Source organism: Notolabrus celidotus, chromosome 8, assembly GCF_009762535.1.
Source record: "Notolabrus celidotus isolate fNotCel1 chromosome 8, fNotCel1.pri, whole genome shotgun sequence".
In the NCBI taxonomy this organism is placed as follows: domain Eukaryota; kingdom Metazoa; phylum Chordata; class Actinopteri; order Labriformes; family Labridae; genus Notolabrus; species Notolabrus celidotus.
Genome location: NC_048279.1, coordinates 21,073,575 through 21,650,290, shown reverse-complemented (window position 1 = coordinate 21,650,290; position 576,716 = coordinate 21,073,575). Strand labels below are relative to the sequence as shown.

Below are 576,716 nucleotides of genomic sequence, written 5' to 3'. Positions count from 1 at the left end.
AAGCAATTAATTTTAATAAATTGCACCACAAAAAGGTAGTATAGTCTTTCAATCCACCAACTTAACTATCTATCATCCTTCCATCCTTCCATCCATCCATCCATCCATCCATCCATCCATCCATCCATCCATCCATCCATCCATCCATCCATCCATCCATCCATCCATCCATCCATCCATCTGTTTAATCATGCATCCAGCCATAACCCATCCACCTGTCTGTCTCCTCACATCTTTTATCCTCTACTCATACACATACTGTATCTATCCATCTTACCAAGCACCAACCAATCAATTAGTCCATCCTGCAATCCATCCATCCATCCATCCATCCATCCATCCATCAATCCATACCTCTAACTGTCTGCGGGCATCTCCCAGACTCTCTGCAGCCTTCTTCAGATGCAGCAGTTCGGCCTCCAGGACCACCAGCCTCTGCTCAGCCTCCCAGGATTTTTTGCTCTGCTCCCCCAGCTTGAAGCGCAGGTTTTGGGCCACCAAAGCATGTCTGTCAGCCTCTTCCTGAGTCTCCTTGAGTCGGTTTGTCAGAATCTCCAAATCAGCACCAGACAGGGAACACCCAGTCTGGTGTGCAGCTGTATTGTCCTCTACACTTTCAGGATGCTTTTGGATTTCTAAGCTTGTTGTTACTGAGACCTCTTCTTTCTTCATTTTTCTCTCTTTCTCCTGCTTCTCTCTGTCTTTCTGCCCTCCCTCTGCCTCTCCTCTTCTTTTGGTCTCTACCTCCTCATCGCATAGTACTCCTTTTCCACCTTTATCATGAAGAACCTCTTCCCCAACTCCAGCTTCTCTATGGGTCCCTAAGATTTCTCCCCTTCTCTCCCTCTCCTCCATCATCCTCACTCTTCCTTCACCCTCCCCTCTACAGGATTCAGAACCATGTACTCCTCTGTCCACCTTCTGTTCCTCCCCTTCCTCCACCTCTATGACTTGTTTCTTAACTACTTCCTCCTTGCTCTTGTCTTCAAAGTGTTGCAGCTTGGTCACCAGCTGTTCCAGGCGCTGCTTCAAAGTGGTGTTTTCATTCTTCACGTTTTGACACTGAAAAGTATAACAGGAGGATAATTTAAGTACAACATAAATACTTCTCAAATGTTCTCCATTTTTGTTTCCCTTTTTCCTTTCTTTTTGTCCTTCCAGTTATTGAACATGACTGAGCTCGAATGCATTATGAGTCAGAGGACTGAAACCACCTCTCAGTCTTACTCAAACTGCTTCCCCGTTCAATACAAAGAATCAAAAAAATACAATAAAGAAAAAAAGAAAGATGGCTAAAGGCCGGCAGGGAAAACAGAGATCAATTTAAATGATTGTTGGCTGTTTGTAAAAGATGATACACAGAGGCACTCCTCTACATGAACAAACATAGATAACTCTTGACGGTTCAGACAGGGCAGTACAGAAAGAACACCAGGCAGCAGCTATTTCAAATATGACCCAAATCATACTGTATGTAAGCAATGTAAAAGAAAAATATCTATACAGATTTTAACTTTGTCCAAACACCATATGCTCCTCTAATCATAAATACAGTATTAACAAGTAAGGTTACTTTTAAAGTTTTATGTGTGACAATTAGAAAGATGCAACTGTTATTAGATAAGTAATCATAAGAGGTAAATTGTAGGGTTATAAGAGATCATTTTAGCAAAAAAAAAGGAGTAAGTTGATATTAAACAGTCTAAAAAACAAAAATTTTAAATGAAAGATTCTTCCTTTAAATTTACAATTTATTTGTTATAAAATGTATTATCACCAGTATTTTCTTGTTCACTTTTTCAATTAACAAATATAGATTAAAATGAAGATTGTAGTAAAGAAAAATGCTCATTCGTGATCACAAGCAAACTCAGTGCTTGTTTTATATTTGTGATGATCTCTTCTTATCGTAATATCATGAGTATGGGCTCGTAGACGTAGATCAGCCCTATTCAATTAGCGGCCTGCGGGCCACATGCGCCTGAAAGCAACCCTTGAGTGGCCCGAAAGCAACTGTAATGTAAAATTTAAAGAAGCAGTATTTCAGCATAGGTTTAGTTTAAGTACTGCTCTTTTATTGTGTTTATGCCCTTTTGGGTGTGACAATACGTTAATAAACATCCAGTGTGTTTGTTATCTTATCTATTTGTTTTTCTTTTAAATGGTTAACTTTGCTCACTGTCTGCTAAAAATGTCCGGCCCAGCTCATGTCCTTAGTCTGAAAATCCGCCCAAACCAAATATTTAATTAAATAGCCCTGACCTAGAGTATATCTGCTATTGTATGTCCATAAAGTGATAGAAATATTGAGTGTAATGAATGAATTATCATCTAAGCGACAAACTGTAATATGCTACCACATGAAGTTAGTATATGTAAAAAAATTTGAGTCAAAGAAGTCTTGATTCTATATTCTTACTTTAAAATATTATTTTCTTCATTTTATGACTTGATACAACAAACGAAAGGATGGCACCTGCTGTCACTTCACATTGTATCTAACGAAGCAGGTCAGGTGTTATTATTGGTACTGCTGAATTGAACTGAAGCATGTAGCAGCTTTTATTTCCCTCTCAGCTCACCTCTCTGAGCGTGTTCTGATGCTCAGTCTCCAGGCAAGCCAGCTCATCCTTTGCATCTGGAGATTCAGCCTGCAGCGAGACAAGATGGATGTTTAGCTCCTCCAACTGTTGCTCCCATCTTTTCCCATTTCATTTGCATCTACATGCTGTTACCCTAATGGGGAGATGCTTTATGTCTGACTTTGGTGATGCCTGGTTAACGTGAAATGCGGATTAACTATTACTTGCCCTGAACATTATGGGCTGAAATGTTTTTATTTAAACACAAATATGGTAACCAGTTTAAATAGTGGGAGGTCTGCTTCTGAGGTGCTACCAAGCACAGTCTTATCTCCCTCTCACTGATCCCTCTGATAGGCTGTAATTAATCTTACTGTTCTTAATTCTGATTATCTGCTTTAACCTTAACTATGGAGAGCTGATCTCTTAAAGATTATTTTTCTGGGTCAAAATGATCAAAGCCTTGAACTCTGACCTCCTGCTGGGCCTGCAGCTCCTCCAGCCGTCTCCTCAGCTCTGCGTTCTCCTGCTCTGCTCCCAGCAGCCTCAGTGTCGAAGCTTCGCCCACCTCCACACTCAGCGGCTTTTGATCTGTGAAAAAAAAAAAAACAGAAAGAGAAAAAAGGCAGAAGAGAAGAGAAATCGATTAAAGAAGGGATTCACTTGTTTATTGTTGATTCATCTCCTACAGGTCTGTATTACCACAACATATTTCTCTTATCAGTTAATTAAAATGTCTTAAATGACAAGGTGCAAAATTGCAGGTGCCCTGACCAATTAGCTTGCTCAACTCCTCGTCAGAGTCGGTTTCTGATTGGAGGAAATGCTGGTGGACTGTGGCAGGAACACTGTTGCCACTGCTGCCAAGCCTCAGGTCCGCCTCAAGGCTCATATTCATCTCTAGCAGCTCATCAACCCGCTGCCTTTCCGTTTCACGCTCCTGAACACAAACACACACACACACACACACACACACACACACACACACACACACACACACACACACACACACACACACACACACAGGAACACATATTTAAGGAAGCAGGGGAATTTTTGCCTCTGTTATGCTACTCTTCAGCCATAAAACTATGCGTACAAAGTCATACTCAGATCTGCTAACAAATGTCATGTCCCCCATATATCAGACATACATACAAGGTGAACAAATATAGCTTCAGAGCAACGTAAAGGAATAAAACACCCCACCGCTTCCACATCTATGATGCTCTGACGCAGCAGAAGATTGTCCCTCTCGAGCTCCCGTAATAAAGAGCAGCGCGCCCTTGCATCAGACAGCTGTTCCTCCAGAAGAGCTTTGGTTTCCTGCAGTGCCGCGCACAGCTGCTGCTGCTCCTGCAGGGGTCGCCGTACACAAACAGATAGCAAAGATTAAAAAAAAAGGTGAAGTCATGTCAGATCTTAAGAAGGGGGGCATTCAGACCAAACATATTGTTTGGTCTGCTGAAATATAAACAGATCAAGCAAGAACTTTTTGGTTGAAAGTAAGAATCACAGCTAGAGCATTGCACACATTACTGCATTTTCTCGCTGGTTTTAAACTACGTTTTTATATTTACTTCCTGAAGGCTTGAGGTTATGTATTTATTTCTTTATTTGTAGAGTCTACTTTTAGCTTGTTACCTATTCTGTATGCTGCTGGACCTGAGTAATGTGTTTCGTTCCTACATGTTTTTAAATGTGACTGAATGACAATAAAATTAACCTTGAACCTTGAACCTTGAACAATCCAAATGGTGTCTCTAGCATTGAGAATTACATTTATAGTATTTGATTCTTAAAAATGTTTGATACCTTTATCCTTTCTGCAGATATTTTCGAATCTATTCCTCTCTCATTTCGTCATCCATTATACTATTTTATTCGATCTAAGTCTATCTACTTGAGTTAAGTCAGCGTTACGGCTCAAAAGCTCCACACTCATTACCCCTGCCTCTTTACCGACTTCATATTTACTGTACAGAAACAGAAATGTTTCTCATCTCAACGTCGTACTCCACCCAAGACAAGAAAAATAAGTTCACCACCTTATCTCTGTAACTATTCTTCTGAACACTGATGATCTCTGAGAACGGACTGGTGTTCAGAATGTAAGATGACACTCAGCTTCAGTCATGACTAAGTGAAGCTCCAGGGTAATTTCAGTCAGGAAGATTATATTTGTATTCATAGTCGTAGCCTAGTAGCCCATTTCTAATTTTTCCCACTCACTATCTCATTCCTGCTGTCATTGTCTGGGGCCATCATTGGTAAACCTGCTGCTTCATCAGCTGGTCTAATTTGTCCAACAGCATGGTGGCACACCCTCATTGTTAGCCTCATCATATTTCTGCTCTCTTTTCAAATATGATTCTTTCTCTACCTTTAGTTCCTTCCTTCCTCGCCTCAACCTCCCCATCACCACCCCGACTTCACAGAATCATCAGCCATCAATTAATCATCCAGCCAGTCTTGGTAGGTCATCAGCCACCACCACCACCACAACTCCATGGGGGATATATGCTGCTTCTGCTCAGAACAGTCATCCTTCGATCTCAACATCTCCCCCATAGAGTCCAATAACACATTACACAACCTTATTTTTGAGGCTTATTCATACAGGAGAAACTGGTCCTGTCCCACCATTAAAAAATAATCTTTGATGGTGTTTGACCAACCCCAAAACTTGATAGATAATCCAGACGTCACTGAAAACATAAAATAATCCACAAGCAACCAATCCAAAGGCCAACATTGAACAGTATTTTAGCACATCTTACTACAGTTCATTCCAAGTTGTACCTAATAATATTCTTCACCCACATATCAGCAGTTATATCAAACCATTTGCTTCAAAACTATCACTGAGACCATGAAATATCACAGCTTTGTTTCAACAGGGTCAGATGGGCAAGAAAGAAGCAAGCAATGTGATTTTAGACACTTTTTAACAAAGCCACCAATTTATCTAGAATATCTTCAACCCCCCAACTCCGAACAGGATAAGCAGTGAAGGGGTGGATGGATCTTTATACCAAGCAGAAATGCAAAAAAACCTTACTTATTAACCTAGCTCAGTGTGTTCACCTCCTCAACTACGCTCTTTTTCTTCTCATTGTTATCAATAGAATTGACAGCCAATACTCTGAAAATAACACCTAAGATGTATTTGGATTTCTTGGTGTGTTCTGTCTTCAAACAGAACACCCCTGCTTGCAACATTCAACACCAGCTCCTCTGGTTTCAACAACCACGCAAGAGTTCACAGTGAATTTGTGAAACTTGCTTCTTAACCCTAAACAGGAGAAACACTCATCCTGCAAGCTAATTATGTCCGTCACAGGAATGCAGTAGGAAGGCGGAATATATCAAAAAAGACTGAGAAGGTGATAGTGAGGACACTGTGGGCTGTTTTACAAGGGTATGAGCACATTTTCTGCTTCCCAACAGTTATACTACCTCAGAATAAATCTCATTTAGGTGTAAAAGCTCCAATAACTGAAGCCATGCTCCTGCTCTTTGTCAATGAAGCAGCTCGGGGCAGTAAATCCTGATGACATCACACAGTATAATCTCATTCTCTGAGCTTCAGAGTTGTTCATACTCACTCACGGTTTAAATGCTCAGGGGCCGTGAGAGTGAATATATTGCTTTTGCGGTTAAGTGGGCTCTATGTCTTTTTTTTTTTTAAATCAGAAACTCTGAGAATAAAGGAGAGGATATTAATGATGTGACCTTCTCTTGTGGTGACAATAAGACACTGTTGCTGTAAAGTAGAGTGTGTCTGTGTGTAACCAGTGTATAAAGTGTGTTTGTTTTTGTACTGAATAGAGATTCTCACACTACCTACAGACGAAACAAATTGAATCAAATTTCATTGTGTAGGCGTCACTTAGCTTTTTGTTCTCTTTCTGGTGCAAATAACTTGATCAAAAGTGTGTTCAGTAACTTGTGAGTTTGCAGCATGTGTGTGTGTGTGTGTATATGTGTGTGTGTGTATTTATGTGTACCTTCAGCTGAGTGCGTGTCAGCTCCAAGCTACGCAATCTGTGTTTACAGCTCTGAAGCTCAGTCTGGAGCTGCTCAGCCCGCGCAGCCCGCTCTCTGGTGCAGTCCAGCTCGTCCCGCAGTGCACGCATGCCCCTAACCTCCCCCTGAAGAGAACGGTTCTGCAGACACACACACACACACATATTTTTATACACCAGTGAGGATGAGGTCAAAGAAGGTTGTGAAAAGATCTGGGATGTGCAGTGAAGCAAATGTTGACAGAATCTAATACAAAAAGAAGCAAAGATGTGTGGAGCATGTGTGAGTATGACAATGACAATATTTTATAATTTTATTTTCTGTGTCTTATTCTCAAGTTTATATTGGGACTAAGTTTGAAAAGTGTTGGTTTTGCACAATTTGTTATAGCACCAAACAATGCCAAAAAATCTTAAATTTGTTATACCTTTGGGAACAATATTTAATGCTATAACTAAATCTGTGAGTAAATTAGTATGCATACTCTTATAACAATAGAAAAATGGAAGTAAATGAATAAAGGAAGGTTTATTCAATTAGGAAATATTTTGACCTTGAATGACCCCTGATCATGCCTGGAACTACCTTCTAGATCCTGGGCATCTAAACTGTCACATTCAGCAATGTTCCTCTGGACAAATCCGTAGTCAGCAGCAATGTGTGCAGTCGAATTTCTGCTAAATACATAACCTTAGAGGAATCAGCTTATTGGCTGTTAAGTGCCACCTGTGTTTTGTGCTTTTGGCTGTGCTGCAGTGTTTTCAGGCTTAACATTACAGCTTTTGCCAAACTAGTTCAGCTTTATGTGTGATTAAGTGTTTCTGTACCTCTAAAGCAAGGATTTCTCTAGCAGTAAAAAGTCAGGCTGTATGTACCTCTTTCTGAAGTTTCTTGAGCTGTTCATCCATGGTTTGAATCTCTTGTGTGTAATCCAGTATCTGATCACCTTTATCTTCACTAAAAACAAGCAAAACATACAACCATATAAAACAAAATCACTCCATGTTTCAAACTTATATTTTTTTGCCATTTCTATGATACATTGGCTGTTAAAAAAAGGTCAGAACTGATTGTGTTTGCTGGAAATATCCACAAATACACAATAAATCCAGATATTATGACAGGTCAACAGTGACCTTTATTATTCACATTTAATACACTGTGGGAATCAGATTATAGCATCAAGTGTGTAATTTGTTCGAAAAAGTTACTCAGTGAAAAGTCACAGTTTTGTGTATTGTGAAGTCTTATAAAATAATTAGCATGTTTTTTTAAGTTGACCTTTCTCTTAACTTTTTTAAAGGTCCTCTTTTCAGTTTACTCGTCGCACACAAACGAACACACACCCACAAACACTCACAGTTGTTGTTTGAGGCGTCGGAGTTTGGCCTTGCTATCTGCCAGCTGGAGTGCCAGACCCTGTGGTGGCTCCTCGCTGTGTCCACCCAGGGGCCCCATGGTTGAGTCAGCCTGGGCCTCCCGTTCCCGACACAGCTCGGCCATCCTCTGTGAAAAAGAGAGAGAGAAAGAAAAAAAGAAAGAGAGAGAGAGAGAGAGAGAGAGAGAGAGAGAGAGAGAGAGAGAGAGAGAGAGAGAGAGAGATTGGAGGGTTAGATGCAACAAGAGAAGAGGAAAGAAGGATTTGGAGAGAGACAAGACAGTATGAATTATAGGAACAAAGAGAAGATTGAAAAGTAAAATTTAGAAGTGAAAGATAAAATTCAAAACTCCTTGAAAAGAGAGTTCGATATGAATAATAATGACTTTTCATTTCACACTGACTAAAGGTTCCATATCATTTGAGTATTTGCACACCTCTTGGTTTTGAACACTGTTCTTCTACAAAATGAACTACTTTTAACCTCTTGTAATTTTCTTTCTATGCAACATTTTGTGAATACAATAAGCGATGAAGATTGCACTTTTATGTAGTTACATACAGCAGTGGTTGTGGAGGTAGAAATAAATGACATATTAAAAACGAAATAACATATCTTTGGGGAAGTTTAAAATCTACTAGGAAGTAGATTTTAAACATAAATCACCTGTACAAGGGACATAATCTATCCTATGTGTTCTGTTCCAGACCAACAGTGTGTTGGTTATGTGATGGTTTTGAGGCAGGACGGCTCCAGCTCTGCCATCATGGTAATAACACAGGCTACATGTTGGCTTTGCACGTTTTAAGTTCTGTCTTTCTTCATAAAATTCACCCACAATACAACCATGATCCATAGATCAGTGAAAAGCCTGGGTTCTATAAACGTAATTAAATTCAACCTTATTTAAGAGTGGGTGGAAAGGTGTGTGATCTACTGTAAATTGTAATCAATACATGCACATAAAATATGCAAATTGCCCACTCTTCACTTATCAGGCTGTTTGTTGTACCTCTACAGGGGTGGTTTTGGGGGTCAAGCTTCAACAATGTGATCTCATTTACTTTAAAAACAGGTCCTTAATTTGCATACACATGCATAAAAACAACAGTGTGCACAAGGGGAGAGACAGACAGAGAAGAGGACAATGAAAGGGAGAAGTGGAGTAAAAGATATACACTCATAACCCAATGTTATTTGGTTAATCAAGTGATGTACATACATTTTTCTTTCTTTGTTTGCCATATCTGGGGATGCAATACAGGTTTCTTATCAGAAAACGATTTTTACTTTCACTTAGATCAGGTGCTTGATTTAAACACAGATAACAAAAAAAGGGAAAAAGGGGGCAGAGGGAGGTGAGGGGAGTTGGATCCTATAAAGTTATTTATGGGTGTTTTGACTCAATAAGGTTGAGAACCACTCTCATGCTGGAATTTTAAAAAAGGAGAGCAAGGCAAGCCCTTGTTTCAACAGATCTAATTTGAGATCTGAGAGGTAATTTATGTTTGTAGAAAATATTTAATCAAAATCTACCATCTCATGCACCCTGATGTTAAATCAAGGTTGTAGCTTCAGGTTAAATACATCATTCACTATTTAAAACAGAACAGATAACTTATTTGCCATTCTCACAAAAATCCATAGCAAAATATCTTATTGAATGTTGATAAAGAAAGGGTGCTCATGTATGGGACAATGATCAGAGTCTGTGTCTTCATGTTTGAAAAGTAAAGAAGAAAAATGACCTTGCACCTCTTCGTATTTCTTATATTTTCAGTGAGGTCAACATGAACACTGGAAAGTAGTACCCCCTGCCATATTTCATTAACTTCGATTTCATTTTTCATATGCTTTCAAAAACCACAGAGCTTTTCGTGTTCCAACCTCAAATCCCACAGCATACTTGCGGTGTACCAAATTGAATATATTCTACTGTCTTCCAAATTAAGATGCCATTTTAATACCAGCTTGATGTGAGACTGCTGCATAAAAGCTACAAACTGAATATGAGATTTGAGCAGCATAGGACATAAAATGTTGATCAAATATGTGACAGGCCCTAATGAGGCAAGAGCTGTCCTTACTTATGCATGTCCTTATTTCTAGTTAATTAATTGTTTATTATGTCATGAAAAATAAATAGATTTTTTTAAATTATCATGCTGATGTAATGGAAAACATCATGTAGGTCTCATACATGAATGCCGAACAGAATTTTATGCACCAGAGATCTTCCTCTGCCAGAGATATTCTGAATGATATGTTGCCTACACCATGAGACCACCTACAAGATGACACAGAAGATTCATTTCTAAATCATTAAAGGCAAAAAAAACATCTGTTCAAAACCATGTAATGCACATTCTGCCCTTGGTATGACTCTAACAGTCTGAAAATAATTAGACAGTTTATATAAATGATAAATGAGAGTGAAAATGAAAATGCGTCTCTTAGTGTCCAATTAATCAATTCCAAATCAGCATTATTTATCAAGACTATTACCCAGCTTTCTTACTTAGTACCAGAGTGTGTCAAATAGTCAAAACCCCAAAACAATGGTGATTAAGTCTTTACAACAAAAGGGACAGACACAGCCTGATCACGCACTTCAAATGTAATCAATCCGTGAAAAGGAGTGTGATGCATTTCGCCTCTGCCTGTTGACACTGTGACCTAAATGTTAGTCTCCAGCAGCACTGTAACTTGATAAGTATTGTGGCAAAAACAAGTTGAGAAATAATGACAGCTACCAGACACAGAGAGCAGCCTTAGAAGCGTGGCACAAGCAGAGCAAAGATACCACACTGCAATCCGAGCAATTGGCTGTTCATAATTCATCTTGCTCTGTCCAGGTTTCTACCTCCTGAAACATATATTTTTCTTTTCCACTATTGACAAATGTTGCAAAGTGCTCACACACAGTGGGTTTTTGTTGAATCACTCAAAACAATCAAGCAAAGAATACAGTCTAGACTCAGTGTCCTGAGATAACTTTGTACAACTTAGCACAGTATGTAAGTACATCACAGAACATATGTTGTAGTGGTATAAATGTTCTCTTCTCACTTTAAGAAAATAAAGTGTCAAACTGTTCTTTCACAATGTGTATATATGTTTACCTCCAGTTGTGTATCTCTCTGTGCCAGCAGGCTTTGGATCTGTTTGGCCATGGAGCTGAACACCAGCTGTAAGTCTGCACCTTCAACCTCCACCAGCTCCTCCCACCTCAGCGGCAGCACTATTCGAGGATCCTGAGTCACCTGCAGCAAGGACAGTTTCTCAGGTCTCTCTGATAAGATCGATGTGGCTCTGGGACACAAAACAGCAGATCTGGAGACAAACTATGCAGGCAGTGTGGGGCTATTTGAATACTAATCACAAATGCTTCAGTATACAGATGAAAAGACGATTTCCATGGAGATGTATTCGTTGGGAAAATGTATCTGAATGTGCCTGACTAATGCAAGGAAAACAAATGATCAGGTGGACAGGTTTCAAATGTCCTCGGGTGTGAGACACACGAAGCTGGGTGTGCATCCATCCGCACAGAGACCACCTTCCACCTTTGATTTATGAGGCTGAGAAAAGGTTGGTGGGCCGCATGCTGCTAGTGTAATTCAGACACACCGGTATGCAACACGCTGTTTTTATAATGCAGCAGTTATTCACTGGAGGTTTTGTAAAAGAGGACAATCTGGCATTTAGGCTTTATTGGAGGGGAAGCAGAGAATGACAGAAAAGGGGATGAAGGAGAGAGGGTGATGTGAAGAGGTGGAGGTGGAGGGGTGGACAGAAAGGGTGAAGGATCCATCCCACGGTGGCAGCGAGGGGCACCCAGAGGTCCTTCAAAGTCCGCCGGCAGAATAACAAGTAGCTAATTTTCACATTTCCTTGAAGCGCCAATAGAACCTGTAATAGTTTCACTCTCTCTGCCTACAGGCCAGAAAGTGAAGAAATTCTTTGCTAAATCTTACACAGCACCTCTTTGATATGTCTCCCCTTGATAAAATCTCCTAATACTGATGGTCAGTCAGTGAATCCATTTTATTTTTAGGGGATGATTTGATTAGTTCTAGAGTTGAACATACCTGCTGGATACAGCTGGCGATGGCTGCCTGAGTCTCAATGTCAAGAGACTGGATCTGCTGTATGAACATCTCCCTTTTTTCACACTGCAGACACAGAAGGATTCAACAGTTTTATGTATTGGGTCAAAATACATACATTTTATCCATATATCAGCAATATTTGACAACAAATTAAAGCACCTATTTTATGACAGAGATCATAACTCAATAGATGAATTGTTCTTATACTGAATTGTTTGTATGAATCCGTTAATTAAACATATTCTATTAGGTAAGCATGTAATCAAAATATACATTGGTAATGATATGATGATGAGACAGTCTGCTGCCATCGGCCTGCCTGACTCCAACTGCTGCAACTACTGATACCAGTCCTACCTTCATTATTAATGTATAATGATAATGTTAATCTTAGAACTGCTCGACTCCAACTGCAATGATTGATATTATCATTCCTATACCTATTATTATCCTCATAATTGGAAATTCTAATGTTAGACCTGTTGACTTTAACTGTTATTAATACTAAGATCAGTCTATTATCATTACCCTGCCGTAACTGCAAATATTACACATACTTTTACCAGCATAACTGGCACTTTAACTATAAGTCTGCATGATCTATTGTTGTTGTGTCTGTCTCTATCCATATTTTCCTTTATGCATCTACCGCTATCCCTTTTCCAAGTCCTACACAGTCTCAGCAGATGGCTGTTCAACACGAGTCTGGTTCTGCTCAAAGTTTCTGCCTGTTACATAGAAGTGTTTCCTGAACACTGTAACCTGTTAAATGCTGCACAGTGCTCTGCTCATGGTGGATCAAGACTGATGGCATGGAATCTTATCACATTTTGGTCTTTGTAAATAACATAACAAAGAGTACTGTCCAGACCATAGACTGTATAAAATATGGACGTAGTATCGGTGACGTCACCCATCTGTTTCTGAAGCGCTGTTTTGAGGCCAATCGTTGGCGGCAGCCATATTGCTGCTGTCAAGCGATTGTGACGTAAAGAGGTGGGCTTTGAGCCTCCTAGTCAATCAAGTCAGCTGTGCCTCTCATTTGAAGACTCTTAATCTCAATATCTTCGAAATTGCTGCGTTAGAAAAATATCCCCCCCCCCTACAGTGTGTGCTGATCGAGAAATTAGCTATCCAGACTACACTCGTCTTCTGTATCAGGCTGTAAACATGTTTATTTCTGCTGTAAAGATCTGCTTTTTTTTAATTGGTGTGTATGTGGTTTCCAGTACTTCCGGAGCCAGCCTCAAGCAGATCCTTGATGAACTGCAGTTTTTAGCACTTCCACATTGGACCCATATTTTTAGCCCGGAGGTTGCCACTTGGTCCAGACCTGCACTTTTGGTACTTTTGGTCTTGAGATATCATTTGTTATGAACTGATGCCATACAAAGATTGATGGATTGATAGACTGAGTCTTGACTATAGGGCTTTTTGTTACATATAAGAATTCCCTCAGACTAAAAATGAGCATTGTTATAATCATTTTAATAATCAAAGTAATGCTGATCTACCCAAACTAAATTGTTTTTCAGGATATTACCGTTATTTTTTTATACTGGCCTCAATGCTCGTGTGAACAAGAAAAGTTAATCATTGGTGATGAATACAACAGTTTCAAGGGGGATAGGTATCTATAATATTCTCAGATCAATACTGTAGAAAAAAGTGTGAAAAATGCTGCTCATACGTGCCTTAAATTGCCCCCCTGGGGACAAATAAAGTTTTTTGAATTTAATTGAATTGTGTCTAATCTGGCCTGAGGGTGGTGCCAAAGGAGAGTCTTGTTGTTTACTCAATGAGGGTTCATAATCATTACTACAGTACAGAAAAGTATGGGCATGTCAGATTTAGCTTGAAATGCCAATATAAATTCTACCTACATCATTTTAGTAGTAGTGATAACAGAAACTATATTATTTTTCCAAAGTCCTCCGCTACAATAGGTTCCGATGTTGGAAAACTTAAAATATAATAAATCATAATCAAACAGAAGATCAACTTGTATTGACCCGAATTAGGTTGAATATCGTGCTGTCAGGCAGAAACCGTGTGTCTCCATTAATCAATCCTATTGATTTTCCTTTATGTCTGTTAGTAGGCTTTCAAAAAATACAACAGATGAAAGTTTAAGATAAAGGCTTATGGTTGAATCGTGTGCAGTGTTTCCTGGAAAGTAGTGGTTTTGGAGATACAAGGTTCCTGCCAGATGGTGACGATACGAGAATTTAATGAAATATCACACCCTCACCTTCTAGCAGGGAAAAGAAAGAAAAACTTAAAACACTACTGTTAGCATGGTGCTAACATTAAGCAAATGAGTATCTGGCAGATTGACATACGAATGTTATCAGAATGTTGTGAAATACTTTAAAGGCATTGAATTTCTTCATCTGAAGCAGTACATTCATTTTAGGGACATTGTGTCTGAGTAACCTATAATCAGTGTGGCAAGTTATAATAGCAATGATCTGACAAAAAATGTGGTCATTAAAGCCACAATTTGCGAGTGGAATATGAAGATTGCAAACAGTAATCCATGTCGTCTCATGTTTCCAGGTTTTATTCCTTCACATGGAATCATAGTTGCAAAATGTGTTTTTTTTAAGCGGCCACTAATGGTAAATGGTTTGCTACAATACTGAATCACTAAAAGTTCTACCTTCCTGATATATGAATGTTTATACTGCTGCTATGTAAAGCCCTTAACACACAGGTGATGTTTATTTACCTAATTATGTGAGTTTTAAAGATAGTTGGCTGCACAACTGATGATTAAAGGGGATAAGAAGAAAAATAAACAAATGATTTACATTCAATTCGATTTTTCTCTCTTCCCTCTTCTGCTGAACATTTTTCAATGACGCAACATTTAACCTTTAAAAACATGCAGACTGCACTGCACTGCATTCATGAGGTATAGGTGTATTTGTATGTGGATGCTACTTTTGCTAAAAGAATACTTTGAAAGATGCTGGAATGTTGTGAAGTGAAGTAGAAATCTAAGCCTCCACTAGGGTCTTTGGGGACTGTGGGCTTTCGTGTTATGATAATCCATCTGATTTCATTTGGTCAGAGTTTGACAAGGAGATGGACAGGCTACTCGCATGGCTCAAATCATTAAATAATCGATTATCAGTGCAAAAAACTGTCAGTCCACAGGATCACTGGTGTAATTATTGACCTTTACAAAACATGATGCCATGTGAGAGTGCCTCACCTGCACCGCACATCCCAGTAAAAGCAGCAGCAGTCGCCTGAGCTCCTCCACGGCTGCCTCTGAGGACACAGAAATAACTGTCATCATCATCATTATCATCATCATCTCCACCGCCCCCACCTCCACCCCCCCCACCCCCCTATCATTATCACCTTAATGTGTTTCACTGATAGCAGAGATATGGACTCGTATATAAAGTATAATTACTTTCTTGCTGCTGCCTGAGAGACATGGCACTGATAGCATCGTGTTATCTTGTACCTGTTAGGGGGTCCTGCCCCAATATGGCAACATTCGGTAGAGGCATCAGTATCAACTGCTGCAGGTCTTCCTGAAGAAAAGAATAAATTTTAAAAAGAAGAGAAAAAAAATCCTATAGTAATCAGCTTGCCTGGCCTGTCTGTCTGCCCACAGCAAACCTGGATATTCACCAACAGAGAAAGTTTCCACCTGCCTCCTGCAGTATGTGGTGTAAACAAAGATCTGATGACAGATAGAGGCAGCTTTTTGATGCTCTTCCTGGTAAAGGCGGTTTTGTACCACTTAGGTTTGATATATTTCAGTGGGTGCAAACTTTGCTTCAAATGTTTAACATAAAAACAAATCAGATGAGTGACAAACAATTATGTAACAAAACCCTGAAAGTTTTACGCCTTCTGTGACGCTATACACACAATAAAGGTAGGGTCAAGTGATAGCAATGTCACAAAGGTCCCAATAAGTGTCATGCACAACTAGAACCCATCAAGAGCTATGGTAGCTATCAGCTGTAATGCAGCCCTCCTCGAGTATACTTCAACACAATGGAATACTCTTGCAGAGAATATGAGGAGAGCTGAAAATATCAACTCCCTGTTTGAATCAAACATTCATTTGTAAGTGTTGTGGAAGTTCTTTTTTGATAGTTGTGTTTGGTATGTGTTTCAAGGCTGCATGCCTGGCATAAAAAATGCAGTTGCCAAGTAATGACTTACAACTGGCTGATAGAAACCCCTATATTGTGCTCTAGACAACTTGGAATTTGAAAACTTCTAGCTTCTGAGAGCAACTGCCAACATTTCAGGCTTCTGATGAAGCCAGTGGTTCGCATTAAAAGACCTATGTTAGGTCCTCTTTTTCCATGTGTGTCCCTTGTTTACAGTCTGACAAGCAACTTGAGTCGCCTGTGGTTGCAAAAAAAACCTCTTAACACAGATTGCCAACTGCATCCAGGCGTCTGTCTTTATTCATTAATGTAAGCTAAATCAGTCAGATGACAACAAATGGAAATAAGAATGCTTCAGACACCCATTTGTATGCCAACCAATCAATTTTGTGAACACCAGAAAACCTGAAACCTAAAATTGAAACTACAAAACAACCAACCCAAAGGTAACTTTACAGTGTCAGAATGTTAAGAGGATATGTTGGAAAATGGGTGAAAGATCACTATGCGTGAAGAGGCAAGTCCTAATCTCTGCTGTTCCCACCATTCCAATCATCTAACCATTTCTGCCAACCAACTAATCTGCTCACTTTGACCTGATTAAACCAGCAGCACATTTACCAATATATCTCCAATCTGTCTTCGCCAGAATGTCTGGTGTGCGACTGGCTAGCTTTAGAGCCTCCATTCTGCTAGCTTGACCCAATGCCTGACCCATGGTTTGAAGCTTTTCTGCTGGCCTTTTATTGGATTTGTCCGCCTGATTTGGCTGCCTACCTGGCTTAACCTTTGCCTGCCTTTTTTTTCTTATTTCAACCTGCTTGTCTTTGGGCTCTGGCTTGCTTTCTTCCTGAGTTGTTGCAATATGGTATGTGTTTGATTTATAAATAATGTTCTGTACCCAGATAAAAAAAAGACATTATAACAACAGTATTCAAATTAAACAATTGTTTTGTTCCCAAGAGACAATTAAAAAATTCAGTTAAATCATAAAATATAAAAAATGCAAAGGTACGGGTTCCCTTGCTGGGTTTTAAACAGTCACAATGTCTTTGTTGTGGACTGGTAATGTGGGCAAAAAGAAGCCAATGAGTTTAGATTATTCTGGCATGGTCCAGTACTGCAGCATTTCTACTGTGTTCCAGTGTTAATGGAGAGATTCAGCGCTCGCAGAAGGCCCATCAACACTCTGGTCAGCTTGTTTCACTGAGCTGTAGTTTTTGATTCAAGATCTTGGACAAATCTCCTGGCAAATTATAAATGATGCTGAATCAATCTGGACCACAAACGCCTCAGACACTCCCGGTCCAGAAACCTGGTTTAACTGGCAACAAAAACAAGTACTTGAAGCAGCTTCTTCCTACAATATCATTCAGAGCAACACCAAAGAAGCAGGCAGATGACTTCCCTTAAGGAATTTCAGCAAAGACATCATTCTGTTATTGTATTACTTTATTTACTTGGCCTTAGACAGAGAACTAACCAGATCAAAGTCCCTGTTAATTAAAAATGTTTCTGTCAAAGAGCCACACATTTTGTTGGCTAGCTTCTGCCCCAACTGCTCTGAAAGCCTGTTCACATCCTCCCGCAATTCATCTATGCAAAATAACACAAAAGTCACAACTACAACTCTCTCTGCCACTAACTGTAATTTATAAACTGCACAATGTAGCAGGAAATGTACAAAAACAGGCAGTTGTCCTTTCAGCAACTCTATCAAGTGTGATTTTGGCATCAGTGCCATGTGCAGCCAACCTGAAGTTTCTCCTCCTCCAGGGCATTCAGGGTGTTAGCCACTGCAGCTCTGTGTTGGTCATCATGCAGCTCATGGCTTCAGCTGCCAAACAGACTTCTGCATGAGATTAGCTGGACTAGAAATTCTGTAAGAACATGAGGAACAGTTGCCTCTCCAGCAGTGTAAAGCCAAAATACATACTGACTGCTAATCACTCAAATCCCTTCTACACTATATTTTATACATCAGTGCTTAATCCAACTGTATACCATGCTTTAAAGAGAGATTACCAACACTTATGATACATGGTGCAGTTATCTGAGCTTTGCAATGATTTACAGGACAGTTTCTCTCACTGTGGATGTATATAGGACATGTAGCTCTCTTCAAAGACGTAATAAAGAAGACGGAATTAGACTTTTGAGTGGGCCTTTGAAAATTATTGACATTTGTATAAAATGGTCCAGAATTTGAAAGATTCTTCATCATGCTGCAGTGTCAATGAGAACTTAAACCATCTACAATATTCCCTATACTGTCGAGAAATCAACTTTACGTTGCAGACTTGAAGCTTCTGTCTTGTTACCCACAGACAGTTTGATTTCAACGTCTTTGTAGGCTGTCTTGCCTTTTTGTCATTCCTTGTTTTAATTTGCCTTTATGCTTATGTGCACACCAGATTTATTCTGAAAAGTTTTATGTTAATTCACACATCATTTATGAGATGTTCAGCAGCCTTAAAAATGTCACTGAGAACAGTGATCTTTAAATGTAGAGGGTCAATAAATTAGTAGGCACAAGAAATTAGCACTTAAAATCCCATTAACAGGAAAGTGTCTTCATTCAGACCAATTAAAGGATTTTACATTTAACACAGAAGAGAACAAAATCAAGCAAAATAGAACAGAGCAGTGAAGGATAGAAAAACAGAAAACAATGAAAAAATAGTAGAGTCAAATATAATAGAAAATAAAGAACAGAAAAGGTACAACTGAAGAGAAGAGAGAAGAAAAAGCTGTATAAAACAGAAAAAGATTGAGAATAGCGTTGTGTATAAAACATCAGAATAGGAGTTGGATAGAACACATTGATGAAAATAGAATCAAACTGAGAGGAAAATTATAGAAAAGAAGAGAATGTAATTAAATACATGTATTAAAAAAATATAACAAACTGAGAATAGATCAAATTGAATATAATAGAACAAACTGAATATGACAAAGCAACAGCAACAACTAAAAAGACTGGAAACAAAGGCCAAAAGGAAAAAAGGAAAGAGAGAATAAACACACATATATGTGCATAAATAGCATAAATAGTAGGCTAGAACAGAAGGGAAAAGAATGGAATAGAATAGAATTAGAATATAGTGAAGCATGATACAATAAGAGAGCAAAGAACAAACATCCTAGTCTGATATTGCACATTAAGCATAGACCCAAATGTAGTTGAACAAACAGAAAACAGTATACAACAGAAAAGGCAAAATAAAACTCACTGACTAGAATAACACAATTATCAGAGAATTGAACAAAGTGGAAAACAACACACAGGGTACAGCAAAAAAAGTGGAGAAGAGAATGACAATGAAGGACCAAACAACCCAAACAGAACTGAGTAGAATGCATTAACATGTCAGTATGAGTAGCTGTTTTAAAGAAGCTGAGGTCACAGTAAGAAAAATTGAGCACGGACAAGCTGTTGACTGTTGCTGTGGCTTACACTTACCACACACATACAATGCCACTATATTTCACACACACACAAACGCACTCACAGCAAAACAGCACAAAAAAAGGATAGCAAGAAGTAAAACCGTGAACAAGGTGGAACTAAACATCCACAGCTAAAGTGCAGACATTTTAAGTGCACTCGGTTTAACACCGACTGATATGAGCTTCCCAATTATCAGCAGTGTTTTCTGCTACTGTGAGCTTTCAAGGGACATTAGCGATTCACTGAAAATGAGGAAGTGAAACCTTGTAGACTCGTGTTCTTATGTTGTATGACAAGCTATGCAGTGCATGTTGAGCCCACCTGACTGCTGCTTAAGGAGGTTTTCTCTGCTGAGAACAGAAGACTTTGAATTATCCTCCGGGGAAGCAATTGTGTCATTTCCTCTAATGCCACAGGCATTTACAATACACATTATGCAATGCATGGTGCTGCTACTTGATAGATTTTTATTACCCAAACCACAATTGCAGCAAAAAAGATTCAGCTCGCCATTTCTCTATTTTTTCTCACCCCATTTGCCTGATAATAAGCAAGGACATGTCTTGTGAGGATAGATTTTTTTCAGTTTCATCCTCTCTTTTGTGCAAATGCTCTGTCGACCCTCACATACACTTCAAACTTCCTAGAATTACCTCAGGCAAAATATTCGTGTGCTGAGACCAACAGTTGAGCTTTATTTTTTTCTCTGTTTTTACTACCTTACAGCGAGACAACTGCTTCTCCGTCCGTTCTCTATCACCCCCTCCTCTATGCCATTTGGTGTGGCCCTGAGTTATGTTTAAGAAGAATTTTCAGTGGTTTTAGGAGATGCCTCTACTTCTAATGAACTGCAAGTCATTTAAGTCCATCCACAGAAAAGCCATTAAATGAATGTTTTGAGAAACATTTTTTTCCAAGAAATGCAAGAGAAAGCAAATGGGGCTTTTAAAAACATGTTTTCTATAACACACTCAATGAAGATCAGGTCAGACTCTTTTCATATGCTTGTATAGGCTGTATCACAGTGCCACAGGTATGCCTTAGTGTTTACTCTGAGTGGGATAATTTGCCTACCTACTGACATATGAATTCTAGCCTTGACAATGTATCAAAACATCCAATTAAGCTCAAGTTGAGGCTTTACTTATGCATAGACAAGACTACAATTAAAGAAATGACTCAGAGAAACAATTCATTTCTTGCTTTAGGATAATTGAGAACAAATTGATGCAACACTAAAGCTTAATGCTATAAATGCAAGGCTTAAGTTGATTAGCATAAGTACTAAGAGCAGAGGGGGAAAGTTAGCTGTCTATCAAGTTCGCAATGAAGACTTCACATCTTGTTTCTTAAATCTTCATTCAAACTGAAATGTAAATAATACTTTCGGAGATGCTATCTCTCGCACTGTGATGTCAAAGATATAAGACTTGCTTCAACACATAATCTTTTTAAGAAGTGAATATTTAAACAAAAGATATGTAGCTCTAGCGAAAGTTCAGACAGGAAGACTATAAAGCAGTCACAGCAGTTGTTTAACTCTCCTCTCCCTCCTTCAATAGCTCACCTGCTTCTAGCTGCATGCTCCAGAGCGGTCATTGGTTAATCAGTGGCTGCTTTCATCCAATAGCTCAGTGGCACGCCCTTATCGCCAGCCTATCAACTTTCTGCTGTCTTTTTAAATGTGCGTCTCTCTCTCCAACTAGTTCCTTCTTGCATTGATGGCACCCACCACTCCACCTCCCCCATCTCCACCTGGGCTGTTTCCGAAACTGCCTACTATGCTAGCAGTAAGTAAGTAAGCAGTAAGTGAACAAGAGCAAAATCTGCAGTAAGCCAAAACTCCCCGGATGTCTACTGATTCGGGAAAATTTCACAGTATGCATCGGACCAGTCTGCCTCGCGTACTGTTTCCCATAATGCACATCGCTTGTTCCGCTTTTTCTTTTTCCTTCTTTTTTGACGGGAGGAAATCCGAAATCCGAAACCGAAACCAGAAATCTAGTGACGTCTGACCCAGCGTACTGCAACCAAGCGTGCCGGATACGGCCCTGGTGGTGACGCTTTCAGCAGTGTGACTGCCCCCTGGTGGCTGGCTGCAGTATAGGTCAAAAAATACGTCTCCCCCATTCATTTGAATGGGGGAGCAGTCAAACTTCAAAAAATAAATACACGTCGTACGAATGTTTCTCACATCCTTATGCTGTGGTTATATGTAGTTAGTATTTGACTGTTTTGTGTTCAAGGCCTCTTTTTTCTGAAAAGTTTCTTTTTCGTTAGTTATTAGAGTTTAAAAAACTGGGTTTTACTTCCGGGTTTCCTTTGATTCACAGCCGCCGTAGAACGAAACTTCAAAGGACAGCGTCTTGTGACGTTATGCTGTAGGACCAAGCGGCAAACTCCGGTCTCAAACGATGAAGCCCATGCGGAAGTGATATAAACTGCAAAACATCGAAAATCCGCTTGAGGCTGGCTGCAGAAACACCGGAAACCACATAGATATGAATGGGAAAAAGACGATCTTTGCAGCATTAATAAACATGTTTACAGCCTGGTTCAAAAAACGGCTTGGCCCTACAACGCTAATCTCTCTAATGGCATACACTGTACGGGGGGTGAATTTTTTTCTAACATGACGGTTAAGAAGATATTAAGATTATGAGTTTTGCCCAAATAAGGACATGACTGACGTGACTCCCGGTCGGGAACACACAGCCATTGGCTAAGAGACTCGCACTACGTCACACTCTGCCTAGTTGAGTTCCGCATTACCAATATGGCTGCTGCCGTCGATTTGCTTCAAAACAGCTCTCAGGAACAGATGGGTGACGTCACGGATACTACGTCCATATTTTTTACAGTCTATGTGTAGGACTGAGCTTATTACAAAGGCTTCACAGGCTCTGGCTGCACAATGGCTGCGCCCAGAAGAGGGATTTTTTGGCTTCAGAACTGTACAACGGGAAGAGGCGGAGCAACGCTGTCCATTTTTATTTACAGTCTATGACTGCAACACAGATGGAACAGAACAGTCATAGTAAATTCAAACGCAGTATGTAGTAGGCAATACCTACTGCCTACTACATAAGTAAGTAGTATGTAGCAGGCGGTTTGGAAACACCCCTGGTCTCCACAAAGTCTTCAATTCCTAGGATTCATCAACCACCACCACCAGTGTCAGGACTCGAGGGGGATTTCTTCTGCTGCCAAATTCACACATCCTACACTCTCAAAATTATCCCCATAGAGTCCTTACACCAAAGATTTCTGTCAAGTTTCATTATTCATTCAGTTTTAATAAATAACATTTAATCTTCAAATTGTGTCTCTCCTGATTGAAATAACATCATGGAAGATGTAGGAGAAAGATAATCCTTGGGGGATTATCTTCCTTTATTCCACCTTTGCTTTAAAGGTGGAGTTAGGTGATTTTTTGTCAGATTCAGGCCAACAGTTTCCAAATGGTTTCCAGTTTGGGAGCTAAAATGAGCTAAGTGACCTTTAGCTGTAGCTATATAACCTCATACAGACAAATGAGTGGTATCAAAATGGACAGAGGCTCAAGTAATATACAAAAAGAAAGTGCTACTAATTCACACAAAAATCCAGCTCTCTGCATTATGTTGAACTAAAAGGCAAATTAATTAGATGTAGAGCTAGCTACTGCTCCATGTTTTGTTTATCTCACTGACTACAGCTGCTAAAACCATTAAGATATGCTGATAACAGCCCTTGGAAAACTTGGAATGAACTGATTGGTACCATAGTGTGGTGACACTAGGCTAGTTCTGTACACTGGGCTGAAAACAGCTGCCTGCTACAATGCTTTATGGGTTTATCACCTTAAGTGACACCGTTCACAGTACACAAAGCATTTTGATTGATTGAAAGCATCAAGGTAATGATACGTGCTGCCACATTACTTTTTGTTCTTGAGAACATTGGCAAGTAAAATAAGCGGACATTTTGGTAGTTGAATTTGTGGATTTAAAATATCATTCTTTACATTTGAAACAGTTTGATGAAAAAAACATACATTTGAGGTCCACACATTTCCATTTTCAAAGCTTTCAGTGAGATGAGATGGTAAACTGATGCTGTATTTTGTTCATTCTGTATGTTTGACTGGTTTGCAAAGCTACATATACAAAGTGGTTATCTCTAGAGGTGAATTTTGATGTAGAATAATAGAACTACTTTAAAAAAGTGTACCGAAAAACTGCAGCACAATAATGACAAAGTGAAAAGAGAAATTGAAGCTAACTTCCATTGTGGTCACAAACTTACAAACTCTATCTCAGACATCATAAAACATTTCAGGCCAGTAAACAGACTGAAGGCTAATTATACATCAATGGGTTTCATCTACGTGAGTGGAAATGTCTGTGAATGCTTTGTAGGCTCTCAAACCATTACTCATTATTTTCCTGCTGATGAGCTCATCTAAAACCTCTTCCTCCTCCTCCATCACCACAAACCCTCCACCTACCTGGTAAAAGGCTCTGAGGTGTCGATTTAAAATTGAAAAGTTCTGGACTCTCAGCATGTTGTCGTGTTTCTCGCTGTCATAGAGCCGCTCCACCTTGGGGTTTGGATCTCTAAGATGAACAGAGAAAAGAGACACGGCTGTGAATTAACTGCAGCTTGAACAAACAGCCCAGCACCTCATCGGTCAAGATGAGACACCCTTATACAACAGTGCATTTAAGCTGCGAGTGAATAAAATTTTAATGAGCCTGAGAAACAGAGACAGTGAGAATCGACGTGCAATTATTTATTGGAATAGTGTGGTTTAGGGTCAGGGCAGATTAATCAGATAGAATAGAATGTACTTTAGATGTTGGGCATTGTGAGCGCATCTCATCCTGCCAGTTGTTAGAGAACAGATTTTTATTCTGCTGGAAATTGAACAAGGAGATAAAGAATGTAGCAAAGATTACTAACAAGCTGCTCCACATGCAAGACCCCATATCTATAATTAGTTGATTAGCAAATATGTATGGATCACACATTACTGCCAGCCTTTTACACAGGTTGCATGACAATGTGAGATTACAAAATGGAACTCGATGAATGTTAATGAAATTGAATTTACAAAAAGGAAAAGAACAAAGAGGCTATAGCTATACCAGCAGCACTGAGAGGTTGTACTACTTTATGTGGATTAAATGATTAATGTCATAAACTCAAATTGGCAAAATTCCCCCCTATGGATCTTTGACTCTGCGTACCAGATTTTGTACCAAAATCAATCAAATTTTTGTCGATCATCTCATTAACAACAGCAAATATGAACATTGTAGGGCACTACAGGAGGTTAACTAAAGTCAGTACAGCCAATCTCATCGAGATAACTCAATTCCACCCAGAACCTACTGAGTTTCAATCTGGTAACTGATGGACTGTATGACTGGACTCTTAAGTAATATGTAATTTCATGGTTAAAAAGTACATTTTATCTGTAATGGTTTGTCCAAATTGAAGAAAAGGTTTCCATGCTGTTGTTGTTTTTTGTTGATTTTTATACATAATCCAAGCAAATTGTTGCTTTTTTTTTCTACACTACAGTTAAAAAAACAAAAAAAACAAATTAGAACTCAACACATCTTTTACTTCTTTCTTCCATTTATAAAATGTCAGGACATTTCCTTGTATTTTCCCCACATAATTATTATTTTGTCTAGCTGTTGCTTGTATTGCAGACAGTACATGGCAGCAAAGCAATGAAGCAAGAAAACCTTGATCAATCTTACATGACCCTCATGACCCCATTGAGGAAAATCCCATTGGTCAGCCTCATGTACCGGTCCCGGGTACTCTGGGTAATTGAGTTTACTTCCATGTACTGGCTGTAGGGAGAGCCACCATCCTCTCCCTCTACCATCGTGTCGAACAGCTGAACCTGTAAGAGACAGGGAGGAATCAAGTCATGAGCTTTGAGATAAGCCTGTGTGTGTAGCAGGAGGTAGTAGAGGAGGAGGAAGGCAGAGACAGGAGCAGAAAGAGGGTACAGAGAGAGAGAGAGAGAGAGAGAGAGAGAGAGAGAGAGAGAGAGAGAGAGAGAGAGAGAGAGAGAGAGAGAGAGAGAGGTGGGAGATAGAGGATTGCAAACATTTCTACAGTGCAGGAAGCCACTTGAGTCGGAGCACCTGTCTGGACAGGTGGGATCTGTGCTCTCACACTGGGAAGCACTTCACAGTGACAGGCAGCCAAGCAGGACCACAGCCAAGGTCTCTCTCTTTCCTAAGAAGAGCTGTGCCAATGCAAACTGCAATATAATGAGGCTTATTCCCACCTGCTCTTTCCAAAAACTGCACTGTCTGTAAACAGAGCAACCAGCTCGGTTGGTTCAGATGATTAGGTGAGGAAGAGCCACTGGAGACCCTGAGCAAGTGAGTAAGGGGCAGCAGAGCAGACCTGCCACAGAGGATGTCCTTCATGTGAAGCAGGGTGGAAGCTCTTATGTCAGTGAATAACCGCCTGGGTGAAGTGCCCTTGAGCAACACTAAAGCTATGATGGCTGCAGGCTATTGGACCTGACCTATGACCCCTCTTTAACAGAGATTAAAACTATAGAGAATAACTCCTACAAGGCTCAGCACAGAATGACATTATATTGTAAACAATGTTCATTGACCAGAAGCGGATATAAATCCCCGTGGGCTGATTGGTTTCCCATGAGGAAAACCCAGCTGAAAAACCAGCCTGTTAGATATACAACAAATCCTCTGCAGACCCAACACACAGTAAATAACTTTGTATTATTTTCAAATCAGAGACAGCTCAAGGACACGGAAGTTTCACTGCAGGGAGAGAAGAACTGATCATTGAGAGACAAGGGAAGCTGCCAAAAGGAGAAGTAGAGTGTTTGTTTTGTTGTAAACAATTACAAGTATCTAGGCAGATTTTAGCTTTGTATTCAACTATAAGCTTTTTATTATTGTAAGTGTATACAACTGGTAATGAAACTGCTCTAAATGACACCGTGTAATTTACATTTGAAACAAACTATAAATGTATAGCAGCACTAGCACTGTCTCCGGCAGGTTTCTGCACTGTCTCTGTAGAATTAAGTATTTATTCTCCTCCCTGTGCCGCTTAAAAAATATGACCTTTCTTTTAACAAAAAGTGATAAATGGTAAATGACGTACCCATTGCACCAACGCACTCTCCATGAATTCTTCTATTATCTCCATAATGTTGGAGTCCATTGTTGTGTTGCGAGTGCTGCGGAACGCTACATGAGCTAATTAAAAGTATTATCAACGCAGTGTATGTAATGAATCAAAGGGAGAGAATCCATCTTGCGTCAAGTGAAGTAGTTTGACATTTCAGCGGCCCTTCCCCTCCCTCCTCCACCTCGCTGTCTCTTCCTCTCTCTGACTGTTAGTCAGTTGGTTTCATTGCAAAACCACACCGGAATTTTCAAAAAGCACATGTTGCGTTTTTAGTATGCGGACATCATCCACGCCCTCCATACATCAGCTCGTAGTCATATCATTTCAGACACTACCTGACTTTAATTATTATACCTAAACTGTCAATTTAATGTGTTTGGTTTTCAGTGCAGAGGTTGGAGGCCTTATTTTTATACTCCAAATATTAAGAATAGGTCTGTAACAAATGGCTCTATGGAAATGTTTACCTTTATTTCACCCCATAAATCCATGTTCTTAGATGCATGACTGCTATAGGCTATGTTATGTCAGTTATTTCGATAAGAATACAAACACAGCGCCACAGTTTCCTCATCATGAACCCACTGCTGTTTATCCCGTGGAAATGATGACGACAACCTGATTTGAGGTCGTCAGAGCTGAAGTGTTCAGTCCTCAAAATAACCAACTCAAGTACAACAGCGAACTCTGGTGGTTTAAAATCAGGGCTCTGGTTCAGTCTGTTAAAAATAAAGCATTACATCATTATTTTTGTAACAAAAACAAAAGTGTTGCCAAGCAGCCCTAATTTTACTTTGTTGATTCACTTCCTGTTCAGCTGTAAAGATGATATCTGTGACTGCAGTAGGCCTATAGTGCGTTTCATTTGGTAGAGTAGTTCTTGTTTGGATTTAGGGTCAGCCCACATTAAAGATACATAAGGTAATTTTATTGCTTATGGAAACATTAGAACAAATGCCGTTTTATGCTCTAATCAAAATGAATGTTTAAACTATTGTCATATGATCTTTTTATTTCTTGCTGGACATGGATTTTAATTATTTTTAGTATTTTATATCATGCTTGAGCTGATATGGACCTATGGGTCTGAAATAAAGTCTATCTATCTATCTATCTATCTATCTATCTATCTATCTATCTATCTATCTATCTATCTATCTATCTATCTATACAAATGACATAAAGCTATTTCTGAATTAATCTAACCCAGAGGTTTTGATGATGATTATTAATGTGGTAATTGTATTATAGGCCCACTATCATATCTACAATAAACCAGATATCCTCATAATAGTGTATCTTAGTTTGTAGATAACTGTGTAAGGCTTGTCATTTGTTTAATTATTACTAATTCAGATTTTTCCTTACCTGTCATTTATTCAAATGAACTATTGTGTTGTCTTTATCACCCCTTGAAAGAACATGAACTCATTTTAATGGGTCTGTTATGCTTAGAATAAAACATTCATAAAACTTATTCTATGATAGAGTTTTATTTTAGGGGAATGAGCACACATCATATAACAAAAAGCATTTTACCACTGCTTTTCCCCCCATCTTATAAATTTCAGTTGCAACATGCTGAATAAGTGTGCTGCTTCTGTCCCAGTGTGTTCCCGCATACTGTCAGTGATGCTTGTGCAGCAGTTCTGGGATTAACCACACAAGGATTATCAGATTGTTTCAGAGCTGCTGGAATAGACAAGATGACAGCTTCATAAAGGGCACCGCATTCACATGCACACACACGCGCACACACACAGACAGTTCATTTAGCTCGCCTCTTCTTTGCTCCTATAAACCAAAGTTTGCTCCTCCATTATGTACAAAAGAAAGCCGACACTAAAAAGCAGTTAAAAACTTCTAAATTTAATGTATAATTCATGTGGGCTGCCATGTTAACACATTCCTAAGTATTTTATTGCAGGTTAGTACAAACTCTACAACTTTGAGATAAGTAATACAATGCAAATGGGATGAACTTTATCATCAGGTGTTTTTAATTTAGCAAAACTTGTAACAACTGTCATAATATTTCAAACATGTCTTTATAAATAAACACTACACCTTATTAGACTGATTTCACTCTCCTCTAGTTACAAGAGAAACTTCTATTTATGTGGCCCTGCACAAAAGAGCTATTTGTTGTGGTGTCTGTGCAGAACCTGATAGGATTCATGCCTTGTTTTGGCATTGTGCGAGGGAGCTGCTGCTGATTCGGTGTAACGTAAATCAAGCCTTACATGTCAAAACCAACAGGTGTGTTTTTACCCTGCCACCAACCATGAAACCTGAGACTTCCCCTCCCCCATTAACCCCACTTCCTCAGCTCAGGTTTTGGTCATCTCCCTCTAGCTGGAAGGAGTTGTCAAAGCGACCTACTCAGTGGTGTCATCAGACGCTTTCTCAGGGTCTGCAGCCTCAGGAGACTCCTGCCCTGCATTTGGATTAACTTGGCCAAACTTTAACAAGGTGAGGACTTGGGCTTTGAGGTCCTCAAAAGTTTCCTGCAGACTCTTCTCCAGGATGTAACCCTCACTGTCACCCGTTGGGTCCTCTAGGGCCATGGCTCCTTCCACAGCTGTCTGCAGGTAGCGCAGGCTCAGAACCACTGACATCTGGACAGATGTAAACAACAGTGAAGTCAAAAAATACCTTTAAAATCAGTGTAAGGGTGTCACCAAATGAGATTATCAAATGGCTTCATGCACAGCTATCTGAAGAGATATGGCAACTTTTTAATCAGTCCAACATGTGCTATCACAGACTTTCTTTATTTGTATTCAATCCCACTGTCAGTAGTCTGATTACTGTGCTGTGTAAGCCACAGCAGAGACAAGTTTCCCTTACCTTGTATAAAACTACAGTATGTTGTTATTCTAATTCCAATAGGTGTAACTGAGTCATTTTAATCATGAAAGAATAAACATGGTCATATCCATAATTGTGTTTTGCTGTAGGATTATGTGCTTGTAGGTGAGATAAAGTCAGTTTCAGACTGATAGGGTTTAGTTAGTATTTCACTCAGGATAAAGGGTTTTATTCTCATTAATTCATGTATGTATTTAATTGTAGGCTTCCCCAACAAACTAATTTAAAAAATGTGTTGTAAGATTAAGTCACCATCAATCTGCCAAAGTTAGAATGAAAATTTAGTTTTAGAGGGCATACCGTCCCGTTTAGGAAAAAAAAGATAAATAGCTTTGAGGTTCAAACAATGATGAGTAAGGCTGCAGCCAAAATACAGCAACATAGATTAGTTTGGACCCAAGACTGTATAATACTGAGGACAGAACAGGCCATGCTGAATAGTTTGCAACAGAGATGCCTGGAAAACTCTAAAAGCAACACACTTTCAACAGTGAGAGCTGAAAGGGTGCCTACAGCTATCTGGCCACTTATTTTTTTTTTTTAAATAATTGTTTGACAGCTCTAGTTAATTGATGTCAAAAAGATAGTTGGTTGACACCTCTGTGACATACGCTAACACAGGAGTCCTTAAATGTTACATAGCTGTGAGTGTCTGCTACAAATCACCACAAGAATCTGTTCTACTGTGGACAGTAACAACCTGAGGGTTCTGTGACATTGTATCAGTAAGTTTAATGTGTGCTTTGGTTAGTGGAAGGGTTTGGTGTTAGTCCCGTCACTCCACCAGCCTGACCGCTTCTGCTATTGCATTGGTTTCACCAGCACATTATGTCACTGTTCATCAAGGTGGTATTTTGGCTTAACAAGCGCCTAATAGAATGAAATGGATGCGTGTTGTTCATAATCAGATACAGTCAATGCTGTTCAACACATTTTCAGTTTTATTTTGTACATCCTCTTTCTTTTTTTGGTTAAACTCAGACTTCATTAATCAGTGTTTACTGTCTTCTGTTTGAGAAAGAGATGCACTCTGCAGCTCAGTTTGAGGCCTTGTTCACTCTTCATATCGAAGAAATATAACTCTGACGTGGTGCACCAGACAAAAAACAACACCTTGCAACTTTGCTGCATTAAAACGATGTTTGATGAGCTGTAGGTGTTGTGTCTTGATTCATTGTCAAACATGTGTAAATGCATCCTTTGCAGCCTAAGGTCCTGTTTTTTAAGGCATCAATACTGTTGTTTGGAAAAGGATTGAAAGGACATGTTCAGCACAGAATAGAAATCAATGTGTGCTACTGATGTTTTCTTTCAGTTGGTTGTCATGGCAATCTGTAGACAACCATTAAAAAAAGAGCTTGTGGATGGTTTAATATATGTGTGTCTGTAAATTTAAAATAATTGTGAAACACTGTCTTCCCACACTGGGAAAAGTGCCTGGAGCAGGTCAAATCAGCTCATATTTTTACATATTCAACAAAATAGGATTTCCTCTTTGGTACCCATGTTTTTGACATCCCTGAAGTGTTGTATTTATACCCTCATTTACCCCACCTGTATTAAGATGACTGACAGCACACCAGGACCAGTTGAATTCATCAGGCCCATGAAGTAGTCAGTCAGAGCCTGCCTGCAGCCGCGGTTGTACAGGTTGAGCTCCTCTGATTGGTATTCGTAGCTGTGGTGGGCGCTGTTATCTGTCAGGCGGTACTGCAGACAGGGGCGAGGGGAGGCGGGGTTACAGCAGCTGAAAGGAATGCCATCCAACAGGTAACGGCCATCCACGTTACTCCTGATACGACTGGAGACAGAGGAGGGAGTAAAAGCAGATAAGGGAAATAGATTAGAGGGAGATTTAATCAATCTACTGGAAGTAAAGCACAGAACATTTTATATCCAGAGAGATTAATGACCCCAGGTTTAGCTTAATACACCTTTAATATTAGTGAGAAATGAGCAGTGCCTCTATTTAAGTGCCATCATGTCATAACCTTTCTGTTAACTCATCCCTTTTCTTATTTCATCTTTGACTAACCTTTCCCTGCTCGCTTCATAACCACCCTTTCCATCCATTCCTGCCTTTCTCTTCAAAAGCAAAGGCCACATCTATTTTTAATACACTCTTCCACTGTCTTCACATCACTCTTTTCCTGCTAGCATCCCTCCATCCTTCCCCTACCACAAACTGTTTGACCTTTTAGAATGTGAAGACTACTTCTCTGTCATTCATTTAGTCCTCAATTTCCATCTCTTCTCTCTCGCTCTCGCGTGCCACTCATCACTGCCTGAATCATGATGAACTCACTCTTTGACATCCTTGGAGGTGAAGTCCAGGTATCTATTGCTCACCCACTGAACCTCAAACCAATCCCTGAAGTTGTTGTTTCCACAACAACGAAACTCCATCTGCAGACGATCGATGGTCTCTTTCTGAAAACAGCGGCCTGGCACGTCTGTGTCCTTGTAGAAGCGAATTCCATTCCTTAGGCCCACCTGACAGCCGAGGAAAGGGAGAAGGGAGGGAGAGAAAAGTAGGGACTTACTGCACTGTATGCCAAAAATGCTGCATTTTCTGTTTCTTTCTTTTGATAAATATAGACATATGACAGAAATGTTCTGTCTAGTTTTAAACACATTTTGCATTTTGTTGGGGAAATTGTAGTATTGCAAAAAGATTCTTGATTTTAAGGGCTGATTTTTCTGACATCAATGAAATGTTTCTGCTAATGGCAAAGCTTTGATCCTTTTCAATAATGGGGCCAAATATCCTCTAAAGTATGTTTGAAATGACACAACTATTTTTTGTTTATTTTAATCTGCTTCCATTTTCTGGAATTTACCACAGCTTTTCTTCTTTGCCCTAACCCTCCATTTTCATCCTTCAATTCAGACAGATGGCTGTCTCTCTCAGTTTTTAAATCTTAATGGGGATCAGGTGTTGTTATGTTATTTCGCAAGAGGGTCAGAAAACACCATCCTTAATTTGTGACACCTATTCTGCCAATTTCTATTCATAACCAAGCCAAGTGATCCCACCTTCAGAGACTCCTCTAGGCGTCCTTGCAGAGCATAGCTGAGCACCACCACAGAGATGAGCATATAACACAACAGTGTGGCTACAGCAAACCACGCCAGCAGGAAAGCTTTCCAACGGGGGAAGCGGCTCGGATCCAAGGAGTCCTGACACACACGACTGGCAACCCAGTTGGTGCCAATGGAGGCCAAGCCAACCATCATCAGGATGTTGGGCACCACATGGATCTCTGTGTTGTCCATCACCTCGAGAAAAGAAGAGCACAGTGGAAGCTAGAGGCAGCACATAAGATCAGCAGCCAACCACAGGTCACTTTGTCATTTCCTCTACTCACTCTCACACGTAATAATCCAGCATTCAATTAGCCTTATCTGTTCTAAAGAGGACCTTGGCAGCCAAGTGCTTCAATTAGCTGCTTTTGCAAAGGCTACTATGGTAATATGAAGACAAATTTATTTCAGGGCCCTGCTCTTAGCAAAAGTCAATTATGGACTGGGTTTATTATTGGCTGACTTTTAGAAACTCTGTCAGCTGTGAAAAAGCAACTTTGTTGTTTTAAAATTACCATTAAAAATGTAGCCCTCTTCTAACACCTTCTAACATTATCATCCGGCTGTATCAATCCACCCAGAAAAATAATTGAGGAAATAATCCAAAATAATTTCCGCTTTGTGTTAAACAATCAGTTCTGTTGATGATTTGTTAAAGTTCAGTGAGTAAAGCACAAATAAACTGTCTAGATGATGTATTCATTTAAAAAGTATAAACAAGGACTTAGCTATTTCTAATGCTGTCTGTAGGTGCCCTTATCTTCCTGGCTCTATTATGTTGAAATATAAAAGAAACTGAAGTGTATCTTCATTCCATTGATCTGGTGTATCCCTGCACTGACCCAATGCCACTTTGGTACACAACAGAGAGATTAAAGGAAGCTGGTTATCTCACAGGGGATCAATAAATATCTGAATGCATGTGTTTAGGGCCTGAAGCCTTCATGTGCAGCCTGCTGGATATCAATGTACCCAACCAATCCACATCAATGACCAATCAATCCAACACAATGACCACCTGACGTGAACACATGCATTCGTCCTTTGAAGGTCCTGACCTTCACCTACTGGTCATGATGTGACACAAACTCAATACACACAAACCTCACTGGCTCTGGGTGAAAATGTTGATTTCTATAAAAGCATTTTAGCACACAACATCCTCATGCATGAGTTGGCCCCAGTGTCAACATGAGTATGTGTACACAAGTGTCTGTGGGCTGTGTGTTTGTATCTGTGGATTAGGCTGAGTAAAGTTTTAATAAAAGTCACTGATGAACTGCAGCACAGCAGACACAGCTTAACATCAAGATCAAAGGGAAACGTGGCATGTTTGTGTAATTAATACCAGTCTCTATAGACTTTGACTTCCGTTTCTCTGCTGATATTGCATTCATTTGCACGTGTATAATTTCCTATCTCTACCTCATCCCTCCGGAGCAGCTCTGTCTTCAGGTAAAGTCCCAGACAAAAGACAAAGGTGCCGCACATCACAGCCAGCCAGGACAGCAGCCACAGGCCCTGAGCCACACGCACCCGCCGCTGCTGGGTGAATTTCATCTTAAGCAGCACCATGGCTCACTACAGCACACAGACCAACACAACGACCTGGAAGAAAAGGAAGATAAAAGAGCACAGAAGAGACCAGAGGGAGTTCAGTGGGTTGTGCTCATAAGTGTGCCTGTTAGTCCAGAGAGGTCAGCTTCATATAAGGAGGTACACCCAACAGGTCACGAGGTGGTAGTTCCTATGTTGCAGAAATACAGCTGTCAATGCAGGCCTTGAACCTGTTGTTTGTCGAGATGAGGTTGAGCTCATCTAAGTTGTTCCAGGCATTAGAGATAAGCAGGTAGATCCCCTTGATGGAAAAGGACACAGTCGACTGCAGACGATAATCCAAAAAGTTTCCGTTGTATGCAGAAAGAGCGCTAAACAAAAGTTTATAATCCAAATCTGCTCAGAAAAATCATGTAAAGTTTGAGAGTTTATCAAAATAAGAAGAAAAAAAGAAAGTTATTCCTTAGTCCCCCGCACTTTAAAGGTTTCTCCCTCAAGTTAATTGATAACACCCCAGTAGCTCCCTCTTTAAGCAAAAACCAATGATTTCTTCTTCTTGATGGGATGTTGTCCTCAGATGGCACTAAACATATGAAGTGTATCTCTTAACCGCTGTGGCCATGGTTGGAGGATGCAGAGACTGTCCAAAGTCGAGAATTTGGATCCATAATCCCCCCCACAGAGTCCCTGGGATCCTATTAGAATCCAGGGGCCAATAGGAAAACAGGCCAGTGTCTCATCAGCAAACTTGTTTTGATTGACACATAGGGACTATTATGGCAGGTGGACTTACCTGAACAGGCTGAGCAATATGAAGGCATTAGAGACACAGCAAATAGCAAAAGCAGTGTTGGCTTTGGCTTAGAGTCTCAGGTTTGCCATCAAACACTGGAAATGGTAGGGATTCTAAGAGGGACTTGAGTACCCTACGTAAAGCCCTGCAATCAAAGTCTTATGAAGACTACACAAATATAAGTGGCTACATGTTCCTAAGGTTTAAAACTTTTAAGAACTCATTCTATTGAAAAATTAACCTTTTGAATTCTAAAATTCTTACTACATATCTGGCACAATCTAGTTGTCAATACTTATCATCAGCGAGCAGGATTCTTATTAATTCATTCATAAATTGATTAATTGACCAAAGATGAGAGAAAATTTTCCCAAATTGATATCAGGGATGTTGTAAGGGACACTGAAGCTGTACAAGTTTATGTAAAGTGAAAGTAAGACAGTACAGGATTATGGATGCAGTGCTGTAAGGGGGGAGGTTGGTGGGGCAGGATCAATAGGATTAAACTGTTATTAAAAGCAATTATGACAACTTGAGTCAGTCAAGATGAAGCCATGGCTTGTGTTGGCAGCAGTTATAATCGTAAATAGAATCAGTTTCAATCAAATCTACAAATTACTTATGTTGCCTTAATAAGCATACTTGTCCAACCCTCTTGTGGTAGAGAAGGCAATATTGTGTACAATATGTTTTTTGAGCCAATTGTTGGTTGGTTTACATGTTGATATTGTTGATGACCCCTCCCGCTTTGTCTGCATGCCTTGTGTTTCAGTCTCCATGTGTTTCCTCAGGCTTGCAGGTATCTGGAGATGGCATGTGGGTGGAGCTGGGGGGGTATTCTGAGTTACCTTCCCAGCTTGGTGGGGCCTTCAGAAGACATGAAAAGCCTGCCTCTCTGAGCTCTCATTCTCTCTCAGCAGGGCCTGCTACTCCTTCCTCATCCTGTCTTTCTTGGTTTTGGAGCATGCATGATCACCATCAAACAACACCTTCATTCATCCACACATAACAGACATCACTGATTACTCAGATACTGATATATCACATGATTGTTTGATTAGATTGGATCTTTGGGTTAAATAAGTATTACTTTTGAAAGCTTTATCTGTGAGTGACCTACCTTCTTCTTACCAGCCTTGAGCCAGGTGGTAACAATATTTAGGTGCTGATTGTTGGTTCTTGTTTGTTTTATTGTTCCTTATTTATTAAATAAACTGTGGAGGAGCTAAATGTATGTACCACCAATTCCAAGATAAATTTCAATGATGAAGTGTACCATGCTGTGTTTTATAGTATGGTATGGTATGGTATGGTATGGTATGGTATGGTATGGTATGGTATGGTATGGTATGGTATCCATTGCATTGCATTGCATCACAATGCATTGCAGTTCAACACAACTCATTATAATACACTATGCCTTGTCGCATCCAACCATATTGTTTTGTAATATTTCACATTTTGTCATATTGTATTCTATTGTATCATGTCATGTTGTATCATGTCGTATCTTATCATGTTGTGTTGTTTCGTGTCATTTGTTGTGCATCGTATCATATCTCATTGTGTCACATCTTAGTGTATGCCATTCTTTTTTGTATCCTATCATACTGGTTTGTATTGTATTGTAGTTATTGTATCATGTCATATCATATCAAATCTTATCCGTGTGTCTAGCCAGACAAAAATACATCTGGACAGTATTATGATTTTTTTTGTTCCCTGCGATTTTCGTGCAAATAAAGGACAGAAACAGTCTTAAGCACAGTGAACAGTTAAAGGCATGGGTGAGCAAAGCAGTCTTTGTTTGTCCTTCAGTATACGGTACCTTCTTATAATGTTTAAATTGAACAAAAGAAACGTGATTAACGAGCAGTCATCTGTAATCTGAGTTGTTGTACAATTTTAAGATAAGTATCTTTATTGGTGGAACAGCTGTAATGACATATACATGTTGAATGAATGTATATGTTTATGATTGTATAATTCATAAGGTAAAGTATACATTGATTAAACATGGGAGCTATACAGATTACAATGCCATTTATATGTTCCTGCTGCCCTCTATTAAATTTACATTGCCATTGCCTTTACATAAACACAGCTTTGTGTTTCTTGACAGAATTTTCCAGAGTATTCTACATCACCATAAAACATAACAGAAAAGAAAGTCATCTACATATGCCTTATACATATAACCACAGAGTCATTATATATTTACACAATCTCTTAGTGTACATTATTACATTTAACAGAAAATAATATTTCACACAAATCTGAATATTTTTATAATAACTTAATTTAAGTTCGAGCAGATGTCCTTGACCTTTCCAGAATATCAGGCAACTGCTTCACATAGTTTCTAAAGAGATTATTTTTCTAATAAACATGACAAAAAATACACATAAATATTGTTTAGGAGAAAATAAATGCTTGTGTAAAATATGCAAGAGGTATTTCTTCCTGGATATTACTGTTAACAGTAGAAATAATAGATCTTTCACTGATGTTGACATTGAAGAAGCGTCAGGCTTATCAAAAGGCTGCCGTTGACTGTTGATGAGTACCATGAGCTCAGTGAAATGTGTTAGAGAAATAAAACACTTGTAGAAGGTGAGACCCACTTCTCCTTGCACTAAGGTGGATTTGAAAAAGGTGTTAAACTTTAGTCCTCAGGTAGCTACATCAGTCTTTGTCATCTGGTAACCATTTATTGAAGCGTACCTATCAATAGAACAACCTTCTTAAATGAAAAAAATACCCTGGTAAGAGGCTTCAGGTTGAGTTTTTGAATAATGCTGTAAAGAACAGAAGTATTAATTGCAGTCCTTAATTTCTCCATTTTTTTCTCCTTTAATTATCTTTCAGTGTTTTTTTTCAAAGAGGGATTGTAGCTTTTGTACTCCTATGATTACGTCTAGAAAATCATGATTTTATTTAGATTTTTTTCATTATGTCTTTCCAATCAACCTAATGTCCAATGTCTTTGAGAGGAAGTCGCAGGGTAACAACATAAAGGAATAGGTATAGCAAATAGCACAATATTGAAATGATGTCTCCAACTGGGATTTATTCCTCTATTACTGTATGTTATTTTCTATATTCTGGCATGTAATGTATCTTTTGCTATCTTTATGCATACACTGCAGACAAAGAAAGTATTTCTTGTATTTATCCAATGTGATTTCTCTGTGCTTACATCTTCCAGTTCCACCAATTCTAATATTTCAACTTCCTGTGAATAATTTCCTCTCCCTTTAGATTCTAGTTTATAAATTCTTTGAGCATTAAAGTACAACATAAACAAATCATAAAAATAGTTTTAAGCTTCCACATAATGGTTAATTTGAGGGTACAATGTCTAAATGTTACCACAATGACATATGAATAAATACACATCTCAGTGCAAGCACAAGAGAATATACATTCCTCATGCCATGTTGTGGGACGACATTCTCAGTCTGCCACTTTGCCTGTTTTTTCTGCTCCACCCGCTCACTCCTGCTTGCCCTGCTGCTCCTTTCCTCCTCCCACTTCCTTATTGGCCCCCAGCTGCTGCAAGAAGTCATCCAGGATCTGCTGGGCTGTCGTGGAGGTTACATCCACTATATCATGCTCCACAAGAGTTACCTTTACCCCTCCATTCCCCACCCAGTTGTCATCACCCACATGGGCCTGCTGGAGCTTTGACGGGGTGTCAGTGTGGTTGGCACTGAGGGGCGTCTGCTGCTGCTGCTGGCTTTGGGGATAGAGGGGTCGAGGTCTGGCAGCATAACTAGCAGCCATTTTCTTGTAGATTGCAGTGCTGATGTCGTTTACAGAGAAAGGTGGGCTGTACCTGGAATCATGCTGGCCTGAGAGACTGTTTTCAGTTCCTGTTGTCCGTACCCCCTGTTTAAATGGGATGAAGGCTGTGACCCTCTGCGGACCTGCCTCTGATTTTGTTAGCCAGTCATGCACTTCTTCTTCCACTTTTGGAGCATTTGACTGGCTGTCTTCAAGTGGAGAGTTGGCAGACTGACTGTTTGAAGCAGAGGTTGTCAGCAGCTTCTGTATGGCCTCAGCAGAATTAAAGTGCTTCTCCAGTAACTCCTTTATCAAGCACGGCACCTAATGATGAGACGGCAAACACAGACATTATCTCTGACTTAATGCAGGCAAATGAAGACACATCCTTAGTTTTACCCTCAGAGTTTTCAATAATTGATACCCTCCTATTCTCAGTGTTTTTAAATACTTTCTGGACTCAACACAATGTTAGGTTTTCCAACTTCTCCCACAGTAGCCCTTTTAATTGTAACACAATATTTCTTCAAAAATTGAGAAAGAACAGATTTGATTAACAGACTGGAGAAAAATAGAAAAATAAATAAACGTAAACATAGCCTTTTTCTTCTTCAATGTAACTGCCTATAAAGTAGTTCAAGCTCCACTTACAGCAATTGTAACAACTAAGTTTTGTTTATGATACATCACTGTTAAAAAGCTAAACACTCAATTTACACTGTTTATGACTGGGATGCGGGCAGCGAGCAAAACTAAGACCAAAACTTCTTATGATTGACATCTTGTATTTCTATTTATTTACTTATTCATTTATTTATTTACCACCTGTCATTTGATTGTATTTTATTTTATTTTATTCTATCTTTTAACTTCAGTCAAATGTAATGTTTACTTCTATTGACTATTATTTTTACATTGTTTTGGCACTTTCACAGAAGAAAAGGATATGAGCATTACTAAAAACTGTATTTTAACCCAATATTTTGAAGTATCTGGAGGCCCATATCGACAGTGCTCCTCTATATAATGTTAAGTTATTTTCCGTTGTTCTAATCTACTTCAAATATTATCTGTGTGTGTGTGTGTGTGTGTGTGTGTGTGTGTGTGTGTGTGTGTGTGTGTGTGTGTGTGTGTGAGTGTGTGTGTGTGTGTGTGTGTGTGTGTGTGTGTGTGTGTGTGTGTGTGTGTGTGTGTGTGTGTGTGTGTGTGCATTTAAATTTCATTGATGAAAGGGGGATGAATTAAGCACTCTGTGACAATTTAATGTCCATTGTTTGTGGAGCTCTTTGATATCCCACTGATTTAATCTCATACTTTAACTCCTCCAGTATTTCTGTCTTTGACTTGAATTACCCTTTTCTCATTTCCTCACTTACATTGTGTATGAGTATTACTAAAATGGCCTCTATGTTACTGTTTTGTACTTTACAAATGTTCTCTATCTGCTATATTTTTCAATCATCAGACTGTTTGTGGGAGTATGTGGGAGTATGCAAAAATGTCCATTAGATGGCACTGTGCTCACATTAATGTTCTCCAGGGCAGCCATGGTCCTGTGGGCGTCCTCCAACTCTGAGCTCAGCTGGGACACACGGTTCAGTAGGTACTTTCTCTCACTGCTCAGGCTCTCCGACTATTCACACGTAAGAAGACATACAACAGTGTGTCATGTACATGTGAACAGCCCAATGTTTGTGAATGCAGAGAGACTACTTCCCTCCTTCATTAATCTGCCAATGTTATCCACAATCTTATTTCTATGCAACTTTTCTCACCGCTATATGCAAGTGTTCCCCCAGCAGGTTATTGGCCTGCTTGGTCCCAGTGTGGGTCTCTAGAAGGCTGCAAGAGAAAGACAAGGAAGAAAAGGGGACAACCATAAAACTTCAATGTTATGATACACTGTAGTACTGTTATGTCTGCATTCTATCTATGGGTTAAAGACAGTTGTTTCTCATGCAAGTGGCAAGCACAAAGTCTCCTTACAGCTATACAACAACTGACACCAAACTGCAGCCCAGTGTGAGAATAACCATTCACCCCAGTTGTTCCAGTCTGTCAGAGAATGTCTGGTATGTGCCTAGTGGGCCATAGCAGTTGGTCGCTGGAAATACAGGCCTGACAAACTTTTGCTGGTGAGAGTGAAGGGACAGAACAAACAACATAAGCCCCTAAGTGTCTGCTGGCCAAGAAAAACAAGTCACAAAAAAAGGCACGTGACCATAAAAAAGCAAGGGTGTGTGACTTTTATCTGTTTGTTCCATGGATCAATTGCTCTATAGGAACTTTTATACAAAGCTATAGGTTGACTTGATGGGATTTTATTGATTAGCTCTGGAGGCTATATGTGTTCCAACATCTCACCATTTCACTCTCATATCAAATAAGTTTGCCCTCTATGTATTGCATCATCCTAATACTCGTACGAGAGAGGTTCCCCTGTCCACTACATTTTTTGTTTGTGCATATAGGCCATTGGGTATTAGCAATGTCAATCACTCATGCATGTTGTATTGATAATTCCCAACCTTTTATACTTCTCCTTGACATGGCTGAGCTCATCCCTGGTCCTCTGCAGCTCTACCTCCAGGCTCTCAATGCAAACCACAGTCTGCATCAAGTTCTGGTGGAGATCTGTGTTCTCCTCTTGCAGGGCCCTGAGAAGACAGAACGATGGGGGGTGATTTTTTGTCATATAATACCTTTCCATTTATTCAAAGTTTTGAGGCATCATTCCAGTGATTTCAAATGCTCCTGTTTTAGCACTACATAAAGATATAGTGGGAATCAAGATCCAGACCTTACAGAACTTCTCATTGACCTCCAGATCTGCTCATAATAAGACCTTCTTGCATATGCTTTGAAATATTGTTTCTTTAAGTCATAAGAATACTTTTTCTGGCTTTGTGTTTTAAATAAACCTCATGATCTTAATACTTATGGGCTCAAACAAATGCTGAAAAGATGGCTGCAACAGAGGTTGTATGCTACTTGTTTCAGCTGTAGTACAATAGACGTCTGGCAACCAGCATGTTGGGTTGGATAATTTACAGGTGTATTTCTTCAAAAGCTCTTAAATTATTGAAAAACGGCATCATTGGACACACACTTTAGTACTTACTGGAGGGTTACAACTATCATTCAACTAGCACTGAGTTTTAGTTGTTTGAAGTTTAAAGTATTTGGTGCTTTTATTATTTTGTCATATATCTTTTAATTCCTTTCTCACACACATATAACACCAACAGCTGGTTATATAAAAGAGTTCCATAAATACACCTCTCCCTGTTAGAAGAGGAGTCGAGGGAGAGAGAGGATGCTCATTACTGTGATCAATAACAAATGACCTATCTCATGAAACACAGTGTGAACAAAATGAGAGAAATGTGAAGGTAGCAGATAGGAAGTAGCTTTTATTCAAATCACACTCACCGGAGATGATCTGCATCACTGAGTGTTTCCTAAAAAGGAACAAAATAAAGATAAGAGAAGAGTGAGTGATAACTACAAGAGATGGGGGACATATTCTAAGATGAAATACCGGTGAAGCTGGATTTCAGTAAAATTCACAAGTTTAAGGCACCACACACTTTATCAAAACTTTCATATTGAATGTTTATTGTATTGAAACTATGATGATCAGCTTTCAAATTAAAGCTGTTTAAATATGAAATGTGAATACTCCCTCTGTTTCCCTGTTAAATGTCACAACATTAACCTCATAATTGTTTAATTTGAACTCCACTGTGCTGGAGCAGAGGCAGGACAATTCCAAAAACATCACTGTCCATTTACAATATGTAGATATTTAAACATATAAGCAACAGTAGCATTTTAGGGTTCATTACAGGCCATAGGTGCTATAGGTTCAAAAAATAAAAACCTAAATACTGCAAAAAAAATCCATCCATTAGAATACCTGTTGTCACAGCAGATTGAATAAATCATATATATATATTTACTCAGAAATGGACTTCACTAGAATCAGTTAGTTTAGTTCGGCTGTACTGTAGCCGGTAATACTTCCCATGTAGGTGTGGTTTTGTATGCATGTATCTGGCATACAGGTCATCATCATGACAGTTTCAATGAGATGGATCCTTCACATTGACCACATGATCATAGGAAAGGTTGTGCAATGTTGTGTGTGGTTATCAGTACAGTACACAGTGGGAGCATAAGCCTGTACAGACACTTACATAAGAGCAATGTGATACTCTTATCCAACCAACTCACTCTCAAATTTATCATGGTGCTGCCTGCTACTGAGGGAACTGCCTTCTGTGCCATGTGCATTGTTACTTTCTCTGCCTACTAAAGAATTTACAAATAATACAGTAACTCTAGGCTTGCACTTGAAAACAAATATCTAAACTGATAAATCCGGTACTTTCATAGGGAGTTTACCCTGAAAGTACTGGGCTGTAATCAGCTGCAGTGCTGAAGAATGACTCAGCTTGCACTGCGTAGTGCTTGACACGTCCCACACAGCCTGTGACTCAGCTACACTGCCTCTGCAAGAGAAGAGCAACACTGCACTTCTTATGCTCATCCTGTTCTTTTTACAGACATATCTTTCCCTCAACGCAGTGCTATGCCATCATGAGCTTTAGGACTGATTCATTGTAGTCATGATTCATCTATTTTTAAGGTGTCTGACTGAGGATATGACCTAAATACAAAACACTTAAATGTTAGATTAGCAGGAAATGAAAATTAATGAGGCATTCATGGCCCAAGTTCAAGCTTTACCTTTTCTTAATGTATTGGTTTTATTGTTGTTTTTTGTAAAAGACCACGCATTGTATAAATAAATACACAACAAGCTATATTAGGAGAGTTTGAAAACAGATTTAAGGATCAAAAGTAGACAAATAAACCAAAACTTCTTTCCGATAATGTTCTCTTATTTTTCTAAACTTAAAGAAGTTATATATGGGACATTTCAGTCTCACATTGTAGAGCTAAGGGCTTGATGGAACCCTGTTGTGCCTTAGTCAGAAGGTTGTACCCCACTACAGTAGAAAAACATTAGTGTAATGAACTCACTCTGTGTTGTTTAGAGTGCCCCTCATGCTGTGACTGATGACGACCACTCTGCCCAAAGTTGTGACTGGTAGCTGTTGATGCTGTCTCCCTGGTCCTCGATGAGTCAGACTTTGACGATGAAGACTCAGATCCATGGCCTGGCTCAACACCCTTGGCTGAGGATGGAGGGGAGCTTATTGGCCCTTTGTGACCAGGGCCAGGGTGCACCTGCTGAGGCTGGTGCTGAGAGAAGTGTTGGGTATGCTTGCCATGGAAGCCAGTGGCCTGCTTGTTACGGTGGTGCCGTTGTTTTGGCTGGACTGGTTCAGGGCTGGTACTGGTGCCGTCTGTGAGTTGAGCACCACTTTGACCATATCTGTCCCCTGACAAGGAGCCCCCAGTTGGTGACGTTCTCCTGTCTATCCGGCCGCTTCCATGGTGAGCTTTGTGGGTGGCAGAGTGGGAGTAGTGGTCAGGTGGGGGACTACCATGATGTTTCTTAGCTACATACGAGATGAGTTTATCAGGATTGGAACAATCTGAGTGTTTGCGAGGGCTGCTGAGAGCTTCCCTCTCCTGTCTACTGTGTTGTTTTGGGCGCTGTTCCCTCTCCTCTCCTGAGCTTTCTCTGTGTTTCTTGGGTGGGAGCTGAGGCTTAACTGGGGCCGGTGTTTGGGCTGTGGCAGGTTTATTTCCAGTAGTTCTATTATCATTCAAACCCAAGATGTTAAGATCAGATGGACTTATAACCTGCTTTGTAATCTCATCCAGAAAAGCTGAGAATTGTAACTTTCCCTGCACAAAATTTGACCTGGCTTGTTCAATCTCAACTTGAGTGATCCCTTTCCCCTTCTGTCCACTAGGATCTTGGCCTTTAGACACTCTCGGGGACAGCACCTCCATTGATTTAGCCTTACGAATGTCATTATGAGGCACGTTGTTTTTGAGGATGCCTTTGCTGGGTAACTGGCTAGAGGACACTGCCCTTTTGGGGCCAAGAGAGACCCCTAACAGAATGTCTTCATTGCTGAAAGCCAGGTTTCTGTTCAAACTAGCTGCCTTATACAGAGTGCCACAGTTCATATTTGGTTCCCTGGATTGCTCCCTTCCAACATCACAGCCTGCACTCCTGCTGTGACATCGGTCAAGAAAAGAAAAACCACCCCTTTCTTTCTTGTGTGAGCTTGAATGGGTCTCACTGCAAATACTACCCTTTTTGTCTTGTGTGATCGTTGCGAAGACAATGGGCTCATTGCCATCATCTTCCCTGAAACCTCTGCGGATGTCTGCTATGTTGGAGCAGGACAGTGAGTGCTGTGGCTGCACAGTGTGATGAAGAGAGAAGGGATCATTTGCACTCTCTTCTGTGTACCAAGATGAAAAAGAGGAAGAGGAATTGGATGAGGAGAGGGAAGAAGAAGAGGCCCTGGACAGAGTTACAGGGGTTTCAGAGTTGAAAAGTATCTCATCCTCTTCACTGTGGTGAAACTGTTGTGAATGATGAGGATGGCGGGCATTATGATGAGAGCTTTCATGGAAATAGTGACCATGTTGATGGTGACGGTGGTGCCCAAGGCTGTCATCTGTATTTCTATCTGTGTCTTCAATCATTGTGTATCTACAAGACAGAAGAGTGACACAGGAATATGAGCGGTATCCGTAATCACTCTGGACCATGAGGTACATGCAGAATTGTTTAAAGTTCAAAAACTATATTTTTACAATGTTGGAATTGTTGGCAGAGTTGGTGTTTGATTGTAGAATCCATGATATAAGTACACTACTGGTCAAAAGTTTTAGAACACCCCAATTTTTCCACCTTTTCATTGAAATCAAAGCAGTTCAAGTCCATCAAATAGCTTGAAAGTAGTGTGTTGCGTTAGCAATGGCCCTGAAAAAGGCAATTAAAAATGGAAGAAAGACAGACCATCAAAACATTTTGGTTTATGAATTGATTCCATGATTTATTTTTTTAATTAAATTGTTTATTTGTTCAACGTTTTCATTTCAGAGCACAATAAGACATTGAACTGCATAATTTTCAATAAAAAACTTGAAAAATTGGGGTGTTCTAAGAAGTTTGACCGGTTGTGTAAGTTTATTAATATCTCTTCTACAATACATGATCAAAGAGTGGAATGAACAATACCTCTGTGACTGGGGGTCTTGGTCATGGTGAAGGTGATGATGGGGATGGTGATGGTGCTTCCTTGGCTTGATTTCGCCCGGTCCAGAAGGGCTGTGAACAGGCTTAAAATAATTATCCATCACCGTCCTCTTCCCTTGTTGCAGACCCCTGTCCTGGTTTTAACAACCGTACAGTAATGGTGATCCTTGTTGGTGCTCAGTTGTTTCCTCTGCAGCGATTTTTTTTCTGTATAACCAAAATGTTTTCTGCCTATGACAACTGCAGAAATGATCAGTTAAGGTCAGAGGATAACATACTGCTGTTTTGGATCACAAAATAAGTACAGCATTACGAGAGATTCTTTGTAAAATAAAATATACTCTAAACTAGCAAACTAAGACTTGAAGTTGAAGTCTGCTGTCCCCACAGAAGAGAAATCTCCAAGTGTTGCAGAAAAATATTCATCCGTTGTTTTGTTGATTGTATCTAGCTCTTTGAACAAGATAGTCTTCCTCAACGGCTTGCTGTGGAAAAGTGGAATCATCGCTCATCAGCAGGAAGATTAAATTCCTGGATTGTGCTTTTGCATCCTGCCTGATGTAAAAGCGGGGCACTCATTGAACCAGCTGAAAGAGCGAGACCTTTGTCCTCATACAGTGACAATCGAATTGAGCCCTAAGGGATACAACAAGGTCAGTTTAACCCAGTGAAATAATATGCTAAATCGGAGTTGAACCATTTTTTATTATCTCTCTTTCAAACGTCTTAAGTTTTGTTGTAGATTTTTTGTGAATTCATATTCTACCACTGTTAAAGAATAATAAAACAAAGGGAGGGACTGTATGAGTATCAACTAAAGTTATTGAACTGCCCACAGCTGTCCCATTGATTTTTGGAGGTTTCCTGCTACAATCTGGTTGTTGCAAACATAATAACATTTATTCCAGGATGAAATTATTGGAGATTGTTTCAAAGAATTTTTGTTGTTGCTACTCTTCCCTAAGTTTTTGTGGTCACACAAATATTGTTTATTCATAAGCAACATATTTGCATGGATATGATACAATTTTTTTATTTATCAAGTAGACTGTGTACATCTTTACAGAGTACTTCCCTCCTAATATTCCTGGTCTGTAGTTTAGATCAGGGGTTCTCAAACTTTTTGGAGCAAGGGACCCCTTACAGGTGAGAAAATTTTCATAATTGTACGGAAGAGCATTAGAGCCACTGAAAAAAAAATAAAAAATTTAAGGTCAAATTTTTCTTGTTTTAATCATTATTCTGAGAAAAAAGTCAGAATGCTGATATTATAGTCAGAATTCTGACTTTTTTCTCAGAATTCTGACTTTTTTCTCAGAATAATCATTAAAAAAACATTTTGACCATAATTTTTTTTTTTTTTTCTGGGGCCCTAATCCTCTTCCGTATAATTGTAACATAGATTAAGCACATGCTTAATATCATTTGCACTCTTAGATGCCCTTGGAACTATTTGTATTGTAAAACTTATTAATCTAAATACTTCAGACCTGTTCCATCGTGATAAACAGATCACACATAAATTTGAATCATGTAAATACCACTTGTATACTTTAAAACTGAGGGTCATTGCATTCCTTGTGGACTCAACATGACAGCATTTATACTTTTCAAGTAATTGATCTTAAAAGCTTTCATAAAATGAACAGTAGCAAGACTCACATATCCTAACAATGGTATATATGCTGTTTTCAATGACACAGCACAATTTTATAATTTATTAGAAATGTATTTTAATTATTTCATGGACCCCCACGCTATGGTACACGGACCCCCAGGGGTCCCAGGACCCCACTTTGAGAACCACTGGTTTAGATAACAAAAATTCACAACAGATGCAGCTTCCAAAACTTCCCAATTATCTTTACATTTGAATACTTCAGTCTTAGTTCTTACATAAGTCACTTAATTCAAATTGAGTTTTCCTTATAACTTTGGATGACAAGAATCACACAGATCTTGATTGGTCTATACAACACATAAAAGCCTGTGGTGTGGCATCTTTATCAAATGAAAGGGATTACTCCTGTATCTGTGGGGCACAAACAGCATCCTGTCAGCCATCCATGAAAGGATCAATTCATTGAGGAAGGGAGGGGGTGAAACTCATTCAAAGGGACAACGCCCTACATCAGGATGATGCTGATCAATAGTAGAGAGCTATAATTTAAAAGTTATGTAAGGGAGGTTGCCCAGACTTGTCCTGAGTATTATGATCAATGCTGAAACCCAGTTAAGCAGATAAACACCAGGGGGAGGTGGATTTAGGTTCTACTTGTCACAGCACCCTCTGCTGTTGAGAAAGGGCAACTGCACCTATGGCGTTTTAGCGTTTGGAATTTTCCATCCTGTCACACAGAGCCTTGCAGTGTATGTTTCTGAATATTTATAGTTTTGTCACGTTCACTATCACCCAAAGATAACCTTGTAGCAGTACAGCGTATCACAAGTGTCAAATTTGACTATAGAGGCCCTGACGCCTGTACAATGGGTGTCTATGTGATACCACGATACATTTGTTTAAAAAAAAAACGCACCACAAGCACCAGCAGCGTTCATGGCACTCGTATATAAAGAAAATACGTTATTGGAAACATGCCATCCGAGTTGTAGAAGATGAGTTGGCTGTTTTTCTATTGTTCAGTTGTTAGAAACAGCATATCATTGCAGTAAAGGGGGACGTAGATCCAGCTTTTCGAGCAAATTCCAGTTTGATCCGGTTCTTCGGACCGCATCACTAACAAAAAATATTCATCCGCGTAGCCATCCCGTGACGTCAGCTGTCCCTGCAGTGAACGTGGAGCATGAAATCCTAACTTGTTCGTTATAAATAACCAAGTGCTGTGTTTTTACATATTACCAAAAAGATAAGCACTCAAACGACATGAACGCGGTATCACGGTATCAATACATGTTTGTCTAAGCTTGTATGAAGATGAACCTTGCATCATGACTAAGCAATGTGTCCAAAAGTGACTTATAATGCAATTGTATTACCCCACACTGATTCATTCTTCAAATATGTGTTAAATACAGGTCGCATATGTAATCTGTAAGAGCATATAACCATTTTAAACGTGTTTTATTTGATAAAGTCGGACTAGTTTTTTCGTCGGATGAATAACCCCTTTGCTGTTGACGAATCCCCCACACAGTATAAATACCGCCTGAGACGCCATTTCAACTCACTCGAGAAGAACGCGCTTTCGTCGGTCATATGGGCGCAGCAGGTTAAACCAATCTTGTTTTTTGACCTATTTATCGTCGAAATTTAATCTTAACCATCGTTTTTAGCACTATATCCAGCTCGTTATCATTAGTAACGGTGTGTTTTAAACCGGAACAAAGCGTCAGGCCAAGTCTCTACTTCGAAAGGCCTTGACATCGAATACTCAGCGTAACGTTCATTCAGTGTCTACTAGAACGATACCTTTAATATTTTCAACCTGTTTTTTACGACTTGATTTTCACTTGGCATATGTCAGTGAAAACAGCCCTTTACTTTATTTGCCGACGGTTATATGCCATCGACTTAACACCAGGCAGAGCGAGCCAAATTTAGGCTTACGCCACAGCAATAACATAGGACGTTCAGTTCTGTTTTAGTCTTGTTAACTTCCCAGCAGTGTCGAAATAGCTTCATCATGTCTCAACAGACGTATTTCATGTTCTCGACACAGTCAGTGGACATAGCAGCAGTAGATAAAATAGGTTTCGGTTCTTCCTACTTTTGTTTCAGCACTAGTTGGCCCAAGACGGGATCCGTGACGTAGCAGTCTGTAAATAGTTCCCATTGGTTGGTTTGAAAAAAAAAAGCGTGACGTAGGTGTCGAAAGGGGAGCGGTCGTCTCCAGAGCTGTGCCTGCGCTGAGCGAACGCAAGTATCTAGTCTCTACTTTGACGGAAAGGCTCTAATACAGTCGTGCTCTTGAGTTAATAAAAATGCCTATAATTGACAAGGCTGATCAAAAACGCGCTGTTTAGCTCAAGGCTAAAGTCGAGATAAAGTAGCCTTTAAAGCAGGCTTTGAACAGAGGAAGCAGGAAAGTAAAGAAGGGAACTGAAGTTATCGAGATCAAATCAATTCAATGCATTATTAAGGCAGTCGATTATACCGTGACTAGCTTTCAATGTAAATTAGCTTTCAAGTAAGCTGACAAAAGAAACCGAAGTACTAAAGCCAATTGTACTTGTCAAAATTATAAAGAGCAAATACTTACTACATGTATTATTGACAAGGCAGTGTGAACTGCTCAAGACAAATGTTCAATGTAAATTAACCTTAAAGCAAGATTAGAAGAAAGCTGCGATGTTAACAGCAGATCTTAAGCCAAAGAACTCGCAAAGGTTCTAAAGAGTAAATTGTTTACTCAATTATGATTTAGCAAAAGCAATAAAACCAGGCACGCATATATAAAGTAGGCCTAAGACGAGAGATCTCAAACGTCTTTCAGGCTAGATTATATCTTCATCAGCAACATATGACGTGGCCTTTCACCACTCTTAGATTAAACAGACAAAAGTCAGAGAGGTCAGTCATGTTTAAAATTGAGTCCTTTCAAGAAATCTGAAAATAATGACTTGTCTAAGAAGAGAGTTTAGATTGTGTATTAATACCAAAGATGCTTTCAAGACAATCAGTTTTGTGAATGAGGCTCTGACCTCAGTCTTCTTGAATCCATGCCACTGTTTGCAAGAGGCTTTAGAGGCAATTACGCCTTTTTTTAACTCCTTGAGATGCACTCAAGTGATTTTATTTCTTTTTTTGCGATCAATTTTGTTAAGTTCCAGTGATTTCATTTGATTATACCAAGAGGAAAATTTGAAACCTCAAGAAGGAAAAAAAAAAAAAAAAAAAAGCAGATCATTCCAGTGCTGCTCTTATGTTAGCTCAAGGAATCGCAGGCAAAGAGAAAAACCACAAGTTGTTTTTTTTTCTTTTTTAAGTTGTCACTTTTATTGCTTAGAGAAGACGGAAGATTTTTTTTTTTCTTTCATTTCTTCGGGGGATAAATGGACTGAGTTGTCAAGGGGAAGAATGGACTTAGTTATGAGAGGAGGATCGCAGGACCAGCGCGGAGTGAGGCCGAGGAACACAGGGAGCACCAGTGGAGCCAGGCAGGACAGGACCAGAGGGCGTGGGCCACCAGAGTGTGGAGCCAGGCAGGACAGGACCAGGGGGCATGGAAGGGAAAAGCAGAGTGAGCCCGAGGGAGCAGGAAGCAGCAGCTGTCTTCGAGTGTACACCAGAGGGAGCCAGAGGCGCAGGGCAGGGTAGCGGCACAGAGAGGCCAACGCAGTCGCAGCAGCAGCTCCTGAGCAGGCCAGCCAGCCAGCCAGTGATGAGGGGTGGGACAGGGAGCGCAAGTGTCTTCTAGCTACGCAAGTTTATAGCAGGAGTTGGTTTGTATATTGGGTTGAGGTACCTCCTGTAACATTTAAGGTATTGCATATTTTAAGTTCATTTTAGAAACTGTTTAGAACACAATTTCTTGCACAGCTCTCTCTTCCTCTTTTCAGGCAAGCCGTGTAAAGCGTTTTGTACCGTGGTTCCCTCTCCCGTTGTGCGATGACATGAGTGTGGTGGTTTCGGCTGTGATGAATGCCTTGGTAGTGTGCTGACGAGGAACATCCTTTCGGACTTCTGCCCCCTGCAGTACGAAGTAGTTCCCCCCCCCAGCCGAAGGGAGAGGCAGTCCTCTTGTTGTTCGATAGGTCTTCCCGAGGAAGTTTCAGCATTGGAGTGTGAGAGTGGATGGTCTCCCGTGCAGCCGATTGAGTGTGTACAGCAACCCTTCGGTGCTTCATCTGCTCGTCAGTGGTACAGATCAGCTACATCTACCTCTTTATCTAAGCAGTGAGTGAATGCATGTAATGTACATGTGGGTGTAACTATCCGGTACATTTACCAGTGTAAAGTCTTATTTTGTTAGTTATATGAAGTGTATTTAAACAGTTTCAAAAGAGGGAAATTAAGTATTTGTGGGTCAAGGGGAGGGGAGGGGGCATTTAAAACGTGTTTCGAGTTCTTTTTTTTCACAGGCCTGGCCCTCTAAAGCTGATCATCGAAAGAGTCCCCCCGTGCTAGCCCCTCGGTACAAGTTGAGCACATCTTATTGTCGATTATGCTATGGATCTGGATCATGTCTGTCCACTGCGTTTAAAGAGATGTAGGAAGGTATTTTGTATCTCTTAGGTCCATTTGATTGTCTTTTGTATGAACACTTAAGACCATGTTGAAATGGGGTTTGCACATATTTTGGGTAATGGGAGGGTGGGTTGTGGGGCGTTAATCAGTCTCTTCCCAGAATTTACAGCTTCGTGTAACCCAACCCAAAATGGCTTGAATAGGCAACACCCAGGTGCACCCTTCAAGATTCAAGTGGACACTTTGCCTCTCAGGATAGCAACCTCGAAACTAGTCTCCTGATGTAGCAAGAAGCTCTGTTTTCCAAGGGAGTGTGGTAACAAGTCTCTTTACTAGAAATCATTGTAATTTGGTATTGGTAAAGGTTGATGTTGCTTTGTTGGGTTTGGAGTGGGTTGTGTATTTGTGACTCTTACAGATTAAGTTACACGACCTCCCCTTTGAAAAATCTACCTCCACGTCTGCAGTCGTAAGGATGGAACCCCTCGCGTTCATACTTGCGGTATTTAAAAAAAAAAAGGTCCTGAAAATAGAATAACTTTTACAAAATGTATTCTTCATAGTCGCACAGTGTCCTTTTGTAAGGGTATTTTGAAATTCCATTATTGTCCTGTAGTTGTGTACTGCTTTTAGGGGTATTGTGGGGAGGTATTTTCCTTTGCATTTTTCAGTGTGCTGTGTCCTGTGCGCTTTCCAATACCCAAGACCATCAGGAAATCCTAACTCATTGTATGTTCAAGTTTCCTTGCGCATAGAGCATCACGTAAGGTCACTAAATGTGTCACTTCTCCTTAACATTCATTGTCTGGCTAAAATGCCTCCATTGAAATTCCTTTGCAATTAGTTACTGTGCCTTGTATTAACAATACAATGAGTAAACTATCTGTAAAGGATTTGTTATTGCATAATAAATGCATAGCTTGTCGTGATTGAATACAGTTCTGGTATGCATTTGTTCTTCTTGGGGGGGCTTGTGTGGGGGAGCTTTTCTTGTGCTTTTTCAGGTGTGACTAAAGCTTGGAGCTTTGTAGAGCACGGATGTGACCTGGGCTCGAATGACCACCTTTTCAAAGTGGAAGAATTGAAGGCAGATAAGTTGAATCCATCAAATATAGCTGTTGGAAAGCAGAACGTTTTCAGCCCATGATGGGTTACTTAAATCTTGAATGGGCAAAACTGCCCTCATTTTTTTTTTTTTAAATGACAGCAACTTGCTGAACTTGATTGTTGAAGTAGCACTGCTGTGCTTTCTTAACAAGAGTCTTGTGATAACGGGAAGATTTGATGGAGCTTCATTGATTCTGACATTATCTGCAGTAAAGCATTTGGGTAAGGATAACAATAGTCAGTTCTACGATCCTGTGGGGGGTATAGGGGTGTCTCTTTTCTGCCTCTTTGATCTTTCAGAACAGTCCAAAGGAAGAATGCAGTCTACCTAGGACAACACAGGAATCATCTTGCCCCTTCAATCAATCAACATGCAGTTTGAACATGTGGAGTCAGGTTGTTTTTGATGTGTTTACACATTGGAACACTTAGCCCTCAGCTGCTAGCCCTTGCGCAACTGTGCATGTGGCAGTTTGTAAAAAATGATTTTGCTATCGCGCAACTGTGCGACGTTCTCAAAGTGAAGGCAGCTGAGGAAAGCTGTGCATTGTATAGCTTTTAATCTGGTTGTGAAATGCAGCGCAAATGTGTTGCCTTAGTTTATTCTCTGCATTCGTTTTTGTTTGGGCGTATCCCTATACTTCTCTTTACAGAAATCAGAGTGCAAGACTGGTTGAAGGACAAGCGAGTCCAAGGCCTCTGACCTGGAGTGTATAGTAAGATGTTGGTTTAACTTGTCAAAATTGACTTCTGCAATGTAGTTGACAAAATGACATCTTGGAACTGGCTTTATGTTAACCTCAAATCATGAGTATTAATGCTTTACTTGCATATTCCTCTTTGGCCACGGGGCCCTTTTTTGCTTTGCATCTTAAACCATAAGATGAGTAGAACTCGAATCTTTGAGTATTGTGTGGTGGGTGTGTTGTGTAGATCACTCTTTGTTTCAGATCATTTTCGTCTGTCCGCTCCGATCTCACCTGCCTCTGAATGCAAAGCCATCTGTGGAAGCTGTCGGCCAATATGAGTGTGGCTCCTGAATGAAGTACCAACCCTCCCCTGTGCGCTTGAGCTTAAATCTGAACCCCCTCCAACATCCTTCGCAGAAGCCCCGCTCTCTGTGTGTTTGTGTGTGCCTTTTTCTTTCCCCTTTGGTTTCTCAGGTCAAATTAACCCTAAAGTAATCTTAAATTTTCATCTGGGACGGCCTTACCTGTGATGGAACACTGAGAATCCACTCACGTTGAGATCAAGAGCTGCAAGCTTGTTTCGCTAATACTGCATCACGTCAGTCTCATGGGTGCTGAGTTAAGTAATGGTTCCCCTTGATTTTTTTCTTTAACATATCATGGCTTTAATGTGTAACTCACATATTTGCATGCACATCAGCTCTGCATAACATTTTATTCTTGGAACGCAACATAATCACAAAGTTGTCGTCAAACATTGCAGTATTTGGTTGGGGTTTTTGGGGTGGGGCAACACTCTTCTCTCTTCCTTTCAGATTTATTGTTCAGCTTAACTTAATACTGAGCCTGGCGACATAGTGCTCTGCAGGGAGTCACGGATCGGTTGGTACAGCCACCTTTTGGGGTAAAATCTTAAACTATGAAGAATCGCGCATCACCGAGGATGAATAGTTGTGGTGAATGCTGCTTTGGCAGTCGCGGTAAACACTATCCATGTTAACTAAACTTGTCATGTTCAACTTTTGATATAAAGTGTGGGTTGATGTGGGAGGGGGGTGGGGTTGGGGAGGCTTAAATTGTCTTTGTGTCTTTCCATTTCAGCTGTAACCTCGGTGAACAAGCCTTCAGTCTTTTTGACGTGCACGTCCTGCTGAATTGCAAAAGGAAAACAGCTTTTGGGTTTCACCAGGGATTCTGGCATCTTGGCTTTGTGTAAATATGGATAACAGGATTGGATCTCATCAGTCAAACCTACCGTGTTGTTGGGGGATGCTGGGGATTGGGGAAACCAGTTGTCTCTCTTCTAGTTTCAGGCTCGTGACCAAGAGAAATCCTCATGCGGTGACAAAATAATGTAGCAGCCAGGTGTAATGGGTTTTCTTTTCCTGGAGGAACAAACCTCTGGTCTTGTTCCTCCAGGTTTTGCTTTTGCCCTCTTACAGCAACAACAAAAAGCAAAAGACTCCGGTGGTGGCACTCCTGACTTCTGTCTTGACGGGGTTCAATTCCCTGCGGTGTCTTGCTTTAGCGATGTCTGCTGTTCGGGTGAACTGAAAACTCATTTTCTTGATAATTTGGAGAACAATTAGACCTGGCACTTTTCCAACCGCTTAGTCCAACAATTGAAACTCTGGAGCTACAGGAAGTTAGTGGTCACGATATTTAAGTCAGGTTCACTTTGGCTCATGTATTTTTTAGTAGGAGCCTGTAATCTGAACTAGCATACACTGTATTAATTACACATTGTAACTTCGTCCAAACAGAACTTCTGTCAGCAATATTTTTGTATATATCTATGTACCAATGTGATTTCAACTTAATCAATGTTTTAAGTGAAATCAATGTATTAAACATTGTCCTTTTGAAATTCATCTCTGGATTTTTATTTGTCACCACAAACCTGCCTGTTTTTTAGGTTCTATACACCTGACCTATGACTTTTCACATAGATGGGAGATGGTAGACATATCTTAAGTTAGGATGCTTATAAGTAGTCTTTAGTTAGCAAGATCTAAATACTATAAAGTGACTATCCAATAAATACCATGTATGACTGATCACTTGATGACTTAACTTTATGTCTAGAACAACATAACCAGAAATTATTTGTATAATAGTTCACAAATGTCTGGAGAATAATTTTAAGTTTTCTATTTGTTCTTTAGCCAATCTGATACAAGTTTGGTAACAATACAATATGCTGGTTTGGCCTAGTGGTAAATTTCAAAATTCAGCTACCCAGGTTTGACTCCAGTCTGCAGACCCTTTCCCTGCATGTTATTCCCTGCTCTCTATAGAGACGGTAGATTAAATGAAATTGTTCAGGCAGAGAATGAAATGAGGAAAGAATATTTGAGCTGTAAATCATGTAAAGCTAACTACATAGCTATCAGGACAATATAAAGCCTGAAAATTAGCGTAATACTCTTTTAATTCAAGTTTTATATATTTGCCAACATGTCAATTATTAGTTCATATGAAATGACACTTACAGAAATAGCATGTCCCCTCTCCACTCATTAAATTCCCATAGAATGTACATTCATCCCCTTAGACATTAACAACTATAATGATGCTAAAATGGGCATGGCTGATAAACAATTGTCATAATGATAGTTAAAATGAGACGTCTGAGTCAGGCAGGCCATTGGCAGCAACTGTTACTCAAAGGAGGGACAATCCAGCAAAATGTATGGTTAGCAATTTCATTGCATACAGAGAGATGGGAGAGACATGAAATCGGTGTGCCAGTTCTTGTACGAGTCTAGGCCCATAACAGCAAGTCCGAGCCAACCCAAACTTGAAGCTTAATTTATGTGAAAAGTATTAAGTCTTCTCCTTAAAGAAGAGGGGATGTCTGCTTCCCAGACCTTGACTGACAGATGATTTGAAAGGCAAAGGGTTTGATAATTTGGTAACTGAAGGCACTTCCTCCCATACTCTTTTAAAGACTTTATGTATCACATCAGACCTGCATACTAGGATCAAGGTATAACAGGGACTATAAGGTCTTGATATGATGGTGCTTGACCATTAAGAGCTACAAAGGTCAGTGGAAGGATTTTAATTCTAATTTAGAGTTTTTAAAGAGAAGCTAATACAGGAGAGATGTGCTGTCTTTCCATAGTCCTGGACAGCCTGATGATGGGGAAATGCAATACAATCTTGAAGTAACAAATGCATGGACTAGTTTATCTGCATTGTTTCCAGACAGGATGTGCCTGAATTTTTGTTGCAATGTTGCGCTACAGGTCAGTTACATGAATGGAATTTCTGAATCTGACTTTTTAAATCTATCAGCATTTAATAAAGACCATTTGCTTCAGCAGTCAAGCCTGTTTACAGTGTGATATTTTCCTATCACAAACAACATGTAACACAATTTCAATCAAAAATCTGTAGAATATGAATATAAAGCAATTGGTGAGTAATCGGTGGGAAAAAGCAAAGTTAAGCTGTGACCAATGACTTTTGAGAACGTCTCATACATTGTAAGAGATAAGAAGTTAACACATCAACTTTACAAACTGCAGTACACCTGAATAGAAGAACATGGATTCATTATGTTTTTCAATTACTATCCAGGTTTCTTTTGCAACTTGTGTGGATTCATTGAATTTAACCAAGTATCAAAACCACATAAGTCCAGTAAAGCAACCTTAGTGTCAGAGATTTAAATAAAAGACAGAGAAATGAGCCATTTCAGAGCAAACAACTTTGTATACACATATCTGTCATAATGAACCTGTGAAACAAAATGCATGGCCATGTAATATCACCACAATAGTTTAACATCACACTTAAGAAGTATTAAGTGTAAAAGGTACACATTCAGTCATAAGATTAACACAAACACTGGAAAATTAGAATGAACCAATGAGAAATACAGCACTATTGTTCATAATTGTACTAAATCTGCATTCTGCAAATATGACTAGGGAATGTAAAGTTGCAGGTTGCAATTGCATCTCTAAAACAAACAAATCCCAAGGTCTATGGCAAGGTAGAGTTGCTGTTGCAGCCATAAGAAGTTTGTTGATGCAGGTGAAGGTACCTGGCACACCATATTGATCAACAGGATTGTCTTTTACTTCTCTATATAGGGCCTTAGTTTGCTTTATTGCATTTTAACATTTTGGGGGTACATGTTAAAAAAAAAGAGGTATGCCAGAGTTAGTCCCCAACACATTTGAATGACAACAGGAATGGCTTGGTGAGGTTGAGATAGGTTTTTGAAATTTTGCCCTGGATTTGTAAAGTCTTTCTGATTCTGATTATTTCTGTTTTACAGCTATGTGGTCCTGTTCTTTCCCTTTAAACTTATTCCTGTCCCAAGAACTGACCATTTCAGTTTCTGTTGGTTTATTTTATCCATCTATAGTACATAACCTGGAGCTATTACACATTTTCACAATTTCTACTGTGTTAAACCTACACCAGAAAGGTCTTCTTCAGCCAAGAGCTAAAATTACCTTAAAAGAATCTCCCTAAACAATAATTCACAATAATCAGGATATCATATGACTCCATTTTGATTTGATTAAAGTGAGTGGCATGACTGCTCTAACAGTCTGTGGCTCTGCACAGTGCAAAAACTCAAAATCTTACCAAGTGAAATTGTCTTATTTTCAGTCAAAATGTCTTATCCCACTTAATTTAAGATACATTTATTTAACAAGTAACATTTGAGCAAGATAGAGGGACTTGTATTAAGACAGTGCATCTTAAATATCTTGTTAAGTCAAACAATCTTGAAATGATCTTTTTTTGAGTTGTAATTTAGAGGAAACAAGGTTTATTTTACATTTCATACATTTTTCAAGCTGCGATCTTATTTGTAGAAGCCAGATAATCTTGATTTAAGACAAACACTTTACTTGATTTAAGTAAATGTATTTTATTGGAGAATCTATCAGAAAGCAGCTCCATTGATAAAAGAAAGAAAGAAAGAAAGAAAGAAAGAAAGAAAGAAAGAAAGAAAGAAAGAAAGAAAGAAAAGTTGCGTTTTTAAGGGTGGGTTACTGTTTTCAGGCACTGTTTCTTCTAAATCAGATAAAAATATACATCCTCAAACTATATGCACACAATGAAACACCTACTTTAGAGCATGGCTTATCCTAAAAAACAACATGACTGAATATTAGTATATCCAGCTAACTATGAGAAGACATTATATCTCACTTGTTCTATTGGCAGATTTTTTTTTGCTTATTGCAAGATAAAAGTACATTGAAATGAATATTTTTTTTCCTTTTTTTTTTGGAGGGGCATTTTTACCATTGCTAGGGACATAAAATAACACTCAACTCAACTCAACTTTATTTATATAGCACCTTTCATACATAAAAACATGTAGCCCAAAGTGCTTCACAGAGTAACAGACAGTCAGAAAACAACAGCAATGGTAAAATTATAAAAGGCATGATTGAAAAAGAAATACTTAAAAAAGAAAATGAACACAGTAAAATTAATAAAATAAGTAAGAGTGGAAAGAAAAGTTAAAAATAAGGTAGAGTTAACGAGATCAGATGAACACAAAATAAATAAGATAAATAAATACATGTTAAAACAATTGTTTAGATAATAATAATAATAATAATAATAATAATAATAATAATAATAATAATAATAATAATAATGCAGTCCAGGGCTAAAATAAACTACTCCAAATGAAAAGCTAGATTATCCAGCTTTTGTTTGTGGTTACCAATTAAAACTAATGTTGACCCAGGATTAGTCCAGGAATCTGCACTGGAAATGTGGTGATTAACAACCACTCTGCCCTAAGGCTTAGTACCAGATTGGCCATAACTGTTTTTACTCCAATACATATATCTAGCAATGTAAATGTAATGGCTTGTACCTAATTTCATATTGTGACTTTCTGGCCATTGAGGGGTATGATTCATAATAAATAATGAATAAATAATGTTATCCTTCTTCATTTCTTATTTGCGGAACCATTGTACAGAAACGAAGTTTACACCGAGCCTTTTTACATCTGTACCATTTGCAAATCGGCAGTCTGTTTAGCCCCTTTGACGCTGCTGTGCTTGTTTGATGAGGTGTGGAGGAAAGAGGAGATGTGGTCCTTTTTCGCCAGGGATCCTGTCAAAGACTTTGCATATGAAATTCTGCCAGAGACCCAGGAGAAATCTGGAATATGGAGCCTTCATCGAGGAAAGCGGAAAGTAAGAGAGGCAGGCGGCTCCTGCTCGGCCGCTGACGGTCACTGTTAGCTAGCTTCGTTACGGAGGCCCGTCGCGTAGTCGGCTAGCTAGCGTTAATCTGCCTTTAGAGACGGTGTATAGTGATTTATTAGCCTCCTTTTATCCCATGTCTGTCAGTATCTGTTTCTCTGTTCTGTTGGTTCAGTGTCAGTGTGGAACTATTTGTTTCTGCTTGCTCCATGTCAGATTGAGTGTGTGCTAACAAGGTAGCCCAGGCTTTGTTTACCCCATCGTAGACACGTATTTCTCGCCACGTCACCGTGTTTGAGACTCCTTAACAACGATCGGGGGCATAATTTTGAAGTCATTGTTTCATATACTAGTAAAATGTCACTTCATTATTTCTGAGGGAGCCCTACATTGATTATTACTCCTTTTTACTGTCGTTGGGAAGCTCAATCTGAACTGTCAGTGTCGTCTACATCACTGAGGGTCCAGATGATGACAAGCACCAGCTTCCTGTTTTACCCATGTTAAAGGCACTATGAGGAGTTTTTTAAATGGCTGGGAAACAGACTGAAACTGATACTGATGCCTCTTAATGACTCAAAAACAAAAAAAAACATTCACAACAACACTGATACCTTCTCTGTTGTCATTTTTAATGCCTGAATCCACTCTGAGGGGTCGGTGTCAGAACAGATGATTGATGTCTTGCTTTAGAAACACCCTTTTTTTTAGCTGTTTTTCATGGCAAATAATCACATTGTGTGATACATCTAAATGTTAAAAGAAAGCAGGGCGAGGTTGTTATCTGAAGACACTAATTTTGCATGTGCAGGACAAGAGATAAGAGGTATCACTTTGTCCACAAGGGGGCGTTAGAATCGATACAAACCAGAAGTTCCTCACAGCAGCTTTAACTATAGTTTCAATGTAAACTTTCTATAGCAGATCACACTTCTGTGTTTGATTGTTGACCCCCGTTTGATTTGATGTTTATCAAAGTAATGGTGTAACTGTCAATTGATGGAGTAAATGGTTTGGTCCCCACCTGCTTGTTTCCTCAGATCAATGGGGAACCAGTGTCAGTGTTCCTGTACGAGGTAGCACAAGGAACAGAGCAGCAGACCCAGCTGGCCAAGGCTGCCTTCAAACGCATGAAGACCCTCCGGCATCCAAACATTTTGGCCTATGTTGATGGTTTGGAGGTATGGATTTTGCACCAACTTTTGGGTGTCCACACGCTGCCATGTTTTTTGATGATTTTTAGGAATAATTTCACTCTTCTTGATAAGTGACAGCAACAGCAGTTTAATTGATAAAGCACATTTAATCACACGTAAGCTCAATGTGCTTTACATTGGGGATACAAACAAAGAAAAACAATAAAAACAAAGAAAAAGAATATATACCTATTACTCAACATAGGGGAGAACGGGGCTGGTTGTCACACTTTTTACTGTTTTGATGATTTCTCATCATCAAAACATCTTCCAATAGTCATTCCTAACTTGAAGCTTAAAGTGTTGGCTTGAAATGTGTATCCCTCTCATTTTCCAACTCCTTGTAACAAAGAGACAATTAACTATCAAAGACACTCTGACACATTGTGACAACCAACCCAATCACAGGGATGGTTGTCACACACTATGGGATTGGTTGTCACAATGGTATTTCAATGGGAATTTTTTTTTAAAAAGGCAAGAAGGCAGAACTAAATTTGAAAGTTTAATTGCACTGACAAGTGATAGGCCTACATAACTTAATGCATTTTAACATAAAATGAGCAAGGAACATGAAGAGGAAACACATCTTTAGGCCAGCCTATATAACAACATAAAGAACAAAACAAATAGGCCTAACAATAATGGTCTACTCAACTAGGCTACATGTAGTCACTGTCTGAGTTACAGTGATGGCAAATGTAGGGTCTGCGCACTCCAACTAATTTCACCATGCATGATTTTGCCAACATAGGGGTTGATTGTTACATGTGACAATTAACCCCAAAGAGAATGTGACGACCAACCCCAACTGGAAATTTTTGCTAGCATCAAGGCTAACAAACATCTAACAACTACTTAGCTAGCTAATAAAAATCTAAACTATAGCTTTCCCCTCACACTTTGTAAGGGTAACACTTGTTATGTTATAAACCCATCGTTTAAAAGCCTAGAAGAAAAATACTGAGGAGCTGAATATTTACAATTTGAAAAACACAAAAAGTCCTCTCACCTCAAGTTCAGCTGTCTTACTCCAGAGAAGACTATGTAGGTGAGCTCTGATCCTAATTCTGGAAATGTCCATACCCCAATTTGAGAGACAGTGCCCTAAGGTGGTGAGATATAACGAGTGTGCCAACCAACCCGTGTGACAAACAACCCCGTTCTCCCCTACCTATTACCCAACATACATCAGACACAGCAATCAAACCAAAAGCAAATATTGCCGCACATGCAGCAAGTCACATCAGTCATCATTATTCATATTCTCTGGAAAAGAAATACATTTTGAGTTTAAGATAGTTTTTATATGTGATTAACCTTGTTTTCCCATGTAACTATAGTATACATAGTGTCTCATCTCCATCATCTGTTTTCTCTGCATGTTTACGTTCAGATAGAGGTGAGTGTGAATATGCCACTGTAGTCTTTTCATGTTATTGTAGAAAATGTGTAGTGAGTTGAATGCAACACAATATAAGCATCATCTTGCTTTGTTTTCTCAGACTTCGGTGCTGAATAGACTAACCTCACCACTGATCAGTTATGCTATATTGAGACTAATGTTGTTCAGACTCTACACATGAAATTGGCAGTTGAAAAATATGAGGGAAATTTGCATTTGTTGTCTTTTCACATGTGTTAATAGCACACTAATATTTTGAAGCCACTTGCCAAACCTCACACTGCCTGACATTGGGTGAAAATGTGGAAGATCCTTTCTTCCCTGCTTAATGTAATTATCTATACGAAACCATTGTAAATAACAGTGTGTATAAGGCTGTGTTGTGCTATTTCACTCTGTCTACTTTAGAAGGTCTGGGTATAATTTAAGTGTTTGCATTTACAACAACAAGTTAAGATTTTTATGACCACTTTTATAACGATGCTGTTTCATTCATTAAATTTTTTTTAGTTTTTTTTTTTTGTTGCAGTGAATGTGCTACCACAAAGAAATCCCATCAGTTCCAAACACATTAGTTTATAGCTGGTTTCATGTGTGTGTTTCACAGACAGAGAAGAGCCTGTATCTGGTGACTGAGCAGGTGACACCCCTTGCGGTCCACCTAAAGGCCCAGGCAGAGAAGGGTGGATCTGGGGACCTGGAAGTCTCTTGGGGACTGCATCAAATAGTGGTAAGGGGTGAAAAGTTAGCTAGTCTAGTACTGTCTGGCAAGCCATAGTTCTGTCACCAGGTCTGTAATTTTTTTTTCTCCATTTCTGACCTCTCTCACAGAAAGCTTTAAGTTTCCTGGTCAACGACTGCCACCTGCTGCACAACAACTTAGGTGTATGGTCTGTTTTTGTGGACCGAGCAGGAGAATGGAAACTTGGGGCCCTTGACCATGTGGCTGCTGAGCAGGGTGACCCGAGTGGGGTCTCGCTCCCTGCCCCCAAAGCTGTTTACCCGGACATGGAGAAATATGACCCACCAGAGATGCCCAATAGCAGTGGAGAGAAATGGTAAGAGAGAATTGGAAAAAAAAAAAAAGACAACCTGAGAGAAGTAACCCTGAATAATATGTTACACAGAAAGACAAGAGACATTGCAAGCTGAATATCTGAATTGGGTGATACCTGAGGGAAGTGTTGATTGGTTCTGCTTCCTCCTTGGTTTTTGTAGACATTTGGTATTGAACTTTGTGCATGTTGGTTTCAGGGCAGGGGAAGTGTGGAGACTGGGCTGCCTGATCTGGGAGGTGTTTAACGGGCCACTACCTCGCACATCCTCACTTCGTTCACTTGGAAAGGTACAATACCGCCACACTTCCTCTCTGTTATTGCTGCACACAACAATTTAGGTTGTTTTTTAAATATTTTTTAATAAATGTCATGGTGTCATATAACTTCTAGCATTCTAGTAAACAGTATTTTGAAGTTGGACCTACAGTTCTTAACTCTGTCTTTGATTACAGATATTAGTCCTTTAGTAAAGAACAAGTATCATCAAAATGAGTTTGAGGGCAAATGTCAAAAGCCGTGAATGAGCCATGATCATTTAATCTGACAGTCAAAACAAGTCTTTGTTTTTGATATGGTGTTTGTTGACTGAATTATGTACCTTCCCTTGTGTCCTCTGTTTGCCCATAGGTCCCTAAAACCCTGGTGCCTCATTACTGTGAGTTGGTAGGAGCTAACCCTCGAGCTCGACCCAATCCAGCCCGCTTTCTCCAGAACTGTAGAGCTCCTGGAGGATTCCTCAGCAACAGTTTTGTGGAGAGCAACCTTTTCCTGGAGGAGATACAGGTAAGAAGATTTTCACAGAGATTTACCTCGTTGTTTTTGCCATGGGTGTTTCAAAACACTCTAGATTTAATGAAACAAATTCCAGCAAGTACGTTTGGACAGTGATCATGATGAAGGGATTTAAAACTATATCTGTCTCCAGATCAAAGAGCCAGCTGAGAAGCAGCAGTTCTTTCAGGATCTTAGTGAAAACTTGGACTCTTTCCCCGAGGACTTCTGTAAACACAAGGTCTTGCCTCAGCTTCTCACTGCATTCGAGTTTGGCAATGCAGGTGCAGTGGTCCTCACGCCTCTCTTCAAGGTGAACCTTTACCTCCATGGACAGCTTTCATATCTTATTCTAGCTTTAAACAGTATACCGCAGCCTTTCTTATTCAAGCATCCGATCATTTTTAAGAAAAATAAACAAAAATAAATTTCAAGTAAGACCTGGTTTTTCTGTTTTCAGTATCTATAAACTTCCTCCATCCATCTGATTTTTCTTTTTCTCTGTCTGCCAGGTAGGAAAGTTCCTGTCAGCAGAAGAGTACCAACAAAAGATCATCCCTGTTATTGTGAAGATGTTTTCCTCCACAGACAGAGCCATGAGGATACGGCTTCTGCAGCAGGTATGAAAAGTTACTTCCATGAGAGGCTCTTTTGATGACTTCATTTTTCCTTTCATTTAATTTTCCTATGCCATGTCCAATTCATGTAAACAGCTTTTTTTAAAAGGGAAAAAATGGTTAAAGGAGCAAAAGAACAGGAAATATTTTTTCCACAACTGCAGTTGTAAGCCTGTGTTACAACTTAATGTTACAACACTGTTTTTCTTTGGTTTCAGATGGAGCAGTTCATTCAATATCTGAACGAGGCTGCAGTCAATTCCCAGATTTTCCCTCATGTCGTTCATGGCTTCACGGACACAAACCCTGCCATCAGAGAACAGACGGTTAAGGTAGTTTGCGCAGTCCACACAACCACAATCCATGACATGTTTTTACATAATACCTGTGTGCCACATGTTGTCATCCTGCTTGAGCCTTAACTCTTCTCTGTCTGTGACTCTTACTTCAGTCTATGTTGCTACTGGCACCCAAATTGAATGAGACCAACCTGAACCAGGACTTGATGCGTCACTTTGCCCGGCTGCAGGCCAGAGATGAGCAAGGCCCGATCAGGTGTAATACCACAGTCTGCTTGGGCAAGATCGCCTCCTACCTCAATGCTGGGGTAAAGTCAATCCACACCATTCTGCAACACTGAATTTGAATGCCAAAAATACTTCAACAAACTCTCAGTAAAGAATAGAATCAAACGCAAGTATGTTGTCATCTGTCTCTCCACAGACTCGTCAACGTGTTCTGATTTCTGCCTTCTCACGAGCCACTAAAGACCCCTTCCCAGCTTCACGCTCTGCAGGAGTACTTGGCTTTGCCGCCACACACAACTTCTACAGTATAACAGAGATTGCAGCCCGCATCATGCCCACACTCTGTGCCATTACTGTTGACCCTGATAAAGGCGTCAGGGACCAGGTACACATAACTGATAGAAATGGGTGGATAAAGGGAGAACAGTTTGCTTCTGCTTTAAAATATTGTTACCCAAAACTGAATTTAACTCTGTCGTTAGAGTTTAGTTTGCAATTTTTAACAGGTTTAGCCCGTTTTCAGTGTATGTGGTCTTTATAAGGTATTGAACTATAACGTGGCTTTGATTGCACATTCCAAGGGCAGGATTAGATACAGTAATGTGAGAAGGATAATCCTGTGTATACTGTACCGGTAACAGTTGTGCAAGATGTTTACACCAGTGGAACACATTTGCCATCTATAAGGCTTTAGATATCAGAACAAGGTACAATTGTGCTCATAAGTTTACATACCCTGGCAGAGTTTAGGATTTCTTGGATAGTTTCTGTTGTTCTTATGATATAAAAAGAGTAAACAGTTGTTTGACAATAATCGGCTTCACCCAACCACTAACCATGAATGGAATTTTTTTTTCCTCTTATCATTCATATTCTCTGAAAAATGGCCCCCAAAAAATCACAAATTCTACCAGGGTATGTAAACTTATGAGCACAACTGCAGATCATTTTGGATAGTCTTCATGTATGATTCTTGATTATATGAAGAAAGAAGCAGGTGCTGTAGTCACATAGAGAATGAGAGCATATCAGTTTACACCTTTTGTTTTTCTTCTTGAATATTCTAATGTTTGCTCTCCCTCTCTGTCAGGCATTTAAAGCCATCAAGAGTTTCCTTTCCAAACTGGAGACTGTATCAGAAGACCCCTCCATGGTGTCTGAAATAGGTCTGTAAAACACTCCGCTGAGCATATACATTTTTATGCGATGCTCAGTTCACAGGAGCAAACAAGCTGAAGCTGTTGCTGACATATTTGGAGCAGAATAAACATTTCTTAACTTGTATTATATCACTGAATCACGTCCTCTCTGTCCTGCAGAAAAAGATGTGGCGTCTTGCGCTCAGCCTGCAGGTGCCTCTTCCTCCTGGGCCGGCTGGGCTGTGACTGGCATGTCCACCATCACTTCCAAGCTGATCCGCAACACTCCAGGGGTGGATGGGAGCCCAGTAACTGAGGGCAGTGAGGCCGCAGATGCAACCAGCCCCACCAGTGACACTAGTGGAGAACCTGCAGCTGGTAGGGTTATTACATCTCTGTAATACTTGTTTTCACATACAGTATTCAGTAGTTCTTCCTAAGGCAACCAACATTCATGTTTAAGATTGGTGGATTTCTCCTTTAAGAAGTCCTAAATGAGCTATTCTGATTATTTTGCTTATTTTGTCCAAACGCAGGTTCTGAAGATAAAACTCCACAAGCCTCTGTGACTCACCATACTGCCTCTAGTCGTGCCAACCAATCACAAACCCTTGAAGTAACGGGCAATGAGGACGAGCCAACGGGGGAACGCTGGGTTGAGGAGGAGGACTGGGGAAGTTTGGAGGTGGGATTTAACTATAGTTCAACCAAATGTGAAATTATAAAATGTTATTGAGATACACGCGTGTTTATGGTATGATGTCATTGCATAAATACTGTTTTCATTCTTATAACGCATTGACTCTTACTCATATAGGAGCCAGAGAAAGCTCACAACGAGCCAGATGACTGGAACTCTGACTGGTCAGGAATGGCATCATCCAAAAAGAAGGCCGGGGACAAAGCAGTAAGAGCACTTTAATTAACTTAATAATTAGGATCCATTATTTTGTACAAACTTTAGGGCTAATGCTACCACCCTAATGCTTTTATTATCTCTCCAATAGGTTGGTCGGTCGTCTTCAATGGCGGTAAAAAACCAGAGCTCTGATTGGAGCAGCTCAGGCTGGGATGCTGACGATAGCTGGTCCAACGAAAAGGAAGGTCAGGGTCTTAGCTCTGCGGGTGAGGAGGGCTGGGGTAACGACTGGGCTGAAGAGGACACAGACACAACCTTGACGAGTTCAGCGCTCCCTCTGCCTGAAGGGGTACGGTTAGCCAGCGATTACAACTGGGACAGCAGCAGCGGAGTAACGGTGGCGGGACAAAATGATCTGTTTGCCAGTGTGTCCCAGAGAAGCACAGCTAACACTGCTCCCCCCACGGTGAGTGCCAAGAGGATGCAGATAGAATAAGAGTAGTAAATCCGTTATGGAGTTGATTTGGTTTGAAATGTAGAAAAGGCAAAATCATAGAGATGAAAGTAACCTGTGTGCTGTGTTCTCTCCTTGTCAGGCTGGAGATGGTTGGAGTGCAGAAGCAACCGGAGACTGGGGAAATGAAGATAGCTGGGAGTCAGTGGATGGGAACCAAGGTTAGTCTTTCATCCAGGCTGTTGACTAGAGACATAAAACTTTATCAACTTGTAATGAGCTACAAACCGATTTGGCACACATTTAAAATCCAACCTTTATTTTTTCAGACCCCTTCAATTGAACACTTTCCTTTCAAGGTCTTAAAATCATCCCTCTGACTTCACTTTAAGGCTCAAATATTCTTGATGACCATCAAGTAACTTCCTGTATGGTGTTTGCATTAATCCGCTTGTTTTATTGTCAACCAGGTCTCAGTAAAGCCGAGCTGTCGAAGAAGAAACGGGAGGAGAGGAGAAAAGAGCTGGAAGCAAAACGAGCAGAGCGCAAAGCTGCTAAAGGTCCGCTCAAGCTGGGGGCACGCAAGCTGGACTGATTAAGGACACACATAAAGACTTCAGTATGGAAGGGGAGAACTCGGATCGCAGTGACCTTTGACCCCAGAGTATTCAACAGAGGCTTGACATTCCACAAAGAACAAGAAAGAAGTGTTGCCAGTGGACTAAATACTGTGAAAGTGTTGGTTGAGCATGATGCTTTTGGCTTGACAGACAAGTGAAAAAGCAGCTATCCGGTGCTTTAGGGATGCGGTGATGTGGATGCCAGAGCTGAAACAGAACGGTAGAAAGAAACTCCAGAGAGACATGATGAAACAAAGAGCAGCACTCCCTGCACCAGAAGCTCATATTGATAGCAAGAAGTACCTGTCTTTGTTTTGTTTTTAAATACAAAAGTCATAAGTCTGCGGTTGTAAAGTAAATGTATATACATGGTGCATCTTCTCTTAAAATCACATGGAAAGTTACACTTTGGTTTTTTTAAAGAAAAATTGAGAATTATCTATAAAAACCTAACAATCAGATGTGCTATTATGCTGAATGTTAAACAGTCACCATGAATGTTTGAGTTCAGCTGTCACAAATTTAAGAGTTAAGACCAACCCACGCATGTAAGTGTGTATTTCTGTGTTCTTACCATGGTAAAATCTTTACAACTGTTGAGTTTTACTTTTTGCACATGCAGCACTGTATTTTACTGTACTTTACTGGAGTGGCTGGTGACACTTTTTTGACTGATTTCAGATCTGTAAATGTTTTACATACCCTGCAGACATGATGGTAAGTAGTAGTTAAACTGAGGCTGGTGAAATCAATGGGTTTACATGTATTTTCCTTTATGTCCTGTGCTGGGAAATACCAAGGTGAGGGATTTATTAAGTATTGTGAACTCATAGGAAGGATCTGATATGCATTCATACTTATATAATTTTGCAGATCCCCTGAAGACGTTACTTTTATCCACCAGAGTTTTTTAACATCATAGAGCATAGCCAGGGTAAGAGAGATGGTAAGCTGCTTTTACTTTTAACGTGCCTTTGAAATAATCACAGATCCAAGAAGTCACAGTTTTTAGTTAAAATTTTAAACGTGGACCAGAACTGTGTCCGACACCAAACTCTGTGTTCATCAAAGCTTTCATCCAAGTGTAGTCCATATCTCCTGTCTGTGTTAGATGTGTTCCTGTATGGTTTGGTATTAATCGCCATACAATGGGCTCTATTGATGACTCGGCTGGTAAAGTAAAGAGCCATCATCCCTTGAGTTGATGTGTAGTCACTGGTTGATGATGGTGGGTAAGAAACTGAGCTGTGTCTGTGGAATAAGGGATGCAACATTAAACAGAAAATCCAAAGGATGTAGCATGTGAGCTATTCTAAAAATAAAGATGAAAAAAAAGTTGCTTTTTTAGACCCATTGTTTGGATTTCAAAATGGCTATCTAGCAGGAGGAATTTTTTTTTTGAGAATGCTATACAAACATACACCGGACGGGATCAGCAAAGAAGTGAGAAGAAGTACTTCGTCCAAAGAGCCTGACATGCCAGAACTTCTCCAAAGCTGCAGCTCTTGTGAGATGTTACCCGTCAACAGTAGACTGTGCGTATCAAAAGTTACCCAAGGAAGGAAAACCTAAGAACCCTTCACAAGGTTCACTGATGACGTGAGGAGCGAAAGCTGGCTCGTGAGTATCAATCCAGTGGAACAGCTACTGGAGCATAAACTGCTGATGAATGTAGCTGGAGGAACACGCCCCCCCACACACACACACACACACAATATTAGGCAGGTGGTCATAATGTTATGGCTTATCAGTGTGTGCTAGTGTATTCTGTTCTGAAGTTCAAGATTGACAGGGTGAAGGGTTAAAGAAAGCTTAAGTTAAAACATTCCACATCATAATGTCCTTAGGCCGTCTGATCTGAATAAATAATTGCAACAAATATTAGGACATTAAGGGGTAAAGGTTAAAGTGATTTAGTTTCAGCCTTATGTGACGAAACACACAAACTTTTTTCTATACAGACAACATAATGGATGATAAGACTCCGACTGAGTGTCATAAAAAAGCCTCCATTCAGAATAAAGTTCAGTTATTCTTTATTCAAACAATTACAAACATTTCAAAGTTAGAGACACATGGTGCTAAAAACTCCAGTTAGGCTGTGAACTTATTCAAGATGACATTTTATAAGAACACTACATGGACACATGGCTTATCTGTAAGATAACTACTCTACTCAAACATTATATAAACTTCATCAGGTTACATAAACATATATTTGCTGAATCATCATTTAGGTTGCAAGACCTTTACATTTCAAACATCTTTTATTTAAATTCATACAAAAAAAGGCCTGATCTTGTGACTCTCAGAAGTTCAAAACATCAAAAGTTGTTTCACCAGCTTCAAAGTCCTCACTCTTTTTATCAAAGCATTTAAACATACAGTACATCAACACAACACCTGTGTGGTTGTTTAGAAAATCCCAAAAGGCTGAAAAATAAAAGATGTTGACCTAAAACAAACCAGTCTGCTATTTTATTCAAACTGAGGACAGAATAATGGACAGACAGTGGTTTAAGAAACGGTTATGAAGTTAATCAAAATTATCACAAAAACCCAGATACTTAAAAATAGGCCAATTTTGTGTTTACTTCATAAATGTCAGTTAGGCTCTGCTGGTGATCTGTTAATAAATCCCTTAAATCAAGCTCTGAGGACTTCAATCACTGCGTGTTCTTGTCTTTTGTTTTGCTACTTCCAAACAAAACTCCTGCCAGAGCAACGACACCAAGACCCAGCAATGTAGCCGCTCCTGCAACCATGACCATTTCTTCTGCCTTACGGACCTGCAGAGGGAAACATACAGCTTTAAAGGGAGTGTGCAGGCATATTTCTAGAGGAGAAAAAAAAACTTTTCTTTAGTGACAAACAGAATCAATATCTCTATCATGATGAATGGTCTGCGGGCTTTGTGAAGCACCAGTGTAAACCATGGTACTTAATCCAAAACTTTGTTGACTGATGATTTCTCAGTAAACAAGATTCAGAATAAGAATACATCATCCATGCATGTTCCAGAACACTGTGCTTTGTTTACCTAACTTTTTGCAAAGAAGGTAGAAGGGGAAGAGTGGTTTCATTTAGGCAAAAGAGAGCTCTGCTTTTATCCAACCACCCAGTAAAAATTAAGGTTTAATTAAAACTAAAAGTGGTCTGCACCTTGCTGTTAGTGTATTTAAAGTCACAGGACAAGGAAGAACCCATCTACAGAACTCCTAAGGTTTTGTGCGCAAGAGCAGTAAATCTTAATTTCCTCACATAAGGATTCCTAAATGCCACAGTCCTCTTGTTTTGTTTCTTTGGGAACCCATTTATCTCTCAAGCACTTTTTTTTTTTTTTTTTTTTTTTTTTTTTTTTAAATCACAGACTTGAACAAACCACACTCCATGCACTTCAGTACAGCCCCACACCTGAAAAAAGAAGTGTCTTGCTTGTACAAGTCTAACACAGGGATGCACTTACCTGGCGGGACTCAGCCTTTCCGTATCGCAGTTCGTTAGCAAAGTGCTCACAGTTCCCCCTAAAGACGCAATAGGGCAGCTCAGTACCCACCAGGGCACGGGCCTCCCTCACAATGACTAGAACAGGTCGAGGCTCGTACTTCTTGTCGAGGACGTTGCTGATTTTCCATTTGTTGGTCCCCACTACATCCCACAGCTCCTCTTTCTTCACCATCGCCTTCTCTGCTAGGACAGACATCATGCTGTTGGCACCTGCACCTGGGACCTCAGCTGTAAATAAAAAGTAATCATTGTAAAAAAGGAGGAAAAATTGCAGATTGTAATTTAATAGGTAACATGTTTAACAAGTTTGTGAAGAAAGTACTGAAATTTTTTTTGGGGGGGGGGGCGTTTCATTTATCATGAATCAGTTTAATCCCAAAATAAAAAAAATGCTGTCACAAAAAGCTGCCTCATACATAGTTTGGGTGGGTTAGGAGGATTGAGGGAGAAGCTGTGTGCGTGTTTGTGTGTGTGTGTGTGTGTGTGTGTGTGTGTGTGTGTGTGTGTGTGTGTGTGTGTGTGTGTGTGTGTGTGTGTGTGTGTGCAGGGGGACTCACAGGGGGGAGCCAAGTGAATCACAAACCCATCGCCAACATACACTGCCCAGTGCTGATAGCTGCCACGGAAGATCTCGATCAAGTCCCCAGGCTCTGGTTTCTCATCGTACTTGGATTAAAAAAAAAGAAAAGCTTAAGACTTTTAAATCAATGCTATAACAGTATTACTCAAAGCATGTGTTATCAAAGTTGGTGAATGGATATTTACATCAAATAATAAACAACAAAAAAAGTACTGTTTCACTTTTCTTTATTCTAGTAATCTTATAATTTCCTAACCAGTGTAGGGGCCATGTCAGGGTTATGTTGTCTGCAACCCAACCACTGGTTTTCGTTTCGAAATCACTCAACCCCTGAAGGAAAAGGGAAAGCAGACAAGGTTTAGATATATTAGCACTAAGACAGACAGGAATAAGAAACAAATCTCAGAAATGTAGAAGAAGTTTGCTTGACTCTCATATCTCTGTTTAGTTCTATATGTTAAGAGCTTTACTGATTGCAAAAAAGCTGACGCAACCAGGCGTTATATAAGTTAACGCAAGTTAGTCTGGTTGTGCTTTTATTGTGTCAACATAAACTACATCGCCGAAAAACCTTCTGAAGTGCGTCGTGCGTAATTTACGTAACAATCGCTTCATACCTCCGACAAAATTACATTATAAATAAAAAGTAGCTAAATTATGGAATCAATTTCAAAAGAGTCAGTCAATAGTAGCATGTGTAGCTTGGACTGGTCTGTTTACGTAATCTAAAATCATGCCATGTTATTAGCTAATGCTACATGGACTACAGCACAGTAACACAATACAAACCCATTACAGTCTAATAGTTAAGTTTGATCACAAATAGAGTTTGACAGATTGTCATCTTACCCTTTATCAATGATGTCTTCAAGCCGTTTGGTGGATACCTGGTAGAGACGCCACCAAAGCTCAGCTGTGAGCGATCAGCTGATTGTCGATGTTATCAGAAGCCCGAGACCTTCAAAATAAAAGCCTCATACAAAATGTCAGAACCATCGACCGTCTATTAAAGGTCAGAACCATAGACCGTCTATCAAAGGTCAGAACCATAGATAGTATATTAAAGGTCAGAACCATAAACCGTATATTAAAGGTCAGAACGGCCAGAACCATAGACCATATATTAAAGGTCAGAACGGTAGACTGTATATTAAATGTCAGAACCATAGACCGCATATTAAAGGCCAGAACTATAGACCGTATATTAAGGGTCAATACGTCCAGACCCATAGACCATATATTAAAGGTCAGAACGGCAAGGACCATAGATCGTATATTAAAGATCAGAATGGTCAGAACCATAGACCGTATATTAAAGATCAGAATGGTCAGAACCATAGACTGTATATTAAAGATCAGAATGGTCAGAACCATAGACTGTATAGGTCAGAACCATAGATCGTATATTAAAGGCCAGAACCATAGACCGTATATTAAAGGTCAGAACAGTCAGAACCATAGACCGTATTAAAGGTCAGAACGGTCAGAACCATAGACCATATATTCAAGGTCAGAACGGCCAGAACCATAGACTATATATTAAAGGTCAGAACGGTCACAACCACAGACCGTATATTAAAGGTCAGAATCATAGACCGTATAAGTCAGAACCATAGACTGTATATTAAAGGTCAGAACTTGCCCTGCTTCACCTAACGCATTACATGAAAAAATATAAAATAATCAAAATAAAATATTGAAATTAAATGGTCCAGAGTGTAAATGTGAATTGGCTCATTTTAGTTGTAACTTGTGATAACAGCCTGGCATCTTGTCTAAGGGCATGGCATTACAATCCCATACTCATTGGTTTAAACCTTTATTTACAGTCATGGGTTTAATCCAGAGGCAATCGGCGCAATGAAAATGCCATCCACCACATGGTTCCCTCCAAGTGAGGAGTTATACAGTTTAATGGCACGAGTAACAAAGGAGGAAATTTACTGTCCAGAAATAGTAGAAACCATAAATTATATGATAACTGATTGGGCATTCTTAAGATATGAGATACATCGGATCTCTATAAGATATGTGACATAACAGAACAGGGTAGAAAAGGAAATTAGCTTATATTTTTTAAGGGAAATAAACTTTTTCTCATAAACCGCTATTGGATGAGAGTAAAAGACAAAAGGTACAATCGCCTTTAGACCGTATACATGTTTATGTTCGGTACTTTAGTACTGTTTGGCTTTGGACAAAAGTTTTTGAATCTAGTCAAAGTACTTTATAAGGACACAATAACACAGTCGTGTTACCACAAGGCACATCTCCTAGATTCACTGTTGAAATAGGCACAAGGTTTCCCAATCTCTCCCCTGCTTTTTATAGCTGCTGCAGAAATGGGTTCATACTTGGAAGACTCTAGATAAATGTTAATCACACCCAATCTCCTGGTCTGAAAGAGTTATCTCCACTTGGCTATAGGCAGACTTTTTTTTGACAATGATGGAAGGCATTTCAAGGTTTATTTATCCAACATATTCATTGCCACTTCTAAAGTTCTGTGTTTTAAGTTCAAAAATCCCCAACAAACTGGTTAAAAGTATTTTCTCTGTATGAAACTTCTTCTGCTTGTCTTAATAGGTGAAACCAACATATAAAATGAAAATGGTTGATTTCACATATTTGCAAATATGCCACACAGTTGCAAAGAAACAACTAGTATTTGACACTTCTGACCCCTTTTAGCCTCCACTTTGACTGCCGGGTCAAATTGACCCACAAACAGTACATCTATAAACATGCAAGGGGGGTTTGCAAATATGTGAATCAACCATTTTCATTTTATATGTTGGTTTCACCTATAAAGACAAGCAGATGAGGTACAGAGAAAATACTTTTAACCAGTTTTTGGGGGGATTTTGGAACTTAAAAAGGGTCAATTTGACCCGCAACATAACAGGAGGGTTAAATAAAGTAGTTTAGTTTATCACTTGGAGTCGATAAACCTTCCTCCACTAGATGTCACTAGTGAGGTCGGCTGTCTTTGACGATTCTGCTTTTGTTGAATAGAAGAAGTTCTAACATCCGGCTGTGGAGCGCCCTTTCGGTGTATTTGTGTTCTGAAATTGGACAGAGAAATTATCAATAAGCTGTCAAATTTATCAGCGTCGAAGTCCAGGGATCAAGAGGTGGATTTGATGTGACGTGTTGATGTTGAGAGACCAAGCGATGTCTGTGGTGTTTGACGGGAGTCCGCTGAAAGCGATGCAGAGCTCACACACTCTCACAGCGCAGACTGCCCTGAGGTGAGACACAGGAGAGGAAGCCTCTGACAGAACAAGGAGCCATCGTTTAGACTTGAGTCCTGTTAGGCATTTTAGTATCTGTAATCTTTAAAACCTCATTAATCAAACTAGTGTAAACGGGTCAGTGTAACTACACCGGTGTTTAGAGTCAGCTCAGTTGTTAAAAGTTACTGTATCAACAATGGTCGCCAGGGATACATTGAGTTCTTTCCGGTATGTTGATTATTCTAATCCTATGTATGAGAGGAAAAATCCATTACTCGACCTGTTGTAGAGCCAAATGTTGTTTTACAGTTATTTATCATCAACTCCCCAAACTCTGTAAAGTAAAATAAGCAAAGCTTTTACTTTTTTGTATTCAGTTGTTACAGTAACCCAGACATAAGTACAATCAAGAAGAAGTTACAACAAGTAAAATAAAATAAAATAAAATAAAAATAGATAAATACTAAAGATAAAAATACGATTTAGATATATACAATGTTACAAATGGATTTTAGATTAAATAGCAGTAATTACAGGCAGTATTAAAATGTTTCAGTAGTGACAGTTCAGAGCTGTAGTGCAACAAAGGATTATTTCCATTATAGTTTGTTGACTTTCAACAATGGGTTGGTCAATCCTTTTTACAACTATGCTATAAGCAAACACTATCCAATGTTTAATTATTTATTTGAAAGCTTATCATTGACTGGTTCTTAATTGTTAGAGTTGTCTGGGTTTTTTTCATCGTTCCTGTCTTATGTTATAAAAACTTAACATAAAAAAGAAATAGACATCAAGAATTGTTCTCAGCTTTCCTTCTCTGTTTATTATCTGGATCAAAAGTCTTCTTAAAGTTATCAAAAAAGTTGTAAAATGTATTCCACACCTTCCTACAGTTTAAAATGTCACTCAAGCTAGGTAGGTAACAATTTTGAATTATGAAGATATATGTAAAAAAGCAGTCCATTTGATTATAACAATCATCTACTACATTTTTTTTTAATTGTATCTTTATTTGGAATGGACAGGTAGATACAACAGCATAGCAACCTTCGTAAAGGTAAAAAAAAAAGTCCTTCCAGTTTTGTTTGTTTTGAGTCCAGAAAAAACACAACATCAGCTATCCTGGAATAAGAGTCCAAAGAAGGTAAGGTCATAGACCATGGATCAGATTTTGTTAATCCAATATGGTGTCCACACTTCTATTATAATTTAAATGTCCCAGCAATTGTAAAAAAAAAGAACCAATAATAGTGGAAACCCAATGATCTCTTATGGACAGACCTGACAATTTGCTCGGGTTAAACTCTGTCAGATAAGGCTCACTTATACACTTAAAAAGAACTCTGTTACAGCTTAATTAAAGATAGAACAGTGTACATGAAACTATGAACAAAAACCAGGGTGGTCACCTGCCGCTGCCGTCATCTACTACTAAGTTAAAGTGGCTCCTAAAATTAATGGATTTATCAGCTTTTATTCAGTATTTTTATATTCTGTATGGATTAACTTTTTTGCAGTGCCTTAACTGTTATAAAAACATTAATTTTGAATTTTGATGTATGGTATCAGTCATTTTTGCACAGTTATGCCAAATATTCATTGGTTCTAGCTTCTGTATTAAAACACTTTGCTGCTGAACCTGACAGGATATGATATACTTTTTGGTTTTGGATGGTCTAACTTAAGGTTAAGCATGTCTCTTGGGCTCTGGGAAAATGTGACTTACGTTTTTGAAAACTTTTTCTTCCATTTTATTGACTTAACAATTGATGGATAAAAAAATACACAACAAAAAAATATCTATTTTGCTTGTTAATTGTGAATTATGAATAGATCTCTGTTGGTAGTCTGAATACAACCTTTACCTTCACACATAGAGGTGCACCTGTTAATTTATTCCTTTTTCACACCCCTGCTTCCACTAAACTTTCCTCTGCCCACTGTTTTTTTCTAGTGCTCAGGAACTGTCTCAGGAGATCAAGTCCTTCATCAGCGGCATTGACACTGTTCAGGGTCGGAAGCTCAGTGTCCGTGAACATGCGCGATGTGCTGTGCGTCTGCTGCGCTCGGTCCCTGCCTGCCGAGGTGCTGTGCTGGAGCATCTGAGAGGTGTTTATGATGAGTATGTCTCTGCTTTCCTGCACAACCTGGAGACAGAGGGCGATACCAGCTCTGGGGTCAGCTCAAACCTGGAGGACATCATTCAGGTGCAAATTACTTTACAACACTAGTACTTTTTATGAAAGTTTGGCCTTCATAAAACCTATATTTAATGTGGGATATCGACTCATTTGTTTAAATTTTTCTGCAGGAGGTTCATGGTGTTCTGTCAGAGTTTATTCGACTCAACCCGCGGGCCTGGGCCCCTCTGGTATCCACGTGGGCTGTGGACTTGTTGGGTCAGCTAAGCAGCAAACATGCCGGCCGCAGGGTGGCCCCACACTCCTCCAGCCTCAATGAGCTGCTCCAGCTCTGGATGTCCTGCTCTGCCACTCGCTCCCTGATGGAAGCTTACTCCCAGTGTTTGGCTGCCATGTTGGCCTGGTGCCCTGACGCCTGTGTGGATGCACTGCTGGACACCTCAGTTCAGCACTCTCCACACTTTGATTGGGTGGTGGCTCATATTGGCTCAGCCTTTCCAGGAACTATCATCAGCCGAGTCTTGGCATGTGGACTCAAGGATTTCTGCTCTCATGGCACGAAGGAGCAGGGGCTGATGGGGATGGGAGTGGATAAAGGCAGCAGGGTGCCCAAGATTGGCTCAGTCGTGGGAATCCTTGGACACCTTGCAGCTCACCACTCAGACAGCATCAGGAAGGAGCTGCTCAGGATGTTTCAGGAAAGCTTGAGTCCATCAAGCCCTCTATCTCCAACTTCATCCTCCACATCTTGGGAGAGCTCACCTCAACTCCGTCGTGCTGCGGTGCCATTTTTGCTGCAATTGGCTGCTATGTCCCCCAACCTCTTTGGTGCTGTGTCTGCAGAGCTGGTAGAGCTGCTACGCCCTCCTGTCCTGCTCCAGCTGCAAGCCTTGCTGCAGAGCCTCCCCCGAGAGGAGCTTGATAACATGCTGGGCTTGGCTGTTCACCTCATTAGCCAGAGTCCATCAGGAGGGTCCCGTGTGCTCCGTTTTCTGGCCGACACAGCTACCCCGGCCTCTGTCATCATCTCCGGGCCGACACCCTCCCCTCATGAAGGAGTCAGAGAAGGTTGTGATCGTCTTCTCCAGATGCTGCTCCTGCATCTTCACAAGCTGGTCTTCAACCGCTCTGATGGGAGTGAAGTAAACCCTCTTCACTTTGCTTCCTCTCAGCCTCAGAGAGTTATCCCCTTCCTGGAAGAGCTGCAGTCTCATATAGGTGAGCTCTGTGCGGAGACCCTGCGACTGGAGAGGAAGCGTCACCTCTGGCTTCACCAGTTGTTGTGTCTGCTGTCAGTGTACGGAGGTCCAAGCGTGGCCACTGAGGCTCTCTGCCAGCTACTCACCCAGGCCCGCAACCCAGAGGAGCTGGCTCTGGCCTGGCAGCTCCACACCACACTCTCCTCCTGCATGGCTGGACTCATTCCTGCTGCTGTAGCTCGCTGTGTAGCCCAGATCCATACTCACACTCTGGGGCCCAGGCAGCTGAGGCAGCTGTTGCTTAACCTGGCTGCAGCCATCCAGAGTCAGGATGAGGAGAGAAGAGGAGCAGCTGTAGGCCCTCAGTCCTCCATGGCCATCCAGGTGGGCTCAGCGGTCTCTGGAAACCTCCATGATTTTGGCCCTCTCCTCCTTCATGGGGACCCGGCTGTATCTTATGCTGCTGTGCGCCTCCTGTCCTGTAGCCCGCTCCCTCGTACCTCCTCCCCGGCACAACTGCTCCTACTCTCCCGTACGTCTGTCACTCATTTCTTTCTGGTGCTGCGGAGGAGAGGTGAGGTGGGCAAAGTAGGGAGAGATGGGGGACAGGCAGGCGAGGCGGTTAACTGTTCAGTGCTGCTCCTCTCTCGTCTGGCAGCATATTCTCCACTCACTCTCAAAGCCGTGCTTCAGCAGCTGGTTGAGGGAGCGCTCCATAAAGGTAATGCTGATCTGTTTGGAGGGCAGGCCACAGACATGTCTGGTGCTCCGATTACTGCACCATCTGTGTCCCCTGACCTTGGAGCCTCTCTGCTGGATGTTAACTGCCGGTTTGGTACCACAGTCAACTTTTCTGGCAGTGTGTGGTCAGTTTTTCATGCAGGAGTGATTGGCAAGGGGCTGAAGGTCCGCACTGCTAGACACGTACCTGACCCATCAGGGGTCATCCAGGTGAGTAACACAGAGGAGTCAAAGCATATATTGTATATATATATATATATATATATATATATATATGTATGTGTATAGACATGTATTTTTGAATAGGTAATGAGTCATTTTGCAGCTGTCTTTTGTACAAACTATATCTTAGGAACATTTAACAGAAAAAAACAACTGAAATCTTATTTGGTTCAGACTGATCGTGTGTGTTGTTGTGTCTTGGGTTTTATGTGCAGCAGCAGAAAAGACTGACACAATGTTTTCACTCTCATCTTCTCCCCTCTGTAGAATGTCCAGACACTCATGTGTGTTGTAGTTCAGTGTTGCAGCTCCTCCGGTCTCAACGGCTCCATCAATGGCTCCCGGCCACCATCAGACCCTGATGAGCCGCTACCCATTAACGCAGAGGCTGCCAAAGTTGTGGCAGTGACTATGGTGGAAAACATTTGTCCAGATGTTGCCAACAGTGAGCTGTCCTGGCCCCCAGAAGAGCACGCCCGCACCACAGTGGAGCGAGACATCCATATTCGGCGTTGCTTTGAGGCCCATCCTGTGCTATTCCCTCTACTGCAGGTGGTGGCAGCTGGACGCCCAGCTCTCTGCTACTGCTCTGCCGTGCTCAGAGGCCTCCTTGCAACTCTGCTGGCCCACTGGGAGGCTTCCCGCGAGGTGTTGTCTACAGACTCCCCATGGCACCTCCAGGCCTCCTGCCTCCTGGTGTCCTGCATGGGAGAGGGCCAGCTCCTGCCCCCTGTCCTGGCCAATGTCCATGAAGCCTTCCCCAACATCACTCCCTTTGAAGTGAGGCTGCTGCTCCTGGCTGTGTGGGAGTACGTGAGGGGCAATGGGCCCATGCCCCAGAAGTTTGTGTTCAGCTCAGAGAGGGGCTTGTTTTGCAGGGATTTCTCACGGGACGGTGACGTAGCAAGATATGTGGCTCCAATTCACAGCGTCCTTCATAAAAACATTGATAGATTGGGACACCTGTGCTGGCGATTTCAGCTCTAAAAGGTAACGAGGAGAGAACTGTGAGCAGCATGTGACAGGAAGTAAAGATGGTATAATAGACAGAAAACTGTTTTACATCGCTCCAAGACTGGACTGCAAAGTTGCCATCACTGTACTTAAGTTTAAGTTAAGTATAGCTATGTGGACATGTGTGTGTGTGTGTGTGTGTGTGTGTGTGTGTGTGTGTGTGTGTGTGTATGTGTGTCCCTTTTGTACCATATTTTTAGACAATGTTTCTGACTGATGCGTTATGTGAACAAAACAAGGGGGCAAGAGAGCTGACAAAACTGCTCCTCCCAAAAACATCCTGTGTGTCATGTTGGTTAGAAAATTCAATTCAACTCTGCTAAATCATTTGTGAATTATTTTGTATTTTCCCGATTGTTCACATCGTAATTTCGTCTCCAAAAACATGGAGTGAATTGTTCTTCAAATGCAAACTTTTGTTTAAACCGTTTTACTGAATAAATCTGAGTTTTGTCCTTAAGTTTGTGTAGGTGTTGATGCTTCAGATTCAGCTTTGGAATTTGTTTCTGTGAACTCCTGTCTTTGGTTTGGTTTTTCAATAAGGGAGGTTAAAAAAAACAAGATCATTTCACAATATTATCACGTATTAACACCACCAACTGTAGAGACCAATAAACTGATAGAACTAAATTCTGTACACTTTTACTAATGACACTTTGAAATTAAGAAGTCACACAATGAAATATAAAAACACAGATGCAAGGAGATGCTGCATGGGTGTGACAGAAGGTGTGATAAACGTGTCCTGCTGGAGTTCTTCAGTGTGGTGTGCTAAGTTTGCAGCCCGATGATCTAAAGGCTTTTATTAACACCCACATGAGTGCCACAGATATTATTCAGTAACGCAAAATGTTAGTTTAGACTTTTAAGCATAACACAAATAATACATTTACATACTGTACTTCTGTTATGTGTAGAATTAAATCAAATAAAACATGTATTACAGTTATTCGTTACCATATGTGCTCCCCACAGTAAATAATGTTATTCTGTTTGGCTTTTTTTTTTAAAGTTTATTAAAACATGAGGGTCTACCTTTAACACCACACCACAAGCTATAGCTTTATTGTAGAATATGAAACCCCCAAAAATATATTTTTAGTTATTTTCTTAAATTTGACATATTAGACTTGAGGAGACAAAATAGGACCAACACGAAATAAATCATGCATCCACCCTTTGAAAATTCCCTTGGGCGCTGTTGGCCTAGCGGTCTAAGCACCCTACGTACAGAGGCTACAATCCTCGTCACAGGGGTCGTCGGTTTAATCCCCGGCCGGTCGACCATTTCCTGCATGTCTTCACCCGCTCTCTACTCCCCACATTTCCTGTCTCTCTTCAGTTGTCCTATTAAATAAAGGCAAAAAAAAAGCCCAAAAAATAATAATAAAAAAGGAAATTCCCTGAATGGGAACTTCTTTAAACAAACTGTAATCATAATGCAGATTTGTTGAATTAGATTTATTGGAGCACTGGTTTGCTCAAAGTCAGGGGTGTCAAACATATGGCCTGCCGGAGGTTCCGATCTGGCCCACAGGATGACTTTGCAAGGTGAAAAAATTACAGAGAAGACATTAACTGTAATTTTTCAATAAAAGTAACTGCTATTTCAAATTTGTTCTCTGGGGGTCGCATACAATCAAACAGCTGACATAAGGCACATGAACAGCGCTCCAGGAGGTTTTTTTCTTGAAGTGAGGAAAAAGAATATTTGCATAATCCTGTGGAAATTCATAGACTTTTTGGACCCCTGCATACAACACTGTCCAGCAAGCAAACTGTTCATGCTGGAGCTGGGGAGTCAACAATAGTCAACTTTATCTTCTTCATTATTATAATCTCTCTGTTCTTTTGATGTAAATATAATTCTGTGTCAGGTGTATGGGAAACCTGTATACATGGTGTGTTTGCAGCAGGTTTCAGTGCTTAAAGAATATCATATTTGGCCCCACTTTGAGACTCAATATGCCGAAAAATACAACAGCTGTTTTCGTAGAAAAGATAGTTCGTTAAATGAGAACGTAGTTTTTTGCACTAAAACAAACAGAACAATTGGGAATTTTTGTTATTTATGTCCGGCCCACTTGGATCAAATTGGGCTGTATAGGCGTTTTTCCACCACAGGAACTTTAGCCCTGAACTACGTACGTTTCGACCGGAGGAACCAGGGTCTAAATATAGTTCAGGGGTAGATAATATCCCCCCTGAAAAGCCCCTGGTTGGGGGGTAGTACTTTTCAAAGGTCCTGGGACCTCATGTACCAAAAATGTGGCGTACGCTCTTTTTCACAGCAAAGTTCAGATTTATCAAGAGTGAAATGACCGTGGAAATGTGCGGTGCCTCACGCCAACTTCATGGCTGGCATACACACCATTCTACCACTATTGATCCTGACCAAGCGGCAACCTCCGGTCTCAAACGATGAAGCCCATGTGGAAGTGTCATAAAATGCAATACATCGAGAATCCGCTTGTGGCTGGCTGCAGAAACACCGGAAACCACATAGACATGAATGGGAAAAAGACGATCTTTGCAACATTAATAAACATGTTTACAGCCTGGTTCAAAAAATGGCTTGGATCTACTTAGCTAATCTGTCTATCGGCACACACTGTACAGGCGGTACATTTTTTTCTAACGTGACGGTTCAGAAGATATTAAAATTTTGAGTTTTTGCCCAAATAAGGACATGACTGACGTGACTCCCGGCGGGAACACATAGCTGTTGGCTAGGAGACTCAAACTCCGCCACTTTACGTAACACTTTGCCTGGTTGAGTTCCACATTTCCAATATGGCTGCTGCCGTCGATTGGCTTCAAAACAGCATTCAGGAACAGATGGGTGACGTCACGGATACTACGTCCATATTTTATACAGTCTACGATCCTTACGCACAGATGCATACATTTGGATATTTTTGTGTTTCAGTAGGAAATCCACGCAAGTACATGTACATGAGTCCCCTGGGACTTTTGGTTGAATGTCACAGTGTTTTTGGAGTTTACACAGTTGTTGAAACACAGAGGGAGTTCCTGGGAATGCATACTAGTTTAGTTTTTTATTAAGATTTCAAAATATTATTGAATATCATTTTTTTTCTCCATATGTCACTGGCCTGATTTGCACAGTCTACCTGGGACCACACCTTCAACTATGAGAAGAGGCAATTCATCCACAGAAGACTTTCTTTTGCCAACAACATCCTGTCTTCTGTGTGAGTCATGAGTACTGTCTGTTTTTTTTATACATGTTGAAAGCCTGCCCTTTATGGTTAATATCTGCCTCCAAGTAGTTCTTTGTATATAGTGGATCTTCATGTGTCACAGAAATGTAATCAAAAAGAAACCACAGTAAAGGCGTTTTCCCACTGCAGGAACTTTACCCCGGAACTAGGGACTTTACTCCTGAACTACTATGTGCGTTTCAACGGGAGGAACCAGGGTCTAAATTTAGTTCAGGGGTAGATAATCTCCCTCTTGAAAAGCCCCTGTTTGGGGGGTAGTACTTTTCAAAGTCCTGGGACTTTCGATTGAACGTAACAGTGTTTGTGGCGTTTACACAGTTGTTGAAACACAGAGGGAGTTCCTGGGAATGCATACTAGTTTAGTTTTTTGTTTAGATTTCAAAATATTATTTAATATCATGTTTTTTCTCCATACGTCACTGGCCTAATTTGCACAATCTACCTGGGACTTCAGCCCGCGGTCGAAACACAGACGACAATGGGTGCATAGGAACCTTTTACTTCTGGGGAAAGTAGTTCTGGGGGCTAAAAGACCATCTTATGTGGCCCCTGAACTGACATGAGTTTGACACCCCTGCTCTTAGTGAACACGTGTTGTCATCACTTTGACCTTCCATTGGTTGAAAATCCCGTTCTTCTCCTGGGGGACAAATCCAGAGGAAATGTGTTCTACACTGACTGGAGCTTGGGGATGACGTGTCCGTGGCTGAGAGGATAGATGTTCATACATCCTCTCTTTATCATTAACCAGATAGGAAACGATTTCACCATTATAAAAATAATAATGATCTAATTCAGTGCATTTCTAAATCTAAGTATTTGATTATTATTTTAAATATTTGTTTTACTAAAATAAATGTTGTTGAGAATCTTACTTTTTTACGATCTTTGTTGCGGAGTGAAATGGGCGGAGTCAACTGAGAGAATAATCAAGATGGCGTCCTTCACTGAAAGGTAAGACAAAGCAGGTCCGCTCTTTCATCGTTAAATCACCTTTCGTTTGGTATATTATCAGTGTGAGGAAGGGCCAGGCTTTTTACTGTGGTTATCCACTGAATAAACTGAGCCAGAAAACTTCTTGTTTCGGATTTCAACGTCCAGCAGGGAGAATCATACCGGAAAAGTCCAGATCCCCTCAATTGAATTAGCGGCTTGACAGGCTCCCTGTACGATGCAAGGTTAGCACGGATCCACAGGGACGGTTTACGATGACACTGCTGTCAGACAACCAGACATCAGTTCCCCTGTTGAAGGCTAAAGAACCACGGTTGTTAGACGAATCATTTGTGCCTGGTTTCTCACGTACTCTTTTACATTTCCGATTAGATGCTATCCAAATTTAGCCCACATTAGCTGATATGTTAGCTAACTAATGCTATCTCTTGGCATCAGTTCAAGCACATCACATCATCAGGCTGTCAGTGACATGAATTATAATATTGGAGGGCGGGGGGGTCTTCGCATTCAGGCACCTTAAATAGCGTCATTAAAGTGAATATCTGCACGTTGTGTGGCAGGATGAGGAAACGGGAAATTGAGTCACTGCCTGTGAGATTTTCTGAACCCACAGAGAGATCAAAGTCCAGTTTGTACATGTTTAACTCCTGTTTGCACGCTGTAGTATGTCTCGGGTCGTTTTAAATATATGTTTTGGTCAATTCTCGACTAAATTGAAAGTGGAGAAGTTACTGTGACCGTCAGTGGTGGACAAAGTGCACAGCTTCATTACTCAAGTCAAAGTATAGATCCTCTTGGTCTAATAATACTCCAATACAAGTGAAAGATGCTCAGTCAGATTATTACTTGAGTTAAAGTCGCTTTTAAAGTATTCAAAGTACTTCTTAAAACGTCTCAAAACATTGTATTTTCACAAAGCCTAAGTTCAGTTAAAAATACATAGGAGTACATTCTATTACATCATGTTTATTTAGAAACCATTACTTGAAATCTCTAAAAACTATACCATGGAATAAAAACAGACACTAAGTTACTCCAAGCACAGACAACTTAGTTTGAAATCTTCATCTGGAATGAAACAAATGTTATGTAGCTCAACACGCTTTCTCAGGTTGAACAGTGAAAGTTTGTATGTTTGGGCAGAAACAGGGAGAACATTTCAAACAATACATATCATTCTTCATTTCAAAAACCTCTGACACAGGCTGAAGATATGACCATGTGTGCTCATGTGGAGAATTATAGACATCATTACCACCTCTAAATGAACTGCCTGATCTGAGTGAAATCTGCTCTGTGTTTGCTCCACGTTCAACCGTGGAGACGCATAATATACAGGTATGACTAAACCACTGAGACAAACAGAACTACACAAACACATTTTACTGTCTTTGGGATCAGATTTCAGAAAAGAGAAGGAAATTCATGAGCTGACTTCAAAGCAAAAGTAGTGAGTAACTACAGCACTGATGGAAATGTAGTGGAGTCAAAAGTAATAAGTATCCCCAAAAATAATACTCAAGTAAAATACAGATACTCAAAAAATGTACTTAAGTACAGTACTCAAGTAAATTGACTCTGTTACTGTCCACCACTGCTCTGAACCCTTTGAAACCTATTTTGTTTCTTTTGTCTTCTATTTAGGATGGCTGCTGTCTTGGTGCTTTGGCTGGCTGTGTGCCTCAGTGGGACCTGGGCAGTGGACAAGGGCAACTTTAAGACCTGTGACCAGAGTGCCTTCTGCAAGTGAGTTCAGAACAAGAAATAATGCAGTTACTATTTGCTCGTGTTGCGAAGAAAATCGCACGGTTGACAATGAATCACTGATCCCACTCCTTTGAAACAGGCGTCAGCGAGCAATAAAGCCTGGTGAGTCTCCCTATCGAGCCTTGCTGGAGACCATGGAGCTGACCAACTCTAGACTCACCCTGCAGCTCATCAATGACAACAACAAAGTAAGTCTGCACAGAGAAGCATTTCAAGTTGGGTTAATTACATGTTACCATCAGGTCTTGTAGGTGAACTAAATCACAATTATTCAATATGAATAATGTGTCGAGCCAGTCTGCCGATGTCTTCCAGTTTTCGTTTCCCTTGATTTTAAAACAAAATCCTTATAACCCATTGGCTACTTCTCCTTCACCTCTATCCTCTAACCTCTCCCTCTTCATCTACCTCAGGTGCGTCTGCTGCTGGAGCTCTACCGCCTCCAGGGAAACATGACACGGGTGAAGATTAACGAGCTGAAGCCACTGAAGCCTCGCTATGAGGTCCCAGACGTGCTCATCAGGGAGCCACCTACGGAGCCGTAAGTTTCATCAGGGTGTCAGTGACTGTGTGCTGTACTGGTTTGGTGTGATACTTTGATACAGTAGAGCAGTCTGAAAAGGCGACTTCACTTTTTCTATATGTGTTCCTGCCAGAATAATAACACAGAAGGAAGAGCAGAGAAAATGTGCTTAAACAACACACCAAAATAGTTGCTGTGAGAAGTCTGAACTCAACATTTTTCTCATACAGTGACACATGTAAGTCAAAACAGGGAAACACCGAGCCCAGAAAGTTAGAAGTGAAACTCTGAATATACATTTTTGGTGAAAGCAAGCCTTTTCTGACACATAGTCTCTTTATCAGAATCTCTTCATAACTTCAAACTTGAAGTCTAGTGTGACATGTTTACAGGGGACTTCCATCAGATCCATGTCCGGTCCGTCTCTGATCCGCTGCGGTCCGGCTCCGTGCTCTCGTCCGTCAACACCCACCGGTTGCGTTTTCGGAACGCAGCACAGGGCAGGACTGCCGGACAGCTGGAGTCATATGACCGAGGTTTTCCTGTGGTAAACACTGAATCAAGGATTCTCCTCCTCCTCTCCTCATCCATGTTTTCTTCATCAGCCTCTGAATACCTCTGACTTGATGACTCCAGGCCTGCCTCCGCTCAAAATTAATTTTTTTTGTCATAGTTAAGTTCAAAACGATCTAACGATACTCTGGAAATTAACCAGGTTTTAATTTTGTTTTTGTGCCTGACTGCCTGTCCCGCTCCATCTGCTCTGTGCTGATTTGATGCATCGTGCTCCGGCATCCAGCAAAAGTAGAAGTCTTGTGTATCTGATCAGTTGCGCTCCGACCTGCCAGATCAGAGACGCAGCCGGAACGCAACGGAGTGGATCCAGTGGGGGTTAACACATTGACTAGAATAGAAACCTATCAGATCTGGTGCCGTGACGGATCGGAGACAGACCGGACACGGATCTGGTGGAATTTGGCCTTTAGAATTCATTAAGAAAGAAAAGTGCTATAAGCACAAAGTGAGTGGATATAAGAGTTAAATGATGTCTTAACCCTTTCTAAACCAAAACCTCCTCCTCCCTTCTCTTCTCTCTGCCTCAGCCTGTCCCTCCTGTCTCAGGATGAGAACGGGGTTGTCCTGTCCCTCGGAGCTGAGTCTCAGAGGGTCATCGTCAGCGCCCGACCCTTCAGGCTCGACATCATGGAAGGCCGAGAAGTCCTGATGTCGCTGAACTCCCGCGGCCTGCTGGCCTTTGAGCACCTGAGGATGCGCAAGGACACGTGAGAAACCACGCATGCACACATGTTTTTAAAAAAAATGCCAGCCCTCCTTTTTTAATCCACATCCTCACTCAGTGGATGATTTCTGTTTTTGTTCCCATGAAATGGTTTGTTTTTTGAGTACTGTCTCTGACTCGTTGTTCTGTCCTCTTCTCCCTATCATCCTAGTTTCTCCTATAAAGTAACTAGCACAGTGGCTAGCGTGTGGGATAATGTCAAGAGGGTATTCTCTAGGTAAAGACCCTTAAGATTTGTAAGTGTGTATTCTGTCCCTTGTGCAAATGCTGGCAGTAGTGACAAAAATGTTGGGACTCCCATCACACCGAGTACAGTATTTATCCTTCAATAAATGTGAGTGTGAGAGAGAAGCGTGGCTGAGTGTGTGCATGTTGGTGTTTTAATTAAATCCAGATTGAAGGGGTCAGTCTGAACCCTGTTATCATCCTCATTGTGTTGAAGGATCATTGAAAAAAATAAGAAAGAGCCTCTTGTTCAGTATTTTGATTTCTTTTCTCTTATTTCATGAAACAAAGAAAAATCATCCTGATCAAAAACAAACAGAAAAACTAAAACCTGAATGATGTGGGTTCACCTGTCTGCCCGGTGATTTAACTCTGCTCTGCTCTCTGGTTGGATCGGTGTTCTGTTAACTTAATCAAGCGCCTACATAGACTGTCCGCCCGTCAGAGCTAACACTACACCTGCATGACTGAATGTGTCTGTAGACAGAGATGATGTCTAACTGCTATAGAGGGGGAAACAATGCTACTTGTGGAGCCTGTTCTAGAGCTTTTCTATTTTTAACACACATTGTAGTCTGTGTCCCACCAAACAGTTTGTGTCACTTCTACTGCTAGTGCTTTTTAGAGCAGTCCCCAAACTGAACAGCAATATCTCTCTTTGTGGTTATGCTTTAGTTTGCATTTTAGTTTTATAGGTACAAAATCACATCAGGACACTTTCTGCAGCTTCTTCTGAAGTATAATGCCGTACTCTCATTACTGCGGAAAAACAGCTTCTGTCAGTGGCTGTCTCCATGGTTTGTTTTAACAGCTCTATGCTGACATTTGTGGTAATGCCAACTAATGACAGCTATAATTCAAGATGGAGGTGAAATTAAGAATCATCGCCAAGTAGAACTGTCTAATAAGAAACATACTATGACCTTTAGCTGGATGGAATATCCGCACACAGATTTGATTAAAACTTTGTACGATAAAACACTGAGAGTCTCAGAACTGATGTGTTGTGATGAGTAACCCCAGTTATTTTGGGATAAAAACTTTTAGTGGTATGCAGGTTTCAATAGAGACAAGTTACCTGGCATTTTTAGACACTAGGGTTGCAAAGGGGTGGAAAATTTCCAGTAAATTTCCATGGGAAGTTAGGCTTGGGAATTTTGGAAATATTCCAAATTATAAACTTTCCTTAAGAATTTAAGATAAGATAGTAAGATAAGAGGATCCTTTACTCGTCCCACAACGGGGAAATTCAAGTGTCACAGTAACAAAGTAGACAGTGCAAAAAATATAAAGCAAACAAGAGCCTATAAAGTAATAATTATTAAAAAGTTATTAGCAATTAAAATTAAAATTAAAGAGGTAAAAAATAAGCATATCTTACAACATATATATATATATTGGTTATATAGTCTGACCACTGCAGGAAGAATAGACCAGCGGTATCTCTCTGTGAGACACCGCAGATGAAGAAGTCTGTCACTGAACGAGCTACCTAGTGTTGTTATGGTCTCCTGGAGGGGGTGTGACGTGTTGTCCATCAGAGAAGATAGCTTTGCTATCATCCTCCTGTCAGCCACCACCTCCACAGGGTAATATATATATATATATATATATATATATATATATATATATATAATGGGAATTAACTGGGAATTGAGGGTAATTTAATGGAGAGGTATCATATCCAAGCATAAATATTTGTTTTGTTATTAACAGACATCTGTCCAAAATATGAATCATCTGTGAATGTGATGGAGGAATGCACAGTGCATGTAGGGTGTGTGGTCTCAATAGCCCTGCAGTAAGCAGTGTGCTATGTGCATGTGATTGAGGAATAGCATAGATATTCAACTGTTCTTGCATGAAATCTGGTTGTTTTAGTCAGGATTGTGCTGAAATATATTTTCCCCAACTATATTTCAGTTCCCTATTAAGAGCCAACCTTCAATTTAGTAAATTCCTGGTTTATTCCTGTTTATTCCCATAAATGCCGTTAATTCCCATGGAAAGTTTCCAACATCGAAAATTCCTGGAATTTTGCAACCCTATTAGACACTGGTGTTAAAAACAGACTTTACCCCTTTGCACATCAAAATCTGCTCTAGGTCTTTTGTAGTGTTACAGAAAAAAAGTCTGAAAGAGTTGTCGCTTGAATAGGAAGAAGATTTGGACAATAATAATAAATTTATTTATATAGCACATTTAAAAACAAATGTTTACAAAGTGCTTTGACAAACAAAGCGTAGTTCAATAGCAGAGTAAACAAATTGATAGACAGGGAGGAGAAAATTGGATCAATGCAAAACAAAATGCAACGCAAGAGGTTAAAGGGAATACACGTCAATTGAACAGTATGGAGCGGTGTGACAATGGACCAGTAAATCATTGTTGAGAGGTTTTTCAGGGTAAATAGATAAAAATAAATAAATAAATAAAAATGGAGAAGTAAATAAAGGCATTAAAAGGGCATTAAAATAGGTTTTCAGAGTAAAAGGACGACATCACATCAGGAAAATTAGAAAAAGTGCAAAGGATGAATTGGGAACATTAATATAAAAATACTTCTAATAAATGGGTCCCTTTCAATTATATCCCACTCAGGGCTAATGGGTTGCCGATATATTAGAACTCAATGGCACAAATACACTAGTCTGCAGAAGTGGTGGAGTAGCTTCACACTTTTAACATGGAATAAGAACAAGTGGATTTGAAAGATAATATCTGTGGTTGTCCTGCACTCGTATCAGTCCCAACATTACTGGTATGGTGGTGCAATGCGTTATGGGCGGAGAACTTGTTCAGTGTTTTCTCAGTAATGTTTGCTTTATAGTCGGCCTTAAATCACCCCAAGAACCTTGTGTAGAAAAAAACATAGCCTTGTTTTTCCGCTGCAATGTGAATTTGGCATCACAGCTATTTGTGGCCATTGCCCCATGCATGTGTGCTGCAGCTGATCCTCCCCAAAGCTGAGTGTCACTCATGACTTTCAAATTGAAGTCGCTCACGTTGAATAGGCCTTTGGTGTAAAACCCTGGCCTTTATTACACCGTGTTCTCGGGGAATCCACTGAGTGCCAGTTGGTTCTGCTTGGGACCTTGTAGATGTTACATTACCGCAGCCTCTAGAGGTCTTATCCCATGATGCCTTGCTTCAAATAGCCACAAGGTTGGGAGCTGCTTAGTCCCCTTTGTCATTAGACCTAAGTAATTGAGGACCACATAGAGCATTTGTTAGTAGTCATTGTAGAGTCAGGGGCATTCACCAACCTCCCCATTTGTGTGTCCTTTTTGTTTCTATCATAGTGTAACTATACTTATCCCCATATTTTGTCACTCATCAAAGATGGGATGACTTTGTAAAAGGTTCACATCTTTCTTCTCCTCTTGTTCCTTTCCTCACCTCTACCTCCGTTCTTTGTGCCACGGAGCAGTCAGGCTGACCCAGAGGGAGAGAAGAAAGAGGAGGCTGACCCGGCGAACCAGGCCGAGGTACTACACGACAGAATACTCTTTTCTGCTTCACTCTTCCTCTCTATATTTCAAAACACTACTTCTGCACTCGGCCTGTCTCAGTGGACTTAATTTATACTTCTGTTCTCTTGGTTTGTATGTCAGACAGCAGAAGCAGAGGAGAAAGACGAAGACGGAATGTGGGAGGAAACGTTTAAATCACACTCTGACAGCAAACCTAACGGTAGGTATTCTTGTTGTTGCTTCTTCATCATGTTCTCATGTTTGGGGATTTAAAGTATCATCTGCTCTTTCCATTTCTCCTCTAATTATTGTTTTTTTATCACCTCACAGGTCCATCTGCCATCAGTTTAGATTTTTCATGGCCAGGTGTGGAGCATGTCTATGGCATCCCCGAACACGCAGACACCCTCAGACTCAAAACAACAGAGTGAGTGTCAAAAATACGTCATATGAAAAGATGGAGTTTTCTTGCCCTTTTTAATGAAACACATGGGGTTGGATAAAGTCGAGCTTCTCTCTTTCAGTAACGGAGATCCTTATCGACTCTACAACCTGGATGTGTTCCAGTATGAGCTGTATAACCCCATGGCCCTCTACGGTGCTGTCCCAGTCATGTTGGCCCACAATGTGCAGCGGACTACAGGCATCTTCTGGCTCAATGCTGCTGAAACCTGGGTTGATATCAGCTCCAACACAGCTGGAAAGGTATGTCCTTTTTCTTCTCCTTTTTTTTTTTCCTGGGACTTTCTTATGCTCAAAGAAGCTTCACTAACTCCCACACTGTTTCCTCTTTTCAGACTGTGTTTGGGAAAATGTTAGATTATGTGCAGGGCTCCAGTGAGACACCGCAGACAGATGTGCGTTGGATTTCTGAAAGTGGCATCATTGATGTCTTTATCATGCTCGGACCGACACCCAAAGATATCTTCTCCCAGTATGCCTCCCTCACAGGTAGGAAGATGAGTGGTGGACTATTCTCCTGAACATGTTGTACTTTCTTTCCCAGAACCTAGAGTCTCCTCTTGTTTTTAGAAAATCTATCCTGTCTTAATTTTTTATAAAAGAACCAGATTATCAAAAGACAGGTTCAGTTTTCAAGTCCTTAACATTTCCACCACCAAAGCTAAAGTAAAGATAATGTTGGAACCTGTTTTACTTCATGACATGATCATGAATATCAAAGTTGTACGTTTAGGATCAGCATTTGTCTTAATCGACCAAGTCTCATTCATTCCGCTTATGTTGTCCCACAGGCACTCAGGCTTTCCCTCCCCTGTCTGCTCTGGCCTACCACCAGTGCCGCTGGAACTACAACGACCAGGAAGATGTGCAGACAGTGGACGCAGGCTTTGACGAGCATGACATCCCCTACGATTTTATCTGGCTTGACATCGAGCACACAGATGGCAAGCGCTACTTTACTTGGGATCCACACAAGTTTGCAACTCCAAAGGAGATGCTGCAGGGTCTCTTGGATAAGAAACGCAAGGTATGGATTACAAATAATCCAACATCACTGTACCAGCAGACAATGAAAGATGCAACATGTCATGGAATTTTCCTCTACTATTTATTTTCCTGCTTTCCTTCCCCCTCTACCTGTTGACTCTGTGGATTACCAAACCTTCAAACAGCTATCTTTTTTATTTTTACTGTATTCACACTTTTTGTTCTTTCATTTTATAGATGGTGGCCATCGTGGACCCACATATTAAAGTAGACAGCAACTACAAGATCCACAATGAAATCCGCTCTCGTAGTTTCTACATCAAGAACAAAGATGGTGGAGATTACGAGGGCTGGTGCTGGCCTGGTAAGAGACTAAAATCTCATCAGTTAAATAAATAAAACAATAAAACATACTTTGTGGACAGTTTTAAAACTGTTCTTCTTTGTGGTCCTTTTATTAAGATTCATATCTCATTCTTCCTCTTTCTCATTGATGATGTCTTTTAGGTAGTGCTGGCTATCCAGACTTCACCCGTGCAGACATGAGAGACTGGTGGGCGAGTCAGTTTGCATACGATCAGTATGAGGTGAGTCTGAAGGTCGCTTCTCAGTAACAGGAATACAAATAGTCAGTGTTTTTGTTTTATTCTTTCTTTATTTTGGCCAGTTTGCCAAAAAAAAGAACATTGGTTGAATTGAATGGGAAATGTCACTAGATCCTTTTCTGCAACATTCAGTCGTTTTATGCATGCTTGCTTTCGCTATAACCATTTGAAGTAACTCTGTTTCATGGGGACATTATTTGGCCCCCCAAAATAGAATGTTTTTCATGCATAAGCTAACTTATTTGGTTAATCTCAGTAGGTCTTGAGACCAATGTGAAAGTACAGACAACAATAGGCCGAGGGAGTATTTGAGCCTTTAATAAAGCACCAAAGGACCAAAAATCAGAGGGATTGCCTCTGGGTTAATGAGATCTGTTATGAATGAATGAATTCAGTGTGGTTGGTCTGGTCTTGGGACTCATCTTCTAAATATCTGTTCACCATCCAGGGCTCTATGGAGAACCTTTATACTTGGAATGACATGAATGAGCCCTCTGTCTTCAACGGGCCAGAGGTTACCATGCACAAGGATGCAGTGCACGGTGCCTGGGAGCACCGAGACGTGCACAACATTTATGGTTTCTATGTGGTGAGTGCGCACAATATGTCTGAAGCCTTTTTGTGAAGAAGCTAACTTTCCTGTTTCAACATTATCCTCTTTATTTATACATTTTGGTTAAGTAGTTATGAATGACTGTAGTTGGGCTGTCCATGGACCTCTACAGTGTGTTTGTACCAAGCCACTATGCTGGTATGTTTTTATTAAACTTTAAAGGCTTTAGATAGGTAAAAAAGATATACCAATTAACACATTTAGTGTACGATATCAGTGGTAAAAATAAAACTGAATGTCTATATGATCCCACTGTCATGCTCACCTTTTTAAATAGATAATATAAATACAGTATGTACACAATTGGATGAGAAGTGTAAAGATACTCCCATTGCTTCAATCATTATCCTGTGTACAACCTGCAGCAAATGGCCACAGCTGAGGGTCTCATCCAGAGGTCAGGAGGAGTGGAGCGACCATTTGTGCTGACCAGAGCCTTCTTTGCTGGGTCACAGCGATATGGTAAGCCAATTACAGATTTAGTTTTTATTGTACTTACAGCATCAATTTACTTTGTTGTTTCCATCTAACCCCAGCTTCAGGGCATGCCACAGCAAAAGGAGAGTGCAATTTTGAGTCCAGTGTAATTAAAGTGTGTGTGTGTTTCAGGTGCTGTATGGACAGGAGATAACGCTGCTGAATGGGACCATCTGAAGATCTCCATCCCCATGTGTCTGAGCCTTGGCCTGGTTGGAATCTCTTTCTGTGGTGGTGAGTGTTAATGGGCTTCAGTCTGCTGACCACTGGAGAGTTTGTCTCTTTGTTCAGCCTCAAATAACCATCTGCTGAAAGTGCTTATATTAAATGATATTACATTACTCTTAAGACCACGGAAAGTTAAGTTCATGATGCTGTGAGTAAAGGCAGAAGCTACTACAGACGCTCTGCAACTTGTCTTATCAGCAAAAAAAAGTAATTATATTTTTGAGGTTTGGAGTCTGCTCTCTTTATATTTGAACTGCAATAGGATAACAGATCGCCCTTTTTAAGGCATTTCTGCCCTTTATATATCCTACATCACCTTTAATGGTGCATATAAAATCTGAGGGCTGCACAGAGCATACATATTTTTAAAAGCAAACTCAAGACCTACCTTTTTAGTCTCACTTTAAACTGAGTTTTATTCTTAACAGTTTTATTTATTTATTTATTATCTAGTACAAATTTTAGTCACTTTTATTCTACTTTATTTATTTATGTATTGATTTATTTTAAGTATAGCATCTTATTTTCTTTTAATGGTTTAATGTTGTAGTGCTTTATCTTAGAAATTAATCTTATTTTGGTGATTTTAATTTCCTGTGTTGAGTTTTAACATCTTATTTTACCTCCAGTGTTTCCTCATTAAGATATCATGAAAGCATTTCCTCAGTTTGTTCAGCAACTTCTTTTTTATTTATTTTATTTGTATTGTTTTTATTACTATTGTTGCATTTATTGTGTTCTTAACCTTAGGATTGTGGGGTGGGTTTGGGGTCGGGCAGGGGGTGGGATCTTTTTCTTGATTTATTCTATTTTAGGTTGTTTTTATGTACAGCACTTTGTGTTACAATACCATTGTATGAAAAGCACTTTATAAATAAAGTCTGATTGATTGGTATTATTAACCCTATCATTACAATCATGCATTATTTCCCCTCCACTTCAGCCTCAAGTGCTAAAAACAGAGGCGATGTTGTGTTCAGCTTCCTTTACTTTCCATGATATGATGTTTTAATCCGGCCATCCAGACCTGACTCTCACCCTTGCCTCACCTGTCTCATAGCTGACGTTGGTGGTTTCTTCAAGACACCAAGCACTGAGCTGTTGGTGCGTTGGTACCAGACGGGGGCTTACCAGCCATTCTTCAGAGCTCATGCTCACCTGGACACACCTCGCCGTGAACCCTGGCTGTTTGGCCCTGAAAACACCGCACTGATCCGTGAGGCTGTGCGCCAGCGCTACACCCTTCTGCCCTACTGGTACCAGCAGTTCTACAACACACACCACACTGGAGAGCCTGTTATGAGGTGAGAAGTGCACTGAGTTTTTCTGTGCCATATTGTTTCAACATTATGCTACACACTAACATGAAATCAGTTTAGGCATCCTTATTTCACATTTCCAAACCAAAAGTCATTACTGAGTTTTAGTCATTTGAAAAAAATATGGTAGCCCCATGAATTTGTGCTTGACTCAATGGTGATCAAAAACATTAATATGTCATATATGTTGATTTTAGGATTGATTTTAAGATTATTTTACTGACTTTTAAAGCACTACATGGACTTGCCCCTCTATATATCTCTGAGCTTTTATCCCCCTACAAACCTGGACGCAGTCTGAGATCCTCTGACAGTGCTCTGCTAGCTGTTCCAAGGACCTGACTGAAAACCAAAGGGGACAGAGTGTTTTCAGTCAGGGCTCCTACACTCTGGAACAACCTGCCAGAGGAGATCAGACTTGCAGAATCAGTCCTGTGTTTTATGTCGTTACTCAAGACATATTTTTACAGAAGAGCTTTTATTGTGTAATTTTATTTAATTTTAACTCTGTTTTTAAGGGTCTGTTTTATAAGCTTGCATGCTTCTTAGTTTTTATTTCATTTTGTTTTTTATCGCTCCATTTTGCTTTGCACTTCTTCTTGTTTTTATTGCCCACTGTGACGCACTTTGTTACCTGTATTGAAAAGTGCTATATAAATAAAGTATTATTATTATTATTATTATTATTATTATTATTATTATTATTATTATTATTATTATTATTACGGCTGTATACTACAGAAAAGAGGTGCACATTCTTTGTTCAATATATGTTTTATATGTTGTAATACACATGTACGTATTTGTTGCAGACCCCTGTGGGTGGAGTATCCTCAGGATTTGGCTACTTTTGCTTTGGATGATGAGTTCTTGATAGGTGAGCATAATTGTTTGGTGGTCAAAGTTGAAACTTATTTACATTAAAGTAGACGCAGCTCGGTTGTCCACATCTGTTAACTGTTGTGACATCATGATGTAATGTGTTAAGTGTGGGAACAGCTGAGAAGGCAATTTAGAATAAAAAACTTGAAACTACAGTATGGCAGACATGAATGAAAAAATGATCTGAAGCACTGAAGTTGCACAATTCTGCTACAGGGAGAGACTTGTTGGTACATCCAGTTACTGAGGAGGGAGCCAGGGGAGTGACTGCATACCTGCCTGGTAAAGATGAGGTAAGAGGACGGAGCACATTGACTTGAACACATACAGACGGGTTCCTTCTGGTGTTGGTTCACTCATAAAAGTGATGCATATCAGACATGGTGGAGACTTAAGTGACCTCTGAACCTTTTGTGTGTTCCTCAGGTTTGGTTTGACGTCCACACTTTCCAGAAGCACAACGGGGCCCAGAACCTCTACATTCCTGTCACCATGAGCTCTGTAAGACGCATGCTCAATCCACCTTTACAAGTTTGTATTTGTCTTTCTCTCTCCTTCTGGATTTAATACAATGCTTTCTGAATTCTTTTAAGATCCCAGTGTTCCAGCGTGGCGGCTCCATTATTCCCAGGAAGCTCCGCGTTCGCAGGTCCTCCACCTGCATGGAGCATGATCCCTACACCTTACATGTGGCTCTTAACCTGCAGGTAACTCAAGTGTTAAAAAAAAAATCTGAAGACAGCTACCTGACACAAATGTCATCCACCGTTATGCTGTTGTGTTGTTTGTCTTTACTGCATATCCTAAGTGATTTGACCTTTTTGTTTGGCAGAGAAATGCAGTGGGTGAGCTCTACATTGATGATGGCCACACCTTCAACTATGAGAAGAGGCAATTCATCCACAGAAGACTTTCTTTTGCCAACAACATCCTGTCTTCTGTGTGAGTGATGAGTACTGTCTGGTTTTTTTATACATGTTGAAAGCCTGCCCTTTATAGTAAATATCTGCCTCCAAGTAGTTCTTTGTATATAGTGGATCTTCATGTGTCACAGAAATGTAATCAAAAATAAACCACAGTAAAGGTGTTTTTCCACCGCAGGAACTTTACCCTGGAACTAGGGACTTTACCCCTGAACTATGTGCGTTTCGACGGGAGGAACCAGGGTCTAAATTTAGTTCAGGGGTAGATAATCTCCCCCCTGAGAAGCCCCTGTTTGGGGGGCAGTACTTTTCAAAGGTCCTGGGACTTTCGGTTGAACGTAACAGTGTTTGTGGCGTTTACACAGTTGTTGAAACACAGAGGGAGTTCCTGGGAATGCATACTAGTTTAGTTTTTTATTAAGGTTTCAAAATATTATTTAATATAATTTTTTTTCTCCATACGTCACCGGCCTGATTTGCACAATCTACCCGGGACTTCAGCCCGCGGTCGAAACACAGACGACAATGGGGGCACAGGAACCTTTTAGTTCTGGGGAACCTTTTAGTTCCGGGGAACGTAGTTCTGGGGGCTGAAAGACCTTAGAACTCTTGGTCGAAATGCACCTTATGGCAGATGAAGAAGTTAATTCTGTTGAAACAACACAAGTAATGTAGAAATAAAGGGTCCTGGTAATAAAGATTCAGAATGGGCGGCTGTGGCTCAGTGGGTAGAGTCGGTCGTCTATCAATCAGAAGGTTGGGCGGTTCGATCCCAGCTCCAGCAGTCACATGCCGAAGTGTCCTTGAATAAGACACTGAACCCCGAATTGCTCCCTCTGTTGTTCAGAGGTGTGTGAATGTGGACAAATGAGATTAGCTAACACTGATGGTCCCTTACTGTAGCAGCCTCAGTGAGTGAAAGGGTTAATGTGACGAGTAGTGTAAAAGAGCTTTGAGTGGTCAGAAAGACTAGAAAAGCGCTATGTAAGTACAAGTCAATTTACCATCATACAGCATTGCTTAGAACAGAGTTAAGATATTGTTTTGAAGTGCTATAAACCCACTCATAAGTTTTAATTCATGTCTCTGTCTGGCCCACAGTAACCTGGCTCCTGATGCACAGTGGTCCACCCGCTCCTGGATTGAACGAGTTGTCATTCTGGGAGCCAGTAAGCCCAGCAAGGTTATCCTGAGGACTGCTGGTGAGTGCATTAAACAGCTTTTTCATTTTAACAGACTGATCCAGAAAAGTTATAGTCTGAATACTCTGCTGAAATGGCCTCCGGCGATTTCACAAGAGACACTTCAGCAGTTTTTTTTTATTTACCATCTTAAGAGTTCATGATCAATACAGCGGCCCAGAGGTTGAATGTATGTGCCACACAGTTTTAAAGATGCCTTTTAAAAGCTGGTTCCTAAGTGGCTTGTAACTTCTCTAATAACTGAGGCATTTATTTGTCGCTGTTCATGTGCGCAACTGCTGCCAATAAACAAACTTGTTCAAATTATAATACCAGATGTTTTTGTTCAACCTTGGAGCTCAGCTGTAAAACTTTTCAAATGTTTCCTGGAGGTGGTTGTTCTCTGGCCCTCGCTCAAACTGCACCCCCAGGATTACAATGAGCTAACTGTCATCTATTCTTACACTTCATTTGTTTGTAATTATCTGTTCAAAACAAACTTCTGATTGATTCCATCTTTATGTTGATAAAAGGAGGGCAAAACAACTCAGTTTTCTTTACTTGAACACACAAGTTACCATACAAGCTCAACATCAGAGAAAATCTTGGTACAACTTGTACGCAGAGGTTCACCATCTGTTACGCTGTCTCTCTTTCTGTTTTGCAGGTGGACAGGAGAGCCAGGTAGAGTTTGAGTTTGACGCTTCAATGTCCGCGTTGACGCTTCGTAAGCCAGGTATGAACGCAGGGGAAGACTGGACCGTGACACTTCAGTAACAACGGAGACAGAAGATGATGAGGAGGAGAAAATGACTGAACTGGACCGATCAAGAGAGAACAGACGCAAGGCGCTGATACTGACAACTAACTAAAAGCAAGAAAACAGATTAGTGATCATGGAAAATAAAGAACACGAACACACTTACATATACACTGGTCAATGATCAATCCATTCACACATACACATAAACCATGTAGATCTGTTAGTAGAGCTGAGCCATATAATGTTATGTCTCTTTGTGTTCAGTCACACTGTAATACCCGACAGAAAAGGTTCCTGCTAGTGATTAATTATTTTTGTCATATTTTAGATGAAAACAAAGCAAGTCAAGTCATGTGATAGTATTGAATCTTTGGGTTTTAGAAAGAAAACATTGGGGCACTTGTTTCTGTTTTTCTTTGTTTATTTTTAATCACTTGGTTGTCTGCTGCAGAGGAAGGCTCACTGTGGGAGGCTTGTTGCAGTGTAAAATGAAGGCTCACATTCAAAGCACACGCTCCACCTGCTGGTGGTTCCCTGTATCTGTTTCTGACTCGATGCTTTTCTCAAAAAGTCATTCCATTTGTCTCTTAAGCCAAGCACTTCAATCATTTAGGGCGCAACCCTCTTTTACTCATGCTACATTTCATATTTGTGGAGGGATTGCAACAATCAGCTGCGTGGCTCTACAAAACAACTACTTGAATCTTCCTGAAGCCACAAAACGGAAATGAGTCATCATCTGTCTTACCATTCCTTTCCTGTTCATTCTTGTGTAGCCTTTCTTTAAATTTGTGATGAATTTGTGTGCATGGAAATGATTCGTCATCACTGCTTCACAGTGGAATGATCAGGGTGTTAAACTGCTGCAGAGAGAGAGGATTTTCAGCTGTTCCTTGGAGCTAACTTGGCAATGGGAATCACTTCAGAGGACAAACCACTGATGTTTGTGGATCATCCTGATGATGTGCTTTCTTTGTTTTATTGAGTTCTTTTCCCAACATTGTTTACTAGATTATTTTTAATGCACTTAAGAAAGATAGATAGGTTGTTTAGATTTTCATGTGTTACTAGATGTCGGGACAGAGCAGGATTCCCAGTTTTTCATTTGGATCTTACTGAAAAGTTTTAATGTAACCCTTAAAAAGTGTTTCACAATTAAACATTACTTTCTTCAGGGATAAATAAATGCTTACTGCCCACTGATCAATCATAAATGTTTAAATGATTTTCTGGAGACTGCATTATGTCCTGACTAGTCAACTCCTCTGACCTTTTAGGGGTTTTGTTTTTCTACAAGTTTGTCTCCTTGATTGTTTTTATGATCATTAATGTACGTGTTGCTTCAGTTTTGTTAATGATGGCTTAAATTGAAGAAACGGAAGTGAAGGAACAAACTTTGGCTGTCAATCAAAGTTGTCAGATCTACTCAAAACGATGAGACCAAGTGAAAATAAAGTTGACCAAATTAAAAAAGAAGTCCCTGGTTTTGAATCACTAGAGTTGAGAGAACTCATCACAGGAACTTTTGTGACACCAGTTTATTTTGACATTTTTAATATTTGTCATCCTTGATTGACTTAAGAATTAAATTGAAACAGTTACTGCCTCAAGAACTCTATTCATAACTTGTTCTGTTGAAACCGATGAGAAGAAATTAGTGGTGAAACTTTTTTGAAATTGACATAAAAAATCAATGTTGGTAGCAATGGTAAACTTGTGGCTAAGACTTAGTCAATTCAAACAACACATTTTCACAGAAAACAAAGACTCTTCATTCTGACTGATAAGTTTTGCATTCTCTCGCTCTTCTTTCTCTCCATTTGAGCAATATTTATTCATTCATAGCTGCTCCCACAGCAAGTAAGGATTAGCTCTCTGAATTATTCTTTAAGCTTTGCATTAAATTTGTTGATATAGTTCATTACAATACAACATGGATACAAATTGAAATGCAGAGCATTATGTGTGACTAGGTTCGGCAGAAGTAGGACTGTGATAGGGTGTTAAGTGAATTTTTATCAATTTGATTGAAACTATTTAGATTAAAAAAAACAATTAAGAGCTTATATCAGGGGTGTCAAACATGCGGCCTGCGGGCCAAAACCGGTCCTCCAGAGGTTCCAAACCGGCCCGCGGAACGACTTTGCAAAATGAAAAAATTTCAGAGAAGACATTAGCTGCAATTTTTCAATAAAAGTATCTACTTTTTCAAATTTGTCCTCTGGGGGTCGCATAAAATCATAGTGCTGATGGAGCGCAGCTGAACTGGGCTCTGGGACTTTTTTTTGTCAAAGTGAGAAAATAGATCACTTGCTGTTTGCATAATCTGGTTGAGATTCTTTTTAGAGCATTAAAAGATTGATTGATTGATTCTTTTAATGATCACACAGCAAGCTGGTGGAATTTGTTTTCAGTACAGCTGCAGGTTCCAACAAGACTAACTACTAACACTAGCACTACACCCCTGCACACAACACTGTCCAGCAAGCAAGCTGTTCATGCTGGAGCAGAGAGGTCCAAAATAATCAACTTTATCTTCTTCATTATAATAATCTATCAGTTCTTTTGCAGTAAACATTACACTGTGTGTCAGGTGAATGGGTAACCTGTGTGTTTGGTGTGTTCGCAGCTGGTTTCAGGGCTTCAAGAGTCAAATATTCGGTCCACTATGAGACTCATCATGGCCAAAATTACAACAGCTGTTTATGTAGAAAGATTGTTCATTAAATGTGAACTTTTTCAGAATGTACTTGTACTTTTTTGCACTAAAACAAAGGGGAACATTTACAGTTGTTGTTATTTATAGGATATTATGTTAAGGTTTTACTGGTTCAACTTGGGCTGTATGTGGCCCCTGAACTGAAATGAGTTTGACGCCCCTGGATTATATTATCACTAATGGGAAAGGAGCTGATCCATAGATCCATACAGGTGCGTTGCATGGGAGTGAGGAGAAAATAAATATTCCAAGGTTGCGCAAAGTCGTATTTTACGTCAGAATTATTAATTTTTTAAATACTGAAAAAAATCAGCATGGCAGCACAAATACCCAAATTGCCCTTCCCAACATTAAATGTTAGTTTTAGCTTAGATATATATTTTTAATGAGGACCGATCATAGGGACCATAGACTGTATAAAATAGGGACCGATGAGGATATGTCATAGGAATATGTACACCACACCACCAGCGTCTCGTCGCGCGTCGATGACGTCAGTGAAACGTCTTCCATTATGGCGGCGGAGGGCTGTGAGGAGATGAGCGGCAACGGGGAGCTCACAGAGTCCTCAGGTAGTTCAGTCAACGTGAATGAATTTGTTAGAACCATTTTCCGTTACAGAGAAATAACTTTGCGTTTGTTTCATTTCCAAGAATCCTGAATAAATGATAAAACCCGAACTGTTGTGACTGCAAGCATGATAGGCTAGGCTAGGCTAACGCGGCTTCCATGCACCACGAAACAGCTGAATGATGTCCTAAAGAAGTTCAGCACAACTTGTCTTCTCACGTTCAACAATAAAGTGAATGATTGTAAAAGCGTTCCTCCCAAACTAGCTCATTGTTCATCGTTTCCACAAGTACTTGAAGGTACTTGGATCACTGAATGGATGTTCATTGCTCGGAGCTTGTAATGAATGAAACACCTTTTAATGTGGTTTGTTGACCGGGGTCGTTTATGCCAGCTGTAACTATGAAAGCATTGATTGAACAACCTGTTCTGTTTGTTGTGTCGGATGGTTTTGTATCTGGAATACAAGGGGGGTAGCAGTATTTTGGGGGGTAACATATGTTGTCCCTACACATGGACAGTGTTGTTGTTGTGGTTGTTGTTGCTCCTGGAGCATCTGTAGGCTCATTCCCATGCAACTGTTCAGGAATCTGTGGAAGTAAAAACTTTGACAACAATAAGTCATCACATATCCTTTGGAGGTTAATTGCATTTTTCCAAGCAGCCTTACAATAGCTGCTTTTACCCTTCATAAAGTGTGCTCAAGGATAAGAGTGTGTTCTTTGATTTAGCACTTTCTGTCCTCACCGTTATATAAGTCACTCGAGTACTCAAATCTATGTCTTTCCTTTAAGCCATGGAAGAGTCAGAGGTTCTTGTGCTGCCACCAACTGAGATGGAAGAGACATCAGAAGAAAACGGCAGTGCACCTGAGGCCCTGGTAGGCCCTGACCCTGCTCCCTTCTCCATGCCCCATACTGCAGAAGATGAGGAGGGAGAACTGCCTGCAGACTTTGAGCGCCTGTGGAAGGCTGCCCACGACAATCCTCAAGACTTCACAACCTGGACTGACCTTCTACAGTACTGCGAGCAAGAGGTATGTGTTGGTTTGATTTTACCAGAAAGGCAAAGGAGAAAAAATAGGGGACATACAGTTGCCTTTTACTTATGATGCATTACCATTTCAAACTATGAAATGTTTACCCCTAGCATCCCCATGAGGCCATGTTTGGTGGGGTGGCTTGCTGTGGGCCGTTGAGAAAATCATACTCTATTCTCTCTCATCCTCTTAGAGTCATATCACAGCATCACGCAGAGCATTAGAGGCCTTCCTTCTTCGCTATCCACTCTGTTACGGCTACTGGAAGAAATATGCTGATCTGGAGCGGCGAGCCAGTAACAACGACAAAGCAGAGGAGGTAAAACCGAAGAAATAGTCTAATCAAATTGTATTATACTTATTTCTCACACTATTAAAAATGATCTCAAGTGTAATAAGACAAGGTTTATGCAATTTTTAGGATGTAATATTCATGGTTTTGGTGTGTTGTGTCAGGTGTGTATTCAGGGCCTCCAGGTTATCCCTCTGAGTGTAGATCTGTGGATCCATTATGTCAATCTGCTGCTGGGAACACTAGATATGAACCTGTCTGAGTCACCTGTACGGATTCGCAGGTAGATAAACAATCATATTTTTCCTTTTAGTTTTTTACTTGGACTTTGTTTGGAGTGTTTTAAACCACAAGATCATTTAGAAATGTAAGAATGTTTAAATATCTTCCAATCTCAACCATCAGAGTGTTTGAGGATGCAGTGACAGCAGCAGGTCTGGACTTCCACTCAGACAGGCTTTGGGATCTTTACATTGAGTGGGAGAAGGAGCAAGGGAACATGAAGAACGCAGCATCTGTGCTTGACAGAGTCCTTAAAGTCCCTACCCAGCTCTACAATACCCACTATGACAAGTAAGAGCACACATGCTGGCATTCTACATCATTTCAGCTTTTGCAGGAAACCTGAAATCAGCTTTGGTCCTTTGAGTGTTATCCTCATACTCTGAAATCCCCCTTGAATAAATTGTATCTCGCATTTCCCTTCTTCTTTTTCTTTTGCTCCCTGGTAGGTTCAAGGAACACCTGAACAACCATGAGCCCAAAGACGTGCTTTCCCAGGAGGAGTATGAGGAGCTGAGGGCATCTTGCCGTCAGAGTCAGAAGGCAGAGCGTGCAGAACAAGCTCAGGAAGAAGAGGCAGAGAGACCGCCGGGAGAGGAGGAGCCAGCCACACCAGAGGGCACAGACACTGTAAGCGACATCCAGCTGGCTCACACTCAGTTGTAAAGTTGTAAATGTGTCTTTATTAGATTGAAAACACATAAATATTGATGAGTGTTTTTGTGTATAGGAAGAGTTGATGCAGAAGATTAGAGAGCAAGCGCTGGTTGGGAGGGACAGAGTGTACCAGGACAACGAAGGAGAAGTCCGCAAAAGATGGCACTACGAAGATGCAGTGAGTTCTTCTTACTCTCTACTCCCCCCCCTTTCAGTTTGTTGTTTCTTTAGCTCTCTTTTTTCATCTTCCTTTTTGGAAAGTAAGATTTGATACATTTGGTTAAGACAAAAATGCAATTTATACCATCAATTCAGGCTTTACATTTTCAAGAATTTAGCCTGAATAATTAGAACTCTGAAAGGGAATCCCAAAGTCTTGAATATTTCTGCATGATTACTAAAGTAAAAAAGAATATATGAATGCTGAATGTTCTTCCTAGTTAAATTGTGTACAGTATAACCTTTGCAGGACATTTATTATGATTCTGAGAATTACGTACCCCATTTATTATTCTGTTTAAATGACTTCATCAGTTCAGTCCTTCTATAATCTTTGGCCTACAGATAAAACGCCCCTACTTCCATGTCAAGCCACTAGACCGCCTCCAGATAAGGTCCTGGCACACCTACCTGGACTGGGAGGTTGCTCAGCTGAACAAGGACACAAAAGAGCCAACCCCAGGTGACCATATAATAAAGATGCTGTCAATCATACAATCTCAGGGATCCTATAAACATCTGATCTGACCACACTCTGTCATTGTTTTCTCCTTCCAGATCTGAACGAGGCAGCTACAGAGGGGTCAGAGGTCGCAGCCCCGCCGCCACAGGAGCCATCTGAGGATTCTGGGGTTGCCTGTGATGACTACAGGGTTCGTATCCTCTTTGAGCGCTGCCTGATCGCCTGTGCTCTGTATGAGGAGTTCTGGATCAGGGTAAGAAGAGAAAGTGTGTGTGAGCCATATAAAAGAAAGCAAAGAAAAAAGAGCATATTTACATTTAGGTACATAATAATGTTCTGCATGCATATGTCTTGTCATTGTGGTTCAGTATTCTCAGTATCTGGAGGCTAAGAGTGTGGACGAGGCGCGGGCTGTTTACAAACGAGCCTGTGAGATCCACCTGACAAACAAACCCAACATCCACATGCATTGGGCCACCTTTGAGGAGAGGCACGGTATGTCAACATGAAAGCAGTGACTGCAGCTTTATAACTTTACCCTTTCAGTGACATCTCAAATGTCTTACAATTACTACTTTGCCTAATTGAATTCAGGACTATTTGACATAAAATCCCTCATCTTCTCCATCAGGTGACCTGACAGAGGCTCGGCGAGTGCTGGTGGCTCTGGAGAAAACCCTGCCCGGTTTGGCAGTGGTCCGCCTTCGAAGGGCGGCTTTGGAGAGACGAGCCGGTCAGCTGGACCAATCAGAGGCCTTGCTGCAGGAAGCAGTGGCAGAGTCCAAAGAAAAGCCCACGTTACATGCGTTCTTCTCAATCAAGCTGGCTCGTCTGCTTCTAAAGGTGGGAAGGAACCCCAGCAGAGCCCGCATGATTCTACAGGAGGCGCTGGTGATCAGTCCGGTGAGATCAGTACACCACACACACACATCACATATTCATTTGAATTTTATAGATTTGTTTCTACCTCTTGATCAGCACAGTGTCACATTTGCTTAATATATGATATGTTGCACACTGTTATTCAAATCTAACTCATACGTATATGTACCTCTCCTTACCTCAGGACAATGATAAACTGCACCTGAACCTGTTGGAGCTGGAAGTGTCGGGGGACCCCTGGGCCTCAGCTGAGGCGGTCCAGGAGTGTGTGACCCGAGCCCTGGCAGCTCCCTTGGCCCCACACACTAAAATCCTCCTCTCACAAAGAGGCCTGCAGTTTGCTGAGGACTACAGCAACTCCATCCAGACGTCAGTAGCTCTCAGATTGATCGTGTGAACCCTGATGGTGCCATACAAACCATTCATCATCTGATTGTTGTTGTTTTTATGACTCTGTCCTCTGCAGCGTGCTGACTGTGTATGAAGGGCACCAGAAACTTCTGAGGGAGTTAGGCGGAACAAAGAGAGGAGCAGAGAACGGGTGAGAGGATAAACTGACTGAAATTACGTCAAACATTTGTTTTGAGCCCTTTGTTTAGTGTGAATAGATAAAGCATCATTAAAGAAAATATGTACACTTACTCAGACATTTTATTTATAACTTAGACCAAGAACAAAATAATTAATTTTTTAAATGATGTTAAGTGATGTAAAATCCAAATATTTTAATATGATTTAAACATTTGCTCAAATGTCCCTTTTAAACTCGCCAAACTGGGAGAACTGTTTCAGGCAAATAGCACCTGAAGCCTGTTTTGTTGCAACATAAAGAAAAAATAAATAGGGTTAGTTTGAGGTGTTCCTTGGATTTGGATATATGCTGAAAAGAAACATAAGAGAAACTCTAAAGTAGGGATAGACTGATTATCGGCCAGGTCGATTATCTGCGCCGATATTCGGCATGTGGACACATGTCGGCATCGGCCTTTTTAAAAAATCCGACGGCAGATAACAAATCAATTTAAACCTGGGTTATTTTGGCTCTGATGCAGCCGCACCAAGTAGAGCATACACCAAAACCGAAGTGAGTGCTAAATCACGTGGCAGAAATGACCCAGCCTGCAGAAACCGTAGCCTAGCTTACGTTCCATTTCTCCCTGCAGTTTCTCATCACTGGGGACGAGCTGAGCAGCATCCGTTGTGGCCCCTACAACTACTAGTGATTTAAAACTCATACAACCCCACTTCAAAAACACTGAAATAAAACATAGATAAGTGACAGATTAACATTTCAGTTATATTGACATATTGGAAAACTTAATTTGCTGTAGAAATCTTTAGGGAGTTATTTATTTGTTTAAGTTTTCATTTCACTTTATAAGACATGCTGCTGAGACTGGGAGCTCCCTGCACTTTGTGTTAGAATGTCTATTGTCTAAGATAAAAAAAAACTTTAACATGTTGCAAATCTGAAAAGCTGTTTAATAAACATATGCTTAAAGGCATTTAAACAGAGTTAAGTGTTGGAGTTTGTATTATTCAAAATTTCGACGCCAATATTTCCCCTTTTACTGCAAATGAATATCGGCTCCAAATATCGGTTATCTGCCTCCTTGACTACTAATAATCGGTATCGGCACTCTTTGTTTTCATTACTGGAATGATAATTGGTATTTATTTGATTTCAAGGGACGAGGACTCAGAAAAGCTGAGCAAAAGTGAAGATGATTCTTCTACAGCTGTGTCTGAACAAGTCCCACCCACCATGCCCCACGTCCCCATCACCACGCCTCCTCCCCCTGTGGTGGGTGGCGATGCAAGCTCACAGGCCGGCTATGGAGGCTACAGCAGCTGGTACCAGGTCGGTGTTAAGAGAGTTGGCAAAATTTAAATCAACAAGATCGTTGTTTTGATTATCATTGTTATTTGAGATGATGGTTTTATTTTATTTTCCAGCAACCACAATATGGCAGCTACGGCTACCAGAACACCTGGAACTACAACCAGGGCTACTACCCTCCGAGCTAAAACAGTTGACAGTGATTTTGACACCAAAAAGGTCACAGGAAGCAGTTGGACCCAGGAAGACTTTTCAGCTGAACATCAAACTGAACTTTCCAGTCCTGCAGGCCCCACCAGCTAAAATGAGAAAAAAAAAGTACCATCCCAGCATCCTTTCTGCACCGTCCGTCCTGAGTAACCTCAATGTCCTGGATTTGTTTAAACAAGGGACAACTGGAGTGGAGCTCTTTTAACACATGGTGTCATTTTTAGTGTTGCTTCTGATAGGCAAGTTGAAAGACGATGAAAGGACACGGGGAGGCCCACATCCGTGCGTGTCTTCATTTCAATTGGAAATATTTTTGTATTTGTTTGCAACCTCTTTGCTTCACATCTAAAAGGCATCCAGTTTTATCAAGTTTGACAGCTAATGTATGATTGACATTTTGTACCATTCCAGAGTAGGTTATTTGTTGTTTTTCTAATGTATATAAAGGTGTTTTATAGTGTGTCACAAAGGGACTCTGTGTGTCGTGTCTGTTTGCTCACACTTCAACCTACGCCCTGAGAGTTAAGTCTATTTGTGATTCTAAGTAGTTTCAGTAATACAGTGCATCAAAAGCAGTGGAATAAAATTCAATACATGAAGTTATTCCTGACCTAATTTCACGCATGAATAGAAAATGCAGCCCACAGTCATGATTCTCAGAGTCAGGTTTATTTTAAGTAGATTCATCGTGATAATGCAGACAAAACTGTCAATATATTTCAACTTATAAAAATGGCAAAGAATGTCACAAAATCAGGAAGAGCAGAACGATTTCAGTACATCTTGTACTTTGCTATTTAAAGATCAGGATAAAATTGAATTCTTCAGTTCCGTATTGTTCTCATAAATGTGGTGTTGAAACCATGTAGTAGTAACTGTCTGAAGCCAGAAATCTTTGTTTTAAGATAATAGTCACTCACCATCTCACTGCACACAAACCAATCTATCCACCAAATCATTATACGTCCTCATTTCCAGAAACCTTTGTTCTAGTTAAACACAATCTGAACACAGCCACAAGCTAGATTCCTCTCAATCAATTCAGTTAGCTTGCTTATTGAGTGAAACTTAAAAGTGGTGGAACTGTTCCAGGATAAGTCTGTGTCTGGTGTCTCTTGTGTTGGTGTTGTAGGAGGGGAGGGGGTGAGGTAGGCTCAAAGAGCAGGTCATCCTGTTCTCACTTTTTGGTAACAACCAGCACAGCTGAAGGCACCAAACCTACAAAAGAGGATGAAAAACATGAAAGAAGGTCAGATACATACAGGCTGAGCAGAGAGTTTTATCTTCACATAGAAGATACAACATTATAGCTCACCCAGTTCTTTAAGAGGCTTCTCCATGTCCATTTCAGTGAAGACGTAACGGGGGTAGGGAGACAGCAGCGTGAAGTCTTGACCCTCGGGTGTGTTGCCGTTCATCTGAATGTAGACACGCACAGCTGCCAGAGGCTCCTGAGCCTTGAAGACTGTTGTGATGGTGGAGCCGTCCAGCATACGAACCTTCAGAGCAAAAAGAAATGAAGCCAATATGTTTACAAAATGCTTTACCAGTACAGTCCACTCATGCTATTTTTTTACATGTTTGTGACAAAACAAAAACATTCCTCTGCCAGTGTGTGGTAGTGTTTCAATGGTTTTGAAGAGCAGCATGTAGGCGTATGTAATTAAAACTTGTACCTGTATCCTAGACTCATCATACTCCTTCTTAGTGGGTGGAGGGCCGTGACTGGTGGGGGATGAAGGGCTGGGCTCGGCAGGCTGTGGTGGTGCCGCTGTGCTTGTCGCTCCACCGCCTCCAAACTTAACAGATTGAAAAAAAATAATGTAAGTTTTTGTTTGTTCAGAAAGAAGTGTTGATAGAAAGAAACATGAAGTGAAGAGGAGAAAGGTTGGGTTACCTTTTGTGCTCTCTCCGCTCTGTCTCGTGCAATCTTATCTTTCACTCTTTGCCTAAAAGACAGAAAAACATCAACACAGTGAGAATCAAACAAAAAGCAGACTGCAGTTCAAAGACAGTCTAATGTGATCAGGAATGTGACGTGACTGCATGATATACTTCACCATATTTTCATGGATGCAAAGTGAGGCATTTGACCAAGTACCATCTTATATTGTTTTCATCATATCTAAATCGGCTATTTCTCATTCACATTTTATACTATCCAATGCTGCTGTTATCCCACACACTACTCTGGATCATTAATACAGAGTCATAAGGTAAAGACTGAGTGAGTCAAAAATAGGAAAAAAAACAGACTGTATAAAATACAGATGTAGTATCCGTGATATTGGAAATGCGGAACTCAACCAGGCAGAGTGTGAAGTAAAGGGGCGGAGTTTGAGTCTCCTAGCCAACAGCTTTGTGTTCCCAACCAGGAGTCAAGTCAGTCATGTCCTTATTTGGGCAAAAACTCGGAATCTTAATAGCTTCTGAACCGTCGCGTTAGAAAAAAATTCACCCCCGTAGAGTTTGTGCCGATAGAGAGATTAGCTATGTAGAGCCAAGCCGTTTTTTGAACCAGGCTGTAAACATGTTTATTAATGCTGCATAGATCGTCTTTTTCCCATTCATGTCTATGTGGTTTCCGGTGTTTCTGCAGCCAGCCTCAAGCGGATTCTCAATGAATTGCAGTTTATAACACTTCCACATGAGCTTCATAGTTTGAGACCGGAGGTTGCCGCTTGAAAAAGACGCAGGACATTGAAATGACAGAGGACATGTTTAGAAGAAACAGTCATCTCACACCATTCCCCAACCTAGACCGAGACAGTAGTCTAAACAAAGTGGCACTTAGCTGTGCTGCATGAAGGGATGTGGGGAAATCACAGATGATAATGCTATTTTTCCTGGTCTTGTCCATCTATTTAGACATTGTGAAAGGAAGTAACAACTACCATCTAAAAAAAAAGGGTTTTATTACAAGTGAAACCTTAACATCCCTCAATCTGGGACATGTCCCTATGACAAGCTATATAACATTCACTCCTACCTCCAAAAGAGGCAACGAACAGAGAAAGTGTGGACGTTAGAAATAATCATCGAGGAATATGGGTACCACATTGAGTATTCCTGTTTTGTCTCCTTTGAATACATGGCAGATGAAAGTTAATGAATACCTCTAATTCCAATTTATTTTTATTTTTTTACATTAATCAGAATTAAAGAGTTTCGGTGAAGATCTAACCTTGCCATTTTGTCCTCCATCTTCTCTCTCCTTCGTTGCTCAGCAAGTGTTTTCATTTCATCATCCTGCATCTTTTGGCGAACTTGCTGGAGCTCTTGGCCCTGTCTCCGCCGTGTCTTCTCCCTCTCCAACTCATCTGCCCGCTCTCGCTCTCTCCTCTCTGCCTGCTTTATCCGCATCAGCTCCTCTAGCCTGAAAAACAGACACAAACACAGGCTTACAGCAAACCTACAAGAAAAATCAGGTGTTTGCATTCTATTTTACTTTTCTTACACAATGAAGTTTAATTAGCTCTCCACAAGAAAGAAGAAGGAATGGACTGAAAATATTTTTTTTTCCAGATTATGTTTGGCTACAAAGAAACAGGGTAATAAACAGATTATGTTTTCAGTGATTCATAAGTAAAGTAACATTGTTGGGAGAAGAAAATGCTGTAGGTTGTACATTAACAACAAGAGGTTTTTTTTGGGTGAGTGCACTCAGACCTTTTGACCTGCTCTCTTTTCTCGTCCTCCGTCATTGGCTGCTTATCACTATCCTCATTTTCGCTGTCTCCGCCTACGGTCCCTGATTTGAAGGACAAAAAAAGGCAGAGGATGAAATATGATTTATGTCGTCTTCGTTCTGCACCACAAATAAAAGCAAAAGTTTCATGCTGACATAAAAGGCTGAAATACTGAAAGGATAGAAAAACATCGTATTGACACATAGAAAAACACCTCTCACAATATTTCAATACGCTTCCAGAGATAACTACAGTATAATTACCATTCTGGCAAAACATTTGACTACACACATTCTCTACTGTCCCATGTTGTAATCCATCAAATTGCACATCAGTAGCTGACTTTTCTGGGTATTTCCTGTATTCACACCTTATACAGCAACTTCCTTCCTGCCCCAAAGCTCACAACATCTGCTAACCTTCAGCTGTGTCTGCTAGTGTTGGCTGTTCTGAGGTGGATTGGCTGTCTGCTGTTTCTCCCAGGATGTTCCCCACAGGTGGCACATAGGGCTCATCGATGTCTGGGTCGTTCTCGTGTTCCATTAACCTGAAGAAAGTAAATAAAAGTGGAAACTTGAGGGCTGCTAAACTGCTCGTTGATGACGAGATGACAGTGGTCCATGCTCATCTAGACAGTTCTCACCAGTCCATGGCTTGTTCTATCCCCTGGTTCCCCGTTTTGGCCACCGCCTTCTCACTAAAACATGAGAGAGAGAGAGGAAGTGGTTACAAGTTGACACACATTAGTTTTACTTTCATTTCACTAGAAGCACTCTCAAATCGCGGACTATTTTAATAAGGTAACTTTTGGATTTGTTGTGACTTACGCTCTGTTTCTCTCGAAGCCCATCTCCAGAAGACTCTCTAGTGTTGTTAGCTCTGCCATTTTGACCTGAAACACATGGTACACCAACAAGTGATTCAACTTTTGACATGCTTTTTACAGCACTGTTAACAGGAGGTAACATGAGGTAAGCTGCAATGCTGGGCCCAGTTCACTCCTGGTCCACTAGTAGTAATAGTAGAAAACTGTAATTGATGTAACAACAAACGATACATACAGTCAGCCAAATGTTAATTTAGCTCTAAACTGTGTGAAGGATCTACATCACAATCTGTAGTTTTAATGAAAATGAAAATAAAATTGAAAGTATTCTTGGCAGGCAGCTTGGCAGAATAAGTTATATCTCCAGCCGCTAGTTGAAGCTACAAAATACAATTTCAACGTTTCTGCTGAGCAATAATGTGGCTAGCGTTAAAATTAGCTTCCAAAACTAGCTGGGAAGCATCGTTTCCCAGCTCGATTAAAAACGACCGGCCACTCGCAAAAACTGTCAATCATTCTAGCTCTGAATATTTGTTTGTATGAAATATATACAGACACATACGTCTTATTTTATTCCTAAAAGAAGTAATATCAGCTTTGGAATCATGAAGACAGCGTTAGTTAGCTACTCACACATCAGTCAACACCGCCTCAGCAGTACGGAAACCCACATGGGTCAAAAGAGACCACGGTCAGGATAGCGATTTTTCGTCCCATGATTTTCACATCATAGACTTTATAGCTCACATGGATTCAGAAATCCTGAGGGAAAGAAGATATGCGTATTCGGTATTTGTGTAGTGTATGTTATATTAATATGTATCATGTTGAATATTATAAAAGTGTTGTAATAAGTGAATCTGTCGCTAAAGAAGAGGCAGCTATAACGGTGTCATTTAGAGTAATATGAAAAAAAATAAAGTATACAATTATTTACGGAAGAGGATAAGGGGCACTGTAAGACAAAAAAAAAAAGTTATTTTTTTTTGTTATAAATTATTATTCTGAGAAAAAACGTCAGAATTTTAAGATTAAAGTCAGAATTCTAAGATTAAAGTCAGCATTCGGAGATTCAAGTCAGAATTCTAAGATTAAAGTCAGCATTCGGAGATTCATGTCAGAATTCTAAGATTAAAGTCAGAATTCTAAGATTAAAGTCAGCATTCTAAGATTAAAGTCAGAATTCTAAGATTAAAGTCAGCATTCTGAGAATAAAGTCAGAATTCTAACATTAAAGTCAGAATTCTGAGATTAAAGTCAGCATTCTGAGATTAAAGTCAGATTTCTGGGATTAAACTCAGATTTCTAAGATTTATTTTACTTTGTTTCTATCTTTTTTTTTATTGACCAACGTTTGATTTTATGTCTATCTTGTTTTTTTATTTATTTTGCCCTTATTGATTGCTCATTTCCTGTTTTTATTCAGGGTTACCTCTTAAGCACTAAGCACTTTGTCACTTTTGTTTGTCATGTATTGTCTTGTGCTGTTTGTAATTTTGATGTTAAAAGGAGGCTGACTCACTCTCGCAAACAGAATCTACCTACGGGTACGAATAAAGTAACCTTGAACCTTAAAGTCAGAATTCTGAGATTAAAGTCAGAATTGTGAGAAAACAGTCAGACTTCAGACTTGAGTTAACAGAAGATTGTATAAGACTACACAAATGAAAAGTTAGATTACAAAGAGGAGAGAAAAAAATGTTTGACGATGACAATAGTCTCAGGATTTTGTTTTGATTTCTGTATATCACCCTCTCTCTTCACAGTCCAGATACTGATGCTAGAATGTGACTACATGAGCAGTTTGTATGTATTTGCTGTTAAACAACAATTACAACAAATGTAGCTAGAATTTTTAATGTGCTAACACTGTTAAACACTGATTTTTATTTTATTTTATATACATATCCTTATCACATCTGTTAAAATGTAAAAGTTTATTGTTTTTCTCCAGAGATTGAAGAGCACAGGTAAGTATTCTTCAACGTTGTGCTTCTTGGCAACATTAGTTGTTATTAACTGTTTCTTTAATAAAGTTATCAAATGAATTAATGTGCCCCCTTTACATAATATATCTCTATCTCATAGTCTTTGAAAATATTATAGCAGAAGCAGGATGCAATCACACTGAATACATTGATCAAAGTGTGAGAAGGCAGATCTGAAATACCTTGAGGATTGATGGAGTCTTTTATTGGCTGCTCTCCATTCTGCATGATGACTTTATGCCATCCTCGTGTGTCCCTGTGTTCAAACAGAATGCAATTTGCTGACTTTTATTGACAAGTTGGGTCTGTTACATATTTACAGTAAGTGTAATGATTAATTTTTTGTCCCCCCCCACACGCAGTCTTAAGTAGCCCTCACTCGCAAGTCCACCATTACTCAGGGACAGACTTTTGTCTCAGCGCACTTACTCCTCTTTGACTTGTTTCCTGTTAGAACCTCTCTAACTGTCTCTCTGTTACTTCTCTCTGGCTTGCTTTCCTTACACTTTTATTTGATCTTTTTAATGTTTTTCTACAGAATGAATGACTGATATTGGCGAAATTTGCTGTATTTATCTGGTGAGTATGAATTTGTTAAATTTCAATGTGGTTAATTAAGTGAAAGTATATAGTAACCAAACTGTTTTATAAAACAATTTACTACACAACATTTTATTTTTCTGTTACCTACTGTATTCAGAATCGGCCTATTGAAATTTAAGATATTCTTTATTCTGTTTATTCAAATGCTAACTACACACTTTGCAAACAACTTCTTTACCAGGTGCATTCGTTTTCCTCCATCAGTCTAATGTCAGAAACAGTTTATACTCTGAGTAAACCCACTGGCTGGTTAAAGTGAACTGAACAGCAGAAAATAGATATCCAAAACAAATAAAACCGTGAAATAAGAGCAAAGTGACTTAATTGAGCTTGACTGAGTTTTTGGATGATTGTCTTTACTAAGGAATGAATATGAACACTTGTTAATGGGGCTAGAGCCATTTTTCCACATTTCGTTTCAGTCACAGAATGGACCACCCTCCTCAAAACTCTAGTACCTGTTATGCCCGTCTGTAAGAAATAATAGACGTTTTCAAGTGATTTTCTGGAGCAAAAAAGGTAACATGTGTATATGTCTCTAAAAATACACTAGCTCCTGATTCCTTGTCAGTATAACTACGAGCTGCCTCGTTCTATTTGTATCAAACAAGTATTGTATGCAATTTAACACAACTTCTTAAACTACATTTTTCACAGGAGAGACCAACTCCTCTGGGTTTTGTATTAATTTGTTTCATTATAAACACACTATTGTAGTGTGTGTGCTAAGATTCACTGTATATCACGCTCACAGTTGAACAACCTGCTTCAAAAATTATTGCTCGGTGGTCAAAGTCAAATGAGACAATAGGGGTGAAGGTCTCTTCAATCTATACTTCAATTGCTTTATGGCTTTGTTTTTTTTACAGAATGAGAGGGTCAATGGTCAAAGCTCAAGTTAGATAAGTTAAGAGATGTTCTGTGAAACTAAGAAGAGGAGGTGTACTCAAGGAAATGATGCATGTTCAAAGCCATATCAATGCATCCATGTAAAAGATTAATTTTAATAGACCAAAGGCTACAATTCATTTGCTTGGATGGCACTCCTTTCTGACCCCCAGTGTTCTTTCATTGAGTGCATGACCCTGATTTTATTGGTATCATAATAGTAAACAGTTTCTCAGAAGCCGTAAAAAGATCAGGAGATATAAGTGGATGACATTTTACTGTCCTTTTGTGAGATGCTGCTGGTATTATCACATGACGGCACCGTTAGGAGTTCTTAAGGACAGTGGTTTTATTTCATGCAGTTGATGGAGCCAACCAAAAGAGGGCAGCATTATTTCAAGTGTGAAAGTGTGTTTCAATGGTTTCATTCCATTCAATGTGCTTAACATGTAGTTATGTAACTCTTATCTTTGAACGATTGTTGGTTTGAGAATTATGTATCAATAAACCTGTGATTGTGGTCTCTAATTTAATTGAAGTATCCTCAAAATATATGTCTGCCTGAATGGTAGGTATCAGCAGAGGACTATTCAACTTGTAAAGTGGTGGAATGAATCCCACTACCAACAAGTTTTCATGATCTGCATGGGTTGTCAGCTGTGCTCGTTCTGTGGGTCTCACCAGCTGTAACAGCATCTCCATATGGAAAAATTCTGGCTTCCAGTGGAGCTGCTGTTATCTGTGGAGGGACACCTCTTGTCAACAAAAGGCTGCTGGGACACTGCTGCTGTAACTTACAGCTCACACTTGATGTTCACAGTTCACACTTATCTCTATGAAAAGGCTGTGGGCAGTAACAACTTCTACTTCCTGTCATCTTGTGCTATTGTTACGCATATTCTTGTGCAGTTTGGCTTTGTAATAAAATTAGAATGATCCCTAAAGTCCTGTTTAAGTTGTCTTCTGTTTCTTCATTGAGTTGCTCTGTTCATACATACAATATGTAAACTGTAAAGTTTCATTGTATTCAGTGTTTTTGTCTGGGAGAAGAGAGATGACTTGCAAGCTATCTCATTTACAGTAAATATCTGAAAATTAGAACAGAAACCAAAAGTGAGGAAACATTTACAGTAAATGATCAACATTTACAAGTAGTTTAATATGAAAGTGAAAACTGAAAATGAAAGTGGGCATCGCTGTGCCTTAGTGTGTGTGTGTGTGTGTGTGTGTGTGTGTGTGTGTGTGTGCGTGCGTACGTGCGTGCGTGCGTTCGTATGCGTGTACATTTGAGTACTACATAGGCTACTCACCATTTACTAAATGAACCTTTTACCGTAGTAATACTGAGGAAGTGACATAAATAATGTACGAGTTTGAATAGATATGAGAAAATTGCTACACCATCAATGTAATACTATATTGATACTATATTGAAAACAAAACAAACAAGACGAAACAAACAAAACAGAAAAACAAATAATCAGACCATATCTGTTCGAATCTGGTTGTTTTGCCCAACAACTCATATCTGATCCTCTCCATATATAAGGTACTGGAGAATTCTGTAAGCCAGACCTTAAAGCGGGGCAGTCCCTCCTTGTTGATTTGAAACCTTTTTGATGCTTGAAACAACTGTATACATAAAAACAATATATAGATGTAATAGTTTACAGTTTACAGACAAAACTGAGAATAACTAATAATACTAATGACGAGTTTATTTTTATGTCATAACTCTGTATCTTTATATATTTCAAAAGCAGAGGTCAGAAAAGTACTGTACAAAGAAAATTACAGAAAAATAAGATAAAATAGAGAAAAAAAAAGAAAGTAACTGTGTTTAAATGTTCCTTGTGTGTCTCACACAAGCGCCGGCCAGAGAGCTTTCTGTTTTTATGCCCCTAAGCTTTGGAACTCTCTGTTTTTAAAAGTAAACTTAAGACTTACCTTTTTAATCTAGCTTTTAATTTGGAGTAATTTATTTTTAGCCCTGGACTGCATTATTATTTCTATTATTATTTGAAACATCATTATTTGAATCATTGCTTTAACATATATTTATCTTATTCAATTATTTATTTATCTATTTATTTATTGTATTCATCTTGTTAAAGCTACCTTATTTTTAACTTTTATTTCCACTATTACTTATTTTATTAATTTTACTGTATTGATTTTATTTTATTTTGAAGTATTGTATCTATAATCATGCCTTTTTATAACTTTTTTTTTTACCATTGCTGTTGTTTTCGGTCTCTGTGTTATTCTGTAAAGCCCTTTGGGCTGCATGTTTTTATGTATGAAAGGTTCTATATAAATAAAGTTGAGTTGAGTTGAGTGTAAAATTGTGGCCTTTTTGCAGTGATGGATATAATACATAAAAACATTACATAAAAAAGCACAATTTCATAAACTTATATCAATGATAGAAAAGCAGTAGACCATCCCCTTTTTTTTTTTTTTTTTTTTTATTATTATTATTTTATTTTAATTGTTTGGTCCCTTTTCTTGTACTATATTATTATTATTATTATTATTTATTATTATTTATTATTATTTATTATTATTTTATTTTTATTATTATTATTCTCTTTTATTAATTTCATTTTTAATTTATTTATTTATTTTTGGGTTGTTTTTATTTTTATTTTTTTTTTATTGTTATGTCATTTTTCATTTAATGTTTTTAACAATATGGGAAAAAAATGCAATGTACTTGAAAGTACAGTGATCTTGAAAGTTAAAATTGTTTTCCATGCAATAAAGTAATAAGAAAAAGTCCAATTTATAGTACATAGGGAGAAATCAGGGTGAAGAAATATGATACGCTCATAAGCTGACTGGAATGACTCTTATTTTGAAAGTCCCGTGTAATAGTTCCGGTATCCGCGTGTCAGCCTTCTTTGGTGGGGTTCCCCAACTGACAGCCGGTTGCTAAGTGAGTCGGCGTTGTAACCTTTTAATCTTGCAATCGTGTATCATTAGAGGTCAACGGTGTAAATCTAAGTTACAAACTATTTATGGTGGGTTGAATCTCTACCATTCATCGTTGGTGAACGTCATCTGAAGGGGAGTCCTCCCTGAATGAGTGACTCGCAGTGTGTGGCTAGCTAGTGAGGAGGAGGGTGGGGACATAAAACTTCCAAAACCTCGCCCAGCCGTTGCTTCATTCCAGCAGGCAGCTACTCTCTTAGCGGTGTGAGAGACCCACACCACTAAACCAGATCATTATTGAAAGGGATACTGGCACACCCGTGTCAAAAAACAAACTAACCCAGTTACCATGTTCAGAAAAACCATGAAGAAGGACCCCGAGCTGTTTCAGAACGTATCGGAAGGGCTACGGCGGCTCTATCGGACCAAGCTGTTCCCTTTGGAGGACACGTATCGATTCCACGACTTCCACTCCCCTGCCCTCGAAGATGCCGACTTCGACAACAAGCCCATGGTCCTCCTGGTGGGTCAGTACTCCACCGGGAAGACCACCTTTATCCGGCACCTCATGGAGCAGGACTTCCCCGGTATGCGGATTGGCCCAGAGCCGACCACGGACTCTTTCATCGCGGTGATGCATGGCGAACAGGATGGGGTGATACCCGGTAATGCCCTGGTTGTCGACCCCAAGAAGCCCTTCCGCAAACTCAACGCCTTTGGTAACGCGTTCCTCAACAGGTAAACCCAGTGCCAAGTCCTCCTTAGACCTCATTAATACAGCTTACACTGAGCAATCTGAAACATGTAATACTAAGGATTGTGATCTGAGCCGGAAGTGCCTCTCAGCTATTCATTATGTATGAATGAAATGAACGAATGCCAACTTGATATCATGCTTGTCAACTAAGAAATATCATGAGTGAATCCAGCTGAGTGTTAAGAAACGTGTCATAACTGCACATTACTCACTGATTTAAATGCCCTCTCTACATGTCCCTGCACGTACCTCACTCTTTCAAGGTAAACCGGCAGTATGCTCTTGCACAATACTCTCAGCTGTCTCAGTGGCCAAAGTGTGTGTACACACCTTCTCATTCAATGGTTTTTAAATTTATTTTCATTATTTTCCACATTGTAGATTAATATTGAAGACATCAAAACTAGGAAATAATCTGGTTCTGCCATAATATGGATTACAGCAGTAGTCGAATAGGGCTGTCCATTGTGTACTAACCCTACCTCTGAACAACACAACTGATGGTCTCAAACACATTAAGAAGGCAAGTCATTCTACAAATGAACTCTTGACAAGGCTCATGTTAATTAGAAACCATTCCAGGAGACCACTTCATGAAGCAGACTGAGAAGAGAATACCAAGAGTGTGCAAAGCTGTCATGAAGAAAAAAGGGGGCTACTTTACAGAATCTAAAATATAAAACATATTCTGCTTTGTTTAACACTTTTTTGTAAGTTAAATAATTCCATATATGTTCTTTCATAGTTTTGATGTCTTTGGTATTACGCTACAGTGTTTCAAATAATTAAAATAAATACAAATCCTTGAATGAGAAGGTGTTTCCAAACTTTTGACCAGTAGTGTATGTGTTTCCCCCTTTCACCATCCCGTGAGAATGTGGGTGTTTAGTGTCAACAGGTAGGTGTAAGTGGCTCTCTGTGTACCGTAAAAGCAAGGTGCTTTCCAACACCTTTTCCAATTTAGATCAAATCCTGCCGGTTGACATATTGCTTCACACTTGTGCCTCCAGGCACCTGACTGAGTCACCACTGACTGACCCCTCCTGGTGTCACAGGGAGGTCCCATGAAAGTAGAAATAGTTGCATGTGATGTTGCTAGGCAATAAGTTGACCTTGTCTTGTCCTGAGAGGTAGGTGCCATAAGTCCTCTACCCACTGGTCATATAAGTTACTCCATCAGTGGAAGCTGACGAGGCCAATTCCGCTTTACTCTCGGCCTGTCTGCAGGGCCGGTTAAGTCTTATCACAAAGGTTTAAAGGTTTTACTGTCTTCTAGTAGTGCGGTTTCACTGAGTCAGCAGGTCAAAGTCAAGATATCCAGCTCTTTGGAAACTGATTGACATGTCTAAGGATCCAGATATCCTCAGGGAAACTAACATGAGACTTCATAAAGTTGTATGAATCATATGGAGTTACACTTCTTGTGGAAAAAAACTCAGATGAGTCGGACTAGGAACATTTGTTCAGGTGGGGTAAACAGCCAATAAAGTAGTGAAAGCAAACACAAGCAGGAGAGAGTGAAACCAAACTAAGAGACCAGAGAGAAGTATTTGCTGCTGATGGGGTGCTTGCTTTTGGACTAGAACGAGATGATATGGGAATAATGAGCTCTTATCTGGTCGACAGGCAGGCCTATTCTCTCTGAGTATATAAAGTGACTGTCTTTGTAAGGAAGTCAGGGTGTGAGGTGATACTGCACAGGCAAGGTGCTGTGAGTCAGAGGCATGCATGATGACGCCTGGCAAAAGCTGAAACATCTTAATCCAATCTATTGTGTGTGTGGATTTGTGATGACATCAGATGGCCAACATCCAATTGTTGATGGTGTAACTTCCTGTAGAGGATGTGGGTATATCCCCTCTCTGCCCAGGAACCAGTGTGGTGTCACCCTGAAGGAAAAGGATCAAATATTACAAAGATAAGTTACTTGTCCTGAACTTAATCTGTAATTAGATTCAGATTATCAGGTGAGTTGTGTGGCCGTATGGTGTACACACTCCAGTTGACATTTCCTCAGATAAGCCTGTTTCCTATTATCTGCATAGATCCCTTCCTACAATTATGTTGAGTGTTTGTGTTATCGTGCATGAGTGCGAGTTTCTGCCAAACAGCATTATTCAAACTCAGAAGAGTGAACTTGTGTATTTCAAATGACACTTGAAAAGGTGTGGGGTCAGACTTCAAAGACCACAAATCACCTTTTGGACTTTATTACACACTCAAGGAGACAACAGACAGATTGTGTACAAACAATAGCTATTGTCGAATGTAACACCATTTGTCAAACTACTTTACACAAACCTGCAGCATCATGGGACTTGTGGTTCCCAGTTTAACTCGGTATGCGTCTTGTTCTCAAAAGCATACTGGAGCTTAGGGACAGCTCGTGTAATTACACCTAACAGAAAAGTGTTTATGACAAAGCAGGTGGATGACCTGTTTGAACAACTCTCTACGGGGAGGCCAGAAACCTATTTAATCATTTGTTTTGGCACACAGCCTGGAGCAGGTCTAGAGTTTGACGAAACTTCTGTCAAGTACCAGATCCAGACAAACTGTTTAAGCTGACCGTTTTTGGCTCAGATTGGGCCAGATTTTAACGATCCCCTCAAGAGGCTAAAGGTATTTAGACCGGCCTTTGGTTGGCTGAAAATGTTTCTACTCATTAAAATCAGCAGGAGAGATCAAGTTTGAGATCAGTATTAGTCTGTTTATTGACAGATTCATAGGTGGAGCAGAAATGTCAGAGGGACACACATAGGGCCCTTTTCCACCGGCCCGTCTTAGCCCTACTCTACTCGACTTGACTCGACTCTACTCGGTTTGTGTTGCGTTTCCACGGGCGCTGCACCTCGTGTCAGATACCAGTTTTTCGTACCTGCTCTGCTCTGGTTCCAAGCGAGCTGAGCCGATACTAAAAGGTGACGTCGACGGACTGCCGGCCACTGATTGGTCAGACAATGTCATCACTGAAGAGACATGAGCGTGACGCCCAACACAGGAATCAAACCCACCATTTTTAAAAAACGACATCAGTACTGTACAATGTCTATGTTTACATGAGACTTTTACTTCCTCTTTAATTCAGAATTAAAATTAAATCCTCATTAAAAAGATTAAAAATTACCTTGTTAACACATAATTCCAAATGAAAATGATCATTCCGAATTAAACTTAAATCCGAAGTGAGTGGCTGGTTTATTCTGATTTTAAATCCGAATTGAATAATTCCTCGATCATGTATACGTTCATTCCACTTTAAATTAATTCTGTTTTGTTCTGCGCATGCTCGTTCCCTTGTCCTGTCGCGATGACGCACGTATTCCACGCTGGCGGGCACATATTTCAGGCTGAGGTAGAGCAGCTGTTGCACTAACCGGCTTTGATTTGCCAAAGTCCGGTCTTCCCCCTCCCTTCTCCGGTCGTCTATCTCTCTTCTCCTCCTCAGCTGACGAAAGTGAAGCAGTATGTTTGTGTCTAGCTGCTTATTAAAAACTATAATCAAAATGAAAGCGAAGATTGTACTTATTGTGTGGTCTTCCATGTTGTAACCGAAAATAAAAGAAGCTGGAACTGGAGTCTGTTTTCTTCCGGTAAACATAAATATGTCATGCCCGCCCCTGTCCAATCAGAACCCTTCCCAACCCCCAGACCTTAAGCGGAATTGAATAAAGACGATTAAACGTGTTTTCCATGTAAACCTCAATTCGGAATTACTATTTCCATGTAAACACGAAGGAGAATACTTTAATTCAGAATTATTTAATTCTGAATAATTAATTCTGAATTAAAAAACATCATGTAACCGTGGCCAATGTCTGCAAGTACACCATTGCCTCCATGTTCTCCATTGTTTGTGATTGTTGTGTTTGTGTCGCGTTCAAAATGATGTGAACGCAGTTTGGCGCAGCTGTGATATGACGCCCCTGCCAACCGTGAGTCTGTACTCGGGCTGGTGGAAAAGGTACCCAAACCAAGTAGAGTCGAGTCGAGTAGAGCTGAAACTGTGTAGTGGAAAAGGGCCAATAGTCTTGTTGTGTTGCTCTTTAACCATAGTCATTCAACCTGCAGATTAGCCTTTAACTACCACCCTCACAAACTCACTCTCCGTGTAATCAGTTATTTATGAAGAGAGTAAACACAAATCAGTCATGGGATCCACACACCTACACTTCTGTTTAAGTGCTGGTTACTGTATCCTACTCACCAATTGGCAACTTTTCCATAATTTGTATTTCGTAGCAGCCTGGTTTCGGATTGCATCTCTAGGCATGTACACTGATTTGTACTAAAGCCTGAACTCTAAGTCAATCTGTTAAAGTAACTCCACACGTTTCTTCCTGCTCCAGATGAACCCACATATCATTTAGCTCTGGTGCTTTTCTAGTTAGAATGTCAGAGCAGTCAGAGGGCCTTAGTGAGTCTGTGCTCTCTGTAAGCCATTAGTCAGTAAAACCAGAGTCAGCAAAGTGTAAGTTCCGCACTGGCCCACCCCGGCCTACACTGTCCTGCTCCGTCCTGTCCTGCTCAAGGCCTGTTATTCCAGGACACTGACTCTGCACTTTACAAAGATAGGGCACAGCCTTACTGTGCACCCAGCAAACTCATATAGTGAGTGTATTACAGGTGTGTAGATGTTTATATCTGATAGGTTAATTATTCTTATTTTCTCTCATTCACACACACACACACACACACACACACACACACACACACACACACACACACACACACACACACACACACACACACACACACACACAGCAAGATTTTACAGGAAGCAACCATGGAAAAGTGACACATTTGTGACCCCCGCCCCCCCATTCACATCCCCAGTGTAAGCAACAGCCGCCCTGTTTCCTCTTCTCTCCAGGAAGTTGAGGTTACGATGGGAGAAAAGGTAATAGGTCAGGAGGTGGAGCAAGAGAGGAAGACCTTCTCTCAAGAGCTGGAGCCCGAGCTCCAGTCACATGAGAGGTCGAATATTGAAGTTTAACCCAGACCTTCATGCCAGGACTGCAGCTCCACAAAGAGAAGAGGATGGGGTTTTCACTGTCTCAAGATGTAGTCAGACAGCAAAGGATTTCAGATAGCTCTAGGCTCTTGGGGCCCCCCGTGCCTGGTAGGGTCCTCTGTTTCTAAGAATTCAGAGATCATTGCAGCATTTTTTCCTACATGCTCTGTGGAAAATGTAGGGATAGATAGTTGACTGGAAAACTTGCGCCAAAATTCCAAATGGATATCAGCCATCATCAGCCATGAGAGAGAACGGAAAAACCTGCATGTTTGTTATCATTTGCTTTTTCTATTATTGTAAAGTAATAGCATGCATAGCATGTGCAAGAGGCCGCACTCTCATATTCCTTTGACTTGTTCATTGTCCTTGAATTTTTTCCTTTTTCCTCCCTACGTGTGGTATGGGATCTCTGTTAGGGGTGTGTGTGTGTGTGTGTGTGTGTGTGTGTGTGTGTGTGTGTGTGTGTGTGTGTGTGTGTGTGTGTGTGTGTGTGTGTGTGTGTGTGTGTGTGTGTGTGTGTGTGTGTGTGTGTGTGTGTGTGTGTGTGTGTGTGTGTGTGTGTGTGTGCCCTCAGTGTGGTTACAGCAGGAATGTAAAAGCAAAGTTCTCCGAGTCTTATGACCCGGTGCCTCTGAGCTCATGTTGTGAGTATCGGTTCAGACTGAGTGAAAAGCAGCAGAGTGAGAAGCAGAACTTGGAGCTGTGGGGTTCCTTAACAATCCCCTTCTTTGTCCTGAGTGGGATACCGTGGGTTTATGTAAAACCACTCATCCTTTCACTCTGTGTATATCTGTCTGTGTTTGTGTGAGCCTTGGCTCACTTTCAGTTGAAAAGAAACGTTCCTCTAAAAGTGTAAACCTCTGTGTCCAAGCTTTAGAGGGAGCATTGTGTAGTGAATTATGTTTCCCCGGGAATGAAACAGACCTACAGCTCATAACTAGTGAAGTACTATCCTTGTGTTTCACAAACAAAAAACCCTGTTTGGAAAATCTTACTGTGACATCATGAAGCACAATTATGTAAATATTAACCTTTTTTAATCAATTACTAATAGGAAGGCGAGTAACTTCTAATTACAAAGACATCTGAAATGGGGTAGTGGCAGCACCCCGAACCTTATAGTTTCTGCTTTGTGTTCACGCTGTTTATAGTATCCCACTTATGTTGGTGCGTGAGAGCATGAATGCTTCTTCTAAAAGTTCTAGAATGATGTCTGTTTAATGCCAAGCTTATGTGTAAACACTCTCACCCCACTGTTTTATGCATCACTCCTGCCCTTACTCTCTACCCCCATGTCTGATGCTCTTAACCCTCTCTCTCTTTCTCCTTCACTTTTTTTTTCCCTCATCCATTCCATATATTTGTATGTCTCTCATGCCTTTTTTTTTTCTTGGCAGGTTCATGTGTGCCCAGATGCCTAACCCCGTCCTGGAGAGCATCAGCATCATTGATACTCCTGGAATCCTGTCCGGAGAGAAGCAGAGGATAAGCAGAGGTCTGTCTGGAATAAATAGCCACAGATTTACTGTTTTCTCATTCACATAATCGCAACCACTGCTGTTTGACGGAGCCACACTCTTTGCTATAAAAACAGAGAAATGATTCAGAGATCATCATGCATAGGCAAAAACAAATCCATAGGAAGTCTGAAGTTCAAATATGAAAAGGGAAATATGTTTAACCTACTTACACTTCCCTCAGTCTCTCTCTCTGGTATTTTCTTTTTGGTATCTCCTTCACAAAGTCAACTCCAGCAGTCAAACCGGTATTTAACCCTTAACACCCCCTCAGGTTGTAGCCTAACCAAACAGGTTGTGTATCTGATAGAGACCTTCTCTGCTTGACAATAGCATGATGAGGGTTTGTGGCACTCTGAAGTTCATTTCCTGTTCTGTACCTGCAGATTTCTGCAGCATACTCCTCTTTTACATCCTTCCCCTTTTTTTCTCTCTTATATCATTTCAGCCTGCAGCTCACATTAGACTAACAACAACAGTAGAAAACACTTCCTATATGTAGCTGGGGTGACATCTTTATTTGTCCTGTGCTGTATCATTTATCACTTTATGTCTGAGTCATTTCCTCGTGCTCAGAGGAAATAAAGCGGTTTATATTTTTATCCATGTGCTCCAATGTAACTGTGACCTACAGGGTTTCTTCAGATTTGCGTTGTTTGCAGCTTTTCTCTTTGACTTTTGATGATCCTACAAAACCCAGACAGATGATAACTGTGCAGCTGAGCACTGCTTCTGTATTTTTTTTCTACCTGATTTGAGCCCCCTTTAAGAGGAAGTGCATATACACGCAGTAGAGTTTTTGTGTACTCAAGGGAAAGGATGTGGAGTAAAATGGCAAACATAGCAGAGAGTTTCCCAAGACCTCCTCCCACCATCACCACCACTGTGTCTGCTGCATAGAGAGTCTGTAAATCTGCTCATGAGACACAGTGGGAAGGAGGAGAAAACAATGAAAGGACATATTCCTCTTATTAAAGCCAGCCAACAGAAAATTAATTAAACATCATTAAGACATTTTTCAGATGAAGTGCCAAACATTCTTTGGTTATAGCTTTTCTATTTTAGGATTTACTGCCCTTATATCCGTGTACAGTGGATATTTGGAAGCACTGAACAAGCTATTTGAGACTTTAACAGAACATGTTTATTGCATTTTTAAATATTTCGACATTTAATAGATTAATCAGATGAGGCATTTATTTAATCAGGAGATTATCAATAATGAAAGTATTAGTGACAGCACCCATAAGACCAGTTAATTTGATTCAACAGAAACCAAGCTACTCTAAAAACCCAATCCTAAACAAGCACACTCTAATCTAATCTCTGAGACAAAAGATGAGCATGTCCGTATGAATGAAAAGGCCGACACATGTCGAGGTGACCTCGTCTGGAAAGAGGAGCACATGAAATCTGATACCTCAGACAGTTTTGTTTCCGTACATACATACTTTTATGATCTTACTCTCAAAGGCAGTCACACACACACACACACACACTCCCTCACACACACCGTTATCCTTTTGACTGTTTCTACATAAACACAGATACAATACTGTACTACCCAGACATACTGAACTGTACTGTGTCATATACAAACAGGAATTGGATTGTACAGCTGAAGTGTGACGGGCATTTGTGTCTCAGCAGCCAAAGGTCTCCTTTAAGTCCAAAGGAGCTTTACATTCAGAAGTAATGCTAATGTGTTGTCCATTCATGGATGGTAAGCGTTTATTGCATAATAATGAGCAGTGTGAATGCATTTTTGTTGAAGTCAGCAAATATGGCTAAGTACTTCTTCCTTGATGAAGTATGGAGGAAAGAAAAACTCTGATGAAACAGGGATTTTGCAGAACCAGTAGCTGTCTTTCCTGCAGTCACTGTTGATGACTTGACATGAATACTTACATTTTCAACATGTTTATGTTCCCATACTGCAAATGTAGCTGACAGGGCAAAAAAAAAGGTTTCTAAGAAGCTATGTTGAAACTTTTAGAACGTGAAGCATTTTTTTACTGAAAATGTTTGTGATCAACGACCATATTATTGTTACTGAATCAAAACCAGTCTTCAGCACATTGTTTGTGTTTTGCACTACATCAACTCATGTCTCACTCAGCCATAAGAAAACACCAAAACATTATCATAGTGAAAGTTAAAAACACAAACAAACATGAAATGTACGCGCAGGAGGCGGGCAGAACGGCAGGACGGGATTTGATTGGTTTCATATTTTGGCTCCCAGAGGCAGGGATAGGTTGATGTTTTCCCAGGTTTACTCCGGCTGTAGATAGCAGCTTTTTTTACTCTTTTTTTAAAGAACACATTATGTATTGATTGCCATTGGGACATAAAGATAATTTTAACCAGTATAACAAAAAGTGTATCTAAATCTGACTACCAACCCCAGCTTTAAACTATAACTGGGGTCCATAATACTTTTGAGCCCATGGTCCTCTGATAGAGCAGTTTTAAAAGTCCAGTCTGAACTGTTTGCAGAGTAAACTAAATGCTATCATGTGTTTGATATTTATTATTTTAAATCAGAGTGATTGTATCACTCCTAACAGAGCTGGATCATCAGACCCAGTGAGAGGAGCCTACATGGAGACTGAGCTGCTGACATTGTTTCCAAGCTACAGCCTGTATTGCAGCCCCTGAAGCTAGGCTAGTGTATTGCTGTTGACTGTAAACATAAAGGTAAATTGTCACCTCCAGGTCTCGCTGAAGTATTGACAACCTGTGGTGACTGTCTACAAAACCAATTACTCATCCAGACTTGTTAAGCTCTCTCTGGAAAGTATGAGAACAGTAAGTTTAAGGCAGTCTTAATCTTGATTTCGTTTACATACAGTACAATCCCACCTGAGCTCATTTGGGAGTGTATAAGATCACGAGGTAGTGTGTTTTTACTTCTTTTTACATCTTCTAGTGAGCCATTATTTACTTAATATGTAATGTTTACCTGTTTGAAAGGGAGGATCATCCTTAAAGATTCTCCCCATGTGTTTTATGAAACAAGACTTAGATTGGTTAGGATTTTCCTATGGTGGTTGTCAAAGCCTTGCTAGTTTACTGTCTCTTGCCTGTAGCTCCATATTTACTGACATCAAAGTGGAGTCTATCTTCTAAACTCTAAGAATATCCCAAATTGTCAGAATATTCCTCTCATCATCCCCGAGATTCAAAGTGTTTACCGAAATAGAACCCCATTAAAGATTTTCAAAAATAAGAGTATTGACTCTGAAGCCTTTTCCCCGCCACTCCTCTGCTCTCTATTAATGATCGACACATTCTTTTAAGGCCTGTCCAAGTTTGTCATGAGTGAGTGGGTTTATCTTGGCATGTCTTTGAATATGGTCGAAACATGGCAGTTGTTGATGCTGTGTGCTATAAGTAAGTCCGAGCTCAAGCAGCTGTCTCTCCCTATGATTCCCTGACACGTGTTTTTAAAAACAGACTGTAGGAAGAATGAGCAAATGTCCCCGGCTGGCTCCCACGGGGATCTTGGACTCTAAGTATTCCCCTTTTACCCCCTTCTACTTTCACTTGTCATCATGCACACCAACAGACTGAAAGCTCATTTTGCGGTGGGTGATTTTTCTTTGTCCATCTCTGATTACATGTTTCTTTTACTTTCACTTTAAGTCACCCTCCGTCTCTCTCCCCTCTCCTTTTTTTTCTTTTTTTTACTCCTCTCTCCATCTCCTATCTTATTTTCTTAAATCTCCATCTATAGACTGTATCTCTCTGTCTCTCTTTTGTATACATGTGCTCAGACGCAGACAAAAGCCGGCCATGTTGGAATGCGTGTGCAGCAGATCTGGCGCTGATTGTGGGACAGCCGAGATGAGCTTTTAGAACAACTGCATTCTTCTCTGATCAGATGACACACAGACGTTAATCAAAACCATAATTCTCTCTTCCTCACTGCCTCCTCGAGGCAAAGGAAAGTTCAGGAAAAAGGCCTGTTTGTTGTAACTTGGGTTAGTCCCCCTATTATTCTAATAACCGAAGGAAGTGAAAGGACAGTGAGTTTCTGTCCTACAGCAGTAATAGAAATGTGTGTTTGGCACACTCCAGCTTAGGCTGGCACTGGTCGCTGTTATCACTATGACTGACACAGCAAAGTGTTTTATCTTAACTTTGTATTTCCTGGCTGTGTCAGTCGGTTGCTCTCTTAGTTCCTTTTTTTCATTCAGTACCCACATGCCTGTTGTTTATAAGGAACGTTGCTGTTATATTATAAATTACATTTAATCACCAAGACTGAAAAGTCGATGTTCAATGGGTTTCAACTGTCTTTACCTTCATGCTTTCCTCTGCTGTTTCAGTGAAGTTAGTTAATAAGTAACCAGGACAGAAAGCGCCTGCCTCTTCAAAGCCCTTATCCAAACATTATTGGATCAACATGACTTGGAATATGAACGAGGAACCCGCAATTAAACCCACAATTAAACTACTGACACAACAATTCATTGACTGATAGGAGCACTTGAGCTTGGACTCTTGTATTTTTCCACACCTCTAAGCTTTTTGCACTTACTGAGCACAGAACAAGTGCCCAATTTCAGATCTGCTTTCCAACTCACATGAGTGGAAAACAAACAATGACAATTCTGTGCCAGTATGCTACTTCAGTGTGCATCTTCCTTTGTATCATAGTGTTACTTTTCTTTGTCCTGGAGTCATATTTCAATAGTAATTTCTATTTGATCGCACCCGAAATGCAAGCAAATCACCACAAGAGCTTAGAACTTCTTATCAGGATTGGTCTTGGTAAAGACTTCATCTTTAATTGTCTGAATAAAGTAAATAAGCCCTACTCTAAATTTATCATTACTAAACGATCCAGACTTAATATGAGGATCCATCAAACTCAGCACTGAGGGATCTTATATAATCCTTATCAGTCAATGGCTGATTACGTGGCTTAATGCATATCAGGAAACGGTGCACAGTGGCCTGTATGAGGAAAGGAAAGTGATGTTACATTAAGAGAAGAAAATACTTCCCATGATGCATCTGAATGTGAAATCCTCACACACAACTTGTATTGCACTGCAGCATCCTTTCCAAAACCCTCACATAGTGAAAGTCACCAGGGAGCTCTACAGTTTCAGTGCAGATCCCATCTTTAAACAATCTGCCTTCTCTCTCTCTCTCTCTCTCTCTCTCTCTCTCTCTCTCTCTCTCTCTCTCTTTGTCCCCAGGTTACGACTTTGCTGCAGTGCTGGAGTGGTTTGCAGAGCGAGTGGACCGCATCATCCTCCTGTTCGACGCTCACAAGTTGGACATTTCAGATGAATTTTCAGAGGTGATCCGAGCCCTCAAGAACCATGAGGACAAAATGCGGGTGGTGCTGAACAAAGCAGATCAAATCAGCACTCAGCAGCTCATGAGGGTCTACGGAGCTCTGATGTGGTCTTTGGGAAAGATCATTAACACACCTGAGGTAAAATGAAAATTGCTGTCAAGTGAAACCCATGCAGTTGTTTAAAGGAACACCATGTCTGTTTGATAATTTAAGTGAGGACTTTCAGTTTGTCATTGTTAGAAAAACAAATAACTCATTTGTATAAATTAAATGAATGTGAATCTCTCTAATGAACACCATCAGTCAGAAACCTTATACAGCACCTTATATCATGTGACTTCATTTGTCTTGTGATATTTCTCTGGCTGTCACGGTTAATGTTTAATCTTGGGCCATATTCATGAACAGATACTAAGACACCTTTGGATTGTGTGGACAATGATTCATTGACTTTGAGAGTGCATAGTATCTGAGCCTGTTACCAGGATGTGAAACAAGGAGGAGAAGCACATTAATATTCAATTGTTACTTCATTGTAAAACTCAGTTCTTCCACCCATCCTGTCTGTCTATTCTGACAATACAACTTTATTCATGTTTTTCTGTGTCTGCTTGAGCCAAAATTTCAGCCTCGTGTTTGTGACCTGTAAAAGAATTTCCCCTGCTGTGGGTGTGGGCAGTAAACTGTAACCTGATGGACGGTGGTGATTAATGTGTGCAAACTTTATTCCAGGTGGTGCGTGTGTACATCGGGTCATTCTGGGCCCAACCTCTGTTGGTCCCTGACAACAGGAAGTTGTTTGAGGCAGAGGAGCAGGACCTGTTCCTGGACATCCAGTCGTTGCCACGCAACGCAGCACTACGCAAACTGAATGACCTCATTAAACGAGCTCGCCTCGCCAAGGTTAGTAATAACGCTAATAAGAGTCTGCAGCAATCCAAGTAGCTCTTTGAGCTGCAAAACACAACTGAGGCTTAAGGGAATGCTGTTAGTCCTGCAGATATTTAGTCAACAAACTAAGTTAAATAGCAAATTAACATTTTGGCTTGATGATGGTGGGAGGTGAAAGGTAGGGGATCATTATTACAGCACAACCTGAGACACACATGACTGTCTGAACCAAATATCCTGGGAACCTGTTTCACATTCTCTACGTCTAATGTATGTACACTTCTTTATAGCTGTTAGTTATTCCTTTAACCCGAACCAGTGGTGGACAAAGTACACAGCTTCATTACTTAAGTCAAAGTATAGATACTCCAGGTCAAATATTACTCCAATGCAAGTGAAAGTTGTTCAGTCAGATTAGGACTTGAGTTAAAGTACTGGATTACTTGCTTTTAAAAATACTTAAGTATTCAAAGTACTTCTTAAAAATCTCAAAACATATTTTCACAATACATAAATGCAGTTAAGAATACATAGGAGTACATTCTGTTACATTATGTTTATTTAGAAACCATTACTTGAAATCTCTAAAAACTATACCATGGAATGAAAACAGAAACTAAGTTACTCCAAGCACAGACAACTTAGTTTGAAATGTTCTTCAGGAATGAAACAAATGTTACGTAGCTCGACACACTTTCTCAGGTTGGACAGTGAATGTTTGCATGTTTGGGCAGAGTGGGAAACAGGGAGAACATTTCAAATGATACATATCATTCCTCATTTTAAAAACCTCTAACACGGGCTGAAGATATGACCATGGGTGCTCAGGTGGAGAATTATAGCCATCATTACCACCTCTAAATGAACTGCCTGATCTGAGTGAAATTTGCTGTGTTTGCTCCACGTTCAACCATGGAGACGCACAATATACAGGTATGACTAAACCACTGAGACAAACAGAACTACACAAACACATTTTACTGTCTCAGGGATCAGATTTCAGAAAGAGAAGGAAATTCATGAGCTGAGTTCAAAGCAAAAGTAGTGAGTAACTAGAGCATTAATAGAAAAGCGGGGAGTAAAAAGTACAATAATTGTCTTCTGAATGTAGTGGAGTAAAAGTAATAAGTATCACCAAAAAATAATACTCAAGTAAGTACAGATACTCAAAAAATGTACTTAAGTACAGTACTCAAGTAAATTTACTTTGTTACTGTCAACCACAGAAGTGGTGGACTCACTCACACTGTATATGTTACTGCTTGCACTAAGCTGATAGAGCAGCTACATAACGTCTGATTAAAAAGTTGCATAACTTTTATCTATGCTCGTTCTTCCTCATTCTGTAACCATTATCTGCTCTTCCAGCCCTACAGGAGAACGGTTACATGAGGGTTTTTCTTAGCACAACTCGGTAACTTTCTTAATTAACCAAAAAGCAGAAGTGGATACAATTTCACACAGAATTGCTGCAAACATGTCCATTTATAAATTGCTAAAAAATGTGTTAGTTCCTCTACAGCGCAGTACATATATGTTCTAAAGTCCCAACTTAACACCCTCCATGATATAACAAGTACACCGCTTTCAAGTTTGTCTATTTGCAGCTCCCTACAGTTGTGTCGCAAATGTGCAGTTTAGTCATCACGGTATCATGTTATATATTTTCTCTTCTGGTGTCCAGGTGCAGGCCTACATTATCAGCTCTCTGAAAAAAGACATGCCCAGTGTGTTTGGAAAAGATTCCAAAAAGAAGGAGCTGATAGCCAACCTGGGAGAGACCTACCATAGGATCGAGAAGGAGCATCAGATCTCACCTGGAGACTTCCCCAACCTCGCCAAGATGCAGGTGAGACAAGAAGTGCACCGTTGGTATATTCAGAGTGTCATGATTATGAGTTATCTACTTTGGCTATTTCTGGCTTATTATATAAAGTGTTAAATAAAGATAGAGTTCAGAGTAGAATGACCTCCCAACCTTTACTCTCTTCACATCTTTGCCCTTCTTTCCTGCCCTTGCCCTCCAGGATGGGCCAGGACGGGGATGAGATTTATTTTTCCTGGTTTGTCAGGAAATCCTGCTTCTTGTATGCTACTCCCGTTGGTAGCCATTGAAGACTGATCTATTTCTATCACCAATTCCTGTTTTCCCCTAACCCCCCCATCCCTCCAGGAGCTGCTGAATGGCCAGGACTTCTCTAAGTTTGCTGCGCTGAAGCCCAAGCTGTTGGAGGCAGTTGAGGACATGCTTGCTAACGACATTGCCCGTCTCATGGCCTTGGTTCGCCAGGAGGAGGCTGCCATGCCCAGCCAGACCGTAAAAGGTGGAGCCTTTGAGGGTACTATGACCGGTCCATTTGGTCACGGCTATGGAGAGGGAGCCAGCGAGGGCATCGATGAGTTGGAGTGGGTGGTGGGCCGTGACAAGCCATCATACGATGAGATCTTCTACACCCTCTCACCCATCAACGGCAAAGTATCTGGAGCTGCGGCCAAGAAAGAGATGCTGAAGTCCAAGCTGCCCAACACAGTCCTGGGAAAGATCTGGAAGCTAGCAGACGTGGATAAAGATGGCCTACTCGACGATGAGGAGTTTGCTTTAGCCAATCATCTGATCAAGGTAAAGCTGGAAGGCCACGAGCTGCCAGCTGCCCTGCCCGAACATCTGGTGCCCCCGTCCAAACGCACAGCAGCCCTCGAGGCCTAAAGGAGGAGGAAGGTGTGGGACCAGCCACGTCAACGCATTGCACCATGTTAAGGACTCTCCAGACAAAGTCCAATCACAAGCATGTACAGCATCATCCTCCATCAACCTGTGAGTCCACAGGCATCCTGACACGGCAAGGAGTTAATGCTGTGATCTTTTCACCAGAAAGAGACTGGAGGGTTTCAGAGGGAGGTGAGGGATGGGTGATATTGAGATATCTATTGAAAATAATTGGAGGGAAGGGACGAGGGGGTTGATTTGAAAACCGATGAATGGACATTACTGGATCATGAACTGATGGGCAGTTGGAGATTGCATGATGGGGCTGAACATGGATTTTTGAAACCTGTGTTAAAGATGTCTTCTAAGTACACAACCCATATTATTATTATTATTATTATTATTGTTTGTTGATCCAAAGAAATATAGTTTTTTCCATTTGGAGAGAAAAAGAGGAAATAAATCAAAACAGCTGTTAGAATTGTTTTATCTCTATTTTTGTATTTCCTGACTGTTAACTTTGACTCTTTCCAAATGCTTCCCTTTTTATTATTTTGCCAGATAAATAAAAAGGAATACTGTACCATCTGAGTCATGATTATGTGGCTTTGTACTGTTTTAAGGTAATCAAATTTTGACTAACATGAGAAACTTTCACTGATGAGCTACTTATAAGAAAAAGGAGAAACCAGAATCATAGTTATGTGCTTTCGATTTGAAGAAACTTGTCAAAAAGGGTCATTTCCAGAACTCAGAGGTCATCCAGAGGCTGACTTTTATTTTGAAATGCCTTTATTTTGAAAGTTTAAATGTAGTGCACTGCCCTCTGTAGGACAGACAGAGTCACTGTCAGGGCTGTCACAGGACATATAAGGCCACTTTACCACAAGACAAGCTGCATATTTTTAAAGGCAAATAAAAAACAGTGGCGAAGGCAGATGTGATTTTCTTAAAAGCACTTTAAGGACATATGGAAACAACTTGCAAGAATAGAAAGGAAAGGAAGCTCTTACTTTATTAGAATCAGATTGGAGTCTGGAAAGAGGAGAAGTTGGCTGCTTCTTTCTTGGCTTAACACTCACATCGTAAACTATTACATAACCTGAAAAGGTCTAACCTGCTCTGAGCTCTGTTTGCATAATTCAAATAGGATATATAGTTGCAAGAAACTGAAATGTAAATCAGAGGCACCTCGATGTTGAATATGTAACTCGCAAACAACCCACACCGGAATTATATGACTGAAGTGAACAACAACCAGGTGACTGATGCAAGAGTTATGTAAACACATTCCCACATTTATCTTTCACTGCACGTCTCCTCATGTATGTTTACATTTTTCTTCACTGGTGTCTTTTTTCACATCCATCAGTCTTCACTTCTCTGTTTTTTTTCCTCACTAAAGCAAGTCAAGAATACTAATCCATCAAAAAACTCTATCCCCCCTTTCATTCACATTGCACCCAGTCTTGTGTCTCTGGCTCATCAGCACATGGAGACTCATTGACATTCAGCTCACTCACTGACTCACTGGATAATCACTCAGTGTTAGATACACATGATGTCCGCCAGCTGTTTTTCCCCCCACACCAGAAGGAGATTTTAACTTTGATGGAGTCCTGAGGCGCTCTCTTGTGCCTTCGACTGTCATTACAGATTTAGATTGAGGCTTGTTCTAACCCTGTGTATTGCAGTGTATACCATTGTGTGTTTTCCTCAGCTGTTTACTGCTGCAGCTTTAGCACAGTGAGCCTCATGTTGCATTGATAAGAAAGTATGCCTCTTATTTATCATTACACTAGATAACACTTTCACCTGTGATATTTGATTGTGATTCACATGAAAATAAGGCAGAAAAAGGAATCTGCTGACCTCACTGAGTCCTAGCTGAGTTTTCCTTCAACCATTTTACTTGTATTGACCCCTTAAAAATAAAGGCTTTCTGATCCCTCATAACAGATTATGTTCTTAGAGTTGAATTATAAGCAGTTTAATCAAATCAGCATTTTTTTCCTCTTGGATTGTATTATTTGGTTTCTTTAGAGGATTTTTGGAGGCTCATTGGGTCAATTATAAAGTAGTTTGCAAAGGAAAAGAGGTAAATCCAAGAAAAGTCGTAAATGATTAACACTTTTTGTGTTAATCTGGTGATAATAATTTCTTCTTGAAAGGTCCTGATCCACAGGTTGGCATCAACTGACTTATACCTTAGAACTTAACCCAGTCACAAAACATGTAATGCACTAAGAAGTTGTGATATTGCAGGTGATGTGCCCAAGCGTGATAAAAAATACTACAGGTTGGTTACTTGAAAAGAATGGAAAAGTCAAACAATGCATCACAGTGCACAGTACATTTTTTTCTGGACCTGAAACTTTGCTGTGTTGAAGACAGATCATTTACAGCCTGCTGTGGCCGCAGGTTCCTCTCTTCTGGCATGATAATATAATGACAGAGAGCTGCTGGAATGCTCAGAGTGGTGTGAAGTAAGAGAGGAGGCACGTCTGCACATCCCTGTGCTTCTGTACACTGTGTGTTTGTATAGCTGACCTGCTCCCCCACTGTATATCTCCCCTATACACTGTTTCCTTTTTCCTGCCTTCCTCTGCTGGGACGTCACAACTCCACCATGTTTCTCTTTCCCTTTTCCCCCCTTTTCTTCCACTGTTTACGGAGAACAGCTCTTTGTTTTTCATCTAAACCTTGTCACTCCCTCACCCTCTGTTGCTCGCCCCCCTCACTCACTGTTTTGGGTCACATTTGTTCTTCCCATGTCTAAAAATACCCCCGCCCAGCCCTTTGACACACTGACCCCTGCAGGTAGTTGACTGGGTCAGGCTTATATAACAAAGTCATGTGGAGGGAGTGCCACTTCGCGGGCAGGTGAGGAATGAGGCACCTCACTGTACGTACGTGTACAACACAGAGGAGTACAAGTACACAGAGAAATAATTAGATTTTCAGAGACACACCCATAGCTTCAAAGCTTAATAAGAAGAGAGTCTTTGACTGGAACAATAAGAACCAACACATGGCTTATTTAACGTCATAACTCTGTGTCAATGGGTTCTCTGCAGCCAGAGCAGAGACCCTGTGTTCAACTACTTGCAACTCTCCAGAGTTCAAACTGACAATTTAGCAGTTACTTGTAGAGTTATAATTTTGACAGGACTGTATCTTTAAACTAGGCGGTAAATAGAAGAGACCAATGATAATACAGCATAATCTCTACAATGAATCATAAATATCACACAGGCCAACCAATTAAAAGTTCAGGACTTTATTCTTTGGAAAAACTGACAGCTTGATACAGAACAAGAAATCAGAGCAGCATCAAATTGGCATCCATCTTTCAGAGAGTACCTTAAGAGTCAGAGACACAGTTTCACATTGTCAGAGAGAATAGGGAACCAAGAGGCGCGGGAGGAGGGAGGGAAGGGCGATAAGTGCTTAGAAGGAGTCTGATTAGAAGCTAGATTCACTCTGTTTGTGTAGCCTATAAAGGAGGTGGCGGCTTTACACTGAAGCACAGTGAAAACAGGCTTGTTCACATTGAAACTAGACTTCATTTAAAGTAACTAAAATTCAAGTTGAAATGTATGACCCGTAAAATAATACAACATCACAATTTTATCTTTTTTTCCAGATTTTTGGACAACAACAAATGATCGAAACATGAAGAGTCTGGTGTTTCCTCTTCATCAATTTCTACTATTTTTTTTAACTTGGTGAGTCTTGTCCACCACAGTCTAATTTTGGCTGGCTGAAGTGGCAGGGCATATAAAAACGTGGGTTGAAGAATTTTACAGACAGTCCTTAGAGCTTCATGAGGTAGGTGGATCTGCAGTTTGGGGCTAAAAAACACAGGACAGAAACAGTCTGGCCTCGGCTCAGTTTGTCCCGTTCAGTCGTGTAGTGTCACCACCATTGGTCTGGGTTCAGTTCATTCTATGTGCTACAGGCTCAGCAGGGCGGTCTGACTGCTGGCTGAGGTGCTCCAAACATCTCTTGGGAGGCGTAGGTGATGTAGAGGAAGCCATCTGTGTCGCTGTGGCTGGAATAAACCTCCCCCATGCTGGAGGACATGCAGGACATGCTCTTCTCTGCTACCAGCAGGAACAGAGCCTGGGTGGACTCCAAGGCAATCTTATTTCTGAAAAAGACAAAGACAATTGAGATTTACAGCTTGGTTGAGAAAGGAGAGAAAAGGGAAGGTTGGATTGGGAGTAAAAATGCTTGAAGAATTAAAAACAAGCCCTTTTAGAGAAGTCAGTACAAACTATTTACCTTAACAGGCACAGGAACTGACCCAAGGTGAGCTCAAAAGGAACCAGGAACTTTGTTTTGTCTAACAGGGGTAGAGTCTTTTCACGGATGTAACGTTCCACTATCACCTGAACACAACAAAAATAGTATATAAGCTGCTGGAGCCACTACATGCAGAATAAAAACTGTAAAACTAGTAACCAAATATTGGTTAAAACACACACACACACACACACACACACATATATATATATATATATGGAAGCAACTCACAGGCAATTTGTTGGGGAATTTAGACCGGATACTGCACACTTCATCTTTTCTTGTTTCTAAGGAGAGATTTTATACACATTTTAAAGGCTTTTTAAAACTAGCACTTGTGCATTTTTTTACAAAGAAAAACGTAGCAATCACAGCTTTTTTAGTCTTACCGAGGCATTTCCTCAGCTTGAAGGGCATCATCTCCATGGATTTCTCAAAAGGAGCCATTTTTTTTGTTGCTTTGGGCGGTTTGCAGAGACCAGCGGTGATGGAGGCTGTGTGGCGGTCTTGCCCGGGCTGACAGTGTAGTCCCCTCGGGTGGAAGTAAGCAAACCCCACTGAGCTACTCTGACCACTGCTGTTTTATAGGGGACAGAGCCGGGAGGAGTCCAAATGTGTCACCAAAAAACAGAGACATGCTCCTGGTGGGCTGTATTTGTGTGTATGTGTGTGTGCACGTGTGTGCACGTGTGCTCTTGCCCTCATTATTGGCTTAAACCAGATTCACACACACTAGTTATCTCACAGTGTATTGTCACATCTACTTGTGATATTGGTGCTGCTGTCAAGTACACTTTCACACAGAGGGGGTACAAACATATAAGGAGTGAATTGTAATAAGAGCAGGCCAACCTTGTGAAGAGCATAAACAACACATGACATTAACTGGACGGATGAAGAGTGAGTGAAGAGGAACTTTCTGTCTTTTCAGGAATAAACAACCCAAAATCTCACAGAGAAAAAATCCTGGTGCCGACTTTATCATGAGGTGTGATTGCTCCAAAATCAACCAACACACGTTTTCTCTGCTTCTGACCTTTGACCTCACCTTCTGATCCCTATGCTGGCCATGTTACAGCTGTTCACTGATCTTGTTTTAGCCATAGCCGATAACAATAATCAATAAGAACAGGGACTGCAGTGTGTGTTTGAACATGTCAGTCCAGCATGTGTTACATTTCAATACTGCGCCTATTTAAGGCTGAACTTAGCAGATGGGGTGTGTATAATTTTCTTCTGTGTGTTCTACTCCAAAAAATTATCTCCATATCTGCTTACTTTTAATTGACATACTTACTATTCTAAGACAGCTAAAGGTTTTGTGGCACCGGGAGAGGACCCAACAAAGTAATCATTAATGGCCCTTTTCAATGAAGACAGTTGAACATGTCTCAGGAGGTGGACCACGGGGATAAATATTCAAAGTAGCCTTGACTGAATTTCAATTGGCTGATTAATTTTTAAAGTTCATTCAAATTGTAGAAGTGGGAATTGTAGGGTAACTCATGACAGGATAGAATACAAACAGTGATGGGATACATATCAACACAATAGGATACTACCCGATACGACACCATACAATTAGACACAACACAACACAACACAACACCACACCACCATAATGACACAGTATGATACGTCACAACATGATCAGGCACGACATTACACGATACTAAACCATGTATGATCAGTGCTTTAGTTGGTAAAAAAAATGCCAGTACTCCCCTAATTCCCTTGTTCGTGTGTATTTGAACTAACTGGTGAAGAAGGCCAGCTCAGTCCTGGACCCTGTGGAGGTGGTGGCTGACAGGAGAATTATGGCCAATCTGTCGTCTCTGATGGACATTTCTTTTCTACATATATTCTTGTTGGAATTCTTGTTCTGTACACCTCCTTGTTTGCTGCTGTAACTCCATAAATTTCCCCGTAGTGGGACGAATAAAGGAGTATCTCATCTTATCTTATCTTTAATGCATCCAGTTTCAGAAAATCATAAGTAACATGTTCTGAATTTCTACAGTTAATAAAAGATGATTTGATGTGTTGAGTCCACTTGGACGAGAAATCTGTTTGGAATGGTGTGAAATTTTTAAATCAAAACATCAATACTTGGTGATTACCATATCACATGTGCCAGAAAAACACTAAAATAAAATATCGATAGTGTGTCCTATCTCTAATATAATGTGCCTGCTGAATCACAGTCATGTCTTGCTCAGGCATTTTTAAATGAGATGAGACATTTATTTTAGTATGAACAGTCACGAGTAAATTTCAATTTGCATTTATACAGCTTTCCACTTTCATTGGAAGTTTGAGTTACTTTTACTCAAGAACCTAAGGACAATTTGAGGTATTAAAACCTAATTTAAGTACTCCCATTTTCTACTACTTTACACATCTACTTTACCCCATTTATTCATTTTTATTCAAATGTATTTCTATTCAATTTTCAGCAGTATGATAAGGTGAGCAAATAATCCAACCTAAACACAAAGAGTATGGTTTTATTGAAGCTGTGTTACAAAGGTGTTGATGTATCTTCTCTCCATAGACAAAACTGTAACTTGGATATGGAAAATGGGCCGTGTTCCTTCATTAATATTGTAGTTGTAGCCTGTGAAGCATGATCAGGGGCCCATGTTCTGGAGCTGTTAAAGATCCCCCTCTGCTGGTTAAAAGGTGGCACTAGAGCAAAGTGCACTGCACCTGTCAAACAAACAGAACATACCGTAAATACCTCATTAGCTTAGCAACACCAGCCACACTAGATTTTTTTTCTTCTAACCATAAGAATGTATCCTTCTTTTGATTTCATATTTATGTTATGTGATATTTAAAGAAAGGTATGTTTAATAAATATAACAGCATCAAGCTTGTATTCACCAAAATAACACTGAGCTTTTGCAAAGGAGACAACATATCCTTTAATTTTGTTAATGATATAGTCTTTTTTATTTCTGATATAGTCTGATTTCTCATTTTAGAATGATATCTCTGTAAGCAAACATTTGCTGTTGGGCTCCTATTGACCCACTTCCCGCCCAACCTGCTCCCCCTTGGTACATAGTATGTCCTCTTATATTTGCCCTGTGAGCCAGAGAGAACAAATAGTAGGCCTACTCCTGCTAATGAAATATTAAAAACACTGTTGATGTAGGGTTAGTTCATTCCTGTCATTTAGTAGATACATGATATAGAGTTCTGCACAACTGCATTAAAACTATTTTACAAAACAGAGTTCAAATGATTGATAATCAATACCAGTCCCTTAATGAAAAGCCTATCGCCTGCTGAGTTATCACCATAGCCAGAAAGGCAAATATTTCTCAAATAATATTAATGACAGTTTTGTTGCATTCAAGTGTCGTTGTAAGAATCTTGACGGTGAGCCAGTAGAGCCCTGAAGCAGGTTAATGTAATTCATCTAGGCTGTCATTTGTGGATCATTGCATCATTTTCAACTGTGCTTTTCCAACTGTGACCAAGTGTAGCGTGATACCCCCTAATACAAAGTTTTTCCCTGGGTGACATTGTTGCTTGCAATGTTGTCACTAGTGATTAAAATATACAAAAGAGCACGATGAGGTCACTGTATACCTCCACCCCCTCTGTGGGAACACTGGGAATGTATTTGTCCTGTATGGTAAAGTTGGACTCATATTTTTTCTTCTACGCGTCCATTCGAAAAACTTCACCGACCAATCCCTCTGCAGCTCTGGTGCAGTGGCTCCTCCTCTCCACTGCCTGCTCCCACATGTAACGTTAGCAGCCTCTCCTCCCGTCTGTTGCATTGTCTCATTGGGGACGCAGCGTACAGAGCGCAGTACCATGGTTACCTCAGTGGACCAGGGAGTTTATGAGTGATATACAGAGGGACGCTGTCAACTGGAAATGAAGCCTCGGTTCGGAGGAGACATGGTCCGTTGATTTGCCTTCAGTGTACCAGCGTATACTCATTAATTCCAGTCTTGTGCCACTCAGCAGGGCTGCCTGAAGCGTAAGCTGCATGGCACGTTAGTGATGGTGGGGATTATATTTTCATATAATTAAAACGGCTTCTATAATGGTATGGCTTGCCAGGACCCGCTTTTCTCTACCTGAAGCTGGTCCTTAACCAGTTCGGTCCTCTCAGCCCATACACGGCAACTGAGTGGTGGTCAGCGGTGCGCCCGGTTCCCCCTGCCGGGCACCCCGACGAGGATGGCCGACCGCCGCGGCTGCGTGAACTCACTCTGGTCGGGCACCGAGCGCGTCCGCATCGGGGAGCGCCTCAAAGCAACGCTGGCTGGAGTGCTTGAACTGGAGGTGCTCAGGTGCAAACACCTGGAGATGGTGGACCGCGCTCTGGTGGACCGAGCCCACGCTGCCGCCAACGCAGAAGAAGAGCCACGGGCGGAGGAAGAGGAGGAGGAGGGGAGCGGGACCCCGGAGAGCGCCGCCGCTGATGCCGAGCATGGCACTGCGACATCCCGCAGGCAACAGGTCAGTCAGTACGTCTGTCAGCCTGGATCCCTACATGACGATATTATTAAATATGGATGCGGGGATGATTGTGATTCGCCAACAAGCCAGTCCCTATGCGGCTCAGTAGACAGATTTTATCGCTGCCTGGCTGCGCATGGCTGTGCCCACTGATCAACACACAACCTGATTGAGGTGGTGCCAGAGACCATCCATGCATGCAGCCCCATATCAGTTTACACAGCAGCAGCAGCAGCAGTGTGTGTGACCATCACATGGAGCAAATGTCATTGGGGTCAGGGCACCAGGAGCAGCTCTTGTCTGTCTGGCCCTGTGCCCTGCCTCAAGGTTATGAAGCAGGATGTGGTGGGAAACTGGCGCTAGAAATCAGGTGGAGGTCTTAGCAGACATGCCAGAAACCAGAGACTGCTCCATTTGTTGGCTCTGGTGGATTAGCTCATCAGCTGTAAAGGTCACTTTGGCACCCAGTTTGCATAGAAATCACTCTGACTACACTATAAAGGTAGACTACATCACCATTCCTCATCTTGTCCTGAGCTTATAGAGCAGTTGATCTTACACTGAAAACCCTCGATACTCAAGCAGAGTCAGAAAGGTGAGGATGTGTGATCTCAGGCCACCTCCCACATATAAGGTAACTCATTTCCCAGCCTTGTCCTGAAATCCACACTGAAGTTCTTTATGTACTGAGAATGAGAGGAATGTGGGGTTGACATGTAATACAGTGAGAGAGGGTGTGGACAGGTCTCATCCTGAGGCCTGGACACTGATGCTGGAGGTGAGGTGGTCTGGTCCGTTATCACTGAACATGAACTAGATTTGAACCTGTGATGCCATAATGAGGTAGAATCAGAGCAACAGGCACTACTTGAGCAGAGCATTAGATGAGAGGATGCATACAAACATATTCTGCAACCACTTTGAAAAGGAATATCACAAACGTCACTCTTTCAAGATAACTTGCAAAAAGGGTGCATCTCAGTGTGACTTCTTGAATGTAAGGATTTAATGGTTTACTTTGGTAAACTAAACTACTTTTGTCGTGAGTTTTTCTTCTAAATTGGTCATTCTTGGCTTCATTAAAACCATTCTGTAGTTATTCTGATTAAGTAACAGATATCTCCTCAGGGTCACTCTGTACAGTGTGTTATGATACTAATGAGGCTTGTTATAGTCAGCAGCCTACAGCAGAGAAATCCATGTTCTGTCTGAGGCAGGCCACAGCCGAGGTCAACTTTAGCTCAAACGAGCAGTTTCATGAAAAAATGATATTAAACTGAATCCCTTAAAGATTGCACTGAAGGAGAAAAAACATCTCTTAATAAAAATAATAAGATCTGTGTTTGTCAGTGCAGGGACAGAAAGCCCGGCCCCATCTGAGCAAGAGTATCTGCATGGAAGTGCAGCTCATAATGTTCTGCCTTCCTCGCCATCTCACTCCCACAGACATCTCTGTATTTCCCCCCGTGCTGTGGAGACATCCCATGGAGAGGCTGAGCAGCATTGCTCATTCTCACCTCTGAAGGGAGCTGACAGTGTAGCAGAGCAGGCTGGCACTTTGCCCTCTGTCGGGCTGGCCTCCGCCTACACACAGACACACAACATTTGCATTAATGGAGAAAAATTGTTGTTATTATTTGAAAAAGTTACAATAATGCAGCAGCTGGAGAGATAATAGTTGGTTTATGACCATCACAAGGTGGTGCTTTCTGTAAAGGTTTCCTCCCAAACCCTGTTTTATTCACTTTCCCTAAAATTCATTATCTGCTTCTATGAAGAACACAGGTTTCACTGCTTTCAAAAACACTCGTAAGCTGAGGATTACATGACTCACAGCATAATGCGCTCTACTTTAATAACAGCTTTGGTTTTTTGTGGGATTCAAACTCTTGTGATTCACCTTTTCTCTCTGTAAAAGCAGAGAGAGGGCAGACGTTTTCAATGTGCAAATCCATATTTGGCCAGTCAGATTACATTGTGTAGTATCGTGTAAGCCTTGATGGATTAATGGAATTTAAAATGACCCTTTTAAAAAATATTTTCAGATGTGTGAGCATGCAAAAGAAACTAAAAATGGTACTTCCTGTAGATCTGTGAGACAAAAACAACACATTTAATGCATTTGCTTGATTATGTTTTAATATCATAAATAATTCCGTTTTGGGTCGCAGAATTTGTTGTTATAAATATAACCCACTTTGATTTCCAAATGAAGTAGTCTGCATGTATTACATAAAATAGAAAAAAGTTCACAGTGTGATATTTTCACACTTCCCAGAAACTCTTGGTGCCTTTGGAACGGGTTTCAAGGCTAAGAAGGAGAAGTTGGTGAATCACTGGTTGTCGCTACTGTTGCCATTCGATCTTCAGTGTTCAAAAATAAAATTCCCCTCGCTGAGAAAGTACACGGAGCAGAGGAGTGGGAGAAGCAGGGAATTTGTTGCAAAGCTTACACATTTACTGCAGAGGGAAGGTGATAAGATGGTTATTCTACTCATCAGCAACCATTTAGATTATTTTACAAGCCAAAAGCCCCAAAAAATCATTGATTTCAGCATCTCAAAATGAGAAATTAGTTGCTGTTGTTTATCTAAAAAGTGGAGTAAACTAGATATCTAAGATTTGTGTGTGAGTTTGATGTTTGATTTCAGTTTTCTCACATCGAATACTTACTCAACTTACTATTAAAAGGAGCATCAGCAGATGAATGGATGACAAAAATAGTGTACAGTCTGTATGTGTCTCTACACCATCTGCAGTCCTGTGTTCACTCACTGAAGGTAGTCTGTCCTGAAATAAGGCTTACTATTGGAAAGCATCATCTTACACGGGGAGCCATTACTCTGACTTGTGAAGTGAGACAGCTTTTGTCTGTGCTTTCTTGCCTCAGGATCATTTCAAGCTCACCCCCAAAAGAAGTCGGCTATGTTGATACTTTTGTGTGCTTTTGAAACATTCACCTGGATGTTTCATAAAAACAAATGAAAAAAAATTATTACAACTCTCTGCTTGGAGGAGCAGATGAAGATACACCGCGTGGGCTGTCTTTAAATTTCAATAGCACATTAATAATGCATTAAACAATAAACACCGACAGCGCTGTGTTGAACAAGCAAGTACTTCTCACCAACAACTCGCTCCATCCCACACTGTTTGACCAAATTATTCAGCCCGACATGGCAACCGCTGCAATTTGTCTCACAGTAATGACATAATGCTCTTGTTAAGAGGAGGTGTGTTGCTTTTGCAGCTGCGATCGCTCTAGCATTATTATCAAATCAACTCCTACATTTTCTCCATGTTGTTCCTGAGGGGCAGAGCTGCTCCCTCAGTCGAAGGGGTATCAAATGTCAGAGTTCTGAGCAGACCCCCACCCTCTTGTCTGTGAGCCCTCCATGATTTGATCATGCTCTGGTCTTTGTGTAACATTATATCCTACTATGGGAAATGCATTATGTTGTTAGGAGATAAAATGGAGCTCTTGAGGTTTTGTTCAAGAGAATAGATTGGTAAACATATTCATACCTTTAAATAGATAAAAGAATAGAAGGGAAAAACTTGGAACATACAAGTGCAGGAGTGTATTCGCAGTGAGATGGATTTTGAAGCAGAACAGACAGCAGAGCACACTGAGTCAAAACCAGACTGGTTTGTGTGCGCTCAGGCTGAGGATGAGTTAAATATTTCGCCAGGCCTGTCGTGCTGTTGTGGTTCTGTGTGGGAGGAGAGGCGAGCGAGAGTTAGACAGCGAGCAGCTGTAGCTATGGTGAGTACGGGGCTCGAAGGATATTATAGAAGTGGGTAGGTGGGGAGTGGGGGGGGGGTTGTATTTGTCAGGGTGTGGGGGAGGTGGGGGTCCTTCAAGATGCCCTTCTCTCTCACCCGGCAACCGCTTACCCACTCCCCTCACTACCTCGCCCCCCTCTGCCTTCACTCACTCAGTGACTCACTCCTATTTCCCAGATTCTGTCTATTTTTTGTCCCTTACACTCGTTTTTTGGTCACCCACTCAGCCACGACTCACTTTAAATTCACTTGAGAGAGGAAAAGAAACAGGGGGCAGGAGTGAGTGGAAGCTGCTAATCTCACAGAGCTCAGAGGAAGAAAGGAGATAAGCCTAGTGCAGGTCAAAGTCTGTGACTCTTTCTCCCACTTCTTTTCCTTCCACCCCTCTTTTCTCCTCTGTTCACCCCCCACCTTTTCCCTTCTGCCACTCTGGCCACTCTTTGTTACGTCATCTGTCTTCTCCCTTTATCTTCTGAGCCCCTCCTCTTCTGTCACCCCAGCAGTGAGTCACCTGTATTGTTCCCTCAATAATAAGGGAATTGATCAGTACCACTCACAGTGTTCCTGTTGTCCGAGCTCGATCAGTCTAATGCAGGGGCTCCTCGCGGCTGCTGTCCTGGAGAGATGGGTATGGGGGATTTAGAAGATAATTAGATAATTGAAGGAGGGAGTTTCTCCACCAACCCCTTACTAATCTAGGAAATGGAGGCTCTCTGCTAACTTGACAGGGTGATTGTTATTGTTGCTGTTGTCTGTGGGGCCTCATTCCTCACTGTTACGGTAAGCAGCACGTCATCGGAGACTTTTGGTAAATGATGTCATGGAAGTACAACCCTGCATGTCTTTTCAGATGGGTCTAAAAACTGTGTTTCTACTTTAAAAAAGACTTGCTGTGCCCTCACTGTCAGCGGTATAAAGTATCCAAGTTAGAGATCTTTTACACTTTTAAATTTCACACCAAATAAAACACAATAATCTAAATATAAAAAAAGCCTTACCCTGAACCTCTGTCATTTTATGTCTTTCTTTATCCTGGCAAGACTCTTTTCAGATTTGTGCTTTATCATTAAAGTAATGTCATATAATTATAGTTTGTACATTTCTCTGCAGCACATGTACTTTAAAACTCCTGTGAGGGACCTTTGATTCCTCTTTTTTCTGTTTTCTTCTGTACATTTGTAAGTTGTGTTTTCTGATAAAAAGAAATCAGGGTTCCCACGCGTCCTGGAAAACCTGGAAAACCTGGAAAACAGTTGACCAGTTTTCCAGTACTGGAAAACACCTGGAAAATGGGAGAAAAAGTAAAATGTCCTGGAAAAGCACCCGATTAACAAAACACATCCCCATTCATTGAAAGTTGAGTGCACGCTGTGCTGGAAAAGACTGACCAGTGGAGTCGGGCAGAGAGCTTGGGGGTCTGTGCCTCACAACTTTCTCTGCAGGCTGAGAGCTCAATTACCGTACTCTAGCTCAGTTGTTCTCAAAGTGAGGTCCTGGGACCCCTGGGGGTCTGCGAACCATAGCGTGGGGGTCCGTGAAATAATTTGAATACATTTCTAATAAATTATAAAATTGTGCTGTGTCATTACAAACAGCATATACACCATTGTTATGATACCATTTGGTGGCTCGAAGGGATATGTGAGTCTTGCTACTGTTAATTTTCTGAAAGCGTTTAAGATCAATTACTTGAAAAGTATAAATGCTGTCATGTTGAGTCCACAAGGAATGAAATGACCCTCTGTTTTAAAGTATACAAGTGGTATTTACTTGATTCAAATTGAAGTGTTATCTGTTTATCACTATGGTACAGGTCTGAAGGATTTACATTGATACGTTTTACAATACAAATAGTGTAAATGGTAGTAAGCATGTGCTTTAGTGATGGGAACTTCGGCTCTTTTCAGAGAGCCGTCTCTTTTAACTCAGCTCCCAAAGAAGAGCCGGCTCTTTCGACTCCCGAACGGCTCTTAATTTAGGATCCTATGTTGCCGTATATTTTACCTTAACTTTGCAAAAACTAATGGTTTGTGTTGAAAACCCATTAAGGTACCGTGTTTTTATGAGCAGCCTTATAATTGCCCAATTTTGTGCATTTCTGTTACAAAACCATTCTCACCCTGATCCTAGGGTTAGGGTTATGATTAGGGTTAGGGTTGTGATTAGGGTTAGGATTAGGGTTAGGGTTGTGATTAGGGTTAGGGTTATGATTAGGGTTAGGGATAGGCTTAAGGTAACGATTAGGATTAGGGTTAGGGTTGTGATTAGGGTTAGGGTTAAGATTAGGGTTAGGGTTAGGATTATGGTTAGGATAAGGGTTAGGGTTAGGGTTAGGGTTAGGTTTCAGATTAGGGTTAGGGTTAGGGTTCAGATAAGGGTTAGGGTTAGGATTAGGGTTAGGGTTCAGATTAGGGTTAGGGTTCGGATTAGGGTTAGGGTTAGGATTAGTGTTAGGGTAAGGGTTAGGATTAGGGTTAGGGTTAGGGTTAGGGTTGTGATTAGGGTTAGGGTTGGGGTTAGGGTTCGGATTAGGGTTAGGGTTAGGATTAGTGTTAGGGTTAGGGTTAGGATTAGGGTTAGGGTTAGGGTTGTGATTAGGGTTAGGGTTAGGGTTGTGATTAGGGAAAGGGTTAGGGTTGTGATTAGGGTTAGGGTTCAGATTAGGGTTAGGGTTAAGATTAGGGTTAGGGTTAGGGTTCAGATTAGGGTTAGGGTTAGGGTTCAGATTAGGGTTAGGGTTAGGGTTCAGATTAGGGTTAGGGTTAGGATTAGGGTTAGGGTTAGGGTAAGGGTTCAGATTAGGGTTCAGATTAGGGTAAGGGTTAGGGTTAGGATAAGGGTTAGGATTAGGGTTAGGATTAGGGTTAGGATTAGGGTTAGGGTTCAGATTAGGGTTAGGGTTAAGATTAGGGTTAGGGTTATGATTAGGGTTAGGGTTCAGATTAGGGTTAGGGTTCAGATTAGGGTAAGGGTTAGGATTAGGGTTAGGGTTAGGGTTCAGATTAGGGTTAGGATTAGGTTTAGGGTTGGGGTTAGGGTTAGGGTTCGGATTAGGGTTAGGGTTCGGGTTAGGGTTAGGGTTCGGATTAGGGTTAGGGTTAGGGTTCCGATTAGGGTTAGGGTTCGGATTAGGGTTAGGGTTCGGATTAGGGTTAGGGTTAGGGTTCAGATTAGGGTAAGGGTTAGGGTTAGGATTAGGGTTAGGGTTAGGGTTAGGGTTCAGATTAGGGTTAGGATTAGGTTTAGGGTTGGGGTTAGGGTTAGGGTTAGGATTAGGGTTATGGTTCTGGTTAGGGTTAGGGTTAGGGTTGTGATTAGGGTTAGGGTTAGGGTTCGGATTAGGGTTAGGGTTCGGATTAGGGTTAGGGTTCGGATTAGGGTTAGGGTTAGGGTTCGGATTAGGGTTAGGGTTTGGATAAGGGTTAGGGTTCGGATTAGGGTCAGGGTTAGGATTAGGGTTATGGTTAGGGTTATGGTTCGGGTTAGGGTTAGGGTTAGGGGTTAGGGTTCGGGTTAGGGTTAGGATTAGGGTTCGGATTAGGGTCAGGGTTAGGATTAGGGTTATGGTTAGGGTTATGGTTCGGGTTAGGGTTAGGGTTATGGTTCGGGTTAGGATTAGGGTTAGGGTTAGGGTTCGGATTAGGGTCAGGGTTAGGATTAGGGTTATGGTTAGGTTTATGGTTCGGGTTAGGGTTATGGTTCGGGTTAGGATTAGGGTTAGGGTTAGGGTTCGGATTAGGGTTAGGGTTCGGGTTAGGGTTAGGGTTCAGATTAGGGTTAGAACCAGAATGAAAGTTAAGTAAACACAACCAGAACCAAACTCAAGCAAACACAACCAGAAATGAACCAGAACCAAAACAGAACGTACCAGAACTGAACCAGAACCGAAGCGAAGCGAACCAGAATCGTGCCAGAACCAAACCAGAACCGAACCAAACTCAACCAGAACCGACCAGAACTGAACCAGAACATAACCAGAACTGAACCCGAACCAGAACTGAACCAGAACCGCACTGAACCAGAACTTAACCAGAACTGAACCCGAACCAGAACCGAACCGAACCAGAACCGAACCAGAACCGAACCAGAACTTAACCAGAACCGAACCGAACCAGAACCGAACCAGAACCGTGCCAGAACCGTACAAGAACCGAACCAGAACCGAACCAGAACTGAACCAGAACCGAACCAGAACCAGAACCGAACTCAAGCAAACAGAACCAGAACCAAAGTTGGCATTGAGAAAAATCTGATGCCTCAGCTTGGATGGGCCGATCTGATTTCTCCTCTCAGTGAGTATTTGCCCGGTCTTCAAGAAGACTCTCTCTGAAGGAACAGATGAAGCCACGATACAGAGCCTCCCCTCCATCACCTGTATCCTATATCCTCACATGTGATTGGCTGCATGACTGCCAAGCTGACCAATCAACACAAAGTTCTGCTGTGAGCAGAGCTGGGGCTGAGCACTGTGAGAAAAAAACGAAAGGAAAAAACTGGGAGCCGGCTCTCTCTCGATGCGAGCCGGCTCTTCTGATTCACTATAAAGCATCGGCTCTCAGAGCCGCAGCTTTTGATCATGACACATCACTAATGTGCTTAATCTGTGTTACAATTATGAGGGGGTCCTTGGACAATTTTCTCACCTGTAAGGGGTCCCTGGCTCCAAAAAGTTTGAGAACCCCTGCTCTAGCTAGTAGGAGTGCAAACTCCCGATAGTGAAAACAAATGGAACAAAAAGAGCGACACAACTGCACAGAAACTCCTAGACTCCTAGACTACATGTCTTTCAATGTAGACTTCCACTGAGAGGAACATATTAGACTATTTAGGAACTAAATTAGGAACTAAATTTAGACTGTCATACCAGCTTGATCATCATTGAAAATGTCCTGGAAAAGAGTGGGAACCCTGGAAATGTGTTTGTCTTTTAACTGTAGGTATCACTCACTGTGAATCCTTGCAGTAGGTAATATAAACTAAGGCTGTTACAGCAGTGCTGTTCATCTCCCTGTCTGGCACCTGCTCCATTTCAGTGTTAAGAGGCGTATACAAAGACTCTAACAAGTCCTTATGCTGATGGTAATGTCTCTCATACAGAGACATCTGTTTTAAGTTTAGTCTATTTTATAACCAGCTAAAAACCCAGTTAAATGAGCGTTAATTCTTTGAATAAGTGTATTGCAGTACAAATTACTTCTAGTGGGATTATATTGTCATTATGGTGTCTTATTATTTTGTCAGTTCGATCAAGCAGCTTTGTGCAGGATGTTATCAAAAACGTACAAATTCTGATTCTGGTGTGGGTCTATACATTCAATATTGTATTTAGCATCAAAGCTGTCTGACTGTTTGCTCAAAGTTTGATGAACTTGTATTTTTGGAAGGGTAAATTAACTTTAAATATCCTGGTTGGTCCCTCTATCCACATAACTAATGATTTGAGGATTGTGATGTGAATTACATCTGGTCAAAGAAATTGCACCATCTCATATTGTCAGCATTGCTCATACTTGACTTATGTTTTTTTCTCCAGGCTCCCTCTCCATCAGATAATGTGGTCTGTCAGAGCAGCCCCGAGGACTGTATCAGTAACTCAGGGGATGGGACGGTCCACACCTCATCTGGCAGGGGGAGTAACTCACGCTGGTCGACTCTGTCCTGGGACGCTCCCTCCGACCTGCTATCTCCCCCAACACCGGACCCCAGTGGTACGGTTCCTCTGGATGGTGACTCCCGACCTAGTTCAGGTAACCTTAAACTCACACACACACACATATGCCTCAGCACTTCTTGTCTCGTAGTTATAACCAAAGCAGTAACCTGACCTGGCTTACATAGTTCGTCACCTCTGGTAAAACTACAGCTCAGCTTGTGTAAGAGAAGTCCCACTAAACATTAACCAGCCTTTTTTTACTTGTGTTTACTTACTTGCACTGTGACTTGGCACTGGCTTGTTCATTTCTTAACCTGTCAGCTTGCAGCGCACGTTGCCAAACTCTTATCCACTCTCATTGTGAATGTGGTCTCTGTCTCTACACCCAAAGCAGACATTCATCTCCAGGCTGTGCACTTAAGCACGCCTTCTGTTATGTAATTCTTTGCTTTTGTTGAGAGACTACCTGAACTCTTGGCTAGTCAAGTTATCAGGTAACCCTAAAAATCTTGAAGACCTTATTGGACAGTTTTGGTTGGATGTTTGTTTTAATCTTGCAGTAATTGTCAAATAGTGCTTCCAGTACTGTGTGCCTTCATTCAAGGATTTATATTCATGAAGTTTGAGTTTCTGCGAGTAATAAACCTGGATGTTAAAACTAGTTTCATTGCACTAAATGACAAGTGTTGTTAAGGAAACCATGTCTTTCCTCATGATGATGAAACACTATTTCAGCGTTCTACAAACATTAAAAATGTAAACCCCAGTAATGGATCAGGACTATTAGCCCTATTTCCTTGCCAACATTGTCCATCAGCATTGTTTTTAAGTACTCAGAGAAATGTCTTTACATTTTTACTCCAGAATATGTAAAAGTTGTATGTTTGTACTGAATTTCTCTCTGTCTTGTTCAGGTTTCTACTCAGTGAGTGGGAGCTCTCTCTCCGACTCTTGCTACTCTGTATCCAGTGAAGCTGCTCAAGGAGGATTGGCGCCCCTGGTCAGACCTCTGAAGCTTTGGGAGCAGACTCCTTTGCCTGGTGACAGTACTGACATCCTGTGGTCAGAAGGGGCAGTGCAGCAGCCTGCACAGCAGAGCAGCCAGGAAGATGGACTAACAGAAGGCACAGCAGTTTCAGGTGAACTTGTTAAGACAGTAAAGCTATGTCCTCTTTATTCATCCATGCAATTATATATCTGCTTCAAACTGCAGATGCAGGTTCAAAAAGTCAACAGCTGCTCTTCTTCTCTCTTACAGTCCAAAGTTGCCTTGACAAAACGGGCCTGAGCTTTCTGTCCGACCTCTGCTCCGAACTTGGTGATTCCCTGATGTCTTCTCTTCTTCCACTTCTTGATCCCACCTCCCCTTCGAATGCCACTTCCCCCAATCTAAAACCTCAGTTGGACCCTCGCTATTGCACGGACCTGGTGTCCCGTCGGACCAAAGAGGTGTATGCTTATCCCAGCCCGCTGCATGCCGTTGCCCTCCAAAGCCCTCTCTTCACCTCCCCGAGCCAAGAGCAAACACCGTCTCAAAGCCCTGAAGGACCCCAACTAGATGACGAAGAATCCAACACTGACACAACTCTGCCTCTGCAGCCTCTCAAGCCCCCTGCGTCACCTTCTTTTACCCACCTGGAGCAATACATCACTCGACTGGCTCACCAGTACCACAGTCGAGTAACCTCCTCTACCCCAGATCTTGCTTCAGCTGCAACCCCTGGCATGAACAGAGGCCTTTGTACTCCTGGCAAAAGTCATGGTTCTACCCAGTCTCTTTCAGCCTTTGAGAGCCGTAACACACTCACAATCACTCCCTGCAAGTCACTGCTTGGAAACTCTGCCAGAGTCAGCCTCAGCACTACTGGGAAAAAAGCCACTAGGAATTCAATCAACCTGGGTAACCTACCTTCAGCAACTGGAGAGGACTTGAACATAAACCTGCACCTCAATCTCAACTTGAATCTGACTCCTGGATTGACTTCGAGCCAGGGATTGGTGGATGGTTCCAAGAGTGGGAGTTGTGGAGCTCTAAGGAATGACTTTGCTGCTGCCTCCACGACTTCTGCTACGTCCCTATCCTCTGCTACACCAACTCCGGCACTTAGAACTCGCCCTCGCATTTCAACATGTCCAAGCAGCCTGAGCCACCGCAGTTCCCTCGAGGTCCCTTCAGGATCTGGACCCAACCCGGCATTTGGGTCATCTGCCTTCTGTCGCTCATTAGACTGGAGCAGCGGGGCTCCCCTTGAGACTGGACCATTAGTGTTTGGTACAAATTCTGGGTCAGCTCCTGGGTCTCAGCGCAGCAGCTTGATCCAAGACCATAGTTCTGCTCCCAAGGTTAGTGAAGACTCCCCCATGGTGGAGGAGATCTCCCGCCTCTCTGGGCTGTCAAGGGCTGTTGTGGTTGGACTGATGGAGCAGGGTGTGGAGCTGGATATTGACTGCTTCCAAACAGATGCTGCAGGTGAGGTGAGGGGTCACAGTAAAACTCACCTGACACCCCAAACAGAACAGTCACATGACTATGCTAGACTGACTGACTTGAATCCCCAGAGACCAATACAGCTGTCTCTCAGTGTCACCCATTCTCCACAGTCTCAGTGCAGCCTCACACCTCCTCTCTCTCTATCAAGCAGCCCCATACACCCTTATCAGTCCATCCATGTTCCCTCTCACTACTCTTCACACTACCACTACCAGCAGATCCCTTCCCCATCTGACCTTCCCTCTTCGACAGCCTCCTCCCCTGCCTCCCGCCCCACTCCAAGGGGTCGTTCCCCTCCCCGACCCCTCCAGCCGTCCCCTCTCGGTGCCACCCCGCTATCTGTTTTCCGGCGGGATGCTCCCTTCCAGTGCTCCCTGCCTCGCACCAATACAAGGAGCTCCCCCATGGAGCATGGCGGTATCAAACACAGGGGCGGATCACTTCGGCAGAGTGGAGGAGGAAGTGCAGGTAATGGTGGGTGGAAAAGAGCGGAGGGGGAGGGACTTTATAAGGGAAAGCATGCCTCTCACAAGTTGGTCAGGGCAGCTACAGTAAGCAGTTATGCCAAGAGAGAGGACTATCACTCAATGTGGGGTGAGGAGGAGGAAACAGAGTTTTCAGCTGCCCAAACGCCCAACAGAAAGACCTCCAGTAAACTCATGAGGGGCTTTGAGGGACGCCTGTGGGGGAAAGATTCTGAAAGTGAAAGGGAGGAGATGGATAGAGTTGAGTATGGCTATGGATGGAGGAGGAACAGTGTTGGAAGCTGGAGGAAGGAGCACCGAAAAATGAAGACTTCATCTCGCAGTAATGACAAGAAGCCAAAAGTTGATAACTCCCCCATCTTCTCAAAGAAGAGGGGGAAGGAGGATGGGGAGAGACGCAGCTCAAGTCTCAGGCTTTCTCGGAGGGCTTTGTTTAGGAGTGAGTCCCAGGGCTTGTTGATGCCTCGTAACCAAACTGAAGAGCCCACAAAGCGAGCACACTGGGTCTCCTCATTAGACGTCGGACAAGGCGGCATGTACATCAGCAAAGGTGAAGGGGTTAGACTGCTGAGGGCGAAGGAGGAGGACAAACACCTCTCCTCCACTGCCAGTCTCTTTAACCTCTCCCGCTCTCAGAGCCTTGAAGGCAGTTGCCATTCCATCTCCCCTCTCTCCTCCCCTTCCTTTTCTCCATCCCCTCCACGGATGCCCCTCCAGCGCTCTCGATCACTAAGGGACTTGGGAAGGAGAGTGTTCGGCTCGATGAGGTCGCTGAGTCTCAAACGGAAGCCATCTAAGAAGTGACTCTTGTACAATAAATACACACTACAGTAAATGCATTTTTGATGTTTTACCTTAAAAAACACCAGTAATGATGATATTGTATTCCATGTAAAAGAAGTGCCATCACCACGAAAACTTCAAGCTTCCTAGACAAAGACTGAAACAGGTCTATGGCCTTTTCTTATTCATGAAACCGTCATAAAGCTTCTGACAGTCCTTTTATCAACCATCACTCAAGCCTTATTGATTGATTTTGTTCTGGGCTGAAGGCATTTCTCTAGTAGTTTCTTTGTACTATATAGAAACGTATTACCCTGCTTCCTTACTAATCATCTGGCTGTGTTAAATACTTGATTCTGATTGGTCAAAACCCCTTAGTTATTCTGATCAGCAAAGGTGGCGCTAGGGACAACCTGATCACTCACGTAACAAATCAATCTGTGGAAAGGAGTTATGGCACATGTAGTTTACTGTTTAAATTCAACCTCTTCCTGTTGAAGCTTTCTGATATCATCAGTAGACAACATGGAGGAGTATTTGAACATTTCTCTCAATTTATTTGGAGAGCACAAAACTTTAGATCGGTGGTTAATGGCTGATCAGTTAACAGCAGAGAAGAAGACAAGAAGTGGTAAAACAGCAGATAAATTAACTAGGGATGTTTAAACACAAGCGAGCCGTGTGAAAGAGACGTCGACCAAAGGCCTTGGCAGTGTTACAGGACTGGTTAAGTGAGGAGAAAATGTAAACAAAGAAGTTACAGGGAAGAGGACCTTACACAGTTGCTGCTGTTATTTAATGCATCTGTTAAAAATTCCAACAGAAAACCATGTTTTAACTTTACCGTGAATGAGTATGTTAAATTGAATGTTATTTAAAACAGTTAAGCAGGATAATGTGAATAAAAACCTTAAGTTCAATGTCAATATGAACCATTAGCCAGCTGATAATAATACAAATTTCCATGGAAGCACTACCAACCCTTGAAAGTGAGGGACTATTTTTTTTAGCTGTATAAATAAATACTTTTTAAATCAATAAAATCCTCTTTAGTGTAAGTTTATTTGTATATTTAGATGGTAGCTGGGTAACAAGCGGGGTAATGTAAAAATAGGCTAAATACGAATTCCCTCAGTGTGGACAACACCCCTCCACTTTGTGTCTGGGTGTCGTCTCAACCTGTTGAGAATCTATTTGGCAAAACCACTTGGCTCACTAAACATTACCTCTTACATGGACACTTTTTTAGTCCTCCAAACCTGTCAAACTTCTCCAAACTTGATCTGCTGTTACACATATTTTGTGTGCTTTCTTGCTAACCAAGTGCACTGCCTAAAAAAAAAACGCCCTCTCTGACAATGTGTTCTAATAAACTTTGCGTCCCACAGTAGCATCAGGAGCACTGTAGGATGCAGCATTGCCCACCAAGAATGGCCAGTAATGAGAATGTAGGTGGCCGCTTCCTTTGGGGGTTACATAATTCATTTTGGGAGCTGCAACAAACTAAAAACCTTATAATGAAAAAACAAAGTGTATGCTTATGGATATCTGCAGTTCTTACAGCGTGGGTGCTGTTTCAAAGGATTTTCCACCTTAATTGGAACACTCTTTTGGGAGTGTTTTATGGCTAAGGAGTCGACTGATATAAAGATATTAAATATGAACTACAGGTATTGACTGTAAGTAGTAAGCAGCTTCATGAAATATTGGTTGAATCCTACTGTAACCATAAGTATGAATGTGTATTTGTACACTCTTCTGCATGCTGCTCTGTAACTTGTTCAGTGGTTATAGCTATTGTGAGGATGTGATATTCCTGTTTGTTTATTGGCAATATTGCCTCTGAAGTACAATCATTATTGGCCAGATAATGACCAAAACAAAGCAAATACTCTTTAACTTGATATAGTGCTCAGGATTTTCAAATAAATGTTGAACGATTAAAATACTGATGAGTTGTTTGAGACAAGTTGTGGCTTTTCATGGCTAATAACTATTAAAACATATGTATAAGCAAACTTTTTGTGTGCCTGTAATGCCTGTTACACAGTATTTGACAACCAAAGCAGTCTACTGAAAGGACATCAAGGCTTAGACATTTATATAAAAAGCAACATTTTACTTGGAAAAAAACACATCAACAGCAACGATCAGGCAGCTGCAGTCAAGACAGCATCATCAGACCTTTGTGTAGTGCATCAAGAGTCACAATTTCGCTTCCAGAAGCATGTTTGTGAAACATGCTCTTTCGGGCCAAAACACAGCATTGTGTCTCTGTTGCTAGGAAACTGACTTCCCCGTCCTCTCCTTTCTATTTTCAGCAGCATCATCTTTACTTTCCAACTGACTGCTTTTCAGTATTCTGTATGAAGCACATGTCTGCCTCTTTAAGATCTACTGGGGACATCGTAACATAAGTGATTCAAGGTGTGTGAACATTCAGTTGGTTTTGTGATCACTTGAGGTCAAACAGTCTCAGGGTGAAGTCTCCTCTTGCAGGTTGACATCCTCATCCGTTCTGTGGGTTTCATTCATCTCGTCAACAGAGCTGCTTTTTAGGCTGGAGGAAAACATGCCTTGATACATGGCTTTTTCTTTTTGTAGCTCTTTGCTCAGCCTCTCCTCTGCCCTCTGCAGGTGCTTCCTCACATTGGTATCTGTAACAGAAAAATGAAGAGGTTCTGTTTTAAAAAGGCATACTACTTGATGAAAGGCAGAGACAGAATCTGCAGAGTTATGCTGAATATGAATTATTCAGCAGCTGACTGACTGTCATCTCTGTAACACAAATAAGAAATTACAGGAGACACAGCAACAGACAACAAGAGATTGGCTTTCTCATTTAACTACATTTGCACATGGAGTTGGCCACACCAACCAGGCGCCAGACTGCTCTAGCTGACTGCGCACTGAATCACCAAAGTTACAAAGTTCCTCTGTGTCTTGTCTTCAAAAACAGACTTCACTCATGTCAATACAGAAAACAGACAAGTGTCTCAACGAGCACTGAAGAATGTACAGAACGCCCGTAGCATGTACTCTATTGATTTGTCTAAACAGTTGCATACTCTGCTTGTTTCTTCAATTGTTCCATGATGTGCATGATATTTTCCCATAACACTGACTTAATTGTTTTTCCTTTAAAATCAACAAGCAACCCCTCTTGGCTTTTTCCATACTAGGTGTTGCAAAATGAACAGAGAGAATATAACCTAATGGGTGAATTGGCCAATGAAATGCAAATCCAGGTTGCAGCTTGGTCTTTTGGACAATCAATGCATATTTATCTTGTTTGTTTAATCTATGATAAGATACATTAGGTTAATTCAAGCACTTCAGAGATACTGGTTGATGGATTTTAAACCCCTTGGCTAGCTATTTCAAATCTCTTAAACTAAGACATGTGAGAGGGAAAGTGATCTTGTTATTGATACCAAAGCAAGGGTCACCACATTTTCACTTTTACTCTGAGCTCTATGAATTTAAATGGGTATTAAATATGAAACAGGATCAGTATAATCAGTGCTTGAACTTACCGTGACCTGCTCTATTTTCAACCTCAACCCAATTGTCCTCTCAGTGACTCATGTGACTTTTATGACTACACATGGCTTTGAGTGCTGCCAACTTTATGGTGGCTTAACAGATCCTGTGCACACACTGACTAAGGGGACTGAATGTGCAGCATTTGCTAGTGATGATCCCAGTGTACAGGCTCTTTTCTTACCATTAGGCTGCTCTCTGCAGGCCTGGGAGAGGTACTGCTTGGCAGTCTGTGCATCTCCCATCTCCAGGGTTGCAACTCCAGCTCTGTATAGTGCTTTTACGTCACCTGGTCGCCACTGGAGAACCTGCAAGCTGTACTCCTGCACACGGGCATAGTCAACTTTCTGTCTCTGCAGTAAACAGGCTGAAGGAGAAATAGACGTACATAAAAATAAAACATAAAATAAGTTGTAGCTTGTATTGATACAATACAATAAGTGAGATTTATACAATAAGTCAAAGTGTACTTTGAAAGAGGTTCTGCTTTTAAACATCACTGAATTTCAGCAAGGCCTGCTCACGTTGAAATTATTATTCTGAGGTCTCCATACAGAACTAGTGATCACATGACACCACTCACTCAAAAATGTAAGTGAAGCTACAACTTAAATCTTAGTTTCAGCAGAATCAGGTGTATGTGAATCAATTTTAGTGCATTTTTTACCACGTGTTTATCTACCAGCTAAGTTGTTGTAGCAGTCCACTTGAGTGTTTCTCAGTGTAGCATCCTGTTCAGGTGTGAGAGCAGGCAGTCCAGGTCCAAACACTTTCAATGACGCCATCGCCTCCGAGTCCAGGCCCCTGAGGATCAGCAGTGCACGGTGGTAACGCCCAATGGCAGAGCGAATGTTCTTATCCCTATAAAACGCATTTCCTTCTGTTTTCATTTGAGCTGCTTCTTCCAGGGAAGCCCACACTGGCTTGGCATTAGTTCGCCCATATACAGGGAAGCTTGGTACCTCTGCTGCCGCAGCCCCTTGAACAAACATACTCTCCTCTCCTCCTGCAGCTTCCATTTCTGCAGAGGAGCTTGTTCACTGTTGAAATAGAGAAATTTTATTTTGAGAGGCAAATATGAATGAGCAGTTAATGTAAACTCAATTTCCCAGTCTCTAAGAAAACTACCCAGTACTTAGGGTTGCCAACTGTCCCTTGTTAGCCAGGACATCCCGTTTATTGGGCTGAATCGGTTTGTTTCATATGGGACCTCAATTGTCCCGTATATTGATTATCAACTCTTGTAAATACAGCAGACTGAACTCTACAGATCCTAGATCAGATAAAACGGCAGATCATGTGCCAATCACACCGCCTGTCATCCAATCACAGAAGATTTTCTCTCTGATGGCAATTAAATGGTCAGACTTAAGAAACAGATGCAGCACAGAGCTGATCAAAAATGAACTTCAAATATCTGTAAACTGTGACTTGTCATGTAAGGACTTCTCTCTGACTGTGCAAAAGGACAAAAGACTGCTTGAGTCAGTCAAGAGCAGCAAAAAGTATCCATGGAAAAAAAAAAGTTTTTTCTTTTGCCTGTTTTTTGATGTAAAGAGCCAAATAGTGGTTTCTTTGAGGTTTATTAATACGAGGTTACATAACGACATATCAAAGGGAATATACACACTTTCTGCATTGAATTCACACATCATGCTCACACCACCATGGCACCGTGCACCTGTCCCTTAATTAGTAGTGAGAAAGTTGGCAACCCTACCAGTACCACTAATTCTAGTTTAATAATAAGCTTTAATTATTGTTATTTCAAGCATATTCACAACAGGCATACAATTAATTTAACCTACACATTGACATCAGAATACATGACTCACTCAACTACACAAAATCTAAACCGTGTTGTATTTACTCTCCTGACACTGTTATCGTTAACTTTTGTGTGCTCAGATATTGAAATATTAATATAGCTCCCTTTGCTGGAGGGGAGATCAACCTCCTGTTCTGCCACGTGACAAATAGACAATGACATAAGACAGAAAACGAACCTCAACAATCTTCGTTAATTATCTCAACAACAAACGATGAATTTTAGGCTACAGTTAAACAAGCTACCAAGTAGCAAGTATGCTAGCTATATTTAACGTTACACACACAGCACCTAATTTTAAGTCTGTCGATTTGAGGCTGCGACATGTTTCTAATGTACATTTAAATGTCATTGGTAAATTCAAAGCGTCATCTCACCAAACACGGCACTTTAATCTAAATCAGCACGCTGCTGTTTCTAGCTTCACGATCATTCTGCTGCTGTACGGCAGCTTCCGCGTTTTCTTCTTCGTCTGTCTCCTTATGGGGGCTGGCAAACTGCTTATAGGCGCATTACCGCCACCTTCTGGACTGGAGTGTGGATCTGTGAAGCTTTGCTTAACTGGTTTTGTTCATTGGTGGACAAAGTAAACAGCTTCATTACTTAAATCAAAGTATATCTCCTGGTCAAATATTACTCCAATACAAGTGAAAGTTGCTCTGTCAAATCATTACTTGAGTTAGAGTACTGGAGTACTTGCTTTTAAAAATACTGAAGTATTCAAAGTACTTAAAAAAAAAAACTCAAAATGTGCAGTCAAGAATAGGAGTACATTCTGTTACATTCTGTTTATTTAGAAAACATTACTTGAAATCTCTAAAAACTATACCTTGTAATAAAAACTGCAACTAAGTAACTCCAAGCACAGACAACTTAGTTTGAAATGTTCATCTGGAGTTAAACAAATGTTAGCTCAACACGCTTTCTCAGGTTGGACAGTGAATGTTTGTATTTTTGGGCAGAGTGAGAAACAGGGAGAACATTTCAAATGATATGTATCATTCTTCATTTCAAAAACCTCTAACACGGGCTGAAGATATGGCCATGGGTGCTCAGGTGGAGAATTATAGCCATCATTACCACCTCTAAATGAACTGCCTGATCTTTGTGAAATGTGCTCTGTGTTTGCTCCATGTTCAACCGTGGAGACGCACGATATACAGGTACGACTAAACCACTGAGACAAACCGAACTACACAAACACATTTTACTGTCTTAGGGATCAGATTTCAGAAAAGAGAAGGAAATTCATGAGCTGACTTCAAAGCTAAAGTAGTGAGTAACTAGAGCACTGATAGAAAAGCAGTGGAGTAAAAAGTACAATAATTGTCTTCTGAATGTAGTGGAGTAAAAGTAATAAGTTTACCAAAAAATAATACTCAAGTAAAGTACAGCTAAAAATATACTTACGTACATTTACTTTGTTACTGTCCACCACATGTTTTGTTTATATTTCAGCTTTGCTGTACTTTACAATCATAGACTGTAGATAAAATAAAAATCTATATACAGTCTATGTTCACAACCTACTTCTGTCTTCTTTGTTGTTTGCAAATTAATCTGCTAATTCTCCTCTTGTCTAGATATTTGCTTGTGTCGTCCTTGTTGTCCTATGTACGTCGCTTCTGATAAAAGCGTCTGCTAAATGTCATTGTAACATGAATCCAGGAATCCAAAGTAGCTGCATTACCGCCACCTACTGGACAGAAACAATACCTTGTTTTCTGATCAAGAGGTCGAAACACTTCATGCATCGTTGTTGACACTGAGGCCAAACAAAATTTACAAATACAAAGCTTTATTTACTAAATCCATTATTAATTATTTTATCTTTCTGTTTCATACGCTTCATACTGTGTAATTCTGTGTGGGCCCTAGGAAGACTAGCAACCACACTGTGTAACCTAATCGAGATCCTAATAAAGAATAGAGAATGAAGAATTGTACAGAAAGACAAAACAAGGAAGATTATGAAATCTACTAAACTACACTACTTACAGAGCTGTTGTAATTTTAATGGGCTGAGACTATGTAAAATTTTCTATTGAAAAATAAATAACTTGATAAAAAATATTTCATGCTACTGAATGTACCAATTGTCAGTGTGTTATTATGTATAATATATTAAATTAATGGGTAAATAGTTTAAAAGTAAATTTTGATTTGATCTAATTGATTAGTTAAATCTATTTGAAATAATGATGTGTTTTTTTTTCTCAAGATTTGTTTTTTGTTGGCAAGCTTTACAATACAGGTCCAGTATTTCAAACGTATTTTAATGTTTTAAACATAGTCATATGAAAGCATATATATACACATACAAAAAAGAAAAATAAATAATAATTATATATACATACATAAAATGAAATAATTACTATATATATACTGTAAAGACATACATACATACATACATACATATACATACAAACACGCACACACACACACACACATAAAAACAAAATAAATATAAAAGATAATAATGTTAAATAAAATAATTGTATATATGTATTTCTAATGAGTAAACGGGTAAGTAGCTGAATAAAGCAATGAATATAACAATGATTATTAAAATAAGAGAAATAATAGTTATAAGATAAGAAAAAAATGTAGATTCAAAGTAGTGATTAAAGAATCATGAAGAGAAAACAAAAATGAACATAAATGAATGTACTTAACACACATATTCTTTAATGATATGTTTTCATTGAATAGTGATTAGTTTGACTGCTACAAAGGAGCAGGATGAAATGTTTTGTAAAAAAAACATCACGTATATCACGTGTTGGACAAGATCAGCAAAGAAGTAGGAGATAGTGCTTTTTCCATGGGAGGCACCAAAATCAATGTAATTCAAGAAGTTTCTCAAGTAAAAATGAATATACTTGAACAAGGAAGCACTGCCAGGTGGTAGTGCTTTGGTGGTAAGCACTGTCATCTCATACTGGCTGAATGACTGTAGGTTTAATCCAACTGCTGGATCCCTTTTTGAAAACACATACACCTGAACCAGAAAACACAGCACATTAGCAGTGTGGTGTGAGGGTCAGCACTGTTGCTTCAGAGTTATCAGTGGTTGGAGGGATTCTGCCTGCTAGCTCAGAGCTTGTTGTGTAGTAGAGAGTGGAAAACTCCTGGTACATGTTGTTGCTGCTACAAGATGTGCAGTAGAGAGAGTGAGAGTACTCGGACAGCATGTAAACTTTGCTGAGATGTAATCCAATTACTTTTTTAGCACACACTCAACACATTTTAAACCCCTCCGACCCCTCACTCTGACCTCTGGAGTCTGAAGCCCTCACACGTCTCATTCATGGTAGGGGACACAGAGGAGGGCGGAGGGCAGACATGGACGGCCGTGCAGTCCATGTCTGTGGATGAGTCTTTTGTTTTCTTAGCTGTGAGCACTGGAGGTTTCCTGGATGTGCGAGTACGCAAGTGGGGGGGGTATGGGGGGTGAGATGCCTATCTTGTCTTATCATAGGCCTTGACTATCTATCTATGTAATCTGTGGATGTTTGTCTAGGGATTACGAAGGATTTGCTCACATCACTTTGAGTCTTAGTTGTGGATGTTGTTTTTTCAGCTCTGAGGCCCTCAGAAAGGAAAACAAAAACCTGTGTTTGATTTAGAAAGTCACCCTCCTTATATTTCTGTACAATGCAAAACATAAGCAGCAAATCCTCCGGGCCTAAAACTGTTAAAAAAAATAGGAGTCAGTGTAAGATTGGTGTTCTAAATTAGTGCAGGGGGGCGGAGGATTCAAAGAAAAGGCACAGGGGGTGTTTCTTACCCCTCTCTCCCCTTTTCTCTCTGCCTGCCGGTCTCCTTGGTCACTCTCACACACAGGCACATCCTCACACAGACACAAACACAGACGAAGGGCTCAGTCCTGCTATGGCCTCCACCACCACCACTGCCGAGGAGAGCTCTCCATTCCCGGCCGACATAGCGACCCAGCAGCCCGACTTGGAAACTAGCATAGAACCCAGCTCAGCAGTGAAGCCTGAGCCCAGCAAGGCACCATATGACAGAGAGGAGAAGGAGAATGAGGAAGAGAAGGAAGGTGAAGGAGGCTCTGTGCAAGAGGAGAAGGCAAGAGGGCCAAGTTTGGACCCGGAGTGGGTGGAGGAGAGGTTCAGGATTGACCGGAAGAAGCTGGAGAACATGCTGTATGGTGAGTGTACAAAAAAGTCCCTTCTTCTCTTCTTCTGATTTTTCCTGAAGTTATTCCCTCCCTGTGTGTTCTTCGTCACTGCCTCTGTTATCTACTTGACCCTGTGTGTGAGTCACGGCTTCCAGCTCGCTGCTCTCTTGTTGTTCCCATCAGTATAACCTCAATCCACTAAACTCCTGTTGCAGTGTCACTATGATTTATGACCTGTTATGTTGTATGCATTCAGAAGTCATTTCTGCCATTATCATTCCTATCTGTGAAGCAGAGGAAGCTGCCTCTGTAAGTTATTACTGCTTGGCAGGTTTATGACAAATGCCTCTCCTGTAAAACTCTCTCTGATGCTGAGCCACTGATGCTGATAGAGGCTGATGTTTGCGTGTCAGGTGGGACTGTGTATTTGAGCAGCCTCAGTCAGGAAGTAAATATCTCACCCCTTTAGGTGATAAGCTGTCAGACTGCACTTGAGCATTCACTCTGACATGATGTGGAAGCAGTCTCTGTCTTCCTTTTGTTTCTTTTTTTAATTCCCTCTTTATTTAGCCGTTGTTTTTTAAATTTTTTGGTCAAGTGGGAGGTCTTTGCGTCACCAAATGCCACAATGTGATTAGCTGTCTCCAGGCTAATTTGTGGTCGCAACCCCCAACCACCACCTTCTCTCTCCACCCCATACTGTTCTCTCCCCATTCCTCAGCTCTGGCCAGCGTAACCCATAGAGATGGAGGGGGGCTTCAGGGCATTTCTGGGTCTCCCCCAGTACCCTGTAAATGTCACGAGGAGTGATGGCCTTTTAAAATTGTTGATATTCCCGGCAACCTATTGTTGCAGTTGCTTGGCAAATTTGAACTAAGTCCACATTTGCATGTTGACTTTTACTTTACACACACGCTGTAAACAGAGGAATATTGTGCTGCTGACCAACAAGACATGTTGAACCACACAGGACTATTGAATTTCATCTGTTTGCTTTTTTCTATGTGTTTTTCAGCTCCACACAATGAAAACGATGAGACAGGAGAGCAGTTTTTTGAGAGAGTAAGTACAACTCCACGACAGGAATAATCACCGCTGCACAAAGCCTTCTGGATAAATGTAGCTTATAGATGATTGGGATCATCCCTGCCACTGTTTTAACATTTGTTCTATCTTCTGCATCCAGTGATTACTGGTTTTACAGAGGTGGTAATTACAGTCTTTGAAATGCAAATAAGGCTTTGTATTCTTTGATTGAACACTGCGTCTGGATGTGTTTGCGTTGTGATTGTATTCGTGGGATTTAGAGTGTGTATTTTTGTGGTATACAATGACTGTCTCGTCTGTGTTTCACACCCCCTCCTATTGTGTGCGCATCAACAGGTGATGAAAGAAACCGACACTCAGGTGAAATGGCCATCGAAGCTGAAGATCGGAGCCAAGTCAAAGAAAGGTGACAATCCTTGTTATTTTACTCCCACAATACCAGAACTCTCTGTTTAATGTCTGTTGTGTGTTTTCTGTTTTATTGATTTAGCACTGCCCGGTAATTTGAACATACTCAATTGTTTAGCATTTAAACAGAGTTTCTTCTTCATTCTAGATCCACATGTGAAGGTGGAAGGGAAGAGAGCCAACGTTTTGGAGGCAAAAAAGAAGATACTGGAAGTGCTGGAAACAAGAGTGAGGGCTCAGAGCTGTAAAATAAAGAAATGCTCCTTTCAATGACGCATATTTGAAAATCTTTTTGTCATTAAGCTTAAAAACAATCTGCTGCCCTTGACATCTTTAAAGTAGGATGCACAGTTGACAGCTCTGTTTCTGGTTCCAGGTGAACAAGGTGACTCTAAAGATGGACGTGGCCTATACAGAACACTCCCATGTGATAGGGAAAGGGGGAGGAAACATCAAAAAGGTGATGGAGGTCACATCTTGTCACATCCATTTCCCTGACTCCAATCGCCACAACTCCACTGGAGACAAAAGCAACCAGGTGAAGCTAAGTTGAGTAGACTTTTAGTGAAAAAATGACAATTCAGGAATAAAAAACAAAACTTACTATAATCATTTTATTGTTCAACTTTTCACAGGTCTCCATTGCTGGGCCCATAGAGGGAGTAGAGGAAGCCAGAAGGAGGATTAGAGTGAGTGGTCACTGTGGAATCTTAGCACAGACTACCCAGGATAGGCTTTTACTTGTTTCACAGCTTAATTTCTTCTTTCCTGTCAAAACACAACGATCAATAGAATGATGAATCGAAGGCTGACACAAAGAGAACAGGTGTATTTGTCTCTCAGAGAGTTGCCTTCTTGTTGTCTCACATGTCTGTATTTCCTCTCCTCTACATACCACTTTTTGGTTTCCATCAACACTTCCATGTCGAAGGACCTGCAGCCACTGTCCTTGACCTTTGACCTCCCTGTCAGCTTGGTGCCCCAGGCTCTGCCAGATGCAAACTCTCCGCTCATACAGCAGGTAGTTCAGACACTGGGGGTCAATGTAAGCTTCAGGGCCGTGCCACCACATCCCCAGGCACAACCTGCTTTCTATGAGAGCTGCTGCACAGTGTGGGGCCTGCAGGGCAACGCAGCTGCTGTCAAGGTCAGTGCTAAACATTTCACAGAGAATACAGTTCACACACAGACTTTTTAAACATTCTGGTCACTGCAGATAAAGAAACTGTTTTGGCTATTTAGCTTTGGCTATTTTTCCCATGTGAATTTATAAATCTGTGCTCTCAACTTAACTAACTCAAACTAAACCAAACTTACCTGATATTTCATTAAAACACAGCAGCCAATCAGAAACTATATAATATGATATACATAATTCCATGTGTATTTACATCCTGCAGAAGGCAACTTGCATTCTGATGGACTTGCTGCTGGGGTCAGAGGTCACAGGCAGTGTCGTGAACAGCCAGCTGGATGTCACCTCCCAGCAGCACATCTTCTTATTGGGACAGAATGGAGCTCACTTTCTGAGCGTCATGCATCAGACCCAGACCCAGATCATCCTGCCAGACCTCAGCGCCCCCCAGAGTCCCCCCTCACTGCTCATTCAGGGCAGCCCCGATGGAGTGTGCCTCGCTCGTCAGCAGCTCATGGTACAGAAGAATGCAGAATCTTATTTTTAGTCATAACTCTCGTGGTAACTGATCTAAATATCATATTCAAATGCTCTAAAAGTTTAACTCATGACATGTCTTTCTATATCTGCTGTTATTTTTACATTGTGTGATTTTTTTTAGGACTGTCTGCCTGTGTGTTTGATGTTTGACATGCGTGAAGATGGGGAGGCAGATCCTTCTAAACTGGCTCAGATGATGCAAAACCTTGGAGTCTTCATTAGCGTGAAACCCAAAGTAAAACAGACCAGCAAGGTATTACTCATAAATGTTGCTTTTTTGTTAGAATCAATCAAATCTCAAAAGGAAGCTACTGTCAATGTTTTATTTACCAAAAGTGTCTTCATTTGTAATCTTCAGCGTCACAGCAGAATTTGTATTTCATGTGCCGTGAAATACATTTGGATACTTGGTTCAGATCCTCCACCATGCAGCCCCATTTGCTGTTGAATAATGACGCAAACTTTGAATTGTTGTGCGTTTTTCAGTCAGTGGTGGTAAAAGGTCTGGAGAGGAACATCTCCTGTCTGTATGAGGCTCGTCGGCTGCTTCTAGGGTTGGACCCCTGTGAGACCTCCAAGGTAACCGAGATGACTCAGGACCCTGTGTTGGCTGGCAGCGAGCTCACAAACTATTGGCTCAACATGCTGCTGCAGCAGCTTCGTCTCTCTGAGCAGGGTGAGCGGACACAGAACATGTCATTGCCCACATCAGTGTCCCTTCTGCCTCTCCCTTCTTGCAGTGAAGGATCATTCTTCCATCACGTCATGGTGTTTCTGCTTCACATATACAGATGCTTTTTTTGTCAGCTTCATGAAGTAATTTTTCCATCCTTTTTTAAGGTTGTTCTGCACTATAGCGCAACATTGTGCTCTAATGTTGTGTCTAAACCACACAAAAAAATGACAGAAGCCTCAAACTCATACTGTCCTAAATCTGTTTTTGTAACTACATCCTACATCTACTTTTCTATTAACTTTTAGCAACTGTAAGTTCTAGAAAGCTGTCTTTTGTGCGTACACTCAAACCTGAAAAGTTTGTCTCAATGGTCGGAAACTTGTTACCGTTTGTATGTTGTTGTTGTTGTTGTTCTTTTAAGTGTCCCCTCTTTTTCATTAGGCTCTGTGTCTGCCCCAACTCAAGAGTTGTTGACTGGTTCTAAGCCCCGACCCTCACCTCCACCAGGCCTCATCCCTCCTGTTGACGAGGGCAGGACAGGACTGAAGGGAAACGACAGCCGGCCGCTTGAAAAAGTTTGTTTATAGTCTGTTGCTGAAAAAAAAAGTGTCTTTTTATGACATTGATCTGATATTCGTACCCAAGAACCAAACTCTCTCCTCTCTTTCAGATCCTTGAAAATGAGGACCTGTCTAGCCAATCAGATGATGATAGCCCAAAGGTGAATGTGATGTCATCATCTGAGGTGTGTGATGCAGTCAGCTACATGGGTAGGATGCGACTGATGGGTCGCAGGGGGAGTCTCCAGGGACCTGAGGTTGCAAAGGTCTTTGTGCAGGGCAGACGCCATTCAACAGGGCAGGCGCTAACATACAGGTGAGACCTTACACACACACACACACACACACACACACACACACACACACACACACACACACACACACACACACACACACACACACACTCACACACACACACACACTCCTGTGCCTGATCTGTCAAGAAGCTATGAATCTTGCTAACACAGGAAAATAAGATGGGGAAAGGGCAGCTGGTTGACCTTGTAAAATGTTCCTTTCAGCTGAGCCTCTGCCCCTGAATGATCCTTTGCCAAAAAAAAATCTTTGTAGTGAAGTTTAAATGGAGAGGTTCTTCTTTGATGCAGTCTATAATAATAGAAGACCACCGCACTTTCTTTAAAATCCTCTGATGGTCGCCCTCAAAGCAACACCTCACTAGCATTTGTGTGTGTGTGTGTGTGTGTGTGTGTGTGTGTGTGTGTGTGTGTGTGTGTGTGTGTGTGTGTGTGTGTGTGTGTGTGTGTGTGTGTGTGTGTGTGTGTGTGTGTGTGTCCTGAACGTGCCAGACTGCTGAATGCAGAGATGGAGGGGGGGAGGACCGAGCGGAGGAACAGCCTGAGGAGAGACGTGATGCTGGCTCAGGATGTAATCGCTGACTCATCCAAGGCTGAGGTGAGGAAAAACAGGAATTGTAAGTCTATTTTATTGCCTCAACTGAATGATGCACTACATCTATGGGCAGCTATATCTGGCAGCAGGTAATTCTCAGAGGCCTAACAATCAAGTTTTTCTGAACCCTGAAATTTTTTTGACACAGATACTGTTGCAGTGTTTCAGAGATCTTTACTTTTAGAGAAGTAGGGTACAAGAGAAAGAGTGACACAAGTCTTAAACTTCTCTGCATCAAACTTGGGTGAAACTGAAAACAGCAGCAGCTTTTTATTTGTGCTGTTATATAACCTTTCGATTTGCACATCCGTGACCCTGTTGCAATCTGATTTTTGAATCAATTTCTGTGTTTGTTTGTTTGCTTCCTTTCTTACTGTTTTTGTCATCTCTCGCTCTTAAAGGTTATTGCTCGGAGGATTAACGACTTCACTTTCCCAGCAGCAGGATGCATTAGGGTTCCTCTGCCTGTTCTGAGCAACTCGAGGAAAAAACAGTTCAATTTCATGCATTATTTACCCACCCTATTTTCTTTTTTGTGTTCTGTAGGATTATGACTACGAGAAGAAGAAACTCATGGCTACCCGAGGTTAGCACTTTTAAATGTTTTTTACTTCTTTAGCTTTGTGCGAGGAGCTCTGCACAGGCTTCTGCAGCAACAATTAGGGCTTTGTTTAGCAAGTATTTGATTTTTATTGATCCACAGTTAACTGAAAATATATCTATTAAAAATGCATTTGCAGGAAAGTACTGTAAATTGTGTTTTGCCCCAGAAACGCCACCTATAGTTTACAGCCAAGCTGTTGTTTTTTGATTTAAACAGGGCATATAATGGAAGCATAAATCGACTCAGTGGTTCATACAACATTAAATGAAGAGTATTTTGGATTTGTCTTTAAAAATACACCAATTTTTGACATTTTGTTATCAAAGCATGATTTAATGTGACGTGATTACCTGTGTTAAGTAGCCTTTTTTTAGTTTATTCAAACACATTATGGGGGGAATACATTAATATCCGGAGCAGAGGCAGACACTTGATCTCTGTGTTGCTCACTGCCAACACAACTGATGAAGGGGACCTGTTTATGTGCTGCACTGTGCCAGGGTTATAATAGAGCAGCACTGGCACTACAGATTCTCAATGAAGACAACACACATGCATGCAGACACAGTTTTTGGGTGCTGTCACATACACACTGGAAGGAATCACTCCCTCATCCATCTTGCAGAATGAGAGATACTGCAAAGATCTGCAGCCAAATGTTACTGAATTCCCTCAGTGTTGCTTTATGGGATTATGAATTAGCAGTTTGAATGGGCCATCTGCCTCACAGTCATTAAGACACCCATATGCCAGTATATGAATGGGACATTTACTCACACAAACACACACAGACACACACACACACACACGCGCGCGCACACACACAGTCCACCAGTTATAATCCATTTAATATCACAGTCTTCAGAGAGCCGCTACAGTGTTATCACATTCAAACATGGAGTCTGTTCCAGTGGTAGAAGTAGTCCAGGTTCGCTTGTTGGTCATTAGAGACTTTGTATCTGTCTTAGTCTCAGCATTAAAAGTTTTCATACGTATGCAGCATGTTGGCAAGAAGAAGTACTGTTTGTGGCTCATTATTTCCACCTGAGTCAAGCTTGATTCAGTGTACTAGAGAGGCTGAGGAGGACTTGCAATGCATTTTAGTGATGGACAGACTGTAGCTATATGTATTGTTATTGACTACACATAGTCACCGTACATTTTTCTTTTTCTTAACCAAGTGTAGCTTGTAAAAATAAATGAATAAATGGATAATGTGCAGCCACTTGTGACAAAGCAACAGAGGAATATCACTGCTCTGCAATTTCTCTCAACAGTAACGTGCCTTTTAGTGCCTTTGTGCTAGCTTATGTAACGTGCCATTGTTTTGTAAGCTTACACTAATGTCATAAATTATAAGAAACAGGACAGCTGTTTGTAGCTAATGCTAATTTAACCCATTGTATATAATCTTTGCTGCAGAAAACTCAGGTAGACAAAGCCAGCAGCGGGCTCGACTTGGCCTACTGGTTAAGTTGCGGCCTGGGTTCGAAACCAGCCTGCGGCTCCTTTCCAGCATGTCATTCCCTCACTCTCTCCCAGTTTCCTACACTATCCACTGCCCTCTCCCTCTATCAATAAAGGTGTAAAAGCCCAAAAATATGTAAAAAAAAAAAAAAAAAAGACAAAGCTAGCAGCTAATTTATGAACTTTGTGGTTTGGTAGCTAAAGCGCCAGATATACTCCTCAGGAGTTTGTCAGGAGCAAATCAGCTGACAAAAGAGAACGCATTTGATTTAGGCTGCAATAAAATATGCTAGCCAGAAACACAACTCTTGCCAAAACGTCTGTGTGCTCAACCTGTAAATGAGCTGCTGTTAGCTTACATGTGAGCTTATGATATGCAGCTGTTGCACCTGCTCCCGAGGGGCTGGAATAAATACTGTTTTAATCTGTTATCTGACTTTGCTTTTTTTTGTTTTCCTGTATCGTGTCAGCCATGCAGAGGAAGCCTGTGGTCACAGAAGTCAGGACACCCACAGACACTTGGAGTGGTCTTGGTTTCTCCAAGTCCATGCCAGCTGAGGCCGTCAAAGAGCTGCGCAACATTAGCAGACGCAGCTACAAACCCTACCTGAGCACCATCAACAGCCAGCAGCCGGTACAGACACTAAATGAACATCTGATTTAAATAACTGATACACTATAGACTCCAAACTAAGCAATTTGAGTGTTAATTCAAGCTGCAGGGGGCTTGACTAATTTGCTTTTACTGAACTTGATTTCTTTCGAGCTGCCAAAGCTGTTTTCTGTTGCAGTGCAGTGAAACAAGCACCCCTACTGCGGCCCACCAACACGGCCTCATTTATTGGTCCTGCCCTGTAACACTTTAAAGCATTTATCTCCCTGTGTGGTAAGCACTGCCAATTTGTATGCTCAATTACCTGGGGTCTGATACCATCACCTCAGTCAGCACAGCCACTCCTCAGCAACCTGTTTACCTGTTTCAGCTCTTTAAGGGCCTCCTGAACAGCCACTCCTTGATTGCTCAGTAGCCAGTGATGGAGATGCACTCACTTAAGTCAATGAGTTCAATTTTCCTTTTTGACCTAGACAGCTGGGAGGAGGCATGAGCTATGCTGCTTTTATTGATAAATTACATCAAGAAAGTGTTATTATCACAGATAAGTCAATGGGGGCAAATGAGCTAGTTTAGAAACATGAACTTGCCTTTCTTGTTAAATGGATCGATGAATATCCTCTCCTCTGAAACATCCTGCAGACAAGGAAAATTGTGATCACTTGCAGCCGTTTGTCTCCTGACCTCTCACACTGACAAAGAAAAGAGAGATGAAAGAAGAAGGGGATATTGACTGAAAGAACAAGGCGCTGCTGTGAAATGTTGGCAGAAAAAAAGAGTTGCTTGTTAATATTTAATGCCTTTACACTTTCTCCTGTTTTCTTAAAGACCCGGGCTGCACAAGGGGGAAAGGTGTGTAACGGCAGCGACTCTGATAACTGGAGAGACCGACGTGGATCCACACCTTCATCCTTGCCTGTGTCTTCCTCCTCCTCTTCTTCATCCTCTGCTTCATCCTCCCCTTCTTCACCCCCACCTACATTCTCCTCATCCTCGTCCTCCTTCCTTGCTTTTGCATCCTCCAATAGAGGCAGAAATGACAAACCCTGTAAGTCCCATCTCTGTGTGTCATTTAGTTCCAAACTGTTTGCCTGGGCGACTTTTAACCCTTTCCTCTGAACTTGGACCTTTTTTTCGTGTCTAGCTGAGAGCTACTCAAACGGCTACTTTGAAAGTGGGTGTTCATCGCGGAGGGCGTCAACCTGCAGTCAGCGGAGCCCCTCTCCCCAAATGATGGACAACTTACCTGAGCTGCTTAGCCAGCTCGGCCTGATCAAATACATCGACGTGTTTGAACAACAAGAGGTAGACATACAGTATAAAGACTTGCAGTACAGCTTTTTGGCAAGAGAAATGTTTACTTTATCATGACTTACTTAAGCAACACACTGGATTTAAGTTTGGATAACTGCATGAGAGTAACTGCTGCAGGGTCTGAAAAGGTGTTTGCACAAACAAGCACAGACACTCTTACCCTCTGCAACATCTCTTATGCAATATTAATGAGCTTCCCAATGCAACTGTAATCTGCTCTTCAGATTGACTACCAGACATTCCTCACTCTGTCTGATGAAGACCTGAAGGAAGTGGGCGTCTCCACATTCGGAGCCAGACGCAAGATGCTATTGGCAATCTCAGGTGAGAGTCTGATTTCCAAGCTTGGACTCAGATCTGCTTCTCCATCTGTTGAAGTTGGCTCTTGCCTCCTCTGGTTTTGTGAGATTGATAAAGCCATTTATCTTCCGTCCCAGACCTAACCAGGAGCAAGAGGAGGCTGTCAGATACGCCCGCAGTGAAGCCGGGGTACCTGGAGGGCGGAGCTAGTGGTCGACTACCCCGAATCATGGACCTAGAAGTTGCTGCTCAGAGTAATCGCTGGTGAGAGGAGACGCCAACCAGCTCTGAGTGCCATCTGACTGTCATGGAGATTATAAGGCTCTATGAGAATTTACAGAGATGCTATTTCCAGAGCAGAAGTTTAATTTGTTTCTTATTAACCATGAATGCATGAGCATGAAGATGCCCCAAAGAGCAGCAGAGACTGATTAAACATTTGACTTACAGCAATTGCCCAAAGGTTTTTATAGAGAATGAAGACAAGGAGGTCTCTTTCTTTCAAACCTCTGATACAACAAGACGGGGCCACACTGATCTTTTGTGGTGTCTTTTATCATCATAAAGTGCCTTCCATTAGGGGAACTATCACTTCTATGCTTTTATCATGTGTTCTTTTAACCACCACATTTATGCAATTGTACATAGAGATTTACAAAGATAAATTACACTGTATTTTGGTAGTGATTGATGTTGAATAAAATGTTGACCATAGTGTAATCCACCTGGACCGCTTTCTTTCATTGGACTTGTGTGTTCCTATAGGAAATGAGGTTTATGTTTAGGCCACCCCTTCATTCAAATTCCCCATGTAGCCAGCTACAGCGTGAACTGATCCTGTACTCAGAAACAGGATCAGACCACCAGAGGGCACTGGCATCACACACTGTGTTCAGCAAAATCAAGTCACATTCATGTTGCAAGAAAAATATATTGCATTTGTTTGAGGAGTAAAGAGTGAAAACAGTATTACAGACCACGGTGGAAACGCTGGATTTAGATTTGAAATACACACAAGCAATAATCTGATCCAAACAAATAAAACACTAATTGGTTTGAAGGTAAATTATGCTCTTTTTAATGTCATTTATTTCACCTGAGTGCTCACCTGAATGTTCTAATTTAATTTATCACTGCTGCCAGGGGTGAATCCACTGGAACAGCTTATGAGTTGTTTAATTTATTTAACAGAGGGCTTCAGCTAGCTCTTCGGTACTTTCAGAGGGACCTCACAGGCAGAGTTTTAACGAGAACAGGATAATCTCTCTCTAAATGTGCAACGCTGGGATAGTGTTTTTGGTTACCACATCAGAGCAAGTGATCCAAGAAAACCTCCACCGGGGGGCATGACATGAGGGGGTCTGATCCGTTCAGATGCTCCACAAGCTGGCGGGTGCAGCTGAAGCCAGGCATGAGAGCAAGAGAGTGAGTGGAAGTGGTGGGCTGTGACAGATTAGTGAGAGATGATCCCTGCTTATTACAATGTCTCTGCCAATTACATAGGCAGGCTTTAGACCAGTGATCCTCAAATCTGGTCCTCAGGCTCTGGAGCACTGCTGGATTTCTCTTCTGTCAGGTACTTAATTGCTCTCTCCTGTGGCTCCGGCTTTAAATCGGTGCTTGATCACACAGCTAAAATGAAAACTACCTGGAAGAACCTGCAGCACCCTGAAGCCTGAGGATTTTGGAAAACTACTTGGACTTTTCCCAGGGCTGAAGTGGCAATCTTGGCATATGGCCAAGAAACATGGTGGGTGCTCAAAATGATCCTGTGAGCAGACTCATGTTGCAACTTAAATAAATAGTTAGAATCTCTTATCTTAAAGGGATAGTTCTTTTTTGGTGGGGTTTTCTGAGGTACTTTTCAACAGAAAGTGAATTAGCCACAAGGGATCTTGGTCAGCCCGGCCCCTTCATTGAGAAAGTGACAGGTGAACCAGAACAAAAGCTAGGCTATCAACCGTTACAGATAGGGTCAACTCTACCACGTAATTTAGCTATTTTAAAAAACTCCAACAGAAGCACTACTCTTGTTGTATGCTCTATTTGGTTATTTTTCAATGCTCTACTTTGCCGCAAAGAAAGACCATTTGTTTTTGCAGTATTCTCAGATGTGAGGTGTCACTGATAGATTGTGAATTTGTTTTTTCTTTTTATGCATCTCAGTTCGACATGATTTAAGAACCAGATACCAGATAAACGTAGGCTTACAACAAGAATAGAGCCTCGGCTGGAAAACAACTGACATTATCCGGCAGACACAGTAATGGCTGTAGTTTGTTATTTCAGCTCAGTCTTCCCCTTTAACAGCTAAAACAGTGTCTTGAAGATGCTCTACCATTCAGCTTTTCTGATGTAACTCCTGAACATTGAAGAAAGTTATAAGATAAGATAAGATATACTTTATTTGGTAAGTTGGTAAGAAAACAGAGGCGTTAAGTAAAAAGGGCCCTCTGGTTGGTGAGTGAAGCCGACTGAAGCAGTTAGTGATCTGGTGATATCCTCCAGTGGTATCCAGAAGGGTCCTTGTGACCAAGTCCCACTCGTGGCAGTAAGAAGTTTTCTTGTTTTGTGGGCATGGGCTCTCAGTTGAAACACCTGCATCACCCAATAACATTGAAGTTTTTTGAAGTTTCTCCTCCTTTTTTCTTTGGTCTCTTGAGTCTCATTTGTCTTCTGTTAACTGGGCCATAAAGGTGTCCTTGTGTGTCCACAGAACACGGCATGTCATCAGCACAGTCAGAGTTACTTATGTCATCTTTTCAAGCTGCAGCAGACCCTAACAGCTGATCAGTGCTGCAGATGCAGGCGGAAGAACATCTATGTGCCGTGTCTGAGAATAGTTCAAAAACAAATTGCATTTCTGACAGCAACGTAAAGCACTATAAAAATGACCTAATAGAGTGTACACTTAAACTAAGAATAATGTTTTGGTTGGAGTTTGTTCAAATTAGCTAAATGAAGTGGTAAAGCCGATCCAGTCCATAGTAGTAGTTAGCTGACTGGGTTCCCCCTGGTGGCTTAACACTTACTATTGACCAGTTCCTCACAACCACAAACACACCAACAAACAAAAACTGAAATATCCCTTTAAGGATGTATTTTAAGTTAAAGTTGTATCATGGAGGAGTAGGATTTGAGTGAGTAAAGATGATAGCTTTAAAACCACTTTAATCATTATTTTTATATTACTAATAGATCAAATGATGTGTACCCTGCAGTTCCCCTCAGCTTTACACTGAGTTTCAGTATGTTACACTTCATTGTTTTCCTTTTATGGCTCATTTTGCATCACTCTTACTCTCATTAGTGTTGTTTTCAGCCACAGCAGGCAGATATTATTAGCCCTGAAAACCAAATGTGGTCTACCCCGCACCAAAAACCAGCTGTATAAATAATCAACTATCTGTGGAACATAGTGGGGCATTTGGCATCTAAATAAACATCCAATATAAAAGAGAAATGAAACAAAAACACAAGACGGCACACTGCTGAAGAGAAGGCAGCTGGAAGAGAATAAGTGTAATGTGTTTTAATTCTGATGGACTTTGGGTTTTCACTATTCTGTACCTTCCTATCTGTGCATGCTCAGAGTGAAAACGTTGGATATGATGGGTTATCAAGGATCAAAATTAAAGGTAAAAGAAAATAGCTCTCTAACCGTATACTGTCAAATAAGAGCAAACAACACCACTCATTATATGACAAACTCCATCAAGATCCTCTCCTTTTGTTCCTAAAAATGATCGCCCATTGTGCTAACCCTCCTCCGCTTGTTGCCAATCACTGGTCTCCATGGAGACCCTGGCCTGATGGGAGGATCCACCTGACAGTGAAACCATCTGTGGGTAATATCAAAGCAGCCAATGAGGAAATGAAACAGAGGAATGGAGTGCCCTGAGGATAAAACACAACAACGCATCTCCCTGACTGAGATGAAGATGGAACTCACTCCAGGAGAGTGAGTGGGAGGGAGGAAGGAAAGAGAAACCGTAATGAGTGAGCATGTGTGTGTGTAGTATGTGAGAACATGGGGGGGTGAATGTGAGCACTGGTGTGTGATTGATGTGCCTTGTTGTGGCTGAAGTTGCATGTTTGGGAAAACAAGGAAAAACAATCTGCAATCAAATTTTGAACACTGTTTTGTTCATTTTTGACAATTTGGGCTTTTATTGAAGAGGTGAGACGAAGACAGACGGGAAACGCAGAGAACAAAGAGGGGCAGGTGTTGAGCCGGGAGGACAGGGATGAGGTCCAAATTGTTAAGTAAAGGAATCACATGCCTGAACAAGTGAGCTGCAGGGCCACTCTGAAATTAGATATATTGAATTTATTAGCTTGTTTTTAAATTGTATTCATTTATTTATTGTCCTTAAATTCCCTTCATGAACAATAGAACTGGGATGAGCTGCTGTTCTATGTGAGGTTAAGTGGTATCCTACAGGTTTTTTCTCTCTACTCGAAGATTTTAGTTTAATTACATGACGAGGGAACGCAGCTTGTCACAACTCCACAGCTCCCTGACTGACCTGCAGAAATGGCCTTGGATTATGAGTGTTCAGCTGTGTTATTGCTCCTGTTCATATTGACCGTGTACAAGCTTTCAAGCTTATTGGAACTTCCATAGTAATAAAATAAAGCATGTTTATAGGAGCTCCTGTAAAACAGAAAAGTCACAAGCTGAGCCCGTTACTCAATGGTCAGTCTGCTGGTGTGTTTTGTTTCTTCTGCTCACTAAGAGTTAAAATTTGCGAGAGCTGAACAAACAAATAAAAACAAGTGAGTACAGAGAGTAAAACTTTACAAAAAAGTGTAAACCTAAGTGAAGAATCAAGGTTGACATCCAGAAAAGGACAGAACATCAGCAAGTATTGTTTGGAACTCTGGTAGGTAGAGGTCAAAAACATGCCTGTGGTTACCACTTCATGCTGAAGTGAACCAAAAAAAGATCTCCATAAAACAAAACGTTGTCCATCTCACAGTAAACATTAAAATCAATTCTGAAAAGTTCCTCACCATCACAGAAACTAACTGACAGCCGACATCATTGCTATGTTTGCACAGACCATAGGTGCAAGATAAAAGAGACGACATCGACCTGTCCTTCCACCCACCGTTATGGGGAATGTAAGATCTATCTACGATAAGGTGGACGAGCTAACCCAGCACCAGAGGGAATACTGGCAGAGTAGCATCATGCTAACAGAGCTAACACCGGACATGAATGCCACATTAGAAGGATTTCACCTGCTGTGGGGGGACAGGATACAGGAGAGCAAGACTGAACTAACTGGTGAAGAAGGCCAGCTCAGTCCTGGACCCTGTGGAGGTGGTGGCTGACAGGAGATTTATGGCCAATTTGTCTTCTCTGATGGACATTTTTTTTCTATATATGTTCTTGTTGAAATTCTTGTACTTCACACCTTCTTGTTTTGCTGCTGTAACTCCACGAATTTCACTGTTGTGGGACGAATAAAGGAGTATCTTATCTTATCTTATCTTAAAGCTTTTGCTTAGCTTAGCCCAAAGACTGGAAGCTATACACAGCTGGTTTGGCCATATGACTTATACCATGTTATTACAGGGACTATGCACCATGTCTCTGCTTGTGATTGTCAGACATGTGATCTAGATAAGTTTTTTTTGTATGTATTCGTCTAAGATTTGATTTTTTTTTTCTTCTATTGAATCTTCATTTAAGCCTGAATTCCCTCACCTGCGTTCTTCTCCCTGTGTTGAAGTGTTGATACAATGCACAAAAAACGCAGCAAACATGACATGAGGTTTTTATTTTTTCAGCTTTTTACCAAGTAGACTCATCCTATGAAAAGATCTACTAGCCAGCTGCACACCCTCCACAGTAGAGTTGGATGCTCACTGGTCGCCTACAGTACCTTAAAGAGGGTTTCAAAGTGCTGAATAGACTGTTTCAAGCCACAAGACTCTGTTGTCCTTTTAGCCTCAGATTGTTGGTACATTGTGTTTCCACACTGCTGAGTGGGCTGTTTCAAGCCAGTGGGGTCAGCTGTCCCATTAGCCAGTTACACTACAAAAACACTCATTAAGCCTTTATGTTGTTGGGGGCCCTGCTGGCTTTGTGATTCTGCTCACTTTAAGGCGAGAGATAAGAGTATTTTCTGCTGCTTCCATTTATGTCTGCTTCTAACAGGGGAGGCTGCTTCCCAAGGTTGGAAAAGGTCAGAATTGATGGAGGGCTTTGATTGTTCTACTACAGAAGAATCTGAGCGTCAGAGGAGAAATAAAACCAAAAAGCACGAGGCACTCTTATAAATGTGATTGTAGTCTCACAGCAAGGAAAGAGATGTGTTTTTATTTCATCATGATTCGTTGAAAGGAGAATAAATGTGAGGCTTGTGCTGGCCACAGAAGAACAACAGACACGTGGACGCAGACCTGTAAGGTTCAAAAGACACCCAAAGTGCCACTTTACTTAAATTTTCAAAGTTACAAATAAAAGTTCACTTAGTTGACATGGTGAAGATTTCAATCATTAACTTTTCACTGAACATATCCAATGTTAGGAGGCTGTACAGAGCCCCTTCTCTGCTCACCTTCATGTTTCCTCCCAGCTCAGGAGTAGCTTTTTCCACTAGTGTCCTTGCACAGTCAGTCGAACAGCCTCAGCGGCCCTACTTTTTTTCTTTAGCAAAAGCACAGCCGACTGAGACGCCCCAGATTTGGACTGTAGGCATTGCAGTTCACTTTTCCTACGCTGCTATCGCTCTGCAATGCAACTTTCTACCTCCTGAGATTGGGAGAAGAAACCAAAAAAAGACACTAGACAGCATCAACATAGCAACAAAGTATTGTAGCAGCCGAATAGGCATCACTTTCTGTTTGAGATGCATAGAGCTAGACCTTTGCCAGGTAAATCTCTCTTTTACAGAAACACGATGAGAAACATGCAACAACAACGACAATACATCATTAATCTCATTGCTTCCTGGGCTTTCTGGGACATTCAAGATCAACGGTTAAATAATTTACAATCCTCCATGGAGAAACAGAGAGAGAGGGGAGCATCTCAGAGCCGGGGAACATGGCGTAGGAACATCTTTGAACACTGGAAAGAGCCCGATGAAGAAACACAGAACATAAGAATGAACCGCTGATAGAAGTACAGGAAAGGTAATCCACAATCTGGACTTCCTGGAGGGAACATATTTACATCCAGCTAATGTGTCTGGGCTCACAGACTGACCAGAGGCTCTGACATGGACACATAGGGAGAGGGAAAGGGAGGGGATACGAGAGAGGAGGAAAGGAGAGGGTGTAATAGAGGATTTAGAGAAGTGATTCCATGTTAGGAAGGTTAGAGATCACATGTGTGGGGGAAAGAAGAAGGAGCAAGTGGATTTTCTGAACAGATTCTGACAGGTCTTGACAGTTGTTGAAATCTAATAGTCCCTCTGTTTTCTGTCGGACGAAAGAGCAAAACATTGAAAATAAGAAGTCAGATGAGGCTCACTGAAGTAAGAGAGATGACAGGAGTTCAGGAGTCAAAAGATGGACTGCAGCCAAGGAGGAGAAGGAGGAGGAGAGACTGGAATGGCTTCAGATCTGTGCTGAGTTAACGGGAGTTTCCTGGTCGGCTGATGGCAGAATTAGATGGAGCAGAGCTACCAAACATAGCCCATCTCGTCATCCTTATCATCTTCCTCGTCCTCGTCGTCCTCAATGGCTCCTCGGGGGTGAATCCGGCCCCGTCTCTTCTTCTGCCGGCTCCGCCCACTCTGTGATGGCTCCTCCTCCTGGTCATCAAGGAGAATGACTGCACCCCCACTGCCGAAATCCCCTGATGTCTCCTGATCCTCGTCTGGAGGGTTGATACACAAACAGAGACAAACAGGTTAGGAGCACAGAGAGATTACTGTGAAGGGCAGAGGCTGGGAAGTGTCACGTTTTTTCACATTTTACTTGGAAACTGACCAGTGTATTTATATTAATTTAAACTGGGGTTGGTAGTCAGATTTAGATACTCTTTTTGTCATACTGGTTAAAATGATCTTTATGTCCCGATGGCAATCAATACATAATGTGTTCTTTAAAAAGAGTGAAATAAAGCTGCTATCTACAGTCGGAGTAAACCTGTGAAAACACCAACCAATCACTGTTTTTGGGGTCCAAAATTTTAAACCAATCAAATCCCGTCCTGCCGTTCTGCCCGCCTCCTGCGCATACATTTCTCCGGTGTGTACTCCCCGTCCCCGTCTCCTGCCTCTGCTTCCTCTGACGCTACTGACTGCCCCTCTCGCTCAACCTCGGGACTGTCCCCTCTGACCCAATGAGGTGCTTTGCTCAGGACTGTAGTCCGGATCAGAGTCTAAAAAAGCTCTCACCACGGGGGCTCTGACAAGCAAAATAATTAATGACATTTAGTAAGTCCTACAGAAAATGTATATATACTGTAGCGTCCGTCCGTACGCTGTAGGGATGACGAGCCGAGTCGTGAACATGTTGATCTTTAATAACCGGTCACTGTCGGCCGTGATCACGTCAACCAACAGATCAACAATCAATGTTTGAATGAATGAAAAACTCTTCCTCTTGTCTATCCTGTCTTGTACTCGCACACTCAACACTTCTCCTGATGCCTTCACTGACTGTCAACACTGTAGGAATTAAGAACATCTACACTGAACACGTTTAACAAACAGTAGGGTTGTTACAGTTTTATATGTGTTATAACTTTTCTCCTGATATCGTGTCACCAGTACAACTGGATAATGCTAGCATGACAGTTGTGAGTACTAACAGCAGCCATGTTTGTTTGTGTTTTTAACTTTCACTATGATAATGTTTTGGTGAAGACCGGTTTTGAATCAGTCACGATCATATGGTCGTGAATCAGCGGCGCTCGTGCATGTGAGTGGGGGCTTCGTTTTGGAGGAGCTCCGAGGGGAGGGGGGAGGGTTTAGACAGAGTCCTGAGGAAATGCTACATTCAAATTCATGCTAGTTTTCCGAGACTACCAACCCTAGCTGTAAATATACTAAACTCAAAACTATAATGATATTATTCTGGACATCAAACGGCTCTCTTGTAGAAGAAGCTAACACAAGCCTTCATCACAACATCAGAGTTTAGAGGTTGTCTAAGTGGTGAGTTCAGTGGTGCTACACTGAACTCAGTTACATACAAACAATTGTTTTTCTGCACCAACATTACAGTTGTGTAACAAAAACATCCACAGAAGTCATCATCTCAGCTGCTGCCTCCAGCGTTTTATGAGAACAAGACTTTAGAATCCTTGCAAGTTTAGTTCAAACACCCTCTCTACTTCTGGGCACAAGTGTACTCTGGTCGAGTAGCGCTTACAGTGTTAAAATCAGTTTGGTGTCCTTGTGTCTGGGCTTTGGAGCAGAAAGCTGCCGCATCTCTACCTACTTGTTATATGCAAGGCTGAGAGGGAGAACTCTAGGCGGCTCCAGCCTGAGGCCACTCAGCCAGAGCTAGATGAGCTTGTTAGACTGCAGACAAAGGACTGCTGCCGTCAGTGTGTGTGTATGTTAGTGTGTGTGTGTTTGGTGACCAGGGAGACTCCTCATCAATATTTGAAGCTGCAATTACAGGCTTTGGACTGAACTGGCATTGGAGTGAGCTGTAATCTGTGACTGTGAGTTGGCTGTTTGATTGATAATCAGTATGTCTGCCCGGATTCTTTCTGGCTAATTATTGCTCTTTTTTTCCTCAGTGAAATGCCTCTGCCATTGATTTGCAGCAAAGTGCTTCTATTGGCTTTTTGACCATTCCCTTTGAAAACCCACTGCTGGTTTGTTAACTATGACACTGGCATATCAGAGCTCTTAATTACATATATTCTTTGTCTAGGAGCATCCCTTTGATGCAAACATCAGCCAGTAGTTCAAGTGTTTATTCCCTGCAAAAAGGTTCAGCTCAGGCACTATTTATTCATGTGTTAAACCATTCTTTTGACATTTCTCTTCGCTGACAAGTGTGACGGATTTTCCTATTTGACTTGCAAGACGCTCGTGTTTCATCAAAGCAGCATGAGAAGAATATCTGAAGCAGATAGAATCAGGTATATGACTGATGGCTGATAAACCCGTCAGAGTGGATCCAGAGGTGTGCCTCATGCTATCTATTTCCTATGATTGCTGATGCATAGATTCTCGTAAAGATGAAGAAAAGAGACAAAAGACAATCCTTCCTCCTCCTTTCGGTGTGAGCATTATGTGTCACAGAGAAGCTCTACAGTCTGTCTTGTCTGCAGCAGATTAAAGACAAAGGAGAGAGAAAACAGGTGTACAACAGTCCATCTGGATCAAAGCAGTAACTCTGAGAGACAGATGGACAATAAGGGCAAACACACAACCAAAACCATTGTTTGGCTTTAACTGAACATGTATTGGAGTGCTCAGTCTGTGTGTTTGTGTGTGTGTGTGTGTGTGTGTGCGTTTTGGTCTTACCGCAGTTTGGATTGCCTTGTTTCCTAGAGCCAGCAATCTCATTGCCGTATTTGTCCACACACCAACACTGGCCAGTGCTGCCGTGACACTGGGTCGGTTTGAAGTAGCCCTCCTCCGTACAGCGCGGGATGTAAGAGCCTAAAAATGTACAGGAGATGGGAGGATGACAGGAAAGATGGGAGAGAAGGTATCAGAGGAAAAAAGGAAAAGGTTTTTCTTCCGGTAGTTTGACCAGAGTTCTTGTGTATTCACAGAGGGGGATCAACAATCAATTACAGCTGTGAAGGTTGCAGGACAACAACCATACATCCTGCTTAAAGAGAGGCAGTCACTTTCAATATCACACACACACACAAGCTCTGTTACCTTCATTTGACCCAGTCCCGGCTCATTTTTCATGCTGTTTTGTTGTGAGCCGAGCTGAACGATCTGCCCAGCGGGGACAGATGACATGAGTACAAAATGTCAGGATGTGCTTTGAAGTGTGCGTAGAGTGTGTTTAATGCGTTAGATTTCTTTTGTTGGCTTGAAAATATTGAGAGGGGATACATTTTTTCGGATTAAGGTGTGTGTTAGTTAGCATGGTGGCCATGTCAGTGTCTTTGACATGAAGATGTGACTGACAGCTGCAGTTGATCCAGACTGACCTATGAGGCTCTTCCTTCGACTCTGACTCCGGATCCTGCTCTTCTCACTTTGGCACGGCAGACCTGTAACCAGAAAACATACTGAGTAGTTAAAATTGTAAAAAATACAGCTTTTGTGTTTTTGTTTTTTTGTCTCCTATCTACCCTGAAGTTGCCCTAACTTCTTAAAAGCTAACATTATTGGGACTTGCTGTTAGGTGGCTTTAAGAGACCTTCATAAGGGGAAAACAAAGTGACGATCTGAGTCAGATTCTGTGTTTATTTCATAGTATTGTAATATCATATTGCTTAGTTTGTAAAACATGACAATCTATTGAATGTTTGCAGTTGGCCATACGTTGCTTACACCACCCCATTCATGTGAAGTGTTGCAGACACATTTACAACATATATTGTAACATTAAAATGTGAGGGTTAGTCGTACTTTCTTGCCTTTTGTGTATAACTTTATATGGTTGGCCCTTGTTGTCAAAGCAGTCTAAGGTGAGGTGGTTAACATTAACAAACACAATAGAAACAACTGTAGTCAGAATGGTACTGTTGATAGAAAAATATGAAATAAAAAGCATTAACTATTTTCTATGGTCTTGTAGTGTTCGGACAAAATACAGACATTTGTGTTTGTTTTCGCAACTACAACAAATGTCCGAAGTTTTTGGTGTCTGGCTCTAACCTTAGATATCTTGGCTGTGCAACACAGACTCAAAACAGAGGTAGAGGTGGATTGTTTGAGGAGTAGGAGTGGTTTCGCATGCCTGCCTATGCAACTCACTTATGCTACACCACTACAGGAGCAAATTCAAAGCAGCTTCTAGAAGCTGTGTCTTTCCAGGAGTTGATCTTGAGGAAGTATGCAGAGGCTTTTAGGCTTCCACATTTACAGGGGTGGTTTGTATGTGTAATCTTTGCGCACATTCACAAGTTTCTGCTAGTTACAGTACAGAGGAGAACTTTCCTTTAACCTCCTGTGAGGACTTTTCAGCTGGTTATGAAACAGATGGTAAGAAGTATTTATTCGTCTAGATCGGGGGTTCGCAAAGTGTGGGTCGGGACCCCTGGCAGGTCGCGAGACACAAATGGGGGGTCGTGAGATGTCTTCCAGAATTAAAAAAAAAAAGTTATCTAGAAATAGTAAACTTGAAATGAAACCTTGAAAATAGAAAATGTAATGAGTTTTCTGCATTTCTATTTGCCAGATGACTCCTACGTTTAGGGTTAGTGAACAGTTAATTATCAAAAGCATCAGTAGCAGTAGAAACACAGCCACATGCTTATATAGGTAGGCTATTTTTCTGCAGACCAGCTAAATGAAGCCACATTAAATCACTCTGAGGGACAGTGGGGGTTGCGAGTCTTGGCACCAGTATTTTGGGGGTCACAGGCTGAAAAGTTTGGGAACCCCTGGTCTAGATGGCCTCGAAAAGCAGATACGATTGTCAGAAATAAGATCGATTATTTCTCAATAGTTAACTTTGACTACTCAAACCACTGCTAAAGAGCTAGGTGTCGGATGCTGCATATGCTACAGATCCACCTTTGTTTACATTTTCTATTAAAAAAGTTCAAGTTGGACATTTAAAATAAAGCTGGATTAAATTTTGGTCAGAAGATAACTTCCTTCATATAGAACAAGATCAGCAAAAATAGGAAACCAAGAGCTTTGTCCACAGGGAGCGCCAAAACCAGCACAACATAAAACATCCACACAGGAGCTTTAATTTATTAAACAGCTGCATCATAACGTGCATACCCTGCAAGGAAGTCACCATATTAAGTGACAAGTGTATTTTTTTATTTCGTCTTTTATATTTCAATAGTCCATATCTTATCCAACTCTTTCATCTTCCTTCTCCTCCTCACCATCAGGCTTCTGGAAGCAGTAGCACCACTCGTTGTTCGACAGCTTTCCATCCTTGAAGGAGTCACAGGAGTTGAAGAGGGGCTTCATGCACAGCTCGTACTTATCCAGATAAATGGCACTCAGCTCTGATTGGTCCAGCAGGAGGTCAAAGTTCATGTCTAGCTTGTTGAACATCCAGCCCAGCGAGTCCTTACAGATGGGCAAGATGCTGGTGTCAAAATCTGAAGGACGAATGAAACAAGGAGGGAGAAACGGATAGAAACATTTGCTGAAGTTAATATTTTTCAAGTGCAGGTTTTGTCAAGGATGCTTTTCATTTATTTTTTTTATTTTTCAAAAGGTACACTGAGATTTGAGTGTGTCTCTGTGTGTGTGTTTGAGTATTTGTGTGTCTGGTGGCAGAGTTGAGATGTGCTCAGACATGTTGACATTACAGAAAACAGAGCAGGGCCGCTGTCAACATCACCGCCAGCCCTCATGAGGACAGAGAAGCGTGGCTGCTCAACAGAAAAAGCGCTATACAAACACACACACACACTTGCATGCACATACACACACACATACACACAGATATATGCGCATATTGTGAGGGGCTGTACTCACGTCCAGTGGCAGAGTCAAAGCTGTCAGAGGATTTGAGGTCTCTGTTGGCATCGAGGTGGAGAACTCCGAACCAGTCCTTGAGTCTGGCAGCCAGGCTGTGCAGCTCTGTGTCAGTGCAGGCTGCAAACACACACACCACACACACACATACGAATACAAAGACAAACAAAAGATAATGAGGAAAGGCATAGCTGTCAATCTGCTTCTGTCATCAAAGAAGAAAAAAGGATTTCTTGGTGGTTATCAGATCTTGATTTCATTTCAGCTGTGTACTTTTCTCTCTACGTCCTTTTTTATTTTCCTGTCCAACTCTTCTCCTTGTCTCCTTGAGTAAACACTGGGGTGATAACACACACACTGTGAACTGTGGCTATCTCTTGACAGTTTCCATAGGAACCCAACCCTGACATGCACATACTCACAAACACACAGAAATACAATTGTAACACACACACACTCACACATTAGAGTTACTGGCCTGATGTCATCTCTATTGGTTCATCATTTAGAGTCTAAATGACTACACGCTCTCAATCACACACAACTAATGGGACAATTGTCTGTTTCAAGTCCCAAATGTCATCTTTCCCTGAGAGGGAAACAAAGTGATATCTCGCAGTGAGAGGCTACTTGATACATAATTTTATCTTCTGTGGAGATAAATCTGCACGTGTGGGTATTTATGTTGTTATGCACTATCACACTCCTCTTCACAAGCACAAAAGACAACTTATCAAGCAAGACCACGCTGCTCTCCATGCTACCACCCAAAGAAAGCATAAACTGAATAATATGATCCCTCTAATTAAAAGTATAAACCAGTCTCTGTTGCTGCCTTTCATCAAATCCCTCATTTCCTCCGCCCCTCAGGACTGACAGGGTCTGCATAAAACTCAGCCTGTCTCCCCCGCTCCTCTGTCTGTCAATCTCAGCCTTGCTTTTTTTCTTTCTCTCCTCCATGTGATTGACAAATTTTTTTCTGTGCTCTGTTTCTTTTGAGAGCTTGATAAATGTGCCTGAAGGACAAGAGCCTTTCCCACCTCGTGCCGAGGCCTCCAATTCAGAAAATCTGGTTTTGTAGCAGCAGATAGAAAACACAGGAGGTTAATAATCAAGTGGGGCTATTATCTTCAGAATTGAGCAAGCAACAACCTCTGGTCTCAAAATATGAAGCCCATGTGGAAGTGTTATAAACTGCAATTCATCGAGAATCCGCTTGAGGCTGGCTGCAGAAACACAGGAAACCACATACACACCAATTCAAAAAAGACGATCTTTGCAGCAATAATAAACATATTTACAGCCTGGTTCAAAAAACGGCTTGGCTCTACAGTAGCTCATTTCTCTATCGGCACACACTGTACGGGGGGTGAATTTTTTTCTAACGCGACGGTTCAGAAGATATTAAGATTATGAGTTTTTGCCCAAATAAGGACATGACTGACTTGACTCCCAGACGGGAACACTTAGCTGTTGGCTAGAAGGCTCAAACTCCGCCCCTTTATGTCACACTCTGCCTGGTTGAGTTCGGCATTTCCAATATGGCTGCCGCCGTTGATTGTCTTCAAAACAGCGCTCAGGAACAGATGGTTGACGTCACGAATACTACGTCCATATTTCATACAGTCTATAGAATTGAGGCAGTCTGCTGCAAAGTCTGTGGAGTTTTTAGCATTCAAAATGACAGGTCTTAATCCAGATCACAAGGATTTAGACTTCTTATTCTTGGAAATAGGGTTAGCGAACAGAAAAGAAGGAAGAACCTGCCGCTACCAGCTGTTTGACATGCAAATACACTGAATCTTAGAGACACATAAGGGAAAGGGAGAGATAATCTCATCCTCTGTCAAACACACACACACACACACACACACACACACACACACACACACACACACACACACACACTGAGTAACACACTGATATTTACTCTAATAGAGACAACAGAGCAGATTTGTCCCTGTGTGAAGGCCTGGATCACACTTTGCTGTCAGACGATAAAGATGTCTGAAGCATCACATCAAAGGCAGTGCAAGCACACACCACACACACACACACACACAAACACACACATTCACACACACACGCACACGAACACACACGTCCACTCACAAACATGCTAAAAATCCAGCAGGAGTGTTTGTAGTGAGCATTTCAATGCTCTGCGAAGAGACACTGTCAGATTTCTTATAAGATGAGTTTTTGTTTTGGTCTCATAATACTCCTTGCAGTATTTCCAAACTGTTTAATGCATCCTAGCATGGATCCAATTTTGCACACACACACATATGCAAGTACACACACACATACATATTTTATAGATATAGTTCAGGATGGTGTCATTATTGCAGCTGCTATAAAACAGAGGAAGCCTCAGGAAACAGACAGGAGCTGAGGAGAGGACAAATAACATTTATCTGGCTGGCTATCCGTGTGACATTACCCCTGCAATCCCAAGGTGCTGTGTGCGTGTGTTTGTGTGAGAGTGTTTGTGTTATAACCCTTCAGGACCAGACAGATAACATTTCAAAGTGCTCTTCATTTCCACGGTCTGAAGCAGAGAGAGAGGGGGAGCAAAATATCAACAGCTAAACATTTCATGTCCTCAATTAAAATTCTTCCTCTGGCAGAAGAGGAGTGACCGTTTGTCATCCCCACACCAAGATTCCCCCCTCGATACCTCCGTCTCTGCTCCCACTTTGTGGTTGTGGTTCTTTGTTGTCCTTAAGGACTTCTTGCTCATTTCCCTTTATGCTTGCTCATTTCAATCCCTCTCTCCTTTCCTCTGTCACTTTTTGAGATTCAATAGAAGCCTCTTATCACACCTTACTCTTGCTAACTCAGTTTCTCTTACACTTAGAGAGCCTCTTTGATATACGTCGCTTGTCTATTCCTTTTTCTCACCTAAATTGCTTTGAGTGCTTTGATTCCCATCTCTCCTTTCTCATCCGCCTATGGACTCCAAAGCCTTAAGTGTTTGTTTTTTCCCTTAGATATCAACTCCCTCTCTTCCTTCTTCCACTTTTTTCCACTTTTGACTCCACTGCTCTCTCCATCTTTTCCTCTCAAGTCTGTTGGACGTTGCAGTACAACCCACAATGAGTCCACATGGACCTCTCTTATCCCAAATTGTGACCCAAATTGTCTCAGACAGACCAGACATTGTTGCTTTTGTGCTTGGAGTCCTTTTGATGGGCAATGAGTCAGAAAACTGGGGCTGGAACATTCACAAGCCGAAGGACACAACGCACATGTTGACCGCTTATTTCTCGCAAACATTTTCCGAGCCACTGCGAAATCAGGCGGGCTTAAACATGTCAGACAAACATCAGAGACTTTCCACGGGCTGTTATTAAGATTACACTGTTACAGTAAAACTAGACTTAATGTGGGACTAAACAACTGAAGTTGCTGCTGTCAGTACAAAACCTGATGGACTAGTTTGACAGATTTCCCACTCAGTCTCAGGCACACTATAGGTGCACAGGACCTGGTATGTCCAGCTGTTCCCCAGTGTACATGGTGGTCACAATGTCTGTTGTTCAGCAGGTCATTGAATACTGACAGGCCAAGGTAAACAGAAACAGAAAGGATGCCAACTGTATACAGATATTTTAACAATACCAAACTGCTATGCTACTAGCTCTGTGAGGCTGCTGGTTTGAGCTAAATTTATTTCAGTTTTTTATTTTATTTTATCTAACCAGGAGAAAACCACATTGAGATTAAAAATCTCTTTTTCAAGTGTGTCCTGGCCAAGATCAGCAGCAGCACATTCCAGAAAAGTTACAGACAAACAACACATAATTCTAAAACATTACAACACATCACGGGTTTCAGAACAAAAGTTATCAATCAAAGGATCTACAAACTGAAGCATCTTCCTCAAGAGCCTTCAGTCTGCTTTTAAACACAGTTAAAGAGACAAACTCACTCAAACCCAGGCTCTCCTGCAACAGGTTCCAGGCTGCAGGAGTAGCATATCTAAAACTCTACCCATTTCAAGACACACTCTGGGGACTGAAAGCAAAGGCAAGTTTTGTGACTGGGTCACAGAGCGGAGACTGTAGCTTCCAGTATTTTTTAAATGAATAAAGTCACATAAATACGAGGGAAGCAAATTTAGAATCGCCTTATAGACAAGGACATGCCAGTGATGTAGCCTACGGGTAGACAATGCAGTCCAGCCAACTCAAACATACAGGGAGCAGAGATGGGTTAGTGATTTAAAACCTGTAATGAACCTCATGCCACGATTGCCCTGTTGCATACGTAGTTTAGCGGGCTTGCAAGCTAAAACTTGCTATTAGCTAACCAAATAAAAAGTGCCGCTGGGGCTGATTGGAAAAATCATCAGCTTTGCAAGGTATTGGTCAGAAATCCAAGTATCCAGAATATTAGAGTTGGTCTGTTTGAACTGGAAGAGTCAGGGCTGTTATGAGTAATTACTAGTGTCACATTTTCTTTTTTCAAGTTCTATTTTGGGGTTTATATGCCTTCATGTGGAGAGGATAGGACAGTGGATTGAGCAGGAAACCGAAACAGAGAGAGTAGGGTGTGGCATACAGGAAAGGTGCCTCAGGTTAGAATCGGACCTGAGCTGCTTTCTTGAGGACTATAGCTGAGTAATCCAACAATTAAGAAACCACTGAGAGTACCCTGACTGCCTACATCGTCACCTGGTATTACAACTGCACTAACCTCCACCGGAGGGCTTTTCAGAAGGGTGGTGAAAACTGCACAGCTCCGGACAGAGCTGCCAGATCCTAACAGGATCACCAAAACCTTCCTTCAGCCCCGCCACAAACAGTCTGCCAGCTGCTGTAAGGCAGACATGATTGCACTGGTCCTGCACCACCAGGCTCAGGGACAGCTTCAGACCTGAGGCCATGAGACTGCTGAGGCTCCCAGGCTCAAAGCCATGTCACTGTCACTTTACCGTTAGGTTGTCATTTTGATGTATAAACATAGTCGCGATCACATTTTTGTACCATGTATCATCTATACTATTTCTATATTTTACAAAATTTAGCACAACTCTCTGTCTCACATTATTTTTTCACATCATGTATTTCCTTTTTTTTTTATATACGTCCTGTTTGAGCAAACAACTGGACATTTATAATGTACTAATCAAATGGATTATAGGGATGGCATCATAAAACCACAAAAAATATGTCTCATGAAGTGGGATGAAAGAGCCCTTGTGAATTCACACCTGGGGAAAATGGTGCACAAAATTAACAATGAATTTAACCGGCCCTTCAATCATTGCAGCCCCCTGTAACTGCTCATGACTGCACTTAGTGTGTCATAGGAAAGTTAACAATATTCTAATGAGATTAAGAAGAAAAGCCGACATAAGTGGGATCACCTCATTGGCTTTCAGGAACTGGAGGCTTACTTGTTTGAGTGGTAAGTTTTAAGTGATTTGGCAGCGAATATAACTGTTCAGTGTAACAAAAGAGACAATGTGATATTGACGGAATCAGAACAGCACAACACTTTTTGCTGAAAAGTTGCTGCTCCAGATCTTCACATCTTCTCCTCAAAACGGCTGTTTCCCGAACCAAACAGCTACTTCCTGACTGTTCCAGTTTATATGCTACTGTGCAATGAGACAGACACGAAGTCCCAGAACTGATATTATTGGCTTCACTTCCAACCCATCACAGGTTGTTTGACAGTGAACTTTTACCCGGGTTGAAGTTGTATTCGACAGACAGCCCGACACAGCAGCTGCTTTTCCTCAGGAGAAGAAGAATTGATCAGCTCCGCCTCAAATATCAAACGCTGAATCATGGCTGGGAATTACCTTCTTATCCTTCTGCTTTCCTCCCACCTGCCCCTTCACCCAACACTTCCTTGCTTCTGCTATCTTTCATGTCTTCAAACTCAGATCAGCAGAATCTGGCAGCCAGAAAAATCCCACAAGCTATCAGTTTTTGAAAGACTGATGTGAACACAAACTATCAGCTGAATGTGGAAAAGTTATTGCTTAACTGCACACATTGTCTGTGTACAAGATGAAGTGTAGAAACAAGTTTTCCTTTATCTATCGGGTGAAAAAAACACAACATAAAAAACATTCACTTTGTTAATAGCTCTAACAGACTGACACTAAAAGACACTGATCTGATCTGACAGGAGTACAGTCAGATAGAAGATTGACATGGAGACACAACAATCTCAGGCTGAAGACAGCAACAGAAAACACTATTCACTGGGGTTTATTAACATCTTCAAAACTGAATCACACAATAACCTTGTCCTTCATCAAACATCTTTAGATACTGCTAAATGATTTAACGTAATGTTTTGGAATAAACCTCATTGTTGCCTGGATGTCAGTCATTGGCAACAACATAATCCAGGACCTAACCCATAAAGCTCAGCACCCCTAATGTCAAAGTCTGGAGATCAGGGCATCAGAGCATCAAAACAAAGTCTAGGGCTTCTGATCTGTTGGCATAGATGGAATTATGTTAAAGCTACTTACACAATTAGATAAAGCAAGGCTTTTCAAAGTCTGACACTGCAGCCCACCTCAGGCAAAATCCAATTTAAGTAGTAAAAATCAAGTAATGTCTCCTTGGATATGTGACCCAGTGGGATACAGCTTTAGCTCCACATGCATATATTTACGATTTCTTCAAGTTTATTTTGCAAGGTTATTCTGCTGACAAAAATAACCCTTAAAATGTGGTGATTTTCCTGAAAATTATGAAGTTATGGATGGGATTTCAAAGCAGATTTTTTTAATGTCTGTATTTTTGAAAAACTTCTGTAACAAAGAAATGTTAAAGAGGAACACTAAGAGCATATTCTACATATCTCCATTCATGTTCAGATTGCAAGAGGTTACAGATTGAAGAAACCTTTATTGTCCATCAGCCGTCCAGCTGCTGACATGTTGAGAAGAAGGCTAAATATGATGGCTAAGGTGCTCTTTCACCTCACAATATCTTTGGCTCACATCTCTTCTGTTTTTTTTAACTAATGTGTATATATCAAGCAGCAACCTCCGGTCTCAAACTATGAAGCCCATGTGTTATAAACTGCAATTCATCGAGAATCCGTTTGAGGCTGGCTGCAGAAACATCGGAAACCACATACACACCAATTCAAAGAAGACAATCTTTGCAGCATTAATAAACATGTTTACAGGCTGGTTCAAATAACGGCATGGCTCTACCTTAGCTCATTTCTCTATCGGCACACACTGTACAGGGGTTGAATTTTTTTCTAACGCGACGGTTCAGAAAATATTAAGATTATGAGTTTTTTTCCCAAATAAGGACATGACTGACTTGACTTCCGGACGGGAACACATAGCTGTTGGCTAAGAGGTCTCACTACGTCACACTCTGCCTGGTTGAGTTCCGCATTTCCAATATGGCTGTCGGCGCCGAATGGCTTCAAAACAGCGCTCAGGAACAGATGGGTGATGTCATGGATACTACGTCCTTATTTTAACAGACTATGGTATATATATATATATATATATATATATTTTTTTTTTTATGGGACTTTTAGCCTTTCATGGATAGGATAGCTTGAGAGAGACAGAAAATGTGAGGAGACAGTGGGGGAAAACAGGAAACATATCTTGATGGGACTGGGAATTGACCCAACAACCAGTGTGAAGAGGATTGTAGCCTCTGTACATGGGGCGCCGGCTCTACCAAGCAAGCCAATGCCACACATCTCTCCCTCCATAGCAGAATACCCCCAATTTAACAACCTAACCCATACAGTATTACCACGTTCAACAGACCCAGACTCTGTACATGTAAGAAATAGAAATGTGAAGGCATGCAGACAGACAGAACATATCTACCACATTACATCCAGCTGTGTTTTTGCATGATTGTAGCTCCAGTAGGGACGCTTCATGTCCGCCATGAAAACATGCTAATCTGCTGTATCTCATAAAATCACAACTGATTTGAATTTTTTTGTCCAAGTGCTACTCATTAATGTCTTATAAAAACCTTGTTCAACAAAGCATAGTATTCAAAGCCAGAAGTGTCATATCCTTTTCACAACTTCCACAGCAGTGAACATGCAGGCTCTTTGTTTGCCTTTAGTCTGACACAAATTTGCAAAGGTCTAGTTTAAGACAGCCAATAGAAGGTGACTGAGTGCAACTTTCACAAATTCCATTTTTCTCCAGTCCCTCCAGGCTCTTTCAGGTCATGAGATAAATGTTTCCATCAGACTTCCTAATATTTAACTCCAACCATCAGGAGCAGTCAGGCTGGAAACCTTCCCCAGGCCTCCTTCATCATTTGTAAATGGTTAACTAAGTTTGTCATATGAAAGAGAAGCAGTGGCTCTTAATCCAGACAGAGGACAGGTGGGTGGTGATCACCTTGAGACATTGGGAGCGAGTCTGATCAGATCAAGATGAAAGGCAGATGGAGAGAAAGAGGGGAGGAAACAGGAGGCGGTAGAGTGAGATGACACTTCTTAACAAGGTAACAGAAGGAGAAAGGAATGTACTGGGACAGTCAGATAGGAGATGTGAGGAAGATAGAAGGTCAGATTCATTAAAAAGATACAAGGGTAGGTTTGATTTTCTTTGCCCGAAGCTATCAGCTCTCCAGAACAATCTCTCTGGCATTGGGTTAGTGTTGGCCCAGATAATGATCAGTAATACACTGTCTGCAGAGAAAAAGAGACAGGTAGAGATAGAGGTAAGGCAGGTACAAAGAGAACCAGCTCAAGAGAGCAAACCTTTGAGAGTGGCTGGTTATGAAATAGACTGAAATTATGGTAATGTTTTTGACTATGTGAGCTCCATTAGCAAACAAAACCATCATCAAGAGGATTGATAATTAACATTAAGTTACTGTTAAAGTCTGAAACCTCACCTGCAGGATTGTCAGACAAAGTGAATCTGCCTTTTTCATCATACTTAGGCATGCACAGTTTGAAATCAGGAAAGAAGTAAGCTCCTCACAAGAGCTTTAAGCGAACTTTTTGGTAACTAGACAGGTCAGTATTATGGTCTCAAATACAGGATGTGAAGATGCATGATTACTAAACATGAGGATAAAATTCCAACAGTACTCCAAAGTTGTTTGCCGAACCCTCCACATGACACTCTCTCCACAAGGGTTTGCATCACCATAACAGCATCCCAGCCACACAAGGAACTTTGTCAGGACACCGTGAGCACAGTTTGTTTGAAGTATTTTTCCAGTACTTTTCAAGTGAAGACAGTCTCAACAGGAGATACTAGAAATCCTCTACAGGCACTCTGCACACTGGTCAGCACGTCAGAGAGAATCCTTGAGCAATTGGCATGTGTTTGGAGAGGATAGGAAGTGTGGAGGCAGAAGAGAAGACGGCACAATCTGTCCCCCCTGTGCGCTCTCTGTGGAGCTGCAAGACAGAATTGCCAGAAAATTTTGAATTTAGCAAGGGGATTTAGCCCATTCAGCTTCTAACAGCTCTGTTTGTTTTTCCAAATGTCTTGGTTAGAAGACAGAAAACTAAAGAAGTCTTACTGCCCACAAGTAGCACAGATTAACATCACTACACATGATCACTATTAGTTTCAGTATGTGTCAGCTCAAGTCGTTGTTTTATATGAGAGAGGGATGACATAAAATGCTGAAGCAGTGCCGCCTCAGGGGGAAGACAGACCAAATTAAGTCTGTGTCTGTGCCGGTGTATTAACCTTTGCTGACAAACAGGTAAACAGAAGAAATGGATTTCTAGCAAATTGGGTTTACTTCACATTGAGAAAGATCTAAGTTAGAACTTAAACTAATGATTGCACAAAATTTAGCAATTAGTATATACGATTAAACTGGAATTGTAGACTAATCGTTGACAATCCTCCTAATTTCTCCCATCTCCAGACGGTTTCTGGCCCAGGTCCTTGTAAAACAATACTGTCAAGAGTTTGCAGGATCCATTTTTGCCAATCTGACCCAATGTCAAAAGCTGAGAGAAAGGTTCAGCTCTATTTGCAAAATAAAATCACATCCATCCTTGTCCTTTTTGTAATGAATAAAAAGGAGCAAATGTAGGAAATGAAAAAGTAAAGGTGTAACTTTAACCCAGTGCTCTGCAGAATGATTGATTGGATGTTTGAGACAGAAAATAAATGAACAGCAGATAGAGGCCGAGTGAGGAGAAGTGTGGGAGAGATGTGACTGACAAAAACACACAGATGTGCTCCCCACACACCCACTAACAGAGTGAAAAATAAAGGTTATTAGTGTGGCTGAGGCAAAAGGTACTCATATTTGAAGCCTTCCTCTGCCTCGTCTAATAAAAAACAATATTTGCCCTGCACTGCAAATAAAACGTATACTTCAACACACTCACTGTATCATCCACAACTATCCATCAAAATCGATCCAGGCAGTGAGAGAGAGAGAGAGAGAGAGAGAGAGAGAGAATCCAACCATAAAAACTATTGTTCTTCTTTCTTTTACCCCTCTTCCTCCAAGGAGTCAAACTTCTGGCTCTATTCAGGGAGCTGAACTGATTCCTTTGTTCAATCTGGGGATCACTGCTTTGTTTGCCACACAGGCATTTATAGGTGAGACTTGTACTCTTCCCCACAAAGTTCCTTTTTAAGTAATAATTAGGCTTTAAGGTCGCTCATGTTTTTTTTACTGAAACCTACGTTTCCTCCAGAGTGGGCTGCATTTGACTGAACTTAAAAGAATCATCATGCGGTTCTAGCTATCCTCATATTTAAAGCTGCCTGTCATGAATCCTAGATTCAGATAAAAATGCACTTGTATAATTCAATGTAGCTTCTTTCAGTTATGAAATTTAAGCAGAACAGTGTAATAAAGTGCAATCAAAAAGTCTGTACATAGAGTTAAAAGTGTATTACACTACAGCTTTTACAAAATCTATCTATCCAATGCTTCTCTTAAAGTATGAGAAAATAACAGTCATGTGACACCCCACCAGCACAGATAAACAGAAAGAATATAAATCAACCCCTCAAATACAGAAAACCAGTCCTTCCAGGTCTTTGTGGGCTTTTCCTATCATTATGGCTGCCAATAATGCCTGCTTTCAAAGCTGCTTTCTAAAAACGTTGGGATGCAAGTTGCAATGTTTTGAGGCTTTTTATTCTAGGTAACACATTATAAATCTACTCTGGGGGACTGGGACAACACACCACTAAAAGCTATCAATTGGCTGAGTGAACTGTTTGTCTTCTGGCATCGCTTCCAGTTGATCTCCTTGTTGAGGTGCCAAATAAAACAAATAAACAACATGTAAAAGCTTAATGAAACAAAACAACATGCCATTAAATGCTTATCTTGGTGTACATCACAATGCTATCCATATGGGTGAGGGAGAATCCAAACACATTGACACATTTCTGCTTGTTTTCTTTGTAAGGATTACTTTATATAACACTCAATCTGACTTCTATGGTTGTTAGTTTATTGTTTTGTTCGTTTGCCAATTATTTGCACGTGTTTTGATTCTGTCTTGTTTGTTTTTTTTATCCCTAGTGCTAATGAATCAATTGGTAAATAAGTGTTTTAAAAGTACTATATAAATTCAATTTAACTTACTATCTCATTTAGCACTCTTTTGGATCACTGCTGAGTAACAAGTTGTGATGTGTCCGATTACATTCTCAGAAATGGTGGAGCTCATGGAATTGAGTTTCACATGAATACATAACGTTATTATATAACTGAAAGGCTTTGTAATTAAAGGAGCTAAATTTGCTAACAGCGAGAGAGGAGCCTGTACAAAACAGTTTGAATAATGTTAGCCAAAGACATACGGGACCAAAAGGAGCTATGGCAAGATGTTAGATCTAGATTGTAAACTTTGATGTCTTTTCTTTTGGTTTTCCACGGGGCGTTTCAACACAAATAAAATAACAACAATTTTCGCATAGAAAGAAAGTAGAACAATGATTCAACATTTGGCATCAATGTTATAACGAACTAATGCCGTTCCCATTTGGTTATCACTTGAACGCAAAGCCTTTCTTCAACACAACTTCACGACATGACTTTACAAGTTCCATTTGAAAGCAGCAACAGCCTCATCATCACAAGAAGACATAATGTATAAGATGTTATATTACAAATTCTAAATCTCCACAAGGAAAACAGACTGAAAAAGTCCTACTGGAGCCACGTTAAAGCAGGGATCAGCTGAAACCAAATCTGAAGTTTCCCAAAGTACAGCTTGTGTTTAATGTATGATTAACCTTAATGAACTTGTGAAATATAATGAATGTTTTCATCTCTTTTCTCTTGAATTACTGTGATTATATTGTCATCATTTCATTGAAAAGACGTGATTATATACCAGAACTTCCTAAATAGACTGACTGCAAATGCACTACAGTTAATAACTTATATGAAAACATCAGTGAGCTCAGTGGCCTTAGCAAAGCAATTACCTCTGCTTTGATGATAAGACGGTATGAAATATATTGATGTTGGACAAAGCTTCTATATGATTACCTCTGCTTTATTTAAACTCTCCTATTAAAGCTCACTGCTGCTTTTATTATGTTAGTTCTGCCCGTCTGAATGATCTCTACTAATGTCAACTCATGATGACACTTACCTCGTGTAGCCTCCCACACTCAGACAGACTCTGATGCGGGCATCCACACACACACACACACACATGCAGTGCTAATACCTTATTAAAATATCGAACTCTTCTGAATAATGTTAGAGCCCAATCCACTTGTAGCCATAGAGCCACAAGCTCTAAGGGGCTGTTTTATATAGAATGGTAATTGCAAAAAAATAATTTGAAGAATAGAAGATGGACTCGGTCCCCACTTATGATTTGTTGTTGTTAGACTGAGATTGTAGAATGAAGACAGAGAAAATGTGTTTGATGAGATCTTGGACCACCTGCTGAAATTGTTTTGTGGTGAAGACTAATGTTGAACCATTTTGCTGTCTATCTAACCTTTGTTTGAACTTGGTTTCTCATTTATCCATCTTTTGATGAGAAATTGCTTTGTTTTATATTCTAAGTAAGGATGCAACTGCTATTGCCAAGGATAAAAGATTAACTGTTGTTTTCTTTTTTGGTTTGTTTGTTTGTGTCTCAATTACACTGTGTGCTAAAACAACACTAAATGGAGCACTCTTATTTCATACATCTTTCATACATACCAGATACGGAAGGAACAAAGGAAGTGTCTTACATTTCAACAATTTTGAGGGTGAAAATATAAACAAATTTAAGTAAGTTTAAGTATCTTTCCCCATCTTTATTACACTATCATCTCAAGTTTGTTCCATTTAACATGTGTACTTGTCATATTCCCAATGCCCTAATATTGCCAAACTCAGAACTTTTGTGTCCACAGCTGAACTGGAAATGATTATACATGCGTCTGTGTCATCTCACTTGGATTATTTTAATTCTCTCTTTTCATGTCTTAGCAATGCATCCCTGAACCGCCTACAAGTGGTCCAAAATGCTGCTGCTAAGCTGTTGACCAAATCATCTAGGAGATCTCATGTTACACCGATCCTCATTTCTTTGCACTGGCTTCCAGTTAAATGTAGGATCCAGTTTAAAAATCTTGTTATTGTGTACAGAGCGCTCAATGGTCAGGCTCCAGTCTATATCAGGGTCAGGGAGCTGCTGAAGCCTTATAACTCCAGCAGGACTCTGAGGTCCTCTGATAAGGGTTTATTGGTTGTGCCTCGTACCAGGTTAAAAACTAAAGGAGACTCTGCTTTCCAGGTTGTTGGTCCTAAACTCTGGAACAGTCTCCCTCTGGAACTGAGAACTGTGGACACTGTTGACAAGTTCAAAAAGCAGTTGAAGGCCTATCTGTTTAGACTTGCCTTTCTTTAATCTGTCTGTTTTCTATGTCATGTTTTTGTGTATTTGCGATCGCTGTTTTGCCTTTTAATGTTTTTCTATTGTTGTTGTTGTAAAGCACCTTGTGACCTCTGTTCTTGAGAGGTGCTCTATAAAGAAATCTTACTTACTTACTTACTTACTTACTTATTTTCAACTGTTTTTATAACCAGAATACAGCCTATAGTGACTATCTTTTAAGGTAGTGTAATAAAAACTTGTTTACTTTTTGTCCACATTGGCTCTTTTATTGGATCTCAGGATATTTGCTCTGGAGGTGTTACTTCTGGAGTAACAGTTGCAGACACAGGTGTTGTGCGAACACAGATATTTACCAGTCTAATATCAATGCTTTAACCTGTGGCTATCAGTAAACATAGAGGAGCGATTGCACGTACCAAACTGCTGCAATCTTTCCACTGTTACCATAGGAACACAATCTGACTCCACACAGTGTTTTTCCTCACCTACTGCCACATCCATCTGTTTACCATTTTGTGTTGCTGATCTGATGACAGATTCTATCAGGTTGGGAGATGACAAACACTCACTTCACTCATCCCTGCTACCTCTGAATGAACAAAAATTTGGACACGCTTTCTCACTGCTGGTCGGAGGACAGGCTGTACTGGAGAGTACGCTGGCATTCATGAAGGGAGGATGGAGCCAGAGAAAAAGAAAGTTCTAACAGAAATAAGAAGAGGAGTGAAGTTTGAAAGAGAAAAGTTAGAGGAAATAAAAGTAACGCTGTACGTACACTCTGTCCATGATCAGGTTTTAGATTTGATCCCTTTTCATTCAAACTCTTTCAATCAGTTCACTTCCAATGCCAGGCTCTCTGCAAAGCAAATGCATAATCATATTTTCTATTACCCAAAGAAGGAGGGAATTAATTAGGCAAAATTCAAGTAAGAAAAAACTTCTCTGTTACAGCATCACTTCATTTTCCTCCATCATTCAGCCGCCAACTAATGGAGGAGAGTGTCAGATAAAAAACGGGAGAGCTGTAGTTAATTAGCAGACACTTTCTTTTTGTGTTAAATGTGCCTGATGAACCTCGGGATTCTTTAAATGCTTCCTAATCAGAGAGTGATTAGAGAGAGAGACCTGCAAGGGCAGAACATGTGTGCCTGTTTTCTGAATGAGGGAAATAAAAGATGTCAATTACTAAATATAAGTTAGATAGACAGACTCACAGCACACTCACACACACACTCAAAGTTAGACATTCCCTCCTCTCCTCCATGAGAAAACAAGTAAAGTCCATAGCGATAATAATCCATCCTTTCTCGTGCTGCTTTCCGATAGATTGTATTTCTCCTCCAAAATCTCTCCATCCGTCTACTGAAATCCCATTTTCATGACAAACAATAAGACACACACTCGCTCCTTCACTGCTCCCTGAAGCTGTCAGAAAACGGGCTGATGGGAAAAGGGGTGATGGGGAAGGAGAGGAGGGGAAGGAAATAACTTGAGTAAGGGGAAGGTGTGACAGGAAAAGAAATGGGAAGAGCGTGAAACACTGGAGAATTTGAGGAATTACCTTGGAAGAGCTTGATGTGTGTGTGTGTGTGTGTGTGTGTGTGTGTGTGTGTGTGTGTGTGTGTTTTTGTGTGTGTGTGTGTGTGTGTGTGTGTGTGTGTGTGTGTAGTCATAACAGTGTGTTCCTGAAAATGCCTGAAATACAGATAACCTTCCCCCTGACTGCACATTCATTCCACTGTAATGCTATCCTTTCTTCCCACTTGTATTTATCCATCCATCAATCCACCCATTCAGATCCATCTACCTGTACACATCCACCTATAGCATCTGAAAAAGGCACAAAAAAGGAGATTGACCTACCCAGCTTTAGCTCATTCTCTGCCTTTATTGACTTATGAGCTTCAGACAAATGAAATGGACGAAGAAAGACTCTATAGCTTCAACAACGAGCAACTTCACCTACATTCAGCAATATTGTGTGTCGTCAGAGGGTTACAGAGAGCTTTAACACTCACCAGCCTTCTCAGTCCTGTGTGATGGCTTGCTGAGCTCCTGACTGGGCAAACAGGGACACAACCCATCACATTTTAAGGAGATCGACTTCCCCGACAGGCAGCTCTGGAACTCCAACTTACACTGTAAAAAACACAAACAAAAACATGAACAATGGGGGATTTATCTCAAAGACTTAAGGGCTGGGAACTCAAAGAGAATAAAGGGAGACTCAACTAACTTTACACTTAAAGATCAGCTCACTCCTTCTGAGCAGTACAGGGCCTTTAAAACAGTTATGTAAATCCTCAGTTGCCCTGGAAGTGCTCTCCTAAGGAGTGAGATGGTAAACAACTCATACGATGTCATCAGGGTTATCTCAGCTTGCGGTTGGAGACGACTAATTTATGGAAGAAAATGTAGCATATGGAAATCATCACTGGAGGGAAAAAGGGTAATGTTTTGACCTCACTACCTTTTAAAGCAGCAGCTAAATTCTTAATTTTCTATTAAGTTTCACCTGACTCAAGTAAAATATGGTTAATGTAAGAAAGTTATCTGCAGACCAGTAATATGTAAAAAGACAGAGCCTCAAAAGCTGCAGAAGATTTTTGTTCAGTCTAGATATTTTGGGATCTGCTGCACAGATTTATGCAGGTATGTTTCACTTTATATAATCTCTACACTAAATCAACGTAATGTCCCTTTAATAAAATGATAGCACAGATTAAGGAAGAGTCATGAATTCTGCAGATGGAATTTTATGTTGCTGCTGTTACAACCAAAGAAGGACTTTGAATATGAACTTCCTTTGTTGAGCTGATTAAGGGAAAAATTTGCTGAGACAGGATTGCTCATTTATCTTCAATGAACAGACATGTCCATTAGGCAGCTATCTAGACATGCCATTAGATACAGAGATGGCAGGTGACTTTGTATTATCCATTGCAGTACAAACCTAATGCAACGCAAAAAGCAAGATGGACTACTTCTGAATGTAATTAACAGTATAAATCTCATTTCAGGTAAGTGAGGGGTAAGAAATTGTTGGGACTAGTTGGGGGGGAAAAATCCAATTACAAGATCCTTCCAAGAGGAATAATGAAAAGTGAAATGAGTTATGGAAATTCTGTTTTTGGAGACACACACAGTGTGTCGTGTCAGGGCGAGACCATGACTGTGCATAAACATCTATGCACATAACATGCCCTCCACAAGCTTAGCTTTATCCTACCAGCACTTTAATTTCCCATGTTCAAATCCATCTTTTCCCCGCTGTCACCTCTGTGATGCTGCTGCTAATGTTGCTTAATGAAATTTGTTGACAAAGGAACAGCGCTCTGTCCTGTTCTCGACATATTGAATTAGCTGTCTGGGAAGGGAGACAGAGAAAGAGGGAGAGACAGAAAGAGAGAGAGAGAGAGAGAGAGAGAGAGAGAGAGAGAGAGAGAGAGAGATAGAGAGAGAGAGAGAGGGAGAAGGCCGGGAAATAGATGACCTCCCCCAGTCACTGTCAGCACACTGAGAGGCCCCATGAATCTTTATGTTTGTCTCTCTCCAGGGGTTAATGTGGTTTTGATGAAACAGTGTTTTAACACCTGACTCTGTGGAGTAAAAATAGAGGAGAGGAGAGGACAGGGTAGGAGAAAAGAATAAAGGACATGGGAGGAGAGGAGAGGGATGATTTAAGAGGAGGAAAGTAATGGACTTAACTTAGTGGGCTGAGGCCTCTCAGGAGATAAGAGCTCTGTCCTCTTCATAGGATATTGAGTGTGTGTGTGTTTGAATGTGTGTGCGGTTACGATGAGGGAGGCATGTAATGTTATAATAAAACATGAATAAGCCTGAGACCAGCAGCTCACTGGTGAGCAGAGTTTAAGTTGGGCCACAGGGACCCATCACTCCACCAGCTAACTGAACCCCTCCAACTAAATTACCGCAGAGAGCAGCGGGACTCCCTTGCCCTCCCCTCTTTTTGTTCCTTCTCCTGTTCCTCCTTTCATACTTTTACCTCCACAGCTCAGCTTCAGGCAGCTGGGTTATTAGAAGACCCTGACTTCCTCTGACACAAGGACTCCTAACTCAGAATCTCAGTTCGTTCTACACTTCTGGGTTGAGGGCTTAACCCGGTATTTAAACTGCAAACAACACTATCACTATATGTCTGGAAGTTTGCTTATTTCCAGCTAGGCTAAAAACACTGCTGATGTGTGAAAAACTAGTTCCCCAGCAAAGAAAACATGACCGCAGTTGAACTCTTCCTCTCAGAGGTTTGCATTTATTGATTCTGTCTTCTCAGACATTACTAAGTGTCAAAGAGTCAGTTTAAGGAGCGTCCCTGACTGTAAAACTACAATTAACGACACTAAGCAAGTGACAACAGTGTGAAAGCGTCCTGAAAGCTCTTTACTCACAGTGCGTCGCCAATGTTCCTGTCACAAAGACTGTAATTCTGCTGGGAAAGATCCTGAGGAGTTGTGTATTTTCTCTGTTTGTCTGAGGTGTATTGAATTTTGCTCCACCAACCAAAAACCATGGCAATAGTATAAATGTGGATGTCAATAAGAATCTGTTGCCTCCAGCTGCAATCTCAAAGGCAAAAAAAACCTCCTAAAAGCCTCCCTTACCATTCAGAGTGAGCTGAATTTGTGAAAGCAAACAGTCAAAATGTTCACACTGACTTTACCTGGACTTTTTCCTGCCATAATCTCAGTAAAAATCTAGCTTGAAGTTGAGGTGAGCTCATGTGACAATGAATTCTTAGGAAAATTACCATGAACGGTTGGTTGGTGATGACATTTGCATAATCTGTCACACATTGAAGAGTGACATGCAATGGAGTGAATCAAAATAAATGAGGGGGAAGAGCATCTAGAGCAGCGAATATGTCGGCACATCTGTCTGTTAGTACATGACACTGATTCAAATGAAAAAAGTGTCATTTAAGTGTAGTTCTCTGTTTCTCCGCCTGCTGTCATGTCGTAAACATTCCACTGCGAACATTTCAGTACAGCATATGAAACCAAGACATGTCCCATAATGCTTCACTTTTCTGCCTTTTACAGTTATGTGATTTTACTCTTCAGCTTCTCAGTCTGATTTTCCACTGCTCATCTCCCCTTCATCTGATCACAAAGGTTAACTCTTACTTGTCTCCTCTATTATGACATTTTGACTATGTGCCAAAGTGGAACTTCATGCAGCTGAGAATGACACTATGAGCAAAGGTCAGTGGCTAGAAATACGGATCGAGCACAATGAGAAGATAAAAGTTGGGATGTATGTTCATAAATTATATTTGCTGCTGCTAAGGTCCCTGATTGGTGACCATTATCAATCATTTGCAAAACAGGCAGGAAGGTGCTGCTTAAGTAAATACAATGGAGAAAAATCAATGCAGAGTTGGTGAAGAAGAAAACACATTATCTTTAATACATTAAATGCTGCAAAGAAACAGAAAATGATACTAAAAGTCAAAGAAAGTAGAAGAGAAGGTGAAAGAAAAGTTTGAAAATCAAAGAGCTAAATAGAAAAAGGAAGTCTCACCTTGGAGGTGTAGGTGTGTCCATCAGAGCCACACACAGGACTTGACTGAATCGCTGAGCAGAGCTTACATTTCCCATGAGCACCAGCTTCAACCCTGTGCTTGTGACCTGCACTGCCTTTTCTGGGTTTCACACTGAAAAACAAAGAGAGGAATGAAATTCAGTTAAAGAGTCATAAATCTGACTTGACATTACTCAGCAAAGAGGTGGTGTCAGGTTTATGCATTAAAAAACAACAACACATGATAATATCTACAGTTCTCCTGAAGTCTGTCTAATAAAGAAATTGCATTTTCATGAACTTTTTTATGACAACAAGGGAAACTGAATAGTGAAAACTCTCAAGGCAAGAATAAAATCCAAACTGCACACTTATTATACAAAGACAGAATTATTTAAGCATTTCTGGTCACCAGGGTCAGCTAAAGCAGACTGAGTCCTGATAGGTCCTTTGAGGCTTTTCAATAATGAGTGTAATTATGTTTGATCCAAGTCTTACTGCAATTCTCTCTAAGTGCTCTTAGTGAGGACCCTGCCACCTCCATTGATCCATTACATGAAGATGGAATTAGACATTCTATACTATACAACTCTATACAGAGAAAATGTGAGGACAACAAATGAGGCGAAGTGAACATTTTCTTTTTAATGTGAACCTCAGGAGGTTCAACAAGCTGCAGTCATATCTTTGCTCTAAAGAATGTATCCAAAGACTCCCCAACCTATATTATACTTGGAATTAAAATTTGCTAGAACATTCCTTATCTGGCACATTTTATTCTGCACAATGGGTGAATTAAACATGATCACACTATGACTCTTGTCCATATAAATTACAAACAAGATATAAGGCAAGACAATATTATTTATATGAATATAGTTTTTGCAACACATTCACAATAACAAGTCCTGCATGCAGCGACAACATCAGTCTGATAGAGTCCGTAGCAATGCTGCCAAAGAGCAGCTGGTCAATAAAATTCAAAATACTGGCTTGATTATTTGAAGACAGTTAAGGTTAAAATTTTCAGATGAGCAGCAGATAGCAATCTACTCTGCAGAGAGTGCCAAAATCCAGTTTCAACAAAAAATGTGAGCACAACAAATCTCTTCCACCACTCACAAGAACTTACAACATGAAGCTTACGCAGCCTTCTGCATCGAAATAATCCATGTTGCAAACTTGAAGTTGGGGCCATATTACAGAGGCAGTGGCCTGCTGTATTGTAAAGACATGGTCCCTGAATGCAACTGTGGAAAAGGACAGCTTTAAACAGCTACTAACAACCATTGAGCCAAGGCACCAGTTACCTGGTGGCAATCACTTTGCAGGAGAAGTACTGCCAAAAGTAGACACTGAAGTCATAGAGCCTTGCTGCACGACTCTCCAAAGTGTCCATCAGAAGAATGTTGTCAAAGATGCAACTCAACAAGTGGCAGAGGATGCAGTGTTTTGGTCACAGATTCAACCTGACCATTAAAGAGTGCAGTGTAGAGTTAATAATTTTGAAACCAAACAAATAATTGATGCCAGGTCTAACATCCAGTAAAAAACATTTATCTATTTAATATCTAATGCTGGACCTGAGAAACAGTTTTCGTTCTGTCCCGTTTTTAACATGGTGAATGACAATAAATCTGAATCTGAATCTGTTGATGTAATTGTTCATGAACATACCATTCAGCTGAAAAATATCAAAACGTGATTTTTCCTCTTTACCTCCCAGCCCTAGATCAAACACACAATTTTACCTGCATTACTAACAGTGGACTGCTTTTCTACACTTACCAAGTTAGGGCAGCTGATTCTGGTCATAAAAATTGGTATTTATAAATTATGTTTAATAACAGTTTTTAAGCCCTCACTTTCATGTCAAGTGTTTATAAGCTCTGAGCAATGTTTTCCTGTCAAAGAGGGGACATCTGCAGTAACCAAAGACTATTTTTAAGTCTTTTAAAAACAGATTTTTCAAATGTATTATTTTAACAATCAAACCCCTCCCTATGACACAGGGACATACACAGTAGTCATCATGCCAATAATCCTACAAATAAAACTACATGAAATAAGAGTTCAACATTCAGTCCCAAGGGGAGACATCAACCCTCTGTAAAACTTCAAGATTAAAATCACAAACAGCTTTTCAGTCACTTCTTTGTTTTATTTTTTAGAGGGGTCCCACTCACCTTCCAAGCCTCAAACATTTCCCCAGCAAAAGCACTCTGATTAGAAGAGTGCTCAAAGATGGTAATGCTTCCCCTCATCAACTTCCCCATCAAATGCTTCTCAATGCTTCTCCTACTCTCATGTCAAGTGCTCCGCATAAATACAGTGAAGCACAAGATTAGGCTTAAATTGTTAGTGGGATTTGAAGGGCCAAATTTGTTTGCTATGGTATTTAGTGCCAGCATGACAAATATTTACTGAGAGAAAAGGATAGAGTGGGTGTTCTATATACAAAGTAAACTCAAATAAGACAGTGATATCTCTTTTCTGCTCTTCTATCAATGTACTGTAGTTCAAGGCCCAGTTGAGAGTTTCCCTGTCACTTAAATCTGAAAAGCCTCAGATTTGACAGAGTACAAATTAATACTGCCAGCCTTGAAAACTGTTTTTTAATATCTTACTTATTACAATGAATCATTAACTAGGACTCAATTTCAACAAGATGTTGTGTTGACAGTTCTCAGAAAGAGAATGTAATTCATTTCTTGTACGTTTCAGTTTGTCTAAAGTGTATACTTTCTTGGCAAGGAATATCTGTCATGTCTCGTCAGTTATGTTAAGTTTGCACTTACTTCAGTCTTGTCTTTCATGTTTGTCATGTCCGCTTTTATTTTGTGGTCATGTCTTTCCTCTTGTTTCAGGCACCTTCACTTCCTGTCCTGATGTTCTCCCTGTGATTGTCATCCCAGCCCCTCATTGTTTCCACCTGTGCCCCATTACCTCCTGTCCTGTGCCAGATGTCTTGTCTTGTCAGTCGTGAATGTGCCCTTACGGGATCTCCGAAGCCAGGTCTGCTTCTTTGTTTTTCTCTTCTAGTCAAGTTCTAAGTTTTCCTTTTGTTACTTTGTGGACGTTTTCCAGCTCAGCTGTGAATTTTTGTTATCTTGTTTTATTTTACTACTTTATTAAAAATCCTTTGTTGACAACCTTAAAGAGTCGTGCTTTTGGGTCCTGTGTGCCAGTCTTGTCAATATCCATGATGAATTATGTTCTACACACACATTCTGTATCATAGTGTACTTCTCAATCATGAATTGCAAATATCTTGGTGACAACAAAGTCTCAATGTGCCCTCTTCAGGACGCTTAATCTTTGTTATGCTAATTATACTGATTTAACTCACAGATAGAATAATATCATGGTCCAAAGCTTCACTGAGAGATGATGTTAGGCAAATACAGATTTAAAATTAATAGTGTGATCTACTAAGCAGCAAGTAGGCCTTTGAATTAATAAAATACAAAGAAAAGTGCCACCCAATATCTGAGGAGCTAATGACTTGAGGAAATCAATTAAACACAAGACCGACAAAATTCATTCAGGGTTCTTCTGGGGGGAAATGCTTCTTCAACTGAAAAATTGAAAAACCTTAAAATTGGCAACATAACAAGGTTGAAAACACAAACAAATTGGGTGCTGACAAAATCAAAAGAGCAAACGCATGGTTTTATTAAAATTAATTGCTGTTTAGAGTATGTGCCTGTACGTCTTTCACTGAAGCAGACTGAATTCTAACACCCTGCTAACACAAATCACATTTAGTTAATCCGTTTTTCTTGGAGGTGTAATACAACTCTCTAGAGCTAAAGAGAAAATATGTTGCAGTAAAGCATCTTAAACGATACTATTATTCTGATTAAAAAATAACCACAATGTTGTATTAGATGCTCTTTTAACTACTAAACTAACTTCTTATCGCCATTTATCATTTTAAAACTTGATGGCTTTACTATTCTTATATGTGATCGTTGCTAATGGACATGATTTTGAACTGATTGTAAATACCCAGTGTTCTGAGTAACATGTTACTGTAACTCTACACTTATTTGCAGTAACTAGTAGTGCATCTTGTTACTTTTCAAATCTAATAACGCCACCCCAATTACAGAAATTTAAAAGGATTCATAACTTGTTAATTTACGTAACAAATAGCCGACAATGACAGGATTACTAATTCCACTCAGTGTTGAGGTTGCACCTGCGTCACACAGCAGCATGCTGGCAGAAAGAATATCTAATGTACTTATTTGTGGCAACTTTTAGAAAAAAACTTCTTTTGCCACTTCTGCAGGACGTGATCTTTCTGACTCGTGCGTTGTAAAATAGGTTTACTAAAAAATGAAATGAAAGCTGTATAAAATTAAACAAACAGAGAATTTATAAAAAATATAGTCAAACAAAATCACTTCTCTCGTCGCTATTAACTTATATTTCCACAAAAGCAAAAAAACTATACGAAACCAAAGAAAATAATGTTGCTCCTTGTCCTGCTCAGATGAAAGCACACATTGCTGCGCACATGCTCAGTTGCTCCCATTTGGGAGCACCAATTACCTGCAGCATGAAAATTAAAGGCACATACACTCAAATAACTCTATGGCTCTAACAGCACTTAATCCCACACGATGTCAAATTATGTATTTGTATTCTCTGTGCAGGAAGGAAAACTTTGTCCACAAGCAAGTACCACGACCAAGACTAGTAATTCTAATCTCACAAAGCACAGAGCCAACAACAACAACAACATTCTACTAAACTAGTTGACATAGAGCACAACATTGCAACTTGTGACCAAGGAGAAGCTCAGGTTAGCTCTGCAGACCAAGGAGAGGCCACTATATCCAAATAGCCAACGCTTTATTTTAAATTATCGCTAGGCTCCACAATCTGTGAGCCAAGAAGGACTAAACAGACTGATTGTGAGGTATGTTGTTGTTGTAGACATGCTTCCCATATCAAATGTTGAGTGTTCTACTTTTAGAGAACTAATTAGCACAATACCAGGGAGACAAGAGGCAGGGTGCATAAAGGGTGAAATCTTAAAGTTAGTTTCTGAAGTAAGTTATTTCTTTCATTGTGTTGTCACTCAGTTGCTAATTCAGTTACTTTTTTAAATTAGTAACTAGTAATTGTAATTACTTGTTATCTTTCAGTAACTTGCCCAACACTGCAAATGCACTGCTAGTGGTAACTGACAGTTTTGCCAAAGTGTCAACAAGCAGAAGTGAAATATGCCACAATCCTGTCTTTGGATTGATTTGATATGCAGTGTGTGATCATGTTGTCCCTGGTGTCACTTTTGTTATTGAGAATCATTCACCATTGTTACTGGGGTTCTGACCAATCAGGAACAAGTATTTAACACAGCTGGATGATACAATAGATTATCATACGCTATGCTCTTAATGTATGATTGGTGTTTATGATGCCGATCATCAGTTCCTTCACTCCCAAAAGAATGAAATTGACAGTTATTTGAGCATTTGCTCTGGAGTCTCAAAAATAAATTAATGTTTTGGTATTTTGTTACCCTCATCAACTCTGCAAGCACATTTTGTGTGGAAGAATTACTTCCATCACCTGCTTAAACTTTAAAATCAGGTTAGTAGAATAAAGAAATACTTGAGAAAAGAAACCTTGCTGAATCTCCTTTTATTCCTTTCATTTTAAACATTCAGCAGTGTCGTCTGTGACACATCAAACAATGGGGACATAAAATGGTAAATGGGACTTAAATCTAAATGTCTTTGCCATTTGCCTCTCATTAACCGTTAACACACATATCAGACACACAGTGAAACACCTACGGCAGCAAAGTAATACTCAAAATCCCAAAACAATTTTTGGTTCAAGTGTCTTACATGTGAACAGAGAGATTAGTTTGACGATTTGATTTTGGGCAATTCTGCCTTTATGGGATAGGAAATGTGTGGAAAGACAGGAAAGTGTGTGGAGCAGAGAGAGGTGGAAGATGGGGAAGGGTCAAGGGAGTCAAGCCAGCGACAACAGTGACAAGGACTACAGCCTCTAATACATTGAGTGTGTGCTTTAACTGCTAAACCAAACCAGGGACCCTGTCCAAACCATAGACTGTATATAAAATGGACGTCATCTCACTCGGCTCGAAGTGAGGCTGCCACAAAAACTGCTCCCCCTAGTGGCCGGCTGCAGTATATGTCAAAATCTCTGTCTCCCCCATTCATTTGAATGGGGCTGCGGTCAAACTTTAAAAAATAAATACACGTCTTACGAATGTTTCTCACATCCGTATGCTATGGTGATATGTTATTATTTGACTGTTTTGTGTTCAAGGCCTCTTTTTTCTGAAAAGTTTCTTTCTCGTTAGTTATTAGAGGTTAAAAAACGGGGATTTACATCCGGGTTTGCTTTGATTGACATCTGCCGTAAAGAGAAACTCCGTAGGACCTCGGGACGGTTCGCTGTAGGGCGGAGCTTGTTACTGTGGAACGCACAAATTCCCTACTGTGCAGACTCTGGCTGCAGAAAATTTTAAAAATGTCTGCATTCTGGAATGGGATATTTTGGCTTCAAAACCGTACAATGGGAAAGGCGGAGCGACGCTTTCCATTATATATACAGTCTATGATCCAAACCTATGAATAAAACTGTGGGTTCTTACCTGTGAGCTGGCTGTTTGTGATTGGTGCAGATGGCTGTCTGGTAGTCATGGCTAACACACACCTTGTGAGGAGGGCATCGTACCTTCAGACAGGGGTCCTTAGTGGCATCTGGACCTACAGGAAGAGATCAAGATAATTAACTTCATCTCTGAGAATTAAAAAGTAATGAACATATGCAGAGCAAGGGAATCAGGACACAGTAGTAAAAAGGTTGAAAGTTGATGCACCAAAATATCAAGCTGTTGTGTAGGTTTTGGATTTGTATGTACTGCTAACTGAAGCAGACAGAAAAATAATAAAATGCAGCAGAGAGCGAGAAGAAGGATGGTTAAAGGTATGAAGTAAGCGTTGAGTTTTCCGCAGTGTGTGCTGCTTAATGAGGACTATTCTCTCTGAGCGTCGACCTCATCTTCTTCCAAATCAATCTCCACAGTGACATTATCGCTGTGGCAGCCAGGCACAGCTGGCTGGTGTCCAGGGTGACAAAAGATCAAAGCAGCTCATTGACTCTGAGCATTGTGTCATTTCACACTAGGCGAACAGCACAAACCCACTTTCATTTGACAGACAGAAGAAAAGAAAAAAACAGGAGGTAGAGGAGGTAAAAAAAAAGGCAGCGGCAGTAAAAGAGAGACAAAAGGTTTTCACCAGCTAAGACCAAGGCACAACAATGTTTTAGTTTAACCAAATGAGGAGGTATGTTGGGGATGGATAAAGAATATAAAAAAGGGGGTTAAGGTGGAGGAGGTTGCTTCCATTTAGAGCAGTTGGGGATGGATATATTTAAGGCTTGGGGGGTGCATATAATTCTGTGGGGTAATTTAGACATCCAGGCTGATTATGGCTTGTTTAAAAGAGTGCAAAGAGTACAAATGGGTGTTGGGGTCAGCAAGGATTTGACAGTTTGTTTAAAAGGTACTCATTTATGAGCAATGGGTCTGAGATGACTAACGTCAGAGCGCTTTAATTGTTGACTGTCTAGATGCCCTGGCCAGCAGCAGTAGAAGTTTAAATGGCTTGGAGAGTGTTCTGAATATACAGTATGCAAGGGATTACAGGACTTTGAGAAAATGCTTGCTAGACCAGAAAGAAGTGGCCATTTCTGCTGCTTCAGTGAGACAGAGTTGGTCTTGAGGAGTGGACGCCAGGAGCTGAAGTATCTTTGGTTTCTGTAGGATAAGATAGAAGTCTTCATGGAAAAAAATGCATGTGATATGTAATTCACAGCACTGGGTTTTCCAGTCAAGCACATATTTGAGATTGGGATGGTTTCAGGACAGCCAACAAGGGCATGGAATCAAGAATTATGTCAACCATGAGAAGTGAGTAGCCTGAACACAGAAAATTGATGCAAGGGCAGTTTGAGCTGGAACAAGGTAGCAAGTTTTTTAACTTATCATTGAGGTGGATCCCAGTCTTTAATAGGCTATAATGGAAGTGAAACATGGGAATGGGAGCTTGAAGAACAATGGCTGTCAGTAAATAGTTTGATGTTGATGTTACATAAACAATCCCCTCATGTGAAATATCTATAACTGTGCAAAAATATTCATGTCAATGGAATACAGGGAACTGTGAAAACTTTTCATATAATGTGCAATATCCTAAACCCAAATACATCTTCTCCCCACCTGACTGTATATATTTTATATTTGTTTTTATATTATTACTGTATTTATATTATCTTTTATACATATTTTCTACCTGTCTTTATTTTATTTTTATGTATCACATGCACCTTCAGGAGCAGCGCTTCTAATTTCACTGTACACCTGACAATGACAAATAACAACAAATAAAGGCTATTCTATTCTATTCTATTCTATTCTATTCTAAATTTAGGAGTAACAGACTTTAAATCCGATGAGTAACGATGGTACAACTGAAGATAGAAGATACAAAATAAAACACTGAAAACCAACTCAAGACCACAGAAAATACACAGGGAGTAATAAGACAAAATACTAAACACAACACAAAACATGTAACAGATAAAATACAGAGCATGAATCACTGAAACACAACACCCGGAAGACTTAAGGATAACTATGAAGTGAAACCAGAAATCAAAGTCAGGACATTACAAAGAAAATACAAAACAAAAGTAACCCATGACATAGGTTTGGCAAAGAGGTTCTTAAGCTCTTGAGCAAAAGAAATGTCATGAACTAATAGGATGGATATTCTATAGGTTGAATGTCCACTTCTACAGACAGGAGTCTGAATTTCTTCAACAAGGATTTATTTGAGGGTTAAGTGAGGAGGTGTGATGGGAGAAAATGATTGAGCATTCTGTGGTAGCACTTAAAAAGGTGATATCACTTGTTTTCATATTTTAAAATAAAATGTAAAGTTCAAATGTTGAATGTCACTACATGTTGGCAAAGTCGCGACTTGTGAGGTAAAGGAGTGTTGGCGTCATCCCCAGATGAGTCTACAGGCTTCTCTGAACAGCTTGTTAATAAAATCCCACAAGGGTTCAGCAAGATCAACACAATATTTGCTCAGATCATGGCATTACGAGTTGGTGAATTCCCTTAAAAGGTCAAATGTTTCATATAAGAAAGAGAAACACAATTTAGTTGCATGGCAACAGTGAAGGAGGCTTCCAAAATGCTGGATTCTGGAATGCTGGGGGGCCTTAAAGAGACGATAGCTACAATTAATCATTTCAGACAGAGGCTGAAATGAGGGATTTCGAAGACGCCAGCCTCGGATAAGTTAGTTTTAAGCATTAAATCATGTAAAGCTACCACAAAGCTATCAGAGGGACAATATAAAGCCTAAATAATTATCATAATACCGCTCTTTAGGTTTAGAAATTAGGACACCCAAATTAATTTATTTACGGTCTATCTTGGAAAGTCACTCTAAGGCCCGGGTTGGCAACCTGGTAACTGTAGAAATATGTATATGTAATGTATGTGTATGAATTTATGTACTTTGGCAATAACATGTCTTTGTTCATGCCAATAAAGCAAAATTGAATTGAAATTGAAAATTGAAAATTTAACTGTAGAAGCTGCACTCACAGCGCTCTCAGTTGAAAATGGTTTAACTTTTTGTGCACTGCCATGCCCATCAATGTCACCCCTCCCTTACTGACCAATCAAAATCAAGAAGGAGCTGTGGATATACACTTTGTCAACAATAATGCTAAAGTAGGAACTAACCTGACTTGTTTTTTGAGGGTACAATTTTCATATATATATATATCGCTGCTGTTAATGCCAGGAGACAACACTTTTCATGGTTGCTAAGTTTCCTTCGTGAAATGTCCTTGAATAAAAGCAAATACCAGGCATACAAAATAATATAAAACAGACATAATGGTCATTATCAAGGGAAGTGAAACTACAGTGAGACAACCTTTACAACCTATTTACAGAAACCCCTGGTGAAATGCAGGTCATGGGCGCTGCAAGAAGCTGGGTTATCACATGTGACTTTTCTAGAGGTCGATGGCCATTGTAATGGAGCTAGTACTGTGGGAGTCTGTTTGTTGTTGATGAAGCATTAATGAAAGCTGAGAAAAGTGAAACCACCTGGCTCTATTGTCCTTGTGGTTGAATGGATTGAATGGATTTGTGGGAAATGGGCACAGTCTAACTCTGCTGTGACGCTCGTCCTGCTCTCAACCTAAGATAACGGGTTAGCTTCATTAGTATGAGTGGACTGATGGGACTAAATTAAAAAATGGCTGTTCTAGATACATATGAAAGAAAGATAAAAGCCACTGTAATGAACAAAAGCAACAAAAAAAAGACAAAGCTTATATGTTAAGATCAAAGACAAACTGGGCTTTTAACCATACACAGAGATAGCATGTAGTCACCATAATGTTCAAACCAAAATTAATTTAAATCCCAAGTTAATTAAGACAGAGAACAGAGTGTGTAGATCAAAGCATTATGTACCAGACATTAGCATGTGGCTGCTAACATTGTAAAACTAGAGTGGCCTTGTCTCCATTAGAGGCCTAATGGGATGTGTTTGAGTCACAGCTGGTGTCTGCTGCGAACATCCACTATTCTGACCTGATCAAACACTGTTCGCATGCTGCTTTATCAGCGCTTAATCAGCCACAGAGCCAGATATAGAAGCAGTTTGCTCGCCTTCTTGTCCGCTCAGCCTGCCTATAATTTAAACGATGTAGAAAGCATAAACACCCACATGTATCAGCTTTTATACATGTAACTCTGAACATCTTGTATGTGGTACTGTCATAGGATACTTCTTCATCTTTGAGGTGTAAGAAAAAAACACACTCAATGAAGATAGTGGAGCTCAGATAGACTCACAGAAAGAGATTAGTAGTCTGCACACACCTGTCATGTCTTAGCAACACATTTGCTGTTTTACAATGTACAAAACACAATTTACACACACTGCATACAAATACGGAATCTAAAATTACAAGGACAGATTTTGGTACCTGAAATTTTCCAAGTATTGGTATGAAGAACAAGTTGTATTTTCTAAACACTTTTCAACAGACACTGCAGGTTTTTTCCTGGCTCAAAGTGAGGCAGAGGCAGTCCCTTCCTCACCCTGAGCACTATTGCATTTGAGCAGTGCATACTGGTTCAGCCAAAACCTTTCAATAAGTACCATATTTTAGGAATTCTGATAATCAAAGAAACAATAGTCTGACATTAAACACTGGTTTATCTAAAAAAAATAATAAGCTGTTCAAATTAAACTCAATACAAGCCCTGTGATAGACTGGAAACCTGTCCAAGGTGTTCCCTACCTCTCGCCTAATGACACATGGGATAGGCTCCAGCTCCCATGGGACCCCAAATGGAATAAGTCGGGGGTGGATAGATGTAAATTCAATACAACATGAAATTAATAAATTGTCTTTATCTTTGTAAATGGAAGCTTATTTCACTTGAAAAAATAATGTCTGATACCTGCATTTAAAATAAAATTTCCCATACCAGCATGTTTAAAGTGTCATCATGCATATGGTGGGATGATGCTCTTTAAAAACGGAGAAGTCCACTTCATCACCTAAGCTACTGTTGCTTTCCTACAGAATTATGAATCATTAGATTTATAAATAATAGGGGGATTCCTTTTCTCTAACTTTATTGCAGAGAAGTATGTCTTTTTCAGTACCGCCCCAGATCTGAAATACATGTTTTTGATATGTCAAGCTGTTGACACAACCTGACTCTAGCATGTTGGAGCATTGTAATAACGCTAATGCTAACACGATATAAACAATTTGGGTGGTCTATTAAATAAATAATTACATTAAGTATTACAATCTGATGGCACAGCAGAACGAGAGAGAGCCAGTGAAAGAGATAAAATGTGACAGACAGACATGAAGGAAAACTCTGTGAATGCCACCACAGTGTTCTTTAACTTTAACTTTCTTTAACTTAAGATAACAATAAAACGTGTAACCCAATCTGTTACAGAATGATGAATGCATGTGTGTGTGTTCACATACTTAATCTGTTGCTGTCTGAAATTTGCAGGAATGCCTTCATTTCTTAACTGTACTGTTAAAAACTTTTTGTATTTATACCTTAAGTTTACAGAAGTGTCACGAAGCTATCGTCTTTCACTTTAAAGGAAGGCATTTACTTTCATTGGGAAAAATAACAACTATTTTATTACCATAATATTTGTATGATTAAAATCAAGTAAAACAAATTTCATATCTATCAATAATCTCTGCATTTTCCTTGATAACCAAACAAGTAGATTCATAAAAATATTTATCATCTCAATCACATATCCTAATATTGGCCACGCAATTGTAATAACACAGTTTCTTCAAATTGAACAGTATTAGTCTAGAGTCTACGTTAACAAAGACAAACAGTGACAGCTGTCTAATATAAAAGGTGCACTCAACAATCTGTGTTTTGTATTTTAATTTTTGGACACAGTTATTGGGGTGTCCTTGCCTGTAGTGAAAAACACAAACACTCTCGACAGAAAACATGTCACTTTTCTTCCCCTCTTGCACTTGTGGCAGCACCTTTGCCTGTGCACTGGACTGATCACAAAACAGTGCCGCCACACATCAGAGTAATGCCACGGTTGTAGTTCAAATGACATATTTCGTAAGCACTGTCTTTGGGTAAGAGTGGTCTTTACGAAAACACCTGTCAGACTGTGATGAGGGCGGGTGATGGTATGAAATTTGGTGGAGGCAGCTGCCTTGTAGTTTTATATGCAGGAAGAACCCTGCATTGATAATGGGAAGGATAAGTGTGGAACGCAATCCACAGTAATGAAATGCAGGATTCCATTGGCTGTCATATAATGTTGATTTAGCTTTAATACCTTTTAATAGATATTTGTTGGACTGTAAACAAAGGCAGAAAAGGAAGTGTGAAACAAGAAGCACTTTATCTATAGACACTAGAGAGTTGGCCATCACCTTCAGGGGCTAAACATCATCAGACAATAGCGGATGGATTTGGAGATTGCTAAAACCCGTAAACAAATACAAAAACTTATTAACAAGCCCATGTGCCCTCTCATATTCTCCTGAATGCAGAGAGATGAGATTTCAACCTCCCCTCATGATGGCTGTCTACTCTGCTGTGAGTTTCTATCAGCTGCGTATCTGGGCCTGTCCTCACCTCCATCTCTCAGTGCTGGTAGAAACCCATCTTATTTCACTTTGCCACAAAATGACTTTATCACCACGAGGAAATGAGAGATGAAGGGATCAAGGAGAGAATAGAGAGGAAGGATTGGTGGGGAAAGGGATGCTCGTATCTGGTTAACAGAGGATTGGAGGACAATTTAGGATTATTGTGTGACCTCCACTATGGGACAAGCTGGAAATGAGACACACACATGCAGCATTGTGTCCACCGACACACACAAATATACACAAAGCACCACATGTAGGATTACAGATCAAACTCTCTCATAAACAGCAAAGACGTTCATCTGTAGAGACAATGATGCCTCGAACGTGAAATCGTTTTCAGCTGTTGTGATATGAATATTCATGTTATATATAGGAGAGGAGAGGACAACCAAAAATAGAGGAGAGGGAAAAAGAGCAGCAAAGAGGAGAGGAAATTGAAAAGCAGAGGAAGGCAATGGGAGAGGAGAGAGTGACAGGATGAAGAGGGGGAGGGTGCAGGGGAGAGGAGCGAATAGAAGAGTGTAGGGTAAAAGAGTTTTATCCGTCTATTTAAAGCTTGAGTGAGCAGCATTGGCGGTTAAACCAGCCAATCAATTGTAATGCAGGCGCACTGCAGCACACTCTTGCCACCTCGCTTTCACTTTCCACAATACAAGTCCCTCATCTCCTTTTATTCCCCCTCTCTTCTCTCTAATCTTAAGCATGACTTTATTTTCATTTGTGTGTGTGTTAGAATAATATGCATGAGTAACACAACTTGACATGCCTTATTGCATATCCATTCATTCCAAAGTGGCAAGTAAAAACTCCCTTTCACACTTCACACCACGTTTACACCTTGAAAATGTTATTGATTTTATGTAAATGAACAAGGTTGTCTGCTGCTGATAAGACAGTGCCAAATGAACAAGTGCGAAGGATTCAAGCGGGTGTGCGTTCGTGAAGAAAATCATGATCCTTTATGAGACAATGCTGTAAAGACCCTCTTCTTTGACTTCTGTTGCTGATAAAAGAGGGAAATACTGTAAAATGCAAGTCATGTGCGTATCCGCCATGATGTTGCGGTTACAGTTCCTGATCAGCAGCAACAGTTCTGCAAACAGACACCAACACCCAGAAGTCCAGCTATTGTCCTTGGCCATGTGTAAGGTTGACTGAAGACCCCTGGGTGCTGGGTTAACAGTCTGTGGGGGTGAGACAGATGGATGGATTGGCAGAGATGCAGCTGAGGGCAGTGAGTGTACAAGACAACAGCAGATCATTAACAAATTAACACCAATGTGCTCTCAAATGTTTAAATTCTAGTTATGTACACTTCTTTAAGTCTGACACTAATGCGAAAATAACCCTCCATACAAAAATATATAAATTAATGTATATTTAATTTGGAGACAATTTGCAGCAAAGCGTATATAATAACATTTATTAGAAAATGTTTTTAAATGAAACTCGCTTGTAGAGCCTCTTCCTCTTACAAACCCCCCTCCATTAAAAAACACTCACAAAAACTGAAGCTCATTATACACTATAAGGAAATTAAGTTACATAACTTTGCTAATTTAAAACAAGTCCAACCCAAACACTCATCTTGGTGTAAGTGAATGTTGTATTTGGAAAATGTTCAGTACTATTCTTTGCGGTCCAAAAGCCCATTTGTTTTTGAGGCTTTTGACAAGTACCTCATACAACCCCACTCATACAAAAAGTCAAACTATTCCTTTAATTCCAGCAGCAAATATGTTTTTGATGAAATATAATGCAGTCCCAGTTATAAGTGAATGCCTTAAAATGTATGTCCCCAACTGCTGCCTGAGATCTTCCAGCAGGTCCCTCTTGGAACGTCCAAGGGCGAAGTTAAAAATCAGAGGCGACTGGGCCTGTGCGGTCAGGGCCGATCAGGCAAGCCACATCCTTGTCCTCTTTTAAATCTCTTTTAAAAACACACTTTTTTAAATGTACTTTTATTTCTTAACTCATCACTGTCTTTTTAATTTCTGCATGGTTTCTATTATTGTTTTTACTTAACTCATTTTAGCTCTCCTTACCTTTGTCATGTGCTTTAGTGTTTTCACTCGTTATGTCTTGCACTCTGTAAAGCACTTTGTAAACATGTTTTTAAAAGGTGCAATTCTAATAAAATGTATTATTATTATTATTTATTATGATAAAATGAGTTAATTCAGTGAATGCATTTTATACATTACTGTACCTGGCAATTTGGAAAAATACTGACATTGAATGAGTTATTATTATTTATTTATTTAACCTTTATTTAACCAGGTAGGTCAAATGAGAACCAATTCTCATTCGCAATAACGACCTGGGCAGTATGAATGTTAACTGACAACATATTTCATGTTGTTTAACAGACAATCTTGTAGTGCACCTGCCCTGACTGTGTATGCAGCCTGTTATAGTAATGACGGTATTACCCTAAAGGATGAATAAAGTATTTTTGATTCTGAACACATGACGCAGTTGTAGTAAATTTCTCATGGTCAAAAAAAATTTCAAAAACCACATCTTTCCCTAACCTCACCAAAGTACTGTCATTGCTTTAAGTACAGCCACTGACCAGTGGGCAGTGAAGCGCATAAATATTGTGTTTTAGTTGCAGTAAGACGAAAGATGTTGGTAAATGTTGGGGGCAATTACCTGTAAAGAATTTCCAGTCTTGGCTGCTTTATGGATTGACTACTGATGCCAGCAGAGGCATTCAACATTGTGTCAATTTGATCCTAAATTTCTGCCACTGACAGAATTTTGATACAGCTTTTCTTTGGCAGTGTGACCTTGAACTGACGATTGAGGTTGACGACCAGTGATTTCATCATGTTTCTCTCACGGTTGTCAGATTTCATCCCCACAGCGTAAAGTGGCTGATAGGAGGAGATGCTGGTGGCAAAGGAGACTTTGGCAGCAAGTGTTACTGGCATTCATAGAGTCAGTGCAGGAATTTGATTGGATGGTACAAGTCAGCTGAAAGAAGCAACTGATGCCAATCAGAAAATGAAAGCGTATCCTTTGTGCTCTGTCTGAACTTCACGTGATCCTATATGCTATTCTTATTCACAGTATATTTATAATTTGTATGTTTCTACAACTATAATCCTGTTTTTTTAATTGAGCATTATAATTGACATCAGCAAGCTTAAGTTGTCACAGTTCAATGGTTGTTCTTTTAATGCTCAAGACCCCTCTACAGTACCATGTTGTGAGACTTTTACAGTCTGACTTTGAAAATGCTTGACATGGACACCTTGTGGCTGTTGTACAATTTGCTGCTGTGCTTTGAAAGCTGGGCTGCGGCAGCAAACCCAGCATCAACCCAGCTACCATCTGGTCAGACCTGCTTTTATATACTGGGGGGGAATCAATACACTCCTTGGTTGGTAGCTCAAGCTCAGCTAGCACAGCACGTACATAAAAGAAAATATATTCCCTACTGAAATCAAAAGTTTGGAGCATCTGGGGAAAAAAATACTGTAACATTAAAGGTTAATCTTCCTGTACATGAAGATCAAAGTCATCATCATCATCATCAAGCATTTATTATCTGTAAGATTGTAAAATATCTCTGTTTCTATGTAAAGGCATGAAAAGGCACTATAAGGATTTTTTTCTTCTGCAGAAGGATTTTTTTTTTAAGTTAGGTGATTTGGTGGAGTTACAGTCATAACACAGCCACATTGTTCCCATACTTCAGTACTTTCTACAGCTGTTTTCAGACACGCTCTGCCCTGAAATTTACCTGAGTGGACTGTTCACACATGTCCCCTCGCATTGTTAAGTCTTCCCAGTTTGTGGGTGTTTGGGTGTCTCAGGAGGCTGGGCATGATGTCAAATAGACACTGTGATAGTATTGTGTAATGTTTTAGAATCTTATCCAACTGATCCTTTCATTTTACTCTTACTTATTTTTTCAATTTACTTTCTATTGTATAGCATTCCCTCAATTTGTGATTCCCTCTTAAACCCTAGCATATACAGTACATCTGTTCGTAAACAGTGTTATGGTTAATGAATGAGATATATTCTATTTTGAAAAGATGTCAGTTGGACAGAGTTCAAGGACTCAAGGATTCAAGGTGTTTTTATTGTCATACCAAAACAAGCTGTCGCATGATATGGAACGAAATTTTGTTTCTCAGGTCCCATATAAAGCCACAAAGAACACACAATTAAAGGAGGACAACAGTAATAAATATAAAAATATAAATACAAATATAAATATTGTGCATGGACTGATTGGGTTGTTTATGTCATAGTGCAATTAAATGTGCAAATGTACAATGTGCAAGTTTTTGAGGTAGTCCATGTATAGTACTGTTGTAGGCTTTGTCAACAGTTTTTGCCTTTACTGTATATATAAATAAAAAAATCCCATTACGTGTCGCTCTTCCACGTTCACATGGGTGTTTTTTCGAATAGAGCCTACAATTGAGATGTGCCACTAAACAGCTCTGAACATGCACAGAGTTTGAGTCCTGGTGCTGGTCACGGCTGGGAGCATTTTTGAGAGAGAATATCAGTCTATGTAGGTACGCTTCTCCTGAAATCTTAATGAAGGGTTTTGAGTATCAAAACATGCACCCTTTACTTTGACAATGCAAATAGAGAGAGTAGTGGAATAATATACAGTGTTGCCTCACTGGGAGCATTATTAGATATTGGATATTAGAATATCGTGATACACTTCTTCTAATATCTTAAATAAAAGTTTCACATTAAAGTATCAAAAACATGCTTGTCTTATTCTTATGATGCAGCTACCTCTGTTTTTGACAGAAAAACATTCTAACTTTCCCCTGAAACGACACCAGGGGCCGGTAAGAAAGATCCTGCATAAAATTGGGGTGAAAAACAGTTGTTTGTGTTCACACATGCAGCTCATCAGGGTAATTTCGGCAAGTGTCAGGGAACTTAGTGCAAGTGTGAATAGGGCTTTTAGCACAAAATTCAACTGTCAGTGATGTAGGTTTAAATATTGACTTTCAGTGCCTAAATCTACATTTCCTCCCTCCTGCTATCCCTCCCTACCTCCCTCCATCCCCAGCTTAGGGCCTCAGGGAGTCCCAATGCAAACACAGCCAGCCAGAGAAGAACTAGACACATACTGCCAGTGTAAGAAAATTAAGAGTCACATTAATATTCAGCTTTGTGCTTCTGAGTATAATTAGGTTTAATAAGAAATATGGAAATCCCCTTCGTTATAACATTAAACAAAAGAAACAGATTGATTTCTGGTGCTGGGCTAATTTTGTATGTGTAAATGTCAAGTTCTATATTTTATCTTAAATAAATATTCTTCTTTATGATATTTAAATTGATCAATACTTTGTAGCAAGTCTCAAAAATACCAGTGTGAAATTTTCAGCAAACATATTCAGATGTATAATGTGTCTGTTTGTATTCCCTTCATATCTGAGGAATTAAAGATTAAAAGAAGTATGATGTGTATACTAGCTTCCTACATAAATAAATTATATAGCAGTAGTATAAGTGTAGATGTAGAAGCCTGCCTCTAAATCCCAATCATTGCTTTACACAGCCTTGTTGTTCTAATATACACCCTCAATTGGATGCTGTAGGGGGAATCTAGTGTTGTATTAGACAAGGTTGTGGTTTTAATCCTACAGTAACTGAATCACTGTTAACTGCATTAGTGTCAGTGTTCCTGCATCACTGCACTATTATTTCTTAAGACAAGTGTTTGTGCAAGTGTGCAAAAAAAGACCTTATCTTACGAGTCCAACCTTGAACACCTTCCCAGCCATTTAATTGCCCTGTTCTTCTCGGTGCATTCCCCCCAGAAAAGCGGACTTAACTTGATGCCTTGAAATTTTATTACAATTAAGGTTGACATTAAATTGCCCTTCTCATCCACTTTTTGTCTCTTCTAGTTTTTCTCCCTCTTTTTTCACCCTTAATGTTCCTTCAGAGACAGGGACGAGAAGGGTAAGATAAAACACTCTTCCTGTATCCTCTAGTCCTGGACGGAGGCCAGAATGGAGAGCAGTGATTGGATAATAAAGATAGTCAGAGTCCAATAGCAGAGGCCATGTCGCCAACAAGCCCTGTCAGACAGCAGAGGGTGACCTTAAATTAATTGCTGCTGCTGAGCGGCACACAGGTCAACGGGGTGATTTTGTAATCTGAGTATGGGTATGAGTGTATGTGTGTGTGTGTGTGTGTGTGTTGGTTATTGACATCCTGCTCCATTGCTCTCTATTGTTTGCTCTCCCCAGCTACTGTTTCTAATAGCAAACAAACAAGTTTGATATAAGTAAACACAAGCTTCAACAACTGTTCCCAAAGGACAAATTCTCCACTGTTATTTGAAAAATGAGCATCACTTTCATGCTTTGATAAACTAATTAAAAAGGTGTTTCTTCTCTTTTTCCTGGGGGGGCTACGAAGGAAAACAAGAGATAGAGAGAGAGAGAGAGGGAGAGAGAGAAGAAAGGCAAACAGATCAGCAGAAGATAAAATCTCCTTGTCTGTCTGCTTTGTGAACGCTCCTCGGGGTCTGACTGTTTGGCCTGTGAGAGGCACTGGAGGATGACGAAGAGAAATGATGGAGGGATGAAAGCATGGAGAAGGCCTGTGGGAGGACGCAGAGATAGTGCAAATTCACCATCCAGAAAATTAATTATTGAAAACATGGGCAATCATATTATTGTGGATGTAACTGAGGAATGGAGAAGATAAACAGGCAGCTTTGGTTTGAATGTCAGAGAAGAAAGCACGGTGGCTTACGGGAGAGAAATATCTGGAGAGAGGAGGGCTATTGACTATCGCTTACAAACTGAATATTCATCACTGCCACACAACCACTATTCACACTAGCACACGCACACTCACACTTTGCTGTGAAAAGCCCTGGAAGAGGATGTTTTGTGAAGTGGGTGCTGGCAGCAAAGTCTTTTTTAAGGGAACGCTATGAAAGCAAATAATCAAATGGTCTTTGAAGACAGCTTCAAAGCATACGAGGCGTTTAAGGACAGTATGCACAAGCAAAGCAACATTTATTCCAGGTGGAAGTGGCTAATTGTCATGGTCCAAATGAATTTATACTTAACCTTTTCTGCTTTAAGTGTGTAAACAATTCTTATCTAGTTACGGAGAACAGAGCAAGTAGAAATAAAATGGAAGCACATGAAAACAGCTTGGTTGGGTGGAGATGCAGAAAAGTTCACACAACAGCTGAAGACAGTGAAATAAGTTCCCCTTAACCACTAGTTTCATAAGGTTGCAAGGCCTTCATCGTGGTTAATACAAGATGTATCAAGATGCTCAAAGCAACTACAACAGCTGTCTAGCACTAAAGTCTGTTTTGGATGAGGGGATGGAGGCGTCATATAAAGCAGTACTTTCACCCAGGTGATTCAATACAAGTGTGAAACCAAAAGTCAACCCTGGGCTATTTTTGACCTATACCAGGATGTGTTTCCAAATTCAGACTCAAGTTTTTATGCCTAAACTTAACCATACTGTTTTTTTTTTAAATCACATAACAGGGACAGAATACAGACATTAAGGGGTACCTCGATACACAGACCTTACCAGATAAGAAGGAAAGAAGCATGATAGTGTTCCTTGAACAGTTGTATGAGATAGCAAACATGCTTGACAGAGTGTCTGCATTTGACTTCCTCTGATAAAACCTTTCTTGGTCTGAAAGGTCAGGCTGTCTTTATCTCAATATCTTAACCAACGGTTTATGGTAATCCACCAAACAGTTGTTGAGACAATTCACTTACAACTAGGGGTGGGAATCGAAAACCGGATCCGACTTAGAACCGGTTCCAATCGATCAATTCCATTGGAATTGTACACAAATGTTATCGATTCTTCTTAACGATTCCTTTCCACTCTGCGACGCAGAACTCCTTCAACCATGAGGAAACTCCAGTCTCCAGGGGCCATGCCCGGACTCACGCGGACAAGAATGAGGTCAACCTATTGTTCAGTATGTTCAAGTTGAATATGTTCATGTTCAGTCTTCTGCAGACATAATTTTGGAAAAAATAAAAATGGTTCCTTTTGGTGTGGAAGACTGTGTAGAACAACTCTTTTTCCCCACAAAAAAAAAACTCAGGAATCGTTAGGAGAATTGATAAGCAATTGGATTGATAAGCAGAATCGACAATGGCATTGACAATGATAAAATCTTATCAATTTCCACCCCTAGTCAGAACCATACATTTTAATCTAATGGTGGAACTAGAGGAGAAGCCATGGGATCAGAGTCATTGGGACTTGTGGACTTTGTCTTGGGACTATGCATGTCCATAGAAAACTGTGTATGTTCAGAAATGTCAGTGATATTTTGGGCCAGATGTGCAGGTATAAGAGGCTAAAGAGATGCTAAGTATGGTTACTGAGTGTGGGTTACTATTGACGGAGTAAAATTTAATTGGATTCTGATTTGTGGATATTAAAATGAATACAATTAGTGTGTCTAAATCACTCTGATCCTGGCAGGGTTAGAAGTGAGAGGTTTGCACATGGAATAAAAGGAGGGTTTTATTTTATTCATTCCAGACTTTTCCTCACTTGCACAATGTCAAGTGGTCTCCTTTTTTCAGCTTTTAAAAAGGTTCTCTTTCCTCTTAACTCACCATGTGCCGCTTCAAGACAAGGAGTTTGTCAGCTTGACCTTTAGTCAATTTTAGCAGAGTCCACAATGAAAGACCACACGCTCGACTTACAACCTGATTCTTCTGGCTGCTCGCTCATTGACACACTGTGATCTCTACCTACTTTTTTTTTTCACATACACACACACACACACACACATACACAACAACATACAAAAAAAAATCTCACACGCACAGGTGGATGACAGATCTGGCCTCACGTCTCACCTTCAGTGTCAGAGTTAATTAAATGTTTTTGCACTGTCCTAGACTGAGGCATTCATTAATCTGAAGCTGAAAGCTGTGTGTGTGTGTGTGTGTGTGTGTGTGTGTGTGTGTGTGTGTGTGTGTGTGTGTGTGTGTGAATGAACAGAAGAGGATCAGGACCCCATATCTCCTTCACTTCATCTACTCTCCTCCCCTGTCATTATCTAACCATATTAACCATATTGTTGTTTACAAGCAACAGAAACTGATATGTCATACACAGGTGTGTGTTTATCAGGTCATCCTTTAAGCTTAAGAAAGCAGTAAGATAAAAACAAACTTTGTCCACTATATCTGCAATTGAAAACTCTTTCAAATCTCTCTCTCTCTACAGTTTTTTCATGTCCAAAGCCAGTGTGCTGAAATGAACACATTGTGCCCCCAGCATGACCACCACACCACCCGGTGAATAACACTACAGAGGGATGAGATGAGGAGAATGAAGAGGGAGATTACACAGTATACGTAATCCAAAATCACTCATTCAACTCCATTTGAAAGGGAACAGAGTGTTTGCACATATATTACATCAGAGGTCAAAACCAGCAACTCACATATTTCTACCCCAGTTATTGATATTTCTGGCTTTCCCAACTCATGTTCACTTTTTCAGAACAAAGCCACCCAATAAAAAACATGTTTACATTAAAATCTCTGATGTTAAGCTTTCTACAAGAGAGCAACACACATTGAGAACAGACGTAGGACTGAAATATTTAATGATAACTTAGAATGAAATAAAGTTCTGGGGCGCTGATTTGCCTTAGTAGTTAAATTGCCCCATGTACAGAGGCTACAGGTCACTCTCTCTTCCCATTTTACATTATCCACTTTTCTATCCACACAATCATGGCATCAAAGCCGATAAATAAAACTAGAAAATATACTATTACCTGCTATATGTCCTCAGTTGTGATTTTCATACATGCCGTTTTACAGGTTCCTACCAAGCCCACAATAGGTTCTTACATTTTCCTAATGTGTTATTTATTTCTCTATTTTTGTGAAAAAAAATTAAAGAAGAAAACTAATAACCAACCAAAAAAATAACCCACTCACTCCACAAACTCCAGTACCAAGGTTTGAAATGACTAAACTTAATTATTCAGGCTGAATCTCAAAACAACCCAGTACAGCTGCAGCTCTTTGAGTAGATCTTTTCTGGCTCTAATACTGGGAACTAGAGAACGTTACCGTGCAGCTTTTCTCCAATTGAATATCATCAAAACATGTGTAATTGGTTTTGTAATTAGATAACGAACCGAACACAATGTGTGCATCAGTCGCATTTCAAATTGCATTTGATTTACCGATTGGTTCCCCAATTAGTTTTCCATTTACCAAATCTGTTATCATCCCTGCAGCAATCTGGAGCTTTGTGCTGTAACGAGAGCTCTCATTGGCTGTCATTTTCACTTGTTTGTGCACTGCATGTGCCGGCTAAAGCTTTGAATATCGAAATTTGTTTCTGCCATCTTTATATATTTAGGGTTGTATATTGTGAAAAAGGTCACTTGAATGGACTTAAAGTCACATGTTGTATAAGCATTGTGTTTTTCATCATTAATAACTCCCACAGAGACCATGAGGGAAGGAAAATGAATCAGTGTTAGATTAATCATTTGCTAGATTTTTTCATTCATGACCAACTACACCTTGTTGCTTTGATCTATAACTTCTGAGTCAATACTTTACAAATGTATTCTGTTAATTAATCTTAAAACAATTAAAATCAGATAATTCCGGACCAGGATAAGGGATCGCTCAAGTTAATAAATAAATAAGGAGGTCACACATATCACTAAATTATACATGATTATTGTATAAATTGCAAATATTAACTATGCATATTTGTTAAACATGTTTTCAGATGATGATTAGATGTTTTACACCTGACATTTCTCATCAACCATTCTAAATTCCAAATTAAAGAATTCAAATATATGCAATAAAAGCTTGTATTTTGAAATTAACAACCAAAAATGACTCCTTTTATTATTTTTCTGGTTACAGAGGAAAGATGAAGACTATTCACCATTATACTTGGTAATCTCAAACAGACAACATTCTAGAGAATTACATCCACTTTTGCTTATTTGACTCTGCTTCTTCCGAACACAAACACCATAACTGACAGAATGACATTCTAAAGAAGGGAAATGTAACTTGCTAAATCCAAAATCGCAGTTTCATGTCAGCCTTCATATACAGACCATGATGTCAGTACTCACTCTAACCATGAAAACATCTGTATGTTGCTGAACAGGCTAGCTTTGATCATCCTGTCCTGTTCAGACAACACACTGTGATCTTTGTTACCTCCCTCTACCACACTGACATCTCTGCACACAACCTGAGACAGGGCGGAGAGCTCATTGTGCTAAACACTGCTTTTTAATACACCCTGTTTTACAGGGTTGCAGCTAAGATGGCAACAAAGAAACTCAGTGTTAAGTCATGCAAAATCCGATGTGCAATATCAATGACTGGCAAACAAAGCATTTATTTCTCATTAAACATGACAATCTGGAATGATCTGACTGTGAGTATCATTATTGTAAAGACAAACAGATCACCAGTGAGATCATTATAGCCCACAAACACACACTGTACATTAGAGCTAAATGTGTCATCTAAGTCATCTGTGGCAACAGGAACATAACTTTAGACCCATCAAACTTCGTCAACATGTTGAGCTGAAGATGTTTCTGTTAATTTATTCAAAAACTTCCACACTCCCTCACTGATTAAAATCATGTAACAACTCACCTTCCTGTGCTGTCTTCTTGACTGAGCTAGAGTGAGCTTTAGTTTCTGGGTCTCCAAATCTGCTCGGTTCAGCCCCTCGCTCTGAGAAAGAAAAAAACAAAACAACATTCTAATAGTTAGTATGGTTCATACTTAGATAAAATAAACTCTGACCTTAGTTAAGTTAGAGGGAAATTTTTATGCTTCTATTGTGTCAGTAGTAAGGTAGATGGAATCATGAGCAATGTAGATAAGCCTAGTATCAAAGCATCAGTTAAACCCATAGACTGCATAAATAATGGACGTAGTAATCGTGACGTCAACCATCTCTTCCTGAGCGCTGTTTGAAGCCAATCAATGGCGGCAGCCATATTGGAAATGCAGAACTCAACCAGGCAGAGTGTGACGTAAAGGGGCGGAGTTTGAGCCTCCTAGCCAACAGCTATGTGTTCCCGTCATGGAGTCTAGTCATGTCCTTATTTGGGCAAAAACTCGTAATCTTAATATCTTCTGAACGGTCATTTAAAAAAAAAATTCATCCCCCGTACAGTGTGTGCCAATATTATGGCCAAGCTGTCGTCTCTGATGGACATTTTTTTTCTATATATATTCTTGTTGAAATACTTTTACTGTACACCTTCTTGTTTGCTGCTGTAACTCCATGAATTTCCCCGTTGAGGGACGAATAAAGGAGTATGTTATCTTATCCTAGAGAAATGAGCTATCCAGACTACACTCGTTTTTTGAACCAGGCTGTAAACATTGGTGTCTATGTGGTTTCCGGTGTTTCTGCAGCCAGCCTCAAGCGGATTCTTGATGAATTGCAGTTTATAACACTTCCGCATGGGCTTCATAGTTTGAGACCGGAGGTTGCTGCTTGGTTAAACCTGATCCTTTTCGATGTACCCAAATATTAACACAGCACCTTCATAGCACCCTTTAATTAACATGTTTGTTTTTTAATCAATGTAATGACAGAAATGTTAAATCAATAATGTGACATCTCTGCTAATACCCTGGCTCTTCTAGCTAGGCTTCAGTTAGCCATGAAATAGCTAGTTGCGACAGATCCCTCTGCACTTAAAGTTGCAGTTTAGGATACTATTGGACTACTTATTTTTATTGTTTAGTGTTCAGTTTAACAATCAAGAATGTGCTTCATACAGCTTTAGAGCTGGTATTGTATTTTTGAAAGCTGGGCTAGCTGTTAAGAATATGCTAACCTAATCTAACCACTATCATGCACCCGCTCCATACATGAGTGGTATCATTTTCTCACTTAATTTCCACAAAAAAATGTCTTTAATTATTTTATTACTCTTATAAAAGTGAACTCTTGTGTTTGGATCTGAAACTTTACAATCTCATCATGTGTTAATACAGGCTGAGGCTTTAGTTTTCCAAAATAACTCTTAAATCCCAAGCCAGACTCGCTGGAGCAGCATAACAACACAGGCATAATTTTTTTGCATCTGAAAGAAATAATCATTCCGACGTCATTACCACACAAGAACAAGTAGACTCAGCCAAGGGGGAGCAGAGTAATGCCCCTATCCATCTAGATACAAAAACAATAATCCATCCTCGCTCTAACAAACACACAGCAGTAAAACATCATGAATGGAAGCAGGCCAGCAGTGGCAGAGCCTCGAGGGGGCGAGCGGAGCAGCCAAACACTAAGGTACAGGAACTTTGTCATGTTTGTCTGTAGGCTGTGACATTAACACTCTGAGATGATTAACCTTCCAACTCATTCATCTCATGTAGTTATTTGGGAATAAAGCTTTTCATGAAGGACTAACAGTTGACTGTTTGTAATAACAGGACAAAGGAATAAGATTAGTGTGCCTTTAGAGGCATAAAAAAAGTTAGCCTAACTTTTGTCAATATGTCCTCTGTTCATTATTCTTCCACTCTTTCTTCCTTGACATCTCTATTCTCCTCATTATTGGATGACTTTCTTATCTTAACTTTTCTTCTCTGCAGGCAATCTCTCCAAAGTGGTCTCTGAAGGTCTTGTGTCTGTACCTTTTAGTATCACCTGCAGCCTCCCTCAAGACTCTCTGATGCAACGTTTAACTGCTGGCATCTAGCCTGAGGGCTCCCACTATGATGGAAAGCTGTTCACACACTTTAAGGTTTATTTATCTTGAATTAAAATTATTGTTAAAGTCTTTTGCTATGAGGCACAAAGGGCAGAGTCTTCCCTCTGTGAGATCTACTGTTGTGTTCATCTCCCCTTGAAAACAGCATGTTCAGCACCGTTTGCACACTGCAGTCCATTGATTCACAGCTTCATTTCGCTGTGAGTCTGCTGTTGGTTTTGGCTCTGGCTTTCTAAACTTGAGGTGCAGGGCAGTAACAATTCACTCTGCTCACTGTGGCCCCGTCAGCAAACATTAACTCTTTCTGATCATCACACTCCTCAGTTTCTTCCCCAGAGCTATAACCACACTGGACTCCAAGATGAGCCGACCCCCCACCCCATGATCGACACACTACACTACACTACACTACACTACACTACACTACACACTCACACACACACACACACACACACACACACACACACACACACACACACACACACACACACACACACACACACACACACACACACACACACACACACACACATACGCAGTCCAGTGCATTATCTTCCATTATTTCTCTGAATTCTTATTGTAAAATAATCAAACTTCTACCTAGAGCTGGGTGATATTGAAAAAGATGTTATCACGGTAATGTTTTTTATATCAGTCAGTTTCGATAATTTTTAAAATTAACATCAAATCATTCTTTCATATCGTTTACGAGGCAGATTTTTTTCTCCTAAGTGAAAGTTGAAGAAACCAGACGTTTTTTTAGCTTTTATCTGGGATTTACTGGTCTAGTAAACAGCCAAAATATCTTAACTAATGAAGTTTATTGGCCTTTCTTGTTGAGCATGTTTTCACTCTGCTTTGAGCTGGTAGGTTTTACGTTTTCTTCAGTGTCGCTGTCGCTCGATTCAACTGTTTACATTTCGCTTCAAACATCTTTAAGCCTGCCTACCTCTAACCCTGCAACATGATTGGCTGTTCCATGCAGACTTCTTTTATCTTCAATGTTGGGTGGGAACTAGCCTATAAGACACACTCCCTATCTAGTGATTGGAGGGTGTAATCACAGGTTTAAATATATCAACATTTTATTGTACATTTGTTATATATATATTGAGAAAAATAATATCATGATAATTAATGTTTTATCGCGCAGCTCTACTTCTACCAGAGCAATATATTTCTCTAGTGCACAATACTCAAACATCTTTCATGCATGTACATCATAAAGAGAGGTGAAGGATTTATACTAGGCCGACAGATTATTGGCCCTATACAGGGAGTATTTTTATCATCACTTATTTTACCAATAATACAATTTTATCCAATACATATATTTATATATTTTTTAATGTCTACTTATTAACAAACTATAACATTCAAACACAGTAGGTGGAGGTATGCAATCTGCCTTTACCTAGAGAAGAGGGGGGGATTAAGTGCAGCTGCAACAAGCTGACAAGAGTAAAAATTGGTGCCACCGATGTGGATGTTTTCTACTGCTCTAGAGGATAAAACATCTGCAATTCAGAAAACATGTGCTACAAGTACCCAGAAGAGGAAAAAAATCCTCAAGCTTTCACAAAAATCGGAAAAGTCATCAGAAAAATCATCAGAAAAGTCATCAGAAAAGTCATCTGAAAAGTCATCTGAAAAGTCATCCGAAAAGTCGTCATCACGAGGATGTAGAAAAAATACAAAGTAGCAGTAGGTGCAGCTGACAACAGGAAGTTACCAGAAACATCTCAAAGCTAAAGCAATCAATGACAAATCAGTGAATTGACAACTCTTGATAACCGTCTTTTTCCCAGGTAGAAAACAAAGTATTTTGCCAGCTAATGGCATATTTGAAACAGTATCCCAAGTCATCACTACTTTGGTGAAGTATCTTTCCTGCCCCGGTGAAGGGATCCCTACACACATTCAACAACAACAACAACTGTGAAATGTTTTACACTTCTTACATGGATTTGGTGAGTATGTTTGGTTTGATGGCGCAATGGCTGGATGAAGACTTAAACATGAAAAAGACTTTACTGAATGCACAGAAGATGAAGAGCAATTGAAGACTCAGAACGGTTCATTATTTTTTGTGTGCTGACAACAATGATATCAGTAAAAAATGTTAAGTATGTAGTGTGTAAGTATTAGTTTGATGCATCTTTGCTCACTAAATCTTGGGTGCATAAAACCACATTTTCTCATACAGAAATGTACAATAAATATCAATAATCTTGTCATTGGCCATCATACAGGTTTTTATCAGCTTCAGTATTGGCTCAAAATGTTTGATGTGTATACATTGTTTTGCATAGAATGAGTGTTTCTTGTGTTTCTATAGATGCATGAACGTTTGGCGCTAAAAGTGAAACACTCCTTATTTTCTGCGTGATGTGTAACGAGTATGAAGGCTCTCTATCCTATTCTGTTTTCTTCTTCTATACCTTTTTTTCTATTCCCACCTAACAAGAAATTTAACTAAGCTCATATAGCTTCATCTGTTCATTAAATTAACAATACCCTCGCTGTGACTGTTTATTTGCTGCCTTTGAGTCTCAGCAGGCTGCAGGTATCATTGATTACTGCCTGTGTGTGTGTGTGTGTGTGTGTGTGTGTGTGTGTGTGTGTGTGTGTGTGTGTGTGTGTGTGTGTGTGTGTGTGTGTGTGTGTGTGGATGTACTGTGTGTGTCTGATTAATTTACTGCATAGGCTTGAAATCACTGTAGCATGTATGTGTGCGTTTCAGCTGATAGTCCCATTTATGTGCTAAGGCTTGACGCTAGGAGCACTCACTCCTCTGAAGGAACGAGATAAGGGTTGAGCAGAGGGGTCATGGATATTGAGTCACTTTTTATGATGTGGCCAACAAGCCATTAAAATCAGAGCGGTAAACAATGTTTAAAGAACGCCTAGAGAGGCAGCAACAGGACCTTAGCGCATTACTCCGAAATGAGATATTTGTTCGCGCTCCAGCTCACACTCCATTTAATGCACAGACCTGAGGTGCTAACTCTCGTTTGTCGTCCTATCTGTCCTCTTTCTTATCAGTTTCTCTGTTTCAGATTATTTTAGCTGCTGCAGGCGCCGATCAAAGATGGTTATATGAGAATGTATTAGGGAGCAGCGACAGAGTTAGTGGAGATTAAAGATGGGCCGATGAGAAAAGGGAGCAGACGCACAGCATATCTTCAGAGAGACGCAGACTCAGTGAGTTGGAAAAATGGCTGATGAAATATATAACAACGACGAGCACTCTGCTGGGAAAACACAATGTCACGTCTAATCAGGCTGATTGGCAATTTGGAAGCTCCAGATTTTTGAGGCTTTGTTTGTGGCTGCTGCTGCCAAACCAGAGTGCATCACAAACGACTTTCTGCAGCCAAAACTGTTCCTATAGCAACCACTTATTCACTGTGTAATCTAATTAAGCAGACGGACAGGAGAAGTAAACACCTGGAATGAAAATGATCAACTTTACTTGGAACTTCCTCTTTCTGTCTGTGCTTGTATTGTGCCGTCTTGTTGTGTCCTCATGTCAGTGTGACTCTCCTCTGCTCCTCTGGACTGGCAGTGATAACCGGCCACTGGCGGCCATTTCTAATCCTCCCTTTGACTTCACTCTCTGGATAATGCATTGCAATCACAGCTTCACAAATCTGTTGGGCATGCCCACATACAAGAGCCCAGACAGAAACAGCCAGAATACTGATCTTTGCATCGGTCAGACTGACAGTACAACTGTTATCTGCTGCCAAGGACTCTTTCTCCAGCTTAGAGGCATTTTTAGGGCATATCTCCAAACATTACAGATGGGACCAAGCATAATAATGCAGATAACAACAAATTATAAATACAATTCAAAGATGGATTCTAGGAAAAGGCTGAGATGACCCAGAGGAGACATGATTGTAAGATGAGTTAAGTGTTTTCATGCCGAGAGAAGCAGTTTGTTTTTGTCATTTCACAGTTAAGGAGTGAAAACTGTTTTAAAATTCATGTACAAGACAGAAAGTTTGGCTGTTCTATTTAAGTCAACAATGAGCTTTGGCATGTGTGAACAAGTGTATGAGGCTGTTGGAAGTACAAGTAAATGGAAAAAGTAAATGTCAGCACAGGGTTGATGTTTTAATGACTACCAGGCAGCCGTTCTCACTCCAGATTGCTGCAGTCAGTCACAGGTGGGCGGCGTGTATGTGTGTTTGTGTGTGTATGAGTTATGTGGTATTGCATACACTAAAAAAGACTAACGTGGGTATGTAGGTGGGTGTGCTTATATTTTTCTGGTTATGATAAATAAATATCTCAAGATATTGGATTCTGCCTCGACAATAGATCTGACTCTTTAAAATAAATCTGAAACAAGGAATAAAAACAGCTCAGTTAATGACAGTTTAACTTATACTGAGTCCTAGACTACCATACTGAGCGTTAAGACACACTCTAAGGCAGAGATGAAGCTGATTAAAGGACCAATTCCACCAGATCCGTGTCTGGTCCATCTCCGATCCATCACGGCACCGGATCTGATAGGTTTCTTTCCTAGTCAATGTGTTAACCCCCACTGGATCCGCTCCATTGCGTTCCGGCTGCATCTCTGATCCGGCAGGTCGGAACGCAACAGATCAGATACACAAGACTTCTATTTCTGCCGGATGCTGGAGCACAACGCATTAATTCAGCACAGAGCAGATGGAGCGGGACAGGAAGTCACGCCGTTAGATAGTTTTAAACTTAACTATGACAAAAAAAAAAAGTCATTTAGAGCAGAGGCAGGCCCGGAGTCATTAAGTCAGAGGTTTTCAGAGGCTGATAAAGTCAACATGGATGAGGAGAGGAGGAGGAGAATCCTTGATTAATTGATTGCCATGGGAAAACCTCGGTCACATGACTCCAGCTGTCCGGCGTTCCTGCTCCGTGCTGCCTTCCGAAAACGCAACCGGTGGGGGTTGACGGACGAGAGAGCATGAAGCCGGACCACAGCGGATCGGAGACGGCCCAGACACGGATCTAGTGTAAGTCCAGTGTAAGTGTGTGAGTGTAATGTGTGCATCTCATTTATAATTTTTAACTGCCAACCAAAAAGTCAAGGTGTTGATGTTAGTTCTGACATGTTTCTAACAAGAGTTCAACAGAGAAGACTGAAAGAGTATTGCACACAGCAGGGATTACAACTAAAAAAGTTAAAAACAGCTGCTTCAGCACTGTTTGCACACTGCAGTCCATTGATTCACAGCGTCGTCTCGGCTCTGCCTTTATCAACGAAAGGTGTAGGGCAGAAGCAATTCACTCAGCTCACTGTGGCTCTGCCTGCAAACATTAACCCTCTCCTCATCACCATTTCTCTGGACCACTAGTCCTCAGTGCCTCTTCTTCCATACCATTTCCTCTCTTCCATGCTAAACATAATTTAACTGCTTAGCTGATATAATTAGCTTCATCTGTTCATTAAATTAACCATACCCTCACCGGGACTGTGCATATTTGCTACCTTTGCATCTCAGCAGGCTTCGGGTATCACTGATTACTGCCTGTGTGTCTGGTTAATTAACTGCATACACCTGGAATCTCTGTAGTATTCATGTGTGCAGTACAGCTTGCTTTTCATCTAACTTATAGATGTAATCAGTCATTTTAATTTACTGTTTTTTTCTGATATGCACGAAAATGTGTATTTCTTTCATCATTGGGCAACAAGCTGACTTTGGTTCTGATTTGAAGGAAAGTAGATGTGACATGTTTTAATAAGAGCTCCACAGAGACGCCTAAATAGTTGTTAGATTTTTATGCAGCAGGAATTAGAACTAACGAGTTTAAAACATAACATAAAGGGAATTTTATTAAATCTGACCAAAAAGAAGTACCTGCACTGTGGTGCTGGTGACTTTGTTGGATTGTTTGTTGTTGTTTGTTAGACTATGTTGTCTGTAATTGGGTTGGGTGTTTCTCATCTTCCTCTTGACAATACCCCATAGATTCTTTAAAGGGTTCAGGTCATGCGAGTTGGCTGGCCAATCAAGCACAGTAGTACCATCAGTCCTGTCCTTGCATCTTTGCACTGGTTGCCTGTTAACTTTAGGATGTGCAGCCTCACAGTACTTCCAGAGCACTTAGGTCATCAAAGCAGCTGCTCCTGGCAGTACCTCGGTCCAGACTCTCTACTTATGGGGACAGAGCCTTCTCAGTGGCGGCCCCAAAGCTGTAGAACAGCCTACCTTTCCAGGTTAGAGCTGCACAGTCTGTCAAACCTATCTTTTCTCCTTGGCCTTCAGTCCCAGCTAAGCAAGAATCCATGGCTTTTTTACTTTTTTACTCTTTGTATTTCCTAAATTGAGCTCTTACTATTCTTTTATTGTTTTATTTATTATTATATTTGTGTATGATTATATTGTATCTTAATAACTGTACAGCACTTTGGTCAACTGAGGTTGTTTTTAAATGTGCTTTATAAATGAAGCTTGACTTGACTTGACGTGGTTGGCAAACCATTTGGTGGAATTTGTGGCGCTGTGGGCAGGTGCTAAGTCCTGCTGGAAAAGGAAAATATAATCTCCATAAAGCACAAAGTGCTTTTAAGTGTCCTGGTAGACAGCTAGGTTGCCTTGGACTTGATAAAACACACCAGATGATGACGTGGTGCCCCAAATCATCACAGAATGTGGAAACTTCACCTTCTACCTAAAAACATTGTGGATTCTGTGCCTCTCCAGTCTTTCTCCACCCTGTAGGACTTTGATTTCCAAATATAATACAAAATCTACTTTCATCTGAAAGTTGGACTTTGGACCACTGAGTAACAGTTCTTTTTCTCCTTAGGCCAGGTAAGAAGCTTCTGACATTATCACTGGTTCAGGAGAGTCTTGATATTGGGAATCTGACAGTTGTAGCCTCTTTCCTGGTGACTGTGTGTGGTGGTTCTTGATGCACTGACCCCAGCCTGAGTCAACTCCTTGTGTAGCTCATCCAAGTTCTGAAATCAACATTTCTTGACAATTCTCTCAAGACTGTGGCCATCCTTGTTGCTTGTGCACCTTTGCCTTCCACACGTTTCCCCTTTTGTCAGCTTCCATTATCATGCTTCAGTACAGCACTCTGCAAACAACCAGCCTTTTCAGTCATGATCTTCTGCACCCTCCTTGTGGAGGTTGTCGATAATCATCTTTTGGATAACTGTCAAGACAGCAGTCTTCCCCATGATTATGGTTGAGTGTACTGAATGATTTGTTGAGATGCACTTGTATAGTGCATCTATCTGTAGTGCTGCTATTGCTCAAGCTGCATATAACTTTATAGAATAAAAAATTTGACTCTTTCTCACAACAAGAGCCGCAGGATGCTATTTTGTCTCAGATTATGTCCGGGAACAAATCTCCTATCTAATAGAGTATGAAAAAAGAAACCCCAAATATAAGATTGCATAAGTCATTGAATCAGTGGCTGACGTCTAACTTGTCCACATGATATAACTTTTCTCTCATCGGCGTTAGGTCAGCTCTGGACACAGTGTGCCAGGAACATATGAGTCTGAGTACAGCAGATGTCTGTTTGGTGACACCCACAGGGAGAGCCGGGCTGACTGGGACACCAGCCAGCGTCACCCACACACACCTCCATCCTCACACGGCCTTAGAATTCAGCATTAAGCACAACATGTACAGAGGCCTAACAGGTTAACCATGTATGACCAGCAAATAGAGCGGTCAATGAGCTGTCACTGTTGTAACAAGTTCTAATGCTTAACAAAGACAAGAGAAGTTGTGACATTCAAGTGAAGTGTGTAATTTATAGTACTGGGTTTAATATCACGCTCTGAAGGTTTTGACCAAAGGAGCAACATTTGGAATACAGGCTGGTATTTGCATTTCTCATCTCATGGGAGGTTAGACTGTTTCAAGAGGTTTAATAAAAGCCAAACTGAAGTTCAGGCAAATACTGAAGTATAAAACTGGCAACTCCTCTCATAATATGTAAGTATTATTTATTAATCTGCTCCAATATTGGCATTTGGATACTTTTCTGCCTTCATAAGTTTCATCATAGTACAAACTATGAAATATTTATCACACACTCACTACAGCTTTCAGAACGCATGAAAAGAAAACCTTTTTCATCTACTCTGACATGGTCAAATCGTAAATTTGACCCGTGCAGAAATGAGGACAATTTATGTGAAGCTGGAGGGGAAGTACTGGTGCTTAGTATCTTCCCTACTCAAGATTTCCTGCAGGGTGAAACAAGCTAATGAAAGAAAAAATAAAAAACAAGACAACAGCTTCACAGGGGGGATGTGATAATAATAACCAACTTCTTACAATGTTAATTATACATGAATAAAAAAACAACTAACTACTGATTCTCACAGGCTTTTGGTCTGCGTGTCTGTGAATGTACGTCACTGTGGTGTGTTGATCACAGTCGCCAATTGTTCCTCGTTATGTAACTTCCATCTGATGAACTCAATCCATCAGAAACAATAAAAACAAACTCAGGAGAAACAATGAACAGACACACAGTCGTATGACGTGAAGGGGTGGTGAGAGATGGATGGCCTGGAAAAATGAAGAAGAATAAGTGTAACTGATGAGGGAATTTGGAGAAGGGGAGGGTAATGTTTCAAGAAAAAGGCAGGAAAAAGAAAACTGCACTGCAGTGAGGGACACACACACACATAAAGCAGGGTTGCAGGGTACACTATAATTCTCTATGAATATATTTAGAGGGAAGCAGTGCTTTATAAAAGATTCTGTTAGTTTAGTAAATTGCCTGTCAGCAAAAAGCTGACATAAAACTTCACCTCCACCAGATACAAGTTGTGACTTCTTTAACTTCTGAAAATATGTTTATGCATGCTCAGAATAGGCTCCCATGTTGCTGTCATCCATGTGACATCCATAAAGGAGCTCAGGGAAGTGGCTTATAGCATTAATTTTAAAGAAATTAAAAACCTCCACGCATTGGACTCATCAGTTTTAGAAAAGTAACAGATCACTATATAGCACTATGATTATGTGAGTGAAACAGTTATTATCTACGCTCTGCTCTATTGGTGCTGCTTTAAATCAACAGTTTCTACAGCAGCATATGTGGCTGTGTAGCCTCCTAGAGCAACATCTTACATAAAACCAAATTACAGCCTTTTCCCAATCTAAAAACAAAGCTGCTTCATCCTCCAGAGGCAATTATCACAGCAACTGTCAAATGCAAATACAGAACCTTGTGGTTTAAAACACATAAAACTAAAGCACTTCTTCTAAATGCTCAGCATACAATATGCATAAGCTGAGTCTAAAGCACAGCCCCGTCGCTGTTTAACATTGTTTGGTCTCAGTGAAGTCATTCATACAAGCCTAACACAGGCAGGTTTAACTGTAGGTACAAATGAAAGATAGAAACAAGGATTTCAGATCAGGGTTCTGTTGAAAAAAAGAAAAAGTCCCTGATGGAAATTGGTATACCCATCCTGCTGTCCCCAAATAGAAAAACAAGAGTCACACAGAAGCAGTCGGCTACATGCGAGACTAAATCAACAACACAATCCTGGCATGTTGGTAATATCAGAGCCCTGATGAGCAGTAACAAATGCTAATTGCAGTAAAACAAAGTGGCCAACCAGACTTACAGACTGCAGCTGACTCTTATCCTGAAATTCAGCAGGATTAGTCTGATCCAAATACAGTACATGTTTACAACAACAGCTCCACTGTGACGGCTGGACATCATTAAGCCACAAGATCTGTAGAAAACACATTAACCACTGTGGATTTGATCGCTTGCTGTTCTGTATCACCAACAAGTCATTTGTGATCCCACTGATTTCATTCATTAGATGCTACTAAGGGGGGGAGCGCTAATCGCAAAGTGATTCATCAGGGGACTGGATTTTCTCCCCTACAACCTTCCTGCTGCTGATTAGTCTCCAAGGGCGAACAAGGATTCATTATTCAAAGCGAGATCAGCAAGTGGTGACTGATGACACTTTGCATTGAGCTGTATTGACCCCTAATCTGACCCACACATCTGGCTTTATGAGATTAAAACGCCCTGCAGGCACACTTTAAGTACAATTTCTTCAATTATCCATCAAAGGCAAATATGTGGTCTTCAAATCTAGCAGTGTTTCAGTATCCAGCTTTGACAGCCTGTGCAGATAGCTGTATGCCAATGAGTCTGGTTCTGCTCAAGGTTTCTGCCTGATTAGGGATTATTTTTAACCATTGCCCATGGTAGATTCATGTTTGGCCTCTGTTAAAGACATATTAAGGGAACAGTCCTGGACCTGTATGCACATCCAGCCATTACACAAAAGGGACCATAAGTCTTAACGTACCGTTTTGGAACGGCCCATTTGGCCGTAGCGTTAGCCGCATGCACGACTGCAAATAATTGGCCAATTAACTAACTGTGCAGTGAAAGCGAGGCTGGTTCAAAACGTCATATGTCCAGGGAACCTCCTGGAAAACCCAGATCCAACAAATTCAAATTGCGCATGCCTACTACGCATTAACAACAATAAACAAGGGGAGCGGTACCGGTGTGACTGAGAGAAGATCAAGAAAAAACAACTTTTCAGCTGAAGAAATGGACATTTTATTACAAGAATATAGAATGAACAAACACCTATTATCAGCAAGTCAATCGTCAAAGATAACAAGCAAGGAGAAAGGGAAAGTTTGGTTTAAGATCTTGAACTGGGTAAATACGTGTGGTGTTTCTGAGTGCACTGTAGAAGACCTAAAAAATAAAAAATATCTAGGGCGCTGGTGGCCTAGCAGTCTAAGCGCCCAACATACAGAGGCTACGGTCCTCATCGCAGAGGACGCCAGTTCGATTCCCGACTGGTCGACCATTTCCTGCATGTCTCCCCCACTCTCTACTCCCCAAATTTCCCTTTCTCTCTTCAGCTGTCCTATGGAATAAAGGCAAAAAGACCCAAAAATATAACTTAAAGCATACATTTACATTTACATACATATACACATTATAGCATACATTTTTTTAAAATGTCTTTGCATATTTCGTCGTAAACGGTAGCGCATAAGCATGATGTCCTCCATCTTTTAAACAGCCTAACAGGTGTGGTCAACCTGCCGTTAGCACCTGTAATGGTAGGGTCTACCGCCATTAAATGTAATGCTTTGTTGGGGCGTTAACCTGGCTCATGCATACCGCTAATCCGTATTTTTTTTCACCATTAGTACAAACGGCCCGTTATTATCGCTAATGGCTGCACGTGCATACGGGCCCTGATTGATTGATTGATTGATTGATTGATTGAAGTCGGTATCATGAATCTGTTTAAGAAAAGGACAGATATTTCCTCATGACATGCTCCTTAATGGATGTCTCCAATAAGATAGACATACTGACACCAGCTGTGCTCATAAGGTGAAGCTAACAATTATAATGATACCTGTAGTAACAGCTGGGTGATAGTAGCACCTACTAGGAGCAATCCAGATGCATAAAAAGAGAGAATGCTCCCAGAGCAGCCCAGATTGTCTGATTGATTCCCATTATTTATTCACTGTGTAATTGTTATGCTGTCCAATACTCCACAGAGGTCTGTTTGCGTAGGAGTGACTGCATTGTGCATAGTGATGTTAGCAGCTATGCAGCAGGGGAGCAGTCAGACTGAAGCTGAAGAGCATGGCTGCAGCAGAACAGCAGAGGCAAAAAAGGAAGATTGAGAAAATATTTTTTATGCTCTCTCATAAAGAGTTTAATTGGCACAGAGCTGCTCTTTGCTTCAACTACACGGAATGTCTCTCTGGAGACGCACACAGATGTCACTTTCTCAGGAGGACACAGTCACCTCATTATGTCCTGGCGAAATGTTGCAGTGACTCACATGCATGGAAGAAACCACAGGGAGTGGGCAGTGGAGGAGCGTATATTATATCTATAGAAGGAAAAGGCTTCATGAAGGATTTGAAACATTTTCAAACTGTTGTAGGACTGGACAGATATGCTTAAAATCTTTTCTACTGTGCCTTCTACAGATTTGTTATGTCCTGCAAACATTCTGGCAAACACTGTGATTCTTCTTGGGAGAGTTGAGAGCATCTCTGAAACTTATATTAGAAACTTGGATAAATCACATCATTTCTTGCTGGAGTTGGTGTACTAAAGGTTTGTGGTTGTACTGAAGGTGTTAAGGGTGCATCCGATCATGAATTTTGTTTTGCTTTTTTGCAGCCAGCTTTATTCCAACATTCATGACTGTCTGACAGCTCGTTTTTCGTTTGAAAACCCCTCACACCCAAATGGACCTGATGGAAGGAGTGCTGTTCATCGAGTCTGTGCGTTTACAAAAGAAAACTGATTTAATGGAGCTAAAGTAAGCAGGGCTACGTTTCTGTCGGAAACTTTCATTCTTCAGAAGGCTTTTTATATCACTTTGCATGCTCATGCAGTACAGCGTTAATGATTTTTTTCTTTACCCTGCCTTCAATTGTTGCTGCTCAAAACAATATTGACTTGACTCACACTTCGGTTAGTAAAATCAAATCAAACCTATGAAGCTGACTATGGAAACTGAATAAATCCCAAGAAGCACAAATGTATTTGAAAGTAAAGGTTGTCTTTGGCAGTTGGGACAACATCAGAGGGGAACATGAGTGAAGGGTGACTTTTGATTTGCCAGTTTTTGCAAGCTGTGACACTTAGGCTATTTTCACACTGTAAGGCTTAATGCTCAATTCCGATTTTTTGCTCAGATCTGATTTTTTTGTTTGCCTGTTCACATTACCATCTATAATGTGACCTGTATCCAAATCCAGTGTGAACTGTTAGAAGCTCCGAACTGCCCCGCATGCCCATAGAAGAGTAACAATGACATCACATGCAGCTGTTTCAAAAACGTAAACATGGAGGAAGTCAGCATTTTCGCCTTTGTTACAAAGTTTTTGTGCAGTGGGAGCCGGAGAATGAATGACCAGGTGCGGAGGAAGTGTCACCGCATATATTTATAAGGTCCAAGACCTCGCTGTCTCTCCATTGACTTGCTCCATCTTTGCTATATTTTTATTCCATTTTTGCAAGGCTACCGCTGCGCAGAATTGTGACGTGTGTCGCTATAAAGTTACGTGAAAGTATCAAATGTGCATCAAATCTGCCTTGGCCATTCACACTGAGGTCGCATTGAAAAAAATCTGATCTGTATCTGATTCAGGACCACATATGGAAATGGTCTAAATCTGATTTGAAAAACATCTGATTTGGGTGTTCACACTGTCTCTAAAAAATCTGACCTGGTCACTTGACCCCCAAAAAATTGTATTTGGGCCACTTTTGCCTGCAGTGTGAACATAGCCTTAGTGTCCTCTCTTTCTGTGGTTAAACATCAAGTCAGAACCCTCTGGTCACCCTTGTTTTTGTCGGTTTGATTGGAAGGATTTTTAATTAAGGGACATATTCAACAGACAACCTTCAGCTGGTTGCTACAAACGGATTGGCCTCTTTTGGAAAAGCAGAACCTCCATGTTTGGATGCATTTTTTTTTTTATCCACATCAAGCTTCTGCACACATATTACAGTTTGACTCTTGCATCCTCTATAGCATCTGGTGTATGAAGCCCTAGCGTAGGCAAATGGAGCTCTGTTTACTTTTGGTCTTTAGCTCTCGATGAGAAACAAAAGAAACTACACCAAGGCAAGGCTGTTCTCATTAGGCTCGGTATCCACGAGGAGCTGGCCCAGATAAACCTGCTCAGCAAGTCTTTCCCTGCAGAGCTACTGTTACTGTGCTAGATATGCAAAACTGAGGCAGCACATAGCAGAACATACTCTGTGGTTAGCAAGATTTAAAGTCTCACAGAGCTGCAGTCCAATCAGCCCCAAATCTTTGTGTGTGGGTGTGTGTGTGTGCCTGTGCGTGTAGGCGAGACAGTGAGACTGAGAGTGTGAGTGAAAGTAATCCTGCGTTTGTAATAATTGGGTTTAGTCAAGAGTTACACGGTCTTAAGAGCATTGCACACTCGCCTGTGATTGATAAAACTGTCTTGGCGTTGTTGCTTTAGTAAGTCTATAAGTAGCACCTAGCTGTGAAAAGGTGCAGCATCAGGCAAACTCACATGCACACACCCCCTATGTTTACAGAGATGATTGGATTTTTGGCAACAGCTCGTTGAACAGCACAATTAGTTCATTTGGAGTCCTTTTAATTTCCAGGCTGTAAATAGTAGCAATAAAAGAATGTGTGTGGTGGATGATTCAAGTGATGTAAACATAAAACAGCTTTTAAGCATCAGCACTTTAACACGTGTGTTTTCTGGAAGGAGCTGAGCACTAAAGGCAAAAAACACCTCAGCTTGCTTACAAAACGATTGCTCTCGTCAATAACTCTCAGCTTAAAATCACTACACCCCTATCATATCATACGATTCATGTTTATCAGATTAAGTAGATTTAGTATACTGCTTCTATAGCACAGTCCTGCTATTCCATCATGTAACTATGGTAAATATAACACATTTTTCTGTTGGATGTTATGTATAGGATTATTTTCCACTGCACAGAATTAAACATCTGTACAGAAGGTGAGGACACTTAAGAGTTTTTGAACATGTCAGTTTGAAAAGGAAAACAAAACCTTCATCCCTCTCTCTGTGCTCACTCTGTCAGTAAAAATAGGTTATTTAATCTTTTATGCAGAAAGTGTGCCGTGTACCTCTTACAAACAATATATAAGATAAGATGTACTGAGAGAAGGTAATAGAGATCTGACCTTTAGCTTTATTAAAAGTCTTCAAAACCAGTGTAAATGTTAAAGAAGTTAAAAGGGAGTGAATAAGTTTGATTTGTTTTGAAAAATGTATAAAGAGTTCATAAAAAAAGAGTTTAATAGCTTAAACGGAGCAGAAAATGTTAAAAGCAGATAGAGCTTTCAGGTTTGTATGCCGTTAAAAGCTAATGTAGCGCCATGAATACCACCTCGATGTTTAACATGTTTTTTACTTGACCTGACTGATGAGGAGTAATAAAGGAATCTTAAAAAATCTTCAAGGACTTAATTTAAGACACTTGAGGATGTGTCATTGGGGACCATAATCGAATTGATTTGAAGAACAGCTTAGTTTTCTGGAAATACCTTGTGTAATTGATAAGGATTGGCGATGACAGTTTTAAACACTTCCCTGAATATCAGGATCAATAAGCATTATGTCTTCGAATCTGCTGATGACCCTGATCTTGGTCCTGTATTAACAGATCGTATTCACTGGTTCAAAAAGTATTTTTCAGTCAACAATGTGTCCAAAACTAAAGAGATGGCAATGGATTTGAGGAAGAATTTATTGATCATCACTCCAGTGGTGATATATGGACAAGAAGTGAAGACTGTGCACAATATTGTGGCACCATTATGAATGACAAGCTGACCTTTGAACCTCAGGTAGATGCTGTGAGCAGGAAAGACCATCAAAGAATGTGTCTATCAAAAACTGCACAATTTCAAAGTTGACAAGGGTTTTCTGCAAATGTTTTCTGTTTGCTTTTATGAATCTGTTATCACATTCTCTTTCATTCGTTTTTGTATGGATCCCTTAATCTAAAAACACGGAAATAAGTTGCTGGCCATCGTCAATATGTTCTGCAAAATTGAAGGCACTACTTTGAATGATTTGAGATATTCAAACTAAAGAGCCACGACGATCTCAATTGATCCAAACCTGCAGTTTAAAGAGTTCTTGTTGCTTCTGTGTTGCCGCAGATACATACTCGCTGCATGCAGAAAAACAAACTAAAACATCCTTTGTTGCAGCAGCCCTTAGCCTTTTAAACAGCTCAACTTGTATTTACAATATCTATGTACTGCCATTGCCTTTGATCAATTAAGAGTGTCATTTATGTCCCATTTCTTTTTCTTAATATTCTACTGTCTGTGTGATGGTTGTGAGGCACTGCACAAATTGCTCCTCAGGGATAATAAAGATATCCCTGATCTGTAATATAGGTCATCCAATACAAGAAGTATGTATGTAACCAAGCATTAAGTACACAACAGGTATCTTAACTTGATGCGTTATCCACATTCTGTCTGTGCTGAAAAATACTGAGGTTTTATACCTGCTCTTCATTGAATAGCACATATATAGCAGGACTCACCTTGGTCTAGAGACTTGGCAGGCGCCCAGCTTTTGAAGTAGTCATCCTGAGTGGAAACACATCACAAAAAAACTGGGTTAAGAAAAAATAACTCCATGCCGAGGATAACACTGAATTATTTTGTAGAGCAGAGAGAACAGCCCAATACTAAGACACACTGCTGTTAAAACATGTCCTTATTCTCATCGCCTTTTGGTTCTCGTACTTTGTTTAAGTGAATCATTTCAGTGGACATGGGAAACAAACAGGGGTAGAAACTTGTTTGAATGTCTAAAAATGGACACAAGTATACAGTACAGAAAGCAGCTCAGCTGCTAGGATGTTCCAAAAATTCAAATTCGAAGAAAAGTTCAATATTGTTATTGTTCACACAGGGAACAGTCTACACTCACAGAGAGAGCCGCAGAAAATAAAATATTAAAACAGAAAATAATTGGCTTGCCTCAGTTGAGCTTAGCTGAGGAGAGCTTTGGATTTATTAAGCAAAATACACTTCATTTAAAGCGGATTCCCTGCCCACAACTCTCCTATTCTGTAGAGCAATTAAAAACCCAGTTACATACTGCATACGGTTGTGTAGAGTGACATGCAAATGATAGACTGAGAACTTGACTAACAATGTAAACAGGAGTGGTATAGGTGGTGTGTTTTCAGTGTGCAATAGCAGACATTGAATAAGAACAGTAGCAGAAAAGGTAGTTGTGAGTTTTAACCGACCACCACGTTGGTGTTCACATGATCTGCCTGAAACTTCACTGTCAGCAGGAGATCAGCCTGTTTGTGTCAGCTAGATGAATTTAAATCTTATATGCACTGTAAAGTTTCTAACACACTTCTATTGAAGCAGGTAAGGACATTTTGCATGTTTATTATTTACTATCAGTCCATAACATCCTCATCATAGTATGCTTTAAATGCTGAAGACTGAGAGATAATGCATGGTTCAACAAATGTTATAATAATTTGTTATGAAATGAGGTAGTTAGGGCTGTTTCTTTTAAACATGAGCTATATCAGCACTGCATACACAGGTGTGTGTATACACAAACACTCAGAAGCACACACACAGTGTTGGTGTCTGCATTTAAAGTATTGCCTGCAGCGAACCATATGTGTGTCAGCAGGGAGTGAGCCTGTGTCAGTGACACTATGTGAACTGGGCAGAGTAAACCTGCTGGGTTTGAAAGCAAGATCTCTGCCTTCTTTATTATTAAATACAAGAGAGTAGGGAGGGGAGAGAGAGAGAGAAAGAGAGAGAGCTAGAGAGGCTGTAAGAGACAGAAAAAGAGCTGGGGGGAGTGTAGAGAGACAGAGAGAGAGGAAGAGAGAGAGACAGGCACAAACAGACAGACAGAAATGAAGTGAAGCAGTTGTAAGAAAGAGTCGAGAAAATGGACAGTTGACCTACTCATTCAGTGCCTGTTCTATAAATGACGACTGCCGACACTTGAGCCAACTAAAAAGTTTGAAATGAGGAGATGAAACCTAATTAACTTCTCCCTTAGGTCCTCCCTTCTTTTTTCTCTTGTTTTATGTCCATCTGTTCTGCTCCGTCCCTATTATAAAATGAACTTTTAAGACAGTGAAAGTGAAAAGTAGGATGTTACCGTGGCAAAAGTCAGTTCAGGCAGACATTCATACAAGTCTGAGTCAATCACAGTTTTATTCTATGCTTCTTCCGTGACACTGACCTTTCATACTGTCAACACCATATACAAAAAAGCTCTTGGATTTGTTCATTATCATTACTAGAAGTTTAGAGTGTACTGTATACAGGTGATAAAATGTATGTGCCAAAGCTCTGATCAGGAAATGCTTTCATCCTTCATATCTGATGTGAACTGATTATTTTAATAAGATAAGACAATTCTACAAAACATGAAAACTGTATGTGAAGACATCACAATTTAAACACAAGCACAGCAACATATAGTAAAAGATTACAAATGCATTTCACAAAAACAACATTACAACAATAAACAAAAAGCAAAAGCAATTTTTCAAAACTGACTGGTAAGATAAAGTTTTGAGGTTATTGGAGCTGCCGTTAACACTCATTACTTGAAGCCCTGTTTTATTGAATTTGAGCAGACATTGGGAAATTATTTTCCACATGTGGTGAGTGGAGTAAAAGAAGGTTCATCTTGCTTGTGAGCAGGTGCAGTAATCGATACAGAAATATTGTAAAAATGTTAGGCATGTAAATTGAAAACGGTCCTTTTTTGAATTTATGTTTGACCACAAACAGATCAGAAAACATGGTTTTATATGAACTTCTTAGTTCCACTTAAATGAAATTACATGCAACAGCATAAAGTAGCAAGATGACGATGGAGATCAATAAAATAGTTTAAATCAATGTTTTAGCCAATTAAAGGGTCCTGAAATCTTGTGAAAAGCCTTCAGAGGAACAGAAGTAATTATGGCAACATTAAAGCCCATTTTTTTTAAATGAGGTGAACAACAATTTATATAAGTGTAACTTACTGTACACGTGTCTACATTCTTTTGGCCATGCACAAGCATAGGCTTTCCTGAGCTGTGTTGCATCAGAATGACAGACATGTAAACTAATCACAGGTTTGCATTACCGAAGGCTTAACTTTTATTACACTTCAGAAACTCTGATACAAATTACAGCATTTGCTTTAGGGGAGGAACTCTATCAAACAACTACAGTAACATTTTAAATGAAACTTGATACCACATTAAGTCCAACAAGGTAAAAAACCCTGCTGCATTTAAATCAGCAGCACCTCTCCAGCTCTTCAACAAATACCTGAGGCTTCCATGAGGTTACTGTAGAACATTTTATGAAAGTATTATCAAATTACAAACAGAATGGATTGTGTGACTTACCTCTGCTTCCTTTAAATGATGCAGAGCAGAGAGGCGGAGGAAAAGAGGGGAGAGAGGAAAGAGAGAAAGAAAGGTCAGTGATAGCGCCACAGTATGCTATGTCTGTAAGATCTGTTACAACCCAGTGTTACTCACTATGAATACTGAGCTCAGCTCCAGAGGCTTGTTTAATAGGAATCAGATTCTGAGGGTGGTGAAATACCAAAGGACCCACACATACACACACTCACACACACACGCACAGCCTAAGAAGAAAGCCTTATTTGATGAGGCATGTAATTTAAAACACATCTAGGACAAATTGTACAGGCTTGGAGTGGAGGCACGGTGTGAGGTAAAGACAGAATAGACTATCAAAGATGGTGAGGCGGGAGGTAGTGGTTGAGGAAAAGATAAAAAATGGTTATGAAATCAGTGCCTTTTATATGTGCTACTCAGAGGTGGGTAGTAACGAGTTACATTTACTCCGTTACATGTACTTGAGTAGTTTTTTCAAAAAATTGTACTTCTGAGAGTATTTGTTTTGCAGAGTACTTTTTACTCCTACTCAAGTACATTTGTGTTAAAAAATATGTACTTTTACTTCGTTACATTGGGCTGTCCAGTCGCTACTTTTACCGTTCCTTTTTTTCTTCATTTTATATTGTTTTATACTTAGCCGATCTTTCACGCAGCTCCTTCTGATCCAGAGCTACAAATAGCCTCAACACTGAATGAACGGAGAAGTAGCTCCGCCCCCTCCTCCACCTACAGCTGGGGAGAGAGGCTGCGTAATACCTGCGTCCCCTTTGGAGGAACATGTTTACCCTGTACCCAACATCCGGACTCTCTCATAACTTCTAAATGACGAGGAGAAACAGTCACATTACGTGCTGCTTACTTTGTCTATACGGTGGAAATCTTGAGCTTATAGAACAGTTAAATCTTAAAAAGCATGTCATGGTGAGTTATCAGTGAGGTAAGCTAAGGATCATACTAGTTAATATTAAATCTTAAAAAGCATGTCATGGTGAGTAATCAGTGAGGTAAGCTAAGGATCATACTGGTTAATATTAAATCTTAAAAAGCATGTCATGGTGAGTAATCAGTTAGGTAAGCTAAGGATCATACTAGTTAATATTAAATCTTAAAAACATGTTATAGTGAGTTATCAGTTAGGTAAGCTTAGGATCATACTGGTTAACATTAAATCTTAAAAGCATGTTAGAAATGTTGGAAAGTAATCTAAAGTAACTTATAAGAGCAGTAAGGTAGCATGCTAATAAAAACAGCCCCTTCTGAAGCTCAACAGTCACCTCAGAGAGATTCTTCAGGACTGAGTTCATGGCCTTTTTAAACACTTCCAAGTTGTTTTAGCACTTTCATGTTATGTTTTTAAGTAAGATGTACTGAAAATAAGTTAAAGGTTAAAAAAGAAAGTTTGGAAGGCATAGATACATTTTTTATTGTAATGTTGGAGTATTAATGTTCTGGAGTTCTGATGACATCTCAGACAGTTTGAAGTTCTAGCTTGTTTTAAAAAATGAAAGCTGGTACATTAGTTTGTGCACATTGCAGCTTCTGTTTCTTTAATGTTTGAAAGTAAACCATGCCTAACAGCATTCATTTTGGCATTTTCCTATTTATGTCACTTTATTAAAGGCAGTGTGCACTTCACATTGTTATTTGCATTTCCAATACAGTACAATTTGATATATGATACTCACAAGTTACTCACTACTTGAGTAGTTTTTTTTTTTAGGTACTTATTTACTCTTACTCAAGTACTTATTTCTCTTACTTCTACTTGAGTAACATCATTAGAAAGTAACAGTACTTTTACTTGAGTACTGGTTCGGTTTACTCTACCCACCTCTGGTGCTACTGCATGGTTTGAAGGAGAGGACATCTGAATGGGAGTTTAGGGCTAATGGTGTTCTGCCAATGCAAAACCAAAACAGGCTAACAACATGTTTTAAAATTCAATTTAGCTCTGACAGGGATTTAATTTTTTGCATCGTTTTTACTAAATCAAAGTTAAACCTATCCTAGTTGTCACTTTTCAGTACAAAAAAGAAAATAAAGGTGTCAAAGAAAGAAAGACTGAAAAATAGTCGAGAGGTATACGAAGAGAAAGCTAGCAAAGTAAATAGCTAGCAAATTCTAAAATTGTAGCTAGCTACCCAGTAAAGATAATGCATTTAAAAAAGGAACAAATTCAATAAAACTACATCCTGGTAATTCACTATTTTAGGAGGTTAATCATCATAACATAATGAATCTATTTGCATTTGATCAAGTTGGGGGAAAAAAACTTAACTCTTAAAGAAGATAGCTAACATAGCAGAGTCAAGCAGCAACCTCCGGTCTCAAAATAAGAAGCCCATGCGGAAGTGTTATAAACTGCAATTCATTCAACTGCAGAAACACCGGAAACCAAATACACACCAATTCAAAAAAGACGATCTTTGCAGCATTAAGAAACATGTTTACAGCCTGGTTCAAAAAACGGCTTGGCTCTACGCCGCACACACTGTAACGCAATGGTTTAGAAGATATTAAGATTGCGAGTTTTTGCCCAAATAAGGACATGACTGAGTTGATTGAAAGGCGGGAACCCATAGCTGTTGGCTAGGAGGCTAAAACTCCTCCTCTTTATGTCACACTCTGCCTGGTTGAGTTCAGCATTTCCAATATGGCTGCCGCCATCAATTGGCTTCAAAACAGCGCTCAGGAACAGATGGGCGATGTCACGGATACTACGTCTATTATTTACACAGTCTATGAGCAGAGTAGCATTCCCTGTCATTTTAGATGTTGACAGAAGGACATTGAACAAAAAACATTCAACTTCATAAGACAGTAAATGATCACAGTCAGTACTTCTTTCTTAATTGTTTGTCTGTAATGAGTGGCTGGTGTAGTGTTGTAGAGAGTCTAAAGCCCTTTCAGGTTAACTTGTTTTTATTATTTTAGGCTGCATAAATATAACACTGGAGTTGACCTGGAGCTTTCTATCTTGACGCTCTCTGTGTTGAACCTGCTCTGTACCTGTTTACAACACCCACGGTACCTTTGGCTAACAGCCTGATACAGCAGATATGAAGCTAACAGAAAATAATTCTGAGCGGATAAACAAGATCCTGTGAAATAAACACACTTGTTGTCTTGTTGATTTTCACACCATCTGGTCAATATGCGACATGTTGGTGTTTTCAGCTGAGTTCATTTTGACCTGCAGCTACAAACATGTTGTGTGTATACAAGAGGAAGTGGTTCATCTGTTATCATCAGATAACAGATTTTTCTAGCATTTCTCTGTCCAGTGGAGGACTACAGCTGGAGTGCTAGAGCCTGATATGTACTTTTACTGTTCTTTTACAAGCTGGTCTTACTGTATCTTCCCAGAGGTTGCTACTAGACCTCTTATTATTCACTCTAAGTCTCAGGGATGACCTTTCCTTGCCTAGGACCTCTATTAATATTTTAGTGCGCTCATCTCAAAAGCATTAACTTGCTGTTTAGCTCTGTGACACTGTCCCAATGTCATTCAACCTCTTTAAAGTGATTACAAGGAGATCAAACTCTGTTGTTACAATCATATCGTCTTTGTAAGAGGCAGTGCTAGAGTTTCTTAGTGAGCGAGAAACATACACATTAAAGAAAGTCTTTCAACCATGTCCCTTAAAAATGACAAACACTGTGGCTTGCAACCAAAAATTGAAAAGGTTTAATGAAGTTGTTTGTAGGGTTTAATTAGAATCTGTTTAAATGTAGCACAGCATCTGTCAGTGAATATGTGATTCCTTTATTATGAAACTGTACATGCTGCAGTTTATTTAGTAGCGCCTGTGTTTTAATTACGGTTAATTGACTGTATGTTTGTGTTCAAACACCTCCATGTCGCAGTTATTAAATCCATTAGACGTTGCTGTTTAGCAGCTGAACGATCAAGTGAAACTAGGCTGCAGTGTTCAGACAGTCTCCCCTGAGGAAGAGAAGGGACAGAAGCATAGGAAAAGTGTGAAAACAACTTGGTGAAAATAACAAATCAGCATGTACGGCAGAGTTGTGCTCATTGTGAATCCCTGATTGTTGTGTCAAGGTCAGACTCTCAGCCAGAAATACAAGTTTTGCTGTGGTAAACATAAGATTTAATACTTCCTGTTATGCAGGCCAACACAGACAGGGATGGTATTTTAAACATTGAGTTCCTAACTGTTAAATGCATGAATCTGATTGGTCAAAACCCCTCAATAACAGTGATCAATTTTCAATGCAAAAAAAGAACACTAAGGACAACCTGATTACACGTCACATCAAATCACTCCACATAGAGAAGTCGACATACTTCACATCTGCCTGTTGACACTGTGGCAAAAACATTGCTTTCTGTCTCAGGCTGCTCTTGAGTTGCAAAATAATGACAGTGAACAGGCACAGGTATGAGACATACACTGAATAAAATTTGGATGTTGTATCCGTTATGTCACCCATCTGTTTCTGAAGCACTGCTTTGAGGCCAATTGTCAGTGGCAGCCATATTGCTGCTGTTGAGCGATTGTGACGTAAAGAGGCGGGCTTTGAGCCTCCTAGCCAACAGCTACAGTGTCCCCGCCTGTCAATCAAGCCAGCTGTGCCTCTCATTGAAAGACTCGTAATCTAAATATCTACGAAATTTCTGCATTAGAAAAAAATTCACCTGATCGGGGAATGAGCTATCCAGACTACACTCGTCTTTTGTACCAGGCTGTAAACATGTTTACTTCTGCTGTAAAGATCGTCTTTTTTGAATTGGTGTGCATGTGGTTTCCGATACTTCCAGAGCCAGCCTCAAGTGGACACTCGATGAACTGCAGTTTTTAGCACTTCCGTATTGGACTCATATTTTTAGACCGGAGGTTGTCACTTGGTATGAGAGCAGCCTAAGAAGCTACTGGGCCTCAAACTGATAGAGAAAAGTAGAGCAAGATCCTTTCCTGCAATCCAGGCAACGACATCAGGGCTGGTGAGTGCATGTCGGAATTGCTGATTGCGACAAAGTCACTTAAACCATAAGTGGTAGTGATGCTAACAACAGTGTTTAAAGTTGACATTTGCTTCATTTATGTTTAAAGGTGTGTCAGCTAAAAGGCTAAGAGAAGAAGGAGAGCAGAATGAGGACAGAAATGTCAACATAAATATTCCTGCAGAAGTATTGTTCACCTTGTTTTGCTTAACCTTCAATGAAAATATTATGGTTAATCTGTAAGCAGGCTAATGTTTTCACTTCACCATGAGTTTAATGTTAATTCATCCCAAAGAAGGCTGAGAAGGATCTGCTTCCATGGAGGTATCAGTAACCATAGTGAGACGATGTTTTTAGCTGCATAATAAGCTTCCCGTCAGGGTTAGGGTGCTAATGGTATAACCACCCGCTCACTTGATATCAAATCTGTGTCTATAATGTGCTATAAAGGTGCGTGGTGGTGCCAAAGAACATATCATGTCCAGGCATGTTGAGGGTATTGCACTTTAATTTTTCGCTACTAAGATTTAAGGGTAATATACACAGAGAGTTTGATTATAAGTCTTTTTATAGTAATTATAAATGGGAATGCATGGATCCAACATCTGGAGTACAGATTTCATACATAAAAAGAAAGACAGCTATCTTATTTGTTTTCGGTATTATTCTTAACCTGAGCTAAAGTGCTGGCATCAAAACAGAACTTGGCTTGGTGCATCCCAGGAGGTCATGGAGGTAACACGTTACTGTTGCGCTGATAGGCCATAACTGGTTATCAGCTATGTATGATAAATCCAGTAAAAAAGTTAATAAAATACAAACCAGACAACCAGCTACAAACTGGGTTCAAACTAGGGCTGTATCCAAACGTGGATTGTGCATTATTCATGGAAACTGTCTTAGTCTGCAGCATTTTCATTGGTCTGTTAGTCACAGGGAAAAAAGTAACTCTGTACAGTAGCTTCACCCTGACTGTTGTTTGAGCATATCTGAGACCTTTCTGTAGTGTACTGGCTTTACTTTATTTCATTGAATGAATTAAAAGCCTTTGTAAACGTGATGTAAAGAAACCATTTCTTCACTACCTGGTTGGATGGTGTGTTAGTTACTACAAGCCCTGCTGTCACCAACTGAATCAGTTGAAGGAAACCAGCAATCTTTAAGTTTGTAAAACAGACTGAAGTGAGACGATGTTATATTGTTTACATGGGTTGGCACCACCATACCAAAGCGAATGTTTGCACTTGCATGCTCCAGTCAGAGCACTCAGGTCAACACACCAGGTGCTTCTAGATGTCCCAAGAGTGAGGCTCAAAACTCAAGGGGACTGAGCCTTTGCGGTGGCTGCTCCCACACTGTGGAACAGCCTACCTTTGAATATCAGGCCTGCTCAGACTACTGGAAGCTTTAAATCGTTACTTAAAACACACTTCTTTGCATTGGCATTTAACATCTGTTGAGCGAGACATCTAACATTTTATCTTGCTTTTATTTATTGTGGCTTTTTTATTTTTATTTTAAACTATTTGTTTTTATTGATTGTGTTTTTAAGATTGTACAGCATTTTGGTCAACGGCAGTCATTTTAAAATGTGCTATATAAATAAAATTTGACTTGACTTGACTTGTTTTTAGATAACATTCAGTCTCCTAGCTGGTGATGCAATACTTTGTGATGAATATTACAGCTACTGCTGTTAGCATTTTCGTTGAGCTGGAGCTTAAATATTTCCTTTTCCACCCACGATACAGTATGTATGGTACATGAATAGGTACATTAATATCATGGACTTGTAATGACAAGTTGACAACAGGCTAACACTTTGGACAAGTTGATGAGACAAATATTTAGTTGGGGTCTTTTTCTGTGTCTAAACTGGTGAAGTAAAGACACATTTGCTGGATATGAACGAGCAAAGTAACCTGTGCTTTAATTTTACTTGTGAGGACAGTCTCTCAAAGTCCTTCATTTTTGTGATGACCTCCTCACAGTCTTTGTGTCTCCTGGGTCTCCAGCAGGTCAGCTCATCTTTTACACCACTTCAGTTTAAAGTAAAGGCCTGAGAACTCATCTGATAGTCAATCCCTGAGGAAGTGTGTGATGGGAAAACGTATAGAAGGAATGGAATCCATTCAAAGAGGAACCTAAGTGAGAATGGCTACAGCCCAATTAGCACCACTGAAAATTAGTGTGTCTATGTGTGTGCATGAGTGGCCATGGGTGTATGTGCGTGTGTGTGTGTGTGCGTGTGCATGGGCTTATACTCTCAAGTTGGTATTGGTTTGCACAAATACTCGCATTAACATTAAAATAGGCAAAGCAGTGCCCGATGTGCTGACTGAGGATGTCATAATCAGGGGATGAGGATGCAAATCAGGGCTCTCTGTGGAAACTAAACAGCATTAAAAATTTACTCTGTACTTTCTGCATTATATTCATCCGTCTGGATGCTTGCCCAGTTCACTCCCTCCTTCTTCTTTTCTCCTTAGAGTCCAATTCATTCCCTTCCCCTCTTCTTCCTCTTGTTTCTTCTTCTCTACTCAGTCTCTGGTCTTTAGGCTGCAGTTTACTCAAAGACAAGTGATGGTCTGGGCTCATATCTGCATCAGTCTGTGAAAGCTGATATATGAGCTTTAAATAACAGAGCAGAGAAGAGAGTGGATTTTGGAGACAGTGTATCAGATTACTTTAGTGTTGGGCATCTAGAGCAGGGAGACATACCGCGGAGGTACAATAGATATTGTTTGCTTCAGCTACAGCACTGAATGGAAACACACTTTAGGTTTAAAAGAGCAATTCATCAAAACCGAGAGCAATGGTACAAAAAAGCATGTTCAAAACCTTATATAAAGTTCAACAGGAGCAATTTAAACAAATCCAGCAAAACTATGTCAGATCACTTCCTGTAAATTGCATTTAAAAATATTTTTTGTGATTTTCAAAGGATGTTACATCAGCCTCTGATCAATAGAGGCTTGGCCTATACATGAAAGCATTACCATATAGTAATTTTATGTAAAAAATGACTTGGATCAGTTCTTGGCTAATGAGTTTGGGGGCATTACATTACACTTTAATGTTGTGACAGAAGCTCAGTACGCTTTAATGTGAGGTTATGAGGGTAGGCCTCAACCAGCTGAGTATAAACTCATCTGTCAGCAGTGCTATCACTGCTTATTACTGCTGCAGCAGAGTCAGACTGAGCACATTTACGGCTACAGTGAGAGCAGAGGAGTTTGGTTCATCGTGGTCAGCAGGTAATAATTATCAACAGATGGTGGTATGTGTAATTGTAGAAGGTGTTGAGGCTGAAACAAGTGAGGAATTGATTATTCTGAAATAAAGAAAAAAACACATGATAATCTTGTCTTAGAGCAAAAGCCTGGATGTGAAACTGCTGTGTTAGCCTATTGCTACTGTCACTCTCTTGTTTATGGTTTAAATAAAGTATGATGCCTTTTAAAGGAGACTTCAAACCACTTAAACATAAGGGAAGCTTATGCAGAATTTACAGTATGCAGCAGAATGTGCAACTAATCACCTTCACACAACAACACAACAGAATTTTACATTTTGAGAGTATCCTTTCAGCACTTTTTCTGTGCAGTGTGAGGATTTAATACAAATAGATTCATGTGAAAAAGATTTCAGGGAGCAGAAAATTTTGTTATTTCAAAGCGGCAGAACATTCTGTATGGTTTTGGTGATTTTCAGGTGAAAAGAAGTCTAACTGTCCATTTATACCAGCTAAAGTTACAGTTTTGCAGTAAAACCGTTATTTAATGGCATGTGATAGCTCTACTTGCAGAAAGTAATGTATCATTTCCTTAAGGATATCCTTGGCATATTCTTAGGTTCATGCAAAGGGTTTACACTTAAGATTACAAAGTGTATCTACAGCTGAGATGATGGCATAGACAGAGAATGCCAGATAATGAAGATACACAGTGAGCTAAGGCAGAGGCAACATGCCTAGATTTAGGGTTTGACAAGACTGATGACAAAGGAGGAAGGGAGTGAAGGATGAAGGATACACAGGATCAAAAAGATAGATTGTGGACCTCGAAAAAGAAGGGAAGATGGCAAGGAAATATAAAATGAGATAGGGGGATGGGGTGTGGAGAGTAAGAAGAGAGATGAGTTAGTATTCATGTCCACAGACTCGGGATTGACAGGCAGCATAAACAGACAGGTTACACTGAATATAACGTGGCGCTGACAAGGTGAAGCTACGTGTAACCACCAAGCAGCAGCCTCTGGTGTCGAGAAATTAAGGCAATGCAGAAGTGACAATTTTTACAGTCAATCAATCAATTTATCTATATGGGGCCGCTGTGGCTCAGTGATAGAGTTGGTCGTCCCTCAATCGGAAGGTTGGTGATAAATCCCAGCATCAGAAGTCTCATGCCAAAGTGTCCTTGGGCAAAACACTGAACCCCAAGTTCAGTGTGTGAATGCATGTGAGTGAGAGTAGCTTTACTGATGTACACTCACCACAGCATCCTCTACAATCAGTGTACGAATGTGCTGTGTATGGGTGTATGGCATGTAGTGTCACATCACTGAGACTATGTCCATGTTTATACAGTCTATGCCTACCACTAGGGGTGGGAATTGATAAGATTTTATCAATGTCAATGCCATTGTCGATTCTGCTTATCAATCCAATTCCTTATCAATTTTCTCTCTCACAAAGAAACAACTGGGCTAATAACAGTCCAGGTTTGATCATTGTCTTATATTTCTTCCAGACTGTACCTCCATGTAAGTATCAGATTAACCAATGACAGCATTAGTATTCACAGCCAATCCAGCTGCTCTAAACTGAGACAAACGACTTCTTTTCTCTCTGCTTACTTCCCCCCTTCTCCTCTTGGCTTTCTATTTTTATATCCTCCCTCATTCATCAACTCTCCTCTCCTCTCCTCTCCAGCTGAAAACATCCCTCAACAGAGCAATCTGACTCAAAGCCAAACATCAAAAATGTGCTTCCTCTTCATTCTGTCCTTTCTTTTCACGTTAATGAGGGAAAAACCTTCACCGAGCAGTCTGTTATTCCAAATATCTTTCCATCATAGCACTCTATAGATTTCTTTCTTCTTTCAAATAAACCCCTCCCAGCTGGCTTCCCTTCCTTTCCCTTTAATGTCCTCTTAGTTTCAGGATATTGAACATGAAAAACAATCAATTAGAGTGGAATAAGAGTGAGACAGAGTTGGCTTAACCAGGAAGTTAGAGAGGAAAGAACTAGGAAAAAACAAATCAATCTGGATCCATCATGAAAGGGCCGATGATGGAGGGATAAAAACAGCCATCTCTGCACATTCACAGTGGGAGAAAAGGGGTTTCAAACACAAAACAACTAAGTGAGAGACACAGGTAAGGCATGAATCACAGAAACAATTGGTGCAGAAAGACAGTCAGTGAAGATGAGTGAAACTTTGGACTTATCAGAATGACTGGCTGTCAGGGCATTCACAGCTATATTTCAATCCAAGTGTCGAGTGATTTTTAAGCAAATGTTTAAAAGGCACTTCAAAATGACGATAAATAAAAAATAAAATGCACGAGAAGCGTTTCTAGTGGCAAGTGAAGAAAAAAGGTACTTTTAAAGACAATAACAAGAACTGAGCAGTGAGTACTGTGAGGGCCACAGGATGGGATTCATTGAAATCTAGTTAGTTTGTCAACAAAATACCTTTTAGTTCAGCAAGTTTAGGTGGTGTTTTTTAATCAGAATCTCAGTGAAGTTATCTCAATTCATTAATTAGATGTGTCACAGCATTTATAAGTGCAGAAAAACCTATAAATGAAGGAAAGAACTGGGTGATGGATGGGAAAAGAGGTGTTATTTTCAAGATACCTCACTTTTGAAAATGTTGCTGTTTTTCCCGTTTGGGCTGAACTTAATGAAGGGTCCAACCTTGTTTGCAAAAGTGATTTCAAATCTGTACATTACTTAAGACAAGCTAAAATAGAATGACATCAGAGCAGGGATACTATTGTTGTTACTGTGGATGAACATGTTTAGTTGAATACATTAATAACCATTGTATCCTCACTAGCTGGCAGCAGAATTACCAGTTGGATAAATTAATTATAAACATTTGTATGATTGTAGTCCTGAAATACCAGCCTGTAGCTTCAGTTAATGGCTACTTACACAGTGAAATAATGCTTTACAACCTAAATGTAAATGAGCACAGATGACAAATATAAAGTTGTTTGAAAACTGTGTCTGGTTAAACCAGCATAAAACCACTCTACTGAAGCAATGAGTAACCAGCACAGACATGTAAAAATGTTAACCTGTAAGAAGGACTGAGGCTGGTGATGCTAGCTCTACTATTGTTAGCCACACTTGTCAAACCAATTTGTGATCCTGTTTAGTCATGTTAAATGAAGCTAAGTTTTGACAATTTGTGTGTTTTCTTACCTTGAGATTACTTGTTACTTGGAATTTAAATCTCCATTTAGACAACGATAGGAAAATGATCGATTCAGAATATCTCCAGTGATAACACCTCCAATGGGAAGCATACTTAGATTTGGTCTCATTAAACATTGTTCTTTCGGCTTCGAAGAGATTATTGATTTTTTTTCTATTTTACTGTCTGCAGTTTGTCCATTTGTATAAACAGAGGTGAAAAGTATTACATTTTTGTGCCATTGGGGCTCCGGTTTGACCTCTTGGTTAAGTCAAACACCCCATTTACAGAGGCCATGGACCTCCAACAGGTGGCCCGGGCAATGGTTCCAGCCAACAGCCCCTTTCCCACATGTCACTCCCCACTCTTTTGCCCAGCTTTCTGTGCTATTCACTGTCCTATCCTCTCGAAAAAGAGGCATAAAATCCAGAAAAATACAACATAAAAAAGTGCCATTAATGAGGATAGAAAAGCAGTAACTAAAACTTTGTTACTCACTCATTGCTACCATGCTGCTTTCATTTTTGGAATACCTTATAGCTCATGTGAGAAAATATTGGTTTATGCAGATTTTGGTGACCTTGCGCACAGAGAAACATTATCTCTCTTTGCTAATTTTGACCTGTGCATCTATAAGTTGTGCATCATTACATAAAATCTCTTCCTGTTTTATTTAACGTAACACTCACTGTGATTTGTTTCAATGCAAAATATAAACACAAAGGCTTTTTCAATAGCATGCTGTAAGTCTGAATCATCTGAATCATACCTTATGTTAGCGATAACAGGCATTAGAAGTAATTATATAGTATAATCAGTGTTGTCCCTGATGGTCTTTCATGAATCATAAAAAGGCATCAGAATATATTTCAGTCTGTTTTACAGCCAGGTAAAAAACACCTCACAGGAGCTTTAAAGAAACAGGATAGGGCTTCAGAGGTAGTTAATGGATAGACAACTGAATGACAGACTGTCCCAAACAGTAAGAGTCGTGTAAGTGACAAGGATAAAGAGGAACAAGTAAGGGACATTGTTAAACGCAGAGATGGAGAAAGACCGGAGCAGAATGAGACGAAGGTGAAGCCAGAAAGAAACTGACAGCCAAGAAATAAAAAGTCTGAAACACTGAGCTTGTTATTCAGACATTTTCTCCACATACATTTCTCTCTTCACCTGATGTTTGTCACTGGGAGCTCATTGCCTCCTCACCGTGTGAGCCTCACAGCAGCTCACAGTCATGTTGAGGTCAACCTATAGATCAGAGGCTGGAGGGGAGACAGGCGGGTGGACACAGTGTGATAAATAATAGATAAGAAAGCATGTCACTAGATTAGCTTGACACGGCTACAGGTCTGCTGCCCGCTGCCTCTGATTTTTTGACTGCATGGGTCAAGAAACCAGTTGCAGAGAGAAATAATAGGGAAGTGCTGTTCCTTGTCTTTCGGTCTACTTGACTGCAGGTCTGTCAGACTTAGTGTACTGCAAGTCCAGGTCCTTGATTCTCTTATCTGTGGGATGAGCTCTACCAGAAAGTGTGCAGCCATGAGCGAGATGATGATGATGAATAGACTGCTGTTGCTGCTGCTAACCGTCTCAGCTCTCACACAGTTCTTTCCTGTGGCTGCCATGCTTCCATAACCTCGGCCAGGTGTGAAAAACAAAGCTGTAGCCATCTCTTTCTCCCGCGAGCAGAGAAACACTCAACAGCTTGTCCTGAACATTTCAGTTTCCTTCTCAGTGTCTCCTTTCTAACTGACAGATGTTGCCACAATGTAAGTGCTGAGCAGTAAAGACATCTTTGAGAGTGAAAATTACTAACTATTAACAGCCAACCTGCTGTGCTACGCTTGTGTTGTCTTCACTACATCTAAAAACTGAATCGTCTGTGAAAGAGTGGTAGAGAAAGTAATGTTTGGGGGAAAAAACAGCAATAATCACAGAGACAGAAAATAGTGCTGAGCGTCTCTTTTTCTCTCTGTGTCTCTAACTGGTGGCTGGATCTTCAATTTGCTGCATTAGAGGAAACCTAGGCTGATAAAAAAAGACACATCGGCTGTAATTGAATCCATATATTTGCATTGATGAGCTGCGAAAAAGGGCTCCAGAATGGAGATAAATGAAAACACAGATGAGAAAAGCACTAAAAATGAGGACAAGGGATTCACAGCAGACGTAATGTATTCATATGGCAGCTATGTTTGTCTCAGTCTGTAGGAGAGTAAGTCCCCTAAACAGAGATCACAGTAAATATGTATAAAAAACAGGGAAGGAATTTATGCAAAACAGTGGGCTAACGATAGAAGCTGTGTTTTTTGGGCAGTTCTTGTTCTGTTTCAAGCTCACACAGAGAATTCAAATACACCCATTTAAATTCAGTCAGCTTGTTCCCTTTACAAAACTATCCTATCTTTGCTTTAATACTATCCTATCTGACACAATCCCTCAGCTCCCGTCGGTATCCCACGGTGATAGTGCAGCTGTGGCGACGGGCCAAGAGTTAAGCCAATCATACATGAGCGCCCTTATCTATCTGCTCCGCCGGGGAAACAAGGGAAGAGCTCAGGAGGATGCAGAGATAAATGTCCTTTCCTTACTCCAAGTGCATTACTCTGCACTGTTTAATCCTTTTCTCCTGCTCATCTCTCTCCTCCACCTCAGTTCCCCTCAGTAGGTTTGCAGTGTCTTCTGTCCTCCACGTGTTACTGCTGTCCTGAAATCGTTTTTTCCCTCATATATTGTTCCCCAACTCTTTGTCGCGGTCCTTTGTTCTAGGCCAATACTTTCTCTCTTTTTTGCCCGTTGTCTGTTTGCAGAGGAGACGCCAGAGGAGAGTTCAAAAGAAGCCTGCGGGAAGAAGCTCTCACATCGTACTGTGTGTATGTTATGTTAATGTGTGTGTGTGTCTTTATGCTGATACACACACCTCTCTCTAAGGCTTTGTCAAACTAAATGCAAGTCAAATGAATGCAGAGGAAACATCCACACTGGGCCACAGACAAGCTCCCACACTAAACTTTTCACAAAGTGTTTTTATGTTTACTGGATGTGAACAGGAATAAACACTTTTTCTTTGTTATGGAAAAACTCTTCAGTTTTTTTCCCTCATTGTGTGGGTTTTTCTGGAGGTCACTTACACTATATGTATTGTAAAAGCTAAGCCAAGCATCAACCAAAACCAATATATTCATCCTCTCTATGGTGAAGAGAAGCTCTACATATATTGTTTCGCTCATTGTGTACTTCATGAGAAGAAAGTTTGATGTAATTTCACATTCATGAATGAACAAAAAGTTTCAAATTCATGCTCACTCTAAACAATGCACTGACATCACCACAACACTGCATGCGGTACTATCTATCTAATATTTAACATTTCAGTCAGAAGAATTGAATGTAATTGAGGAAGTCCTCAAAGTCAAGCTCCACCCATAGAATATCAGCTGCTTGAAACACCAGTCCCTAATAGCTGACAGCTCAGCTGATTACATCTACCCATCCAATCAGCAAATAGCAAAATGGCCGTTCTATTTAAACTGGAAATGTTGCAGCAGAATAGAGTGCCAAATTGCAAGTATACTGGGGATGGGACATGGGTTTTGAATATTCCAATATTCGTTCACTTGGTGAAAATCTAAGAGCATTTGTCATTGCAGCCCCAACTCTCTGGAACTCCCTCCCTCCCTCCCTCCCCACATCCACAACTCTGACTCTCTACTCTCATTTAAAAACCACCTCAAGAACTTCCTGTTCCAAAAGGCATACAATACGTAACCTCTACTCACCCCCCACCTCTGTCTTTGTTCTGTTTTATTCATTTGCTTTATTTAATTTTTTTTTCTCTGTAAAGTGACTTTGAGTAACAAAAAAAGTGCTATACAAATCCGATCAATTGTTATTATTGTTATTATTATTATTATTATTATTATTATTATTATTATAACTGCTCATATTTCTTATTTTAAAAGTACAATTTTTTCATCATTTTCACCGGTTGTAATACAGTATTCCCGCCAGACGGTGGCCATAGAGCGTCTTAAAGCTGCTTGCTAGCCGCATTAAGTAACAGGAGAAGAAGAATACTAACTGTTTAAAATAGCAAAACAAGAAGAAAACATTAGCAACAGTCACTTTTTCTCCATTTCTGAATCTCACACCACTACACATGTATTTCCAGAGACTGAGCATGGCTGTAAAATTTAAACACACATGCCAAGCTGCTGCATCACTGGAACACTGACGTAAAGATCGAGACGGACACTGTCAGCACCTCATCCTGCAACTGCCACACAAACAGACCATTAACTGTGCAGGTTTGTGTGTGTGCGCGCGGGGGAGATTATTCGAATAATCGCCGAATAGATGCCAATGATTATTGAATAGTATTTTGGCTTGAAATGCCCATAGATGAGGATACAGAGGATACATTTGTCAGGGGTTTGTGAAGAAGGAAGATGTCAAGTGCGAGAATGTTATTTTATCCTGTGATCATCAAGTATCAAGTTAAAAAGACAGGAGCAGAAATATCGAGCAGAAATGTGCTATCAAAGACGCTGTGATGTCTTCATTTTAGCGGGCTCTTGAGTTAACCCATTTTGAGAGATTCCATGTACAGTGACCCTAACCTTTGGAATCTGAACACCACGTTGGGATCAGTTCTTCTATGGTCTGAATTAAAACCATCACAGACATGATGTCATGCCCTCTGGGATTGTCTGAGATATCACATTCAGAGGAATTAGACAGGCAACCAATGTATTGTCAGTGCACTCTCAAGTGTTCCTGCTGTTGTAAGATCCATCTGTGAGAAAACCCTAAATTAAGTTTAACATCAAAAAGTGAGGAACTTTCTGAAGCATTGAGAAGAAAATTGCCCCCTTTACACTGGAAGTCGTGAATCGACAGGTATGCAATTTTCCACACTCACTTCAAATTCTGGACAACCGCAGCGTTCTTGTGTTTGGAGAGACAGTGTCAAAACGATGCATGTACAAGAGCCCTGCAATGTTTCCTTCATTTCCATATTTATCACCCAAGGAGGAATCTTGTACAAGGAAAACAGTGCATGGGGCAAAAGTCAAGACCTGACCCACAGAAAGAAGGCTCGGTCATAACATTGGATCCCACACAGAAACACACACACACACACACACACACACACACACACACACGGATGAACAAATAAGGTGGATATTTTTCGGCAAACAGCATTGCTGCAGCTTGAGAGTGGGAAAAAGGATTTTAAGCAGGATCGTCTTCTTCTTCTTCTTCTTCTTCTTCTTCTTCTTCTTCTTCTTCTTCTTCTTCTTCAGCAGCCTACGTCTGATCAAAGTTAGTAGCGAAGTGTACCACAGCTACTCGCTGAAACCACACACGCGCACACACACAGCTCTACCACCCACAGCAGCCAGAAGCTAATTTCACACAGTCTCACGGGAGTCTAAAAGGCTTACTCAGGAACAGAGTCAGTGAGGGAAACAAAGGGAAAAATGGGAAAGGTGCTGATGAAGGAAAATGAAGACAGGGATTGTTAAGGCGAATGCAGGATTAAAGAGTCACAGTGAGGGAGGAATAGAGAGAGAGAGAGGATGCCAACATGGTAACTTATACACTGTTAAATATAACTAGTTGTTTCAACGTAAAAATATGATGTAAAGGGCTGCCTTAAAATTTTACGTTAGGTCAAAAAATAAATGTTGTTGTTATAACACCAACATAAATTATCTTGATTAAGACTTGTTAGTTTACTGAACTTATTCAGGCAGTTGTTTGAAATAATAAATCTATTTCAACTCAACTAAACTTTTTAGTTATCGCAACCTTTTGTTTTTGTTTATTCAAATTATATTTATTAGTTAACTTAACTTCTTCAGGTAGTTGTTTGAAATAATAAATCTATTTCAACTCAATTAACTATTCAGTTATGTTAACCTTTTGTTAATGTTAATCTAAATTAAATTTGTTAGTTTACTGAACTGCTTATAGTAGTTGGCTGAAATTAGAAATGTATTTCAGCTTAATTAAAATTATCTGTCTTGTTTATTTGATTCATATTTATTAGTTTACTGATGTATCAAAACAACTGTTAGATAATCCTATAACCGACACACATTTGTTTCAAACAGAAACATGAAAATAACCCATTAACCAGTGTCACACTTTTTAATGCTCACATTTTAGTTAAGTCTTAAACTGTACTATGTCTGACAACAACAACAAAAAACTGTTCAAATAGCCAGCATGTAAAAATAACCATAGAGCTGAAATGGCATAGTAGTTGTGAGACTGAATATTGCATAATACTTGAACAGTTGGAATGGTAACACTCAGGTTGGTAACTTGAAAGATGCAGACACGTAAAAAAAACATCTGCATTATTATACACATTAAATTATAAACCATACACATGTTGAGGGCAAAAAGACAACCAGCATGGCAACAACAATGAAGAAAGCCCTTCTTGAAACTGAATGCAGTCCTACAGTCAGGACAAATGAAACCTTGCAAAAAATGCAAAACAGACAGCAACATTTTCCCTTTTAAGCTTGGGATGAAGCATCAGAGTTCAGGGTTACATGGTTTTCCGCAGGAGTCGGTTTCTTAAACCATGCACAAGTGAGGAACACTGTCCGCCACCAATGTTCATGAGGACTTTCTGAATCACTTCAAATGTGTACTTCAGTTCCTTTGGATAGTCAATGTTGAGGGCATAAAGAAGGCCCATCAGCATAGCAACAGCGTCTGGGATGTCCTTCAGACCACACAGGACTACCGCCTCCTCAAGGATGACTGATACATCAACGATGTCTTCTCCTTCTTTCACCATCACAATGCCCACTTTCATCTCCTTGGTGAACACCTGCTCATCATCTGTAGCCTACATAAAAGTACAAAAAACAAAAACAACACTTACTATTTTTTGTTAATATACAGTTCACATGGTGGCATCTACTAGCCAGAAAGTCTGGGATTTGATCTCATATTTAAAGTACTTAAAACTTAACTAACACATCTTTTGTGTAGCCTATGTAAACAATTTATAGGTGACAGTGACTTTAAAGGGTCTCTTTCCTTGTATTAACATAAATTCATTCAAATGTTCAACATTTAAACATACTGACCTTTAAAGTTTAAACAACCCAAAAATGTGATTCATATTTGATATGTATATTTCCAGCAAGTAGTTCTAAAAGACTGACCCATTTAAAGTGAAAAAACAAAAATGTATCATTTCTACAGTTGTTTTTGTCCTTAGGATAAAATAAGGACATTTTTATAGGATCTATTAAAAGCTAACAGTAATTTGAGAATCAAGTGCATTGCCAATTTTTTTATAATTATGAATCATGGCTATCATATAGGTTTTAAATAGTTTTTGGATATCATAGCTCTATGGCATGAGGCATAGGCTTGAGTAGTCAGTTTGTGACTTGTGTATTATTGTATCACAAATCAATTTTACCAAAGCTGAAAAGAACTTTTACTTTTGTTAAGGAATGGAGTGCACATTTTTATGTCTGGCATCTACAAGATATAGGTAATTGGGGCAGGGTATTTAATAGTTATGATTGGGTGAGTAGAACTTTTCAGAGCCTACAAGCCATCTTCAATTAATTGACTTATTTTCGCAAACTGTAAAAGAGAATTTTAACAAACCATGCTCACCTCCACAGTCTTGAAAAAATGTGAGGGATCATCTCTGAGATAATGAGGAAGGCCCAGCAGAAGAACAGTCCTCTTCCTCTGTGTGGAACTCTGGTAAAAAAAAAAACAACAAAAAAAAACCCAACAAACAATACAAATTATTGTTTATGGTTTATTTTCCAATGGTATCCAACCTATCCTGGCCCCTATTCTAGAGAAGTTAAAATACCAAATGTCCAATTACAAAACATGACAGTCTTCATGTTTCAGCCGTCTTTTATTTAAATGGGTTTATGCTGACCAAAACTTAGTGGATGTTTATCACTTACGTCTTCATCAAGCTGTCTTGTGAGCCTGGTCAGTCCCACTATGCCACTCTTGGCTTTGTACAGCTCCAGGAACCTTGCCAGGTACTGGTCAATCCCAGCAAATAGGGAGCCTTTCAGGTCAACAGATGTCAGGCGAGCAAATTCAGCTACAATCTGAAGAAGAAGGAGGAGGAGGAGCAGGAGCAGGAGGGGGAGGAGGGGGAGGAGGAGGGGGAGTAGAAGCATATGCTTATGATAACTGCTTACATTAGGCATTTTGAATACATTTAAATTTTTTGAAAACATGACAAATGTCAACTCAGGACTTTCTGAGAAAACATTACCTGCTGTTCAGAGAACAATGCTGGCCATCTTTCTTTGACTTCTGCCACAAGTGGTTCATCTTCAACAATCTCTTTTCTCTGTAAAGGGAATGTGTCATTCATCATATCACCAATTTGCTTCCAGTCAACTTTTCTTTTCTTCATCTCAACGGCCATGGCTGATCTGTCCATGTCAAGATTACTTTGTATCATCCCTTCTGGAAAATCTGGCAGAAAATTCACCTCTGACTTTTTGGCCCTCTTCAGTTTTTTTGGCCCAGCTGGACCAGAGGTACGAGAGTTTACTTTGAGCTCAGAGCACCCGGCCACTCGCAGCTTCTGTCTGAAGTTACCCATTTTAAACTTCAAACTGAACTTCCAACAAAACCACCCATGGACAGACCCTGGTTCCCTCAGACAAGGATGCTTGTTGATGAGAGCTTGGGCCACTTGATCATACTCTTCAGATTTTGGGTAGGGGTTGTGGACATATATCACTTCTGCTAACTTATCCAAGATGTCCGATTTCATGTCTTTTGATACGTCAAGAAGGGTCCCATCTTTGTGGTAGGCCTCATTTCCTTGCCTCAGTTTCAACTCAACATCAAAAGAAAAGGAAGGAATGACAAACGGCTGAGGTAGCTGACGGGTTTGACTACCACCAGGGCTCTCATCAAGGGATGATGATGATGACAGGCTTGCTGTATCTAGGGTTGAGTCTGTGTGGTATGACTTGTAGTACACTTTCAAAGTTACTCTGTCTTTCGGAAGCTCTGATATGCTGCTCAAGTTACACAGTTCATTATCAAATTCGGGGTCTTGATACTGAACCACAAGGTCCCCATCCAATCCGAGTTTTGTCTTCAGAAGCAAGCAGAAGTCATCAACAGTTTCAGGCAAGTTGTCTATGGTGACTCTTCTAATGTCTTCGTTACTCAGGATGATGCGCATCAGCATGATGACTCTCACTCAAAAAGACAAATACAAAAAAGCCGATATTACATGATTTCACAACATGATTAAATGTGTTCATATAAACACTAGTATTCACATTTGGATCAAGTCTTTTAAGTGTCCTGTATGCAGAATTTTCTTATAAAACTAAACAATGAATAGACTCATTCAAAAATAATCCCTCTCAATTACCACTTATGACCCACTAGCAGTGTGTGGTGGTGTCTGTATCTACACAATATTATAAACACTTTATTACTGTACAAAAAATAATTCCAAAAACTGACCTTTATTACTAAAGACCAGACAGCAACTTCTTTGGTTGAGTTTAACCGGTGGCTGCAATGAAGGTGTGACCAGGTGATCCAGTCCAGGTGATGCTCCAAACTAAAATTGTGAATAAAAAAAAAATATATATATATGCACTTTAACATGTATGTGTAGTTGTACAACACTAAACCTATGCATCTATCTGATACACATTTTACGACCATCTTAACTTATGGGGTGAAAGAATGTATATTATGAGCCATAAAAAATTACCTCAATGAACAAGAAACACCTTTGGAGAAACCAGGAATCTCTCTTGCACAGTGTATGCTGTCAAGGGGGTGTAGTGGTTGAGCTCTTCAGGTTCAGCTACGATCAGTTGTGCGGGGTCTCTCTTGCAGACTTCGTAACACCTGAGGTGCTCCAGATACCAAGCTGAGAAAGGTTCAACAACAAAGAAAAGCTTGTTGCATACAAGCAACACATGGACTACTTTACAAAAATCAGGAAGTCCACTTGTGCTTCCAATTGACACAAACATTCCCTTAGTATATTTTGTTCCATGTATGAATGCTGTTGTGGCCAGTGATACACTGCTTAGAGTTCCAAATTTCTTCTTAATCACTTGCTTGACAGAGGCAGTCAGAATGTCCACGGAAACATTTGATGCTCCTTTAACTTCCACGGTTGGTTTGAACAGATTAGGCACATCCAGGTAGTATGCCAACATAAGTTGGTGTCTGAGGGACAATGTCAATAGAATGTTTTTGAAATTATTGACATCACGGACCACTTTTTTGAAAAAACTATGTTTTGCTTCGAAACGTATTGTCCAAAAATCAACAAGTGGTCCAAAGCAGCGGATCAAATGAGGATAGTGTTCCAGAAAGTGGTGCTTTGGCTTGAGTCTCAGGCCTGGAAACGCATTCTGTAAAAGTTTTCTGTGTTCACTTATTTTGCCTTCAAGGTAACACAAGCTTTCCTCTGTAAATGTGGAGGATGCCAAAAGTTCCACAATGTCTTTAAGTTCCAGAATTACACACCAAGCATCATCATTTTCAGGTACAACATCACCTATGAGTAAAGGCAACAACCTCAACAGAGTCCAATTCTCATGGCCGTTGCCTCCAATAGTTTCACTCACAAGTACTTTCTCTGAAAGTTTCTGTGGCCTGTTAGTTTTATCAGAAAATTTATAAGGGAACCGCTGTATGACAGTGTTCAAATGATGTAACGTAAAGTACTTTTTTCCGATAAATTTTTTCAAACACAAACACAGCTCCAAAGGTACAATACCCTCCAAAAGATCATGTAAAAGGTCAGGGGGAAACCCAGTTATGCAATGAAAGTAAGACAATCTGTTTAATACACAGTCTCTTTTCACTCCGTCAATACTTTTCAATTTCTCATTCTCCCTCAGCATGTAAAGATTTTCATTATGTGACTCTTTGGTTCTCAATAAAAATGACCCACTCTGTACTGAACAACTCTGAATATCACTACGACTGGCCAAACAAAAACGACAGAACTTATCAACGTTAAAGGACTCCTGAAAACCAGCAAAAGAATGTGCTCCCAAATTATCAGATGACACATATAACACTGTACCCCTAACACTGGTTCCCAACCTACTGATGTAAATCCCCTGGTTTTCAAGCAGTTTGATATCTCTTAAAAGTGGTTCTACAATGTTCTCATATCCAAATGTCTTGGCATCAACACTTCTGCATAAGAGAGCAAGGTATATGCTAGACAATGACGATCTGTATTTAACAGGTAAATTTGCTATAACCCAGTATATTGCACACAGCTTATGCTTTTTCCGTGAGGTTCCTAAAGGGTTACAGACCTCAAAATCATCAATATAGAGAGCTAAGGAAATGCATTGATTTTCCCCAGAAAGAAGTGGGTTCTCTTTGAAATATGATCCGTCAAACGAGGCCTTATAATGTCCAGGTTTTGATCCTGTACTTGCTTCTTCTAAAATTTTGTCAATAATATCACCCCTATTTAACAATACTTGAAGAGTTTTTAGGACTGGGACATAAACAAATGTTTTCTTTGATGGCAAATCTAAAACATATTCAATTGGGTCTATGACACCAAATTTCTCTTTGAAGTAGCACAACCTTTTTTGGTCTGACCCCAGACACCCACTTTCTGAAATGGAGTCAAGTGGACTGAGGCTGTGTAAAGCTTCTGTTACTAAAGTTATTGAGTTTTCATCCGTATTACAGCAGTGCTTTCCAAGTACATTTTTTACTGTATGCTCGTTTAGGTGACCAATCAAAACACCAATTTCATAAAATTCACTGACTATTTCCTGAGTGGCTAGTTTGGAAACATGCAAGACTGCTTGCATTCGCAAAAGTAAAGACCCAAGCCTTCCCTGAATTTTTTCAGCTGTGTCATGGTGTGCTGTTTCAATGTCAGAATAATCCTCAAGTGACACAGGAATATCACTGTCACCAACATTTGATTGCAATTCAACAGCTATTTCACTTTCTGTCAAGTCATCAGTTACACTTTCTTGTACAATAAGTTCAGTCTTAAAGTCTTTTAAAGTACAATGTGGGTGACAACGGCATTTATGTGAAGAAAAACTAGAGAATTTGCTTGATTTGAAAGGACACTGATTAAAAGGACAGATAACTGATTCCTTATTCCTCAGATGTTTACCAAGATGAGTAATATATTGCTTTAGGCCAACCTGCTCATTAAAGTCACATAATGAGCATTTTAATTTGAAGCCAACAAGTCCAGTAGAACCACTTTCTATGATCCCATGATCTCGCAAATGGATCTGCAGGGATTTTTTAGATCTAAAATATTGTGCACAGTCTGTGTATATGCAGGGTAGTGGACAGTTTGCACCGTAATGTCTATGGCTACTTTCGTAATGTTCAAAGATTCGCTTGCGATTTCCACAGAAAAAAGTACAAAGTTTACAGGTCCACCTCATTCAACAACAATAAAAAAAAAGAAAAAAGGCTGTTTTTGTGATCACATACCTGAGGAAAAATGTAATGACAAAGAAAGAGCGAGTTATGAATGCTGTTACAACTACATTTATGCAACAAGTTTGTTTTTTCTCCTAGAAAAATGTAATATCAAATTATTTTTGCACCCTACCCAGACACCCCCTGATGCCTCTGTATCAATAATTATTTCATAGGATGATTGTAATACTGATGAGGTCAGAAATAAACAAAAAAGTAACTTACCAGTTCACTTTTTTTCACCATTTAGGCTCCACGGACCTATAAAAGAAGGAACATGTTCGTTTTAATTATATTGTTTGCACCATAAAGTTAATTTTGCACATAGTTTCTCTATTAATGTGTTTCAACAAGATGTTATTTAGATTATGGTACAGGACATGTAGTTAGCCAAGCACGCAGCATATCAGTAGGAATACTCCAGGGGCTGCTGCAATATCCTCGTGCCAACATCAGTACCTGTACAATATAATTACACGATCATTCCTAAAGAAAACATCAGTCACGTATGTGTGTCCGTGCCATTTGACAGCCACACATTTTTCCCTGCAGTGCTGTAACTTGGCATGCACGATGTGAAGATGTTGCCATGTCATGTGACGGACCCGTGCCCCATATACGTTACCTAAAGAAAGCCAATTCAACTGAATGTTAGGTTTCAAAGGAGCCGCTCAGTCTCATACCTCTTTGATTCACCGCTTGAAGCGGGAGCTGAGGTAAAATGAGACGGCAAACGCAACCAGCATAGCAGCCATGCTGTAAAGTTACTCACGCATTCAATTCTGAAATTAGTTGAATATATCCACCAGCCCACATTTAACACTTACCGAGGCGATGTGGCATCGTTACTCATATAGTTGGAGGGTAACTGAACTCACCGGGTAATGTTACTTTAGCTAGAGCCAAAAGTTCGTTTCGGCAAACTTTTCAGTTCTAGAAAAAAAGTTGCGCGTCTAAATATTAAAAACGTTTAGATACTTTTGCAACCAAACTCATTTTATAATCAATTTTACTCACCTTGAAGACAGGTTCATGTGTCGACTCGACAAGAGTTCAGCATCCCACTGTGAAGTCCGCGATGCGCCAAAATCATGTCCACAATGCACCTCGGTAACGGTCGCAGAAACGTGATGACGTAGGCGTTTTTAATCCACACGCCCACCCAAATACCTTCATTGTCAGGTCAACATGCATTACCGATTTATCTGGACATAGATTTTCAAGTCAAAATGTATTTTGTAGTTGAGACGATGTTAACTAATAATTTAGTGTTATCACAACATATTAAGTAATCTGCTGTCATGTTGACATAGAATAATATGCTAGAATAACAAATGTGCAAAATTACATTTTACAGTGTATAAGATGGTGTAGAAGAGAATTGCAACATAATATTAGCTACATCTGGGGTGTGTGTGTCATATTTTGACATTTTATTATTACTTTTAATACATATTAATATTCCTCCTTCTTAAATGTTTAGAAACTAAGTAAGTTTTTTTTTTTTTAAAGAATTGCAATGTGATCACTTGCATGGTAATGATGTGCTCAATTGCAATACTGGTAGCTAGCAGTGCAAACTCCACATGGCAAAACCAGCGCTACTGTGGACTTTGCTGAGCACACAATGGGAGTCATCATAAAGATTAGGGGTGGGAATTGATAAGATTTGATCAATGTCAGTGTCGATTCTGCTTTTCAATCCAATTCCTTATCAATTCTCCTAATGATTTCTGAGTATTTTTTTTAAGGGAGAAAAAAAGTAGTTCTACACAGTCTTCCGCACCAAAAGGAACCATTTCATTTTTTCCAAAATGATGTCTGCACAAGACTGAACATGAACATATTCAACTTGAACATACTGTACTATAGGTGGACCTCATTTTCGTCCGTGTGAGTCCGGACGTGGCCCCTTGAAAAGATTTTGAATTTGGAGAGAAAAAACGCTTTTCATCCAGGGGTCATCACGGAGGTATTTTACCCACTCTCGTGCCTCATTTTCGTCCGCAAGAGTCCGGACGAGGCTCCTGGAGCCTGGAGGAAAATAATTTCAATTTGGAGAATTTCCTGATGGTTGAAGGAGTTCTGCATCGCAGAGTGTGTGACGTAATGCAACGTACCGCGACGTGAAGTGACGTTGTGCTGGGAAATGAATCGTTAAGAAGAATCGATAACTTTTGAGGTGTACAATTGATGGAATTGAATTGATCAATTGGAACTGGTTCTAAGTCGGATCCGGTTTTCGATTCCCACCCCTAATAAAGATGGTTATAAAACTTCTTTCTTTCTGGGAGGCTCCCCAAAGTGGACTGAATTTCTTTTCATTGATGCAACTTAGATTCCCAATTCTACCAGAAGTTAGTATTGAAAACTGTAAACTGCCAAAAAAAAAAACATTGCAAAGCTTGTATTGGACTTGTTGATTCGTTAAAGGTATGGCCATCCACATTTTCAATTTCTGTGAGGTCACTTTCTTTGTGACCCAATAGTCAAAGCCCTCTCATTCACAGTACTCCGTGGCATGACAAGATGGGTGTCCAGTTGACTTCACCAGGACAAATCACAAGTCAAGTTCATCACCAAGCACTGGTTGGTCCTGAAGAAGAGGTGCTCTGTTTACTCATGTATCTACTGAGTTGTGGGTAAACAGAGCAAAACAATAAAATAAGGAAAGATGAATGACTGCAGCAATTATACTTCCTAAACCACTGCAATTACAAAGAAGAAAAAGAAGATTGAAAAACTATGATTTGGAGACTAACAGTCCTTCATGGAAGCAGTGAAACCAAATTTAAAACCAAGCCCTAATAATTGTGGAAGAAGCCGGGAGTCCTTCTTGGCCAATTTTTCTCTCTGTCTCTTCCCCAACTGTCACTGAATCTTTTCATATTGAACCAGAGCAACACACCACCAGACACCTTCCTAGGACAAGAATGAAATACACCGCACTCAATTGCTATGTTTTCCACATTGCCTCTATCAATCTAACCTGCTGTTATCTTAACTCTCTTTCTTCCTCTCCCTGTCTCTTGCTCCTCAACAAACAAACAATACCAGGTCCCTAGCAAGCACACATGGGGATTGGCCCTTCCACTGGGTGATCTCTCTACTGATTGGCTGAACCAATAACTTTCACTACACAGGAGTGATACAATGATTTAGTGCCATCATTATGTGCGATCAAAACCTCTGCACTGCAACACTCTTTGAATAGCTGTTCTGCATAAAAGAGCTCTATTACAATCAACTTCAATCGGAGTGATGTTTGAAATGACACAGAAAGATACTTTGTTGTTATTCTGTGTCAACAAGACAAAATTGAATTTAATGAGCCCTCCTGAGACAGGCATCCACCCACTGCTTTCATTGGTCGATAGAAGCCATATTGTACCTTTAGAGGTGAAATGGGGATTTCGAAGACTTGCTGAACTGCTTGTTGAAAGAAATTCAGACTAGATTCAAAATGTAAAGACATTAGTTGAGGCAAATCAATCTATTTGCTGATGATCTATTGTTGTTCTGAACTGATTTGGGAGTAATGTTTGAATATTCAAATTAACTTTACAAGAAAACACTAAATATACTTAATATGAAGGGTTTTCTATTCTACTGAACAATTTAAGACCAAGCGGCAACCACCGGTTTCAAACTATGAAGCCCATGAAGAAGTGTTATAAACTGCAATTCATTGAGAATCCGCTTGAGGCTGGCTGCAGAAACACAGGAAACCACATAGACACCAAATCAAAAAAGACGATCTTTGCAGCATTAATAAACATGTTTACAGCCTGGTTCAAAAAATGTCTTTGATCTACGTAGCTAATCTCTCTATCGGCACACACTGTACGGGGGATGAATTTTTTTCTAACGTGATGGTTCAGAAGATATTAAGATTACGAGTTTTTGCCCTTATAAGGACATGACTGACTTGACTCCTGGGTGGGTACACATAGCTGTTGGCTAGGAATCTCAAACTCCGCCTCTTTACGTCACACTATGCCTGGTTGAGTTCCGCATTTCCAATATGGCTGCCGCCGTCGATTGGCTTTAAAACAGCTTTCAGGAGCAGATGGGTGACGTCACAGATACTACGTCCATATTTTATACAGTCTATGGTTACGACAAACAAGAACATTTCAATTAGTACAGACATTACGTGAGACAAAGATATTATTATCCTGACTGATCACATCAGCTAAATTTCACCCCAGACATACATGGTACCAACCACAGAAGTAAAATCAAAGGGCTTAAAGCATAAAGTAAAGCTTGCAGTACATACCTGACAGTGCCTGATAAGCTTTTAGTTAAAGCTTCAAACTGAAAACAAAAGAATAAAAAGCACTTAAGGTTCTAGTTCTCATCTGATGTGGATCATTTCCCTTTATAACCATTTGATCACATCCAATAAAAAAGCTACATGAATGCAAGTATCTCTACTCTGTTCAACAGTCCCACAACGCACCTGATCTGATTATCTCCTGTTTCATGTCATAGATGCCACAGCAGCACAGGGCTTGCAAGCACTTGCCCCACAATTTATGCAGGTGTGAATTATCATCCAGTCTGCTGTGACTGTTGTTTTTGATACTTCTAGAGGCGTTTTTCAAATGTAGCAGGAAGCATAATTTGGTGTCTTCTCAATCAAAGACTGGATATTCCTCGCCTGGTTTCACATCGTACCAAAAACAGTCATCCATTCTTTTATCTACCTCATTATGCAATCAATACTTTATTTGAGTGGCATTGTCAGATCCTTACTAAAATGGACCCTCAATCTCATTTCCTATGAACTAGCAGCGTCACAACCAATGCAGTTCTTCTCTGAGTGTGTATTAGATTTGTCATTTAAGCATATCAATGTAAAATCTCCCATTCTTACCTTCTTCTCTCAACACACAGATATTCTTTCCTGTGACAGCGAATGCTCTCTTTCATTGGCTTTCTTTGCTTTCCTGATGATTTGCATTTAAAAAATCTGTCTGGAGCTCTTACAGACTATGTCAGAGTTGTGTGAACAGCGCATTAAGAGGCGTGACTGACCAATATGATGATTAGTCCTCTGGTGAGAGGCATTTCCACACAATTGGTTTCTTCCAGATAATCTAATGAATTGCACTGAGTAGTTGTTTTTAGTTTCTTTGTTAGCCTTTCAAAGGAAGGGAGGGTTGGCGAAGTTAAAGTTGTGAGTCAGCACTTAATCAAGGTTCATCTCAAGTTCAGTGCGCTGGAGTCTCACACTAATACACCATGTTCAGCTCTAATTCTGTGTGACTGAACAGTTGGATCCCAGAATGTTGTCTATTCATGTCATTACCGCAATGCTCTACACTCAGCGGTTGTCTTTAGTTTTCTAAAGCTGGCTAAAATGTGATCTGATCTTAGATGTATAAAGTAGAGTTCATAGAGATACTCACAGATAAAGTATAGTTATTTTATGTGCTTTCAAATAGTGAAAGAGAACATACTGGGGTAAGCAAACACTATTATTGCTCTCTTTGCTCTCTGTCCTGAACTCCCAGTTGAGTCACTCGTCTTTCAGTGGTGCTCCAGAGGAGGCGCTTTTACACGCACCATCAACTTGAATCTCTCCAGCTGCTTACTGGAAAACATTGTATTTCTGCTCTCAGTCGCTCAGCGCTCACTGGCTTGTTCACCATTGTATATCCAATCAGATCAGTCTAGTCGGCCTTAATGCTTCTATTAAAACTGTTCTTTTTGATGTGTAATTAAGAGATCAGTATAATTAGACCGAAAACACGAGGCTGATGCTCAAGATATAGAGTAGATACTGAGGCTTAGAGCAATCCTCTCACTTTAAACAGAGACTCCTCTCAAGAGGAGCACTCGGCGGATTTTTTTTTTACAGTGCGTAAAGCTTTCATATAGGTAAAGTCTCTCTGGACAGGGAAAATTTCTGTTATACACTCTTCTTGTCAAGTGGTTGATTCAGAATTCTGCCTGGGTGACAGTGCATTCAGAAACCCTGCTACAAATGCATATTTGTCTTACAGCTCTCACAGTCAGCTTGAGGTGTAGGGAGCCGCTGTGTGTAGATGTTTATGCTTTTTGACATTAAGAACAAGGACTAAATCGTGCTGCATTGGCCTGTCAAATGGGTTATCAGAAGACTCTTTATCAAATAAGATCTACAAAGAATGCATGATGTCTTACTGTCTGGTTTTCATCATTTTCTGCTGGAAGAAAATGACTGCAGAGATATTTCTGCTCCTACTTGTCACTTGTTGACACTCCATTCACTTGTCATTTCCTTTCCCTCTATTACCTCTTGGAAGGCCAGCTCATGATGCAAAATCCTACATTGTTATTTATAATTTTTTCTTCCTTACATCCTTTGCTTCTTTCCATTTCATCCTAATAGCTGCAAATGAGATTTGAGACTGCTTGCAGAAGCAACTCTCACAAGCTGTTTTTTTCTTTGTTTTTCTCTAACATGCTCCACTCTTCTTCCCCTTAATTTGCTTTGATTATGGGTCTTAACTTGTATGTTTACGTCTTCTGGTGTGTGTGTGTGTGTGTGTGTGTGTGTGTGTGTGTGTGTGTGTGTGTGTGTGTGTGTGTGTCTACTCCCTTTTCTTGCAGGAGTGCACCTATTACACCACAAAAGCATCATGTGTGAAACAAGTTGAATGTTCAGTTGAATGTTCAGTTGAAGAGTTCTGTGGTTAATACTCCCTGTGTTTGTTCTCCTTTCTCACCAGTCATCCCCAGGTACCCTGTCTTTGTCTTTCTTTACTTCTCAACCGTTGTCTTTACATTTAACAACAAGTGTGATGAATGGATGGTTCCAAGCCCAAGCAGAACTACGCTACTTTTGCAAGGGTTAACAGTCCTCTTATAATAAAATGTAAAATTCATATGCAGTAAAATCTACACCTTACTTGATTTAATATACAGAGGGTTTGTGCTAATACAGCATTTCTTGCCTGGTAGCAAGATAGTAGTAGCTCAGAATGGCTAATTTTAGACCTTTTTTTCAGCAGACTTTAGGTAGATAAAACTTCTTTGGTGACCTCACTGAGTCAGTTCACATAGTTTTGATATGTGCTATAGTTCTTCTAAATTCTACTCGTCAGATCATCCCATACCTCTATGTTTTGGACAGAGTTGCCCCATTACAGTAAAAAGTACATGAAGTAGTAATGCTCAACAATGTGAGCGTTTTATAATCATTATAATAGAATACAAAAATCAGTGAATCAATGTTAAAATACTTTCTCAGAGAATAAGCCTTTTCTCTCAGCGACAGACAGACCTACAGACAGGCGATAAAAATGTCATATCACCATTCTTTTCATATTGGTTTTAGGCTATTCTGCAACTTACTGACCAATAAAACCAAACTAATATCTCCATCAAGAAAAAAATAGTCCTCAAAAGAGTGTTTAATCTATGTGTATGCAATTTGGAAAACTAGTGTTGCCTAGGTTTGCAATAACCTAGGCGATCTGTCAAACTTCATCAAACCATCTGTTAGCCAGGCTTCTGACTGGTTCCAGGAAGAGGGGTCACATCAGCCCTGTCTTGGCTTCCCTCCACTGGCTTCCAATTCGCTTCAGAATTTATTTTAAGATTTTGCTTTCTGTTTTTAAAGCTCTGAATGGTCTGGCCCCTCCCTATATAACTGACCTCCTGAGCCCTTACAAAACCTCCAGGCCTCTGAGATCCTCAAACTGGGGTCTGCTGGCAGTTCCTCGGTCAAAATGTAAGCTTTCCTTGCCGTTTGTTTGTCTCTTTTTAAATGATGTTTGTTTGGTCTCACATTGTGTTTTTTATGTATTGTACAGCACTTTAGTCAGCTTCTGTTGTGTTTTTTAAATGTCCTTTATAAATAAAATTTGACTAGTGCTAAGGATAAAGGGCATTAAACAAAAATATGGATAAGACTTCAAGCTCATTCTGTCTCAGATATTTTGCTTTTTCAAAAATTCCTTCCAGCCTTCAACTCTTTGTCTTTACCAATCTTTGCAGTGCACTGCAGGTGTATATTCTGACACTTATCGGCTCAGACTCCAGTGTTCTGCTGTTATAAGCAAATACATTGCTTATCACAACACAATGAGAACTCAAACTAAAACTTTTTAAATGTGGGACCAGTATTCTTATACTCTGTGTCCAGCTTATCAATGCAATGTGGTGGATATGTTGATAGTTTAGCCTATGGTCTGCAGAGCACTGTGCATTATAAAACACATCAATATGCATTCATGCATGAGCATAGACCTTCAGCGGGTGACAACAGAATGTGAAAACGCTCTCCCTGAATTTTCAGCTTATGGACACATTCCAATCCTTCACAATCTATCATTGTCCTGTCCCACATGCATAGTGTCACACTGTTGGCTAAAAAACATCAAATTCAGCCAAACATACTAACACATGATAATCTTTCTCAAGGAGCAATATATTAAAAATAATTTACCTTGTTTCTCCTGTTAGGAGTGTCTCATTGTTGTGTTGTTCTGTTTTTTTCTTTCTTTCCTTTTTTCCGTTTAGATAAAAAACTAAAAACTGTAAATTTGTACGCAAATTACAATGTCATTGAATTTTGCTCAATGAACAGAACTGGCATAAAAAATAAATAATAATAATTCAGCTGTGTCTTGCAGACCCTGGCACAGGAAGTTCTGATAATACTGTTTTTGGCAACAAGGAGAAGCAGTGATCATGTTACAGTGTAAGAAAGATGATGCTTTCAATTTGGTACAAAATCCAGTGATTCTGCTTCTAATACATTTCTGTTTCATCAGAATTTTACACTCAGCTTTCATTGTTTTGTTCACATTTTCTGCAAATTGAAGACTACTTTTGGGCTGTGTTTTTTTGTTCCTCCTTACTCCTGTACAGAATTATATTTATTCATGATTGAATAATGTTTTAAGAACAAATTGTTAAACTGGATTTAAAGTAAGCCGAATCTAAACACTTAAAGTAAAGTAAATTAAGTAATTCTTAGTCTTAATCTTTACATTCCTCACAGAAATAGAGTACGCTTTCTCTCTGGAACAGGTCTGCACCAGCTAAATCTTCTCTCCACTCAGTCTGAGTTGATCGGATGAGAGATCGTGTGAGTGAAACGGACACGGTCAATAAGCAGAGTAATCACAAACACAATCAACATCACCACAACAGTTACGATCACCATAATCGGCATCATTATCATAAAGCTGACAGAGACGCTAATCAAAATGCTGATGGTAGAGTGGGAAAGTAATTGAAATGGATGTAAAGGTATTAATCTCCATTCTAAAGCATGGAGGGTTTTTTTTTCTTCCTCCAGACGTTAAGTAAGTGAGCAAGCCTGTTTTACATTTTGTGTGCCCATGAGACAGCATGTTTGATACGATGTCTATAATAGAGGATGTGTGTGTCAATGCAGCAGGAAGAGACATTCAGTAAATAGTGGAAATTGATGTTGGAAGCTATTCTAGCTGAAAGGTGGAAAAGAGAAGAGATGCAAAAGCTCCAACAAGATCCACTCCACTATTATATGAGACAGCAAACATTCAGATTTGAGGAGCTTTGACTGGATGAATATCTATTACATCTTTCAGATTAGTTATCAGTGATTAAAGCTGTTAATGTTTTTTGGCTACATTATGAGAAATTGGTGCAACTGCAAGGCAGACCCCCTCATACAATGCTATGCCTAAAGACGATGATGAAGATTAAATATTGTTTCTGAGTTCATCCTGATGGCAATCTGGTTCATGTTGTGACATTTTAAACCAGACTACACAATTTCCTACGACCAGAAGCTCTGCATGGACTACCAGACCTCGGCTGCCCTTTTTGCATGTGACTCTTATCTTCGAGACCTTTTCATCACAGCTTACAACATAACAGAGTGTCCTGGCCTGACTGCTGAGTGCCTCAATGACATCTTTCACAGCCACGTCCATGCTCTTATCATCTTGAATCTCGAGTACTGTATCTCCTCTCGAGCTGCCATGCCAAAACCTTTTCCTCCAGCAACAGCAATAACAACTGCATACTGCTTCTTCTTTATTTCCTGTCAAATCTGTAACCTGGTGTTTGCATAAAGCACACAAAAACACACACAACTATCACTGGAGAAATTCAGAATCCCAACCTGGAAGTGAACATAAAAACCCAAAGACAGACAACAGAGGTTAAGCATGCAGTGGCAGCTAATTTGCTTCACAAATTGGAGATACTGAATTATTCAAAGACACGGGCCTCATAAACAACGTGAAAATGTTTGCCAAAATCCAAGTGTGTGCTGTGAGGAAGATTTGTGTAGGGATGAGAGGGAGCTCGTGATTTCTCTGGAGTGCACTTGTTAAAAGTGTAGATAAGTCAATGAGCTCTGTTTTATCTCTCTGGGTAACAACACATTGAGCTCCATATGGCTGCAGGCTGATGTCAACATGCACTTATGGGCATTTCTTCTGTTTGGAGGGCCTGTTTTAAATAAGGATTTGAGGTCCAAACACCCAAACAACAACCCAGAGCATATCATATTCATAAAGCAACAAAGAAAATTTGCAACTGAAGCTTTTCAGTCTAATGTCTTAATTTGATCAGGCTTTAAGAGGAATATTGCATCAAGGACAAGCCAGACTTTAGGCAGCACTATAAACACCAAGCCTATTAAAACTAATGTCTTTACTTCCCTCTTATAAAGCAAGAGCACTTTAGATCGCTATTATGGACAGTATAATGCTAGAGCCTAAGAGCAAAACAATGAGGTGCGCAATCACTTTGATGAGTAGGAATAATGATACGTCAGAAATACAATAAGGAGTATTTGCAGCTTTTATTTAAGAGCCTTTATCAGGTGTATAAAAACTGTCTCATCAAGTTGCACTACAGCTCATAATTACACCTAATAGCTCTGATAATAAAAGCCTGGATTAGCTAACAGCTTCGCTTTGTCATTGCGACTAACACAGGACTTCCACCAGATCCTTGTCCGGTCCATCTACAATCCGCTGCGGTCCGGCTCCATGCTCTCTCGTCTGTCAACACCCACCGGTTGCGTTTTCAGAATGCAGCACAGAGCAGGACCGCCGGACATCTGGAGTCATGTGACCGAGGTTTTCCCACGGCAATCACTGAATCAAGGATTCTCCTCCTCCCCTCCTCATCCATTTTGTCTTTATCAGCCTCTGAAAAAAACCTCTGACTTGATGACTCCAGGCCTGCCTCCGCTCTAAATGACTTTTTTTGTCATAGTTAAGTTAAAAACAATCTAACAATAACGCAGAGTGTTTTATTCTGAAAATTAACCGGGGTTTTTGTTTTTGTTTTGGTGCCTCACTTCCTGTCCCGCTCCATCTGCTCTGTGCTGAATTGATGCTTCGTGCTCCGGCATCTGGCAAAAATAGAAGTCTTACATATCTGATCCGTTGTGTTCAGACCTGCCGGATCAGAGACGCAGCCGGAACGCAACGAAGCGGATCCAGTGGGGGTTAACACATTGACTAGAATAGAAACTTATCAGATCTGGTGCCATGACGGATCAGAGACGGACCGGACACGGATCTGCTGAAATTTGGCCTTTAGAACGGTTGCTACAACAATTAAAAAAATACTGTCACGAACAAAAGAGAATACAGAAACTTTTCCATCTCACTAGCCAATCACAGCAACCCTCAAAAAACTTGCAGTACTAAACTCTTACTTGTCGGCAGCTCTCTCCGTTTCTCCCTTGACTTTGGTGTTGCTGAATGCACAGTGGACAGTTTCTGCTTTTTCACATTTTTTCTGATTGATCATCCAGTGTTTCGGTCCTCTGAGGCCGACATGACGAGCTGAGTAGAACAGACAGTTTGCATGACAACAGTTGGCATGCATTTTTTGGTGTGTCATTGAGGGGCTTAGTGGAGTGATACACAGTAGCAGAGGGAGAAGCAGAAGGTTTTCTCCATTTGAATGTCATTTTGCTTACTGCTACTTAGAGACTTGTCTGCACTAAAGCCACTTAGTTTTAGCCAGCTTAGTTTTACACTTTGTCACCTTCACACAAGTTGGAAATATGAGATACTCAGGCACTCAAGGAGCTTAATACCTAACATGTTGTACCCCTCACTGTTACTAGAACATTAGTTTTACTTCAGCTATTTCCTTATTACAAAAAAGGTGTTTGGGGGTCTGTCTGCTGCCAAAATGAGATGTGCTATAATCAGTATTAAGCCTGATGTCATCATGAGCTTATTGAATTTGCTACTGCTGTGCTAGGAGCTGCTTCTACTATGCTTCCTGTGTGGAAAGACTGTTACATTTAAGTCATAGTAACTAGGGATGCACCAATCCTACTTTTTAGGTCCCGATACCGATAACGATACCTGGGCTTTGGTATCTGCCGATACTGATACTAGACGATCCGATCCTGATATTGATTTAACAATCTCTATTCCTTAATGTGAGGATAGAATCATGTTTTGGTAACTTCAGGCTCTTCTGACTTTGTAAACCAATATAAAATAAAATAAAAAAAATTAAAATGACAGTATCATTATTTAAGAGGTTATAAATATGTACCAGCAGTTTGGTGAGTTAAGCTGCAGGTCATCAGAGGCAGGGGCAGAGAATGATGAGGGAGTGTTTAAATAATTGATCACGGGTGGTTATGGTATGCGAATAAAAGACCAGACAGAAAGTAAATAAAAGTGGTCTGTGATTGTACTTCGGCAGTAAAAGATATAACTTTGGGACCCCGCCGCAGTATCATTTGTGTCAGAAACATTCTTTACATGATGGTGAACTGCACCTGGGTTCCAAGTGCTAAACCAGAGGGTGGAATCCCTTCATTTCAATTAAATCCAAAAACCTGTCAGTTTTTTCACACTTTGAATCCATTGATAGAAGGAATCTTCCTTCTTTGCAGTAGGCTACAGCTAAACTTCTTCCTTTGGGCTTCCATTATATTTTTCAGCGCAAAGTCCTGCAATCCGTCGATTGCATATGGATCGGCACTATATATCGGCCCCTTGTCACCGATATCCGATCTAGCTTATTGAGTCCGATCTAGCTGATATCCGATACCAGGATCGGATCGGTGCATCCCTAATAATAACAGCTTGTTAGTCGTCTAGATTGGTCACCAATCATCAAAAAGACCAACAAAAGCCAGTAAGACACCAAGATGGAGTAATGGAAAGACAGAGGATTGTAGTTTGATAAGATGTTTGGTTTGGTTTATGTTCCCATATGTTGTGTTATGTTTATGTTTGCCTGCAGGAACTGAAGTTAATGCTGAGCTCAGTCAATGCATGGCTGCGCATCAAGAGGTCAGGGCTGGGTCAATCTCGTGGCAAGAGTAAGTGATGCTGCAAGGAACATGTGGAGGGACTGCAGAGAGCAAGACAATCTCATCAAGATTTAAACAAGGTTCACATCCTTCTCTTGTTGGTGCCAATTAAGCACATTAAGTGATCTGCTGGCCACATAGTAGATGGTGCAGCCCTGAAGCTTAGTGGTAATGAAATCCCCTGGACCTACCAGGGGTTTAGTTTTTATTGTATCTATCAAACAACGGTAGGAAAACACAATTGCAGGGACAAGAAGGAAACAAGCAGATAGGAAGCAAACAGAAGTACATAAATACACAGCACTGAGTTACCCACTGTCTCTTAGCACAGAGCTCGTCACATTCATCTTTAAATGTTTATTCTGCACCCAAGTCTGATGTCACGTTGCGACAACTGAACCAAAACCCAGTTGCAGTGTCTTTTTCATCGAATGAAAGGTGTGTTTCACTGTGCTTTTTCTGTTTGGCAAAATCATGGCTATGGATGAACAGTTTTGTGCTCGTGGAGGGATTTTGTGTTTATTCAAATCAGAAAGCAAACGCTATTTCAATTCTCCTTTAGGCAGAAAGTTTGATTTTGTTTCAGCCTGTCTACTAGATGCTTTTTAAATGAGGTAGCGCACAGTGTTAAAGAATTCAGGGACAAAAACAGTGAACAAATCAAAGTGAGGCTTACAAAAAGTGTCACTAGAGGTCAGAGAATGAGATAAAGTTAAAAATAGAGTAAGGAATGGCAAACAGTAGCTCAGGGACAATACAGTTTCTAAAGAGGCTGGAATGGGAATCTGCTCTGTAATACTCTTATATTCACAGAATGTTTTTTTTCTCTAATCCAACCATTTTCTTTTTCAATTTAAGATTCAAGCAATACCAATTTCATTTGAAAATGAGAGAGAGCAAAGGACAGCGGTACACACATACATGAACGCACATGCACGCATGCAGGCTTCACTGCAAGAGCACAGTTAATTATTTTTTTCCATCAGCACCTCAGGCTCCAGAATAGCACACAGTCCAGTTTGAGATCATCAAAACAACCAGGCGAGCACACGGGCGACTGAGAGGTCCAAAACAGAGTGTAGCCAGAACACCTGTTATACAGTAGAATAATAAAATGAAGCAGAACAGCCTCACACTGCAAAGTAATAAACTTCTATTTTCTGCTGGTGTAGGACTGCAGTGTAAACCCAGTTACAAAGCTGCTTTCTTTGAATAAAAGGTTTTTCTTTTGTGCCTGTGCCTGTACTTGTTTGGTGAAATCATGGCTTTGGATTAACCATTTGGCACTGAGGTGGGTGGATGTTGTGTTTATTCAAATCAGAAAGCTAAAAAAAACCAAACATCATTTCTGTCTTTGGCGTGAAATGCAGATGTTTTTCAGCCTCTTTCAGATAACTACACAGCAGCAAGGACCTCTTAAAATGACGGTCAGCTATTTGAGTACATGCAGGTCAAAGGACAAAATCAAACAGAACAGGTGAAAGACCTCATATCTCTGCCATGGACTGTGTAAAATATGGATGCAGTATCCGTGACGTCACCCATCTATTATTATTATTCTGAAAGAATAATTTGGGTCATTTAAACTGCAGTTGGAATGACTCCATTTAGGAAGAACTACCGCTCAAGTCACATCAGGGGTGAAATTAATGTGAAAGAATCTGGACTGACTGAAGGCAAAGTCTGTGTGCTGATCATTTCATTACACTAAATACACAGCCTGTAATAATGAAACATACATTACTGTAATTGTAACCTAACTGCACCCAGAGAACTGTTTCTGATGAGAGCCTGACATGCAGTCTCCTCCTGACTCATTAGAAGACTGTCTGCTGTGATCAGAGGAGATAAGAGGAGCCGATGTGATTGGGCATTACACTGCAGCTCGCCCCAGCTCCACCTTTTGAAACGGTATTCCTACTACTAATAATGCGCTCATCCTGCTCGCTGCCAGGGCTGCTCTGCTGCCTCTGCTCGCTAAAATCGGAATCATTAATTGGTCCCATCTTTTTATGTGAGTTTGTACGTGTGTGTGTGTGTGTGTGTGTGTGTGTGTGTGTGTGTGTGTGTGTGTGTGTGTGTGTGTGTGTGTGTGTGTGTGTGTGTGTGTGTGTGTGTGTGTGTGTGTAATGTCACTGCAGTAATAAGGCTGCAAGTTGGTACCAAACACAAATCCAATAGAGACTCTGTATAACAATGCAAAACCGATCACATCAAAACAGCCTCTCTGTTCATGTATAGGTGTGTGTTTGTGTGTGTGTGTGTGTGTGTGTGTGTGTGTGTGTGTGTGTGTGTGTGTGTGTGTGTGTGTGTGTGTCTAAGTGTGTGTTTGAAGGTGGGTTTTCAAGTGTGCGTGAATCATAGACTGTGTAAAATATGGACATAGTATCCGTGACGTCACCCATCTGTTCCTGAGCGTTGTTTTGAAGCCAATCGACGGCGGCAGCCATATTGGAAATGCGGAACTCAACCAGGCAGAGTGTGACGTGAAGAGGCGGAGTTTGAGCCTCCTAACCAACAGCTATGAGTCAAGTCAGTCATGTCCTTATTTGGGAAAAAACTCGTAATCTAAATATCCTCTGAACCGTTGCGTTAGAAAAAATCACCCCCGTACAGTGTGTGCCGATAGAGAAATTAGCTACGTAGAGCCAAGCTGTTTTTGAACCAGGCTGTAAACATGTTTATTGATGCTGCAAAGATCGTCTTCTTTGATTTGGTGTCTATGTGGTTTCTGGTGTTTCTGCTGCTGGCCTCAAGCGGATTCTCGATGAATTGCAGTTTATAACACTTCCGCATGGGCTTCATAGTTTGAGACCGGAGGTTGATGCTTGGCGTGGATGCAGGTGTATGACATCACAGCAACCTACTAATTTGCTGACTTATGACATAATCAGGAGTAATCTCAGAAAGAATTCACTATGAAGGAAATGTGGCGGCTAACAGCAACAGAAATTGCGCAACATTTCCCCCTCACTATCTTCTTTGTCTCAAGATCCAATTCACAAAACACATCATGGTAATGATATTTAAGCACAAACACGCCCATAAAGTTTTGCATCACTGTGCAGTTTGCTCTGATTTTGCACCTGATTGTGGAGATGAGCCAGCAGAATCTCCTCCCCTGTTGCATTAGGATCTCAAAATCATACTGTCATTACTCCTCAGCTATCACCAAACAACATTCAGGTCTTTTATACAATCAAACACACTTACTGTTGAGCTGCATCATGGCAGAGGATTGAGAGTGTTTTGTATACAAGTAGAGGAATAACTGGATTACAAATTGTAATTTCATTTGGTGACAGAAACAAGTTGCCAGCCCAAATAAATTGCACAAAATGAATCTGCCCAAGTGCACTTCACTTGCAAGTAGTGAAATGACTGGTTTCTATTCCTTTTGCATTTCAAATTGTTGCATTCACTGCTTTATATTTCACCTCTGTAGTGAAATCCTGTAATACACTTTATTACCTAAGTCAGTGCAAAGTCTAATTTCCCCACAGGGACCAACAAAGTTTCATATTGTCTTGTTTTATCTTCTACAGTCAGCGACATCTGCAGACTTAGTTTGGGGCTGTTTGCCACTTTACTGCTATCTGCTGGCATGTTCACACAAACACACACACACACACACACACACACACAGACACACACACACGCACACAGAAGGACGCATCAGAAAGAGCTCGCCTGCACACTGAGACAGAACTATTTGAAGGTTTCGTCCTTGCACATCAGCAGGAAATCTGTTATTATACTCCAAAGCATTAAAGTAGCATTGTATGATCCTCCTTTTCAGAGAGACAGAGGAAGAAAGAGTTTGAGAGGGATGGGCCCATAATGGAGCACTTACATAAAAAAAGAGAAAAACACAATGGAGAAGGCAGTGACAGGCGGAAGTGAAAAGAGGTAATGGAAGAAAATGAAGATGGATACAAGAAAAAAAAACAACAGGTACATGAGTGTAGTGAAGAAGTAGAACAGAGGGTGAAGGATATCGAGGAAATAGGCTTTGTTCTAGCGTGGTAATGATGCAGAAAACATGTAGGAAATGCTGCTGCTTCTTCTTCTGCCCCTCTCACAGTTCAATTACTCTTCATGACAAACACGTGTGGCTTTTGATTGGCATTCTGTTTGAGGCTTGAGATCATTGCTGTGTTTGTTTATCTCTCTGTAGAAGGACTCAACTGACTCTGCACAGATGTTGCGAATAATGGAGCTGTCAGTGCAGAAACATGAAAAGTTCTCTTAAAGAAATACCCCCACTCGCTTTCCTGTTTTCCTCTCTCCCTTCTCACTCTCATTAACCTTTTGTTGATATCTTCAAGATCATTTTCCAGTTTTCAACTTTTCATTTGTCACAAACTGTCTACCCTTCTCTCCTTTCCTCCTCATCTCCACCCTGACCTCCCCACTCACTTTCCGTTCCCCTCGTTTATGTGAGGCTGTTGACACTCCGTTTGAGGGGTGAGATTAGCATTGTGTTTGTTTGTCACTGCGAGCGCCAGGATTCATTTCTCACACTAATGACCTAACTGGTTATTAATGGATGATAGCAGTAATGGAGCTGTCATTTTCAAAACTCATACTCCTCACTTTGCTTCCCGATGTCCTCCTTTCAACTCCTACAATGTTTCCCCCTTCCCTTTCACTTATATTTTTCTTGAATGCAGGATATGATTGCCAAAAACAACAGATTATTTTTGGACCAGGACAGCTCTAAATCATGGCTTCACCATGCAAACAATTTGTATCCGAAGAGCACCATTTACGTTGGCTTCTAAAGGGTTGTACGAAAGGTCACTGGTTACTGATTTGAGGGAAGTAGCAGTTAAGGATGAATTCAGAGAAAAGGCGCAGCAGACTTTCTGCAGCAGTGATATTATCAAAGACACTGATATTCTGAACCGTCATTCAATTTCAAGATGACACTATTTCAAATCAGCTAAGCCAACAAAATGAATCCCACATGATACATGCATGTTTGCCTTTATTTGATAGGACAGCTGAAGAGAGACAGGAAATGTGAACAGCAGAGAGTGGGGGAAGACATGCAGCAGATGGTGGTGCCGGGAGTTGAACTAGCGACCTCTGCGACAAGGACAGGCTCAAACTGATAGACCGACTGTACCCTATAATGTTCTAATCACCTTTGCCTAACAGTCATTTGTGCAACCTGACCCTTAACACATTATAATGTAACCTTATATCATCCCATTAAGTTAGCCGTATAGCTTTTTTTCTCACTGCTTTAAGCACAGATTTCAAACTGTGTTTATATGACAAGAAATTAGAGTTTAGTTTTAGTCTTAAGGTGGGGACACACTACAGGATAATCGGGCTGATTTTTGTCTTGATCTCCCCCTTACAATCAAAGCCAGCAAAGGCCCGATTGTCTGATGTTTGCAAACGACATTGTGTGTGATTTTCCTGTGGTGTGGGGTGTGTTAAGAGTGATTTCATTCGATTGGAGCTGCTCGGAAGGCCCCAGAAGGAGAGATAGTAAATAATGATCATGTTTAATATTTGCTACTAGATATCTTGTAGTGTGTGGGATGCTCCGAGAGGTGCCGAGCACACAGTGTGTAATGTCACGTGTACCGGAGCAAAAGCCAATCAAGACGCGAGCTGACTCAGCTGACTGATGGAAGAGGAAGTAAAAACAAACAAAAACATGGCGCTGATGAAAACAAAAGTCTCTTGGAAGTCCGAAATGGAAGACCAACTGGTTGATTTGTGGCAACAGCATGAATGTTTATATAACGTTTCGTCCAAAACCTACCACAACAGTACGGACAAAGAGAAGAGTTGGACCAAAATTCTGTCCGCCATGTTTGTTTACACCAAAGTCACGTTTCACTACGTGAGATTTGGAATATTGAGGGTGAAGAACCTGATACTCGGCTGAAGAATCGGTTAGTGTGTGGTGTGCTCCGTAGTGAACAACACACACTATAAAAACAGGAGAGAGAGATCTTGTGCGATTTCTCTTTTGTTATCATCAAGTGTGTGGTCTCTAAATGTGTGAAGGTTTTGAAGAATCCTGTAATGTATGCCAACCTTTAGTCATTTTCAGAAAACTGTGGTTGATTTTAGTCAGATTTTGTCAAGTTTTGTTTGTCAAGTTTTAGTCAATGGAACTCCGTTTTCATTCTAATATCATTTTAGTCAGTTTTCATTAGAGTCTAATTTAATTCAATGTTTTAGGCACAATTTTCTCAGACAGGTTTATGTCAGTTTTTATAGAAATATATTTCTCTTTGCTCTTAAAATTTCAGTAAGAAGAAAAAATAAACTATATCTAGTTATCTTAGCTGAAAATGTCTGTCTAATTTATACTTGCCTAAAAATGATAATAAAGACTGCATGACACATCACATTTCAACAACACATATTCCCTGTTCACTACATTGGAGTTACATTGAACTGAATTACATTAAAGATTTGTACCATAAGACAAAATTCAACCATCAAGGATTCAACTTGTACCGAGTACAAATCATCAAATAAAGTGAAACTGTGACTTTTTGTCATGTTTTTCATATCACTGAACAAGTATCAGAATATATAGTATGCAAGTATAATAAATTAAGCATTATATAATAAGGAATGTTAATTCCTTCACAAGTGGACCATGTTGTTTTTCTGACTGCGTTGTGAAGTATTATAAATAAGGGTGATCAGCAGGGTACCTTTTGATCCTAGCATAGCATTTTAACATTACGTGTGTCAAACCAGTTCAGACCTATTATCAGCTAGTTCCACGAGTTAAAGTTAGGTTAACCTAAAGGCACAGTTTTAACCGACTGCAGTAAAATCAAACTGTACTGTGAGTTCAGAGACTCAGGGGAGAGCCGAGCACAGAGCGACAAATCTCAGCTGCCACACTCAAGCCTGGAGGCCAAAACTGTAGCAACCAAGGCTGTTCCTACAGAGACACACGCAGACATCCTCACACGCACAAAGCCGACAAACCATCTCGCCTGGGGCATACTATGTGTGTGTGGTGTGTTTGTGTGTAACCCAGGTTAAAATACACCCTTGGGCCACAATTTCACACCAACTCGGATACATGCAAAACGCACACACACCAGCACGCTCATTAACATGCAAACACTGTGTTTGGTGCTGAAATTTACTGTTGTGAAACTATCAGAGACTTTGTTTCATGATTTCATGATTAAAGCTGAGCAAATACTTAACTGTTTGTCACTACTCAAAAGCACACAAAACAACACAAAAGTCAAAGAGAAACAATATCAACTTACCTGTTGTGTCATCGGGTAAGACATGAAAGGGATACACCAAAATAACTTGTTAGGTTACAAATTCAAACACTTTCCCTGTTTGTTTAACACATACACCAACACACATGCACACACTCAAAGAACCACTTCGTTTTTACAAGAAAACCCTGTTCAAATTAAAGTATTGCATTGCCTATTTCTTCATTCAACATACAAATATTATGATAAAAAGATTCAGCATCTAGAAAAATACTAAAGAGGTGACAACAAATACTGAATGGCCTTGACTTTTGGGCCCTCTATAAGTTATAGTCAACTTAACTCAAACTTTATTTATAGAGCACGTTTAAAACAACCCGGGTTGACCAAAGTGCTGTACAGATCAAAAGCAGCACAAATGACAAACATAACATACAAGACAATACTAAAACACATAAAAAACTGTGCAAATATATAATAAAATAAGATAGAATAAAATAAATTCAAATTGAATTAAGATTATGCCAGATGTCCACTCGACCTTGATTAAAGGCCAGGGAGAAAAGGTGAGTCTTAAGAGAGGATTTAAAAACCTCAATTGATCCCGCAGAGCAGATATGTTTGGGCAGGTTGTTCCAGAGGCGAGGGGCAGCCGCCACAAAGGCTCGGTCATCATTTTGGGAGTGACCAATAACGACTGACTCGACAATCTCAGTGTTCTGGCAGGGACATGATACTGGAGAAGCTCAGTCAGGGGGCTAGGCCATTAAGAGCTTTAAAGACAAACAATAACATTTTAAAATCTATTCTAAAGGCAACCAGGAGCCAGTGCAGCAAAGCTAGTACAGGGGATATGTGGTCATGCTTGCGTTTGCCAGTGAGGAGACGGGCAGCAGTATTTTGTACCAGCTGCAGGTGGTGCAGGAGTGAGTGCTCCAGGCCAAAATACAGTGAGTTACAGTAATCCAGTCGACTGTTAATAAAAGCATGGATTACAGTATCAAGATCTCTCTGAGAGATCTTTTGATAAAATCCTGAGATGGTAAAAATTGTTTAATACACTAAAAACAAACATGACTCTGTAGTGGGAACCACTGCATGGGCTTGAAATTACTTTCAAAAAAAGCATCGTCAGTTACCACCATTTGTCACTGCATCCACAAATGTGGGTTAAAACTGTACCATACATGAATGATGAAGCCTCTCAGGGCCTGAGTACATTTAAGATGGACTGAGGTGAAGTGTAAAACTGTTCTATGGTTGACGAATCAAAATTTGACATTCTTCTTGGAAAACATGGACCACCATGCCCTCTGCTCTAGAAAGGTGAGGGATCACCCAGCTTGTTATCAGCACAGAGTTCATAAGCCAGCATCTAAGATGGTTTGGGCATAAAACCAAAAGCATAAGTGCCCATAGCTTAGGTAAATTACACATCTGGAAAAGGCCCCATTAATGCAGTACAATATATGCAGGTCTCCAATTTATTATGTATTTTCAATCAAATAGAGGGTTAAAAGGATTTGAAAACCATGCAATTCAGTTTTTTTAAAAACATTTTACAGTGGCCCGACTTTTTGAAATCCGGGTTGTACATTGTAAATACGAACACTCCAAAAGCACACCCCCACACACATATACAGTAGCACCCCAGTGTTTCACAAAGCCTACTGTGTGTGCCCTAGAAAAACGTTGCTGCCAAAAATAGCACCAATCAGACCACACCACAGCTGTATTAAACTTGAACTTTCTTTGCCTCTGTTGGAAACGTCAGCAGTCAGGAAGAGGTATTTCACCCGCTCTACACTGCACCCACACCTTCACGCAATGCTGCCTTTTACTTTGACCTTCGCTGTAAAAGTATCAAACTAGGCCAGCTTTAAAGTCTGAGTCAGGAATATCACAGGCTGGAAATCCTGACCTGTTTTTCACTCCCTTGCTGAGCGTCCTTGTTAACCAGGACGGGGGAGGAAGTGTCAAAAATGTGAATAAGCCACACACACACACACACACACACACACACACACACACACACACACACACACACACACACACACACGAACACACACACACGAACACACATAAAGACAGTAATACACGCAGTCAATTAAGTTGCTGCTTTTACTTTAGAGGCACAATTATCAACTTGTAACAAAGTCTTTAAGTGTCGCTTTGTTCACTGAACGACATTCATCCGGAGACAGTGCTGATTGTAAAAAAAGAGAAAAGCTTCTTTGTCTTTGTCAGAACCAAACAACTAGAAAAGCCATCTCCACTGCAAAATCTTCTCGCCACATTTACTTCTCTATTGCAATGACTGAAAGAAAGTAAACAACCCTCAGCAACAAAACAAGGGAATTCTTCCAGCTGTCACTTGTCTCACTAAGTAAATGGAGAAGCCAAAACAAGATTTGTATTCATTGTTTCTATGTTTCCATGGTGAATTCCATAGAATAAAAGAAAATATGAAGCATACAGAGCAATTGAATGGTCACTACAAGGGGAGGTCATGGTGGGGGGAAGTGTCATAACCAGGCAGTGGTAAGCAACAGTCAGAAGCACTCTAAAATTGAGGTGCCAGCACAAAAACTGCCATTAGTGGACACAGGCCCTAAATGTGAACTGCGGTCATCCAAAGTGAAACAAAAGCATCAGTGGTCCAAGCTGGTTGGCCAAAATGGCACATTTAAGTTGGCGTAACAAAGCTTTCTAGCAGCCGTCCTTGTTGAGGAGACTGCTTAGGGAGGACATTTGGTGAATGAAGTAGTCAAAAACAATCCTCACCTTTACCAAATCTTCATTGGGGTACTAGAATATGTTTAACTCTTCTTTGGCACTGACAACACGTTTTGTGGATCAAAGTTTGGGACTTGTTTTAACAAAGCACCAGTGAGGAATAGAATTGAAGCATAATACAACCAAATGTGAGCAAGAATATAGGTGGCCCTGGCTCAGGAGTGGAGTGTATTGTGTCTTCATCGTAAAGTTGTTCCAAATCCCCATCTCCTGCAGTCCACATTGTAAGTGTCCTTGGGCAAAACACTAAACCCAGAGTTGCATTGAATCAGTGGTATAACCACTGGAGTGTGAATGCAGGTGAGTGGGATTAGTTAGAACTGATGGAAGCTTAGCACAGCATCCTCTGCCATCACTGGGTGACTGTGTGTGTGAGGATGAATGTGACAAGTAGGGTTGCAAAATTCCGGGAACTTTCCATGGGAATTAACAGGAATTTATGGGAATAAACCAGGAATTTCCTGAATTGAAGGTTGGCTCTTAATAGGGAACTTAAATATAGTTGGTAAAAATATATTTTAGCACAATCCTGACTAAAAAAACTGATTTCATGCAAGAAGATGCCTTTTTATTTGCATGTTGAATGGGACTTTTTTGGGATTGCATTTTTGTTCATTTTTGAATGGGTTGGGTCAGGGGATGAGTAATATTTAACTCAACATGTTTTGGTCTTCAATTAAAGAATTGATTGTTCTACTTACAAACAAATCTGTTTTAATTGTATTATTTTGGATATATATCTGCTTATAACAAAACAAATATTTATGTTTTGATATGATACCTTTCCATTAAATTACCCTCAATTCCCAGTTGATTCCCATAAATTCCCATAATCCCATGCAATGTTTCCAATTTGGAATATTTCCAAAATTCCTCAGTTTAACGTCCCATGGAAATTTACTGGAAACTTTACAGAAATGTTCCACCCCTTTACAACCCTAGTGACAAATAGCGTAAAATCCCTTTGAGTGATCTTGTGACAAGAAAAGCATAATATAAGTCCATTTACTATTCACTGTAGCTCAGAGGACAACCAATTGTTCCATGTGTCAAAATTTACCATCAAAGTGGAGCAGTGGATAGCGCTGTCACCTCACAAGATAGTTCCTGATTCAAGTACCCAACAGGAATGGGGCCTTTCAGTGTGGCATTCCTAGGTTGGTCAAGTGCATGCAGGGGTTCCTTTAGGGCACTCCAGCTTCCTTACACAAACCACAGGCATGCTTGTTAGGATAATTGGTGACTCTAAATTTCCCATAGGTGTGAGCGTTAGTGTGTCTGGATGTCTACTTGTCAGTCCTGTGATTGACTGTCTACTTGTCAGGTGTATGCCTCCTCTACCCCAACGACAGCTGGGATCTACTGCACCCCCCAACAACCCAAAACGGGATAAGTGGTAAAGATAATGATGGTGGTGCCAAAAAGGTGAGAAATACAAAGCTGTGATTAACAGCTTTAGTTAAAGTCTGTTTTCATCTGAATGGGAATGCTCAGTGAAACATTTGTTGTCTTGCTACATCGTTGTTGACACAACATATAGCCAATGCCTTTTGTTTTAATAAATAGTACAAGTCAGCTTCCATTTTTTTCTGCATGATTCACAGCCTCATGAAACTTTTCTCCCCATGGATCCTCAGTCATGGCAGAAATAATGCAGTTCCTGTTTCAGAGGAAGTGAAACAGCTAAAGCTCGGCTGACAGAATTTCAGCTCTGGCACACAGCTTACAGGGTGCCATATGGACACACACACACACACACACACACACACACACACACACACACACACACACACACACACACACACACACACACACCACACTCACTCACTCACTCACTCACGCACAAATAAATACAGGCACACATAATGATAGAAGTACATTCAGTGGAAGTAAGCTGCAGAAACCTTCACCCACTCTTTCCCTCTGAGAAGCAGACAGAGAGAGGCAGAGTGGGCTGCTATTCACTGTTTCCATCCAAATGTCACAGCCCTCACCATGAAAAGTTACGGTAATAAAAGTAAGAAGACACACAAGTACGGGGTCAGAAACAAATGTATGTGTTTGCATGTGTGGACTAATATCACTTTGAAAGCAAGTGGTGTGCAGGGCTGTTGATTACTTTAACTGCAATGAGCTGAAGATCATTAAACAGACTACTCACAGAATATTAAACATCAGCCTGATAATTTTGTGTCCTGGCTTTATTAGTACAACTGTGTGTTTATATGTGTGTGTATATATAGCCTGCCATTAACTACTCATTTTTAATGAAACGGCAAACACCGCATTTTCGAGGGCTCCTGTTGGAAGTCTGTTTTTAACATTAAAGCAAAATAAAGAGAAACTTCGAAAAGTGATCCCTTTGTGATTTTATTACACAAGCAAGGAATTGACTATCATAGACAGAGTTGGCGGAGTAGCAGGCTTCTGCAGTCTGTAACATAGACAAACAATGCGACAACTTATTACCAGGCTGTGTAGAATAACTTACTTTGATTGATCAATACTCCATATTAAGGTCTGTTATTTCTGGACAGCACATCGTTTCTATAGATACAACTGTAATAACAGACCCTGGTGAACTATCTGCAATGATATTAACTTACCAAGAGAAGTCCCTTTAATTTGAGGTTATATTGTTGACGGTGGGAAAAATGAAGAAGATGAAAATATTGGAAAGAAGGCAGAAGAGGATAAACACACAAAACTGTATTATAAGATAGAGAAATCTTCATAAGTGAAGATGGTGTTTGAAGTAAACTCTCAGAGACTCTGACAATGACTCAATCATGCTGATTCATGCTATCCTGTTCACTTTGTTTTACTTCACTATCGGTGTAAATGTTCAGTTGGATGCAAGTAATAACAGCCAAGTTAGCTTATCTTAAGAAGGCTACAGAGTTAATGGTTGCTGTAGACTGTCATTATAATGGGACGTTTTTATAACCTGTTTTAAATCAATAAATCAATCAATCAATATTTGGTGTAAAATGACTGATGCATTTAGTAAGCTTACCCTGTCTGGGTTCCAAACCACTATAACAATCTGCTCTCTTTACACTGTCCCTTGTCCCTTATGTGTCTTCCACAAAGCACAAATCAAATATATAGCATCATCATTAGTCCTCACTCTCTTCTCTAGCAGCTAAATGCTCAATATCTGCTGTGCAGAGGTTGTAAAATTGACTACACTTAGTTTTTTAGATCCTGTTCTTGGAATAATTACCAGCTAATTACCTGGTTGAAAGTGATGATTAAATCTGTGAGAGTGGACGAAAGAGAAGATGTGAGTCAGAAACAAGAGGGCGTAAGATGCTACACAGTTCTGTGTTGAGTTAAAATTACAAATCTTGTCTAATTAAAAAAAAGGTGCACTCAAATTTGATTGGTTGTGGCCTTGAAAGAGAAGTAAAAGCCTCATTGTATGACGTTCAATGTGATCAGAATGTTGCTACCATCAAAGTACTGCCGCATATAGAATTTCAGAAATCTCTCCTATTCAATCACTGACAGTGTTCTGACTTTGGTAGGAGATTTTATATTCAGGTCTGAGTCTCCTACTGTACAAAGATGAATAAAATAATATTAAGTCTTTAAGCTTTGGACCAGAGAAATGATTACATCCATCCACAGATAATGTACTTATGGAAACATCTTAACAGACTTGAAAACCCTCCATCAGCATTTTCATTGTGCATATATCGGCATACATGTTCTGGTTACTTTATACCTGTGATAAGGAAGCACCTGCTGATAATAGCTCCCTGTGAATACGTATTAGTCAGGTCTACTGCACTTCAAATGAAAAGTTCTGGCTGACTTAATCCCATAATAGCATTATATTACCAGCTGAAATGGCACCATCAACAGTGAAACTATGTGTGCCAGCATTGGCAGGATGGACCAGTTTTATCTGTCAGTTCCAGATCAAAGAAGCTCCCAGTATTGATCGGCAGCCTCCCTCCTCACCTTATTATCCAACTCAAAATCCATGAGAAAGTCACTGGGAACGTGCCAAAGGCTGCTGCTATCAAGGTTAGCGCACACACACACACACACACAAATCCACACACATACCAAAGGAAGACAGAGAGGAGAGGGGGAGGTTTAAAGAGACGGACCCTATTCCATGTGGGTTACTTGGTCTGTGTGTGTGTGTGTGGCTCATTAAAATGTGATTGAAGCCACAGCTCAGAGGCTGACTCAGCTGAGTTTAATTAAAGCTGTCAAACAATTATTTCTGTCATCCTCCAACATGCATATGCATAAATGTATTCATTCTCACACCCACTCTCATCTCTCTTTTTCTCTCACTCTCTAATCAATTGAAGTGTGACATTCCCATAATCAAATCCCCTTTATGTATCTCCGAGACATGACTGGCCATTCGGCTTCACTATTCTTTCAATGTCTCTCCGGTGCCAACTGCCCGATTACTGAGACTGCCGTTGTCAACACATGCAACGCATGGATGTGTCACCACAAGCGTACTGGAATGGGAGATGGAAAGAGAGAAAAAAAAAAAAAGGAGAAGAGTGGGAGGAAAGAAAATGAGGGAGCCGAGTCCACCACCATGGTCGTTATTAAGTGGGAAGGTTTCCCGTCATGAGAAAACACAACCTGCAGGGTGGTTGATATCACTGACGACGCAGAGCTCCTAACCTCATGCTTAAAAAAGTGACATTTCAAATGCGTCCACAACCACTGCGTAACCATCACAGACAGGCGCAGGAATATTAACATGCCGAACAGGATAAGAGAGATCACTTGAAATCTGTCAGCACAGACTTTGATGAGCACAGAGATTACAGCTATAGACATTTTTACACATCAGTAATAAGCCTTCTGCACATAGGGTCTTTTTGTCTCATAATGTCCTGGAACCAATTTAAAATATTTCTTCCCAAGAAAATAATCTGAATATATGCTCTTAATTAGATTTTTTTAGACAAGATATCAGGATTGAGTTGTCAAGAGTATTTTGGGAGATTCATTTAAGTACTCAATGGGAAGAAGGGACGCAAGAAAGGTACCCTTATGAAATCACTGAGAGATCATGTAGTTATTAAAGATAGCTAATGAAAGACAAGCTTTTAGGTAGTTTTACTGGTGGTTGCCAAGCTCACCAATGATGATGAATTGCTCTCAAACAGTACTGGGTGTCTCTTACAGGATGCTAATTCAAATTTACTGTGTATTTTGACAACTGCTCTTTGTTTGTAAGGTTCCTCTTTCACACATGCACTCCTGAAATTTCCAAGAAACTCTCAGGAGCTCTGCCCCCCCCCCCCCCCCCCCTAAAATTTCCCAGAGTGACTTGGACTTTGAAGAAAAGCTCAGAATCTTTACTTTGTACTTTAAGTTAACTTTTACCGCCAGTCGTGCTGTACTGTATATCTTTTAGAAATGACTCCACTAAAGCTCCTCACTCAACTTTGTTCTTTTTTATCAGCCAGGCTCTATAGCTACCACTCCATAATTATATTTACACTGGAAATACTATTAAAATTTTAAATCACTGAATGATTTTTAAATTACACTTTCTCCTTCAAGCCTGTAATTATGTGTTAAAAATCAAAGAGTTTAAATAGGATACAGGGGATAAAACACCATCTGGCTTAAATCTGGTTACTGTTGTCTCTCTGGATTTGAAAGTCAGCCTGAAACAGGACATCCAGCCAGCTGTTGTACTCACAGCACTGCGGCATCCGTCCGTAGAGTGGTTGTACAGTGCCAGTGGTGACAGTGACGGGCTAAAACTCTCTCTTACACCACCACTATCGCCCAGATCAGCAGCAGTCCATCTATCTGAGGGTTAAAGTCAAACACTGCATCCAGTACTGTTTTTATCCACTTGAACTTTTCATCCCTGACCCTCAAAACAGAGTAGAAATTACTCACTTACACCACTCTGACAGCAGAAACACACTCACATGGACACCAACGATAAACTGAATTCTTGGAGAAGTGGAAGGCAACAACATGGTGCTGGCCGTGGTGCTGAAATGTAATGCCTGGATTACAGTCCTGTGAGGCCATGAGTGGAAAGGAGTTGCACAAGAGGAATTTTTATTGACCTCGGATCATTTTTCAGTTTCTTTTTGGCACCTAGTTTTTAGACATGCCAGGTGCATTAAAGGTGACATATCATGCAAAATCGACTTTTTAATGGTTCTCTACCTGAAATATGTTTCCCTGGCATGTCTACAAACCCCCCGAGAATGAAAAAAATCCATTCTGCCCCTGTTTTGATTTCTACACCTTTCTGTAAATGTGTGTGAAACGAGCCGTTTCAGACTTCCGTGTTTTTGTTACGTCACAACAATATCCGGTCTGTCACGGAGTCAGAGCTCGGAGCTTGTTCAGCCCATAGACTGTATAAAATACAACTCAACTCCTCCGTTTTTCATTACCTGCACACGTGTGGTAACAAGGAGCATAGGAGGGAGGCATGCTAGTTGTAGGCTGTCTTAATAAACACAGAGGTCGGTTTTACTCCCCACGTCTGCAGATTAGAAGATCTAGTGGATGATTTTTATTTTCCATGGAAAAGTGCTAGCGCTAGTTAGCATAGCAACATGCTGTAGCTGTAGCTGTAGCTGTAGCTGTGTACCAAGACATACGTCTACATACTGACAAATAAAACAACAAGTAACAAAGAAAGGTCCTGCTGCCTTTCTGATTTCAAAGTGTTTTTTTGAGCATAAACTTTAAAGACATGTTTTGGGGACCTCTTAGACCAATATATATTGATGAAAAATGCGTGATATGTCACCTTTAAGCTGTTGAAGCCATTCTTGTTCTGACAATGGCTTCAACAGCTTAATGCACCTGGCATAGCAACAAAACGTACTGTATGTTTGATGTTTGGTCTGTTAAGCACTTCCAATCAGACCTCCACAGTGTGATATCTGGCAACTATGTGATTATATCACCATGAAATTATGTTGTTATTTGTGACTTTTACTTATCAGGTTTATCCAGATTCCATAAACATTTGCAGCAGATCTGAATTGAAACACTTTTGTTGTTTTTTGACCAAACATTTGCAGAAATTGCAGCAATTTCGTCAGCGACAGCCTCAATTCTCGTTGAGTGCTTGAAAGCATACAGTATGTTAGCCTGCTAACAATGCAGCTGAACTTGTGCGTTAGCATTAAGCACAAGTGCAATTGTGGCTTTACACAAACCCACACAGTTTATAGCATTGCTGTAGAGTCCTGTTATTGTAGAAGAGCTAATGGGGGCGACAAACAATAATAAATGGACAGACAGAGAAAGCAATTTAAAGCCATAGCTGGAGTGGAATCAAGGTGAGAACTAAGAAAGAGAAAACTAAGATATAAACATATTTTACAGAACACCTGACAGTGAAGCAAGCTGTCTCCTGGTAAAGAAGCGTTAATTCAACCTTGTTAGACTAAAGCCTGGTTTATACTTCTGCACTGAATCTCCACCATATCATGGGCCAGTAGGGTGGCATAGTCCTGTACCAATGCAGAAGCCTTCCAACATAGCCCGACTTGCACCTCTTCAAAATTGTAACTACATGTAAAAAAAAACGCAGGCTGTAAGCCGTTTGATTGGTCTGCTGGGTAGCAACGTTCCCATTTCCTGCTTTTGCAACCTTTACAGTATCGCCACCTACGCTGATTCAGCAGTGGCGCATTCATTCTCTTCTGACGTCTCCTCTCTTTTTCTTCTTTGCAGAAATTGCAGCTTGATCAACTACTGCTCAACCAAATGTGATCGGATTCAGTCCACATGGTTTCCAGTGCACGAGCAGAGAATGTATCAGAACCAGGAACAGGCAATCTGATGGGCATAGAAATCGCACTGCTAAATAGCATTTAGATGAAGTACTGGAGAGTGACACCAACACTTCAACTTGAAAGTATGTAGTGCTTACGACTGCGTATGCCACTACTGGGTAGAGTATAAACCAGGCTTAAGTTTTAGGAAAAACTAACTCTTTTAATTGCATTGCCCAGAGGGCTATTGGTTTGACTGTCCACATAAACGCATACAGGGAGTCCATGGCTTTATATGCAGTGTTCATTCATTCCCGCAGGGCTCCACTGTTTCGTTTCCATTACCTACAATCCCCCGGAGATTATCTGTCATAAACAAGCGTGCATCAGGGAGTTACTTAGCTGCAAAGAACTACAAAATGATGCAGTCAGGAATATGGAAGGCACTAAAAGCTACAAGGAACAGATCTGCCACATCTCTGTGTCAATCTCTCCCTCCTCTTCCCGACTCTCTCTCTCTCCCAGGAGTATCACATGAGCTGCAGTAGCAGAAACCTCCTGAATTATTGAAGCAGACAAGACATCTCTCAAACCCACACATTCACACACACACACACACATTTCCTCACACACAAACACAGTAACTGTATCCCTGCCCTCAGGGGGGAAATGAGATAATGACCAATTCAATCCAACATGGTTTTAGAGACCATAAACATCATAGTGAGAGACCGAGAGGGAGGGGGAGAGGAGAGGAGATAGTGACACTGACCGAAAGGACAGGAGAGGTGTGAAAAGAGAAACACACTGCCCATTATTTATTTCACACTATAATACCCTGGGTCAGGAAGGCTACTTTTAAATTTGATCTGTGCAAGACGTCCAGCTAGTAAATAAAATGTGCGTGAGTTACATAATTGATGACGGGCCCTGAAACCAAATACATAGCTGAACAATTTATTCAAAGAACAATCTGAATGCTGTTCATGTGATCATCTGCATCAGCTTTCCTGATGGGCAAAGCAGTAATTGCAACCATAATCTCAATAATAATGGCCGTGATTACAAGGAACAAGCAGAGGTGGACACGTACAATCAATAAAAGCATGGAGGCGCTTTGTTAATCTGAAGATATAACCTCGGCGATGAGGGTATCAAGGAAAAAATGTGGTCAAGTGTAGCAAAGCTTTGTATTGTATGACACAAAGGTTGATTATTATGATTGAATAAATACCTGTCTTTATCTCCTGCTCATATTTCTGCTGAACTATGTAATGTTATTTTGTATGTGCATGTATGATCTTGTCTATGTGTTGGTTGATGTGTTACAGTCACTCCTTGGGGTTTTATTTTAAAGGGTTTTCAGTGTGAGTGGGGTTCTTGGTATGTTTTTGTCCCCCCCCTCCCTCTTGTGCTCTGTCTTCCCCACTCTCTACCAACCTGCCCTGGTTCTGCAATCAATACACCTGTCCACCATCAAGTAATCACCTGCTCCTCTACAAGAACCCTGCACCGGCAGTCAGTCCCTGCTGGGTCATTGTGCCATTCAGTTTGTCTACGTGCTGCAAGTCTAGCTCAACTTTGACTTTCTGCTTACCTTTTATCTTACCTGTTTGTGTGCCTGCCTGCCACAGTGACCACCTGTTTCCCCTTTCTTCAAGACCTCCATCTTGGCAGCCTGTCACCTCCTTCCCCACAGCCTCAGACCCCCACCCACTATCCCCTGCTAGCTTTTAGAATAAAACTCACTTTTTGGCACCTCATCTTTTGGAAGTCTGCTTCTGGGTTCAGCCCTCATTTATGAGAAGATGAATTAATTTTAGCAGGCTAGCTACTAATTCAGTCCACAACTTTTGTTCCAAACTGATCACCGCACAGCTTTTTGAATAGATTGCCAACTTTTCTTGAAAGGCCATGAGCAGGCTGATACTTTTAGTTCTTCTTGAAATATTTCAAAAATTGTGGTATAAGATGTCATGATATTTGTGATGGACATTTATGGTGCAAAGAGGATGAACTGTTGTTGTTAAGACTGCCAACTTTTAGTCCAGTGCCCTATCATGGCTAATCTGTAAGTCCTGACTTTTGTATAAGATCAACTAATTGTTTCAAATTCATCCGCCTCATCCTTACATTGTGCTTATAGCAAACCAGCAAATCTTAGCATGCTTATACACTAGGGTTTCCAACTTTCTCACTACTAAATAAGGGACAGTTGCACAGTGCCATGGTGGTGTGAGCATTATGTGTGAATTCAGCCTATATTCTGATTCTGATTCAACTGGAAATGCAGAAAGTGTGTATATTCCCTTTAATCCTTCCTGTATCATTATGTAACCTCATATGAATAAACCTCACAGAAACCACAATTTGGCTCTTTACATCAAAAAAACAAGCAAAAGAAAAATTAAATGCAAAAGAGGAGGATGACTCACCAAATGTACTTTTTCCATGGATACTTTTTGCTGCTCTTGACTGACTCAAGCAGTCTTTTGTCCTTTTGCACAGCCAGAGAGAAGTCCTTACATGACAAGTCACAGTTTACAGATATTTGAAGTTCATTTTTGATCAGCTCTGTGCTGCATCTGTTTCTTGAGTCTGACCATTCAATGGCCATCAGAGAGAAAATCCTCTGCACACCTTTTTGCAGGACTTGGCACATTTGTGTTGTATACAACTGATGCGCGTGAGGGGGCCTGTGTTTGGATGACAGGCGGTGTCATTGGCACATGATCTGCCGTTTTATCTGATCAAGGATCTGTAGAGTGCAGTCTGTTGTATTTACAAGAGTTAATAGTCAATATACGGGACAATTGAGGTCCCGTATGAAACAAACCAATTTTGCCCAATATACGGGATGTCCCGGCTAATACGGGACAGTTGGCAACCCTATTATAAACTAAGCTAAGATGCGTAACATGATGAACCTTAAACATGCTTAATATCACTATGTATTGCCAATGTGAGCATGATAATGTGAGTATTAAGCTGAAAACTTGAAGAAAGACAATCAAAGATGGAGACACAGAAAAAAGAAAATGAATTGTGACGGATCAAGAAGTTCTCTTGCTGGCCCCATTTTCACGTGCTTCTAAGTTCTGGCATCCCTAGACAACTAGATTCTTTTTAAGTAAAAAAACAAGATACATCGTCTACATCCAAAAATATTCATTTTCAGCCCTTTTGTTCCTCAAAGAAAGAACATGAAACACCCTGATCATACAGTCTATCTTTGCTGCTGCATTGATATGTTTCACTTGGATTTCAGATGTTCATCAGATTATATTCCAGAGGTCATCTGTTTGAAATCAACTGTTTAAATAAAAAGAAGAATGAATGAAAAATGAATCATTTCGCAGGGTGTATGCATGAACCCTAGACCTGAAACTTCCAAAACAACAAAAGTATGACTTTGCGGACAGACTCTTCCTATGCTGCAGGGTATCAAGCAGGCAAATAAGGCTGCAATGACTCATCTCCTCATCTCAGAGGTTCAACAGATTAAAAAAAGAAATCAAACGCTGGCATGTGAAGAGATGTGGAGGGAGCCGAGACTCAAGGAAGAAACCTCTGATCTTACACTAGAACCAGTGCACCATGGGGGCTTCATTACTCGGAACAGCCACTGGAACCCTCAATCAAACACGGGAAATTCTGACATATATACAGTATGCATACATTTCATTTTCACATGCATACATGATGATCAAAACATACTGCGCATGTTATATGCAAGAAATGATAGAGTTTCATTCTCACTCAGGCTACACACACATATTCTCCTCATCGATCTAAACCAGCTGCTACAGTCGTGATTGAAAATCCAAACATTTTGAAGGCATGTTGACAGAAATCTGGCTGTCTGTCATTAGTATAATGCAAATTTTACAAACAACTGCAGGCATCCATGACGATGATATACTGTGGAAATATAATGAGGAACAGCTTGAGGCCATATGGATCTGTACTGCATGCAGAGGAATTGGGTTTTTATATTGGAATATTCAGAATACAGCTGTTTCAGTCATGCAATGATTTGTCAAATTATCAGCAGAAAATGAGACGACTAGTTTTGATTATGTATTAGTTATTGGTTTAAACTTTCACTGGTTAGTTCCTGAATGGAGATACATTTTTGGGTGTATGAGTGAAGTACAGTAGTAGACTAAGGTTGTCAAAACTTTTGATATATGGATGCTTGGTACTCTGTCCTTTTTTTTTTACATTTGACTGTATCCGAAAGCACCGAAGCTGAAAAATGCAAGTCTCCTCTCATATTTTCAACCTAAAGCTGCCCCGATTTAAGGAGAGAGAGCAGCAGTGGTCACGGAACCAAAGTGGAGGTGATCATAGAAAGCATTAAAACTGAGGATAAGATGTTCATTTCTAACTGCATCACAGTGGTTATGCTCTAAAGACCTTATTAAGAAATCAGAAATCCGTGCAAATGTGCAGAAGTGCTGGATTTTGTCTGTCTGCAGCACTTGGACACTGTGTGTCTGTTCCATTTTTCCCGGTCACACCTGTAGCTCTCACAAAGCCCTGGCACAACCAAAACTGTTCAGCAAATGCAGAAGTTTTGTTGAGTCCTTTTGGTATCTCAGGTTCATGCACGTTATGTTTATGTCTGGTGCGGACAGATGGGGGGCAAAGAAGAGAGACCATGTTGTCACCTGGACCTTATATGTTTTCTATTAGTGCCGACCTGTGGACTGTTGAAAAGGAGCTTCACACTGTGCCATGATTGATGCTATAAACTGTCCATAATATGAAACTTTGAAAATGCAGGAAGACAGCTGACTCTATGCAGATACACATACCATCATACACTAATTCTGCCTTATGAATGACAATTCAGAAGGAAATATATGTCTGTTTTATTTTTGTTTACAGATGTACAGTATATATCTGTTTAAAAAACAGGACGATAAGAATGGCGTTCATGTACTTGTTAACAAGCTTACATATTCCCACACTGTAGGTGGCAGTATGCAGCCACCACTAATCACAGAGCAGGAAAACAAGCGCCGCAAAGTAACCCGAAAAGAGAGTCAATATGGCATCACCGGTGTAGATGATTGTGAGCAGGATAATACAGTTGCAATTTGCAAAAGGTGCTGCAAGGAAACCCATCCATCCATTATCTTAACCACTTATCCAGTTTGGGGTCGAGGGGGGCTGGAGCCAATCCCAGCTGACTTTGGGCGGAAGGGTACACCCTAGACAGGTCACCAGCCTATCACAGGGCAAACATGGAAAGACAGACAACCATTCACGCACACACTCACACCTACAGGAAATTTAGAGCGACCAATTAACCTGGTAAGCATGTTTTAGGGGTGTGAGAGGAAGCCGGAGTACTGGGAGAGAACCCACGCAAACACGGGGAGAACATGCAAACTCCACCCAGAAAGGCACGTGTCCGACCGGTGACTCATGCCAGGAGCCTTCTCCCTGTGAGGCAACAGTGCTACCCACTGCACCACTGTGCAGCCCAAGGAATCCGAGAGGAGGAAAAAGAGTCTTCAAGTTTTAACCCAAGAAATCACCAAGTCACGTGAGAACTTGAGCCACAAAGATGTTGTTAGGGAATACGAGTTAGCAGCAGTTAATAGTTACCAAGAAAAAGATGATTGCCATCCTCCCTGTACAAGAGGTTTTTGAAAACTGCACTGAAAATACTTGAGTCCCCACTACTTGTCAGATCCCTGCCCTGTTTGATGTGGTTTCCACACACATTCACACTCTGATTGACAACAATGTAAGTTTAACCAAGGACATAAGGACTTCTGACGTTAGTCTAGTGAGTATGCCGAGTTTGACGGACCAGCAGCTGGAAGAAGACATTAACAAGCAGTGCAATAATTACCCATTCCTCTTTTCTTACATGTGCAATACGTTTTTCTACTCATCTTCTCAGTTCTGTTCTGTACATTGTTTTATACTATGCTACAAGTCTGTGCACATTTTTCACTGCGTCACTTGTTTGAAAATATTTGTTAACTTACTTATTCAGTTGTGTATATACACATTGTAAGATATGCTTATTTGTACTTCTTTAATTTGAATTGCTAATAACTTCTTAATAATTGCTATATATGCTCTTGTTTCCTTTATACTGTCTACTTTGCTGCTGTATAGGGATGGGTACTGAATTCGGTACTTTTATAGGTACCGACCGAATTCTGTCGAAAAAGGATTATCTTATCTTATCTTAAGAAAAGTGTCCTTCTTTAGTTCTTATTTCATACATAGAGAAAAGAGCAGGATTTGTTTAAAGGCCCTGTGAGGAGTTTTGAACTGGCTGAGAAACAGACTGAAAATGATACTGATGCCTCTTTATGACCTTCAATAGCAAACAAGACCATCAGCAGCAACACTGACACCTTCTCTGTTGTCATTTTTAATGCCTGAAACCACCCTGAGGGGGTAGGTTTCAGACCAGATGATGGATATCTCGCTTCAGAAACAGCCTTTATTTGACTGTTTTCATGGAAAATAATCACATTGCCTGATAAAGTTGACTGTTAAAAGACAATAGGATGAGGATTTTGTTGAAACACTACTTTTGCATGTATAGGACAAGAGATAAGAGGTATCGCTTTGTCCACAAGGGGGCGCCAGAATCGATGCAAAACAAAAGTTCCTCACAGCAGCTTTAACTACAGTGATGAACAATGTGTTTTAAATATGTGCTACCCAGCAACAAACTCTGGTGTTGTAAAAGGAAGCCAATAAATAAGTGCAAAAAAAAATGCAGACCCTCTACATGTTTATAGCCTAGTTCAAAAAACTGCTTTTGTCTCTATAAGGCATTTCTTAATTCATGAAAAGCCTACTGGGTGCAAACTTTAATACAACTTAATTGTTTTGACTTCATTAAGAAAAAAAAGTTATGCACAGATTTGCATAATTTGGGATGTGACAAAAGTTGACTGAAAGGTGGTGCGATGTAGCTGTTTGTCACTCCACCTCTTTGCTAGTTTCACGATTGATTAAAAGTTAGGTTGAGCCAGCATTTCCAATACTGAGCTGTCATCGTTTGGCTTCAGGGCCCCTCTTTAGAAACCAATGGGAGACTACATCCATTACACAGTGTATGATGCTTTCCAGAAGACTAAAGCGTGATGTCAAAGCTCCAAATAGAGAGGTAAAAGTAGATCATAGGCTTTTCTGAGGGTTGTGGGTTGTTTCTCCGTCTTGGTAAATCTTAAGACAAAAGCAGCAAATCAGACAGCGGCTCTTCAAAAGACTTATCAGCTCAGCAGGACAGCTTCATATCAGCGCCAAATAGACGGACAATCTCCACAGAGAGAGAGAGAGAGAGAGAGAGAGAGAGAGAGAGAGAGAGAGAGAGAAGAGGTTTAGAGATGACAAAGCTTGCTGAAACACACACATAAACACACACTGAGGGATGTACTGATGATGGATTCCACATGTCTCCCATGCTTCCATCCTCCTCCCGTCCATCTGTTCTGCACACAGTGTTGATGGGATTCACATTAAATCTCCTCCTCTTCATCTCTGCTCCCACTATCACTCCTTTTTCCCCATTTCCTCTTTTTTATCACCCGCCAAAATTACACTGGCAGTCCTCGAGCTCTCCTGTCTCAGTCTGTTCTATCCTCAAACACACATTTAAAACCTATTTATCCTGGTCAGGTGGGACACTGACCTTTGTGTAGCTTGTGACCACATGTCATCCAATGCGCTGCAGTGTGTGTGCCTACAAATGTGTGCTAGTGTGTGTCCTCTTGCCTTTTTGCACTCTTATTGATTAAATCAAAGCTCCAATCAGAGTTACCAGTCCCTGTAAATATTACAGATCAATGTTTCCAAGAGCCTCGGGGTGGGAGGAAGCTCTGTGCGTGTTTGCATAAGCATTTACACACACAAGGAAAGTAGTTACATGAACATTTTTCCACTGTTCGGTTTGAAGAGGTTTCAACGTGACACAGAAACATCTTCAATGCGGAGATTAAAATCAGCGTTTCCTCATTTGAAATCAATAGCTCAGGGGGAAGAAATATGCATGCAGAAAGAGAGTGTGGAGAAAAAGAAATGGATGAAAGTGGAAGAGAGAGAGAAAAAGAGAGAGACGGTTTATTTTTGAAGGGCACTGTTTCATCAGGAATTAGTCGAGTATAAAACGAGGAGAAGGAAGAGCCAGGAGAGTGATAAACGCTGTGAAGAAAAGAGAGAGTATAGAGGGAGCTTTAAAGGAGAAAGAGAAATGGAGGACAGAAGAGGGAGGGAGGGAGATAAGAACGACTGGCAGGTGTTCTTCTACGTCTCAGCTTTAATTGACGGAAATACTGTAGGTCTGCTGGGGAGCGGTGACTCACACTGTTTATGTGTGTGTGTGTACGAGAGAGAAGGTGAAGGTGACTCCAGGGTTCGTCATGTCTAAGCTGCTGCTCTAAACTGCTCCCCCCCCCCCAGCCGTGCAACCAGCCAATGCATGCAAACACACCAGGGTGCAAGCATAGACACAACAGAGGACGAGCAGTTAATTTGGATGCAGTCGGGAGCTCCCAGGTGTGAATGTCAGAATGAAAAAAAGGTGCAAGCTCAGCAAAACCCATTTCCCGCCATAAATGTAAAAGGAAGGAAATGTGTATTACAAGCAAACACATAAACCAGCTTTGAAGTGGAAATAAACTGTCACTGCAGCTGTAAAACACATTGTAACTGGAAAGTTTCTGAACACACACACAAAGAAAACACAGACACACACATGCATGGATGTTCCTGTTGTTTTGATAAAGAGAGACAGAGGGGGGCTGTGACTGGCAGCCCCGGAGAGGCTGTCGTCTCGGAAAAGAGAATACCGATGATAAGAGATGACAGCGTTTAATTCTCACCATGAGAATGAGCAGAGACAGGCCGCAAGCACTGACACTACACAGTCCCAATGCAAGCACGCTAACACGTGGAGGTTTGAAACCAGGTGAGATTTTAAACCAGGTAATGAAGGGGCAGTTTGGTAAGGTCAAGCATTCACACAAACGAGTGCTAAGATATGCAGCACACGTCTGATGGCACCTAAAAAAGTAAATACCAAAGATTGAGCTTGGTTCTGTAGAAATGACTCTGCAGGGTACAAGACAGGATTTCAGATCAAAAAAAGAGAGAGAGGAGAGGAGAGGTGGACAGGGACAAGAAAAGCCTCTTTTAGAAGAAGCAAACAAGCAGCTCAGAAGAGTGAGAACAACTTTTCCTCCTCGTGAGGCCTGCCTGAATGTCAATGACAGCTTTCCCGTCACTGCTGGTATTAGAGACTTTACAAAGAGACACAGGAGGAGGAGGAGGAGAGGAGACAAAACTAGATGAAAAAGGACAAAATGAGACAAACAAGGCCTTGAAATTTTTAAATACTACTTCTATTATGGTGCTAAATTTAGTCATGATACCTAACCATCCTTCTTTGGAACAATTATCAAAAAGCCCTCAAGCAAATTGAATATGTTTGACTCCACAGTCCATGAATCTGGCCAGCCTTGCATGTTTAGTTTTCTAAACACGTGCTCATGTTGGATAATGAAGCTCCAACATTATTGCTTGCTGTACCTAAGCTTTAATTCATTCTACACAATATTTTCCTTGCACAGCCTCAAACTATCAATAAAAGCAATCTCAGGCCATAATAGCTGATGTATTTTGAACCAGCCAGCTCAGCAATCCTCAGAACAAACTGGACGTTTGCTGATAGACTGTACAAAATACAATTACAGCAGGAGAATTCAAACAGTTATTATACACTCTAGAATCATGTAATTTTCCTTTATTTCTTTATTTTCTACAACTCTGCCTTCCAATAAACTTCATGATTGTAAGTAGTTTTCCTTCAAGGTACAAACTTTTTTTGAGTGCAGACCTTACATTAGAAAGTGAGCAGCGGTTTTGTCATGGAAGTTAAAAGAGGTGATGTAATTGGGCAGTGAAGGACTATAATTATCACCTGAAACGTCCATTACTGTAAGAACACTTCACAAAAGGGTCCTTATACTCACTCAACTTTCAAATATATGGACTGTAAATCAGAGAGAGAGAGAGAGAGAGAGAGAGAGAGAGAGAGAGAGAGAGAGTAGAGAGAGAGGAGAGAGGAGAGAGATGAGAGAGAGAGAGAAGAGGTTTAGAGATGACAAAGCTTGCTGAAACACACACATAAACACACACACTGAGGGATGTACTGATGATGGGTTCCACATGTCTCCCATGCTTCCATCCTCCTTCCGTCTATCTGTTCTGCACACAGTGTTGATGGGATTCACATTAAATCTATAGTATGTAGGTCTGCATGTCTAAATACGCTCTGTATAAATCACTTTAGTTACATATTCATGCTCCACCGCTTCAGCCCTGCATGCCGCCGTTACCACATTTGGACTGGCTGTTGTGATCTTTTGTTTTGCTGCTGCTGTGTCTACCATTGTTCCAGCTGGGCCGCTCATTTTCACTTTTGTCCAGAGCAGATAATACTTTGATGTAGCAAACAACGCGAGGCAGTCACGGGCTTACAACAAAGATGACCCTGCCTGAAACAGGAACATAGTCAGAGTGAGAGCTGCATACAAATGTGTGTCAACTCACTGCAGCGATACGATTTGCATAAAAGCTCATGAAAACTAAGATGATAATTTTGTAACCTTAGGAAAATTGAAATACTGCTGGCACAAATTGTAGCGACAAGACTTTTGGAAGAGTGCAGCAGAGATGTTTGCACAAATTTGGGGATTAAGAAACTGTGAAATTGATCAAACACATGTGGATTTCCTCTGACAAGCTGAGTAGGCTCCAAACTGTTCCTATAGGAAGTGGAAAACAAAGACACTTTACAACCAAAACAAGTAGACGAACAATGCACCTTCCACATAAACAGTAATCATGTTTTGCACCAAACTACAGTGACACAATGGTGGTAGATGTGTGGAAATTATGCTCGACTGTTGTTGAACTTGTTTCTGAAGCTGTTCTGTTGACAATTCTTGCAAGAAAATGTCCTTGTGTTTCCTAAAAACATAAAAATTTTTAGGAATCTTTGTATGCATAAAGCCAAACCAAAACCAGCTTTAACTGAGGGACATTCTGAACAGACAGAATGTGACACTGAGGGACATTTTCTATTTCTGATGCATGTCCTCACTCAGTACAAGTGGACCAGACTAGAACTGTCCCTGCCAGCATTGCTCATGCCTTTCAGCATATTATAGTCCAGTTATTTCTACAAAGACAAGGCTACAGAATAAATCAAATTCTAATTTCCTTATGTTTTCAAAATAAACCCCCTGAACTTTGACAGTCCAACTTTTGCACCAGCTCCCCAGCCAACAAATGGACCCTCATACATTATGCAGAAGGGAGCAAGTGGCTCATCAGGGATGCAGAGAGAAACATGGCTGCCGGGGAGGAACAGCAGGGAGGAGGAGCCATGGGTGAGGGCCGAAGGGGGTGGAGAGAGAGAGAGAGAGAGAGAGAGAGAGAGAGAGAGAGAGAGAGAGAGAGAGAGAGGGCCATGGTTGAGGAAGCACAGGGTCATCACTGCTCCAGAAACAGAGGCAGAAAATGAGAGAAAGAGGAAAGCCTGGGAGAAAAATGAGCAATTCATGACTCAATGAGAATTAATAGAAGGGGGAGATTTATTGAGTGACAGGGAGATGTGAAGGATTGTTACAGACAGCTACTGTGCCTCTTATGTTTGTGATAGAAGGGCTGATAAACATGTACAATCTGATGGCCAATTATGACTTCAAATCATGATAATGTAATGAACAGGGATGAAAATGTAATGTTTCTTTTGTTTTTTACACTGTTTCAAACATGGACATAGTCTCAGTGATGTCGCCCACTTGTTTCAAAAGAGGTTTTATGACCACCACTGATGGTCGCCATATTGGAAGAGCAAACTCAACCTTGCTTCAATCAAATTATAAACTGGGAAAGAGGTGGAGTTGAGGCACGTGTTAAGTCTCCAGGCAAACAGCTACAACGCCCTCTCCTGTCAGGCAACGATGCCCATAACTATGCAAATGTATGATCAAAACTTCTGGCAGGTGTACCATCGAAATTATCAAAAAACACACTCCCATGCAGCTGTTATGAATATGGAAGTGAGCTACTGGGACCAAAAACGCTTTTTGAACCAGGTTGTCAACATGAATACTTTTGCTGCAAAATAGGCGTTTTAATATTGACTCTAATAGGTTTGCCTTGGCTCGTAGTATACACAGGTGGTCCTATATTTGGGCCAATAAAGTATGTTTGATGACAGCTTCACAAACTTGAGACTTTGGTGATTATTCTTTGAGGAAATACTTATTCCATTAGCTCAGGGATGATATACTAGCCATCAATCTCACCTTCTTTGGAGTTGAATTAGATGTTAGCAATCAATTGAATGACAACCATGTGTTTCAATGACTGGGGTTTTTAAATTAAAAATGTGCAATACTTTTAATATTGGCCAACCAATATGACCACAAGAGCAACCATCCAATGTTTTTGTTGCTGTGTTTCAACCATAGACTGTATAAAATGTGGACGTAGAATCCTTGACGTCACCCATCTGTTCCTGAGCGCTGTTTGGAGCAAATCGACCATGGAAGCCATATTGGAAATGCTCAACCAGGCAGAGTGTGACATAAAAGGATGGGATTTGAGCCTCCCGTCTGGGAGTCAAGTCAGTCATGTCCTTATTTGGGAAAAAACTCGTAATCTTAATATCTTCTGAACTGCTGCGTCAGAAAAAAATTCACCCCCGTACAGTGTGTGCCGATAGAGAGATTTGGTACGTAGAGCCAAGCTGTTTTTTGGACCAGGCTGTAAACATGTTTATTAATGCTGCAAAGATCGTCTTTTTTGAATTGGTGTCTATGTGGTTTCCGGTGTTTCTGCAGCCAGCCTCAAGCGGATTCTCGATGAACTACAGTTATAACACTTCCGCATGGGCTTCATAGTTTGAGACCGGAGGTTGCCGCTTGGTTTCAACATTCAGCTATGTCCACACTGTGCTATAGCAATCATGCAAGTTCATTGCTTGTCACACTGTACAAAGTGAGTCTAATAAACTATCTGTCACAAGGACTGGATGCTACCAACTTTAAGGCAAGTCACAGTGCTACATCATCAACTAGCATCCTCAAATGGATTGGTAAAGACGCCAAAAAAGAGCTTCTAAGGTTTAAAAAATAATATGAGGAGAGGGTGAAGAAAGTGTAAATTGAATACAGTAACGGCAAAGTGAGGTTGAAACCCTGATTTTGGTCACTAGAGAACACATCCTGATCAAAACCAAATAAGGTTATTCTCAACTACTGTATTAAGATGGTTGCAAAAGTTGTTGTTTTGAGGTTTAGAGTCATCATACAGGATCACAATGTCCTAATCCAAGGTCTTGCTGTCTATGGTATAAAAAGTGTTGCTACCATAGGAAAGAAACAACTTGAAAGCAAGGAGAAGGAAAGGAGACACAGTGGGACAAGAGACAGCCACTGTTGCAGGAGAGAAATTACGACCAGAAGGTTTCCCTATGTGATAGGGCAGACAATACACACACACACACAGAGAGACACACACACCTACACACAACAACAGCTCCAGCATTCGGCTGGTAGCATTGCTTGAAATATTAAACATAAATGTCACAGCCTCTCCTCCTATCTATTGCTCCTCGTCTTCTCTCCTCCTCCCACCTTTGGCAGCTTCCTGTTAATGAGTTTCATTTGCACAGGAGACCACAGCCAGAAGTAAACACACACACACACACACACACACACACACACACACACACACACAGATATATATATATATATATATATATATATATATATATATACATACACACTGCAGGTAGTAGAGCCCTGCCTGAGCGTGTCCAGGCATGACTTACTAGCCCTCACATCACTGCTCCAGTGCTATATAGGGACAACCAGCACTAATAAGGCCTAAGTTAGCTTACTGTTTGCCGAAACCTCCAGAGAACATGTGAGGAGGAAGCAAAGGAAGCCATACTGTAGGAAATCCAGTGATGTGACGACTATCATGATGCAAATAATAAGACTGAAAAGCTTTTTAATGTTATCCAGCTGAGGCCAGAGCGAGCACTGAGAGTGATATTTCAGAGTTAAAAATTCTCTGAGAAGTTTGTCCTTTTTTTATAAGAACAGCAAGCATTAACATTTCCAAGTGTCAAGAGAGCTTGAGTTTTCATAACACCACAGGAACAGACAGCAAATGTCAGACAGACACCATGCCTTCCCAAATAATCAAAGCCTGTTTTGTAAATCTATACATGCCCCTGACATGTAAGACTCTGAGTATAAACAGCCAAGCACACTTACTCCCCTTCAGTAGCTTTAAGCTATTCAAATTGATGTCTGGCTGTTTCACATATTCCCTCCAAGCCCTTCATTGAAGCAGCAAAAGTAAAAGAAAAGACATGCAAACTGACACTACTGACTTAAATGCACACAGAGTAAGCTGGCCTTGATACAGCTGTAGAGCTATCTTTGAAAAGAGAAAATGCCTGATACCCCCCAAAAAAAACAGCTATTTGAAGACTCTCTATCATGGGCATACATGTAAACAACACAAAGGAGCTGCATGCTGGTGCATTAGCTCCTATGGAGAGTAATGAACATGCAAGTTCCTGCAATTTCTTTTCAGAGAAAGGTTAAAAATAGATGCTGTTCAGGGAAAATGGAGAGCAATTATAAACCAAGTTACAGGTTCACTTCTTCTGATTCTGACTGACACATAAATTACAATGGCGTGGCATTATGAACAAAATGATGACCGGTTTTCTAGTAATAATTACAAATATTATGTTGGAAAAACCTTCACTTAATCAAATGAAGGTTTTCATTCGTTCCATTCTTTGAGTAAGTGTAATGTTTACTGTCAGTGAGTCTGCCCGTCTGTCAAACGTGATCCTGGACCTGCTGAGTCTCTACAAGGTGGATTATGCCTGCTGGCAAGTGCTCAACTACTCACAGGGTGTATCAAGGGCGTATTGGGCACCCCCCTCCGTTCTATATCTCTGTCTCACCCACTGAAACACAAACAATGAAGCTGATAACGATGCCCCTTTAGGATTGATGTTGTGTCTGTCAGTGCAACTCACATCTCTGAATCTGTTCCAGGATCTGTCCTTGTTCTGAGACACAGTGCTCAGCCATTTGTCGTTACTGTTACCGGAGACCGTCGTTTCTCCGCTCAGCAAGAGAGCCACGACAGGCAGCAGGAAGAAGAACATCTTCTACAAGCAGAGACAGAGAGAGAGAGAAAGAAAACAAAAATACACAGAAAGGAGCATCAGAACAGTAGGATCATTTAGGGTGAGAGGAAGAGAAGGATGTAGAAAAGTGTTCTGGAAGCAGACTGAAGTGGGGATATTTACTTTACAGATGACAGAACTCTCCTAGTGTGGCGCATAATGGGTCAGAATGTAAACAGAGCTAAACGAACCTAATGTTTATGATTGAAGGAGGTGGAGAGCGCACATTTGATCACACTAAACGGATTATTAACATTGGAGAGTTGTCACCGAGGCAGATGGGGCACTGCGAAAACGATTAGCTTCCCCTCCGCTAATTTAGAAAGCAATTAGCGGCGTCAACACAATATCCGCCCCCAATGAGCTTTGTCTGGGCTTTCGTTCGCTTTCTTCTCGGTCCTCAGCGCCGTGAAGTCGACTAAATAACCACAGCGGACTTTATTTCCAGTTAATTGTTTCTTTTGAAAAAAAAAAAAAAGAGCCTCACTCGCTGGTGGTTCACCTACCTGGGAGAGTTTGTTGGTGTCCTATTCCGATTCCCGGGGGAAAATAAGTCCACAGCCCCGGGTACTCCGGTGGCACCCGACTGCTTGTAGGATTGACGGTGAAAAGAGGGGGAGCTGCGAGCACGAGCGGACCGGCAGCTTTCTCCTCCTCCTCCTCCTCGGTCACCAGACACCGCCTCTCTCTACTTCTCTCTCTTTCTCTCTTTTTCCCCTCTCTCTCTCTTTCTCTCTCTTCCCCCTCTCTCTCCATGTCATTGATTTTCAGCGGGGAGGGGGGCGTGCGTATTTTTTTTTTAGATTCACACACCAGAGCCCAAGCGGGATTTAGGCGCCGTGTCAAACCGCTGTTCCGGATGTACAAACACAAATTTCATTTTAGTCACGCGCCCCTGTAGAGGAATTCGAGCTCGTGTCCACCATAATAAATACAATTAAGACGCTTAAAGCATAAAATGAGCGCTGCATCGGTTCTTGATTGGGTTGTTCAGCTGGGGGTTAAGCGGGCTTTTTAGCACCATGGACAGAGGCAGGCCATATTAAACTATCCCTCTTTATGATTAAACATAAATGGGACACATAACTGGAACGTTCGATTGAGGGGGGAAAAAACGTTATGTTTAAATATTTAATCTGTGACTCACTGCTTTTTCTCTCCTTGGGCGTTCGCTATGGCAACACTGTTGTTTCTCATTTATTTATCTGCGCATAATGCGCGTTTGTGTGTGTGGAGTTCAACATAAAGATTGTTTGGTACACGTTTTGGGACAATAGTTCAAACTGTCATTCTCCTGATTCAGTCCAAGTATGTTAATGGTTAAGTTTTAAGTACAGAGGAAACCAGGAGTTGAGTTGAGTTTCTTATCTATACCTCACTTTCTCATAATTGTTTTCTTATCCAACTATTCTGGCTGACATCACTATTTTTTTTTACATTGTTTGCAGAAAAGTATTATCAGGATTAATTTAGCTGGGACAGTAGTCAAAAGAGAATATTCTTATTGCAAATCTGTATTCAGCTCATCTACTATTGCAAAACTGCTACTGCAAGGAAGGTTTCCTTTCTGCCAAATACACATTATATTGTTTGACTATAAAGGTATATTGTACTTAGCTATTTTAATGAGTCTGGATTATTGTGTCACCCGAAGTTCAGTGCTGTTTAGCAGGACACTTACTTTTCCAAAGAACATAATCCTTTATGTTTTAGACCTACTGCAAAACTTTTTATTTCCGGTTTTTGGTCCAGAGTCACAGCTCATTAAAAATGAAACAGGTTAAACACAGAAGTTATCACACTGGTTTGCAGTCGTGTTTGTTCAGTGTTTGTCTGCAAATGCTTTTATCATACACAGCTTTAGTCTCATCCAGGGATCTGGCATCTGGCTGTTTTTGCAGTGCCTTTAAAAACATTCAAATCAGTATAGTTCCAGCAGGTCTGGGAGGTTCAATTAGGAGCTGACCAAGGTGCTGAAACGCTGCAAAGTTAAAGAAAAAAAAGGAGAATAACACAAGCTACACTCTTTTGTTCCTCTGGAAATGTCTATTTGCATGAAACAATAATGATATCAGTAAAAGTGCATTTCTGGTAGAATCTCAACTTGAAGTCTGCTCTTAGCAGTCAGAGTGTGCAGAACTTTCAAGTACTAATTGTTAGTGCTGTAATTAGTAATTGTACCCAATGGTAGTATTATGTCATTCATGTGGCAACTTGCTCAGTGTTAAATAATGTGATGGATAGAGGCACAAATACATTGATGACTGAATGGTTAGATATTGGTTGTCAACATGGTTTTTAGGATACTGTTTTTTATGTCTATTAATAATGCAATAAAGTTTCCTTGTCTGTGTGTTAGCACAGTGGTTTAATGATGATAGTTCTTCTTGATACAGTAATCTATACTGCTCATCCACACAGTGTGATAAAGTGAGATAATCTGGTAAGAATGTATTTGTACTGACTACAATGAAATGATGCAGATGTAAATACTGTATGAGATAACCTTTCTAAAAAAGCTGCCACATTTATTTTCCAGCTTGATGATGGTTAATACATTAACTAACATTGAAAGTCTAATACAAATTCAAAAATTAAAAATATACACTAAACATCAGAATATCTTCATTCAAAATAAAATATGGCAACAAGTTATCCTGTTTCGTGGCCACAACACCCAAAAAGCGATGTTCTGCAGTAAGAGACTGTAAGCAGTGCAAAATTGAAACAGTATGCTGGTGTTTCAAATCCTCCAGCCCTCTTCTTTCAGTTATTGCAACACTATGTCAGACTTAAAAAAGACATAAAAGACAATAAAACCCTGAAAAAGATTAAACTGACATTATAAAGCCATAGCATATGCCAGCTTGTGCTTAGATGTTTATTATAAGGCTAGCTGACTGCATTAAAGTTTAATATTAAGTTTTACTTCAGGTTTATAGGCATAATCACACTATAGGAAATTACATTTTTTTACAACAATGCAAAGGAGAAACTCTGGTATACTTATACAAGTTAGAACAGTTTGAAAACCTGACCTTGTTCATGCAGTGTTTAAGTATAGGATCCATAACGGGGGGTAAGTCATGACACTTGATTAATGTCTGTCCTCCGTCACCTCTAATATGGGTGTAAAAGCAGAAACTTCTAGTTTCAATTATTGTATTAACTATTGTTGTGGTCATTTCTATAACACAAATAAGAAACAACAGGAGGAACGACAACAGACAACAAGAGACTGGCTTTCTTGGTTTAGTTACATTTGAAAAAGGAAGTTGTCTCCGAACATACACTCACACCTAACCTATTCCCTCTGTGTGTAGTTTTCACAGTTTACCCCTGTACTTATATGCAAATACAACAAGTGTCTGAGATTTACATGGCACACAAGAATGTACAGTACAGTGTTGGTATGTGCTCTACTGATTTGTCTACTCAGTTGTACACAGTCTTGTTTCATAAGTTATTTTGTGGTGTGCAAGATATTGTTACTGATATATATATAGCAGTAACATCAATAATCAAAGAACTAGCGGACCAGAACTAAAGTTCTGAGTTCTCCAGGCTAATAATGACTCTTTCTTTCTTGGTTCTCATTTAGTGGCTGTGAAGCACTGCGTGAGTGCTGAGATAGGAAAGTCCAGTAACCAGCTTATGAGCTGAGTGGTTATGAGACGCTTGATTTTGACATTTAGAAGCTCTTACTGGGCATTTATGTGCCGTATATGTTAACTGTTATGTGGCCTGTGTTAAATGGCAGCCCTGACATTTACAGTAAATCTTGGGAAAGCTTGGACACTTGTCTCAGTCTTTGAATTGACATGGAGTATTTGTCCTTCAGCTATCTGAAGCCAAATGGTTTAATGACACTAACATTCACATTTTGACTCTGGAGCATGAACTATTGCTACCAGTTAATAATATTTGCTCCAAGGGTCCGTTAAGGGGTAAAGATATTCTCAGTTCTAATTTTAGTCAGTGGATTTTTAGTTTGTATGACATTTACACTGCTATTGACTACCTCAATCAGGGGTATTCAACTAAAATTCAAAGAGGTCCAGTTAGGGAATATCTCTTTGTCTTTTCAGATGTAACTTCCCTCTAACTCGCTCATCTGTCTGATCTGTATAGTCATAATGTTTACTGCCTGGAATGCACAGACTTGATTGGCTGAGTAGTATCACGGGGGATGGCTTAACTCGCAATTGGTCTGTAGTTTCCCTCATCTACAAAACCACTACAGTAAAGACTACAAAAGCTGCGCCGGTTAAAAACAAGCGCCTTGTCAGCTTTTAAATCAGAACCTTCTGTTTTGGCTGTAGGTCCAGGTCCACATGAGATGGCTTCTGGGTCCAGATACGGTATAGTATATGATATACTGAATTGAGTAATCATTGACCCATTCAAATAATACAGACCTTAAAGCTTCTGTGTGGAGTGTAAATGTTGATGCTTCTATCATTACAGTTGTTATGAAACTACCTTTGGGGGTAATGGGACATACAACTTCTTAAACAGCACACTGGAGGAAAAAAAAACTTCTTTTTTTTTTACATTTTACACTGCAAATATTCTCTGAATGATATATTTGACTGTAAGAAGAAAGCAAGATGAAGGTTTTGTTATAAAAACTACTTACACATGTCCAGGATGAAAGGGTACCACTTCCTCCACAGGGGTTGCCAAAATCAACACCAATCCAAAGTTCCTCACAGGAGCTTTAAAAGAAATGTTCATATGATTAATTTAAGTGTGACAGTGAGTATCATAATTGTCCCTTGAAACCCAGCAACATGCCATCATATTACATGAGCCCCAAAAACATTCTTATGCTTTTCTAGGCAACATAATATTGCTGATGTACATGTCCCACCTTTTTCATTGTTATTCTGTTGTTATTTCAGCTCAGCCAGAGACCCACCACTCTCCGAGTTCAAAGGATCTGACTCAGTCTCACTTCAGACAGATTTTCTCCTGATTTCCAATCCCAGTTTGTCTCTAAATCCCAGCATTCACTGGGGGGGAGATGAAGGATAAGAGCAGCTGTAGGGGATCCAATTTTAAATAATGAAGATCAAAATATATGAAACAACACATGAGGGGAGCTGCGTCCCAGCAGTAAACTTAACGTCATACATCCCCCACATTTCAGCTGCAGATGGTAAAAGCAGAAAAGAGAGAGAGGGAAAACAAGAGTGATGAAACAAGATTACAATTTTTGTGTTATGTGTGTGTGCGTGCGTGCATAGAAAAGCATAGTAGAGACAAGAAGTGTGTCAGAGATGTTTAAGCAGCAGGATTTGATAGACTGTTTCTTAATGAGCTGTGTGTCTACAGCTTAACTTGTGCATGAGAACTTTAGTTCCACTCCAGCAGCTCTGGAGAAAAACTGACTGAGAATGGACAAGGATCATGAAGCATATCAGCTTTCATGATGATATCTGCCTGAGCTGTCCCAGTGTGCAAGGTGTAGAGTGCTGCAAAAACAGAGCCTTACCATCACACAACAAGTTTTATTTCTGCTCTGTGCTCTCAGGGGCATTTGTAAATCCAATCATGACTACGACGTTCCACATAGGATGAAAAGAGAAACTCACCGAGCATGAAACTCACCAGCAAATAGGATAAAGAGTATAAATAACACTTCTTCCCAATTGTTTTGGTACGCTAGGTATGTATCCTATTCAGTCTCTTATTAAGGACTTCAGTGACAGTATACAGAGTATGCTATTTGGTTTATCAAATCTAAAACCAGGACTGATTGAGCATCATTTTTATTTACACTCAACCCTCAATCAGTTTTTATATCTACCTCTCTTTGGGCACTACTTTTGTACGTTATCTTTTTTCTAATCAAAAGGAAGGTTGTCATTTTAAAAACCTGTGTGAAAAGTAGATTTGTTGTGATTTGAAAAAAGTTTAACTTTGTCACAGTTTTCTTCATTGAAATGAAATACAAGTTTAGCGTCACCAGGGAAAACATACATTAACAAACACTCAATAAAAGAAAGGGCACATATCTGTACTTACAAAGGTTCTTAAGCTGGTCTACAGTCCTTTCTCCATTGAAAAATCATTTAAGTTTGACACTGATAAAAGCTCAAATGCCAAAGCACTAGAGGTGTAAACATTCACTGATCTGAAATGGTGACCAAGCCCAATGTTAAAGATCAGAGTGCACAGGTCTACAGCACCCTGGATCAGTAAATTGCCATACTAACCAACTTTAAGCAGTCAATGGACTGGTTAAAGTCAACTGTTCAAAGTTGTGATCCAACTTACTGAGATATTCCTGTGTTATTTCTGCATACTGTGCTCAGCATCCACAATCTCGCAAGAATCAGACATTGACCTTTTACCTTTGACAAGAGTAACGTGAGCTTAGGTGGCTGGACAGGTAGTGTTGGTTAGCTCACAAACATTTGAAATCGGAGAAGCTATAAGCAGTCGCCACCTCAGAAACAAGTCATGGATATAATATGAAGAAAAGAAAACTTCCCAAACTCTCCGGTCTGTACGCTTTGCAAAAAAGAAAGTTTACAACCTTAACTCAGTAAAGTCTTAGTATATCACTACATCTACAACCCGTTTTGTTGCTAATATTTAAGACCGTGCTGTGTCATTTGGAGGGATGGCATTGTGTCTTGGTTTATGTGTTAAATGAGTTACAAGATACTGAGCAGACAGCATTTCACATAGTATCACAGAAATGTTTCTCAAATAAAAACAAACTAAAGCATGATGTTTTAAACGAAGAGCAAGTGGCAATAACAACTAATACCTAGCCTTGAGCAATTCATATGTTAATATCAGAGGAGTTATAGGAGAAAATACAATGTATTGAATTGTTTTCATCATTACAGTTCCACACCGCAGCGTTGCTCTCCTGTCAAATGTGACACAATGAGCTCTACTGTTTGATTCCATCCACTTTTATTCTTTAATTGACTTTTATTTTTGCCACTTGGGGGAAATACTTCTTTTTAAGTGCTAGCATGGCTTTGCAAAGCCTATAAAAGCAGATATACAGTAGAGCCAAGATTTATGTGTTAGTTACAACACATTTTCAGGTTTTTCCACCCAGCTACTGGTCATAGTGAGACACCTGAGCATGGGTACATAACTAAGACTTCAATTTATCTAGTCTTTTGTCTCTTGGGAAATTGAACTTAAGGATAATTCTGAAAGGCACATATCCTTATTTTCTTTCTCAGTTATATTACACAAAAAAATTACTTTGGATTCAATTGAACCAAATCAAATCGCACTGGATTGAATCAAATTGCACATTTTAATGAAAAGTAATGAACACCCCAACAAAGCAAAAATTCAACTCCAACTATGCTAAATAGCTTCTTAATTGTTGTCATAATTGAACAAAAGTGACATCTCGGTTCCAGATAACCAAAGGGTTTTGGCCTTAAACAGCAGGATTATCCTCTTTAAGAGCACATTTACTGCATTATCCAGGCAGCACAGAAGGAACCGCTGTGAATCTTCGTGCAGGAATGAGACTTTTATTTGAATGCTTGTTACATTGTTTAGTGCTGTTGGTATTTTATGTGTTCGCTGATTTTATGTACCTGTGGGAGCTTTAAAAGTATACAAATCAGGACTGTGCAGCAGGGCTCTCAGGTTAAATAGAGAGAGGGAATCTAGGTTGTAAAACAACAGGATTGGGAGCAGGGCAGAGGTTACTTCATCTCATGATCCAAGTGGGAAAATGGTGAATGATTGGTTAGTACGAGAGAAGCAGGAAAGAATGCTGATTGGTTCTGAACCAACCAAGTCCTGGAAAAAGGAGGGAGGTGCTGGGACGGCCAGTGAGGTAATAAAGTTTGGAAGTTGGGTTATTGTTCAGCTCTGGACTCTGCAGACCTCAGTGCTGATTATTGTAAATAGTCTTGTACTGAAGAGACTGACATCTTGGGTTATTTCCCTACAAGATATAGACTGACGATGATGGACGAGGAGCTGTCCGTGGTGCTGAAAGCTACAGTTGATTAACTAGCTGACTTTTGTCTTTAGTTTAAAAATAGGGAAAGAAGCATTTTCAAACTGATGAAATTTACCTGAGAAAAAAATCTTAAAATATATATACCTCTGCAGTACCCAGCGCTGAAGTGTATAATCAAATAACTGATGTTCAGAACATAGAAAACACATAACTGAATAAGATTTTCCTGGAAAAATGTGATCAAATAAACGGTCTAAAATTTCTGGTCAAAGTAACGGGACAGATCCTCAGACACGAAAAGAAAGAATACAAGAAAGACAGAATTGCATGAATTTAAAAGAGAGGGCAAAGTCTGTCTAAGAGCATGACATCATGTATTTCTTTAACAAGTCAGACTAGATGCAGACAGTGAGGCAGACATAAGGTTATGGCCAAGGACACAGAAGCTAGCTGTGAATAGGTAAAGATGATTAAAAGATTTGATAAGTAGTATAAACCAAGCAGGAAGAGAAACATTAACAGCTCTTAAAGCACTAGACTTAGCTGCTCATGTTGTGTTCAGGGTTCTAAAGACTCCTGAGACCCTCCAGAGGAGCAGAAGACGCAGACGAGGAGAAAACGGTTTAGTGTTATAAGGCAGCAATGACACAGAGAGGTTATCTTCTTACAGCAGCCCACTGTTTGAGAGCACACAACAGAAAGAGAGATGCACTGCAATGCAGCATCGCACATAAAAAAAAAAACCTGCTGGGCCTCCCTCTTGTGTAGCAGAGAAGAGGCAACAAGCAAGGTGACAGAGGTTTCTGGACGAGGTCAGTTAAAGGAGAGCAATGCTCAGGAGGAGATTCCCCCCTGGGACTTGGACCCAAAAACAACAGCACCCCAGGGTGGGATGGCTGACACAATGTCAGAGCTATTACCTGCAGTGAAGCAGAACAGCTCCCCACTTTACCTTCTGCACAAATTACCAACTTGATGTGCTATTTTCTCCCATCAGGAAGTTTATTATTTGTTTCTTTCATTTCGTTTCCTTCATTTTCCTGAATGATTACGCTTTAATGAGTTAAATTGATTCTCCAAAAGAGTTTGTGCCTCAAAGAAAGTAGCACAGAAAGAAGGAAGAGCTAATTCTGGGTTTAATAAAACCTTCAAATTTGGCTTTTTTTCATAAGTTAAAATACAACTTGCAGAATCTTGCAACCATTTGTTGTGGTTGAGTTGTCTGCTATACTTGCATGCTGATCAAGCAACCTGAGACACTGTAAGCCCTCTAAAAAGGAGTAGTATGCACTTTTGTACGCACTTTCTTTATGGAGTGAATACAATCTGAATCAGCAAAATATATTAAGAGACAGGCTGTATCAGTCAAAATAAAATGAACTGTGTGGTGTTTGACACAGCCTTCTTTCTGCATGTACAGAAGTTTTGAATAGGCCTACTAGCTGTGAGCTGGCTTTGGCTGTAGTAGGAAAACAATCCATGAGGAGAGCAAAAATAGGCGGAACATCTGTCCTTGCAATTAGTTGCTTATGTTCCAACTGTGACTACTAGTAAACGATTTTAAGTCCTTCATTTACAACGAGGTGTTATTTCTCTTTACATTTATAAAGGGATATACTCTATGTAAACACTGCTGCAAATTGCAGACAGAATTTCAAACTAACAAACAAGCACATAGGCACAAAAAAGGACCTCAATTATATCCTGAGTATAGTCATACTGCTAGCCACTATAGCTTACAGCTCTGCGAGCTATCAATTGAACGAACCCAAACAAACACACCTCAGTAACTTTGTAGCGCTTTAGCCTTTAACATCATAAAAATCAAAAACACAACACTTACAGAAAACAGTTTCCACGGCAATTATGTTGTGATGGGAGAAGAAGCAGCAGTCTGACTTTTGACTTCACAGCACTCCATCGGCACTTAGGGAAATTAACTCTTTACATGAAAGTGCCATTAAATGACCAGGTGGGGGCAGTATAAAATACAAGCTTAACTATTAAATGTACTTGTTCAGGTGTTCATAAACCTGTTGCTGATCATCTGATAACAATAAGCTTTAATTTACATCATCCAAGTAAAAATAATTAAAGCTTAGAATGCAAACCACACATATTTGCCTATCTCTAATACCAATTTTAGCAACTACTTACATTATAATGCCAGAGAACAGTTTCATCGTTGTGTCCTTGTCTTTTATGATAGCAATGGAATAGGCAACCTTGTTTAAAAACCCCATTAAATTTATTCTTTATTTTTGTGCCTGCAGGACCACTGGAGGAAAAAAAACAGTGTGGGCACAGTTTTGTTTTTCTGTGAATCACAGCTCTATTTGGATTTGGTGCTGTTGAGGAAAGATAAACACTGGTCATTGAAATGTTCCAGCCATGAGTCACAGGCTATACAGGTCAGATTTTTTACTTTTTTTTTTCCAAGTTTTTATTTATTATTTTTTCAATTGACACACAACAAGCCCACATACAGGAGATGTATTCCCTTTACACTTATATTTATATCATTAATGAGACAATTTCCTATATCTAAAATCTTTGTCACTACATTCTTATCATCTTATTTATTTCACAATATACATTCACTGGTTATAATGTACATTACACAAGTGTATTCAAGGTCAAATTGAACTGAAATTAATAAATCAAATCAAATCAAATCAAAACAATTAATACAATTCAAGAGGTGATTAGAGCTCAGGCATCACCTGTATCACTGGTGCCCATGTACTGAAAGATTTCTTTCTTTTTTATTTGCTTATTTTCTACCGAGGTAGGGTGGATAGGCAAATGCACAAACATGTGTCTTTTTTTGGTTTTAGGGATGATCCAAAAAAAAAGGTATGGAGACATGTTCAGTCATATCTGCCTGGATAAGACACTGGGTCTTCTCCCCCCACAGTAAAGAGGAAATTCTGTTAGTGAACACAATGGTGGGCTTACAGCTGCCTTTGAGTGGGAGGAAATAGATTACCCTTATCAAGGTTTTCTCAGAGGAAAGATGCAGCCCTGAAAGCTAATTACACACCAGCTCTGTAAAACCCACTGATCCTTTACTCTTTATTATCTCTGAACTTTGATGACAGGTAAGTACGAAAAAATGTTTCAAGCTGCTCTACTTTGTGAGCAGTCATATCATGTAGTATGTAGTTATGTGTTGTGTAAAAAGATGTGTCTACAAAGTCTTCTACAGGTGAAAGAGAGCTGGTTCAGTACGGTAGCACCAAAATAATGCTTGACACATCTCCACTGACTCCCTCAATTCTGAGTCATATTAGAAAATTCTGTCAGTCTGGGTCTGTCTCTTTTTCTGCTCAACAAATCACTCCACAATCCTTTAAACATCTGACACTGACTGGGTCAGACTGCCAATTATGCTGACTGTTCTCCTTCTCTGTCTATCACTCTATCTCCATATGTCTTCTCTTCATTTCTCTTTTTTGTGCAGGTCAAGATAATCTATGAAGAGTGCCCTCTGCCTCATACAGAGACATTCAATCCATGAGGTGAATTCTTGGCATGCCTGATCAAAAATGTATTACTATTCCAGAAGGAGGCGTTTCATATTCAACTGGCTGTTTCTCCAAGGTCCAACTCATCCTGATCCTTTAGGCAAGAAAAGTAAAATAAGAGAAGAATGAATTGGTATGTGCACAAGACTTAACAACTGAAATGATTTGCATCACCACAAACAAGCAACTCTCAAAATTCAAGTAGTTTAATGGGGAAGATTGATTCCTCTGTAAAATCTTGACTTTGTCTTGAAAAAAGAAACCAAATTTAAATTTTGTATGTAAATCTTGCTCAAAGCAAAAGCTTTGAAAGCTCAAAACAGCTTATTTTCAGACTTCCCATAGTTTCCAGGAGGAGTTCTATGACAGCAGGGAGACAGAATCAGTTCCTGTTGTTTTACCATCAGGGAGGAGAAATCTCCTCTCGCTCAAGATGCAGGAGATGTTTGGTTTTGTTTATTCACATCTGAGCCCTGCTGCACACAGCTGAGCCACACAGGAAATCCAGTCTCCTCTCCTGTTTACCTGCAGAAACTTGTTCTGAAAAAGTTTTGCAAATCAGCTTGTGCAGTTGAGTTTCCACACCTCACTGTTCAACCAGGTGAGAGTAATAGAAAGAAGGGCTTATAGAGGTCTTTGGGGATACAGACTATCCCACTAATGGGGTCCAGACACTGTTGCAGATAGAGGAAGAAATAAGAAGATCCCAGTTGAAAATCTGGATGGATTAGATGAAGAGCATTCATCCAGGTGTGGAGGAGGCTTAAAGGCTGGTTCTGATGAATCAGCCTATCTTACATTTTCACTTTTCATTTTATTGACTGTTTGTAGCTTAAAACTTGAATTGCACTGCATCTAATTTTGCTGTATGAGCAGTATGGGGACCATGGGAGATGTATTCATTGTAAAAGAAAGCTAAGATTCTTAGATCTGTGGGTATTCTTATTAAAAATAAAATGGATATAACAAGTTCCAAATGTACCAACACATTATGTTGTTGAATTTTCAGTTGTAGGACTTTAGACCCTTGCTTTTTGTTTGTCATTTGGTATTTTGGGCTTAACTAAATCTTGAGTTATTTTTGTCTAAAACTGGGTCCTCTGTTGTTATGTGTTTTACTAAATCGGGACAATCATCATGCATGACACACATTTCTTTTAATGACGCTAACTTTTTTGACACAGACTAAGGCTATACATTCTGACCCTCAGCCATCCCTTAGTTTAGGAAATCAGGAAGCGATGCATCAATAATGTTGTGGATGGCAAGCAGAAACAAACCCCCTTGAGCAGAATGGATAAGACGAGAGTCCTTTGAATGTCAAGTTCAGCTTGAAGACGCTGCCAGATGGTAATCTTGGAAGACCCAAAGATTTTTTAAAGTTTTTTACTGTCCATTTGAACTGAGTTCCTACCACAGTATGTTGAGCCTCAAATACCACTTGCTGGTCAAACTAACAGCTGACACAGAGAGCCTTCCTCCCCCATGCCAAGGGCGGACCACAATGAAGAATTTGTGACAGAGGCTCCCGGACAACTCGACAAGCAAGGAACTTAGAAAGTGATAGCTGTATGGATGGCAACAGCTTTCATATTAGCATTGGCCGATTAATACTGTGGAGGATAAGGGTCTGCTCGAAATAATTTGCATAACATCTGAAGACTTCATGTATGGATTATTTTCTGGAGTCACCATTGTATCAAAGATCGTGTGATTCCTAAATCAAAACACTGATAAGATTTACTTTACATTGTCAATGTGGACTTTAATATTGTTAAGATTATTTTTTTTAAATGACACTTTATTCAAATTAATTGCTATCAGCTATGGATATTCTGCAATAAACTGTGATTAATTGTGGAAATTCTGTGATTAGTCACAATTTTTAAAATGTATTGTTGACAGCCCAAGCAACAACACTTTAAACAAAATAATGAACTTCCTGGTTGAAAACTATTGGGGATACAAAATAATAATGTAGAAATGCAACCTAACAAGATATGTTTCACTTGTCTTGTCATTTTAGGGCATTTTAATGCTGAAATGTTGCAAATTACAGTACATCCCTAATTAATTTAACATAGTTGTCCAGTTGTTTGATCTAAAGAGCCCATGTGGGATACATAATCAGCTTCATTAAACAGCTCTTTTCTGTGTTTCTGCATGTTCGTCTAATTTATGTTGAATGAAAAGAAAATGGTCTGCACAGCGCACGGTCCTCAGGTACACTCAATGTGAATGATCTCAATATGAAACAACCTCATTGCATATGATGACTGTTGACTGTGACTAATGTCTCTCTAATGAACCTTTTTGAGCTTTTAACCCAACACATACCAGTGGCGTATGCAGAAAGTCATTCATGGGTGGGCCTCAGTTTTTTTAACGCTAATACACACACATACATTTATATATATATTTCTACAATGACAAGGGGAGAGAACTTGCAGCCACCTGTCTATCTGAGTAAGCCTGTGCACACCCAGGCCCTGCCCTCGGATCCGCCTCTGACCCTTACCATCCTTAGAGATGTCTTGACAACTTAAGTAGGAAGAATTTCTTCAACCACTCTGAAATAAAACATTAAGTTCACAGATAGATAACAATGACTAAACTCTGTGTTCTGTGATTCAGAGTCCATTTTTATCTGTGCTTGACTTAACACTATCTGTACTCTGGCCCATTTGAGTCTTTGAGGTATATTTTTCAACTTCCCTCCCACTTTCCGCTCACTGAAATGTTTCTCCTGTTTGATCAAAGTGTTTTTTTTTCTCAATTCCTTCTAAAGTCTCATCTTCTAACCAGTCATCCTCCTCTTTATTTTCCTCTATTCATCTTAAACTCTTTCTCTGTCTTTGTCAGAATGTTTCATTTTTCTTTCCCAAAAACAACATTTGCTCTGACTTGAAGCCTCTTCCCTCTTCTTCTCTTCACTTCCCTCAAAGCTTTAAAAATGGAAGTACACCACTAGTTAATTCTATGCACTTTTTCATCCTTTGACATTTGATTACTCTTACGGCCCTGACTCTCCCACTCCTGCTCTGCCTCATCTCTCTGTAGACTTCACATCGAGGCTCAGGATGGGTCTCAAAGCACCCTTCTGCTGTTTCCCCGGGTGTGACCCAAATTGTTTTGGACAGGCACGTCACGGCTGCTTGTGCCCGAGGTCCTTTTGTTGGGCAATGATTTAGAAAGCTGGAGTTGAAAAGATTCACACATGCATTCAGGCACACACAGATACAAGGATACAACACAGCCTGTTAACCGTCTCTGCATGAGCTGTGCAGCAGGGTCAGGCAGGTTTACATATACAATGCTAGATACACAAACAGCATGAAAACCTTTACAGGTAGAGTGGAGGGGAGTCACAGGTTCAACTGTTAGAGCTGAATAGAATAATCGTCCTTTTGTCGAAAACATCTTTTGATATTAAAATACTTTTTAATTCAGTTTAAATTCTAGATTTTCTTCAGAATGAACACAGAGCCAAACCCCATAGCTTTATTTAGGAGAGTATTGAGCAGAATAAGAAGGTTTTTTGATGCATAGAGAGGAGGTAAGAAAAGAGTAGGAAGTATTGACCAGGTGAAGATTTGAGTCTGTCAGGAACTGTGATGCACTTTGAATACCTCATGTGTTAGTCGGATATAAAGGCAGCGGTAAACCCTACCTGCGGCAACATCTTAGATCTTGCATATTCTTTCATCGCACTCTGAGAAATAACTTTGCACACACGTACAAACACACAGAGGGTGTGAAAATCTAATCCCCACCACCTGTTACCAGAGCAGCCACCTGTGAAGATGCCTTCCTCCTGCCCTCATCTCTTTCTACAGCAAAAACAAATGAATCACTGGTGAAGGGAAGAGCGAGAGAAGGAGAAAAGGGACGCAAACAAATGAAATGTAGCCAGCAGTGCCAGGTTGGCAGCTTATCAGCATCTCACATCTTCAGAACAACACATGAGGCTGGAAGAAGACTCATGCTGCTGGACACAACATATGATAATCCAGCAACTGTTGCAACAACACAGATAAACTAGTGAGAATACTGCACAATAAGAAGACACTGTAGTAGCTAACAAAGGTGGAAAGGGTCAACTGTACTGATCCGAGTAGAAGACAACACTGTTTATAAGAAGACCAATTTTTGAAGAGCAAATCTTGCCTTTAAAGACAAAATGTTTTGTGTGAAATGATAATAAAATTGACATCTTGAATACAGTGAACATAGTTTTTATTTTCAACTCCTTTTAGATAAAAAAAAAAGACCTAAAAGTCCATAAATTGATTTGTCAAATAAAAATAAAAATCACGTATCGGCATTTAAAAACCAAAGTTAAATAACCTGCAGTATCCTTTATTCACTTTTCATTAACATACTCACCTGCACATTTTAAGACTGTCTTTACTTTCTTATTATCCTTGGACATTATATTTTGTGGCACAGTATTTCCAGACTGTTTGACAGTTGTATAACATCTCTAAATTCCCTTTCTTAAAAAGAGGGAATAATAACCCTGCCTCAGTTTTTGGTGAACTGGTCTTACTATTGTGCAACTTTACCCTGTCACCATGTTTCGCCAGGCCTTTCCAAAACTGCCCCCACACTCTCTCCATGGTTTTGGACACCGCTCAGAGTGAGTGTTGTCCAAAATCTTTGACAATATGGACCCACAGCACGGAGCCAAGATGCCCAGAGACGTGTCACACACTTCAGCTGCTTCACTCCTTGTCTTAAATTGAGGAGTCTTTTTGATGAAACCAACACTCCATGATGTTTATTTACTTCATAGTACATCACTATTTGCTTCGAATGCATGACTTTCTCATAACGACGGAGAAAAATTGATAAGAAGTGGTGCTTATTATATCAGCCATATCTGGGCTGCCAGTTATCACATCATGCTTTGCACAGAGAAAGCACTCATTTTAAAATAGTTCATCTTCTGGAATGCCGCCACACTTGTTGATTTATCTTCTCTATCACTGACCAATCAAAATCCAGAAGGGGCGGGACCTCTAACATTAACCTTGTTAACAAGAATGGTTGAGGTCTGTTGGGAGGAGAACCTAACTACACTCACTCACACGCAATTTCCAGATCTAGAGCTTCTGCTGATGCCATGAGACGAATTCCAGTAATCAATTTTACATTTTCTTTATCAAATTCTGTTGAATGAAGGCAAATACTAAGCATACAGAGCAATCTAAAAGAAACTTGTCAGTCATTCCTGAGAGACGCAGAAGTGTTGCAGGACAACTATTGTAACCAAAAGCCACTGTAAGAGCCAGTGAGAAGCGCTCTGGAATTGGGGATAGTTGGGTCTTCGATGGCAAATAACATTGTCAGTGGACACAGGCCCTAAAGGTCTGGGGACCATTAGTAATTAACTTTTCAACCTGGGGGACAACCCCCCCTTACTGATTTATTTTACATTGCCGTTATGGTACTTACATGTAAAGTATGCATTTCATAAATATTTATACCATTCAAGCAGCTAGACTCTTCTATAACTGCTTATGAATCCACAAGGTTTAAAACTTGGATTTTCTTTTCTGTGGAGTAGACCAAAACCAACTCTTTGATAACTCAACCGATATTTTTTTTTTTCAAAAACAAGCCAAGCTGATACAAAGTAACAAATCACTACAAACAGTGGTCACAAGTGTAGTAAATAGAAGGGTTTGCTGCTCTTTAAGAGCAACAAGTTATCAGAGAATGTAATGGTGGAGTTACAGATCAAAGTGCAGTAAAACAGCCTATAACTAAAGAAAGCAAAGAGGTTAAACGAGAGCTACATTACAGCATCACCCTGCAGGGATGTGACTTGCTGGAGAGGTGAGATTGTAACAGAAAGGTCACCAATTTCAATCACCATTCAATCGCTTTGGAAAGTAGCTGCTGCATCCTACAGTGGAGGTGTTACTGTAAGTCATACAAGTAATGATTCTATCCATAGTAGTAGGAGCCATGAGAGTGGGCTTATTGGGTAATAAAATGTAAGTAATGTGAAGGACAAAAGGGAGCCTCTTACTGGGAGGTCACCGCTGCCCTTCAAAGTATGTAAGTGCTGTGATCCAGTTATTATAATAATCTTTTTTTTTATTAATCACCTTTTTAATCTACTTTAGGATTGTGTTTTTGATGACTGGAGGAATATAAGAAGATAGAATAAATTCTGATCTGTTTTAAGCTGATAATAGATGCTCAGTGGTGCTCTTGAGCCAATTTTAAGCCACGCTTGTATATATGGTTAGTCACAGATAAAAGGATAGTTTGCTTGTCACTGAAAAGGTCAGCTTACAATGTAAAATGAAGCACTTCCCACAGTCCATTCTTTATCTGTGATGTGATAGCCGGAGCACAAAGCTGCCACACTGAATCCTAAACCCTTATTCCACTTTCCTCTATGTTGTAAGCACTGGTTTGTTTCTCTATGCTCACAAGTACCTGCTAAACAGAAGCTATTGATCTGTGCCACAGGTCAAATACCAAACAATGGAATTATGTTTCACTGAGATCAACTGAGAGTCAGGCAGAAAAAAAAAGCAATTACTTTTTTATACAGACAATAACACTGAGGTACGGCCTGGTTAAAAATGTGAGAGCAGGAATGAGAAGAACCTGGAAATCACTTGGAAGTTAACAGAAAGTTCTATTACATCAAAATGGAGAAACAACAGCTGTTACAGACAACAACCAATGCTGACTACTCACATTTTACACCTCTTGTACTCCCTAAAGGGGCCCTGCAAAGACTGGACTACACAGACATTGTACTCCCAAAGAAAAAGCAGGTACCTTATGCTACAATGCTACTTAACATCAGGATGTGGTACTCAATTAATATGAACATTTTAAGACAAGTAATATAAGTAGACAAGGGTCTTACATTAAAAATCACATATTCACAAAAGGAGAAGGCAAGTTATTTATAAATTTGTCTAATTTTGTTCTGCTATTTAGAATACATTTTAAAATACATTTTAAGAAATATTGTATTCATTTTTACTGGAGCCTGAAACTAAATGTTTCAAATTGTTATACAGCAGAGCAGTCTAGATTAGAAAGTCATACTCCAGACAAAAAAGGGTTTTCTAAGAAGAGACGGTCCCACTGATTTTGGTGAAACATAAGGAATCATCATCATGTACACTAAACTCTTAAATGTGTCTTTTATGTGTTTTAAATTGCTGCCAAATGGTGACTATATGACACTATTATTTTGATTCGATTATCATTTTGATCTGGCTATTTTTAATGTATCAGGTATGAGGATATTTACATTTTCCATTTTTGTATTTTCTGTGACATTTTTAAAACATAAATTGTAAGAAAGCCCACAGGCAGCCACCACCAATGTTAAAAAGTTGTCTACAGCTCTCTGAAGTCACATCCATCACCTCCCATGCACTGCCCCGTGTGCACCCATAGTGTGCACCTGGAAGTCAGTATGGCGTTGGTAGTAAACCCACTTATATTCACTAGAGTGAGGGACTTTGGCGCAACAATATGGAAAGTTCTACAAGTTCTGAAGACACAAGGCTGAAACCGAACCTATACTGACAGTGGAAACTATAAAAATAAGTGGCTTTAGATTTTTAGACCATGCGTTTATTGTGGAGCGCAGTGTGGATAAGCTAAATTCGGTCAGTGTGTAGCTTGTTTTTAGCCACCACAAGAGCCTGTCGACGACTATATTGGACACTAAAAGGAGGACTTTATTTTCTCACAGTGAGGACAACAACAACTCGGTAGTCAAAGCATGCACTTGGACCCACAACTTCGTAATAGCATTCGACCTACATGCCAGGTATGGAGCTTCTTCTTCTTTTTTTTTGCATGTTGTCAGTGTTGTGTTTACTTGGTTGTGCGCCGCCGTGCCACAGTAATGTGCTGCTGTACTTTGATTGTGTGCGTGCCATTGCAGGTGTAATGTTATTCAAGAGGTTACAGGTCCTCCATTGATTCCTCTCTGCTTGCTTACTGTGGCATTTTGATGTTCAATATGTGCAGCAGTAGGGCGAATGAACTGGCCAATCAGTGCTGAAGTCTTGCTCTTTTACAGCGTACAAATATGCCTTATTATATGCATCCCAGTAGCTATGGTAAACAGACTATAACTAAGTCATGATAAAGACCCTGAAGTTATGAGGAATGTAAAGAAATCCAGATAGGATGCATTATACCCTATAGCTTTTAAGTGCTGCATCTCTCATAATCTAAGGTCAACCTTGGGGTTAGCACTGAATTACTGATACTTTTCGTCTCATGGACTTTTCAAGCAATACTATTCTTCTTTAGGCAAGGCAGCTTTATTTGTATAGCGCATTTCATACACGAGGGCAACTCAATGTGCTTTATTAAAAACATTGGAAACATTCAGACAAGCATAAAACAGCTGATTTAAAATGACAAATATAATAAAACTGAAAAGAAAGGGAAAATTAGTAATATATTAAATGTAAATTAAAATTTGCATTTATAGTGAGTTAAAATAAGCTAAGATAGGAAGGCAGTGGCAAATAAAAAGGTCTTAATCTTTTATTTAAAAGAGGTGACAGTTAGAGCGGACCTGCAGCTTTCAGGGAGTGTGTTCCAGATATGTGGTGCATAAAGACTAAACGCTGCTTCACCATGTTTCGTTCTGACTCTAGGGACTGAAAGCAGACCAGTACCTGATGATCTCAGAGGTCGAGATGGTTCATAAAGTAGCAGCAGATCAGTAATGTATTTTGGGACTAAACCATTCAGTGCTTTATAAACCATCAGCAGGATTTTAAAGTCTATTCTCTGACAGACAGGAAGCCAGTGTAGAGATCTAAGAACTGGAGTGATGTGATCCTGCTGAGACATAACTCCTTTAATCCTTGATATATTCTTAAGGTGATAGTAGGCTGACTTTGTAATTGCCTTAATGTGGCTGATGAAAAGAAGGTCTGAGTCTATGACCACACCAAGGTTTCTTAAGTATGACTTGTCTTGATAAAGTGAATTTTGTTGTATTATTTAATTGACTATTGCTTTTCTAAATACAGCAGCTGCTATAAGTGTTGCATTTCCTTATTTGAGTAATTCTTATGAGCAAATCTGGCATAACAGCCACCAACATCCTGTCTGAGCTTTCTTGTTCCACACTGTCCTTCATCCTTTATGTATTTCAGCTTTGAACCCTCTATTTTCTTCATTTTTATCCGTCCTCAACAAAGATGGGTTTTTTTTTTGTATCACTCTGTTCTCGTTGACCTTAAGCTTTCTCCTTCTGTGTTTGTGTGCATGTTTTTTTTTAAAGTTTATTTCTGCAGCTGCCATGCATGTATGATTGAATGGGGTTTTGACCTTTACTCTGAATAAGGTGCTTGAGAAAATAGGTAAAGTAAATCATGGTCTATTTTAGCTAAGCTCGCAAGTGGCAATTAGTTTTGTGCCAGTGTGTCTTGTTTTCATTTTTGCAAACATTTTTCTTCTGTTGTGGTAGACCACCAGAATTACAGACAAGCTGGATTGTTATTTTGGAAGGTCATTTAGAGTAAAATGTTGTCTTGCAAAAATCTATCTCCAAATAGCAGTACAGCACTGAAAAGGTGCATGTGTATGTCCCAAAATGGTCTTAACAAAAGAAAATATTAAGGCACATGTGTATTATTTTATCTCAAGTCAGACTAGTTGTCGGCAGTCATTTTTGACAGTTGTATTTCATTGGATGATATGATCATTAGTTCAATCAATCAATCTTTATTTGTATAGCGCCAAATCACAACAAATGTCATCTCAAGACATTTTACAAACAGAGCAGGTCTAGACCGTACTCGGTTAAATTATTAACAAAGACCCATCATCAAGACAGGATATCATACAGTCCCCTCTTACTGACAGGACTCAGTCTGATCTCATCTTAATCCACCATGAGCATTGCACCTTGCAGTATTTAGCTTGTTACATCAACGAGGAAAAACTTCCTTTTAACAGGCAGAAACCTTGGGCAGAACTAGACTCATGTTAGACAGCCATCATGCCTCGACCGAGTTGGGTCTGGAAAGAGGGATAGAGGAGAATAAGAGATAGAGGGAGCGGTGATGGTGATGAGACAAGTAGCAGTAGCTGTTGCTGCTGGTGAGATAGAATCCCAGTGTCCTAGTTTCCCCAGCAGTCTAACCTATATCAGCATAACTAAGAGCTGATCCAAGCCTGAGCCAGCTCTAACTATAAGCTTTATCAAAAAGGAAAGTTTTAAGCCTACTCTTAAAAGTAGGGCGGTTGTCTGCCTTCCAGACCCTGACTGGTAGATGATTCCAAAGGAGAGTTGCCTGATAACTGAAGGCTCTACCTCCCATACTACTTTTAGAGACTTTAGGTATGACAAGCAGGCCTACATGTAAGGATGTAGTGCTCCAGTTATTTTATCATTTCACAAAATTCTGTATTAATTCACTTAAAGTGCAGTAGTATTAGCAGTCAAAAAACACATGTACTGAATTCAGATTTATTTTTAAGGCCATATCCATATAGCTTTTGGCATAGTCATGTGTGTTATTGTGTTGTTTAGTGGAGTTCAGTGGAAGTGGCATGCCTTATTTTACAGTACAGTGGGTCATCTTCTCCATATTCTCCTGAGCTGCTGATGTGCCAGTGGAAGGAAGGAGGAGAAGTGGGGGGGGGGAAAGCTAAGTTGTTGACAGCGCTTTAATGGGTGAGAGATGAGCGAAGAGGAGTGAGTGTAAAAAAATGAGATTGCTAGATTTGACAAACACTCCCCACACACCCAGTGAGAAAATAGGTGTTGTCAGCAACCTGGGTGTGGGGGTGGTGGTGGTGGTGGTGGTGGGGGATAATACTTGATTTGCATGATATTTGACAGCATCTGACCTGAGAAACCCTGCATACCTATATGCATTATGCTAAGGTTATTTACCGAGACAGGAAAAACAGAGGCAAGAGAAAGTTTTGATTCAATTACATTTTTAACTATTTGCCATGTAAAGGAAAAAATCAGATACAGATAAGGGGGCTGATTACTTTTTTTAACATGTTTGTATCCTGTAATGTGTATTTTATGTACACCAGAGGGCCAGGAAAGGATACGACTATGTGACAAAAGAGGTGTATCTGTAGATATAGATACATACACAGCAGGGATGTAATCAATGAATTGATTATCAATTCATTGATTGTTAAGAAATTACTCAAAACATGCAATTTTGTTTCCAATTTTCTGTCACGTGGAACAAGCAACATGTGGTCTCATATTTCATTCAGCTATCAGGGAGGTGTTTTAAGTTTTAAGCATGTTTCAATGTGAATCAGCTGGTTAATGGTGTTGCGTACAGCGGAGACACTCAGCTGGTGGCTGCGGCTGTGCGTCAGGGCTCCACATGCGCCTTCTTAAAGAGGATCAATGTGCAACTGCTTCCAACAATGACATGAACAGTAAGGTCCGTGTCCAGATTGCAGAGAATATTTTTATGAGCCTGATTGTTGATAATCAGCGTGTTTAACATGTTACCCGTATTCAATACCGTCAGTTATATGCTTTTTGTTGCTGTGGAAAATATAATTTAGGGGGAAAATTTTATTTGGTATTGTTTTTGACATAAGAATAACAATGTTGTTTTTATTGATTAATCGATAATTGATCGTTAACCTTTCCAAAAATCGACCAAGGAAAAATACTTAAAATTTACATCCCTAATACACAGTATATTCATATTCAACATTTACCTTGTCTAATATCAATCTTGTAAACACACAAAAAAACAATGGACAGTTGTGACTCTTAACTCGTCATTTATTGTTTTAAATGCTAATCAGATCACTCCTGCGCACATAATAATGTCTTTTTCATGCTTAAGTCTCCATCCAGCTACTGGGCCGACAACCGAGGCATACTAACTGGACTGACATCAGAAGTTCATAACCTGAAAACTGAGAATATGTGTAGAGATCACATGAAACAGGGCAGGCATACATCTGCAAGGTAATAGCTACTCAGGATACTGTTCCAAATATGCCAAGTCCATGATCTTCTACTTTAAAGGTACAGTGTGTATAAATTAGAATATTAAACAGTCAGATTAAATACTACACACTTATAACCTTATAAAAAGGTTGGTCATCTAGTGCTGTAAATTCAATGATTATTGTCAGTTGTCATAGATGTTTAGCTTTGGGTTGTCTCTCGTAACATTTCTGCAGTTCAGTCAGACAATTGACGGAATTTTAAGCTCAAGTTTATTATTACAGCATTCAGTATTGTTTGGCATATAGGCTCTGAACCTCATTACTCCTTGCAGAATAACCTATATGCAGACATTGAGGAGTAGGGAGCCTACAGGTGGATGCTGGGGAGGAGGTGGATTTGAAAGTTTGCATGCAGCACTGGAGTAGGACAGCAGTAGCACTTGCAAGGCAGAGGCAGAGACAGGAAGTATTGCAGCTTAAATAGACTGCCAAATGGGAGGATGTTGAGATCAGCTGATAGAAAGGATGACATGTCAGTATGAATCAGTGCAGCTCCAGTTGTCTGCCTGAACTAGCTTGCAGGTGGCGCTCCATTTTTCAAATGCCAGTTGATTGGGCACTATGGCCCTATGGTACTCACTGTTTTTTTGGTACTTACTGTTAGTTTTGGCTACTGCTGCTTCATATATCTTCACCACACCTTTGTTGCCATGAAGACTTCTCAGAGGACCAAAAAGAATTCTGTTAAACCTGATGACCTCTTTCGTATACTGTACTTGTAGCACATGTTTTGCAAGTTGCAATCCTGTTATTCTCCTCTGAAACAAACAGTGGTAATGCCATTTTTCTGTTGGTCCGCTTTTATGGTTACACTTAATCCTCACTGTATATAATTGTGGTTCCATACCACCCTTTGGCAGATTGAATTGGCCTTTAAATGAAGGAAACTTGTATTGGTTATTCTTATTGGATCAAATTGTCTTCTTAGAATAATTCAGAATGATGGACTATTCCCATTTATCAGTCCAACACATTTCTTGCATCTCTATTTATTTGGGAAATACATGCTATAGCCTACCCAGCTTAACTAAAGATACTTGGAGAAAGTGAGCCCTCTCACTTGATGGGGAAATACATGTTGATCTACATTACAAATCTTCTGAACAGAAGCCAACATCAGTATAGTGCTGTTGACACAGCCCAAATCAGGAAATGAATCCTGTTTCTCTTCACTCTCACTCATCCACTCTCTTAACTTAAACAGCCGAGTTCCCAGCAAACCAAACACATAATTATAGTTTCCATTGAACAAAGACAGGGAGGCATTAATTAGGCAGCGTTCAAGTTGGTAAAACACTTCTCGCTCACAGCATCACTTTCTTTCCCCTCCATCATCCAGCCTGAAAGTAATGAAGGAGAGAGTGAGAGGGAGATAAAGAGGCTTTTCTTCTGTGTTATTACCTAAATGTGCTTGATGGACATCAGGATTCATATTAATACTTTCTTATCAGAGAGTGATTAGAGAAGACACTTGAAGGCACACTACCAGTTTGCATGCGTGTCTGTGTGCGGAGTACTAATTTAATATAGATTTGATGAGCATGCTGTCTTATTATATTAATGTTGATTGATTATTGCAATAGAGAGCAGGATGAGCAAATGTCTGACCAACTTGTCCTCTTCATCCCGGCTTATTTGTACACAATCAAGGCGAAAGAAAAACACTTAAAGACAACACAGGGAAGCTTAATGCACCTACTTTTTTCCAGAAATTGTTACTGCAGGAGTTAGGAATGACAAAAAAGATAGAAAAAGGTTTGAGAGAATGTGAAAATCATCCTATCATTCCATTTAAATGACCTCAAAGGGTGGAAGAGGGGGATGCTGAACTTGAGCATATCGGACAGCTCTCCTCTTCCCTCTGATTAAAACTGCTCTAATAGCCTGCAAAGCCAGAATACCGATTGAGGCAAAATCAAATGGTGTGATCATCAACGCGGCCAAGGAGAGAAAACATTTTGTTAACCTGTGAGAGGAAGTGTTGTGGATTTACATAAACATCGTTGTAGTTGTTCTTGCAGTACGGAATTGTGAAAACTATGGATATTGGACGTCACTTTTTAAAAATCTTTTTTCAGCTTTTTAGTGATCGGCATTACAGGGTTAATGCAGTGTGCTTTTATGTATTGTCAGGAGTTCCATCGGGGTTGCTACCCACCTGGGGGTGGGTTAGCCTGAAGGGCTAAAGTTATTTCAACAAGTGATCTCCAGTCGGGTCCTGCCCCTGTTTGAGCCATAACAGACATTAGATAAAAACAACAAAAGCTACTCAGGGAGAATGCTCAAAGGTTAATGTACTCACCAGGGAGAGACGGCGGTCCTTCTTCTGGAAAAAGTCGTTATACACATGTTTGTCCAACACTTAGAAAAAACGAAGAAAGGAGAGATTTTCTTTTTCCCAATTCATTTTCTTTATTCAACAAATATTTATGTCATAAAACTACATTCAATAACTTTCATGGTAATATATTCCATTGATCGTATAACCCCATATAAGGTCCTATTCAAAGTTCTTCTATTTATTCTTTATTCTATGGTTATCCTTCCATAGATTGTATAACTTCCCAATAGGGTTCTGTAGAGAAGAAGATTAAGCTCAAGCATTAGCTTTAAGAAAAAGAAGCCCCCCCTGTCTCTGTGTTTATATTTATCCTTTGAGCAGAGGATGTGGGTGTTACACTGGGCATTAGCACCCACCCACAGTCCCTCTGCATGTGTGTATCTATGTTAGTGTGTGCTAAAAGTCCATGATCTCATTCAGACCTCACATGTTTAAAACATGTCTGTTGGTGTGTAAATGATCCCCGGCCTTTTTGTGTAGGGCCTCTTAGTTGGAGTACATGGTGGTCTTTCTCTACACACGGAGTCTCTGAGTTTTCCTGCAGAAGGTGTTAAAGCTGCTGTTGGTAGTTGTGATATAAACATCAGTTCGGAGAGAGATTTCGAATACAAAGACTACCCCTCCCTACCAGATTTCCTCTCACCACCCGTAACCCCACCCACAAAAGAGCGTTGCGCGCATTCTATGAGGAAGTAGTTGTTTCCCAGCAAATCAGGGCAACATAGTGGAGCTGCCACTCGACCAATCAGGACAGAGGGTTGGGGGAGTAGCTCTGATTGGCCCGTGATAACGGGAAAGAGGGGAATAATAACATCGCTTGATAGAGGCATTGGAAAACACAGAGATTTCGCCATAATCTCAATTTACTTCACTTACCAATGAGTACCGATGGGTATTATGACCTTTTCTCCAAACCCCGCAGAAAAAAGTACAGTTTTTCTACACCATTCCTACCAACAGCAGCTTTAACGAACAGGGTGACAGATTTAGATGCTCATGTCAATTGGAAGTCTCCAGACTTTTAACGTGTATAAAGATTGAAAATTCAATCTTGCAATCACAGAATTAATGATCTGGGTATTAATCAGGTTTGTTGGGTCCAGCCCTCTGACAGCAGGTTTGAAAGGAGAAGTATAAAAACAGCAACTCACACAACACTTCACTGTGTGTGCTGGTGCTAATGTTTTCTGCTTATTTTGCTATTTAATGCAGTTAGTATTCTTCTTCTTCTGTCATTTAATGCAGTTAACAAAAAGCTTTCAGACACGCTACAGCTACCGTCTGGTGGGAGTAGTATTGCAACCATCTGAGATGACACTTAAGTCTTTGATTATTTTTAAATAAATGAATGAGAGTATGAATGAGCGAATGGAGTATTCAAAAATCCTGACCCATCCCTAGTATATGTAGAGGTTCAGTGACAGTGGTGAGGGGAGTTGTATTTTTGTTTGAAGAGGTCAAAGGTCAAGAGAGAGCTAGTACTTAAAAAGCCGCCCTAGGCTGGTTCCTCCTCCACTTCCATGCAGGAAATGTAATATATTCTTTATTGATTCCTCACAAAGTGTGACCTCGGATGATCGTTAAAATTAAGAGGTATTTTTACTCATTGTGTGCAGTACAATGGAGAGGTATTTCTGCTCATTTCAAGCAGAGGGATGGATGGTTGCAATTTTTTCATCCATAAAATGCTGAGAACATCCTATCAGAATAGCATAAATATACATGAATCTTCAGATAAAACTAAGATTACATTGAACAATATGAGTAAAGATAATTAGACATGAATTGTTCATAATCCCTTTGAGTAAAGTTGGCTCATTGTCTCTGCATTGCTGAACTCAGAGGTGGAGGATTGCAGCATTAACATGGATAATACCTCCTCTCTTTCTATACCCACACAGAATGTGACTTAATGTCTTAGAGACAGAGGTGGTATATTGACAATCAGTAATGCTTTTCCAAACAAGATAATCCTCTGTATCAATGTGTAGGTACAGTATGTAGTGCTGTGCGTTTGTGTGACTGCAGATATCAGATGAAGGTTCATTTGTTTAGCTTCAGTGCTCAGGTTTTTGTCACGTTTGTAGTCAATACAGGAATGAATCTCTACTCGCTTTCCATATCACCTCCCACACAAGTCAAATATAAAGCACACACTTGTGAATTCAAATGATATTAGGAAAAATGCCAGCACCTATCACTGAGGCAGAGAGAATGTGGTTGTACAGACACAAACACACACACAAACACACACACAAGAAAACAATCATGTCTGACAGCCCAATGTGGGAGAGAGGAAACCAGTAACCACAACAATCTTTTCTTTCTGCGTCTACTTCTTTTAGATTATATTTCTCCTCCAGAATCTTTCAATCCATCTACTGAAATCCTGTTTTCATGACAAACTATCAGACAGACACACTTCCTCACTCTGTCACCGCTCACTGTAGGTGCAAGAGAGCCAGATGACAGAGAAGGGAAGACAAGAAAAGATACTAGAAGGGGAGTTGACAATAGTGATGGAAACTATTTGAAATGCAGGACAGTTTAAGGGAGTGTGTGTTAGGGCCTGTGCTTGTGTGTGTGTGTGTGTGTGTGTGTGTGTGTGTGTGTGTGTGTGTGTGTGTGTGTGTGTGTGTGTGTGTGTGTGTGTGTGTGTGTGTGTGTGTGTGTGTGGAAGGTGACAATTAAGGGAAAAAATAGGACATTCCATAAAGCTGTGCAGAAAACACAAAAGTAAATCTTACTGTTTCTATTAGACAATAACCTTCCTCTGTCCTTTAACGTGAATGTGTGTGTGTATGTGTGTGTGTGTGTGTGTGTGTGACTTTTTGTGATGATAAGGTTTAAGTGTAAAACAGTTTGCTGGTGTTGGGGCATCAGCCAAATGATAGATTTGGGGGAATTTAGGGAACACGAATCCCAGTGTCCACTGTGGAGCCATTTTGCATGTAAGTGCTAATAAAGAAGTGTGGTGCGTAAAAGTCAAGTTGGTGACCTTTAGCACACTAGCCTCTGATAAATGAGAGCAATATGCACTTGAAGAGACTCCACTTCTACTTCAATCAACTGCACTGAAGCTGAAATGAAACTTCAAGTTCATCAAAGAGTATCCATGCCACTTTTCTATCATACACAGATCCTAACCACTGCATATTACTGCTACCACTGAGTGTGTGTAGGGAACACTGATTGTAAAAAAGATGGAAACTTGTCTCCAACTTCTCCTGCCTACAAAAATCAAAAGAGAATTTTCTGAAGTGGTCAACCCCCCTGACAGCTGTACGTCTTTCCATGGGAATTAACAGGAATTTATGGGAATAAACCAGGAATTTACTAAATTGAAGGTTGGCTCTTAATAGGGAACTTAATTATAGTTGGGGAAATATATTTAAGCATAATCCTGACAACCAGATTTCATGCAAGTACAGTTGAATATCTATGTTATTCCTCAATCACATGCACATAGCACACTGCTTACTGCAGGGCTATTGAGACCACGCCCCCTACATGCACTTTTTATTTGCATTTGGAATGGGACTTTGTTGGGATTGCATTTTTGTTTATTTTTTAATGGGGTGGGTTAAGGGATGAGTAATATTGAACTCAACATTCATGTTTTTGTTCTTCAATGAAATAATTTATTGTTCAATAAAATATTTAACACTTGATAAAGTTCTACTTACACATAAATCTGGTTTAATTGTATTCTTTCGGATGGATGTCTGTTTATAACAAAACAAATATTTATGCATGGATATGATATCTTTCCATTAAATTGCCCTCAATTCCCAGTTAATTCCCATAAATTCCAATTTTGAATAATTCCCAAATTCCCCAACTTAAAGCTGCTGTGAGGAACTTTTGTTTTGTATCGATTCTGGCGCGCCCTTGTGGACAAAGTGACACCTCTTATCTCTTGTCCTATACATGCAAAAGTAGTGTTTTCAACAAAAACCTCACCCTGTTGTCTTTTAACAGTCAACTTTATCAGTCAATGTGATTATTTTCCATGAAAACAGTCAAATAAAGGCTGTTTCTGAAGAGGGATGTCCATCATCTGGTCTGACACCTACCCCCCCAGGGCAGTTTCATGCATTAAAATGACAACAGAGAAGGTGTCAGTGTTGTTGCTGATGGTCTTGTTTGCTGCTGAAGGTCATAAAGAGGCATCAGTATCATTTTCAGTCTGTTTCTCAGCCAGTTCAAAACTCCTCACAGGGCCTTTAACTTCCCATGGAAATTTACCGGACATTTTCCACCCCTTTGCAACCCTAGTAGCGTGTTTATTTACATGTATTGATTGTAGTTAACCATAGATCACATGCCTCACCCGTTCCTGTGAATAATGAATCCTTAGGACCCTTATGAAGCAAAGACCTTTTGATGATAGATAGTGTATGACCTTATTTTAGGCCAAACTTGTTGGCGGGACGAGGCTAACAGCAGCACCCTGTAGCACCAGCCAGAGCCGTCACGCAGCTAAAGAGCTTCCTGCGTAAAGCGGACATGTTCTGGCTTCATTTTTGGGTATGTAGTCCATGGTTTTATACAGTCTGTGATAGTGAGGTAGGATATGCAGTCTGTGATAGTGAATCATTGCTGTAAAAAGCATTCATGTAAAAACTGAGAATTTAGCACTTTTGTTCCACTTTTTAAAGCTTGCTATCATCTAGTAGCTGCTGCAGTTTTCTAAAGTAGTGGGGATGATGAGGAGGTCGTCTGTCTGTGCATTGATTGCAGTTTTTTATGCATTTTGTCGTCCATTTTTTGCTAATTTTTTTCGAACTCTAGAAATGGCTCCCTACTCTGAAGAATATCTCACGTACTGGTGCATAAACACACATTTATACAGTTCATGTGCAGAAAGGGACTGATACAGCTCAAGTGTATCAAGTGGTTCTTCATTAATCGACTGAAGGAACACCCAGATAAAAGTTGTCGACTAAGAACATGTTTGAAGAGAGACATTACTGATGTTTCTTTCTCTGTGAAAGTGTCAGGTAGAATAACCAGATTCTCCAAATCTCCATGCAGCTAAACCTGTGTTTATGTGATATGTGTGTTAGAGAACAGATGGAAAGTAGGAGCTTGTTGAAAACAGCTGCTAGTTTCTAATATTTGTGGCAGTCTCACATATTTTGATGTGTTACTTTGTTTGAAAAGAGTCTTTTTTGGAGATGGGCTAATCCTCTTTCATGCACGGACGAACCAGATGTTGGTTAAAATGTAATCCTTCACATTGTCAGCATGTCTTGTTCATTTTAATATTATTAACAATACATGTGTGTGTTTGATATCTGTTTGTTTGTAGAGCTTTTAAACTGAAAGCTGCTGTGGTGTAAAGTAACTAACCTTTACCTGTCTGAAACTAAACTTCCAGCCATTCTTGTGCATCAAGCTTTCTTGCCAGCTAGTTAGCAAGAGCGTGTCAAAACTAGATAGATAAGGAGAAGTCAAGAGATCATGTTTAGTTGGGTTACTTACTGGGCTTTCTTGTATTCAATACTCAGTGCCAGCTTGTTTGTATATTAAGTTGTTGTAATAAGAGGGATAATATGTAGTTAGCCTGTGGTTCTGCAGAATGGAGACCCTGAAACTTGTCTCGCTCTGTTAGGATTGTATTCCCCATACCCACGGGCCAACTCTACATTATCCCTCACATACCCAAAACAGCCATAAATACATAATTTATTCATTTGTTTTTGTTTGAGCATTACATTCATTAATTGCTGTCAGGACGTAAAGAGGATGTCAAAAATGATACATTTAAAAAAAGCTAGTTATTTGCAGTATTTATTTCTCTTTTGGCAAAGAAAGGGTTAATCAGAAGCCTGGCTACAGTGAAAATCCCCTGTGGTGCAGGTCCACCAGCTTTTATTGCTGTAAAGGTCATGTTTACAACTATGCTTTGCCTTATAGAGTGAAACGTTCAAGAGAGTGTGTGCACTTTTAAACTGTATATCAGTGGTTCAAATACATTCTAGCTTATATCATAATAATCACAATCCATGTTCTTAAAGCATGTTGTACATTAACACATTAGGACTGCCTCAATATGTGGTCAGGAATGCAGTTAAAACACCTTGATTCGTACACTTATGGTATTTCTGAGGCTCTTTGCTTTGAATGATTATTTCTTATCCCAGTCCCAGTCTGGATCATGTAATTTTAAAGACCTGGGCCAAAAAAAGACCTAATCCGAAATTTAAATCTCTTACATAATGCAGCGAAAATTCTAAAAATTCAGTCCCATTTACATATTCTTGAAAACTAAATAGCTTTCTTTTAAGAAATAAGTCTGCACTACACTTTACATTTATCTTAGTTTGCCTTTTTTAAAGTTGATCTTAAAGAGTGTTATGTCACAAAATGAATGTTGTTGAAATAAGCCTTTCACACACATCTTGTGATTTCACAGAGAAGTTGATCTTTATAAAAAAAAAGCCCAACTCCAGCCAGAAAAAACATTGAAACAAGTTAAAGCAGTTCTAATTGAAATCTAATACAGATACTGCAGCAGCTGAAGTATTATGATGATACAATATTGATCCTGCTGTCTACTTTATCGTTGTTAAAGTCATGTCCCATCGCTTGTTTCACCTCCTTTCTCTGATTCCATTCACCACCTTGAGTCCCTTTTTTATTTAGAGGTTGACAAAAAGAGAAGAACATGCAAATTCCAAATTTAAAGATCTATGATTTACTCCAAAGTGGTTTATGTGTAACCAAAACAAAAGTAGCAGTGGGTTCAAAAAATCCAAATGATTAACAGTGAGTTTTTAAGTTACCTTTTTTTTCTTTCCATGTTGTTCTTTATTTGATGAGAATAGACAGGAAATGAAGGGAAGAAACAGTGGACTGCATGGGGAAGAGGAGGGATGCACTGATATGATAGTCAGGACCAGCACTGGTCTGATACTGGCCAATATTACAGAGTCAGTTAAAAAACAAAGAATAACCTGTCTGATCTGACCCTTTAGTCTCAATAGTACGCAGGACATGCTGAAAGAGCCTGGCTCTTTACAGCAGAGGCCGGTAGCTAGACTGAGAGAGTGAGACTGGACAGCAGCTCTGACATAATGTCAGCTGTGTGGAAGTATTTTCAGCTACAAGAAGAAACAAGCAAAGCAGCTGAGTGCAATTTATGAAGTGCCGAGTCTCAGGAGGTGGCAGTAGTGTTGGAAACTACAGCACCACAAACTTGATTAAACATTTGCGAAAGCATTATGTAAAGGAGTATGCAGACTGTATACAAGCATCAAGTGCCAAGAAGAAAAACGAGTACAAAGAGGAGAATACAAGTTTAACCAAACAGAAACGGAAGCTGAAAAGATGCCAGAAACTTACCAAAGAAAAAAAGTGTGAAAAACAACAGAGAAGTTCTTGATTTTTATTGCTCTGGATGACAAACGGCTGCAACTCATTGAATATGAGGTCTGGTTGAACACTTGGAATCACGTGGACTTTATACAATCAGGTACATTTTTTACAACGCTGCTCTGTCTGAACTTCACAAGAGAATGTACAAACACTTGTCAACAGAGGCAAATGATATTCTGTTCCACGTTAGGGTAAGGTCTCTGACATTTGCCTGTTCTCACTCTTAAGTTTAACAGTACACTTGTTTGACACAAGTTACACAACAGAGGGAAATGCTAAAACCATAGACTGTATAAAATATGGACGTAGTATCCGTGACATCACACATCTGTTTCTGAAGCGCTGTTTTGAGGCCAATCGTCATGGGCAGCCATATTGCTGCTGTCGAGCCAGTGTGACGTAAAGAGACGGGCTTTGAGCCTCCTAGCCAACAGCTACAGTGTTCCCGCCTGTCAACCAAATCAGCTATGCCTCTCATTGGAAGACTCATAATCTCAATATCTTTGAAATTGCCGTGTTAGAAAAAAATTCACCCCCCTCACAGTGAGAGCACATTGAGAAATGAGCTATTCAGACTACACTCGTCTTTTGTACCAGGCTGTAAACATGTTTATTTCGGCTTTTTTAAATTTGTGTGTATGTGGTTTCCGGTACTTCCGGAGCCAGCCTCAAGCGGATCCTCGATGAACTGCAGTTTTTAGCACTTCCACATTGGACTCATATTTTTAGACCGGAGGTTGCTGCTTGGCTAAAACACACAGAACTTCCACAGTCCACACACCAGAGGCAGGATTCAGACTGCCATCAAGGGAGTGCTTGACCAGTGGCATATTCTCTGGAACCAATATTATGTCAGTTTGTTTGCACTAAAATTGTGATTTAATCTTCACAATTATTTTGTTTCCTCCCCCAAATCCTTACTAATGCCAAACATAAGTCCCAGTCTCATCCTCAAATTCAGGATTACAGGTTGATAATTTAATACAGGGATCAGACAGGGACATATCAGTATCTATCTGCCGTGTCAGTATTAGGACATGAAAGTTGAATCGGTCCATCACTACAGAGAAGGACTGGGTTCAGGATTTAACCCAGGGGCACTGTAAGGACTTAGTCTCGGGTGAGCTGCAGGGTTCCCCCATCAACAACATTGAAGTATGTCACTTAAACAAAAAATGTTTCACATTATAGTGAAGGAGTTGTGTTTTGCTCAATAATACAGTATAAAGAAAGACCTTATCATGAATTGTTCAGTTATCCTGTCAGGCACAAACACATTAGACATTCAGCTCTTCTATATGTTTTTTGGTTCTAGTAACGGTTTCATAAATCATTTTGATTTCAAGACTTCTGGAGAGAATCCTCTGTGTGAATGTTGGGACAGCAATGCTCAAACGGTCCCTTTCCACCAATTGCTAATAAAACTATCAAGAGAGAACATTTGCCAACCACACCCAGCTTTAACTACTTCAAAAGCCCAGTCATTTAACAGTATTTCCCTCCTCCTGGGTAAGTGTGGGCTCAGAAATACTGTGGAAAAGAAAATCCAATTACAAAATCCTTCGAAGAGAAATAATGAAAATTCAAATGGGTTATGTAAATTCTGCCTGCTAAGTGGCTGGGGACAAGTGTTGCAAGTATGAGATTGTGCACATGCACAAATACACGCACACACATTAGCTGTTTTGCTTCTCTAATACTTTCATTTTCAATATTTTAATCTGAATCCATCATTTCCTCCCTGTCACCTCTTTGATAGCACTGCTAATGTTGCTTAATGAAATTTGTTGACAAAGGAACAGAGCTCCGTCCTGTTCTCAATGTATTGAATTAGCTTTCTGAAGAGAGAGGAGGAGGAGGAGGAGAGAGAAAAAACCCAGAAGATAGATGACCTCCTCCAGTCACTGTCAGCACACTGAAAACTTCTAAGAATCTCTTTAGGTCCCTCTCTCAATCTCTCTCTCCCCCATCTCTCCCTCTCTCTCCTTGAGTTAATATGGTTTCTATACACTGCTCACTGACTTAATGCAGCATGAAAATAGAAGAGTGAAATAGGGAGAGGAAGAGAAAGAGAGTGTGAGAGGAGGCTCAGAAAAAGGATGGCACTGGGGGATAAGCAGCAGATAAACAGAGAGGAGGGGGAGGGAGAGGAGGGGGCAAGTAAGGCGGGCTATAGAGGGGAAGAAAAAGAGACGAGTGGACAAGCAAGATAGAGGGCCTAATGAGAAGCAGAGTCAGAATGAAATATGGGGGCAGAAAGTGAGAGATAGCAGCCACCAGAGAGGGGAGAGGAGAATGAGAGTGAGGCAGAAACTCAGAGAGGGAACGCACCGGAGAGAGACGGAGGGGAAATGGTTTGGAAAAACAGCCATGACATGAAATAAAAGAGAATTGTTCAGGAAAAAGGCGAGAGGAGTGGAGAGTAGAAGAATGATGGCTTAAAGGGACGAGGAAGGCATTAGATTCGGTCACTCACACCACTTTGAGTGATAACCAGTTAAATCTAAGACTCTCTGACCCTATTTGTTCTATTTATTCTGCTTCTTCTTCTCCTTCTTCAGTGGGAATAGTGTTATATTACTGTGATTCTTCTCCTTCTCCCCGCCGTCATTTAAACCTCCAGGGTCCTTGACACTTCACTTCAGCCTTTTCCTTTCTGTCTTCAGGGTGGATTAGGTCATGTTAAGATTTATGGGAGAGTGTTTGTTGGTAAAAGAGAAGGCATTTGTAATGCTGGGGTGAGATTCTTTGTCATTTAATCATAATAAAACATAAGAAGGGAGAGGAAGGGGCAGCATCAAAGGAGTGACAATGAGAGATAGGGAGTTTAAATAAGTGATGGATGAGAGATGGGAGAGAGAAGTTAGGTAGGACAAAAACTCCTGATTTTAGAAAGACTGGGAAGCATGATTTTTTTGCCAGATTGTACAAAAAAGGTTCTTAAATTGAAAATAGTTTCACTTTTTACGTTTACTTTTCAGATAACAGTGCTGTATATTATTTTTCAACAACAGTACCTCTGATACTGCCTGAAACAGATTTCACATGTAAATGTAGATTCTGGATTTTACTATGTGAAGTGTTCTGGTTTCTGTTTGTAGTCAAAACAGAATTTCAGCTGGTACATGTCAGCATGCATTGGTGTAGCCAGGGAAAACAGTCCATAGACAAAAGCAGGCACAACACAATCCACCGCAAAGATATTCCAGCTCCCATTGGCAGTAATCTGACAACTTTAGCCACTATCGTCGATCAAAGTTCAGATTTCCTGACTTCCTGGAATGCATCAACAAGATCGATCCAACCTCTTTCCATGTCGGCTCACACAAACATCTAAAAATTTGTTTCTTCCAAGCGGCAACCTCCGGTCTCAAAATATGAAGCCAATGCGGACGTGTTATACACTGCAATTCATCGATCATCTGCTTGAGGCTGGCTGCAGAAACACCGGAAACCACATACACACCAATTCAAAAAAGACAATCTTTGCATGAAAAATAAACATGTTTACAGCCTGGTACAAAATACGGCTTGGGTCTACGTCGCTAATTTCTCTTTCGGCACACATTGTAGTGCGACGGTTCAGAAGATATTAAGATTGCGAGTTTTTCCCAAATAAGGACATGACTGACATGACTGACTTGACTGACTTGACTGACAGACGGGAACACATAGCTATTGGCTAGGAGGCTCAAACTCCGCCTCTTTACCTCACACTATGCCTGGTTGAGTTCAGCAATATCAATATGGCTCCCGCCGAGTGTTGGCTTCAAAACAGTGCTCATGAACAGATGGGTGACGTCACGGATACTACATCCCTTATTTATACATTATTCACCTCTTGACAGAAGGCAAACCTGAATTAGCTTGGCTTTTCTCAATAAAGAATTCTGCATCATGATGTTGCACTTTCATAAAACTTAAGACCTGTTAATTACAAGCAGGGGTGCGCAATATGGCAAAAATGTCCTTTTTGACATTTAAGTGTCATTTAAGTGTATTTTTTTAACAGGCTTAATCTGTGTGTTCAAGTTGACCCACTTGTGCTAAGTAGGGATGCAATGATAAAGTTAGCCTCAGTTCAATGTGTACTTAGTTTTTTTGGTCACAGTTTACGGTTCAATTCTTCTACCAGAGTGTTGTTTTGGTATTCAATTCTTAAGCGTTTTGAAATAAATGAATGGATAAATATAAAGACAACGTTACTTGCTGCGTTTGGCTTCTCCAATTTCAATGTATACACTGCCTCTGTCAGCTCCTCTGCCAAATGAGTGCTTGTATGGCTTTCATAAAGGGGGCAGGTTTGGAGTGCTGTGCTCTTCATTTCTCAAACACTGAGGCCACTCTGTTGCCCTTGAAGTCCAACTATCTATAGTGAGAACAAGGCTCTGTGGTTTAGCCACTTTGTTTTCAATACCTTAATGTGTTGTTTCATAGCGATTGGAAATTACATCTGTGCAGAAAAATGTACGAGAGGGTACTTCATAACATGGATCAAGCATTTTTAATATTACACATCTCCAAACACTGTAAATGGCTGCAATTCCTCTGCAATGAACACTCTCACTGTTCTTGTTAGCATTTGTGTCTCTCTGAACCAGTGGAGTATGAATGATGGACGGCATTCGAGAGGGACTGTTGCTTCTTGGATGACGGTGTCGCTTCTGGACCAGATGATGCCACAGATGTGCAGTCATGTTGGAGGAGTTTCCAATTGAGTAAGCAACACATGTAAAACAATGTTTGCAGGCAGTCATTTTTTTAATTTACTGCTTACAACACCGCATATTTGAAAGACTGCGGTGCTTCCTCATATTGCTGCCTCTTCCCACCATCCACCATCTTGAAGTAATGTGTGAAATCTGACACCAGTATTGTCAGTTTTTCCCAACTTTAGCACATACTGATAAGATGTGTTCTCTATCCCATTGCCTGGACTCACAGGCACTCACTAACAGAGCCAATTAGAAGAGACATATAAAGCATGGGAGTTTGCCATATGGAAAAAAACGAAAACACTCCAGTTCATAAGCGCGTACTGGACCATGGATGTCGTGCTGAATTGTTTGAAATTATATTTAGAATCAGGGCTGGGCGATAATTCGATAACGATAATTATCGTGATATAAGTTTTCTCAATATAATATATATTCAACTGGATTCAGGTCTGGACTCTGGCTGGGCCATTCCAAAACTTTAATCTTCTTCTGGTGAAGCCATGCTTTTGTTGATTTGGATGTATACTTTGGTTTGTTGTCATGTTGAAAGGTGAAATTCCTCTCCATCTTCATCTTTCTAACGGAGGCCTTGAGGTTTTGTGTTAAACTGACTGGTGTTTGTAACTGTAACTGTTCATACTTCCCTCCACCTTGACTAAGGCCCCAGTTCCAGATGAAGAAAAACAGCCCCAAACCATGATGCTGCCCCCACCATGCTTCTCTGTGGGTCTGGTGTTCTTTTTGTGATGTGCAGTGTTGTTTTTATGACAAACACACTTTTTGGAATTATGGCCAAAAAGTTAAACCTTGGTTTCATCAGACCATAAAACATTTGTCACATGCTTTTGGGAGACTTCATGTATGTTTTTGAAAAATTTTGCCGGGCTTGGATGTTTTTCTTCATTAGAAAGGCTTCCGTCTTGCCAACCTACTCCATAGCAGAAACATATAAAGAATACAAGAGATGTTGTCACATGTAGTACACAGCCAGTACTAGTCAGAAATCCCTGCAGCTCCTTTAATGTTGCTGTAGGCCTCTTGGAAGCCTTCCTGACCAGTTTTCTTCTCGTCTTTTCATCAGTTTTGGAGGGATGTCCAGTTCTCTGAATGTCACTGTTGTTCCATATTTTCTCCACTTGATGATGACTGTCTTCACTGTGGTCCATGATATATCTAATGCCCTGGAACATGTTTGTGCCCTTCTCCTGACTGATACCTTTCAACAATGAGATCCCTCTGATGTTTTGGAAGCTCTCTGTGGACCATGGCTTTTGCTGTAAGATGCAACTGAGGAAATGTCATGAAAATCCTCCTAGAACAGCTGATCTTTATCGGGATTAATCAAAATCTCTTTGAATTATGACAGGTGTATACTGACTACTATTTGTCATGAGTTTGGATGTGATTGGTTAATTCTGAACACAGCCACATCCCCAGTTATAAGAGGATGTGTACACTTATGCAACCACATTATTTTGTTTTAATTTTTTTTATTCTTCCCCCTAGAAGATTTTTTTTTTCAAACGAATTGTGAATGTTATAGGTCACATTAAAGGTGGAAAAATTTCTGACATGATTTATCTTAGTCTCAATTCTTTAAATCACAAAACATGGCATTTTAACAAGGGTGTGTAGACTTTCACTATCCACTGAATTTGCTTAATTCAAAAATTAATACTGGTCTGAAAAGGTTAACGCTCTTGCTAAGGAACAGCTAGCTTATCAAGCTATCCTATCAGTCTATTTACAACACTAAGTTTCTGAGGCAGCACTCAGAATTACAGGAAAATTGGCATCCCTTTCCAGAGGCATTTGTAATTGTTGCCAGAAAATAATAGATAATGGCAGGAATGGGTATTGACCAGGATGCATGCCTCTGCACCAGTCTGTACCTTGCATTTACTAGCCCAAATTAAGGCAAGTTATTTCAAGGAAGCCTTTTTCTCTATAGAGTCACCAGACAGTGCTCTGCTCCGCTGCCACTGTCATAAACATGCCACGAGTAACAACAGTTTTAGGGCAGCAAAGACAAACTACTTTCTGATCTTTTATCACATTAGGATAGGGAGCGCTAGCAGCTCAGTAATGGAAGTTGGAGCTACACTTCATAAAGCAATTTCAAGTGAAGAATCAGAGTGCCTCTGAGCTGCAAGACTAGCTGCAGCTAAAATCGAGTTCTGATTTTTTGTGCTATGCTTTTTTTTAAAGTCACATTCTCATTCTTGGGGTATAATGGGAGCCATATTATTCCCGGAGCAGCCTACCGCTCTCAAACGAACTGACCGGTTGCAAGACAACAAAAAATGAGTAATCGTATTACATCCATTAACGGTATAGTTTATTGAAAGCAGGTATTGGATCAGTATAGTTTGTACTAACCAATTGGTAAATTAAAAAAAGGCTTTTGAAAGAACAGAGAGAGAGAGAAAGACTGCTTTTCACAAAAAAATGATGGTGTACCAGTCGCTCATGCCTCCTTCATTGACACTGTCAAACTCAGACATCTTCACTGTCACTGCAGATTAGATATTTAAAGATCATTAGTGAACATTAAAGTCACTCATGACACTTTTATTCTTCCCTTTATCCTTTTTGTATCTTAACCCTTATAGATCAAGTTCTTGTTTCTTGATGATCTCCTTCTAGCTTTAACTCAACACTTCTGGAGCATGCTCAACACATATGTGCAAACTGAGCTGTGCTATTTGCTTGGACAGGCAACGCTGTCTTCTAAAAGTGTGTGTTAATACCCACACATGCACACTAATACACGCACTCTGTAAAAAGCCACTGAAGGGATTAGGTTCTGGCTAATGTGTGTCTTATTAATAAGCTTATTGTGCACTGTTGGATAGCTGGATGGACTATTTGCAGTACGCATATGCACTGCCCTTTCAGTAATGTGCTAAATGTCATCCTGCTGTGGAGCTGTCAAAACCAGCTGCCACTTTCCCCGAGAAATATCTCCCTCCTCTCTCTGTCAGGCATTTTTCTGACTAGCTCACGTCTGGCAAAAGCTGACTCACAGTACAAGGAGGAAAAAAGACACAATAACTGTGTGGCTTTAGCAAAGTTTGTAGCTGGAAGTTTGTTTTTCTTTAAGGATTTATGTTACCGTATTGCTAATCTCAGTGCTTCTTTGCCGAGCATGATGGGGATTGGGTTATGAAAAGGGTTGTGTTTTCTGCAAGTTTAGGAAATGACTCATCAAAATTCAGAGTTTGTTCTCACTTTTTCTTTTTTTGCAAATTGGGACAAAACTCTGTCACGGCAGCAGAATAAAAAAAAAACTGGATCAGAATCTATGAATGACGTGATTCAGTCAAGTGGCAACCCCCAGCTGCGAGAATTGATGCCAATGTGGAAGCGCTAAACACATTTACAGCCCGGTACAAAAGACGAGTATAGTCTGGATAGCTCTTTTCTTTATAGTCACACACTGTTCGGGGGTTAAATATTTTCATAACGTGGGAATTTCGAAGATATTAAGATTATGAGTTTTCTATTGTGAGAGGCACAGCTGACTTGATTGACAGGCAAGTACACTGTAGCTGTTGGCAAAGAGGCTCAAAGCCCGCCTCTGTACCTCTCACTATTTCGCCAGCAGTCAGGTTGAGTTCAGCATATCAAATATGGCTCCTGCTGACGATTGGCTTCAACCAAGCAAACCTCCGGTCTAAAAATAAGAGTCCAATGCGGAAGTGCTAAAAACTGCAGTTCAGGATCCGCTTGAGGCTGGGTAACCACACCAATTCAAAAAAGATGATCTTTACAGCAGAAATAAACATGTTTACAGCCTGGAGCCTGGAGAGGCACAGCTGACTTGATTGGCAGGCTGCAACACTGTAGTTGTTGGCTAGGAGGCTCAAAGCCCGCCTCTTTACGTCACAATTGCTTGACAGCAGCAATATGGCTGCTGCTGACCATTGGCCTCAAAACAGAGCTTCAAAAACAGATGGGTGACGTCACGGATACTACGTCCTTATTTTATACAGTCTATGGATTCAACTCAGACCAGGTTTTGAAGAGGGTTGGTGCTGGGGTTTAGGCCCACATTTGCAGGCAGAATAATATACATGGCTAACAAGTGGGCCACTTCCAGGCTTGGCCCTGTATGATGCAAATCAAGGGCCCTTTCTCAGCCCATCCACGCTAACCCATGCAGGGCCTCTGTGTTAAACGAGAGCAGGAGTGGCTGGGCTCTTGTGTATCTGGTGCAATTTATTTCAAGTACTCTCTTTACTGCTTCATTGTGTGCTTGGTTTCCAGTTAGTAACAGTGAGTAGTATGAAGAGGTTGGGGGAAAAACAGAATATAACACAAATATAAAAAAGACACTGGTTCCCATCAGCTCCAGGTTTAATATGACAATTCTTTAATTAGGATGTAAATCAATGAAAAATGTGTTACAACTCTGCATATCACATACAGTAAATATATGCTTGCTGGTGCACCTGACCCTGACTTTTCGGTGACCCACATTAATGCTCTGTGTCCTTTTTCAGCTCAAACAGTCAAAAACAAACAAAAAAAAGATATGTTTATCATACTTTATGAAGTTTCTCTCATCTACCTTCATAATCACTGTTTAACACATGCTTTTAAAGCATGTGTTTGCAGAGCATTTGTTATGAAAAACGTGAAAACCTTTTCAAGATACAGAGCTTTGAAATATTTTTTTAATATTAGCAGATTTAATTAGTTTAAATTTTCAATTTGAGACTAATTACATGACTCATTAAACCCTCTCGTTTCGTATGCTTGCATGTGTACTACAGGTGGGAAAGATGCTTCTCAGTGAATAATTAGTTTAATAAACTTTCTAGTAAAGCATACTCAATCTGAATGAAATTTAAATTAAAATCAAAACAAACAAGTGATAAAGAAAACGTGTTTGATCCCTGTTATCTGCTTCATGCATTTTCAAAGTGTTAGGTAATTTCCCAGAAGGCTTTGTAAGAAAAGCTTTAACACTTTTCCCAAGTGAAAGACTTCTATGGAGGGTGAAGCTTGAAAAAAAACTGATTTAGTATGAAATAGTTTATCAATACAAAGTATAGAGCGTATTTAATCTGTATGAGGACTAGATTATCAGTACGACCAAGTGTCTCAGATCTTCTTCTTCAGTGTCTCTCTGTTCACCAAAAGGTGTAGTCCTGTCCGAAGCCTTAGCACTTCATATCTGGTGTATCTGTTCTGATTAGGGGTGGGAATTGACAAGATTTTATCAATGTCAATGCAATTGTCGATTCTGCTTATCAATCCAATTCCTTATCAATTCTCCTAACGATTCCTGAGTATTTTTTTGAGGGGAGAAAAGTAGTTATACACAGTCTTCCGCACCAAAAGGAACCATTTCATTTTTTCCAAAATGATGTCTGCACAAGGCTGAACATGAACATATTCAACTTGAACATACTGAACAATAAGTTGACCTCATTCTTGGCCACGTGAGTCCGGACGTGACCCCTCCAGCCTGGATGAAAAGACTTTGAATTTGGAGAGGAAAAATGTTTTTCCTCCGGTGGTCATCGTGGAGGTATTTTACCCGCTCTTGGTGCCTCATTTTCGGCCGCGTGAGTCTGGACGTTGACCCCTGAGCCTGAGGGAAAACGTCCCTACTCCAAAAGGGGAGAGGTAGGCAGGGGTTTGCCTCGTGGATGCGAACATGTTCACATGGAACCCTTCTCCACATCGGCCTGACGCAAACCCAAGCTTTGAGGCCGAGTCAACAAAGACTTCATCATATTTGAGGTATTTGCACCAAGGAGTTCTGCATCGCAGAGTGTGTTACGTAATGCAACGTACCGCGACTTGACATGACATGGTGCTGGGAAATGAATCATTAAGAAGAATCGATAACATTTGAGGTGTACAATTCCGATGGAATTGATCAATTGGAACAGGTTCTAAGTCAGGTATGGTTTTTGATTCCCTCCCCTAGTTCTGACTCTATAAATCTGTCTCTATAAGTCTCTTCCATATTATCACTGGATAATATAGAAGAGATATCTTTATCTGTGTTCTCTCATACACAAAGCAGACTCGTACTTTAAATTTCCAGTGTCCGATAAAACGGATTAGGGTTCGTTTTTCACAGTAGAAACCACTTTTTTTTGTCAATGAAACAGTGAATGAAACTGAAAAAAGAATGTCAGAAAGAAAGAAACAGGAACAATCAAAAGAAGAGTAACAAAAGAAATGAACATGAACAACTTGTTTTTTTTCTTTGGCAATGCTGGCAGGTCTCCAAGACCTCGGAGTTCAAAGCAGCTTATTGACTCTGAGCATTGTGCTTTTTCAAAGAAAGGAAAAAGCACAAAGCCACACACAGGTGACATATAGGAGGAGAGAAAATACGAAAATACAAGCTGGGAGAGATTGAAGAAAGGGAGAGAAAGATTGAAGAAGGGAGAATTGAGCTTTTAGTGCACATGAAGTAACAATGACAAGAAAGAGAGGTGGAGACGGGCAGTGGACCTGCTCTGAGATTTCAGAACGAACAACAGGACAGAAAAATTCCCAGGTAAAGGAGAACAAAGAGTCAAGCCAATAGCAAAAAAACACTACAGCTAATCAATTCTGAAAAAAATATTCCTTTCATACAGACGGCAATGATTTAATAGAAGATGCTCAAAGACACTACAGATCAGGTTATTTTCACAAGTTGCTTCATCAGATTCTATCTGTTCCCAGTAACTATCAGGTGTGCAAAACAATAATCACAATACCAAAATATTGAACTTCAATATGTCAATATGATACTGCCTCTGTCCTCTACTCTCTGTCAGTATGGAACAGACAGTAACGTCACATATTCATCCTTGGATAAGAATCTCATAGGACCAAACACATGCTTGTATTTGCCAACCTGTGTGAAGCGGCTAAGATTGAAAAGTGCTGCAGAGACTAAGTGGGCTTGTGTTTTTGACATGTCTTGCCATAAATCAAAATCAAAGTCCATGGAAAGTTTTTCTATTTATTAACAAAATAATCAAATACCAAAAAAGATCGAAATAAACGTTGATAATGACGATGACGATGGCAGTCAACAAAAAATATTCAAACCCACTCACCCTCTTTGTATGCCTCTGCCACACAACTGAACAGGTAAATAAAAGGTAAACCACACCTATGAACTCAAAACCGTAAATGAAGTCAACCATAAAAAGGAAATAGTCATGATTAACAAATAAGACATGACAATCAACATTATGGCCACTACACTGTGAATTTGGAGAGTTAGCTGTGATGGAGGGCGGAGCAGAGAGACACACAGCAGGCAGAAGGAAGTGCGACTACGATTACACCACAAAGAGTCATCAGTAATGGGCAATGGTGACTGAAATTATTATTATTATTATTATTTTTATTTATTTTTTCTTTTATTTTATATGCAACAGTGCAAAGATATAAAAGTGCTTGACATTGAACAGAACATAAAAGAAAAACAAACAGTAGATCTTGAGAGCAATAACCAAATAAAGTTATCAAGTATACAGTACACAAAAACAAAACAAACAAATAAGAGAGAAAAGAAAAGGTTAGAAAAAAAGGGTTGCACTAGAAATGACGATCACAAAACAAACAAAACAAACAAAACAAAACAAGAGAATAGACTGCTATAGTAGGGATTGTCAAGAAAGAGAAAAGAGAAAAACACAATAGAGAGAGAAGATAAAGACTAGAAGAGAAAAAATACTTGCTTTTGAGAAGGAGAAGAGAGGTTTGTGAAGGGGATTATGAATGTGTGTGTGCAATTATACAAGTGTTGAGTTATGTTAATACTGTGTTTGCATAAGAATACAAAATGATTTATTACAGAACTCACTTGATATGATCATTTGGCTTCACAGCCAGTGAACACTTATTAACTAAGACAATTAAAGATCAATTTTATTCTCTTTTAAAAGTGTTGTAAAAGCAGACCCTGATGTTGTTTTTTAAACAGTAATGGCTTGGTTTTTAAATTCAGTTTCCTCAATGCTTTTCTGTTGAACCTGATGTTCACACAGGTAGCTGAACTCACCCTACCTCACTTTATGTTAGATTTAAGATTCAGCATTTAGAAAAAAAAATTCTGCTATTTGAGGGTGTACAACAGAAAAACCAAGCACAAGCTATTCTGTGTCAGCAGGTTGACATCTGCAGCTTCCATGAAGGGTGGAAACAGAAGACCTCGAAATGATTAATATAGACGTCTTTTGAAGTCAGCCGTGTGATGAAAACTGTTTTCGGACAGTGTCCAGGCACTAATAAAGCTAAGATTAATTGCAGCAAAAACCGAAGGTGTGTGCCATAAAGATGACCAGAGCTATGATTTTCAAACAGTATTCAGGACTCCGATAGGGGAGCACACAGAGACTGGTTATTCCTGTTTTTTTCTCTTGAGCTTTTTTTTTTGTAGACTTTCATGAAAGAGGTGTTGAATGTCAGAATGTGATTGAATCATGTTTCCAGTTGATGGGTTTTCTTCATATTCAGAGCTTTACATCTTTAAAACTTCATTATGCTACAAAACAAAGCAGGGGTTATTTTTGCTAATGTCAGGCTCAGAGTGGGACTCTCACATACTCTAAGGCAAGGGTTCCCAAAGTGTGGGTCTGGACCCCTTGGGGGGTTGCAAAACACCAATGGGGGGTTGTGAGATGTCTTCCAGAATGTTTTTTTTTGTAAGTTATCAAAAAATAATACATTTTACCCATTGTAGTAAAAAATATCGACAAGAATAGTAGCTAACCTTGAAAATAGAAAATGCAATGAGTTTTCTGCCTTTCTTTTTGCCAGATGACTCCTAAGTTTAGAGTTAGTGAAGAGTTAATTATCAAAAGTATCAGTAGCAGTAGGTTAATTCATAACAGCACAGGAAACAGCCACATGCTCATAGAGGTAGGCTAATTTTCTGCAGACCAGCTAAATGAAGCCACATTAAATCACTTTGAGGGACAGTGGGGTTCACAAGTCTTTGGCACCAATATTTTGGGGTCACGGGCTGAAAAGTTTGGGAACCCCTGCTTCAAGGTGTTGTGCGATACAAGTGTAGAAAATGTGACCAAATTTGTTCAATTTACCATGAACTGAAAAGACAATGGACGGTGAAAATCAACATGAACATTGGGACATTTTCCAGTGTAAATATATATATTTAACGCAATGGCTACTGTGCAAGAGCATGACTCACAACTAATGTTACTTCTAACATAAACGCAAACTAGTTGAAAGAATGGTTTTTCTTCACATATTGCTCAATTTCCATCTGGATTCCCCTGGATTGTCTATTCGGTTTCTGACTAATCAGAACGCAGTGGAATAATCAATCAATCAATCAATCAATCAATCAATCAATCAATCAATCAATCAATCAATCAATCAATCAATCAATCAATCAATCAATCTTTATTTGTATAGCGCCAATTCACAACAAACGTTATCTCAAGACGCTTTACAAACAGAGCAGGTCTAGACCGTACTCTGTTAAATTATTAACAAAGACCCAACATCAAGACAATATACGATACAGTCCCCTCTTACTGACAGGACTTGATCTTATCATCTCAATCCACCATGAGCATTGCACCTCGCAGTACTTGGCTAGTTACAGTGACAAGGAAAAACTTCCTTTTAACAGGCAGAAACCTTGAACAGAACCAGACTCATGTTAGAGAGATTAAACAGCCATCTGCTGAGACCATGTTGGAGAGCGGGATAGAGGGAGATGAAAACAGAATCTATCAGGGTCATAGTTATAGTTGTAGCTCCAGTTGTATAGCATCTAAGCTCTCTATCCTGGGCTTGGTTTCAGAGGCATACGTCTGCTTTGTGAATTATATCAAATTACTGGCAGGGATGAACACTTTGGGGTTATCACAAGGTGCACGAAAATGGGGACATACATCTTTTGTTAATACAGTTCCCAACATTCAGAAAGCATCAAGCTCTGGCTGAATGTGGTGCCAACATCTATTATCGCATGGAGAATATCCTGTTTTTAAAGTTCAAACTGTGATAACGATTCCATGCAAGTGTCACTGTAGTGAATTTTCCATAAACACTTAATATACAAAAGCCACCAAGATTCCCTTGATAATGTCTGCTCAAAAGTGGCATAACCAAGTTTGCATTGATAAATAAACATTATAGTCTATGTGGAGCAATACAAACCTGTGAAAACTCATATTAGACTACATGTAATCAATATTAATCACAGGATGTCTTTATTCAGGTGAAATGATAAAGTCAATTTTCATCACTTCATAGCAATTTCAGAGCTCCTTCTGTTCTCTGCGGTGGTTACCCGGACAACACTATCGGGGGGGTTCAAACGAAGTGCGTTCTTCTGTTGTTGATAAATGAGAGGACGCTGCCAATAAACAGAGGACTTTGTTTGCGTATTTTGTGTGTGTCTGTGTGTAACCACTGGGATTCTTGGTAGAGCCAAAGAAGAGTTCAGGAATGCCCTGCTAATAGAAGAGGACTCAGATTACACAAGTGGCACTCTTAATACAAACAAATGTTGAAAAAGATATCGTTAATCCTCTGAGCTGTAATTAAACACAGGGGTATTTGGTCTGAATACTTTATTTGCTTATTTAATCATTTAGCTTGGCCCCATATTTTAGTATTTTATTATTCACAAGTGCTGAGAAATGTGGTTCACTTTCCGTAGCTTAATGGCTTTACTTCAGTTAGAATAAAGTATGTTTGTGCTTGGAGTGAATTTATTTCAATTAAAGTATAAAACTTTAACGTTATTTACCTACTGCTGACTACTGTTTATTCTTATTTAAAGCAGTTAATAACAGCTTGGAGAGAAATGCCTTTTCCATTCTAGCACTGAACATATTTATCTATATTTCCAGGATTAATGTGTTGTGGGTGATCTGTAGGTTTTTGGACTTCACTTTGTGTTTGTGTTTCTTGGTGTGGACCAGTGTGTGTTCAGGGTGCTTAAAGTTTCATGCCAGTATTTAATCCGAAGCCTGCTGTACTTATTGTGTCAAGGATGACTGCTTTAAGTGAATCTGACATGTCAAAGATCAGGGGTCTGCATCATAAAGCAAGACTTTGGTTATAAGGGTAATTTAAGGGTTAACTCTGGTCTTTCATTACTACAAAGGGGTTTACATTAGACCTCAGGGATATATTGAGTTTTTATTGTGTATTGATATATATTCAAACATGATATAGTGGAGAAAAAAATTGTTTATCAATTTAGTTAAGTTAATATTATATATTTTTTTTCGTAGAGGTACCAGTAGTGCTGGGAGATAATTCGATAACAATAATTATTGTGATATACTTTTTCTCGATATAAATACAAAAAATGTTCAAGAAAAATTTGATATAAATAAACATGTAATAATACCCCCCAGCCACTTAAAATGGAGAGGACGCTAATGAGTCTTAAACACTAGTGGCCACCCAACATTAGACAGAAGAAGAAGACGACATTGAACAGCCAATCATGTCACGGGATGAGAGGTAGGCGGGGCCTAAAGACGTTCGAAGCAGAATGTAAACACAGCTGAGATGAGCGACAGCAATGCTGAAGAAGACTCTAAGCTTACCAGCTCAAATCAGAGTGGGTAGTCTGACACTGTACTGACTCTGCTTTAACTATTAACTTAATACACCTCATTAAATTTACTTTCAGGGTGTGGGTAAAGGAAGAGCACAGAGACAACGTCAGCTGTGCATTTCTAACACGTTTAATGTCCACCGCGACCATAGGATAACTGAACACCTAACAACCGAGATGCATTCACTGCACTGTGGGAAACAATATCACTCTGCCCATAACTCTTAGAAATCTTAAAGGGGAGAGCACAACTCAAAACAATACTCTACTAAACTGATACACAGTACACAATTTGACATATATTTGTTTTAAATTTAAATCAAATTATGGAAATTACCTCAATCTGAGAAAAATAAGAATCTACAAACTAAAACTTCACAAAAATCTCATCTTACACAAAAGACCTGCTTCCTATTAGCACCGTCAGAAATGATGGATTCCAGAAGTTTATCAGAAAATTAAATCTGGATACAAACTAACAAACTGTCTGGTTTCTTCAACTTTCACTCAGGAAAATATCTGACTTTACATTTAAATAAAATACTGATTTGATATTTATTGTGATAATTATAGATATGAATTGATATTAAATATTTTATCGTGATAACATCATTTTCAATATCGCCCAGCACTAGGCACCAGCTACTTACATTTTACCTATTTCTCTTGTCAGCGTCCGTCCCTCTTCACCCTGCCCCGCCTCTCTCCCTGTGAGTGTAAAGCCTGGTTCATACTTCTGTGTTGAATCACGGCGTAGCCTACGTATGTAGGTCTGCGTAGCCCCAGTACCTATGCAGAGGCCTACGCACCTAGCCTCCAAAATGCAACTACGCATCGAATCAACACAGACCACAAGCCCTGTGATTGGTCCGCTCAGATGCATTGTACTTCATCTTCTTCGACGTCTCCTTTCTATTCTTGCCTATAAACATTGCTGTATGACAAACAGCAACATGTATCAGCTCTGAGTCAACATAATATGCTCGGCTTCGCTGTTAGAAAATGTAAACAGAAAACGCTGCGGGACCGGAAACAGTCGACACAGCTATCATAGAAACCACATTGCGCTCAAGTGTTTCGGCAAAGTATTGCTGCGCGACACGAACACAGACGCAGAAGTATGTAGTGCTCATGTCTGCTGCGTAGGGTCGACGCAGAAGTATAAACCAGCCTTAACCGATACTCAAAAACACGCCCCTTCCCCTGCACACTCAACAAGCCCCATATACAGCAACAACATGGAGTCAGTTAATGATGGTAGCAACACTGCCAAAGAGGAGCTGGTCCTTAAAAAGTACAGTATTAACTTGATTATTTGAAGATGGTTCAGGGTTTTGAATTTCAGACGGGTAACAGAATGATGAACTAGTAGAGAATGGCGAAAACAGGTTGCAAAAAATTATTTGAGAGCAGAATATCTTCCTCCATTTACATATAAATTGATGAATTACATATAAGTCATGAACCAGAAGCCATATAGATGAAATGATATAACAAGCCACCCAGCCTATTCTGCCGTTACATCACTCGTGACATTTTCTGTACATGTACCAAGGAGCATAACACTGAACTGGAGGAGAGGAGAGCAGAAGATGGGATTAGGAGCGCTTCCACTCCAGTTTTTAGGGTTCATGGAGACAGAAAAGTCTAAAAAGTCACTCTCAGTGTTTAATGTAATGTTGGTTTGAGTACATATGCTATTTTTTGTGTTTGAACTACACACACTCTTATTCCTCTGGCTCTAAGTTTGAACTAAAGAAGATTTAAATGCTGACCTTCTCACCTCTGAAATGCATGTTCTGCAAATTATGTCTTAAGTCTTTGTTAACAAATCCATTAGTTTGACTCTGGAGATGAAACTTAATTAGATAATCCCTGAGGTTTCTTCTTTTATTCTCTCCTATCCTACACTAATCCTTCTTTTTAGCCTCTTCCTTACTATCCTTTTCCACAGGCTTGTCTTCATTTCTTTATTTTTCCATTCCCCGCTTATTCTCATGTTCTGTCCACTGACTCATTATACCTTCACTGGACTTGACGTGACTGGATGAAATGTAGTGCTAACAGGGATTTAACTACACTGGTGGTTCCATATTACCATTTTAACTTAACTAATGTCACTTTATCACAAGTGGGATTTATGAAGAGATGGGTGCTCCGGGACTTGAATAAATCAAGACTGTAGTGGGGAGTTTTTATGCGTAGGAATGTGAATTAGTTAAAAGAATTTTATCACCGATTTAAGAGAAACCTCATTACCACTCAGCCTTGAGTGTGTTACAGAGTCTGACTTCATTCATGTGAGATCTTAAGTTGAACACACTTGAAAGAACCACTTTAACCCAACAACAAAAGGTCACATTTTTTGCCTTTTGTGAGAGCTCAAGTCTTCATCCTGAGTTTTTTGCACACTGGTCTTTTCTATTGAAAAGTAAAAACTAAGCACTTCCATGAATATCAGAGTCAGAGGTCACAGAAAAATGTCCCAGATATTAAGCACCTGACTGCACTGTACATTTCATATTAATTGTAGAATCTACAAATGTTGAATTAGGGCTGGGCAATAATTTGATAATGATAATTATTGCGCTAACGTTTTTCTCAATGTAAATATAACAAAAGTTTGATTGAAAATTCAATATATTTAAACCTATAATTACAGCCCCTGGCCACTGGAAAGGGGGGGGGGTGCCATCCAACATAAAAGAAAAATAGAATCTAAAAGCAAAAATTTCACTAAAATCTCATCTTACACAAATCACCTGCTTCCTGTTAGCACGGTCAAAAATAAGGGATTCAAGAAGCCTATCAGAATACTAAATCCCAGACACAAGCTAACATACCATTTGATTTCTTTAACTTTCACTCAGGGGCAAAAATCGGCCTTTAGATTTATTACTGATATCGTCTGATATAAAAAATGTTATTGCGATAACATCTTTTTCTCTATGTTGAATATTTAAAACCATCAGGTTTTAGCCACAAGGACTCTGTTGATCAGTGTCGCAGCTGAACATGATGGATTTTCACTAACGTAGAATCATTTAACTGAGTTTTTATCCTCTGAAGAACCGTGTGAGATAGAAACCTTTTCTATTCAGACAACTGTGTGTGTGTGTGTGTGTGTGTGTGTGTGTGTGTGTGTGTGTGTGTGGATGGATATTTGTAGAATGTGTGACGCTGCACAACAAATATTTGCATTAATATTAAAAGCAGGCAGAGCCCTGTGTGGAGATGGCGAGACTGCAGGTCCATGAATAAAATGAATAAAGGAGGCAGTTAATCTTTACTGCTGTTTAGCCTCAACATGGGACCCTGACTGTGACATCATCAGTTAGCACTCCACCTGTGACTCTGCCAATTTTAATATTGATTTATATTTGTGTGCACACACTTTCATAAACAAAGAAGACAATGTGAGGACTGTTCAGGGACAATAAATTAACTTTCATGTACAGAATAATTCCTGTAGGTTTTTGTCCTTCAGCTGTCATTGTGTAAGAAAAGGAGACTTATTTTAAGAATCATTATCTGGATGTGTTTCATTATACAGTACATAGTATCCTGACAGGACTTCTGTAGTACCATAAAAGGGTTTAAGTCCAAGAGAGTCTTTAGATTAGTTAATACCACTGCCTGAGGGAGGACTTTTTATGTCTTAACTGGACACATGGGCTCTCTGCTCTTCTTCCACTTTGTCTCAGTAATATCCAATCTGTGGAAGATAGATAAGATGTTAGAGATAGAGGGGAGGGAAGGAGAGGTCAGATCACACAGAAACAGATGTCGATGAGAGAAGATCACAGAGTATAGGAACTATAGGCAGAAGACTGAAAAAAGAAATGAATGAGAAATCACTGGGTTCCTAAGGGGCTGCGTATTCAGATTGGTTTTAAAATGAGAGTGCAAATGGAGAAATGCAGGTAGAGAGGCGAGGAAAGGGGGATAAAGGTAGAGGTTAGAGGAGAAGGTTGAAGTGAATACAGAATGTTTTGTTGTGGGACAGAAAAGGCCTCCAAACAGTTATCCCAACCAGAGAGTAAAATAAATGATGAGCTAAGTGTGATGAAGATTAGGTTAAAGTAAATGACTTGAATGATAACTTTGTGCTAAAAGACTATGATCAGCTCTGATAGTGGCACAACATCATACTATGATTACAACACACCTTATGAGATCTCAGCAGCATCATAAGACTAACACAAACTTGGGATGTCCCGATACCGATCTCAACTATCAGATCGGAGCGTTTTTAAATTGATCGGTGATCAGCTTTTGAGCCGATGTCTCATCCGATCATTTCGTCCACTGTCAATGAACACAATTTGCAGCTGAACTTGCAACTTTAATTGAGTGTTCTGAGTTTGCTTGACCGTGTATACATAATGAGAAAATAATAAATGAGACAGAACTCACATGTGCACCGCCAGAAAGGCACAGAAAAAACATCTGCTATACGCACAGACATATGGTTCAAAAAGGCAAAAACATAAAACAAACACAGGACAGTCTGTCACATAAGCAACTGCATCCTCGTGGCTGGTGGCAGCTGCCGTTCTCTATGCTGGCATGCCACTCGGTAGCTAGTGGCATGTACCTTGGTGTATTTCGATCTCGCTGTCACTCCCAATATTTATGTTCTCCGTCTCGCAGTTGGATGCTGCCTTTGTGAATCACGCACTGTCTGGTGAGAGTTGTGTTCCGAGCAGCCTCGGCTTTAAGCGTGCGGTACTGCATGCACACCAGTTTCGTGGGTCTGATACAGCAGAGCTTGTTAAATTGATTGTGAGTTTTACAACAATGCTTGCTGGATTCAGTAGAATGGAATAAACATAAGACATATTTTAGTTATTTTTTAACTACTTATTTTGTTAAAGGAAAAAAAAGTGTGCAGATCAACTTTCTTACCTCTTGTACTACTATCTAGGTAAACACAAGTATCGGATCGGGACGCAGTATCGGCAAATATTCAATATTAAAAAATAGGATCAGGATTGGGGGCCAAAAGAGCTGATCGGGACATCCCTAACACAAACACATTGATTTTCGTTATGGTCGTGTGAAGTGTGAACACATGCAGAATGCACTAAAGAACTCAAACCAGGGCTGGAGTCAGGAATCAGTCTTTGATTTGATGCATTGCTTACAGCCACTGAGCCATCAGGTTTTTCCATTCAGGTGACAGAAAAAAAGATCTTTCTTTGGGTGTAAACTGTGCCTGTTGTGATGTGCCCGGCTTACTCTGATTCCTTCAAAATGAAACATCTGAAAACGTCCTTCAGTGGATCCAAACACGTCTCTCTGCTCTCATACCTCTTCCTTGACTTCTTGCTCTTTCTCATTCCTCATTCGGCGTAATTAGGAGGAAAACCTTGAGTCTGCTATAAGCTGCAGTGTCAGTCAAAATTACTCCCTTTACATACTTGTCAACACAAGCTCTGCCGTTGATATCATTTTCCTGGCGTTTCCCTCCATCGCAGTATCTTTCTCTCCTCTTACTTGCTGCCTCTCTTCTCTAGTTGTGCCCCGTTTCCAAAGTCCTTAAAGGAACATAAAAGAACGGAGGGATCAGCATCTCTGCCAGTCTGCTTGAAACAAAAAGTGTGATTCACATGAGAATAGCAGTGTGTAAAAGTCGAGGCAGCAAAAACAAGGAGAGAGGGAAAATGAGAAAGATGTAACAAAATAAGTCTGAACACAAAAGAGATGCTGAAATAGGCAGAATGAAAGTAAAAGGACAAGTCCCTGTGGGGAAGTGAAGAGTTCTCCCTCATCAGTAATCTTGTAAACCCTCTTTTCTAGTTAATCACGTCGCTTCTGGAAAAGCTGCAAACCATGCTCAGAAAGTTGGACGACTGGAGTTGAGCCATTCAAAGTCGTCCCGTCCAGTCACCGCGTACCGCTCTACAGCTGGAGATGTTTTAGCTGCTCAAGAAGCTTTTGTTTTTCAGACGAGAGTTTTGAAGGACGCATAATTATAGAACTGTAACTAAAGCCTTTTTGCCAAAGCACGATTGGACATTCAGAAATGTTAAAAACTTTTTGTGTCTCATCAAACTGGTTATCACTTTCAAATTTGCTGCACAACTTTTCTTCCCACATGAGGAAATAGGGAAACAAGATGTTTTTCTTAAGCAGTAAGTTTATACACTTCAGCAGTTTTTGGACCGGCTGCTGGGACAAATGGCTGCTTCTAACATGGACTCAGATGCATCATGATCTGATGAGTTGGTGGCTGTTTGCAAGCCAAAGGACCATGCTACCAAGAGAGTGATGGAGCTGTTTGAAGCCACTCTTTCTTGGAACCCATCGGTTTGCAGACGTTGAAGCAAGATGAAGCTGGTGTTGAGACACAAGCGGCAACCGGCAGCAAGAATTGAAGCCAATGCTGAAGTGTTGAAAACTGCAGTTTCTCGAGTGTCCACTTGAGGCTGGCTCAGGAAGTACCGGAAACCATATGCAAGTCAATTAAAAAAAGACAATCTTTACAGCAGAAATAAACATGTTTACAGCCTGGTACAAAAAACGAGTGTAGTCTGGATAGCTCATTTCTTGATCGACACACACTGTACGGGGGGTGATTTTTTTCATAACGCGGCAATTTTAAAGATATTAAGATTACTAGTTTTCCATTATGTGAGGCACAGCTGACTTGATTGACAGGCGGGGACTCTTTAGCTGTTGGCTACGAGGCTCAGAGCCCGCCTCTTTACCTCACACTAGCTCGACAGAAGTTGTGTCTATGCAGCATTTCCAGTATGGCTCTCGCCAACGATTGGCTTCAACACAGCGCTTCAGAAACAGATGGGTGACGTCACGGATGCTACGTCCAGCTTTTAAAACTACAGCTCTTTAGCCATACTTTCAACCCAAAGCTGTCACAAGCAAACAAGAGAGAGAGAGCATCAACAGCCTAATTTTCTGGTACTTGATTAGTTTTAGTTTTTTTTCTGATGTCACTACCTGGAGAGGCTTCCCTATCAGTCTGATCCCTTGGAGATTGTCTCTTTGCAGTAGCTCTGAAGCTCTATTCAGCCAAGTGATAAAGTAAAGCTCAACATACATCAGATTCATTTATTCATATACTGCCAATCCAGACAAGAAACAGATATGGCATTTATTGGAGGCAGCTCCTCTCATGGGAAATTATATTGTCAGCGAGAAAATCTGTGTTAAAACTGAGCGTGACAAGAAGAAGTAGGCTGTTGAGCAAATGTGACATTACTTCTACTTGAAGGAGCAGCAGAGCAGGAGAGAGAAAAGGAGAGGATTAAAACAGTACGAATAAAAGAAAGTGACATAAGCTACTGTAAATGCTAACAAAGAGTGAAGACTGATATTTTCCTCAGAATGAGAGTTTGTTAATTTTGTGAGACAGGCGAAAAAGGGAGAGAGGGATGGTGTAAATACTGACGGACAGAGTGAGAACAACGAGCTCCTGGAGACTAGGTGATTCACAGCATTATTAAGAAAGGGAATTCAGTTCCTGGTGGGGTGATGCAAAAAAATGGATGACTTTAATGATAAAAAACATTGGACGATTTTATTCCATGGATGGAAAACAACGGAAAAAAGCAATATTAGCCACTCTGCAGTTATTTGCCTTCACAAGCTGGAACATACCTCCTTTTCACCACAGCAGAGCCATGTTTGAACCAAAACTGAAGAAGGAGCATGTTGTCTCTCTGAGAAATGAGAGGTTAGAGAAAAATTAAAGAGAAGAGTGGAGCAAGAGGCTCCAGAATGAGTCTTGAAGAGAAACCTTGTCCTAAAGATGAGGACTAAAATTACAAGCTTACATGGCTGTTTAGAAAACTTGTGACTGCTGAACAACGATAGAGAAACACTGGTTTTATATCCCAATCGTCTTCATTATATGTTCTGACTTGTTTTAGATTAGAGTTTCTGTAGATCTCTGTGGTTATTCTGATAATTGTAAAAACATTATGAATATTTAACACTGAGGGAATGTAACCCAGAAACAATCTAAGCTTAACAAACCAAAGGGAGGCAGTGAAGAGCAGAAGAGAGACACTGCCTTTGCTGGTTTCCCTTACTTGAAAATTCAGCCTTAAAACTTAAGCTCACATAAATAAACTTTAATCTGAAGTTAAATTGATTTATCTTTTGTTTTCTCTTAGAAACAGCATTTATCAATATTGATAGAAATAGCATTATCATGTATTTTGCAATCTCTCAGCGCTTCTTTTCAGGAAACAGTAGGTTTTCGGATTTAATCAAGTCAGCTCTCTGCATCATTTGAAAGTAATTTTCACTAGCAAGGACCACAACATCAACAACATGTAATTCGACAATGATTTATTGATTTAACTCAAGTAGTGTTTCTGAATCTGACGTTGAACTTCTTGCCGTTTCCGGCTTTGGGAAGCTTGAGGGGATCCACTGTAGCTCCCAGGCACAACAAACCCTTTTAGAGACCTATGTAAAGTAGGAAAGAATGAAATAGGAAGAAAAAGGGCAGGGAGGGTGGGGAGTGGACTTGGAGACTGAAGGGGAGGAGAGGGATAGGTTTGTATTGATAAGAGAGTTGGAAGAGGTGTGGTTGAGGTGTGGTCCTGCTCCTTAAACTCTGCTATATAGCACCATTTAAAGGTACATCACCTTATTTTTAGCGGATTAATTCTTGTTTCACAGTTTTTTTCCTGCTTTAATTGACTCAGCAGCTCCTTATAGACTCTCGCAGTTTTTTTTAAATTTCCTTTAGTCAGTTTCAACCGGCACGGACCAAAAAGGCCTTGGCAAAGCAGAGCAACCGAACATTAGATCTGAGAACTGTGCAGTTAGTTAAATGCTGCATCCATATTGGATTCAGAATGTGCTCTCTTCAAATGCCTCTGTCTACCCATTCAACTATCAAACCCACCTGACATTCAATAAAGGGCTATAAGTTGGGATTGGCCTGACATGAATCAGGTCCGATAGATTTCTGTCTGAGAGGAGAACAAGACATCAGAGAAGGAGAAGTTAGATTTTTTTCCCCTGGAATGGAATACATACTGCTGGGTTCATACAGAGAAGAACGGTGTATTGTCCTGGTGATATATATGAGAAATAAAAGGTAGACGTGTAGAAAAGGAATGAGGTAAATTGAACAAAACAGAAAAGCGGCTGTACTTTTAAACCACAGAATGAGTTTTACATCCGCTCTGTAAGTACAGGAATACAAAATTGATGCCTCGGTGTGTCAAATAAAGAGTCCCCCCCTTGGTTGTTGGTCTTTTCTTTTCCAGTACTTCTCAGACAGTTTTCTTGCTGACAGACATTTCTGTCTCCGTGCCATCAGCACTGAGCAGGATAGGGTTGAATAGATCCAACGTTATAAGCTGTTAATGGCCGACCTGTTCCTATACCGCAGCTTTGTCTGTGTGTGTTAGTGTCTGAGTTTACACAGCTATTAATAACTTCAAGGCGAGCAGTGGATACTCACCACACATCTTTCCCGCAAGTGCTGGATCTGCTTTTCACTTCACCTCCATCTCCTCCCCTCCTCCTGGTGTTTTTTTTCTTTAGTTCAATAACTTAATCAAAATTCTGTGCTGCATATGTTGTTCATGGTCATCCACATACCTAAGGGACAGCAGAGCTGGTATAGTGCTTCTCAAAAGGAAAGGAAAGGGTTAATCAGTTTGTTGTGGTTGTAGAGGGATGAGGGGGATACTGATAAATAAAACAGTAATTGTATCCATACATTTGCATTGATTAGCTGTGTGGCACTAATGAAACTTTCCAAATGGAGAGATAAATTGATGTACTATCATTCAGCCCATGGAGTAGAGGAGGCTACACTGAGCTTGATTTGTGTGGGCTGAGTTCTTCCACAAGGTCACAGTTTGTCGGTTTAATTAATCACTGAGATTCAGTAATGATTTGACGATGACTGAATCCTCTGAAGTCAAATGATCATTTTGGATGAGAGATGTTTTTTGTGTGTTGACACAAACAACATTCACAATACAGCTGTAGTATTATAAAGACTAAATGTCCATTTTCATGTCTGTTAAAGTTTTGTTCCCCATGGTACTTTGTAAGGTCCTCATCTATCCATCTATATAAAATGTGGGAATCACAGGGTAACTGATGATAACTTTGATACGATAAAATACAAGGCAAGGTGAGATAAGGCAATACAATATTATATGATTTACAATACTATACAAGACGAGGTGAGACAAGGCCAGGTTATACAAGATGATATGATACGAAACTACACGAGACCAGATGAAATTAAACGATGCGACACAAGACGATATGATACAACAAGAAACAAGATGTTACTAAATGGTATGATACGATAAGATACAAGATGATACGATACAAAAAGATACAGCAAGATATAAGATGGTTCAAAAAATACGATACAACAAGATACAAGATGATTTGATACAACAAGCTAAAACAAGATACAAGATGATACAAGAAGATACGATACAACAAGATACAAGATGATACGACACAACAAGATTAATGATGATACAAGACAATGAATACTAGACAAATTGCCAGTAATCACAGTTATATAATGACACAATGAGTAGGTCATATTTAATCCAATTAATTTAACAGGGACATTGTGTGATGACATCATTCATACAAATTTTTAAAGTCGATCATTGAATGATAAATCCCAATGTATTATTTACTGACAAATACACAATTCTAAAAAGGTGAAGTGCAGGATTAATGTAATTAATTTCACCACAAGGATTCTTTAAATTCAAATATGAAAATTGTATCTCACGAGCCACCCTTAATCTACATAAAGGGCCCAGGGGGGTTTCTGGCTTAGCCTGAGAATAGCCACAGAAGGGGATCTGGTGTCATTAAGACTCTTCTTCTCCACGTTGGACATGAATGTTTTTGAGATTTGTCCTCCTTACTTGAGGTGGAATTATATCCAACCAGAGACTTTTTCTCTGGCCCCTCTGACTTCAGCTCAGTTCATCTCAGATGATAAATCCTCCCAAACTAATTTACACTCATATTTTATGTCACAGATTACTGCAAAGATTGAGATTGATTTTGAAATTAGAGTGAGCAGCTACTTAAACACTACTGTCAGTCATTATATCACTGCATGCCAATCAGTCTTAACCTAATCGTCAAGATCATCAAACTAAGTAGTAATGGCATAGTATCCATTCAGATAGATAGATAGATAGATAGATAGATAGATAGATAGATAGATAGATAGATAGATAGATAGATAGATAGATGAAACAAAATATGTCTCCTTCTTTACCCTGTCAGCGTGTCTTTTGAATCATTCTGTGTTGATTTTCTCTGCAGCTCTTCTGCCCTGTCAGCTCATTAAAGCTGATCTACAATCCTTCTCTCTTTCTTCTCTCTAACTTCTTGGACACAGAGAGCAAATGTCGGAGGGAAGGGAAGTACAAAGCAGTACTCTGTTCGTGTATGTGTGTGTGTTTGCAATAATCCCTGTCTTTCTCTCAGGCAAAATCAAGTTTGTGTTTATAAATTTAAATACTTTTTTTTTATCTTTAAGTCCAGATAATCAAAACTATACTGTAAATATAAACCACCATTAAGATTGTGAACAATTTCATGATTTATTAATTTGTTTTTGTCCTTTGGCTCTATGATTTGGATCAGTGACATTCAACATGTTGTGTTAAACTAAGATATCTCAGTAACTATGGTTACAGTCCTTCTTTTCAAGAAGTTATGAGTTTTGTGGTCCCTTTTGGTTTACAAGGTAATTAAAAGACTCATTATAAAAGACCCTTACTCCTACAAAGGAGAGCTGCTGGTGTGTGTGGGAGTTTAGGTTGCTGTTTTGGTATTTATTTTGGTGTATTAGTGGTGTTCTGTTAAAAACTAAAATAAATTTAAATAAAATTTACAGGATTATTTGTGTGTGTGTGTGTGTGTGTGTGTGTGTGTGTGTGTGTGTGTGTGTGTGTGTGTGTGTGTGTGTGTGTGTGTGTGTGTGTGTGTGTGTGTGTGTGTGTGTTAGGGATGTAAATTACAAGTATTTTCCGTGATCAATCTTTGGAAATGTTAATGATCAATTATCGGTTAATCATAAAAAAAACCCACCATACATTTTTTTATGTCAAAAACAATGCCAAATGCATTTTTTTCCCTGAATCAAATTTTCTATCACAACACAATGTATATAACTGACAGTATTGAATAGCTACTGATCGTATTGAGGTGTTCAAAATTGTAAACACACTGTCATATCAACATGTGGACCAGGCTCATAATGTCCGTAGACATACAGTCTTAAAAATGAAGGCTCAGACTTCAACAAGGGAACTGAACAGAAACATATTTCAATCAGGAGAGACACAATTTGAATATTAAATGTTATTTATTACAACTTAATGAATAATGAAACTTGGCAGAAATCTTTGGCGTAAGGACTCTATGGGGATCATTTTGTGAGTGCAGGATGTGTGAATTTGGCAGCAGAAGAAATCCCCCTGAAGTCCTGACACTGGTGGTGGTGGTTGATGAATTCAAGTAATTGAAGACTTGTGGAGACGAGGTGGAGATGAGGTGGTGGAGGGGTGCGCACCATCAATGCAAGAAGAAACTAGTTAGAGAGAGACACACATTTAAAAAGACAGCAGAAGGTTGATTGGCTGACGATAAGGGCGTGCCACTGAGCTATTGGATGACAGCCGCTACTGATTAACCAATGACAGCTCCGTAGCATGCAGCTGGAGCGGGTGAGCTATTGAAGAGGAGAGTTAAACAACAGCTGTGATCGCTTTTATAGTCTTGCTGTCTGAACTTTCGCTAGAGCTACATTTCAGACTCACAGTGTCCTGTTTTCTGTCTCCTCGTTCTTATTGAGAAAAATAAGCATGTGTACGCTGTCAGGTGTCAGCCTGGAGTGCAACTGGGTCTTAATCAGTCCGGCGGCGGAGAAAAAAAGCGCTCGTGTAGACCTGTCACTCAGCCGCAGCCCCCAGCTGAGTGTCTCCACTGTGTGCAACACCTTTAATCAGATGATTCACATCGAAACATGCTTTAATTAAAACACCTCCCTGATAGCTGAACGAAATATAAGACCGCATGATGTTTGTTCCACGTGATATAAAATGGAAACAAAAAATGTGTTTGAGTAAGTTCTTAACAATCAATTAATCAATACTTGATTAATTGTTGACATCCCTAGTGTGTGTGTATGGGTGTGTGTTGGGGATCACCAATTCACTCTTCAAAAACTGCAGGAGCTACATATAAAGCTCTTAAAAGTCTTCATTTTGGCTTCTTTATATAAAAAATGTGGGTCCTTTGGGGTTGCATTACATTCATTGGAATTGTGATTTACAACTTTCTCTCTCCCTTCAGTCCCTCTCAGTGAGAACTCTGCAGCTTGAAACATTTTGAAGTGCCCATATTTGCTTCTTTATCATTTGAATGACCCCTCAGATCTACAGTCAGTATCATTTGTGTTTGCGAAACTGCACAATTTTCGCACACACAGAAAAAAGGGAGAACACTTAAGGTATAGAAAAGCCTACAGGCTGTCCTTTCTCACTCCATTTAATTGCCCAGTTTAACACAAAAACACCGGCACGCAAAAATAACACACACTCACACACATAATTGTCACCTTGCTGAGTAGGAAAGCATCGTCATTAATACAAAGAGGGACAGGGAGAGATTAGGCTTCTGTTAGGTCTGCAAATTGGACAACAGAAAATCAATTCAAGCACAAACACAAGCTAATATACATTTCCCCATGAAACTAGGTCTCACTATGTGTGTGTGTGTATGAGAGTGTGTGGGTGGAGGTCACTTCAGCTTATCATGAAGATAATAACATAGAGAAGAAGAGGCTGGAAGTCTTTGAATGACAAAAGGACCAAAGTCAAAGAAAACACAAACACACACACACACACACACACACACACACACACACACACACACACACACACACAAACAGCTTCATACCCATGAATCCATGGAGTGATCAATTAGTTAATCTGTACTGACTGACAGACTTGATTGGAACCTTGATGGGATCAATAAGGGCCTGAGAAACACACGCACGCACACACACACACACACACACACACACACACACACACACACACACACACACACACACACACACACACACACACACACACACACACACACACACACATTCACGTTAAAGGACAGAGGAAGGTTATTGTCTAATAGAAACAGTAAGATTTACTTTTGTGTTTTCTGCACAGCTTTATGGAATGTCCTATTTTTTCCCTTAATTGTCACCTTCCACTCTCCCCACCCGATGGTGTGTTCATGTGAAACATGGTAGATGGTGTCTGATAGATTAGCAGTGATTCAGCTAGAAGAGGAACCAGGTTGCAGTATAGATAGGTTACTGTAGAAAGAGCTGACTGGCTCACAGCAGCCTGCTGGAATTAGACCCATAAAACCACAGACTGTTAGGTCTCTTACAGGTGAGCCAGAAAGACTGCCAAGACTCGATAAACACACTCATACAGGGCAAGAGACACAAGAGTCCTTGCACACTGTTGTATTGTCAGGTCACAGCTATTTGCTCGAGGCGTTCACATTAAATTTATCTGGAGACATGAAGGTTAAGATAAAAAGAGAAGGAAAGACCTTAGCTTGAGTTTACAAGCTGTACAGCCATGTTTTATACATTTACGTCTTCACCCGCTGACATATTAGACACATAAATCTAACAAATCTTTTCTATCCTGCCTTGAGAAAAGGGTCTACCCAGCCAAAAATGTTAAAATGCAAATCGGATTGGCTGAGGACATTTTGTTTTACCTGAGAGAGATGTAGCTCTGCTTTATTCTTCCTTGAAGAACATCTTGCTCTAAGCTTTAAAGGGCATTCAGATTTATTGGCTTTTTGGAGCCACAACCAAACCCTGGTGACAACTAACTTAGAGATTCTCCTCTCTTGTTTCAAAACACAGAAAGACATTTCAATGTATTTACATCCCATTATACACCATCATGTATCACATAGACTGTCAGTAGGGCTGGGTGATATGGCATACAAATTAAATTATTTTTTCCTCACCAAACTTAATTTAAGATTTTATTTTATATTTTTCCATCTCAGAAAAAAAAAGACAAAGAAAATGCACCATCAAACTCATGTAAAGCTGGATGGTTGAACTGGACCATATGCCTGTTTTGTAAACAGGTATAAATGAATAAAATGACACCCTTCCAACTTATGAGGCAGGGCAGCTTCACCAAATACTCTTGGCTGGGTAGCACAAACCTGGGGTTGATAGTTTTAAGCATGTAGGTAAACCCAGGCTTTTCCACTGTAGGTACCATATCTGCAGTGATATGCACCGTGACTGCATCAGTAATACCTTTCCACCATGTCCCTTTATGGTCATGTGATATAATGGTAAAATAATTCTGCTAATGTTGGCTTCCTTTTAGCAGGTGTTTATTGGCTTTAGCAGTCTTGTGCATCTCGTAATGAGACAGTTCTCCCACTCTGCTGCACGCTACTGTTTAAGATGTGGAAATAAAAAATTAGTCATGCTGACGCCTTTAGCTGCAACAGCCTGTAAACAAACTTTGATCAGATTGTGGTTTGTTCAAGGTCTCACGTGTGACTTTGAGACTATGATATGATATGAGATGAAATGATGTGACATGATATGATATGACATGAAATGAAATGAAATGAAATGAGATGAGATGACATGACATGACATGACATGATATCATATGATATGCTATAATATGATATATGACATCACATGACATCACATGACATCACATGACATCACATGACATCACATGACATCACATGACATGATATATGATATAATATGATATATGACATCACATGACATCACATGACATCACATGACATGATATCATATGATATCATATGATATATGACATCACATGACATGAAATGACATGATATGACATGATATGACATGATATAATATGATATATGACATGATATGACATGTTATGACATGATATAATATGATATATGACATCACATGACATGATATCATATGATGTCATATGATATAATATGATATATGACATCAGATGACATCACATGACTTATCATATGATGTCATATGATGTCATATGATATATGACATGATATGACATGATATGACATGATATGACATGATATGACATATGACATGATATGACATGATATGACATGATATGACATGATATGACATGATATGACATGATATGACATATGACATGATATGACATGATATCATATGATATCACGACATGAAATGACATATAATATGATACATGATAAAATATGATATGATATATGATGTGTTGCTGTATCTTATCGTATTGTTTAATTACAATTACTATGTAATAACTTGTAATTACAATTACAAGTGAAATGTATTGCTCATCTATATTAACCTCTGTTTATTTGATAATTATTCATGGTGACAAGTATGTTGCTGCAGAAACATTTTTTTCTAAAATGTTTTTACATACATATAGTTTAACACCACCATTTTTCAAACAACAAAAATTAAATTTGCCACCCATTCAGTTTCAGGGACCCGCTAACACCAGCTCATTCACCAGCGAGCCCCAGGGACTCACTACACACTACATTGAAAACCTAGGAACATCACTGTAGTGGTCTAAAGTCAATGAATGTAGCCTGAAGTATTCAAAATATTTTATCCCAGAGAGAAAATCAACTGGACAAGTCATCCAGGATCATACCTGTTTGTTGATGTTAATGTATTTATATTACTCGAAAGCATTTGTAAATATGAACACTATATAGTGTGGCAAGTGTATCTCTTTTATTTATTGTAGAATGGTGTTATTGCTTCCATTTAAAGAGAAGCAGTTGCAGTAAATATACAGAATCTCTCTTATCCTTTTAGATGCTCAGGCCTGAACTTTTATAACGGTTAAATGCAAGAGGAGAACTCAGGGGAGCTTTACACTCATGTTAAATCAGCGCTCCAAGCTTTTTGTACAATCTCTTCATTCAGATGTTGAAATCCCTCTTCAGTGATTCAGCTGGGGTCACAGAAGAGCTTGCAAATTTCCAGAGGGTTCCTGCTCTAAATGCAGATTTGTTTTGGTTGCAGCTCTCTGTCCAACAAGCTTCTTTCTCTGCAGTGTTATCTGTGGAGGTTTAGAGAGGTGCTGTGAATAATCAATAACATCAACAGCCCCCTCTTAGACAGGCAGCCCGTCAGCTCAGAGGTAGACACTTCCTGATTGGACTTTACAATCGGACTATTCACCACAGCTCAACCAGTAACCACGACTATGTTAACCAAACCCACAGTTACATGTGTTTCCCTTTTTCCATCCGGTTCAAACTCAAAGCACCTAAAACCTTGGGACAAGAGAAAGGGACAAAAAGCAAATCTGAAGCAGTGTAGCAGAATGCTCACAGGCTCTTTGTCGACTCTTTCTCATCCATCCGGAAAGCCTCAGGAGGACCGTTCCTTCTTCTCTTCGTCTCTTGTCATAACAGCAGTCACTGTATCGGGGTGACAACCGTTCCGTAGTCATGACAAGTGTCACATCCAACATTGTAATGAGACTTGAAGGGAGAGCAGGAATCTGTGCTGCAAATGTTTGTTACGCAAACACTATCAATCACAGTCAGCTCCCCACCTCTGAGTCTGAGTTGCCATGCCTCTATGAGTGTGAGTGTATGTGAGTGTGTGTGTGTTTTGGGGGGGTTGTGTGTCAGCTTCACAGAGACTGTGCTGCAGAATGTCTCTCAGGGATAAATCCCAGAATGCCTCTTTAGACACAGAGCTGAGCGGGAAAAAGGGATGCACAGAAGAACAAAATGAAGCAGAACAGATTTAGCTTTCTCTCGCTGGTCAGACAGTGTTTGTGCAAATTCGAACTGTGTGCAAAGGGATTTCTTTGCAATAATTTGCTCTGCTACACTGGCTAAACACATTACTGGAATTGGCTGTGCATGTGTTTGTGACAGAACTGCAATAAAGCCATGCAGTGGATTTACTAGACACAGCTTCAGGGTAAAAGCAGAGTGTGTTATGTACTTTTATTGGGACCATCGGGCTTTTTGAACTCCATGCTAGCTTTGAGGGGTTATATCAACGGTTATGCTCTTTGGTTACAGCCCGAGTAAATATAAAACAGTGGTGAAATGAAAGTCAGCCCGAGCCTCAATGGCAAAGAGAGGTTCAGTTACAAATCACATCTGCCACATTTTTGGCCTGAGTGTACAGCACTTATGGCTGCTTTGCCAAAAAGGAAACACACACATACATACACACACAAACACACACACACTCACACACACACACACACACACACACACACACACAAACACACACACACACACACACACACACACACACACACACACACACACACACACACACACACACACACACACACACACACACAGATGGACTGTGACACTTTTGATTGTTTAAATTTGATCTCTTTTAACTCACTTTTAACTGAAGTGATGAAAATATGACTCCATGTCCCATCAGTCCACACTTCTTCAACACAAAGTCAATCTAAACTTTGAAACCATAATAACAGATTAAAAACTCACAGACTGTAATTTGCTGTTTTGTATTTGACAAATAACCAGAGTAAATTCAAACAAATCTGCTGGCTGAAATTCAGTGTGTTGTCAAAGTCAGAACAGAAGTTTGAGGATCAAATAGTTGCTTATTGATTACTTCTAAGTTTGTCCATTGAGTCAATTGTTGTCCATGTAAACACTTTAACCAGATTTCTTCCTGTCTTGGATCAAAGAAGAAGAGGGTTTGTTTTTTTTAATTCTATTAATCAAGCCAAACATATGTTTACCTACAAATGAAGACTTATGAAATTACTTCAGATAAGTGTAGCATTAATTTAGCCTTCTCAAGTTGATTTCATAATCAGTCAATCTATCAATCTATCAATCTATCAATCTATCAATCTATCAATCAATCTTTACTTGTATAGGGCCAAATCACAACAAACTTTATCTCAAGACGCTTTTAAAAACGTAGGAGGTCAAGACCACTCTATGTCAAATTATGAACAGAGACCCAACTTCAAGACAAGGTAAGATTCAGTCTTACCCCACCTTAATCCATCATGAGCATCGCACCTCGCAATATTTAGCTAGTGACAGTGGCGAGGAAGAACTTCCTTTTAACAGGCAGAAACTTCAGGCAGAACCAGACTCATGTTAGACAGTCATCACGCCTCGACCGTGTTGGGTCTGGAAAGAGGGATAGAGGAGAATAAGAGATAGAGGGAGTGGTGATAGTGATGAGACGAGTAGTAGTAGCTGTTGCCGTATCAGCTGGAGTCCGGAACGTCCACAGCAGGAGGATGCCTACGGCAGCTCAGAGGAACCTACGAGACAATGGAGCTCAGGGACTCCAGAAAGGTCTATGGTTAGTAACTTTAATGGGACAGGAAGAGTTAAAGAAAGTGATGCGGGGGTTGTCAGTGTGTCAATGCGCCACTTTCCCCGGCAGTCTAAGCCTATAGCAGCATAACTAAGAGCTGGTCCAAGCCTGAGCCAGCTCTAACTATAAGCTGTATCAAAAAGGAAAGTTTTAGGCCTAATCTTAAAAGTAGAGAGGGTGTCTGCCTCCCGGACCCTGACTGGTATGATTCCAAAGGAGAGGGGCCTGATAACTGAAGGTTCTACCTCCCATACTACTTTTAGAGACTTTAGGTATGACCAGCAGGCCTGCATGTTGGGAGCGTAGTGTTCTAGATGGGTAATAGGGCACTATGAGCTCTTTAAGATACAAAGGTGTCTGATCATTAAGAGCTTTGTAGGTCAGAAGAAGGAATTTAAATTATATTCTAGATCCATGCATTATCTATACGGCGTATTCCATTTGGGGTTATGGGGGACTGGAGCCCATCTCAGCTGTGATTGGACTAGAGGTGGAGTACCCCCTGGCCAGGTCACCAGTCAATCACTGGGCTGACACATAGACACAATCAATCATTCACGCTCACACCTGTGGGCAATTTAGAGCCTTCAATTAACCTAACGAGCATGTCTCTGGGCTGTGAGGGAGAAGAACCTTCAGAGAACACATGCATAAAGAAAGGCTCCTGGGAAACAAACCAGGATCCTTCTTGCCTCTCGCACATTCTCCGACACCAACTTATCATGTCTATCCATCATTTCTTCTAATTTGGATTTTGTAAATCATAATCATGTTTCACTAACTTCCTGCCATAACTCTTACTTTTTGTCTTAACATGCAATTTGAATATCAGATTGAAGTCCGATTGTTGATTTATTTTACACTAAATTAAATAATCTCCAATCTGCTACAAATTGGCACAGGGCAGTGTATGACTAATGAATGTGTCATGTGGTACAGATATGTAGATGGGAGCCAGTTTATTGCAACACGTACATCACTGTTGCACTGTTAATCAGACTTTTTCAGTGTGATACTCCAATAACTGATCTCATTTGTGAGCTTAATCTAACTTTGTCTCCTCTGTGTCTCTGCTCTCTGTTTACCTTGAGCTGTAAAAGAAGTGTCCCTGAGGGAAAATGATGGCATGATAAAACTTAGCTCTGAGAGCACGCAAACAGCATTCTGTGTCGTGAAATGGTCTTAACTTGTCATGACAGGATGAAGAGCGCTATAATCAGGAAGGAAGCCGGAGTGAAATGAGCTGCTGCTGCCTTTTACTGAGCCGAGCTGTGTGCTGTGACTCAGCATCTGATAATCATGCCCCTGAGAGTACCCGGGTTTGACGGGGGGCTGACCTGCTGCAAAGAAGAGACCAGATTTCCCAAAGTGAAGTGGTACACCAGAGGTTTGTTAGCAATCTACAAAAGATTAAATATCGTAGAGCACAGTCATTTTGAGTAGGTCTTTTGTTGAGTGGGTTCAGACAAGGCAGTTCTAAGCTAAGGGACTGAGGGGACTAACTAAGGTTTTGAGTTTTTACAGAATTATCCCTGGACATCTTGTTAAAAGTGGGAAAGTAAAGCGTCAAGGCAGCAGGGACAAACAACTCTGACTATGCAAAACATTTTATTTAGATTTTTCAGTGAGAATTGCATTATTTGAGAGGGATTAAAGGAAGAGCCAGTGCACTGAATAAAAGTGTTTCACATTTTTTAACCAGTTTTCAGTTGTTACATATTTTTATCTCAACACAACACATTATTAAACACATTTTTTGTTTGAGCTTATTCGCAGTCTCTACATCATCACATTGTGTGGTGAAAATACATTTGCATGTGGTCAATAAAAATGTAAGAAATCTTTAATATAAGTGTGCCCAGTAAGGAATTTTGCAGTTCAGAATCAGTTTATGTAAGTACATCCACAAGTCAGACTCTACTGGGTCTTCTTAAATTCAGCATTAAATGTTGCTGCAAAGCTCATGCAACCCACACAGTGCTTGTTTGGGATACATGAGCCACAGTAAGTGTCTCTGCATGAATAGGAACATACACATCCATGTCTCATGGACATCCATGACATTGATCTGTATGTAAATGTAACCCACAGCTGCATTTAGTTAAGGGTGTTTGCTACATCAGCTTCTCATAGCAGTCAAGAAGGCACCTTTCAAAGAAAATCCATGTCTACACGCAGCGAGCTGGGATGGCACAGGGGCAGACTGATGGGGGGGAAGTCAAGGAAACATCAATTTAGGTTCCACTGTGCTCCAAGTATTGATCAGCCATAACCCTGCTCGCCTTAACGGCCCCGGTCCATAAGAAAGACACAGAGGGGGAAGCACAAGTGGAGGAAGTGTCTTCTCAGGAGGACTGATCTGATCCAGGACTGATACAGAGATACAAAACAGAATCCACTGCACCACAAATCAAACAGGATACATTCCTGAGTCATATCAGGAATGTATCTGATTATTTTTGTTATGTGGTCATGATGAAAATAGAAAATGGCATAAGCTGTATTTTTCACCAGATATGTTTTGACAAGACACCAAAACATTTGCATAGTGTTCACCAAACTGAAAAGCAAATACAGAGCAGAGTGTCCTGCAAAGACTCATACATATTAAAACTCTGGAGCTGTCCTTTAATGGGCACCTAGCAGCCTTTAGCTCACGCTTGTGTTTTTAAATGATCCTTCATTTTAGCCTCATTTAAGCAAAATTATATGATGTAGCCCATGCTGCAAAAATATTTAGTCATTAATTATTCAACTGGGTGGAAAATTAATATGAAACAATTTTGATGATCAGTTAATGGTTTAAGACAATAATCATGCAAAAGAGCAGTGCTCTACTTTGAACCCGACTCTCTGGGTGCTGGTTGGATAAAATAAGCAATTATAAGAAGTTTTTTTAGACTGGGAAAATGTTCATTTGAATAGGTCCATAAAGTAAATAAATGATAGGTTAGAGTTGTAAAAAAGAAAATGATTCAGAGTTTCACCCTCAGCCCTTGACATGAGGCCCATGATGCGCTCACTCTTGTGGTTTGATAACTGAAGAGAGCTGAACCACTGCAGCTTTTAGAAACAACAGCCTTTGAGTCAGGAAGCAGGGTGAAGAACTGCTTTATTCATGTTTTACATAATAAGAGCACTTCAACCTAACAGTAGCCATTATGACCAGAGCAAGTGCTAGTGCAATTTCTATTTTCAGCACTAATGTTTTTCAATATACTGTAGACTACCTTCATAGCACATCTATGAGTGTTCACTTCTCAGAGGGAGAAAGCAGTTTGAGATAAACTGAGTGTGAATGGTGTTTTAGAAGGAGGTTGCATTTAAAGGACAGGAGGAGAAGTGACTAAATCCCAAACTGCATTTACACATTTTCATCTAGCGTTAGCAATGACAAGTGATGAAAGGCTCTGAAAAAGGTGTTTAAGCAAACGCAGCAGGGAGGCAGCATGTATTGATGCCTTCCTGTTCCCTGTGGATAAACCTGTGAGTGAAAAAAAACACTTCGTTTCCTGATGCCAACTCTGCTGTGATGACATGCTGCCATTATGCAAAACAAGACAAGGCAACAATGCTAGTGTCATTACAGTAATGTTGTTGTTAATGTGATGCATTTAATGACAGCCTAGAGTTTGTTAAACTGATGGCTCTAGTTTTTTTATTTACTCAACTATTTTACCCGCGAAGGAGCTCAAATTTCACAGTTCAAACCCTTTCCCGTGAACTTTTGGGGTTATGACCACAAGAAGGAAAAATTTCAGATTGAAGCAGCTTCTCTTTGCAGGTTGTCTGGACTGACCCACGGGGAAGGGTTGAGAAGTTCACACATCCAGGAGGAGTTCAAAGTAGAACTACTGCTTTATCAAAAAGCAGTTGAAATGAACCAGTTGAACAGGAGTTATTAGAGGACTTCTAACTGGGAGGAGAGCCAGCGGTTGACCCTGAACGTGCTGAAAAGAGTTTATATCCATTCTAGTCTGGAAATAACTTTGGACTTCTGGGGAGAGACGAATGTGAGGGCTAACTTAGTTGGCAGTCTTTCTCAGCACCTTGGATGTGAATAACCAGAGGAATGGACAGCCGGATGGAGGTTGTGTGATAAGATTTACCGTGGAATATGACAAATCCCTGCTGAGCTTTAGGTAGATTAGCATTTATACTCAGAAAGCCATGCTGTTGCCAATCAGATACCCCCTAGTTTAATTCCAAAGTGGTGGTAAATGTGTTGTCTGTCTATTAGCTTATTGTTTTTCCTCCTCAAAAGCTGTTTCACTTCCCTCCCATTCTCTACCCAGTCTCAGTCTCTCCTTTCTCTGCAGTGCTGACAGGGGGTTCTGCTGTTTACTGTCAAGGAAAGCAGGTGCATTACGTGTGAGGAATATTTCTGCATCTACATCTCTATCTATGTATTAACGTTCCGGTATGCCGGCTTGTGTGGCACCCACAAAGCTCTTGTCTGCTCTCTGTATGTATGAAAGAGACAGAGAGCCTGTCTCAGCTGAGTCCCCTGACGAGGATTAGATATTGTCATCTTTTATCAGCTCTCGTTTCTTTGCCAAGCTCTGACAGTCTCTCAGGGGCTGCCATTTGCTATAACGTCTTTCTCTTGTGTATGTGTGTGTTTGTGTGTGTTTGTGTGTGTGTGTGTGTGTGTGTGTGTGTGTGTGTGTGTGTGTGTGTGTGTAACCCTGTATGGATTTAGCATATTTTTACACTCGCTCCTGAGTTTTAGTGATTATATCCAAAAACAGATTCTGGCACATCGTGAAGATAACCTTTTCCCTCAAGTGGTTTCACACTTAAAAGCTTAAGGACTTAACAGCATGTATTATTTTTATATTGGTGCTTTGCAACAGTGGAGCTCAGGTTTACACTGATAGTAACCAACTCTGACAGATAAAGAGGTGTGTATTAATAACCGTCCTACGAAGATACACATCAAAGATATGCGTTTTAATGTACACTAATTTACCTTGTGTGTGTGTGTGTGTGTGTGTGTGTCTTTTCTTCTATTACAAGCATATAGCGTTCAATTACAAAGCTGACTAACATGGGTATGCATCAGACTTAACATTGTTACTGTCAGTCTCTTCCATACAAGATCAATTAGATTAGTTGATGCTGAGTAAAGAGGAAAGCAGGTCTGCTGCAAAGCTAATCTAACTCCCATGGGCAGCACAGGGAGGGTGAGAGAGGGTACTGAGAGGAGAGGCAGCATTAAGAGGTGCATCACTAATCCATAAGCATTTAAGGAACTGGTTCAAATAATGTAACAGGGGCCACAGAGGAAGAGAAACTGCATTATAACCAGCTTTTAGAATCAATATGGGATATGTTATCTATTTGTTGTTGTTGTTTGGGTCACCTGCCTAGAGATGGTGACCTCTAGGTCCATTTTAGGAGCTGAAATAAACATTGTTACCGCCTGGGACACACACACTTTTTAGTCTTTGTTGCTCATTTCACATTTCTGATAACTCTACAAGGTTGAAATTTTATATTACTCACCTGTTCTGATTATAATAAGCCTTAAAGTATATATATTTTACATTTATTTTTTGAATGGCCAGTATTCTTGTTGGATTTTCACCCTTCTTTCTTCTCTCTCCTTTCCTTCCATTTTCTGTACCATCTTACTTCATCTTTCCTCCTTTGTCTCTCTGCTTCTCTTTCTTTCTTTTATCACAAGTGCTGAATCTCCCGGCTCTTCACCCTCTCGTTTCATGCTCCATTAAATGCAGATGAGGTGTTGCATATCTACACAGTCATATTTAGCAGCTCATTTTACCTGCCGCATGCACTTCTTGTGTGCACCATTGTCTGTCTATGTTGAGGAAGAGAAAGAGAGTGAGGGCAGTCATGGGGAGTCCAATTCCCCAAACCACAACACAATTATATTAAGATGTTTGTCTTTGGCTGTATTAGCTTTAATCAAGTTAGTATGACTTAAAAATAAAAAAGACTAACGGCCAAATTCCACCAAATCAGTGTCTGGTCCATCTCTGATCTGTCACGGTACCAGATCTGATGGGTTTCTATTCTAGTCAATGTGTTAACTCCCACTGGATCTAAGCCGTTGCGTTCGAGCTGCGTCTCTGATCCGACACGCCGGAACGCAACAGATCAGATACGCAAGACTTCTAATTTTTCCGGATGCCGGAGCATGACGCATCAACCTGCACAGAGCAGATTGAACAAGACAGGAAGTCAGGCACCAAAACAAAATTAAAACATCTGGTACATTTTTAGACACTCTGTGTTATCACCAGATCATATTTCACTTAACAACAAACTGCCATGATGAGCGGAGCCAGGCCCGGAGTCAACAGGTCAGAGGTTTTCAGAGGAAGATAAAGACAACATGGATGAGGGGAGGGGTCAGATAATCCTTGATTCAGGGATTACCATTAGATGGACCGGACACAGATCTGGTGGAGGTCCCGTGTAAGCATCATAGTAGCATGTTAAAGTCCTGTCACATGACCAGTTTACCTCTGTTCCACTGTCACAATTTGATCCAAAGAAAGATGATATTGTCTGAAGAGTCAAAGAAAGAGATGCTTCTGTATTATTGTAATACCAGGCCTCTCATTCTTCCACTGGAACATTTCATCAGGTCAAAAAGCCGTTAATATATTAGCTTCTTAGTACATAATGTTTTTGCCTCAGCTTGTTTGGCTTGGTGCTTGAGCATGAGTAGCAATTAGCTTTGCAGGCTAGAATTAGTAGCATCTTTCTTAAAGGACCATTGTGTCCAGTGCTACTTTAACCAAAATCATTACTATGGAGGGTAAATTACCCCACGAAAATAGTGCAATTAACTTTTTCATTATGGCTTCTTATCACATCCTCTGTTCCTTTCTGTCCTCTACAGTGAGGATTATTAAACACAATAGAGGAAAAGCTCATAGAGCTCGATTCCCTGAATCATTTATCATCATTACTGCGCCTGCAGACTGCAGTATAGATAATTTTCAGCTTCTAGCTTTCCTGACTGCTTCTCTTTCAGGCTGTATTTCATCCTCATGGTTACTGCTGTAAGTAATTATAGAAAGATCTGGATTGTGCTGGTAATGACAGGCAGCCAGTATTATCAGCTGTGACTCCACCTAATAGGATCACTGCTGTCATTCTGACTTCAACAAAACATCTGTCCAAAGTACTCCACATGTCCAGGAAGCAAACCTGAAGAAACTTATCTGCAGAGAAACACTGGTGTGCAGATTGATCTGATCAAATATTGTGGTGGTGATGGAGATTCTGTTCTCATGCTCATCTGCATTTTAAGTTGCACACTTGTGCATGCTGCTTTAGATTCTTGGAGAAGACCTTAAGCAAGTGTATCAATTAGATTTAAGCAGAACTCTTACCCTGCAGCAGAAAAAAAAAATCTGTTTAATTGGTTATATATTTCCATAAGAATTTGAACAATGCAGATTACTCTCAACATTTCATAGTGATCTTTATGTCTCCTCATAAATACCACATCATTTCTTTTTCAGTGTGCACTTCTCCTCCTCTGTCTTTCCCTCTATTACTAATCTTTCCTTTTTTGAGTCTGTCTTCCGCCTTTCACCTCACTCCACGCACACTGACATCGACTGGAGACTCGAATGTCTGCCCTCGTGGGATAAAAAGCAGCTAATGACCAATTCAGTCTGACACAGTTCAGTTCAGTTCAGAGAGAGTGAGAGAGACGGGGAATGGGTTCGGCAGGAGGTAAAGGTGAAAGACCAACAGAAGGGAAGGAATGACACTGCATGCACGTGTGTGTGTGTGTGTGTGTGTGTGTGTGTGTGTGTGTGTGTGTGTGTGTGTGTGTGTGTGTGGGTGTGTGTGTGTGTGTGTGTGAGTGTGTGTGTGAGAGAGAGAGAGAGAGAGAGAGAGAGAGAGAGAGAGAGAGAGAGGCGCCATGTCTGCTTCAATAATTCAGAGGACTGCTGTGTTGTTTTGTGGTGCTGCTGAGTGTCTGTAGTGAGACATAAATAGAAGTAGCTGAAGAAAAAGTGAGAGTGACAGAAAGGTTAAGGGGGAGGAAAATACTCTTTAGTTTCTCCAGTGTTCTGAAACCATGTTACATGCTGCTGTTAAGTGACAAGTGATGTTACAGAAAATATTAAGATTAAAAAGAAAGATCAGACAAAGACAAGCATTAAATGTTGGCATAAACATTTGTGTTATGGGAGAGTAAAATGTTTTAACTGTAAACCTTTATCCCAGAAGTCTGCAAACTTCAGCACCATGGAGAGCTCCATAGTGAGACGGAAGCTGCGTTCACAGCAGAGACTGCATGATTAATGGAGGTAGTATCCGTGATGTCACCCATCTGCTTCTGAAGCGCTGTTTTGAAGCCATATCCGAAATGCTGAACTCAACCTAACATCTGTGAGCTAGTGCAAGGTAAAGAGGCGGGCTTTCAGCCTCCTCGCCAACAGCTACAGAGTCCCCACATGACAATCAAGTCAGCTGTGCCTCTCATAATAGAAAATGCATAATCTTAATATCTTTGAAACTGCTGCGTTATGAAAAAATCACCCCCTGTACAGTGTGTGCAGATCGAGAAATGAGCTATCCAGACCACACTCATTTTTTGTACCAGGCTGTTAAGATGTTTATTTCTGCTGTAAAGACCGTTTTTTTTAATTGGTGTGTATGTGGTTTCCGGTACTTCCGGAGCCAGCCTCAAGCAGACACTCAAGAAACTGCAGTTTTTAACCTTTCAGCATTGGCTTCAATTCTTATGGCCTGAGGTTGCCGCATGGTCCACAGAGGCACAAAACTTCTGTTAAAGGCATGTGCTGTGTGTTAAGTATGAAAATCCAACAGGCACCGAGTGGTTATCTGGTCATACTACCTCTTTCTATGCATATAAAAGTCTGGAAGGGGATAAATACAAATATCTAAGTGTTGTAAATTGTTGTGATGTTACCCTTTCCAAAAAAAAAAAAGGAAATCCAACAGGCAACACATTAGAGATTGTTTCTGGTGTAAAACAAGTACACAATGTTAAGAAGTATGTTTTCTAATGTACGTTCTCTGAAATCTTATTTGTATAGCTTTGTCCTCTGCTTGTATTTCTGCTCCTGTGTTCCTCACTGTACCTAACACGGTTTCTTTCACCATCTCCTCTGCTTTGTACTCCTTTTCTTTCTTTGTGTGCCAGTAAATTCAGCCTGTAAACAATGGGCTTGTGTGTTGATGCATGTGTGTGGCTTGCTGACTCTGCAGCTGTGTTTTGTGTCAGAGGTAAATTGCTGTGGTTGCCTTTGGTGTGAGGAGCAGCAAACAGGGGACAAGATATTCTACTCTGCACATGCACACTTACATGCCTGTGTGCAGCATGCAGCACTTTGTTCGCACTACAGGAGTTGCTTGAATCAACACTTGAAAGTCAGCTCTGATTATAGTTCACACAGACTAACACAACAGTACAGTCTGCCGCCAGCCTTAACCTGCTAGTGCCTGACTTGTGAAACTCTTCTATCAGTAAGAGTTTAACATGTAAATCAGATGTTTTTAAATGATTTCTGATTCTATCATTTCAGCCTCTCAGTTACAGATCAACATGCTGTAAATATAAGACTCTTCCCTTCCCTCCTTTAGCCATTAAGAACAAATCACCAAGCTGAAACAGTAAAGATGTCATCCCTGGGGAAGGACTCAGGTCCCTCAAGGCCAATAATAATCTTATCTTGTGACCTGGTTGTGTGACCTTTATTGTTTTTGTGCCTGCGAAGGTGTTTTTAGCTGTCCAATCTGTCAGTTGATCTTATTGGGCTATGTTTCACTTCCTGTTGTGGTCAACATAAAATCCATTACATTGTTGGAATTCCAGTAGAGTCTCAACATTTTTTGCCTCCAATATGTGTTCATCCCCTACTTTGGTTGACTTTATTGCTTGATAATTTCCTGCTAAAGACTCAAGCTGTGAGGCTTTTACTGTAAAGACGCTTCCGCTCGTTGTACCTTACACACAGATAACGGTGACCGCTAACAGCTCAGTGCTTAGAAATACTTGTGTAAACATTTGGGCAAAATAAATAAATAAATCAAATAAAGAAGGGGAAGGAAAAAGATGTACCAACAAAAAGAGATAAACTTGAGCAAAACATTAAAAAAGAAACAATATAGGACTATAGCCTCTATATTGTGCGTGCTTAGACCGCTAGGCCAACGGTGCCCTGTTTTCTTTCTTTCTTTTTTTTTTTTTTTTTTGGGCCTTTTGCCTTTAATCGATAGGACAGCTGAAGAGAGACAGGAAATGTGGGGAGTAGAGAGTGGGGGAAGACATGCAGGAAATGGTCACGGCCGGGAATTTAAACAGCGACCCCTGCGGAGGACTGTAGCCTCTGTACGTGGGGCGCTTAGGCTGCTAGGCCACCAGCGCCCCTGTTTTATGTCTTTTAAAGGTGTTTTATTTACCCAAAGATCAGATTGTAATTTAAAACTCAGTGCATTATTTCTTTATTTCATGATTAAATCATTTATACGCCATTATAATTACTACTTCCATTATGTCTGAGTTTGTCTTTTATCAGCAGATCTCTCAACTTGAATGCTACACATGTGCTTTTCATCACGTGCATGAGCAGTACAGCTACCTGCAAACATGACCCACACGAGGTATTTATCCTGAAGGTCAGATGGTTCTTCTGTTTATCAACATTAACTGGTTCTCCCTTTCAGTTTTGACTCTGGATTCAAACGTCCCTGTGTCAGCAGCCTCACATGCTGACTGAGTTTGGCTGACCTTAAACTTTTCTATCCTAGGTGTCTTCTCATACACTGTTAAATATGGATATTACTACTATCATCTTTATTAGTTCTGTCAGCAGGCAGAGCAGCCTAATAAAAGACTGTGTTAAGAAACTCTACAAAGCCACTGTGATGTTTACAGAGGTTATAACGGGGCTGTGAAAATCAGTCTGAGCATTTGTTACTTTGATGCTTATGGACTTCTTGAAGCTGGAGTGTGTCATTAAACCTTTGCAGCACATCACTGTACTGCAGCAGAGAGACATAGTAGTTCCAGTACATACAGATTATCATTATGCTGTCTAAGTGACATGTCAACTATCATGATTATTCTACACATTATATCAGGATTGTTACTCAATTTTCACTTGGAGAAAGTGTAGGCTACATCTGTAGATGACATTCAGATTTTATCGCTGAAAAATCTTTTTTTCTAAGAGAGAAAGAGTTTCAGGATGAACCTTATTACATCCTGCTGGCACTGTGAATACAGTAAATATAACACACAGATCACATTACATTACATTTATGGCTATGGATAAGAAATTGGAAAGCTTATAATGAAAAGATGACTACACCTTCATATGCTCCTTTGTCATTAACGTCTGCAATGTATAGGTAATTTAAAGCCCAGTGTGAATAAGAATTTCAGCTCTTGCTTGAGGTGAGGTAAAGGGAAGTGAGACTGTGAATAAATCAACAACATAGTAGAGCTTTATATATAATTTAAGAAGTACAATTGTGTTAAAGCATCATAGCAAACACAAAGCTAGGCACATGGACAATACAACTAGACAACATACATGCACAAATTTAACAAAAAATAAGTTTAAGATGTCTTCACTTAGACCAAAGATGTCCATGAATAAATATATAATGGCATTGGAGAGGGGGTCAAGCACCCAGACTAGCTCAAGCGTTAATGAGTCTTATGGAAGTGGGCACAAAGCTAGAGGCGGCATGTTTGGTCTTGATAGGGCGAGATCTGTATAGTGTCCTCATGGTGAGAGGTTGTAGTGGTTGTAGAGCGTGTGTTACGTGTCAGGAACGATTTGTAGTCCTTTCTTGTTAGTCCCTCTGCTGTAGATGCTGCTTTGGGGCTCCAGGTCCAGTCCAATGATTTCACTGCTTAATTCAATGATTTTGTTGAGCGGGTTGAAGTGTGTGTTCCTCGTAGCATCAAACCAGGTGCTTATAATGAAAGAGACAATGGATTCAGTGAAGCACACATAGAAATCTTGAAGTGCTGATTGGTGGACCTGAAGTTTAGGGAGGTTCCTCAAAAAATGGAGGTGTTGTTGGCATTTGGAGAAGATGATTTCACTGTTAGCTTTGAATGCTAGTTTGTTTTCAATAGTGGTGGTTAGGTATTTCTACACCTCAGTCCTATCAATGGACCAGCCATTGACTTTCAGTGTGGGCATAGTGAACTGTCCATGATGGAAGTACATGAGCAGCTCTTTGAGATGAGGTCCAGCTTATTTCTTGGTTTTACCCCAAGGTGAAGAGCCCAGGTTACATGGCTCAAGTGGAGATGTTTTGAGTGGAGCTGAGGAGGCCATTCAATCTGGATACTTGGCTCCTTCCCGTCAGAAATTAAAGGACCAACAGAATCAAGTTTGGGTTGACATTTTTTGTCTTATGTCGTGATGCACCGTGTTAAAGTCTTCTGAAAAGTCCACAAACACCATTCTCACGTAGGATTTTGGCCCTCTCAAGTTAGTTATAAGCACCATGCAGCAGAGTCAGGACACCAACATCAACCCCTTCATGTTGTTTGTAGAAGCTGCTGAAGGTAACTGTGCATATCCACCTCTTTTTAGCTCAACAGTTTAACCATGTGCCGCATGTACAGAAGCAATAGTCCTTGAGCCAGGCCGCTTTGGTTCCAATCCAAGCTGTGGGTCTTTGTCATGTGCCATTCCCCAGAGACGAACAACGAATTAGTCCTTCTCCTCTGGTAACACCTTTTTTTTGTTGTTAAGAGTTCCAGATGGCATGAGGTTGAGCATAGTGATGAAGATGAAGAGAAAAGAAACAGTAGATACAATTGGGGACAATAGGGGCTCAATTAAACAGTTATCCACAAAGTATCATTGAATACTCTTTAAAGGGAACTAAGGTTTGCCCTGATGATGTATTGTGTAACAACTGATAATGCAGTAAATGTAAACAAGGGGAGAGAGTGGTCGGTTCAGGTTAGAAGGTCCTTTATTTAGCATTGATGATCATTCAAACGCAGGTTTCTGCTGCTCGTCACTTCACACAAAAAGACCTCCTGAAAATACTCTTCAGTTCTCTCTGACTGAGTCTTACTGAACTTCAAAGTCTGTTTATATCTAACGTGTGCTTCTTATGTTGTTGATCAATTTCAAGAGACATATGATAGCAACAGACAGATTGTGTAAGATTGACAGTGTATGGTTAGAGATTGCAGTTGCTGTATATAACTATCTCAAGGAGGAACTGATGAGAAGATGTAGGTGATACAGTGCAGGAAACTTTCTCTCCAAACAAAGACAGAATGAGACTGAATGTCTGATGTTTGGTGCTCCTTCCCATTGGAGTCTTTTGTTTCCCCCTCTCTGCCTATCCTCCTCCCTCTCTCCTCCCCCTGCCCTTTCTTTTACCCCTTTTTCCTTCCGTCATGTTTTCTTTAAGACGTGTTTTCAATTTTATTTGCTTTCTTCCTTCCTCTCCCTCGTTATCACCTTTGTTACCTATTCTCTTTTCTCCTTGCCGTTCTCCCAGCCTGACTTTTTATTTATTGAAACTGTGACAGGAAGCATAACGGAATTTATTTTAATGACTGTGAAGCAGCGTGTGAGAGCTGTATTGGTGCCAAGTCAGGAACAGTATCACCCAGGTGCGCTTTGTGTGTGTGTGTGTGTGTGTGTGTGTGTGTGTGTGTGTGTGTGTGTGTGTGTTTGTGTGTGTGTGTGTGTGTGTGTGTGTGTGTGTGTGTGTGTGTTATTGTGAAATTTAAAATGCTTTTGCTAAGGTTTGCTGAAAAGTGAAAAGTTCAGCAGGAATAAATAAAAAAACTAAAAGCATAAAGTCTGTGTGGGCTGGGTGTGTTTTTAGATTTTATTCTAGTATTTTTTGTGCTTGATAGGCAAACAATGTGGTTCAAAAGACTTTCTTTTTCTAATTCTTTAAGTGAGTTAGATTTGTCTGTTGAAACAGAATGTTCCTGTGTCTTGTGTCTTGTGTTTGAGTTTGCTGGGCGATAAAGAAAAAGATCTTATCACGATGAAATATTTAATATCAGTCGATATCGATAATTATCACAATATATATCAAATCATTATTTCCTTTAAATTTAAAGGCAGATTTTTGGCTCCTTAGTGAAAGTTGACGAAACCAGACAGTTTATCAGCTTGTATCCGGATTTCGTTTTCTGTTAAGCTTCTTGAATCCATCATTTCTGACAGTGCTAACAGGAAGCAGGTCTTTTATGTATGACAAGATTTTTATGAAGTTCCAGTTGATTTTTATTTTTCTCAGGTTGAGGTCATTTGCATAATTTGATTTAAATTTACCACAAAGATGTGTTCAATTGTATAATGTGTATCAGTTTATGGAGTATTGTTTTGAGTATTGCACCACCCTGTAAGGCTACTAAGGGTTACAGTTGGAGTGATATTGTTTACCACAGTGCAGTGAACGCATCACCGTTATTCATGATGGTCGTGGTTGACATTTAACGTCTTCGAAATGCACAGCAGAGGTTGTCTCTGTGCTCTTACTCACCCCACATCCTGAAAGTATATTTAATGAAGTGTATTAAGTTAATAGTTAACGCCAAGTTAACACAGTGTCAGACTAATGAGCTGGTAGGTTTAGTGTTTTCTTCTGTGTCGCTCGTTTCAGCTGTGTTTACATTCTGCTCCTAACGTCTTTAAGCCCTGCCTACCTCTCACCTTGCCGCATGATTGGCTGTTCATGATTGCCATCCTTTTCTTCTGTGGCAACTAGCATTTAAGGCACATAAGCGCGCCCCTCCCTTTCCAGTGGTTGGGAGGTGTAATTACAGGTTTAAATATATCACATTTGTATCGAACATTTGTTATAGTCATATTGAGAAAAATATATCATGATAATTATCGTTACGAATTATCGCCCAGCCGTACTTTAGAGATGTTTTTAACTGTGTTATGTTTTAATGCAACCTGCTGAGGGAATGCAGATGAACGTTAGCATCAAATCGCAACATTAAAACAAATAAGTAGTTAAATCTGGTCAAATTAAATACTCTGAGCTTGATCTGAACAGCCGGACCTGCAGACGAAGCACGTACAAACAAAATAAATTAATTCAAATTATAGGTTAGTGCCTCTAAAAGCAAAGCAGCTCTGCCCTGTGTTGCAGAATCACACACACATACACACATGCCTATGACATTAGAAATCCACTTCTAACCCTGAAGTCTTTTAAGTGTGTGTGTGTGTGTGTGTGTGTGTGTGTGTGTGTGTGTGTGTGTGTGTGTGTGTGTGTGTGTGTGTGTGTGTGTGTGTGTGTGTGTGTGTGTCTGTGTGTCTGTGTGTCTGTGTGTCTGTGCATCTCCTCCAGGCTGGGACAGTGCAGTACTCTGATAAGCAGCGTGAAGCCTATTAGCTGTTTGGCCTGCAGCCTGAGTGTCACTGGTGATTTTCTCTCTCTGACCAGAGACCACAGCCTCACTTATCAGAGAGCCGGTGGGACCTGGGACTGTTTCCATCATGTGGCTTTAGTTTTTTCTTTATTCATTAACCCTCAACCTTCACAGCCACACATTACACCTCCTCTTCTTCTCTGCTCATTCACTCTTTTCTCTCTGTGTATTTGTGATTGCCGCCAGCGTGCAGCAGCAATCTGGACCAAAACTTCTGTCATTTCAAGAGGAGAACAGATTTCTTTGTTTTTATCTGCATCTCAACAAGAAAACATTTAAATGAGGGCTTTTATAGTGTTTTTTCTCTGCCCTTTCCTCTTGCTTTGAGGTGCTTACTGTAAAACTGTCTTTTAAAGTCACCATAATTCACTTTGCCATTATGTTTGTCTTTTCAGTCAATCACCATAGTAACAGTGGCTTACCTCCATCTCATTTTGTTCTGTTTCCTCTCTTAAGTATTATTGTAAATGTAACATACAGTCACCTTTGTTCAGCAGGGAGCCTTTTATGCACAATGACTGCATGTGAGTGCCTGTAAATAACATCAAATGTTCTGAGCATACTTCCTACTGCATCATCAAATCATTATATTTCCATAGTTAGCTGCTTTGGAGGTCATGTGTCATTTCCTCCAATATGGGACTGTTACTGATAAAAACATCACTAAGTATGCTAAGTTTCTTCATTAATGCTGGAATCATTTCACTATTAACAGCCTGTTTCATTTCATTTAAAATAAAAAAGGCAGCGGCGCCATGTATGACACAGAAGATGTGAAAATAATCAAATTCCATATTTGACAGACTGTTATTCTCACGATCTCACTCTGCAAACATTACTTTAATACTAATTTGAACATTAAAACTGATTTTACAGCACAGATAACTGATTGATTTAATGATTTTTTCAGTACTACCTTGATGTTAAAAATGAGGATCCCATTTAACCAATCATTCTTTATTTCTCATCAAAAAGAAAAGTGAATACAGACCAATTTCCAAAATGTAATTCATACCCTTTTGTTTCAAAGTTACACCACGTTGTTTTTATAGTGAGTCCGATAACAATATGCTTCAATCATAATTAGGTTAGTTAATCACTCTGACAGTGAAGAGGGAGCAGTTGAGCACTGACAGATTATTATGGTACCATTTGAACTCAGCAAGTCTTATAGTCATACTCCTAACTTTATTAATGGGCTCATTCTGAGTGTGCTTACCAAGATTAAGAAAGCAGTAAAGCAGATAGATGACCTTTAATGAGCTTTTTGTTCTCTCAGAAAGGAACAATGAAAAGAACAGAGAAAACAAAGTAAAATTGAACACTTTACTCACATTTGATTAAGACTTGTGTCTGCGCTATAATAACAGTGATCATGACTGTTATTGTTATGACGATCCGCTACGGTCCGGCTCTCTCATCCCTGGACAAGAGAGCACAGGAGTCATATGAACGAGGTTTTCCCGCGGTAATAATTACATTAATGAATATCCAACTCCTCTCCTCATCCAGGTTGTCTTTATTGTCCTCTGAAAACCTCTGACCCGATGACTCTAAGCCTGGTTTCGCTCATTATGAGAGTTTGTTGTTGTAGATAAGTGGGAAACAATCTGGCGATAACACAGCGTGTTTTATCCTGAAAATTAACAGGATGTTTTAATTTTGTTTTGGTGCCAGACTTCCTGTCCCACTGGATCTTCTCTGTGCAGATTGATGCGTCATGCTCTGGTATTCCGGCATAGATAGAAATCTTACGTATCTGATCTGAAGGGCTCTGGCGTGCCGGTTCAGAGACGCAGCCGGACGCAACGGAGCCAATCCAGTGGGAGTTAACACATTGCCTAGAATACAAACCTATTAGATCTGGTGCCTTGACAGATCGGAGATGGACTGGACCCGGTGGAATTTGGCCGTTACAGTCCCTCTGCTTATGAATAGATTACCCTGCTAATTTGATTCACCACATCACTGCTTCTTGACTCCTTGTGGTGGCACTAGTAAGGTGAATGAGTTGCAGTTAATTGGTGAAAGAAGAATTTGACAGCTACATAATAGCAGAGGAAGAGAGGGGGTGAAAAGGAGCGTGTGGATACACAAGTCACTTTAATGTGAGTAGTGTGTCTAAATCTGTTAATTGACTATCATAGTTGATACAGGCCTTTTAAGAAGATATTTTATAACAGGAAAACTTCTTAAAGAACCCTGAAACCAAATCAGCTGACTTGAATTCAGCTTTCATTGGTTAGCTTTTATCTTTGTTTTCCCCTGCTTTATTTCTAACTAGGGGTGCAACGGATCAAAAAACTCACGGTTCGGATCGTATCACGGATTTGAGCCACGGATCGGACCTTTTTTCGGATCAACAAAAAAAAAAGAAAGAAAGAAGACAAGACAAATATAACTTTGTCCCTCTATTTATTTTGTAAAACACTTTGCCCATTAAATAAAAACAACATTCAACTCAAAATGTACTGCATGTGCAAAGCACCCTATCTGTGGGCCCAGTCCTGCCTCATTCACTGCATTTCATGGCATTGCAAGTGAAGGAGCAGAGGAACTTCAAAAGTTTCACTCCATTCTTCTTTCATTTGCTGATTTTCACCGTCCACTTTTCTTTGAGCAGCAAACTGTGAACACACCGCTTTATTCTAGGGTCCTACAGCTGGCAAAGTGCCAACATGCGAACTGCTCCATAAACGAAAGTGAAAGTTAAAAATTGCACTCGCAGCATTGGACTCTAAGTGACCCAGTAACAGCCTGTCTGTGTATCGTTAACATGGAGAAAAAAAATCCTGGTAAACACGGGGTGACCCGACCAAAACACAGAGTGAAGGAATAACAGTTCGGGGGCCACAAATAGGCGGCCTGATGCGGCCCGCGGGCCGCGTATTGACGGCTTCTGGTCTAGTGGGTGCGCGACGGAATTTCATAATGTGGCTCAAGCACATTCAGCATTCACTGTATTTCACAGGGAAACCAAAATGCTCCCATACATGTGACTTACAAGATGCAGGAGGGTTATAATGTTCCTCTGCTCCTTCACTTGCCATGAATACCACTGCGCTTGACGAGTGAGTTGACGCGCAACCTTTTTTTTTCATCAACCGATCCGCAGACCACGTCCGTGCCGAACCGTGGAGAGGCATCCGTACGGATCACGGATCAACGATGATCCGTTGCACCACTATTTCTAACTCTATGACTATGGACAGAGTTTTATCCCTTGTATGTGATGGTTGTTAAGGGACATCCAGGGGTTGGCTGATGGATCATGTTTCACATTAAGTCCTGATACATATTTTACCTTGCAGCTAACTAATTTCGATTCTTATAATATTAATATTGTTGATGGAGCTGTAGTTGTTCACACCGGTTCCTCCTTTTAGGTTTTCAAGTCCACCTCAAGATATAGCTTTAAAGCAAGGCAGTGAAAAAGGGTTTAGATAAACATCCTTTTACCTGTGCTCCATCACAGTGTACATTTTAGCTTTATATGGTTTCTACAGCCTCCATAAAGCCGTTGGTGTAGGTTGAGTTCCATAACAAGTAAAAGCTTAGTATTTGTTCTCATCAGAAAGTAGCTCCTGAAGGGGAACAGCACACAAAAACAGAGAGCTACACTCGCGCTAAAGCTGAAGAAAGCTTGTGGCAACCACCCACTGCTTCATATGAAGCAATAATACAGTTGAGAACACCATTGTCTGCTTTATTGAGTGTAGGCACCCTGCATGGAATCCAGAATCAGTCTTAATGAAGACAAAATGAGTTTCTCGTAATAAAAGTAGGAGGAAAGTGGATATTGTTCTAGTAGCGAACTCTCCCAGGCGATGCATATTCAGCATTTTACACTCAGCTCTCCTTAATCTGAAGAACAGAAGTGGAATGCTTGTTTATCTATTATTGATCAGGGTGAAATACCAGAGATGCTCTTGTTGCCTGTTAAGTCAGTGGGGGTTTGATATGGCCATTGGGATTATTGATTTTTTTTCTGCCTGGAAAGAATCAGTCATGTGCAATGAGACCTCAATTTGTTTTGGGGGACATTCATATTTGTGGTGGCGGCTTTGTGTGTTTGCATTCTTATCCCCTCCTACCTCTTTATTTGCTTTTCAGCTTTATTTTATTTGATGAAGGGTTTCCCTAATTCCATTAATCTGTACAAATGATGTTGTGTACAAATACAAACAACACATGTCTTAACAAATGCACGCACATAAATTGCATTACAGCACAAGTCCTATGTCTATAATATAAATATATTTTCAAAACTTCTTAAAATAAAAACAAGGCAAACATCTTCTTTGAGAGCTTCTGAAATTAATTAAATTCCTTGCTCTTTAATATATTTGTTACAAGATTCACCCTCTTATATTTGGAATATTAATTTGACCAAATAATCAAATTAAAAAAATCATCCATGACTGTTTTCAGTATGTTCTAGTTGTCTAAAGACTAAAGAGATAAGTAGAATAATCAGTACATGAAAGATTTTTTCAAAAACTGAATCTCACTTGTGGCCTTTATGTTGGCTCCCCATGAACACATATGTTTTGAACATGATCATAGATATACAGTGGGGCAAAAAAGTATTTAGTCAGCCACTGATTTTGCAAGTTTTCCCACTTAGAAAGATGAGAGAGGTCTGTAGTTTTCATCAGAGGTACACTTCAACTATGAGAGACACAATGAGAAAAAAATCCAGGAAATCACATTGTAGGATTTTTAAGAATTTATTTTTAAATCATGGTGGAAAATAAGTATTTGGTCACCCACAACCAAGGAAGATATCTGGCTCTCACAGACCTGTAACTTCTTCTTTAAGAAGCTCTTCTGTCCTCCACTCTTTACCTGTATTAATGGCACCTGTTTGAACTCGTTATCTGTATAAAAGACACCTGTCCACAGCCTCAAACAGTCAGACTCCAAACTCAACCATGGCCAAGACCAAAGAGCTGTGGAAGGACACCAGGAAGAAAATTGTGGACCTGCACCAGGCTGGGAAGAGTGAATCTACAATAGGTAAGCAGGTTGGTGTGAATAAATCAACTGTGGGAGCAATTGTAAGAAAATGGAAGACATACAAGACCATTGATAATCTCCCTCGATCTGGGGCCCCACACTAGATCTCATCCCGTGGGGTCAAAATGATCATGAGAACAGTGAGCAAAAATCACAGAACTACACGGAGGGACCTGATGGATGACCTGCAGAGAGCTGGGACCAAAGTAACAAAGGCTACTATCAGTAACACACTACGCCAAGAGGGACTCAAATCCTCCCCCTGCTTAGGCCAGTACATGTCCAGGCCCGACAATGATCCCAAACACACCGCTCGGGCAATGAAGGAGTGGCTCCGTAAAAAGCATTTCAAGGTCCTGGAGTGGCCTAGCCAGTCTCCAGACCTCAACCCCATAGAAAATTTGTGGAGGGAGTTGAAAGTCCGTGTTGCCCGGCGACAGCGCCAAAACATCACTGCTCTAGAGGAGATCTGCATGGAGGAATGGGCCAAAATACCAGCTACAGTGTGTGCAAACCTGGTGAAGACTTACAGGAAACATTTGACCTCTGTCATTGACAACAAAGGTTGTGTTACAAAGTATTAAGTTGAACTTTTGTTATTGACCAAATACTTATTTTCCACCATAATTTATAAATAAATTCTTTAAAAATCCTACAATGGGATTTCCTGGATTTTTTTTTCTCATTGTGTCTCTCATAGTTGAAGTGTACCTCTGATGAAAACTACAGACCTATCTCATCTTTCTAAGTGGGATAACTTGCAAAATCAGTGGCTGACTAAATACTTTTTTGCCCCACTGTACTTCAAGTTAGAGACGATAAAAAGTCTGAAAAAATTCCAAAACTTTCAGTGCAGTGTTGTAATCAGCTTCTCAGTTTTTGTGAGCAGAAAATATATAAAATAAAACTGCACTTTACTGAGCACAGAAGCAAGTTTATCGCATATAGCTGTTAATGGTTGCAAGAAGTTGTGTGTTCTCTCCATTGGCTGTCAGTTTAAAGGGTTAGTTCAGGTTTTTTTAAGCAGGGCTCTATGAGGTACTTGCCAATAGTAAGTCTATTACCTACAGGAGATGCTGGCCAGCTTGGTTGGGAAATTGGCTTGAGAACTGGTAATTAAGTTAGGCTTTACACCACCGCAGACAGGGACACTTCCACCAATAGAGTAAACTCTTTGCGCTGTACTTAACTGCCAAGAAGCCACTTGGCACTGTCTTGCTGACACAATACGAACGTGTTCCTGTGGAAAAGAAACAGCTTCTCTGGATCCCGGGTAAAAGCAAAGCTAACCCAGAGTGACATTGTGATTCAGATACGAGCAGCAAAAAGAAAGCACTTTTTTACTTCATCTGTCATTATCTATAAAGCCTCAAAACCTGGCAGTACTGAAAATTCTGTTTCTTCCTCTTGGGATGATGTTAAATGGATTTGTTACATGAAGCTCACACACTCTCATTCTGTGGGACATGTCTGACTCCAAATACATGTGAGTTGTATCAAGGCTTTCCTCAAACTGATGGTGAAAGCAATGGAGGTGCTTTGTTGGGAATATATCCTCAGTGGGACTCATTAGATCCTTTGTAGTTGGTTGAAAATAATGAAATGCTTTGGGATTAAATGCTGTAATCTGTAGGGACTGACATCAAGTTCAATGTACTGTATATTGGCATGTCTGTTAGCTATATGTGCTAAACAGACTTTTAGTAAAGTTTTTTGCCAGTATCCTCTATTCAAGGAAGTTTCAGGAACATTTCTCAAAACATTACAACTGTAATGTCAAATCAAAACCAATCTTATCTGAAATATTAAGATGAAGATGTTTTCATGTTGCCTTCATGGACATATCAGCTTTTTTTTCATACAACTTATGAATCAGAGTTAAACTTTCCCCTATATCCCTGTTAAGTGATTCAGTTGCCAGCTTTTGGCAGTCCCTCTATGGAAAGACTAATGGAGCATTGTCTCCTTTCTGAATTGTGCTTAATTCTCCAGTCCGTTTCTCCCTCCCTGCTTGGACTTTGTTTCATCAGAGTTGGTATGAAATGAGATCACAGCTGTTGTGTGTCTAAGAGCCGAGTGAGTGAATTTGTTGATGAGAATTAGAAACCATCCCTCTTTGATGAGTGATAACACGGCTGCTGTGCTTCTGCTCCTGCTGTGTGGACGACGAGACAATAAGCAGTCGACTACAAACTGCATCTTCAATGTTTTCCATCTGGAGAATGAAACTGATCTAACCAAACTCTTAAGACAAATTTTACAAGTTAAATTATTTTAGTGACAAAGATATGGAAGGTACAATGCAGCAACAGCTGGAGTTGACAGAGTTGTTCAACCAACAGAGTCGAAGATGCTGCATTTTGGTCTAATACGATTCCTGAAGCTTATCTTGTCGACTATGGCCAAAGGAGGGAAATTAATTTATCTTGGAAGAAATACATTTGCAATATAGATTAAATTTTGCTTCCTCCTTATCCTTTGGTAAAATTTAGCCAAACTTTAACCTAGGGATGGGACATGATTTTCGAATACTTAAATATTTGTTCACTTACTAAAAATCGAAAAGTTAGTGTGAATAATATCTAACTTTATACGTACAAGTTTTCATCATTTTCACCGGTGCCTGGTTGTAACACGTTATTCCCTCCATACGGTGGCTTTAGAGCCTCTTAAAGCTGTTTGCTAACTGCATTAAGTAATAAGAGAAGAAGAATGCTAACTACATTTAATAGCAAAAGAAGAAGAAAACATTAGCAACAGTTGAGCATGTCTGTAAAATATGAACATACTGTACATGCCAAGCTGCTGCGTCACACAAACACAGACATAAAGGTCGAGACAGATGCTGCCAGTGCTCGCTACTAGCCGCACCTCGTCCTGGTGGTTGTTAAGGCGACTGGCACACAAACAGACAGGTGTCCAGTGGAGTGGTTACAAATAACCGGCAAATAGATGCCAGTAATTATCAACCAGTATTTTTTTGGCTTGAAATGCCCTTCCCTACTTCAAACCTCTTCATTCAGCCATCCTTGCAAGCAACTGACCACCAGAATCCCTCTTTCTTCAGTTTCATACCTGTACCAATTCAATTTTTCATAGACTTTATTAGACTATCCATGTATGTGCGTGCAGATCTTATTCGATTTAAATGACGTAACTGACCTCAAGATATAACCAGGGATCTGTGAGACTCTGCAGCAGACTTGATAAGTTCAATTATTATGGTTTAGTAGGTTTTAAAAATAAATGTGGAACTCTTCCTGTTTCTTTTGTTGTTTAGATGTTTTATTCCAACTTGAGCTCTCCCAACAACATTCACATCAGTGGTCATGTCATTAAAAACATTGCCCTCTGAGGTGCTTTATTTAGATGTCGTGTCACCCCCCCAAAAAATAAAACAAACGTCATGGTCCAGCTTTGATGGAACTTTAGTGACAAGATGATGCAACATACTGCAGCCAGCCTAAGGTCCTGACTTAGTGATGGAGGTAAACATGGTTCGTTACGGTCTGTTTGTTGTTGTTGTTTTCTTGCCTTCAGTGTGTTCCTGTGCTGTGTGACTGCCTCTCCCCCCTGTGGGTTCTCTCAGGACATGAAAGAGAGCAGAATCCTTGATTTGTTTGATGCGGTTCTCGGTTTTTAAAGCAAACAAGTAGTAATGACACACACATGCACACACAGCAGCCTACATTAACTTGTGTTTGTAGTTTAATTGAATTTCTCTTGACTGCATGAAAACAACACTTTTATTTCACAGCCTTTTTTCTATCACTCAGTCTCAGAAACCTCAGAGTGAAATTAGCATTTAAATGTAATTTGGCTCTGCAGTTACAAACACACTACCTAATATAAATTTTACTAGGGTGTAAAATACTAAATACTACATAGACGTACTCGCGCAGATGCAAATAAAGTTATTCCCACAGAGAGAGAGAAAAAGAGAGTAAAGGGAAATTGTTATGACAGCTTCGAGGAGGAGAATTGATGGCTGCGTCCCGGAGTGGTGCACATTTCTCTCTCTTTCCTCCTGAACTTATCTCTTGTTCTTCATGGAAGCAGACAGATAACAGCGTCTGTGTCTGATTGGCTTAGCACTTGTGGCCCATCACCACAGCATCACCATGGGATAGCTTCAGAGTTGTGAAATAGCAAGAAAGAAAAATTCCCCCCAAACTCTCCATTTTCTTCTTTCTGCTGGTGTGTTTTCATTTATCTCCCTCCATTAGCGCCTCCTCCAGCTCATTAATGCTAATATATGGATTCAATTACTGCTAATGGAGCTTCTTTATCAGCAAGTTTTCTCCTCTAATACCACCAACTGATGCAGCTCTCACTTTTTATTATGTCAGAGTGAAATAATGTTTCTTTATTTATTTGCTTCTCTGAGTTTCCAGTCAGGATTTGAGGATACATTTTAATTTCAGTTGCCAAAAAATAAATACAATGAAATAAAATAAAATAACAATTAAACTTAAATTCAATTCAATTATTTTTCCTGCTCTCAGTTCATTTGTATAAAGTTTGTGTATCTATTAACAAACTTTAAATTAGCATATTCATGTACCTCAATCAAACCAGTGCATGTTTTGTTAATTATGTCCCCCTCTCTACTAATAAAGCCTTATTAGTGCATTTAAAAGTAATGTGGTTCTGTGTGTTGCTTCATATCCTCAGCACAACATCCAATATTTAGCAAAACCTGTCAGCCCATGTGAATGAGACGCTGCCTGTCAATCCACAAGCTGTAGACATGAATTCTGCATTGAATCCAGATGAGCTCTCATTTACTTCTTCTCCTCCTCCTCCTCCTCCCATCTTAACCCCCCCTCCATCCTCTGTCTGCCTGTTTCTTCTCTACAGTTTGTTTTTGTGTTATATTTTCCTCTTTCTCTCAAACTGTCTCCTCCAATCATTCTCACTCGCGTCATACTCCCTTGATTTATACACGTCCTTCTCCCTGTTTTCCTCCTAACTCTCTTTGTAACCTTCTCATGCCCCGTTATTTCCACATCCCCTCCTTTTCTCGCTCATACATTTCTGATTTGGATTAGCATATAGTTTTTGATAAACCTGCAGAGTAAAGTAAACAAATGTGGAAGTGTACTGATTTGTTATGATGTTAGAGGTCTTACGTCTCTTTGCTGTTCAGCATGTTTTTGAGAGTAGCTGTAAAATTATCATGATGCCTCTCCTGAATCCAAAATATTCCAAACAGCAGAGGTGCCTCTTTTTTTTTTTCTTTCCACAAGGCCTGAGTCAACCATATCTTCCTCACTCTTTTGCCCCTGCAGCCATCTTGTTACCTTACTTCATCCTTCCCAAACTAACATAGATTTATCTAATGGTACCTGGTGGCTAGTTTGGGCATTCTCTTATTGGTCAATGAAAGATGAGTTGTTTTGCTGGTGTTCCTGTACCCCTATTCAAAGAGAACATTGACCAACTCTAAATTTGAGTCCAGGAGGTGCACATTTCCTTCAATCTTTTTTCTTTTTACAGAAATGTATTTTTCTGATTTGACACCTGTACCAGCAGGACAACAGTAGAGTCTTTTAAAACACATACGGAGTACTGTTTGTGAAATAGAGCCGTTTTGCAATCTGACAACTTTTACAGCTAGAGTTAGGTAGAGAACATCATTTGATTTTAGATGATATGTAAGAGTAGAAGGACCTCTTCACTCAAGGAAAATAAATAAATATATAAATAGGAAAAGAAAATGAAAACTGTGGTATATCCATAGACCATAACAGATAGTTTAGTCCGACAATTCACGTTTACTTAAGATAAAGTTTATTGACGCATACAGTATTGTGTTTGGCGTATGGGCTCGGAGCCTCATTACTCCTTGTAGATTATTTAAATGCAGACATTTAGGAGTAATGAGATAGGACTAACCCCCCTCGGAGCCCGCAGGTGGATGCCTTGGAGGAGGTGGGTACAAAGTTTGTACACAGTACTGAGCAGGACAGCAGGAGCACTTGCAAAGCAGAGGCAGAGACAGGGAGACTTGCAGCTTAAATAGACCGCAAAATGAGGATGTTGAGATCAGCTGATAGGGAGGATGATGACGTGTCAGTATGAATGAGCGCAGCTCGAGTTGTCTGCCTGAACTAGCTTGCAGACGGCGCTCCATATGTAGTCTCTGTGACGTCACCCATTGAGTTTTGAAGACTATTGTCGGCAGTTGCCATATTGGAAATGTTGACTCAACCTAACTTTGATCGATTAATTATGAGGCAAAGATGTGGAGTTGAGGCAGGCCATTAGTCTCTTTCTAACAGCTACAGTGTGCCTGCATGTCTGCCAAGCCCTTAATTAGGAAAAATTCAATATCTTCAAAAATAACGATTTATAAAAGATTCACTCCCCATACAGTGTTTGCAGATAGAGCAATGATCTATTCAGATCGAAACTGTTTTTTGAACCAGGCTGTAAACGTGTTTATTTTTGCCGTAAAGATCTTTTTTTTTTGATGGGTGTGTATTTGGTTTTCAGTGTTTCTGTAGCCAGCCTCAAGTGGACGCTCGATGAACTGCAGCTTTTAACATTTCTGCATTGACTTCATATTGGTTTGCCACTTGGGTATGGTTACCTCCCCTCTACTCTTAACATCACACTATTTCCCTCTTATGGCCCTTTTCCACTACACAGTTCCAGCCCTACTCGACTCAACTCTACTTGGTTTGGGTACCTTTTCCATCAGCCCGAGTACCGACTCACGGTGGGCGGGGTTGTCATAACACAGCTGCGCAAAACTGCATTCACGTCATTTTGAACGCGACACAAACACAACAAATGGCGGGTTTGATTCCTGTGTTGGGCGTCACGCTCATAACTCTTTCTCTGACCAATCAGTGGCCGGCAGTCCGTCAACATCACCTTTTAGTATCTTAGGGCTAAGACGGACCGGTGGAAAAGGGCCATTAGAGAAGTTCGTTGTTTTTCTGTACTTTTCTAAAACAGAGGACAATCTGGATGTGCATTTCACCACTTTATCACACAAAGTTAACTTAAAATTAAAAATAAATGCCCCCCCATCGAGGAAAGAGCAGCACAAAGTTTGTCCCAAATTAAATAAAAGGAAACTGTGAATCTTCCTAAAAACTGAAGTTCAGTGAAGGATGAATCCTTTGAAAGAAAAACTGAGTTTTGCAAAAGCTGTAAAATAATCAATTTAAAGTAAGATTACGATGGGAAAGACAGACTAGGAATTAAATTTCTTCTCTTTGTCCTTCACCCTGATACATTTTAAACAGCTCAGCACTGAATTTTATCAATTCTGTTCAATCATTGAAAGGGAACATTCCACCACAGCAGGCTCACATGGCTATCTTTCAAATATTAATCAGTTTAAAGGCAATCAAAGTCAACCTAGATCCTTACTCTAGCATGTTTTTAGCTTGTGAAGCACAACTCCTTGGTAGAATTCTGAATCAGTCAGCATGATGTTATCGATGGTAATAGTCCAGTTTGCTTTTTAGATGCGAGTCCACTCTCTGTCTCAGCTAACAGGAGCTGTATGGGCTTTATGTGGACATTAATGGACTGATAGATACTCACTGGTCAGCAAACAGGCACATTAGAAAAATCAAACTAGTTAAAGTGAGACAAAGTCCTGTCTCAGTTTGGAAGTATTATGGGCAACATTTTATGCATGATAGGCAGATAATGTAGCTGATGCTAAACAGCTTACCTATTTTACTTTAGAAGTCTGCAGTGGGACTGATTTTCTATCAGTCCTGCACCCATCTGCTCTTAAATGATTTCAAACCGTTACTGCTCGCTCAGCAGAGGCACCATCACACTCTGACAAGCCCCTGCTCAGATTCAGATCTTTCCTGACTGCTAAACTTTTAATCTATTTAAGATCAGTCTGCCACATCCCAAAGAAAAAGAAAATCCTTTGAAATGCTAATAAGGTCACCCAAGTATTTAATAAGACACCTTTACAAACTGTTAAATGAAAATAAGTTTTATTGAATGTTCTTCTGTTTGAAGCAGCAGCTGCAGGTCGAGACTGCGGTTACATAAAGTGAATATTAACCATATGGATGGTGTCTGTTTCGGGTCATTTATGCAGTTTCGTATTGCAGCATATGCAAAGCTGCAGACTCCAGATTATTTGGAAGCATCTGGTTTACTGGACAGCTTTGAAATGACTCACAGCATTTATTACTTTCACAAGAAGCTTCACCTTGTGGCCGTTCAGAGAGAATAGTGATTACACACTGCCACCTGCTTTATACTCGGGCCCTGAGACATTTGTTTGGGTCTAATGGATCTCTTCTGCACAAACAGATGATAAAATCAAACAGGTATCTTCTCTCTTACGTCATTTCCATTTCTTTGTTGCTTTTCCTCCCTGCTGGTTTCCTTACCTCTGTTCTTTATTCAGAGATAATCAGTGTGTTTGAAACCATCAGGTGAGGAGGCATTGGCTCTATTTTTTCAAGAATTTTCACATCAACACCTTGTTGGATGGGCAGTATTGATTTAAAATGAAAGCCTATTAAAATGCACTATAAAAAGTATTTCAAAAGGCTTGAGCATTTGTATTCATTTGCTTCATCATCTGCTGTCTGGGCTGTTTAATCATCCAATAAATATCTACTCTTATTCTGTGACCCTTGCACAGATTCCCTCGCTGTTTATAGGTTCTAGCTTCTCACCTGCCTTGAAGCATTTTGGTGGTTTGAAAAGTTGTGGTAATTGTTTGAGAACACACTTGACAAAGGTCTAGAGGGACTGAAACATAATAGGATTTTCTAAAGAATGGTGATGCTGAGCAAGAGCAGTGTGCGTGATGTTTTCTTCCACAGGCCACGGTCAAACCCCCAATGCATCTGCTTCATGAGATAATTGGATGTGAGATCACTTTCTTTAAAAAGTAGAGGTTAAAAATGTGTAATAAATACTGGGATCACCTTCACACCTCTTGTTGGCTTTATTTGGACTATTATACTCAAGCAACAACCTCTGGTATTGGAAAAATTAAGCCAACATGGAGGTCCAAAAAACTGCAGTTCCTCAAGTGTGAGGCTGGTCTCATAAGACTAGGAGACCAGTTTATAGCAGAATAATGCAAGTAGGGGGTCGTCCCACTGGATTACACTTGTTTGACTAGTAATATACTTTTTAAGTCCAAGTTTTAGCCAAAAGTTTATTGAATCAGACGATGTTAACATGACTGTTACATCAAAAATATACATTGGGTCTGTAGAGCAGTGTGCCAGAAACAAATGTGTGATTTTGCTGTCCTCATCACTAGTTGTTTGCAACCATAAGCTGTTTATAGAATGGAAAACATGCCTTCACTTCCACCCATTATGAGCTTTGCAGCCAGAAGACTACCTTGATAGGTGCTAACATATTGAGCTGGTGCATAAAAGGCATTCAGACCTGGTTGTTAGAGCTGTGGTACTGATGTCACATCCTTCACACTAACCGAAATAGGCTTTAAACTTACTGATAAACTGATATTGCGTTCATCTGAAGCAAACACTCATGACTGTGAAAAATGAAATGACTCTGGTGTGAGTGTTTTTTTTTGTTTTCTATCACCATTCCTCCTCTACTCTGCTATTTGTCAGTAGAGCTGTCAATCAATCAATCAATCTTTATTTGTATAGCGCAAAAACACAACAAACGTTATCTCAAGACGCTTTTACAAACCTAGGAGGTCTAGACCACTCTCTGTCAAATTATGAACAGAGACCCAACTTCAAGGAAGGGTAAGACTCAGTCTTACCCCACCTTAATCCATCATGAGCATTGCACATCGCAGTGGCAAGGAAAAACTTCCTTTCAACAGGCAGAAACCTTGAGCAGAACCAGACTCATGTTAGACAGCCATCATGCCTCGACCGAGTTGGGTCAATCATCATCTGTCAAAATTAAATAACTAAAACTTAACTACCCAGAAAATGAACACTTGGACATTAATGAACATGATAAGAACTAACTATAATGTCAGAAACCATGTTTCAGAAAAATGTATTTGATGTGTATTTTAATTTTTCAGTTCGACTTATGCTCGATCTGTTAATAAGGGGGAGCTGGGATTATGACCTATACTGCAGCCAGTCAATAGGGGGAGCTCTAAATATTTTTGCCTCACAGTAGGTGGGTATTTATTGCGTCCTTTTCAATATACAGTTCACATTTGCAACTCATAATCTGGAAGAACTTGTCTTTATGTATTTCTAAATGAATTGGTGTCACAAGACACAAGGCTAAACTCATAAAAGAATCTGTAATCGGTTGTGGGGCGTTCGGGTTATTAGAGGTGTGCTGTCATGTGTTGTGTTGCAATAAACAAAGACACCAAATTCAAAAGACAAAGGCGAGTAGTCACAAGAAGTCTGAAGAGATCTCCCAAACTCAGTCTGCTGCTCAAACTTTAAGCATGAGGCACACTGGGCCCAGGAGTGTCTCATACTGCTGATCAGCCTGCTCTCAGGTCTGCATCCCTGCAGACAGACAACCAGCACCAGTTACGTGTTTCTAACAGAATAATGCAAGAAGGGATCCCACCATTACACTTGTTTGAGTTGTAATATTCTTTTTAAATCCAAGTTTTAGCCAAAAGTTCATTGAATCAGACGATAATATTGTGCTAATATTGAACGTCTCACTTCTATGAAGGTTAATTAAGTCTATGTCAGTCAGAGTGGAGTCTTTGTGATGGAGAGACGAGGGGAGAGAACAGAAGTTAAACAGAGGTACGTAGAACAGACACAGAAGTTCAGTGTGAAGTCAGCACCTGTGGGGATGATCTTGTCAGTCAGTTTTGATTCCAGATTGTGTGTGTTTGTGTGTATTTGTGTGAGTGTGTGTTTGAGGTAAAGAAAAAGGAGAGTGCTGCCTGTGTGTGTCTTGGTCCATTTTGTAAAAGTTTCTGCTCAGTCAAGCTTGACGTCCAGGTCACTGTGTCTTCGTCCTACCCTCTCTGTATCTGTGACTCTCTGTCCATCATCCTGTTAGTGACTTTTTTCCTTTCCTCTATATTTGCCCTCCTGCACGCAGACGAGTGGAAAAAGAAGAGCGGAGTAGAAATGAGGACAGAATTAACTGACTCCATTGAAGTCTATAGAAAATAAGGATTTGTTTGCATCGAATTTAGGGCAAAGACAAGAGCAGGAAGAATACAGAGAACCAGACTGACAGAGACATAATGAGAGATATACACAAATTTAATGTCTGGAGGAAAAGGAAATAGACAGCCGCTGAGACGGATGCAGACAGAATATTGTTTGGATCCTTCTTCAAAAGATATAATTTTGTCTTTGTTTACATTTGAATGCACCTGAGAGTTTGACTTTGCACCTCAGAAAATCTTTTCTCACTGGTCCTTTTTATACACTGATTTCAGATAAATTCTTTTAGAATATCATTCACAATAATGCAACTAGAACCTGAAGATATCTCCATAACCGAGGTGAGGTACAAAAAACAGACTTAATAGTTGATTTGCTTTCACAGTTATTCTTTAAACTCTCTTCTCTGCTTTTTTAATGACTTGAAGACCTTGTCCTTATATCTCCCAATAACAGCTCTTATGAATTATCCTGTATATAAGACTGGCTGTATGAATCAGCTTGCCTTGCTGCGGCGCGCACACACACACACACACACACACACACACACACACACACACACACACACACACACACACACACACACACACACACACACACACATGTCTATATGAGTGGAAAAAGGAGACACATCTTGTCTAACATTGAAGATCACCATCAATTAAAATATTTTTTTATCAAGGTTAATTTGCTGCTATTAAATTATGTGTAGTACCCTGTCTACTAGAAATATTATTATTCTACAACATATGCAAAATATAAAAGAAAACACTTTCTATTAAGTTATAAGACATGCTGTTATATTTATCAGCTAAGCTGCAAAAGTGTTAATGCTAAAATATTTTTAGAAAGGTTCTTAATTACGTTTTTTGAAGATGCAAATATAGAATTTTCTTCTTCACATCGTTTCATATTAATTTGATATATTCTAAAGTCAACTGGAATATGAGATCTCTACCTTTAAAAACAGATTCCACATTAACTCTCATCATATCATGTCTGATAGACTTTTTAATGGTTAACCTCTGTGTAAGTGATCACGTGTACTTGTGCTGAGGAGCGAAATGAACATCCTACATGAATGATATCAAGTGCATGCACACGTGGGTGTTGGTGTGAGCCTGTTTGTTAATCTGCCACAACTGCTCACTATGGCAACAGAGAAAAGGTCCTTTTAGTTAATTACAAGCAGATAATGGCTCCTCCAGCCTCTCTTGACCTCTTTTTACACACTCGTACACTTTAATGGGGATAATTGCTGGATTGTTTTGCACCTCCTCCGTGATCTCAGTGACTGTCATTAATATCATTTATCACTGGAGTGTTTCAAAGTAAGAGCATCACTGTACAGTGACACAAAGAGAAAATAGGTGGACTGACTTCCACTTCATGAGGTTTATTTGGAGTCACACAGAGCTGCAGAGTGGATTACACTCCTGAGCACACGCTGTACTAATGTATTTCTATTATTATCTTGTCAGGATTTTGTTGTTGGCTTTTATTCTTGGCTGTATATTTACCCCATTGTTTGTGATGGGATTCAGGCCAGAGCTTTTTTATACTCTAACACCTCCTCCCTGTCTCACTCTCATGTTTGTTTCACTAAAGACTCTCTTTTGTCTCTGCTTTGTATAGTCCCTTTAATTACTTTTCCGTCCCAGCAGTGTTTTGTTGGTGTTTTACAGTATTCTTTACATGGCGGGTGATTCATTAAACAGCCTGTACCTTAGTTACAAGAGCTTATCTGTGTAGTTCTCTTTGTTACACAGAGGACTCTGCATTCAGCCTGTGGCCTCACTCATCTGTTTTTTCCCTCATTATCGTCCCCTTTTCTTTGTTCTCTTTCATTTGCTATTCCTGAGTCTGACTCTCTTTTACTCGGTGGGGTTTTTGTTTCCAGTTTTACTTCTCGTTTCCAGTCTCTCACTTACATGCTTTCTGTTTTTCCAATTACTTTCTTCCTCTAACTCTCCTTTTCTCTCTCCTGTTGCACAGCATTATATGATTTCTGGCATGTAGGGCACATCAGGAAAAGATCACATGATGATAGTCCTATGTGGATGGCTGGAGTGGATAAACACACACACACTTTACACACAAAACAATGAAATCCTGTGGGGACCCTGTGTGGGTTTTTCATACACTCATATTTTATTAATAATGTTTATTAATTTGACTGTCCCTTCTCTCCTTAATTGTTCTCTGGTGACTTGAATCTTCTTTTATCTGCTGTAAAGTCCTGCAGCTAATTTTAGCATTTGTATTCATTTATTTTCCATATTAGCACACATATAGAGCAGTGAGCGAGGGCTACTTATTACTTTGTTTATTCTTTGTGAAACATTTGAAATATTGGCTTTTTGTATGCAAATGTTTTGCTGTTGAAATACAAAACACATTTTTCTGTCTAACCAACCATCCACATAGCCAAGCCACTCCACTGCTATTGACAAATGTACTTCAGTCAGGCTGCAGCGCCTGGTTGGTAATGATGGAGCTGTCAGCGAATGATGAATTCAAATGTTATCATCAAGTCAGTGGGAGACAAGAGTGACATGAAAAAAAACTTCCCAATGCAAAGTGCAGTGTCATCACTGCTCTTTCTGGAGGTGCAGAAAGTTCGAGTTGCAGTACATGAGAGCCAGAGGTTGGAGGATGTTGAGAAATGAATTCATAAGATGCTCTAGTCCTCTGAGATGTGCTCCCCAGCCCCGTCTGCAGGATTTGCATTCAGAAAGTGACACCTCATTTAAATGAGGCTGCATTAGGTTAGGGAGGTTTCTTTAGGAAAGTGGTGAGGTGATGACAGCCCAGTTTGAGGAATAGATTCATGAGTTTGAAGGCATCTCACAAACCAAAATACTGTTTAAAAGTTACAACTTTGCAGAATGGACAAGATTTTACAGCTAAGTGTAATAATTATTTTAGACTATATGTAAATGTTTGACGAAATGTTTGTTACAGACTTCCCCGAGTAGAGGTATGAATGCAAATTAAAAGCCAAAACATGAACATTGATGTAAAATGAGAACGAAGGGGATGACTGGTTCTCAGTAGGGGAAACTGAAAAAGGATCAGCTCACCTGCGTGCCGGTCCACTGGGATATACTGGTCGGCATGGGTTGTGTGGGGCGAGCCCAAACTTCTTCAAGGAGTTTAATAGTTACTTTTGGTTGGTTGGGCAAGTTTAAAAGCATAGTTGATTCTTCAAGGGTTTTCGGACGTCTCTCTGGTTGAGTCTCGTGTTGATCTGTTGGCGTCCTCTTTGCTTCCCAGCTGCGGCTCATCACCTCAATCATGTGACGTCATACAAACAAGACCAAGCCCCTTTAATGGGTGGTACCTCAGGCCCAGGATGCGTTTAACATTGTCGGACAAAACCTGTCACAACCGAACCCAATCCCAATTTCCCACATGAGAACCAGTCAACACAGAATAAAGAAAAGAAAAGAAGAGGAGGTTTAAGGTACCCCTTTTGTCCGAACAATGTTGGACAACCAAACAATGCTGAAGTCAGGTACAAACATACAAACAAAAACATGGACATAGAATGAAACAGATAAGCCAAAAACAAACAGCTCTGAAGACTTACCTCTAAGGCCTGACAAAGACTGCAGGTTTTTGAAAAGTTGTGGTGATAAATGAACTCACGGTGCATGATATGTTTCGTGAGTTCATTTTCTACAGTACTTGAGTGCTCTCACTGTAGGAGTTGAATCAGGATAAAGCTTTGATAATTGTTGATAAACTCCCTTTGAAAACTCCCTCAAACTGATGTTGAAGTCAGAGAATATGACCTCGACAATAATTATCAAGAATCATCACATTTCAGACATAAACTGAGAAAAAAATACTTTTTTAATGGGTCAGAGGGCTTTGGAAGGGTGTTTGGTTCGCTCCTCTTCTGACATCATGTTACTGCTCTCGTTGGGACCAATCAGGGGATGCCAGAAGACGAGGACTCCTCACATGCCTGCTTCACCTCAGAGCCAAAAACTCTGATCCTTTACACCAAGTTCTCCATTGTGAGCACTATTCTAATGTGCATTCGCTCTAGTACACACAGAAACAAACACATGAACACAAACAGAAAAAAGAAGTAGCACATTTTTACACCCTTTGGTGTTAAACACGTCTTGTTAGTTAACATTAGATCCTCTCTGATACTTTTGTTGGTCCTAATTTTTAAGCAATGGATGAAGTTATGCTGATTTGACATGTGCATAAACACTGCGTCTCTGGTATTTAAAACTGTTTGAGCTTCATGGAGCAAAGTGCAGTGTGGTTGTTTCTATAGATATAACAACAGTTCATGCATCAATATAACTTTTACAGTGATCTGTGTGCATTTGGTTATACAGGGGCACAATGGCTCAACCTCTTTGCACCCTGTGCTCCTACTGTGTGCTCTAGATCATTTAAAAAGAGACCCTTTGTGTTTTAACCTTTATGCAAAGGTTTAAAAATGCCATGAGTAGATCTATAACCAAGCCCACAAGGCTCATCTCTGGAGAAACCCTAACGGCTGAGAACCTGCATTATTATTGGATTCTATGATGGTAGGCGCAACACTCTGCCTCCGTTTAGCGGCCCTTATGACCTGTACATGGCTCAGAAAACAATGCATGATCAGGCTGAAATTTGGCACAACTACCAGAGCAGTCAAGCGACTTCAAAACCTGGTTGGAATCGGCCTCAATTTGCACACTGTGCCTGGCTGAAGTGATCAAGTTGCCACCTTTATCTGTTTGTCTTTGCTCTGTCTGCTCATATACTTGGGTGGTATGCCCAGGTATTGTCAATGTGTGGTAAACACTGTAAACATAGACTTATTATTGCTGCTTTTCCTGACCTTAATGAAGTAGTGTTTAACCTAAACCTTTGTGTTGTGGGATGCTACATGGGCACCACAAAGTGTTGGTATTTGATGACCTGGTGTAAGAAAATATTGTGTAAACACTCTTGTCTGCATGCTTTGTCCTCAGACACATCCCCACTTTGGCCTGTACCTGAATGTACTATTAACCTGCACCCCAGTCTTCCCTCTATATCTAAAATGCTACAACACCATTTGTCTTCCTAAATTCTGTGCTGTCCCATTCCTCTCCCCTCTTTAAACCCCCCACACCGAGTGCTGACAGCATGCTAGAATTTAATTCCAAACCCTGTTATTGTTATCAAGGCCCCCCATACTTTACCTCCTGGCTCTAGTCCAGGCTTAAACACCTTGTTCCTCACTTCTCCTTGCAATTTAGGTTCCTCCTCTTCCTCACCTCTCCTCTCTCCTAGCTTCACAGTGATAGAATGGGCTTTCTAATCTGCTCCAAACAGCTGAATTACATGTAGTGTACAGAAAAAGTTGCCATTTTGTGAACCAATACTGTGCCGCAACCCCTCCTTTAAATCATCGTTTTTCAAACTTGAACCTCCTTCATGGTCGTATCGTCATAATGCAGTCTCTCGCTGTGCTGTTCACGTGTTCTTTAAGATTTTGAGATGAAACATTTTATCTTTTTTATAAAAAACCATGATGAGACTCATTTAAATGTAAAGTTTAAATGAAGTAGCTCCCTCTGAAAGCATTAAAATACATGAAGATGGAAATAATTGTGTGTGTGCACGTTTTGTGTGTGTATGTGTGTGCATCCCTAAGGAGCGAGATAAGGTGACAGGCAGCTCTGAGGTCAGTCCAGCCGTATCTTGCAGACAGCCCCGCTCACCCTGTGGGTGGTTTTAACCGACTATCTGCTGAACTCACATCAGATCCTGCGGGGCTTCACGTCAGCTGCCGCTCCCCTCTGCTGACCCTGGATAAGCAAGGCAGGATTTACATAATGTATGATTGGATAAGAGGTGTAGCTTCTGTGCCAGAGGCAGATATCAGATCAGGTCTTACAGGTTTGGAGATAATATTGTCTCAGTCACCAGGGGGCATGTCCTTTCACACTCTGATTGGAGATCGGGGCTTTGGGGAAGAGGTGTGAGCAACAGCATATCAAACAGGTTTCAGTCTCAGTTGAAGGATTAAAGATGATGTTTTGGTTCTGAAGAAATTTAAACTTCTATTCATTGATCCCAGTGCCCGGGTGATAACTTAAGCTCTCACCAGGTTAAGTTAATAGTGTTAGCTGGTGTATAAATGCTGGTTATTTTGCCTGTTACTTCTGGCAACCTTGACATACTGACAACTTATTCCATCGTGATTGTGTTGTGTAGGGTTTTTTTTATAGACTCACACACTTCACTATAAGATAAGCTTTGTTTCATCTGGGGTTGGTCACTCTCTGCAGACTGCACAGCACTCTGTATGAGTCACCTTCTTTGCAAAGAATAAAGCGCTCAAAGGACAGTTTGTGTTTCAAGTCATTATTTCAGATCTCACCAACTGAAATTCTACAGCACTAGTTAGCTCAGGGTTTATGTTTGTGTGTGGGTGTGGGTGTGGGTGTGGGTGTGTGTGGGTGTGCTGATAAAGGTAGCTATTAATTTCACAGGTTCTGTAATGTCCCATTATTTCCTTAACAAACCTCATATGAAACAGTGGAATAAGTGTACTGAAGTTACCTGAAACAACTTTGGAATATTTCATCTATTATACAATGATTAATCTCCAATTATTCCCCTTGAATTTACCAAATTCAGAAATTGAGTGTCCTCTAGTCTTGCAGAGGACGCCATGTAAAGGAACAAGAAGTTAACCTTGTCTCAAGAAGTAGAAGCAATGTACCACATTTAGAAACCTTTGAAATGAAAAATCTATTTTTTATACAGAAATAAAAATTAAAACAATGTACTTGCACAGTCTTAAATGTAGTTATTCCAAGCAAATTATTCCACAGTTGCAAAGTAATGTCTTCTCAAAGTAATCCCAGCATGTATATCGTACTTGATAGTTAGAACATGAAGTTTTGAAGTATTTTGTTCCTTTAGATTTATAGTTTGAAAAGTTGCCAGTAAGTTCTTGCTGGAGGATAATTATATTAGTATCAGTATTGTCATGGCTTAGTTGACTCTAATGTTTATTCTGAGCTTTTGTTTACATGGATGTAATTTGAAGTTATTTATTTGTCATCTGTTAAATAGTAAAAGGGCTCAAAGGAAGAGGGACAAAAAAATGTTTGTTCCTCATTATTAGCAGTTCAGAGGAACCATGTGAATCAAACTGGCCCAGAGACACAACCAAACACAGATATAAAATATATCAGAGGGAGGGGTGAAGACAGGGGCAGATTACAGGATCGCAGTTTGATCTGAGCAGCAGTTTCAGGATACAATAATGTAAAGGCTAACTGGAATAGAAACTTATGACATTGATGCTCACTTCATGGTGAGGCTGTTCAGCTGCCATGCCAAGTTGCCACATTTGCAAAAAAGGTCATAAAACTAACCGACCAAGGATAACTATCTTTAGTGTCAGAATTTGTAGTGTTTTTGTGGGAGCTGTACTCAACCTTAAGGCATACAGAGAGTGTTCCTTTCAAAAACTCCTCAGGGTAAGTTTGATCTTGCCAAGTGGAGAAATTGTGCACAAGATTACAAAGAGTCTGTTTTGTCCAAGGCTGGTTAAACACCAATTCATTCAGAATTCATTAGACGAACATGTCCTCAGTTTTAGGAACTCTCAGCCTCTAAGCCTTAATGAAATCAGCTCTGGGATTTTGTATGAATTAAATTGTTTTATGGTTTATTGTTGAAACCTTGACTGGATTTAAAACACCCAACTGGTGTAAGATAGGAAGTACCTGACTAACACTAACCGAATGGGTGTCGACAACAAAACTGATGATGAATAACTGGAGTGAAAATCTGGAGGATGAACTGAGGAGAGCTTATGGCCTACATTTTGGGGGGCAGTGTTAAGTCGTGAAACCAGCAGCTCAAGCCATTTTGAATACTCAGGAAAATAGTAAACATTTGAGACTGGTTTGCTCGAACGCCCTCTAGTGAGAGAATGTATCTACATCCATCTCAACATGAAGGATGCATGTAGAATGTGTGTAGTGACTTTGATATAGTTTAAACTGTACATTTTTTTATACCTCAAGAAAGCAGAAGTGAGTATAGCTCAGTAACGCTCAGGCAAATGAAATGCTGCAGTGGCTCTTCATAGACTCAGTTCAGAGTAGTGTCAGGTCTGACTTTAGTGCCCAACAACAACTCCAGGTATACATTACTAATGGCATGACAGATGTCAAAGTCCAGAACTGAAAGTTTTATAAACACAGAGTCAAACAATGAAAAGTGACGAGAACTCAGGAACAATCATAGGTACCTCAGGTTTGTTTCACACGTACAATGAAGTGTAATTATTGGTGGAAGAATCACAGCAAGAACAAGTCTTATTCAGCTTTGAATACAATGTGGCACTCAGTCTGAGTGATTTATCCTCATTGTTTAGCAGCAAGGTTTTATAAGCTGATTTCATGAAAAGGTGATGTAAAATTCATACTGTTCAACTCAAGCTGAGTGTTTATTGTTACCAATCCTGATCCAACAAAACCCAACCTAACAAAACACATAACACGTAGTGCAGAGACGTCAGAGATGTGTAATTTAAAGGCTTATGCGTCGAATCGACGGAGTAGCCTACGCTGGAGGTCCATGTAGCTCCCGTAACTAGGCAGAGGCCTATGCACGCAGCTGATGTGCACCTCCTCCAAAATGTAACTACCCGTAGAATCGACGCAGGCCGCAAGCCCTGTGATTGGTCCGCTCGGCTGCATTGTATTTCCCGCATTTACAGCACTTCCGGGATCCCCTCTCATCAGCCATATATTTAATCTCCTCCTCTCTATTCTTCACTTTAATCATGTCTGTATGATAAACAGCAACATGTATCAGCTGTAGATTAACATAACACACTATGAATCGCTGTGGAAAAGTAAACAGAGATCGTAGCAGGGCCAGAAGCAGGTGACCAGCTATTAGAGAGACCGCACTGCTCTCAAGCGTTTCGGTGGAGTATTGCTGCGCGACACGGACACATCGACGCACAAGAATGTGGTGCTCATGTCCACGTCAGCCCCTACTGCGTAGGGGCGACGCAGAAGTATAAGTCAGCCTTAAGACATAATAGAAAAAACTGACTATTATTGGATTTTAATTGGTAAGAGTGCTCCAAGACAAAGGAGTTGTGTAGGGCAACATCATCTGGATGTTTGTTGAACTTGTTTTCACATGCAGACAGCAGACTGAAGGTGAAAGTGTATTATTGGTTCCAAGGAACATTCCCTTTAATGAATACTCCTTTTAAACCCCAGTACAAATAATTCCAGGAATAATATTCTGTTAAAAATGCATCATTCATATTTTCTAATTAGAATTTTTGTCTGTAGAATCTCCAGCTGACCTGCAGTACACAGACCAAGTCTCTGAAGGTTATTTCCACAGGAAGCGTGTACGCCATGTTCCATCAGCACCGAACGCTGCGGAGTCAATTGGGGCCTGTTTTACTCAATGCTTATGTTTCCACAGGGAACATTTAGCTCTGTCTCTGGAGCCTCTCCCCACTCCACTCTGCTAGAGAGTCTATTTTCGACCCAGTCGACGCCAAGCAACCGTCACGCTAAACAAAGAAAATGTAACTGCACTGGAAGTCAGGCACGAGAAGAGGATATACCATTCTCTAGATTTCAAAATAAAAAGCCACGTACAGACTCTCGACTGTAAAAAAGAAGTTCTTATTGATGATGGATGTAATTGTTAACAGCTAAAAAACAGACATATCCATGATCCATGTTGACCACAACAGGACTTTTAGCTGTTCACTTTGTCAGAAGGTAACAGCACAACTAAGAAGAACATATTTATAAATATCACACACACTCAAACTTGCAAAAAAATAAACTTTATAGTTATTTAGCATACTCAGCATTGATAAAAGCACAAAGTCACGGTATACTATCGAAAGTTATCAAAACTTCAAACATCCATCAGTCCTACACAGGACGGATGGAGTAAAACCTTGGCGCTGACGGTACTTAGGAGAAAGTGAGCTTAGCATTTGAAAAATTATTGAATGTTTACAAATTGATCAATCTCTTCTTGCCCCACTGTTATCAATAAAATGTATACAGCTGTCTGTAAACCTTAATAATAAAGTAAATCTGGAGATCTGTGAGATCAGAGAGTGATTGTAGTCATAGTTTCAAGGAAACCAGACCAGACTGTAGGGAGGCAAACATCTGACATTTTATCATCCTAATCAAACACTTTAACCTCCTCCTGGAGCTGCAGCAGCATGACATTTGAACTCCTTTATTCCTCCTTTGCTTCTGAGGCGTCATGATCCTAATAGTGATGAGTTTAAGCACATGTTTGTTTCTGGATCTGCTAAAATGACTGATCCTGTATTTTCTTTTCTCTCTGAAGGATCATCTCATGAAATTGCTCTATGAGTCAGACAGAATGGTAATCAGGCAGAAGTATTTGATGCTAGCTTTGACTGAAATCAAACTGTGAATCAATGCAGCCTCAACTGTTTGATATCTACATGATACTAGCTGTTTTAGATAGCTTAACAAAATGGTGATGAAGTAGATAAATAACTATGTGTGTATACTTTTAGTGAGTGTGTGAGTGTGTAAGTGTGTGAGTGTGTGTTTGTGTGTGTGTGTGTACTGGGTTTCTTTTGGATCCTGACACTTGTGCTCTCCCGGCAATATGACGAGCAAGAAATCTGAAGTGAAGATCACAGCAGCCTTCAGGCCAAACGTCGGGAAGGTAAGCGGCACCTGGGGGGAAGACACATGAAAAACCTAGACAGTTTATGTGTGTGTGTGTGTGTGTGTGTGTGTGTGTGTGTGTGTGTGTGTGTGTGTGTGTGTGTGTGTGTGTGTGTGTGTGTGTGTGTGTGTGTGTGTGTGTGTGTGTGTGTGTGTGTGTGTGTAGGAGGAGTAATACAGGTCTAGGAAAAGAATCGCAGAGACAGATAACTTTAGCAGAGCAAAGCTTTGAAAGAGAATGATTTTGGATTATGGACAGCAAGAGAATAAAAAAAACATGAAATGCTGGAAATAAGACAAACAATAGAGGGCTTCTCTAAAATGAAAGTATTGTCCTGAGTGGTTCAAACCCTGACCCTGTCATACCTCTGCAACACTATCTGGTTCTTCACTTTTCTTCACCTCCATTTTTTCCCTCCACCACGTTTTTTATACTGCGGCTGAATCCTCTCGGGCGTAGAATAAAGAGCCAGAGCGATCCATCAGCTCTGGCTAAAAAGCCTCTCTGGCTCATAAATAAAGGAGGTGGATGAATTAGGAAGTTAAATCACCTTTGGTTGTTAATGTCACAGCCTACAGTCAGACATGAAATACTCCCTGTAGCCCTCAGTGTTTGACTGCTCTGCTCTCTCCCTCAGGCTCTGTCACCACATCACCATATGGTGGAGTGTCATGGCGTCAATTGTGTGTGTGAGTGTGTGTGAAACCTCTTGAGAGAGAGTCTGTGTGTGTAATAAAAGGTGACTCATAATTTGTACTTGGTGCATGAGTGTGCATACTGTGTATCCATGTTCACCCTGTAACCTAACCTTTCTTTATACACCTCTGTTTTAATGGCAATGATTCTTCTGCTGTAACTAATTTGACCTTCTTTTCTTTGGGAGACCACAACTGGAAATCACATTGCAACAAAAATCCTCCATAGTTTTATTTTCTGAGCTTTCAAATATACAGTCTTGTTGATGTGCAAACTTGAACTTTTTTGAGGAAGTCTCATCTGTTTGGCATGAAAACTAAGATTGAAAGTTCGCTCTCATTCGTTTTCATATTTTCAGTTTTCAGAGGAAGTGTTTTCAGCAGATGGAGATGTGTTTTGTTCTCTTTTCTTTTAATCAAATCCAAAAGTGAACATGTGCAAAAATATCACAAATTTCCTGCATAGGTTGTGGGAACTGGAAACACTCCACCTTTCAGAAATATTGTGTATCGCATCAAAAGTGTTGTACTTTGAATAACTTTGAAGTCACATCATGAAGCTTTCTTTGAATTAGGGCTGCATCTGTAACCTGACCTTGCAATATACTTCCTCTGCAATAAATATAGCAATATAAGAAAATTGCAAATCAGATATGAAAATGCAATGTGTTTTTATGAACGTATGTACAGTCAAAAAGTAAGACCAGTCTCTTTTCTTCTTCTAAAACACCCCCCTCATAGTTATACCAAACTTTGTCACATGCCAGCCTGGGCTCATATTCATACATATCTCTTGGTGAAACTTACTCAATTAACTTGTGGTTTGCAGTCATGTTACTGACATGTCACTAACATTATTCAAATGAATACTTGAGCTGAGTAAGCCTGTGAGAGGAGATTTTTTTTAAACTGAAACCGATATGTTCCCAACTATCTCAGACTCATGACACTAAATTACGAGAACTGCAGGTTCTGTCAATTTTGCAACATGATGACTCTCAACAGCTCGCATATGTGGCAAAAACATCGACCAGCACAGGGGTGAGAATCCACTGATAACAAAAGAACTCACTACAATGCTGCCTCGAGTGTCTGCCTTTATGATCCGGCATCCATTCAGCTTCCATCTGATGATACAGTTACTTAAAGCGCAGACTCTGCTTGCACAGGGGTCATTTCACTGTGTTCTGGTTAAGATCTTCACATGTGTGAAATCAGAGAGGCTTTTCTTGTATTAGTCATGGAAATTGACAAATGTTTAAGTTTTTTATCAGCATCAGGCAACAAAAGAGAAGCAGTGTGACATGTCTCAGGTCATGTTTGAAACCTAACATCCTCTAACGTGATGATTGCACATTAGCAATTGTGAAGGTTTCAAATGATATATTGTATAGCTGTGGTTGTAGTTGTCAAAAATGTCTCGTCTTGGTTATTAACTATGGCTATATGAGGCCTGCTACAGAGGCTATTAAGAAGCTAAGAGGTCAGGTGAATGTGTCACAATTGAATCTGTTCTTCTGTGTTTTCTTGAGATGAACTCCACCCACAACACAACCTTTTATATAGAAGAAACACTGTCATTTAGATATCATTAATATCACTGTATACTTATTATCTCAGCTATTAGCCTGGATGAAACTATGTCCAGGGTACAGAGCAACTTTTCTCCTGCATCGCCTCTCTTGCAGGAAAACACATTTTGTTTCCATTGCATTGATTTGTTCTTTTCCTGCTGTCCAAAGCTTGATCCATGACTGTCCTCTCACTGTGACTAGTCTGGCATAGAAATTTGAACAAAACGCATTCCATATTGATTCACTAAAGACACATTTTTCCTACATCACTTGATGCTTTAGTATTTAATAGGCGATTGACAACTAAGGTTACTGAACTTGCAGCCAGATCAGCACATCTCTCACAGCTCCCACTATACTAAGAAGTGATACTTTAGCTCTCTGTGGTGCTAAGTATAATTAGCACTGCACACGTGTCAGAAGTGTGGAGACACAGCATTATCAAAAGGAGAGATTACTGAGCCTACAGCCTGTCATCTGAAGCAGATAGATCCATGGCTAATGCACACAGGAGGATCAAAGCTAGCCCCTTCAGTCACACAGATGCTATTTCCAGAGTTAGCTTCAATCCTAACATCATGGTCTGTTAGTGCAGGCTAACATGAAAGCTGGAGCCTGGCACTTAGCGGCATTGTTAGTGGGGGTGGTAGATTAAAGATCATCCTCTACAGAACAACAGGGAGGTATTTGGAGCAGTGTTTTATTGTAAAGGCTAGCATAATCTTGGTTCGGGTACATCTGGTTTTCATAGAGGCTAACAGGCTTGTACACAGTGGGCAAAGATAAGTGCATCTAAAGAAACCTGAACTAATGGCATAATCAGACATGTTTTAGTCAACCCAGCTACGCTGAAACCATACATGCATCAAAATGTGTCAATGTAATAAAACAGTGAATGGTCCTCCTGAGACCCGGCAATTCATTTGTGTCCTCTATGGAGGACATGCATTTTAGCCATCTAAGTTAAGCACCATATATGCAGTCTGTAAAAAACCCACTTTCATGTGAAGAGGACATTCTGGGACTTCTAATGATGTCTCACTTGTGGGGGGTGTGGCCAACAGAGCACATGAACTTTCTTTTCAAAATGGCTGCAAACTCAGCTTTCACATTTTATGGCACCAAAGGAGGTGAGGGATCATTTTTTTGCAGATATCATGTTTCTCTTGCAAACAATCGAATTGATTCTTCAATGTAAGAGTCTTAACCTCAATATAGTAAGATTTCACAAATGTACAGTAATTTTAACCCTTTCAAAACACAACTTTTATTCAGTGTCCTTTGCAGTGGACAGCAGGACTAAATACATCTGTGTTTAACCAATTTCCACACTCCAGGAAGCAGAGGGCTGAGTGAGGCACACTCACACATGCACACACACACATGCCCATACATGCACACACATGCACACACTGACACATCAAATCAGTAAAACATTTGATTTAGGTGACTTTCAAGGGTTGAGTATGCATTTTAAAATTATATGTTAATGTTTTGATGTGTTCCCACTATATAAGTGTTTTAATGTTCATGAAATGACACGAAATCTTAACAGAAATACAAAAAATCCATGAAATGATATAATTACATTCTGTGACCTATTAAGACCTTATGTCTGCTACAAGGGACAGACGATAAAAATTAAATTAACAAAATTATTGATTTTTTTTTCTGTAACGGGTTTCTTTCAACCCCAATACTTATATTATCTAGAGAAAAAAATTATATCAAAACTTTTTTTCTTTTGGGTCTCAGGAGGATAGGGGAAAAACTGTATTCTGCTTAAACTTTTCAAAGTGAATCCCTGACATCTGTGTTTGCAGAGTACAATGAAGAAATATTTATCAAACTAACATATTTTGCTTCAAGCTGTCGTACCAGGAAAAAAGGAAAAACAATTGTTTGAAAACAAAACTTGCCCTCCACTGCATCCACCTTATTAAATTTGACCAAATGCTTGGCTGGTTCTCCCCATTTGTTTCCCTGCCCTGCGTCTGCCTCTCTGTGGTTATTATGATTCAGCAGATAGATGAGATACAAATGAGATGAATGCCGGCCACCTCTGGCATTACCTGCAGGCAAAGTGTGTTTGTGTGTGCAGTTGTGTGTGCGTCACATAGCAGTGGGGGAGCGGTGAAATGAACTTTCCTGCTGACTGCTGGTGTGTGTGTTGAATGTGTATTCATCTGACTGTTTGCTGAGCGGCAGAGACGCAGACTGCTTACATGGACAGACTCTATAGCAAATTATACACTGAACAAAGAATTAAAGAAGTATTAGTTTTATTTTATGCTGTTCACGGGCAATCCTGAGGCCCGACTGCTGCAAAGTGTAAAATGTAACAAGAAAGAACCTGCCCGTCATACAAAAGCCTTCCCTGAAGCCTTCCACCAAAAGCAAAAACTCCAAAATGTGCAGTAAGTAGTCGCTCAGGGCAAGAGTTTTCACTGGAAACTATAACTCCAGAGGTCATCCTGTATTAAAATACATGAGAGTGGAAGTATGAGGACTAAAAAACAGAATGACATACCTCTCAGTGACCAGATGTTGCTGGGCTGAAACACACAGGGGAGTGCGTGTGACACACTGAGGAAGGAGGGAAGAAAGGTCACTCATTCAATATTCACACTATCTTTTATCTTCAACTACATAATATAGTGTCTTTCCTGAAGCTATAAACTCCCTGGTGTAACATATTTGCATTTCAGTGACACAAAGGTGTTACTCGTACTTGAAGCCTCTGAAACCTCTTTATAGACAAAGTGCTGTGTCTTCATTTGCATAGTACTTTTGTTAGACATTACATAATGTCACAATATGAAAGTCAGGCTTTTAATACACCCTGTTAAGTCCTTACCTGAAGTTATTTTCTTATCTGTGCTTTGTCACAGACTGTGGAGTTCAAAGCACACATTTAGCTGCTGTTTGAAGCATAATTGTGAGATTTAGGAGTTAGGGATTTGTGGGTTTAGTAGACTAAACAATTAAACAATCACCCTCACTTGGTGGCAGCAGAATCACTTATCGGTCAAACAAATTACCTCTTGTTTTATTAGAACTTTCAACCTTGATGCGTTAAGACACATGATGAATATAGACACCTTTGATGCGTTATTTATTCATTACACATATTAATCATAAGACAGAGTTTGATCCCCAACTTCCTCCTATACTTTTGGTGCTTACAATGACCTGGCTTTATTAGCCACTAGTGCCAAATGCAGATAAAATGATGACTGAGGAGACATCCCCTGGTTTAATGAATGGCAAGTTTCAATCAAAGCACTACAAGGTTGAACCTGCAGGCGAAGAATACAAGTAAATATGAGTATTTTTAAAATGTGATTATTCATGATTTATCACTGTTATTTACTGTGATTAACCAGATTGAATTTGTTAAGGATTTACTGCCCTCATTTTTAATACTGTTGGCCCATATTGTCATACATATGCTGTGCAGGGCTCTCAAGTCTCACGCATTGGGCAAGGGACACATGCATTTCAACCTGTTCACATGCTCACACGTCTCACTTTGTATTTCTCACACAGAATAATGACTAGGACAACGCCAACCAAGTTGCGCCTTTTATCCTTAAACTGTGGAACAGAAAGGAATCAAGTGGGTGTCTTGTAGAGTTCAGAAGGAGCTTGCCACACACCAGTTAATCAAAAAGAAAGAAAGAAAGATAGCTACCCAACAGCCAATCAAAAAATAGCATCACTGTATCCAGGTAAAACAACGCACAATTGTGTTGACTCACAATTACAAAAAATGGATTTAAGGTGATATACTTCTTGAACAAAGGATTGAGGGGACGATGTCAGAAAGTTTGAGATAGCATAATAATCAGATTTATTTAATAAAATAAATCAGTGACCGTGCAGAATAAAATGTGGAAAGCCAGTATTTTCAAAAGGCAATGAGGATACAGCAGAGAACTGAGGGGCACAAGTGTCTGCCTTCTCCTCTTGCTTCTTAACATTAGAGTGTGTTTCAGAAGACGACAAAGAATGCAGAAAGCAGAAAATTAAAAATCTGCTGCTTGTTTTTAAGGTGACTGTTTTAAATCCAAAATTGTGAATCTGGTCTTGTGGAAGTTTGTGTTGCCGTCGATCTCTGTTGCCTGGAGCAATTTCATTTAAGAGCAGAAGATAGCCCAGAGGAGATCAAGGCTTTTACAACAAAGGCCCACTAATATTTAAAATTTCAAAGAAATGTGTAAAACCGTGTTTTGGAGCTGCATGAACCTGCCAGATTGGGTGGTTCATTATCCCTCTTTGTGCGTTTGGAATAGTGGAGCTGTGTGTGTGTGTGTGTGTGTGTGTGTGTGTGTGTGTGTGTGTGTGTGTGTGTGTGTGTGTGTGTGTGTATGAGTGTGTGTTTGTGTATGTGTTAAACAGACAGTTACTGGATAATTTAGCATATAATCCCTCTCAAATATGTGAGAGTATGAAGGATTTAAACAGTGCTTTTAATGTTGCTGCCCCAGCTTCCAGCTCCCATGGCAGACGAGAGCTTATGATTTAAAAATCACTGCAGAAAAATGTTGTGGAAACTTATTTCAACAGTGTTGCAGATATCCACTGTTTATTTTCAGCTCTATTGACTGTAATTGGTCACAATCAGCGGTGACATCCTGGTGCCTGGAGGCGTACTGGCCTCACACTCTCTCTGCTGTGCCTTCATTAACACCGGTGGACACAGTGGACGCTTGAAGTCTCACTGTGACTCGAACAGGAAGTATCAGAGACTACACTCCACTGGTCTCTCTTTGGCGTCTGTCCACTGGCCCTCTGGCAGCATGTCCGTCTGCCGCTTATTAGCATTTCACCACTCAAGGATGCACAGCAAGGAAACAAAATTATTCATATCCAGGCTGGACTGCTGTTGGACAGCATCAGACAGAAAGGCTTAGGTTTACCTTGCAGAGGAAATCAGACAGGACAAACCAAGGACTTATACTGAATCTGGCACAGAGGTGCATCAAGACTTTTTTTCCTCTTGGTTGTAGTTTTATATCCAAGTTGGTAAAATTAGAGCATTTAAGCAGCAGTCTGTTCACATTAGCAGTTGTTAATCATTGTTTTGCTCCCTACTACTTTCCTTGCATATTTTTTACGATTGAAGGAAAATGTCGCCTCTCTTCTATGTGTTAATAGAATACACTTTCAAGAAAATTAATTTTTGAAAGTAAATTCAAAATTAACTACAAACTTACTATACTGTGTCACTTTGCATGCTATGAGTTAATTTGGCAGTATGGCTCTGTTATGGGAGCTCCCTGTGATTATGATATAGGCTTTTAGATACATTTACAAGTAAATAGCAAGAATACAACACATCATCACCAACTATTGCAAGAAGGCTTGAACATGACAAACCTAAAGGACTATTGATAAACCAATTATGAAAAGCTCCAATATGCAGTGAATAGAATTTTGGGAATGTCAGCGTGAGCATCATGGTCATTAAAGATCCCTGTTCGCTAACATTCACCGTCTTCTCTGCTGTTGGGAAAACTTTTGTGCTGCTCAAACAAAGGATAAAAATATAAGTCCTTGCCAGACAGAAACTAATGGCTTGATTCAGAGGTCAGGGCATGTTTTTTTTGTACTCAGGAGGAGCGTGTCTCTGCAGAGGAATCTGGGGATTTGAAGATGACTGGAGGACAGGGCTCACATCAAACACCTTTCTTAATAAAAGTTACAAAGAAGAAAAAGCACAAAAGAAAATCTCTCTGCTTGGATGCAAACAAAACAGTCTTGAAGGTGAGCAGCCAATTCAAGGATTTAAACTATTACCTTTTGTTATTTCAGTAAAGTCAACTTCCCAGCAGTGGAATGTCATCATGCTGGTGGGCTCGCCCTGAAAGCTTCGCTGGATAAATGTCAGACCTTGCTTTGTTGTACGAGCATGAAGGAGTGAGGTTTGCTCTTTACTTTTATTTTGTTGAGCTGATATTCGGGATAGAATGTGTTCAGTTTCTGAAGGACTCGTGTGTGTTTGTGTGAAATCTGTCATAACTTGAAGACAATGTGTCAGTTCACAGTGGAGCCAAGTTTCCTCTCTCTCTCTCTCTCTCTCTCTCTCTCTCTCTCTCTCTCTCTCTCTCTCTCTTTCTCTCTCTCTCTTTGAGCAGGGTATAAATCCTCTCAGCTACATTTGTTAAAGCAATATTACCTGCACATTAATTCTGTCCTTTTCTCGTCATTGCTCCACAGGCTTTTGCTGCTTTTTATCCCTCCATCATTCCCCTTCTCTGTTCCTTCCTTTGTTATCCCACACTCCAGTGCCACTCAATGGCCAAACAGAGTCACACTCCGGGCAAAATTTGAAGTGTGTGCAAGGAATAACTTTATTAGCACATAAAACTCTCCCTAAATCTTATTTATCAACAACACACGAGAGACGTTCATTGAGAAGGGTTTTTAAAGTCCCCATTAAAATCTCTGGGTAATACAGTCTTTTATAGCAAACAGGCAACTGAGGAACCGTTCAGTGCGGATAATTACTGTCCTTTAACAACAGCTACTCAGCAACAATGGCTGGCTTGGATCTCACTGTTTGTAATCTCCCTGCTAGACTCTGAAAGGCCATAAATATTCAGCATTTTATGAGTGCACTTGAGTGGTGATGTATAACCAACACAATCTTTGAAGACAGAGCTATTTCATCATAGAGGTCCACAGGTTAAACTCCTAAAGCCACATATTTCTTAAAACTACAAAGTCATAAAACGTCAATGAGGCAAACATGGTAACAAAGAAAACAGGGATGAGGAAGTTGGTACCAGCTGCAGCATACCTGGTTAAAGCTGGGGTTGGTAATCAGATTTAGATACACTTTTTGTTATACTGGTTAAAATGATCTTTATGTCCTGATGGCAATCATTACATGATGTGTTCCTAAAAAAGAGTGAAAAAACCTGCTATCTACAGCCAGAGTAAACCTGGGAAAACACAACCAACAACCAATCACCGTTTTTTGGCTCCTCAAATTTTAAACCAATCAAATCCCGTCCAGCCGTTCTGCCCTCCTCCCGCGCGTACATTTCCCCGGCGTGCACTCCTCCGAGTCCCCGTCCCCTGCCTCTATTTCCCCTAACTCTATTTACTGCCACTCTCGCTCGTCCTCGGGCCTGTCCCCTCTGACCTGATGAGGTGCTTTGCTCAGGACTGTAGTCCGGATCAGAGTCTAAAAAGCTCTCACCAACAAGCAGAATAATTAATGACGTTCAGTAAGTCCTACAGAAAATATATATTTATTGTAGCGTCCGTCCGGACGCTGTAGTGATGACGAGCCGATTCGTGAACACGTTGAGCTTTAATAACCGGTCGCTGTCGGCCGTGATCACGCCAACCAACAAAGCAACAATCAATGTTTGAATGAATGAAAAACTTCTCCTCTCCTCTCTCCCACTCGCACTTTCTACACCTCTCCTGATGCCTTCACTGACCGTCAACACTGTAGGAATTAAGAACATCTACACTGAACACGTTTAACAAACAGTAGAGCTGTTACAGTATTACATGTGTTATAACTTTTCTCCTGATATCGTGTCACCGGTACAACTGGATAATGCTAGCATGATAGTTGTGAGTACTAACAGCAGCCATGTTTGTTTGTGTTTTTAACTTTCACTATGATAATGTTTTGTTGAGGACCGGTTTTGAATCAGTAACGATCATATGGTCGAGAATCAGCGGCGCTCGTGCATGTGAGCGGGGGGGCGTCATTTTGGAGGAGCTCCGAGGGAGGAGGGGAGGGGTTAGACGGAGTCATGAGGAAAAGCTACATTCAAATTCATGCTGGTTTTCCGAGACTACCAACCCTAGCTTTAATTCAGAGGAGAAGTTGAGTCCGTGGGATTTCTGAGAAAAAAACCTCCACACAAGACTACCAAATTGTGCCAATAACGCATTATATCATGGATATGTCATAATGTGATGAATAACTAGTGAATAGAGAGCTGATAGCATCACTTACAGACAACAGATGAAATTGAATGATAGAAAAAGGAAAAAAATCAACTCAGAAGTAAAATAGAAAGGGACGGAGGAGGTGTTAGCTTCACAGTCAGAGGAAGCACATGTACGGGACAAAACTTTCCGGAAATGCAGGAGCTACTGCAAAATAAAGCTCGAATAAGATATGAGGAGGGGACAAGATGTGAAGAGAGTGTTGAAAGCAAGAATAATTACTCAGAAGTGAAAGAGAGGTATAGATATATATAACACTATAAATTCAGTATATTGCAATAATGCCGATTTTCACAAGTTTCTCTACATATATGTTTGTGAGCGCCATTGAAGTGACTCACCTCATTTGACAGTCACTGAATTTTTTTTTTAAGTAGTCCAGTTCTTTTATGTAACTGTCTGTTACTTTTGTGGCTTCCTAATACACCTTGAAGGTAACCATCAACTAAAATGCATGGTAGCCTCATGTCAACTCTGCTACTTCTTCCATCCTCTTTAGTGAGCAGTGTTATAATAGACATGTGACTGCAAGTGGTCAATAGATCTCACTTGTCATTATTTCTAGCATTAAAGCTTTAGAAAGTTGCACCTCTACTCAAAGAACATGGAGTAATGACATGTAGTGGTCGACCCATATCGGTTCTTCAACAGCCAATGCCAATAATTGGAGAGCAGGTCGGCAGACGGCCAATATAAAATGCCGAACATGTTGTTGTTTTGCACTCCGGTTCCTGCCACCTCCAGAAGTTTTCTGACGACTCCTTCATCGTTTGACGCATCAGTGAAGATGACGTGGAGGAGTACAGAGGACTGATAGAGAGCTTCATTGCGTGGTGCGACAGCAATCACCTGAAGCTCAACATCAGCAAGACTAAGGAGCTGGTGGTGAACTACCGGAGGAACAGGAGGCCCCCAGCCCCAGTCCTCATCCAGGGGGAGGAAGTGGAGAGGGTGGACTCATACAAGTACCTTGGGGTCCAAATAAACAATAAACTGGACTGGTCCACCAACACTGATGCCATCTACAGGAAGGGACAGAGCAGACTGTTCTTCCTGAGGAGACTCAGGTCCTTCAGTGTCTGCAGCAGGCTTCTGAAGACCTTCTACCAGTCTGTGGTGGCCAGTGCTCTGTTCTTTGCTGTAGCATGCTGGGGTGGAGGTATTAAGACGGGTGAGGCCAGCATGCTCAACAAGCTGGTAAAGAAGGCCCGCTCTGTGTTTGGCCTAGAACTGGACAGTCTGGAGTCAGTGGCTGAGAGGAGGTTGATGGACAAATTGCGAGTCATCCTGGACAACCCCTCTCACCCTCTCCATGATGAGCTGTGGCTGATGGGGAGCTCATTCAGTCAGCGCATCGTTCCACCACGGTGCAAGACTGAACGCTTCAGGCGCTCCTTTGTGCCCACCGCCATCAGACTGTTAAACAGTAACGGAGGCCATCCCGAACTCTCTCTCTTGACTGCTGCTGGCATTATAATGCATAATATACTGTATTATAATTATCTTGCTATATTATATTATGTTATATTACATTATTATTCTAACTACAACTCATGGTCATATTGCATTCCCGTGTTATTTTTTGTTTATTCCTTAATCTGTCATTACCAACCATAATCACACAATGTCAACCTGTCACTACTGACATTTTTTAATACTGCCTGTAATTACTTCTATTTAATTTAAATTCCATTGTAACATTGTAACATTTTTACTTATTTTTATTTTTTATTTTTTTACTTATTGAAACTTCTTTCTTGATTGTACTTATGTCTGGGTTGCTGTAACAACTGAATTTCCCCCTGGGGGATCAATAAAGTAATATCTTATCTTATCTTATTTGATAAAATACAAGAATTGAATGTAATAACAAATAAGAAACAAATTGCTGAACTTGAATGGACATTTTATTAAATAAATGTAAAAAGAAAGGTATTTAGCTCAGTAAAATATTTTCTTAAGGGACTCCTGGATTTCTGTCCAGCCACTTGTAGTTATTAAAATAGAAAAAATACAAGGCAAATATTTGGGTAGAAAAACAAGTAATGTATAATTCCATTGCTCCATGCACATTGTAATCTAGTAAACATGGTCATAGCCAGTAACATTTTTAAGACGGATATTTTGATAAATTCCTGAAAAATAGAAATACATTGTGTTATTCTTTAGAGTCCAGAGCTTGGCTGATATTTACATCAGAGGCAATATTAAACTGCATTATTCTATACATCATAACAAAATTGTTATCAAAAACTAGCTAGTAGATTTGAAATGGATGGATGCTGTCAGGATGGAAAAGCATGTTATTTAAAAAAGCCTTGTGAGGGCAGGCATCTGCAATTATTTCAAAATAACATTATTCAGCCCAATTAATTGGCCGATTGATTAAAAGATCTATCTGTGATACAAAGTAATGTTATTGCCTATTCATTTTAAAAAATGCAACAGCTGTTTAAAAAAAAAAAACCCAGACAAAGGTGTAACGTCTTCACTTCATCACTGTGTTGGTCGGTCAGTTACAGTTTCTTTGCTTGTAGAACTAGGCCCTCTTTTGCTGCGGTCCAGCTAAATGGATATCATGTGAGATACCACAAGAGAATAGCTGATTCATATTGCTGTTCACACAGGCGATGGCACATAATAAAATTTCTGCACTCTTGCTGACCCCAAATTTCTGCACTCTGATTAACCCCCATCCCATGAATTTTTGCTCACCCCAATCTACAAAGTGTTTACTCCTCGGATCAGAGACATGAGAAGATATCGTGACTGAACATCAGGCTGAATATTAATGTCATGTAAACAGTGACTAATCTGGTCCGACTTCATTTTCATAACAAAGAAGCACCAGCTGTGCCCAAAACTCATCCCATCAGCCCTCTAATGGACATTAGCATCTACACACAGTGCTTTGATCTACATCCTAATCATGATTAACTGATGATTAAGTAGCTTTGAAATCGTCTTCAGCCTTTTTGTCAGAGTGAGGGTGCATGTGTGTGGGTTTTTAGTGAAAATAAATGAACAATGGTTCAAAGTCAAAGCCTCTTTGATCTCTTTTGGAGTAGGACACCAGCCAGCCTGGTTTCAAAAATTAATCTCCATATTAAGCCTTTCATACTTCAGAAAATTTGATGTCTGTTCATAGTTTTAATCATTCTTCCTCTGCTTTTTCTTTCTTATTGACTTTTGTCATTTTGTCTTTGTACAGGATTTCATGTGATTTTGAATCAAATCAAGCAGTTCAATAAGTATATCAAAAACAAAGGTAGATTCATTAAAACAAAACAAAACAAAACCTGGGGCAATGACCAAAACTTCTAAAAACAAATTGACTTGTAGAGAATAACAACCACGAATATGTCAAAAACCAAAGTTGGCTTTATGTTTACCTTTATCTTTGGACAAAACTACGATTTGAATTAGAGGTGAACATTTCCTTTGGTCATTGAAAGATTTGAACATTTCTTTGACACCAGAATCCAATGTTGTGATGACAGCATCCTCCAGTATAGGGCAGATTTTTGGTTGATTATGGACATCTGGTTGACATTGAAACCTGATATTGTGTTGACTTCAGTCAAATATTAGATTTCTTTTGTCTTCATCAGGCCGTCAATTTCACCCAATGTCAACTTGACAGTGGGCTCTAACATTAGACAGATGTTGAATAGTGGTAAGAAAATAACTTGGGTTTACATCAAAACCCAACATTGACCATACCATGACCTTTAAAATAAGACAGATGACTTCATTCGACACCCATCTCCATCATATGAGCATAACTAAGACAATTCAACAGTAATGATCAAACTTGTCATGTTTAAAAAATGAATATTCAGGAAGATAAGATTTTGTGGTGTTTTTTCTGGGTCTAGTCATGTTCCCTTATGAGTGGTACTCATTCTTCATGAACTAGATATTAATTTAAGAAGAGAAAAGAGCAGGGAATTCAGTTTTTAACATTTCAAACACAGGGCACATCTGCGTATCTGAAATAAAGTATCAATTAAATTGCTCTGTTATTTTGAAATATGAATGGCTGCCTCCTACACATTGTGGCCTCAGGTTTCAGCAATTATGACTGAACCTGCAATTCATAGTGACCCATCTATTCAACTCTTTGTATAATCTGACCTCAACAGCTTTAACAAAGAAAGGGAACCCAGCAGAGAAAGACAAAGGTATGAGAATGTGAAGTATTACAGGTGTATCTATCTATAACCTAACCATAGAAAGAATCAAAAAAGCCACCTACTGGTTTCTCAACTGATAAGCAGCCTACATTGTGGCATACCAGCTACCCCTGTTTTTTTTTAAAACAACAAGAACCAGAAGTTACCATTTAGAGTCTGTCCATGGAGAGCAAGTGAGAGTTTGGCAAATGGTAAGCTATCAAAGCTAAGCATTCGGCAACAGTGGCTAATTTGTTAGAATGTGATTGAGCTAATCAACCATCATTTCTCGCAGATAAAGATTCTGTTCATGGTGGGAACTGTTAACTCATGATTTAATTGTTACAACAAAGAAGATTTGACTTGCTGCTTGTTGAATCTCTGGTGAGAGCAGAAAAACAGCTGGTCTTCTCTTCCCTTTGCCATCCCTCTGTATTCTCAGAAAAAAGCCAACAACAATAAAAAAAACAACTGAATAAATGATAAACACGAAACAAGATAACACGTCAGCGTAGCTTACATATTAGTGCTAGTACATATAAAATTTATATTGGAATTTGACTCAGAAAAAACTTGGGTGCAGACTTTTTGGATTTTATGTGTTACCTCAATGAAACAATCAACAAGCTATGTTATTTGGGGCACTACTTTAGCTTACAAACGAAGGTACGGAGTTTGTAGTCCTCAATTCAGTGGTTGTTGTTTTAACTTCCGACCTCTTGCTGCATATCATCCCCGGTCTCCTCCCCCAAACAATTTCTGTGTCTCTTCAACTGTCTTATCCTATAAGGGAAAAATGCCCTAAAATAACATGGAAAAAAACCCAACAACACAGGGCAGGAAGGTTATGTTCAGTTACTTAATTAGCCAAGGTGACACCGAGCAGACAGCTGCTGTGTTTCATGTCTTGCTTCCTCCCTGTCTGTATCCTGTATTAGTTACAAGTTATCCTTTTGACTTCCTGGTGTTGTTTATTAGTGAGCTGTGTCTTGTGTGTGTTTTGTCACTTGTGTTTCTTAGTCAAGCCTGTTATGTTTCCTTTTATCTTTTGTAGTTCTTGATCCCTCGGTGTCTGGTTTAGTCTTACTTCCTGCCCTTGTGTGTTTCCCTCCACCTTGATTGCCCTCATTAGTTTCACCTGTGTCCACACGTGTTGCTCGTTACCTTGTGTGTAGTAGATCTCTGTGTTTCCTCCCTTGTGCTGTCGAATCATTGAGTATTTCTTATGTCGTCTTGTATTCTCTGTCTTCCTGCTTCCAGTGTTCCTTGTGATTCCTTCTCATGCTCCCTGTGGTTTCATTGGGATTTCTGTTAGACCTTTTCTGGATTTTGCTTTATGGACTGTTGAAGTTAATTTTTGATCAACTTTTGTCTTTTGCTATCTTTTGTTCATTAAATCTTCATGTCTCTGCTCATAGGTCTTCCTATTTAGTTCCTATAAGAGCTGGTTTGACACAAACCTGTGACCTCTGCTGGGTCCCGTTTATCTCAGCAAAGCTGAACTCATTATTCAATTCAGCAGGACTGCTCATAGGTCCTGGACATGAAGCCACAGATAAGCAGTAACAGCTCATGCTTAAGCTCATTCTTAGACTGTGTGGTTATTTTCTGTCTTCTGCTCCTGCTCTGCTCATTGTTAAATAGAGCATGCCTTTATAGGAGTACTTTTCATCTATTAGGTAACTCTATCTGAGTGCTTTTGTCTTGTATTACTCTATCTTAAGTGCAAACACAGCCCACAGAATAGTTTTTTGTGCTCTTTGCTGCAGTTCACTGTGTATGTAGAAGTAATCACTGTGCTAGCTTCATTTGAATGAATTCATTCTCTATTACCTCTGACATTTATCTAATAAATTACTTGTGCCATAACTCTATTTTCTCAAGAGTATTGCTTGTTGAGGCTTTGAGCCATGCAATTGTTTAATCTCATTTAATTTGACTCTGTTGTAATTAACGCAACAATGATGGAGAGCCTTGCTGCGTCATCACACACAGCACAGTATAAATTAAGTCAGTTCAATTTTAAAGGTAAGTAAATTCAGACAGCATTTTGTTATACATTTAAAAGTGTGAGTGAAAGGAAGTACTTGCATTAGCTTTTCAAGAAGACAGCAAACCAAGCTTGATATATTTTAGATTGCTGTGAAAATATTTCATGAAAAGACCAAAACCAAAAACGTTTTTTTTGCATGCAAAGTGGTCCATTTTGAGATTACTCACCTCCCCACTGAACATCTCAGCTACTGTTAACTCTCTCCCCATCTGCCTCTGCTGGATGGTTTGTCTTTTTAAAATGAGTTTTCATCCACAACACCAACCCCCTGCGCTGCCCCTAACTGTGAAAGAGACACTCTTCTACATTCAGGCTGTCATTGATATTCTGTACAAAGAAATCCAGCCCACTCAGTGCTGAACACCTTGCTCTGCTGGGTTTATAAGGTGCGAGATGAAGAAATAGGAAAAGTCAGACCTGGGGTAACTTTTTATTGTAGTTTTATAGACTTGAAAGACAGGATGTTCTGAGAGAGCAATTTGTACTACGAGTACTGTTAAACTTTCAAATGTAGTTACTATGGCTTATAAAAAGACCTAAATGGCCCTCACAGGAATCTAATACCAATGACCCTGATAAGAAGGAAACTGTGTTTTGTAAGATATATTTTTCTCTCTTTACTTCTTACTTGAAGTAAGAAGTAAAGTAAAATGTCAGTTTCAACATAAAAAGGACAAACCTCCAACAGTTTTACTTGACCTTGACTATGCTGTCATTCATCCTTGCTCCACTACTGTTTATCGCTCCCTGTATCTCTTGGTTTGCAACTATTTATAGTCCCTTCCAAGCGTGCACATTACTCCTGAAAATGTACTGACTTCATCCTGGAGGCTGGATGTGTAAATGCAAATGGCTACATTTTTCACCCCAATCTTCAATGGACTTTTTTCAGTCTCAGTGGTCAGTACCACTTTTTCAACTGTCATATTTCTATTGCAGAACCTTTCTTGAACATTATTCAATATATTATCAAACAAACAGTCGCTATTATAGAAGACCACCCCTCCCCTTGGACGTGCTACCCAGCCGACACCCCTAACTTTGATCCATCGGGGCCTGGATGTCCTGAAGACATCAGGAGCTCAAGTTTCCCTTATAGAACCCGTTGAGGCTAACCCTAAAAGTCAACCTGACAATAGTCCATTACCCCACTGTTGTAATCCTGTGTGTATTGGCCATACTTCCAAGGTGAGATCCTAGTTTCAGTTTCAAGTATCTCCGTTAAAATCTCAAGTTTGTCTCTTTCTATTCTCTGCTGGCTCTGAATCTTCTATGTCACACTCTTATCCCTAATTCCCATTGCTTGCATGGTAATGAAGGTCATATCTGTTTAACTTTCTTTTTATGTAAACTTCACTTAATTTGTCCTTCTTGTCATCCTATTCAAACTAACTTTTTCTATCCTGTCCCCCTGTTAGTTCATTTCCCCTTGTCTGACCTCTTTTATCTCTCTAACTGGTCTGTCTTCTTTTCTCTCCCTCTCCGCCTTCCTGTCTTGTTTAATCTATTATCTATTTATTGACTGCTGTCTTTTGCCAATAAGCAGACCTTGGTGCAGGACTACGAACAAGTGTTTTTTTTCATATACCTTACATCCACTCATCTTTACACACACACACAAACACACACACACACACACACACACACACACACACACACACACACACACACACACACACACACACACATACAAACACACACACACACACACACACACACATACACACACACACACACGCACACACACACACACACACACACATATACACACACACACATACACACACACACACACACACACAAAAATGGGTACAAGATCTCATTAATATGACAATAGTGTCATTGCTAAAGAGACTGCAGCCCACTGACTGCAGCACATTACTCCTCGGCCCTCTTAAATCACCATCTCTCCTCTTCAACTCGCCTCTCTTCTGTTCATCCTCCAGTTAAGTGGAGCAGCTCCAGATTGAACCCCTCAGCAACTGTCATCTCTCACTTGCTCTGGCTTCAATTTTCTGTTCACGCAGCATAAAAATGAAGCATCAAAACCCTATTAGCCAACAGAGGAAGACCCAAAGCTACTCTGAAAAACTATGTGTCATTTGGAGGGATTAAGGTAAGTGGTTAAGTGATGATCCCACCGGTTTATGATAAAATCTTGGCTTACTTTCTACAGTCTATATGTTGCTGTATATTTAGCTGCATGCTTTTTGGCCAGCATTAAAAGTAAACAGACCAGTTTCACACTAAACCTCTCCATCACATCTTGCTCATTTTCAACACTGACATAAATAGCTGTAGGAGCAGAGTTTCATTAAAGCCGTATTAACCCCCAGAGAGAAGAGAAGAGGGAGATGTGCCAGTGACTTCGAGAGGTCATCCATCTCCTGTGTTTTCCCTCATTTTCTCTCCCTCCTTGACAGATAATTCAATATGCTCAGAACAGGCCACAGAGCTGTTCCTTTGCATAATTTTATTAAGCAACATTAGCAGTGCTATGGGAGAGGTGACAGGAAGGAAATGGTTTTGAATTAGAAGTTGATAAGAGGATGTATCAGCAGGAGAAAGGTGAGGCTGTGTATGTCACACTATAAACACATGTCCTCATTCTCCCAAAGGCTGCATTTGCATAACCTACATAAGTTCACATTATTTCTCCAAGGAGGATCTTGTGATTGGATTTTTCTTCAAACCAAACAATTTCTTACCACATGCTTACTTCAGAGGAGAATGATGCTATTAAAGTGCATTCTGAAGTATTAGCTTTTTCTAACATCCCACGTATCAGGAAATTGTTTTTCTTCTTAGTGTTTCTTTGCCAATGTGCATATCTACTCTTCGTGTGCAGGCCTTGAGGGATTTTAAACTAATCTAACAGCATAGAAAGTAAGAGCATTGCTATGCTGACCCCTTTTTAGAGAAACTGTCAGCTTAAACATGAAATGCTATCTTTAATGGGAAAGGAGACAGAGAAGAAAGAGGTGAAGTAGCAGCCTGGTCACTGAGGTCACGTCTACACACAGCACCAGCTCTGTAACGTCACTCCTGGATGAGACCCCAGTTGCCAAAGGTTAGAGGCATCAGCAGGTGTGGGGATAGTCTCAAACCCCCAAACCCATTATGTATTGCTGATTATGTAGTTTTTTTAAAGCATCATTAGATTTCAACCTGCAGTTTGTGCTGAGCTAGTTTTCCGCCTGTTGTATAACAGCTGGAGTGAGACTCAGCATCTTGATGTCTAAGGCCACAGTCGAGGGGTAAAAATTGGAAGGTAGGTTACTATTTCAAATAAAATAAAGTTAACTTGTAAGTTTGGGTCCTGTTCATGAGTGAGGTTCAGACAGAGGTTCAGGCTGAATGTATGGACGTGTCAGTGATTCACTAAATTATACCTTCTGAGCTAATTTAGCTCTCCTGCAATAACAGTAGAGAAAGTGTGGTACCCTGTAATATTTCCCTTTGCTTTGGGTGACTTTTTAAGCAACAATTGATATCCTTACTGTATGGAGGTCATTGTGTTCAATCCTATTCCTCAGTTTATCTAGATATTGTAATATGTACGGAACACTTTTTTAAAATGTTGCCTAAAGAAGCAAGGATTATAATCCCAGATCGTGAAGAAGGGAAAGCTGCCTGTCAGTACATCAGCAGGGGCGTGTCCAGACTTCTTGACTGAGTAGGCCCATCTGGGCACTTACTTATCCAAGGGGGCCATGAAGTAATCCTGTGTATTTGTGTAGCTAAATTCTTTAAGGATTTTAAAATAAATTTTATTTCCAAAGCCACACTGTGAAGTATTAACAAAAGTAAATGTGCTACATTGAAAGACAAAGAAAGCTTCTAGCAGCCTGTTGCAGCGTAACACAAATAGTTGATACCTGACTGATATGGTTCTGCCGTCAACAAGACATAGCCAATCATATTTGAGGATTTTATGGTGGCACCAGGGGCTGCTATCAGATTTCAATAGGGGCCCATGCCACCCATCTGGACATGTTCCTGTACATTAGTAATGTTGACAAACAGTCTTGTCATTCTCTAGAACGACTGCATCATTTGGCATTACTAGCAGAATTTAAAATGGTGAATGTGTCTGTTGTCTCAAACAACGTACCAACAACAGACATCAACAATCAGCTTTACAGGACCTCTGTCATGATGTTTCTTCTCAAAAGCTTGTTTGACCAAGCAAGAGTAACAAGCTAGATTTCTGTGTTGACTGATAGATGGAAGAATAACAGACTTGTGCGAATGGCTTAAATGACCCCTCTGAAGGGTGCCTGGGTTTATCAACACTGAACATGCAGATTGCTGAAGCAGTCCACAGGCATATGTTGGTTGGGGCATGTTGTTCTATGAATCCATGGGCAGTAAGAAAATAAAACTCAAATGTAGTAAGTTGATTTTCAGTAGCAGATCCATATATTTGACCGCCTATCAGTTGTCAACACTCTGTACATTGGTTGCTGCTGTTAAAAATGATGTTATAACTGGGACTGTTACAGCTGCAACATTACCATATTTTCTTGCACAGATCATAAGAAATATAGCTGTACAAGTTACAAAATAATCCACCAGGAATGTCTACTAACATGAAGACATACCCTTTTCAATGAAAAAGACAGGGGCTTAAGCTGAATGGTTCCTGGCAGGATGAGGAGCATGATCAACTGAAAGGGCGATGGCTGATAGGAGACCTGAAGGAGATGCCAAGTGAGAAGAACATTCGCTTAACAGGCTATTTAAAGCAACTCAGCTGATTCACACTCAGTGAGTTGCAGAGAGACTGAAGATACTGATACTGGAGCGTAGAGCAGGTAAATCAGAGTCAGATGAGAAGGTTTATTCCCGGCTGAGTCATTGCTGTGAGTGATGGCACTGATTGTGAAATGATCGCTCCCACAGTATGCGCTGCAGCTTACACTGACGTTGGAGGGCAGTTTTGTTGTGACAGCTCATGCTGACTTCACATCTGGGTCCTGTTTGTCTTAGATGGTAACTGAGTTATGGTTGATGTTGATGACAGTCTGGTTAAGGCCCAGGGTATTCTGCTCCCTGATCAGGTTTATTTGTTACCAGAGGAGCAGCTCACATGTTCAAAGTCAAGTTTTTGCCTTTCAAAACGCTCCACTATGTCAATTTGTTAATGATATCATACCCTGAATTATACTCTGAATATAAACATGAATAGTTAAAGGAGACCTGTTCTACTCATTTTCACCTTTCGTTAAGTCAGTCTGTGAAACCTAAAGAGGAGTTTGGATGAATTGCAGCTCAGAAAACTCCTTATTCATCTTATACAGCCACTGTGAAAACCTTCATTTCAGCATGATTCAGACTCTGCCTGAAACGCTTCGTTTTCTATTCCAGTGATATAAAGTTAGACACAGCTTGTGGGTGTTACTTTTCACGCAGCTTTGTAGTCATGAAACGGCACGAAAGTTATGCCTTAACAGAAACGTCTGAGGCAGGCTGTTAGCACCCACGCTAGCTCCCCATTATACGTTAGCTATTGTTACATTAACTGCTGTCATTATGTTCCAGCTTGTGGTTCCAAGCCTTCATGGAAGGTCTTTTTAGATAGAACAGCCCCGGGTTTCAGTAACAGTTGAGATGCAAATTCTGCTTGTACTGGCCTTTGTTTACATGGGAGTCGTCAGTAAAGTGGCGTGCACAAACATATGTTGTGGCTGTTGTCCTGAAAAACTCTTATGGTACTCCTATACTCTAAGTTTATTATAAAAATTTGAATCTCTGAGTGGAATCTCAAATTTTTACTCTTCTCCGCATAAAACATTATTGTAAGGTTGTAAAATATTTCCCAGAATGCCATTTATATTAGTCTGTTTTAATGACTTCATCATTTGATTTAGATATACCCAACTGTTCAACCATGCCTGTTATACTGACAATGTATACCCAAACAACTAGACCGGACATAGACCTTAAAGCCGGGGTTGGTAATCAGATTTAGATACACTTTTTGTTATACTGGTTAAAATGATCTTTATGTCCCGATGGCAATCGATACATAATGTGTTCCTAAAAAAGAGTGAAAAAAAGCTGCTATCTACAGCCGGAGTAAACCTGGGAAAACACCAACCAATCACCGTTTTTGGTGTCCAAAATTTTAAACCAATCAAATCCTGTCATACCGTTCTGCCCACCTCCTCCTGTATATTTCCCCGGCTTGCATTCCTCGTCCCCTGCCTCTGCTTCCCCTGACTCTACTGACTGCCCCTCTCACTCGACCTCGGGCCTGTCCCCTCTGACCCGATGAGGTGCTTTGCTCAGGACTGTAATCCGGATCAGAGTCTAAAAAAGCTCTCACCACGGGGCTCTGACAAGCAAAAGAATTAATGACATTTAGTAAGTCCTACAGAAAATGTATATGTACTGTAGCGTCCGTCCGGATGCTGTAGGGATGGCGAGCCGAGTCGTGATCACGCCAACCAACAAAGCAACAATCAATGTTTGAATGAATGAAGAACTTCTCCTCTCTGCTGCTCGCACACGCTACACCTCTTCTGATGCCTTCACTGACTGTCAACACTGTAGGAATTAAGAGCATCTACACTGAAAACGTTTTACAAACAGTAGAGCCGTTACAATATTATGTGTATTTTAACTTTTCTCCTGATATCATGTCACCAGTACAACTGGATAATGCTAGCATGGCAATTGTGAGTACTAAGAATAGCCATGTTTGTTTGTGTTTTTAACTTTCACTATGATAATGTTTTGGTGAGGACCGGTTTTGAATCAGTCACGATCATATGGTCGCTAATCAGTGGTGCTCGTGCATGTGAACAGGGGCGTCGTTTTGGAGGAGCTCCAAGGGGAAGGGGGGAGGGGTTAGACGGAGTCCTGAGGAAATGCTACATTCAAATTCATGCTAGTTTTCCGAGACTACCAACCCTAGCTTTAAGTGACAAGATAAGTTCAAACTAAAGTTCTCGGCCTACAAGAAAACTTTTTATGCTTTGTTTCCCTTTAACCTGAAATATCTCAATCAAAACCAGTCATTCTTTTCTTGAGATCTACAGCTTCTTATGTAAGTCTTTATTTAAGTTGTGTTTCTTGTTCACTCTTCTGTCTGTAGCATATTGTAACATCTTCCACAACATCTAAGATAATATCTTATCTAGTTTAATATAAAAAATGAAGTACGTTCCACCCAGCACATGTATTGTAAAGAAAAGAAGACACGTCTGCATCTCAACAGAGTTGTAAGTTAACTATTGAACTACATGAACATTTAGTCTTAAACAATAATCATTTTACTGGTGAGCTGGTTGATGAGCAGTTTGAAAATAAACAGCTGATGGTGAAGCCTGAAGTGAAGAGGTTGATGCAAGCATTAGGCCAGTGCTCTGCCTGAAGTGATGAAATTTAAGTAACCAACTAAACTGTCAGGGAAGCTCAAAGTCTTCCTGGGTGAACGAACCACAGATGAAATCAATAAAGTGGATCGTTTTGCAAATATGAAATGAGCTGTAAACTTAAGACTTTCAGTAGCAATCTGTCCTGACCATGGCAACTTTCTCCTTTTGTTATTTGTTTCCTTACTGAGGGGTTTAGTGGAGCCAAGCACAGCTATTTCGTCCAATTCTTCTCCAGTTTAGAGCAGCTTCACCATTTCTCTTCTGCACTGCTTCTGGGGAGAGCAGGGTACTTCTTTGGAAACTTAAGTGTTTTAAAAGTTGTGCCCATTACTCTAAGTATAGTTTACTCAGTCTCCTTTCCAGTATGTGCTCAGGACTCCGCAGAGAGTTGTGTCATGACACGATTCATTGACACAGTCCCCTTATGACTGGACCCACTGCCTTTTGGGAGTTTCAACATCCCCAGATTAAAGATTAGATGTGTAATCAAAACGTATCAATCAAAAAGACTGCCCAAAAGACACAAAATATCAGCCTCATGTTTGAGAAACAGTGAGTAAGGGTGGATGATGGAGGGTAGAGAGTGATGCTGTATCAGAGCAGTCATTTTCCATCCTGACTGCTGCCTAATTAACTCGTCTCCATGTTTGATCAGTGGAAACTATAATTATATGTTTGGTTTGCTCAGAGCTTGGCTGTGGGATTTAAGGAAGTGGGTGAGTCTGTGTGAAGTAGAAAAAGATCCTCTTCCAGGTCTTGAACTGAGTAAAGAGCTTTATATTGCATTCCAGTTTTTGGCTCACGTATTTCACTTCCTGTTTTGTCTCTTTGTTGACAAAAACAGTCAAGACTTTGGATATTATTGTCAGAGGTATTATGCTGCCGCTGAGTTGATACTCAGAGAGATGAGCTTGGCCGGCAGGACTTTATTAGTAAAGTTGAATCACTAGTCTCTTCTTTCTCACATCCGTCTTTTCTTTTTCTTTCTGGCAGCTGTCTTTAATATCCAGCTTTTCATCTAAGCACTCTCATTAATTACTTTTAGCTTTCATTTGCTCTCTCCTCTCCCATTTTTGATCTGATGGATGAAACTTCACTGAGTTCCATTTCTTATGTTTTCCTCTAATACTTTCTGGCATTTTATTCCTAACACTCTCTCTCTCACCCACCAGTTTCTGTGTTTTTGTCATTTCTCTCCATCACTCTGTAATGAGATTGATGGGGAGGTAAAAACGAGGCGAGGCTTCCCTGTGTTCTACCTCTGCTGAATCTTTACATTTTGATACTGCACTGAATGTTGTAAATGGCAGCCGGGCAAATAAGGCCTGGTAGAAGGATGTTTACTCACTTGCTTTTTCAGTGCAGACAACTTTCTTTGGTTGTTCTTATCTGTTTTCTGTCTGCCCCTGCACATATGGGGACAGGCCACAGCATGCTGGGATAACAGCACAACAGTACAGTATTTAAACTCTCTCAGACCTTTGCACCTGACTGCTCAGTGCGATGGGGACCTGCTCTGAGAATATTGTGGGTGGGGAGAAGGCAGGCAGGCTTGTTTTGAAGCTGTGCCCTCCTTACCAGCAAATCTGTACACACAGAACGGTTATATCTGTGCTTCACAGAAAATAAGGTATTTTTGGTTTTCTGGCTTTTTTGCAGTTTTTCCCAGGGGCCTGGAAGCACATCATTCAGCTTCCATCCAGGATCCCACAGATTTATCTGCAAAGTGGGAAGCTAACTGACTCCCTGCTGCGTGATATATCGCTCTGAGGTCCTTAATATGCTCTATTAGTCTCCAGCACAGCATACACAGATATACAACTTACACTTAGACACGTATCTCATTTGTCTCATTTGTATTACCTGTCCTCCTCCTCTCTGCTTATTTACAAAATGTTATTAGTGTTTCGCTCTCTACAAAGCAATAATTTAATGTTGCAGCATTGTCACTGCAAGTGTAATTGCAGCAGTAAAGATATGTAAGCCTGGTTCAATTCTCCAAATTGTCACCGGTGCCGGTATGAACTCATTAGACCTAAAAGTCTCTTAGGCTTTTTAAAGTTAATTAGATGTTCAAATTGGAGCTGAAAAGGTGAATGAGGTTTGGATCCTTTAACTCTTCCTCTTCATCAGCTCATAGAAGCCAAAGGAAAGGAGACATTAACAAAGCAAAGTCAGCCACTGAATGGGATAAATCCCCCGACTAAATTAAATTTGTCCTTGCTACATTGTCTGACAGCCACACAGAGCTCACAGGAGGATGGATTATATTGCTGCTCCGCACACTTTCTCCTCCTCTCCATTCTGTCTGCACTCTTAAAAAGGAGTGTGTCTTTGAACCTGTGTGCAATTAAACCACTACAGATGCTTTGTGACCAAAGGTACACACAAACACACTAGGAAGCTCTCATCATAAAGCTGCTGCAAACTATTGTTTTGATTATTTGATTATTTTTGACCAAATGACATCCACTACAATGTGGTGACAAGCATGGATGTGGTTCAGTGGTAGAGTGGGTAGGGGAGTGGTGGGGTCTTCAATCCCCAGGCTCTTGCTTGCAGTCTATACGTCTAAGTATCCTTGGAAAGATACTGACTGTAATAGCTCTCAGAAGAATAGCCATCGTTGTGCGTATGTGCATGACTGGGATTAATGAGTACTGATAGCCTTTTAGTGCATGACTGTGTGTGTGTGAAAGAGTGAATGTGAGATGCAGTGTAAAAGCACCGTGGGTGGTCTCAAGAGTTGAAAGATGCTGTCTAAGTGCAGTCCATTTACTTACCTGAGTTTGGATTTTAGTACCACTGAGTGCAAAAAATACATTTAGAACATGCTACATGTTACATCACAGCAGCATACATAAAGAAATGATGTCTCTGCAGGCAAACAGTCTGAAAAAACATAGGTCACAAAGACCCATAAGTGCAGTTAACAAGACAAAGCTGGAATATGGGGCACAAACAATAAACCGCTCAGGAAAATTAGAGTCACACTTCATGGTTTTGCTTTTAGTGAAATTACTTAATTCTTCCCTCCCTACAAGTCAGCCTCAGATCCTCAGGCAGCAGGGCCTCTCTGGCTCTTTTTAATTCCAGGCTAGAAACAAGCAGGGAACAGACATTTGCTGTCAAGCCCTTCAGCTCTGAAACTGCCAGAAGATCATACTTTGGATCAATTCTTAAAACCATTCTTGAAAAAAGGAAAGAAGGAAAGAAAAGGAAACTTCTGGTGGGTTTTCTCAAAGACTTAATATTGCATTATACTCAGTACAGCTGGGACAATATGCTTTTGTGCCGATTCAGTCTTATCCCTCACTTTGGTGCAAGTTGTGATGCATTACAACAAGTAATGCGATTTGATAGTGTTGATCATTGCCAGTTTATGTTCCTTTGCAAACAAAAGTTGACTCATACAAAAGCAGAAACAGTATAATATCATGAGTAATATTTTTGAAAACAATGCACATCAAATGTCAGATTTTTCTCAGCTGTTAGTTTTTCTCAACGTCTCTAACAACCCTCAGCAGCGACATACAGATGATCTCTTCCCACAGACTTACTTTTCTGTTTCTGTAACAATCATCTGACAAGCATCTATTTTCTTGGTTACCTTGTTGTTGTGTCCTGCTCCATCTAGTATATAGTAAGCTGCTTAGAGCGTCGACACAGGCACCTTTATAAGCAGTACAGGCTGAGATGTGTCTGTGGTTGCTCCTGGAGCAGCTGAACAAACCCTAACCAAACAATCTAAGTGCTCTGAAACAGACACCGGATCCAGTGGTTGTCTTATAAGGGCCCAGACCCTGCTGATTGCTCTCTGTCCTCAATTCAGCAACCTCAAAAAACATAAATGTACATATGTACCATGTGCTAGTGCTAGCGAGCTAATATTTGTTTATGGTCACAAATGGAGCGACGCCTGCAAGCTAGTTCAGGCAGACAACTCGAGCTGCACTGCTATACACATGTCACATGTCCCACTCTCATAACCATCTTCCAATCATGCCCTCTGCCTCTCTATTTGGTGGTCTATTTAAACTGGGGAAATCTCCCATCTCTCCCTCTGCCTGTCAAAGCCTCTGCTGCCCTGCATTCCTATAGCTGCATGCTCTTTCATCCCCACCGCCACCCCAGCATCCACCTACAGGCTCCGGGGTGAGTTCAGTATGTTTTGTTCATCACTCCTCAATGTCTCCGTGTAAACTGATCTGTAGGGAGTGATGAGGCCGGAGCCTGGGCGCCAAACATGTAATGTGTATTTGCTGCTACAATAAACAGTGCAAACGTGAGTTGTCTGACTGAACTAACTCTCTGCTACAAGCTCATTCACTAACCATAAAAAAATGTCTGCAGTTCAGTTGATCCAAATGCTGTGATTCACTGTCTGCTGATGTTTTGAGGTCTTACCTTAGAAACAAAAAGGAATGTTTATAGCCTTTAAGCTAATTAGTTAGCTTCCATACTTGCTCACAAATGTAACAACCATTTGCGACAGGTTAAGCTCTGTCAGTTTGGATAGGACAATGGGAGTCAATGTTTTAAAACTTTCTTCATAACTTTTCTTCATATGAGCCGGTTCAGAGAGACTGATGGGGAATGATATGAAGTTATGGCTCATTATCCTCAAACCTCAAGGCTTGCCGAGCTGATGGGGCAGGTCCTCAGCCATTTTTCTCTCTCTATTGTAGTTTCACTATTATTTTTTTTCTCATTTATTTATCTATCTTTTATTTTAAATGATTATAATTTATTATTATTGGTTGCTTTTTCACTCATTTACTTATTGTGTTTCTCATACAAAAAACATCCCTTGCTTTAATTGTTTACATTGATCTTTTGTATGTAATGTGTAAAAATTCAGATAAACAGATTTTTGAAAATAAATAGAAATATACTGATCCATGGAATTGTTTTTAATTGTCATATAAAAAAATAGCCACAATTTAGTGAACAGATTTTCTTCCCACCCCTTATGCTTATTATTAATACTGATACAGCAGTGTTGTCATACAAGTTTTTGTTTGTTTGTTTTTGTACAGTGAATATTCACTGAAGAGACGAGAGTGGCTGGGAGTGAAGTGCAGAGGCTAAGGGAACTTCCACCCAATGAAGCTGTTGAGAAACAGACTACGTTGTTAGTCAGAGAGATGTATGTGACAGTGCTGATCCCTCTGTGTTCCCATGACAATAGCTGTCACATCCTCATTCTTCACGTCACGGTGTCAGAAACCCCAGGCAGCACTTGTAATCTCTCTCAGAACAATTCAGCAGCACAGTGGGACCTGCCTAAATCACACAAGTGAGTTATTCCAAGCACACGACCTCTGTTTGCACTGTGAATTAGATACCGACGAAGACTCCTGGCACCAAGAAACATCATTCTTTTCTCCCTTCCCTATTATACACTTGAGTTCATTGTTGTCTCTGTTACAACACCTACAATATCATTGTATTGATACTGATAAATGAATCCATCAAGCACTTTCCTGTTCTCTTGAAAAACACCCAAACATCCAAAAAGATGTTGCAACTAAGCACTGTATGAATTGAATAAGTTGACATATTACTGTATGTGCTTCGTGATTGTGTATCTCACACTTCCCCCAAAGATCCAGTTAGAAACATATTGCACAAGTGTTTGTGTGACCATGTTTGCAGCATGCAGGTTTGGAACAAACACACTGACTCCTGGGATTTGTCTGTTTTCCTCCCCAGGAGTCTCTTATCGAGCTGAGACAGCAGACATGAAATACATGTGGAGCGAGGGGAGTCGAGGAGACAGATAGAAGGAGAGAGACAGGAAGCCGAAAAAGAAAGAAGGTAATTTCCCGCCATGAACCGGTTTTCTCATATCTGACCTGCAGCTGATCGATAGCTGCTCCTGTGTGTGTATGTATGTGTGTGTGAGAGAGAGAGAGAGACTCACCGGCTGTCTGCCTGCTTTTTACCATCACTTCCTCCTGGGTGCTGTGAAGACATATTCCCCCAAAACATGTAAGATGTGCTGAGGCTGATTATAGCCGGGACATGAAGTCCTGGCTGTAAAACATATAATTTAAAGTCAGCCTGAAGAAATCAAATATTAGTCTTAACTTATTAACTGGACAGGTTTGCGTGCCATGAGGTACAGGCTTGCAGCATGGTTTGAGGGTGCTACATCACACAGTCAGTCAATTATAATACTCAATTTTAAGGAGTTTTATGTATGAATGACTTATAGTCAGGCTAGCTGTTCGAGCAACTTTTTTTAATGTCACAAAAAAATAGCAGAATCCTAATTTGCTCATCCTCCAGGAGGACGAAGCGCTTTACATTCTGGACACTACAGTACATCAACTCTCTCACTGATTCATGATCAGACCCAAATACCAGCAGAACTTGGGTCTTACATTATAAGATAGATCCTTTGGTAGTAGTTCCTGTTTGCATCGGGTCCTTATTTCTTGTAAAAAGAAATACGTAGAAGCTGATAAGATGCCAGACTGGCATCTCTAGACATGTTTATCCTCCTTAATATGCTCTTTCTCTTTCTCCCCTTCCTTCCCTGGAAGCCAATATGTTTTGGCCCAACAGGGCGAGGAAGGATCAGGATGGAGTGGAAGCTGTTTTTACAGCTAACAGATGGGAGATTTTACACTCAGCTTTAATAGGGTGTTGGGTGATAGTCACATTAAGAATCTAAGAGAAAAAAGGGAAGTAAGATTTAACAACATTGCTCCTCTCGATCTATCAGGAAGATGACCTATTGATTTCTCACTTTCTCACTTCCAGACGTCGATGTCTTTGTTTGTATCTGCACAGTCTTTGTGGGTAATCTCTGAAACTAAAAGGTTTTCGGTGTGTGTGTTTGAATACATCCGTGTGGAAAACGTGTTCCACAATGTGTAATAAGAGACTGTTGAAGATGCTGCTTGGTGCCTGAGGTGGAGTTTATCACTGCCTCTAAATCTGAATAACACACTCGAGATTAGGAGCTCATAACACACCCTGACTGTGCGCTATCTGGTTTGCCTCCTCTGTTTTATTCTCTTCCACGCCTAAGTCATTAACATTTAAAAGTGTTCAGGGATCTTTAACTTCTTGTAAAAACTTGAAACAGTTTATCTGCACTTTCTTTTAAAATACCTTAGCTTTCCTAAAACAATTTAAAAAGAGGTTTGGTTTATTTCAAAAATCTTCTCCTGGTTATCATCTCTATGCTTGTGTCTAGCTCAAGGATGACTAAATAACACCTTTTCAGGTGTTCTTCATGTAAACTCAAAGAGTTTTTCCTCTCCCATGATACATTTCACACAAACAGGCTACATGAGACAGCATTCTTCATACAGATCAGTTATATATGTCATTAAAAGATTCAGAAACATAACTGCTTGTTGACCAGCATAAAGAAATGTGCTTTGGTACATGGTGCCAACAGCCAGGCTACTGTTTGCAAGGACTGATGCTGCACAAGGCTTCCACCTCCTGGTGCTGTTGGTATCCTGGGTTGTTCCTGCTGTGTTTTTGGTTGAAATCTTGCCAGGAAAGGGGATTTAATGCGCAGTAGGCTAGTGTAAACATCAATTAATATCCAGTACATTTAATTAATTCTTGCTCCTAGCTTACTGTTTTAGAGGAAACACATACACATGCAGCATTAAATAGCATTCAGTAAGCCGTTTTAGTGGAACTTAAATGGTTGTTTTCTGCTGCACTACAGTCATAGCAGGAATATCACTTATTAATTCCCAGTTTTGATCCTCCATAGTCGCTGCTGAATTCAGGATAAAATATTGAACACTATCTTACTGGTAAAAATGTCCCTATAGGGAATGTTCTGTATTGTATTATGTTGCATGTTGTGTTGTGTCATGCTGTGTGTTACCTATTGTACTGTATCATACTGTATCGTATTGTGCCGAATCAAGGGAGATCATGTCATATTTTGTCCTATCATGTTGTGCTGTGCTGTATCATATATTTTCATATTATATTGTCTCGTATCATAGCGTCGCATCGCATCATATCTTATTTTATAGTCTCTTATCATATTGTGCTGTGTAACATCATATTTTTTGCACCATATTGCATCATATTGAATTGTGTGGTATATTATCAAACAATATTTTGTTGTGTTGCATCATATCATGTCAATCATAGCCTTTCATACTATATTGTATCATATTAAAGGTATTGTATTTTATCTTATGGTTTTATATTGTACTGCATTGCATTTCATCAAATCAAACCTTATTGTACCGTATCCTATTGTAAAGTATCGTGTCGTGTTGTGTTGTGTTGTGACATATCATATTGTATTGTATCATATTGTATTGTATCATATCGTATCGCATCGTATCGTGTCGTTTTGTGTTGTGACGTATCATATCGTATTGTATTGTATCTTATTGTATCTTGTCGTGAAGTATCGTATCGTGTTGTGTTGTGTTGTGACGTATCGTATCGTATTGTATTGTATCGTATCTTGTCGTGTTGTGTTGTGTTGTGTTGTGACGTTTCGTGTCGTGTCGAATCAAATCGTATCATATCGTATTGAATCGCATTGTATCGTATCGTATGGCATCGTATTGTATCACATCAGATCCTATCCTGTCATATCATATTGTATGGTATCATCATTGTATCAAATCGTATGTTATGTTATGTTTTTTTTTTTTGTTGTTGTTTTTTTAAGTATATTTTTTGGCTTTTTTGGCTTTATTTACAGGACAGCTGAAGAGAGACAGGAAATGTGGGGAGTGGAGAGCGGGGGAAGACATGCAGCGAATGGTCAATCGGCCAGGAGTTGAACCGGCGACCTCTGCGACAATGACTGTAGCCTCTGTACATGGGGAGCTTACACCGCTAGGCCACCAGCGCCCCATGTTATGTTATGTTATGGTAAGATATGATACGGTTTCATGAGTGATTGTATCGTATTATCATGTGTATTTTTATGTTCAGTTGTTTCCTTTTGTAAAGATTGTATTGGCTTGTACTTTACCCTATCATACTTTATTGTATATCTGGTAGCTAAACAAAGCTTTGAGTTCTTCCACAACAGTTCAAATCATAGAGGTGAAAAGGACAGAGTTGCTCTAGACACACAGCACAGTCCAAAAGAAGATGAGTGGGAGTCAAGAGAAGGGAAATATGATTATGGACATTGGGCATCTAAAGTAACAAGAGATACATTTCAGCTCTTAAAGCTATGCTGAGTTAAAGGGACAAATGAGAAAGAAAGCACTCAGGGCACTCCTGCTCATGAGAAGAAGAAATAAAAGGAGCGAGCTCAAGAGATGTACTGGTCTTAGAGAAACTGGGACAGGTAGAGGTGGATAAGTGGTATCTATTGAGTGGAAGGAGATTGACAGTTAGAGGAGAGAGAAATAGAGAATGGACGGGCAATGGAGAAATCATCAGAAGCAGCAGTGGAGTGTAATAATGTGACAGAATATAAAGAGTCGGGATTTGAAAAAGGGCAACATGCAGATCCATTTCTGCCTGAGGAGGAGTGGTATTTAAAAGGTGAAGGAAGATAACATTTAGCTTGTGGAATACTGTTCTTTCCTCTTTGCACTAGACTGACAGGAACCGTCCATCTATGCTTCATAATAGCTGTTTCAGTAACACACACACAAGAACTGGCGTAGGATGAAAGTAGAAATGTCAGTTTGAATAGTTTGGTTTTTTTACCAGTCATTTACCTGAACACCAGCACTTTGATATGACTTTAGTGACATTACTTTTTCAAGCTATGATCACAAATATGGTTGATTCAATTCAGGTTGTGTTTTTGAACTAATGTGAAAAAAATATTGTGTTCCAAAAACTACTACAGAAATAATGTAAAAAGACAATATTTTCTTCAAATCTTAAATATTGGACTGATACAAATGTAAACCCACAGCTCCCTGAAGAATTCTCAGACACCATTCTTTTTCTTGTTTGCTTAGAATCATTGACTTTGGCTTGTCTCAGACAGAATAAAGCAAGTCTACTTTTGCTCCTTTACATAGTAATAAGAAAAGGAAAACTTCCTGAGTAACTTGCAGCATTTCTATACAAGGAAAGACAGAAATGAGAATTAAAATGAAGCTGGATTGATGTATTGAGTTGGTGAGCCCAGTGTATTATTGTAATGAATTACTTGTTGCACACTATTGAATGTTATAATTACATACTGTTCATTTGTTTTCAGTAAAATGAATGGACTTTATGTGGATATGTGGATACTTCCACTTTAGAACAATAGCAGATTCTTTATATTATTTTTCATTTCACCTCAGGTACCCCAGCTGAGGACACTGAAATGTTTTCTATCCATCAAAACACAGACACAATATCTCCCTCTCTGCTCACTTTTTTATTTATCTTCCTACTCTGTCTGAATCCTGTACCTTCCCCCCTTTCTGCTGTTTCCGACTGTTTATCACCAGTCCTCTGAGATACTGAGAGTGATACTTACCCTTGTATATCTCCGGTGTGTGCAGTCTGCAAACTTAATGCAGGGTGTGAGGCTGCAGCCTTCACATTGTAATCAATTGTTCACCTCAATCTGTGAATACACTAAAGCTATCAGAGGCACACAATGGCTTTTTCTTTCTTTTATCTCAAATTCTCCTTCAACCCTACCAACCTGCTTATGCCCCCTGTTGTCCTCCTTTGTGTTCTTCTTTCTCTTTGTTGCATCACAGGTCTTTGTTTGTATGCAGGTGATATGGCGGGGAGACGGACCACAACCCAACCCTTTTCAGCGCTGCCCAGTCTTGAAAAAATTGCCTTTTTTCTCTTTTCTTTCTTTTTCCTTTTTGTGAGATTGGTCCACTTTTGTGTGGCTGTCTGTCAGAGTTAACTCTTTGATCCAGTTGGACTGCTGTGTGATTGTCTTCTCTCTGTCTGGAGACAGCCTGCAGAGTGACTTTAATATTGAAATGTGGGGAACATCAGTAACAAGTGCTTTCTCTGAGACACAATGCCTACACCCTGTGGTGGGAGGTTTAATGTAGAATATGTGATGATAAGCTGCAAAACAACATGACTTTCAAAGCTCCCTTTAAGATTATTTTACTCTCTTCATGACACACACTAAATTAGTTTAACAAAATGCGCCACAATCAGTTTTCAATGTCAAGCTTTAGATGTTTTGAAATAACATTTCAAACTTCTCTGCACAACAAAATGTCTTCACCTCTATTTAAAGTTTGTTGTTTTATGGGCGCTTTTATGCCTTTATTTAGAGGAAAGGACAGAGTGGGAAACTGGGAGGGAGAGAAGGGAATGACATGCAGCAAGGGGCCATATGTCAGATTCAAACCTGGACCCTCATAGAGGGCTATATCTTCTGCACATGTGGTGCATGATTTAACCAGTAAAGGCCAAACTTGGACCCCTTCTCCTCCCATAATAACGAGCTTACAGTCTAGTGCCTATACAATTTTTGAGTGATGGCCAGGATAAAATCTCTTCCTTTCTTTGATTTTTTGAACACTTTTAACACCTTCCTTTTTTAGATTCAAAATCCTCAACAACAGACCAATCAGTCAAAGTATAAGTAAGACAAAAAACAGAATGGAGCCATTTTGCATCTTGTTAGCAGCCTTAAATTTAAACTTATACATTTGAAAATGATTACAAATTATCATGACAATGTTCAGTTATAAGCCCCTCTTATGCAAACATGTCTATAGCATCAGTTATGAAAATGTTATCACAGACTATGATTTATCCTCAATTTTTCTTTTTTGAGAAAGTCTCAAAAAATTACGCACGCAGAAACACACACACACACACACACACACACACACACACACACACACACACACACACACACACACACACACACACACATTGATTTCATGCTACCTGCAATCCTTTTTGAAAACATTTTTTATGGTGATGTCAATGTACTTGGCCAAAATTTCTATTACATTGTCGAAATACCAATTATTTTAGGCCTTTTCAGTAAAATGACCATGAAATCTCTTTATTGTTGTTTTAAAAAGGTTAGTTTAAAAATGCCGCTGAAGTGTGTGGATGAAGGATGTTGATTGTGGGGAATTTTTAATAAAAATCACCAAGAATGTATTTTGAAAAGCAGCGTATGAGGAAAGATGTATCAGAGTTGTATTAAGAAATATGTGCTAATATATTTGTTGTTGAATGGGACTACTCTCTGTAATGTGTGGTGATTGAAGGGGTGCATTGAGAGATTGTTAAATGGATGGTTTAGGTTTTTGAAGAGGGGTTGTATGAGGTGCTTATCAATAGTGAGTGTACAACATACCAAATCCAGCAAGACACTTACAAAGCAGCACTTCTGGGAGGAAACACTCTATTCATTCAATATCTGTTCCACTTTTCCAATTTAGGGATTGTAGTGGGGTGGGCCCAAACCCAGCTGTCACTGGGTGAGAGGCAGAGTACACCGCTGGTCAGTCAATCACAGGGCCGACATAAAGAGACAGACTACTGTTCACACACATTCACACCTTCAGGCAATTTGGTCTGTTCAATTAACCTTACAAAAATGGCGTAATGTTGGAGAAAGCAAGAGACGCCCACACAAACGCAGGGACAACACTTAAACTCCACGAAGAAGCCCCTGCTGGCCTGGAGATTTGAAACAGGAACCTACTTACTGTGAAGCAACAGTGCTTAGTATTACCACACCATGCCACCAACAGACTAGGAAAGCGGTAAATAACCCAAGAATAAAACAACCAACTGAAAAAGCACACAAGTTTTCCCCTCTCTCTCCTTTGGCCCCTCTAATTCTATAAACGTTATTGCTTGGTGTACTCTTGTCATAACTGCAATTAATTTTATTTTATTTTTTGTCTTTCTTTAAACCTTACTTGAAGAGCTGATCTGATACCACATGCAGAAGAAAAAGAAAGCAGCAGAAAGCAGAACTGTTTGTAGTGAAAAACAGTCAGAGAAATCTCAAGAAGATGACTGTCTTAGGTCATGGTAAAGTGATCAGAATATATTGTATGTGACATATGTTCTTTTGTATATGTATGATCTCTTTTGAGTGTCTCAAGTGCCCCCTTTCTCTTTATGTTATGTACAGCATTTAGTGGCATGTAGTATTTTATTGACTCTGGTGTAGTTGCTTGCTCCTTGGAGGTGTATGAGGGTATACGCATGACTTCTTGCCTCAGGGAAAGTGATAGGTGGCTGAGACAAGCAGTTGCAGATTAGTGTGAAATCTGGTGTGAAAGGAAGACAGATTGGATGATCACTGCTTACTTTAATGACTCTGTCTTGCATGATTAGACTGATATATTTAAAGAACCAGCAGAGCATATATCAACATCTTAAGTTTACATTTTCTGCCTTTGATGAACACCTGCACCAGACTATTAAGTAATTGTGACTGAAAATGTAATCTTGCTCCCTGACTCTGGAAGCAGTGTAGGACAGCTCGAGAGGGGCCGGGGAGAAGCACACATTAACTTTGTTCTGAGCCAAATTTATTCCAGATGATGACTATTAACCCAACCATGCAGAGATGAGATTTGACACCAGCAGTGAAGGAAGAGTTATACATCTAACTTAAGCATATGCAGCAATACCACAATATGGGAGAACTACAAGTAAAAGTCCCGCTTACAAGTTTGTCAGGAATGAAGAAATTGAAAACAGAAGTCAAATCTACAAGTATATCAAAGCATGACTCATTAAGCAGTAAATCAGACACATGTGAAAGTAGCTTTTATTGTTTTAGGTGCTCAGTGTTGAGATCATTTGAACACATTTATAGTTCATGCTGTTTTTCTAATCTGTTAAAAATGCATCACACGATAAACTTAATGATCATGTTTCTATGTGATCAATACTACCTAGGTCCCAATCATTCCAGTGAACAGATCAATGTTTGTCCAGAACTAAAACAATTACACAAGCAATGGATTTATCCATGAACACAATCATATAGCATCTAACATTCTGTGTTTTGTTTTTTTATCGTAGACTATCTTTTCTTCAAGTTGAGTTCAGGTACCCTCTTTAAATACACTCAGTTACTCCTTTAGTTTTTGACTCCATAGAATGATTTGTTGTCACACAGCCTTTGGCCACCATGCTGCTAAGGTTACAGACCGCTGATATCATCACTGAGCAAGATTTGACTTCCTGAACAAATCCTTAATAAATATGTTATACTCTAAGCTTCAGCCAGGTGGAATTGAATTGCAATGCTATTGAATTACATTTCATTATACCAAAGGCTATAGGTGTTCTTTGTTTCTGGAGCTACTTGCAGTTAGTGCCTGAATAACAAAATGATTCAGCACCATGGACAGAGCTACTTAATCTGTGGACCTGTTGGCTCAGGACCTGGATGTATACATAATTCATTTCGCCATTGTGTCGACATGTGCAGACTCGAGGATTTTGAAAGTTTTTAAGTCAGCATAGACTTGGATAAAAGTTTTAACAAGACGCTACTAGTTCTGTACTAGATATTAATAGGGCAGTCCTTCACTGAAGGTAGAGGGAGACAAAATATGTAGTAAAGCAGTGCAGATGGCCCCAACAGCTTTGGTTAATTTAGCTTTTATTTTTTTTGCTGTGATAAATAAAAGGACAGTTAGATAAATATGCAGACAGACAGATTGGCAAAATGTTAACTCACAAAATTTAATTCAAAGATATAAGAGCTATTTAATCAAACCACAAAAAATAAAAAATAAATTAAATCAAATTTGATTTTTTTTTTAACTAGATTTATGTACTACTTTTCTTTAACTTGTGTTTTGAGTTATCTCTTTATTTTTCATGATTTTAATGCTGTTTTTTAATTTTAGTAGGCTATTATGTAGCCTTCTTTGTAAAAGGAAGGTCATTCGATTGTAAAATCATTCCTTACTCTCCTTTGAATTATACATTATTGTTAACAATTTAACCTACAATGGCAGTACTGCTAACTGTTAAGTGATAATGCCAAATAAAATTTTGATGGACAAAGAGGACTAGGCGGGATATGTGACAGAAAACAAAGCCCACATGAAGCCATCCTGAACATGGAGGATATTTTTGGCGTAACTACGTCCCTGAACTGAAGTGAATATATAATATATCACTCTTTTACTCACTTTTTATGTCAATTTACTTATAGATAGATAGATAGATAGATAGATAGATAGATAGATAGATGCTGTACCTATATGTAATTGGAGTTCAAATCTGCAGTAACAACTGAGTAGCTTGTTAAATAAATGAAGGTCCATAAACTCAGCAGTACCAGATACAGGTGTTATGAAGGAAAGAGTCATATGGCTTCCTGCTTTGTTAGCAGCAGAATGATCTGAGTCAATCTGTCACAGCTCATGCACAGGACTAAAAATCGGTACCATGTTCCCACCAGAGACAGCTGTTGCTTCATCTTGCTGAGCTTTTTTATGTGTAATGTAATCCCTGGTATACGGTGTGGTGCTTTGTGATACAGAGGTTTGATGATATCAGAAAAGTGGTTTTACAGATATGTGTGTTGCACACATGACCGCTGTGAAGTCTTCCTTTGTGTATTTCTCAGGAACCAGATTTAGGCCAAATTAACTGCAGCCATCTCTCCACTGCTGCTATTTCAGCATCCTTTGTGAGCTTCTCTTAGAGGAAATAGTAACAAAAACTTGCTATTGCTGAATAGGTACAACTGGTTTGATCCTCCAGGGGGGAAAGCTCTTATGTTGTTGTTTCCCACTGTGTCCCCTTGCATTTGTCCATTTACCTTCTCTCTCTAAGTGCATCCCCTTGCAGAAAGAGGTCTCCAATTTAAGAGAAGTCATGACACAACAATGTAACATTTATGGAATAAAAGAAGAACTTCCACTTTGTGTATTATTATTGTGAGCAGTGTGTCTTGAATTGAGGTTCCCAGCTGTTTGAATAATCATACGTCTTTTTTTGTCCATTATTGTGTATTTTCAGAATGATTCACTCTTCATGACACTTGATTCTCCCGGGTTTTGTTCTGTCTAAGCTTTTTCTCTAAAGAACAGCAGGCTGGTCTCTCTGGGTTATACAACCAGACAGTACCAGAACACACACACACACACACACACACACACACACACACGCGCACGCACGCACGCACGCACGCACGCACGCACGCACGCACGCACGCACGCACGCACGCACGCACGCACCTTCTGCTGCTTAGAGGGATGTTCAGATGTTACAGAGCAGTAGAGCTGTGTACTCTTATCATTCTCTGCTACTTCTTATCGTTTCCCCTCCTTGTCTTCTTCTCATCTCTTCTTCCTCCTCTTCCGTGCTCTATATCTCAAATATCTCTCCTTGCTAGTTTCACACTTCAGTAGTCATTGATTAAATATCTTATGGCTCTGTTCGTTCTGTCATGTTCTTCTTTTCTGAGTCTCTATTTTCTCACTTTGTTTCTATCTGGCTTCTCTGTCACTTGATGTCCTTTACCTTATTACGTTCCACCTTTTTCTTTGTTTCTTGTCTTTCCCTTGTCCTCTCTCCCTGCTCAGTGTAACCTGATAAGTGAATCCTTGTCTCAGGTGCAAGCAGAGGAGCAAGATGGAGAAGTGGAAAACTAGTTTTTCTGGGCAATTTTAACTGTGTGTGGAAAATCTTCCTAATTCAAAACACTCACACACACAGACACGCATGCAGCATACACACACAGACACCCACATATGCATACACACACACAGGCAGCTGACCATCCAGAGGTCCCAAGGGTGAAAAAACTTTGAGTCAGCCATGTCTAATTAGAAAAATTACCTAGCCTCAGACTTTGATCTGAGCCTTGATTTATTGCGTGTGTGTGTTTTAATAATTTGTTCCAGCTCTCATCAATGTGGGGAGCAGAAAAAATTACATCATGTATTTAAAGGGACACTATGTCTTTTTGCTCTAAGTATGTTCTTGTCAGTGGTATTAGCATTATGTCATTTCTTTGAACACAGAAGGTAACCTCAGTGAAAGCAGAGTATGCAGATCTTAATGTTTTAGCCTTTCAGTGCTCTCAATAATCTTGGGATGCTCATCGATACCTTTGTCAGTCAGTATTGGTAGCTGGATTGTGCACCCCTTGATTAGAGAAACGCTGTGGCTTGTTCTGCTAATCAATGGTAGCACTACATAGCATCAGATAGATTTTTTCCTTTTTCTCTGAGAGGTGGCACTTTGCAGCCCTTTTCGGCCAATCATACCTCATTGTACTGTTTTAAATGTTAATTTCCTTTTTGAAAAATATAGGCACTAAATTTGCTCTAAAGATATGTACACTTAGCTTTATACATGTGCCCCCTTTTCATACTGCTGACATGAAAAGCTTTGTGTGAGGCTGCAGTAGAAAATGTAATATTCACCAGAGTAGTAATTCCATCAGCTCACCTGCACTCTTAAGTGGTTGAATTCCTGTCAAAGAGGATATCCATTACCTTGTCACGCTGATTCAGAGGTCACTTAGTCAACCAGGTGGGCGTGGTCATCACTGCCACTCTGCTTCCATTGGACAGCTTGCTATTCATTTGATTGATGTACAGCAGTGGCCCAGAGTAGCTTCTTCCTCACATATTGATTAATGGTTGTGAAAAAGGCCAGGCTATTGCTTTTTCAGACTTTGGTAAAACAGAATAATTTGACTCATCCTCTCTTCTCATACTTTCTTGCTTTGAATTGGTTGATCGGCTAACAAATGAATGATATAAACTGCATCCCTAAGTTATGATCACACTCACACACGGCTGTGATTATTACTCTGCTTTATGAGGAATGAGCTGAACTAAAAATGTGTCATGATTTACTTGGTCAGCCTGCCACCAGAGTAGTGTGTTTTGTAAATTGTGAATTACTTAAGATCTAGCACTGTAAAGTAAGTGTACTCATTAAATGTGCAATGATAAATCAGTTTTTCACACCAGAGCAATGAACACTTTACAGTTTCACCCTCCCAGTGAAGCGGATGAAAGGATTTCCAGTAACAATAAACTACATTTTTAACCAAAGGACACAGGGCACTTCAAGAATGTTGGTTTATTAAGAAACCAACACAAATCAAAGAGTTAATGCAGACATATACGTCACACTGTGTAAGCGTAACCTCATCATATAATTGAATCATCTCAATTTAACAGTCCACTTTTCCTCATATTTAACACTCAATACTGCCATGAAATTGACACTAGAGCCAAGGAAAAAGACCTGGAGTCAGTTTCTGGTAGAGGGGATATTTGGGTCTATCCACATTTGATCCCAAAGATCATCCCTTAACAGAGAAATGTGACACAATCCTTTGTTGTTCCATGCTATACATAACTCCCTTTATTCCACTTGAGCCAGCTTCAGTCACTCATTCAATCTAAAAAGGAAGTGAGACACGTTTTCCATCATAATACAAATAACAGAACATGTGATGATTATGCTTCATTCATGTGCTCTTCGGATCAAACTTTGATGAGGTTCCCATGCTTTTAGCTCCAAAAGTCAGGTTTATCTTTACCTGACTTTTAAAACAGGGTTTAATGCTGATGAATACTAAGATAGTGTTCTAACTAACGTGCCTGACTTGTTATAAAGAGTTACAAACCATACTTGTGTAAAAATATAACTTCCTTAACAGGTCACTCTATGTGGACAACAAGAGTGGTTATTTGGTAATACAAAATTTGGTAATACCAAATTACAAATCACATTTGAGCAATAAGTTGATGTGCAATACGTGAATTAATTAAAGCTTTCTTAATATTAACACAATATTGTTTGCCAACCATGTTGACCATGAATATAATGTCAAGTTGGCAAGTCGGGAACCAAATTTTCGAGTTTCCAAGCTCTTGTTCCGACTTGATTAGGCGTTCACATGCATTTAACTCAGAAAGCAGTTTTTCCTATGTGTCCAACACCACGTGGATACAGTATTAGTCCAGAGTCCTGTATTATCAATCTGGCTAATAAACTTAGCATTTAAACTTAGAATTTAATGGTCAACAGCTGTGCTTTAAAGTTGTTTAATCTCTTATATGTAATGTAACCAAGTTATGTGTGCAGCAAAAGTTGCCATGGCGTTAAACCTAGCCTAACCATAAGTGTGTTTCCATAAGAGGGTCAGTGTTTGCACAAAACGTATATTCAATAGCTAACCTGAAAAAGTCCTCTGGCTGCAGTGTTGTGTATACATAGCAGCATGTTTCCCAAATCAAGAGCAAACTATTATATGAGACAAATACAAGGACATGATAATCATAAGTATACACTCAGGCTGAAAGAAGCACAGTTACAGCTGCCAGATGCAGTTAAGACAGCTGACCTGTTTAGGTATGAATAATTGTTAACCTGTCGGAGAAAGTAAAAAAAAGTCCAATATGTCCACGGCCTTGTCCTCCCATCTCCTGATTGGTCAAACAGTGTAACATATCTTGTGATGGTAGTCGTTTTCCTTGAGAATCCACTGGTTGCACTTTAATACTGATTAATCCTATCTATCTCACATGGTGTGCAGAAACTGACATTATGTCAATAAACCCTGGTAGCTTTGAGCAGTTATGCTAACCCCCAATATTATTTGCTTGATGTAGATCTCAGGTTGCAGATGTTAAGTCTGCTCTGCCAGCACAGTACAAAACCAAGATGCAACCGCTTCAAAAGACATGGATGAAGGTGTTTTTTAATTTCTGTTAATACTATACATAATCATAACTGTAATCTACAGGAACTTATGGATGATAGCTTTAAATGAAAAGGCCCATATAATTGGTACGTTCGGCACCAGATTGAAATGCAGTGATGAGAGCTTCGCGATAAAAACACAGATGGTAACACTTAGAGGTAATCCCAGGCAACAAACTCAGTTTATAAAATACAGCAGGACTTGATTAAACCTACAACACTTACATTGAAGATTACTACAACTTGACATCTCAGACTGAGATGATGAAACCAACATCTCAATGTATTTCCCTCACTTACTTCCACATCTGTATTTTAGTTTTTAAGTCTTAAGGCAGTGACAAACTTTATAATACACTCACACATCCACACAAATACACACATAAATGCAGCAGCTCCTGTGAGCTAGTTCAGGCAGGCAACTCAAGCTGCATTCATACTTGACATGTGTCATTCTATCAATCACCTGACAAAATGTATCCCTCCAACCTTGGGTCTATTTAAGCTGCAAGATTTGTTGTCTCTCCCTCTGTGATCTCATGCTGCCCTGCACTGTTCTGGACTCATACTGTCAGCCCCACCACCTCCCCAGCATTCACCTGCAAGCTCCGGCTAGACGGTCTATGATATTTCTCCTGCGTGTAAAATAAATCTGAGGGTAGTGATTAGGTCAAAGCCCAAACGCCAATCACATTGTCCAGCTGCTGAAAAGTGAGTTGTCTGATCAAGGTATTGTTGCCCCTTGCTCGGTAAACAGTCAATCCCACACACTCATTTGGGGACCGAAGAACTTGTGATTTCACACAAGTTCATATGCACAGGTGGCACTTTGATGAGATGCTGTGTAACTGCAATTTGTAATTCAAGTTTGCAACTTAGCCGGTCATTAAGGTTTGACGTCTGGATGTTCACACATTCAAAATCTTTCCTCCCAGAAGCTCATCTTTCCCCTTAACAACAACAATACGGCACTTAACTGGCTTTAACTGCGAAGCTGTGATCTCTTTGCAGAAATGCTCTCCGGGTACTCAGGTCTGTTTGTGTGTTGGTGTGTGGGGGTGGGTGAGTGTGGGCAGGCAGACAGTGCAGTATACTGATAGATTGGGGAACAGTCCATTAGCTGCTTGGCCTGCAGCTTGAATGGTCACTGGTCAGTGATCATGTTATTGCTTCAGAACCAGTGGCATGTGTTAAGCTTCAATCAGTAGTTCCTTATAGTTCATTTATTTTAAAATAATTAGCTTTTCATGAAAACTGCTGTGTGAGTTAATATAATCTTTAGGGATTGATTTTTTCAGTTCAATCATTAGCTCAGTAATTCTTAAAATTAAAGATAAATGTGCTCACTCTTGCCTGTTTGCTAAATATTGACAAATAGTTCCTCTCTCAAGAAGCAGTCCATCCATTTAAATGCAGTTAAACAAAACTTCCAGTTTGAGAACTTCATTATTTTCTCACAGAATTAGCTAAAAAGTTGTAACATTGTTGATTAATGTGCTAAAGAGCTGCCTGTGGTCTGATTTCCTACCTTTGGAAAGGAGGCATGCACAATAGCTATTTTCACCAGTGTTTATGCTAACTGAGCTAATTAACTTAAGGCAAAATGCTGCAATATTAATTTGAACGAATAAATCTTCATTGTCTGTAATGTATTATTTTAAATAATGTAATTCAGTCAGAACCACTTTCATCAAAATATATTTTTTCTGTATGCAATAAGTTAGATTTGGCAGCATGGCTCTGTGGAGCTCTGGGAGCTCCCTGCCCCTCCATGTGCCTACATGGAATGCCAAAGGTGAGGTGGGGAGAGCACACCTACCCTCAGTTAGCTGATAGGGGCTGGTGTTCACAGCAGCTGATGTTCTGTTGAATGAGCTTGACTTTGTGGCCTGCTTGAACTAACTCTACGCTCAATTAATGATGATTTCAGGGCAACATAGGTGATGAACACTATGGATACAGAATACTTAACTGATTGTTATTATTGTTGTGGGTCATTTACATTCATCACTATGTATGCTGCAGGAAGCTTTTTTAAACTTTAGCAGCAGCCTTTTGTTTTGTCTGAGTCTTTGGTTTGGTTTTGAATTTGAATGATGTGATTTAGGTTTGTATGTACATCTTCTCTGACAGTATATTGCAGAAATATTCAAATTGCCTTTCCGGAAATTGAAACTAAGATGTTTTCTCCTTCCTTATCCTACACCATCCATCAGCAATATTTGAGTATTGTCTTCTTGCATTGTCTTCTTATTCTTTAGAGTTTTTGCTTTTTTAACTTTAACAATTCTTCCCTAAATAGCTTTTCATTCATTTCCCCCTCTCTTTGTTTCCAGAGCCTGTGTTAACCTGTTTAAGTATCCAACGATATAATAACACAAGTGAATGTGACCTTGTGTTACATTGTCTTAAGTAAAGTGAAATTTGCTCAAGACTTACAAGGTTAATTGGAATCTAAATAGCTATTATTGATCAACAGTTTATGACTCCTATGTTTTAATACACAGATGCATGTATATAAAGAACCTAAATAAATCAAAATTCCCAGTAGTATCTATAATAAAACAACTTTGAGTAACACTGATTTTTTGTATTTGTTCTCTTGTAAGCGTCTTGCTAAAAAATAAGTCATACATCCATTCATAGTTCATATAAATCAGGAAATTTTAAATTTATTAAAGAAGGTGCTACATTTTCTTTGCAAACTTAAAGTCAAAAGTTCCCTTACTTCTAAAGAAATCAAAAGATTAACTGTATCTACAGACACACTGACAGAGTGGGAACACTTTGAAGCCTTTGTTTGTTTGTACAGAAGAAAAGCAGCAACAACAGAATCTATTTTAATCTGACCTAATTGGGTTTACCTAGTTTATCCTGGTTTATAAATTAAGTTGTTTTTTTCCTACAGAAGATGAACCAGTCTTGATAAATGCACTTCAGAGAATAAAGTGATGCCTTTGAGCTGTGATATGTCTGACCTTTTACAGTCGGAAGCAGCTCTGATGCCTGTCAAAATCCCAGATCAGAACTCCTCTTCCTGTTTAATTCTTTGTCAGGAGAGCAGGAATCTCTCTGGACCTTTTGAGTTGCATTACATTACAAATACATTAAAATAATCTGAAACAAATCAGCTCAACATACCTTGTTTGATTTTAATTTCTTGCCAGTCGTTTGTTTTAAAAAAGATGACAAACAAGTGTCATCATTCTGCTCCTACGAGTGGCCCTCATTCCTCAGTCGTCCTCTGTCTCATAGATTAGTGGTAATTCCTCCAGGACCGGAGAGGAAGAGTCAGCCACACAGACAATTTTGCAAAGAGCTGACTAGCTCATGACAGCCTGATGGAATTAGACTCATAAAACCACAGACCTCACTGGTGATCCCACTGACTGTCCTAGCAGCACACACAGGGATACATTTCATCCAGCTTTCTTTTGGATAATATAACCGTCCCTGCCCACATTCTCCCATCTGTCCTTTTTGTCTGAATGGATGTTAAACAATGCATCCACAGGAGGGTGCCACTGAGCACCAGAAATTATACCAGAGAGTAAAAGACGAAAGTTCCTGATCACAAACGTAACATGGCAAAAGTGGAGGAGGTATGGTATTGGTATTGATTATGTACACTTCACAGTATGTGGACTAAGGATTATTTTCGCTGGTCATACCAATGAGAGAAATTGTCAATTAGTGTCACTTCTGATCATTTCGGATGTCTGCCTCTGTCCAAAGTATCACTCTTTGTTGTGTTGTTTTGTGTTGATCTGCCTCAACTGTTGGCTACACTTCTACACCATATTAATATCTTATCATCAAAGAGAACAAGACCAAATGAATGCAACGATGTAGTGCTGGAAGAATAATTGATTTATCAGTTGACGGAGACATCATTTGTGACTTTCTAAGACCCTCTCAAGTCATTTTTTAAGCAAAAAAGCTAAGTTTTTATCTGTTGGACACAACTGAACCAGGGATGTGCTGCTTTGTAGGAATAAAATATGTGGTTGTTTTGGTCTATATGTCTGACAAAACTAGTATGATGAAAAAATAATGTAACAGGCTTTTCAAAAAGTTTTCTAACTTTGTATTGGTCAACTGATTAATTAACAACAATAGACGACAGATTAGTGGATGGTGTAAATAATCATTAGCTTCAGCTCTTATGGTGAAAGTTATGTGACAGTAACCTGTGTTTCAGATTGAGCTACAAGTGATCACCATGATATAAGACCAAGTCCAAAGAGATGGACTATTGGTTTTCTCAGGATCAACAAGCACAACAAAAAAGTTCTGAAATGTGAGTTTGTTTGTCTGAGAGGGAACACGTAATGGGCAAGTCTTAAAGTTGGTGTGATTACACAATCTCCCCAGTAGTATAGATCCAGCGTGATTTAAACACACTCATTCAGTTGACATAATCCACTTTATTCACAGCACTGGAAGCTGAATGTATTGAATTTACATTTATCAGTGTAGAGTAAAATACCAGAGGTGATGTTGGTGCCTGGTGATCAGAGGAGAGTAGATATGGCTGAGAAAAGCATTGATTTTCTCTGCATCTTCTGAAGGGAATTATTCAATTGAATTTAATTGCAGTAAAACCTCAGATTGTTTGGGTGTCATTAATAATTGAGAGACAGCGTATGTGTGTGTTGCCACTGACAACAGCATAATGTGGTGGTTAGAGAGACTGCATGAGTCCAGATGATCACTCGTTTTTATAGCTACTGCAATCAATAAATACATCCCTGCTGCAGAGGGTCTTTCCCACCCAACAACCCCACAGCACATAAAGTGTTTGTTTGCTGCACACAAATCATTGCATCTCACTAAAATCCTCCTTTGCAGTTTTTAATCTTGTCTTCTTGTTTTCATACAGTACTCATCACTCACTGCAGAGAGAGTAAAAGATGAACAAGTGATGAGACAACAGGCTGTCGAAGGTTGGACTATAAATAGAGAGCCTGAAGAATGAAAAGAAAAGTGTGTGAACAGCTGGACTGAGGTGCATCTTACACCTTAGATAAAAAAAGACTTCATGAAGTCTGCTCTTTTTTCATACATTGCTGTACGAAGTAATGTGGGTTTCTGTTTCAGGCAGAATGTGTGTAATAACATTAAAAGCTTCAGATACATAAATTCATACACATTCATTACTAAATAGATTTATGTGAACATGATAGATACTTCAATTTAGTTAATAGCCAGGAGGTTGTGCCAAACAAGAGTTGATGCATCCAGACTCCATAAACCACAAACTGAACAGCTTTAGTGGTATGACAGGGCTTTCACTGATACAGAGATTGTCTTGGGCACTTTTTATTATTGGAAAGCAAAATATCTCACAGAAAACGGCAAATTTTATGAAAGCTAACTTACAAAAAATCAACTTCAAAGTACAGTTAAATTAATTCATCAAAGCCATGTGTCATAGTTGAATATTTTGTCATTTACAGCATTATTTCCAATTATAGAGCAATAACTTCTCATGTTTTTTCAATCTCCAAAGTGAGTGACATTAAACTATAGAAACAATGGTAAGTGGTTAAAGTTAGCACACCCTTTAAATAATTATTTCGATGGCTCACCCACTGTAAACAGGCAGCCAGAGAGCGGTGCCATACAACTTATCAAGTGCTTATTTTGTTACAGCACAGCTAAATTATGCCCTTTCACTTTGCAGCAACCTCCAGTGTTGAAAACTGATGCCAATGAGGAGGTCCGAAAATACTGCAGATCCTTGAATGTCCACTTAGGGTTGGCTGCAAAAGTCTAGGAAACTCAGAGTTCATAAAGGGCCCATTTTGACAGGACAAATCAACCCGTCCACGGCCTGCTTCAAAAGAAAGTTTTGGCCTCTTTAGCTAATTTCTTTGAAAAAAGAAAAATCAACAACAAAAAAGGTATAGATGGGGAATTTCTTTCCATCAGGGTCTTGAGTTAACAGACAGTATGCTGGTTGTACCAGTTTACCAGTAGGCCATGGTCCACCTCAGCTCCACCTCTTAGCTGGTTTATTGCGTGATTAAAAGTAAGCATGAATCAGATTTTCCAATATAGTGACCACTGTCATTGGCCTTCATTATGCCTCTTCAGAAGCCAATGGATGATATCCTTGAGACTACATCCATGTTTTATACAGTCAATGTTTTTTACCAGTTTGTCATCAAACTGTCTCTGGAGCTTATTTGGGACTCCAAAGTTTGTCTTGTCCTTATTGATGTCCACTCTGACGATCTCTAAGTCAGTGTTTCTCAACCTTTTATCAGACATAGCACCCTTTAAAAAAATGCAAAGTCCCAATTTACCTGAGTCTGAATGTGTTAATGAAAAACAACCATTCTACATCCCTCTGACTGCCAGCTTACACATAGAAAGAGTTGTATTGAAAAGAGTGATAGAAAGAAACACAACTAAACTTACTATCAAAGTGAAACCTGAGCCTGGGATGCTATACACAGCAGCTCTACTCTTGCAGGACTGGATGAGAGGCAGATGTGAAGCTGCTGGGTAGCAGCTTTCAGTCGCTCCCTGTACTTGTTCTGGATGTAAGTTAGGCTCCAAAAGCTTAGTTCACACAAATAAGTGGTGGAAAAGGGCAGCAGAATTTCAACTGCGGTACTTTGAACTATTGGGTATTCTTTTTACAATGATATCAAAAATATGTCTAAAGCCATGTCTTGAAATTTCATTTTTGATGTTCAGCCTTCCCTGATCTCTGCCAGTTGCTTTGTGCTGTGTGCCAGCAGTGGCAAGTCTTTTGAGCTTTCCAGTGCGTGTGAACTCCAAGGATCATGGACCAAGTCAAATTGTGCAGCAGATGGAAATAATGACTCAATACCTCCTTATGCATTTTCAGATGCTGAGCGATGAGGTCAGAGAGTGAGCTGCTGTATGAATGTTCACTGCACAGAGGAAGCATCTCAAGCCTGCCATGCTCCACAAAGGAGTGCCAGAGTGTGAGTTGAGATCTGAAGCCTCTGACAAGGTGAGGAGATTTTCTTCTTTGCCTTGCATTTAGCATCACTTATTGTCTGCATTTAACTATGCAGACTTTTCTCATGTCGGGAAGATTCTGAGTTCTTCTCGGTGCAAAACTTTCACTCATGATATCCCTCAGACAGCTGTGTACAGGTGTTCTGATGTTCTGCTTCCTTTTCCTCAGAGGCAGAAAAAGACAGGTCTTAAGCTGCCATACTTTTATAAAATGAACACTGCTGTCCACTGCTTGACCCAATCCATTTGAAAGTACCTCTTGCAGCATATTTGAAACAAGTGCCTCCATGTGGAGGAAACAGTGAGTGTTTTGCATGTTCTTTTTTTTGGGGTATGACCCAGTTAGTGAATGGCAGACTCCCAACTGTGCAGATATTGATATAGTTCTTCTAACTTAGTCCTCCTTGTTCAATATACTCAGTTGTCACAGGATAAATCTCCTCTGTGGTTGTTTTGTTAGGCATTGCTTTGCAAAAGGAAGAAAATCTCTCTGATATGGTCCCCTTCATGAAATCAAACACTTGCTTTTTGATGAATGTGCCAGCTGATGTCAGTTGATTAATCAATTTGTAAGTAGAATTTTCCAATGGATCTGTTTCTTTCAATCACCACGTCTTCAATATCTGCAGACATAAAGTTATTCACCCTCTGATTGTACATTCTGACACAAGAACATTTGCAATACTTTTGCTGGTCATGAGCCAAGCATGGACAATATGACTGTAATTGCAATCATGTGTGACTTCTTACCCTTCTCTATTATCTCTGCCTCTAGGTAGCTAGTCTCCGTGCTTTATCTTACACTTTTGCACACTTAATCATTACTCAGACTTCCTGATGGTGTATATTTTTCAAACATATAAATATTCTGCATCCTTACAGGTTTAAGATGGGTGAGTTTTTGTCAGGAGTAATTCAAGTTTGTTCTGAACCATTGCCTGGTTTGCCAGTTTCAAACCGCAAACCAGGCACAAGGGAAGCAGAGATGAGGGATCTCCGGTATGAAACCATACGACACGTAACTCATGGTCTCATCTACTCTCGCTGCTGGGGTATCGCTGGATGATGAAGTTAATGGCTGAGGTTTCGAGTCATCTTTTTCTGTTGCTTTTCTCTTTAAAAACTGTTCCATGCTAGCTTGAGTGCAACAGCTGTTACAGTTAACCACTCCACAAGCATACTACCAAACTGTAAAAAACTCGATCTGCTTGCCGACCTACTGACGTCGCTGACTGCAACATTGAGCTTGTGACTTCAGGAAAAGGCCATATGAGAAAGTTTTGATTATTACTGTGATTGCTAATGATTTGCATATTGAAGAATTTTGTGGGTTGTATTTTCTTTACATTTTAAGGGCACCTAACAAAGCCTCGTCAAGGTTAAGAAGGCTGCTTTGAGTAACAGAAAAATAAGACTTTCCTCACATATCCATGCCTGACATCTTGGCTGATGAGCTTTAATCTCAAAGATCAATTGAGCTATAGACCTTATCACAAACCTGTAAGGAGTTTTTATATATATATATATATCTTCATTTAAACTTTTAAAATGTAATAATTCATAGCTGCTTGAAAACATCATTTTATTGCACTTTCTCTTCTTGCAGCTCTAAGAGCCAGGAACCAAAAATCTATGAGGAGGGATGTGTAGAATAAACTCTTAGTTTGTTGTTTCATAGAAGGAAACCTGCAGTGAGTTATTGATCATTAACAGGACAGCCGGCTACACCAAAATATGAAAAATATTTTTTGATAGTTTCTACAGGAACAAGTGTTGGCTGGCTTTGATTTTTGGCTGATCTCAGCATTTACTGCAAATACAATTTCTCTGACCTCCAGTAAAGCCCACTCAGTACAGACGGCTTATTAATTCTCAAAGTTTTCTCAAATATTTTTTTATATCTCTCCCTTACTTTTCAAAAAAAAGTAAAAGAGCACAGTTAGGATTTTATTGTGACACTCAGTCATGCTTGGAGTACTTGTGTGTCTGCTTTTCCTCTATTCAGTTTAGAAAAGGCAGATCTGCACAAAGGTTTGAAACTGGACTTGCCTTTTTTCCAATCGCTTGATCATTCATTTGCTTTTGAGCAAACACAAATACACACTCAGGAGAAACAGGTGGGCTTTAAACAAGGTATCATTTTTTACTCTAAAGATCTGTATCCTGTTGACAGTGATGGTATACCAACATCTGCCAGCTGGAGAGGGAAAGTGAAAATAATACTGAAATTTTCAGATCAAGCTGTTGAGTTCTTTCAGAGAAAAACAAAACAGCTACATCTTTGTTTTTTCACATCACACAGACTGTAGAGGCATCACAACCGTTCAGGTAAAAGCAATGTGTGAGGACTGTGGCAGAGAGCAAAGACTGTTAGCTTTCAAATCCTTTTCTCTCATTTTTTGATGAAGCAATCTGCTGGTCACTTAGATATTTCAACTTTACCTTCTTTTGTTCCTTTTTATCATCCACCCATCCCAAAACGTGCTTATTCACTCTCTTTCTCGGCCTTTCCATCCATTCCTTCACTCCCTCCATCTCAAGTAGTTTCATGGCAGCAGGATTACATGGCAGAGTCTGGCTCATTGAGACTTCCAGCTTAATCCATTATTCAAAACTATATCTGCCCGAGCCAGTGGCCTTGCCAATGCCAGATTTCAGCAGGACATGACACCCATCCCGTCTTAAAGGGTCATATGGGTGGGAAGTGCTAATGTCCTTCAATGGATTTGAGGATCTTTTACTGAATTTTGATCCATATTGCAGCTCCCAGAGTAGACTCGCTGAATGCTGTTTAGACTTCGTACCACAAATTGTTGGAATAATGGCCCTCGTCTTTTTCTTATTTACATAAGTGTTTGTGCTTTATCGATAATCCTACCCAGTACCTGTCTGAACAGAAAGGAAGGAAACAGCATAGGATGAGGAGGAAGAAAGGAGCTATTGAATGGTGCAGACCCTTGAATAGAGCATGTGCATGTTTTCACATATAAATAATGCATTGTTGAGTTTAAACATGTGACCTCATGTTTGTTAATCATATACAGGATAGAAAGATCTCAAGGGACTGTGATGATAAATATTTCACTACGTTTGTGATAAAGTCCTCAAAGCAGGAAAGCATGTAATATGGAATGTAGAGACTGGTCCTGGTTCACCAGTGGTCAGATGACCTCATTCCAAGTGAGGAAGAAATAATTTAAAGTTATACTCAGTCATTTTTCAGTGTTCTAGAAAATAAGTCCAGAACACAGACCCTGATCTGTTTAGAATGTATAGAAAGTCACATTTATTTTACTGATTATATTAACTTGTTGTTCCTTCCTATCCTACTGATCATCCTGCTTATACTTTGTCAAAGCCACTTGTTAACTGCTTTTCTATGGAAATTAAGTATAAAAACTACAGCGCCAGAATTTATTCCAAATATTTTCTGTAGATTAAAGCTGTTTTATCTTTTTAACTATCAATACAAAGATATTCCATTACACTCTGTTTACCCACAAAGTTATACTGTGAGGACTCATGAGGCCCAAGCACACAATACTGATGCAGATAAAAAAATACACATACCCACACTGCACAAATGTAATTCAAAACAATATTTTGCAGTGGATTTAGATTTTTAGATTTAATACACCACGTGTATACAGCATCAGTATGATTAGCAACACTTGTCAGAGACCTCATTTGCACTCAGCTGCTGAAAAGTAAGTAACCTACTTAGTTGTAGTTATAGTTGACTGTTATGACTTCCTGTTGTGCTCCTTTAACTAAGAAGTATTGTGTGAGGTTTTATTTGTGTGTCTGTGTTTGTGTGTGTTTACCGTAGTTCTCTAGCTCTGAGGCAATGCAAGCCCCTAATCATTAAACTTTGAACACAGCATTACCCAGATTATCTCCTTTGCTGTCTTTCTGCCTCAGTCTGCTTGCCAAAGAACGATGACAAAGACACAAACACACAACGGAGACAAGAAAGCTGTGATAGAGTTTTGAATTAAAAATGTATAATGTAACATGTAGGCTCTAGAGGTGAACATGAGTTTTCAACCTCATTTGGGATTGTATGGTATCCATATCGTATGCATATGAACTTCAATCGACCCTGCTCTATTTTATTTGTTTTTTCAGACAAGATCCAGCCATGTTACTTTTATCTATGAATAAATGAGCTGTTCCGTAAAGCAAAAATTAAAAAGAGACAGACAGAACAGCAATCAGCTGCCATAAGAGTGAAAAGTGGAAGCACAAGTTTAAGTAAGAAAGTGGAGTGGTTGATAATTATTATTAACTTATTTTTTTATGGTTGCAGCTGTATAAATAAAATGTTCATTATATTTTAAAATCTGAGCAGAAATTAAAACATTCATATGTCCCTCCTCTATTTTGCATCTGCATGCCTGGTTGTGGTTGACAGTGATGTATACACATAGACTTCCTGAGGTTAATGACAAACTCTTTTGGGCAAGATCATTTTTTAATCCAGCATCTCTGCAGGTGTATGAGCCCGGTACTGTGAAATGCAGTCATCTGTCCAACCATGTCCACGCAGTCACATCGTCAAATCAAATCTCCTCCCTAACAACAGTGCCATGACGCCAGCAAATGAGCTACTACCAAATGGCTCATACCAATCTACCACCTAATGGATACAGAGGACCAAAATATTCCCAAAGGTATCCCAGGACACCCTGTCCAGCTGATGCAACAGCTGTTACCAGAGTGCAACGGATTCGTTTCACCTGCAGAAACACAGGAAGCGCGTCAGTTTCACCATCTGGCATCTACAAATCAGCAGCATCACTCAATAACTCTTGTTGAAGCCCTGTCTCATACTGAGTTTGATAAACTTATCGTGGCTTAAAATCAACTTATTTTTCAGAATGATTTTCACTTAGTTTTGTAAGCTAAAATACATACATTGAATACATTATCCTCATTTAGAGGGGTTAAGATTGTCCTTAGTGTGAGCCAGTGTGACTCATTGATTAAATCCTTCGGTATATATGTACTTCATGTTTCACAAGACAGCTGGCAGCAGGATAGGAATGTGTTATTCATCTCCTACTTCATTTATTTTATTTTCACACCATCTAACATAAAGTATGTATTAAAGTGCACTACCTCTGTGTTAAGACCTTAACTCTGTGAGCTCTATTGAAACAATTTATGGTGTTTGTTCTGAAGCCCTTCTTTTGCTCATTAAACAGCACACAACCTAGGCACTAATTGCCCGATGCATAGGGAGCAAAGACGTATTAAGTATCTTGGTTACTCATTGTTGTTGTTTTTGGCACAATATGAATCAAACCAATCAATGTCATCTGTCATTTCCTTTGAAGCCTGGTGTGCTTGCAGGCAGGTGCAATTCTATTTACTTGGTGGATTTCTGACATTATTCTTGAAAACACACCAGACTGAGGCATGCTCATTAACTTCTCCCCTTCCACTGTGCCCATGTTCACAAAGATCCCTCACAGGCCATATAATACGGTGAAATATGGTGATGCTCTCGTAGAATTTGTATCTACAGCACAAACTGAGACTCCACAGTAAGTGTAGCGCTGTGCACACATACGCACAAGGTGTTAATTTGTGTTTTGCATGCTAAGCATCAAACAGAGGAGGGCTGTGAATCTTTATTAACTCATGCTGAAACTGGGACTGGAGAATGGGGACTTGATAGTCTGTATGAATATCTGTGGTCATGATATGCAGTGGTTGTTAGGTCACATGTCATAATAGCTTTTTTTTAAGCTAAAGAGTGTACTGAAGATAGTGTGTACTAAGGAGGCTGTGCATATTGTAGAGTTAGGGTTCTTTTACATAGTTTTCTATCTCGTCATTAACTCTGATGACTGTAAATCAGATAAATTGCCTGACATTGAACTGAGCAGAAAGAGCGCTGCTTCATCCCTCTGTGTCTAACAAGCCGAGTGCATTGTGGTCTCATCCATGGAGACTCAACTTACTATCTTACTTTTGGGCCCTTGAAACAGCCTTGGCAATTTTAGTGATTACCGCAATCTGGCTCTGCTAGCACCGTAATGTAACACAAGAGAGAAAATGCATTATTCATTTTGATTACATTTTAAATCTGCTTTACACCTCCCTGTCAGAGCTTTAGAGGGGGTGGGGTGAAATACACGGACATAACTCTGTTATTTATTAGTGCTCAAGAGAGGAAACAGACAGGAGCCATAAAGAGAGGATATGATCACAAGACAGTTTTATATTCTTGTAATCACTTTGAAGGGTTTGACTGACATCGGGGCAAAGTCAGGGGAGGCCAAGTTAATGCTTTTAAAATGAGCATACTAAAATATTAATGGGTTTATGGAAAAGGAAAGGTCCTGTCTAAGACTAAAGCAGAAGGATGAGAGAGCTCGTAGTATCAATGTGATCACACAACACGAAAACTTAATCAAGTTGCTCAAACATTTCAAACAACTTTCACTGTGAAGAGAAAACTACTGGAGCACATGCTGTTTTTACTTGACACAAATAGTATTGCTCAGCTTTTCCGGAGTCTTAGAAAATAACTTTTGTGATGTCATTAGATTTGTTTTTAGGCTTCTTGACAGAAAGCCTGTGTAATGAATATAGGGTGTCAAGTTTAAAAGACTTGGGTATTCTCCAGTCAGAGCAGCTCTCATGTAACTCTGCAGGGACTCAGGGTGTCTGAGCTTGACCTATTTAACTGCAGCCTGGGAACAAGATGAATCCACAAGCTCACATTTTATAAGCTCTGTGTCTGTGTCTAATTTAGACAAATTTCTGGTCGACCTGGTTCCGGGTTGAGACACTAACAAGCCTTTATCTACTCATTTAAATTGTCTGATTTAACGTTGGTACAAAGAAGAGCTATATTTTGGCTAAAGACAACATGATGACTGTCCTGTTCTGTTAATTTGGCTTTTGTGTCAGTATTGCACAAATTGGACAATATGTTTAGACTTAAAGGTGACATATTATGCTCTTTTTCATCAAAATATATTGGTCTAAGAGGTCCCCAAAACATGTCTTTAAAGTTTATTGCTCAAAAAAACACTTTGAAATCAGATTTTGGCATGCCTGTAAACCCCTCTTTTTCAGCCCTGCTCAGAACAGGCTGTTTTCTGTGTCTGTGCCTTTAAATGAGAATGAGCTCTCTGACCACGCCCCCTCAGGAAGTGGATGTGGCCTCGGCTGTCCAGCACATTGATCTAATGTTTACATGTTGGCTGAATATACACGGCTGCTCACAGACCTGCGTTACTTCAACCCTCTGAATTTGATCCAGAATCTGATCCTGATGGAGAGGCGCCTGCAGCAGGACCTTTCTGAATGGTTGGTCACGGATTTAGTGTTTCTTGTTGTTTTATTTGTCAGTATGTCAACGTGTGTCTTGGTACACAGCGACTAACATGTAGCTATGTGGCTATGCTAACTAGCGCTAGCACTTTTCCATTACAAATAAAAATCATCCACTAGATCTTCATATCTGCAGACGTGGGGAGTAAAACCGACCTTTGTGTTTATTAAGACAGCCTACAACTAGCATGCCTCCCTCCTGAGCTTCTTGTTAGCACACGTGTGCAGGTAATGAAAAACAGAGGCAGAGTTGAGTTGTATTTAACACAGTCTATGGGCTGAACAAGCTCCGAGCTCTGACTTCCGTTACAGACCGGATGGCGTTGTGACGTATGAAAAACATTGAAAACTGAAACGACTCGTTTCACACACATTTACAGAAAGGTGGAGAAATCCAAACAGGGGCAGAATGGATTTTTTTCATTTTCGGGGGGTTTGTAGACATGCCAGGGACACATATTTCAGGTAGAGAACCATTAAAAAGTTGATTTTGCATGATATGTCACCTTTAAAGAAGAGAAGCAACTGCGCTTGGTACCTTTGTCTGATAAGAAAGGTGAGTTCAGCATCATTCTTGCTTAATTTATAAGTGTAATTCACCAACTCACCTACCCACCTGTTGTTTCTCTTACTGACTGTAGGCCCATCCTAATCTGTCGAGGCGTTTTGACAAACACTGGAGTGCTCTGTTAGTGTTGATTGTATGATGAGAGCTTGAATGAAAGCTTTGTCGCACCCTACATATGGCATGCTTCTGTCCACCAGGAACACTCACTCGATAGAGAAGGACGCAGATGGTGGAGAAATCTAGCTGAACATTTTTCAAAAGCACTTAGTCTTTTATTACACATATCTTTTTCGTGATTTTCAAATCCATCTTTAAACACATGCATAGACACAACAGAATTCATTCTCAACAGCTTGCTCTTGAAGCGCCACTTCACAGATTGGACAGTAATATGGCTTTATTATTGTCCACATTGAGCTCACACTATTTCAGGCAGAGAAATAGATGAGAGGTGACTGTAAGCTGCGTCTGTCTCTTCTCTCACTGAATTTATTTCCTGCTCTGTTTCTCTTTTATTTTGTCTTTCAGCTGATGGAATTTGGCCTCCATGTGTGCATTGACTTTAGTGTGCAAAATGAGCAGCAGGGATTCAATCTGATAGTAATGCATTATGTCATCATCACATGCCTTTCTTTTGTTAGAGTGACCCTCTTCTTCCTCTATAGCCAGTCAAGTTGAGGTTAATAGGTTTATTTGGTGGTATAGCATATTTTAGTCGAAGCAGCTATCCGCTGCGAGACCCTGACATTATAGAGTTCTTGTTCAAGTGGAGGTTTAAACCCGAGCCATTACTGCAGCACTGAAGTGATGCTTTAAATGCACAGCACGCACCAGCTTGTGTGGCTTGTAAGTAATAATTTGGTGCATTAAGTTTCATTTCTGCACATTTTGTATTAAACATGTATTTCTTGTTGAACTACATGCAGAACAAAACGATGTGAGTATGATTGCATCCTTTGCGATTACCTGACTTCAAGTTGGGGGTTTTTTGTCTCCGCTCTCTCGTAGATTATCTGTTTTATGTTCACTATGAGACTACATTCCCCAGTGAGAGCTTATGGGATTTCTGCTGCAGCATCCCTATCAGCAAATGATCTGTTTATCTGTTAACCTCTGGTGGAATAAATGTATTGAAACAAACTACAGCATTTTCATGGTGGGTGAGGAGGTGTATATTATCACAAATGCCTGAATCTATCATTGGCAGTATCATATGAATTGTCTGCAGAGTGTAGGAGGAAACTAAATCATAACTTGATGTCTCATAAGAGTCATTATGATCATCAGTGGGATAAAAAGTAAAACTTTAAGAGTCTGAATTGCTGAACATTTGAATGTTAATATCTATATTTTCTTCTGAATGTGAGTTACACTCAGAAAATGTGTCCACAACACACTGACATTACATTAAGTATGTATGATTCACACTGTGGGCAGGATAAACAACAAATAAAAAAGAGAGAGAATGTCCATATATTACATAGAGATAGCATTCCAAATCGTAATATTTCATATCATACCTTGGATATAACATGGGGCACCACCTCCATCTCAGGAGGAAATTAAACATAATGGTTTTTAATAGTGAACCCTCCATTAGGAATGTGTTCAACTCAGAATAACACAAACAAAACACTTGACTTTGATGTGAATATATTTAACAAATAAATGATGAAACAATAGCTGAATAAATTTGCAATGATAATGGTTTCAATAAAAACATCAATACAAGGTGAATACTTGAAATTATGAAAATAACAGCTTGTTAATAACTTGGAGATTGCAGTAGGAATGGTTGCTAGATTGTATGAGAAGATGAAAATGACGAAATGATGACAGCCTTCATCTATATATCTACACACATACCTGTGTTTATACAGGGCAATTGATATATTAAGTCAGGCTGGCAGTCCCTTAAGCGCCTTTGCCTTGAAGACAGTAAAAAAATCTCAAATGAGAATTTGTAATCCTGCTGAATTGAGCAACATGACGCCCTGCTTCATGCGTTAGGGTTACGCTAGAAGTTACAAACTGCTGTTCCATTGCTATTTTTACCATATAGCCCTTTCAGCCCTGTGACCTCAATCACTTTCACAGGGCTTATGTGTAGGTAGGAAAAGTGAGATTCAGCCTATTGCTCAGTTTGTAGTTACTAAAAGTATAACTCATAGAAATGTGACAAGTGAGAAAGAATCAAAAAGGAGAACATAATACTCATTAGAAAATGTAATAAAGCAGCTAATTGTGCTTCATTATCTAATATGAAGCTGCAGAGCCATCAGTGTGAAATCTAGGCAGCATGGTCTTCATTTGATTTCACTATGTATTTGTCTTTTTCTGCTTATATTCTGTCTCAGTGTCTCTTGTGGTCTTGCTGTTTTTGTTATTAATTAAAGAGGGAAAGTTTTCACTGTCTTATTCAGATACTGTGATTGAATCTGTAAAGCTGGCCTCATGTCTGCCATGTGCAAAGTGGTAAAGAAAAAAACATTTCCAAAAAGTGAGAGTTGTTTGAGATGAAACGCCTGAAAGCACTCATAATCAGCACCTCTGCATGTAACCAAACTCACCCCAATACTTTCACCACTCACCACTCACCCCTCTCCGCATTTAAAGTTGAACCACTGACCAGAAAAGTCATCAAAGAGGGTAGTGAAGCGACGATTTTAAGTTATCAAAAAGTGGATTGCTAAATTCAGTGTCAGGTCTACTTTTAAGTAGATGCCTCTCTATAAAAGCCCTCCTCTGTTGACTCAGTTGAAAGCTTTACTGACCCTACAACACCACAAAATATTCTGTTTGCATAAGCAAGAGGTTAACACAGCAAGTACAGCTGCAATAGAGTGGTAGAGTGGGGTGCAGTACAGGGAGGGGGAATTCACTGTGAATGAATCGTGGCCGATGATAACACCAAGAATTGCATGTCATTTGCCTTCGCTATCTGAAAGATCTAATTCCCAAAGTAAACTGTGGCAATGATACTCAAGCACAAAAACGCCCACAAAGTTTGTTCCAGTTTTGTGTTTAATTGTGACTAAGATGAGCTCTCAGCATCTCCACTCCCTGCTGCACTGTGCACTCTAATCCTGACAGAGCTAAATTATATCCACAAAATGTATATGATGAGTTCCATTGATGTAGTATGAATGTATAACAAGAATTTAGATGCACAAATGAAAAATAGGGAGAGACTTTTTAGAAATGATTGCTGTCATCAGTGACATAGGATTGCTCTGGATCCTGTCACTCTTTGGCCCTGTTGACACGCAAGATAATTACATCACTGCACAGCAGCAAGCCTTTGGAGATGTGGTTCCCTATCTCACAGTGCAGCATAAGTGTCATTGCTGTATTCAGTCTGACACATTCGTCATTTTCACTCCTACTCCCGGGTTGTGCCAGTAGCAAATGTTTGTGTGCTGTTTGTAGCACTCAGGGGGTTTTAGATTTAAAATAAATTGAGTATAGCACTAGTTCAGTCATGCCACAAATTCAAGCTCAGCCAACAGAACATCAGCTGTGCTTAACACCATTCTCTACCAGATGACAGCTCAGCTGATTAAACCTCAGATCCAATTGGCAAATAGCAAAGTGAGCGCTCTATTTAAACTGCTTTAGCTTGCCTTCTCTTGCTGCTTCACCTGCAAAACGCTTTGCAACCTACCTCCACCCCAGCACCTCCCTTTATCCTGTGTCTGATTTTACTGGTGTCATATGTATTGTCACTGATACCCATTCTGTATCCCTGGTGGTTCTTTACAGCTGCTGCTCTCCCTCCTTTAGCTTTTCCTGGATGCACATGAAAGAGAGGGGAGGTGTGATCTCCCAACCTCAGACTTTGGCATTCCACATATGGCACTTGGAAGGTCAGGGAGCTCCCAGAACAGAGCCATACCACCAAATTAACTTATTGCATGCAAATAATTAATTATTTTGACCAGAGTGGTCCTGACTGAAGTCTGGCTAAGTGTTGCCCAAATGCCATTACACCATGAGCTTATATCATGTGGTAGAGGTCATTTACATGAGCCCCATGGGGTGACTTAAGTGTATAAGAATTTCCCTCAGATTTGCCCTTTATAAACAGAGATCCAACAACAGCAAATTCGACTGAAGACATCCTTTTTCCCTTTACGTTGAACCAAAAGGGGCTGTCATGGCATTGAAGAAGCAAGAAAGGCGCAGCGTGTTTACACTGTCAACTTCTCATCTTGCTGGCTAACCTGTTAGCGCAGGTGTATTGGCTCTGTTGTACCTGTTTCTTCCTCTGCTGCCAACCAATTTCAGAGTACTGTAGCTCAGCCTCATCATTTTACCTCTATACCTTTCATAACAAACAGTGAAAGACGGGCAAAATAGCAAAAAGTCCCACCTCCAATAGACTGTACAGAAAGGGTAAGATTTTACTCTTGCTGTAATCGCACATGCACCTAACACTTAACACCTAAACACTTCTTAAATTAGTTCTGTGTGGGCTGCACGTATGAAACCAAAACAACCTAAATTTTCACCCTACCAGTCACATACTAAATTTCCCACAAGAAAGTGGGAGAACCAATGAGAGAATCCAGCTTGGGAAATTCACCATGAGCAAACAGGCAGGGGTGATGATATTAATATCATGTAACTGGTGTCAAACTACCATCATAGTATAAATATTGTTTGGTCCACCATCATGCAGTTAAAGTAACATTGCACTGTGACTTTAACAGCATGTTTTGATGTCATGCCCTGCCTCCCTTGAATCATCCCCCTCTCATATGACAGGGAATACCCCACACTGTGAGGGACATGAATAAACAATCTGACAATATTGGCATTCAGAGCTCTTGCAAATGTCTAGAAATGTTCAAGAGAAAAATAGGCTGATGCTGGAATGATGGAATTGTAAGTGCTGCTTCCAGACCTATCTCAGTGTGTGTATGTGTGTGCATCTTTAATGCCAGTGTAGTGAAAAAACGTATTTGCCCGCAGGGCGAACAGAAGCATTAGTACCCTTCTTTCAGGGTTAAGGTCTTCTATTTGCATGGATGTCATTTTAAAAGTTCATGTTAAAGGTTGGGCTTTAGAAGCTGTGCTATAGGAAGATGATGGGAATGTTCAATGTAAGAGACAGACAAATTGAAGCCTTAGGCCACAGAGTTGGGGAGGGTAAGACAAATTGTTGGTGAAAAGAAGTTAAGTCTTTTGAGTTGAAGTAGTTCTTCATAGTAAGTTGTAAAGAGTCTGGGACTGGCAGAGCGGTTTTGACATCTCCCGGTAGGAGAGAGAGAATGATTCTGAATAGAACATATACTACAGGTATGATGACAAACCACTACTTAATACCTGCATGTGTGTCTGTGTGTGTATTTGAGGAATCATTTAAGTGGTATCACATTTTGTCCTTGCCAGTGTCCTACAAAATCCTGGTGTAGATTATTGACATATTTTTGCTATGGAGAAAAAAACAATTTGGATGCAAAGCCCATTTTTATTTTCAGAAGATTGACACAACCTCCCTCTGCAGCACACCAACACACACATAACACATCTGTTTACTTAACTGCCATCTGCGTGCATCTTGCGACAATGCTTTATTAGACGTACTCAAGTGCCAAAACACACACTTTGATCATACACCAATTTCATTGCAATTACGCCAACTCTGGGGCCTTGAGGAAAAACAGAAAAGGAAGCTGCGTTAGAGAGCAGGTTTCTTAGGTGGGTGGAGAGAGGGAATGATTTTCAGAGCACAAGCCTCTAATCAGTATTTAACTTCAAACATTTGCTTGTAGGGCTAATTGAGGATGACAGATGAAGAGAGGCTAGCCTGCTCGCAGAGTGTAATTGGAGGCTAATTCTCTGTGATTTGTCTCATCGCAGTGGGACAGATCAGTGGTCTGGGGAGGGGAGATAATCAGGTGAACAAATCACTGTAGTTTGTCGCTAAGTTCCTGTTGAACTACAGGACCTTGTGAACCAATATGATTGTAAATGAGAGTAGCATAACTAACTGCATGACACATCACCAGCTGTTTTATTTTTGTAAATTGTTGGTGAACATCTCAGTCAGAAAAAAATCTGTTCAATGAGATCAACTTCACATTGCTGGAGAAATGTTTCCTTTATATATTTGACTGTATTTTAACTTGATAAGACTAATGCCACTTGCTATATCTGTAATGCATTATAGAGTGTATTTTAATTTACAATAAATAAGGATTGTGGAAAATAAATCCTTGATATAGACCTGCAATCCTAATGAAAATATTAGCACCAAACCAATTATCAGTCTTTTTTCAATTACAACTTAAATAGTGGAGCTCATATAGAAGTAATTAGATAATTTTTACTGTTTGTCATCTAATGAGAAACATATGTGAAGAAATGTATGTCCTATTAGACCATATCAATATCCGTTTTTGTGATCTCTAATAACTTATAATAAAGTTGGGAATAAACCTGAACATAATTTGAGCTTTAGACACAAGTGACTAATGTCAATCAAGAAGCACTTTTTTTTTTTTTAAGTTTAGACAGTTAAAAACTATTGTTGTAGTAGTCCTGATCAGTCTCTGGACCAGGTTTTGAAGGTCGCAGTTTCAGAGTCAAAAGCATTTTTACTTGATTTTGTCTTGGTCTCATATTGGGCGGACTCCCTATTTTAAATTAAGACCAGTCGAGACCACCACTGATAGACTATAGTCTATTTGCCTGTTTTTTCCCCTGGTTATGACTGCAACCTTCCTGGTGTTGAGGTCTAAGCGAGTTACATGCCCTGTACACAAGTGGAAATTAATGGAGATGACATGGGGAGAGGCTGTGTGTAAGCCTGCGGCCATAGATGTCCATATTCTCGTCTGCAATTAAGTTGGTTTCCAAAGGGACCACATCAAACTATTACTTGAAAGGAAGCATAATACAGGTAAGATAACATTAACTGGAAATTACACTAGCAAAGCTAGTTCTGTGTCAGATGTCTTTAGAAATTTAACATCCCTCATCAGAGAGCTAAAGAGAATTTTAGCTACACACGGCCCACAGAGCTTAGGTATATATTAGCTAACTTTAAATGAACAGTGCTTTTCAGGGCTTGTGTTTTTATTCCATTGTGTTGCTTGTGACAAATAACGTTTAAATGGGCCATATTTATGTTCTACATTGTGCATCTGCACAAGAAACCTGCAAAAACTCTCATAGCCGGTGTGTTCGTCTAATTTCTAGTCAATATGATCACTTATAATAAGCCACATTCCATCTGACAAATTCAGACAAACATCTTATTTCAAGACATAAAAAGTGAAAATTAGGCATGTACTGCTTAAAGAGAAAATCAAAAGTGAAAATACCTATTAGTAGATCTATCAAAATGCATTTCAGTTTCTTCAATAAAGACTTAATTTCAAGAACCTTGACAAACGAATATTGTTTGCTGCAATGGCAGCTGTTTTTTTTTTTTTTTTTCACACATTCCAAGCAATTTAAGCCTTATTTTTGCTTTTTATTTATTTATTTATTTAAAAAATGACATGTTTATCTGTACTTTTCAGATAGATGGAGCTTTTAATAGGTATAATGACATATTTTTGACAAGAAGTTTGATTTGAACTTTTTTGAGATTTTCTGCATTGTGGTGCTTTGAAAACAAAAGTGCAGAGACCTTGTTTGAAGCTGTTACTTTTATTTCACAGTAAACTTACACTTAAAAAGATTTATAAGGACTTGGCCTTGGGCTTGTCTTGGTCTCACTCTGCTTTGGTCTTTTTCTTGACTCTGTCATGATCCCTAAATGACTCTGTCTTGTCTTGGTTTCAAGTAGTGTGGTTTCATCTGCATCAGTGTTAAAAACCCACACATAAGGAGGAAATGAGTAACACTAGATGGTCAACAAGTTGACTACCATAATGTTTAGTTGCTGTGAGTTACTAAAAAATATCAAAATCATAATCAATAAAAATACTGAATAGCACAAAATAGTAAATTGAGAAGACTCAGAATGGATTAAGTGTTGAGAGGGTGATTGTGCAAAAGATGATTATAAGGTTAAGTGTCTTGAGCTTCTATGTGCAGCAGAGGGATCATACAATTTCTCTCACTTTCAGCCTAACTGAGGAAAGTGGCTGAGAGGAAATAGAAAAATGAGCAGAGCTGTAGAGGAGACAAAGTAGGGCAGTTAGGGCCTCTCTAAAACCACCCCCCACATAAGGCTGCATGATATTGGAAAAACAAATTATATTGCAAAATGTTTCCTTTCTGAGAAATTGTGGAATTCACACCAGATAAATGATGTGTTGTTTAAGCACTTCTAAACCCTTTTAAAATAACCATTGTACGATTACACTGTTTTTCATTATTTGGATCTTTCAGTCTATTCTCTGCTTTCAAATCAAACCTCGCTCGAACCTTCAACACACTGTATGCTGCTCTCTGACAGCAGCTCTGGCACTTGCATGAAGTAGAGGGGAGACAAGGAGGAGAGAGTACAGATGGAGTGACACATTTCTCAATACACTTTAATAATAAACCTAAAATATATGTCTACCATCGTCAAATCTGCGCTCATTTGGAATTAATCATTTTCCTTTGGGAGCCTCTGTGCTACCTCTTTCCATGTCTCCTGCCTGCTTCAAGCTGATTCTGACAGCACTGGTGAGAGAGAACATGATATATGAAAAACATGAATGAGTGTGTCCTGAGACTACAGCTTTTAATGGATTTCATACATACATCTAGTTTATGGAAACAAGGTTATATCTTCACTGATTCTTCACCTTAGATCATCTAAATTACAAAAAGCTTGTTGTATTTTTTATTTTGTTTTACAAATATCTATATATTTTTCTCTTTGAACTGCAGTGTCACTGTATTCATCTCATTTGTACTTTAAATATTTTACACCATATTACAGTTTATCAGTAATGGTTTATTATAACAAGACTGATCAATGAGTAATCATATTCGAGTGAATGATGATGAAAAATGAAGTGCAGCATGGAGACGTGCACATAGGTATTGATCTGTTATTGGTTTCAAGGTATTCTAGGGTTTGAAAAGTCACGGTGTCAAAACCACTAATATGTTAAGATTATTCTGGGCATGTGTTTTCAAATCAAATCTATTAATCTATCACTCATTATTCATTGTATTATGTTAACCTAACATACAAGTTTACTAATGTTCCAAATATTCTATAACTTGTTAGACATAAAAAAAAAGATTGTGTTTGGTCAAGAAAATAATTATTTTTACCCAGAGTGGTCGACATCTCAAAATAACACATTTTAGATCTTTAACCGCAACGCCACAATACTTAAAGTTATCATACTATCAGAATCTCATCTATTATCAGATGTTTCCAACAAAATACCAGCAAAGAAGCTTTGAGGAAAGTTTTTTTTTCTCATAATGGAAGTGATGTCAATGACTCTGCCACAGTGCTATTGATGAAGCTTGTTATTAGTGGTGCTTCTTGAAACTGGTTAAGATAAAGTAAAATCAGCACTTCCAGGGACTGGAAGAAGAAAAAAAGTTAGTTTATTTGGAAATAGATCGTCTTCTCTTTTGAATAAACAACATCAACAAAGTTGCTTAGGCTTTTTTTTGCCTTTCTTGTCTTTGCTTCAACTGAATTTAAAAATCTGATTATTTCGTGAACCATGATTACTACATTACATCCTTTGTTTTCAAGCTCTTTCATGTCTAGCTTATTATCCTCTACATCCCTTTCTAGTTCTCACTGTCTTTTCTTTTGTTCGCTTCCAGTTTTTCTCATGTTTTCAGACCCTTAGTCTCTTCTACTCTTCTAGAATCTTTAATATTTTCCAGTAAATGATGATAGTGCATCAACATACCAAAGAGCTGTGAAATTTAACTGATAGTCATTTGCATGAATTCCTCACAGACTAGAACAAAGTGGTTTGCTCATTATCATCTCACCAGTCTTTTGTTTCATCAGCCTTTTTTGCTTTGAGTCATAAACAGAATAAGGGCTGTAACCATCTGCCCAGTTTCTCTGTACTTCATTTAAATTCCACTACAAACACAATTTCGGTAGACATGTGATTTTTGTGTATCTAAAATGTCAGCATTAAAACATTACGCAGAGATATCTAAATAGTCATTTTGATTATGAGTGCATGAAACCAAACCTTGCAAGAGTTACATGCATCTGTCTGATAACAGACAGTTAAAAAAAAACATCTGTGACCACTTTACTGATGATAAACATAGGACTCTTTGAGGTTTGTTTGTTTCAGTTTCAGCCTGAACAGTGTCAGTGATAAGAACCTACTTGAATTCATAAACAACTGCAAAGCCTGATGTCTCCTTTTTTTGTTAAACAATGTTTGCATATTGTCTGTGAAGATTTTTCTGTAGTTCTAGCCATACATGGTGCACTTGTTTCACCTTACCTGGTATTTTAAGGCTCATGGCATCAGTGGATTAGTTCTTGAGTCCAGGACTCAGTCTCAAGTCCTGATGTAATGGAGGACTCAGACTTTTTAAATTTTTTACAAAGAATGTTGTTCTATCATTGTCAATGTTTCAAAGGTTTCAACGCAAGTGCAAGCAAGAGCTGTGAAACATGTTGGATGTGGGGAGGGGTAGAACCTCAAAAAGACATTGTCCAGGATGCACCCCAAAATGTAATTGAGATGCTAAAGTTAGCCTGCTTGGACTGTTGATAACATGAACTGCCAACTGCAATAAGAGCATCTAAAGTGACTCAACCACTGAGTCTTAGATGTTTAATTAGATTAAATTCTTATCACTAGCAGGTGGGTTGCGGTTATTTTGGAGCTTTATTGAAAAGGAATCAGAATCAGTGAGTACATCTCACCATTAAGAGAGCCGCAGTGCACATTCACGACATGCAGCTCTGTAACTTCATTGATAATTTAAATCTCCAGACACGCTCAAAGGATCAATCAGAATCTGATCTTCATAAATGAAACATGTTTTCTACACATCCAGAAGGTCACACACAGGCAGTGTAGCTTCATACACTGATTACTTTGGACTGAAGCAGCTGTCCTTATAATAAATAATCAATAAATCAATCAGTCTTTATTTATATAGCACCACTTCATTGCAGATTTTATCTCAAGGCACTACAAAAAGTGTTGGAGACTTGACTGAATTTGCACTCAGGTGATGGGGACTTGACTCAGATTCTCAGACTTTGGTGACTCAGATTTTAACATAGGACTCAGGACTCTACTCAGACTAAAGGTTTGGTGAATCGACTAAACTGCATGGCACTGGCAGGAAGAAAGATGTGAAACAATTCAACTCTAAAGAATACTTGTCTAAAGAATCATAATCCAGTGAAAAGAGGACTTATGGTCAGTTACTTGAAGTCAGGCGTTCCCAACCCTCTTGACCTGTGTTCACCTGGTCTGGGTATTACCAGTCCAAATTACACAGTCGACTTGTGGTCTCCTCTTTTATGTGATAGAGAATTGGCATGCTCACTCAAAAATACTTGAAAAATACCCGGTGCTCGCTCGCTCAGACAGACAGACAGACAGACGGACAGACAGACAGACGGACAGACGGACAGACGGACAGACAGACAGACAGACAGACAGACAGACAGACAGACAGACAGACAGACAGAAGGAGAGAGAGTGTTGGATAGGAGTGTAGCTTAAGTGCTTGTGAGAAAATGCTGTCAGATAAGGTCTTCAAACCTTAGAGGTTACATTATTATCACAAGACTGATCTTGAGGAGTGACAGTAGATCAGAGGCGGTGCAGATGATCACATCACTGAGGATGATGAGGAGGGTCATATAGCAGAGGACATTGAAACGTCAGACACTTCCCAAACTTTTTGATTTTGGCAACCTAAAACAACCTTAAAACACTGACTTGATGTTAAACAATCTGTTCTATTGCAATATAAAAACATTAAAACAGTTGACTGCTCATTCGTTAAGATCTTATTACGACCCAACTTCTTGACTTATAGTTGAAAAAATCTGGTGGGGACTATTTTTGACAATGATGATTATATTAATGATAGCTCATAAGAAGCCACTTTTCTCTATAACTCTTGGCAGCCTCAGTGCAACTGCTCTTTGGGAAATATTTTAGTCAAACTGACACTGCTCTCTTTACGATGTGAGCTCAGTTACTTATAACATTAGTTATAACATTTATATTTCTGCACAAACCTATCACACCTACACAAACTAACAATTAAACACACAAGTTGCTGCTGTTGTTCCCTGCCCCCCAGGTGTGACTGACGGTGGCAATCTCAGGTTGGAGCTGCTTTCGCCTTGTAGTCATTAAAATGTCAGCCGTGTCCCGACATTTACCACATTTCCTATTTACGTAGGCGAGGAGAACACAACCCCATTCTCAAACCAAGTCACTGCTAAGAGAGAAATGCAAGGACGCATGACAAGTCAATTATACTTTACCCACCCTGTCAATCATAAGGCCCCATGTTGTAAAGATCCCAGTGTATCTCACACTGTCTTCAAGGTTTGTGCATCCCTCTTCCAAAATATTTAATTATATTTATTTATTTGTTTTTGTTTTCATCATCTGCATTATTCTCCTCTCTGTCCCATCTGTAAATGTTGGAGCGCTGCCCAGAGAGACAAGAGGGAGAGAAGAATCCTTGGGAGCAGATGAGAGTTGAGCTGTCAACAAGGCGTATTTCATTCTTTGAGTCTTGTCTATTGGCATGCCAAACAGCCTTGCGAGGTTGTGATTGTATTGCATTATCTGCTGAAGGCAGTCACAGGGAGGATTACAAATGGCAAGCAGTCCCCCATTATCACAGCCTGTACAGAGGAGCACAAGAGAGTCAAAGTCGCACAGAGACACAATCAGAGCACACAGTACACAGAAATTCAACAGTGAGAGAGTGTGGTGAAGGAAATGCCATCCTCACTGTATTAGAAAGTCAGGTACCTGGGATTCTTTTTTTTTCTTGTTCAGCCTTCCTGTAGAGAAGGAGCACTTCACTCCTGAAACAGTCCTCAGTCATAAAGCTGTACTGTAGACTCTTACTTTATGCTCACTGAACTGTCAGCCAAACAGTCATGCTGGGTGACAGCGGAGAAGGCTGTACCAGCTTCTGATGCAGAGTTAGTAAAGCTGTACTTACATTCATAACTGGATTGTGTTTACACATCTTTGAGATTACATTCTCTCATATTGTTGCTCCCACTAAGGATGTCAAATGGTTTGATACTTTGATACTTTTCCTTACAACAAGCCTTAAAAATGACAGTATCTTTTATTTTTACATTTAAATGTATCGAAAAGCACCAAAGCTTATGAAAAAACAGCCACATTCATATTTTTTTTACCCTAAGTTGCAACAAGTGAAAAGAAGAAGAGAGGGGTTGTGATCAGTGGTCAGTCAACATAGAGATACAGAAAAGAGAGAGTTGACCAGTTAAGAAAACTGAGCAGTCAAATTAATTATTAAGACGTTTTTTCTTGATCTTTTACGGCAATTAAGCTCTGACAAAATTATAAGTACACCCATACCTCCACACTAATGCGCACAAAGTTGTCAAATTTTGTTTGTTTGCTGCCTTGCCAGCTGCGTGTCTCTTCTCTGCCCTCTGTCATAACCTCTGCCCTTCTAACTCTTCTCATTCTCAGGTTGAGTCAAGCTGATGCTTTTGGCATAAGCACAGTATGTATGTTCATCTTCCCAAGGGTCCCCCTTGGACTGAATTGTACCCAGAGGTCTCAAGTTATTTTCTGATGCTTTGAAATACTTTCTAATGATATAGCTGTCATACATAAGCCCTTGACCCCTCTCATTTTTCATATAGACTGCTCCCGTGTGGTGCTAGATAGTATCAAAATATGTAATCTTCTTAATAAGAGGTTTAAAGAAAATGGAATGTAAAATAGAATATAAAGAATAAACATTAGAAAATAAAGGATATGATAATAATGTGTGTTACAATAACAATGAAGCTCACAGTCTTAGTCAAACTAAATAACATTTTTAATGAAGGAAGGAAAAATGTTTAACATTTTTATTATGTGTAAACAATTTCAGTAACCTGTTCCAAAGCCATTACACTTGTTTACTTCTCTACTTTAAATGGTTCATGAGCATTGATACAAAATCAGCATCAGCAACCTCAGACATTATTATTACTCTGCTGCATGGAGGGCTGCACTTCCAGTGCCCCAACAGTGCTGCACAAACAAAGCCAGAGCCAGACACAAGCTCTCACCCGCATCACATCATCCTGTCACACAAATTATCAGTGATAAGGACTCTGCTGACACACAAACTGAAACAGTGGAGAGAACAGGGGGGAAATAGAAGCAATAAGGCATTGTGAATTGACCAGGCAGACAGCTCAAGGGAGATAAAGTCAATTAAATTCTAATCAAACCAAAGGATGCCATGCATTTAATTATGGGAAAACAGGAATGGGCGTAAGTGTGCATGCGGCTGGGGTCTTGGGCCAGAGATGGTGCAAACACTGTTATACGGTGAAGCTGCTGATCCAGTTGATGTGTACTTGTTGTAGGCTCAAATCAAAAGGGGAGGTTTCAGCTCTGTCTCTGGTGAGTAATGATGCTAAACTATGTTTGGAGGTAAACATCATATACTGGTAAATTAGTAGAGCAAACTGTGATGTGTTTTTAAAGATTTGTTTTGCTTGTGCGTTATCTGATAAATTAAGTGGAAGAAGACATCCTGAGAGAAAAAGCAACAGAATGGGAGTTATGATTAACAGATTTTTTTTTCCCTGTTGTGTATCTGCAGTGAGTTTGGAGGCCAGCTCCAGAGCCCTGCATGTCTCTGTGGGCATTTAAGAGCCTGCAGCCAAAATGGCTTTCCAGTCACCGTTGTGCCTCAATTAACACAGAGCTGCATTTAGGCAGTAGTGTCTACATATTTTAAACCCCAGCAGCAAAGGAGCATAAGATTTGTGCCAAGGTATCAATCTTATTACCCATTGGCAATGTGTTATTCTGCTGCTGATTAGCATTATGCTAATCAAGGAGGCACTGCAGATTATTCGACTGGGCAGCAGAGAGGCATGACACAGGCACAGGGGTATGCGCAGTGCTGGTATGCAGTCATTAAACCCCCCAAAAAACAGCTTAGCTGAGCAGGGATTTAAGTTATCTTCCGAAATGACGGACTTCCATAACTTCTATGATTGTTATGACTTTTTTTTTTTATCATTGGCGATTACTTCCTTTACGTTTCTAAATCTGAGTAATTATTCCACTGTCCTTTAGTATCAAATCAAGGCCACTTTTTCTCATAATCTCAAAATGCTCAAAAACTTTAATCTGCATACTTTTATAACAACATTTTTTTGGAGATATGCTTCACTTTCTTTACACTGAAAACAGTGTATTTCATTTGTTCATTTATGATAAAGGCAGATATCCCTTCAGTTATCAGTTACTCTTCAGTATAGTCACTCTTGCAACTCAATATGCAAAGAAAAAACTGATCACTAGTGGGATCAAACTTGCAATATTTGTACCCAAACTTCCTTATGACTGAGTCATGGCTTTGGTAGATTGCTTAAATAAGACGCAGGACATAATTTACATTCAATAAGGCCTAAGTTAAATATTATTGTTTTATGCATTTACTAAGAAGTTTTCTTTGTGTCTGCAGTACCTTGACTGGATACACCTAAAAGTAAGTTCACTACAAATGACACACAGAGGAGTACTGTGTGCAGACATGAGCCCCATTAAAGACATGAACCCAAACATTAGCAGTCTGCGATATTCTATCACTCATTTGTATTATGAAAATGTAATCGTCATTGAATTGAAGGTAGAAGTAACACTTCAGCCTTGTCTCTCTGAAGTACATGTGCTTCCTCTCTGGGATCTGGAGTATAGCTGATATCAAAGCTAACTGTCTGAGAGGAAAGGTATCACCCTCCTACTCACATCCAAGCATGAGAAACACATACACACACACACACACACACACACACACACACACACACACACACACACACACACACACACACACACACACACATGCTAAAATGCACACAAAGGTCAACCCTGCCTAAGGCGTTCATCTTTAGCTCACATACCACGCACAGTCACGAGCTCAGTCCATGTCCTTTTATAAATCTTTTACATGGCCAAACCAATCACCAAAACACAACCTTGACAGGCTTCTGCCTTATAGAACAGTCCCTGCTTGGATTTACAAAAATACAAGGTACTGTGGATTGGTTGATGGCTAGATGCCTTGTATCCTCTCTGGCCTTGAGTGGTTTTTAATGTGATTATTTATTTTGTAGTTATGTGCACTCTGTCTTCAGAGGTGTACTTAAAAAAAAAACGTACACTCAAGATGAAAGATGGGAATACATAAGAAGCCTAATATGTTTGCTTAAAACGAATGAGGGAAAGTGAATGGGTTTGTTTTGAAGAGAGTTTGAAAACTTATTATGTGATTTCAGAATTTATTCTTGAATTGAAAAATGTATCCATCAAATTGACCCAAATAATGATTTCAGTAAACGTGTTTGTATTTCAAGCTTCAGGGTGGTCAAGACTTGTCAAGTTTGTCTCACCCTGTTGGGATTCTTTTTCCCATAAAAACCTGCTAACCATACATTATCCCTTACATATTCTATAGTGGTAAGTGCATACACACAGAAAAACAGCCCACTCACCCATGTCCAGCTCTGTAGCAATTAATTAGAGGCCACCTCCCTGCCCCTGAGAGGGCTTGTTGGCAGAGTGGCCTGTTCTGCTGCACCCTGACTATCTTTATTATCTGATCAGTGCTGGCCTTTATCCAGATTCAGAGGACCTAGACAGAGTGTTTCACCTTACCCTCTTTTTTGGCTCCTTTGTGTCTGAAGTTATAACAGATGTGAAATAAATCATGAAATGCATGACTGCGGTTTGTATGAAGTGAAAAAGTTTTTTTTTCACTTAACCTTAATTAATTGTCTAAGGTTAGACTGTGTGGTGTTATTTTCTGTACCTAGATAGAAGAATGGAGCTGCTACTAAAAAAGTGAGGGATGTAGAGTTTGAAATGTACTTTTGTAACTTCATGAGCCTAATTAGTATGTTAGGTTAAGTACAACCACTGCTAATGAGCATGCTTGTTTATATCATGACTTCATTTTCTGAGCAACTCTTGCTGTGTCAGTGCTGGTATATGTCAACTTCTATATGAATATGAAAAGTTTAAATTAAAATAATGCAGATTTAATCATAATTATAAGAGAAGCAGGTCTGCTGGCTGCATCAATGTCAGGAAAATAGTCCAATAGAATGAAGCTGAGGGACAGAGATGATGCAGAAAAGTAATGGGACAAAGAATAGCTATGTTCTGTTATTTTCTTTGTGTTGTATTTTTGTAGAGCTAAACCAAGAATGCATTGAAGCAAGATTCCTGCATTTTCTTTTCTGCTGTCCTTCGCATAGTCTTCATTGTCATGTTTCAGTTGCACCGTGACATTTTACGAAATCTCTCTTCCCATCTTTGTCTTCTTCCCCAATATATCCATGGAAGCTGTGAAAATTCAGGTCCATTTTGTCCCCCACACTCTAAATCTATAACTGTGCCAAACTGGTGATCCCTCTATCTGCCAACCAAGCTTCAACAGATCCTCATTTATCATGTTTCTTCTTATACAGATAGTAAATCACATATGTAATTACTCCAACCACTACTGTCAATTGGATGCATGGGCATATATTTCCAATTCACCCATGTATGTGGTCTAGCAACCCATATCCCCCAAATACATAAAACATTACAAATACATACAAATTAAGCCGTTATGCTCCACTACTGCTACTCCAGCACAAAAGCCTGAAAAACCCACCAAACCAACACTGAACAACTCTGCTGGTTTTAAGTAAATGCATGTACAATTGTTTAAAATGCTCCTCTGCATGCAGTGCATTACAACATTACAATGAGGATTTTGAGTTCATTATGCATAGGCAACAGCTTAATTAGTGAGTGACTTTTTACCTAATTAATACACTGACACTTGTAAGTGGAGCTGTTTTTCACTATGATCAACAACAGGAGAGCAGTGAAGCCGGATTTCTTGCTGGTTCTACAAATTAAAAGCTATATTTTTTCAGATTTCTATATTAGACTTTCCAATCGAAATTCTTTCTTGATTGTTATTTCAGAATAGGGCAGTGATGTAGTTCAGATTCAATGTGATGCAGCTCGATTATTTCAGTGTCAAACTTTCATCGGAATAAGATACATTTTGTAGGATCCTAAAACCAGGAAGTTCCCATTTCATCAATAAGAAGAACAATACATCATTATATCTTCCTGTCTTGATTGAAATTACAAGTTTGCAAATAGTATTTGCTGTTCCAAAGAATAAAATGACATACTTGTAAAGTTGTTGAACAAACTGTTCGTAAAAACATTTCATTAGTCTGTAGAGCTAGGCTGCTATTTTGAAGGCCAAAGGCATGAATGTCATTACATTGTGTGGTATCTGGTGTCTGCATCTGAATCTCTTTTTACTGTGAAACAGTGTGACAAAGCAGTGGTAATGATTGATGGGATCGTTTTTTGAAAAGATTTTGATGTCATTTCTGATGAGTGTCATTTTTCCTTTTTAATTAATTTTACACGCTACCAGAACAAAACATAACGTTGCCTGAAAACTACCTTCAAAAGCATTTGAACATGGCAATTCACACACCCACCTACACATGTGACCTTTTTTTTTTTTTTTGATCAGGCATCCTTTTCACTTAAATCATTTGGTAAAGAGTTGTCAGATTTGTTTCACACTCACATCCTTCAAATCAGAGAAATGTATCACCTGAAATCTGTAGTTGTACCACATTTGCAAATGTGAATGCCAATGAGAAAATAGCATTCATTTTTTTTTTTTTTAGAAAATAACTGCTTTCTCTTTTCTGAACTACAAAAAGTAAAAGTAAAATGCAGGGACATGTGTGGAGAATTGGTGGATCAGAAGAAGTGATAGCAGATTGTGAAATAGAAGGGAAGTGAGAGGTTGGCTGAGTTTGATGGAGTTATAATTGAGTTTTAGTTTTAAATGGATCCAACTCTCGTCTCTCGTAGTTATCATTCATCAGACTCACTTCTTTCATTTCCTTTACCCTTCGTCCTCACACGGCTGTCTACTCTCCTGACCTTTCCTGTTCTACTTCTCCGCGTATCACTGTCACTACATCTTTCCTCTCTATCCACCTTTGAGGTTCACTCATGTTTCCAGACTTCCTTTGGTCATTCTTTGACTTTCTTTTTTAACTAATTTTATTCTCCGTACAAAGACATCATCCATTCTGTGGGGTAAAAAGACATCCAGACTTTCAGAATTAAAGTGAAACTTTTTGGAGTACTTTGATTTGTTGGTGTTGGTCTCTGCAGTTGTGCATTGTGAGTTGGCACCAAAAACTACATAACAAAGGACATGACATCAGTAATAGGTTTTCAGAGGTAGGCGCCTAAAAGCATACCCTGCTTTATCATCTATTTCCTTCCAAAATACACCACAGTATACAAAATGAACACCACACTGTTTTGATGTAGACCTGAAACTACTTAAGGAGAACATACACTTGATTAGAATGTGGAAATATAAAAGAATATATGTAGTCAGAAGTCAGGTCTTTTCTCGTAAACTTCTATTCACTCTAACTTAATTTTCAAACTAGCAAGGTCTCCTGCCTACTCTCCTAATAATTCAATTTAGACATTACAAGAAGGCTACCTCTAGCACTAATCTACACGTCTGAGGCCCAATCTTTTTGATACAACAAACATTTGGAGAAGTCTTGACATATCATTTTGCTTTATTCCTGAAAGCGGGTTCCTTTAGACTGGTCTGAAGTTAGGCTTTCTGCAACACAGATATGTGTTCTTTCCCAATGGATCAGTTTCTTTGACTGTACATACATACACTTTGACAACTAGATTGTTTAGGTTTGGGTTTAATTTTCTTTCTGTCGCTTCCTAACACACTTACAATATTTATTCTGCCAAAGTAAGCTATTTTCATAGTCTCTGTGTAACAGCCATAACCCAGTGACCAGAAATAGACAGATGACTCGCTAAGTCCTGAAGCGGTGTAGGATATATGCACATGAGCCGTTACTTAATTCCTGTAACACTCGCAGTAAGGCAGTGCAAATGATGTAGTAAGATAGTCTCGTCACTCTACCAGTTCACACCGCTGTTCTAATATTGAATGTTGTACCTCGGCGTGTTGATAAAAAATCTCCCTCCCTCTGTGGTCTTGTTCCTGTTACAGTCTGTTAACGCCTCTGTGTAATGTAACAGCTACCTCTCTATTAAACCCCTTCTTGTCTCCATTCTCTTTTTCTGTCACCATTTGTTTTCTCTTCTTCTGCCTGTCACCTGAGATTGGGTTTGTGCTGTTAGCCTGGTGTGAAATGACAAAACGTTCAGAGTCAATGAGCTGCCTTGATCTCTGTCACCTCTAACAGCAGCCAGCTGTGCCTCCATGCTGCCATGACAGGATCACCTTGGAGATTGATGTGAAAGAAGGAATCATTACTGCATCACGAGAAGTCTTCATGAAATGTCCTTTCAAGCAAAGACGTTTCTTCTTTTATTCTATCACTTCTTTTGTTTCAGTGTTTTTTTAATCTTTTTTAAATTTTATTTTCATCATTCATGACGGTGAAACAGCCATCTGCACGAGTCACCAGTCAGCATCTGTAAAAATGACACATCCAAAAAAAACGTATTGGTATCGGAAGGAAATAATTTATGTTAAATAGGAAAACATGACTAAATATGTACCATGTGTAAAATGAACCATGTATTTCTAAACATAACTGATTAAACACGCCTATTAAAATAATCAGACAAAAATAGCTTGGATTCAGTTTTGTCCAGTCGACAGTGTTGTTAAAGACATGTTAATCAAATCAGATCATAACGTCCAATTCTGTGGTCTTTAGGTTTGGTGATAGATATTTGCCTTTAGATCACACTTTTTGTTTTAAAGCTACATGAAGCAGTATTGTCTTTGGACTCTGTCTTCCCTCTAGTGGTCAAAAATTGCTATGTGCAAGCCGAAACTGAGAAGAAACTGCACATTTTTTCTTTAACATTTCAATAAGATGATGACAGTTGCACAATCACCCTGCCCAGGTTGTTGATCTGACCGTAACAACTCTGTCCTTCTGATTTCTGTCTGTCTGTTGCTTCTTTTGTTGTCTATTTTGTACTCTTTAACAGTCAGCTAACCCCATTAACTCCTAGTAATTTTTCAGAAAAATTATAGTAGAATATTTTTTAGATTTTAAATATGTGATTAAAAAAAGGTGATCTTGCATTAAACTTTTTTTCCCCAATGTTTTCATTTCTCTTCTTTGGCGTTCACTACTTTCATTGTCCATATCTGCCCAGGACAGCATCACTAAGACAAAAACAAAGGAAACATTTCATCTGAAGACAAATGTTGCCCCCTCTTTTATACACTGATAAACACAGTGGGCAAGGACACCAGATTTCTTAAGTAAAAAAAGACGTAATATTGCTATGACTTTCCTGTTCCTCCTCTCCTCCTCTGTTTTTCATGGCATGAATAAGTCTTTTCAGTCTTTCACAATACAAAATTAGCACACTCGAGAATTGTCAGCATGCTGATGGTGGCTGGGGTAGTTTATCCTCTGGGTTTCCTCTTAAACAGTTCAATGTGCTGTGAACAACACTGTTCTTTTGTCAACAAATTTCATTAAGCAACATTAGTCGGCACTAAAAGCAGGTGAAGAGGTACAAATAATGGTGGTGAATTAGTTTTTTTTGGAAGCAAGAGTATTGGCCGGGGGAAGCTTAGCCTCTGTAAAACATGTTCATGTATATTAAAACCTGCCAGCAGCTTCTCACAGGCACAGTTTACAAAACCTGTCTCAGTTCTTTTTATTCTTCTCCAAGGGATTTCATAATTGGATTTTTTTTATACCATGCCTTGCCCCTCGCTTACTTGAAATTGCATTTATTCTGTTAAATGTCATCCTGTAGTAGTCCATTTTGCTCTTTGCCTTGCACTGGGGTGCGTTCTTGAGTAAATATGTAAACCTTAACTTGGCTGCAAAATGGACATATCTGTAGATCAAACAAAAACTGTGCCACAGCCGGTGCTGTATGACTCGAGTCCTGGACTCTTGACTTCAGTCCAACTCATGCCCTGATATTCAGGACTTATGACTCGAGTTGGACTCAAGCACTGACTTGGACTTGGACACAGACTCAAACATTGACTGCTTTTGGACATAATAAATGGAGAGAAGGTTTCAGATTTACTTGTTGCTGGACTGCGTCATTGTTTTGTAAGGCCCTGATAATTTATCCAATTCACAGCAAGGGCTAGCACGTGGTGTTTTTTTGCATGCAAGCTTAAGACCTTGTTCAACAACAGCTGCTGCCAGGATTCCCAAAGAGATGCCACAAATCATGTTTTTAGATTTCACAGCAAATGCAAGCAAGAGTTCTGTATGCAAAAGAGTCATCCAGGAGAGGGCAGGGATGAGCTCGAACATTTAACAGACAGATGTCCAAGATGCTGTTGCTAACATTAGCTTTTAAAGTGACTCAACCATTGGGTCCAACATGTTTGGTTAGTTAAAACTTTGACATGAAACTTTGAGCGATAGCAAGTAGGTTGCAGGTATTTTGGGGTTCTCGGACAGCGATCCCACAGCAGCAGTAACAACAAGTGTGTCTCACAGGAAGGGAGGGGTGCAACACCCGAAGCTGTGACTTCATTGATAAATTAGAACACGGCGACTGGTTCAGACAGGATCTGATGTGTTGTCTATACATCCAAAAGTTTCCATGTCAATACAGTGAATGGTTTGGAGTGGGACATGGGTCTTTCTTACAAATCCTCTCTTAAAGGGGACTCGACACTTCTTTGTTGACTCAGACTTGAAGACTGGGGATTCGAGACTCTACTCAGACCTCAAGGTTCGGACTCATCCATAACACTGGTCTCAGCTCGTCTTTTCCCTCCCTGTTGGGTATGAAACAGAAATTCTTCATCAGTATACCTGTGATGCACTGTGGCCTTATTAAAGGATTGCAGAGATGAGCACACAATGACCCATGATTCTTAGTATAGTCATACTGTCTAAGTTGCTGCTATAAGAAGCTAATTCCCTCCCCTCAGCTATGTTTTTATTAATTTCCTTTTTCTTCAATTTTTCGTGTTCCTGAGCTGCAATGAACATTTATGTTGAGTCGGGGGAAAATATTTCTCAGTAGAGCCATCATCCCTGCTAGGATTTTGTAAAGGTCAGAGAGTTTCTACCATACCTGACAAAGTAATGACTTCCCTGCTAGAGGCTAATCAATATTTGTAAATTTGTGCGAGAGAAAACAAGATGTTTAGATGCTTAAATATAAATGTGTGCAGTTTGAAATCATCATTGTGGTATTTCTAGTTTGTTTACTTTTCAGAGATCATTTTGAGTGAGTAAGGATGGACACGTTCAGTGATTATGTCTTTGTGTGTGTCAGAGTAGGTGAGCGAATTGATGTTTTCATAAATATTGCTGTGTCCTTGATCTCAGAGATGACTAAAACTCCTGCTGCAGTCATTTTGAAGCTTCTTTCTCGGTTGTGACTCAAATAGGGTGACTAAATGTTTACATGCCATTCATCACAATTACTATCAGTAGTGTATGTTAATGCTCAGCACTGATCCATCCATACTTTGACACATAGCACTAATACACTTCATAGCTTTTCAAATCTAGAAGTGGTGCATGTCTAACTAAAGACTCTGAGAAAGTCAGAGGGATCTTTGGTAGCTCTTGATAAAGACATTTTCTCTTTAACATTATGACATAACACAGTTTAGTAGCTCTCGCTGTGTTTGTTTCTGTCTTTCAGCCTGAGAGTGGATTAAGCCTAAAAAGAAAAAGCGTCAGGTTTAGACATTTGGATTTCAATTCCAAGAAGGAGAAACTTATGGCTATTGTGTTTCCTCTGCTTTGTTTTCTTTCTGCCATCCCCTATTGATCTGAGTAAACAAATACTGCATGAATTATAGAGGAGGGAATAAGATGGAGAGGACAAAGAAGGATGAAAGGCAGGAGGGTAATTCCTAGTCATGATCCAGTGTTTGATGTCTGACTTGTGGCTCAAATCAATAGTGTGTGATGACAATCATACAGCCTTCCTGCAAGGGTGTTTAGCTTCCTCTTATCTGCATGTGAAGCTCAAAGACACAAACAAAAGCCTTACACACACAGAAATCCTCACTGCTCAGTCTCAGTCTGAATGTGTCCTCTTATCATCTTCTTCAGTGTATACAGTGGCAGCTACTTTATTTGAATCAAATACCAGCACACCAAGGGGGAAAGTTGGCACTTATTTGATCAGATTGCCTGAAACATGGCTCAAAAACACTGATATGTGTCAAAACTTTAAACATGTTCTAGTGTTCCTTAGTTTAATTCACAAACGACTTAATCCATAGTAGATTATAGTTGATGACAGCCTAAAAAAAAAAACTAGAACATAAGAAAATGTTTTTTTTGTTCTGTGGCTCTGTGTGTGTTTTTAATCTTTTATGCTGAATTAATCTCTAAATAAACAGAATCAATAAGCGTTGTTTAAATCAGACTTCCAGCACAACTCTGTGCCCACGGTCATCTCACTTTCCCCACTTTCCTCTCCCTAACTCTCAATGGCCTTATCCATCTCCATGTCATCCTCCTCTATCCTTTTTCAGCTCCGTTCTTATATTTGATGGTGACACTTCTGCATAAAGGGCAGACTGAGGACCCACACTTCTTGTCTGCAAAGATGAATTACTCGCCTCTCTATTTCTCCCCTTTTCTGTTTTATGAAGGCTCTTTCACTTCTGGTTTTTGCTCTCTGTGTCCTCTGCTTTACTCACAGCAGGGCAAAGCCTTCTTGTTTACCAAAGCCTCTACTACTGAGAACATATTCAACCATATCCTCTTTAAAGTGTTTTACTCAAATATTGAGTTGAAAAAAGATACAACAAAATGAATGTAAGGGCCTAAATATCATAGAATCCCCGCCTACTCAGGTTACTGTGTGGAAAACGAGGTTAAAAACTGAGAGGCAGCAGATCCTCCACAGAGGCTGAATTCTGTGATGTTTTTTGCAGTTGATTTCAAAACCCTGCTTCAAAGACAATGCTACAGGTTAGGACAACTAAGACATGTTGTAAAGAGCTAAAAGAAAAACATTTTGTGGGACCTTTAAATATAACCTTAGATAACTTGAGCAAATTAACATGTCTGCCAAATAAGCTGATAAGATGCATAAATGTGCTCAAAATAATGCTTACATTTGATAAGTAGTGGTATGCTTCTTTTAAAATGTATAGAGTTAATATGGCATGTTACACATGTCACTTTGTTGCAGGGATTCTTTTATGTTTCTCATTGAGTGTGTAGATATTTAAATCATTGTAATGTATCAGCTAATGCCCATGAGCCATTTCACAGACATAGGTATAACAATATAATAACTCTATGTTATATTTCCTTTTATGAATGGATCTGTTTCTACAACTATTGTTGCTCTCTCACACAAGGAGTGCCCGATCAGGCGGGGCCCCTCTGGCTTGTTTGCGCAGTATTTCATCCAAGATGACTTCAGCAGGGTGAATGTTTCCCTCCCCTCACAGGGGGCTGTCTGAAGGTCTCTTTTAACCACTGAGCCCCCCTGTGCTCTGAATGTACAAGTGTTCTCCTTGTACTCCATGTGGAACAACTTTGATGTCTGTTGTGTGTCTAACAGTGGCGTCTTTACGCTGACCTGACCCCGCTGTGCTGCTGAAAAAAAAACAGTTAGCGGGATATGTTGTCTCTGTGTATCTTGTCCCTTTGTGTCCTTTGTGTGTGTGTGTTCCTCCCTGTGTGCAAATGTTTTCCGCTCCAGCGTTCTGACTCAGTGCCCAGTAAAAGGACTTCCATCACAGGCAGCCGTGCCGCTCCTGTCCAAAACAATTTGGGTCACGCCGAATAAAACGGAAAAGAGGGTTCCTTTGAGACTCATTGTTGCCCACAGTGCAGAGTCTGAAGAGAGTGGAGAGACAAAGGTGGAGAAATGGGACGTCAAAGCAGCAGCAGGATCAGAGGAGTGATTGTCAAAGTGAACAAATGAAGTTTAAATCCAAACACCAAAGACTGTCAGAGGAGGAAAAGAGCAAAAAAAAAAAGACTTTTAAAGTGAGCAAGACGTGTAGCTCAGTGTTTGATCTGGGGGAAAATAAGTTTGGTAGATGTTCATGTTTGAGATAAATGGTTTGTGCTTGTGAGATAGCTGTTGGATCTTCACCTGTGATGTGCTTGTCTCCTCTCACCTCTGACGCTCCAGCTGATGATAAGCTGTAAAACTGTTACTGTGTTATAGACACACTCTGTCTCCTGCAATTCCTTCACATGCTGCCATCTCTGTTGATCAACGATACTGCTCTCACATAAAACAGGTTGTTTTCTGTGTTGTATAGAAAGGAGAGTTTGAAGAAAATTATTGTGTCTCTGTTCTCTTTTGTGAGATTTTTTTTACATATCTCTATCCATGTGTGTTCTGATGAAATACCAACACCCCCCCCCCCCCCCCCCCCCCCCCCCCACACACCTTTTTTTCTTTATGATTCAGGTTCTGAGACCTGAATTTATGGGCCCATATCAGGCACTGATCCAATACCATCGTGGTTATAGAATTAAAGGTACATTATTTGGAAAGTTATTTATATTTTATATTTTTCTATTAACATGATTTCTATTATTGCTTGATGTTGGCTCAGATGGAGCCATTTTTTTGGACATGCATGAATGCACTGAGAATAAATGCCATACACATTTATTTTTTTGCCAAGATTGACAACATGTTATAAGGTAGAAAGGACACAGACAAAATAAAATGTCATTTTGCATCAGGAAAATAAAAGAACTTTTCTGGAGTGATAACATTTATGTGTAAGATTGGCACATAGACTGACAAACTTGCCCGCAGCAATTTCTGCACACTAGGAGGTATCAAAAGCATTTCTTCTATCGGCGTTGGAATCCAGTCACCTCTACCTTAAATCCTGCAAAAACTGTCACTCAGCCGCTGAACATGAGTACATCATCTCTGTATTTATAGGTGTAGGACTAAAGGGTTTTGTAACAGTTCTTTCCCTCTTCATTCTTCTTATTTCATAGTTAGAGGTTTTGATTTGCCTCCAATCAAATCTACAGAATGGCTGCAGAGTGGTGCAGTGGTTAGCACTGATGACTCAAAGCATATATGTTTCTGTACTAAGCCCTTGGCAGGGAACAAGAACCTCTCTATGAGGAGCTTGCATGGTAGGTCCCTGCTGGGTACTGTGACTCCCTCCCACACTCCACAGACATGCTTGTTAGTATAAGGTATTAGGATTAGGTATTGATAATGGATGAATAAATGGAAATCTACAGGATTGAGGATGAAATGCTACTATATTGAAGTTGCAAGGCTTTTAGAAGTCTTTCCTTTTTTTAACTGCTTTTGAGTTATCAACTGTTGTGAATGGATTCATTTCATTTGCATTACTGCCCCCTACTGTTCATCTTGTTACTCTTGAATTTAAATTTGATGCCGGGAGTGTTTGGCAAAAATCTCTGAAAAGGTAGAGTTAAGATATCAATTGACAGTGACACATTTTTTAACTCAAAAAACATTTCATTTGGAAGTATACATCGGTAATAAAGTAGCTTTAAAAGTGTGGGAGAGCCAGCGTTAGATTTGTGTCTTTTGACTGTATGTTGTTTCAAGTATGAACAATAGCATGGAAAAGTTGATCTTGCTCTGACGTAAACTTAAAATCCCCAAATAATAATTCATATGTATTCCTTTTTTATGTTTATTTTTGGGCTTGTATGCCTTTATTTAGAGAATAGGTCAATGGATAGAGCAGGATACTGGGAGAGAAGTTGAAATCGAACCCAGACTGCCTACTTCAAGGATTATAGCCTCTACATGGGGCACCCAATTTAACTTCTATAGGCCATATTGGGGCCCCTTTATCCTTAATTCGATCTACCAATTTGTTCACTGTCAAGTGCAAAAGAAAGATAAAAGAAAATATTGTTACATTGAGCTGTATATTGAGGTTCTATTTCATTTGATAGTTAGTACAAGGCACAGAATCAACCACACAATCCGTGCCCTGCTCAGATGGCACTCTAACCTGAAAGTATCTTGATAAGGGCCAATGACACAGTGAAAACAGAAATGATCTTTTTTTAAAGTGACAGATTTATTTGTGAAATAGATTACACAACTACATTATTGTGTTGTATGTACATCTTTATATCTATTCCCTAATCCATCTAACATGTAAATGTTCTTCCTTTCAGCTAAATATGATGCCAAAAAGGTGCCTAAAAATGGTCCACCCCTACTGCATCACTTAAATGTGTTTTTTCAGAACAGTAGAGGATCAGAGTGCAAACTTTTGCTGACAGGAGATTAAAAAGCACCATTAAGTGCTCCATGGATCAAACGTAACCTACGTGTTTTTGTGTTTTGTGTTTGTGTTTTAAATAAAATACAATGTCATAGTTATCCCTTGATTTCTGGTTGTAGGTTTGACATTTATGGACAAAAAATCAATATGTCTAAATCCAGCTGGATACTTTTTTTGACACCAATTGTTTTAGATAGACGAGACAATTTTAAAAATATGTTCCTTAATACAACATACATTTGTGTTTCATTCACACAACAATGGCAGTTCCTAGTTGGAGCTGGAATACACAGAATCACAAGGGGTCGAGGATGGAGGTGTGAGGCACTAGTCAGACAGGCAGCAAAAGAGAGGCATATCTCAGTACTATCTATTATACATTTAAAGATCTGTGTGATTTTCTAGCCAAACAGATCAAGATTTACTGATTTTCGGGGTAATGTTTGTCGTATAAATTAGTTTACAAATGTTCACTCACTTCATGAAGTCAAATCTAAGAGGACCTTAACATCCTACTGGAACTATCAGAGTAGAGTGCCATTAACCTGAAAGAGTATGATTTGCATGACACCCCTCCTGTGACTCAATCAAGGAAGGAAAACCATCAATGAGTGAGTCAGTTAGTGGTGCTACTGCTCGCAGACACCTGGTGTGGAGGATGGGTAAAGTTTTCCTTGGCCTAATGAAGTCTGACAAAGAGGAGTGATGAAGCTGAGGGGAGTAAGAACATGCAGTTAGGAGTTCGGATGGGAAGAAATGAAGGATGCAGCCGGTAATGAGTATTGAACGGTGAGGTTTTCAGAATTGGTGTTGCACAGAGTTTAACTTGCTCTCATTTCCACACTCTGATGCCATCCAAAAAATGGGACATTATCTGCGGACATTCTCTGCAAGAGGTGAAAAGTAAGTAATGAAAACCTAACTGAGTGTACTGCCTCCTGCAGGCTGCTGAGGAGAGAATGATAGGAGAGTGAAAAAAGGAGGCACAACCTGGAGAGAGAAGGAAGCAAGTCAGGCAGGAAAGAAACAGAGGAGATAAGCATAGACAGGTTTTTGTTGACAGAAAACTTGCAGAAGTTTGTACAAGCCAAACAAGGTGTCAGGCAGAAAAGTGCAAACAATAATGTGAAAAATTAAAATTAAAATGTCAGTTGTGAAAACAGTGTTTTCTTTAAAACTGTGTCTCTCTGTGTTTGTAGGATTGCTTTGCCAGAGGAAGTAAATATGTTCCAGAGGAAGAGGAAGAGGCCTACAGGTCAGTTCAACAGAATGACAGCTGTCGACCACTCGCTGTGGGCCAAGGACATCTAACACAGATTCTATCCGCTACACAGCTGATACACATTTTGAAAGAAATGCCTTTATTTGAGTGTGGTTATGCATGTGAAAGTGATTTAACACAGGTTTAGTTGCCATCTCTTTTCTAGGTATACAAAAAATTGTGTTTCTCCTGTCCTTCCTTTTGAAAATTATCTCCATCACAGTGTTAGGTCTTTGATCCAGGTACAGCACTGAAAGACTGTCATCGGTCTGCCTGTGTAATCTTCAGAAATCCTTCAGAGCTTCTCTTTAATATTTTACTAAGACAACAAAAGAAAACTGTGTTTAGTGATGTGAAGTGATGTGTGGATGACAGACAAAATTAAATATTTGAAGGTCACATGGAAGCATTTTCTGTTTACTAGAAGGCTCAAATCCACAAACTCAGAAGAGTGCCATATTGTACATCAACTCATCAGGCTCTGGCTTACATGTCAGTACACATTTTTGAACATTACCTGCATATTTTATCATAGCTACATGAGCATTAAGTGTGTCCTCTACTGCTGAATGTAGGTAAAACGCTGATTCACGTCAAAGTAGAGTTTTTTACTTTATACGTTGTTGCTCTATCCACACGTTTAATTGGGTTCTCCATACCATGCTGTGTCTGGCATTTCATTTGTTATTGAGAGGATTTGAAATATAGAGGAAGCCATAGTAACCCAACCAAAACCACAAGCAGAGGTAACATAAGGCTACAATCTTAAATGTAGATACTTTTAATTTCCCTGTATTAGCACGCTCACATAATGAGGAGTGTTATGATTAGGTGTTGAATAAAAAGTATCACTGCACAGGGGGAAACTCTTGCAGGTATGCTTGTTAAGAGATGTGGTAATTTTCAGTAAGCATTTAGACCTTAAAGCATATTAAATCTTTTACCATTAGAAAAAGATTTCTTCCTAACTCTTGAGTATACAACACAGCAGGAATACCTTACATAGTAATTCTAAATAGATACTAGCTCAAAGGCATTTAAAGTTAAATTTCTGAGGTAAAGCAGGGGTTGTTATTCTCAAGCTTTTATGTTTCAGTTTTAGGTCTGTCTGTAATTTTCTTTACCCCCTGTGTTTGTGTTTGCTGACTTGGTGCTCTTTTCATCTCTGAGCACAAACTCTCCTGTGTTTCCCCTAAAATCTGGTAGCCTCTTTGTAAGTGCATGGGCCATTGCCTGTGTTTGCTTTTCTACAGATGAGGAGCAGGAGCTATCAGACTTATCAAAGAACGAGAGCAGCAAACACAGCTGAAGCCAGACCCACCCCCTGACGAGCTGCTGATGAGAAAAAGATGAGAAATGATGAAAAAAAAAACTGTGTACTGAGACTGAAGCCGGCTGGATGCAATACACAACGAGGGACCTCTGATCTCCCAGCACAGATCTGAAGCCTTTCCAGTGGGTCCTCAACTTTAAGGTTGCCTTTGTTGATATGATGATTGAACAGCATTTGGAGTGAGTGTCTTGTTACTTTGAACTGTGTCCTTAAATTGCCAGCCAATGCAACCAACATTTCTAAGAAGGTCATAACTTTCACTGAATTATAACTGAGAATGAAATATTTTGTACTTCTCTATAATGAGCCCTTCAAATTAAATCATAAGAAAATGTGGACCATAGAGAACATGGAGAATTTTAATAATGCGTTGAGACTAGGGCTGTCTGAGGTAACACGATAATATGGAGATCCCTTTTTGCACAATTCATTTTTTTGACGCAGGATTAACGCACGCACATTCTGTTCTGACCCCCGGCATGCTATCTTGGAAATCAGGAAGCCGTGCAGCAGTAACATCGTGGAGGGCAAGCAGAAACAATTGTCATTTTTAAATGGGTAAAGACATGGGTCCTTTGAATGGCAAGCTTCAAAGCCCTGCCTTGACATTTGGATTCTAAGTTTAAGTTCCTCTTGGAGAGCACAGAGGGATATTCATTTTTCATGATGGCTAACATTTCAACATTGTTGCTTCTGCTCTCCGTTGTTGTCATCACAGCCGACAGTAATGACCCTCTTTTCCTCCAAAGCGCAGGATGGATGTTTTGACAGACATATCATGTTACATGATATGTACAAGCTGTGCAATACTACTACCTTCAAGATACTGTAAATTATTCATCCAGTGAAACGCAGCAAGTCAAATGACCTCAGTTTTGTAGCTTATTTTCCCAAATTCCCTCTCTGGAGAAACGTTTTTAAACCAACAAATTTGAAGTTGTTAAAAATCTTGTTTTCCTGAAATCTTTACAAGTCATAAGGGAAATAACAGAAACAGGTGTTTTTTTTTTGAGAATCATGGCACAAAAGCCTCACCACCCAAGTGCCAGAAAATAATCTGAAGAGTAACAAGGATTGTCTGTGATTTTAATTAAACAAGCTCAAGTCTCTCTCTGGAGTCTGCTTTTCCTGGTGTGCTCAAAGAATTTTAATAATGTTTTCACATGATGCTCAGGTTATCAACAATATTTGTCTCTTTAGCTATTAAAGCTGAGGAACATATCATACAAGAAGTGTCTGCTAATAACAAATATATCTAGATCTAAATCTCTATCAGCACTAGATGAAAAAATATGTGAAATATTTACAGGGACGAATTACTCAGCTGTGGCTCTGCAGCTAGAGCAAGTGGTGAAGTAGGTTCAGTGGTTCAATCCCTGATTTCTCCTCACCACATGTTGAAGTGTCCTAGAGCAAGACACTGACCCCCAAATTGCTGTAAACGGTTTGGGTTAGCTCAGCCATCAGTGTGTGAGTGGGTGCTTGAATGGTTGAAAAGTGCTTTGCATAAAAGTGCTAAATGAGAGCAGTCATACGCAAACAGGACAGTACTGCTTATTTAGAAAAATGAGAAGTAAAGCATGCAACCAAAACAGTTTGTGCCTATCACAACTTCATGGATTAATGGCATCAATGCTCCCTACATTTAAAGACATATGTATAGTGATGTTTGACTTGTAATGCAAAGACTCTTGTTTTCTCCAAGTATTTATTGCTGCATACAGACATTGAGGCAAACAGTGATGAGAAATACGATTAAATATAACAAAACAAAGCCAGTAGTATGCCTCTATGCCATGCAAAGAGTACAGGCAGATTTAACCAGAAGAGCCCTGGAGAAAACTAGTCAAAATAAGAGAAGAAAAAAGGACCCCATGAAACAAACAAACCAAAGCTAATTGTGTGAAAAATCAGCACACAACCAGCAAACAAAATAAAGTAGCCACACAGACCGAATTGAAAGACATCTTATTCTCACTGGGTTTCCTCGAAAATAATACAATTTCTACTTCTGAATTTGAATAACAGTCATAACGTTTGTTGAAAAACTAACAACAGTGCTCATCAGAGTATTTTGTGCTTCTTTCTAGCCCATCTCTCACTTTTGTCTCCCTCCTGTGGAGCGTCCTGGTTCTTCACTCAATCTTTCCCTTTATCCTCGGCTCCCAGTCATTTCATTCCAACAAGAGGCTGGCGTAGTAGTACAATTTTCCCATCATACTTTGGAGTGTTTGTATTGAATGGTACTGAGGGTTGTGTTTTGATTTACAATCAGAGAATTTTTCAGAAAATGAGCGTAAACCAAATCTTTGTGTTATTTTTTCCCCATGTTTCCTTACCTTACTGTTAGACTGATCTTCCCTGTTGGTCTTGTTTCTCCCATGAATAACCCCTGTCGGCTACTGTTCCTGCTTGACTGTTGCCTTCCCCCTTTTGTCTATATACACACACAAAAATACAATAAACAAACACAAAAACCTGTTCTTACTTCCTGTCCCTCACATGGCAGCAAAGTGTATACTTTTTGTCTTGTTTTTTTTAACAATTTTGAAATTCTAATGAAATTCACTGAATAGATTTTGGTTTTGCTGTAACAGTTCCACAATGTTTGTCTGAATAAATTTATGTCTTCCTTGTCCCATGCTGTGTGTTCAGTGTCCTAATTTCAGCATCCTACACATTCCAGCAGCAGATACACACTATACGCCAGAGCGGATTCATGCGTAGGTTGCATACATTATTATGATCTCATTCTAACAGCAAGACAGCTGGAGTTTAAAATGCATTTTAAAAATACAACCCAGAGTCATTATTCTACGCGATAGTAAGAATGTAAGGAGACTTTTTTGTAGATAATTTCACTTTTACATGTATGCATTGTTCATATATGAGGTCATTTTTTGATCACACCTATCATTACAATCCCTCAGAGTAAGCTTGCCTCACCAGAGATGTCTTATCCTTCATTAAACACGCTGTGTTAAATCCATTGTACTGATAATGGTCTTTCTGTTGTCGATTTGATTAATGCAGCTCCAGGAAAATCAATTTTCCACCATCTTTCTCCCCTGTTTCATCCCCTCTTTCCATCTTTCTTTTGCTATCAGTCCATCTGTGAGCTTGTCATGGTCGTGGCTCTGATATAATGATTGCAGACTGGTTTAAAGCTGTGCTGCATGAGTGATGGCATGATTTAATGCATGTACTGGACTCGCTGGTATGAAAACTTGATTTTCCTGAGGAATGACAGCCAAGACTCCAGGATCTCTCTAGAGCCACTGCAGTATTATTTTTTGTCACTGTTACTTTTTCTGTTGTAGATCCTTCTGAAAGCAACTCAACCAGTTTGAAAAAATGTTTGTGTACTTCTGTCATCTTTGTTTCAAATGTGTGTTTTCATGCATTTACAGATGTTTCCATTGATTCTAATTCCCTGACATAGATTGCTAGCTAAGAAGATATACCATCAGGCCCTGGGAAAGCTGTGAGATTTATGGAAGCATCTGGTAATCTGTCCTTAGGGAGTGATAGGTGGCATCGAGGCTTTATCAACAGGATGTGTTGACTGCGATACAGCACTATCCTCCAGGCTAAAAAACATTGACAGGAAGCACATTGTATTTCAAGCACTTGTGTTATTTATATTTATAAAACTTTAATACAAGTTACAGAAAATAAGTCAAAGAAGAGTTTTAAAATCAAACTTAAACTGCAGAGAACTCCTCCCTCCCTGAGGCGTGGAAGACAATTGGATTACGCCCTGGGTCAGTGAGTGGAGTAGACAGGCCAGCTGGTCCATATTACCTCTGGGTTTAACCCCTTTCCAATGCATCATTAAGATTGACTGTGTCTCCTGGCCTCTAAATTGAGGTTATTGGTCTTAATCCACTGCACTGATAAACTCCTTATAGGCTACACACTGTGAACATGCAGCATGTCTCGCCCTATGCCTCAAAGACCTCATTTATATTTATGACAACCTCAGCTCCCCATTCCTGATTAATCCCCTTAATATTGGGACGCAGATCCGTAAATCTCCTCTTGCCTCCGTGGAGAGAGTAGGAAAGCTCGGTATGTGGAAAGAATGTCAATTCTGAGATTTGCAAAAAAAACACACTTACACCCAAACACCAGTGCTACTGCAATCCTTGCACTTGTGACAAAAAATAAAACTCCCTGTTGTACAGCAGATGGTGGCAGACAGCAATAGTTGTAGATTATTATACCCATACAGCACATCCTAAGAGGATTGGTTTAAGTCATGAGCAAGCTATTGAAGTACTGACGATTATGATCCTCTTTTTTTACAGAGAAACAGATCCCAAGAGACAGACTCATTCTGAGTCAGTGATTAGCTTGTCAGCAGAGAATATGTGCTGCTTATTCCCTCTGAGGAGTTCAGAGGTGTCCTCATCTGAGTTGAGAGCTGGACACATAATGGATAGAAAATTCTGTTTCCAAATCTTGAAAGCTCTCACATGAGGCGGAACTGATTCCATAGATGTTTTAATTATTTAATGGTTGTGAAAAGTTGTCTGTTTTTTGACTCACTTGTACAGGGGCAGGCTATAGTCCTCACAGAGGCAAGAAGTTTCACAACCTTCATGAAAGTATGTTTGTGTTTCTCTGCTTCCCTCTGGAAGTTTCTGATGGATGCATCTTCATCTCCTTTGTCTTTTGTTCATTTCTTAGTGATGACAAGCCAACTTCTGTCCACAAGAGGCCCTCCTTCCACCTTCATTCATCCATCTCTTCTCGCCTTTAGCAGACGGCCACAGATGAGAAAATAGAGCCCAGTGAGCCCGGTGACATCTGTTTTGGGTCACATTCTCCATACCTCTACTACACACATGTACTCCGCATACACACACAACGTTTCTTTCTTGAAGGTTGGTCACTATTACAACACAGACTGTAAGTCATCTCTACCATGGACCTTGACCTGTATATGGGTATAAAGGTCTCTCTCAATACAGTACAGAGAACAATGTGACATTACTGAAAGGGCATCCATACAGAGTGCACTTAAATAGATGAATCATTTCATGAAGGTGGCTATACTGCAGGAGTAAGTAATAACTACATACCACAAATAGATCTACAAACAAGAAAATCAAGTTGAGTACAACAACATGTCTAGTTATTAGTGTTAGTGAAGTTTAAAGAGCTTACTAAAGCTGAAGAACTTCTGGAAATATTTACAAACAAGTACAAGTGGTCAGTCACAATTTAAGTCATATAGTTAAGTTTGTTGTGTCTTTGTACTGCCCAGATATTCATTTTTATTTGCCACAATGAAAAAAAGATGGACGTAACGTAATATGTTTTAATCTTGGTTAGGGTTTATAAGTTTGACTGGCACTTAAAACATGCTAAATGTGTAGGTGCTTTAAAACTTGAGTTTTGTAGATCTGTGTGTTTAAATCATAGACTGTAATATTATGAACAGTATACAAAAACACATACTGCATAAATTTAACTGCAAAGAAAGTACTTACAAATGGCAAAAGAGTAATCTTTAAAAAATAGATCATGAGCCAAGTCAGTTAGCTGATCTAAAAGTGTGGCCACAAGTCAAATAAATAAGTAGAGTAAATAAAATGAAGGATAAACCCATGTAAACTTATAATTTGCCTCAGAGCTATACCACTAAATAAAGTTTCTCTTTCAGCTTAAAAAAATAAGGATTCAATAACCTCCCGTCTGATGGTTTGCTCATCTGATGGTTCATGTGAGATGAACAGGTGAGAAGAGAAACAGGACAGCTCCTGTCCACTGCACACCATACTCATTCATTTCCACGTGACAGATCATTACGGCTCTGATGGGCAGCAGATGGTGATGAATTGGCACTGAAACCCGTGCTGAACAATTTTGGAGGCAGTCAGCTGCACAAACTGCTATATCACTTTTCTCCATGATGGAGCCATTCTGTGAGTGCCAGACACAGACAGAAGCTCTGCCCATCTCATATAACTCCTCCCATTTCACCAGAGAAGGGCGACACCATGGGGATAATCACTGGGGTTGTTGCTCAGTGCAAACACTGATGTTTATTCTGATAGGGATTTTCATAATTCACAAGACACTGACTAATATCCAGCATATGGTAACCTAATAAAGTCTAACAAACCACATGTCAGAATTATTCAAATAAATAATCCACATGGATATTCTTTTGAGTGTCCCATGGAGCAGGGACATGATGCTCCATCATTCACCAATAAAAACAAGATGAGATGTTGGTGCCAATTATTTGACTTTTAACCAATGCTGTCATCTGGTGGTCTAAATGTGTAAAAGCTATTTTCTATTATTGTAGAACTGCAACAAAACACAGGATCCTTCCCCTAGAGCTACAATGAAAGATGGAAGAACTTTGGACCCAATATTTGGTCCCATTTTTTTTTCTTTTCATTATTGCTTCTGACCCTCATCTAATAGATATTTCTGTACATATAAGTTATTATACATGGTTTAGACAATACTGAAAAATGGACATGGGAACAAAACAAACTTACAAAAACAGGTTAATAGGGGAGGGTTAAACATTTAACAATACCATCCCCACTGGCCTCTTAATTTCTGTGATCATGGGGAATAAAGGCTAATCAGACTGCAATACATAATATGTTCAGATTGGTATATTCCTCCTTAAATGACCCAACATATTTACAGAAGGTTCAGCAGTTTAATAACATGTTGCAGAGCAACTAAAATCCCTTGTTAAGAATAACACTATACTTAAACTGTGCAAACACTGCAATCTTTGGCTTATACGTGACTTTACCAGCATCTCAACCCAATAATTTGCATCTGCAGGATCATTTTCAACGACATAGGCTAACTGGGTCACAGAGCAGGCTGAACTAAAAACCTTGCTAGATTTCTTTCTTATAAAAACAGTTTCTATACCAATTGTCATACTAATTGGAAAGTTGCTGAGCACATTTAGAAGCGGTGTGGAAGCACTCAGAAGGATGGTTGATATAGAAAAGAAAACACCCATATCTATAACACTGAAGAAAAGTGTTGCATCAAAAAATTAGTGCTGATACCAGAGACAATGCAGGTTTCTGGTTTTGGTGTATGCATTAAGAAAAATACTTAATATTTTGAACAGATATCTATGGAGTAAACGTATCAAGTGTTTCACTTACAAGTGGGTGAGGTTTAGCAAAGTTAAGCTCTAGGAAAGTAAACCATAATGACTTAAATTTGGCTATCATAGGTTCACTTGAATTATCTATGGCTTATTATTTGAAATGGCTGAGTTATTACTGTTAATCCTCCTGTCCTCTGTCTCCCCACTGTTGTTTTCTCAGATCCTAATGTGTACCTCTTTAGATATTCTCTAAGCCAAGTGAGAGATGAAGTTCTTTGTTTCTGAGAACTGAAGCTAGCTTATCAGTACGGTTTTGCTTATCATGGATTTACATTTCATTAATTAACTGACAGCAGTAATCCTGTCCCTTGAGGCACATCCTTTTTTTTCTTATTTATGTTGCTGGGAGTTGTAATTTTTGGATCAAATTGGCTCTAGGAAAGTTGCGTGCTTTGGAAAAGATTAAATGTTTACAACAGGCTATTGTGGTTAAAAAGTGGTACAGACTCTTGATATTGAACAGCAGATGTCACTGCGCACACTTTTTATGTAAAAGTCTATGTAATAACTACACTCAGTGGTGGACAAAGTACACAGCTTCATTACTCAAGTATAGATCCTCCATGTCAAATATTACTCCAATACAAGTAAAAGTTGCTCCAGAAAATATTAATGAAGTTAAAGTACTGAAGTACTTGCTTTTAAAAATACTTAAGTATTCAAAGTACTTCTTAAAAAAACTAAAAACGTTCTATTTTCACAATACAGAAATGCGGTCATGAAGGAGTATATTCTGTTACATTATGTTTATTTAGAAACCATTACTTGAAATCTCTAAAAACTATACAATGGAATAAGAACAGCAACAAAGTTACTCTTGGAAAGAAAACTTAGTTTTAAAAGTTCATCTGGGTGCTAAGGTGGAGAATTATTATATCATTACCACCTTTTAATGAACTGCCTGATCTGAGTGAAATTTGCTCTGTTTTTGCTCCACCGAGGGATCAGATTTCAGAAAAGAGAAGGAAATTCATGAGCTGACTTCAAAGCAAAAGTAGTGAGTAACTAGAGCACTGATAGAAATGTCGTGGAGTAAAAAGTACAATAATTGTCTTCTGAATGTAGTGGAGTAAAAGTAATACGTTCCCACAAAAAAGAATGCTCAAGTAAAGTACAGATACTCAAAAACTATACTTAAGTACTGTACTCAAGTCAATGTACTTTGTTACTGTCCACCGCTGACTACAATAATGACAATTAGATAGGTAGGCAACAAAGTTCTGCGCCAGAAAATACAGAGAGAAGTTAAAATTCAAACAAATTAATCTTGTCTAACTTTCAGACAGGGAAGCCAAAACATGTCTGTTGAAATCTGTGTTCCTTCTTTAACTTCCCATATCCTACAATTCCTATTATCCCCAGCTATGACCGCCCACCTTGTTTTGATGATGCTTTCAACTTCTGCAAAAATAGCGGAGTCAAATTCTTTGTATTCTTGAGATACATTGTGAATAAAGTTCTTTCTGATTTCTGATTCTGTCAAATCCTTATTTCCATCTTTATGACTGGCATAGCATTAAAGAGCTGCGATTGGTTAGGCACATCATTTTTTTTTCTTATTTGTGTTGCTGGGAGTTGTAATTTTTGGATCAAATAATGCTCTAGGAAAGTTGCATGCTCTTGATAAGATCAAATGCTTACAACAGGTTATTGTGGTTAAAATGTGGTACAGACTTGGCTTGATATTGAACAGCAGATGTCACTGCGCACACTGTTTATGTAAAAGTCTATGTAATAACTACACTAATGACAATTAGATAGATAGGCAACAAAGTTCTGCACCAGACACATTTTCAAAGGAAAGATTTTATTGTGTGATTTTATTTAATTTTAGCTCTGGTTTTAAGGGTCTGTTTCATAAGTTTGTAGGATTTTTAAGCTTTTAATTCATTTTATTTTTTATCGTTTCACTGTGCTTTGCACTTCTTCTTGCTTTTATTGCCCACTGTAAAGCACTTTGTTACTTGTGCTTTAAAAATAAAGTAATATCATTATTACTAAATGTTCAAACAAATTAATCTGGTGTAACTTTCAGACGAGGAAGGCAACTCATGTCTGTTGAAATCTGTGTTCCTTCTCTAACTTCCCATGTCCTACAATTCCCATTATTACCAGCTATGACCGCCCACCCTGTTTCGATGATGCTTTCAGCTTCTGTCCAATCCTTATTTCCGTTTTTATGACTGGCGTAGCATTAAAGAGCTGCTATTGGTTTCTATGCGGTTTCCAGGAAGAGAACGCCACAATTCTAACCACCTCCTACATGTGAGCTCCATCGATAGCACCACGCGCGGCGTGTAGAGGAGAGAGAAACCGGTCGGGAAGGCAACGTCACTCCTCGGACCACCGATTTGACGTAGTGCAGCGGATAGACAGCGGAGCGGAGCGGCGTTGTCCGAGGCAGGTACCGTACCGGTTCCGTTTATACCAAAAAAATTACAGCCCGAAAAGCTGACAGTTTGGTTATTCCATGAAAGCAGGGGGAAAGTAGGTCGTATTAGGTAAGAACAGGGTGGACGCTAGGGCCTGGCAGACTGTAGGCCTGATATTCTCCACGCTCTGTACTGACACAGGCGGCCCAGGCAGAGTCTTTTCCTCACGGTCAGTCCAGCTGCCAGAACTGGTCAGGTGCCTTAACGGACACCGCGCCACTGGTTTGAAGAGGTATTAAGTCCAGCTGGTTAGGACTAATATTTGACCAGCTTTGATTGCCGGTCAGTCTGTTTTAGCGGAAGGAACCGCATGAACTCATGCTCTTCCTTTTACGCCTTTTTTCAGGTGCTGAAGCGATTACAGCAGAAAGATGGCGGACGACCCCAGCGCGGCGGACAGGAACGTGGAGATATGGAAAATCAAGAAGCTGATCAAAAGTTTGGAAGCTGCCCGCGGGTAAGTGTTCGCTGTGAGCTGTGTGTGGATGCTATGACTGGACACAGAGTTCTTTGGTTTATGGCTTCGGTTGATGGTGAGAATGTTGACCGCCGCAACAGCTGGAGATCGGATAAGTGGGGCCGAATTTGGGAGTGGTTAGCTTAGCATGGCTAACTTTGCCTACCGTTACTTTTAGCTAGCTAGCGGCTAACTGCTAAATGTTAGCTTAAACTGCTGGCGCCTGTAGCTTGTCGGGAGCTTCAAAATAAAATGTTACTTTCAACATCTGTTAGTTTCGATTCTCGTACCTCTACGAGTGATGGCTGACATTATATAGACTGATGTTTTAAGTTTTTAAAAGGAGAAACAGCTAGGAACGTTTGTGTTAGCTTTAACAGACGTCATCTCTCAGAAAGAGGCCGCCATGGGTGTCTTTAACAAGAAAGCACGTTGATGAGGAGAGAAGGCCGGGTAGCATACAGTCGGGCTTCCACATGATCCATCAGATTAATGCTAATACTTTTTAATGACGTTTACCAGGCCTTTGTTCGTGTAGATTATGTGACAGAGCTTTATTCCCCTAAGAGTCTTCCTAGTCGGTTGCCTCATGGCCAACGAGCTTCTCAGTGTGACATTAAAGTATTATAGGCTACCTAATAGTCAATTGAATGAATCACGTTGAGGACATTTTGCTTGGTTTATTATACACGACATGTGAAGTGTGGGTGTTGCTGTATTGGCTTACTGCTTTGTCTGCGTCAGCTTGCTGTATAGTGCTGCGCAGAATTTGCTGTCCTGTGCTCCACCGCCTGCCATGTCACAGTTGACCATTTGCCCTATATTCATTCAACTACTGCTGCTACCTGCCGGCCTGTGTGTGTGTGTGTGTGAGTGTGAAAGAGAGAGAGAGAGGGAGAGTGTGTGTGTGTGTGCAGTGTCGCCCTGTACTGGTATGCTTTGTCTGTTGATAGGTAGTGAATGGACTGCCAGTGTGGAGCAGCACAACTCAGTCCTCAGTTTCAAGGACAGAAACTGTACACTGTGTGGCTAAAAACTGTCCCTGTTTGTCTTTCAACCTTCCAGCCTCTGTCAAGGCAATGTTTTGTTAGGGAAGGTTGTGAGTTTTCAAATTGAAGTGAGATTGAAATGTGGACCTAAAAAGAAAGGCCAAAGTTTAGGATCCAACAAATGTAGCATGTTGTAGTCTGCGTGGATACCAACCTATCATGTCAATGTCATTTTGACATTGTTTTGAGTGACATTGTTGCAATCAGACTGTTCCAGTTATTGTTGGTAAAGCACCAAAGTTTGTAATGTGTTGTTAGACATTGCACCTTGTAATATCTTGTGTGTGTGTATGTCAAATGTTTATGTAAGCATTCATATTCATGTTTCTCTCTCACACTCTCCCTCTCTTTCTCTACAGCAATGGCACCAGTATGATCTCATTGATCATCCCTCCAAAGGACCAGATATCTAGAGTGGCAAAGATGTTGGCTGATGAGTTTGGTACTGCTTCCAACATCAAGAGTCGAGTCAACAGGCTCTCTGTGCTTGGGGCCATCACCTCTGTACAGCAAAGACTAAAACTCTACAATAAGGGTATGTTTTCAATATAAATGTAAATAGGCTTATTTATGTACAAGTTCATTTAAAGAGGCAGCTGGTTGGAAGGAATCTCTATCAGGACATCTTTACACCAAAACTATCCTAATGTTTTTGGTCACATCAGACAAATAGACAACTCTAATGTTTTATCTACATTTTGTTAGTCGTGACTAATGGAGAGATGTGATTTAATTTACTGTGGGGAAAAAGAAGCTGCTAAGTAAACTTGGGTAATAGAGTCCATTTTACATTATTGTTCTTCACAGTGCATGAAAACATTTTCGATTATAGCAGATTTCAACTGAAGTGGACACTCTTTAAATGCATCTGTACTACTTCTTCCTCAGTGTTTACTTGTTTTACATTGTACCATGTGTATGTATATATGGTGAACTATGCACTGTACTGACGCTCAGAATCAGCCAGTAAACTGGAGGCCAATGTTCAACTAGTAGAAGTTTTGATTGTTATGGCATTGAACTGTAAAGTAGGTATGGGATGAAGCTGTGTATTACCAGTGATACAAGGTATGCCAGCATATACATAGTATTGTGACCTAATATTGAGGGGGGGGTCAGTAAACACACCAAAGTTGCAGAAAGGTTTTGGATTTTTCGAACAAACTGAAACATTAGCAGTGTTACTCTTTAGAAAGCGTTCTGATACTGGCCTCGTTTAAATACAATATTAATTGTTCATGCATTTCTGCCTTAAGTCAGATTTGTCTAATCTGCTGGCCTCCTAATTTTCCATCCCCCCAGTGCCACCCAATGGTTTGGTCGTGTACTGTGGCACCATTGTGACAGAGGAAGGCAAGGAGAAGAAAGTCAATATCGACTTTGAGCCTTTCAAGCCAATCAACACCTCCCTGTACCTCTGCGATAACAAGTTCCACACTGAGGTGAGAAGTTCTGCCTGGTTCCCAGGACTGCACATATGTGTTTTCTTAAAGGAAAGGTTCTTATGTTTTCTAATACTTGCTCTCTATCAATTCTAATCCACCATCCCTCTTTTTCTCTCCCTTAACACAGGCATTGACAGCCCTACTTTCTGACGACAGTAAGTTTGGCTTTATTGTGATCGACGGTAGTGGGGCACTGTTTGGCACACTGCAAGGCAACACCAGGGAGGTGCTACACAAGTTCACTGTGGACCTACCCAAGAAACACGGTACTAATCCACACAAAACTGAGCTTTTCATGATTTTCAACTACACCACAGGGATGATTACAGAATTCGTTTTATATTGCTCAACATGTGCTTAGTTTAGAAGTTTTAATAATAGGATTCTCTTGTCTTTATCTCCTTCAGGCAGAGGAGGGCAGTCTGCTCTACGTTTTGCCCGTCTGAGAATGGAGAAGAGACACAACTATGTGAGAAAAGTGGCTGAGACGGCCGTCCAGCTCTTTGTGTCCAATGACAAAGTTAATGTGGCTGGAATGGTCTTGGCTGGATCTGCAGACTTCAAGACGGAGCTAAGCCAGTCTGACATGTTTGACCCAGTAAGTGTGTGCCTGAGCCTGCTCTGTTGTAAATTGTTACAAAGTGTGTATTCTCAAATTTCAATCTCAAATGTCAATAACTGATTAATTAGAACTACATGAAATAGATCATAAAGCAATGTAGAATCTCTCTAATGTTTGTACAGACAAAATAGACAAACTACTGGGGGAAGAGACACATATGAAGACAGATTTTAGTTTATACATCCAAATATATATTTACTTAAACTATTTGAAGTAGTTTAAAGAGATATAGGTACTTAATAATTATACAGTACCTATTTAGCTTTATGTAAAGAAATGCAATGTTTCTGAGTAATGCCAAATTATCTCTTATCATTACTTGTCTACAGGGTGGGGTGAAATGTGTCACTCCATTTAATTCCAAGTGCTTCAATATGGATCTGGGCTTCATGTTTTTCAAGCAATTCAAACTTTTAAAAACGTTAATCCATTATACTCTAGCCTATGCACTAACTATATACTGCAACCACTGCTTTCCGGAGCTTCTTTAAATTGTATAGTAATCTAAGAGTTCTTTTCAAGTGCAGATGGAGTATCAACATGACACTATCTATGATTATAAATACAAGGGAGTTGTCCCCTCCAGAAAAACAGGCTCCTCAGTCTTCTGGAAATGGTCAGGTGTAGTAGAGTCTGACCTCAAGCAGACCAGTCAGCTGTAAAGTTGGTCCTAAGTCTGTGGAAACTATAAGCAGCATCATGACTTATTTATTTCTGCTTCTTAGACACAGCCTTGTGGGAGAACTATGGGGTACTGTGTGCTAAATAAGGCAGCTCCTTTTTAGCAGGAGTTTTTTGATGCTGTTAGCATTAGCAGAATAAAAATCACTTAATACGGAAATCAGATATTTAGATAGCTGTTGACATTGCCTAGCCATATTATTAGGTGTTAGAACTCTGCATATACTTTACACAGCCCTACAATAATACACAATGCCTCCTCTGACCCCATGTTTAAAGCTCTCCTTATTTGGTGCAGCTCAATTAAAACAGTTGACACATTCCAACATTAGTAACCCTAACATGAATTATTCAGTTGTACCTTTAATATTTCCCCCTCATAATGACATGATTTACAGTTTACTGTAAATCACCCTTTTATTTTTGTACATTTAAACATTAACAAAATCTATAAAAATGTATGGTTATTCAATGACACATTTTAAAGGTTACAAAATATTGCAAGTGCAGAATTTTCAAAAGTTTCATAGTATTATATTGAACAGATTTAGTTCCTAAGCATCTTACATTTATAGTCTTTACTCTGATCTATTGCAACATATATTCCATGTTAGGGACTTAATAAGATACAGCTCTCAACCTGCTGGTTTTTAAAAGGAAACTTGAGATTGCGGTACAAATCAAGTATGACTGTAATCATATCACTCTATTCCTGTGTATGGGAATCTCTACAGTGTGACTTACAGATTTGTGTGTTTTTTGTCTTGCAGAGATTACAGGCCAAGGTTCTGAAGCTGGTGGACATCTCGTATGGAGGAGAGAATGGTTTCAACCAGGCCATTGAGCTCTCGGCAGAGGTCCTCTCTAATGTCAAGTTCATCCAGGAGAAGAAGCTCATAGGCAAGTCATCCAGTTAAACATATTTGTACAACTGTTTTTAGGTGTCACCATCAACAATTTCAGAAAATAAAAGCTCATGTTATTGGATGTTTGTCCCTCTTTATAGGGCGGTACTTTGATGAGATCAGTCAGGACACAGGGAAGTACTGTTTCGGTGTGGAGGACACACTCAAAGCCCTGGAGATGGGAGCCGTGGAGATCCTCATAGTCTACGAGAACTTAGACACAATGCGTTACATTCTTCGAGTGCATGGGGCAGAGAGCAACGGAGCCGAGAATGGTACACATCCACAAATTATCCAAATATTGAAAAACAAGGCCATAAACATTATGTTATAATGCCATGACCTTTTTGTCTCTCCATTGGTTATTAGATGAAAAAACTTTGTACTTAACGCCGGAGCAGGAGAAAGACAAGTCCCACTTCACAGACAAGGAGGTGAGCACTACCAAAAAAGGACTGATATCTTTGATTTAGGTTAGACCTATTACCCATCATGGCATGTGTTCCTGACTCTGATTGTGTTTCTAGACGGGGCAGGAACACGAGCTGATCGAGAGCATGCCACTGCTGGAGTGGTTTGCCAACAACTACAAGAAATTTGGAGCCACGTTGGAGATAGTCACAGACAAGAGCCAGGAAGGTTCCCAGTTTGTCAAGGGCTTTGGAGGCATTGGGGGTGAGCACATTGTCAATGACGCTAGAATAAAACTGTTGAAAATAATCAGGTTAGGAAGTAATGACTTCTATACCAGCTAGGAGGTTTAAACCTCCCTTTAACCATCAGGCATCTAGGTGATAAAGGGTACCTTACAAAAGCTTTCTGTTTTTTTATTACTCTTGTCACTGTCTCATCCTCTACAATCTGTGATGATGTAATAAATATAACAGGCCCCCGAATTGTTGTCCACATAACTGCTCAATAAGAGTATTTTTGCTGGAAATATGTTCATGTAATGCTGCAGACCGTGTTCAAGCTGCTCCATCTAAATTAATTATACGCTGAGCTCAGCAACAATAAGGACATTGATAGCCAGAGCTGTATGAATTCAGGAATGTCACCGGCTATTTATAGTTATTGGCTTTATTCCACTGACTGAAGATGACAACCTATACATAGCAGTTTATGGTTAGGGTACTTCTGCTTATAAGATGTCTTTTTTAACTGTTCAGTAATATAACAGTTATTATTTATTCTTGGCTTCAGCACAAAAAAGTTGCATATCCCAGCACATTCATTAAACATCTTTATTGTCATTAATGGGGCCACTTGATCTTGATTTTGATGCAGTAGAGGGGACAGAGTGTTCCGTCTTCCTTAGTTTTTTGTTAGAGTTGTGTGGAAGAAGAGGAGGGGAAGAAGTTTGGTAAAGTGAAGGTAACTTAAAAACAGCCAGGGTATTGTGCACCTAATGCTGTACTCTTATTTCAGCACAGGACGGCTCTACGAAACCCTGTGATCAAAAACGTCACAAACTCTTCTACAATTCCTAAAGACTTCATATTTAATACAGTTGTTTATCCCAAAGAGAACCCTTGATTGATATTTCTAACCATTCAGTGCTAGCGGTAAACATCTGTGGCTTGTTAAATCAAAGTAATTGAATATTGTATTATTGATATGGTTTTCTATTTCAGAAGACTATTGTAGAGACTGGTCTGTTGTCCTGTCAAATTTTAACAATTTAAAATCCTTAAATCAGTTTTTTTTAACAAGTAAGATGCCGAATGTTTAGAGGGACAATCTTACTTAAGAAAGAAAGAAAGAAAGATAGAAAGAATCAACAGTTCTCAGTTAATTTCCTCTAATGAAAAGTTAGTTTTATCCTTGTGCTTTCACGGTTTAAGAAGTAATGATTTTAGACCTTGTTGGGTGAACTGTTCCACTTCACTAATAAGCTAATGAGCTAACAAGGATCATCTTGATACAAATTTTTCTTTCCAACCACTTATTAATCTCTCCTCTCTGTTTTCCTCAGGTATCTTGCGGTACAGGGTGGACTTCCAGGGCATGGAGTACATGGGAGAGGACGATGAGTTCTTTGATTTGGATGACTACTAGGTAGTCGGGGACTGATACTGGGAGAAAAAAAGAAAAGCAAAGGAATGAATGAAGAATTAAAGAAAGAAAAATGCAACCTCTCTTGCAGCAAGTGAGAGGTGCAACCGTGTTGACCATATATATGACAGACACACCTTCCAATTTACCTGTTGCACACACAAACTTGCACATACATTTCATCTGTACACAAGACAAAGTACATCACACAGGCTGAAGAGGAGTGAGATTTTCTTTCATCCAGAGAGGGAGAAAGCCCTTCCTGAATAAATCCCTGCCTTAGAGTGCTGGTTCCTTCCCCTAGTTGGATTGGACTTGACTCATTTTTGTTCTTTTTTTCTCCTCCCCTCCATTTTGAATGAACACAACAGCAAGTTCCCAGATTTCTCGCTGCCCCCAACCCGGTCTGAAGATAAACTTTGGACTTACTCTCCACATATAGAAAATATATTTTCCTTTCTTGCCTCATCATGACCCTACCCTACATCTCTCTTCTCCCTTCCATGCTTTCTCTCTCTTCTTTTTTTTTCTTTTTTTTTTTTGCATTTCATTTTTTTACTGGTAACTGCTGCTGTTGTATTTTATGAGAGTGGGGGATTTTTTTTACCTGGGTTTCTGTAGAGAAAGGGGGACAAAGTATTAAATTTGAACTGCTGAAAACCATTGATACCTCCTCATCTGCTGTGGTCTCAATCTTGTGCCGTGTCCATCTTGTTCTTGGAAGACCTGACCTTTTCTCTACTTTCCTGCCTTCAAATGATTATTGTGATTGTTGTCTGTGGGTGCATGCATGGCTGCTCTCAGGAGTTTCTGCTGTGTACAGGGCTCATCAGGAGACACTTACTCGTGCTGAAATTTTAATTTTACAAAGCAAGGTTATTAGATCTGTGGAGTTCAGCAAGGTACTCCGACACAAATCACATAATACTAAAGTCTCATTTTTTTAAAACATGAAACCCAATCACAAGATTCATATACAACACATTTGATTTCATTTTATTAAACATGAAATGTATGGATGCAGTCCTGAAGATACTATTTTATATGTGATTTTCAAATGATGTTAAAATGTATGTTAATATTTATGCTGGTTTGCCTTGTGGCTTTATAAGATAAAGGTGAGTCTTGATTCATAATGCAATGTGTGCTGAAATTGTGATGACAGGACTACTTGGGAAGCCTTTGAAGAATGTTTTTGATGAATACACAACACTTGAATGTGATTCATGTTCATTCACAGAACAAGCTCAAGAAGTAGAGCCGCACCAGTAGCTTGAATGTTACATTGGGGAGAAAAATCTGCACGATCCAGATCAAAGCATGTCTTACGAAGGCAAGGTTTCAATTTCTGAGCGCATGTGGAGATGAAAGTAATGAAGCATAAACCTCATAATATGACTTTTACACATTTTTTAGCAATGACAGGGAGTCGCGGGGTGATGCTAACAAAGGTGAACTAAGGTGAGGGATGATCGTATGGATGAAGGTGTGCGTGAGTGCTGGTCTACTAAGGTGTCTGGGTGACGCTGAACAGAGTTTGACACTGGGTGGTCGCAAATTGATCCAAATAATTCAGTCCCAAGTTGTACAAAGTAGAGCTAAACAACCTGGCCATTTGAATGATTTCCTCGGTGAAACTAGAACGTATTTTTTTAACCATGAGCGTATTCACTTGAAATCATTTTAACCTGAATCAACCTGTGAGAATGATCTCAATGTCGACTGATGAAAACGTCCTGGAACAACCCGAGCGAATTGTGATCAGCGTACCATCACAGCGCTTTAGAAACCTCACAGCCTTACAGCACAGCGTTTCTCCCTGTGATGTGCAGCTGGATACAAATAAACACATTTTATATAAAAAACGGTCAACATCCCTCAGCATCACAAAGCAGAGCTATGCGGATGATTGATTTCACCTAAGCGTATTCCTCTTCAGGATAGCAACAGCATCTTCATCCATTTGCCCTTTTGTTTGGGGGAGTCACCGGGGAAAGCCTTGGTAGCACGTTTAGCCAATCAATAAAAGGCATATCGGCGAAGCCCCGCCCCTTTGACAAAATGTGTCCAATCAGAATCCTTGTTCTTTGCATGGGCGTTCCCATCCCCCCACCCACCCTTTTGACACTGCCCTACCGAAGCTGTGTGGTTGAGCGAAGTGAATGACGTCTCTGCATTTGCGGGCCGCCGACGCAGGGCTGGGTTTCCATTTTCAGAGCGAGTTTCGGGGGGGATCGTCAACATGGAGCCGGAGATGGAGGACAAAACGCTGGAACTGATGGTAAGGTTTTTGTCGGCAGGCATCATGGACATCAGAAGTGATCAGTATCACTCCGAAAAATTGAACGAGGCGCCGAGGCTCGATTCGACGGCAGGAATGGGCTGAAGCGGCTTGTCGGGAGAGGGAGAGGAGAAAGGAGGGGGGACTCGAAAGCAGAGGGAGGGCCTGAAATTGTCGATACATTTAGCTAAGAATCCCCATAATGGTCGATTTGATACCTTAGTCATGGACGTCAACATCAGACGAATGTTAAACACACTTTGTTCGAGACGTACTTGTTAAACTGTGGGTGAATTATAAGGTTGATGTTGAGTCGTCGGCCGAAGACAGCCGAGGATTCTCGGGGTAGCGTTCACTGCGGTGACGCTGCGCCACTTTAACAGGGCCCTGTCTTATACTTAGCCATCCAGCTAACACAGGCTAGAAGGCGATGAACCACGTAAATTTACTGGTATGTTGTATTTTCTAGTTTATCATAAGACGGATTACAATGTTATCGGTGTGTCTAACAAGTGTACAGATGCCTTGGTGTCAGTGGATGTTGCTAAAATCGGTAGTCTGCTACCTGTCTGTTTATATTTTTAAAGTGCGTAGAAGGAAGTGTATTGCTTTTTCATTCACATAGCGTTACCACGATTAGCGAGGTAGCAATTAGCCTATTAGCCAGCATGCTAAAATGCTAGGTACTTGACAGACATTTCTTTACTCAAACAGACATTTGGTGTGGACAGTAGAAGTGATTTGGTGATAAGAAACATCAGCTGTCAATTTAAAGAGTTTTCAGTAATAGGCAGTCCGGTTTGTTTAGTGTGTATCATCGTTTTCTCGTGGAATGATTAGCTATGTTGATATGCTAGGCATCCAGGCTAACATTAGCTTACTTATAGCTACCATTTATAATACAATGGTCAAAGTAGTCTTAAATCAGACGTCAATTATACCGTGGTATAAATGTGTTTTGTAAAAGACTGAACCGCACAGGAAAAGTCCAGTTTTAATATGTTGAAGTGTTCAGACCATCCAGCCCTCAGGTTCGCTCACAGACCTTTCTGTTGTATTGCCAGAGTTTCTGTTGACAAAGTAAGTGAGGCCTCGGCTGAAGTGTCGTTTGTAAACTATGTGGACTAAAATGTGCTTCACTTAAACTGGGTCAGAAACACATCTGAGTGAGTACTTCCAAGTGATGATTACCCATTAACACCACATATGTTTATAGACAACAAATGACCATCATTGAGGGTAAAGGAATCCCAGTAAACACTGAATTTGCTGTAATGGAGCCAGCCACTGGATAAAGATGTGATCAAAACATTGCTCCTTGATTTTATTTCTTTGTTTTTTTTCTGTTTTTCCTAGTTTTAAAGTTTTTAGAATGAATGTTAAACTTTCTAAAATCTTACAGCAGAGCTGTGCACTGTACTTACATGGTAATCAGAATAAGAAACACATTGAGAAAAGAAAATAAGTGTACAAGAGCAACTTATTTGTCATGAGCAAACATATGTCAACCACAACATTAATGAATCTACAATTAATGTTTCTTTACCTGCACTAAAGCATATTTACACTTTAAGTATCTCTACAAATGATACACGTGTGAAGTAGTTTGAGACGGTATCCCCACAGGCTTAAAATCGTCTTGGTTTTCTGTGTGTTTAATTTATTTTTATTTTTTGTCCCAGTGTTATTCACTAACCACTCATGAGAGTGGGGATGGCAGAACAGTGGGTGGGGTCTCTGTCAAAGCCAGAGTGACAAAAATTGACAACTTATCCCATTACCCCTCCCTCTCCTCTACCTATCCCCACTCAGTTCATGTCTAATAATGCTTCTGTGTGTATGTTTATCAGTCTGTTTCTTGTGTGTGGAGGAGTGTGTGTTCCTGCGCTCACTGTGCCAATGTGTGTGTAGCTCTAATACTGGTTTTTCCCCTCACTATCCCCCACCTCCTCCCCTCTTTTTCTCTCCTCACCTTCAATGGTTACACACCCATCTCCTCTCAATTTCAAACTTTTTTCATTTATTTTTCTTGTTATTTCTGTACTTTTATATTCCTACACTCCACACTCGACCTGTCCTGTTCTTCACTCACTCCCCACCACTTACACTCACCTGTACATTCATTGATCCATTCATTAATTCATTCATCCATCCATTCAACAACCTCCTTTGGTTCCCCCCCCCCTGACTTCCTCATCAACCCCCTTCCTCTTTTCCTTTACTTCTCATCTCTGGCCTCTCGCTCTCCCCTTTCCTCTACCTTCCTCACCCTTTCCACTTCGTTCTCCTCCTCTTCCCTTCCTCCCTTCCTCTCTCTCTCTCTCTTTCACACAGTGCTCTGTGCCTCGCTCTCTCTGGCTGGGCTGCTCCTCGGTGGCTGAGAGTTTGTGTGCACTCAGGTGCCTGCAGAGCATCCCCTCCACCCGGGCTCACAACCAGGTTCTGCCTCTCTCCTCTTAATTCTGCTGCTCCTCCTCCTTTCCCTTCCCTCCCCTTCCTCCCTCGCCATCTCCTCACCTTTCACTTTTCTTCGCCCACTCCACACGACTCCTCATACCACTTTTGTGCGGACAGCACCCACTCACCCCCTCACCCTCCTACCTCCTCACCTTCCGTTGTCCTTTCTTCCCTGCTGGAAGCACACTGCTCTCAGGTTCTTCTCTGGTGTGTCCTCAAACTCTCTCAGCTTAAAACAGAATTGTAGCCTCATAAACTGTAATTAACGGCACAATAGTCATGTCAAATCACAGTTCTCACATCCTAATTAGGTCCCACAACTCCTAAAGAAATCAAACAATAATTTAGCTTGATAATGGAAACTGGAGATTTTAACAATATGATTAGTTTAAACAGTAAACAAGAGTTTGCTTTGTGAAGAGGAAGGATCAAGGGGGTACCAGAGAATAACCCCGCACTGAGGAATAATGTTCACTGCCCCTGGAGGTGTGAGGGCCAAGGTGGGGGGTCTGCCTTCCAGGCTCTGAGAGGCTACATGCTTGCTTGCTTGCCTGCCTGTCCAACTTTGTCTATCTGTTTTTATTTCTCCCTCCTTTCTTTTTTTTTTTTTTTTGCTTTGCATGACCATCAAGCCCATCCTAGCTTCTTGTCCTGTCTGCTTTGGTCTTGGTTCCTGACCCTTTTGTTTGTCTGTTTGTGTGACCACTACCAGAGGCAATCTCTGGAGCAGTTTTTGAGAGGATTCTGGGTTTAACTTTGACAATAACATCTTGGGGAAGTGGTTATCCTGTTCTGACATTCAACCCAAGTTCATCCCACTGATGGCAACTCTTCAGCCTCTCTTCTCTCTTTAAAAACATAAAGATCTACATGTCTGTATTTTAGCTTTATTTGCCGCCAAAGACATCGTGACAGGCAGTGACTGTGGTACAATCATCTCCTAAACAGAAGTGCTGTAGCACTGACCTAGTAGGATTTTGGGTTCCATTTCTGCAGATAAGTTTGTTAACATATAAGAGATCAAGGAAATAATAATAATAATATGGTTAAGAAGAAACACTTCAGAGGAAACCCTCAATTAATATGATCCTTTGTCCCACTGTGTTATTTTCATATGTAGTTATGTCATGAAAACAGAGATTGTATTGTGTGCTCTAAAGGCTCTTTGTAGTTTAGGAATGTGCTGGTTTTATCATGATGGAGATGTAACAGTTTAAAAACATTATGTTTCAAGACAGCCTTTAAACATCATCATTCCTTCTTACACTCAGTTACACATAAATACATGGATGATTAACCTCTATCAGATGTGACCAGGGCTCAAAGTTGTGTTCATTTATTTTTGTTGTGAATGTAATTATTTCATGAAAAGGATATTGTCGCCTAAGTGATCCTGCTTTGTGTCATTTAAAGGTTTTGTTGTTATTATGTGTTGGTGAGTGTTAAGAGCCAGAATAAAAGCTCAGCCTTCCACTGTATTACTTCCACTAAGTGATTTGTGCGGTTACCTTGTTGTAATTACAATGTCATTAGTCCTCCTTGCCTGTTAGTGATGCACTTGTTCAGGACACAAATCTTTGTAGGAGTTAAGTCATATGGAAGTGGGTGGGATCCAATTACCTCCCTTTTTTTATTCTATCCTCTCTATACACTGTAAGACCACTATCTGATTTAACTTCCATTACAGTCATGCCTGAGCTGCTGCCAGTGACATACCCAAGATGCTACCGTTTAATTTCCTGTCCAGACTACTTAGCCCACATCACAGACATGCGAGCAAATAGAAACCTTTTGTTGCAGTGCTCAGTTCTTTCCACTTCATATGTGTATGTGTATGCACGGGTGTTTGTGCGTGCACGCTTTTAAAAGTCATAATGGGTACCCGTCCTTGGCTGTTTGTGGTACTCTTGTGTCCAGCGCTGTCCACACCGCTGCCCTGGCTCTCACAGCGCCTGTCACAACAGAAGTGTTGGAGAGCAAAGCACTAACCGACACCTTGTTTTTGTGTTGATGTTTTTCTACAGAACACATCGGGGATGGAGTCACAGAACCTCGTGGATGATCTGTCGCCAAAGAAGACCACAGTTCTCAAGGTTTGTTGGTGTTGCTACTTGTGTGGTTCTTTTGTCTGTCCATGAGAACATCTTGAAGAAGAACTTGAAGATGGAGCACAGTTTATGAGTTTACACTGTGTTAAATAGGTATTTAATACACAGGAATAACACTAAATGTATAGATGAAAGGCTTTGCTTGGAATATCCCACACATATTGTGGTTGAAGATTTTGGCGGCTTCAAAATGAGAGTAAAGAGAAGTTAATGAACACTTTTACATCAACCCTTCCTGTTGCTGCCAAACAAGCTTAAATGCTTCACATTTCAAAGTTAGTCCATTCTGCAACAATAATTGACTGCTCTTTAACCCTTACATTCACTGTTAAAAGTTCACAGACAGTGTTTTTCATTTGAATCCTCCTTATAGTCCAATATACTTTTAATACAATTCTAAATGCATTTCTGGCACCATGCTATGACTGCAGGTTACAAAAGCTGTCTGTTCATGTAGACATACTTTCCTAAGACGTCTTGAACAATGTCTGTTGTGTGAATCTCTCATGTTACTTTCAGCCAAGTCAAATGAATGAATATTTAATCAGTTCTGATCTTTACAGCTTAGTAATGGTCCTGTTGTGGGATCCCGCAAGCGTCCGTCAGAGGGGAACTACGAAAAGGAGAAGGAACACTGCATCGCCCTGTTTGACCAGTGGTCGGAGGCCGACCAGGTGGAGTTTGTTGAACGCCTGATCTCCCGTATGTGCCACTACCAGCACGGCCACATCAACTCCTACCTCAAACCCATGCTGCAGAGGGACTTCATCACTGCGCTGCCAGGTACAAACACAGTATAAAATGAGCTGAAACTCACAACGAAGTGGTGTCTTTTAACTGCAGATTGAGCGTAAAGTTGGGTTCAAGATTCATTATATCTTCTGATGTTATTTAAAGTAATATTTAATATTAAAATACACACAGTTGTTTTGTGTTGTTGCATGTTTTCGCCTGATGCGAAAGGACGGTACAAATGGCATTACTAGATGTTTTAGAATTATTTTGCACAGTAAGATTCCTTTCTGGCATTTTTAGATGAAAATTGGAAATATAAATACACAGATTGTTTTTAAAAAAACAGAAAAACAAATACAACGACCCTCAGGCACAGATAAACCCAGCAGATGATATTCCATTAATTTTGCAGTGAGCGCTCACTCAGCCTCTTCTCTTCCGCCCTCTAGCACAAGGCTTGGATCACATAGCGGAGAACATCCTGTCTTTTCTGGATGCACGCTCGCTATGCTCAGCAGAGCTGGTGTGTAAGGAGTGGCAGAGGGTCATCTCTGAGGGTATGCTGTGGAAGAAGCTCATTGAACGCATGGTTCGCACCGACCCGCTGTGGAAAGGCCTGTCTGAGAGACACCAGTGGTGAGAGAACACAAAATACAGATCTGTTTACACAAACACACACAGAGGATTATTAAGCCTTCTACTGTTTAAGGGGAGTATCTTAGAATAGCCACCTCTCTATTATAATATTGAAGCTGTACCTTTTCAAGGTTAGGAGTTTTAAGGATAGGGGCAGGGAGGGGGGAAGTAAGGTCATACTTGACTGGTTTTGAGTGTTTATTGTGAGTGGGAAAAATTTCCGAGCAGATATAAAGCAGATGTCATTCTGATATTTTTTTTGCCCCAGGGAGAAATATCTGTTTAAGAACCGCACGGCAGAAGTCCCACCCAACTCCTACTATCACTCCCTTTATCCTAAGATCATCCAAGACATAGAGGTAAGATACACAGACATGAATTCAGTATCAAATGAACACTTGCTTTTTGCTTTTACTTTTTACTGTTACACCTGATATCATTTTCTTTCCTTAACAGAAATTTCTCGGGTTAAATGATTCTTTCTTGGTCCTCCTTTTTTGATCCCTTCAGTTTTCACCTTTTCATTGTCTGTCCCTTCTTCCAACAGACTATTGAGGCTAATTGGCGGTGTGGCAGACACAACCTGCAGAGGATCCAGTGTCGCTCTGAAAATAGTAAAGGGGTTTACTGTCTCCAGTACGACGATGACAAGATCATCAGTGGCCTTAGGGACAATTCCATAAAGGTATGTGTGCATTAAACATCACAGCCTGAGGTTGGTAAAATGATGGCTTGGACCACACTGTTATCTTTGTCACTGTGCCCGTCCACACATTGGATAGTCTTCTTTTTTTTTTTTAAGTAATATATTTATTAGGTTTTTTTAACAGTTTAAACAAAACATATACATTTGGCTCATATATATATATATATATATATATATATATATATATATATATATATATATATATATATATATATATTAGGGATGACCACAATTAATCGATTATTGTTTAATTGATTGTTAAGAAATTACTCGAAACACACATTTTTGTTATCATTTTCCGTCACGTGGAACAAACATCATGTGGTCTCATATTACACTCATCTATCAGGGATGCGGCTGCGTGTCAGGACTCCACGTGCGCTTTTTAAAAGAGGATCAATACACAACTGCTACGTTTACAGATCAGCAACATCAGAGCCGTCTGAGCTTTCTCCTGATTATGACCCGGTTGCGCTCCTGGCTGACACCTGACCGAATACACATATTTATTTTTCTCAATAAGAACGAGTAGACAGAAAACTGGACACTGTGAGTCTGAAGTACTTTAATGTTAGTATTATGAGCCTTCACTTTATAAGATTATGTCCGCGGAGAATATTTTAATGAGCCTGATTGTTGATATTCTGCGTGTCAAACGTGTGCCCGTATTCAATCCCGTCACTTATTTGCATTTTGTTGTTGTAGAAAATATAATTTAGGGGGAAAACAACGTATTTGGCTTTGTTTTTGAAGTAAGAATAATAATGTTTTTTCTTATCAATTAATCGATAATTGATCGTTAACATTTCCAAAAATCGATCATGGAAAATACTTAAAATGTACATCCCTAATATATATATATATATACATACACATATATCATGGTTAACATTCAAGTTCAGTTAATACAGGTGTCAGGCACAGGATTCACAATGTACATTGCAGAGGTGCAAAACATAGAGGAAAAGAAAGTAAAGGATTAAATAAATAAAAAAATAATGATAATAATAAAAAGTTGTGTCTATAGCACAAAGCCTCTTGTAAGAATAGTGGCAACATTTAGCCCAATATATACCAGTAAGGGTTCCCATGTTCTACGGAAAACATCGTCTCTGGAATGTAGTTTGTATGTTAGGTAGTCCAGTGGGACATTTTCAAGTATAACTGTCTGCCATTGTACCTTGGAAGGGACACTATGTGTAATCCAGTTAAAAAGAATAGGATAGTCTTCTTAACTTTTTAATTGAAAGCTTCCCCAGTATCTGTAATAATGGCATATAAGTAGGGAATGTGAGGTATAATTTGTCTTTAATGTCAAAATATTAGTCTTCATTGTCAGTGGATAGTAAATAAGAGGCGATGCACTGACAAATCATGGAAGAAACTCATTGCCAAAAATGAAAGCTGATGGCACCTGCTCTGCACAACAGCTGAGCAGGAGTGGGTGAAAGTATAAAAATCCAAGAACCTTTTGACAGGATGAATTCTGATTCCCTTTTGTTTCATATCTCCATCTGTCTCATGAATTGAAATGTATCATCCCACAAAGATCTGAGTTTTATCTCACATATCGCTGCTGTAAAGACAAACAGTATACACTTTGGATGGATGTCATGGATATGAATTGAAGTTTCATGACCTATTGTGTTTCTGCTGATGTAGTGAAAACCTTCAGTATGCATGTATCATCCCCTCTACTGGCTTAAAATGATGTGTGGATGTAATTAACATCCGCTCCATTAGCACCTACAAGTGGAGAGAGCCAGAAGTGATGGCAGCGAGACAGCAATGCATGCTTTGTGTGTGGTTGTTTTCTTCCAACCTGGGCTTGTGTATTTATGAATTGAATCTCTTCTTGTGGCTCAGTGCAGCTTATCGTCTTATTGTCTATGGCGCTGAGCTAAACCAGCAGACACTGAGACAGAACACAAGTGAATTAAAGGATAAAAGAGCTCAGCTCCAGACTCAATGCTTTTTTTTTTTACACTTATCTGTCTGGCTTGGGAGAAGAGGAGAAGATGATGAAGAGAAAGGGAGGATGGAGGGAAGAGAGGAGCAGATTTGTCTTCTTATTGTTCTCAAGGAGGCTGACGCACACCCAGAGAGGAGCTGAATGGCTCTTACGCACAGAGCTTTGCACAGCAGTGGGGAAATGGGGCATGAAGAGTGCTGTGAGAATAGGCCATTCTTAGCATGACCCAAATCTGCAACCTTTTCATAACCTTTCATAACCATTTTTACTTATTTTCCTCTGTGTCGTCTGTCCATATCTACCCCTACTTTTTCCTCCCCTTTCTTCCTCCTGTCCTTTACTCTCATAGATCTGGGATAAGCAGTCTCTGGAGTGTCTGAAGATACTGACCGGTCACACAGGCTCAGTGTTGTGTCTGCAGTATGATGAGCGGGTCATCGTCACCGGGTCTTCTGACTCGACCGTCAGGTATGATGCAAATTACATCACCAAAGATGAAAGTTTTGACTGTGTTAATGAGGCTGACTAACTGAACAGGATTACCTGGACAACTGTTAGTATCTTTGACCTGTTGAATTGAGCTAAATGTGGATAAGAAGCAATAAGGACTTTAGAGTTTTCTCATACTCCGTAGTCAACTGTGCTGTCGTCTGTGGTTCAGGAAGGAGAAGTCAGAAACATTTTCATTTGGTTGTTCACTTGTTAAAGGTGCATCAGAACACAAAGAAAAGAAAGAGACAAGATCTGTGTTAAAGACATTTGAGCCACACGTACATCAGAACTTAGTCTTGTGTATAAAAGCAGAACAACAGATTTTTTAATATAGAGCATAGGTGATAAAACAGCATCAGCAGGTCCCTTAACATGAGGAACTTATGCTTCCTCAAGTTTACCCTTGAGTTCAGGTTGGATCATACATACAGGAATATACTTGAATGATAAATTATAATGATGATCGTTAATGTTAGATTAATGATCATGAACATATTTTTACTCATCTGTTGTAAAAGGGAAAGATTTTTGTCACAACTGTAATCTTGTTAGTGTTTACACCTGCTGTCTTGAAAAGTCTCTCTTTACTGGGACAAGTGAGAAGGGATGGGTACCTTTCACATTTGAACCGATACGGTACAGATTCCCGGTACCTGGGGATAACAAATATATCAAAACAACATCCAACTGTTTATATGTATACATTTCTTCAACATGAAATGAACAGAAACAGGATTATACAGGTGATCAGATATATTAGCTGACACGTGCTCGTGGCGTCTAATTGCTCTTTCGGGAGTTTATCAATGAACACCCGTGAATGCCTGCGGACGGGAAAAAGTCAGTTCTCCGTTCTTTATATAACATGACACACAACTTACTTGTTGGGCATTCACGCACACAGGAACGGTTATAAACAGGGCAGGTAGTCGGGGCGAGAGAGCCGGTCTCAACTTATCCTCCGCAGCTCTGCCTCGGGGTGAGTGCTCGCGCCCATCAGCTGCAGGCTCCGAGACGTCCACCCAATCAGTCTCGAAGGATGCGTTTAGGTATCGAAGCATGGTACCGTTTGATTTTACGTGAATTGGTACTAGATAGTACAGACGGAATTTGTTCGGTATCTATAAAAGTACCGAATTCGGTACCCATCCCTACAAGTGAGAAGGCAATAATAAAAGTTAAAAAGAAGAGACATGGATGTTCTCAAACTCCATGTGGTTTGTTGTCAGTGCAGTTTATTTGGATCTAGAATTCATAAAATGTGATTTTAATCCATTGATTATCTTATGGAGGGCTATTAAGTCACTGAATAGAAAGGTGTACTTAAAGAAGCTTAATATAAGTGTAAAAAAACTTGTCTTGTTGATTTACCATTTTCCCTTGAATACGAGTGAACCTTTTTTTCAGTCATTAGAATTAAAACCAATAATATCCAGAAAACAAATGCTCAAACCAGCCCCTTCACTGCTTCCATGAGATTACTGGATTGTTCTTATCCACAGAAGAAATGTCTGTCTTATCATTTCAAAAGCTGCCGTAAACCTAATGCAAATGATCTCATGCAAAACACCTCTCAGTCTCTGAGCATTCAAAGACCAGCTGAGAAGTAGAGTTTTAGTTTTCTAACCTAAAAGCAGAGAGTTAATTTTCACTGATTAAGTTCAAACTAAAGTTATGAGACAAAAAAGACGTTCTTCATCCCATCTCAGCAGAAGGATGAAAAAAGTGTTTTATTTCATAATGAGTCACATTCACTTTCCATTCATAAAGACAGTAAAATGGGTTTTATTGTACACATTTAAAGACCTGGCAAGAGTGTTTTGTGTGTGTGTGTGTGTGTGTGTGTGTGTGTGTGTGTGTGTGTGTGTGTGTGTGTGTGTGTGTGTGTGTGTGTGTGTGTGTGTGTGTGTGTGTGTGTGTGTGTGTGTGTGTGTGTGTGTGTTGATGCTTGCTTAGCTGCTACACACAGAAGCTCAACATTAACTGTCTCATTACTTCACACTTCAGCTGTACTAGCTGAGTGGTATCCAAGGAAAATGTGACTTCACTTCCTTAGCAACAGCTTGACAGGCTCTGTGTTTGTAGGTTTGGTTGTCAGCTTTTCCAGTGTGTTCTGCATTTGACTCTTAATGCCCAGCAGTGCAGCACAGTAACATGTTCTACACAGCCGCTTGTTTGTGTGAGTGCGTGCGTGTGTGCCTCTCCATTGTAAAAGTAATAAACATAATTCTCTCTCCTGTCTCCATTGTTTTCCCTTTTCCTTCACCCTCATTGCACGTCTTTTCCACTCTCCCCCTTCAAACTTATTTTCTTTGATTTCCCACCATTTTGTTTTTTCATCCTACACACCCCTCATATCTTTTTCCACTTTTCTTTCCCCTCTGTCATTTCTTCCTTCCTTGTCTTACTCCCTCCCTACTCATTTCACATCCCTATTTTCCTTGTGCCACCTTTTATTTCCACCTTTGCCCTACTTTTTTTTTTTCTGCCATTCTGTCATCTCTCCCTGCTTCTGTTTTCCCTCTCCATTTCCCTCCGCCTCTCTCCTTTGCAGAGTGTGGGAGGTCACGACAGGTGAAGTACTGAACACACTGATCCACCACAACGAGGCAGTTCTTCACCTGCGCTTCGCCAACGGCCTCATGGTCACCTGCTCCAAGGACCGTTCGATCGCAGTGTGGGACATGGCCTCTCCTACTGACATCAGCCTACGCCGTGTCCTCGTGGGACACCGGGCCGCTGTCAACGTGGTCGACTTTGACGATAAATACATTGTGTCCGCCTCAGGGGACCGCACCATCAAGGTAACAAGAGTAGCCATTCATAAATTCAAACCAAAAACTCTGAGATGAAAAGCTTGTCTTGGAGGAATTGTGACAAATGTAATGTGACAGACTGAGATACAGGAAGGTAGACCCTGAAGAGTTATACCAGAGTGAGATTCCCTACAGTACTTCAAACAGACTTATAAAAGCATGAAGTGACAAGTTGTATCGTTTTAATACCACTGAGTGTTAAAATGGTTGTTTTTAAAACAATTGCCCACATTATTGAGAAAAGTAAAACTTACCAATGACTTGTTCTCATGTTGCCCCTCTGTAGGTATGGAGCACCAGCACCTGTGAGTTCGTTCGCACTCTAAACGGTCATAAGCGGGGCATTGCCTGTCTACAGTACAGAGATCGTCTTGTGGTCAGCGGCTCATCAGACAACACAATCCGGTAAGTGTTTCAACATTATTATTTAGTTCATCGAGCATCATGAATTTTCATCACATCTTGAAAAATCAGCACATCTTGAATTTAAAGTATCCCTAAAAAAGTTTTAAAAAATGTGTTTAACTTTCAAAATATCTAATAATTTCAATTAACATACCAAAAAAACAAAATAAGTGGTTTTGATGTGATTCAGTTACATAATTCAGATGCGATATCTCCATTTAATGCTGAACCTATCAACTAAAACCTGGATAAACAGTGTAGAAACCACGTCCTGCTGTGTGCTGATCAGAGATCTCTCTCTCCAGGTTATGGGACATTGAGTGTGGGGCCTGTTTGAGAGTGCTTGAAGGTCACGAGGAGTTGGTGCGCTGCATTCGCTTTGACAACAAAAGGATTGTCAGCGGCGCCTACGACGGGTCAGTCTCTCTCTCTCTCTCTCTCTCTCTCTCTCACACACGCACACACACACACACACGCACACACGCACACACGCACACACACACACACACACACACACACACACACACAGAAGGTTTTGCACAGAGTCACATTTTGTTCCTGACGTTGTGATGTCTCATGTTTCTCTGCAGTAAGATAAAGGTGTGGGACTTGCAGGCAGCCCTGGACCCACGAGCCCCTGCCAGCACATTATGTCTGCGCACTCTAGTGGTGAGTATCACTGATTCAGTCTGTTTCTACAAGGCACAGCTGTATAGATAAAAAAACACTGTTTTTCCACATCATTTTAACTATTAATAGTACTTAAGTAATCTCACACCAATGTATATGTTGCTGCTGAGTTTGAGAATGATTGAAAAGATATTTAAGACACATTCATCAGTTTATTTCAAGTCCATTAAGCCGAACTTCGTCAAAAGCTTGACATGGATGGATGTAGTGTCCAATTTTTGTCTGAACTGTGACAGGGCATACAGATTTGAACTTGTATCATTGTCATGTCTCTGTTGAACTGTTTTGCACTTTATGAAGAGCTGTTTCCAACACTTCTACAGTAATTGATATAATGGGGTGGACAAAAATCTTTAAAGCACCCTTAATGTCCGCCACCTGATGTCAGCGTCGAAGCAGCAAATGTCTTCACATCTTGTTGACACCATGTCTTTATTTGCTGTTTTCAGGAGCACTCTGGCCGCGTGTTCCGTCTTCAGTTCGATGAGTTTCAGATCATCAGCAGTTCTCATGACGACACCATCCTGATTTGGGACTTCCTGAACGTCTCGACCAACGGCCAGTCAGAGGGACGGTCCCCCTCCCGCACCTACACGTATATTTCTAGATAGCAGGTAATAAGACACACATACTCATTCAAACTGATAAAACTAATGATCGTACATTTCTATGTGTCAGGTGGTTCCATGTCAATAATAGAATCATATTCAGTCAAAGTGTTTACAGTGTCTGATTGCATACTCTCTTCTGAACCCCAGGTGGCGCCATCCACTGATCCATTTCTTGGAGGAGCCCAGGGCTGATAGGCTGATGGGTGCTTCCACCATGGAAAGGAGCCCATCTCTTCTCCTTCCTCTTCGTCATCTCTGTCCACCTCTCACCCTGCCCCTGCCCCTGCCACCTCCAGCCTCACCCCCTGCTCGTTCTGACAGACTCATGAGCTTGTGCCCATTACCTGCCAGCACCGTGATATGCACCCACACACACACACATGCACACAAACACACACACATACAGGTCAACATCGATAAGATTCTCGACTACAGAACCAACCCCACTGTCCCAAGAAGTTCACCCTCTACTACTAATTTATGTTTGTGAAGTACACTAATGACAGTATTAACTTAGATATTATGTAAGTCACAAGCTCCCCTTTGACCCCTTGTTACAAACTTAAAGCAGCTTCTGCCCCTCAGTTTCCAACTCCAGCCAAACAGGTTTCCACAGATATGGTATTGCTTATTGATATATATTTATATATACAACACACACACACATGCACATACACACACTGACACACACGTGGCATAGTTGGACAGAAGATGACTGGAGCTGTGATGCGGGAGACAGAGACTCTTTACTCAGCTCCAGAAAAAGGAGGGAAGGACTGGAGATGGAGGGAGTGATGGAGAGAGAAATGTGTCGGGGACGACACCCCTGCTCCCTCTCACTCCCTCTCATTCCTCCCTGCCTCTCTCGCTCTCTAACCCCCTTACCCCGCCCCCCCTCCCCTCCAACCCACAGAGATGCACACTCGCTTGGAATACAGGGGCACACACACTGAAGTTTGTGTGTGTTTGTGTATGTGGACTTTTGAAACAGAGCAGAAGCGTTAAACAGACAGACATGCATGTGAGGTTGCCTGGGATACAGCATCCCGGTACACCTCAGCTTTTTTTTCTCTTTAACTCTTACTTTCTTACTGTTTTTTATTACTGTTATTTTCTCATTTTATTTGAGTATTTTGGTTCTTAGTACAAAAATCATACTAAGCGTAGTCCTTTTTCTCTCTCCCTTTTACTGTCTTTTTCCTCTTTCTTTCTTGTAACTCAGACCCTTGTTCATCTGTCCCTTTCACTCCATCTTTCTCTCCCCCGTCATCTACGTGCTTGCTTTGGTTATGAGAGAAGCTGGAACTCAAGAGCTCAAATTTAGCTGTAAACGGAGTTGTCTTGTCAAAAATTGTGTTGTATATTAAAAATGATTTTTTAAAGAAGAAAAATGACCTTATTGTGAATAAAGTACTTGACAGTGGTGGAGTGTTGAGCCAACTGTAACATGAATGAGTGTCTAATTGTCTGTCTGTTTTTGTCTGTGTGTATGTGTGGCTGGGTTTGTGCTATGCCATGCGTCTCTGACATGTAGAGTCCACATTCAGTGGGCCTTCAGTGTTTCTCCTTTTTGCCAAGACAAACAGCAGAGATTGAGTGGCTGCCTGTCCTGCAGTAAACAAGAAGTTCAATATTTATTATTTTGTGTGAAATTCTTAATTCCCCCAAAAATGCTTAACTTGAACCAACTTCTGGATTGTTCTAGAAAAACCATTGATAAACATAAAACATCACAGAGAAAGTAGTACGATGTGATTTAAAGCTCATTTGGGGAAAAAAACTGAAGCGCACCAGATTATGTTTTCAGGTCAGACTTTTTCCAATGTGTTCACAATAAGCACTTGTTATCAAGTCCTTTTAAGGGTATCTTATGAAACCTGGCTACCCATATCTCTGTTTATGTGATTCGAACAGATGTTTGATTTCTCACCACGTACCTGCCACTTACTACTGCAACGCAACCTGGATACTCTGAAACGCACATTAATACAAAGTTAGAGTGCACGTAAACATGCGCAGTGCTTTCTGATTTAACTCTGATTGGAAACTTTTAATGAGTTGACTAAATGTGTGATGTCACAAAGGTGTGTAACCCTGCAAAGGTAAGGTTGCTCAAAATGTAGCTCCATTTTTATAACCTGTGCAATTTAATGTGAAATCTCTTCTTAGGATCAAAAAGAAGATAAAAGCAAGAAAAGATGGTAAGATGTCATATTTCTTTCTCCTGCCATCTTATTTCTTTTTGAGGGATAACACATGCACACAATATGTTATTGAATATTCAACATTTACATTCATATAAATATCAATTGAACTTAGACATTTTAGAGTCTTGCTCACTTTCAGTCACCTGGGGCCTTGTGTACAAAGAGTGCGTTTGCACAAAAATTGGGCGTACGCTCTTTTTCACACCAATGTTCAGATGCATCAAGAGTGAAATGACTGTGGAAATGTGCGGTGCCTCACGGCAACTTGGCTGGTGAACACACGTTTCTACAGCTGTTGATCCTTGCGCACAGATTCATACATCTAGATATTTTTATGCGGACGACATTATCTAGATTTGAGCGTACGCCATGTTTCAGTAGGAAATCAATGGAAGTCTATCTTTGTACATGAGGCCCCTGGTTTTCCTTCAGTTAGAGATGGTCAGTTCTTCAATGGATGAAATTAATTGAGCTTGTCCTTGAACAAAAAAACCTTAGGACAAATTATTGATGGTGAACTAAATTAACTTTCTTTCACAGTTAAAAAAATGGGAAAAAGTTAAGAACAGTCTGTACCCACTCAGTTGAAATATCTAAGACTGTTTTTTCTAAGCATGTCATATGGATATGAAATAATATGAACATGTTATATAATTTAATTCACTGAGGATTGTTTAAATTTTCACATCTGTCCGTGAGACTCTCCAGTGTTCAAACACCTTAGAATTGCTGATTTTCACTTAAAAGAATGAAACAAAAACCAAATGTTGGTTAAGCTGCATCATGTGACGATATTATCAGTGTAGTGAAGATGGCCACCAGGTGGGAGTATGATCTCAGTTATCTCCCTCAGTGTTAGGTGTTTATGAGACTCTGCCTCTGACTGTTTGGTAGCCAAGTTGTGAGTCGAAATAACCTGTTAGAGAAGATCACATACTCTGCCTTGTAAACACTGTAACTGTGAAGGAGGAATGTATGTTTGAGATGCTAAAAGTAGAGCCCTTTCAGCAAAGACCTGGCTGGTGTAGCTGATCCCTGTAATACCTCTGTCTGGTTATTGTACATTGTGTGTTCTCTCGTCCGGGAGAAGGAGGGGAGTGGGTTTTCTAGATTTTTGGGTTTAGTTTAGTGTAGTAGAATGTTTCAAATTCTGAGAAGAAGTTATGTGGGATGGATTTGTGCTTGGTGGAGCACCATTGGTATATGATGTGTGTATGTGTTGGATATGGGTGTGTGTGCTTCCTCTGGGTCTGTGGGATTTTGGCCCATAATTCCTGCAGCTCTCAGGTCACAGCTCCGTTCTCACGCACATATTTGGCATTCCTTCCCCGACATGATTACCATACACCTTCCACTCTGGGTTTGGCTACGCGGAATATTTCCATCATTCCCGAGTGGAGCTGCAGCAACGTTCCAGAAATGAACAACTCACCCCACCACCCTCTACTCTCTCTTCTTTATCCCACCCCCATTCCCCTTTTCTCTCCCAGTCCTCTATCTTCTTATACCCCCCTCCAGCAGAGATTCCTGCTGTATTGCAATAGGAATCCTCTGGTACAACCCTTTTTTTCCCCCTGAGTCAGCTGTTTCTGTCTGCCGGCATGATTGGGTCATTTGGCAGCGACATCTCTTCAGTGACCTCCTGCTAGGATGGGGAAGGAAGGGGAGGGATGGGGGGACAGGAGCAGGAAAGATGAGAAGAGAAACAGCAATGAAACTTTCTCACTACTGCATGTTTCCCTTCTACTGTCCAGGCTGATCCTTCATGTTAAAGATTAATGGCTAAACTTCATTATGTTGAAGTGGCTTTTCATAGTTGAGTTGAGTTGATGCTCAGTACTTATTATAGCAAGGTACCGGAGGGAGGAGGGTCCTTGTTTAAATATGTACTTTTAAAGTAATTTAATGTCTGAGATTTAAAAATGCAGTCACTAATTCAACCTGTAGCAATAAGAAATATAAAAGTATAGAATCCAATCTTTCGGATTTCGGGATCAACAAGGGAAGTTTCACCAGCGCCTAATCTAAGTCTTTTGTAAATGACTTATTTCCCCAAAAATGCCAAAAAATAATGAATGCTAAGCTACGTGGAAAAAATCCATCACAGTAGTTGTAATGTTGTATAAAAAGGACAAGGTGGCCCAGCATTTTTTAAAAGTCAGATGAGAAATTGCTTTTGGATGATACTTAAAAGGCAATGAATGGTTAACCTTGTGTAACTTACACCAGAAAATGTGCAAAAACACTGCAAATCTAACATCACCATGAAAAAGTCTGCATATTAATTCATTGTAATATTTCAACTAGATAATTTAAATATGATGATATGGCATGATTGATGTAAATGGCATGGCACAATCTCAGATGGTCAACAGATGTGTTTTATCATGGTATACAAGTAAGAATACCGCCCAATCCTGCTGTGTATCATAGTTTCTGATTACTTGTTTCAGTTCAGAACAATATTAAAAAGAGAAACCCCTCAGTCATATCACAGTGGTTCAAATAGTGTTTGCTTTTTAAAAAAAAATCTTTAATGACTATGAAATTTGTTGCCAATTAAATAACTGAGCACTGATGCCATCCGGTCATCATGAACCTTGGTGAACTCGAATCTCTCTCTAAATATATTTTCTTTGACAGAAAAGGAAGGATGTGAAAAAGTTCAAAGAGGCTGAGACACACAAGAAACGTTTCCGTAAGATTTACTGAGTCAGGAAAGACTGCTGCACACAGAGCTGAAATAAATAAATGAAATAATTTTATCGTAATAATTATAGTAACCATCATAATAAGATTGCTTATTTAGGGGTTCTGTCTTCTTTTATATATATAATATATATAACTTTCAATAAATTGTTCCCTTTAATATTTTTTCTCCTGTGTGTATGCATGAGACTTTGGTTTGTTCCACTGAATGTCCTGGTAGCAGCATTCTGTATCCACGGTATCACACAGGTGCATCATCCCCTGGGTCGTTTCTATAGCAATGCTAATCGACAAGGCACCCTCCCCGCAGTGCTCGCCCCTTCGCTTGTCACCCTCTGCACCTATAAGCTGAAGGTGAAGTGTCCTCTGGGGGTCCAGGGCAAGGGGAGGAGTCGTGAAGAAGGTCTCCAGTTGTCTTTGGTCGGCTGTTGGTTTTGGTTTTCTGTGATTGGATGGCTGTTTTTGGTGCAGCTTGGTTTTTATACATTCGAGTTCTTTGAGCTTCAGTCCCTGCGGTGGGTTGTCACGGGTTCATGCAGGGACTGAATGGTCCCTTTCCAGAGTCCCTCGTGATCCAGCTTCACTCATGGTTGTTGGTGCACTCACTCACACATGCAAACACACACTCCAACATACATTTTCTCTCCTTCTGTTTCTCATTACAAACATGCATTTATTCTGTAATTCACGCACTCTGTCATTCCCTCATTCATCCTTTGACATCCATCTAACAATCTCACTGGTTCCCACTGATTTTGCAGTGAGACAAATAAGTGCGTCACAAGTCAACAATCCATAATTGGTCAATTAGATCTGTGCAGATCACTCTATCCCTTCGTCCAGTCCATAGTTTTCCCGTCTTCTCCCTCCTATTTTCCCTTTGTCCATAAGCTAAGCACCCACTTTCTTGTCCAGTCAGTTTCTCCCAACCTCGCTGTCTATGTATGGTCCTGTTGTAATCCCACACTTGACACTGTCCAGCTGGTCCAGTAACAGGAGACATGAAGGCCTTGTGGTTCATGTGGTTGTGGAGTAAAGGCCTTCATAGAGCCTGGGACTCTGGCTGCCCTTCAGGTTTCTGGCCTATGAAGGGAAACAGACCGTATCCACAGAGCTTCCAGCAATGGACTAGTAAAAGTCCAGTTTGTCCAGGAAGGGAAGTGAAACTGAGAGGCAGGATCAATAACTTTGGGACTGTAGTGGCAAATTAGTAGGTTGTAAAGCTAAACCCCATGAATGATTCATCAAGTTTCTGGTCAATGTTTGTCCCAACAAAGGGAGCTGTTCAGTCGTGTGTGACAGAAGAGATGACTAGGTTAGCCATATGCAGGCTCAGGTCCAGGCTTTGGATGACAAGACAGTGGGTGCTAGCGTTAGCCACTACTAGCGAGGCCCAGTAGCGCGAACCCTTTTTCCCCGCTTGCTGATGGTGGTGAAGCGGAAGGGTGTGGTGAGGTCAGGCTGCTCCCCGGGCGGAAAACGCTTCATGAAGTGTACATCCTGCTGGTTGGGGAGCGTGTGTGGGCCACGGCGAGGACGGCCTCTTTTAGTGAAGCCCACATACCAGCCTGTGTAGCGTGCTGACATCAGGGCTGTGTAGTGGTTCTCCAGGACCTTTTCCACAAAGACGCAGTCAGCGCTTCGATTACTGGCCTTCTGAGAGAGCAAAGAAACCACAGGTATCACACACACACACACACACACACACACACACACACACACACACACACACACACACACACACACACACACACACACACACACACACACACACACACACACACACACACACATTTGGAGAACAAAAAAAAAGACTTGTCAGGAAACTGTCAGATGTTTTCTAGTAAAGATGTCCCCAAAAGGAAGAGTTCTTACCTTTCCTACCAGCTTGCCGCGGCGATTCATGCACAGGTAGAAATTTGTTTCTTTGCCCCGTATTCTCACCTGGCTACCGAAGGTATCAGCCTCCACTACGAGCTGGGCTTGTGAAGGGACAGACAGAGGGACAGACAGACATTAGAGCCACAGGCAGTACAGAGAAACACAGTGTATTTGTGTTTATAAGGTCTCATCACAACAGGTATTACCGTTAAAAAGATAAAGGGGACAGAAATGTAGGACTCAGCTCTATATTCTGTGGCAAAGAACAACTTTCAGGCTAAAGTAGAGAACACTCCAAAGTATGCGAGTCAAATGCACAGATTAGCAGCAACCTCTAAATCAAAACTGGTGTTAAGCCAGATAAGGTATTCACATCAAATAACAGTTTTAGCATTCTGTTGCTATTAAACCTGCTGATGAATCACAGCAAGATGTAAATGTCTCTGGCTGGACAGATGGTTGTCCGATAAGCCCGGTCACACACATGGATGTGAGGCTGCTAACCACAAATGGGCCTCGTAAAAACAGATAACAGGCAGGAGTAGACGGAGCACGGTGGGCTCAGAGGAGTGGGAGTACACTCAGACTGAGTGTCTGTGATACTGTTGTTTTGAGGTGTGTGCGTGTGCGCGTGTGTGCAGGTGCATGCATCTACAGCCTTCCAGGCAATACTGCTCCACATCTCCACATCTTAAGCGAGTGCTTGTGCCTGTTTAAAAATAAATCCTTAAAATGGTTCCTACATGACCTTAGTCAACAAAGGGGTCAAGAGAAATCAATACCTCCCTCCCTCTTGCCCTCTTCCTCTCTCCCCCCAAACTCTCCCCTCATCTCCCGTCTGCTCTTTTGCTTCATGTTTATACCTTCATGCACCCACCCTTTTTTCAGTGCTTGATTTCTTCTCTCTCTGCTCCTGGTTCCTCCTTTTCAAACCTCAACGCCCATAGTTGGTCACTGAGGAGTAGTATTTGTCAATAAACAGACAGGCGTTTGCCTCACTGGTCCCATTTTTGGCTTCAAGTGGCATCTTAGCAACCTGACATGTTTGTGAATGGAAGGGAAGTGCAACATGAGCCACTGCTGGAGCACACTAAGAAATCTGAACCCCAGCTTTACGGCTTGGCTTTCTTTTGCTCATTGATTCTGTTTGTGGTTTAAGAATAGGTTAGACATCATTACAAATGGAGCAAGGTGGAGGGGAAGAGGCAGTGGGGGATGGACAGAGGGAGGGGGAGAGGGAGGGAGAGGAAGCCTGCTGTTTTAAATCCAGAGGAGACAACAGGGAGGATGAGAAATCAATGGAGGGATCGATGAAGGAGATGAGTTTCTAACACTCGGTCCGACACTCTACCTGCCAGGCTTCTCACACTTTTTTTCCCCTAACACCTTCTCCCTTGCTCTCTTTCTTTTGCTCTCTTGTGAATCATTGAGTCAGCAGCCAGTCGATGAGGTCTTTGTACTCCCAAGACAAGCTCCACTGCCCCTCTGCCAAAGCCCGGGGAGGCATGTGTGTGTGCTTTTGTGAATATGCCTGCACAGTTGCATTCTGTATCCATTCATGCATGCACTTGGTCAACCTTCAAGTCTTTGTACTTGCAGCTGTCAGTGTGTGTGTGTGTGTGTGTGTGTGTGTGTGTGTGTGTGTGTGTGTGTGTGTGTGTGTGTGTGTGTGTGTGTGTGTGTGTGTGTCTTACCATATTTGTCTCCATCTTCTCCTCGAGCGCTGATTCTGCGTCCGAGCACCTGGACGTGTTTTCCGCTGGTGCGGCTGTAGAGCTGGTAGACCCGGTGGTGTCGTCGACTCATGGTGTCTTGCACCTGCGTCTGGTTCTCCACATGCACGCTGAAGTTGACCCCATCCACACCAAGTACCTGCTGTAATTACACACATCCACCCAGCCAGAAACACACACCCAGAGTTGGCACACATATGTGGATACAGAAAGACATAGGCACGTTCAAAAAACTACACTTCTCCCAATAAACAACTTGTCAGAACTTGTCTTATTCTCAACCCTTGCTCTCTGTAATGTGTGCAGACTCTCACCTGTAATGGATTGCACATCACCAGCAACATCTGGATACATCTGGGAAAAGTAGAAACAGATGACCTTAGAAATATGTAAGCAACAGTGAAAGTTGAAAGAGTGATGTGTGACACCATCATTTCCACTCTTTCTTCTCTGCCGCTCCTCTCTTCAACATCTCTTTTCCTCATTGGGTGATTACTCAGGCCGCTGGCACAGCCATCTGACACACAGACGGACAGATGTCCAGGGAGACAGACAACACCCAGAGCTGTGTTTATCGTTATGCTACCAGCCTTCTGTCCAAACCCACTTTCTGACCTGTTCTTGACTTTCACCACGCCAAAATCTGGCCTCCAAATGACCCGATTGGACCGTAGCAAAATGGCAAACATGCCGAGACAACTAGAACATGTTTTGGTTTGGACATCTGAGGGAAAAGGCTGACTTATTTGGCTGCCCTGCGTATGTAGACAGCTGGACTGGACTACAGGTGTACAGTCTGCTCTGATGTGGCTTTGGAGAGTGGCGGGCTGTGGTAACGTTTGGAGAATGAGCTTTGAATAAGTGAGAACATGAGCTACCAAAACGTGAGGAGGGATGATTTATGGAGGAACCAATTGGTGTGGCGTAATGCTGGTGATGTAGTGTGATGAATTCATGTGTATTGTCATTGTGAAAATATACCTTTCATGAATAACTTCTGACTATCTGGACTGTTCAGATAGTTGAAGATTTATGATTTAAACAACTGCGTACAGTTATAATTTGAATTCCTCTCAGTCTTTCACATCATTTAATTCAAGTGTGGACCTTGACCTTGGATGCATCACATGTTATTTACAGCTTTAGTTAGGGAGTAACCATGTTGCGCAAAATCTCCTTTGGCAGTCCTTGAACTGTTCTGAATTAGTGGCTGAAGACTTGATGATTTTCAGGACCAAGTGTGTGGGCTGAAAACCTATTCCACGAATTTTGTCTTTCCCCACCTCATCTTTTTCTTTCTCTCTGCATGCCTCTTCTCTCTCTCCTTCTCTTTGCTCTGCTCTCTTTCTCTGATTTGTTGTCCTCCCTTTCTCTCCTCTACCTTATCTCTCTGTCCGTTCTACCTTTCTCCTATCGTTCCCTGCCTCCCAGCTTCCTTTATGTTTGGGGTTAGCGGGGTGACTCCTCCACACTGTCATGGGCATGCACACAGATGTGCAGATGTGTGCTGGGTGTGCGTATGTGTACAGGAGGCGCAGGCAGCTGACAGCTGGTCCAAAGCAAAGACATACATGCTGCTGAGAGAGGGAAAGATAGCGAGGAGGAGAGAGAGGTGGACTGAGAGGTCCACAAAGGGAGAGAGAAGGCAGGACAGATGAAGGTGATGTCAGAATAAATACAGGGGAGACGAAGAAAGAGAGGGCTGACAGAAAATTAAAGAGCTGAAAGATAAAATCAGAGAAAATGGGCAGATGCACAGATGTGAGAAGGTCAACATCTCAAACATCTCAAAGCAAGAGGAAAAAAAAGTGGCAAAATGAGAGACAGTAGTGTAACCACAGAGTGTGGTCTGGCGTGAGAGGTAGACAAAAAGATAAATAATAGGAATGAAAGAGGAGAGGGGCTCAACTCATGCACATCGAAACACATGCCTCTGCATCCCGACTAACACACATATACCATCTTTCCTCCTGTTTCTTTTCCCATCTCTCACTCCACATTTCTTTCCTATCACTGGTGTGTTGGCCCCTGAGTTTCTCTAATAGATGGAGACACCCCGGGCAACGCAGCAGAGTGTTGGCCCTCACATTTTGCCTGCGCAGACGAAAAAACCTGAGCGCCTGTGCATTGTGAGGACTCTCAGCTGTTAAAACACCACAGCTGCACAGCCGCCGAGGACGCTGCAGAAAAGTGCCTCGGCACTGGATTCCCCCACTCCCACAAAAACCACAGACACTCCGTATTATGCCAGCCACAGAGAGAAAGAGAAGGAGAGGGGAAAGAGAAAGACAGGAGCAGCCAGGGGTGGGGGAGGGATGAGAAAACGAGAGAATAAGAGAGCGGCAGAGTAAAAGTCCTGGAGAGTAAAGACAGAAGGAGGTACGGAGAGAGGGAAAGCCCAGTGCGCCTTGGCAGGAAGCCAAAACAAGCAAGGGTCTGACATCATAAACCTGCGTCCCAGCAGATCCACCATATGGAGGCTGCGGTTAGACGAGCAGGCCTCAGCAGCAAGGACTGGGCAGCAGCATGGAGTGAGAGCGGTCGGCCTGGTGGGACTCAGCACAGAGCAGCGGTTTCAGCTGTGTGTAGCAGTGGTTAGCGTGGTAGGCCAACATTGGAGCAGTGGGCTTCGGCACGGTGCAACAGTTTCAGAAGTTCAGCAGTGGGCCTCGGCAAAGAAAAGCGGTTAGGCTAGTGGGTGTGTGAGTGGTATCAACAGTAATGAGGCCTATAGTGGAACAAGACTTAAGGAAGCAGAAGGCCTCAACACAAAGCTGTGGCTTTAAGAGAAGAGGTAACAAGTTGTTGGCCTTTCTTACAAGACTTTCATTGTGTTCAAGTTGGTTAAACAGTGTGGGGAAAGTGGTGTGGCTGTGGTAGAAGTGATAGGTAAGAAGGAAATGAACAGAGAGCTGATTGGCTCTGAAAGAGCTCAACTAAAGCCAGCAGACTAAACAGTGGGCCTGCTCCTCCTCAGACACTGCCAGGGGCGCCATCATTCATCAGTTATCAATTCATACTTTTTATCTGAGCAGATATCTGTGGAAAAATGAGGTAAAGGCAAGACAGTGAGACAGATGTAGGCAGTTAGGTGGGTATGAGCAGAAGAGAGAGAGAGAGAGAGAGAGAGAGAGAGAGAGAGAGAGAGAGAGAGAGAGAGTCAGGCAGACACCAGCAGCAGCAGCAGCACACACCCTGTCCAGGTTGTGTGAGGAATGAGAAGTATCTGGAGATGACTGCCATCTGGGAGAAGTACAGCCGACACAAAGAAAGAAAAATAAATCCCCTGGCTTTTAACAAGACACACCTTGAATGGGCAAACTCAAGCCCCCTGAGTCTGTATCCTCCTCCCCTAGATTTGTTCTTGGCACTTTATCATTTTCCTATCCAGCTAGATAAAGCCGGTGTTATTTGACTTGACTTGTGAATTATTTTCAATAGGAAGGGGGAAAAAAAGCATTTTCTTGGCGATGGGAAAATGGCCTTTTCTAAGCCAGCCTGGCCATCCCTGAAGTAAGTACAGATGGTGATGGAGATGTTTATGGCAGGTTTTATGAGTAACAGGGCCCTGACTTTGACCCAGTGACCCTGAACTGTCAGCCAATCAAAACAGGGCCTTCCATGGCATGTTTTCTATGGGGACTGATGAGGAGTGATGTAATCGTTAGACACTGCAACCTTCCCCTCCATCATCTTCATTTGAAGCTAAAGGCTTTTCATGACTTTAAATAACTGAGTAAAAAGGTGGGTGATTACGATTTGTACATGATAAAGTGATAAAAGTGACTTACAAGACGGTCAGCGTGGAAAGAAGGGACCACATCGCTTCCCCCCTCCACTATGGAACTTGGCCCAGAGACGGTCTCCTCGCTCGGTCTGAGCCAGTCCGACAGTCCGGAGAGTTCCCCTCTGTGTTTTGAATCCGCTGGATGTTGAGCAGAGTCAAAGAGTCAGCGGACACTCCCGTTGGCATCGGCGGCGGTGTGCCCTGGTACCCCCGGCGTGGGTGAATGTGCGGGCGCGGGCAGAGTGGGGTGTGAGGGAGGGGTAATTGTGCCACTGTGACCGCCGGGCAACCTCTAACAGCTGACCAGACCCGTGTAGACAGGCGAGAGGGCGGGGAGCAAAGGAGGGAAGGTTAGGTCTTTAAAGACTGCGCGTCCCCAACAAGGAGGGATGAACAGGTGAAAGCGCGTGCACGCTGAACAGATAGCCAACTCCAGTCGACCTTGTTGACCCTCAGAGGGATGCTCGGAGCTCTGGACAGCTGCCGTGCGTGCGGAATATTCTGCGTAATCCAATGCGTAATGTTTCAGCTGCAAGCTTTTGCTCTCAAAAATGTATTCTGTTATGAATGATATATTACAACAGAGTAATTTAGATTATGTTCCCACACAGACAGGAGCAGGGGGCAAGTTTAGTCCCAGCAGAGCAGTGTCGGGAGCTGGTGAAGATGGGCTACCTGAGCTGGCTGATGGAGCAAAGTGTGAGCTGGAGACGGGCGCTCTGAGGGCGCAGGGTAATGCAGGGCGGCCTCGCTCATGTCTGCGCCTCAACGCTGGCTCAATGGGTCTGTGGCTCAGGTGACACCGACCAACAGTGTCCGACAGAGGTGGCGACAAGGTCCCGGAGCGGTCCAGCTCAGAGGGTTGTATGGAGAGTGCTGAATGAGAATGGGTGGGGATAATAAAGGGGAAAGAAAGAAGAGGGAGGGAGGGGTGGCTGGAGAGGATGGGAACAGCTGTGACTGGGTGGCGGACTCAGCCACCCGCGACACAGCAAGGAAATAACAGCCGCACTTTGCACCTGATTTTCCGGACTTCCCCACTCGCTTCAGCCGCTGTTTTCCGCCTGGCTGCAGCAGTCCTCCCTGCGCCCTCTCGACACAATACCAGCCAAAACACAGCACGATGACATCACCTCCAAAATGTTTGAAGGGGGAAAATGCAATCCGATCTTTTTATTTATTTTTTTTAAACGTAGAAAGTTTAAGCAGTCTCACTGAAGGGGGAAAACACGAAAGTCTCTTCGCTCCGGGAAAAAGCAACTCCGCGATGTGTAAGCAGAAGAGTAGAGCTCGCCAGGTTGTGAAGAAATAAAAGTTAAAACGGGCGCACTGGAAACGTGTTTACACAAAACCACTCTGACAGATCTACTCCCAGTCCAGAACCTGCACCGTTCCTCTTTCACTCTATTTGCTTTCGCGTTTCATTCACACACCAGAGGAAAAAACAACTCAAAAAGAAGGCAGCCGTGCGTTTTTATCCACTTCACTGGTATTATGCAGATCCTTCTCCCTTTCAAAAATTCCAAGGTTTGCCTTCATTAAAAGCTCTTCTTGAGGGGGGCTGCACAGGAGAGGCGCGTCGGCAGGCACAGACCTCACTCCAAGAAAAACCAGAACAAGATTTTAACAGACGCGGATCAATCCTCCCTCCTCCCCTCTCCTCCCTCCCACCCCTCTCCCTCCCTCTCTCTTTCTCTCTCTCTCTGCCTCACACACGCACATGCACACTTATTGGATCAAAATGGGATTAGTCAGTCGCTATGCCATGCCGACCCAACTTACACTGCAAAAATATCTATTTCAACAAGTGATCTGCACTTTGTGAAAACAACATCTGCACTGAGGTGACATACTTCAACTTGTTTACGATGCAAAACAAGTTTTTGTTGTATTTTTTCATAATCTGGCAAATCTAGTTTGGACCATCATCCCGCATTATTTCAAGTAATATTTGTTTGTGGAAATTCCTGACAGAAGTTAAAACATTGGAAACAGTTTGAATGATGTCATGGTATCAGGAGGAATGCATTCCTGCAAAACAAATGAACTGGACTTTTGAAAATATGTGACTGAAAGAAAAAGTGGCAAACTTTCTCATCATCAGATGTCAACACCTGTCTCCGTCAAGACAACATCTGCCTTAAAACAAAGCGGACTTTTTGTCCTTCCTGGTCTCCAATGAAGATAACCTCACCCCTGCACTCACACTGGCCCCGGACACTCTTCCACGCATACACACACACGCGCACACACCCTTCAGAGCCGCTGCGCTTTCAAGTGATGTATTTTGACTCCCCATTTCATAACTTTTAAGTTAAACCTTAAGAGGGAAAAATGAAACGGAGAATGAGAGACAGTCGGGAGGGCGGTATGTAAGCACGGACACGGATCCAAAACGAACATTTCTCAGGGATTTCGGCAGCAACGCCCGCTCTGCGCTCCCAAAACTCCCTCTCACCGCCGCACAACCGCAGACGGTCAGCCAAGCCAACACAACACTCCTGCCATACCTTTCTCTCTCTCACACACACATAGAATGGAGAGTAACAGAGTAAATTTGTGCATGTGTGTGTGTGTGTGTGTGTGTGTAATAGAGGTGGGAGGAGGCTGGCCTCCATCAGGGACAGTTATCTTGGCTCCAAGTTTAACTTATTCTTTTCAACATTGTACTTTCAAATCTTTCTCTCTCTCTCTCTTTCACACATAGACACACACACACGAACACAGTTCTGCAACTGGACAGGCTTGAGCTGGGCTGGGTAGGGGTACTGTGGTTGAATGCCTTTCCAGTCATGCTCCATCGACAAGCCTCTGGCCTTCTTTCCTACCACTGGCTCTCTCTGTCTCTGCACCTGTGTCTGGGCGCTTTTTCGCTGCTCACCACACTGCTGCGAGGGACACGAGTGTAAATGTTGTGGAGAAGGATTTGAACCACATTCTGGTGTTG

General features: G+C 40.1%; 19 protein-coding genes and 5 long non-coding RNA genes across 43 annotated transcripts in view; 13 read left to right on the top strand and 11 right to left on the bottom strand.

Annotated features, from left to right (window-relative positions):
• The window catches only part of ccdc88b (coiled-coil domain containing 88B), a 58,996-nt gene extending 31,903 nt beyond the window's left edge, over positions 1-27,093 (bottom strand). The window contains 15 exon segments of the mRNA XM_034690681.1: positions 567-1,062; positions 2,583-2,651; positions 3,058-3,173; positions 3,357-3,522; positions 3,792-3,938; positions 6,593-6,751; positions 7,487-7,568; positions 7,972-8,117; positions 11,113-11,253; positions 12,082-12,165; positions 15,323-15,381; positions 15,584-15,653; positions 24,188-24,296; positions 25,452-25,600; positions 26,851-27,093. Coding sequence (XP_034546572.1) covers positions 567-1,062; positions 2,583-2,651; positions 3,058-3,173; positions 3,357-3,522; positions 3,792-3,938; positions 6,593-6,751; positions 7,487-7,568; positions 7,972-8,117; positions 11,113-11,253; positions 12,082-12,165; positions 15,323-15,381; positions 15,584-15,653; positions 24,188-24,296; positions 25,452-25,600; positions 26,851-26,910 — 2,053 coding nt within the window. The 5' untranslated portion in view covers positions 26,911-27,093.
• A 1,937-nt stretch (positions 27,094-29,030) lies between these two features.
• On the bottom strand, positions 29,031-34,407 carry rom1b (retinal outer segment membrane protein 1b). Its single transcript, XM_034690682.1, has 5 exons — positions 34,258-34,407; positions 32,785-33,027; positions 32,054-32,241; positions 31,303-31,549; positions 29,031-29,495 (listed from the first exon to the last, which is right to left on the bottom strand). Exons 1-5 carry the CDS (start codon positions 34,405-34,407, stop codon positions 29,256-29,258), a joined length of 1,068 nt encoding a protein of 355 aa, XP_034546573.1. The 3' UTR covers positions 29,031-29,255.
• Positions 34,408-37,118: 2,711 nt separating this feature from the next.
• Positions 37,119-46,764, bottom strand: LOC117817638. The gene is made up of 7 exons (XM_034690392.1): positions 46,146-46,764; positions 44,018-45,614; positions 42,401-42,429; positions 41,497-41,625; positions 40,744-40,810; positions 40,494-40,601; positions 37,119-39,292 (listed from the first exon to the last, which is right to left on the bottom strand). The coding sequence occupies exons 1-7, from the start codon at positions 46,262-46,264 to the stop codon at positions 38,678-38,680; spliced, it is 2,664 nt and encodes an 887-aa protein (XP_034546283.1). The 5' UTR covers positions 46,265-46,764; the 3' UTR covers positions 37,119-38,677.
• Positions 46,765-48,380: 1,616 nt separating this feature from the next.
• LOC117816860 lies at positions 48,381-55,974 on the top strand. The gene is made up of 2 exons (XR_004632037.1): positions 48,381-52,020; positions 52,206-55,974. It is a non-coding gene; the product is annotated as an uncharacterized LOC117816860 (long non-coding RNA).
• A 4,123-nt stretch (positions 55,975-60,097) lies between these two features.
• Positions 60,098-70,292, top strand: scyl1 (SCY1-like, kinase-like 1). The gene is made up of 18 exons (XM_034690040.1): positions 60,098-60,298; positions 61,348-61,488; positions 63,516-63,638; positions 63,740-63,966; positions 64,163-64,253; positions 64,594-64,749; positions 64,892-65,050; positions 65,250-65,357; positions 65,573-65,686; positions 65,806-65,961; positions 66,078-66,266; positions 66,972-67,047; positions 67,201-67,398; positions 67,557-67,705; positions 67,838-67,927; positions 68,028-68,345; positions 68,476-68,554; positions 68,804-70,292. Exons 1-18 carry the CDS (start codon positions 60,191-60,193, stop codon positions 68,926-68,928), a joined length of 2,607 nt encoding a protein of 868 aa, XP_034545931.1. The 5' UTR covers positions 60,098-60,190; the 3' UTR covers positions 68,929-70,292.
• A 680-nt stretch (positions 70,293-70,972) lies between these two features.
• On the bottom strand, positions 70,973-74,019 carry LOC117817221 (phospholipase A and acyltransferase 3-like). Its single transcript, XM_034689787.1, has 5 exons — positions 73,890-74,019; positions 73,297-73,370; positions 73,018-73,126; positions 72,420-72,688; positions 70,973-71,742 (listed from the first exon to the last, which is right to left on the bottom strand). The coding sequence occupies exons 2-5, from the start codon at positions 73,309-73,311 to the stop codon at positions 71,620-71,622; spliced, it is 516 nt and encodes a 171-aa protein (XP_034545678.1). The 5' UTR covers positions 73,312-73,370; positions 73,890-74,019; the 3' UTR covers positions 70,973-71,619.
• Positions 74,020-76,026: 2,007 nt separating this feature from the next.
• ints5 (integrator complex subunit 5) lies at positions 76,027-82,056 on the top strand. The gene is made up of 4 exons (XM_034689783.1): positions 76,027-76,291; positions 78,234-78,486; positions 78,591-80,570; positions 80,850-82,056. The coding sequence occupies exons 1-4, from the start codon at positions 76,197-76,199 to the stop codon at positions 81,567-81,569; spliced, it is 3,048 nt and encodes a 1,015-aa protein (XP_034545674.1). The 5' UTR covers positions 76,027-76,196; the 3' UTR covers positions 81,570-82,056.
• Positions 82,057-85,477: 3,421 nt separating this feature from the next.
• On the top strand, positions 85,478-103,017 carry ganab (glucosidase, alpha; neutral AB). Of its 2 annotated transcripts, XM_034689785.1 has the most exons (25): positions 85,672-85,795; positions 87,443-87,544; positions 87,645-87,753; positions 87,979-88,106; positions 89,192-89,371; positions 89,540-89,605; positions 93,044-93,101; positions 93,228-93,306; positions 93,417-93,513; positions 93,611-93,791; positions 93,884-94,037; positions 94,340-94,575; positions 94,773-94,899; positions 95,043-95,122; positions 95,589-95,729; positions 96,119-96,215; positions 96,363-96,464; positions 97,519-97,762; positions 98,590-98,654; positions 98,876-98,952; positions 99,086-99,160; positions 99,253-99,366; positions 99,492-99,601; positions 100,684-100,784; positions 101,431-103,017. In XM_034689785.1, exons 1-25 carry the CDS (start codon positions 85,698-85,700, stop codon positions 101,538-101,540), a joined length of 2,931 nt encoding a protein of 976 aa, XP_034545676.1. In that variant the 5' UTR covers positions 85,672-85,697; the 3' UTR covers positions 101,541-103,017. The 2 variants fall into 2 exon arrangements, with proteins under 2 accessions (XP_034545677.1, XP_034545676.1); XM_034689786.1 differs by lacking the exon at positions 89,540-89,605 and having other exon boundaries at positions 85,478-85,795.
• A 1,681-nt stretch (positions 103,018-104,698) lies between these two features.
• Positions 104,699-111,172, top strand: si:ch211-114c17.1 (pre-mRNA-processing factor 39). The gene is made up of 15 exons (XM_034689541.1): positions 104,699-104,817; positions 105,610-105,851; positions 106,048-106,173; positions 106,311-106,429; positions 106,552-106,719; positions 106,878-107,058; positions 107,159-107,263; positions 107,650-107,767; positions 107,863-108,020; positions 108,136-108,262; positions 108,399-108,670; positions 108,834-109,018; positions 109,116-109,190; positions 110,339-110,510; positions 110,606-111,172. The coding sequence occupies exons 1-15, from the start codon at positions 104,760-104,762 to the stop codon at positions 110,675-110,677; spliced, it is 2,178 nt and encodes a 725-aa protein (XP_034545432.1). The 5' UTR covers positions 104,699-104,759; the 3' UTR covers positions 110,678-111,172.
• A 174-nt stretch (positions 111,173-111,346) lies between these two features.
• Positions 111,347-115,960, bottom strand: ubxn1 (UBX domain protein 1). 2 transcript variants are annotated; one of them, XM_034689542.1, is made up of 10 exons: positions 115,848-115,960; positions 115,216-115,280; positions 115,032-115,085; positions 114,808-114,935; positions 114,369-114,450; positions 113,884-114,075; positions 112,597-112,648; positions 112,376-112,498; positions 112,015-112,198; positions 111,347-111,917 (listed from the first exon to the last, which is right to left on the bottom strand). In XM_034689542.1, the coding sequence occupies exons 2-10, from the start codon at positions 115,272-115,274 to the stop codon at positions 111,877-111,879; spliced, it is 915 nt and encodes a 304-aa protein (XP_034545433.1). In that variant the 5' UTR covers positions 115,275-115,280; positions 115,848-115,960; the 3' UTR covers positions 111,347-111,876. The 2 variants fall into 2 exon arrangements, with proteins under 2 accessions (XP_034545433.1, XP_034545434.1); XM_034689543.1 differs by having other exon boundaries at positions 115,777-115,875.
• LOC117817062 lies at positions 115,117-119,637 on the top strand. Its single transcript, XR_004632077.1, has 3 exons — positions 115,117-115,359; positions 117,741-117,781; positions 118,228-119,637. It is a non-coding gene; the product is annotated as an uncharacterized LOC117817062 (long non-coding RNA).
• A 1,929-nt stretch (positions 119,638-121,566) lies between these two features.
• Positions 121,567-138,424, top strand: ehd1a (EH-domain containing 1a). Its single transcript, XM_034690099.1, has 6 exons — positions 121,567-122,365; positions 128,799-128,896; positions 134,132-134,373; positions 134,968-135,138; positions 136,811-136,975; positions 137,300-138,424. The coding sequence occupies exons 1-6, from the start codon at positions 121,977-121,979 to the stop codon at positions 137,831-137,833; spliced, it is 1,599 nt and encodes a 532-aa protein (XP_034545990.1). The 5' UTR covers positions 121,567-121,976; the 3' UTR covers positions 137,834-138,424.
• A 2,760-nt stretch (positions 138,425-141,184) lies between these two features.
• Positions 141,185-142,638, bottom strand: map1lc3cl (microtubule-associated protein 1 light chain 3 gamma, like). The gene is made up of 4 exons (XM_034690521.1): positions 142,531-142,638; positions 142,373-142,428; positions 142,121-142,227; positions 141,185-141,986 (listed from the first exon to the last, which is right to left on the bottom strand). Exons 1-4 carry the CDS (start codon positions 142,586-142,588, stop codon positions 141,797-141,799), a joined length of 411 nt encoding a protein of 136 aa, XP_034546412.1. The 5' UTR covers positions 142,589-142,638; the 3' UTR covers positions 141,185-141,796.
• A 1,994-nt stretch (positions 142,639-144,632) lies between these two features.
• On the bottom strand, positions 144,633-146,629 carry LOC117817085. The gene is made up of 2 exons (XR_004632083.1): positions 145,742-146,629; positions 144,633-144,850 (listed from the first exon to the last, which is right to left on the bottom strand). It is a non-coding gene; the product is annotated as an uncharacterized LOC117817085 (long non-coding RNA).
• si:ch211-168f7.5 lies at positions 145,781-160,056 on the top strand. Its single transcript, XM_034689572.1, has 4 exons — positions 145,781-146,626; positions 155,946-156,159; positions 156,980-157,204; positions 157,324-160,056. The coding sequence occupies exons 1-4, from the start codon at positions 146,345-146,347 to the stop codon at positions 159,843-159,845; spliced, it is 3,243 nt and encodes a 1,080-aa protein (XP_034545463.1). The 5' UTR covers positions 145,781-146,344; the 3' UTR covers positions 159,846-160,056.
• Positions 160,057-161,918: 1,862 nt separating this feature from the next.
• On the bottom strand, positions 161,919-165,702 carry ttc9c (tetratricopeptide repeat domain 9C). 2 transcript variants are annotated; one of them, XM_034689575.1, is made up of 4 exons: positions 165,573-165,702; positions 164,050-164,407; positions 163,552-163,734; positions 161,919-162,481 (listed from the first exon to the last, which is right to left on the bottom strand). In XM_034689575.1, the coding sequence occupies exons 2-4, from the start codon at positions 164,384-164,386 to the stop codon at positions 162,300-162,302; spliced, it is 702 nt and encodes a 233-aa protein (XP_034545466.1). In that variant the 5' UTR covers positions 164,387-164,407; positions 165,573-165,702; the 3' UTR covers positions 161,919-162,299. The 2 variants fall into 2 exon arrangements, with proteins under 2 accessions (XP_034545466.1, XP_034545467.1); XM_034689576.1 differs by lacking the exon at positions 165,573-165,702 and adding an exon at positions 165,374-165,502.
• Positions 165,703-166,332: 630 nt separating this feature from the next.
• Positions 166,333-179,630, top strand: bicc2 (bicaudal C homolog 2). Its single transcript, XM_034690296.1, has 20 exons — positions 166,333-166,358; positions 169,042-169,369; positions 170,355-170,401; positions 170,723-170,792; positions 170,943-171,022; positions 171,171-171,332; positions 171,430-171,483; positions 171,726-171,941; positions 172,195-172,446; positions 172,591-172,722; positions 172,956-173,145; positions 173,587-173,720; positions 173,816-174,021; positions 174,512-174,617; positions 175,161-175,200; positions 177,156-177,319; positions 178,127-178,346; positions 178,443-178,603; positions 178,837-178,936; positions 179,050-179,630. The coding sequence occupies exons 2-20, from the start codon at positions 169,090-169,092 to the stop codon at positions 179,178-179,180; spliced, it is 2,745 nt and encodes a 914-aa protein (XP_034546187.1). The 5' UTR covers positions 166,333-166,358; positions 169,042-169,089; the 3' UTR covers positions 179,181-179,630.
• A 5,699-nt stretch (positions 179,631-185,329) lies between these two features.
• spock1 (SPARC (osteonectin), cwcv and kazal like domains proteoglycan 1) lies at positions 185,330-338,010 on the bottom strand. Of its 3 annotated transcripts, XM_034690196.1 has the most exons (15): positions 337,894-338,010; positions 332,967-333,108; positions 332,733-332,811; positions 327,941-328,075; positions 257,840-257,848; positions 254,981-255,026; positions 236,799-236,879; positions 218,492-218,606; positions 211,846-211,978; positions 208,323-208,443; positions 192,475-192,594; positions 191,871-192,092; positions 190,011-190,073; positions 189,364-189,501; positions 185,330-186,749 (listed from the first exon to the last, which is right to left on the bottom strand). In XM_034690196.1, the coding sequence occupies exons 4-15, from the start codon at positions 328,070-328,072 to the stop codon at positions 186,553-186,555; spliced, it is 1,377 nt and encodes a 458-aa protein (XP_034546087.1). In that variant the 5' UTR covers positions 328,073-328,075; positions 332,733-332,811; positions 332,967-333,108; positions 337,894-338,010; the 3' UTR covers positions 185,330-186,552. The 3 variants fall into 3 exon arrangements, with proteins under 3 accessions (XP_034546087.1, XP_034546089.1, XP_034546088.1); XM_034690198.1 differs by lacking the exon at positions 257,840-257,848; XM_034690197.1 differs by lacking the exons at positions 332,733-332,811; positions 332,967-333,108; positions 337,894-338,010 and adding an exon at positions 328,600-328,764.
• On the bottom strand, positions 275,395-282,882 carry LOC117817472. Of its 3 annotated transcripts, XM_034690195.1 has the most exons (8): positions 282,767-282,882; positions 281,975-282,010; positions 279,024-279,185; positions 278,768-278,867; positions 277,548-278,494; positions 277,225-277,377; positions 276,917-277,006; positions 275,395-276,128 (listed from the first exon to the last, which is right to left on the bottom strand). In XM_034690195.1, the coding sequence occupies exons 5-8, from the start codon at positions 278,481-278,483 to the stop codon at positions 275,823-275,825; spliced, it is 1,485 nt and encodes a 494-aa protein (XP_034546086.1). In that variant the 5' UTR covers positions 278,484-278,494; positions 278,768-278,867; positions 279,024-279,185; positions 281,975-282,010; positions 282,767-282,882; the 3' UTR covers positions 275,395-275,822. The 3 variants fall into 3 exon arrangements, 2 of the variants coding, with proteins under 2 accessions (XP_034546086.1, XP_034546085.1); XR_004632154.1 differs by lacking the exons at positions 275,395-276,128; positions 276,917-277,006; positions 277,225-277,377; positions 281,975-282,010; positions 282,767-282,882 and having other exon boundaries at positions 278,372-278,494; positions 279,024-281,966; XM_034690194.1 differs by lacking the exons at positions 275,395-276,128; positions 276,917-277,006; positions 277,225-277,377; ... (1 more) ...; positions 281,975-282,010; positions 282,767-282,882 and having other exon boundaries at positions 278,751-278,867; positions 279,024-281,966.
• An 8,978-nt stretch (positions 338,011-346,988) lies between the features above and the next one.
• Positions 346,989-471,899, top strand: LOC117816939. Of its 3 annotated transcripts, XR_004632057.1 has the most exons (4): positions 346,989-347,393; positions 468,341-468,448; positions 468,865-468,969; positions 471,857-471,899. It is a non-coding gene; the product is annotated as an uncharacterized LOC117816939 (long non-coding RNA). The 3 variants fall into 3 exon arrangements; XR_004632058.1 differs by lacking the exon at positions 468,341-468,448; XR_004632059.1 differs by lacking the exons at positions 468,341-468,448; positions 468,865-468,969; positions 471,857-471,899 and adding an exon at positions 398,235-398,733.
• A 79-nt stretch (positions 471,900-471,978) lies between these two features.
• On the top strand, positions 471,979-528,897 carry LOC117816940. The gene is made up of 4 exons (XR_004632060.1): positions 471,979-472,029; positions 489,638-489,766; positions 527,338-527,393; positions 528,653-528,897. It is a non-coding gene; the product is annotated as an uncharacterized LOC117816940 (long non-coding RNA).
• A 9,221-nt stretch (positions 528,898-538,118) lies between these two features.
• etf1a (eukaryotic translation termination factor 1a) lies at positions 538,119-546,210 on the top strand. Of its 2 annotated transcripts, none has more exons than XM_034689950.1 (11): positions 538,119-538,301; positions 538,676-538,786; positions 540,195-540,370; positions 541,138-541,277; positions 541,408-541,546; positions 541,688-541,878; positions 543,354-543,483; positions 543,590-543,763; positions 543,858-543,922; positions 544,016-544,163; positions 545,464-546,210. In XM_034689950.1, exons 2-11 carry the CDS (start codon positions 538,701-538,703, stop codon positions 545,544-545,546), a joined length of 1,332 nt encoding a protein of 443 aa, XP_034545841.1. In that variant the 5' UTR covers positions 538,119-538,301; positions 538,676-538,700; the 3' UTR covers positions 545,547-546,210. The 2 variants fall into 2 exon arrangements, with proteins under 2 accessions (XP_034545841.1, XP_034545842.1); XM_034689951.1 differs by having other exon boundaries at positions 538,119-538,561.
• Positions 546,211-547,667: 1,457 nt separating this feature from the next.
• Positions 547,668-562,904, top strand: fbxw11a (F-box and WD repeat domain containing 11a). 2 transcript variants are annotated; one of them, XM_034689802.1, is made up of 13 exons: positions 547,668-547,824; positions 552,306-552,374; positions 552,953-553,172; positions 553,574-553,760; positions 554,029-554,119; positions 554,308-554,445; positions 556,788-556,906; positions 559,485-559,734; positions 560,033-560,151; positions 560,457-560,567; positions 560,742-560,820; positions 561,291-561,455; positions 561,600-562,904. In XM_034689802.1, the coding sequence occupies exons 1-12, from the start codon at positions 547,786-547,788 to the stop codon at positions 561,450-561,452; spliced, it is 1,584 nt and encodes a 527-aa protein (XP_034545693.1). In that variant the 5' UTR covers positions 547,668-547,785; the 3' UTR covers positions 561,453-561,455; positions 561,600-562,904. The 2 variants fall into 2 exon arrangements, with proteins under 2 accessions (XP_034545693.1, XP_034545694.1); XM_034689803.1 differs by lacking the exon at positions 547,668-547,824 and adding an exon at positions 548,009-548,275.
• Positions 562,905-566,347: 3,443 nt separating this feature from the next.
• Positions 566,348-576,716, bottom strand: part of fgf18a (fibroblast growth factor 18a) — an 81,674-nt gene continuing 71,305 nt past the window's right edge. For 8 of the 9 annotated variants that reach the window (XM_034689147.1, XM_034689146.1, XM_034689145.1 and 5 more), the window contains 4 exons: positions 570,297-570,336; positions 569,944-570,124; positions 568,244-568,350; positions 566,348-568,024 (listed from right to left, as the gene is read on the bottom strand). In XM_034689147.1, coding sequence (XP_034545038.1) covers positions 567,752-568,024; positions 568,244-568,350; positions 569,944-570,124; positions 570,297-570,326 — 591 coding nt within the window. In that variant the 5' untranslated portion in view covers positions 570,327-570,336 and the 3' untranslated portion in view covers positions 566,348-567,751. Of the gene's footprint in view, positions 568,025-568,243; positions 568,351-569,943; positions 570,125-570,296; positions 570,337-573,773; positions 575,372-576,716 lie in introns of those variants that run through there. The other variant, XM_034689139.1, reaches the window with a different exon arrangement.

What these genes read in the sequence shown, in the direction of transcription:
- bicc2 (XM_034690296.1), top strand. Translation starts at nt 169,090, where the DNA reads ATGGCCTCCACCACCACCACTGCCGAGGAGAGCTCTCCATTCCCGGCC. An exon ending in GCAACGCAGCTGCTGTCAAG is followed by an intron (nt 171,942 to 172,194) that starts GTCAGTGCTAAA and finishes TACATCCTGCAG; the next exon opens with AAGGCAACTTGCATTCTGAT. An exon ending in GGGCAGGCGCTAACATACAG is followed by an intron (nt 174,022 to 174,511) that starts GTGAGACCTTAC and finishes TGAACGTGCCAG; the next exon opens with ACTGCTGAATGCAGAGATGG.
- ganab (XM_034689785.1), top strand. Translation starts at nt 85,698, where the DNA reads ATGTTGTTGAGAATCTTACTTTTTTACGATCTTTGTTGCGGAGTGAAA. An exon ending in TCATCAATGACAACAACAAA is followed by an intron (nt 87,754 to 87,978) that starts GTAAGTCTGCAC and finishes CATCTACCTCAG; the next exon opens with GTGCGTCTGCTGCTGGAGCT. An exon ending in CTCAGACTCAAAACAACAGA is followed by an intron (nt 93,514 to 93,610) that starts GTGAGTGTCAAA and finishes TCTCTCTTTCAG; the next exon opens with TAACGGAGATCCTTATCGAC.
- LOC117817221 (XM_034689787.1), bottom strand. An exon ending in GATTCACTTGGCTCCCCCCT is followed by an intron (nt 72,689 to 73,017) that starts GTGAGTCCCCCT and finishes TTTTATTTACAG; the next exon opens with CTGAGGTCCCAGGTGCAGGT. An exon ending in GAAAGGCTGAGTCCCGCCAG is followed by an intron (nt 71,743 to 72,419) that starts GTAAGTGCATCC and finishes TTCCCTCTGCAG; the next exon opens with GTCCGTAAGGCAGAAGAAAT.
- etf1a (XM_034689950.1), top strand. Translation starts at nt 538,701, where the DNA reads ATGGCGGACGACCCCAGCGCGGCGGACAGGAACGTGGAGATATGGAAA. An exon ending in ATAACAAGTTCCACACTGAG is followed by an intron (nt 541,278 to 541,407) that starts GTGAGAAGTTCT and finishes CCCTTAACACAG; the next exon opens with GCATTGACAGCCCTACTTTC. An exon ending in GGACCTACCCAAGAAACACG is followed by an intron (nt 541,547 to 541,687) that starts GTACTAATCCAC and finishes TATCTCCTTCAG; the next exon opens with GCAGAGGAGGGCAGTCTGCT.
- ttc9c (XM_034689575.1), bottom strand. Translation starts at nt 164,386, where the DNA reads ATGGAAGCTGCAGGAGGAGAGGAGAGTATGTTTGTTCAAGGGGCTGCG. An exon ending in CTGCTACAACAACTTAGCTG is followed by an intron (nt 163,735 to 164,049) that starts GTAGATAAACAC and finishes TTTCTCCTTCAG; the next exon opens with CCTGTTTACTGCAGAGACAG. An exon ending in CTGCAGAGAGCAGCCTAATG is followed by an intron (nt 162,482 to 163,551) that starts GTAAGAAAAGAG and finishes TTTCTGTTACAG; the next exon opens with ATACCAATGTGAGGAAGCAC.
- si:ch211-168f7.5 (XM_034689572.1), top strand. Translation starts at nt 146,345, where the DNA reads ATGGCCGACCGCCGCGGCTGCGTGAACTCACTCTGGTCGGGCACCGAG. An exon ending in TGACTCCCGACCTAGTTCAG is followed by an intron (nt 156,160 to 156,979) that starts GTAACCTTAAAC and finishes TGTCTTGTTCAG; the next exon opens with GTTTCTACTCAGTGAGTGGG. An exon ending in AGAAGGCACAGCAGTTTCAG is followed by an intron (nt 157,205 to 157,323) that starts GTGAACTTGTTA and finishes TCTCTCTTACAG; the next exon opens with TCCAAAGTTGCCTTGACAAA.
- si:ch211-114c17.1 (XM_034689541.1), top strand. Translation starts at nt 104,760, where the DNA reads ATGGCGGCGGAGGGCTGTGAGGAGATGAGCGGCAACGGGGAGCTCACA. An exon ending in TACAGTACTGCGAGCAAGAG is followed by an intron (nt 105,852 to 106,047) that starts GTATGTGTTGGT and finishes TCATCCTCTTAG; the next exon opens with AGTCATATCACAGCATCACG. An exon ending in CACAAAAGAGCCAACCCCAG is followed by an intron (nt 107,768 to 107,862) that starts GTGACCATATAA and finishes TTCTCCTTCCAG; the next exon opens with ATCTGAACGAGGCAGCTACA.
- scyl1 (XM_034690040.1), top strand. Translation starts at nt 60,191, where the DNA reads ATGTGGTCCTTTTTCGCCAGGGATCCTGTCAAAGACTTTGCATATGAA. An exon ending in AGGACTGGGGAAGTTTGGAG is followed by an intron (nt 67,706 to 67,837) that starts GTGGGATTTAAC and finishes TTACTCATATAG; the next exon opens with GAGCCAGAGAAAGCTCACAA. An exon ending in AGAAGGCCGGGGACAAAGCA is followed by an intron (nt 67,928 to 68,027) that starts GTAAGAGCACTT and finishes TCTCTCCAATAG; the next exon opens with GTTGGTCGGTCGTCTTCAAT.
- rom1b (XM_034690682.1), bottom strand. Translation starts at nt 34,407, where the DNA reads ATGGTGCTGCTTAAGATGAAATTCACCCAGCAGCGGCGGGTGCGTGTG. An exon ending in AGCTGCTCCGGAGGGATGAG is followed by an intron (nt 33,028 to 34,257) that starts GTAGAGATAGGA and finishes TCTTTTCTCGAG; the next exon opens with GTGATGGACAACACAGAGAT. An exon ending in GCCTAGAGGAGTCTCTGAAG is followed by an intron (nt 32,242 to 32,784) that starts GTGGGATCACTT and finishes CTCGGCTGTCAG; the next exon opens with GTGGGCCTAAGGAATGGAAT.
- ehd1a (XM_034690099.1), top strand. Translation starts at nt 121,977, where the DNA reads ATGTTCAGAAAAACCATGAAGAAGGACCCCGAGCTGTTTCAGAACGTA. An exon ending in GGTAACGCGTTCCTCAACAG is followed by an intron (nt 122,366 to 128,798) that starts GTAAACCCAGTG and finishes TTTTCTTGGCAG; the next exon opens with GTTCATGTGTGCCCAGATGC. An exon ending in CCAACCTCGCCAAGATGCAG is followed by an intron (nt 136,976 to 137,299) that starts GTGAGACAAGAA and finishes CCATCCCTCCAG; the next exon opens with GAGCTGCTGAATGGCCAGGA.
- LOC117817472 (XM_034690194.1), bottom strand. Translation starts at nt 281,712, where the DNA reads ATGAGGTGGACCTGTAAACTTTGTACTTTTTTCTGTGGAAATCGCAAG.
- map1lc3cl (XM_034690521.1), bottom strand. Translation starts at nt 142,588, where the DNA reads ATGGCTCCTTTTGAGAAATCCATGGAGATGATGCCCTTCAAGCTGAGG. An exon ending in CAAGCTGAGGAAATGCCTCG is followed by an intron (nt 142,429 to 142,530) that starts GTAAGACTAAAA and finishes ATCTCTCCTTAG; the next exon opens with AAACAAGAAAAGATGAAGTG. An exon ending in AATTCCCCAACAAATTGCCT is followed by an intron (nt 142,228 to 142,372) that starts GTGAGTTGCTTC and finishes TGTTGTGTTCAG; the next exon opens with GTGATAGTGGAACGTTACAT.
- ubxn1 (XM_034689542.1), bottom strand. Translation starts at nt 115,274, where the DNA reads ATGGCAGAGCTAACAACACTAGAGAGTCTTCTGGAGATGGGCTTCGAG. An exon ending in ATAGAACAAGCCATGGACTG is followed by an intron (nt 114,936 to 115,031) that starts GTGAGAACTGTC and finishes TACTTTCTTCAG; the next exon opens with GTTAATGGAACACGAGAACG. An exon ending in ACTAGCAGACACAGCTGAAG is followed by an intron (nt 114,451 to 114,807) that starts GTTAGCAGATGT and finishes CCTTCAAATCAG; the next exon opens with GGACCGTAGGCGGAGACAGC.
- ints5 (XM_034689783.1), top strand. Translation starts at nt 76,197, where the DNA reads ATGTTGAGAGACCAAGCGATGTCTGTGGTGTTTGACGGGAGTCCGCTG. An exon ending in ACCTGGAGGACATCATTCAG is followed by an intron (nt 78,487 to 78,590) that starts GTGCAAATTACT and finishes ATTTTTCTGCAG; the next exon opens with GAGGTTCATGGTGTTCTGTC. An exon ending in ACCCATCAGGGGTCATCCAG is followed by an intron (nt 80,571 to 80,849) that starts GTGAGTAACACA and finishes TCCCCTCTGTAG; the next exon opens with AATGTCCAGACACTCATGTG.
- spock1 (XM_034690196.1), bottom strand. Translation starts at nt 328,072, where the DNA reads ATGTTCTTCTTCCTGCTGCCTGTCGTGGCTCTCTTGCTGAGCGGAGAA. An exon ending in CACAAACAGCCAGCTCACAG is followed by an intron (nt 211,979 to 218,491) that starts GTAAGAACCCAC and finishes TTTGTTTTTCAG; the next exon opens with TGTGAAACCCAGAAAAGGCA. An exon ending in TCGAAGGAAGAGCCTCATAG is followed by an intron (nt 189,502 to 190,010) that starts GTCAGTCTGGAT and finishes GTACATTTTTAG; the next exon opens with GCTCTTACATCCCGCGCTGT.
- LOC117817638 (XM_034690392.1), bottom strand. Translation starts at nt 46,264, where the DNA reads ATGGATAATTATTTTAAGCCTGTTCACAGCCCTTCTGGACCGGGCGAA. An exon ending in AGTGATGCAGATCATCTCCG is followed by an intron (nt 41,626 to 42,400) that starts GTGAGTGTGATT and finishes CTGTCTTCTCAG; the next exon opens with GGCCCTGCAAGAGGAGAACA. An exon ending in GGGAACACTTGCATATAGCG is followed by an intron (nt 40,602 to 40,743) that starts GTGAGAAAAGTT and finishes ACGTGTGAATAG; the next exon opens with TCGGAGAGCCTGAGCAGTGA.
- fbxw11a (XM_034689802.1), top strand. Translation starts at nt 547,786, where the DNA reads ATGGAGCCGGAGATGGAGGACAAAACGCTGGAACTGATG. An exon ending in TTAGGGACAATTCCATAAAG is followed by an intron (nt 554,446 to 556,787) that starts GTATGTGTGCAT and finishes TTACTCTCATAG; the next exon opens with ATCTGGGATAAGCAGTCTCT. An exon ending in TCATCAGACAACACAATCCG is followed by an intron (nt 560,152 to 560,456) that starts GTAAGTGTTTCA and finishes CTCTCTCTCCAG; the next exon opens with GTTATGGGACATTGAGTGTG.